This window comes from Lynx canadensis, chromosome D2 (assembly GCF_007474595.2).
Source record: "Lynx canadensis isolate LIC74 chromosome D2, mLynCan4.pri.v2, whole genome shotgun sequence".
Classification (NCBI taxonomy): Eukaryota; Metazoa; Chordata; class Mammalia; order Carnivora; family Felidae; genus Lynx; species Lynx canadensis.
This window is the reverse complement of record NC_044313.2, coordinates 62280196-62856911: the sequence shown is the minus strand read 5'-3', so window position 1 is coordinate 62856911 and position 576716 is coordinate 62280196. Positions and strand designations below refer to the sequence as shown.

At 37.9% G+C, this 576716-nt stretch overlaps 4 protein-coding genes across 9 annotated transcripts; 3 read left to right on the top strand and 1 right to left on the bottom strand.

Moving 5' to 3' along the window:
* The first annotated feature begins 90420 nt into the window (after positions 1-90420).
* NRBF2 (nuclear receptor binding factor 2) lies at positions 90421-134388 on the top strand. Of its 2 annotated transcripts, XM_030334483.2 has the most exons (4): positions 90421-90634; positions 109896-109980; positions 121179-121219; positions 132867-134388. In XM_030334483.2, exons 1-4 carry the CDS (start codon positions 90605-90607, stop codon positions 133575-133577), a joined length of 867 nt encoding a protein of 288 aa, XP_030190343.1. In that variant the 5' UTR covers positions 90421-90604; the 3' UTR covers positions 133578-134388. The 2 variants fall into 2 exon arrangements, with proteins under 2 accessions (XP_030190343.1, XP_030190344.1); XM_030334484.1 differs by lacking the exon at positions 109896-109980 and having other exon boundaries at positions 90432-90634.
* A 14653-nt stretch (positions 134389-149041) lies between these two features.
* On the bottom strand, positions 149042-413485 carry JMJD1C (jumonji domain containing 1C). Of its 4 annotated transcripts, none has more exons than XM_030335558.1 (26): positions 413303-413485; positions 348520-348684; positions 235147-235260; positions 194310-194415; positions 191614-191738; positions 189603-189746; positions 189311-189503; positions 187515-189202; positions 183918-184090; positions 181432-183641; positions 176730-176931; positions 174405-174619; positions 173346-173498; positions 171283-171372; positions 170656-170783; positions 170253-170466; positions 169514-169728; positions 168548-168826; positions 165448-165616; positions 164799-164889; positions 163665-163795; positions 163159-163281; positions 160081-160220; positions 158180-158356; positions 149981-150112; positions 149042-149676 (listed from the first exon to the last, which is right to left on the bottom strand). In XM_030335558.1, the coding sequence occupies exons 1-26, from the start codon at positions 413474-413476 to the stop codon at positions 149587-149589; spliced, it is 7641 nt and encodes a 2546-aa protein (XP_030191418.1). In that variant the 5' UTR covers positions 413477-413485; the 3' UTR covers positions 149042-149586. The 4 variants fall into 4 exon arrangements, with proteins under 4 accessions (XP_030191418.1, XP_030191419.1, XP_030191420.1 ...); XM_030335559.1 differs by having other exon boundaries at positions 174468-174619; XM_030335560.1 differs by having other exon boundaries at positions 189599-189667.
* On the top strand, positions 303594-303873 carry LOC115527763 (dynein light chain 1, cytoplasmic-like). The gene is given in 1 exon segment (XM_030335563.1): positions 303594-303873. A coding segment is annotated over 1 exon segment (243 nt). The 5' UTR covers positions 303594-303602; the 3' UTR covers positions 303846-303873.
* A 59572-nt stretch (positions 413486-473057) lies between the features above and the next one.
* On the top strand, positions 473058-574595 carry REEP3 (receptor accessory protein 3). Of its 2 annotated transcripts, none has more exons than XM_030335561.1 (8): positions 473058-473155; positions 517897-517969; positions 546280-546356; positions 548806-548926; positions 549098-549211; positions 560857-561004; positions 569813-569958; positions 571052-574595. In XM_030335561.1, the coding sequence occupies exons 1-8, from the start codon at positions 473124-473126 to the stop codon at positions 571106-571108; spliced, it is 768 nt and encodes a 255-aa protein (XP_030191421.1). In that variant the 5' UTR covers positions 473058-473123; the 3' UTR covers positions 571109-574595. The 2 variants fall into 2 exon arrangements, with proteins under 2 accessions (XP_030191421.1, XP_030191422.1); XM_030335562.1 differs by lacking the exon at positions 473058-473155 and adding an exon at positions 500787-501423.
* Positions 574596-576716: the final 2121 nt, after the last annotated feature.

Below are 576716 nucleotides of genomic sequence, written 5' to 3'. Positions count from 1 at the left end.
GGCACCTGAGTGGCTCAGTGGGTTAAGCGTCCCAACTCTTAGTTTTCGCTCAGGTCATAATCTCACAGTTCATGAGATTGAGCCCCACGTCAGGCTCTGTGCTGACAACACAAAGCATGCTTGGGATTCTCTCTCTCCCTCTCTCTCTCTCTGCACCTCCCCTGCTCTTTCTCTCAAAATAAATAAATAAACTTAAAAATATTTTTAAAAACCCACAGACACAATTTTAAAAAGAAAAGAAAAGAAAAAGAAATGTTTCAGTAAAAGAATAGCATGATAAATTTCATCTCCCTAACCATCTCCAAATTCTAATGCCATCGTTTTGTTTCCACAGGCTCATTCATTTTTTTGTTTGTGTACATGGGCCAATCCACATTCTGCTTTTTCACATGCTCTATTGTAAGCATGTTTCTATCTTTCTATAACAACCTCCCCAACTATCATATTAATGTTAGCATAATATTTCCTCATACAGTTGGTTACTAAAGCATTTCCATCTTGTTAAATATTTAAATGTATTTTCTAATGCACCTCTGTGTATTGGCTGATTATTAAAGCCAATAAGATATTTTCTTAATGTAAATTTCCATAATGTTATATAGTTAGATTTCCACATTGATTGCTTATTTTAATTGAGTTTCCTCTCCTGTTGAAAACAGCACCACAATGACTAAGGAGTGAGGCAAGGACACTTCTTAATTCTGCAGAATTATTTATTTAAAATTCATCTCTAAGTTTGAGTCAAAGGATTGAATATCATTATAACATGATTTCTTAATAGTTCAATAGCAAAAGACAGATCCCCACATCAAGCTGCTTCATTATCCTAAAAAAAGGGGAGGGAACAAAAAGTAGAATAATGATATCTAGCATTAATGTAACACTTTATACTTTTGGAAGTGCTTTCACAAATGAAATAAAATGTTATGTCTCCAAGCTATGAAGACTTGAGTCTCTTAAGGACAGATACCGATGGAGTTCATCAATGACAGAAGTGTATTCAAGAGAGAATATTACAAGATCAACCAATGTTTGTTACATTAAGAGATGAAATAAAGTCTGTCAGGGGGAAAAGAGGTGCCTTTAGATTATTCAAGTGAAGTATTGATTGGATTGCTCACCGACACGCTATTGGCATAATTACATCTGTCATGTAAACCCCACTTAGTTCATAAAGTATTGAACAGGAACAGTAATTGTTTTCCTGCTAACGAGGCTGCACACTATGTTTTTAGAGTGACTCATTTGTTACTTAGTTTATGTCTAAATGAAGAGAGATTCATCAGCATTCAGCTACATTAGATTGCCACCACCACCAACAACAACCTACAAACTCAGGCCCCTGCCCAAAATATGCAATGGAGCTCTCACCAAAAACCAAAACCACATGATTTTTTGAGTCATAAGAAGGTCAAACTGTACTCAAACCCACAAGTTACTATATCCCTTGACTTCACTTTCATAACGTAACCCATAACTTTTAGGAAAGTTTTTTTTGTTTTGTTTTGTTTTTTTTAGGAAAGATTATAATATTAACCAAATAAACTTGCGAATCATGTGTAAGTTGGATATTCCTATGTCTGTTTCCAGGCAAGATCTACAAGATGACATATTATAATGATGGAAATGTCACCAGTGTAATAGGATCTACATTGTGGCTCTGGAATGATGCTCCAAATGAAGGATGAGCCTTCTCTGTCATTGCCCATGCAACATCTCCCCACACTCTGTATGCCACAAAGGGCCTTGCACTCATTCCCATGTGCCTTTACAAGTTCTACTCTCTCTACTTAAAATACCTATCCTTGACAAAACTTGGAGGAAACCAAGATGTCCTTCAGGAGGTGAATGGATAAACTGCGGTCCATGCAGACAATGGAATACTATTCAGTGCTAAAGGGAAATGGGTTATCAAGCTATGAAAAGACACAGAGGAACTTTAAATGAGTATTATTACATGAAAGAAGCCAATCTGAAAAAGCTGTATACTGTGTGATCCCAACTATACATGACATTCTGGAAAATGCAAAACTGTGGAGACAGTGAAGGAATCACTGGTCGCCAGGGGCAGGGATGTGGAAGGAGACGGGAGGGCACAGAGGAATTTTAGAGCAACAAGACCACTCTATGACACTGTAATGATGAGTACATTGCATTACACATTTGTCCAAACCCACAGAATGTACAACACCAAAAGTAATCCCTAACGTAAACCATGGGCTCTGTATGATAACGATGTATAAATATAGGTTCATCAGTTGTAACAAATCCACCACTCTGGTGGGAGATGTTGATAATGGAGGAGGTTTATGTGTGGAAGGAGGGTAAGAGGCATATGGGAAATCTCTCTCCCTTACGTTCACTTTTGCTGTGAACCAAAAACTGCTCTAAAAAATAAAGTCTATTTTAAGGGGAGGTGGGCAGGGCGTGGGCTACGTGGGGGGTGGGCATTAAGGAGGGCACTTTTTGTGATGAGCACTGGGTGTTGTAAGTGATAAATCACTAAATTCTACACCTGAAACTAATATTACATAGTATGTTAACTAACTGGAATTTAAATGAAAACTTGAAACTAAAAACAATAAAATCAAAAATAAAGTCTATTTTTAAAAATCCTACCTGCTTGCTTTTGTCATCTGGCTAACAGCTACCTGTCCTTCAAGGTGTAGCTGGGGGCCACCTGGGAGCTGGGTCACATTTGTCCTTTTTCTCATGCCTCCCCACTTGTTTTGTCTGTGCACAAACACACAGTAGAAGATCAGGAAATGTTGGGTGAATAAATGTCTGAGAAGGCTTTTCCAACCAGCTCTGCTTTTGTGAAGAAAATATCTCACTGGCTTTTATCATTAGCCAACATACAGAGGTGTGTCAGAAAAGAATAGAAAACCTGCCTACACTGAAAGACCACCAGTATTTCTACCATCCACATTCCAGGAGTCCTGGGTGATTGTTTCAGCCATAACCAGAAGTGTTAAAAGCCAAGGATCCTATAACAGTTTTTCTTAACAACTCCATGAATCCTGCTTTCACTTCAAGCCCAATAATGATTAAGAGGAAGGAGAAGTCAAAGCTCTTGTTTAAACCAGGTGAAAAGTGCATTCAAGAGCTCCCTCTGCCTTGTTTTCTGCCCACACAGCACAGAAGTGTATAAAGTGCTGGAATGCTTCACTGTGGCTCCAAGCACAGAAAAAAAAGAAACTCCCTTAGCTCCGATTCACGTAGTCACAAAACAAAACCCAACTTTACAGGTGTAAACGGCATATACATGGAGAAGAATAAAAACCTGAGAGCCCAGTTGGCAAAGCAGCATCCGCCTAATGCAGGGTTTAAAGTGAGTAATTTGTAGCTGGGAGGTGGTGCTCTCATGGAAGGCACTAGCTATAGCTTTCCTCCTGCTCCTCCAGATAGTTTTTTAAATGCCTCCAATTTGGGGCAGTCTAGCATACACAGAGGCAAACAATCAGTTCCTGGAAAAGAGCTTTGTGGATGAGTCTGGATGCCATACAGGTGAGGACAGTTGAGCTGTATGTAGACAAGCAACAGGGGATTTATTTCTTGTCACTTCCTTCCTCTATCATTTATTTTCCTTTCTGCCCCAAACTTCTATCACCCGACTCCCTCCAAGGACATCACTGCTGAGAGGAGTTTGGGGGAGAATTAGTAGTTGTTCTTTTACTTTCTAACAATGACACCTTTTTTTGCTTTTTGCAGATTTTGCAAGTCTTCAGATCAATATTGCAAAGTGTGTGGTGGACAGCCTGGCACATCGAAGGAACAAGTGGCACATGTCTGAGAAAGACGGACGACAGGGCCTGTCACCACTGGGGTGGGGTGGGGTGGTGGCAGGCAGACCATTGGGCCCAGGCCTCACGTTCACAATTTAGCCTTCTGAAGTCATCTCCAAAGAAGATTATACAGGCAACTTACAGAAATCAAGAAGTGGGAAGAAGTTCCTTTACTAGCTTTCAAACTATGCTACAATTGACCAAATTGTGGTCCAGTTGACCATGTTACCTCCATTGCTCTCTTTCTTATAAATCCTAAATTTATCTTAGGGCTGGCACAGTTATGTGACATTGTGATGTATTTTTATATTAAAAGTGTTGATTTATTAAGTATAAAATTTTGCACCATGGGGCACCTGGGTGGCTCAGTCGGTTGAGCGTCCGACTTCGGCTCAGGTCAGGATCACACAGTTTGTGAGTTCGAGCCCCGCGTCGGGCTCTGTGCTGACAGCTCAGAGCCTGGAGCCTGTTTCAGATTCTGTGTCTCCCTCTCTCTGCCCCTTCCCCACTCATACCCTCTCTCTGTCTCTCAAAAATGAATAAACGTTAAAAAATGTTTTTTGCACCATGAAAATATAAAACCATTTATGTCACTTTTGACATTTCCCAGTTTTAAACTGACTAGGAAGTTCACAAAACTGGAAGTGGCCTGAGTGTCTCCTGATCTCTGAGATCCAGCCTGGAGAAGTATAGATTTGGGGTCTTTCTTGGGGTCTTTTATGCAAAATGTATAATCAGCAATCTGTCACGTCAGTGCTGTGCCATAGAAATATAATGCAAGCCACAAACATGAGCTGCACTCATAATTTTCAATTTCCTTGTAGTCACACCTTAAAAAGTAACAAGACAGAAGGAAAATTCATTTTAATAATGTTCATTAACCCAATAGCTTGAAGATACAATTTCAAAATTCAATATAAAAATTACTAACAAGATATTTTTATATTCTTTTTTTTACAAAGTCTACAAATCCAGTGTGTACTTTACACGTATGACACGTCTTAATTTGGACTAGCTACTTTTCAAATACTCGGTAGCTGTGTGTGGCTAATGACTGCCCCTTGGGACAGCATGGGTCTGGAAGCCGGATCTTGCAGAGTCTTCCCTTCACGTTTGTTTGGATAGGTGATACATGGACACTTGCCATTCTAATGGTTAACAGTGGCATTAATAAGAAGCAGGTTAAAAAAGATGGAAGAGATGGTAACTGACACCTAGTGGACCTGAACTGGACATTTTTTGCAAGAAAATCAACTAAGTAAGAACTCATACTTTAACAAAAGTTTAAGGACTAGACATTTTTTTTAGCATTTCTGATAGTTTTCCCAGGCCATGTCTTCCTCCATGGAAATTGGTCTGTAAACATTTCTTCAACAAGAAACCTACCTTGAAAAAAGCACAGCCATTCTCAATGGATTGTAACTATGGAATACGAGGGGAAAATAAAACTCTGTGAGCAAATTACAAGGTCCTCACTTCATCCAAAGACACATTGTACTTGGGCTCCTCACCATCATTCATGAAAGTAATCCATTTCTATCCATCTCAAATATTAAGTTTCTGCACAAAAGTTTGTTTAGGGGCTAAAAAAATGTTCCTAGCAGAGGGGAAAAGAGATTGAAAACCATTGAACAAATCGATCTCTGGTTAAGTGAAAGAAGTCAGACTCAAAACTATATATTTCCATTTATAGGACACTCTAGACAAGGCAAAACCATAGGTGCAGAAATCAAATCAGTGGCTGCCAAGGGCTGGGACTAGGGATGAGGGAGAGAATTGATCACAAAGGGACATGGGGAATTTTGGAGTGAAGGAAATATTCCATATCTTGATTGCAGTGCTCTCCATCTAAAAAAGGTAAGTTTCTAGTATGTAAGTTATCACATAATATACCTGACCCCATACAGTGACCTCTCTAAATCCCCTTTGTCTCTAACTACTATAATTCATGGGGATATTGGTTCTCAGGCAGAACGGGTGAAACATGGTTTGATATTCAAACTCTAATTCCTTTTTTTTTTTAACCTGTAGTGGGAATCTGTGGGGTTTTTTTTCCCCAAAGTATGTTTCCCTTCCTCTTGGCAATAGCATCCCATTTCCTTTTGGAGAACTGCTTCACTATTATATGCTATTTTGGTGGGACTGTCAGCCCAGTCCTCTCCTACCCAGGAAATTGGCATGTGACCTGATCTTTGCCGCCTGGACACTCCTTTCCAAGACTCTGAATCTCTATCATAAAAGGAAGAACAATATCCCTAAAAGAAATGTCAGTTGGTTTCTGTCATCTAGACCCCCAAAGCTGCTCCAGCTTCTGTCTTTTTTTACTTTTTTTCCAGCCCACCCTTTAATTTCTGTATCAGAATCTGCATAATGGCTCATCCTATATTGTCTCTAAGCCCTCCGTCATACTTCTTGTATTATAGAGGCTGAAAATTGAAACTATATTTCCCAGATTCCCTTGCACATAGGGTTCATATATGACCAAGCAAATGTACCTGCAAGAGATTTTGAAGATAGTTGTGAGCTATGAAAGGTGATGGCTTCACACAGAAGAGAAGGTAATCTGGGACAACGTGGGTGGAAGTTCTGTTGTTTACAACCAAAGAATGCCTACTGCTACCTCTCAGCATCTGGTCATTCAATAAGTGTTTGCTGGACACCTACTATGTGCCAAATATTAGGCCCTGAGGATATAAAGATTACAGAAACTGTTAGCCCTGCAAAAGCCTGGTACAAATTGGAAAGTTATTTCTCAATATTTACTAATCTACTAAAGCCAAATAAATGCCCATGCTATGACCCAACACAGCCACTTCAGTATATGTCCCTAAGAGAAATGAGAGCATATATCTACCCAAATAAATGTACAAAAATGTCTGTGGCAGCTTTCTTATAATAGCAATAAATTAGAAAGAACCAAAATATCCATTAACAGTAGAACAGATAAATAAATTGCAGTATGTTTAGAACATTCCTATAATGGAATATTATACAACAATAGCAAGAATAAATTATTGCTTCATTCAACTACATGGATATATCTGAAAGGTATAATGCTGAGAGAAAGAAATCAGACACAAAAGAGTACACCCAATATTATTCCATTCTTATGAAGTTCAAGCACAAGCCAAAAAAATCCATTGTGATGGAAGTCAGAAGAGTGGGGGTGGGGTACTGAATAAGAAGGGGCTCAAAGGTGCATCCTGGGATGCTAGAAATGCTCTGTATCTTGATCTGGGTGGAAATGTAAAAAAACCATCAGGCTGCACACTAAATACAGTAAAACCTTGGATTGTGAGTAACTTGGTCTGCCAGTGTTCTCCAAGATAAGCAAACATTTCTAATAAATTTTAAGTTGATAACAATGAGCAATGTCTTCCAATTTGAGTAGTACCTGATGCTGATCGTCACATGATCACAACTGAGCCAATGGTTCTTGAAATTTACTTTGATATGCGAGTGCTTTGCATTACAAGCATGAGTTATGCTCGCAAACCAAGGTTTCACTGTATTAGTACATTTCATGTATATATCAACAAAAAGAGGGCAAAAAGAATTTTAAGAAGCTTACAGCTTAGCTGGACAATCAAGTGGCATTTAGAAAACCCTAATTGAGGGACATCTGGGTGGGTGAGTCAGTTGAGTGTCTGACTCTTGGTTTTGGCTCAGGTCATGATTTCAGAGTTTGGGGGGGTTGAGCCCCACGAGGGGCTCTGCGCTGATAGCTTGGAGCCTGCTTGGGATTCTCTGTCTCCCTCTCTCTCTCTGTCCCTCTCCCACTCATTCATTCTCTCTCTCTCTCTCTCTCCCTCTCTCTCTCTCAAAATAAGTAAGTAAAGTTAAAAAAAAACTCTAGGGGTGCCTGGGTGGCTCAGTCAGTTAAGTGTCTGACTTCGGCTCAGGTCATGATCTCGTGATTCATGAGTTTGAGCCCCCCATCAGGCTCTGTGCTGACAGCTCAGAGCCTGGAGCCTGCATCAGATTCTGTGTCTTCCCTCTCTCTCTGCACTTCCCCTACTCACACTCTGTCAAAACTGCATAAATATTAAAGAAGAAAATTAAAAAAAAAAAGCTCTAATTGAGGGGATGAAGTGCTCTGAGGGACGGGTGGGTAGGATCCTGTGGAGTCATCAAGAATGCAATGATGAGTTCTTCCAAGAGCAGATGTGCTGACAGCAAAGAAGGTTTGCTCAGGGTTACACTGTGGAGGGCCTTGAATACCAAGATAATAAAAATATTTTTAATAAAATCATCATCCATCTTCCCCCTGAAACCAAGAGCTGATTTTTTTAAAAGAAGAAAAATTAGTTTTATTGCCATATTAGTTATTCCCCAGGCTTTTGTAATATGCAATGCCCTTCTATGGATTATTTAAATTATTTAAATCTTATATTTAAATTGCTAGTGAAAAAAATAAAAATTTTAATTAAAAAATACAAAACAACCATATTGAACTTTTAGGATCTCTCAACTATATAATTATTTTGCTCTATAATTTATAATATAACACTTAAATTAATTTTGCTTTTGGTTTTTCAAATTTAAGGTTTCCTTAAGACAACCCTAGAGGTTGAAAAACAAAAGAAAATAAGGATTTTATTTGCCATAAATGGAAATCTCTCAAGCTTCCTACTCAAATCTTAAGTGTGTATTATGTAATCTCCAAACTCAGCTGAATATCAAGTGGATCTGGAAAAGGTTACAGTATAACTGTAAATAAAATTAAGTTGCTTCTTGATGAGGGGCAAGTAGTTTTTAGACTTTTTTCCTGTTTGCCCTACATTGTAAAAAAAAAAAAATTACTTATAAATCCAGGGTATTTTCTCCTTTAGTAAGAGTGTGTACTGTATTAAACACAATCAACTGTTTTAAGTCTGTTTTAAACAAGATGGGATATAAACAAAGAAGCAGATTTTAGTGGTGCTCTCTTTCCGTTCACAAAAATACCTACAGCATTTTGATTGCATATGTTTGTTCAAGTTGCTTCACATCCTGGGCGTAGTGGATGTGATGCTTACCAACCCAATTCTGCAGAAAGGAAGGGTTGTTGCAAAACCCAATATGGTTGTTAACAATACCGTATATTGAATACTTAAAATTTGCTAAGAGAGTAGATCTTAAATGTTCTCCACACACACACACACACACACACACACACACACAGATGTGAGACACTGGATGTATAAACTAACCTTACTGTGATAATCATTTCATAATATGTATGCATATCAACTCATCACATTGTACACCTTAAATTTACACAGTGTTATTTGTCAATTACATCTCAATAAACCTGAGGGGAAACCAATACAGAAGGCTTCTATACAACATAAACAAACAAATATGTGTAGGGTGTTTACAAAAGGGGTGTGGCAGGATAGGGAAAGAAAATATAGTTTTGCAATAAGATCTTTTAAAAAGTATTAAAATTGCAAATAGCCTATGTTTATACTACAACTACAAGTTTGTAAATTGCCATCTTATTTTGGCATGTCTTTCTACTATGGAGTTGTGACAGATCAAATACCATTTCAACAAATGTAATTGTAACAAATACCAAATTCTAGTTATGCTTCACAGAGACAACAGTAAGACATCCAGCCAAAGAAAATAATTTAAACAGCCCTTTGGAGCTTATTCAGTCATTCAACTCTTCATTCAATGAATATCCATTATGTGATTAGTATGCCAAACATCTAGGAAGAGAGAAAATAATGAATGGAATACAGTACTTCCTCTTGAGGATCTTACAGTCTGGTGAGAGAGAGACATAAGTGAATGATCACAGCATTGAGTCAACAGTACCTTAGAGTCAAGCAGGGGACTTAAAAGTGCAGCGGAGACCAAGGCTACCTGTGCTGGGCATCATCATAGGAGGGGGTGTCTGAGTTTATTCTTTAAAGATGGAGAGGAGTTTGAGGTAGGAGAGCAGATCTAGGGAAAGAGTGACACAAGATGAAGCCAGAGAACTAGGCTGAATGAGGTCCTTGGAGGGCTTCATACGGCTTGCTGAGGACTATGAAGTTAGTCCTGCAGGCAATAGGGAGCCAGTGAAGATTATTCAGAGGGATGCCTGGGAAGCTCAGTCGGTTAAGCGTTTGACTCTTGATTTCGGCTCAGGTCATGGCCTCATAGTTTGTGAGTTCGAGCCCCTCATTGGGTTCTGCACTGACAGTGTGGAGTCTGCTTGGGATTCTCCTCTCTTTCTCTCTCTCTCTCTCAATCTCTGTCCCTTCCCCATTTGTGTTTTCCCTCTCTCTCAAAATAAATAAACTTAAAAAAAAAAAAAGAGTATTCAGATAAGGAGCTAAGTCCAACTGGTATTCCCCTCAGGATCAGTGTTGCACTAGCACAGGTGATGGGTGGTGTGAGGTGAGGTCGAAGGCAGAGAAACCAAGGAGGAGGTTGTAGTTACTGTCCAGACCAGAATCAAGAGGACAACAGCAGAAGGAATGGAGAAGTAGGGACAGTTTTGAGAACCATTTGGAATTTGTGGTAGTCAAGGCATTGTGCCAGATGACTATTTTGGAGAGTGAGAGGTCTCTGAAATATCTTGGAAACTTTCAGGTTGACTGACTGAATGGATGGTGACATCATTAATGTAAATGTAATGTGAATACAAATTTAGAAGGAGAGGCCATTTTGGAGAAAAGAAGGTAAGTTTGGCTTTAAAACCAAATGTTGAATGTGAGTTGCTTGTGGGATACTCAGAGCTCAAATAGGCAGTTGGAAATGTAGAAAAGGAGTCAGCTTGGCTTAATTATTTTGGTTCCCCTTCTTGCAAGGAAAGCAAGAGCCCCTAGAAGTACAATTCTTGGCATCTTTTAGAAGAACTTCTTGATAAACTAATGTTGCTTTCTTCTCAGGACTTTGTTATCAAACTATGTAATTTGTTCTAAGGATGGAGATATTCAGTGCTTCTCAGAGCTGCTGTCAGCTCAAGGCCAAGTCTTCATAATTCCATACAAAATTATTCATATTTTTTCTAAAGGAAAGGCGATGAGAAATGAGATAATATATTAAAGGAAATCAAATAAATTTACAATAAAAGATCATTAGGAAATGAAATCTTGTCAGCCTAGATAAATGGGCTCGATTATTACATTTAAGTCAAACTAAATTACTGTCCATGTATCTATTAAAGCATTTATAAGTGTCGAAAATCGAGATGTTAGGATCCTGATTGTAGGTGTAAAATCAAAGTGATTTTGATAAGTTTAAACAATCTTTTATTGTGATGGAAAAGGAATTTTTAAATTGGAAAATAATATAAATATTACAGGAAGGTATATAGAATTCTTTTTCTTAAATGCTGCCAATGATTTGGGAGGTTAAAAAAAAAAGACACACTATTTACACAATCAAGCATGACAACCACATGACCTTAGTTCCAAATAAGTAATTATGAGACTTTTTAAGTTAGCGAAATCTTGTATTTCCTTCTTGAAGAACTAAGAGGAAGCTGCTGAGATAAATTCAATTTGTATAGATAAAAGCAATTTCCTCACTCTCTGTCTTCCTCCAGCAGAAAACTTAAGTCATTATTGTTCTGATTTAAATGAAACCTGCTTTCACTAGATTCTGTCTAACCAGATCCCTTAATTAAGCAATTAAGCTGATATTGTTTACTGTCCTCTTTGTAAGAGAAAGAGGCAAAAGATAAGAAAAGCAAGCGCTGTTCTTAACTGAATAGAATCCATTATTGAGGCTCTCTAAGGGTGACTCTCAGACACCAGAGAAAGTTTTAGTTGGATGATATAGCTGGTAGCTGGATGATATGTTCACTGGTACCTGCTTAGGAAAAGCTGGAAAAGTAGGAAAAGCACCCATGTCACTTGAACCTCCCGTGTTTAAAAGTTTTCCTAATATGCAAAAAAGAGGACTGGACTAGATAATCTTCAAAGGAGTAATTGCCAAGCCCTGAGAAATGTTTTGTAAACACAGATTCCTAGACCCTATATCAGATCTATAAATCAGAATCTTTGGGGAGGAAGGGAGTTTGCTCAGTTGTTGTTTGTTTTTTAAGTTCTTCAGGTGATTTCAATGAGTGAACCGCCATACTGGGGAGCGACTGCACTGAGTTTTCAGTTTGAAAGCCTATGAAATTATGAATCAGACATTTTAAGAGCCTTAAAATAAAAAATCCAACAAAACAATTCATATCACTATCTGTTCAATTATATACAAATGTTGTGGCCCTTAGAGTTGACTGCCCAACACCATTGCAATCATGATCATCCTGTTTCTCACACCCATGACCCAGTCCTGGCTTGTATGACCTGGAGGCTTCCTGGCTACAGGTTTCCTTGCTACAGTTATTAAACCCCACTGTTCATCTTCTTATTGCCCGTGAGAACCGTGAGTTGATTACCAGGTTCTCCTAATTCACACTAGGAACCTACCAAGGAAAGCTCTTTCCATGCAGTCTTGGCCATCAACCAGTATCAGTGTGAGACCTATATCACTTACGATGGTTTTAGCAACATATATCAGTAAATTCCAGCTCGATTTGGTAATGAAAATTGTTGTTTTGAATAGCAAGAAGTCTAGGTTTCTGGCTAAACTGAACCGGGGCTCAACAATATCATCAAGCACCCAAGTTATTTTCCATTTTCTACAGCTCCGTCTTTGGAGTATTGTCATCTTGGTGTATTTGTTTAACTCTAGATGTGGAAAATGGATGCTAGAGTTCCATGCTGTTGGATGACTGACAGCTTAGTGAGAAGGGGCACATCAATATAAATTAGTATTTAAAAATCAGCATGTCATTAAAGACCTAAATGTGAGACAGGAAACCATTAAAATCCTAGAGGAGGACACAGGCAGTAACCTCTTTGACATGGGCCATAGCAACTTCTTTCTAGATATGTTTCTTTCTAGATATGTTTCCTGAGGTAAGGGAAACAAAAAACAAAAATAAACTATTGAGACTTCATCAAAAAAAAAAAAGCTTCTGCACAATGAAGGAAATAATCAACAAAATTAAAAGGCAACCTACGGAATGGGAGAAAATACTTGCAAATGGCATACCTAATAAAAGAATAGTATCCAAAAAATATAAAGAACTTCTAAATCTCAAACACACCCCAAAAGAATAATCCTATTTAAAATGGGCAAAGGACATGAATACACATTTTTACAAAGAAGACATCCAGATGGCTAACAGGCACGTGAAAAGATGTGCAACATCACTCATCATCAGGAAAATACAAATCAAAACACAATGAGATATCACCTCACACCTGTCAGAATGGCTACATCAACAACACAAGAAATAACAGGTGTTGGTGAAGATGAGGAGAAAGGGGAACCCTCTTGCATTGTCGGTGGGAATGCAAACTGGTTGCAGCCACTCTGGAAAACAGTATGAAGTTTCCTCAAAAGTTAAAAATAGAACTACCCTATGATCCAGCAATCACACTATTAGGTATTTACTCAAAGAATACAAAAATACTAATTCAAAGGGACACATGGATCCTGATGTTTATAGCAACATCATCTATAATAGCCAAATTATGGAAGCAGCCCAAATATCCATTGACTGATGAATGAATAAAGATGTGGTATATAGGGGTGCCTGGGTGGCTCAGTCAGTTAAGCATCCGACTTCGGCTCAGGTCATGATCTCTCAGACTGTGAGTTCAAGCCCTGCATCAGGCTCTGTGCTGACAGCTCAGAGCCTGGAACCTGCTTCGGATTCTTTGTCTCCCTCTCTCTCTGCCCCTCTCCCTCTCTCACTCTGTCTCTCTCTCTCTCTCTCTCTCTCAAAAATAAATAAACGTTAAAAAAAATTTAAAGATGTGGTACACACACACACACACACACACAAAAGAATATTACTTAGCCATCAAAAAGAATGAAATCTTGCCATTTTCTATGACATGGGTGGAGCTAGAGTGTATAATTCCAAGCAAAATAAGTCAGTGAAAGACAAATATATGATTTCACTCATATGTGGAATTTAAGAAACAAGACAAACTAGCAAAGGGGGAAAAAGAGGAGAGAGGCAAACCAAGAAACAGACTCAACTATAGAGAACAAACTGATGGTTATCAAAGAGGAGGTGGGTGGGAGGATGTGTTAAGTAAATGATAGGGATTAAGGAGTGCACTTGTGGTGAGCACCAGGTGTTGTACAGAAGTGAGAAGTGTGGTATCCCTATATTATCCACCTGAAACTAATATTACACTGTATGTTAACTAACTGGAACTTAAATAAAAACCTAAAAAAAGAATAAAAAGCAACATGTCAGTAGTATTAAGGACAAATAAAGACTATAAGAAAGTGGAGGGGACAAGATAGCAGCCTGAAAAAAAAGAAAGTGGGGGACCAACTAGAAAACTATAATGATAATTGTTTAAGCCAAGCTTGCAAAAAACAAGTGCTTGGGTTAGGTTAGTAGCACCAAAAATGGAAATGAAAGAAAGATTTAGTAATATTCCAGAATGTTTCCCTGAGACATGGAATTTAACTAGAGGTAGGCAAAAAAATAGAAAGAGGAGCCAACGGTGCATGAAAAAGTACTGACATTATGAGGAAGTATTATTTAAATATAAAGGAAGCAAAATACACTCATTGAAGACATGCTTGCTTGTTTAAAAAGTACAGTAACAGCCATTATGGTAATTTTCATTTAGAAATCTTTAAAAAGACAAATGGTATACTATTCCCTATTCAAACAAAATTTCAATCACTAATATAGGAAAATCCAGTATTTGTATTAAGGAATATTTATTCGATAAATAATGTGATCATCAAAATGAAATGCCTTCCAAGAGCAAGCTGTGTTGAGTTTGTGAATGGGATAGAGAAGACTCATTATTGTAAGAATGCTTATTTTCTTCAAACTATATTATATAATCAATGTAGTTCTGATCAAAATTCCAAAGAGCTTTTTTAACTAATCAAATTATTCTAAATTTTAAAGATCCACCTAGTAGGGAAAAAAATGCACGAAGACAACGAGAGATTGTCTTTATAATGAGATAATGTCAAGACGACAATAAAGGAGGACAGAATTTTTATTAATCATGATGAGGTGGAACAGGTTATATGGCAGGTGGTGGACATGGAAATTGGGATGGGAATTAGGAATTTTATTTGGGATAGATTAATTCGAGATGGCTATTAAACATTCAAGTGCGCATCCTGAGCAGTAGTTGGATATATAAATCAAGAATTTAGGGGCACCTGGGTGGCTCAGTCAGTAGAGTGACCGACTTCGGCTCAGGTCATGATCTTGCAGTTCGTGAGTTCGAGCCCCACATCAGGCTCTGTGCTGACAGCTTGGAGCCTGGAGCCTGCTTCTGATTCTGTGTCTCCCTCTCTCTCTCTGCCCCTCCCAAAGTCATGCTGTGTCTCAGAAATAAATAAACATTAAAAAAATTTTTTTAATAAATAAATAAATAAATAAATCCAAAATTTAGGGGAAGGGTCCAACCGGAGCTATTGATTTGAGGATTGTCCCTCTGTAAGTGGCATCTAAAGCCATAGGACTGGATGAATTCACCCAGGGAGTAGGAAGAGGCATAAGTATTGACAGGTTAGAGACGTAAAGGAGATTCAGCAAAGGAAGGGTAAGGGAACAGGAAGTAAACCAGAAGGGACTTGTATCCTAAAAACCAAGCAAGGAAAATGTTTCAAGAGGCTCTGTGCCAAATTAGGGTGACAGGTCAAGTAAGACAGAATTAACTATTGAATTTGGCAACATGTTAGGGGCTGGCAACAATGAAGTGCTGTTCAGATAATGTAGTGGGAACAAAAAACCAATGGGAGAAGGTCAAGAGAAAATGGGAGAAGAGGAAAAAAAAAATATCTGAGACATTTCTCTCTAAAATGGAACCAGGAAAGAAGGCAGTAGCTGTAAACAGATTCAGAATCAAGAGAAGGTTTTAGTCGGCCAAGCTGGGATCCTCTGCCCACTTTCGGCCAGAGCTGGGCAGGACACAGACCTACCAAGATGGCAAGCAATGAAAAAAAAAATTGAGGAGGTCTTATTGAAATGAAGGGAATTCACTTCAAGACAACCAAAACACCTCCATTCCACAGATAACTATAGATTAAGAACACCAACAATTCGAAAGATTACTTGCACTGGTGTCAGGCTGGGAAGGGGCAAAGCCAGGTCTAAATCCTCATTTCTTTGACTTCTAGCCTTGGATTCTTTTCTCTACACCTTGACCTTCCCTGATACAGTCATAAAAACTACCGTGCAGGGGCACCTGTGTGACTCAGGCGGTTACGTGTGGGCCTCTGGATTTCGGCTCAGATCATGATCTCACAGTTCATGTGATTGAGCCCCATGTGGGGCTCTGCACTAACATCGCAGAGTGTCCTTGGGATTCTCTGTCTCCCTCTCTCTCTGCCCCTCTGCAGCTCACACCTTCTCCCTCTGTTACAGTTCACACCCCGTCCCTTTCCCAAAAATAAACGAACGTTAAAAAAAAAAAAAAAACAAAAAAAACAAAAAAAAAAAAAAAACTTGGGGCACCTGGGTGGCTCAGTTGGTTAAGCATCCAGCTCTTGATTTCAGCCTAGGTCATGATCTTGCTGTTCATGAGCTCGAGTCCCACATTTGTCTCTGCTCTGACATCATGGAGCCTGTTTGGGATTCTCTCTCTCCTTCTTTCTGTCCTTCCCCTGCTCGTGCTTTCTCTCTCAAAAAAAATAAAATAAATATTTTTTTAAATCTTAAAAAAAAAAAACACTCTACCATGCATTAATGGGGACTTGCTGCTCTTGCAGTAGATTTAAGGGCACCGTGTTGGCATTTCTTGCACACCATAGGTGCTAAGAATATTAGCATGCAATAGAAATAAATACCGCTATTTAATCATATTTACTTCCTAAATATTGGTGGCAGACACCAGTGGTTGCCTACCAATAATCATGTCCAACCTACATTTTCCTTACGCAGAGCCTACTTCCTAAGATACATTTTAAAATTTTTTTTTTCAACATTTATTTATTTTTTTGGGACAGAGAGAGACAGAGCATGAACGGGGGAGGGGCAGAGAGAGAGGGAGACACAGAATCGGAAGCAGGCTCCAGGCTCCGAGCCATCAGCCCAGAGCCTGACGCGGGGCTCGAACTCACGGACCGCGAGATCGTGACCTGGCTGAAGTCGGACGCTTAACCGACTGCGCCACCCAGGCGCCCCACTAAGATACATTTTAAAACACTTGACTTTCCCAGCCTTCTTTGCAGCAAGGCATGAAAATGTGACTCAACCTCAGACAACTGGCTGCGGGGGAAATTTGCTGGGGATGTCTATGAATGGTTGTCTTCTCCACTAAGACGTTTGAAAGGAAAAATTCTTCCTCTCTTTCCTATGGGGGCTCCCATGTGAGGATGTGATGTCTGGATCTGCAGCAGTTGTACTGTAAACCTGAAGGGCGAAGATAAGGAAAATCAAAACACTGGCCATAGCACAGTGGAAAGATGAAAAGAGCCTGGAGCTTTGATAACATTCAGAACCACTGAATTAACCCTGGAACTATTCTGCCCCTGGACTTCCTGATATGCAAGATAACAAATGTACTTTTTGTTTGTTTGTTTCAACCAGTTTTAGGATACTGACATCATCCTGTTACAGTGACTTTCCAGGAATCTATGCACCTGGAGAAAATAGAGCAACTTTCTAAGACTACTGTGCACTCTATACAATGCCTTGCCAAATGAGCATTTCCACAGAACTCAAATACATCTGACAAAATGAACGAAAACACATCTTTCTCAAATAAATTGTAGTACTCGGTGAAAATTAAAGGATGTTGGAATTACTTCTGCTTGGGAGAAGTCTCTTAGGTGTGATAGATCTCCTGTTTAAAAAGTCACTGATTGGGGCACCTGGGTAGCTCAGTTGGTTAAAACATCCAACTCTTGGTTTTGGCTCAGGTCATGATCTCGTGGTTTGCAGGGTTTGAGCCCCACGATGGGCTCTGCACTGGCAGTGTGGAGCCTGCTTGGGACTCTCTCTCTCTCTCTCTCTCTCTCTCTCTTCCTTTCTCTCTGCCCCACCTCTGCTCACAAACTTTCTCTCTCAAAATAAATGAATAAAATTTTTTAAAAATCCTAAAAAAAGAAAAGTCACTGATATGTGAATGGACTGACTCTACCACTATTCCTAGAACATTATAAGAAGCCTCCCAATCACCCATTTTGCAATGGTTATCACAGACGAGGACTCCCTGCTTTTGTACCAAGTCCTATGTCCTTAATGAACTCACATTTTTCTTAAATATTAAAAATAAAAAATGCCTCTTTGGCTTTTGAAACTGAGTGACAGGAACCAAGTGTTTTTCAAAGTTTCTATAATGATAAAAATGGTTAATGTTTATTTATTTTTGAGAGAGAGAGAGAGAGAGAGCACAAGCAGGGGAGGGGCAGAGAGAGAGGGGGACAGAGGATGCAAGCAGTCTCTGCACTGACAGCAGAGAACCAGATGTAGGGCTCAAACTCACGAACTGTAAGACCATGACCTGAGCCAAAATCAGAGGCTTAACTGACTGAGACACCCCGGTGCCCCTATAATGGAAAAAATGTTTAAGTACCCCAGTCCTTCCATCCCATACTATGGGAAGATTAGTGCCTTTCCCAAGGCTCACCTCTCCTGGTCAATTCCCACTTAATTTCCTACTCCCACTTGGTCTCACTAGAGAGTCTTGTTTCCTGTATTTCACATCATCCCAAACATTACACAAGATCTTTTTTGCTTTAACTTCCAAAGCCACCTCTTAAGACAAGGTTCCTCCTTATAGCCTACTTACAAAAGAGGACTGGCACTAAAGCATCTTTGTATTGAAATTCCCTTGACCATCCCTGTCATTAATCATCCTTTCTCCTTGAGCCATGACCTCCCAATAGGCTTCCTTCACCGAACCACTTCACACCTCCCCCACCGAGTTCTCTTTCCAGACCCCTTCATCCCTTTTCCTGGGAAATTCAAGATTCCTCTCACCTATTGAGCACAACACATCACACACCCTTTGTTTCACCTTCTCCTTGCAGAACTATGTGAATGACCTTTTCAAATCAAAGATGTCCATCAGGGTTTTTTTTAAGTAAAAATCTATCTTTTCTGAGAAGAAGTAAGACATTCCCCTTGTAAGATTAAAAAAAAAAGAAGAAGAGGGGCGCCTGGGTGGCGCAGTCGGTTAAGCGTCCGACTTCAGCCAGGTCACGATCTCGCGGTCCGTGAGTTTGAGCCCCGCGTCAGGCTCTGGGCTGATGGCTCAGAGCCTGGAGCCTGTTTCCGATTCTGTGTCTCCCTCTCTCTCTGCCCCTCCCCCATTCATGCTCTGTCTCTCTGTCCCAAAAATAAATAAACGTTGAAAAAAAATTAAAAAAAAAAAAAAAAAAGAAGAAGAAAGAAGCAGAAGAACCTGATGTAGTTAGTCTTTAGAACTAGCAGTGTTTTTTTCCACACTGTGCTAGAATTCAAGCATTTTCTAGTCAGTGCAACAGGATGTTAACACAAGACAATTTCTGCCTTAATTTTGGATAAGGCCTAATGGCCAGTAAGTGCCAAATCTCATGGCATTGCAAATTGAATGTTGGACCTTCTAGGAAGGACTGGCCAAAGGGGTAGCTAAAAATAGTTTGTGGGGGAAGGAATTCCCCCTACCTAAGGATATAAAAGGATTGAAGTTATAAAGGAAGAGGAGGATTTATTTGGAGATTTGTTGGTGTTCTCCACTGATGAGGGGAGGGATGGAAGACCTTCTGCTTAGTCAAGTCCAAGAGAAAGGGGAAATTCAACAGAACCAGCCCAATGTGTCTCCTGGAGACTAGGGAGCAAATGGACTGCGTGATTGCATTGGAAGAAAACTATACCTACACTAATGGCAGAGTAAAAATGCATGAGCACATGGCTGGATTGAACTGTGCTTGAAAGGACTTCCTCAAGGAGTGAAGTGACCAAATTGGGGAGGTGGACCATAGGAAGTCTAGGCGTTGAGAAAAGAATTCTGAGTGACCAGTCAGAAAAATACTTTCTCATGCCATGGGAAGTATAGACAGGGGTTCCACACATGCATATCTTGCAAGGAACCCATTTGAGCATCAACTAAGAAAGAAAGAAACCTACACTGGGACTATTCCATACCCAGTAGGCACCATCACTAAATTATGTATGTGCCAAGTCATTGGAGATGTTTCATCTCACCTCTCTTTGGAGCTCCTTATTCAACCCTGAAGGAGCCAGAAACAATCCAGTGAGGGGGAGAGCAGGAAGAGAACATGTAGAGATGAAGAATCCAACCAAATTCCACCTCCAGCCACATGCTTGCTGACCTGAAGGAGGCTAAGGTCACAATTCAACTTTTAATGAGGCTCTAGATGTTCATTATGACACCATCTGGACGAATCAATGACTGAAATGAGCCTCTTCTTGGGATAAGATTCTGAGAAGACTTTTATTCTCTGAGATTGATGATAAAAGTTACAGGATCTACTTAACAGTTCGTCCAAGGCTGGGAGAAAAGCGTAGTCCACAGTGTTTGACCCATTTGTGCATAGTATTCTATGCATATCTAAGATTGGGAATGAGCTTGTAGGATGTGACAAACACAAAGAAAAACAAAGCTCAACAAATTAAGAAAAATAAGGATTGCTGAATTCGGCCTAAAGGAAAACTTTTATTTTGCAAAGATGCTTGAGTTTGCTTTGTTTTTTGGTTGTTGATGTTGGGTTTTGTTGTAGTTGTTATTTTGTTCTTTTCACTGCTGTAAGTTCACTTCTCAGAACACTGCCAGGCATGTAGTATAGGTGCTTATCCAATGCTTATTAAGTGCTTTCATATTTAATGCACTTTAAAGCAGATTTTATAGTTTAGCTTTTTAAAAAAATTTTTTTAATGTTTATTCATTTTTGAGAGACAGAGAGAGACAGAGCATGAGCAGGGAAGGGGCAGAGAGAAGGAGACACAGAATCTGAAACAGGCTCCAGGCTCTGAGCTGTCAGCACAGAGCCCAATGCGGGGCTCAAACTCACGGACTTTGAGATCATGACCTGAGCTGAAGTCAGACACTCAACCGACTGAGCCACCCAGGTGCCCCTATAGTTTAGCTTTTATTTTAAAATGCATACAATGTAGCTAATGAATAGGATGATTACACATTTATTTTTTTAACTTGTTTTATTTTTTATTTTTTTAAATTTACATCCAAATTAGTTAGCATATAGTGCAACAATGATTTCAGGAGGAGATTCCTTAGTGCCCCTTACCTATTTAGACCATCCTCCATCCCACAACCCCTCCAGTAACCCCCAGTTTGTTCTCCATATTTATGAGTCTCTTCTGTTTTGTCCCCCTCCCTGTTTTTATATTATTTCTGCTTCCCTTCCCTTATGTTCATCTATTTTGTCTCTTAAAGTCCTCATATGAGTGAAGTCATGTGATTTTTGTCTTTCTCTGACTAATTTCACCTAGCATAATACCCTCCAGTTCCATCCACGTAGTTGCAAATGGCAAGATTTCATTCTTTTTGATTGCCGAGTAATACTCCATTGTATAGATATACCACATCTTCTTTATCCAGTCATCCATTGATGGACGTATGGGCTCTTTCCATACTTTGGCTATTGTTGATAGTGCTGCTATAAACATTGGAGTGCATGTGTCCCCTCAAAACAACACACCTATATCCCTTAGATAAATGCCTAGTAGTGCAATTGCTGGGTCGTAGGGTAGCTCTATTTTTAGTTTTTTGAGGAATCTCCATACTGTTTTCCAGAGTGGCTGCACCAGTTTGCATTCCCAGGATGATTACACATTTATAAATAAAATCTCATCTAATGGCAAAACTATTTTTTTTAACTAGTTAAAATGGATAGGGGCGCCTGGGTGACTCAGTCGGTTGAGCATCTGTCTTTGGCTTAGGTCATGATCTCATGGTTCGTGAGTGCAAGCCCCTCATCGGGCTCTGTTCTGACAGCTCAGAGCCCGGACACTGCTTCGGATTCTGTGTCTCCCTCTCTCTGCCCCTCTTTGCTCACACTCTGTCTCTGTCTCTCTCCAAAATAAATAAACATTAAAAAGTTTTTAAAAACTAAATAGACTTAGCCACTATAAAAGCGTTTAACATGAGTCTCACTTGTATACACATATGGCTGGTGGAGAATTTCGAAAGGAGTAAGGACAATCAAGATGACCAAATATATCCGTAAGACAGAGATAACTAAAACTGTCATCTAGTGAATGGTCTTGCAGTAATTAACTTTCTAACATAGTGTTGTCCCGAACAGAGTAAACTTTAAAAATTGGATATTTATAATGTAGTAGGGTTTTTACATGGGGAAAAATAGTGTATCTGGAAAACACAAATGATTTTCAAACTTTGGTTTCTACGATGTAATCCGGATCACTTTTCCATTTGAGGACAACTAGAAAAACTAAACAAAATAATGAAAAAGACTGCCTGAAAGGGTTTAAAAGCTAACAACTGAATAAAACTATATGCTTTTGTTTAAACAAAAAAAGTAAACTGATAAAAAAAGTAAAAATAAAATAAAATAAATTTATTCTTTTTTTAAAAGCTTTATTTATTTATTTATTTATTTATTTATTTATTTATTTTGAGAGAGAGGGAGGCATGAGGGGTGGAAAGAGAGGAAGAAAGAGAATCCAAAGTAGACAGGGCTCGAACTCATGAACTGTGAGATCATGACCTGAGCCAAAATCAGGAGTCAGACTTAACTGGCTGAACCACTCAGGTGCCCCCAAAATTCATTCTTAAATTTCACCTTGTCAAGAGTTGATGTCTTTTTTAGTTGTTTGTACACATATTTATATTATTTTATTTAATTTTGCATAGTATGCATACTTTTAATATTTTATTTGGCATCTTCCTTTTGTGTTTCACTGGACATTATCATGAGCAGTTTTCCATGGCTGCATAATCTCTTGTCACATACCATAACTTATTTAGACATTTGTTGATGGACATTTGCTTTCCTTTAATTTTTGCTATAATATACATTGTTCCAGCATTCATAATTCCAGAGTGCCTCTTTGATTATTAAAACAGATTAAGCTCCAGGTGATTATCCTCAGCTGATGATTTCAGCTCAGATTTCAGCTCAGATGATGATCTCACAGGTAAGTTCTTAGGTTCAAGCCCCACATGGGGCTTTGCACTGACAGCATGGAGTCTGCTTCTGGTTCTCTATCTCCCTCTCTCTGACCCTCCCCACTCACGTGCACATGTGTGCATATACACTCTCTTTCTCAAAACTAAACATGAAATAAATAAATAAATAAATAGATAAAGTAATCTCTATCCCCAACAAGCAGCTCAAACTCACAACCCCAAGATTAAGAGTCATATGCTTTACTGACTGAGCCAGCCTGGCTCCCCTTTATTGTAGCTTTGCCAACACGAAGTGTTAACCTTGTTTAGTCAGTCTCAATCAATTGCAAAATAATAGTGTTCATTAATTAATTAGACAAAATATCTCTCCAGGTATGCACTGAGAGCAAAAACAAACCTAGTTTCTGATCTCTTGGAGTGTGTGATTTGTTATAAGAGATAGATACTGAACAAATAATTATGCAAATTGAAACATAATTACAGATAAATGCACTATTAGGAAATGAATAGAACACTATGAGTAATTTGAGATAAGATTAAGATATAACCAGGGGGTTAGCATGAAGGTGACATGATCTGAATTCTGAAAATTCAGATTGAATTCTGAAAAGTACCCTCTTGCTGCAATGTGGAGAATAGATTATTGAACAATCAGAATGGATCAGGGAAGACCAAGTAATTGGTTATTGCAAGAAAAAAGAATGGAGTAGTTTTTTTTACTAGAGTATTTTTACAGTTAGAGTATTACAGTAGGAAGTTGATAAGTTGAGGAATATATCATTGATATTTTAATCTGAATGTGTTTATTACTAAGCTTGAATACTTTTCCATGTAGTGCAAGCAAGAGCAATAGAGAGAGAACTAGATAGAGCTAGAGAGAGAGAGAGAAAGAGAGAGATTAGTCTGTTCTTGGTTTTTCGTTCATTTTCAATTGAGATTTTGAGAATTTCCTTGACTTATTTGTGCAAGTCTTATATTGGTGACTGTATTTATATCATAGCGTTCCAAACAAAGAAAACCTAGTGGTTTAAACTACAAGCCCCAATTTCTCTCGTGTGGGCCTGCAGATCATCAGGGGAAGCTCCACGTCAGGCTTACATGGGACCAGTCTGTTCCACACCTCTCATTCTGGAACAAGCGTCATCTCAGGACATGCTTGTGTCCCAGACAGATGGCAGAGGTACAAGAGGCCACGCCAAAGTATGTACATTTATTTAAAGCCTCTGTTTTCATCAGACCTGCTAACTTCCCATTGGCCAAATCAAGTCAGGTGACCAATCCTAATATCAATAGGGCCAGGGTGTTTACTCCACCTATTTAACTTGGAGGCTTTGCCAAGTCTCATGGCAGAGTGGATAATGTGTACTCCTCCTATAGAAAGCATTTAAAGAACCGGGAACAATGACCTGATCTACCAAAGGACATTTGTGATTGTTCTTTATACAGATCGTTCCCAACTTAGGATGGTTTGATTTACAATGTTTTGACTTTATGATGGTGCAAAAGTGACACACATTCAGTAAAAAAACATGCCTCAGATTCTGAATTTTGATCTTTTCCTGGGCTAACAATATGCACTGCAATACTCTGGTGATGCTGGGCTCCCAGTCAATCATGCAATCACGATGATAAACAGCCAATCTACTCACAATCATTCTGTACCCTTATGACCATTCTGTTTTTCACTTTCAGTGAAAAAGTACAGTATCCAATAAATTACAGGAGCTATTCAATACATATCATAAAACTGTGTTAGATGATTTTGCCCAACTATAGCCTAATATAAGTGTTCTGAGCACATTTAAGGTAGGCCAGGCTAAGCTAGGATGTTTGGTAAGTTAGGGGACTTAAATGCATTTTCAATCTACAATATTTTCAAGTTGCAATGGGTTTATCTGGACACAACCCCATCATAAGTCAAGGAAAATCTGTATCTGGTCTGATTTAGTTGCCACTGCCTGAGGCAAAGGATAACAAGGCAAACAAGAGGCCATTCTAAAATATTAGGAGGAAAGACTGGGGAATGAGATTTTCATATGGGCTTTGACATGCTTCCATATACTCCTGGAAATCTAGAAAGCTATGTATACACCCAAGGCTACGTGCATGCTCAGAAAAGACCAAAGAAGATCTTAAGCTCTTACCTCTGGCTGAACTCATGGTTTAGTGCAAACAGAAAGGAAAGGCTAAAGCAGTTTTGCAAACTGCCTGGCTGAGTGTTGAAGGCATGTCCTAACATACACACTGAGCTCCTCTGCAAAAATTGGGGGGTTTTTCAATTTTAGGCAGTTAAGAAAAACTGTCTAATTTTTAGCTGACCACTGAACTAACAGAATAGAGATTACAGTGGCCTTACAGGAAAAAGGATACAGACTTTACAGAAATAGTTGAGTAAAGTCACTAACCAAACAAATAACCACAACTACTAGACACAACAACAACAAATCCTAAGAGGGAAATAGAATCTGATTTCCAGAGTCGCCACATTATATTATTCAAAATGTCTAGTTTTCACCAAAAACATGAGGTATTCAAATAAATAAGAAAGTATGACCCACAGACAGAAAAAGAAGCAATCAGTAGAAATTAATTCTGAAGAAACCCAAGCACTGGACGTACTGGACAAAGACATTAAATCAATTTTTTTAATATATTCAAAGGGCTAAAGAAAACCATGTCTAAAGAACTAAAGGAAAGTTTATTCTTTAGAATAAGAATCAAATAGAGAATATTAATAACAGGATAGAAATGATTTTTAAAAGATAGAAATTCTGGAGTTGAAAAGCACACAATTACTGAAATGAAAAATTCATTAGAAGAACTCTCAAACATTGCAGTAGGAATGTACAGTGATTCAGCCAGTGTGGAAAACAGGTTGACAGTTTCCCAAGAAGTTAAGCATAGAGTTACTTACCATATGACCCAGCAATCTTACCTCTCGGTGTATCCCTGAAAGAACTGAAACGTGTGTTCACAGAAAGACATATATACCAATATGTTCACAGCTATATAATTCATTATACCCAAAAGGGAGAAAATCCCAATGTCCATCTGCTGATGAATGGATGTATAAACTCTATATGTCCATTATAATGGAATATTATTCAACCACAAAATGCGATAAAGTATTGATACATGCTCAACATGGATGAACCTTGAAAATATTATGCTACATAAAAGAAATCAGACACAAAATGACAAATATTGTATGTTTCCATATATGTGAAATTGTCCAGAATGGACATATCCAGAGCGACAGAAAGGAAGTTAGTGTTTGCTGGAGAGGAAGGGAGAGGGGTTTGAGAGTGGCTGATGGGTATGGAATTTCTTTTTGGGATGGTACAAATGATCTGAATTAGATAGTGGTGAGTTTTACAATCTTGTGAACACACTAAAAACGACTGAATTTAATCTTAAAAGGGTGAATTTTATGGGAATTCCATCTCAATAAAAAATTGTGAAGAAAAAGGGGAAGATTTAAACTAGACAGACATTAATTTTTCTCATACTGAAAAAACTTGAGGTATGAGTTTTACTATACTGTCCTCAGTGGCCCTCCACTCTGATATCCCTTGGCAGGAACTCATCCTTTTAGTTCAAGGCAACATCTTGTACTAAGTAACAAAATGGAAGAAGTTTCACAGAAGGGAAAAGAATACAAACAAATTGTTTCTGAAGGCAAGTTCCCAGAATTTGTTATATATAACATGCCCACTTACATCCCATTGGCCAGAATACAGCCATATGGCCCTGCCTAGAATAAAAGAGGCCTGGAAATAGAGAGTTCGTTTCTAATACCAGCAGCCATGTTACCAGCTAAAAACTCTCCTAATTTTGCTTTTATGAAAGAGGGGGAAAATGGAAAATTAAAGGCAACTACTGGTCTCTACTGCATCAGGCAAATGAGTATGTCAGGGGGGCACCTGGGTGGTTCAGTCAGTTGAGCGTCCGGCTTGGGCTCAGGTCATGATCTCGTGGTTTGTGAGCCCCACTGGGGCTCTGTGCTGACAGCTCAGAGCCCAGAGCCTGTTTCAGATTCCGTGGCTCCCTCTCTCCCTGCCCCTCCCCTGCTCACGCCCTCTCTTTCTGTGTCTCTCAAAAATAAATAAAGGTTAAAAAAATTAATAATAATAAATAATAAAATAAAAAATAAAAATAAAATCATCATAATAAAGGGTATGTCAGGGTTGTGAAGACAATTTCTGAAGTAACAGCTGAGCATAGGCCTAGGTAGCCAGGCCAGATGAGAGCAAATGGCAGAAGGGTCTAGAGGAGATCGTTTTTTCTTTCTGTTTTGGGTTGTTGTTGGTTTTTAATTTTTTAATGTTTTATTTATTTTTGAGAGAGAGAGCACGAGCAGGGTTGGGACAGAGTGAGGGAAGGTGGGAGGGCAGAAGCCAAAGCGGGCTGTGCGCTGAGAGCAGCAAGCCCAATGCAGAGCTTGAACTCATGAACTGCAAGACCATGACCTGAGCTGAAGTCAGGCGCTCAACCAACTGAGCCACCCCGATGCCCCGCAGGAGAGAGAGTTTCATAGGGGAAAAAAAGTGGAACTGAGAGATTATACACATTTGACCCCACAAGAAGTACTTGGATCTAGTGAAGTGTCTGGAAAAGAAATTAGTGACAGATTCTTAGAAAACTAAATAGATTTTTTAAAGGCTATCCTTCTCCCAGGAATACTTTTTTAAAAAACTTTAAGGAAATGCAATATTAGTACGCTACATGTTTTATTTACATGGTTATAAAAATCAAACAGCACATATGGATTTAACAGAAACTCTGATGTGCATATGTTAGGAGGAGTGTGGGAGAAAGAGTGTGTGAAAGTGTGCTGATTCCTCATCTTGCGTAATTCAAAGTCAATGGCAATTTCTGAAGTTGAAAATCAAGAAATAACAATATAAAAAATAAAAAAGAATAACAATATAAGGTTAATATTTAGAAATATGAGGGAAAATGGCAAAAGAAACAGCTGGCCAATGGAACATCATTTTGAACGGGGAGGGATAGGGAACAGGTGTTTTATGTTATAAACCTTTGACTTGTAAATGTATATTTAAATGTACAAATGTAGTATGTATACAAACGTTCTTTGACAAATTTTTTTTAATTTTTAAAGGATTAATAGCAGTTTTCATTAATAAATCTTCTGCTCCCCAATCAACACTTTGTAAACGTTATTGTAAATAATAATAATAGTAATAATGCTATCAGGCTTCTATACCAAACTTGGATTTCCTTTTAAGATTTTTCCTCCTCCAACTATTAAAATCTTTCAAGGTCTCAAACAATAACCTTAGGTACAGAAGAAACTTTATTTAATATTTATATTACTCAGACTGCCTTAAAGTTATCATTCTATTATTTTCAATGCCTTTCTTAACTATTGTCTCAACTTCAGATTTTCTATTGAATAGAACTCTATGAATAATTCATAGTGGCTAAATCAATGGGATTAGTGCGTCTAGCTTTCAGAATCTATAAATCGCAGCATCAGGGAAGATGTAGTTTTCCAATGCCAGTTCTGCAAGAATAACAATCCAAATTGCAACCAGCAGGTTTTCAGGCTCCTTGATCCAGTAGTTTAAATATATGTAGGTCATCTCATCAAACAGGATGTCACCTCTCTCAACGTGTTGGCTGCCTTCTCTTTCCACATCCCAGTGTTTGCCTTGTCATCTCCTAACCTATAACTTTATTTTCAGCAGCCACAGCCCTAGAGTCTCAGATGCTTTGTAGAAACAGCCTCATTATCCGTAGTGTTGTAACAGCAGTTAGAAACTGAATGACATTCAATTAAAATGATATTAGCAGCTCAGGAGTGATTTTGTTTAATTTACTCCTACTCAGATGTAAAAACATTAGCGACTTTTTTAATTGGACCTCATAATGTCTTACTCCTACTCAAATGCAATGAAATTAAAGACTTTGGTGCCTAAATACCGCTTAATTTACTCCTACCCATCTATAATGACATTAAAGATGCTTTAGGGTAGATATTGTTTCCAATCAATTTTATTCAAAAGAAATCTGAGCTCTCAGGTACTATTATTAAGCATATAATAAAATCACACAAGAAATATATCTTTACAATTGGGGATAGGGTGGTTTCCAGTAATATTAAAAAGTAATCATTTTCATTTTAATGCAAGGATATTAAAAAGTAATATCTTAAATGCAAAGATTTGTAGAGTTTTCAATTGTTTAAATAAATATGTGATTCACAACCTGTTAAAGAGATGTATGTTATTACATATAAATTTGAAGTGAATTTTATCCAGTTACAATATGTGATTGGCTTATGCCACATAAGAAATTTTACCTTTAAAAAAAAGCATTTTTTCATCAAATGTTAATAATTTTTAAAACCCCTTTCTTACCATAAATTTAAAGAATACATTTTTTTGAATCTTTATTTTCCTGAAAAGGCTATTTTAAGCACAGCAGGATTTTGAGTCCCTATGTGCTTGGACAGAGTAGGTATCCAATAGATAGTTGTGAAGAAGGGAAACCAAAACTGTTGTCCATAGTAATAGCTAATGTTTATAAAGTTTCTACTGTGTGTCAGAAATTGTTCTGAGCATTTTGAATATATTAACTCATTTAGTCCTTTGAATTAAGTAACATTAAATAATATAGTTAGTTTACAGATAAAAATAATACAAAGACAGCTGTTGCTGTACAAATTCTTTGGGTTGCCTTTAGTTCAGGAAGTCTTTTAAGTACTTATAAATTCTTACCTTATAATGTGAAATTCTCCTGCATAAAATTAATTAAGAAAATTTGATGATAAAATTAGAAAGTAAGCAACAAATATACACCCATACACAGATACATACATGGGATATTTCCATTTTCTTTACTAATATAATACTAATACTTTTAACAAATATCTTTACTACATAAGGTTTTGCTCACTTTGATATTTAGGAATACTTTCTCAAAATGTTTTCCTTGGAAGAAAAATGATGATGTTTTAAAAGACCTAATACTAATGATATTGGTGTGCCTTGCTGTGTGCTGGTCCAGCTTCTGGTTGTGCTCACAGATGCTCGCGATGTTTGAGAGATAGACATTTTTGGTCTCTGCATTCATCCTGCTTTGGCTGAAATGCATGGCTCCCTGTGGGCGGGTAGGCAGGGCCCAAGATTAAGAAACATTCTAATAATAGATGTCAGGGCAGTTGTGTAACTGCCGAAGCTTGAATCTTTGCTCTGCCACTTGTTGGTTGTTTGATTTCAGATACGGTATTTAACTCTCTAAGCTTCAGTTTTCTTATCTGCCAATGGAAATAATAAACTTCATTGTTTTTTTCCCCAAAATACTACTCACCTTATTTCCTGTTTAGATGAGTGTCACTCAGACTGCTTTTAATTGTCTGGTCCAGACGCTTAGGAGTCATCCTAGATTCATGGATCTCATGCTCTCTTTCTTTCTTCCCACATCCAATGAATCACCAAATCTGTCTATTTAATGTCCTAAATATTACTCATTCAGAGCATCTTAATTGCAATGAGACCCAAGAGAATATAGGCGATAATAGAGTATAGAAGTGAGCATTCATTCACCCAATGTTTACAGAACCTTAGCTTTTTGCCTGGAGGTGCTACAATGCCAAAGATGCAGAGGTGATCATCTTTGGACCCAAGGAGATTCCTGGCCAATGGGAGAGACAAACAGAAATTCCCTGGTTCCAGGGGTGCCTGAGTGGCTCAGTCGGTTAAGCGTCCGACTTTGGCTCAGGTCATGATCTCACGGTTCATGAGTTTGAGCCCTGTGTCAGGCTCTGTGCTGATAGCTTGGAGCTTGGAGCCTCGTTCAGATTCTGTGCCTCCCTCTCTCTCTGCCCCTCCCCAGCTCACATTCTGTCTCCCTCTGTCTCTCAGAAATAAATAAAACATTTAAAAAATTATTAAAAAAAAAAAAACTGATTCCAATATGGTTTGGTAAGTGCCTTGCCAGCACTGTGAGAATATGGTCGTGTCTTCCTGCAGATAATATCAGTTAGGAGGGCATCTGGCTACATGGAAGACAACACTATGGGTCTATTGGAACTACAAACATTTAAAATTGTTTTCAGAGAATCAGTGTAATCTGGAGTCTATACAATTAATGCTAATTTTCCTTTTTTTTTTTTTCATGTCTGAATTCAGAGCATCAGACTGTTAATGAAATTTTCCATACTTCTGGATGTTTGTCATTCTAGCTCACCTGGCTTTACCTCTGAATAGCATATCTCTTTCTCAGTATGCCGAGGCATGAGTTCTAGTTACTCCTCAACTGCAACCCACCAAGGGAATCAGAGTCAAATCAGAACAACCATACTCTTCAAATTGTATGTAAACCCAGTCATCCATTTCAGACAATCCAAAAAACGGATCAAAACAATATTCTCACATAGATGAAAACGTATGTTGCAGTAAAGATACAACAAAAAGGTAGGTATTCCACCCACACAAAAAAAAGGATAATCAGGAAAAATCAAGAATCCATTTTGAATATTTTAAAAGTAATTAATTTTAAAAAGGCCACGATTAAGGGTGTCAACCATGAAAGTACTGACTGAGCTTCACATATCATTTCCAGTAAGATATCTGATATAATTCTGTAAGTCAAGTTCTTACATGTTGGTTTGATTTTTGTTTCTCCTATTTTTCACAGCTGTGGTTCAAGCTCAGTACTACAACAACTACGACTACAGAGAATGTGTTTCCTTGTGCCTGAAGAGACGACATCATCATCACCATCATCATCATCATCACCATCATCATCACCAACATCATCATCATCATCATCACCATCACCATCATCATCACCGTCATCGTCACCATCATATTTGTAGTAGTAATAGTAGCAGCAGAAGGAGCAATAGCAGTGGTTGTAATAATAACAGTAGCAGTGGCTGTAGCATTAGAAGCAGTAGTAGTAGAAGCCGTGGTCACAGCAATGGCAGTGGTGGTAATGACAGCAGTAGTAACAGTAGCAAGCCACCATAACATTAAGCATAGTCTTTCTCCAGCTCTTAGCTCATTCATTCTTTCGGCACCATCACCATTCCCTGGGAAGTTCACCCATAATGACTTCTCATGAGAGGAACCTCCCAAGAGAATCTCACAAGCTCTTAGCTCTGAGGGTCACCCGCCATTTCCCTCCTGTTATGGACTTGAATGTGTATGCCCCCCACTCCCCCGCCCCAGAATTCATATGTTGAAGCTCTCATCCCCAGTGTGATGGGATTTGTAGATGAGGCCTTCAAGAGGTAATTATGCTTAAATGATACCATGAGGGAGGGGTCCTCATAATGGAATTGGTGCCCTTATAAGAAGAGAAAGAGACGAAGCAGCTCTTTCTGCCCATGGGTCCTATCCCCACGCTTTAATAAAATCACCTTTTTTGCACCAAAGAAGAAGAAGAAGAAGAAGAAGAAGGGGGGAAAGAGACAAGATCTCATTCTGTCAGTCCCCACCATGTGACAACACAGTGAGAGAGTTGTCTGCAAGGCAGGGAGAGGGTCCAAACCAGAAACCAAATCTGCCAGCCCCTTGATCTTGGACTTCCAGCTTCCACACCATGAGAAGTAAATGTTGTTCAAGCTCTTCAGTCTCTACTATTTGTTACAGCATCCTGGACTAAGACATGCTCCACTCCAGCTCCCTATGGCCATGGGGGACATTCCTGAAAGTCCCAAAGGCCCAAGTGAGAGCTGTGGCTTCTGCTATGGGTGGGGGCACTAATGCCTGCCCCCATAGGCAGGGTCATCTGCCCCACAGGGTCACACCCTGCCCCATGAACCCTACAGCAGGTCTGCCACTGGACCATGGGGATCATTTTCAATCACAGTTACTTCTGAATCACAGCCCCTCTCCCTAAGAATCAGGCACACATCCATACAGCCTGGCCAAAGGACATTCTGCCCTGCCTCTGTTTTGCTCAGATAGTTTAGGGTATCTTCTCACTGCTGTTTCCCCAGAACTGTCCAAGCACCTGCCGTGAAGACCTTCAATCCAGTGTTTGTGTGATGAACACACGGCATTCATCTGGGAAGGGCCTTCATTTCTTGGTCCCCCACAAAAATAGTCTCCTGATGGAATTATTTGTGAGGTAGAAGAATGTGTATTATTATCCCATTTCACAGATGGATAAATTGAGGTATAGGAAGGCTTAGTGACTTGTCTAGAAGCTCCACTGTCTCATTATGCTTACTGAGTGCCCCACATAGTTTCTTTTTTTTTTTTTTTTCCGTCTTATATGAGTAAAGTATCTTGCCTTAAACAGCTTTTTAGCTCATGATTTATTCAAGGAAACAGGGGGAGGGGTGTATTTACAGACTGGAAGAGGACTAACAAATAAGTTCATGGTGAAAAAAAGCCCAGTTTTTGAAAGTCTGTGACCACACTCCTCCCAAAGAATGCCCAAGGGGCTCTCAAGCCATTTACTTCTCCTTGGAATAAGAAGAGAGTGTGAGCCTTGTAGAATTTCCCACACTGCCTGACCCAGCAAACTTTTGCAAAGAGAAAGGAACTCTCTATTAGCTTCCAATCTGATTTCTGTGCTTCTACTCTGAATGTTCAATTGTCAGGCAGGATTCTGGGGTGTATAAATATATAATTATACTGCGTAGCCAAAGCCCAATAGGTCAGGTTTTGGTGAGAATTGGTTTTATTGCGACTCGCAATTTCTAGTCAAACAGTTTAGACTTTGGATTTCTAATCCGTTGTGAAAATATAAATCTTACATTCCCAAATCTGTTTTCATTTAAAATGTTTAAAAATGGGATCATTTAAGTATATTATTTAACAGTTTTGCAAATTTACTTTCCTGAGTCATACAAACAACTGCCTTTTAAGATTGGCGTCAACAAATATTTTCATGGGTCTTTTTCTCCATGACTAACAAAAACACAACACTTGTACAGATACCAGCCATTCCAGAATTCCATGATAAACTGGAAGCAGCCTCGCTGGTGAGGAGTTCTGCTTCCTTTCTATCACCAGATTTTCATATTTCACTCTCAGACATAGTCTTATTGCATTGGGTTTAACGAGAAAGCTTTGGCCAGAGTTCAGAAAACTTCTAGATGTGTTATCCTCAGGAGTTATTATTTGCGTGTAAAAGCCATCAACAGAGGGATGGACAGAGACATTAATGTCAGCTGGGCAATGGCTTGTATCAAGCTGGAAGTCAGGTTTCCTGACTCCTTGACCCATACTAGGGAGACTAAATTTAGTCACTATTCTGGCAAGCAAAGATATTCTGTTGATCTATATGATAAATAGGATATATATCATAGGTCTTCAGCAACTGAGAGGCTATGAAAAGTCTTATTTTCATAGCTGCCCCATTTGAAGTTGTCGTAGGTCGGTGGCCTTTGACCTTCTTCTGGGGGTCTGCAGCGTCCTCCCACGCCCCCGCTTCCTGTCTTTTCATCTCCTTTCTTGAAAGTTGAGACTTCCATCTTTGAAGACCAACACTGGCACTGTGCTACAGGGAACCTCCGACTTCCAGCGCGGCAGAGGCCAGAAGAAAGCCACCAGGTGGCAAAGACTGTGTCTCCATGGTACACAAATCACTCAGGCCAGTCAGGAGAGCGATTAGGCACACCAGCATTTGGGGTCTTTGGAGTCATGGAGAAAAAGCCACCAGGAAACAGTGCTCTCTCTTGCCTTCCCTCCCCTTTTCCAGTGCTCATCTGGGAAGGGATAAGGACAAAGTAGGAGACAACGAAGAAAACAGTAGAAACCATGCAGACAAGGCTGGATTTTCTTCTATTTTTAATCATAAAAAAAGTAAGCATTTGGGGCACCTGGGTGGCTCAGTTGGTTAAGCATCTGACTTAGGCTCAGGTCATGATGTCACAGCTTGTGATTTCGAGCCCCACATGGGGCTTTCGGCTGTCAGCATGGAGCCCCCTTTGGATCCTCTGTCTCCCCCTCTCTCTTCCCTTCCGCTTCTTGTGCTCTCCCTCTCAAAAATTAAATAAATAAATAAATAAATAAATAAATAAATGAGTTTGTGTGGTCAAAGTTCACGCTTACGAAAGACTTTCTAGATGTGCCTCCACCCCACCTCCAAACCAGATGTGTTCTCTCTTTTCTCCAAAGTCTCCCGGTGGCCTGTTTATGCTTTTATAACAACTATTAGACTCTTTTCATGACACCATCATTTTGGTTCATGTTGTAGACCATAAGTTCCCTGAGGAAAGGCACCAGACCTTCTGGACCTTTATGTTCTCATATCACAAAGTCCAAGACTGTACCCGCAAATAACAATGAACAGTTGATGAATTAGGGTTTGCTGGCTTGCTTACAAAATATACCACCTAAGCAGTAACCTATGATTTAGCTAAAGTGTCTATGGTAAATGTTGAGAAAAATATATATATTAATCTCGAGATTTTAAAACATACTAGTTGTGAGATACACTAAGACGTTTTTTATCAATGTGCTTTATAAATCAGGGGAAGTGTAAATTTTCTAAAATAAGCTATTATTTAAAAATATTCCTTATGATTACCTCTGGGCAAACTGTAATTACAAAGCAGAGGAGAGGGAAGGACTACTATATGCCTCATGAAAACCCTTTTAAGAACAGGTAGGATGTTATATATACATGCAGGTTTTGGTGAATTGGGTATTAAAAAGTAAAACCTAATCATTGATCTTCCTCAATACCTGCAAGTGTGATGTCACGAGAAGCAGAATTCTACTGTTCAAAAATGAACAGAAGAGTAGTTGACACTGAAAATAGAACTTTAATTTTTTTAATGTTTATTTATTTTAGAGAGAGAGAGAGAAAGTGAGAGCAGGGGAAGAGCAGAGAGAGAGAGGGAGACAGAAGATCTGAAGCAGGCTCCTTGCTGACAGCAGTGAGCCCTATGCGAAGCTTGAACTCATGAGCCGCGAGATCATAACCTGAGCCAAAGTTGGACACTTAACCAACCGAACCACCAAGGCACCCCTGAAAATAGAACTTTAAAAAAAAAAGAATTTTCTTAAATGTCTTACTTGCCTGATTATCCTGAGAAAAAGACTTTGAGGCAAATTTCTCATAAAAATACATTAGTATAGAAATTTATTTTACTTTAAGCTGCCAGTTTCAAATATTTATAACCTTCTTTGTGGAAATTAACCCCTACAGCAAGCAGCTTGCAATCATGCTAGGCTTAGTGGGGACACTGGTCTAGAGCAGGATTTCTCTGACTTTAATATGAATGAACATAGCCTGAGGTCTTACTGAAATGCAGATTCTGGTTCAGAAGGTCTGGGGTAAGGCTTGAGACTCTGCATTTCTCACAAACTCCCAGGTGAAGCCTATGCTGTTCCAGGGACCACACTTTGGAAGCAAGGCAGTAAGGCACTAAACACTTCCTCCAGTGCCCTTAATGCCCATTAGTGGTGTTTAGGAACTAACTGTGGGGCCGGGCAGCTCCCAGTGAGGGTCACTTCCTAGTTCACCACATCAGAATTAGAGGCCCATGATCTGTCCAGTGACATTGTCATTATGAAGCTGTCAATCCAGGCAGACCCAATGACACAAGTTTAGAATGTAAAAAACCAAATCTTAGAAGGGTAAAAAACAAAACAAACAAAACAAAACAAAAACTGTGAATTGGAACACACAGACAGTAGAGAAGCCCGAAGACTAAGGATATGTAATAGAAAGGCCAATAAAAGTAAATAGATGTAAGTAGGTAAAATGGGGCAGTTCTGAAGCTAATCCTATGTTCTTTAAACTCCATTAGGTCATTAATTTTATGTGAAGTTTGGCTTATTTCTCTTGCCAATAGGCAAGTTTTTAAAAGGACTCAGTCTTTTAAAAAGACAATAATATGAAAGTAATCTGGGTAGTACAAAATATTTGCATAGGTTCAGTGAAATCATTGGGCCCCAGTGTTTTTTGGAATTTAAATTTTTTCAGATTTTGTATAATATGCTATATGCTGCATTATATCCTCATCAGGGCCTCAGGAAAACCCTTTTCTAGTCAAATCCGTTTACATTCTACAGCAAAGCATTTGAACATCCAATCATACTAAGTGGGAAAAATAAAGAATCTAAATAGTCTCATATCCATTCAGGGAAAGTTTTAGTGCTAAATGAGTTACCAAAAAGTTCTGTAGTTTGAAAATTTCAGAATTACAGTTTAGGGGAATGTGGACATCTTTTCTAACCCTTCAGCTTCCCATTAGGAGTGTTCAGCCTTCCTCCCTTCTTAAAATAAACTTCTTAATATCTTCTCAGTTATACTAAAGTGTACATGACCAATGTACGGTTCAAGTATACTTACATTAAAACAGGGATAATCACATTTTGAGGTGGAATTTTGGGCACTAACTAGCAATTAATTTCATCTAGGAATTTAGCATCCAGGACATTCTAATTAAGTGGAAAAAGATTAAGGGGTTCAATACAACAAAATAAATTTTACCTACCCCAAATTTGTTCCCTGCCTTTGACTTAATTGATTTTAAGCTAACCTTTTTAAATGTACTGTACTGTGCATTTGCATAGGGCACCAAAGGTTTAAAATGATTTTTATGATCATTATCTCATTCCATGTCCATTAATTTCTATTCATTTCTTATTTGAGGAAGCTGAGATTCAAAGGAATGACTTATCCAAGGTCACAGAGTTGAGAAGTAGCTAGGAATTAGACCCGGAACTTTGACCAAATTTGATCATTTCTATAATACATTGGTTAGGAAATAAGGTGGTGGTATTTGTTTCCTCCTAGTTGGTGAAATGCAGATGTGAACTTAGATGATAATGATCCACTGTGGAAACAGTAAAAGACCTAAGATAGAAAATATATATGTCCTCTACTAGAATGATCTCATTTGCTCTGATAATAGCTAACAGACCAACTTCGAGCAGATGTACAGCCTGATAAAAATATTGTATTCCTCGAGGTGCTGTTACTATCTCCACGATTTCTAGTGGTCACAAAGTCCTGGACTCCGAATCCCCAGACCAAATTGGCTCGGGTCATACTTCAGCATCTGACACAGGAACTTTGAGGTGTCATGGAAATGGCAAGAAATTCCACAAACATTCCACAAACATTTATTGCACGCACTGCCTAGCTAACAATGGGCGCTCAATAAATGTTGAATGAATGAATATGTCCCTTGTAATTACAAGATCCCCTCCTGTCATTTTGACTGAGTCTGTCATTCCCCTCTCTCTACTGCCTCAGTAGATGCAACATTCCCTAAAACAAATGTCTGAATCAAAGTGTAGGAGGAAGGCTAATTTGCTTCAAGGAATGAATCGGGGAGTTGCTTTAAAAAATAACACACTCTCTCTGTGGGAAAAGCCTCCAAAGAAAGATAGAGCAAAATGGAAGCTAAAGCATGTTGTCTCTTTATTTTCCCTAAAAATTTTCTTATCACTCATATTTTACTTTTTCTGAGAGAGGGGCTGCCTTGACCGCACCAGCCCCACTCCCTTATGCCTGGTGTGGCACATCGTAGTAAAATTCTGCCAGGCTGCATACCTCACTCTGGGCAACGATACTCCTCTTTATGTCTCACTCAACAAAAGGTGTTCATGAATCAGCTCGAAATCTCAGTTCATATTTAGATGACGCATTTTCCTCAACTGAACAACAGTCCACAGTTACAAATGCCAAACAGGAAGGGTACATCTGCAGAAAAACAAGCCTCTTAAGCTGGAAGAATGAATAATGATGATGTGTGGGTTGTGCTTTCTATACAGCAAACTCTGGGAAGACCTTTCTGTGAACAGCTATCTGATCACAATTGAAGAGTCTTTGTCCCGCTCACCTCCCACACTCTGTATCGGCAGCTCTGCAGGGGCAAGGCAGATTGGTAGTACAGATACCTCGGTCATCAGAAACTCAGGTATTGATTCAGAATCTCCAAATCTTAGGGTAGAGATTCTTTTTCTCATCACTTATAGTTCTTGGTACCAAGTAAAATCTAGAGATAAGTGTCTCTTTTCATGGATATGAAAGTTGTCTCCACTTTGAGTTTCACATTCCCAACAGAAGCTTCTAGATCAAATACTGGTACAATCTGGGTTTAATTATTTTTTTTCTGATTATACAATAATTCCATTTTCATTATAGAAATCGTATAATAAATGTGGGGTTTTCCATTTTCATTTGGCATAAACTTCAATCATTTGGAAAATATATAAGGTTGCTGCTTCTAGTATAAATTGCCTCTGCACGCATGCCTGTGTGTGTGTCCGCGTATCCATGTATGTCTGTGTTTAACTAAATAAGCTCACTATTCAGTAAAATAAAATAAAAAATTTAGTTTGGTTAAGGAGTCAGATAATTAGCATATGCTTTGTTGCAGTTTTTGATTCATGGTAACATTTATAACTAACTTTCTTTAGTTTATAGATCTTTGTCCGTTACTGTCAGAAAATTGACATAATAAAACCCCTCTCTTCCATATGGAATTCCATTAACAGTTTGGCTATTTCATCCATCATGAGAAGAGTTTGCTACTGAGAAAGAAGCTAACAGTATTAACCCTAGAACCTCCCACCTCCTCCACCCTCCAGCCCCAAACTCAATTAAACCAGCATCACACCAAGACACGCACAAAAACTGCCGCCTATTTACATAACACAGTGATCGAGTAATAAATCAACATTAATCATGAATGTTGCAACAAGTCACTGAAAATGATGTTTGACCTCACCATGGACCAGACCCATCCAACCATGAAAAGCATTCATCTCCAACTGGGAGCGACTTCCCACTCCCAAGGACAGGGTCAAGCATTTCGGATACATACAACAGGCAGGTTTGATCTTCCCTTCCGGATATCACTTTCCTTCTTTCCTAACTCTGTTACCTCCTTATTCTGAATCACTCTTATCCTAGAAATGATTCCAACACCCCTGGAATCCAGATATCCATTCTTTTTAAAGCCCTTCTTAACCTCTACTTTCTTAGGATGGGTTCCCTAGTAAGGTAGAATTTAGCTACAATGTATATCATGGTCTGAGGCTCCCTGATTCCATCTACAATTACTTTGTTTGAACATTTAAGGGGAAAATTAAAGTTCATTTCCTGGATAGTTTATGAGCTGCAGTTATTTAGGGCTTTGAAAGAAGTCATAGCTCCACATGCAGCGCCCTGAGTCAATCTTGACATCTATATCATACCAGATTGTTCAGTATACATTAACTAGATAGAGGCAGGTTTGTGAATTTCGCTTCTTCCTGAAAATGCTTTCTCTGCCTCTGAGCCTTTGCATATGGCTGTCCGTTCTTCCCAGAATCTGCCCATGCTCACCCATCACCCACAGTCCCACCCCCATATGTTTGTTTGGAAAACTCTTTAAAAAAAAAAAAAAGAAAAGAAAGAAAGAAAACCATTTTATTATTAAGCATTAAAACAGATTACGATGTGCATCATAGGCAATGCTGTGATGTTTGTTTGGAAAACTCTTAATTTACATCTCAAGCCTCCACACAAGGCAGCTGTAGCCCCTGAGAAACTTTCCAGACACCCCCAGGCTAACCTCCAACACTCCTCTCTGTGTCCCACATCACTTTGTTCAGGCTCCGTCTTGGAGCTCATCTCTGCTTGCATTTGTGTGAGCTTCTGCTCATCCCTAGATGGTGAGCTGCTGGGAACCAGGGACCGTATCATTTCATGTCGTATCCCTGAGCCTAGCACAATGCCTGTCAAGAGAAGTGTTTGATAAAAAAAACATGATGAATGAATGAGTGAACAGAGTGTGCTTTGACAGAATTTTTACAAAGGAAACAACTAAGAGGAAAACTGTGTTTAAATAATCATTCTTCCACTAAGTCAAAATTAAACCATCTTGCAAAGAACTTTCTATTCTATTCATGTTTTCTCCAAGGGCAAATCCTTCCCTTAACTATTTAACTATTATTTCTTTAACTATTTTGAAGACCAGGGCAGTTAGATGTTGACATAGCAGTTGGTCATTTATTAGTTTATTAAAAGAGAAGCATTAAAAGAAACAAGTTATGACTAATTTCAATGTTTTAATAGGAAAAAGAGAACTTTTATACACAAACACCAGCCTGTGTCAGACATAAATTATGCATCATCACACTGATTACCTGCTATGGTCAATAACCATGGAAGCTGAAGATGATAGGAATATGATATGATATTGAAATTAGCATTTTGCACAGCCATATGCTGAATATGTGCTATTTCTCCCCATGATAAACTGATTAAATAACTTAGATAATGTTTTAACACACATCGTTATACAAAAAAAAAAAAAACTAGAATAAACTATGAATCATTCTGTCAACTTGTGCTTCAATGGAACAATGTATATCTTTCATGGTAATTAATATTCAGTGTCTTTAAGTAAATTAAAAATCCAGCTTAACAAAGGTTAAAAATATCTGATGATACATAGATGATTGTAAAAGTAATATATATTAATGAAGCTTTGTATGACTGACTTTTTTCTTTTTTGGTTAATCACTCAGAGAATTATGTCAAACATATATCAAGACTTTGGCTCCTTTTTCATCCAACCTTCCGGCATTTCATTACTATAGTTACCTGATTAATGGATGCAATAATGTATATGGCATGATATGATATGTTCACATTAAATTTTAATCAAATATTACTAAATTCAGAAAACATTAAGTAAATCATGACTGATGAGGCAATATTGCTGTACTGTCATATTGATGACTCTCAAACTTCACTACTGAGGGTAACAGATTAAGCACAAGAAGTGAATTTTATGAGGAAATATAAGGATTTTAACTTCCACAGTTGTGTTTTGTTAATTGCTTTACAGCCACCAGAGGAGACATTAGATCCATCAAGTCTACCAGTGTCACAGATCTTGTTATTCCCTTTCTCAGTTTCAAAAACTGTATTTGTAGTGAAAGAGGGGTACGTTTGTTATCCACGGGGATCTGTTGTTTTCTAATCACGGTTTTTAACTAAAAATTGTGGTTATTGTTCCCCTTATATGAGGCATCCAAAGCAGTCAAATTGATAGACATGGAAAGTGGAATGGTGGTTTCCAGGGGCTGGGGAGAGAGGGGAGGTGGGAACTTGTTGTTTAATGGGTATAGAGCTTCAGTTTTTCAAGATGAGAAAGTTCTGGAGAGCCATTGCCCAACAGTGGGAATATACTTAACACTGTTGAACTCTACACTTGAAAATGGTTATGATGGTAAATTTAATGTTATGTATTTTTTACCACAGTGTTTTAAAAAGTTGTTGTTGCTCTAAATAGAACTCAGAACCTAATACTGGCTCTTTCAGTCTTGTCAGGGAGGGGAGGAAATGAGAACTATCGTTTGCTGGGTGGCAGGGATGCACAAAGGGACGCACTATGTCTCACAGCAGCAGCCGCACCCTAAGGCTTGGAATTCAGTCCTAGTTCAGCATCCAACTCCCTGAAGCAAACCTGATATCTCTATCACACCACACATTTTTGTCCAGATTAACCAGACAAAGGCAGTAAAACCCTGGGAACTTAATATGTGATACCTTATCGAACCTCCAAGTAAAGCCACAAAGTGGCCATCCTCATGTCAGTGTTATGTATGAAGGAACACATAACTGGTGAGTGGTAAGACAGACTATCAGGTTTCAAGAGTTGTATTCTTACTTATGGTAGAGATTTCCAGTATTCATCCATAGCCTGTTCTTCTCCTTTTTCCAGACTCCCAGAGGAAAAGACGTCCCATCCTCTCTGGTTGCTACGTAGGGCCAGGGGACCCACACAGGTCATTTTGGGGCTTGGGCAGTGAAATGTCCCTGGATGACTCTCCAGGTGCTTTTCCTCTTCTGTGGCAACTCTGGTGACCGCGTGCTGAGATTGCAAAGCCACAGGATTGGATCTGTGAGTCATCCTTGGAAGGGAGATGCCTCAGAGAACCCGCTTAACCTACAGCAGTCTTTGGGTGAGGGAAAAGGAAACTAGTGTGTGCTAGGCCATCAGGACTTTGAAGACTTGGGTTACTTCAGGATTGTCCAGCCTGTTTGCTACACCATTGCAGAATTACAATGTAAGTAGTGCTATGAGCAAAAAGTATTGGTCTGTATGATTATCAAAATGTTTTCTTACCTTAGCCTCATCAACTGAGATCCATGTTTTACAACTACTTAGCCTCCTAATTACCAAACGTGTATTTTTCCTCCTTTTCCTTCTGTCTTCTCCTTCGCCTCTTTCCCCTCCTCCTCCTCCTCCTTTACAAGAAGAATGGAATCTTGAGTCTCATGTTAGAAAAATGTGGTGGGGGGAGGGAGTGCCTGGGTAGCTCAGATGGTTGAACATCAAGCTCTTGATTTTGGCTCAGGTCATGATCTCACGGTTTGTGAGTTCGAGCCTGGGTCAAGCTCTGCGCTGACAGTGCTGAGCCTGCCTGGGATTCTCTCTCTCTTCCTCTCTCTCCGCCCCTCCCCACCCTTTTCTCAAAATAAATAAATAAACATTAAAAAAAAAAAAGGAAGAGGAGGAAGGAATCAACTCAGTGTCAATCTTCTCATACTGACACAGCACAACATTCTTACTGAGTATATCCTATCCTCCAAAGCCAACATATCCTGCTCAGTTTCCTAAGATGTGTTACTCCAAATAGTTTTCAGGTGCTTCACAAATTAGCACTTTTCATTTTATTTTTAAACTTTGTATTTATTTTCTTTTTTATTTTGGCAGTTACATATTTACTTGAAAGTATATTAGAAAACATCAAATCGGTGATTTCATGGATATCATTGCTTAGGACCGGGCTAAAGGAGACATTTTTGTTTCAAAATTAGGCAGATGATTTTAGAAACTGATAAGTACACTACAGGGCCACTTGCGCCCTGATAGAACAAAAATCGCGAAGCTTTGGAAATGCTGGCAGATTGTGCCCCCAGACTTGGTGGGAACCTCCAAGCAGGGTTAGTGCCAGTCATGCCAGGTGGCCAGCTCTTCCTGCTCCCCGCCACCCTTTGGACAGTGTGATGAAAGGAACACACCCTCATCTGCCTTTCCCCACACTGCCGTGCCAGGTAGGCGAGCTGTCCCTGCCCAGGGTTTTCCTCCCAGCATCAGGAAGCAGTCAATGAAAGTGCAGAGGCCGCCAGACAGGGCTACAAATAGTGTTCGAGAGCTAATCTCCATCTCCTTCTTTCCTTATTGGAGCCCAAGATCTCATTATCAGAAGCTGATAATGTTCACTTGATCCCATGAGGGGCCTAGCCGCTTTTAGCTGGGAGGGGAAGGAGGGGTGAAGGCGGGACCTGGGCAGGGGTGGAGCGTCTCTTGCTCAAACATTGCCATCATGTTTAGCCTGGGCCCCTGCCAGGTTTTTGGGAGGGGGAAAGTCATCCAACTGGGTGCAGTCTGAGCACCTGGGTTCTCTGGTGGAAAGGTGGTGTAAAAATGCAGAGATGGGCAAACTGATCCAGACTCCCTCCCACGTGTTTAGGTGCTCAGCGCAAACCTAAATGCATGAATAGCTTCCCCTGATAACTCCAAAGACTGCTTTAACGATCGCTGCTGCACGCTCTACTATATTTAGACAAGGGCGCCATCTTGCTTTTCTCGGGTTCTTCCCAATTCTTCTGCTTGGAGATTGACCCAGGGGAATTCTGGTTTTTATCTCCATGGAAGGAGTTGCAGTTTCCTCACCACCTCTGGGCATGTTGCCGACTGCCTCAGCCGGCGGATTGTCACGTAACCACAGGCCGAGCCTTGGCTCTATCTCCTTTCTTCCGGTCTACCAAAAGCAATTCTACAAATTATCCTTTCTGCGCACCTAAATCAGCAACCGGGCCCAAACTGGAGAAAGAGGAACAGAATCCTAGGAGTAAAACACTGATTTCCTCTCATCTTCCAGCAGAGCATGGAAGACTGGTCAAATTCCCTAGGCTCCCAGGGTCGGCTGTGGGAAAGGAGGTAAAGGTGTCCTGCCCAACTTAGATGACACACCTGCGGAATATCTGCCATCACTTGTAAAAAGCATCTGTGGACCAGGAAAGTCCATCAGGAAAAAGGGTGGGGGTGGGGGGAGGCAAGGGACACAGCAATAACTACAGATATGTTTGCAAAGGGATTTTCTGAGAAGTTGGGGGGGGGGAGCACACTACTAATTTGTTACACTGCTTGGGAATCTAAAGCTTTTGTGAAGGGAACTATGTAAGGACGTTGTGAATTTGCTGGTGAGTTGGCCATCAAGGTGGAGAATATGTGCCCCAAAGGGAGGGAAAGAACAAACAGAGAAGATCCAGTTGGAGAGCTGCACAGTTTAGACAACTAATGGAAAGCCCCCAGAATGAGTACACCTTTTCCCAAGCTAAGTGTCTGGGCCTGTCCAGGCAGCACCAGCTTCCACCCAGGCCCTGGGGGACTCTCATCTAGCACCTTGCGCGGCAGGTGGGAACTGTTGTGGGCAAGGGTTGGGCTCCCATTGTCTTCCTTGTGCTCAGCGAAGCTTCTGTCAAGAGAAGGGAGCCAGCAGAACGTGGGCTGATACACCAAGGAACGCCTCCCCTTGGCATCGCACCCCCTCGACGACTGAGTTAGCTCCCACCTGGACTTGGGGTTATGGGTCAGATTGTAGGACTGTTGTGGGGCCAGAGTAGTCTCATCTAGAACACAGGTGCCTGGAGTTCTGGGCTGGCCATGGCTGTTCCCTTCCCAGGAGTCCTGCAGAGAATGAGTTCATTTTGATACTGATCTGGTAGTTCAGGTCCATTCTTAACAGAAGACTTCGGTGGTGCAGTTCTCCAGCAACACAAATCTGCTGAGAGTTACAGAAGATACTCACTATGTAGAAGACAAGAGTCCGGGCTTCCTAACTGGGATCTCTTGTTTTGACTATGAGGCTCTATCATGTTTTAGAGAATACACTTGGACTTGTGGTATATGTGAATTAACTAATACTAACCCAGGCACTAGCCAGAGCTGTTATATTGGGTACCCATCTATTTTATTTCTAAAACACATTTGGCTTGTTTACAAATTTGTAATTGCACCCTTGCAACTTGAACTTTTAAGGAGTTGAAGCCAGAGCCTAGAGGTCTACAGCATTTATTTTTTTATTTATTGATTTATTCATTTATTTACTTATTTGGCAACATATGGCCTAATAAGTACAAATAGCCACCCATCTGTGAGTGCTGCCTAGTGTGGTGGGAAAGGAAGAAAGGAAGAACTGTCAGGCATACCAGCACATAGGGGAATCCCTTTTGTTTAAGAAATGCTTCTTCAAAGGAACTGGCACCCCTGCCTCCCTTTGAGGGTGTCGCTGTGTGGGAGGCTCTGTTGGTCTCCCTACAATGACAAAGCTGAAGAGCCTGTCTTGGGTTGGTGCTTCCCTCAAAATGCACAGTCTGGGCAAAAAATACAGACACAAAGCATGCACAGAGATGAAGTCAGTGCTGAGCAGAGTGTGGGCTGAAGAATCCTGCCTCCTAAGGAGGTGACAGTCAAATGACGCTGGCTCATCATGTATGTCAAAGGCAGCGGTCGGCAGGTAAATAGCAATTAAGCATTTCCCACCCACTCACAAATTCCACGCTGGAAACGCTGGTCTTGCAGGAGCCCCTTCCACTATTGGGTCCATTCACATCCAAGCTCTTTTTAAGAAGGAAACAAACAAGCCTCTAATACATCAGGCACTATTTCAGAATGTTTTCAATAGTAACCACAGACAATCTATAACTTTCCCCTCTCATGCCCTAGCATTTAATCACTTAAACTTGCCTTGTTTTGTTTTCCGGGAAATGAGATAAAAAGCCAAGTTTCCAATTGTAAGCACAGATTCAATATATAAACATATACATAAATACAGATATTTATTATAAGAAAACTTAACTGAGCAGGAACTCACTTGAGCAGGACATGTGTTCCCCTTTAATAAGCTCTACATTATTATCCACCACAGCTGTGCTCAGAGCACAGAAACGAAATATTCTCATTTGGACAGAGTATGAAATTACGTAAAATCCCACAAATAAATGGATTCAATGAAGCAATATCCAATAAATTAAGACTACGAATGCCAAATTTAAGAATCTATATCAAAGAAATAGACTCTATTTTTTAAACTGGGAGAGATCTCAAGTGCTAGTGAATTCACAGAAGGAACAAGAAATTGGAGCAACCATGAAATGCTTTGTCGGTGAATGAGTGAACAAGGAAAAGCTGAAATAATACGATTCTTATATAGGTATCACTTTCTAACTTGTCTTTTTTTTCATGTTTATTTATTGTTGAGAGAGAGAAAGAGAGAGAGCGCGGGGGGAGGGGGGAGCAAAAAGTGAGGGAGACACAGAATCCTTAGCAGGCTCCAGGCTTTGAGCTGTCAGCACAGAGCCCAACGCGGGGTTCAAACTCACAAACCCTGAGATCATTTCCTGAGCCCAAGTCGGATGCTTAACCAACTGAGCCACCCAGGCACTCCTCTAACTTATCTTTAAAGTCTAATGCAAATAATACTTCCAGTGAGTAAAGAATGTACCTAGATTTGATAAGTGGTTATCATCCCACGCTACCTAAAATGCTGCCTTTCAAATAACTGATGTCTGCATCTCAACAATAGCTATATCTCTATTACCCAAATGTTACACGACCTATGGGAAAATACAACTTTGCCTGTGGAGGTTCCTATTTCAGATAACGTTACTTCTTATCACAGTAAAACGAGATAGTAAACAGTATTCTCCTTCTCTTCCAACTTCCCAAGGAGTAATAACTACATTTTTATGTAAGCCAATTTTGCTCTAGAGATCTGGATTATCTATGCAGGAGGGAGGGGAGGGGGATAAGAGAAACAGTGAAGACTAGTGATACAATTAAATAAAAAAAATTGTGGTTTGTCTGGGGTTTTGGTCTATAACCTGCCAGGAAGTGAGTGGAGAAGTCATTGGCAGGTGCTGCATTTTGGAAGAAGGCTTTTTTTGCAGCTGGGTAAGTCAGTACAATGCCAGCCAATGTAGGAAGAAGGGCAACCTGCTATGTAGCACAATTTGAGGTGTACCACAAGACCCTGCTGGCCGTAAAATAGCTCTTCCTCTAGCCTGCAACAGCCTAATATTCTCTTCTGCCAATCAATATTGGCTAAGTATAAGGCTTGTAAGTATTAACACTTTTTGTATGCCCAATAGTTGCTGAGCACCCAAGCAAATAGGAGATACCATCCCTGACTTTAAGACCTAACAGATCAGAGCAACAAAGCTGAAGTAGATGAGAATGTCAAATACATTAAGACAATATATAATTAAAATTGTGTGATAAACTTTCAAGTACTACAGAACTAAGAGAAGGAAGAAAGAATTGGCACAATCATGGAGGGCTTTGTCAGTGAACGAGTGAACAAAAGGAGGAATAAGATCTAGAATGACAGCATGGATTAGAGGAAAGGATAAGAGATCCAAAAAGTGCAATGGCACAGGGACAGAGGTAAAGGCAGACTTTCTCAGGAAAATGAGACATGGCTGATTAAAAGGGTGCATTGAAGGGGCGCCTGGGTGGCTCAGTCGGTTGGGCGTCCGACTTTGGCCCACGTCATGATCTCACGGTTGGTGGGTTTTAGCCCTGCGTCAGGCTCTGTGCTGACAGCTCAGAGCCTGGAGCCTGCTTTGAATTCTGTGTCTCCCTCTCTCTCTCTGCCACTTCCCTACTCACACCCTGTCTCTCTCTGCATCTCAAAACTAAATAAACATTGAAAAAAAATTTTTAATAAAAAAATTAAAGAGTGCATTGAAGGCACTGATGGAAATAATAGAGAAGGATCAGGTGACAGGAGGCCCCTTTCTGGTCTATAATCTCCATCTTTATGTTTTTTTTTTTTTTCCTTTTGTAAAGACTAAGAAGTGAAACCTCTACTCCAGTTATATTTTATATCATCATTCTATTTATTTCCTCCATAAGATTTATCACAGACTTTTGTTACCTTGTTTTTAATTCATTTACTTTTGTACTTACTTATCTACTATTTATTGTCCATCTCCTGCCTGGCACATGGTTTGTGCTCAATAAATAACAAATGAATGAATGAATGAATGAATGAATGAAAACTGTTCCTACAACCCCACTTGGTGGAAGCTGGGTGGGGTTGTCTTTAGCTCTCTTGCCTTATCTCAAACTCATGGAGTATTTTATGTTTCTCTTGAAGGCAGATGGAGACCTGTCCTGAAGGATCTAAAACAAAGCATTCTTTCTGAGGGGTAGGGGATGGAGATCTTCAGTATCAATTCAAGTCTTGTGAAATTTAAGAAAGATTAGATGCCACACTGGGGAATGCTGTCCATCAGTCACAGTTTAGAAGCAAGTTGGTATGTGGGGAGTGAGAGGAAGAAGAGGCATTAGAGAAGCAGGAAAGACTAGAATTCTGGAATCAAGGGAAAAGGAGGTGTGTGCACAGAAAGGGAGTGACCATCAAAAGAAGAGAGAATTTGTAGGTCCTACCTTTCACTGAGTCTAGAATAGGTCAAATTGGAATTGCAGTGACTCCTCCCCGGTGTCTCCCTGAAACATGGAGAGGAGCCAGGGAATCATAAGGGTTATAAGAACAGACAGGTCAGAAGACCTGAGTAGTTATAGATGAAAGTCTGGAGGAGACTGCTCTGTGAAGGCAATATCACTCCAGGAATGTCTGCACTTTAATTAGACAATAGCAAAACTAACCCAGTAAGTGGTACAGTTACCTCTTCATTCATAGGATGATAGAATCTTAAGGGCTGAAAGACTATTGGTGATACTTTTAATCAGCTATCAACCTTCAGAGAGATTGTTTCCACAGTATCCTAAACTGAAAACAGCCTATACTCATTTTAAAAATTCAAAGAGAGGGGCACCTGGGTGGCTCAGTTGGTTAAGCGTCTGACTTCAGCTCAGGTCATGATCTCACAGTTTGTGAGTTCGAGTCCTGCGTCGGGCTCTGTGCTGACAGCTCAGAGCCTGGAGCCTGCTTCAGATTCTGTGTCTCCTTCTCTCTCTGCCCCTCCCCAACTTGTGCTCTCTCTATGTCTCTCAAAAAAATAAACATTAAAAAAAAATTTTTTTAATGCAAAGAGGAAGTCACTTTCAACAATGATACAGCCTTTTCTTTTCAAGAAGTTCTTTTATGACCCAAGACCAAAAAGCCAGCTAGACTGAGAGCCAGGCCTGTCTAAGTATAGTTCTAAAACTGATTTGCAGAAACCAGAACCAGTGGGCTCCATTCTTGTAACCACTGCCAAGTACAAGTTCTCTCTCACTGCGGTCCCTGGCTTACTTCTTGCCTCAGCCTCCTCTCATCTTCTTCATGCCCCACATTATAAAAGAAAACATATTAAAGGACACTGAGTCACATGGGACAGGAAACTTAAAATCCCACCTGTCCTGTCCTATTTAGTATAGGGCAGCTGGCTAGTTTGTCTTTCTCTCTAACTCAAAGTATTTGTCCCACTCAACCTACTTCCAATTTAAAAAATCATATGAGAACTGGTACTACAGATTTGCAAAGTCCTTAATGTGGAAAGAAAAAAAAATTCAGAGTTTTCTATTTTTTACCGTTTTGTTCAATGGTTAGAAGTTTGTCTTGGCATTATTCTTTATAGGATACATAACGAGCTTTAGAAAAATAATGGTCTTCTGCAAATTTAAACCACAATGAAACTGGACCACTTTCTTCTACTATACACAGAAATAAATTCAAATAGATGGAAGATAAATGTGAGACAGGGAACCATCAAAATCCAAGAGGAGAATACAGGCAGTAACCTCTTTGACATCGCCATAGCAACTTCTTTCTAGATACGTATCCTGAAGCAAAGGAAACAAAAGCAAAAATAAACTATTGGGACTTCATCAAAATAAAAAGCTTCTGCACGGCAAAGGAAACAATCAACAAAACTAAAAGGCAACTGACAGAATGGGAGAAGATATTTGCAAATGGCATATCTGATAAAGGGTTAGTATCCAAAATATATAAAGGACTGTAAAACTCAACACCCAGAAAACAAATAGTCCGGTTTAAAAATGGACAGAAGACATATGAATAGATATTTTTCCAAGAAGACATTCAGATGGCTAGCAGGTACACGAAAAGACGCTTAACATTACTCATCATCAGGGAAATACAAATCAAAACCACAAGGAGATATCACCTCACACCTGTTCAGAATGGCTAAAATGAACAACACAGAAAACAACAGATGTTGGTGAGGATGCAGAGAATGGGGAACACTCTTACACTGTTGATGGGAATGCAAACTGGTGCAGCCACTCTGAAAAACAGAAGCAAAGTTAAAAAATAGAACTACCCTACAATACCAGCACTACTAGGTATTTACCCAAAGGATGCAAAAATTCTGATCTGAAGAGGCAAATGCACCCCAATGTTTAGAGCAGCATTATCTATAATAGCCAAATTATAGAAAGAGCCCAAGTGTCCATCAACTGATGAATGGATAAAGATGTGATATATATATATACACACAGTGTGTATATATATATATATATATATATATATATATATACATACATACACACACACAGTGGAATCTTACTCAGCCATCAAAAAGAATGAAATCTTGCCATTTGCAATGACGTGGATAGAGCTACAGAGTATTATGCCAAGCAAAATAACTCAGTAAAAAAGACAAATACTCTATGACTTCACTTATGTAGAATTTAAGAAACAAAATAGATGATCATAGGGAGAAACAAAAGAGAGAGGCAAACCATAAAATAGACTTTTAAGTATAGAGAACAAACCGAGGATTGCTGGAGGGGAGGTGGTCAGGGATGGGTATTAACGAGGGCACTTATCGGGATGAGCACTGAGTGTTGTATGTAGATGATGAATCACTAAACTCTACACCTGAAACGAATATTACACTGTATGTTAACTAACTAGGATTTAAATAAAAACTTGAAACTACCAAAAAAATTTTTGTCTGTGTGTGGAGCCATATATGAAAAGTTGAAAAAAATGCTTTGAAAATGAGTATATGGGTTGATATTATTGAAAGCCATATTCTCATTGTGGAAGAAGGAACATACAAATATGAAATGGCAGAAAGCCAGAAAGAATCCTGTATAACTGTGCTGGAGTTGGAGGAACTAGTATGAACTATGATTTCTAAAATATGTATGTTTATATGCATATATGTGTGTATGTGTATATTATAAACATATACATGTATATGTGTATACATATGCATGTATAAATGTATGTATGTCTTAGCTCTATACACTAAAAGGTCCAAAAGGAAAAGATGCTCCAAGTAGCAACAAACATACCTAGACTTTGGTCCCTAATACAACTCCCCACTAAGAGGATCTAGGAGTTCTCAGAGAAATGTCTGATTCCAGAGACAAAACAGGATAGATCCAAAAGACTCTGGGGTATCTTGCTGTGCCAGAAAGTAAGAAGGTACCCAAAACAGAGATGAAAACATGTTAAAAGGATACCACGACTGGCTTGAACGGACTACTCCTGGCCAAATCTGGAACAATTTGAGTATCAATGTCTCAGCATCAATCGTGAATTTTAAGCCACTGAATAAATCAGAATTCATCTGTCCACTCCAAAAATACATAGATAAGAATGATGATTATAATGATAGATGATCGATAAAAGTCAGGGTCTCTAGTTTACAGTAGAATGCAGAGGACCAAATGGTAAATACGGAGGTGGTACTGGAGTTAGAAAATTATCATTTTGCAGGGTGCCTGGGTGGCACAGTCAATTAAGCATCTGACTCTTGATCTTGGCTGAGTTCATGATCTTGCAGATCGTGAAATTGAGCCCTAAGTCGGGCTCTGCGCTGACAGTGCAGAGCCTGCTTGTGATCCTCTCTCTCCCTTTTGCTGCCACCCCCCAAAATAAATAAAGAAAACATTTTTAAAAAGAAAATTACCATTTTGCAACTATTAATGGTTAAAATCCAACTGAGAAAGAATTGTCAATGAATGTTACATCTTGGAGGAAATTTTTAGTTAGATGTGGGATATCTGTATAATCCTGTCAGTTACAAGAGAAAGAGAAAAAGCAAATTGTATAATGCAAAAATCAGGCAAGATCTTGACCAGGGTATCAAAATTAGTATCACAAGACACATGGACACTATGTGCTTCCAGAAGCAATATCCAGACAGGATACATCACCTAGGCAGTAATCTGGTTGAGAATGCACAATCTCAATCTAATCACAAGGAAACATCAGGTAAACACAAAATGAGAAATGTTATATTCATTTTTAAAAGTGGGGGGAGCAACTATATTCTGTCTTTTTCTTTTTTTTTTTTTTTTGTTGCAAAACTATTTGTTTGTTTATTTAGAGAGACAGAGAATGATCAGGGGACGAGCAGATAGAGAGGAAGAGAAAGAATCCCAAGCAGGCTCCAGACTGTCAGCACAGAGCCTGACGGAGGGCTTGATCTCATGAACTGTGAGACCATGACCTGAGCTAAGATCAAGAGCCCAATGCCCAACTGACTGGGCCACCCAGGCGCCCCTCTTTAAAAACTGTCAATATCATAAGAGATCAAGGAAAGGTAGTGGGATTTGCTCCAGATGAGAGGAGGCTGGAGACCCTTGACAACTAAATGCAATACCTAACCCTAGATTGGATCCACTGAAGAAGAAAAATACTATAAAGGGACATTACTAGATTACTGATAAAATTGGAGCATGGATAGCACCTGAAAGGAAAACCCTGTATCAATATAAATTTAAGAAGTAGGGTACCTGCGTGGCTCAGTCAGTTGAGCATCCGACTTGGACTTATGTCAGGATCTTGCAATTAGTGAGTTCAAGCCCCACATCGGGCTCTGTGGCTCAGGGCCTGGAACCTGCTTCAGATTCTGTGTCTCCCTCTCTCTCTGCCCCTCCCCCGTTCGTGCTCTGTCTCTCCCTGCCTCTCAAAAATAAATAAACATAATTTAAAAAAATTTTTAAGAAGTAAATGACTGCATGGGAGTCATGCTTAGGAAATACCCACTGAAGAATTTAGGCGTAAAAGGCCATGATGTTTGTAACTTACCCTTAAAAGGTCGAGAAAAAAATACAGAGAGAGGGAGAAGTAAAGGAGCACAAATGACTAAGTAAATGGCATAAACATTAAATATAAGTGAATCTGAATAAAAGTTCTGAGTGTTCCTTGCAACTCTTTTTACATTTGCAAACTTTTTTGTAAGTTTGAAAACTATTTCCAAATAAAAAAGCTTTAAAAAAGAAATGCTTTGATATTCTGTAGCTCTAAGGACAAAGGAACAAAAGGAAATGATTTCATGAAAAGGGGTGCTTTAGTGTCATCTTTTCATTATAATTGCAAATTAATTGTCTTGCTTACTTATTTTGAATGTAAAAACATTTGAAAAATATTTGAAGGAAACTTATTTGAAATGTCATTTTTAGATGTTGCGAACCTCTGCTGGGTCATCAGTATCTTACACTAAGGATCATGCGATCTTGCAAATAAAAACTCCCTAGCTCAATATACATTGACCCTATCCACATTTATCTGTCAAATTCCAAATCACAATCCCCTCCTCAAATTATTTCCCTTAGGTTTAGAGAACAACATGATCTTCCTACTCTATACATATTTAGAATTCTCTCCAAACCCAAATTTACAATAATAAAGGAACAGGTTGGAGCTCACAGCCTGACAACCTAAGCCCGCTGCAGAGTTTACTCAGACTATCTTTTGTGCCAACTAATTTGCAAGAGGTAGACTAAATTCACAATTTTCAATAATTACACATTTTATTTCCTAATCTCCCCCCACTACACCCCAAGAAATGTGTTTGCTTTAGCCACTTAGGGTTTGTTTAGTTGTTTTGTTTTTGTTTTTTGGGTTTTTTTGTTTTTGTTTTTGGTTTTTTTAACAATTTAAACCACTTACATTAGGAGAAAGTTTCCTGAGTAATCACGGTGTAGAAACAGAACAGTACTTTACCTAAGATGAATGCACAAAGTTTTTTCAATGTTTAGAAGTATTTATTGTACGAAAAACAAACATGGAATCCAAAATACTTCATTCGAGACCATCAAAATGCTCTAAAGAAGCGATTGCAGAACTTGTTCCTGCAAGCTGAAATCGTCCCGGCGCCGCTGGCCCCCTTACGCGGAAATCTCCACCAATACTGGTCGCTGGAGACACCTAGAGGACATATTTGGAAACTACATGGGAACCGACCGCAAACGCTCAAGGGTTCTTATTGCCGCCTCTGCGTTTAAGAAGTAAAACTTATTCAGGATGCCTGGTGGGAGGAAGGGAACAGTGTTGCGGCACCTGGCTTTGGTACTGAAAACTGGGATATTAGATCCTCTGCACATGCCAGAGTAATTTTTCATGATGCTTGATGTCCTACATTAGCTTGATGAGAGCATGTTCTGTGATATTCCTGTTAAAATAAATGAGAATGAGTGTCAATGGCTAAAAGAAAATCATGGAAAACCTACATTGTGGTTGATAGTGGTCAAGGAGGCAAAAAGCTTTTGCAGCATTTGTTCCGATACCTTATTTGCTTTCCCAGTGCATAATGCTACTTGGACCTGTAGATTATGTAAACTTTGAAAGGTTATTTTTAGGCCATTGAAAACTTCCCCTTGGCTTACAAAAAGCCCCAGCTTTGTCTGCCCATTGGTAGAAAGGAGAGATGACCCATCTTTTCCCTTTGGCCCATCCACCTCCAGTATTCTTTTCAATTAGTAGCAAACTGGTGGAGACCGTGTTTTACTGCTTTCGGAACCTGTACACAGTCTGGGTGGGCAGCGACATGAAGTTACAGTGAATGTACCAGTCTGTTAAAACACAGCCACAACTATAACAAGAACAACTATTTTTAACACAAAATTCCATGGCCCAGAGAGTTTAAATATTTCAAGCAATATTTATTACAACAAGAATGCAGGCTGTGTCTAGCACTCCTTTATAATGGAATTTGGCCAGGGCCCTCCCATGGAGATAGCACACCATTTTATGAGAAATTTGCTTTTTCCTTTGTTACCGAGGGATTCGACCCACATATAGATCAAGAGTATTGCTTCAGGAACATCTGCTTTGTTGACCCAATTACTGATTAAGAATACTTGAACTTTCTACCAAAGTTTCTTCTTCTCATTTTGGGGATAGGGATCAGGGGACAGGAAGAAGCTGCTCGCTAGTGTCTGGAAGTACTTACCAATAACAAACTCGAATGAGGCTGCATTTTTATGTCCAGACAGGGTGTGGTTAGACATAGACTTAGAACTGGGGAAAATGTGCATTTGGCAATTTTCAATTTCTTTTTCAAGGGAGGAAAACAATGAATGGACTTGTTAGTTCCACCAAGGTCAAGAGGAGTGTTTGCTAATACACACGGGGATAGCATTATCGTTCAGTCTTTATTGAGCATCTATGTGAAAAGGATAAAATCAAACGATGTGAACAATTCTGAGGTTCACACATAGTGTAATTCAGTCTGAAGCTTGAATGATACAATCTCTTTAAATCCATATACAAAATAAACACAAATGTCTTGGGATGACTAATTAAATGCAGATGATATTAAGAGATTTTGAATTAAAGTGGAACCAAGTGGCCATTGCTGGAATATTTAATATGAAAACAGGAATCCGGAAGACTCATAAAAGTAGAATAAACAAAGGCCTGATTTAAAAGAAATAAACTAATCAAAACTTTTTTTTCTCTTAGGATGTATCCTACATGCTTAGAGCATCTAAGATCATGGATGCTGTACCGTTTTTTTTTTTTTTTTTTTAAGTAGTCTGAGGGATTTTCTTGATTTTAATTTATTTTAAAATATATAAAGAATCCACTTGAGTTCAAATTTTTGGAAGAAGAATAAGATATGCTATAAAAAGTTTTCTTCCCACTCTTGTCCCTTAGCAACCAGTTTCCTGACTCAGAAGCAGCGAATGTTAATTTTTTATGTATCCTTTATTTTATGCATAAATACACACACACACATACAGACCCGTGCACAAATCTTTTCTCTCCCTTGCTTTTTGCACGTGCATCAGCACTTTAAACATTGTATTCTGTACCTTGCTTTTTGCACTTTTTAAAAAAATTTTTTAACGTTTATTTTTGAGACAGAGAGAAACAGAGCATGAGTGGGGGAGGGGCAGAGAGCGAGGGAGACACAGAATCGGAAGCAGGCTCCAGGCTCTGAGCTGTCAGCACAGAGTGACACGGGGCTTGAACTCACAGACTGCGAGATCATGACCTGAGCCCAAGTCGGACGCTCAACCGACTGAGCCACCCAGGCGCCCCCATTTAATATATATTTGAAAACATGAAGTACATAGAGCTCTCTTGTTCTTTTTATAACTATATAGTATTCTGATGTATAGATGTCCTATAATTTATTCAATGAGCCCCGTTAGTGGATATTCACATTGTTTCCAAATCTTGTTTTCAACCTTTGCTACTACAAAAATGGGACAGTATATAAACTTGTACATACTGATATACAAGATATATACCTCTATCTGTAGAATAAATGGAATTCTGGGTCAAAGGACATGTACATTTTTAATTTGGATAGATTTTTCCAGCATTTCCCCAAAGAGGTCATACCATTTACATTGCACCAGCATTATACAGAAGTGTCTGTTTCCTCACTCTCCACGACACACGGACTTTTTGAAAATATTCACCTCCTTCTTCCCTGAGCCTGAATGTGATCATTTCTAGGATTTCTCTATTCTGGGTCTAACCCACAAAAAAAACCCCACTATATTTCAACCTAGACCCCCTGCTGTCATCTGTCACTGCCTTCACCCCTCTCCAGAGCCCACAGATCCAGCATTCGCCCTCACTGCTCCGCTCTAGTTCATGTCATTTCCTCTGCTGGAATGTCTTTTCCCATCAGTACTGTCCCTCCAACCTACCACCTTTCAAAGCTAAGTTCTACCGTCACCTCTTCCATGAAACCTTTCTCAGTTGTCTGGCCCTTACTGACCTCTTCTCTTCTAAGAGCTTCCCAACAGGTATGCCATAAAAGGGTTACAGGCAAATGATGCTGTTGATCCCCTTCAGCTCTCAGAATCGGCAGTGTCTGGGGCCTAGGGTCTAGACAGGTCCTCCTGGACAAGTCTGCATCATTACTTTACCCCAGAGTTTACACAGAATTATTATATTCTATGCACACCTTGACGTGAAAAGTGGAAGGAAGATTTCTAGGTTTTCTGTATGCTTACTGTGCTTTTTGTTCATTTGCTCTGTCCTGGAATAAGAAAGCTGTCTCTCTTAATACAGCAGTTGGGTTTTGCTCAGTGATCCAATGGGAAAATATTTTTCTTTAAATCGTATTGACTGGGACTTCTCAATTCTTTGTTAAATAGTAGTTGGTGAGATTTGCATTTGGGGAAATGAAGGCCCAGAGCAACGAGTTACTTGTCCAAGGTCACACGGAGGAGCAAGTGGTGAAGCACCAGCCTGGACCAGAGGTGAAAGTATATCATTAGGATCAGGATGAATTCCATTCTGTGCACCTGAGGCACAAAAGAACAAATTCCGGTCTGCCTGACTGCAAGGCCTACCTGTGGGACCACCATGCCACACTGCTCCTGTGAAGGCTTGCTCACAGACTGATGGGGGGCTGCTGAGCCAAGAAAATACCCTCTTGCTTCAGTGACAAAATAGAAGCCATCGGACATCAGGGGTTGTTACCAGACCCTCATCTTCCCATCACTGAATCTCTGAAACTTCCAGTATCTGCATTCATCCTTGCCTTCTTCCTTCCTGTTACAACAAGGGGGGCGGGGGGTCAGAAGGCCTCTTCTCTTCTGTGAGGCCCAGCGTGGCCAGATCCCAACCCCTCCATGAATTATTCTCTTTCTCTTCTATGTCCTCATCCTCTCCCTCCCAACTGAATCATCCCCAGCATCAAACATAGTCCAGTAACTCCCTTCTTTTTCTTAATATATTTTTAAAATGTTTATTTATTTTTGAAAAAGAGAGGTGGGAGGGGCAGCATAAGGGGGACAGCAGATCCTAAGTGGGCTCTGCACTGACAGCACAGAGCCCCATGCAGGGCTCGAACTCACAAACCATGGGATTATGACCTGAGCCGAAGTCGGACACTTAACCGACTGAGTCACCCAGATGCCCTGGTAGCTAGCTCCCACTTAAAAAAAATTGTTTTTGGGGGGCCCCTGACTGGCTCGGTTGGAAGAGCATGTGACTCTTGATCTTGGGGTTGTGAGTTTGAGCCCCATGTTGGGCCTGAAGCCTACCTAAAAAAAGAGAGAGAGAGAGAGAGAGAGAGAGAGAGAGAAGAGAAAAGAAAGAAAAAAAAAATTGTTCTTTGACCCTCCCCCTACCATCACCTATCTCCCTGGAGTCTGTTCGTACAGAGCCCAGAGTGTGAGAACACTACAGCAACAGAGATGAAGACCCTGCCAAAGATGGCACCCTGGTTACAGACCTCAGTGGCCCCAGCTGTGGCTGAGCCTTTCCGGGCTGGTGTCAGCTGTGTTGACAGTCGAGGCCTTGCTAGGCAAGAGCATGGTGCGTCACAGCCTCGATATCCAAGGTTGGCTGCTGTGACAGGGGTCATGTGGGCAGCACCCGTTTTTGTAAATATCTCAAAGGAAGAGGAAGAATAAGGAAGACCTTAACAGCTAAGGCAGTAACCCCTCCAGGGTTACTGGAGGTCAGACATCACCCTTTACGTATGTTAATTCATTTCAAGGCTCACAGCTCTAATAGGGGAGTGTTATTATTATCATCCCTGTTTTCAATTGGGAAAATTAAGGCACTTATCCATGGTCACATGGCTAGTAAGTGCAGAGCTGGCTCTGGAGCCTATGCAGGAAGCTCACAATATACCAGGCCTCTGTTAGCACGTGCCGGTGGCACAGTTACCACTTTGGTCTTCACTGTGCTGGAAGGCATCACTGCAGAGACTCCAAGGTAAGAAGGAGCAAACTGACAGAAGAATTAAGGCAGGGACTCCCCAGTTGGTGCAAACATGTCATGCAAATAAAAAATGTCCTTTTAGGTGGGCCACAGTCCCAAGGCCTGGTAAGCAGATAGTATTTGTGTGTCAATTAAGAAAAAGTACTTCTCCTCTAGGCAAAGGGAGCTAGGGCATGAGGTTTGGTGAGTGAAGCAAGGACTGGATTTCAATTCCCACAGGATACTCAGCTGGGGGGCCTTGACATTCACAACTGCACATGGTGGTTCCAAATCAAGGACAAGAGAAAGAGAGAACACAATGAGCATGTAGCTCAATAGTGTCTCTTATATAACTACATTTGCAGATGATATCAAAGATCTAGACAATTTAAAATGTGATGTATATGTGATCTCTATCTTGTGTGTGCCATTAGCCCATAAACTCAAAAAGAGGTCAAAGTTAATTTTGGTGCCCAGATGGCCATGACTCTAAATATACTCTCCCTGTCCCTACCTACTCAGGCAGGACTTATCTGCACCCAACACAAGTGATTTCTGGAACTCCCCAAAGGGAAGCCCCACTTGTGCCTACAAACCAGACGGTAGTTCTAGACACTTAATGGTGTTCCATCACCTCTTGCTCCAGCCCAACTTGCCAACATCACTGGCCTCTCCTAAAACCACAGATACCTTGCCAACACTTTTTGGAAGCCATGAAAGCTACCAGTCCTCCAAGGGCCATAGGAACACTAGGGGCAGTGCAGAGGTAAGGAGAATAGTTTTCTCCCCAGTTCTGTACCACATCTTCTCACCTAAGCCCTGAAACAGCTCTGTCTGCATCCAGAATCTCCCAAAATCTTCCATAAATGTTTTTAACCCATACTCAGAATCCCATTTAGCCTTCCTGTCAGTTTCTGATCATCACTGCTTAAACTAGAGAGACTGAAATCCAACTTCAGGGGCTGAACAGGAAACAGACACTATTGCCATCCTATCCATCCATCCATCCATCCATCCATCCATCCATCCATCCTTTGAATAACATTGGTTGAGGCAACTTTGTTTGTGACACTTGTTCTAGGCACTAAGAATAAAACATTTAATAAGACAGATAAAATTGATACTCTCAGAGAGCTTACATTCTAGAATGGGTGAGCAGATAACAATCAAATCAATCAATTAATTAATAAGAACCTATTAGCTAACGGGGCTCCTGGGTGGCTCAGTTGATTGAGCGTCTGACTTCAGCTCAGGTCATAATCTCACAGCCTGTGGGTTCGAGCCCCACATAGGGCTCTGTGCTGACAGTTCAGAGCCTGGAGCCTGCTTCGAATTCTGTGTTTCCCTCTCTCTCTGCCTTTCCCCTGCTCATGTTGTCTTTCTCTGTCTCAAAAATAAACATTAAAAAAAAAAAAACAGAAGCTATTAGCTAGTGATAATTGCTATGTTGGAAATAAAACAAGTTAATGTGATAGGAAGAGACTGGGGAACTACTTTGGATTAATTCAATATTTTTCAATCCTATCAAACCCAATATCCTCTATCCATAACAAATATAAGAGCATTTATGATTCTGAAATAAAATTCTTAGGTGAGACAGTCTACTTTACACATAATTTATCTGTACATATTGACATAAATAAATATGTGTATATGTCTAGCTCTAATAAAGAGGAGAAAATAAGAGGACATAATTTTTTAATAAAATATGGATTCCAATACGTAAACTATTGAAAACTGAAAACATAATGAGGTGGCCACATGTTTTCATTCATACATTGAGTCTCCATGAATGCAAAAGCCACAAATGCCCAATAATGATGAGAGTATTAGGAATGACCCAAGTATCACTAGCATTTTCCTTAGTGACATGATTTACCAAACAGGCAACAACTCTGGATATTGCCTCAAACAAAACAATAGATTATCTTTCATCACTTTACATGGTAATTTCATTGTATCCCTACAAATTTTATATTTTAGTGGATGTTACAACTAGGCAAAAAATATTTAGTCATTAGATATCTTTGGGACTATGGAGTGGGTTCTTGGTACATATACTCATAAACAGTTTTCCCCCCTACATGATAAGTGGGATATTCCGAGTCATGCAGAACGTAGGCCAGTCCTTCGCTGAGAGGACTCAACTCTACATTGCCATATATCTGGCATCCCCAGCATCCCCTCCCACCCCCAATTACTGTGACAAATAAAGATGTCCCACACATTTCCTAAACACCTCCTAAGATTGGTACCACCCGAATGGAGAACCACTGGAATGAGTGATTAGGGAAGGGCTTGCTAAGAAGCTACTCTTTCAGAGCCATGGGGGAGAAACATTCTGAGCAGAAGGAACCCCAGATCCACATTCACTACAGTGATGCAACAAGTGTGGAGGGCTCAAGAAGCAGAAAGCCTGCTGGGACTAGAATACATTTAGTGAGGAGTGTGGTGAAAGATAGCTTTGGAAAGGTGGACAGAGGTCAAACCACATAGGGTCTTCTGGCCAAAGTAAAGACTTAGACTTTATTATTAGTGTGACAGAGGCATTAACATGGGGGTTGTTGAGCAAGGGAAGGCCATTATTTAACTTAGTTAGCCACTGTGGCTGGGGAAAATGGACTTTGAAAGGAGAGGCAAGGAGACCAGTTGGGAGTCTGTTTCCAGGTGTACAAGAAGAGGATGATGAGGGATTGGCCTAAGATGTTAGCCTCAGAAACACAGAGAAATGGATGTCTCAAGGACAGGCCTGGGAGAAGAGTCAACATGATTTGGTAATGAACTGGAATCGAGGGGTAAAAGAGGAGTAATCAAGGATGATGGCTAGTGGGTTTTTTTTTTAACGTTTATTTATTTTTGAGAGAGACAGAGCATGAGCAGGGGAGGGACAGAGCAGAGGGAGACACAGAATCTGAAGCAGCGTCCAGGCTCTGAGCTGTCAGCACAGAGCCCACCGTGGGGCCCAAACCCACAAACCTTGAGATCATGACCAGAGCTGAAGTTGGACACCTAACCAACTGAGCCACCCAGGTGCCCCAATAGCTGGTGGTTTTGACATAAACAATTGGGTGGTTGTTAGTGCCATTTCCAGTGTTGGTAAATCTGAGGGAGGAATAGTTTTTGTTTATTTGCTATTGTGTGTGTCAAGAGTTCTGTTTCAGGGGGTGTGCCTAGATGGCTTCGTCAGTTAAGCATCCAACTTCAGCTCAGGTCATGATCTCACAGTTTGTGAGTTTGAGCCCCTCATTGGGCTCTGTGCTGATAACTCAGAGCCTGGAGCCTGCTTGGGATTCTCTCTCTCTCTCTCTCTCTCTCTCTCTCTCTGTGCCGCCACCCCCCCCCCCCCCTGTTCTCTCTCTCTCTCTCCCAAAAATAAATAGATAAACATTTAAAAGAAAAGAGAGAGAGAGAGTTCTGTTTGGGATGTGTTCTGTTTGAGATGCCTGTTAGACATCCAGATTGACACATAGGCAAATAGTCCATGTGGAGTTCAGGGGATAGAAAAGGCTGGGTTACAAGTGTGAGCACCACTGGAGAAACTGTGCACAGAGCAAGCGGAAGTCCCATCCCAGAGTCCTGGGGCACAACACCTCTTAGAAAAAGGAGTAGGGGTGGTTGGGGGAGTTAGAAGGAAACCAGGGCAGTAGCATCATGGAAACCAAAGCTATGCGGGTAGATAACACATTTGTGGAGCCTGAAGACTTTAGTACTGGAGAGGAATCTGCTTTAAGTTTGACACAGCAAAATTATGAAAACAAAATTGGGTAGTAGGTGAATACTTATTTAGAATGAGAAAAAAAATAATCTCATACTAGTTTTTTATCCTACATATTTTGGCTTCATACTGATTATTCATAGGACTATGGCTTTATAATGTAATTATCTGTAGTTTGAATAGAAAGAATTCAACCTTTCCTCTAGCATTGTTGATTGGATTTGTTTTATTATTAATTTTTATAAATTAAAAAACGTCACGAGTCATAGTTTGTAATGCCATGTACATTTTTAGAAGTGATGTCAAGTTTAGAAAGCCTCTGTCAGGTTTGTTTCACAAATTATGGGGGTAGTGGCACATTTTAAGTTTTCTTCTGTAAGTTTTATTCCTCTAGTTGTCATTGATGTTCTCATAGTGTCGTATTAGAAGTTTGACATTAGTTTCATCAATGTCAGTTTTCCATGTAAATTAGCAAGAAATGTAAGTCTTTTCCCAATGTGCTTATATGATTTACTTCTCTTCATCAGTGGGATTTCCAAACAATCCACAAATTTATTCATTACTTCTACTCAAAATGTATCTTTTCCTCTTAATGTTTTGTGGCTTTGGTTTTAATCTGCAAACATTTTGTTACAATTTGCTTCTCAATATCAGGATAATTAATCTATCACCTTTGTTTCACATTCCATCACCTTTTCCTCTGAATTTTCTCTCCATTATTTCATATATCAATAAATTTAAAATGACATAAGAAATATGCTTTATGTAAGGCCAAATCAGAAGTCTATAATTTCTCACTTGTGCTTCTGGAATATTCCAAAACATTTTTCCAAATTGCAATTAAAACAACATCACCTAATTTAATCAACATTTTTAATAAACCCTTTTGCATCTGGTTGTGTTAAGCTTTCTCTTCTGGGTCTTTGAAAAATATGTTTTGGAATCCTTGAAACATTGTTATATCCATATTGCAAGGCTTAGAATAGCTTTATAATGGCAGATAATCTCATTACACTTAGATCTCTTAAAGAAAAAGCCGAGGTGGCATATTTGTTTAAAATGCTCTGTTTAAAAAAAAAAAAAAGGGTGCCTGGGTGGCTCCTTCGGTTAGGCATCTGATTTTGGCTTAGGTCATGATCTCACGGTTATGAGCTTGAACCTCGCTTTGGGTGAGCCTGCTTCTCTCTCTCTCTCTCTCCCTCCCTCTCTCGGCCCCTCACTTACTTGCGCCCTCTTTCTCTCAAAATTAATTAATTTAATTAAATTTTCTATCTGCAAGGCACCTGGGGGGGGGGTCTCAGTCTGTTAAGGATAGAATACACTTGAATGTAGAATACAACAATCACCATCTGCAAGCACTTGTCACTCCCATATATAGACTTTATTTACTTACTTATTTTTTAATGTTTATTTATTTTTGAGGGGGGGAGGGGCAGAGAGAGAGGGAGATCTGAAGTAGGCTCTCTCTGCTGTCCCCACAGAGCCCAATGTGGGGATGGAACTCACAAACTGTGAGATCATGACCTGAGTCGAAGTCAGATGCTTAACCGACTGAGCCACCCAGGTGCCCCTTATGTATGTACATATGGATGGATGGATGGATGGATGGATGGATGGATGGATGGATTTTTGAGACGGCGCGATCAGGGGAGAGGAGCACAGGAAGAGAGAGAGAATCTTAAGCCAGCTCAGGCTCAGCTCGGAGCCCAACGTGGAGCTCAGTCCCACAACCCTGGGATCATGACCTGAGCTGAAATCAAGAGTCAAATGCTCAATCAACTGAGGGACCCCCAGGGCCTCTCTCATATATAAACTTTAAATAATAGGGTAGTATTTGATATCTGGTTTATTTATTTGACTCACTCATTAATCTACACACCTTTTTTTAAAAAAATGTTTTTAAACATTTATTTATTTGAGAGAGAGAGAGAGAGAGCACAAGCTGGGGAGGGGCAGAGAGAGAGGGAGACACAGAATCTGAAGCAGGCTCCAGGCTCTGAGCTGTCAGCACAGAGCCCAACACGGGCTCAAACTCACAAACCTTGAGATACCTGAGTCAAAGTCAGACAATTAACCACTGAGACACCCAGGAGCCCCTATACACTTTTTTAAATACAATTGTTAGTCTTTAATAGGTTTTAGATAAGTCACATTTGTTCTTTTATTTTGACATTTTTTTTCCAAGTCCTTATGCAAAAATAGAATTCAGCAATTAGGTCAGTGATTCCCATGAAATTAACTTTGTTTGAAGAAAACAGTGTTTTCACTATGATCTCTGAAGCCATTTTTATTTAAAAAATGTAATAACTGCTGCTACTGTTATGGCATTCTAAATATTTCAGAATGTTTTTCCTGTTTATTTTTCAAGAAGCTGGTTTAGTACATTTTTGTTAGACTTACATATACAGTTGATCCTTGAAAAACTTTTTGTTGCAAACAAAAATTTGCATATAACTTTTGTCTCCCTAAAAACTCCTGATAGCCTAACATTGACCAGAAGCCTTACAAATAGCATATAGCCAATTAACACGTATTTTGTATCTGTAATATATATTGTATTTTTACAATAAGCTAAAGAAGAGAAAATGCTATTAAGAAACTCATAAGGAAGAGAAAATACACTTACAATGCTGTATTTATAAAAAAAAAAATTCCATGAATAACTGGACCTATGCAATTTAAACCTGTGTTGTTTAAGGGTCAACTGGTATTTCAAGTAAACGTGGTATCCTTATGCTCTTATGCTCTGTGGGATACACTGGACTTTTTAAACTTCTTTTATTTTTTATTTTAATTTATTTTCAAATTTACATCCAAGTTAGTTAGCATATAGTGCAACAATGATTTCAGGAGGAGATTCCTTGATGCTCCTTACCCGTTTAGACCATAACCTCCCACAACCCCTCCAGTAACCGTCTGTTTGTTCTTCATATTTAAGAGTCTCTTATGTTTTGTCCCCCTCCCTGTTTTTATATTATTTTTGTTTCCCCTCCCTTATGTTCATCTATTTTGTCTCTTAAAGTCCTCATATGAGTGAAGTCATATGATTTTTGTCTTTTTCTGACTAATTTCACTTAGCATAATAGCCTCTAGTTTCATCCACATAGTTGCAAATGGCAAGATTTCATTCTTTTTGATTGCCAAGTAATACTCCATTGTATATATATGTGTGTATATATATATGTGTGTGTGTGTGTGTGTGTGTATGTATATATATATATATATGTGTGTGTGTATATATATATGTATATATATATACACACACACCACATCTTCTTTATCCATTCATCCACTGATGGACATTTGGGCTCTTTCCATACTTTGGCTATTGTTGATAGTGCTGCTATAATCATGGGGGTGCATGTGTCCCTTCAAAACAGCACACCTGTATCCTGTGGATAAATGCCTAGTAGTGCAATTGCTGGGTTGTAGGGTAGTTCTATTTTTAGTTTTCTCAGGAACCTCCATACTGTTTTCCAGAGTGGCTGCACCAGCTTGCATTCCCAGCAGCAATGCAAAAGAGATCTTCCTTCTCCGCATCCTTGTCTACATCTGTTGTTGCCTGAGTTGTTAATGTTAGCCATTTTGACAGGTGTAAGGTGGTCTCTCATTGTGGTTTTGATTTGTATTTCCCTGATGATGATTGATGTTGAGCATTTTTTCATGTGTTGGTTGGCCATCTGGATGTCTTCTTTGGAGAAGTGTCTAACCATGTCTTTTGCCCATTTCTTCACTGGATTATTTGTTTTTTGGGTGTTGAGTTTGATAAGTTCTTTATAGATTTTGAATACTAACCCTTTATCTGTTATGTTGTTTGCAAGTATCTTCTCCCATTCTGTCAGTTGTCTTTTAGTTTTGCTGATTGTTTCTTTCATTGTCAGAAGCTTTTTATCTTGATGAGGTCCCAATAGTTCCTTTTTGCTTTTGTTTCCCTTGCCTCCAGAGATGTGTTGCGTAAGAAGTTGCTGCTGCTGAGGTCAAAGAGGTTTTCGCCTGCTTTCTCCTTGAGGATTTTGATGGCTTCCTGTCTTATAATTAGGTCATCCGTTTTGAGTTTATTTTTGTGTATGGTGTAAGAAAGTGGTCCAAGTTCATTTTTCTGCAATGAACTTGCTGTCCAGTTTTCCCAGCACCATTTGCTGAAAAAATTGTCTTTATTCCACGGGATATTCTTTCCTGCTTTGTCAAAGATTAGTTGGTCATACGTTTGTGGGTCCATTTCTGGGTTCTCTGTTTATTCCATTGATCAGAGTTCCATTGACCAGTACCATACCGTCTTGATGATTATAGCTTTGTAATACAACTTGAAGTCTGGGATTGTGATGCCTCCAGCTTTAGTTTTCTTTTTCAAGATTGCTTTGGCTATTCAGGATCTTTTCTGGTTCCATACAGATTTTAGGAATGTTTGTTCTAGCTCTGTGGTGTTATTTTGATAGGTATTGCATTGAAAATGTAGACTGCTTTGGGTAGTATCGACGTTTTAACAATATTTGTTCTTCCTATCCAGGATCATGGCATATTTTTCCATTTTTTGTGTATCTTCTTCAATTTCTTTCATAAGTTTTCTATAGTTTCCAGTGTAAAGATTTTTCATCTCTTTGGTTAAATTTATTCCTAGGTATTTTATGGTTTTTGGTGCAATTGTAAATGGGATAGATTCCTTGATTTCTCTGTTGCTTCATTATTGGTGTATAGGAATGCAACCAATTTCTGTGCATTGATTTTATATCCTGCAACTTTGCTGAATTCATGGATCAGTTCTAGCAGATTTTTTGGTGGAATCTTTTGGGTTTTCCATATAGAGTATCATGTCATCTGTGAAGAGTGAAAGTTTGACCCCTCCTGGCTGATCTGGATGCCTTTTATTTCTTTGTTTTGTCTGATTGCAGAGGCTAAGACTTCCAATCCTATGTTGAATAACAGTGGTGAGAGTGGACATCCCTGTCTTGTTCCTGACCTTAGGGGGAAAGCCCTCAGTTTTTCTGGACTTTTTAAACTTCTTAGTGCATTTATCCAGGCCAAAAACCCATCTTATATAATCTGTCTTGTTGAAAACAGTTTATAAACAAAATAATAAATGCAACCTTTAGTTTTAGAATAGGCTAGCCAGGTTCTCATAATTGTCTGTTTTTGAATATAAATAAACTGTATCCATTTGAGAAGTATATGTTTTTTTAAAAAGTATATGTTTTCCCATGATCTGTTCTGTTGAATTCTCTGTGAATATTATTAGATCAAAATTTGGAAATACTTAACTCTTTCATTATTCAATGTTGACTGAAATCATTGCTCCTTATAACAGACCACAATGAAAGATCATGGCAATTATCGGGACACCTGGATGGCTCAGTCAGTTAAGCGTCTGACTTTCGGTTTCGGCTCAAGTCATGATCTCACAGTTTTGTGAGTTTGAGCCCCATGTCAGGCTCTGTGCTGTCAGCATGGAGCTTGCTTGCGATTCTCTCTCTGTCCCTCTCTTTCTGTCCCTCCCCCATTCACAATGTCTCTATCTCTCTCAAATAAATAAATAAACTTTAAAAAAGATCATGGGAATTATCAAAATCAATAAATTCATCAAAGCTTCTGTTTTTGTGCATTCTATTGACTGTACATGGTTTTTTTTCCTTTACTATTACTTTCATCCTCTGTTTTCTGTTTCTTGTTTCAAGTGTCTTGATTATCATAATTGCTTTTATCCCTTCTGTTGGCTATCATGAATCTTTCCCTAATCTTCATGATTCTGAATACCAGGGCCTTTAGTGTCTGTTGTGATGTAATAAAAAAAATTTTTTTTGGCATTTTAAACCTTCTACCTTCCCTTTCTTTTTTTCAGTACCACCTCATCATAGTTGAATAGTGAAATAATCGCTAATACCAAAAAATAAAGATCTAAAATGAACATATACACAAGAGCAATTCAAATAAATTGTAAATTGCTGTGACATTGCATAGAGCAATGCAATTGTGAAATCAAATTTCTTTTATTCTACATACTTACAGATGACAACGTATAGGAATTTTGTGTCTGAAACACGAGTTTCTTCCAACCACTTCAATCTCTTGGTGCCAATTTCGGGGCCATTTCATCTGGAACCACTCGATTTTGAAGGACAAGAAGTGGCAAGCACATTAAAATGTAATCCAACATGACAAGATGCATAAAACACTCAACTTTACACACGTGTATACTCACTGCAGTGCTGTTCAGGTTCCTGCCCTATAGTTTGCTTCTGATAAATTGTTTTGCATGATTCCCATTTGTTTAATGTTTATTTATTTTTGAGAGAGAGAGTGCAAGAGGGGGAGGGGCAGAGAGAGGGAGACACAGAATCCGAAGCAGGCTCCAGGCTCTGAACTGTCAGCACAGAGCCCTATGTGGGGCTCAAACTCACCGAAATCGTGAGCTGAGCTGAAGTTGGATGCTTAACTGACTGAGCCACCTAGGTGCCCCGCATGATTGCCATTTGTAAAAGCACAGTGCGTTTTTAATGCATGTGCTGTATGATGAAGCGCATACCTGATAGGAGAGGACTTCTAATTGCATAAACTGTCAAAGAGAATCCAATTCCCTTGCTTACAAATATATGTGTGTGAAGATGGGAAGTTTTTTTTTCACAGATTAGCTTCCGGCTCAATCTGTTTCAAACATTATCCCCTACATCCTATGTACTTACAGAGCAGGTGCCATAGGACATATTGATGCCATGATAAGTCCCCAGGTCCGAATTTTCATGTCACAACTCTGGGTGAGGGATTGGCAAAGTGGGCTGAATGAATATTCCCAGAGGTCCCGCCATACTGGTATCACTACACTGGTGTGACTAAACCCAAACTAAATGTGTTTGCAACTCAAATCCCCTGAGCTGGATCCTTAATGCAGGGAGAAATATGATGAAGTGGAGATCAGAATGAAAAGAGACAGTGGTCTTGACTGATTGCAGTGAAAGCATTTTGCAAATTGAACAAAATTACCTGATCCTGTGAACACTTGGCTAGAACTCCTTGCAGGTCCTTGGGAGGAGCAGGTGCCAGCGAGGGTCCTTGTGGCCCATGCTTCATGCACTGTGCAGCAAATTCTTTTCCGCAAGGCGATAAAGTGTAAGAGGGAGAGAGTGTTTGCTGTGTCAAGCGCTGCCAAGAAGAAATAGGATGAGGACTTGAAAGAGGACTTCAACTACCTCCATTTTTACTTCAGTCTATACCTTCTAATTGGATAAGTTCTTCCTTCCAGCTTATCTCTTAACTCACATAAAAGACCTTGCAGGCACAGCATCCTCTGACAGGAACTGAAACTACTGCTTCTAGAACAGGGACTACCCTGACCGGCGAGCTCCTGCCCACCTGTGATTGACCCCAAGTCAATGATCGGCCTGACTTCCACTGCCCACCGGCACGTATTCCCTGACATTTGTTCCACATTTTCCTTAGATAAACCTAGAAGTATTTTGGGCACTTTGAAGACAGTCTTTGAGATGCTATTCTGCTGTCTTCCTGGGCCTCACTGAAATAAATTCCTTTCTTGTTTCCCCACCACTCATCTCTCTGCCTTTGGATTTTGTCAGCGGCGGGTGGCTGAACCCGGTCTGTGTGGGACCCCTGGAGCCAGGTGCTCTAGCACCCCTGTGCCCCGGTTATAGATGGCCCTGCAACATTTAGATTTAGCAAGTGGAGATTTCTGGTGACTTTCAGGTAGCCATTTCACTGGAAGGGGCAGCAGCCACCTTAGAATGGATTAAAGAGAGAATGGGAGGTTAGAAAAGTGAGACAAAAGATGTCTTTCAGGACTTCCTAAAGTCTTCCAAAAGTTCCAAGCCTTCCAGGATCTGTAGTCCAGTGAAAGGAAAAGAACAGTATGTGCAGTATGGTACTATTGCTAGATGCTTTGGTATGTATATCTCTCCAAGTACAGGAAGCCAAGAGGATGCACAGTGGGAAGAGATGGGCATTTAAGGATGGGTGGGATTGGGTGCTGATCCAGTAGAGAGAAAGAGAATAATAATTCAAAAGACAAAGGCTAATTCTAGAAGGCGAGTGCCTGCGGTGAGAGGGAGCCGAGCCATCCAGCTCTCTTGAGGAAGTGCTGCCTGTTGGTAAGTTTGTCTTCACCAAATTAAGGGAGTCTCCACCTGCATAGTCTAAGTGTGTTAGAGTGGGGGGCGGGGCAAACTCGGAATATTTATGAATTTTTGGAGTCTGTTTGAGGCAGGACTTTACATAGGGGCCACAGTGGGGCTTTGATTAGGATTAGATGAGAATCGTGATATGATAGTTCAGGGTCTGTGGACACAGAGAAGGAAGACAGAGAGGGTACAGCTGAAGGCAAATTAGCAGATTTGGTTAAAGGAAGAGGTTTAAAGGAATTACTTACAACTGATTAACTCTATTTTCATTAATTTTCCTGGTAAAGTTGGAAGCAAGGTCATCAGTTAAGAGTGAGGGGGTGCCAGGGATGCAGAAAGCCTGAAGAGGAGAGAAAGGGAGAAGCCATCACTTTGGAGAGTAACAAGAGAAGGTTCTACGCAAGGTAGTACCAATATAGGCGTTTGACTGGTGTGCTCCTGGCCTCTCAGCTAAAAGGCAATCCCCTGAAAAGTTACTAATCTCCCAGAAGCAATCCACCTTTCCCCACAAAAAGCATTGTAAAACCATGGTCACTCCCAAGGCAGCTGTGCAGCTGCCCGAAGTGAAGTTCCTCAAAATGTCACTATGTCAACAAAGGTTTTTACTTCTCATTTTAGGACTAACCACCTATTAGAAGACTTTTCCAGATTAGGAGGTAGTTAGCCACAAAAGTGACTTCAGGTTTCTACAACTTCAAACATGGAGAATCATCCAAAACTTTGAAATTACAATGTTTTCTGGTTTCCAGTCTTCTCAAGGTTTTAAGGATCTTAAGACCAAGGTTTTTTGTTTGTTTGTTTTGTTTTGTTTTGTTTTAATGTTTATTTTGAGAGAGAGAGAAAATACAGAATACAAACCAGGGAGGGGCAGAGAGAGAATCCCAAGCAGGATTTGTGCTGTGAGCACAGAGCCCAACACAGGGCTCAATCTCACAGACCATGAGATTGACAAAGTTTGGGTAATGGGGGTTCGTGGAGTTCAGAGCTGATGGCCAAGAAAGAATTCTATAAGATGTCTTTGGTGCAAAAAAGTGATTTTATTAAAGCACAGGGACAGAGCCCTGGGCAGAAAGAGCTGCACTGGGATTGTTGGGGGGGTGACTGTTTTGTTGGGTCAGGGGAGATAAAGTCAAGAGGGAGTTTCCAAAGAGACTTTCATATGCTAAAGACTTACTGGAGGCCTAGCTATTGCCAAGCTAAGGTTGTTTTTCCCTCTAGCAAAGCAGTAACATTAAGATAGTAGGGAGTTCCTGGACTTTAGGCTACAAAGAGATTGCCTTTTTCTGGTAAACTGGTGGAGACTTATCAGTTTAACCATTTCTTTTTGTTTTTGTTTTTGTCCTTTTCTGTTTTGGGGTAGCTGGGAGTGTGCAAAAAATATCACCATATCCCACGGGAGATGGGGGATGGGAGGTAGTGGTGTGCTAGCTTGTGCTTTGCCCCTCACCCCGCCTCACATGCTCCCTCATCAAGATCATGACCTGAGTTGAAATCAAGAGTCAGACACTTAGCCGACTGAGCCACCCAGGCTCCCACTTATGACAAAGTTTTAATCAGATGTCAATGGGCAATAAGACTTCTCCTTCCCCAGAGTCTCTACAAAGAACAGGGGAATGTCTGCTGCCATTTCCAGGTTGCTCCTCTCCTTGTGACTTGTGTAGCCTTGACACATAGCAAACATTCAATAAATAGTAGTTGCCATAGAATCCACATCATCCTTTATTTGCTTTCTAGTATCTTAGCCTAAGCAGAGAAGACAAAAGAACTCAGTGCATGGGACACACTTACACACTTGAGGCACTGGGGATTTCTAGACCTATTTGGAAAGAATTTGAGTTTCCTCAGAGATGGGGTTTAGAGAAATGCTGCTTTGGAAGGTTGTTTTTTGTTTTGTTTTGTTTTGTTTTGTTTTGTTTTGACCCCAGTTCTCACTCAAGGAGAAGCTGGTGAGAAATAGGGAACAGACATCCCAGGTAAGTCTGACAGAAAAATGCTTCATAGGTTGTGTTTATTCAATAGTGAACAAAATGAGACAATCAGTAGTTCTATAGGCTCCTTGTGTGTGTGTGTGTGTGTGTGTGTGTGTGTGTGTGTGTGTGTGAGAGAGAGAGAGAGAGAGACAGAGAGGTCCAAGCCTCACCATATTGAATGATGAAGACATGCTAAAAACTGGTATAAAATTGGGGCATAGTTTAAAGATTCACATCTAACAAACTGAACAATGTCATTCAAAAGATAATTGGAAGATTCATAAAACATATTAATTCATAGTGCACTATAAGGATGGCAACCAGGAAGGGATACACATTTCAAATTGTGTGATAAATGCCTTCTGTTCTCAGTCTTTTCTGTATCTCTGGGGGTGGTAAGAGTAATTTCATTTGGAGACAAGTGTAAAAGTCTACATTCTGTTAAAAAAGAAACAGCAGGCCCAAAATGGAGTCACTTCTGCGGAGCTGGGTACCAGCAAACCAAGACTTAATACCTAACTTAATTGCAGTTTTAGCCTCTCCCAGGAATGGAATTTTACACCAATCAGTCTGGAATTTCCTGGTCAACACTTCTGAGTTAATCTGCAGAGTATATCTCCACCCTTTCCCCAAGGAAGGTGACCTTGCCTGAAATGATCCTTTCTTTTCTTTATGACATTCTTGTCCCTGCCCCCTTCTGCCTATAAACACCTTCCATTCTGTATGGTTCCTCAGAGCTTCTTTCTACTTGCTAGATGGGATGCTGCTCACTTCATGAATCAACGAATAAAGCCAATTACATATTCAAATATACTGTGTTGGTTTTCGGTTTTTTAACAACTCCAAGCCTTGAATGCTAGCCCTGGGTAGTCCTGTTCTGGGGATGCCCTCGTCATTGCTTATTGCAAAGAATATATCTCCTTTAATGACTATACAATGGAAAATAACTAAATAAAATAGCACAAAACAAAACCAAAGTTACTCATTCTGCCAGAATTACAAAACCAAATACAAATCCATTCAGTTATTTCTGAGCATTTTGGAGTTTGCTATTACCTATTAATTTTCTTATGGTTTGTGTACAAGAGGTTGTGAGACAGGGAAACTGAAGGGACCTCCATAAAAGACTTTTTTTTTTCCAGCCTCTGTTCTTGCTAGGACGTACATCACCACCTCACACATACCTTAATGCATGCCCTCCTTGTACAGGTCAAGGAGTTAATGATTTCTTTGGAGTGTTTCAGCATAATAGGAGTGACAGAGCGAGATCCTCATGAATGCCTTCCGAGACCACTGACCCCATACACCTTGACACCAAGAACTCTGGCTCCAGGGCAAAAGTGACTTATGGAGGACACCTGAGCAATTGTCTTTGTTCTACCAGTTCCCAGATGCCTGAGAAGACACCTGCACTAGACCACAGTCCTTGATAAAATCCCCAGACCCCAAGAAAAGATAAGACTTTCTCCTTTTCTTTCTGAGTCTCCTAGACACTCTGTTTGTACCTGCTCTCTTTCTGTATCTTCAGTAAACTCTGTTCTCACTTCCTCTTGGCTCATGTTTGATTTCCATCCTGCGTAAAGCCAAGGACCCTCTTGTCTGGTCCTGCAAGACCCACTCTGGGTCCTTGGACCCAAGCAGCCTGCATCAGTTGGAACAAGTTAATTAGTTTTTTAAAGTCTGAAGTACAAATAAAATAATTTTTCAATTACTTATTCACAAGTAATATTGACAATGCAGGATGATGAATGAAGTATTCTACTCTGAGAATCTCTGGAACACACCATAAGACACCTCTGGGAGCGGATATATTCTGATTTGAGAGGTCTTCACATGAAACTGCAGGTATAGACCACTAAACGCACATTTTAGTTTTCATTTAACTGTTTAGCATGTTTCAGCTGTATTGAAATTTATTTATTTAAGAATTTCACCTACTATCCTACACACAAAATATTAGGTGAGCCACTATAGGTGGAGGGGGGAATAATAGAGGTAATTAAGATTGACTCTAGGGTCAAGGATTTTTCACTTGAATCAAGATGATGCTTACCACCCATATAACACCATACTCAGTCTTAAACAAATCTATAGTTCCTTTCCATTTAAAGTTAAAGAAGTATCATTCTATGAAACTTCATTCAGCTTCATTCTGTGAAGTTGAAAATGGGGAAAGACTTGAATTCCCCTTCAGGACAAGGAATGGTGCAGCAGGAAGATGAGTCTTCATACCTATTAATGTATTTCCAAGGCAATACACCTTCATCAGAACTGCTACCTGGCTGACAGTGATTGTATGATCACCTAATTTCAGAGATGGTAAAGTGGGAAAAATTACAACAGTAAGCACCCACATACCCACCACTCTGTTGAGATACAGATCAGTTCCCCATACTGTCATGGCAATATGTCAAGATAGATATGGATATAGATATAGATAAAACTTCCCACCACATGTCCCTCCTTCCACCCTAGAGACAGCCATTCTCCTAAACTTTGAGTTTAACATGTTTCCTCTCCAGTTTTCCCAAATTATATACCCGGAACAACATTGTTTGTTCTTGTTTATGACTTGATCAATAAGTAGAACTACATCAGACATGTTCTTGTTTGACTTCTTTTACTCAACCCTGGTTGAAAGTCATCCATGATAATGTGTAGGCTGCTATTCATTTTCATTGCTATATAGTGCCTCACTGCCTGCTTATTCCAATATTTCTCAATTTTTCTCAGGTCCTGCTGTAAGTCTAGCTCTGACTAAAGTTGAGAAGAGTGAGGCTTATTGTGGCCAAAGCCTCATCATCATCATCATTATCATCATAATTTATGAGGGATTGATTGGAATGCCAAGAAAATTTAGAAGCCATTTAATATGAAAAGTTTGAAAGCTATTTAGTAGAACCAGTGAGAAATCATGAATAAAAGAAAGCATCCTTCAGAAAAATTAGAGAGGTAGAATCTTTATGATTAACTTTTGGGATCTTGGAAGTGACAAAACCAGAAGATCAAAGATGAAAGAATGTTTGGCTTATGAACTAAAACAGGAAAGCCAGAAGCTAGAAATGAAGTACAGGTAGAATATCCAGGTATAGGAAATAGGTTGAGGATAATAAAGGAATACTTTTCATTAGAACCTTTGAAAAGGTGATCATCACAATTTGAAACTGTGCACTGTGTAGGGGCGCCTAGGTGGCTCAGTTGGGTAAACCTCTGACTTCAGCTCATGTCACGATCTCTCAGTTTGTGAGTTCAAGCCCCGCATCTGGCTCTGTACTGACAGCTCAGAGCCTGGAGCCTTCTTTGGATTCTGTGTCTCCCTCTCTCTGCTCCTCCCCTGCTCATGCTCTCTCTCCCTCTCTCAGAAATAAAGAAACATTAAGAAAATTTAAAAAAAAAAATGAAATTGTGCACCGTCTAAAGGGAGTTTAGGGTAGAGGGCTCAGAACACAGTCTTGGAAAATGCCAAAGTAACATATCACAGCAGCTTTTTCCTGTTAGAATAGGACACAACTCTCTCTTCAGAGTTTCCCTCAAGTGTTTCTGGAGTTCTTGAGAACTTCCATTTCCCCTTTTCTGGTTAGTTCTTCTTTGCTGGCTACCGCTGTGGCTTCCTTCTCCTGTGGGTGGTCCTATCGCCTCTGCTAGGCAATATGCCATTTCTCTGGCTCCTGTCCCTGGTGTGGTACTCAAACTGCAACATTCAATGGCAGTGTAGACATGAATGCCTCACTGCCTATTATGGACTGAATTGTGTCCCCCTAAAATTCATATATAGAAGTCCAAGCCCTTAGTACTTCAGGATGCAACTGTATTTAGAATTATGGCCTTGAAAGAAATAATTAGGGTATAGAATGAAGTCATATAGGAGGACCCCAATGCAACATGACAGGTGTCCCTCAAAGAATAGCCTCCAGAATTTAGAGAAAATAAATTTCTGTTGTTTAAGTCACCAAGTCTGTGGTACTTTGTTATGTCAGCCCTAGCCAAATAGTACACTCCCTTTCAGAGATGGCCTGTATTAGAATGGAACCAGGCTGGCAGGCTCCCCTACTAACAGACGTCACACTACACTTTGGGTCACTTCTCCCCACAGACAGAGGCTTGTTACTCCTAGGTCAAATGTGTCATGCTGGATTCTCAGGAGACACACAATATCTCATACATAGACACAGCTGGTGGGTTTGTCCTATAAGATCTTCAGACTTGCGTGGACATGTCTAAATTTAAATAGAAGACTTGGGGCACCTGGGTGGCTCAGTTGGTTAAGTGTCCGGCTTTGGCTCAGGTCATGATTTGTGAGTTTGAGCCCCACATCTGGCTCTCTGTTCTCAAGCACAGAGCCCGCTTCAGATCCTCTGTTCCCTTCTCTCTCTGCCCCTCCCCTGCTCACACACTCTCTCTCAAAAATAAATAAACATTTAAAAAATAAATAAACAGTAGACTCCAACTGTTTGGGTGGGTAACATTTATTGGGTGGGTAAAGGAGCTTGTGATAGGAAGAAGCAATTAGAAACAGGAGAAACAGAAAGAAGCAACAAACACTGAGTGTTAATACGTATTGTTAACCACACAAGAACATTTACATGTTATTCTATTAATTTATTCATTCAAAAATATTTATTATGTGCCTATGATATGCTAGCTATTATGTGAGGAGCTAGGCTACAAGGCAAACAATAAAAGAGAAATCCCTGCCCTGGGGTGGGGGTGGGGGGAGCGGGTAGCTTCCAGTCTAAAAGGAGACACAGAAATGTGGAAAACAAAGATAATTACAATGTCACATGATGAAGATTCTGATGGAAGAATGATAGCATCCATGAGAAGACAGAGGAAGGATTATGTACTAGTCTGCTAAGGCTGTCAGAGCAAAACACCACAGACGAAGTAGCTTATACAACAGAAATTTAGTTTCTCAGTTCTGGGGGCTAAAAGCCCAGGATCAAGTTTGGCAGAATCGGTTTCTCTTAAGGTCTCTATCTCCTTGGCTTATAGATGGCTACCTTCTCACTATGTCCTCACATGGGCTTTTCCCTGGTGTCTCTTCTTAGGAGGATCCTAGTCTTACAGGATTAGGATCCCACTCTTATGACCTTGTTTAACCTTCATTCCCTCCTTCACGACCCTCTCCCACAGAGAGTTACATCGAGGGTTGGGGCTCCAACATATTAATTTTGGAAAAACACAGTTGAGTCCAAAACAGATTAATTTTTCTGAAGCAAGTCTCATTCAAAGTAAAATCTTAAGTTTGCATGAAAACGATCCCAGGTAAAAGTGTGGGAGAAGCATGCTTCAAACTACAGATAAAGCATAGTCAAAGACCAGGGTGAGGGAGGTGCTTTGGTGGCTCAGTCGGTTAAGTGTCTGACTTCGACTTGGGTCATGATCTCACAGTTCGTGGGTTCAAGCCCTGCGCTGGGCTCTGGGTTGATAGCGTGGAACCTGCTTGGGATTCTATCACCCTCTCTCTGCACCTCCTCTGCTCACTCATGCTCTCTTTCTCTCAAAATAAATAAACATCTTTTTTAAAAGCATTTAGGGGTGCCTGGTTGGCTCAGCTAGTTAGGCGTCTGACTTCGGCCCAGGTCATGATCTCATGGTTTGTGGATTTGAGCCCTGTGTCAGGCTCTGTGCTGACAGCTCAGAGCCTGGAGCCTGCTTCGGATTCTGTGTCTCCCCCTCTCTGTTTCTGCCTCTCCCCTACTCATGCTCTATCTCTGCCTCTCCAAAATAAATAAACATTAAAAAAAATCTTTAAAATAAAAGCATTTAAATTGGCAACATTGTGAAGAATTAAAAAAAAAAAAGAAGATCAGGGCACAAGAAAGGATATGGCAAGGTAGGGAACTAAAGGTAGTTTCCCCATTAATCTAGAGCGAGATAAGCAGACAACTTGGGAAGACCTTGAACATCATGATAGAACTGGGGCTTTATCTTAGGGCAGTAGGAAGGCAATAGCTGTAAGCAGGAGGGTGCCATAATCAAATTTGCACTGATCGCTTTGGCTTTAGCATGGACAGTAAACTGAAAAGTGGCAGCACTGGAGACAGGAAGACAACCTAGAAGTCTCTTATAATGAGATAGGCAAGCTGGTAGTGGGAATGGAGAGAAATATGCAGAATTGAGAACCCCTCATGATGTAGAATTGACAGGACTTGCTAATGGACCGGGAAAGGAGGACTAAATGGAGGATGGTGCCGGGTTTCTGAGTTGGGCAAATGGGTGGGAAGCTGGTGCCACGCCCTGAGATAAGGAACAAAGAAACACGTGGTCAGGGGCAGGGAGGATGGTGAGCTCAGTCTTCAATATATTGAGTTTTAGATGTAGGAGTCATACAAGTAAGGATGTTCACAGCCTTATCAGCTAGTTATTTCAGCCCCTGGTGTAGAGATGAGATTAAAAAAACAAAACTGGAATTTCAAGAGGTTGAATTAAGAAGTTGAATGAAGTGGAATCAACACATGTTTATCTGACTCCAAGGGCTATGCTTTTTCTACAATAGCCCACAAAATTTTACCCAAAGATCTAGGGTGGCTGAGTGGCTCAGTCAATTGAGCATCTGACTCTTGATTCCAGCTCAGGTCTCATGATCCCAGGGTCCTGGGATCAAGCCCCAAGTCAGGCTCTGCACTAAGCGTGGAGCCTGCTTAAGATTCTCTCTCTCTCCCTCTGCCCTTCTCCCCCAATCACATGCATGCTCTCTCTAAAATCAAAAATAGAAAAATAAGAGTCAAATATACTTCAGAATTCAGAATTTTCTGAATTTTCAAAAGTTCATATGGTGCTTATACTGCATATTACAGAGACTGGGGCAGTATCTCATAATAAATATTTGCATTAACAAATCCTCAATGAATCATGTAAACATGAGTGGGATAAAGAAGGACTAAATAGTCTCATGATAGGTCAGAATGGGTTTTGCCACCAAATAATTAATATAAAAACTTTCCGTTTTCAGGGAGTACTGGATTTTGGAATTGTGGCTAAAGGTGTACTTTCCAGGGTAATGCAAAGTCATGGAAGTCAATGAAACAGAGTTTCCAGAAGAAAGTGGTGGCTAGTGATATCAAATGTTACTGAGAGGTGAAGGGGCATAAATTGAAGAAAAGTCATTAGATGTGGTGATCAAAAAATTAACAGAGATGTCAGGAGAATATCCCTTACCAGGATAAAGTAATGGGAGCACAAATCAACTTTGAAAGAGGTAAACAGTAAGAAAAACTACACATTAACAGATGGTTAAAATGATAAAGACAAAAAAAAATGTATTGACAGCAATTTAAAGCAAATGGCATTTTCATTCACTGCCAGTGTTAGTGTAAATTGGCGTAAGCATTTTGGAAAACCGGCTTTATCTACTAAAACTGAACATACACATACCTGTTATGCCCAGAATTCATGATCCCCAAAGACCACTAGGGAGCCGAGTCCGATGCAAAAGCAAAGGGCCTTTATTCAAGCTAGCTGGAGCTCAACCCCTACCTGCACCGATGCAGCGATGGGATGGGATGGGATGGGATGGGATGGGGTGGGGTGGGGGTGGGGGTGGGGGTGGGGGTGGGGGTGGGGGTGGGGGTGGGGGTGGGGGGTGGGGGGTGGGGGGGGGGTGGGGGGTGGGGGGTGGGGGGTGGGGGGTGGGGGGTGGGGGGTGGGGGGTGGGGGTGAGGGTGAATGTGGGGGTGAGGGTTTCAAAAGCACAAAGGTTTTATAGGGATCATGGCCTTAGCTGATTGGCTGGGGAAGGGTCATGGCCTCAGCCGATTGGCTGGGGAAGGATAGCACAATGGCTGCCAAGGTGTGGTCCCAGATCAGCAATTATCAGCTTCACCTGGAACTTGTTAAAAATGCAAATGTTGGGCCTGGTGGTCACAGACCTACTGAATCAGAAACTATGGGGGTAGGGTTCAGCAATCTGTGTTTGAACAAGTCTTCCAGGAGATTCTGATGCACCTGAAGTTTAAGAACCACTGTGTCTGAGGATCTCTAACATGTTTGGCCTCGGTGTATACAGAACATTTCTCACTGGTCACCTATTAACCATTGGCTGTCAGCCTTGCTGTGCTATATAAATACCTAGCACCAAACACCATCCCCAGAGACTCTGATTAATTGGTTTGGGTAGGGGTAAAATGCTCCCAGGTCATTCTAAGCCTGGACAGGGTTGAGGGCTCCTGCCTCTGGCCCCTACCTGAGAGAAGACCTCCTTCTTCTACTCACACTTTCCATGCCACTCACACTCCCCTTCCTCCCACCTCAGACTTAGGAAGAATGCATCAATCGGTAGCCTGCTTTCTTAGAAAACATAAGTTACTCAAGGGGAGGATGCGTGGTCTGAGGTTTGAGCAGGAACTTCTTTCTGTGGCCATGTTGGGGACATAGTCACTAGTCAGCCGACCTAGGTCTGCTCTTTCATACCCAGCAATCCTAGCCCTACGTATATCCTCAGCAGAAATGCATGCATATGTGCTCCAAAATATACGGACAAGAATGTTCATATTAGCTTTGTTTTGTAGTAATGGTGGGTTCATGGGTGTTTATTATATTCCAAATACATCAGTTACAAATAAATAAAAAAGTGCCATGCATGGATTACTAATGATGTATGGTCATGAACTAAGGATTATAATTGATTCGAATCTTCACTGAGGTCCACAAGAAAAGGGAGAGGTGTAAGTTGTTAATGAGAATGGTCCCTGAGGAGGCACTACTCCTTCCAAACATGCTGATGATAAAAGCAAAGGAAGAGGTAACAGGTTGAGAGTCAATCTTGAGATGAAAACCACGTGACTGCACGTGTAGTGGAGAGAGAGCTTGGGCCCCTGTTATAGATCTTCTATGCCAAGCCTAGACTGCTCTTCTCTCGAGTTCTTTTACAGACTTCTATCTTACTTAAGTCATTTTTATTCTGGGACTTTGTATTATATGCAGGAAAATGCAATTCATAACTAATAAGTTCTATTAAATTCTCCATTTGATTTGGTCTAGTCAAGGCTGGTTTCTGCTATTTGCAACAAAAAGAGTAACAATTAAAATAGGTGGCACAAGATTCATGGTCATAAAATCAAAATTTGATGTTCTTTATATTACTTACTTTAAGGCTTCTTATAAGTGAATATATGAAGAAAGTACATTTAATATACATATCTAGGGGTGCCTGGCTGGCTCAGTCAGTAGTGTGCAACTCTTGATCTCAGGGTTGTGAGTTCAAGCCCCACGTTGGATGTGGAGTCTATTAAAATATATATATATATATATATATATATATATATATATACATATATATATATATATACACACACACACACATATACACACACACACACAATGGTTTTATTTATTTTTTTATGTTTATTTCTGAGACAGAGAGACAGAGCATGAGTGGGGGAGAGGCAGAGAGAGAGAGGGAGACACAATCAGAAGCAGGCTCCAGGCTCTGAGCTGTCAGCACAGAGCCCAAAGCGGGGCTTGAACTCACAAACCATGAGATCATGACCTGAGCCAAAGTCGGTCGCACAACCAACTGAGCCACCCCGGCACCCCCACAATGATTTTAGAAAGTGTAATCAATGATTAAAAACAGAGTAGGAGATAGGGGTGCCGGGGTGGCTCAGTTGGTTAAGCATTCAGCTTTGGCTCAGGTTATGATCTCACGGTCCATGGGTTTGAGCCCAATGTCAGGCTCTGTGCTGACATCTCAGAGCCTGGAGCCTGCTTCAGATCCTGTGTCTCCCTCTCTCTCTGCCCCTTCACCACTCACACTCTGTCTCTCTCTGTCTCTCAAAAACGAATAAATGTTAAAAAAAAAATTTTTAATAAAAAAAATAAAAACAAAAATAGAGTAGGAGAGTGGACAACTGGCCAAGACTCTCAAAAAGTAAATGTCACAAAAAAAAAAAAGTCAGGATTTATCTAGATCAAAAGGAAATTAAGAGAATTAAGAGACATAACTATTATATGCAAGATGTGGACTTTGATGGGATCTTGACCTGCTATAATTCTGGCATTTTGTGGGCAGTTGGGGAAATCTGACTATGGTATAGGTTGATGTTAAGGAATTGATGTTAATTTTGTTATGTACAACTAAAGTATTATAGAATAAAGTAGGGAAAATGCTCTTATTTTTTAGAGATGAATACTAAAGTAATTAGAGGAAAGTAAAATATTATTTATAATTTACTTAAAAATTTTTAGCTAACAATAGATGGAGAAAATATGGTAAAATGTTAACTACCAAATACAGAGTTTGTATATACTGGTGTTCGTGATACTATTATATTTGAAAATTTTCATATGTGATACAAAAAGTACATCTATGCAAAAAAGGCTTTGTTTATACAATTACAAAATGTATTTCCTATGTAAGTACTGTGCGCTGTGTGCTGATTGAGCCACTGGATCTCCTAAAATATACTTCCTATAAAACACAGACAATAATTACGATTTAATCGAGTAGGATATTTACTCTGTCATAATTGAAGAATTTAAGAGAGTTCTGTAAATTATTTCACCACTGTAACCAAAAATTCTCCAATTGGTTTATTCCCCCGATTATTTTTCTCCCTTCCCCCAACACCCAAACTGGAAAAGAATAGTGTGATGAACATGGCAGTCAAGCCATGGAAGTCAATCAGAGTCCCTCAGGTTTTAGAACTGGTGAGAGAGAATTCGGCACGGAATAACCTAAGTGTCTGGTCAAGGCTGAAGACTGGCCAGCCTCCAGGTATGCTATGAAAATTCTCTGGCCGTAGTCCCAAGGTCCTAACATCTGAGGTTTACCATTCTCCCCACAGTTGCTTCTGGACTGAATGTCAACAGCATATGATGTAAACATGTCAGGATAGAAAGTACAATGTATTTGTCATACTTTCCTCCCTCCCCCTTCCTCCTTCTCCTCCTCCTCCCTCCCTCTTCTCTCTCTCTCCGTTTCTCTCTTTCTTTCCCTTTCTTCCTGTCTTCTTCTGTCTTCCTCTTCCTCCTCTTTTCTCTTTCTCTCCCCCCCGCCCCCCATCCTCTCCCTCTCTCCACCCCCATCTCCCCTGCCTTCTTACTGTTTGTTTGTTTTAGAATCATTTGCTACAGGATTCTAAGAGGGTTTTCCAGTTCCCTGAAGGGTGGGGAAAGTAAAATGACTTGTGGAAAGACCATCTCAGAAGTAAATAGTACGGTGAAAGTGAGAGGTAAAATATTCAATTAGTGGTAAAATTCTTATTTTGTCTGTACCACTTTGCTATGACCCCTTCCTTCCCTGAAGCCCTTACGTGTCTTCTCAGAACTGTCAATCAAAGGTCTCCTGTACTAGTGCTGCTTAGGTAGAATGGCAGCAGGAAGCATGGACACAGAGGCACTAAATAGGTTAACAATGGACTTGAGAATTTTGACAACCTTGGAAAATACTTTTTAAAAGGAAGCTGGAGGCAAATCTTTCCTAGAAACTTAAGGAAGAAAATTCTGCCTTATGACTTCAATCATTTCTTCTCTACCATTCAGTTTCTAAGTCTCCCCTCATCTATATTTATTTAAGAGTAACCAAACCTTATCATCTTCCAATATCTCATGATTCCCTTAATCCCTTCTCAATGTGTGACCCCTCCGTTTGAAACAAAGTCCACATGAATCAGCACTTTGCCACAAAGGGTCAGAGCAAGAGGTAGAAATGGAAGTTTGAGGTCGGTGTAATTGGGGGTGGTGACTATAATGGTTGAAGAGGATTTGATTATACATGTCTCAGTGTTCTGAAGTGCTTATAAAAAATATATAGGGGGGAGTGCCTAGCTGGCTCAGTCTGTAAAGCATGCAAATCTTAATCTCCAGGTTGCAAGTTCAAGTCCAACATTGGGTGTAGAGACTACATTAAAAACAAATTAAAAATCGTGTGTGTATATACACACACACACATATACACACACACACATATATATATATATATATATATATATATATATATATATATGAAAAGGGTTTCCTTCATGCCACCACAAATAAACACAGAAGTTATTTTTTTCTATATGGAAACAAAGGGGCCCTGCTGGTGCACCAGCAGATACATAGTCCAAGGACATTTTGGGATTCTGGAGAGTTCTCTTCTGCTCCCTTGTTTGACAAACACTAACCTAATACAAAGTTGGTTGAATCATTGCCTTTCTGCCTTTATTTGACTGACTTTTCCCAGGTGTCAGCTTACTGGGTAAGAAACCTGCCCTGAAATTCTACTTTCCTTGGCCTCTCCTCTGTTGAACTTTGTTGAATAGAATGCCTGACTCCTGCCTAACTTGGCTCTCTTCATCCTGGCTCACGCTGAAGCAACTGGACAGCTTGGCTCAGAGTCCGAGGAGTTAGAGCCTGCCACTTCACAGCTACCCTCCCCCTCCCTCACAGAGCCTGTTCCTGCCCCGTCTGGTTTGTGAATAGTTCTTGGCAAATACCCTGGAGGAGGACAGAGCCACTAACAATAGAAACTCCCTTTTTAGCTTGACTGGCTGGGTACTCAGGACTGTGAATTTAGGAAAACCCAAAATAACCTGTGTAATTACAGTGGGTTACCCTAACGGTCTATTTCTGCTATTACCAACATTCAATGTCAATCCAGTAGATATTCAGCGGCTTGTAGCGGAAAGAGTACTGGGCTTAAAGCCAGACAGACCCAGATTTCAGACCTAGTTCGGCTACTTAGCAATTTTATGACATTGGGCAAGTCACTAATTTGAGCCTGTTGGAATTGAATGAGCAACTGTACATGTAAGTGCTTGGAACCCTGCAAAGTGTTCTACAAAGTTAAACCCATTGCTTTTGAGAAATGGGGATAAAAAAGTTTCAGGAAAAAGAAGAAATTTAAATCTTCAAGAAGCACTTGAATCAACTTGAAGCAAGATAGTGTTTACCCTCTGTTCAACATCAAGCTCAGTCTTAAAAACAGACATCTAAAACTACAGTTAGTTTTCATTTAAAGTTGAAGGCAGTCCTACTTTTGTTCATGATGAATCTGGAAAGGGGAAGAATTTGGTGGCTCCTTTCAAATCAAGGAATGACGAAGCAGGAAGGTAAGTCCTCATACCAAGCAATACAGGAAAGAGGGTTATCCACTTACATGCTAACTGTTCCAGCCAAGTGGTTTTCTCTGAAATTTAGCCATTGTTTTCATTATTTAAATTTTGATTTTATGTATAGTGAAAGAGGTTGGTTCTTCAGACTAAGACACATTTTTGTCCCATATCACTCTTGTTCATACATAAAAAGGTAAACATAAATGAAAGAAATTTGGTTAAAAGTTTTCTTTTCTCCTCTTCTTTTTTTTAAGTAGGTTCCGTGCCCAGTGTGGGGCTTGAACTCATGACCCTAAGATCAAGAGTGGCATGCCTCTGGTTAAAGGTTTTCTTTAAAAACATTTTTTTTTTTACATTTATTTATTTTTGAGAGACAGAGCATAAATGAGGGAGGGGCAGAGACAGAATGAATCCAAAGAGAGAGAGACACACAAAATCCAAAGCAGACTTTCTGAGCTGTCAGCACAGAACTGTGAGATAATGACCCAAGCTGAATTCAGACACCCAACCAACTGAGCCACCCAGGTGCCCCTCTGGTTAAAGGTTTTCTAAGGCAATGCAACTTCATCACAACTGCCACCTGGCTGTCAGTGATTATAAGATCGCTTTATATGTCCTCAGACATAGGAAAATAGGGAAATTACAACAGTAAGCACTCATCTACCTGCCGTCCTGCTTGGATACAGAACAATTCCCCATCTAGTTGGGACTTGCCATCACGTCTGGAAGTACCTTTCAAGGACGTGTGAGAAGCACCTGCCACAACCACTTAAATACCCATTGAGGGCATGTCAGTGGTTCTGCCATAACCATGCTGGCTCCTCACCCTCCTGGGCCCTTGCTGGCTGCTCCTGACATTGCTGTGTTGATGATCTGTCCTCGGCCTGCAGACTTGGTTGCTGCCTTGCGCCCAGCACTGTTGCTGCTGCCCCTGCTGCTACCCCTGTTATTGCCCCTTTGGTGGCCCTGTAGGTTTCCTGACTACAGAAGAGACTGTGCTTTGGGTGGATTCACTGGGCAGTCTATAAACGAAGCAGGTGTGGGAGGCATATTGGACTCCCTTTTCCACGGTACAATCAGAGGGGGCCCCCCCGGCACCTCAAGGACCATGTGAAGCTTCCTGATACTAACCTTATCCTGATGCCCTTTTCCATGGAGTTCCTGTGCTGAGCAGAAACAACAAAGGTACAGAAGATGGAGCAGGAGACCAGAAGGGTCTGCTCTCCTCTCCTCCTGTAAATGAGCACACCAAAGGCTTATAACTACACAAACTTTTGAGGTTATCAATCGAAGCTCCTACTCGATGCAGCAATGCCCTCTACAGCATCTCTGTCAATGATCCTTCTATATTTACTTGAACTGTTCCCAAACTAGGGAAAGCATTATTACAAAGCCCCAGTGAACCTCTTCACATACCTTTATTTTCTATAATTGTGCTAGTATTTCTATAGGAATTGCTGAATCAAGGGTATGCACATATTACATTTTGATAGCAGGGAACAGATTGTGCATGTGTTCCACACATAGGTGTTATAGTGATTTATACAAACTTAGGGCATGGCAGTCACAGGAAGACAGATTACAGTTCAAACAAAGGAAGAATTCTCTAATCATTAAAAACACACCACAACAGGTGTGCCTGGGTGGCTCAGCTGGTTAAGCTTCCGACTTCAGCTCAGGTATGATCTCAGTTTGTGAGTTAGAGCCCCACATTGGGCTTTCTGATGTCAGCATAGAGCCCACTTCAAATCCTCTGTCCTCCTCTCTCTCCTCCCCCTACTGATGTGTGTGCATGCTCTCTCTCTTAAAAATAAATAAACATTAAAACAAAAGATTTAAAAAAACCCATCTGCTTTGATTGGAGTAGTAATCATTCAAGAAGAGACTGAACTATCATGATGCTATAGATGGGTATGAGATTAGAGCAGGTAATATATAAGGAATATCTGAAATTGAGTCTTGTGGTAAATTCTGGAACCTCTCCAATGTGGCAAGTCTGTCACTGGTGGGCCATTTAGGAATGGATTCTTTAACATGAGATATATTTTCCAGGTGAGCCACTGAAAGCAGAAAGCTTTGCAGCTTTTAAATGTTCTTCCAAAAGCCTCTGGCCCCATTTTGCGAGTTGCAGCAGAGACCTAGTGTGAGCTCTTCTCATCTGACTCAGTAATAGGCATGCCCACTATGTTCCCAGCCAGAAGAGCCTGAGGATTTCTATAACCCTCCAATGATGGTCTCAGGAGATAAATGGGCTTTTCCCAATAGGCAAAGAAGTTGTCCACGTGTCTGAAGGAATACATACCTCCAAGTAGTGAAAACAGCCATCGGCAAGCTTCAAGTGCAGCTGCTGTTTCCCAAATTTCAAAGGAATCAGCTGGGATAGCTCTAAAGTCTTTGCAGGCCTGCGACCTTTTCCTTTGGTGACATGGCCATGCCCCCAATGCTCTTCATAGCCTATGACTGGTCAGGTCAACAGCATGACAGCAAGTGGCAGAGAACAGGGCTGGTGGATACAATGTCTGTCTCACCACTTGGCTGTGTATATCCATCATGTCCTCTCTTTTGCTGATCTGAAGTTTCTCTCAAACACTGGTGAGTGCTTGAATACATCATACTCTCCTTCCTTCCTTGTCCATCTGCCACTGAAGTTTCTTTTAGAGGTATTAAAACTGTCCACTAAACATCCACTAGTTATTAGTGCAGTGACATGAATTTACTACCTACATTTATGGTTTATCAAGAAAAGTTCTGCCTCTGGATTTTACTGCCTCAAAGGAGTCTGTAATAGGATTCTTTGCCATATAACAAATTATCTCAAACGTACTGGCTTAAAACAACACATATCCATTATCTCACAATTTCCATGGGTCAGGAGTTTGGGCATGGCTTCAGTGAGTCCTCTGCCCAGGATCTCACAAGGCTGCAATCAAGGTGTACACCAGGGCTGTGGTATCAGCTGAAACTTGGGGTCCTCTTCCAAGCTCACATGACTCTTGATCAAATTCATTTTTTTGAAGCTGTGCAACTCATGGTGCCTCTATCACAGCTCCCTGTCCGTTCCCTTTACAGCATAAATCACAACTAATTTTTTTGTCAGTGAATTCCTTGACAGAAAGAACCTAGCACAGTGGTTTAGCGCACAATTGTTAACTTAATCAAGTATTATATTTGGCTATTTGTAATCCATATTATTTTATTAGTTTGCCAGCACCTTGAGGGCTGAGCCCATAATTGTTTCCCTAGTCCAGGGCCTGGCTTAGCGTTGCTCAAATCTGATTTTTGCTTTTGCTTTTTTTTCTTTAACATTTATTTACTTTTGAGAGAGAGCAAGTGAGGGAGGGGCACCGAGAGGGGTACAGAGGATACAAAGCGGGCTCTGTGCTGACAGCAGAGAGCCCAAAGAGGGGCTCTGACTCACAGACCGCGAGATCATAACCTGAGCTGCAGCCGCAGGCTTAACGCACTGAGCCACACAGGCACCTCTCAAATCTGATTTTTGAAAAATATCAATCAGGTACACGAATAAAGGTGAGGACTGGAGAGCAAGAGAAGGCGTAGCAATCTGAGGGATTTGGGGGAAAAAATCATGCTGGAAGAAAACCTGAGAGGCCAAGAGCACAACTCAGCCATTTTACTCAAGTTTCAACAAGGCTGCCCATCCCCGCGTGACGTCAGAGAAGACGTCAAGCAGCTGAAGATACGCCTCTCGCGAGAAGAAAGATAGCCCGCGAGCGAGTGTACGCCAGTCCGGCCCCGCCTTCCCTGAGCCCCACCCACTCCCCGGTCCTCACTCCCACCTTGAACCAGCCACGTGTGACGCCATGACGCATGCGTGGCCGCGGCGCGGGGGGCGGGCCCGCGGCGCGCCACCGGAGGAGGAAGTGGTGAGGTTGTTGCTCCCTCTGCGCCCACTGCTGGCTCCCGGGGCGCGGAGAGGGGCAGCTGCCGCCGCCGCCGCTCCGTCGCCCTGCTTACTACTGTTTCCCTCCATGTGCTCCGGCGCCGTCGCTCCCCTTCCTCAGGCCGCCGTTTACCCCGGGGTCTATGGAAGTAATGGAAGGACCCCTCAATCTGGTGAGTAGTCCGCTGAGGGTCGTGTCCGCCCTCGGGAGCCTTTGCTTCAGGAGTCCTGTCGCGCCTCCAGCGTGCTGCTGACCCTAGAGGCTAGGAGGCGGGTTTGGCGGGGGGTGGTCCTGAGGGGTGGAGGAGGGGGGCAGGCGTGGTCCCACATCGGCTACGCCAAAGGCGCCCCAGACCTTGCTCCCTCTGGCATCCCCGGGAAGCTATCACGTCTCATTTCCCGGCTCCCCGAAGCGTACCCTGCTGCAGTGCAGTGAGTGAGGGGCTTCCACCAGCCGGGAAAGCCACCTACTCTTCAGGCTAGAGGAAATGCTTCCACGCGCCACGTAACCACCTCTCTGCAGCCTGGAGGGGCACTGAAGCCGGCCAGCGCAGCAGTGGTGTGAATACTGGTTTTAACTTATAATACGTAGGGTCTGAAGTCTCAGCTTCATTACGGTGGAGAGTTGGAGTAATACCCCCTCTCACCCCCTTCTCTTCCTCCACCCATTCATTTCTCGCCTACATTCAGATGCGTAACTGAGGATCACCCTTCTCGAATAAGTTGGAGACAGCTGGAAGAAAACAGGGCCGTCCCTGATTTTAGCTCTGTTTCATCACTTTAGGCATCGTGAAAATACGGTAGATGTTTGCCCCTTCAGAAAAAGCGCTCATAGGCCATTTACTTATTACTGTAGGCTTTTCTGATGATCTCATTAAAACAGAAACGAGAAGCACGAGTTCTTTTCTGACTGACCACTGCATCTTTTGGTTTCCTAGAGGGTACCTATTTTGGTTACTTAAGATTCCTTAAGGTTGTAGCCAGACAGGAGGAACTTGTACAGGCACAGGTTTGCATGCCGTTCACTTGCGCTGGTGGGCGATGTTGGCATTGGGGAAAGGGGTGTGTGGAGAATTCGTTTCTCAGGTTGGAACTCTGAATCCTAGTGTCGTGAAAGACCCCCGGCTTCATTTAAACCATTCTATAGAGAAGCAATGGAGCACGGTGGCTTAAGACAATAGATTCTGGAGCTCTACCGCTTCGGTATCAGTTCTGGCTTTGACACTTAATAGCTGTGTGACCTTGGGTACATTTGTTGACCTCACCCTCTTTCCTGGTTTGTTGTGAGGATTAAAGGAGTAAATAGGTGTAAACAGTACCTTGTCCCTAGTACAGTGTAAGAGTTAGCTATTATAGTAATCAGACCATAAGCTCTTAATTTAAAATCTCATTTGTAAAATGAGGTTTGGATTTGCTGAGCTTGAAAAGTCTAAGATTCTAGGACCTAAAGCTGTTTTTCCCAAATGACTGGTGCCAGGTTAGCTGCTCTGAGAAGCGCCTCCTAGTTTTAAGTTAAGCCCACCCCCACTGGTAAGAGTTTGTTTACACTTAAAAAGAATTGGACTAGATTTGTGAGTTTTTAAAAAACCAGGGACCATCTTGCACTTTTGTTTTTAAGGTCACATATAGTTTACAGTGAAATAGAATGGGTGGCTCAATACTGAAACTTCACAGGAATATTATTAGAAATAACCAGCAGTTTACAGAGTGCTTCAAAGTTCAAGTGTCCTTGCAAATGACCATTGGTTCAGTTCCAGTTAGCTTCACTTATTTGGCCAGAGGCTGCAGTATATACTGAGCCAAGTGCCCCACTAGTGTATGGTAGCTTGTGAGAAGACGGCAGCTGAGTGACAGTTGTAGATGGGGCAGCAGAATCACCAGTTTAGGAAAAATTAGTTAAATGGTGACAATAGTTATTTTTATAGAGGAGAATTTGGGAAAGAGCCTCGTTAAGCAGGCTAGGATAAAATGTATGTGGACAAGTATCAGAAATTGGCATCGAACTCTGAAACCATTTGAGATTTGAAAGATCTGAGTTGTAGCCGAGCCGTTAGAAGAGAACAGTTGAACAGAGATTAACATTTAACTTGAATGATTGGAATTGTACTTGTAAATAAGTACAGTGGCAGGCCTCGGAATTTGTCACTCAGTTTTAAAAGACTGTTTTTGTTTGTTTTTGTTTTTGAAGGTGATCACTTTTTTATGTCAGTTAAACAACTAGTATCAAGTTGACTGAACCTGAGAAATAGTTCTCAATACTAGGATTTAATGAGTACCTTTGAAAATCCCAGTAGTTTATACAGGCTTTTTCTAATGACATTATAGTGTAGTCCAGATTTGTTGTATAAGGACTTATTACAGTACCTAGATTTATAAATATGTGTTCTCAGAGCATCCTTGGAATTAGGAAGAACTGCTTCCAGTTCTACAGAGAAATAAGCCTAGACTGAGAGAAATTAAGTAATGACTTAGATCAGTGGGTCACAACTTATTTTAGTATCATGACCTTTTCTAGCAGTACTTCTGAATTAATGTACAGTACTCACCATTTTCATTTCAATATGTTCCTTATTTATATTGAACTGTGGATTCTGTGTCATTTAGTGTCTCTGCTTTAGTGTTGATTCTCTTGTGTTAGGTTTGGAGTAAAGGCCATATAGGCTTAACTGCTGGTAGTAGATTTTTAAGATACAGAAAAGACTGGTTCAACTTAGTCATTTTTTAAATTTATTTTTTAAATGTTTATTTTTGAGGGGGGCGAGGGGCAGAGAGAGAGACAGGATCCGAAGCAGGCTCTGTGCTGACAGCAGAGAGCCAGTTGCAGGGCTTAAACTCACGAACTGTGAGATCATGACCTAAGCCACCCAGGTGCCCCCAAAATAGTCATTTTACTATGTAATACAGACATTGTATTCTAGTTCTCTTGTTTTTGAAGTTGGACAAACGAAAAATAAACTAAATCATATTTCCATTGTTGGGGGGAATAGCTAGTCTTTGGACTGAATAAGTTTTGTTTCATCAGTTTTTTATTTCTTTTTGTGAATTTTTAATATGGAACAATTGTAACTTGTAAAGTTACTTGGTGTATATTTAGGCCTTTCTTTCCATTTAATTTTGGCAAAGGGGTGCTGTGCTGGTAGCAAATGTCAAAACTTGTGTGACATAATTTGTAGTTCTTTAATTTGTTTACTGCCTATTTGGGAAGTGATGTCAGACTAATTTACACATGACTGTTGCTCATGCTTTGCTTACCTACTCTGCAGACTCTGAGAACAGGGTCCATGTGACTGTGGCCACAGTTGTATGTTTTTGGCCGTATTAAGGGTGGTGAGAATGTTTGTTGAGTAACTGAGCTTCTCTCTAGAGTGGTCAGTTCTCATCTAAGACAAGGAATCCAATACCGTGTTTCAAAGAATGGCCTTTTACATACCTGAATTCTTTGTAATTATCATATCTTCATTATGTTGCAGTAAATCTTTAAGGTAAAAGTGAGGCTGTTTTGAACCACTTCCTTGTTGCCCTGAAAAATTTCAAGGGAAGTTCATCCTGTCACAAGTTAGGTGGGGTTCAATGGAAGGACTGGGGAAAGGTGGTAGAGCACTAAGACTTACCCAACAATTACTAAGTGCTGGGATTGGCATCAGGCACTTTATATATACACTTGACCCTTTTTAAAAAATATTTATTTTTGAGAGAGCACAAGTGGGGGAGGGGCAGGAGAGGGGGACAGGATTCGAAGCTAGCTCTGTGCTGACAGGCTGACAGCAGTGGGCCCAATGTGGGGCCGGAACTCAAGAACCACCAAATCATGACAAATGAGAACATAATTTAAATATGCCTCCATTGTATTACCAGTATTTACATAAATTTAAATATTTGTTTCCATGACCCTAACAGTCTTTATTTATTAAATGTTTCACATTTTTATTTAAATTCCAGTATCACATAATAATAGTTTCAGGGGTAGAATTTAGTGATATCACTTACATATAACACCTAGCGCTCAATCACAAGTACCTTCCATAATACCTGGCACCCATTTCGCCCATCCCCCTCCCACCTCCCTTTCAGCAACCCTCAATTTGTTCTCTATAGTTAAGAGTCTCTTTTATGGTTTGGTTTCTTTCTTTTCTTTTCTTTTTTTTCTTTTCTTTCTTTTCATTTCTTTTCTTTTCTTTTCTTTTCTTCTCTTTTCTTTCTTTTCTTTCTTTCTTTCTTTCCACTATGTTCATGTGTTTTGTTTCTTAAATTCCACATATGAGTGAAATCATATGGTATTTGCTTTTTCTCTGGCTTCTTTCACTTAGCATAATACATTCTAGCTCCTTCCACATCGACGAGATTTCATTCCTTTTGATGGCTGGGTAATATATATACACGATATTCCAGTGTGTGTGTGTGTGTGTGTGTGTGTGTGTGTGTGTGTGTGTGTGTGTATACATACATACACATATACACCACATCTTCTTTACCCATCAGTCGGTGGATATTTGGGTTCTTTCCATAATTTGGCTGTTGTCAGTTTGCATTCCCACCACCAGTGTAAGAGGGTTCTCTTTTCTTCACATCCTCACAAACATCTGTTGTTTCCTGTATTGTTAATTTTAGTCATTCTGACAGGTGTGGCCTGATACTCATTATAGTTTTGATTTGTATTTTCCTGGTTATTGATATTGAGCATCTTTTCATGTTTCTGTTAGTCATCTGTATGTCTTTGGGAAAATGTCTATTCATGTCATCTGCCTATTTCTTAAAACTGGATTATTTGTTTTTTAGGTATTGAGTTTTATAAGTTCTTTATATATTTTGGATATTAACCCTTTATCGAATATGTCATTTGCAAATATCTTCTCCCAATTGCAGAGGTTGCCTTTTAGTTTTGTGATTGTTTCCTTCCCTGGGCAGAAGCTTTTATTCTTGAAGTCACAATAGTGCATTTTTGCTTTTCTCTTGCTTCTGGAGATGTATTTAGTAAGAAGTTGCTATGGTAGAATGTCAAAGAGATTCTTGCCTGGTTCTCTGGATTTTCACTATCTCTTGTCTCACATTTAGGTCTTTCATCCATCTTGGTTTTATTTATTTTAAATTTAATCTTTTAATGTTTAGTTTGAGCGAGTGAGTGTGTAGAGAGAGAGAGAGATAGAGCATGGGGGGGGGGGGAGAGAAGGAGACACAGATCTGAAGCAGGCTCCAGGCTCTGAGCTGTCAGTACAGAGCCTGACATGGGGCTTGAACTCATGAACCACGAGATCATGACCTGAGTTGAAGTCGGATGCTTAACCAACTGAACCATGCAGGTGCCCTGATTATTTTTTTATTTTTTTAAGTAGGCTCCATGCCCAGCACGAAGTCCCACGTGAATTCTGCCCCTGATCGAGACCTGAGCTGAGATCAGGAGTTGGACCCTTGGGGCGCCTGGGTGGCTCAGTCAGTTGAGCATCTGACTTCAGCTCAGTTCATGATCTCACAGTTTGAGTTTGAGCCCTGTGTTGTGCTTTGCACTGGACAGAGATTCTCTCTCTCCTCTCCCTCTCCCTCTCCCCCCATTGTGCATGCATGCACTATCAACAATAGCCAAAGTATGGAAAGAGCCCAAATGTCCATTGATGGATGAATGGATAAAGAAGATGTGGTATATATATACAATGGAGTATTACTCGGCAATCAAAAAGAATGAAATCTTGCCATTTGCAACTACATGGATGGAACTGGAGGGTATTATGCTAAGTGAAATTAGAGAGAGACAAAAATCACATGACTTCACTATATCAGGACTTTAAGAGACAAAACAGATGAACATAAGGGAAGGGAGACAAAAAATAATATAAACAGGGAGGGGGACAAAACAGAAGAGACTCATAAATATGGAGAACAAACTGAGAACAAACTGGAGGGGTTGTGGGAGGGGGAATGGGCTAAATGGGTAAGGGGCACTAAGGAATCTCCTCCTGAAATCATTGTTGCACTATATGCTAATTTGGATGTAAATTTTAAAAAAATAAAAAAATTAAAAAAAACCCAACAGTAGGAATTTAGAATAAAAGTAATATAGCATAAACAATAAACATTAAAAATAAACTTAAAAAAAAGAGTTGGACACTTAACTGGCTGAGCCACCCAGCCAACCCTCATCCATTTTGAATTTATTTTTGTGTATGATGAAAGAAAGTGGTTCACTTTTCCTCATGTTGTTTCAGTTTTCCCAGCTCCCCAAAGACCTTTACTAATAGTCTACTGTTGACTGGAAGTCTTACCAATAACATAAACAGTAACACGTATTTATATGTTATACATATATGTATTGTATTAACAATAAACTAGAGAAAAGAAAATACTAAAGTCATAAGGAAAATACTTTATAGTACTGCACTGTAGTTATTGAAAAAAATCCATATATAAGTGGACCATGCAGTTCAAATCCATGTTGTTCAAGGGTCACCTGTGTTATTTATCTTCTTAGTAGCTGTTATTTCCCCATTTTACTGATGAAGACCATTGACATGCAGAATAAGTGGTGACAGTGGATTTGAAAGCAAGGTTCTCATTAAATATTGGTCTTACTATTAGATCAGTGTTTGCCCATGTTTTGACTGGGATCCACAATTAGAGATTCTTACATAATGATCAGTACACACATACATATGTATATACTATATAGAGCTGTCACATTATGCATATGTCTCTTGGGATTGTGTAAAATGCAAGGGCCCTCATAAATTTCACCCAAAAACAAAAAAAGCTGAACTGAAACATTATGATGCCATAAATGTACGTCTGTGTGTATATGCACATATGTAGAGTATGTATATATATATTTATAATACTGTGTATCATGCACTCTAATATTTACTAAGATTTTTTAAAATGCTGGTTTTGGGACGCCTGGGTGGCTCATTCGGTTAAGCGTCTGACTTTGACTCAGGTCATGATCTCACTGTTCCTGAGTTCCAGACCTGCATCGGGCTCTGGGCTGACAGCTCTGAGCCTGGAGCCTGCCTCGGATTCTGTGTCTCCCTCTCTCTCTGCCCCTCCCCTGCTTGTGCTCTGTCTCTGTCTCTCAAAACAAATAATGTTTAAAAAACAAAATTTTTTTTTAATGATGGTTTTGACCCACTAAATTGATTTCAGAACTCATTGGTGGATTGTATCCTGTAATTTGCCTTCACAGCAGATGGCGGCAGTTCTGAAAAAAAGCAACTGAAAATGAGGTAGAAAAAAAGATGCAGCAGAGCTGCATGTGGGAGAAGTTGATCCTTAGACTTAAAATCACAAATAGGTCTTGGCCTTCTCTAACACTTGAGCAGTTATCTTAAGTGTGATTGCATTATATTAGTTTGACCGAGGTCAATTCAGTACTTACTCTTAGGAGATACTACTTGCCTGTAGGAGACTTACAGTGAATTGATGGTGGAAGGGAGAGTGAATGCGACTTCTCCGTTGCTCTCTATTGAAGACCCTACCACAAGGTTCAAGAGTACATTATATTTTCCTCTGCCTTTTTGATATTGTGTTTGGTATGGTGTTCCTTTTCTTGTCATCTTTACATACACAGCTTTCCCCAGGGACACGGAAATAATTAAATGGAAAGTAATAGAAAGTAACACTGTTTCCTTTGGGGAAAAAAGACTATTTAATCTGTATTTAAAGAAAATTTTTTTGAAGTTTATTCATTTTTGAGAGAGAGAGAGAGTGAGCAGGAGAGGGGCAGAGAGAGAGAGGGATACATAGAATCAGAAGCTCCAGGCTCCCATCTGTCAGCACAGAGCCAGACACGGACGGGACTCGAACTCATGGGGCTCCAACTCATGGGGCTGGAGCTCACGAACCGTGAGATCATGACCTGAGCTGAAGCCGGACGCTTAACGGACTGAGCCATTCAGGCACCCCAATCTTTTTCTTTTTTTTAAAATTTTTTTTCAACGTTTATTTATTTTGGGACAGAGAGAGACAGAGCATGAACGGGGAGGGGCAGAGAGAGAGGGAGACACAGAATCGGAAACAGGCTCCAGGCTCCGAGCCATCAGCCCAGAGCCCGACGCGGGGCTCGAACTCACGGACCGCGAGATCGTGACCTGGCTGAAGTCGGACGCTTAACCGACTGCGCCACCCAGGCGCCCCACCCCAATCTTTTTCTGAAGCAGTTAGCATGTGGAAGTAGAAGGTACTTCTTGGTGGCTGCAGTCATTAAGTGATCTAGTTTTAGCTAGGATTTTCATTGGTTGCAGGTGATGAGAGCCACTTCAGATTAGTTTATGCCAAAAGGGATAATTTATTGAAAGGGTAATTGATTGGAATCCAAAGAAAGGTGCAGGAAGGGCAGGGCTACATTGCAGGTAGGTCTAAGAAAGTATGGGACCTGAGGCTTAAAGATGATCAGATTCTCCCTCTGCCACTTCAGGCTTGACTGCTTTATGTCTCTGCAGGCTTAGTTAATTCCTGAATGTCACAGTAGTTAGAACCACTTAAAACTTTCTTGACATAGTCTCTGTCCCTAAGTTTGAAAATGCAGTGGAATGAATTCTTTAGTGTCCAGGGGATGAGGTAATTAAGAATATGGCAGTTTCCACAAGAATCATATTGATTTCCTGGAAGAAGAGCAGTTCACAGAGACCAGTGGGATGTGTGTAAAGCGTTGGCTCTTCTGAGGAGGATTCAGCAAGGGAGGAATCTGTACAGGGCACACAGTAAGACATACTGTTTTACTTTTTATAAAGGTTTTAGACATTTTGTAGTAGCATGCTTTCATTTTTTTTTAAACTTAAAAAAAAATTTAAGTTTATTTGAGAGAGAGAGAGAGAGAGAGAGGGAGAGAGTATCCCAAGTAGGCTCCACACTGTCAGTGCAGAGCCCCATGCAGGGCTCCAATTCACAGACTGTGAGATCATGACCTGAGCCGAAACTAAGTCCGAATGCTTAACTGACTGAACCACCCAGGTGCCCCTCGTGTTTTCATTTTTAATTGAGAGGGAGTAGGAAAATTCTGATTAAAATGTCCTAGAGATTGGGTGGATGAAATAGTGAATGAAGTAAATGCATCAAAGACCAACTCTTTTTCTGTATATATGTATATCCATATATATAGTTATTTTAAATTTTGATGCAGAATTTGATTCTGATATTTTTCTGAAATATAGTAATGTTCTGTCAGCATTTTCCAGTCTTTGGTTTTGTTACCAACTTTTATTTTTATTTTTTCTTTTTTTAATGTTTGTTTTTAAGAGAGAGAGGGGCGGAGACAGTGTATGAGTGAGGGAGGGGCAGAGACAGAGGGAGACACAAAATCCAAAGCAGGCTCCAGGCTCTGAGCAGTCAGCACAGAGCCTGATGCGGGGCTCAAACTCATGAACCATAAGATCATGACCTGAGCTGAATCAGATGCATAACCATCTGAGCCACCCAGGCGCCCCTGTTACCAGCTGTAAACATGATTTCTTCCATTCTTCCCTGCAACTTACCATTCATTCCCTCGTCCAACTAACCAACAAATATTACGAGTAACTACCTTCTTGTCAGGTACTGTTCTGGACCTCAAGGACTTAACAGTGAATAGGACAAAGTCCCCAATTCTTACAGAACTTTCATCCCATGTCTCTAGTTTTCTTTTCATCTATTGTATCCTCTGTCTGTATTTTCTTTAACATCTTAAGCATAGTTGCTTTGAGTTCCATGCTGTTAATTTCAACATGGATTATCTCTGGATCTGTTTTCATTGTCTTTGTCTTTATTATCAATCACTTTTTCCTACTTCACATGCTTAGTAAGGTTATTTTAACATTTCATGCATTGTGGATGATATGTTGTAGAGACTGAAGTTAGCATCTTCCTCTAAAGAGTGTTTTGTTCTGGTTGGCGGTTAAAATACTGGCAGATCACCGTGATCCATCTAAACTTGGTTTTAGGCTTTATTAGGGTGGGTCTATTTTAGTTTTACCCATAATGCCTAGAGTGTGATTCTTACTCCTGGGGCTGACCTTTCTGGGTTCTCAACTGAAAGTCTCCGGTGTTCACCAGCATCCCTATACTCTTCAGGTCTAAACTACAGCCTGTCTTTCCAACATCGTGTAGCTTGTGAAATGTCTGCTTAGAGTGTCTGCTAGGCCTTCTGGAATTATAACCTGGTGCATGTGCAGCTTAGATGTTGGCTACAGACCTGAAAGGACTTTTGTATGCATATTTTTAGGTTGTCGTCTTCAGTGTAATTCTTTCCAATCCTGGACCCTCCTCAAATTCCAACCTTTTTGCTCTACTCTTCATTTCTTTTCCCCAAGTAGATACCACCTTCTGCTTGGGTTTTGTTTTTCTGCACTGCATTTTGGAAAGTGCTCTCAGAAAGAAAGCCTCACCTTGCACTTTTTCCTTTTCTTAAAGTTGTAGCCTTCTGTTATTTTTTGTTCAGTGTAAAATGTTGTTTTTGTATATTGTATCCAGCTTTGTAATTGTCTACAGCTGGAGGGTAAGACAATGCTTAGCTTGCTCATCTCCATGAGAATTCAAGAGGTTCTCAAAGCAAAATTACATCAGTTTATTAATAAACTCTAAATGCCAGAAAGTACTTAAATATGAGATTATAGTATCATGAAATCTAATACTCAGTGATAGGGTATCACAGTCTTACGAGGATTGGCCAGTCACTGCTTTCCCTATTTAAACATTATCTATTTCTAGGGGCATCTGGCTGGCTCAGTCAGTAGAGCACACAACTCTTGATCTTGAGATTGTGAGTTCAAGCCCTATGTTGGGAATAGAGCTTACTTTAAAAAAAAAAAAAAGATTTATTTCTAAATAGAATTTGAGGCAGCTTACAATAAAAGACAAAGATGCCATACTATTAGTATATGAGATATGAGTTATACAGCAACTTATTCCAAAATTTAGGAGCTTAAAACAGCACACATTTGTTTTCTCATAGGTTCTGTGAGGCAGGAATAACCATATGGCTTAGCTGGGTCCTGCTTCAGGATTTCTCATAAGACTGCCATCAAGGTGTCATCTGGGGCTGTGGTCCCATTTGAAGGCTCCACTGGGGCAGGAGCTGCTTCCAAGCTCACTCACATGGCTGATGGTAGAATTCAGTTCCTTGAGGACTTTTGAATCAGCTTTTGGATTCAGTTCCTTGCTGGCTGTTGGCAGACTACCCTCAGTTCCTTCCCTGAGAGCTTTTTGGTAGGGCAGCCTGCAACATGACCCTTGGCTTTATTAAAGTGAGTAAGGGAGGGTCACCTGGGTGTCTCAGTACCCTAAGCCTCCTGACTCTTGATCTCCTCTCAGGTTATGATCTCAAGGTTCCTGAGATTGAGCCCCTTGTCAGCTCTGTGCTGACAGGTGTGGAGACTGCTTGGGATTCCCTCCCTCCCTCCCTCCCTCCCTCCCTCCCTCCCTCCCTCCCTCTCTTTCTCTCTCTCTGCCCCTCCCACCTCTCCCCAGCTCTCTTTCTCTATCAAATCAACATTTTAAAAAAGTGAGCAAGGGGGGAGTGAATGCTACCAAGATGGAAGCCAGTGTCTTTTGTAACCTAATCAGAGAAGCAACATCCCCTCCCCTTTGCTGTATTCTATTCCTTAGATGCAGGTCACTAGGTTTAGTGCACATTAGAGGGGAAGAGATTACATACGGGTATGAATACCGGAAGGCAGGGGTCATTGGGAGCTATGATATAGCTATGATATAACTGCTTACCAACAGTTGTTGATAAAGAAGTAAAGAAAATAAGAAAATCAACAAAGAATATCAAGAAAATATAATTTTGTGGAACAGCAAACTAATAAGCTGCACAGCAAAGGGAATCATTAACAAAATGAAAAGTGAAAAGGCAACCTGCTGAATGGGAGAAAATATTTGCAAATCATGCATATGATAAGGGGTTAGTGTCCAACAAAATACATAAAGAATTCATACAACTCAATAGCAAAAAGAACAAACAGTCCAATTAAAAAATGGACAGAGAATCTGAAAAGACATTTTTCCAAAGGAGACATCCACATGGCTAACTGGTACGTGAAGAGATCCTTAATAATCACTGATCATCAGGGGAATGCATATCAAAGCCACATGAGATACCATCTCACCAATGTTAGTGTTTATTTTTGAAAGGGGGAGGAGGGGCAGAGAGAGAGGGAGACATAGAATCCAAAGCAGGCTTCCACGTTCTGAGCTGTCAGCACAGAGCCTGATGTGGGCTCACAAACTCACAAACAGATCATGACCTGAGCCGAAGTCGGATGCCTAACTGACTGAGCCACCCAGGCACCCCTCATCTCACCCATGTTAGAATGGCTAGTATCAAGAAGACTAGAAATAGCAAGTGTTGGCTGGGATGTGGAGAAAAGAGAACCCTTGTGCACTATTGGTGGGAATGCAAATTGGTGCAGGCACTATGAAAAACAGTATGGAGGTTCCTCAAAAAATGAAAAATAGAGACATCATGGGGCACCTGGGTGGCTCAGTCAGTTAAGTGTCCAACTTCAGCTCAGGTCATGATCTTGTGGTTTGTGAGTTCAAGCCCCACATCAGGCTCTGTGCTGACGGCTCAGAGTCTCGAGCCTGCTTTGGATTCTGTGTCTCCCTCTCTCTGCCCCTCCCCTGCTTGTGCTCTCACTCTCTCTCAAAAATGAGTAAACAGTAAAAAATTAAAAAAAAAAGAAAAGAAAAATAGAGATACATATGATCCAGCAGTTCCACTTCTGGGTATTTGAAGAACACAAAAACACTAACTTGAAAAGATATACAGACTATTGGTAACAACCAAGATATGAAAATAAGTGCCCGTTGATGGATGAATGGATAAAGATGTGGTATTTATATAATGAATATTATTTAGCCACAAAAAAACCCAGAGTCTTTCCACTTATGAAACATAAATGGAGATAAAGGGCATTATGCTATTTGAAAAAGTCAGAGAAAGACAAATTTAAGTGATTTCACTTACAGATGGAACTTAAAAGGCAAAACAAAACAAAAACCCAAACTCATAGATAGATTGGTAGTTGCCACGGTGACTAAGGTTAAAATGGATGAAGGAGGCCAGAAGGTACAAACTTGCAGTTATGAATAAGTCCTGGGATGCAATATATAACATGGTGACTATAGTTAATAATACTGAATTACATATTTGAAAGTTGCTAAGACAGTAGACCTTAAAAGTCTTGAGCAGAAGAAAAATTTTTTTTGTAACAGTGTATGGTGTATGATGTTAAAAGACTTACTGTGGTAATTGTTTTGCAATATATACAAATATCAAATCATGTACACCTGAAACTAAATAAATGTTTTGTATGTCAACTATACCAGAGTTAAAAAATATATATATCCAAAGGACACAGCTACTAATGATTAGTTAACTGTGACCTATTAGAATGATAAAAGATAATTAGGACAGAAAAGAAAACACCATTTTTTTTTTATTTTTAAGTATAGTTGATATAGTGTTATATATTAGTATCAGGTGTACAACATAGTGTTTTGACAGTTGTATACATTACTCAGTGCTCACCATAATTAGTCACCATCTGTCACCATACAATGTTATTAGACTATTATAGACTTTATACCCTATGCTGCACTTTTCATCTCTGTGACTTATAAGTGGAAGTTTTTATTTCTTAGTCCTCTTTACTTCATCTGTCAACCCACCCTCTTCCCTGTATTTATGAGTCTGTTTCTGTTTTGTTTGTTAGTTTAGAAAACACTGATTTTTATGAAAGATTTATACATTTTTATAAGAAATCCAGAGGGTTAAAACAGACAAAAAATTGAGCTCATTTATTTACCAGCTAGGGAGATGAAAATGAGTTAATGGAGTTGAAGCTCTTGAAGAGTGTTACATTGCCTTTTCTGTCTAACAGTTTCCTGGTCAATGTTGATACTTTAAGAAAAAAAAAAGCTTAATTTGGTCAGTACTCAAAATAGATGCATTCTTAAACATTAAATTGAATTGTTAGTGAAACCACTCAAAGACCTGGAGTGTCTTTTATCCTTTCTGAATGAATATGAAATATTAAGATAAAGCCTTTTCCATAAATCTTACTGTATCTTGAAATACTTGGCAAAAGAAAAACGTGTTAACAGAATTAAAATATATCAGTGCCCAGGGGCACCTGGGTGGCTCAGTCAGTTGAGCATTAGACTCTTGATATCGGCTTGGGTCATGATCCCACAGTCATGGTGGGATGAGCCCCTTGTTGGGACCCACCCTCACTGTGGATCCCACGTAAGATTTTCTCTCTCTCCCTCTCCCTCCCTCTTCCCCCCCCTTAAAAAATTAAAGATATATATATATATATATATATATAGAGAGAGAGAGAGAGAGAGAGAGAGATCTACATAGATAGATATAGATATATATATCTATATGAGTGCCCAAACTGCTTTTAGAATCTCTCACCAACATTTTCCATTTCAGTTGCTTTTTGTTGCTGTTTTGAGTTACTGAAGAAACATAGTTATGGACTTAACATTTAATGGCTGTGATTCTACCAAGAACAGTATTTAAAGAGATCAGTTTTAAACTAGAGATTTGTTTTAAATGTTTGTTTATTTTTGAGGGAGAGAGACACAGAATCTGAAGCAGGCTCCAGGCTCTGAGCTTACCAGCACAGAGCCCAACATGTGGCTCGAACTCACGAACATGAGATCATGACCTGAGCCAAAGTTGGACGCTTAACCGACTGAGCCACCCAGGTGCCCCTAAATTAGAGATCTTTAAAATTTGTTTTAAAAATAAGAGGTATTGAAAATAATCATAAAAATAAGAAATATTACCAAGATAATTTTCCTATAGTATCTTCAGTTAGGGGAAAAAAACAAAACAATTTAGTCTAGTCTCCCCAACTATATATTGTGAACTTAATGGCAGGGATTGCCATGGCTTTTATTTGTCTTTTAACTAATTTTCACTGTACTCTCATTTTAGAGATGGGAAAACTCAGGCAGAAAGTTAAGAAAGCCAGTTTCATGTGTCTAATAAGTGTTCAAGCTAAGATTTGAATCTAGGCAGTCAAGCTCTGTACAGAGACTCTGCTTGCTGGGTGTGTAACAGGAGCTTAGTAGGAACTGTATTTTATTATTATTTTTTTTTGAAGTTTATTTATTTGGAGGGCAGGGAGGGGCAGAGAGAGAGGGAGAGAGAATCCCAGGTAGGCTTCTCTGTGCTGTCAGTGCGGATCCCACAAACCGGGAGATCATGACCTGAGGCGAAATTAAGAGCCTGCCGCTCAACTGACTGAGCCACCCTGGCACCCCTGCATTTTTTTTAAATAGGGAATTTGATTGCTGTGGTGCCAGATAACCTAGAGTAGGTGTGTATTTTTTTTTTTTTTTAATTTTTTTTTTCAACGTTTATTTATTTTTGGGACAGAGAGAGACAGAGCATGAATGGGGGAGGGGCAGAGAGAAAGGGAGACACAGAATCGGAAACAGGCTCCAGGCTCTGAGCCATCAGCCCAGAGCCCGACGCGGGGCTCGAACTCCCGGACCGCGAGATCGTGACCTGGCTGAAGTCGGATGCTTAACCGACTGCGCCACCCAGGCGCCCCAGGTGTGTATTTTTAAATGAGATGTAACTCTTGAATTGGCAGAGTGATCAGAGCTTGAACTTTACATGGGAAGGTTTTAGGGAAGTCAGGACAGGTATGAGATCCTATTCTCACCACTTGAGAACTTTTTGTATGTTTCTTTGGTATTTAATAATTTATTCTGTTATTATGGAGCTTGAAGTTTATTTAGGGAGTTGTACTTCATAGTACAACGTAGAAAGTGGTTAATATCATCAGAGGCATAGAAGAGGCAATCTCAGAGAGTATCTCTTCCTGCTTTGCAAAGGGTGTCCCAGAGCCAGCAGCTTCAGCTACATGTGGGTAGAATCTCAACCCCCTGTTATAGACCTACTGAATCAGAGTCTGCATTTTAACCAGATCCCCAGGTGATTTGTATTCCACTAAAACTTGAATAGCACCGATATAGTCCGTGTCTATCGTCTTACAGGTTCATCACCTGTAAACAGACCCTGAAGGATGAAATAATTTAGCTGGTTAGTGGGAGAGCCAAGACTTGTGCCCAGAGCCCTGGCTTCGTGGTAGGGCTGGGTCTGCACTTTGCCGTCCACAGTTAGGAGATACTTTGGAATTTCAGAGGTTTGTCTCTTATGTAGGGCTTCTTTCAAAGCTCAGAAAGGTTAAGGCACATGCAAATTCACCCCTTCCTTTGTGGGTTCCCCCCCACACACCTAGAACCTTGTTGATTGCCACTTGCTTTAACTATATTATCAGAACACATAGAGAAATCATGTTGATTATAACTTAGTTTTCTTCGTGTATATTCTCTTCCCAAAAGATCTGTGTCATTTCTAGGTACCAAAAGATACTCCTGTGTTCAGGACGTATTTTATGCTCAGTTAAAAGTATTTTAAGCCCCTAGCCATTTCTTTTACCCATCATTATTTTCAGGAATAAATTGAGACTTAGGGACAAAGCTTGTTTAGTTATTATTTGAAGAGTAAACAGCCTCTGAAACAGTTGAAATGGATGATCTTGCTTTTAAATAGTGTTGTCTTCCTGGCATAAATAGAAGGGAAAATGTAAACAAGCATGCATTGCTGATTTCTACTTTTGTCTTCACCTCTGTTTTACATTGAGTGTGATTTGCAAACATGCCCAGAATATTTCTACTCTGTTGCAAAAGTGATTCTCTGAAGTATTTTTATGAGACATCTGTGGCACAGTTTTTGAAAAGCATTCAAGATAAATCACTTTACACCTGACAGAACAGATTTGCTTTTTGCTTTCTTAAAAAATTGAGGTAAAGGGGCGCCTGGCTGGCTCAGTTGGAAGAGCATGCAGCTCTTGATCTATGGTCCCGAGTTCAAGCCCCACATTGAAGTTAAGGTTCCTAAAAAAAAAATAACAATAAATAAAGATTTAAAAATTGAGGTAATACACATAGCATAAAATTTATCCTTTCTCATTTTTTTTTTTTTAACGTTTATTTATTTTTGGGACAGAGAGAGACAGAGCATGAACGGGGGAGGGGCAGAGAGAGAGGGAGACGCAGAATTGGAAACAGGCTCCAGGCTCCGAGCCATCAGCCCAGAGCCTGACGCGGGGCTCGAACTCCCGGACCGCGAGATCGTGACCTGGCTGAAGTCGGACGCTTAACCGACTGCGCCACCCAGGCGCCCCTATCCTTTCTCATTTTTAAGTACACAGTTTAGTAGCAAGTATATTCATTTGTGCAACAGGTCCCCAGAACCTTTCACCTTGTAAAACTGAAACTCTCCACCTTAACTCACTTTTCTCTCCACCCCCTGGCAACCACCATTTCACTTTCTGTTTTTATGAGTTTTCATTACTTTAGATATCCATATAAGTGAGATCATATAGTATTTGTCTTTTTGTAACTGGCTTATTTATTTTAATTTTTTAAAACTTATTTTGTAGGGGGTGGGAGAATGTGAGCAGGGGAGGGGCAGAGAGTGGGAGAGAGAATCTCAAGAAGGCACCACTCTGTCAGCACAAGTTCAATGCAAGGCTTGTACTCCTAAACTGAGATCATGACCTGAGCCAAAATCAAGAGTGATGCTTAACCGACTGAGCCACCCGGGTGCCCCTTTTATATTTTATTGTTAACATAATGTCCTCAGAGTTCATGTTGTAGCATGCATCAGAATTTCCTTCTTTTTCAAGGTTTAATAATAATTCTATTATATATGTATGTATATACATATATAAATATATAGAGACATTTGGGTTGCTTCCACCTTTTTTTGACTGTTGTGATTGATGCTGCTATGAAGATGGGTGTACGATGCTTTTTACTTTTTTTAAAGCAGCGTTTCTAAATCACCTGTGAGTTTGTTAGTGAGGGAAACTACCTAGTTAGAAAAATTGACTTTGATCATTTCTGTCTTGCTCCTTGTTTGCTAACTGTGGAACCTTAGGTCAGATATGTCTGCTGCACATCCTCATGTAAGAAAGGGAATCACATTCATAAAGTTGTAGTAATTCTTTTTTTCTTTTTTAATTTTTTTAAATGTTTATCTGTTTTTGAGAGAGAGTGCAAGCGAGCATGAGTGGGGGAGGGGCAGAGAGAGAGAGAGAGAGAGAGGGAGAGAGAGGGAGAGAGAGAGAGAGAGAGGGAGGAAGAGAGAGGGAGGGAGGGAGAGAGAGAGAGAGAGAGACACATAGACTCCAAAGCAGGCTCCAGGCTCTGAGTGGTAAGCACAGAGCCTGGTGCGGACTCGAACTCATGAACCATGAGATCATGCCCTGAGCCGAAGTTGGATACTTAACCGACTGGCCACCAGGTGTCCCGTGTTGTAGTAATTCTTTTTTTTTTTAATTTTTTTTTTTTCAACGTTTATTTATTTTTTGGGACAGAGAGAGACAGAGCATGAACGGGGGAGGGGCAGAGAGAGAGGGAGACACAGAATCGGAAACATGCTCCAGGCTCTGAGCCATCAGCCCAGAGCCCGACGCGGGGCTCGAACTCACGGACCGCGAGATCGTGACCTGGCTGAAGTCGGACGCTTAACCGACTGCGCCACCCAGGCGCCCCCCATGTTGTAGTAATTCTTAAAGTGTAGCACACATGTAAAGAGACCAGTGACTACTTATTAATCCATTTACCTTTACATTTGGGGGCACTTGAGCCATTTGCTTTCACATCTGAGTTTGTTGTTTTGGTCAGTGTTACCTGAAAAAAAAAATCACTGTAATATTAAATATTGGTATAATTCTTTAGCTGTACAGTATACAGATTTTTATCTTAAATAGTAACTTTAATGTTGAAAGGAAAGAATGAGTTAATAGAAGCTTGAATTTTACTATTTTATAATTTCCTTATTGTAGTTTTTTTTTTTTTTTTTTTTAAATTTTTTTTTCAACGTTTATTTATTTTTGGGACAGAGAGAGACAGAGCATGAACGGGGGAGGGGCAGAGAGAGAGGGAAACACAGAATCGGAAACAGGCTCCAGGCCCTGAGCCATCAGCCCAGAGCCTGACGCGGGGCTCGAACTCACGGACCGCGAGATCGTGACCTGGCTGAAGTCGGACGCTTAACCGACTGCGCCACCCAGGCGCCCCTGTAGTTTTTAAACTATACAAACTAGTGAAAGGATCTAAAAGATAGCTTTTGTTTTGAAAGGAGGTTGTTAAAAGTCAAGTAAATAAATATACAATCTGTGATTGTAACTCTTGGTTGATCTCTGAAGAATGGAAGAATGTGACTCATTGAAGGAGCTCAGCGCTAGTGTTAAACTTGATAGTTTATTGGTAGAGTTGAGAAAAGATGCCAGTCCTCAGATGCTACCTGTTAGATTTCTCATAGATACAGCTGTAATGGTTTGATGGGTGGCAAAAAAAGGCATTATTTATCTTGTCAAAAAATTTTAAGTCGTGTCTTTTTATATAATTTGGAGGAACTTAAGAATGTTTGTCTTCTAGGCTCATCAACAGAGCAGACGAGCAGATCGTTTATTAGCTGCAGGAAAATACGAAGAGGCTATTTCTTGTCACAAAAAGGCTTCAGGTGAGTATTCTTTTAAAGAAATACCAAGTCTAAACTGGAGGGCAGTTTCTTTTCTCCAGTATCTCTCAACAGTTTATTCAGAATGAAAGTCACAATAGTAATGATGTGCTGTTGGCCTGCATATACAAGGTTGACAGTATTGACCTACCAGAATGTCAGTTTGGACTATTTTTCAAGTGAGTATCTTGGATTTCCCAGTTCTTCCTAACCTTGTCTTTCTAAACCATGAAGGTTGTATATGCAATACTGGTTGTATATGCAAAATGACTCCTGGACACAGCTTTCTGAACCTGGAGAACCCTAAAGATAGAAGTGATTGCAAGATATCTGTCAATATACATCTTAGTTACTATGGAAAATGGATTTCAGTTAGTTAGCCATTTTGGGTTATGAAAGTAATAACTAACTTAATTCTAACCATTTAATTTTCACTGGATTGCTAAGATGCTGATAATACTCTTCTGTGGTCTTAGTTTCCTTCTGAATATTTCATCTGTACATTCATGCCTATGGTGTCATGCTGATGATAGCTTGCTTTTAGGTATGAAATTTAGAATTAATGACTTCTTATCAAACACCTAATTTTATCCCAATCAGTCCCACAGTCTAGCATATGCTGAACTCAAATAGATTTTTGGGGTCTGTTTTGTACAGACTGGTTTCAGTTGGCTAATTAACCTAAAAGCTTTGAGGAGGGAGTGTTTTACTTATGCTGCATTAAAAATAGGCCACCTTTCTTAGAACAAATCTTATAGTCTTTCTGTTAGAGGAAAACACTTTCTTTTTCTTCTAGGCCACTGCAGTGATTAAAGCCATGTTCTTTCTTGGCAGAATATACCCCTCCAGTGTTGCCTTACTGCTGAAATACCACACAGTGGATCCTGGTTTGAATAAGTCCTTTTATGTTAGTGATTTTTGCCTACATGTCCATGATTTTTAGAAAAAAATTCGAGTCTTATTTAAAAAAAAATTTTTTTAATGTTTATTTTTGAGACAAAGCACAAGCGAGGAGGGAGAGGGGCAGAGAGAGAGGGGGAGACACAGAACAGAGCCTCACACAGGGCTCGAACCCATGAACTGCGAGATCATGACCTGAGCCAAAGTCAGACGTTTAACTGACTAAGCCACCCATGCACCCCTCAAGTCTTATTTTTAAAGAATGAGTTTTGCCACTGAAGTGTGCTCCTTCAGCTGTAGGGCTGAGTGCATACTACGTACCCCATAAGTCTTTGTGAATTTTTATAGGGAGTTTTATGGGGACCTTTATGCAACATTAAACTTGGCAGCTAGTACTCTTTAAATCTTTCATAAACCATATTTTGTTATGAATGAAATTGTTATAGTCACTATACAGAAAAGTCAGTGTACTGGGTTGCCTGAGTGGCTCAGTCAGTTAAGTGGCACTTGATTTCTGTTCAGGTCATGATCTCACAGTTCATAAGTTCAAGCCACACATCAGGCTCTGTGCTGTGGAGCCTGCTTGGGATTCTCTCACTCTCTCTCTTTCTCTGCCCCTCCTCTGCTCACCTGTTGTCTCTCTCAAAATAAATAAATAAGCTTAAAAAAAAAAGAAAAGACAATATATTACACTGTTTAAAAAACAACAACAGTGTTGTGGGTGAATGCCCCAGTGAAGTAATACCTCTGGTTAAATAACCCAGAGTCTTTGTGGTTACATGTATATAAAATATATCACAATGGAGTGATCAGTATATGTTGTGCATTGAGCGTTAGGAGGTTCTGAATATATAAAAGGGAGAAACGTTTCTTTCATTCCTAATCTGTGTCCCTGTCTTTGAGAAATTAAAACCGATGTTGGGCTTTACACGCCTTTCCCCACTTTCTCAGTATCTACAATCTGTGACATTCTCAGGAGTAGAAAAGATAAAGGCAGCCTTTTGGATCCCATTAGTTTTAATTAGGGAATAGAACTCAAGTGTGATCAGTTAATCCCACTGAGCTGATTTGATTTGGAGTTTAGACTGGGTTAAAAATAGCCTTGTGTTTTTTAGAGTGGAGTTGTGAATGTAATGCTAATTTGAAAATTGACGTGGTTGGAATAAGCTTAGTATTTTCTAAATTGACTTATATCTAGGGCTTATAGCAGAGGTGCTTTGGGAGGTATGGGTGTAAATATATTCTGAAGGGATTTATTTTAGAAATATGATAGGGAAGGGCGCCTGGGTGGCTAAGTTGGTTAAGTGTCCAACTTCAGCTCGGGTCATGATCTCACGGTTTGTGGGTTCAAGCCCATGTCGGGCTCTGTTCTGACACCTGGGAGCCTGGAGCCTGCTTCCATTTCTGTGTCTCCTTCCCTCTTTGCCCCTCCCCTGTTCGCTTGCTCTCCCAAAAAGAAATAAACATTAAAAAAAAATATAGGGAGGACCTGTGCCTACGGTGCAAGTGACCAAGAACACGTCATTGAAGGTGATGTGAGGTCTGCCTGGTCAGCCGGAGGTGCCTGCTCTTGGAGCCCCATCACTATGCTGTGATTAAGTCGTGACCACAGGAAGAGGACACATGCAGTTCTGGTCTTCAGCCTCACATGAGATCCCAGCCAATAGACAGCAGCAACCAGCAGACATACGATCTTTAAAATCACTTTAGGAGAGGCGCAGGAAGATGGCGGCGTAGGAGGACGCTGGGCTCACCGCGCGTCCTGCTGATCACTTAGATTCCACCTACACCTGCCTAAATAACCCAGAAAACCGCCAGAGGATTAGCAGAACGGAGTCACCGGACCCAAGTGCAGACGAGAGGCCCACGGAAGAGGGTAGGAAGGGCGGCGAGGCGGTGCGTGCTCCACGGACTGGCGGGAGGGAGCCGGGGCGGAGGGGCGGCTCGCCAGCCAAGCAGAGCCCCGAGTCCGGCTTGCAAAAGCGGAGGGGCCTGACGGACTGTGTTCTGACAGCAAGAGCGACTTAGCGTGTGGGAGGTCATAAGTTAACAGCTCTGCTCGGAAAGCGGGAAGGCTGGAGGACAAAGGGAGGGTGAGCTGCGGAGCCCCCGGACGACAGAGCTCAGTTTGGCGGGGAACAAAGGCGCTCGCCAGCACCATCTCCCCCGCCCATCCCCCAGCCAAAATCCCAAAGGGAACCGGTTCCGGCCAGGGAAATTGCTCGCTCCGCGCAAACACCCAACTCTGTGCTTCTGCGGAGCCAAACCTCCGGCAGCGGATCTGACTCCCTCCGGCTGCCACAGGGCCCCTCCTGAAGTGGATCACCTAAGGAGAAGCGAGCTAAGCCTGCCCCCCCTCCCGCCGTGCACCTTGCCTTCCCACCCCAGCTAATACGCCAGATCCCCAGCATCACAAGCCTGGCAGTGTGCAAGTAGCCCAGACGGGCCACGCCACCCCACAGTGAATCCCGCCCCTAGGAGAGGGTAAGAGAAGGCACACACCAGTCTGACTGTGGCCCCAGCGGTGGGCTGGGGGCAGACATCAGGACTGACTGCGGCCCCGCCCACCAACTCCAGTTATACACCACAGCACAGGGGAAGTGCCCTGCAGGTCCTCACCACACCAGGGACTATCCAAAATGACCAAGCGGAAGAATTCCCCTCAGAAGAATCTCCAGGAAATAACAACAGCTAATGAGCTGATCAAAAAGGACTTAAATAATATAACAGAAAGTGAATTTAGAATAATAGTCATAAAATTAATCGCTGGGCTGGAAAACAGTATACAGGACAGCAGAGAATCTCTTGCTACAGAGATCAAGGGACTAAGGAACAGTCACGAGGAGCTGAAAAACGCTTTAAAGGAAATGCAAAACAAAATGCAAACCACCACAGCTCGGATGGAAGAGGCAGAGGAGAGAATAGGTGAACTAGAAGATAAAGTTATGGAAAAAGAGGAAGCTGAGAAAAAGAGAGATAAAAAAATCCAGGAGTATGAGGGGAAAATTAGAGAACTAAGTGATACACTAAAAAGAAATAATATACGCATAATTGGTATTCCAGAGGAGGAAGAGAGAGGGAAAGGTGCTGAAGGGGTACTTGAAGAAATCATAGCTGAGAACTTCCCTGAACTGGGGAAGGAAAAAGGCATTGAAATCCAAGAGGCACAGAGAACTCCCTTCAGACGTAACTTGAATCGATCTTCTGCACGACATATCATAGTGAAACTGGCAAAATACAAGGATAAAGAGAAAATTCTGAAAGCAGCAAGGGGTAAACGTGCCCTCACATATAAAGGGAGACCTATAAGACTCGTGACTGATCTCTCTTTTGAAACTTGGCAGGCCAGAAAGAATTGGCACGAGATTTTCAGGGTGCTAGACAGCAAAAATATGCAGCCGAGAATCCTTTATCCAGCAAGTCTGTCATTTAGAATAGAAGGAGAGATAAAGGTCTTCCCAAACAAACAAAAACTGAAGGAATTTGTCACCACTAAACCAGCCCTACAAGAGATCCTAAGGGGGACCCTGTGAGACAAAGTACCAGAGACATCACTACAAGCATAAAACATACAGACATCACAATGACTCTAAACCCGTATCTTTCTATAATAACACTGAATGTAAACGGATTAAATGCGCCCACCAAAAGACATAGGGTATCAGAATGGATAAAAAAACAAGACCCATCGATTTGCTGTCTACAAGAGACTCATTTTAGACCCGAGGACACCTTTAGATTCAGAGTGAGGGGATGGAGAACTATTTATCATGCTACTGGAAGCCAAACGAAAGCTGGAGTAGCCATACTTATATCAGACAAACTAGACTTTAAATTAAAGGCTGTAACAAGAGATGAAGAAGGACATTATATAATAGTTACAGGGTCTATCCATCAGGAAGAGCTAACAATTATAAATGTCTATGCGCCGAATACCGGAGCCCCCAAGTATATAAAACAATTACTCATAAACAGAAGCAACCTTATTGATAAGAATGTGGTAATTGCAGGGGACTTTAACACCCCACTTACAGAAATGGATAGATCATCTAGACACACTGTCAATAAAGAAACAAGGGCCCTGAATGAGACATTGGATCAGATGGACTTGACAGATATATTTAGAACTCTGCATCCCAAAGCAACAGAATATACTTTCTTCTCGAGTGCACATGGAACATTCTCCAAGATAGATCATATACTGGGTCACAAAACAGCCCTTCATAAGTTTACAAGAATTGAAATTATACCATGCATACTTTCAGACCACAATGCTATGAAGCTTGAAATCAACCACAGGAAAAAGTCTGGAAAACCTCCAAAAGCGTGGAGGTTAAAGAACACCCTACTAACGAATGAGTGGGTCAACCAGGCAATTAGAGAAGAAATCAAAAAATATATGGAAACAAACGAAAATGAAAATACAACAATCCAAACGCTTTGGGACGCAGCGAAGGCAGTCCTGAGAGGAAAATACATTGCAATCCAGGCCTATCTCAAGAAACAAGAAAAATCCCAAATACAAAATCTAACAGCACACCTAAAGGAAATAGAAGCAGAACAGCAAAGGCAGCCTAAACCCAGCAGAAGAAGAGAAATAATAAAGATCAGAGCAGAAATAAACAATATAGAATCTAAAAAAACTGTAGAGCAGATCAACGAAACCAAGAGTTGGTTTTTTTGAAAAAATAAACAAAATTGACAAACCTCTAGCCAGGCTTCTCAAAAAGAAAAGGGAGATGACCCAAATAGATAAAATCATGAATGAAAATGGAATGATTACAACCAATCCCTCAGAGATACAAACAATTATCAGGGAATACTATGAAAAATTATATGCCAACAAATTGGACAACCTGGAAGAAATGGACACATTCCTGAACACCCACACTCTTCCAAAACTCAATCAGGAGGAAATAGAAAGCTTGAACAGACCCATAACCAGCGAAGAAATTGAATCGGTTATCAAAAATCTCCCAACAAATAAGAGTCCAGGACCAGATGGCTTCCCAGGGGAGTTCTACCAGACATTTAAAGCAGAGATAATACCTATCCTTCTCAAGCTATTCCAAGAAATAGAAAGGGAAGGAAAACTTCCAGACTCATTCTATGAAGCCAGTATTACTTTGATTCCTAAACCAGACAGAGACCCAGTAAAAAAGAGAACTACAGGCCAATATCCCTGATGAATATGGATGCAAAAATTCTCAATAAGATACTAGCAAATCGAATTCAACAGCATATAAAAGAATTATTCACCATGATCAAGTGGGATTCATTCCTGGGATGCAGGGCTGGTTCAACATTCGCAAATCAATCAACGTGATACATCACATTAACAAAAAAAAAGAGAAGAACCATATGATCCTGTCAATCGATGCAGAAAAGGCCTTTGACAAAATCCAGCACCCTTTCTTAATAAAAACCCTTGAGAAAGTCGGGATAGAAGGAACATACTTAAAGATCATAAAAGCCATTTATGAAAAGCCCACAGCTAACATCATCCTCAACGGGGAAAAACTGAGAGCTTTTTCCCTGAGATCAGGAACACGACAGGGATGCCCACTCTCACCGTTGTTGTTTAACATAGTGCTGGAAGTTCTAGCATCAGCAATCAGACAACAAAAGGAAATCAAAGGCATCAAAATTGGCAAAGATGAAGTCAAGCTTTCGCTTTTTGCAGATGACATGATATTATACATGGAAAATCCGATAGACTCCACCAAAAGTCTGCTAGAACTGATACATGAATTCAGCAAAGTTGCAGGATACAAAATCAATGTGCAGAAATCAGTTACATTCTTATACACTAACAATGAAGCCACAGAAAGACAAATAAAGAAAATGATCCCATTCACAATTGCACCAAGAAGCATAAAATACCTAGGAATAAATCTAACCAAAGATGTAAAAGATCTGTATGCTGAAAACTATAGAAAGCTTATGAAGGTAATTGAAGAAGACTTAAAGAAATGGAAAGACATTCCCTGCTCATGGATTGGAAAAATAAATATTGTCAAAATGTCAATACTACCCAAAGCTATCTACACATTCAATGCAATCCCAATCAAAATTGCACCAGCATTCTTCTCGAAATTAGAACAAGCAATCCTAAAATTCATATGGAACCACAAAAGGCCCCGAATAGCCAAAGGAATTTTGAAGAAGAAGACCAAAGCAGGAGGCATCACAATCCCAGACTTTAGCCTCTACTACAAAGCTGTCATCATCAAGACAGCATGGTATTGGCACAAAAACAGACACACAGACCAATGGAATAGAATAGAAACCCCAGAACTAGACCCACAAACGTATGGCCAACTCATCTTTGACAAAGCAGGAAAGAACATCCAATGGAAAAAAGACAGCCTCTTTAACAAATGGTGCTGGGAGAACTGGACAGCAACATGCAGAAGGTTGAAACTAGACCACTTTCTCACACCATTTACAAAAATAAACTCAAAATGGATAAAGGACCTAAATGTGAGACAGGAAACCATCAAAACCTTAGAGGAGAAAGCAGGAAAAGACCTCTCTGACCTCAGCCGTAGCAATCTCTTACTCGACACATCCCCAAAGGCAAGGGAATTAAAAGCAAAAGTGAATTACTGGGACCTTATGAAGATAAAAAGCTTCTGCACAGCAAAGGAAACAACCAACAAAACTAAAAGGCAACCAACGGAATGGGAAAAGATATTTGCAAATGACATATCGGACAAAGGGCTAGTATCTAAAATCTATAAAGAGCTCACCAAACTCCACACCCGAAAAACAAATAACCCAGTGAAGAAATGGGCAGAAAACATGAATAGACACTTCTCTAAAGAAGACATCCAGATGGCCAACAGGCACATGAAAAGATGTTCAGCGTCGCTCCTTATCAGGGAAATACAAATCAAAACCACACTCAGGTATCACCTCACGCCAGTCAGAGTGGCCAAAATGAACAAATCAGGAGACTATAGATGCTGGAGAGGATGTGGAGAAACGGGAACCCTCTTGCACTGTTGGTGGGAATGCAAATTGGTGCAGCCGCTCTGGAAAGCAGTGTGGAGGTTCCTCAGAAAATTAAAAATAGACCTACCCTATGACCCAGCAATAGCACTGCTAGGAATTTATCCAAGGGATACAGGAGTACTGATGCATAGGGGCACTTGTACCCCAATGTTCATAGCAGCACTCTCAACAATAGCCAAATTATGGAAAGAGCCTAAATGTCCATCAACTGATGAATGGATAAAGAAATTGTGGTTTATATACACAATGGAATACTATGTGGCAATGAGAAAAAATGAAATATGGCCCTTTGTAGCAACGTGGATGGAACTGGAGAGTGTAATGCTAAGTGAAATAAGCCATACAGAGAAAGACAGATACCATATGGTTTCACTCTTATGTGGATCCTGAGAAACTTAACAGGAACCCACGGGGGAGGGGAAGGAAAAAAAAAAAAAAAAAGAAAAGAGGTTAGAGTGGGAGAGAGCCAAAGCATAAGAGACTGTTAGAAACTGAGAACAAACTGAGGGTTGATGGGGGGTGGGAGGGAGGGGAGGGTGGGTGATGGGTATTGAGGAGGGCACCTTTTGGGATGAGCACTGGGTGTTGTATGGAAACCAATTTGTCAATAAATTTCATAAAAAAAAAAATAAAATAAAATCACTTTAGACAAAAAAAAAAAAAATATAGGGAAGGTCATCATCTGAGAATGACTGATAAAAAGGAAAGCCTGAAATAGAGAACTTAAGGGCAAAGGAGGTGCCTCTTATCCAACTGTGAAAGATCAGAGAAGATTCTGAGACATAAACATTTACCCTGAGATTACATAGCTAAACTCATAGCCTCTATACTTTGTGATCTTCTGATGGATTTTTTTTTTTTAAGTAAGTCTGCACCTGACATGGGGCTTGACTCCAGGATTGTCAGAAAAATCTGTTGCTCAGAAACCTTGATTAGCAGCTATAGCTGGATAGAATTCTTGCTCATAGTCTTACACAGTCCACTTGCCTAAGTGGGTTTCTTTTCTTTGACAAACAGCAAAAAGAGCAAAAGCTTAAATGCGAAGTTGATAATAGCCATTTACAGTGCTTAGAACTCCAGCAGTTTAGAAGATGAGCAGACCTCAGAGTTCACAGTGTCTACATATACTTGGTTGAAACCTGTCTTGACCTGGACCTTCCCATGAAGCTATGGCAGCATGAAAATAACCTGTCTTGACCTGGACCTTCCCATGAAGCTATGGCAGCATGAAAATGATTCTGAGCAGATCAGTCTTTGTCATTCAGAGGCAATATTTTGCTGTGTGTGTGAGATACTCAGTTGTGACTCTGGAACAAATTCATGACTAATCAGATGAAATTTTTTTCTTTTATTAAGACCCAAATTTTACTTATTTATTTTTACTTTTTTTTTTTTAAAGTAATCTCTATACCCAGTGTGAGGCTTGAACTCACAACCCCAAGATCAAAAGTCACATGCTCTACCAAGTGAACCAGCTAGATGCCCCCTTAAGACCCAAATTGTAAATTAAAACATGGGAAATACTTTAAGTGGCAGTGTGACTCTTGATTTTTTTTTTTTGGCTTTGGAAACTCATGTCCTTGGGTATTCTCTACTGTTGTGTTATAGTTGCAAGGTTCTACAAAGGCAGTCCAGTTGGTTTAAGCCTGGTTTTATGAAACTGTTCCCTTTGTTTAAAAAATGAATTTACAGCAAACTGTAGTTCAGATGGGGAGACGATGGTATGTGGAAATAATAGGGAAGTTCATCCACACTGTATCGCTGCAATAGATAAGAGTGTCTCAACAGCCTTAAACATGAAGAAAAAGACAAAGAAATTGTATGCAGTTATATAGACTTACTATAGGAATAAAAGACACAAAAGTTGAGGAAAAAATTTAAGTATGGCTAGAGCAAAGGCTATATAGCCAACTGTTTTACTGTTGGGGAAGGACCATCCAGTTAATCCGTATCTTAAAGATTATGGTATAACCTAGCAGGCAACAGTTCTAAGTCATGAACTCAAAATCATTAAAATATTTGGCTTTAATATGACAGAAACATTGCCCTGTAAGATCTGCAAAAAGGCAAAAAGGAACTTAATGTAGGGATGAGAGATACTGAGACGTTGATAATAAGAAATAAGAAATGGAGATTGTGTATGATCTATTATGATACTTGTTTATACTCTCTTTTGTTCCAGGCAGTACATAAAAGGTCTTCCAGAGGAATACAACAAAATATAAAATGTAATTAAAAATAAGCAGATGAGGAATCCTTAGAAAGATAAAATGAGGAGTGCCTGGAAATATTGTTCACAAAGTGTACCATGAGTTCTTGCTTATTTGATAGAAGGAGAATTTGGCTTTAAGCTTTTTAGCAGAGAGGAAAAATGTATTTTTACAGTGACTGTTTAAATTCAAGTAAATTAAGTCACCCAGGAACTGATCCTAATGTCAAAGAGAAGCTTAAGTTTATTACTTATTAGGACTATTTAGGGTCTTTAATAAAAGACAACAACTTACAATAAATATGTCCACAAGTTCTTAATGGCTTTTAACTACCTGATTCATGCATGGTAGGTTAGGTTGATGGGATAGCTCAGAAATAATTCAATAAAAGTAGTTTTGAAGGAGGCCAAAATGATATAGTCCAAGTATTCATGTGGTTAAAAAGACACCTATAATCAATCTCTTGACATTTTTGTGATCATAATAATAAGGTTTGATAAGGTTCTTGCTTAGTTTTAATCCTCCCTAATCCTATTTTTTTATTAGGCCATCTTTACTTTCTTAATTGTGAAATCTACAAGGATTTTGAAGAGCAGACTCCTTCAAGGTGGGGTAGAGAATACAGTTGATTTCCACTGACTTCTTGGAGAAGTTAAGAATCCTGTCTTCTTGGGAGGCTTGGGTGGCTCAGTCAGTTAAGCATCCGACTCTTGGTTTTGGCTCAGGTTATGTTCCTGCAGCTTCGTGGGTTCAAGCCCCATGTCAGGCTCTGTGCTGGCAGTGTGGATCCTGCTTGGGATTCTCTCACTCTCCCCCTCCCTCTGCTCTTTCCGCAGTTGCACTGTCTCTGTCTCTCTCAAAATAAATAAATACAACTTAAGGGAAAAAAAAGTCCTATCTTCTTAAAATCCCCACCTTGTTTGATTTTGGGAACAAGATAATTATGTAGCAGAATTGCTTGGAATTGCTTCTAAAACCAGTTCTTTTTTGTCATAGGAGTGTTGAAATTCTTCCTTTGACCTGTTGATTATAAAATTATGACACTCATTAATGTGCCTTTTTTTTTTTAACCAGCATATCTTTCTGAAGCCATGAAGCTCACACAGTCTGAGCAGGTGAGACAATTTCTTAATATTTGCATAAGGGTTAGAAGGATTTTCTTGTGGATACTTGAATTGTGTGTAAAATAAAGTATTATGCCCTTCTCAAAACACTGTAGTCAAAAATACATAAAATGGAAAAGATAGGAGTACTTCAGAAATTAAAACTCAGTGAACTGTCGACATCCCAGAGATGGCATGCAGAAACTTCTGTTCTGTTTTCTATTAGTTAGTTCTAGATCTCAGATCGAGTGTTTTCCTTAGAGACTTCTAGGGTCTTTCCTGATCATTAACTCATTTGAGTATTAGCTCACAGAAAGTAAGCAGGCCTGGCCAAGGGTCGACCAATTGGACTTCCCTTTGCTTGCCAAAAATAACTTAAATCTGAATTTGTCTTTTCCTGAATTCCTAAACAGTTCTGGTACCTTTATATTTGTTTCACCAATGGCTTTAAATGTTTTCCGTGTTAGGGGAGGGTGTACCTAGGTTTTGAAAATGCCTTCATCCAAAGATGATTTTCTGATTATGCAAGTGGCAGGGTACTTAGGAGATACTCAGTAAATGTTTGTCTAGTTGAATTAAGGAGATCTTTTCTGTGAGGGGATGTCAGTGGCGGGGAGAAAATGCCACTTCCTCAAACTGAACCAAGAAAATCTGAAAGTTGTGTTTTATTTCCTGCACTTCCTTTTGACAATGTAGAACTGCTCATGTTAGCCACATAATACATACATGCACTGAGCCTTCTGAGCCCCTTAATAAAAAGGGATTTTAGCTAGTTGTAGTATACATGCCTAAAGCAGAAAGTTTTCTAATTTCAAGCTGAATACAAATGGCATTTAAGTTTTTAAAAATCGTATCAGATAGAATTCTATTAAATTGCATTGTCATTTTTTTTTTTAGACCAGTGTTTTTCTCATTTAGAAAATTTTTAAAGTACCAAGTGTGGGGGTGCCTGGGTGGCTTAGTCGGTTAAGCGTCTGACTTTGGCTCAAGTCATGATCTCGCAGTTCTGTGAGTTCGAGCCCCACATTGGGCTTTCTGCTGTCAGCATAGAGACTGCTTTAATCCTGTCCCCTCCCCAGTCCCCGGCTCCTCCTCAGCTCTCTCTCTCTCTCTCTCTCTCTCTCTCTGTCCCTACTTTCAAAAATAAATGAAAACATTTTAAAAAATTTAAAAAGTACATAGTATGGTTCACATATTGCCAGGCAATATTTTAAACCAAATATTAAAGTTTGTTTCACATACTCTATAGTGAATATGTTACTTTTACAAGTAGAAAATTGTTAACAGAAAGTTTCCACAAATACTCACTGACAAAAAACACATTCAGCTTAGAAAATGTTGAATAGTCAACTGTTGAATAACTTGGGTCTTAGGGATGCAAGCCTCCTGTACAGTTGAAAATCTGCCTGTAATTTTTATACCCCCTCTCCCAAACTTAACTACAATAGCCTACTGTTGAGCAGAAGCCTTAATGATAACATAAACAGTTGATTACATATATTTTGTATGTTAGGTGATTATATACTGTATTCTTGCATGAATGTAAGCTAGAAAAAAGAAAATACTAAAATCACAAGGAAAACATTTAAAGTACTATCCTGTATTTGTCGATAAAATAAGTTTATGTGGTCTGTTTATGAGATGAATTGTCTGTTACCACCTATATCAGTACTGTCTTAACAGAATACAAAACTGTAGAAATTAATACGTATTACTAACACTAGACATCAAAAATGAAAGTGAAAAACTCGTTTATGTGCAGGCATAACAGTTCATGCACTGATGAAGTCGTAGCAGTGTGATTGCTTCATGGCAGCCTGGTGTAATCCATACTCTTGTTTCACAGTAGCCTAACCTCCACACCACTGTATGAGTCCTTATAAAGGGTTTATGGTCTACAGTATTACAGTCATCCATAATACAGTATTGGAAACATTATTAACATTTTTAAAAACTCACTTATGTGTGATGATAGGCCAATATGCAGTTTCTCCCAATTATGAGAGAGAGGCATACCTTATGGTAGTGTAATTCTCTGAAAGCAAACTTGTAAAATGGTAAGAAAACTTAATCACGACGCCCATGTGAAGGTAGACTGTTTGCACACAAGCCTTGCACGCGACATCCTACACGGTGAGTACTTAGGTGGTGATGGTGGTGGCCCAAAAACATCTCCCATGTTCTTGCAGCACAGTTACTATTCCACACGCACACATAGATAAGTTTACTAGCTGTATGGCATGATGATGGTTGACTGTTCATTAAGTGGAAGGAGATCACCAAGGTTGTCACGTTATAATAAAGTTTTTTTTTTTTTTTTGCTCACAAATCAGGTTGACGGGGCTCAGGCTCAGCTGGGCAATCCTCCGGGGTCGAGGGCTGTCATGCGGTCAATGGTGGTAGCTGGTGGTGTCATCTCAGAGGTGTCTTCTCTGTCTGGTGCTGGGCTGGGAGGGCTCTGATGCTGGGTCTGAAGCTGCTAGGGCTCCTCAGGCAGCGCGGCATCTCTCCTCATCCTCATCCTCTCTCATCTCTCTCTAATCTGCCCACATGGTGGTCGAGGAGAAGCCAACAGATAGTGGAAGTTCCACAGCATTGTCCCTCCGTCTGCCTTGTTCCTTGAATTGACCACAGAGGCCCACCCAGTTCGAGGGGAGGGGAATTAGACTCCATCTCTTGATAGGACTGTTCAAAAAGTTACAGACATGTTTTATTTTTTTAATTTTTTATTTTATTTTATTTTTTTCAGACGTGTTTTAAAACCACCTCACTGGGGCTGGACTGCCCTGGTTGGTCCACACCTCTGCTTTGCCTTTTGGCTGTGTGACCTTGGGCAAGTTCCTGAGCCTCTTTGTTCCTCAACTGCCATTCATTCTGTCATTTTTAAGTTCAGTTGATAATACAATGTTACATTAATTTCAGGTGCACAACATTGTGATTTGACGATTCTGTACATTATGCAGTGCTGACCATAAGTATAGTTCCAATCTCTCACCATACAGTGTTCTTACAATATTTTTAGCCGTATTCCTTCTACTGTCCTTTTCATCTCCATGGCTTACTTGTTTTATACCTGGACATTTGTACCTCTTAATCCCTTTCACCTGTTTTATCCATCAGTCCACACCACTCCCCCCACTCCCATGGCAGCCACCAATTCTCAGTATTTATGAGTCTGTTTCTGTTTTGTTCATTTGTTTCTTAGATTTCACATACAAGTAAAATCATAAGATATTTGTCTTTCTCTGACTTATTTTACTTAGTGTAAGATCCTCTAGGTCCATCCATGTTGTCACAGGTGGTAAGGTCTCATTCTTATGGCTGGATAATACGCTACTGTTTATATATACCTCATCTTTTTTTTTTTAATGTTTATTTTTGAGAGATAGAAACAGAGGCAGCAGAGGCAGTTCAGAGGTTCTGAACTGTCAGCATAGAGCCCGACGTCAGGGCTCAAAACCAAGAACTTTGAGATCATGACCTGATGCTGAACCTACTGACCCACCCAGTCGCCCCTTGTACCACATCTTTTTTAATCCATTCGTCTACCCACAGATACAGATTGTTTCTGTATCTTGGGTATTGTAAATGTTGCAGTGAACACAGAGGTGTGGATATCTTTTCGAATTAGTGTATTTAGTTTCTTTGGGTAAATACCTAGTAGTGGAATAACTGGATTGTAGGGTTGTTGTATTTTAAAATTTTTGAGAACCCACCATACTGGCTTCCGTAGTGGCAACGCCAACTTAACATTCCCACCAACGGTGCATGAGGAGGGTTCCTTTTTCACCACATCCTGCGAGTATTTGTTATTTCTTGACTTTTCATAGCCATTCTGACAGGTGTGAGATATTTCATTGTGTTTTTATATTTGCATTTCCCTGATGGTTAGTGATGTTGAACATCTTTTCATGTATCTGTTGGCCATCTGTATGTGTTTGGAAAAACGTGTACTCAGGTCCTGTGCCCATTTTTAAAAACCGATTGTTTTTCTCATAATGACTTTTATGAGTGCTTTATATATAATTTGGATGATACCCCCTTAGTGGATACTTCCATTTGTGAATACGTTGTCCCTTATGAAAAGCAGGTTCCCTTTTCATTTTGTTGATGGTTTCCTTCACTGCAAAAGCTTTATATTTTGATAGTGTCCCATTTATTTTTACTTTCGTTCTTGAAGAGACAGATAAAAAAAAAAAATCACTAAGACCAGTGTGAAAGAGCTTACTGCCTATGTTTTCTTCCAGGAGTTTTATAGTTTCAGGTCTCACAGTTAGGTCTTCAATTCATTGAGTTTATTTTTGTGTATGACGTAAGAAAGTGGTCCAATTTAATTCTTTTGCATGTAGTGCAAACACCAGTTTTACCAACACCATTTATTGAAGATACTGTCTTTCCCCATTATATATTCTTCTCTCCTTTGTCATGGATTTACTCTATGTGCATTTATTTTTGTGACTTCTACTCTGTTCCATTGATGTATATGTCTGTTTTTGTGCCATGCCATACTGTTTTGATTACATAGCTTTTGTAATATACTTGTGTGTGTGTATATATATACATACATACATACATACATACATACATACATACATAATATACTTTTATTTTGCAATAAAATCTGGGAGCATAGTACCTCCAGGTTTGTTCTTTCTCAAGATTGCTTTGGTTATTTGGGACTTTTGTGTTTCCATATACATTTTGGGATTATTTGTTCTAGTTCAGTGGAAAGTGTCATTGGTATTTTAGTAGGGATTGCACTGAATCTGTAGATTGCTTTGGGTGACATGGACATTTCAGTGGTATGTCTTTCCATTTATTTGTGTAATCTTTATTTTTTTCATCTGTGTCTTAGTTTTCAGACCATAGGCCACTTCAGTTATAAATTTATTTTTAGGTATTTTATTCTTCTTGAGGTAATTGTAGATATGATTGTTGTCTTAATTTCACTTAATGCTATTTTGATATTAGTGTATAGAAATGTGATGGATTACTGTATATTTTGTATCCTGCAACTTTACTGAAATCATTTATTCTGGTGGTTTTTTGGCGGCTTCTTATGGGTTGTCTGTATATAGTATTCTGTCATCGGCAGATAGTGAGTTTTATTTCTTCCTTAACCAATTTGAATACCTTTTCTTTTTTTTTTTTAAATCTGACTACTGGGTATGACTTTGGTATTATATTGAATAAATGGCAAGAGTTGATGGTCCTTATCTTGTTCCTCATCTTAGAGGGAAAACTTTCAGCTTCTAACCATTGAGTATGATGTTAACTGTGGGTTTTAAACATTTATTTATTTTTGAGAGACAGAGCACAAGCAGGGGAGGGGCAGAGAGAGAGGGAGACACAGAATCCAAAGTGGGCTCCAGGCTCCGAGCTGTCAGCACAGAGCCCAATGCGGGGTTTGAACTCAAAACCGTGAGATCATGACCTGAGCCGAAGTTGGACGCTTAATCGACAGAGCCACCCAGGTGCCCCAGCTGTGGGTTTTCATATATGGTCTTTATTAAGTTGAGGTATGCTCCCTCTAAACCCATGTTGTCAAGATTTTTTTTTTTTTATCATGCATGGATGTTGAATTTTGCCAAATGCTTTTTGTGCATCTGTTGATGATTTTTATCTTTCATTTTGTTAACATGGTGTCTCTGGTTGATGTATTTACAGGTAATTGACCGTCCTTGCATCCCTGAAATAAATTCCACTAGATCATGGTGGTAGATAATCCTTTTAATATGTTGTTGATTCAGTTTGCTGATACTTTGCTGAAGATTTTTGCATCTGTGTTCTGATATTGGCTTGTAATTTTCTTTTCTGTAGTAGTGCCCTTGGCTGGTTTAGGTATCAGGATAGTGCTGGCCTCACAGAATTTGGAAGCTTTCCTACCTCTTCTGTTTTTTGTAATAATTCCAGAAGGCTAGGTATTAACTCTTCTTAAAATGTTTGGTAGAATTCACCTGTGAAGTCATCTGGTTCTAAACTTTTGCTTATTAGGAATTTTTTATTACAGATGCAGTTCACTTACTAGTAATCAGTCTATTTAAATTTTCTGTTTCTTCCTGCTTCAGTTTTGGGAGGTTATACGTTTTTAGGAATTTTTCCTTTTCTTCAAGGTTGTCCAACATGTTGGCATACAATTTTTTGTAGTAGTCTCTTACTTAAAAAAAATTTTTTTTAGAGGCACCTGGGTGGCTCAGTCGGTTGAGGTCACAATCTCACACTCCATGAGTTTGAGCCCCGCGTCGAGCTCTGTGCTGACAGCTCAGAGCCTGGAGCCTGCTTCAGATTCTGTGTCTCCCTCTCTGTGCCCCTCCCCTGCTCATGCTCTGTCTCTGTCTCAAAAATAAAAACATTAAAAAAAATTTTTTTTAATGTTTATTTTGGAAGGAGAGACGGAGTATGAGCACGGGAGGGGCAGAGAATGAGGGAGAGAGAGAATCCAGAATCCCAAGCAGGCTCTGCACTGTCAGCACAGAGCCTGATGCGGGGCTTGATCTCATGAACCATGGCCTGAGCTGAAATCAAGAGTCTGACCTTCAAATGACTGAGCCACCCACATGTCCTCGTTCTTTTAGATGAAAAGTTAGATTGAGAGTTTTCTTGTTTTTGTTGTCTTGTTGGAGTCCTCTTTGATTTTTTTTTTTATTGACCCCACTGATTGGTTAGTAGCATGTTTTAGCCTCCACATGTTTGTTTTTTCTCCATTTTCTTCTTGTAGTTGATTTCTAGTTTTATTTTCTGGTGGTTAGACAAGATGCTTGAAATGAATTCGGTCTTAAATTTATTGAGCCTTTGTCCTGTGATTTATCCTGGAGACAGTCCTGTGTGCACTTGAGAAGAATGTGTATTCCGTATTTGGATGGATTGTTCTATATATATCTGTTAAGTCCATCTGGTCTAATGTGTCTTTTAAGGACAGTGTTTCCTTACTAATATTATGTGTGGATGATCTATCTGTTGTGTAAGTGGGGCCTTAAAAGTTCCCTGTTGTTTATTATTGTCAGTTTCTTCCTTTGCATCTGTTACTATTTGCTTTATATATTCAGGTGCTCCTTTGTTGGCTGCATAAATGTTTCCAAATATTTTCTTCTTGTTGGAGTAATCCCTTTAACATTGGGTAGTGTCCTTCTCTGTCTCTTATTACAGCTTTTGTTTTAAAACGTATGTTCCCTGATATAGGTGTTGCTACCCCAGCTTTTATTTTGTTCTGTTTGGGTAGAATATCTTTTTCCATTACTCCACTTTTATTTATTTATTTTTTAATTTTATTTTTTATTTTTTAAAATTTACATCCAAATTAGCATACAGTGCAACAATGATTTCAGGAGGAGATTCCCTAATGTCCTTTACCCATTTAGCCCATCCCCCCTCCCACAGCCCCTCCAGTAAACCCTCAGTTTGTTCTCCATATTTATGAGTCTCTTCTGTTTTGTCCCCCTCCCTGTTTTTATATTATTTTTGTTTCCCTTCCCTTATGTTCATCTGTTTTGTCTCTTAAAAGTCCTCATATGAGTGAAGTCATATGATTTTTGTCTTTCTCTAATTTCACTTAGCATAACACCCTCCAGTTCCATCCACATAGTTGCAATGGCAAGATTTCATTCTTTTTGATTGCCGAGTAATACTCCATTGTGTGTGTGTGTGTGTGTGTGTGTGTGTGTGTGTGTGTGTATATATATATATATATATATATATATATATATACACCACATCTTCTTTATCCATTCATCCATCTATGGACATTTGGGCTCTTTCCATACTTTGGCTATTGTTGATAGTGCTGCTGTAAACATGGGGGTGCATGTGTCCCTTCGAACCAGCACACCTGTATCCCGTGGATTAATGCCTAGTAGCGCAATTGCTGGGTTGTAGGGTAGTTCTATTTTTAGTTTTTTGAGGAACCTCTATACTGTTTTCCAGAGTGGCTGCACCAGCTTGCATTCCCAACCATTACTCCACTTTTAGTCTGTATGTGTCTTTAGATTGGAAGTAAGTCTCTTGTAGGGAATATTTACATAGGCCTTTTTTTTTTTTAATCTATTCAGCCACCCTACCTGTTTTGATTGGAGCATTTTGATTGGAGTCTTTACATTTAAAGTAATTATTGATAGGTATGTATTTATTGCCATTTTAAAAATTGTTTTCTTGTTTTTGTAGTTCCTGTTCCTTTTTTTTCTGTTACTCTCTTCCTTTGTATTTGATTATTTTCTTTAGTGTTATGTTTGGACTTCTATTTGTGTGGTAAGGGTTTGGTTTGTGGTCGCCATGAGATTTACATATAATAACATGCATATATTGCTGTCTGTTTTGAGTTGGTGGTCATTTAAGTAGGCATGCATTCTACAGGCACTACATCTTTAGTCACCTTATCACCTTTGTGTGCACACACCCAACGTTTTATGTTTTTGACATCTGTTTTATGCCTTTTTATTTAATGAGACCCTTAACTAATTATTGGAGATTTTGTTGATTTTAGTACTTATGTCCTTTAACCCTCATACCAGCTTTGTCCTTGTCGATCTACTTCCTTTTCTATATGTTCTGCCTTACTAATGAGAGATTTTTCTTTCAGGTATTTTCTTGTTTCTAGTTTTGGCTTTTTATTTTCTGCTTAAAGAATTCCCTTTAATGCTTCTTGTAGAGCTGGTTTAGCGGTGATGAACTCCTTTAGCTTTAGTTTGTCTGGGAAACTCTTTGATCTCTCCTTCAATTCTGAATGGTAAGCTTGCTAGGTATGTTTGGTTGTAAGTTTTTTCCTTTCAGCACTTTGAATATTTTGTGCCACTCTTGGCCTACAGACTTTTTGCTTAGAAACCAGCCAATAGTTGGCAGAGGATTCACCTCCTGTAACACTATCACCAGAGGCCTAGCCTTCCCCCCTTCTGTAACTGGCATCTTTCTGTGATGTAGCTGGAATTGCATTAAGCCTGTGTATCGATTTGGGGAGAGTTGGCATCTTTAGTATCCTGGGTCTTCTAATCAAGGAATGCAGTGGACTGCATGTGCCCCCAGCACTGGTGCCTGGTCACAGCTGCACAGGGGTGGCGGGTATCCTGCTCAGGCGCCACAGTTCCTACCCTGCTTGCTGTGGGAGGGTTGGGAGAGAGCCACCCCTTTCCCTCTTCTCCCTGCCAGGAGCTCCTACCGCTGGCGCTGGGTCACCAGGAGCCCTGAATCCAGGAGCTTGGAGGCTTGCTTCACACAGACACAGGCACCGGCACCAGCCAGAAGCATTCATCTTAAAAGGCCAGAGCCCTTCACACTTTTAAGAAAGACAGTGTCAGTGACCGGGGGCTTTAATTGGTCTGAAACAGAGCACCTGAAAAATAGAACACGTTCTCCATTTCCTTCCAAATTCTGTAATTGGCATAGTTGGTATTTGTTACGACTCTGGTATTGTTTAGTGTGCAGCACGGTCATGATGTTAGAAGACCTAAGACCTTCGGAAAAAATAAATCATTCCACGTTTGTGATATCTTCATTGTGGTGGTCAGAAACACACACTTTTATACAGGATTCTTGCAGTTCCCTAAAGTGTGTACCATGTGATTTGTGGTCAACTCCTGCAGTGTTTTTCTGTCTCCGTCTTCAGTGACACTTCTCCAGGCTGTGCTGCTGCTCAGGAAAGTGGAGAATTAAATGTGAGATTGTGAAAACCTGTCAGTGATTGCTTTCTTCTAGCCGTTGCACTTGGCTTAGTTGCCAAAGAACAGCAGATATGTTCAGTTCTTTACCAGTGTGTGGTACTTTTTGTATTTTTTCTTGCTTCCCTCCTTTCCTTCCCTTCCCCTTCCCCTTCCCCTTCCCCTTCCCCTTCCCCTTCCCCTTCCCCTTCCCCTTCCCCTTCTCTTTTTTCTTTTTCTTTCTCTTCTTCTTCTTTTTCTTTTTCTTTTTTTTTCGAGACAGAGTGCGAGCAGGGGGAGGGGCAGAGAGAGAGGGAATCTCACAGAATCTGAGCTGTCAGCACAGAGCCCGATGCAGGGCTTGAACTTGGGAAAGGTGAGATCATGACCTGAGCCAAAGTCGGACACTTAACCGACTGAACCACCCAAGCTCTCCACTTGTTACATTTTCTTCTACCATTTGTACACTTTACAGAGGCCTTTTTTTGGAACGTGTGTATGTTGGAAAAGTGTTTCTGTTTCTGAAATTGCCGTTTCCCATGTTGTACTTTTCCCTTGCCACCCAGTTCGTATGGGGGCTTCATGTTTTTGTTGGCGAGACAGATAGCAGATTTTACACTGCTGTTGACAGAACATGATCCTTTTGATGGTGAAAATAAAATTATTGATTTATATAATAACAAAACCCAATATGTTATTTTATACTTGAGGTTATATAAGTTTCGTCGAAACCAGAGTTGCAAAGATCTCTACAGAAATGACATTCATGGGGTGCCTGGGTGACCCTGTCTGTTAAACGTCCAACTCTGGATTTCGACTCAGGTCATGATCTCGTGTGTGAGTTCCAGCCCCACAATGGACTTTGCACTGACAATGTGGGGCCTGCTTGGGACTCTCTCCCTCCCTGTCTCTTCTGCCCCTCCCCCACTTGCAATCTCTCTTTCACAATAAATTTAGAAAGAAAGAAATGATATTCAGAGAACAGCCCTAGAAATTAGATGTTGTTACAAAGATGAGGAAGGAGAATACCAAAAATTCATTTTCCCAGAATAGAATCTTGCTGTTTCCAAATATAAATATATATATATAAAACAGCTGTTAATCTTTTGGGGATCCCTGTATACATAACTAGTTGTTTTTCTCTTGCTGCTTTTAAGATTTTGTCTTTAATTTTTGACAGTTATAATGTGTCTTGGTATGGATCTCTTTGGGTTAATTTTGTTTGGGGCTCTATTTGATTCCTGGACCTGATGTGTGTTTTCTTCCCCATGTTAGGGAAGTTTTCAGCTGTTATTTCTTCATGTGAATTTTCTTAGTCTTGATATTTTCCTAGTAGAGATCCCTTAAATAACTATCCTCATCCCCCAATTTTTTTCTTTTGGTGTTTACTTTGGGTGATTTCTGCTACCCTGTCCTGGAGATTGCTGATCTGTTCTTCTGTATCATCTACTCTGTTCTGTATAATGTATTTGTCATTTCTTTTATTGTATTCTTCTGTTCTGATTGATAATTTCTTATATTATGGAGATATTTTTTGTCTCTCTGTTGAAGTTTTATGTTGATTCTTCTCCTAGGTTTGGTGAGCATCTTTATTTACTTTGAACTGTTTATGGGGTAGATTGCTTATCTTTGTTTCATGGAGTTGTTTTTCTAAGGATTTGTCTTTTGTTCTTTCATTTAGAACGTGTGCCTCGGTCTTCTTATTTTGGCTGATTCTCTTTATGTATTAGGGAGTTCAGCTACATCTTGGTCTTGGAGGAGTGGCCTCACATGGGAGATGTTGGGCTCAGAAGCGCAGACCCCCCTAGTCGCCTGTGTGGCCTGCATGCACCCTCTTTTTGTGGTGGGGCCATGACTGTTGTCTTTAAAGACCCAGTTGTCTTCAACAAAATCAGGGGTTCTACTGAATTGCAAACATAGTATGTAAATTTTAAGTGTTATAAAGTTATTTAGAAAGGAGGATCTTGGGATTATATTCATTGGAGATTACTAAAGAGACTTAAATGTTAAATGACACCTTTCCTTTTGTGTGATAGGCTCATCTGTCACTGGAATTGCAAAGGGACAGCCACATGAAACAGCTCCTCCTCATCCAGGAGAGGTGGAAAAGGGCCAAGCGGGAAGAGAGACTGAAAGCCCAGCAGAGCACAGACAAGGATGCGGCCGCCCAGCTCCAGGCCCCGCACAAACCCCCTTCTGAGGATGCAGAGGGCCAGAGCCCCCTTCTCTCTGAGAAATACAGCCCTTCCACGGAGAAACATCTGCCTGAAATCCAGGGGGTCTTTGACAGGGATCCAGACACACTGCTGTTTTTACTTCAGCAGAAGAGGGAGCCGGCAGAGCCGTGCATTGGAAGCAAAGCCCCCAAGGATGACAAGACAATCATAGAGGAGCAGGCTACCAAGATCGCAGATTTGGAGAGGCACGTTGAATTCCTCGTGGCTGAGAACGAAAGGTTAAGGAAAGAAAACAAACAACTAAAGGCTGAAAAGGCCAGACTTCTAAAAGGCCCAGTAGAAAAGGAGCTGGATGTGGATGCTGACTTTGTAGAAAAGTCAGAGTTGTGGAGCTTGCCACCACATTCGGAAACTGCCACAGCCTCTCCAACCTGGCAGAAGTTTTCAGCGAATACCGGCAAAGCCAAGGATATCCCCATACCCAACCTTCCTCCCTTGGATTTTCCGTCTCCAGAACTTCCCCTTATGGAGCTCTCTGAGGATATTCTGAAAGGATTTATGAATAATTAAAATGAAAGGCCATAAAGGAGCTGAGAAGAAAGGACAAAACAATAGAGTAGTAGTTGATCCAGAAAAAGGGAAAACCACACGCAAGGGTGATTCCAGAGATGCTTCGTCGTCTGGCGCACTGTGGGAAGAAGCGTCGCCGGGACTTGGGAAACAGTCACTGTGAAGTATGTCATGTCCGATTGACTGACTCCAGCTGATTCCAGACTTGGCAGACACTAGACTCTCGGAGGTTCACTTTCTCCTGATACAAACCAAATGGCTACCTGGAATAACTTTTTTCAAGCAAACAGTTATTTTTCTTATCTTCAGGGTTAAAATGTATAAAAGTATGTTATGTATGATTAATCTATAATGCCATAAATGATAATGCAAAAACCTAAATAATATGGTGGCCCGAGGGGCCACCTTGTGTTTGAAACATGCTTTCTATCATGCATTGACTGTATGCATTTTGTTATGCACGTTTCGTTTGTTGAATAAGGCGTGTGAGACACACCTTTCTAGATGAAACTGTGCCACACTTTGCACTACTCACGACATAATGAGAACCTCAAGACTATCAGGAGAAATATTTAAATTTCCATTTTATGAAGAAAGGAACCAAATTGTTAGTTATGCTTTTTAAAAAAAAATTACCGGTTTACATAATTAATCAGGGTGCATTTTAAGTTCTAACTTTTTTGTTTATCGTTTAAATGTATCATTTGAAAATACTAAGGAAATATCCTTTACTGATGCATGAGTGGAAGTAATGGTAGTTGACAGTGTTTGATTGTAAGAGATCAATAAAGTAATTGTGTTTTATACCTTTGTTGACTGTGTTGGTAGTTTAAATTTTTTTTTTTTTAACGTTTATTCATTTTCGAGAGACAGAGACAGCATGAGCGGGGAAGGGGCAAAGAGAGGGAGACTCAGAATCCGAAGCAGGCTCCAGGCTCTGAGCTGTCAGCACAGAGCCCAACGTGGGGCTCGAGCCCACGAACTGCGAGATCACGACCTGAGCTGAAGCCAGACGCTCAACCGACTGAACCGCCCAGTCACCCCAAATGTGTTGGTAGTTTAAAGGCACGTTTTGTATGGTTTCTCTGTTGTAAATCCTGAAGATGAATTTGAAGAGATTCAGCCAATGACAAACGACTCTGGTATGTTAAAGTTGTTCTCCGTTGTTGCAGTCTGTTTCCCCCGACGACTGAGGTGAAAGAGCATAAGGAGGGTCCTGAGGTTTAAATGTGTGCCTGGCCGCCTGGACAGTGCTCAGTTGCAGGCGGCTATCCCCGGGGCCCCTGCCACCAGCCAGGGCACAGTGGTTGGGGAGCACCACGCAGGCGCGGTCCTACCGCTGCAGCAGTAGTGGGGGTGGGGTGAAAGTGAAACGTTTGGGTACAGACCATGGGGGTGTTTAAAGCATGGACTTGGCTTATTGTGTGCGATTGTGGGAGGGACAGACAGATGGACCAGCGCGCCACACTGCCTTAGAGACTGGGTCAGGGACTGCCGGGTTGAGGGTGGGATAAGGCTCACACACGGGGTGATGAAACTAGAAGTAGGAGTCGTCCAGGTGACTGTGCCAAGGCCCCTTTGTTCAGGTCTCATCTTGCTGCAGATGAAACCAAGAATAAGCTAGCTTCTTACGAGTAAGACTTCTTTTCTCTGTTAAAAGTTATGTCAGTTTGGGGGCGCCTGGGTGGCTGTCGCTTAGGCATCTGACTTTGGCTCAGGTCATGATCCCATAAACCGTGGGTTAGAGCCCCACATCGGGTGAGCCCCGCTTCTCTCTCTCTCTGTCCCTCTCTGGTCCCTTGTCGGATTCTCTCTCCCCCCCCACCCCCTCTCTGCCCTTTGCTCACTTGTGTCCTCTCTCAAAATACAATAATAAAATGTTATGTCAGTTTGTCCATCTCAGTGTTGGAATATCCCAGACTGATTTAGCAAACTTCAGATTTAAAAGTTTGTGCCTCAGATAAACTTACGAGTCTTGATATTTGTCTCTGAAAAACGAGGTTGGTAGGGCACCTCTTCGGCTCAGTCAGGTAAGCGTCGGATTCTTGCTTTTGGCTCAGGTCATGATCTTGTGGCTAGTGAGTTTGAACCCCACGTTGGGCTCTGCACTGGCAATGCAGAGCCTGCTTGGGATTCTCTCTCCCCTCCCCCCCCCCCCCCCCCCCATCTCTCTCTGCCCCACCCCTGCTTGTGTGCTCTCAAAATAAATAAAATGAGCCTGGTTGTATCTTGACAGGAGCCCTTTGTAAGCCCTGCTCCTTTTCCACCAGCAGTGTCTCCCTTGCTTGCTTCCCTCTTTCTCCACCAACAGTGTGGCCCATGCTTATCAGAACCCCATTCTGACCATCTCTGAAAAGTACACGCTTAAGGGACTTCTTCACTTGTTCTGAAGCTCCTACACCAGTTAATTTAATCTGGTTACATTTTGTGTTTGAATCTTAACATCTGTGTCTCTTGACCAACACAACTTGGCACCTCTGGGGCATCCTAGCGGTGTCTTCCACTGACTAAAAACACATGGCCATCTCCTCTGGGGTTTCCAGCTGTTCTCGTGTCTTCTGTTTGGCTTAAGGCACCGCATGGGATTTAGGAATAGCCTGTTTCCACTAAATGGCAATGCATTATGCTTGTACGGGAAGCTGAGTGGGCTCCTGTACTAACTTAGTTGGTGGCCTCTCACTATTGAACCCAGATGGCTAGGTGGATGTTAGAAGGCCCGGAAGGTGCTCAGGTTTGGCTTTTGCAGAATGATAAACATTTCTTTCAGAAATTAAGTGGTATGTGGTCAGTCTTAGCTGTCCTGCCATGGTAACCACAGGTAACCTCTAGTTCCTGGAAACCATGCATAAGAGAAAAGAGAAGAAAATATTTCCAAGATCATTTCTTCAAAGCCATTGTTTATCCCTCATGTTTTATCAAGGTTATTGAAATGAAAATATTTTGTCTCTAAATCCATTCAAAATGTTAAGTACACTATCTTTCTGCTTTTAACCCTATGTAGGTACTATTTCATGTATTTTGGATGTCAATTTTTAAAGCCTTTAAGACCTGTTACCTCATAATGAAACAAGTCGAGGTCCAGAAGGTCATGACCTACCTGCAGTTTTCTACCAGCTTGGGGACAGGGCCAAGAGTGAAGTGGTTTGACAGTCCTGGGCTGTTGTTACGGGGCCACACGGGGATGAGTTCTCCTGTGGCTAGTGACCCGGACGTTCCCATTCCTCTTCAGGTACACACTGTACTCTGCTTCCCAAGGACAAGTTGGGGACCACCTGCTGAAGGTTGTTGGTCCTTACGCTCCATTGTGAAAAGCCTGTCTCCATTTCCTGTGGTGTCCCATTTCATTCGTGCAGGGTTGTGATTAAAGTGTTTTAGACGGTGAAGAATACAAGTGTGAGGCAGTTGGCCATAGGATGTTTACGTGAAGAGTCCAGGCTTTCATGAACTGTAATAAGAGTAGCTATTTATTGTTGGATCATTCTAGACCAGTAGACTATAAATGTAAAGATCAAAAGTGATCATTACTATATTTTGTCATAATCCCAGCATAGCTGAATTGGAGACCTCTGCGGGAGCAAATGGTATAGTTTGAAAAAGGAGAGCCTCTTCAAGATTCGCCTATTTTGCCACAGTTGGAATAGTGTCCTTGAAAAGTCACTGCTGAGCAAGCAGTGCCATCTAGTGGACGGTGAGGAACTTTTCTGGTTCTCGTTGGGTCAAAAGGGGAGTGTGGGCTGCAGTTAGGAACTCCTTAATTGGTCACTAGTAAATACCTCATACTTAAATACTCTTCTAATAGTAAATATTCTCTTGGGGCGCCTGGGTGGCGCAGTCGGTTAAGCGTCCGACTTCAGCCAGGTCACGATCTCGCGGTCCGTGAGTTCGAGCCCCGCGTCGGGCTCTGGGCTGATGGCTCAGAGCCTGGAGCCTGTTTCCGATTCTGTGTCTCCCTCTCTCTCTGCCCCTCCCCCGTTCATGCTCTGTCTCTCTCTGTCCCAAAAATAAATAAATGTTGAAAAAAAAAATAAAAAAAAAAATTCTCTTATTCAAGTCGTTTGTAGATATGCATAGGCAAAAAGGGAAAGAAAGCCTCAATTTAAATCAGATATTTAACACCCTCTTCTGCCACTAAACCTGTAAGGTAGCTGGTGCAGCCTTCATGGAAGATGGAATGTGACCAGAGGATGGGGAGATGGCTTCCTCCGTAGGGAACAGCATGAACAGTATGGAGTCCAAAATGGGAAAGAGGAACTGTAAGCTTGGTCACAGTCAAATCCTGGCAAGACACGTGAGGAAATCTGGTGGAGGCTCACACAGATTGTCCGCTCATTTCCTAATGGTGAGGGGGCTGGGATCAGGTCCTGGTCTTGAGGAGTGGAAAATATTTGGAATATGCTCCCAAGATTAGGATTGCTCAGGAGCCAAAAGGATCTCAGAGAAGCTGGGCTCAATTTTTGTGGTTCTTAGCTTGCTTCTCCATTGTAGATGTTAAACTGGGAAAGAGGGTTGGGTTCTTGGTGTGACATAAGGACAAAAAGTGAAGGAATCAAGGATACAAATGAGAATATAGGTTTTTTTTCCCATTAATGTTTATTTTTGAGAGGGAGAAAGCAGGGGAGGGGCAGAGAGAGAGGGGGCAGAGGATCTGAAGGGGGCTCTGTGCTGACAGCAGAGAGCCTGATGCAGGGCTTCAACTCATGAACTGTGAGATCGTGATCTGAGCCAAAGTCAGATGCTTAACCAACTGAGCCACTCAGGTGCCCCCAAGTGAGAATGTCTTTAGTATCAACAAACAGTCCAAGATGTACAAAAGATGTAAGACAGGTTAGATGATTAGGGAGCAGAGTAGGATTGAAGTACTAAAGTCTCAGAAGGGGTTCCCAAAGGCAAAGGATACTTTCTAGAAAGGTTGTAGTCTGAAAAAGGGGTTCTTGGTTTGAGGAACCAGACTTTTAGCTCTATGCTCCCTTGAAGTTGGTTCCCCAAAGAAAAATTTTGCTGCTGAGGGTTATTATAAAGACCTAGAGCCTCTCTGTTGCCACCGTACATCTTTTGTTGGCTTACGAAATTTTTTTTTAATGTTTATTCATTTTTGAAAGTGTGTGAGCAGAGGAGGGGCAGAGAGAGACACAGAATCCAAAGCAGGCTCCAGGCTCAGAGCTGTCAGCACAGAGCCCGATGCGGGGCGTGAACTCACAAACTGTGAGATCATAACCTAGCTGAAGTCGGATGCTTAACCGACTGTGTCACCCAGGTGCCCCTTTTGTTGGCTTTAGATCAGATAATTAATTCCCTGTTCTTATGAGAAAATAGTTGCTCACAGGGAGGGGCCTATTTGAAACAGATGTTAACCTCTGCCCCCAAACCCTTTAGTTTCAGGGTTAAAACTAAATATGGATGCAAGAAATTGAGTGGGACAACGGTCATAGACCCATTTTCATCTTTAGGTAGTTTTCATTTATTTAAAAAGCCAACACTTTGAGGGCTGCCTGGGTAGCTTGGTTAAGCATCTGTTGATTTTGGCTCAGGTCATGATCTCCTGTTTCATAAATTTGAGCCCCATGTCAGGCTCTGTGCTGATGGTGAAGAGCCTGCTTGAGATTCTCCCTCTCCCTCTCTCTGCCCCTCCCCCGTTCACTTGTGCAGGTGTATACATACTCTCTAAAATAAACCAACACTTTTGGGTAATGTAAATTCCAGAAGGACCTTTGTTCCATTCTTTAGAGTTGATGGACACTTCTGGGGAAGACAGCAGAATGGGAGGATTTTAAGCACACTTGTCAACCTAAGGAGCTCCACATTGAGACACATAGTAATTAAAATACTAAAAAGTAGTGATAAGGGGAGAACTTTAAAAGCAGCAAAAGAAAACACATACAAGCCCATAAGCTTATCTGCTGATTTTTCAACAAACTTTTCAGGCCAGGAGGGAGTGGCATGATACATTCAAAATGTCGAAAGAAAAAAAATGCAGCCAAGAATTCTCTATCCAGCAAGGCTATCATTCAGAATAGAAGGAGGGATAGAGATTCCCAGACTAACAAAAGTTAAAGGAATTAATGACCACTAAACCAGCCCTACAAGAAATGTTAATGGGGACTCTTTGGGTAGAAAGGAAAGAGCATAGGTAGGAGGAAGTAGCATAAAAGCAGTAAAATTTTATCTATAAAAATCAGTTAAGGGATTCACAAAATAAAAGGATGTAAAGTATGACAGCATACATTTGAAACATGAGGGTGGTATGAGTAAAGAATGGGTTCAAACTTAGGTGACTGTCGACTTAATATGGACTGCTATATGCATAAGATGTTACATATGAACCTAATGGAAGCCACAAATTAAAAACGAGTAACAGATATACAAAAAATAAAAAGAAAGGAATCCAAGCGTATCACTAAAGGCCAGCACACTTAGAACAGATCAAGAGAAGAAAGGAACAGAGAAGAACTATAAAAACAACCATGAAACAAGTAACAAAATGGCAATAAGTTCATGCCTATCAAAAATTACTTTGAATGTAGATGCACTAAATGCTCCAATCAAAAGACAGCGTGATGGAATGGACAAAAAACAAGATCTATTTATATGTTGCCTATGAGAGACTCATTTCAGACTTAAGGCACATGCAGATTGAAAGTGAAGGGATGGAAAAGCATTTATTATGCCAATGGAAGTGAAGAAAAAAGCCAACGGAGCAATTCTTATATCAGACAAAATAGACTTTAAAACAAAGACTATAAGAAGAGACAAAGACGGACATAAGTGAAACAATCCAACAAGAAGATATAATAATTGTAAATATTTATGCACCTAACAGGGCAGCCAAGCATATGAAGCAGATAATAAAAATAAAGGAGGTAATTGATAATAACACATTAATAGGGGGTTTAATAAACCCCACTTACATCAATGGATAGATCATCCAAACAGAAAACCAACAGGGACACAGTGGCTTTGAATGACACATTGGACTAGATGGATCTGACACATTCAGAATATTCCATCCTAAAACAGCAGAATACACATTCTTTTCAAATGCATATGGAACATTCTCATCACCTATTAGACCACAAAACAAGTCTCAACAAACTCAAAAAGATCAGAGTCATACCATGCATCTTTTCTAACCATAACACTATGAAACTAAAAATCAACCACAAGAAAAATTCTGGAGAGAACACAGATACATAGAGGTTAAATAACATGCTACTAAGCAATGAATGGGTCAACCAAGAAATCAAAGAGGAAATTAAAAAATACACGGAGACAAAATGGAAACCAAAATACAACAGTCCAACATCTTTGGGATGTAGCAAAAGTGGTTCTAAGTGGGAAGTTCATAGAAATACAGGTCTGCCTCAAGAAGAAAAATCTCAAACCCAATCTTACATCTAAAGGAGCTAGAAAAAGAACAAACAAAACCCAAAAGCAGGAAGGAAATAATAAAGATGAGAGCAGGAATAAGCAAAATAGAAACTAAAAAAAAAAAACAAAAACAAAATCCAGAAAGACAGCTCAAAAAAATCAGGATCTGGTTCTTTCAAAAGATCAACAAAATTGATAAAACTTTAGCCAGACCACTAAAGAGAGAGAAAGAGAGGAGAGAGAGGAGAGACTCAAAATCAGAAATGAAAGAGGAGAGGGGCACCTAGGTGGTTCAGTTGGTTGAGCATGTGACTCTTGATTTGGGCTTGGCTCAAGATATCACCATCTGGAGATTGAGCCCCAGGTCAGGCTCTGTGCTGACAGCACAGAGCTTGCTTAGGATTCTCTCTTTCTCTTTGCCCCTCCCGTTTGCATGCTCTCAAAATAAATAAACACTTGGAAAAAAAAAAAAAAAAAAAGAAATGAAAGAGGAGAAATAACACTACAGAAATACAAAGGATTATAAAAGAGTACAAAAAATTATATGCCAACAAATTGGACAACCTAGAAGAAATGGGTAAATGTCTAGAAATAACATAACTTCCCAAAACTGAATCAGGAAGAAATAAAAAGTGAACAGACCAATTACCAACAATGAAATTGAATCAGATGGCTTTACAGGTGAATTCTACCAAATATTTAATGAAGAGTGAATATGTATTCTTCTCAAACTATTCCAAAAAATAGAAGAGGAAAAATGAAATCTTCCAAATTCATTTTATAAGGCCCACATTACCCTGATACTATAAAAACACTACAAAAAGAGAACTACAGGCCAGTCTCTCTTATGAACACAGATGCAAAAGTCCTCAACAAAATTTAGCAACCCAAATTCAACAATACATTAAAAAAATCACTCACCACGATCAAGTGGAATTTGTTCCCAGGATGCAAGGGTGGTTAAATATTCACAAATCAATGTGGTAAATAACATCAACAAGAGAAAGGATGAAAACCATATAACCATTTCAATTGATGCAGAAAAAGTATTTGACAGAGAACAACATCCACTCATGATGAAAATCCTCAACAAAGTAGGTTTAGAGGGAACATACCTCAACATAATAAAGGCCATATATGAAAAACCGACAGCTAACATCATCCTTAATGGTGAAAACCTGAGAGCTTTTCCCCTAAGGTCAGGAACAAGACAAGGATGTCCACTCTCATTAAACTTTTATTCATCATAGAACTGGAAATCCTAGCCACAGTAACCAGACAAGACAAAGGAATAAAATGCATCTAAATTGGTAAGGAAGAAATAACAGCTTCACTATTTGCAGATGACATGATATTACATATAGAACACCCTAAAAACTCTAACAAAAAAGGTACCAGAACCTAATAAATGAATTCAATAAGGTCACAAGATACAAAAATCAATACACAGAAATTTCTATACCCTAATAATGAAGTAGCAGAAAGACAAATTAATAATCCCACTTACAATATCACCAAAAATAAAATACCTAGAATATATTTAACCAAAAAGGTAAAAGACCTGTACTGTGAAAACTATAAGACCCTAATAAAAGACACTGAAGATGATTCAAACAAATGGAAAGATATTCCATGCTCATGGACTGGAAAAACAAATATTGTTAAAATGTCCATACTACTCAAAGTAACCTACAGACTTAATGCAATCCTTATCAAAATACCAACAGCATTTTCCACAGAACTAGAACAAAAAATCCTAAAACTTACAGGGAACCACAAAAGACCCCGAAGAGCCAAAGCAATCTTGAAAAAGAAGAACAAAGCTGAAGGTATCACAATCCAGATTTCAAGAAATACTACAAAGCTGTAGTAATCAGTATGGTACTGGCACAATAGACACATAGATCAATGGGACAGAACAGAGAGCCCAAAAATAAACTCAGGATTAAATGGTCAATTAATCTTTGACAAAGGAGGCAAAAATATGCAATGAGAAAAAGTCTCCTCAGCAAATGGTGTTGGGAAAACTGGACAGCTCGATGCAAAAGAATGAAACTTTCTTACACCATTCACAAAATAAACTCAAAATGGACTAAGGACCTAAATGTGACACCTGAAACCATAAAAATCTTAGAAGAGAACACAGACAGTAATGTCTCTGACACTGGCTGTAACCACATTTTTCTTAAAAAAAAAATTTTTTTTACATTTATTTTTGAGAAACAGAGTGAGACAAAGTGTGAGTGGCGGGGGGGGGGGGGGGGGGGGCAGAGAAAGAGACACAGAATCCGAAGCAGGCTCCAGGCTCTGAGCAAGCGGTCAGCACAGAGCCTGATGTGGGGCTCGAACCCACAAACTGTGAGATCATGACCTGAGCCGAAGTCGGATGCACAACCAACTGAGCCACCCAGGTGCCCTTGTAACCATAACCACATTTTTCTAGATAGATCTCCTGAGGCAAGTGAAACAAAAGCAAACAAACTATTGGGACTACAACAAAATAAAAATCTTCTGCACAGTATAGGAAACAACCAACAAAACTAGGCTAACTGAATGGGAAAAGACATTGTAAATGACATATTCAATAAAGGGTTAGTATCCAAAATATATAAAGAATTTACACAACCCAACATGAGAAAAGCAAATAATCCAATTACAAAATGAGCAGAAGACCTGAACGGACATTTCTCTAACGAAAACATAAGATGGACAACAGACACATGAAAAGATGCTCAACATCATTCATCATCAGGGAAATGCAAATCAAAACCATAGTCAGATATCACCTCCCATCATATTGCAAAGAATGGCTAAAATAAAAAACACAAGAAACAACAAGAGTTGGCAAGGATGTGGAGAGAAAGGAACCCTCTTGCACTGTTGGTAGGAATGCAAACTAACATGGCCACTGTGGAAAACAGTATGGAGGTTCCTCAAAATATTAAAAATAGAACTACCATATGATCCAGTAATTCCACTACTGGATATTTACCTCCAAAGTACAAAAACACTAATTTGAAAAGATATATGTGCCCCTATGTTTACTGCAGCATTATTTACAATAGCCAAATTACAGAAGCAGCCCAAGTTGCATAGATAGATGATGGATAAAGATGTGGTGTATGTATACAATGGACTATTACTCAGCCATAAAAAGGAATGAAATCTTGCCATTTGCGACTACACAGATGAATCAAGGGAGTATAAATCTAAGTAAAATAAGTCAGAGAAAAATAGCATGATTTCACTCATGTGGAATTAATCAACAAAGAAAAAAGAGACAAACCAAAAAGACTCTTGACTATAGAGAAGTGACAGTTACCAGAGGGGAGGTGGGTGGGAGGATGGGTGAAACAGGTGAGGGTGAAACTTATTGTGATGAGAACTGAATTATAGAACTGTCGAATCACTCTACTGTACACCTGAAACTAACAGAACACTATGTTAACTATAGTGAAGTTAGAATTTCACAATTTTTAAAAAAAGTTGTATAGAATACTTGAGGTATTTGTTGAATTTTTGAAAAGAGGCTCTTATTATTGGAAGACTGGGGACAGAATGAATAGGCTCACAATTCAAGACAGAGAGACTTGGACTTTGACTATTTGTTTTTAATCTATTATTTATGTAAAAAAAACTTTTTTAGAAGTGCCTGGGTGGCTCAGTCAGTTGAGCATCCGACTCTTGATTTTGGATGAGTCACGATCCCAGGGGATTGAAACCTGCGTTGGCCTCTGTGCTGCCGTGCTGGGTGCAGAACCTGCTTGATTCTCTCTCCCCATTTGTCCCTCTCCCCTGCTCACGTATGCTCTCTCTAAAATTAAAAAAATAAAAGTAATCTCTAAAACCCCACGTGGGGCTCAAACTCAAGACACTGAGATTAAGAGTTGCATGTTCTAACAACTGAGCCAGCCAAGTGCCCCCATCTTTGGTTATTTTTAAATGCTATTTTTCATTGTCTTTTTGTGGTTATGTGGTGGTGAATCTGTGGGTTTACAACACTGCTAGAAATATTTAGTTTAAAAGTTAGAATGGTATAGTACCTGCTTTGGGTGAACTCGAGCCTTTATTCAGGCTCCATACTCTTCCCTGTCTGCTGCTTGCAAATCTGTCCCAACATAAATTTATAGGGAACAATGTGAGCACGATGTGAACTTTGTGTTTAAGGGGCAATTTTGCCTGCAAGAAAAACTTAAGTGAACGCAGAAAACTGCATCATCTGAACCTTCATGCTGGTGCTGAGCCACACCTTTCCATCCATCTACACCTGGTATTACACCTTCCCCTCTAATTCCACACAACCCTTCTTCCAACACGGCACAGTATTTCTCACCAAGCAGCAACCCTTCCGATGCCCATTTCCAATGCAAACTTCTACTCTTTCTTCTTTAGGGTAAAGTGCCATTTATTTTATAGTATTAACCTATTCTTAAATATTTAACATGTTAAGACACTGCTGCCTCGCTTTAAAAAAATTTTTTTTAATATTTATTTTTGAGACACAAGAGAGAGCGCGAGAGCGAGTGTGGGGGGGCTCCAGGCTCCAAGCTGTCAGCACAGAGCCCAATGCGGGGCTTGAACTCACCAACCATGAGGTCATGACCTGAGCTGAAGTCGGACATCCAACCGAGCCATCCAGGTGCTCCCGCCTCACTTTTTAAAATGTGTCACTGATAAGTTTTTCAATGTTATGCCCAAATTCTTGTTTTTCCTCCTTTAAAAGTCCTGTGGTTTTCACCAGCATAGTGCAGGGATTTTTAGGAACTGACTGGAAAAAAGTTTGCTAACAAAACATCAGCATTGATCTTGTACTCCCCGCCGCCGCCCCTGTATTCTTTACTAGCTTGGTAGGACCTCTGAATCAGTTACCATCCTATGTTGGCAGAGGACCATGCTGGCTCTCCACCTTGTTTTGCACTTCTTCATTTTGGTTTGTTCACCGACCCAGCCCCCCCTATCTTTTCATCATCTGTCAAACCTGGGGTCAAAGACCAGGGGACAGGAGCACATTGTTGGGCTCATTTGTCCTCGGAATGTACCTCCTCTCAAAATGGGAGTCCAGCTGTGACCCACACATACAACACACCATTCTTGATTTGCCCCTCCACTGACCCCAGGGCTGAGGTCTTTTTCGTAAGACAAGACAGAAAAGACAGGCAATCCTCCAGGCTTAAGGGCAGCTGGTTGGCTCATTTACAGACAACTGAGTGAACAGCTTAAGTCAGCTGTGAAAATCTCTCCCACTTTGTGTGCAGCCAGTGACCTGGGGCTCGCCAACATTTCATTTTTGTTTGAAAGGAACTTTGCTTTCATTAAAAGAGCCAGATTTCTGTGAGAGCCAAACTATATACTACTCGTTTTGAAGGTGTCACTATCAAGGTTAATTACTGTGAAACCAGGTATGTCATAACTTGAGTCTGAATCTTGGCCACTTGCTACATCCCAGTATTCATAGTGCACGGTATACTGAATAGCTGTAGAATGGTAATTAAGTAATTTCTTTTTCCCCCTCTTCCATGGCCAGCATTCCTGATCTGATCTGGGAGATGATCTTTGATAGGTTGGCATTTAGGAATAGAAGATGCTAAAAAAAACAAACAAAAAAACAAAAGCAAAAACAAACCCCCAAAAAACAAAACAAACAAAAAAAAAACGGGGGAGGGGCAGCACCTGGGTGGCTCAGGTCATGATCTTGCAGTTCGCGGGGTCAGGCTCTGTGCTGACAGCTCAGAGACTGAAGCCTGCTTCGGATTCTGTGTCTTCCTCTCTCTGCCCCTCCCCTGCTTGTGCTCTCTCAACAATAAATGTTAAAGAAAGAAATAAAATGCCAAATTTACATCACTGTATATGTACACACACAGAACAAAGGTATGAGAGCACATTTTTCTTCTGAAGCTCACTAATCTTACACAGATATCACCAAACCCATATTCCATCTATCAAAGGGAAGCGTCAAGAACGACACATTTTATGGGTGTTCCAATCCCAGAATGTGCTGGGCAGAAGGGAAATGGGTTTGGACTCATGTAAATCATTACTCAGGAAAAAGAATTCAAATTCAAGTCCAAATTAAAGTAAAATGGGAGGGATCTGAATATTCAGCACAAGTTTCCCCGTATAGTCTCTTTGAAGATTATTTTACACATTTATTATATACTCGATCACTGTCTGGAGGAAACGGACATGCTCAGATGGTTTCATATGTGAGAAGCATCTGAGCTAACCAAAAGGATGAAGGAAACAAGCTAAATGGGCAGAGGAATCGCTCCACCAGGGATGTGACCGGTAAAACAACTCACAGCATTCCAGAAAGTCACATGTCTTTAATGATGAAAGCATTATAGTCCACTCTCTCCACCCTGCCTTACCAAGAATTAGGTCACTAGCATGGAATTCAGACCATGGACAGAATACCTGTATCAGAGAGTTTGTTTTGAAAGAAGCCACACTGCCAGGCTTGACCTGCCTTGGTTTCAGCCTCTCTTGTAGGGGTTGTAGTACGGTTAAAAGGTGGCTCAAACAACAGCAAAAGCAGCAAAACCTTTTGAAACCTTTTGGAAAAAAGTCACAAGACTTTAGGTTCTTGGCAGACTTTAGGGAGCAGCAGGCAGTCTACTCTAGAATTAATATCTTGGGCTTGAAATTAATTTCACATCAAAATTAAATCAGATGGGACTTTTGAAAGTGTTAAGCAGCAAATACCATTTAAATGAACTGAAACATGTTTAAAAAAATAGTATTAAAAAGGTCAAAAACTTAGAAGATTCACATTATCATCTGAACGATTCCTCAGCCCAGTGTTTCTAGCCAAGTAGTCGGCACCCATCCCATTAACCCCTGTGCCACGTGGGACATTAATGTGACCCGTAACCTCATACTCCTGGCTGAATATTGCCTGGAGTAGGTGACATCATAGCCCACAGGGAGTTAAAAGATGGTACATATAGGGGCACCTGGGTGGCTCAGTCATGATCCTGCGGTTCAGGAGTTTGAGCCCCGCATTGGGTTCTGTGCTGATAGCTCAGAGCCTGGAGCCTGCTTTGGATCTGTCTTCTCTCTCTGTCCTTCCCCCACTTGCACACTCTCTCTCAAAAATAAAAATTAACATTAAAAAAAATTAACGATGGTAGATATAAACAATGGAAAAAACTAACCAACTTGCATGGTCACAACTTGGGCTACTTACTACTTTTTTCTTTTTAACTATGTGCTTTCAAATGAGAAGAAGAGGCTGTCCCCTTCAGTATCCTGCAGGTGTCAGTGGAGGACAACATATTTCCAGGAACATTCAAATGGATAGGTCTATGTGAACCTCAGAGTAACCAACTGGTGATAGCTATTAAAACGAAGACTCTGAATTAAAGCAACTTACCAGGGTCACACAGTAAGTAGCAGAACTCATATTCAACCTAGACTGGCTGACTTTAGGCCACTGTGTCCCCTCCTGTCTTCCTCCCACCCCCAAAACTATCTTATCAGCTAGCTCTGTGGTGAAACACATTTACTTGAAACTGATCACATACGCTCATAATCATGGCTTTAAAAATTCACATACGCATTCTTCTTTCAATGAAAATGTGTTCATAAATAACAAATAGTAGTTACCGGTATTCTTTTTTTCAGTTGTGCCATAGGACAAATGAGTTGAGGCACTTGTGATGGCCCATAAAGTCTAAAGAAAAGCACAAAACTTATAAAACAAAGGAAAAATGTCCCAGAAGAGAACATTGTAAGAAAATGCTTAGTAGTCATCATGATGATGAATCCTTGGTAGTATGCACATCATAAAAGGAAGAACTCTGGAACACGCCATTTTTTGATAAAGTCCTTTTAATGGAAAATGTAAAACCCCTTTCAACTTTAATGTACAAAGCCATATGTAACACTTGCACTTTTAACAAATAAAAGCAAGCCAATGTTTTTAAAAAAATACATCATTAAATGTATATATGTATATATTTACATAGCATATTAAGTTTAATATTTAGCTTTAAAAGTTCACATAAATTTTACCAAAATGAGACAATTTTAAATAAATTACACCTTTTGAAAATGTTAAATTGTACAGTCAATAGCTTCAACAAAATATTGAAGTGTCCGTATTTAGTATCTACTTTATATACTTCATATTTTACAAATTTTACAATTATTTGGCAGTAATTTCTGATTATGACATGAATGCTGTGCGATTCAGCAATTTCCCAAATGCAGGCAATAGCTGGTGTTTGTGTCCTATTCTCACAGTAACTGTCTCAATGTAGTGAAAAATATCCGTTATTTTAGTAAACTGTACAAGGTCACATTTACACTTGATCAACAATATAGCGTAGAATTTTGTGTGTTTTTTTTGTCAAAAATAAATACATCATTTTAAATCTGGCATTTTCACAAACATCATATACACTATAATACAAAAACAGCTATGAAGTGCTGCTTTTTAAATTTAGCTTGTTTTCATAACTAACATTGCATCACAGGAACTGTGACTTATGCTATACTGCTGCGGTATCAGTAACAAGTAATTGCTACAAAAGAGAATTTCTTGGCACTGATGGTTTTATGAAGCTTAAGTCAATGTGCATACTTATCATCGTTCGAAAGTAATTACAGTTCAATGGCCTAAAAGTATCAAACTGGACCACACCTAATTTTCTTCCATATCCTCTACTTCGTCTTCATGTATCTTCAAAGCTCTCACCATTTCCTTAACTGCATGATACAATATATTTTTAACCTGAAAGAGATTTTGATATTTCTAATCACTTAAGCTGGAGATAAATTAAAGCTTTTTTTTTCTTAATGAGGGAAAGATACACTCAAAATAAAATAAATGTCAAAGTTAAAAAAATGTTAAACTGAAAGTTAAAATAAGGGCCACTGAAAATCATACAGTTAAATGCATACTGTTATTAAGCTGTGGTTGTTATCCTAATGTGACAAACAAGGACAATGATTGCCTAAGCGGTTATGCACGTATCGTATTTCTGAATATAAAAGGCACATAAGAACAGGAGTCAGTTAGAAAATTCATCTCCTACCTGTAGTTTATCATCGTAATTGATTTCCTCCTTCAAAAGTCTCAGTTCCTGTGTTAAATGAAATGACTGTACAAGATGTTCTGGAGACACAAAGTCTTCAGTTACCTGAATACAGCTGTGAAAATTCTGTACCTATCCCCGAAACAAAACAGTAAAATAAAAATTTTAGGAGGCAGGAATACCAGAGAACTTATTTTCTCCTGAACATCAAATGCATTTCAAAGCAGAACACCACGCTTTTATGAGAGTTCTATCACTGAAAAGCTTTCATGTGGAAGGACTGTGTAAATGTAGTATTTTTAAATGATGAAAAGAACTTTTCCAGAAATCCTTCAGAGAAGCTAATAATCAGATTCTAAATTACCAATTTGGTCATGGTGGATTTCTTGGTGTTACTTTAAAAAAAAAAAAAAGAGCGCAGCTGATGGGATCTGCTTCCCTGTTCAGTGCAATCTGATGTCGCTCCTCTGGCTTTCAGCATCTGGGTCATTTCACTGTTAATTTTTACACCAGAGAGTGGGTTAAAGCATAAGAAATGAAATTTAGTTTGTGAACAACTGGGAAGAAATCCAGTTCTAGACAGATCTATTGCTCATGACAGTTTTAGAATTATCCTAGGATTTTATTTTTGCCTTTCAAATTAAACAACTAAAGATACATTCAGTCTCTAGTGGCGATATTACAACTGATGTCTCCCCTGACTGAAATGGTTTTCACAAAAAGCCAATTTTATGTTATTTATACACCATGTACAAACTGACTTGGTACTTCACTATTTCTTGGAACTGTTTTTTTTTGTTTTTTTTTTTTATTAATGCTTAGTGTAATGACAGAGAGAGAACAAGGCTGATCCAGTCCAGATTTTTGTGATGTTCTAGGTCTTACAGTGATATTTAAAGACATCATAAAATTCCTGGGAAAGGAGAAATAACTGAAACTAAACATTTAAACTAATTCTAATTTTTAAAAGATGAAAATAAGTCTAATTGGGAGGTGTGAAAAGTAAGATAGTAAGTGGGGATAGAGAACTGTGAAAAAATGTGATAGAGTGATGGATTCCAAAAGTGCTGGAATTTCTCCTCTGGGAATAATGTCCACCTGCTCAAGTCTGCAGAGTTCTTTAAGTCAAGCACTGTGCCTCTACTGATAACTTGGTAGCACATATAAACATTCTCTTCCGTTAGTCACTAGGTTGTTGGTTCTTCTGTAGGACGAACACAGTGATGCCTCACATTTTCAGCACTGCTATATAGTTTCGCTGGATCTTCACCATGTGTCTCTAGAACAGATGCTCTATTTCACAGAACAGGAAATGATGGATAAGAAGTTCAGTGCCTGTTCCAAGATAAATCAGCCAACAAATGGCAAGCCAACAGGAACCCAGCTCCTGTAACATTTTGTCTAACAGATGCTTTATAGTCCTATATTAACTCGGTCCTGTATTAACTCAGTCCAGCATACACTCTCCAAATGTCCTTTCACTTATCTGAATGTACCGTGGGGATTAAGCCTTCAAAAGTTCTGCCGTGTACCTTTTAGCATGTCTGCACCTACTTATAATTTTTCTCTTCATTGATATTCTAATTTTGTTCATACATCATCTTCCTGATTTTCTTTACCAGAGTCCTTTAGCTCTTTGAGTACACTTATGACACATGACTTAAAGTCTATGTCTAGTAAGTCCAATGTCTGGGCTTCCTTGAGGAGGGACAATTTATGTCGATTGGTTCTTCCCCTATTATTAGGCATTACTTTATGGTTTCTGTTTATGCCTTGTAACTTTTTCCTGAAAAATGGACACCTGAACATTATAATGTGGTTACTGGAAGTCAGATTCTCCCTGTGCCTTAGGGTTTGCTGCTGACTGCTGAAGGCTGGAGTCATCTATATTTTTTGTGACTTTTCAACACTATTTCTGTTAAGACCATATTATTCCTTGTTGGGTGTGATCACTGAAGTCGCTGTTCCATTATCTGTGGTCAGGCAGTGACCTGCCAGAGATTTTCTAAATGCCCCAAATCAGCTGTCCTTTTCTTTACTGAGCAGTCCCCTGGTTGATATAAATTTGGATTAAATTCCAGAGTTCTGAATAAGTTGATTCTGTTGGTTTTACCAGTTTATGGTTGTTTTAAAATCATTTTCAGGACCATGACATTTATTATTGCTTATAAATACTATTATGTTTTCTGGGCTCCTGGGTGGCTCAGTTGGTTAAGGATCTGATTTCGGCTTGGGTCATGATCTCACAGTTCGTGAGTTAGAGCCCCACATCTGTGATAGCAAAGAACCTGCTTGGGATTCTGTCTCCCTCTCTTTGCCCCTCCCCTACTCGTGTTCACTCACTCTCTCAAAAAATAAACTAAAAAAAAAATGCTGTTATGTTTTCTAATGACCTCAACCTGATACATTTTACATAAAGGCTTACAGTTAGTGTGAAGAGTCAAGAACACATTTGAACTCTTCGTTCCACTTATTAATTCTGGGCCATCTTTGAGTCAAATTTCTCACCTTCTTGACAAACTGTCTTATTCATACTTGCCTTCAGGACCAATTATAATCATAAACAGGTAATGTTAAAAAAGTGTAACTCTTTGTGTTCACAGGTTATTATCTTGCCACTGATTGCCATATACACAAGTGATTTGTGAGAACTTCAGAGTGAAAGATTTCGCCAAAGTCCTTTTAGCATTATGAATGCAGAGAATTCACAAGTAGCAATATTATAAACTCACTATAAATGGACAAACACAATCAATGAAGATAAATAGTTAAGGACAAACTTATCACTGAAGATTTTGTGACTTTTTTTTTAATAAAGTTTTTTTTTATTTTGAGAGAGAAAGTGAGTGCACATGTATGAGCAGCAAGAGGGGCAGAGAGAGGGAGAAAGAGAAGGGAGAGAGAATCCTAAGCAGACAGAGCCCAACATAGGGCTTGATCTCAAGAACTGTAAGATCATGACCTGAACCGAAATCAAGAGTCAGATACTTAACCAACTGAGCCACCCAACACCCCTGTGGCTTTAAAAAAGGGGAAGAAAAGGGGGTTTCTTTTAAAATAAAGGCCACGATGAACATCAGGGTACTAGAGCTAAGACCAAGGAAATCCTGGAGGTGAAGGTCCACATGCCCCATCTAATGATATATCAGACTTTCACAGATTCAGTCATGTTTGCCAGTGAAGATAAGCCGGCAACTAACTGAAGAGGGAAGTTCTTTTTTTTTTTTTTTTTTTTTAAATTTATTTATTTTTGAGAAACAAAGTGAGACAAAGTGTGAGCAGGGGAGGGGCAGAGAGAGAAAGAGACACAGAATCTGAAACAGGCTCCAGGCTCTGAGCAAGCGGTCAGCACAGAGCCTGATGCAGGGCTCGAACCCACAAACTGTGAGATCATGACCTGAGCTGGAGTCGGATGCTCAACCGACTGAGCCACCAGGTGCCCTGAGTAGTTAATACATATGGAGAGTTGTGGCAATGATACTTTCCCTCAGCTAGGCCTCTCAAAGTGCTCACTGATGACAAACCAAAGAATACAATGGATCATTTGGTCAAAGCCATGTTTTGATAGATGCCCTGGATTTGCAAGGGCTTCTTATCTGCCTGGTTTTCGAGGCGTGGTCCTCAGAGAGTACCATCAGCATCACCTGGGAACTCGTTAGAAATGCAAAATTTCAGGTCCCCCCTTGGACCCACTGAATCAGAAATTCTAGGGGTGGGGTCTAGCAATCTGTGTTTGATTAAGCCCTTGAGGAAATTCTGATGTATTTTTAAAGCACAAGAACCACTAATTAAGAGTTTGGGTTTATTTTAAGGGCTACCTGTAGTCTGTTGGAAGTGAAGTCATCAACGAAAAGTTTTCAGGACCTCTAAGGACTAAATGAGTTGTAAATGGTAATACATCTCAAATCCAAGTTAATATGGTGAATGTTTTTTTTTTCCTTTTAATTTTCTCTCAAAACCACGTTATCGTCAGTTGTGAGTCATGTACAGCACCCTTTCAACAGAGTACAAATAACCATGCTGTCATTATCACACCACATAAGGAAAAGAAGACAGAAATTGTTGTGCTTATAGCTGGCGATTCTATGCCAAAATCTGCCGCGGAGCTGTCCCAGAGCACTCAGCGAGCTAGTGGCGAAGCTCAGAATAGAATCTGCCAGTCTAGGTTATCCATGCAGTTTCAGTGTACCGGAGTGGGAATATCTTTTATACTCTAGAAATCTACGATGAAATTTGCTCTCTAGAATCTAAATGATATTTCTACCTAGCTCAAAAGAGAGCATGTTTTTCTATGTACTTATGTGTACAGTCATAATTGGAGTTATATTCTAACCTAAGTAAACTTTCTGAAGTGGCCAGAGAAGACACATACAAAATGAGGCTAAAATTGACACGTTTGTACAAAGAGCACAATATATATAAATTGTGGAAAGTCATAACTTTGTTTTCATCTGTACTTGTGTGAAAGTATGTTGTATATGAGAACATATTTTCAAGCTGTCAGGACTTACAAATATTTAAATGTATTATCCTAAACATGGGAGACAGCAATGAAAAACAGAAAGCTCTGTCCTCAAGAACCTTCTATTCCAGTGGGGATTAAAAGACAATAAACAAATTAAGTAAATTATGAATAATATTAGAAGGTGATGATCAAAATGGAGGAAAATAAAGCAGGGGAGATGACAGGGAACTGGGAGACATAATTTGCAGTTTAAAACTAAGGTGAGTGGGATGCCTGGGTGGCTCAGTTGCTTAAGCGACCGACTTCAGCCCAGGTCATTTTCTCACAGTCTCTGGGTTCGTGCCCCGTGTTGGGCTCTTTGCTGGCAGTTCAGAGTCTAGAGCCTGGAGCCTACTTCGGATTCTGTGTCTCCCTCTCTCTCTGCCCCTCCCCTGTTTGCTCTTTGTCTCTGTCTCTCTCAAGTAATAAACATTTTTTAAAAATTAAAAAAAAACCAACTAGGGTGAGGAAGGTGACATTTGAGCAAATAAAGCCTGTAAAGAATGTTAAGAAGGAAGTCTTACAACAGATATCTGAAAAAAGAATTCCAGGCCAAAGGATTAGCAAGTACAAAGGCCCTGGGGTACAAACACGTATGGTGTATGTGAAAACCATAGCAATGGCAGGCAGGGTGGTCAGAGAGAAGTAAGGAGGAGAGAAGTAGGGGAGGAAGGCAGTGAAATTGTGTATGTGTGTGTGTGCGCGTGTGTGTATACATGAGAGCATGGACAGGATACAAATAAAGATCATTTGTGGCCTGGGGAAGCTTTGAGTGGAGTGTTATATGAACAAAACTTTTTAACAGTATCACTCTGCCTAGTATTTTGAGAAAACATGGTTTTTTTCCCCCCAAAAAGCAGCAGCAGAGAGACATGTACATAGCATAGAATCTCTGTGGTAACACTGGTTACCTTTGAAGGAGAGGAGCTGGGGGCAAAGGTGAGAAAAAGACTGAATTTTTACTGTGAACCCTTTGTACTGTTTGAATTCTTAAAAATCATATAAATGTATTACATTTCAACATAAAAATTATTTGAAAATAGTCCTTTCAACAGATAATAGAACTGATATATCCATATGCAAACAAAAAACAAAAAACCTCGGTCCAATACTTTGCACTATGTACAAAAATTAACTAAAAACTAGTCACAGACCTAAATTTAAGACTAACAACAATAAAGCTTATAGAAGAAAACGTATAAGAACATATTTGTGATCTTGGGCTACACAAAAATTTTGGAATTACAACAATAATAAAAGTATGCTACATAAAAGAAAAAAACTGATCACCTGAACTTCATCAAAATTAAAACACTTCTCTTTAGAAGACACCATTAAGGGGGTGCCTGGGTGGATCAGTAGGTTAAGCATCTGACTTCAGCCTAGGTCATGATCTCGCCATTACTGAGTTCGAGCCCTGAGTCGAACTCGGTTGCTGACAGCTCAGAGCCTAGAGCCTGTTTCAGATTCTGTGTCTCCCTCTCTCTCTCTGCCCCTTCCCCACTCACACTCTCTCTCTCTCAAAAATAAACATTAAAAAATTTTTAAAAAAAGAAAAAGAAAAAAAAACCCAACTGCGAAAATGTACAAAATATTTGAACACACATTTACCAAAATGCATATAAAGATGATAGCAAATAAGCACGTGAAAAGATGCTAAACATACCTGGTTATTAAGAAAATGTAAATTAAAAGTACGAGATACCAATGCACATGTATTCAAACGCTTGCAAACAAAACTGACAATAAGTACTGACTTATCACTGTCCCCAGATGGAAACCACCCAAATATTCTTTAATTGGTAAGTGGATTAAAAAAACAAAACAAAACCATTATATTTATACACAGAACAACTACCCAGCAATCAAAAGAAACCAAATACTGATACACACAACATGGATAAATATCAAATGTATTACATGTTGAGTAAGAGAAGTCAGATTCTAAGGGCGACATATCATAGGACATTCTAATACAGGCAGAACTATAGGAGGAAACAAGTGGTTGCTGGAATGTCAGGTTGGAAAAGTTGACTAATAAGGGGCAGGAGGGAATTTTTAGGAGTCATGGAAGTGTTCACTATTTTGTTGTGTTGTGACCTCACTATATAGTTCTCAAAACTTATAGAATGCACATATATAAAATTATACCTTGATTTAAAAAACTACACTGTCCAGTTTTATTAACTTGAAGAAAGTAGATACTGGATAAAGTTAAATATGTAAGGATTTTCAGGGGAACTTGTTTCATATTATCAAAGAATTCTTTCTATTTACAAAAAGATTCACTGCACTATTCTCTTAAAAAGACTGCTTCATTGAGGATATTTTACTTTTTTGTTACTAATTAGCTCTTTTCTGATAAGAGACTAGAAGGCAAAAAAAAAAAAAAAAAGGGTATGTGGGGTGAATCCCATTTAAACTTTAACCATAGGGGCACCTGGGTGGCTCAGTCGGTTGAGTGACTCTTGGTTGCCGCTCAGGTCATGATCTCACAGCTAGTGGGTTCGAGCTTGGGATTCTCTCCCTCTCTCTCTCTGCTCCTCCCCTACTCACACTCTCTCTCTCAAAACAAATAAATGAATAAAAAACTTAAGAAAAATTAATGAAAAAATAAAGCTGAATCAAAAATGAAACAACTCTGATCACTGACCATGGGACAATAAAACAATTTAATATAAATAATGTATTAATTTAATCAACACATTTAATATATTTTTTCCTCCAGGAAGTTATTGTAGTGAAACAGGTGTATTATTATGTTTGTGTTTTACTATCATAAATGCCATTTGATATTTAAGAATGATAAATCTAACCCTGAGCTTGACATATTAATAAAAACTAAGTAACTATTATCATTTATGGAGTATTTGTGGTATTATATAACAATGTCACAACATTACACAGGCAGTTATTGCATATATATGGTTATACAAAATGTGGAAAATTTTCCATGTCTTACGTAAAAGTACACATATGAGATATGTATAATATCTCAATAACCAGGTGGTGGGAAAGGTGGCGAACCCACTCTGGGGCAAACTAGCTTTTTGGGTTCTTGGGTTTCCCCTACACACTTTGTTACTGTGAAGGCTAAGCTGGTCCACAGTAGCTCCAGTCTACAGGAATCCACTGTATGCTTTTAATACAATCCTCCAAGCCCACTATGCCATTTTGCCAAGTGCCACATAGTCAAGCCACAGAAGCAAAGATAAGGTGTTTTAGTTTCTAAATTTTGTGGATCAGTAGCTATGAAAATTACATACTTTCTTTGGAAACATTATCACTGTGTTAGCAACCTGACAAGGGGGGGAGTTACACAAAAGCCTGAATTTTCGAACGGTCTAGTCAATACTTCATTCTGCTCAATTTGGTGCCTTAGAAAATGTGTGATGTCTCACTACCAGGAACCGAATATATAGTATCTCATTTTCCCCTTAAAAAGACTTAAAAATTAGATTTACATCCACTAAACCAGAAACAATACAAAAATGGAAATCTGGCTCATGTTAAAATAATTTCAGTTCTCAAACCATTTAACTACGTCAGATCTCTTCAAGCACGGGAAAGCTATCTTGGTAATTTCTTAAGGAAAACAAACCGGTGCGGGTCATTCTCTTACTTACCAGAACAATTCCTTTTTCAAAATTGGTTCTTTCAGTAAATAGACGTGTTAGAAATAAGTTTGTACGCACCTGATGAAGTGCTCCTGCTGGTAAGACAATGGCATCACCGAGGAACTGAATGAGAGTGCAAGTTCTGACTCCATATTCCTCAAGCAGTCTTTGGCGGAGCTTTCTGTTCACATACCAGCTTTGGTCACGTATTGGATCATGTTCTGGTAGAACTTCAAGGCCTTGTTCTTTTGAAATCTGCAATATGGATTAAAATTAAAATATATACCTCAGTTTTAAGTAAGGGAAATGATAAATCCCATTCAGTTAAATTTCAATTTTCTTTACAATAACCATCTCTTGTTCTAATAATCTTAACCATCTTTTGTTCTTAAAATCTTATGGAATGTGTGCACTTAAGGTAATAATATTCTACGACAATTTGAAAAGCCAAAGGACATTACAACAATATTGCACAAAGAGGTTCTGTTAGTAAAGCGAATCATACTACCACCTTTAAAAAAAAAAAAATGTGTTTATTTTGAGAAAGACAGAGAGTGAGTGAGTGTGGGGGAGGGGCAGAGAAAGAGAAAGGGAGAGAATCCCAAGCAGGCTCCACAGGGTCAGCACAGAGCCCTGAGGGGTTTGGGGTTTGATCTCCCAAACCATGAGATCATGACCTGAGCACAAATCAAGTGTCAAGACTCAGATGCTTAACTGGCCGAACCACCCAAGTACCCCTATACTATCACCTTCTCAGCTCCTCCTTGCCCCATGAAGATTCTATCCATTTGGTTTCTTTACTGTTATTTCAAGAGTACAGCACAGAGATTAGGGAAAGCTCAGTTTAGTAGCTTTTTTTCCAAGAGCCAAACCATCCATATGTATGGACTTCTTAAATACTTCCTGATCCTGATCTTTTTAGAAAGGTAAGTACAGGGGCACCTGGGTGTCTCAGTCAGTTATGCGTCTGACTTCGGCTCAGGTCATGATCTCATGGCTCGTGGGTTCCAGCCCACGTCAGGCTCTGTGCTGATGGCTCAGAGCCTGGAGCCTGCTTTGGATTTTGTGTCTCCCTCTCTCTCTGCCCCTCCCCCACTCATGCTTTGTCTGTGTCTCTCAAAAATAAATAAAAAACATTAAAAAATATATACGTACAAAGGTAAATACCTTTATATTACTAAACTTTTAATCTTTGAAAAACCAATTTCAAGGGACACTTTTACTAAAATAAAGATCCTACCTTCTTTAGATGTTTCTATGACATATTAGTTTTTCTATCCTGTACTTTTTACTACTTTTCACCAAGGGAAACATCTGACTCATCAACAGATTAGTTCTTTACTATAAAGGAGATAGGGGAGCACTAGCAACTGAGAACAAGTTTGCCATTCAAATATCTCAACATGAAATGGGCTTTAAAAGGAGTAAGAGAAAGGAGTTTCTGACTTTCAACAGCAACAAGAAATCCTGTCCTCTTTTGAAGCAAAAATTATTTAATGATCTTATGTTGCTGAATGATAAATGAAGTTACGTTAAAAATTTCTAGGGGCGCCTGGGTGGCCCAGTTGGTTAAGTGTTCGACTCTGGATTTCAGTTCAGGTCATGATCTCACAGTTCAGGAGTTCAAGCCCTGCACTGGGCTTTGTGCTGACAGTGTGGAACCTGCTTGGGATTCTCTCTCTCAAAATAAATAAATAAGTAAACACTTAAAAAAAAAAACAAGTCCTTGGGGCACCTGAGGGGCTCAGTCAGTTAAGTGACTAGTTCTTGATTTTGGCTCATGTCATGATCTCACAGTTTGTGAGATCGAGTCCCGTGTTGGGCTCCGCACTGACAGCAGGGAGCCTGCTTGGGATTCCCCCTCCCCCACTCACACTCATGCTCTCTCTCTCTCCTCTTTAAGAATAAATAAACTTAAAAAGAATTACTAAGTCCTTGCTCAAGGTGAAGAAGTAAACTATTCGTAACCTAAATTATACCTTTTGAAGAAATTCCCTTATCTTGTCAATGTCTTTCCCTGCATAAATATGCCACAGAGCACCAGGTATCTCACTTGAGTCCTTCAATCGTTTTCTTAAAACATCATCCAAATCTTCTTCCTCAAATTTCTTGAGTACTCCTGAAACATAGGAGAATATTTTCAAATTAGTCAATAAAGAGCACCAGGGAGCCAAGTGTCCTAGAACTGACCTATGAGAGCAGCACAGTGCCTGACTAGATAAGACTCTTAAGAGAGGAGGTACACACACAGTTATACTGTTACAAAACAGAAAACACTGACCCTAAGGAGGGGGAGAGTAATAGTAACTTTCCCAGATCATTTGTTTTCTGAAAACCAAAGAACAAGGATAAAACACTGAGGGGCTTCTACCTCAAACTTCACCAACTTTCTTCCTGTCCTAAGGGGGTGGTCCTAACAATTGATTTGTACTCATACAGCATTTCATAACTGACTGAAGACTTTCATGACCACTGCTAACTACTTAGTAAGGTAGGCAAGGATCATAATCTCTATTTTAGGCTTGAGCAAATAGGTTCAGTTGGGGGGGGGGGGGGGGTTTGTTCATTACCATGACATGACTACTAAATGGCCAAGCAAAATGTCTTAGAATTCCTGGGAGATCTCATATGTACATATCTGTAATTAAATGCAAATGCTTCATGTGCTGTGGTTTTGAGGCAACATCAGGCCATTCTTCTAAAATGATGACAAACTAAAAACTGAACATCTATATGCATGTACAGAAAAAGGAACAACTAACTGGTTATCTCTGAGTGAAGCATAGGAACGTATACTTTTACAAATTCCTGATTTAACTACAGTGAACATTTAAAAGAAATGTTCTTTTGAGAGAAAAAGAAATTTATTGCTTGATACAAAGAACACCTCAGATATTTCCTAATTTGTAACAGTAAATTCTTTTTTATGCTTAAAAACTGGTTGCAAGGATTTCTTTACTTAGACATGAATGTGTACCAGGCACTGTCCTAGAATGTTGGGACAATAGAGTTAAAGAAAGACCCAGTCAAGACCTCACAGAGTAAAAGAAGGGATTAATAAATGTAGGCGAATAAACAAGAACACCACACTGAGGTCAATGCAATCAGGAGTATAAAAGGTACACAAAACTGGTTCAGTTCTCAAATGTTGTATATTAACAAAAATATAAATTGGCAACCTCAGAATGATTTCTCAATTTTTTCCCATTAAACCTCACTGTTCCATGAATTAAAAAAAAAAGGAGGAGGGGGATTATTGGGGTAGAGAAAGCTTATCTTTTTTAATAAAGGCCTCTAGGGGGAGACAACTATATGAAGGAATATGCCCAGGAGGAGATAGGAGGCAGGAGAGCCATTACAGGTGGAGGAAAAAGCATATGCTTTCAGTAGGTCAGTATTTCTTGATGTGTTTTAAGCATTAACCCTAAACATTCCTTTTTAAAAAAACACTCCTTTTTTTGGGATCATCTATAAAGAGTGGCAAAAGCTTCAGATAAAGACAGCCAAAGGATTAAAATGGATGTTTTCTCAAAAGACCAAATACTATGCTACAAATGAGGGATTGAAGTTGTGCAAGAATAAAGATAAATAACAGTCTCAGCATTTAAGGACATGAAAGACTAGTTAAAGAGAAATGCAGGTATAACCTCTGTATTGGAAAATAAATGCTAGAGGGGTTGATTTGAATGAAGTACAATGAGGTACAAGAGTTAATTAACTACGTAGCATCAGAGGCTTTAAAAAGAACAGTAATCTGAACCATAAGTCACACATTTCTGTATTAGAGCTAAGACTATAACCCAAGTATGCCCAACTCAAATCCTGGAGGGGGTGGCGGGGGGGCTCGGGGGCAAAGAGTTTTTATCTATTATAATCAAGGGTCAATCTAAGAAGCTAAAAAAGAGTGTAAAAAGGATTTTCTAGTTTTGGGGGAATTTAGGTTATGTTTTATGGAAGCTGTCAAATACACAGAAAAACAGAGTGAATACTACAAATGAACCCCCATGTTTTAAGCACCTAGTCACTAAGTTTAGATACATCCTTGGCTCCAGATACAGAACTGGTGAAGTATGTGGTAGGTGGGTAATGTGTAGAATTTCACATGAAGTAAATGCAAACCAGGAAAGATAAAAAATAAATAAATAAAATTCTCGGACCCTAGAAAAGCCTGTGATTCCATAAGGTGTTAAGAACTAGGGGACTAGTACTATAGAAGCCAAAGGCAGCATTTGAAGAAGATGCAGTGATTAACAGTGCCATTTATTACAGAGGGTAAGTATTAAGACCAGAAAGAAACCACTAAAACCACTTACACTGTGAATGTTGTGAGGGCCGCAGCAATAGTAATTTCAGTAGGGCAGCAGGTATAAGGCCAACCCGCACTGAGCTGAAATGTGAATGGCAGTTGACAGGGACAGCAAAGAATCTGTTATGAGGGCAGGAGTGATAGGATGGCAGTGAGGAAGACAAGATTTGAAGGACGTTTCCTTTTGATAAAGAAGAAATAGTCTAGAGTGTACTCCTACTCCAAAGAAAATAAACCAGTCAAGAGGGAAAGTATAAAGAAGAGGACAGCAGGTGGAACAAGGTTTCAGAAAGAAATCCAGAGGATGGAACCTAAAACCTATACACTGGGTAGAGAGCTTATTTCTACTTAGGAGAAAAGATTCCTTCCCTGATAGCAGAGAGGAAAAAATGAAGAATGCTTGAGGCACAAACCACATCTTATTCATCTTCAGACACCCAGTGCTCAGTTTCTAATATCCAATAAATGTTTATAAGTGAGCCTAATGGTTTATTTTCACAAACAGAACATTTAAAGATAGCAAAGGTCAAGTAATAATACTCATTTTTAAAACTAAAATTCCTATTATATCAAAAAAAGACAGGCAAATCAACCACTCTTAAAGTAATAAAGATTAGAATCTCTCTCTATCTACTGCAATTCTTTTTGCAATCTTTGCTGTTTACTGAGAGGCTGACATTCTGGACAATAAGTCCTAGTGTGTGTGGTTATTTAACTGTCATCCCAAAGACCACTATTCAAGTTTCTTTACCTGCTTTTGAAAGAATGCCATTTCCTTTTGCTATGCCAACATAGACTAGAATGTTTACAACATCAGAGACTTCAACATGGAGATTTGTTGTTCCTATGTCATGATCTTTAGCAGCAGCTACACCTGTGTATAAAAAAAAAACTTTTACTTGACCGAACACATATCCTAAATATTCTCCCCAAAATTGGCTCTATGAGGAACATTTGTTAATTGTAATTTGAGCTATAGTCTCCTTGTTTCAAAACCTGCTTCCCAAAAGCCACAATGCAAGAAATTCCCATAAAAATCAAATTAATAGAAAATGTAAATATTTTGCAAGGAATTCATAAGTACTTAACTATATTGGCTATTAATTTCCAATATACTATTTGATAGGAAAAAAAGATTTCAATGGATTACTAGAAAACAGATTTAGTAGTACCTAAAAGTAATTTGACAATTATCTTTGGACAGAAGTTAAAATTTCATATAATTCCAAATTCATGGAAATGTAAATATATACCTACCATAGGCACTGCACAACCTGGGTCCCAGATCAGGGCGCACAAAAAATCCTGGCAAATGAGAGGCCAAGTTGAATTTTCCTTCTGGATTACAATATTCTGGCAATGGCAGGCTTTTTAAAAGATCTTCATACCTGAAGAATAATAACACTGACTTGAACACAGATTTACATTCTTTTCTTAAAATTTCTAATGTTTACATTTTTTGAGAGAGAGAGACAGAGTGCAAATAGGAGAGGGGCAGAGAGAGGGAGACACAGAATCTGAAGCAGGCTCCAGGCTCTGAGCTATCAGCACAGAGCACAATGCGGGGCTCAACGTGGGGCTCAACCTCACAAACCGTGAGATCATAACTTGAGCAAAGTTGACAAACTAACTGAGCAACCCAGGTGCCCCTACAGATTTACATTCTTCAGTGCTTTCATAATTTTCAAGTTGTTCAAAAGTTAATACAACCTTTCTCTAAGGACTTTGACAGGTAACACTTTCCTTGACCTCATTCAGTTAAAATTTTTTTTAAACATCTGAGAAAGAGGGCACCCCTGACCTCATTCAGTTTAAATGAATGCGTAACACAAGGGCAAGCAAGCATCAAACAGAAGTGACAATGACTAAAATTGCAGTTCTGCTTCTCTAGTCTTAGAAAATTAAAAGCATGAATGGGTGCCTGGGTGTCTCAATCAGTTAAGTGTCAGACTCTTGATTTCAGCTCAGGTCATGACCTTGTGGTTTGTGGGATCAGGCCCTGCATGGTGTTCTGCACTGACAGCATGAGCCTACTTGGGATTCTCTCTCTCCCTCTCTCTGTACCCCTCTCCTGCTCTTGCTCGGTCTCTCAAAATAGACACGTAGATAGATAGATGGATAGGCAGACAGATAAATATGTACATACATAAAGCACCGACAGAATGGAGGTCCCAAAAAGAATTCCATGTCCTTTGACATTAGCATTCTTTCCTTTACTTCCTAACATAAAGACTTTATCCTGCTGAGGCTACAGAGATTGGGTTTTGCTTTTAATTGGCAAAGAAAATGCCTACAGGTCAAATATACAGTTCCTTATCCTACTTCTGGGGATAATCTCAGCTCAATTTCAAAAACCCAGGTGTTAAAAAAAACAAGTTTTAAAATCTATACCTTGCTGGCATCATAGTCTTGAAGTCTTCTCCTGAAGGGCAATCTTTCAATTTTAAAACAACTGTTTCTCCACTTTTCATTTTTTGCCGTTCTATAAAGAATGCAATTTATTACTAAAAGATAATCTCTGCCTTTTCATTGTTATTAATGTTTGGAGAGGAAGGAAGAGATGTAAAATGAATGATTCAATTGTACAGTAGGTATTTAATGAATGCTTGCTCATTGCCTTTAATTTCTTATGTACTTACATAGTTTTAGGAATTTTATTCCTTAAGTATATAGGTACTTATAATAGTGCAAAAATATTCTTTAAAAATTTTTACAATTGTTATTGAAATCAGTCTTACATTTTTACTTTTAATTTCTAAGTGTTTTACATACATAACTCTCAAAGGTTTATGGGGTTGCCAAAAATACTCGCCGTATAAGGAAACACGGTATGAATAACTTATGTATGGTCAAAGGAAATTAGGGGTGGAGCCAGGAATAAGACTCAGTCTCTTGTTTCTAAGTATTTGTTTCTTTTTTTATTAGCCAAAGTAATATAGAAGTTTCAAAGATTAAAAATCTGTTTAAGTCATATTTGCAATTTATCATTATTGGAGGAGTAGGTTTCAGAAAACAGTAAAACAAACAAAAAACAACATACTTGAAACTTCTTCAAAACCATCCCAGAATTCCTTAACATTGGCATTTGAAATAATGCTGTCTTTGCAGTTCAAGAGATCAGCTTGGTGGTCTCCAAAATCAAGACTAATTGACTCCGCCTTCCACAAGCTAATGTTCATTTTCTTATGCACACCAGAAACCACTGCAGGCTTATAAATAGATAGATCAATAAATAAGTTAAAAGGTATATAAGGACACTCAAAATTTGATTTTATATGCACATACAACAAATGGATAACAGCTTAAGTTTCAGGACTAATGACAAACTGTGAGAATAAAAGAGACTATTAAAAATAGTCCCTGACCTGGAAAGATGTTTACAATATACTGTCAAAGAGAAAAGATAACGGGAGAATGCCATATAAAGTACACTGCCATTTTTGAAAATTAAAATGTGTAGTAATTTTTAGGAAAGAAGTCCAAAAAACTATACTAAAAATTTTTGTTCTGGGCAGTATAAATATGGATTTTTGGTTGCTTTATCTATAGACTAATTTTTGAAGATAGAACACATTTGTATGTATCTAACATACATAATAAGATTTTACAATAAAATACATACAGTCATTGAGATTAAAACATAATTTGTATCACTTAAAACACACAGGAGGTTCTTTACCTCCACAAGGATCATGATAAATAAAACATTAAATAACCAGGCATAACATTAAATTTCAAGCTTAATGGCTGATTCCTTAAAAGTAAGTCTCTCCTTTGAAATCATATGAATTTGAATTCCCTCGAGGCTATTTAATCCTAAAACTAACAACTGAAGATTTATAGCTTCTAAGACTCCAATGCTGATGTAAAAAACAAAACAAAAAACAAACACACAAAAAACAAAACAAAAACTTTTAAGATAGTCTGATGTACTGTTCTTAAGGTGGTTTTTTTTTTTAATTCCTTTATTATAAAAGAAGCAAAAATCTGGGATATGGAGAACAAAGAAAGTTGTGATTTGAGAATCTCTTGTAAAATATAATATATAGTAAGTAATCTTAAACTTCATTAGACAATTAAAATTTGGGGAACCATAGAGCATAATAACCTTTGGGTAGGGTTATCAGAAAAGAAAAGAAAAACAACAAAAACCATCCTTGAGTCTAGTTAACTACTTGGGTGACTATTCCATTAAACCTCCTTTCAAGGGAGTAATGATATACATCCAACATTTAAAAATAGGTTCAGTTAGGGGCGCCTAGATAGGTTAGTAGGTTGAATAACTGACTCTTGGTTTCGGCTCACGTCATGATCTCACGGTTCATGAGATCGAGCCCCACACCGGGCTCCACACATTGACAGCATGGAGCCTGCTAGATATTCTCTCCCCCTCTCTCTGCCCCTCCTCTCCTCACACGTACGTGCACAAAACACTCTCTGTCTCTCTCAAATAAGTGAACTTAAAAAAAAATCTTATCAGCTATTAGATAATTAACTATTATTGGCAATTTACGTATTAATTCCCAGCCCCTATTATGGCTATCCAGGAATACTCCTAACTAGCCCAATGCCACTCTTTCTAATGGTAACCATATTGTTAAAAAAAAAAAAAAAAAGAAATGACAGAGGCAAATTAACTAGTGTATTAGAATCTTCTGAAGCAGATTCCTAGGGTACGTACCATCATCATCACCTTCCTGAAATAATGGAAACCTACCTAATTTGACTCCTTGTCTCTAGTGTTATTTTCCCCTAATTCAACTTCCAATCTGCTTTGCTGTCAGTTAATTTTAAAATGTCAATCTGATTACTTTGATTCCTCAAATAAAACCAACAGCTACAGAATAAAATTCAAACTCCTTAGTGTGATTAAGGCCCTTCATAATCATAACTCTAATTACCATTTCCTCACCATTATCCCACAGAACTCTTATCTGTGTTCCAGGCAAACAAAACTACTTAACAGTTTCCCAAGCACCTGATGCTTTTGATTATTTCCAGTATCTTGTTCACATCCAGAAAATTTTCACTTAACCCCTGAGACATCAATTCAGACTACCCCTTTGGAATTAGTACTCTAGCCTAGTCATTCCCTCTTTTGGTTTTTTTAGAGTACCTTAAAATGGTCCTTAGCATATTTAATGTATTTATTAAAATATTTCCGTTGACTGTTCAAGCATACAGAAAATCAAAAGGTCTAAATTATGACCCACCAATGGCATCAGGGCTTCAAGGAGAGCCAACCAGAAAAAAAAGAAAAAAAAGAAAGAAAGGAGGGGGAACTAAATATTGTGCAATGAATGGGTATGATTTTGTCTGGGGAGAAAGGAAACAAGCTTTCTTCACAATGTGAAAAGGTTTAGTGACTTAAAAAGATTAAGAACCTTTGCACTAAAATAGTTTGCTCATCTACTTATTTTTATATAACTTACTCATTTTATATATCTTTAATGGCCAGCAAAAAGACCAGGTTTTATTAGGTGCTCAATAACTACCTGCTCAATGAAGAAAGTAAAATAAAATAGCAAAGAATGTTTTCCAGAAAGCAAAGAAAAAACAACATGACAATAGTAAGTCATGCAAATTCTCAATTTTGTTCACAATTTTTGTTCGCATTAATGTAATAAACTGCCATCTGACATGAGTGCCAAACATTCTATCAAAACTTTGGTCAAAGGGAAAATCATTTTTATTTGAACAGAATTAAATAATGGCGTTTGTCATTCAAGATCTGATGAACTAACACATCAATAAATGCTCTACGGATAAACATTAAAGGCAAAAACATCTACACTTTTCATTAGTCCAAGGAAAGTGCTTCTAGTATTAACACTTTAATAATAGATACGTATCTGTTAACTGGACCAAAGTACAAATGTAAAAAAAGGCACTGCCAAATTTGGTAAATATATGGCTTTATTAAAAATCTGTTGACTGATAGCTAAAAAAATGAAACATCAAACAACCCGTGCTTCCCTGTTAATTCATATAAATTTGACCAAAGAATATAAATTCAGAACCAGTAATTCTGGTAACCTTTTTGTTTTCGAGATCTGACTTCCAAATCCAGTAAGTACTATCTTTCCCCTTTCTTCTTATCCAACCAGTTTCAGTTTCACTAATCAGCTTAAAATACTCACTTGTCCATGTTTCCAACACTCTCTGAAAAGCTTCCAATTATTAATATTTTTATAATCCTGAAGCCACAGAATATGCTTCTCGCAGATCCAAGAATGTGGCACGTCATCGTACAACATACTGTTTTCCTCCGTGGATGAATTTCTGCACTCTTTAGGCTCTTCTTTCAGCTCTGGTTTTACATTTATCTTAGAGGCTTTATTTGGTGGAATTTTGTTTTCAACAACTGAAGCAATTATGTCATCAAGAATGTTTGGCATAGTTCTTCCACTTTTACCACTCTATTAGGGGAAAAGTTGTATTTTGAGAGGAAACATATATACATTTTTAAACTTTCACTAACAACTAACATTAACATTTTATCTGCCTTCAAGAATATCTAATCATGTCAGCAAATATGGATCTGTAGTCCCTACGCTGTTCCTAACAGGTATGAACCAGAAGTCTGGTGGTCTTCCATGTGAGAATCTGCCAGGTCTGCAAAAACTGCAACTGTGGCCTTTTACATTATTTTAGGACCAGGGCAGACAAGATAGATAGGTGGAATTTCCCATATACTTTTAAAGATCACTAAAAATTTGTGCCTACCTATGCAATGACTGGTTTTTATTTTCTTCTGGTGCATAATGAAAACAAAAATGGATTACTAAATATTTTAAGTAACAAAACATTAACTTCCATGTGGTTTATTTCCCCTACTAGATAGATACATGGTTTTCAAATTCTGAAGGAGTTATCTTAGGGCTCTTCTGGCATGAAATGCCCCTCCCTCAACCTTTTTCACATGGGAAAAAACCTAAAATCTCCAGCTTTTAAGCTACGAGATTTATAATGCAATTGGGAATATGTCTGGTAATTGGTGTATTTTATTTCATTTGCATCAATTTATTGTGTAGTTCACAGCCAAATCCCCAAATCATCTAAATTTAAGGTCCATATGAAAACCAAAAATCTGGCATCTCACTCACTGGGGTTCCCATCGAATACACTGGGGCAAAGGCAATGCCAGCATCTGTAGAACCCACACGGAGCTTGCCAGCTGTTGTGGTCAGTAAATCTCGTAAGGTTGAGCCTTGTTCATTATTCTGGGACACAGGAGGTGATGTTCTGCTATTTGGAGAATCAGGATTGTCGTGTTCTCTCTCTTCTTTAATTTGATTTTCAAGGGCAAATTCTTTGTTTTCTGAAATACAACATTTACAAAATTCAAATAAAACTAATCATGCTGCTAAAGTACAGACAAAACTGGGACCCTACATTTGATAGTGAGAGATAAAAAGTGTAGCACTAGTGATTTATTCACCTGAACACACACCAGAGGATGGGTTAGATCCTTCAAAATGGAGTCAAACAGTTTGAATATGAAAAGGCCTTCCTCAATATCTTAGACATGTAGCTGAGTTTGCACCTGTCACAAATGAAAAATGCTATAGCTAAAACAGGGAGAAAGTATAGTTTAAGTTACAAATCTACTGCCCTGGTGGCTTTAATGATATGCTCATCCACAAATGATTCTAACTACTTTTGATACAATCACAGGGAGGTGAGTTCCTAACAATAGAAAACAAATGTTTTACTGTATCCAAGCCATACATAATGCAAGCAAAACACAAATGTAAACTGTTCTAAGTGAATATTATAATGTATCATAGTACATTGTTGGTTATATTATAGTCATCTATTATATACTTAGATAACTTCATTTACCTTTTTTTTCCTCTCTGGACTTTTGCTCTGCAAGATCTGCTAACCAGTGCAGTGGTGACTGGGATTCTGGAGGAGTTAACTTGCTGTCTGTGCTTACGTCACTCCCTGGGCTGCTGTTGCCATTACTCTCAGACTTCTGAGGGTTATTCTGCTGCTGAGACTCAGGCATGCACAGAGAAATTTTATTACTGTGATTAAGAACATTCTGTAAAACCTATAAGGGTAGAACAATTAAACTTTAAAAATACTACCTCTTCAATTATTCAGAGTTAAAAGTAGTAATATTTATACAGTAACATAAAAAACATAATTTACAAAACACAAGTCCTAAACTGATTTCAAATAGCAAAGATGATTAATTTAACTATGCATTTCATTTGAATAATTAGAAAGTTTTACTTACTTGAGATACACCATTCACTGCAGGAAAATTTCCAACCTGTATATTCTGTTTGTTAGTACAATGACAATGGGATTTAATACCATATTTTTCTCTAAGAGTGTGCATCACATCTAGAAGATCTGTCAAAACTACAAAATATATAAAAGTGGTTAATAAAAAGATAGTTAAGACAATAAAATTTTTTCCAGTCTTTTCTTGTGCAGGTTTTCTTAGGTCCTTTCACTTTGCTTCCCATTTTTTCCTTCAATTCTTCCAATTCTTTCAGGTTTGATTATTCAACCAAATTCATGTTCTCTATTCTTTTCTCTCACCTCTATTCTTGAAAACTCAGTATGCTCAAAAAAAAAAAAAAAAAAGGAAAATAACCTTTCATCATAAATCTAGTAAGCTTTTCTGCCACACTCTAGTTTCCCCCTCCACAATGGTTCCTCTGACTTTCTTCATCACTGGTTCTGGGCTGGCCTCATTAGGTTTATTACACACCAGATTCTAAGAACTGAACAAAAACAATTCAAGATTAGATAAACCTTACCTCTCCATTCTATTATATTTCTACGCACTCCTAAATAATCTAGACCAAGAAAGAGCTGTTACACTACTAAGTAAATAATGTACATTTATACTTACCAGAACCGGGTATAATTTGAGTTGGCATTAAATGTTTGTGATCATGAGGCTGTCCCTTCACACACTTCATCCAAGCATACAGTTCTTTATCTGTATGATTATAACATACATACTTTTATATCCATCATGGTTTTATAATTATAAAATTAACATATATGAAGAGCTTAACAATTATATAAAATACCAATAGCAGGCCTCAAATTGGTTTGGTTGGTTTTTAAAAGACTAAGATCCACCATTCCGAGAATTTTATAAAAACAAGATACAAAACTGATATAATATTATTTATCCTTTTCTGAAATTACCATTCTTTATTGTCATTAACGTATTAGTTACCTCTATCTTCCTTGTCTAAAATATAAGCTGTTAGAAAGCATTTACAAGTTATTGTGTAGGTTCTGGAGGGGAAAGTTGGAAAGTTTTTAAAGAAAACCAGTTTTAGACTGGATTTGAATTTTATTTAGTCTGAAACTTCATCAAACAATAGTTCTAGATTTTTTATGCTGACTTTAATGAGCTTTATGATATATATTGAAGCTCACAGAGCCACATCATAAGTAACTATGTCATCAAATTTATAGAAAAAGATTTCCTTGAGATCAAGGTATTGAATATTATGATAATTACTGTTATATAAAGCTATAACCTAGCCAATAGGAGTTTATCACAATATTTGACAGTGAAATAGAAATATATAGATAACAATATATAACTGAAGGCATAGAGGTTAAAAAAAAGATACAATGACTATACTTTTAAAATTAACAGGACTGTGAATATCAATAGCAATGCAACTACTAAGATTTATTATACATACCCTATCTTATTCCAAAAATGATACATGCTCATATACATGCAAACAGTATGGAAAAATACGATGAATTAATTTCTTTACTTGGGCAAAGGGAAAACAAAAGTAATATGGAAACAGGAAAAAAGAATATAAAATGCATGTGATGAAGTTTTATAACAGTGGAGCTAATTTTTTAACTAAAAATATCCAAATATATTTGTATAGTTTTGAAGATAGGTAACTGCCCAGACTGCATTCCTTATTATAGCCTCACATCTTACTTATATTTATGTATCTTTTGCATGTCACAGAAACACCCACCTGTGATATTTGGAAATGTGTCCCCACTCTAGGGGTCTTTTTGTTTATGTGTTGGGTGTCTAAGAAAAAGGCTCTAGTAATCTTATCAGTGGAAAAGATACTGATAGCTAAATCATGGTTTATCGAGGTAAGTATTCTGAAAGAGTTTGTTGGATATGAAAATGACATATATCATTTTTAGACATTAAACAGTTTTTTATCACTAAACATGACTTTACTTCTAATACTTTCACAATTCAAATCCTCTCATTTCATGAAGACTTTATCCCAAACAAATAACTAAAAATTTCAGGTTACCAATATGAGGTAGCTACTTCTAAAACTGCCTTGGATAAGCTTTTTCTAAAAACACTTTTATCATGAGAAAACGTGAATTTAGTTACTTCTTTTTTAAATTTTATATTATCTTTAACTGTATCAACATGTAGAACACTGCTTTAGTGACATTTCATCTAAAATAATAGCTTCAAAGACTACTGTTAAATATAATAAAGACTTCTTCATTCTCTAAGAACTACGGGACAAATTAATACCAGTGGAAGCATATTCTTGAACATTTTGATCTGAACTTTATGGACCAATTACTCAGAAAAATCAGTTCACACGAGTTAAATATTCAATTGTGACTTATGTGCATGACCGTGTAATTAACAGGTCTTAGAATAGGCTTCAGGCTCCTACACACTGGAGTCTGAAGGGAGCAAAGCCTATCCTAAATTGGGCTACATTAAAAAACTACCTGCTGAAAGGAGTGGGTGGATCTACTAATCAGAATAAAAAGATGTAGATGCAGTTTTTATTCTAGGAAATCTGGACATTAATAAATTTACCAAACTTCTTTAATGTATTGGGGGGGGGGGAACCTCACACACATATCATTTCCAGATGAATGATCCTAAAGAAAATGAACATTATAAAAATTTCAATTTACAGAAAGTTATAAACCAACCTCTAGAACTCTTCCTTTCCTTTGCCTTGTAGCAATCTAAGCAGACCACAAATCCACATTTCTGGCAGACCCAATGAATGTTAAACAATGTTGCTTCACATGCATCACACATTTCCCGGACTCCTCTCACTGCTCTTTTCCAGGCGATTTTGGCTGAAACACAGAGAAATAAAAATTTAAAGGCAAGTATGCTCCTTTCCACACAATTTTTGCTGAAATACACAAACACAAAAATTTTATGGCAAACCAAGAACTCTGAAGGATATAACTAAAGATCAACAGATTTCTTGAATCAGTAATTCTCTTCAGAAGACTTACATCTAATGGAGTTTCTCAACCTTAGCACTTTTAAGATTTTTGACTGAATTAATTCTCTGTTATGAGGGACTATTCTGTGCAATGTAGGAAGTTCAGCAGCATCTATGACCTCCACACATTAGATGTTAGTGCTCTACCATCCACTCCTGACCTTTCAGTCATGCAACCAAAAATGTTTCCAGTCATTACCAAACATCCCTTGGGGGACAAACCACTGATATAGGAGAAAGGAAGATTTAGAGTAACTCATATATTAGGTGCTTTACATATGTAAATATAATTACTTTCTAAACAAAGCTATGAGGTAGTTACTCCCATCTTACAGTCATACAGTTAAAAGCAGGGAATAAAGTTGAGATTCAAATATAAATCTATCTGATTCTAAAACCTGTGATGAACCACAGCAGATTAAAAATAAATGGTATGGACTGTGTCTTATGCTGGCAAATGCTGAAGTTTCCCCATTCCACATCTGAAGTATCCTTACCATGCTAACTTATGTCATAATGGCAGAAACAGCATAGTGCTATTGTGACTTCATGAATTGTTAATACATTCAGTTGGAAAAGATGTTGATTTAACTACACATAGGTGCCTTTGTACATAAAAAAAGTGTTATCAAATTAAAATGTCAGTAACACTAGATAAAATAAGGGACTGCTCCTATTAAATATACTTCAAAGAGAAATTCTTAAAATCAAATTTGTACAGTTGTATATTCTGAGTATTTAACTTCCTTACCATCCTTTTTCACCCAGGACAAAGCTGTTTTTTCAGATGTTACTAACTGACAGAACTTATCACCTATTATATCCAAGATGTATTTTGAAGTTTCTACGTCTAGTTCATCATCTTCATAATTTTCATGTGTCCATAAGCTCATAGCTTCATCGTCATATTGGTCAGGAGAAGAGAAACCATCTATTCTAACCACTCCATTTTTACTAAATGACAATCTGAAATATTAAAACATAAAAGGATTAGACACCAGTCCAGTTTTTTTTTTTAATGTTTACTTATTTATTTTGAGAAAGAGAGTGCGAGTACAGGAGAGGCAGAGAGAGGATCCCAAGCAGGCTCTGAGCTGTCAGCACAGATTGAGTCACCCAGGCACCCCAAGACACCAGTCCAGTTTTATAAAGTTGTAAATTTATAATTAATTTACACTTTTGTATTATAAACATGTAAATTACATTTGTTAAAAAAAAAAAAACAAGAAAATAGGGTAGTCCTTCATATACACACACACTTTTCATTATTAATTAAATTTAACAAACTTAAATGACTCCCATAGTGTTACACAAATGGCAATGATAAGCAGCACCAATTTTAGGTTATTTCAAGAAATAAGATTTTTCCTATCAGTTATACTAACTATTTATTTCAGTCAAATGAAAATTGTGTCTGAGTGTTTGATGACGACAAGAGTTAAAATGTTGGCCAAATGTTGCCTAGAGCAATACTTTTATTTTATACATAATGTAAATCAACAACCTCTAATACTGAAAATGCCCTAAATCACCTTAAGACTTTCACTGGGAGGATTTAAAAAATACCAAGTATATACATACATAGTTTTCATTAATTAAAATGACACTTTATTTATGATTTAGAGGAAAGGATGAAACTCTCAAAAGTTTATTAGGAACCCTACTAAGTATACTTAGTTCCTCTCAGCTTGCCATCCAATTTACTTAACTACTCAATTCAGAGAAGTTTAGGGTAAATGGAAAGCAAAATTGCCATTTTCTTCCGGGTTGGTAGTTATTCTTCAGTATCATAGTACTTACTCTATTTACTCTCAACTGGGGGATATCAGAAATTCATTACAATTCATTCTCTATTTTTCAAATGGACAACACCAACAACATTCCTTTTCCCAGGGCCTTTTCTCATTCTTTTATTACCTAAACCTTTCTTTTTTTTTTTTTAAACCAAATTTTCCCTTCATTATAATCCATCATCCTTTTTTGAACCAGATTTCTCCCTTTGTTATAATCTATTATCTTATTTCAGCTTTGTGTTATTATCTCTACCTGAGAATTTCTTTCCTTCAAATCTACTTTCCTTCTGTTTTCTTTTTCTTTTTTACTGCAATTCCATGTGCCCTACTTTCTACAACTATTCTTTAAAGTTGTTGATCCTTTGGGGATTGCTGTCGGTCCTTTGGGGATTGTTGGCTGGAAAAACCATGAAGTAAAAGTAAGAAACAGAACTCGGTTCTGTTCCTAACAATACATGTTCTTGGGGTCTCCACTGGGCCACCAGCAGAGGTGTATTTTCCAGAGCAAAGTGTTTCCTAACTTCTTAGGAAGTTGATGATTAGGAAAATATTTGCAGCTTATATTCATACACATTCATATGTGCTTGGTACGACTAAGGACCTTTTGTACTTTATCTCATTTAATCATGAAATCTCTCTGAAGTAGGTACCACTATAATTAGCATTATGCATATGAGATAGGATGAGCTATATAATCCTACTATAGTTAATAAAGTCATATAGGAAGCAAGAGAAAGAGCTGAATCTCAGGAATGACTGATTCTACCTGTGAAACGTGATATGGTAGTATGATATGGTACTGACAAACCCTTTTTCTAATTTTATAACTCATCTTTTTATAGCTACATGTGTAACAAAACATGTGGGTAGTCCATGTAATGCAATGACTTTGGTTTGATACCTAGATTGTTTACCTAGATTTATAGACGATTTGTGATTGCTAACTAATATAAATGGTCAAAGTATATAACCATTTAAAAATTCCTTAAACCAAACAAATTGCTGCTTCCTATCATTTTCTAGAAAATACTATTTTCTCATTAAGGAAAAATAAATATCTCAGAAGAGAAAGGCCATATGAACACAAGTAACAAGAGAATATGAATTTAGTCACATGGTTAGATATTATTAAATTTATCACAAAAAAGTTTAATACTCTTTTCTGATGTTTCAGAAACAAACTCAAAAGACTCACTCCCACCTCTAAAAGAGACCCTCAGAATGGCAGTATAATTTCCAATATCCAATAGACATATTTTCCCCAATTACATATTTCTACTCACCGTCTAAAGTAGTAAAATCTACAAAACACCGGGGAGTGGGTTGGTTCTTCTCCTTTTTTACTCCGAATAAGTCTACATTCTCGGCACTTTTGCAAATTAGGCCCTATCTCACAGCAGGAGTCATCCTGTAAAAAGGATTCCCCAGTTTGCTTCAGCTTCTTGACTTTACGCCAATCTTTTAATACCGAACGAGGGATGCCAGCTGTAAAACCAGTAGGAAATTATTAGCCAGATTACAACTTTTTAAAAAAGTACACTCCTTGAGATAAAGTTCAAGACAAGTATACAACTGTCACAACATATTAAGACTGTAAAAAAGAAGCAGACATTATACTTCTAGGTCCTCATTAATAACTAAAAGTCCACAGCAGCATTTCTATTTACTTACTATTCTATTAATCAAATGAATTCTTATGTCAGTATACTGGAAATGCAGAGCTGAGTAAATCTTCCAGCTGATTGAAATCTTTATATATTAAATATTTATATTTGTACAATAGCAAACACAGGAATCATTCATTTCTATGTGAATCTATAGCTAAAAATATAGCCCTTCTACACAGGGATTTGGTATACACAGGAGAAAGTTATTTCAAGATCAAGATATTTCAGGAAGAATCTGAAGACCAAAAGTTAGTACTTTCAGAAACTACAGACTAATTCCAACATACTTATATTGTTTTGAAATATTTAATATGATTCTCCAAGGTAAGTGTGGTCCATTAAAGATAAGAGGTAATTTTATAATACCATTATTTGAGAGAAGAGGGGCTAATAAGCTGTCTCTTAGTATCTCTCCCTCATTATGATGTCCTCCATTTGATTCAATATACTGATGGAAGCAGTATCTTTTAGAAAATAAAAGGGATGAAGAAAATAAAGAAAAAAGCCAGTATTAACTTGATGGTCTTTTTTGATGGTAGAAAAGGCATCAGAGAAATCTAAAGGAAAAAAAAAAACCTCAAATGATTAACATTTGAAGAAATTATTTACTATGCTCTACATCACTGCACCATCATGTTTACTAACTTCAACTTAATTGTTATAACACTGGCTCAAGTATCAAGTAGATAATCTGTCATCTACAGAGCAGGACTCAAAATATTATACATAAACTTTGCCTATTAAAAAAAATTTAAAGCATATTCTTTTAAAAACAACCTATGTTGGCACAAGCAAATATCAGACTCCTTTTTTAAAAAAAATTTTTTTTGAATGTTTATTTTTGAAGGAGAGAGAGAGAGAGAGACAGAGCATGAGCTGGGGAAGAGCAGAGAAACGGAAACACAGAATCCAAAGTGGGCTCCAGGCTCTGAGCTCTAAGCACAGAGCGTGACACAGGGCTCGAACTCACAAACCGTGAGATCGTGACCTGAACCGAAGTCGGACACTTAACTGAGCCACCCAGGTGCCCCCAAATATCAGACTCTTAAAAGTGTACTTACATCTGTATGTCAGGTATGAGATTTACATAGTTTGCTCTTTCTGTCATGTTCAAAGATATTTCCTACCCTGTGCTTTCTAATCACTCTGATGTGTGGAAAAGAGGCAGTACAACTATTCTCCGGAGACGATCTAATTCTTGCAGAAATATGTAGCAGATCTCTGGCCTTGAGCTCCCACTATTACTTACCTGTTGACAGTGTAAGGAGTACAATGACAGTAAGATAGCATATCTTAACATAGGAAGTACAGAGTTTAAGCTTCGGGATGGCTCATTTAAAATCTGCTTCCAGTTATTAAGCACTTCTAGGATTGTTGCCTGGTTCTTTAAACTACCTGCTCTCCCCTCTTCTGTCTCTAACTTAGGACAAGCCATTTGGCTTAATCCACTAAAGAAAGACGTATTATATGCACACACCACTTATGGAATAAAAATGTTTCCATAAGGCTCGTATGAAGAGTTTGCTATCTCCTCCACTGCATATAAGGCAGATTTCCCCTATAGACAGTATAAAAAATTCAGAGCTTTTAGAAGTCAGAATGAACAAGAATGGTACACTGCTCATAGATTTTTACTTGGCACACGTGATTTCAATCATTTATTTACTTTTTTTTTTCTGTTACACTTAGAATAAACTAAATTCAATGTATTTCGACTAGAAAACAACTATTAACCAATATGCTTTTACATTACAGGTAATGGAACAGTTCAGAGAGTATGGATAACCATACCACTATGAACAATTTAAACAGTATTTATAGAACTGGACATTTCAAAGCAAATTTCAATTCTGTGACACAAAATAGACAATCTGAAACTATTTTTAATTTAAACGAATGGATGAATTACAAAGACACAAAGTCCCAGGTCATGGAGACAGTTTGTGATATTGTGATTTTTGTTTCTAAACTAGGCGACACACAATGGTAGCGAACTCCTTTTATGAATTTTATTATAAAAGTATTCACATAATAAAATAACTTTATCTTTCAAATCTATACATCTAATTTATTGCCAATATCTAAAATCTAAACTTTGAGAATAACACATTTAAACCAACAAAAAATACCTAGTATTCTTTCATGCCATAAGAACATTTTCATCCTTAGTTCTCAATTTACTAGCAAATACTCAATCAGCTGCTCTAGCCAACAGAAAACTATGGAGGAAGAAAATAGGAAACAAATACATGCTAACCTTTAATCTTTGATAGTCCATCACTTAAAAAAAATTTTTTTGAGATATAGCAATTAATTCTGATTATATAGTCTAGTTTTGTGTATCATAGGACTTTGGACATATTTAAATTTGATGGGTAATTTCAGTTCATAAAATTATATAAGAAATTAGTCACAGAAAAACAACCAACTTTTAATTAGCAGTATGGAAAGGCAGCAGAAACGAAGACATTCCAAAGCAATAGATAAAATCTATTGTACCTGGCTTTAGAAGGTACTAAGAAACACACTATTATAGGAGTTATGTGTATATAACTTACACATGTGTAACAGTGTATGTAATCACATTACACTCTAAGTACTGACTTAACTCACTCTTTTTGACTATGACTGATGACAACCCCAATGACCATTAGATAAAGGTCATATTTAATTCACGAGGTAGATGATCCACTCAAATATGGAAGTTAGATTTATGAACTCCCAATTTAGAGAACTTTTCTAGACAGCAAGAACAAAGGCAGAACAACTCTGCCCATAATTAACAGATGGCAATGAACAGTCAATATTATTTTGGACTTGACAATAGATGGGGCTTAGAATACCCTCTCTGAGGCTAAATGTTAGTTACTAAGGAGAAGAGATTTGACTAAGCAGCACAACTTGGAGGGGGGTGGGATGCTGATTCCAGTCTGTCGTTGAACTCTTACTTGGGAACCTGTACATTCACTGTCAACATGAACTAGAATATGTACTTAAGAGTTAATTTTATAAACTTAACTTCACAAGAGTTTTCTAAGTGTTAAAAGTTGGAAGATTCCTATCTCTGTTTTCTGTAAATTTAACTCAAGTATCTATCTGTATACCCAACACCAAAGGAAATGTCATGTGAAACAGAAAAGAAACAATTATTGACCACACTATGCCTCCTTAAGAATTCACTGGGGAAGCAAAACACATGAGAAAAGAAAAGGCAACACAGTACACAATCCAATACTCAAATAAATGGCATGTATATTGTACCCTCCGATGTCAATCTCCCTCTCTTTCTTCTGACTATATTTGCATTTCAGTCTGTCAGCCTTTCTGTCTCTAGTAGAGCTTCGTTCTTTCACTTTCTGACTGTCCTTTTCTATGATTCCATCCTCCTGTTTTTCTGTCCTTCACTTTGCCTCTGGTTTCCACACAGGCATGTGAAAAAACCTCATTCAGTGAAAAGGCCCAAATACAAGCCTTCAAGCATCCAAAGTACTTCTTGAATGTCCACACTGTCAGATATTTCATATATTGTATGTGGATGAATACATGGATATAGTGAAACTATTAAGTGCTTTCTGCATTGTGCAACATACCTAAAAAGAAATAAGCAAACTGAGAAAAACTACTTCTAGAGTTAAAAACCTACAGAAACACTTTAGAGTGAACATTACACTTATTTTGCCTTGCTAAGGCCACAAATGAAATATAATCAGTTTTGAAACTTTTACTTACAGAAATTTTTCTTGAATGTAGAAATGAGCACACAAAACCACAATCCCCTTTTATTTAACTTTTACCCAAAATAAAGAACTTTTTGAATGAGTGGCAATATTAGTTAAATAGAAGGTAATTTCAAAAAGCTTTCAATTTTGTTACCAGATGAGAGAAGGGATACAGGGCGTATCCACACTAATTGAAGTGGTATTCTTCTAAAAATGTGACTTAAAGGAAGTACATGTGACTAGGATTTTTTTCACAACTACATCATGTTAAAGGTAAATAGCTAATTTTAGGAATCCACTTGACAGTACTTAGAAATGGTCAAAATTCTGAGTAAGTATTAAATCGGTTTTTGTCAGAATGCTAGGTAGAACATATTTCTACAAGTCTTTTAAAAATGGAGAGATAGGTCTTCTCTCATTTTCTTTTATAGGGTACTTGGGAAATGCAGAAATGAGGTCTACGAGCACATACATTATGCTAGGGCAGACAAATAAAAGTCAAAAGATACCTCTGTGCTCACTCATCTTGACAGAACCTACACCATTATTGCAAGAACATGCAGCCCATTTTGCCGGAGATAAAAAAGTAATTAACTTACCACTATTACTGTTGCTCTGCAATTTCAATTTACTTTTTTCTTTGGCACTCCTGCTGAGAACCCCATTGGGTTTTAAATCTTCTTCTATTTCACCTTTTCTCTTCTGCAAGTCATTTTGCTTCTTTTTGTAAGTTGGCTTAGGTTGCCTCTTAGTCCTTTGCTCTGACTTGCTTTCACTTTCATCTGAGTCTCCACTTTCAGAGCCAGATTCGTAAGTTCTTTTGGCTTTTCTCCTAGTGACTTTATCATCTTTTATGTATTTATCAACTATCATCTTACTATCTACACTATTTTGTATGTCGTTAGATGTAGAGGCTATTAAATTGACAGAACATGGCTTGATAATTTCTGATACAGAATTCCCTGAATTTTCCATTTTATTAGTATTTTTATCTTCCTCTGAGTGTCTAGTAAGCCAGGCCTTTTTCAGTTTAGTATGGTAGTTAGGTTGACTTGTCTGGGATGCTTGCCCATTTCCTACAGAGTTTGCTTTGTTTATTGTACTACAGGCTACAGTGCTATCCGAGAGAAGGGAGGCTGAAGATGTCTGATTTTTCACAGCATTAGGCTCAGTCTCACTGACATTACTACTTTTATACTGAGCTGCAGCCAATGCTGCCTTGTGCTTTTTTAAATGGATAAAATCAGTTGTGCCTGAGAACCCAGAGCTGGGCTGAACAGCACTTCCTGTCTTACTACTGGCTGGTGTAACTGGAGCTGTGGTGCTGACCCTGCATTCTTGTATCTGAGCCACTGAATGACTGACACTTTTTGAAGAGGTACATTCTAAGGATTTAGAGGCCAAAATGGTATTCGATAAAGAGTAAATTATTTCTGAACCCCCCCAGCTGGAAACACTGGTGGTAGTGGCAGCAGATGTGAATACATCCGTTTTGGTATTACACACTGTATTTACAGCAGACATGACTGAACTGGGAACACTGCCCTGTGAGACAGCCTGGACATTTTTTTCAGATTTTATGTGAGCACTGTCTGAATTCACACTTGGCAGAATGATTCTTCCAGTCTCCCCAGCTTCTGCTGGTTTGAGACAATCTGTTTGATTTGCCCCAGTTGAAGATCTTTCACTAACTCGATCTTTGGAAGCTAACTGCATTGCTGGCACACTCTCAAGTTTTGTACTAGATGGTGGACGAACAATGACAGATGCCATAGCAGCCTGTGACTTTCCACTGCTTTTCTCCACATGCCATTCAGCTTTCTCTTTGCTGAGGTTATTATTAGATTTCCACATTTCTGACAAACTCTGTTCAGAAGAACTCTTAAAATTGGCCTGAGAGTCTTTTGGCTCTGGAATTAGAGTTGGAGGCTTTTGTGATTCTTGAACTTTCCCACCAGCATTTACAGGCATCACTGGGGTTAAAGTTGGAGGGGAAAGACTACTATAGTTGCTTTCCTTTCTTTCCAGGCTGTGATGGATTGGTGGGTGAAATACTGGTGCTCTATGTAAAGCAGGCATGCTCCGGAGTGCATTTGTAGAAGAAACTGTCAAATGGGTAGGACTCCTACAATCATTTCTGAAGGTTGTTACCGAGTGAGAAGCAATTTGATGGGGAAGATGTTCTGGTATCTTGCCAACTAAACCTTCACTTTCTGGTTGGTGTTTAATTAAGGGTGGAGGCTTTGAAAGAGATGATATAAATGAAGTCAGAGTTTGAGGATTAGCTGTTGCAGCAAGGGTATTACTCTGTTTTTCAGTGTAAATATGTGAAACCTCTTTGGATGGATAGGACCTTGGTGGTTCATTGACCACACTATTAGACAATGTAGTGAAATAGTTACTTTGGGGCAAACTCTGAGGCACTGAGTGCTTCATTTTATAAAGATCGGATACTGAACATTCTACATCCTTGTCTTGTTTGACAATGACATGGCTTTTAGGGCTAGAAGATGACAATGCTACTCTGGAATAACTATCTCTCTCACCCTCAAGCCCCTTGATTTTAGTTGTAAAGGGAGCAACATCAATACTTTCTTGAAGGATTCGACGGTGTTCCTCCTTATATTTGTGTAATCTCTCTCCAGTCTCCTGGGGTTGTCTCTGTAATTGATTCAGTACAGGATCCACAAAATGTCTATGCAATAGACCATCTTTTCCAGTCTGTGACCTATTCAGATCTAGGTCATTTTTTGCTGATGTGGATGCAACAGAACGTAATGGTTCAATGAAAGCTTTCCTCTCCAGTTCTCTGTAAAGAAAATACACATAAAGGTTTCTGTAACAACTTTTTCTGGTATGATATGAAGACAGCTTCTGTGTAATATTATGAAAGGAAAACATGACTTTGCATGTACTTTAATAATACAGAGTACATTAGAAAGTATATCAAAAATGGAAACAATAGTACTTACTCAAAGCCTAGTTTTAAGATGTTTCTTAACTTAAAATTATCTGTTTAGAAATCAAATTAAGAAAAACTATGAAAGACGAGGTACTCGTAAGTTTTAAGCATTGGTGAACTTACTCTTTATGGTGATCTATTAAACTTTTTGTCAATGGTGGACTGGAATGTGCTGTAATTTTAAGAGACCGATGAGGCTCTGCACTGGAAGGTCTGACAGGAATGTGACTAAGTAATCCAACACCATCTGCTGAGGTCACAGGGGTGGGCTGATGTAACCAGGGACTGGGAGAATTCTATTTTAAAAAAAATAATATACATACATATATATATATATATATATATATATATATATATATATATATATCAGACTTCAATTACTAGAAAAAGCTAAACACAGTTATCACAGCAGGACTTTAATGTATATTTATGAAGCATAAATGACCTTTTCTAAATATATCTTACAAGAACTATTCAGACAAATAAATAACATAATTATATGGATTTTTCCATGTGATGTAGGAAAATCAACCAGTATCATCATAGTAATTTCCAAACATTTGTTATTTTTTTTATATTGAATGCAGATCTTAAAAGCATTGTCTTTTAACTTCTAAATGTACAGAACCTAGTTCATCAGATTTCCTAACATTCTAATACCATAAAAATATGTACTGCTAATACAAAAAACAGAATTTGTTATTACTGAAGTACATGTCACCAGAAATAGAATTTCTGTTGTCAAAAATAACAAACTTTTTCAATGCATCAATTTACTTAGAATTGGCAGAATATTACATTTTGAAAGCCACTTGTACTTTGTTTCCACTACAAGCTATAAGCACTGTTGGACCATTAAACTTGGAAGTGTGGAAGTACAACAAAATTAATCTTTTATATATCAATATGCTGCCTTTCTCATACTGAATATTTGGTGATACTGATCTCTATGCTGATACTTAAAACTCTCTAATTACATGGGTAAGAATTCATTCTATACTGACATTCATACACACATACACACTGACATTCTTCCAGAACATACTTTGTAGAGTTATACTTCACTGAGATATTGGGAAAATCCCCTTTGGTTTTAACAAAGAGAGTATATTTTACATCTCAAAGTGATAATGCAAAAGCAGTATGATATCTTAACAAAAACATGCTGCTGTAAAATTACTTGGATTAAAAATATACATTATAAAGCATAAACCTCACATAACAGAAAAAATACATATATACACATTAGACACACATGCACATATGCATAAAGATCATGCAGATATGTTTAAAAGGCCTCAGTTTTACACTATCCAGAAATTTTAGGCTACAATCACTTATGGCAATGTTAAATTTTTGCCTATAAAATACCAACAAAAATTATTTCCTAATTGTTTCTTCACTTCTACTCACAATATTAGGATTAAGAGATCTTCATTTTTGTTCAAAATGTTACTTAAATTCACTGCTTTATAACTTTACATAACAAATGAAAATGTGATATGCTTGTTTTTAGTTTAACAAGTTTGTGACCAGTTAAGAAGACATTTTATGCCCTTATATATATATGGAGGCTAGACTGACACAACTGAGAGAAAAATACTACCCAAGCCACTTCTAACAGTTACTTAGACTGATTTTTCAGGGTTGGGAAATTATGGAAGACTCAAAATGATTTGCCAGCTCTCAGTTCCCATGTGTTCTAGTCTGTCTTTGTCCAGTATCAGCTGCAGCTACATTTGTGACACATGAGAGTGAACGGTCAGAGTAAAATGTGGGTGCATTAGGCACTAGGGTCACCAGGCCTGCTTTCAATAACGGTAAAGAGGATACTGTAGTAATTAGTGACTCTTCATTGACTTCAACTACTTAATTTATACATTCCAGTAAGATTCTACCTGCCACAAGTTCAACAGCACCATCAAGAATGGAAATGGGAAGCTTATGGATCAGATCAACATAAGCAAAATTCTTCTAGAATTGAGATCCTGCCAACATCAAATGTGGGGATGCTGGTGCAGAATACATTGTGGAGTTCACTAGTGACTTCATTAAAGAAGACCAAAACTCACACAGAAATGGAGTCCAAAGGAGTTGATTATTTATTATGGGATTAAACCATAAGAAACATCCTTTAAAACTGTCAGAACTCTAACTGCTAGCTGATGTCCCTTTACCAACAAGGTAAACAATCACAACTTAGGAATCAAGGAAGGACTTACTACCATAATCTATGTCACCACTGCTACCCAGAATATAACAATTCCTCTGACAGACTTGGCATGAGGAACACCACCCTTGCATTTATTACCAAGGCTCTACATAAGCAGTATTATCCCTAAGTGAGAAGCTCACTAGCATTACCTTCCAAATCGTCACCCCCTCTTGCCTAACTTGTGAAAGATGTCAAAAATACAGAAGTTCATTGCAGTACTATCCATTATAGTCAAGGGGTAGAAGTTACCCATAAGTCCACTGACAAATGCATAGAGAAAATGTGGAATATACATATAATGGAATATTACACAGCTTAAAAAAAGAAAATCATGTTACATGCTACAACATGGATGAACTTCAAAGATATGCTACATGAAAGAAGCCACAAGAGGACAAATACTGTATGACTGCATCAAATGGAGTATCTAAAGCAGTCTGAATCACAGAAACAAAGTAGAAAGGTGGTTGGCCAAAGAATAGGGGGAAGAGGAAAGGGAATTAGTGTTTAATGGGTATAAAGTTTCAGTTTTGCAAGATGAAAATGTTCTAGAGATCTGTTGCACAACAATGTGAATAAAGTTAACACTATTGAACTGTACACTTAAAAATGATTAGGATGGTAAATTTAATGTTAATTGATTTTAATCAATCAATCCACCAATCAATCAAGTTTTAGAAATATTCTGGGGAGACAGCTGAAGAGCAACTTGAGCTGCACCAAGGACAAGGACTAAGTTGTCTGGTGGAGTTTAAGACACCCATTCTCATTCTTTTTGATACTGTGGATGGTAATGCCCTCAACAATCACTTCTTAGCATGAAAATCAATGTGGCTAGAGAAACCACATTCGCCCATGAGGGAATAGGAGCTCTCTATACCACCACCTTCAGCAAAACTCCTCACATTTGATGTTGGCAGGACTTCAGTCCCAACTTTACTCCCAAATACCAGAAGTCTCCAACTTAGGCACCCTTCTGAGAATAAGAGCCTCAGAGAGTCACAGCCTGTAACATACCATCAATATTATATCTAGCTGGGAAACATAAAAATTTGTCTTGAGAATAATTTAAGATATATATCCAATTTATATATAATTTATATATATATATGTGTGTGTGTATATATATATATTTACATATAACTTTACATAAATTTTAATCCACAAATTGTACTTGTAATTTAGCTGAGCATAATTATAGATATGTACCATAATAAGTTATCAAGACATTCATTCTTCATAATAGATATGTCAGAACCAATCTAAAAGTTTTACTTCTTTAAATTGGCTTTTAAAAGTATGTAGGCTTTTCTGAGATATCAGCTTCCATGGTTCCAAAGTTACTAAGTATCAAAAGTTTCACTATGATTGGAAAAATTAGTGCTTGAAAGGTTCTAACATATTTTATAATAAGACAAAAAATTAATGGGATATTGGAAACGCACTTGTATACATGTTGATTAATACACATACATTGATGTGTGCCAAACCACAATGTAACTTACCCTCCTTAAAGAAGATTCAGCATTAACTGCATTTTCTGGGTGAACCCACTTAGAAGAAGGTAGACCAAGTCCTGAGTATGCATGTGTTCCATTTGGATATTGCCAAATAATTGGATAAAGTCCAAGCTGATTATATGAAGCAGAAGGATGGGCTTGTCCGAGAAGATGAGGGGACTGATGCTGTAATAACTGTTGCTGTTGCTGGTGTGCTAATGCTAAGTGGCTCAAGCTGCTGGCGTGAGCAGTCTCTAGTCGTGGGTGGCCACCAAGTAAGGAGGCAGCAGGCACTCCAGGTAACACAGTAGGAAGTAAATGAGGGTGATGAACAGAATGGTGTGGACCACTAGTCAGAGGGTGAGTGTTAATGGTAGGTATTGGAGTTTGACTAGATGATCCCGCAAGTAAGTGAGGTGCAGGAGTTAAGGCAGGGTGATGGGTACCTGGATTTAAACAGGTTCTATGGGATGAAGAATGAAGAGGAAAGGGATGCTGGTTTAAGAAAGGTGAAATGTGATTAGTTCCTGTTTCTGACCCAACAAGTGCAGGATCTCTGTAAACTGTGAAATGCTCATTTTTATCAATGATAAGAGGGCTCTTTGTAGCTTCTAAGGTACTGCCTCGAGTAGGAACTGAATGAAAATTGCATCTTGATAACTCATGTTCTATCTTGTTTGCCAGTCTTCTCTCACCAGCAGCTTGGCTGTTCACATAATTGGCCTTAGACTTTACAGAATCAGGAGAATGGGTAATTTTAGGTTTAAGAACTTCAGGTGAGGGATTTGACTTTGTCTTGTGAATATCTACTGAAGTATTAAGTTTAGATTTTACTGTCTCTGGGGGTGGGCTTCGCTTATGCAGCTTATCTTCTGTGACAGAAACTGCACTCAGAGAAGACATATAAGAGACATACTGGTTTTTCTCTTTCTCCATATTCAGGTGATCATTTCCTGAGGAAGCACTCCTAACATTTGATTGGGTTAAATCTACTTTAACTATATCACTGACCCAGCTCTGGTCGGAATCTTGTTTTGCTGTTTCCAAGTATTTTGCATTTGCAATAGAATGTTTTGAATCACTAACATTAGGATCCATTTTCTGAAGTGTCTGAAGGCCAAAGGTACTGGAGGTTTCCTGAGCCACCTTTTCTGAATTAGTGTCATTCGTAATATCAATAACACATTTTGGTGTGGGTGGTCTGGACACAAATTTCTCCTTTGGTAATGATTCCACTGTATGTGTTTTTTCCATATTGCATTCTTGAAGAAGTAAATCGTTAGGATTATGATCAGAAAGTGTGGCCTGCTCTGATGAACGAATAATCATTTTGTCTTGAAGCTGAGTGTCAACAGACTTCTGCTTCTCTGCTTCTTCATGTTTTTTATCTTCCTGTATTTGATCCCAGGGAGGCTGGCTGTCTATTATTAGTGTCTCTTCTCCTACCTTCTCATTATTCTGGGATTTTCCTTCTTCTCCATTTACCTTTGAAGTGTTTTTATTTTTCAACTCATTCTCTGGCTTCTGCTCTGAGGAATTATTTATTATTCTCTTATTTGAATTTTCTGAGTCACTGCTCTCAGAAAAGTCTGAAACATTGTCGGTTCGTAGTCTTTTCATATTTAGTTTCTTTTCATCTTCCTCAGGTTTCCTTCTTTTATTCATCAACTGTTTGTTTTTCCCTTTAGCATTTTCTGTAAGATAAAAAAAAAAAGGAACAGTTTTATTTTGCATAACTAAAATACTAAAAAGTACCTTTTTGTTTTATTTGTTCTCATTCCCTTAAAAAAATTGAGTCCTACCTCCTCGTGCTATATACTCATACTTTTCCTCCTTCATCTTCTCTTCATCTGGTATACTGCTATCTGAGCCCTTCCTCTTACTTGGACGAATATTTCTTTGTTGCTGTTGCTGGTGTGTATTCTGTTTTGGTACAGCAGCTTGGGAGTTCATTGCTGGTCTGGGACTATTTGCTTGGGCACGTGTATAATGACCCTAAAAATAACCGATTGAACAATGATTATTTATTACCCGATCCTAAGTAATCTAAGGAAAAATATGTATATAATAATACATCATTAACAACATACATACGTGAACAGCGTTGCTATTTTGACTGGCGCGAGACCTTCGCCGTGATGTGATGCCAATATTTTCACCTTTTAACAAAGAGTGAACAACATCATCTAGAAAGGTCATTTGAACCATAGAAGGATCGACATTCTGTGGTTCTAGTACCTAATCCACAACACAAAACAAGAACAAAAATTAAATCCAATCAGCTAGTCAATATAATATTAGGTATAACTACTGAGTAGAAAATGTTTAAAAATCAGTTTGGGATACTTAATTCATAAGATACTGTCAGACTTGCAATAAATCAGTTTTAGTCATCAAACATAATATTAGCTTGTTTAACATTCTGAAACCTACTGTTTCTTCTGCTAACCAAAAATTTAAAAGCAAATATATTTATTGCACAAGTATATCTTAAAAAAAGCAAGGCTAAGAATCAATTAGGAGTATAATGCCAAGTCATAAAATGTATTTTAAAAATAGGAATTTCTAGGGGCGCCTGGATAGCTCAGTTGGTTGGGCATCTGCCTCTTGGTTTCATCTCAGGTCACCATCTCATGGTTTTATGGGTTCAAGCCCTGCACTGGGCTCTGTGCTGTCAGCGCGGAGCCTGCTTAGAATTTCTCTGTCTCCCTCTTTCTCTACCCCTCCCCCACTCCCTCTGTTGCTCTCAAAATAAATAAATAAACTTTTAAAAAATTTAAAAGTTAAGGGGTACTTGAGTGGCTCAATCGGTTAAGCGTCTGACTTCAGCTCAGGTCATGATCTCAGTCTGTGAGTTTGAGCCTCACATCGGGCTCTGCACTGACAGCTAGGAGCCTAGAGCCTGCTTCAGATTCTGTGTCTCCCCTTCTCTCTGCCCCTCCCCTGCTCGCACTCTCTCTCTCTCAAAAATAAATAATCATTAAATTTTTTTAATGAAAAAAAAAAAGGAATTTCCAAAATGCAGCTATAAAATAAAACTAGGAATGTAGAACTTAAGAAGAAAATGACAAAAATTGTGTAAATGAATACAAATGGTAATAATTTTTTAAAAAGACATGTTAAAGAAGTAACTATTTTAAAAACTAAAGGCAATTCTATGTTCCATTAAGAAATGAAAGTTTGCCACCATTTTAGGAAAAACAAATAAATACAATTAACCAATATAATTTATTCAGCAATTTGGCTAAAATTTTAAGCAAAGCATTTGAACTGTTTCTAAAGGGGTACTCAATTATTCAGAAACCCTCCACAATCCACTCAGGTTGCAAGGTGTAAATATTTTTTTTTTTTTAGCTACAGCTTTGAAAGATTTGAAATCAAGACTTTCAGACTGTTCTTTAAAACTTCATATGAGGGGTGCCTGGGTGGCTCAGTCGGTTAAGTGTCCGACTTTGGCTCAGGTCATGATCTCGCACTCTGTGGGTTTGAGCCCCGTGTCAGGCTCCGCGCTGACAGCTCAGAGCCTGGAACCTGCTTCTGTTTCTATGTCTCCCTCTCTCTCTGCCCATCTCCCGCTTGCACTGTCTCTCTCTCTCTTAAAAATAAACATTAAAAAAATAATACGATAAAAAAATTTAAAAAACTTCATATGAAATTTATATCCTTAATACTTAAGGGAGCATACCAACTATGAAACTTGACTTGAAAAGAACTACAATGGTGTGCATTAGTTTTCATTAGTGAAAAGCAATCATTTGGGAAATACATTTATTACTGGAGATAGAAAAACAGATTTTAAGAAAGAAAATATTAGCTGATGAAAGGATTAAAAAAAAAAGAATACTCAAAAGAGTTTGATGCTTCTATTTCAGAGACTTATTTGATCAGTGTTGAAATAAATTTGGTATCACTATCTCACTATGACCTAAAGTGACCTCTAATAAACATCAGATACACTTAAACTTATTAGAAGTATATTACTACAGAAAAAACTTAAGAGATGAAAATTATTTACTGCAAACTTATTGAACCATTTTTTGGGAGGCATGGACTATCTGAATTGTAAGTATCTCTCTTCGAAAGTATTATTAACTGGACTAGTTACCTGATCATTCATAACGATCATGGTGCGAGTGAAGAGATCATGATGAGTAATTATGCCAGTAAACCACTGGGTGGCAGAGTCTTGTCTATATACTCTCACTCTGTATCCATTTAAGGAATAAGGACCTTAAAAAAACACACACACACACACAAGAAATAGGGGTATCTTAAATGGAGACATTTTCATTGAAGAATACCTTTTAGGAGAAACAGGAGCTTTGTGATAGATGAGTAATATCATTTTCAAATATTGGTTTTTAAAAAATGTATTAGAAGTGACTACATATACCTTAGCGCCAGATCACTGTGAAGTTATCATTAAACACACTCTGCTACACATATATGTTCTAACTCAATGGAAATAAAATACTTAAAGTATTTTGGCATCATGAGTTAATAAAAGGACAATATAAAATGTAAAGTTATAGTCGACTAGAAAGTCATAAGGCTACAAAGCTACTTAATAGGTGTGGGGTACAGGACTACGTGGCTGAAATGAAAAGGTAATTTGGGATTCCATTATCTTGAGTTTTCTAGTTGCCAAAACTCTACATAACAACTACAAATTTTAATTCTTCTGTTGACAGCTAGAAAAAGCTGCCAAAGTCTTGCAACATACAGAGATTATTAAGTGAATTATAAATATGGCACTAAAAGGCATTCTAAATAAAGAACTATGGTGTACTTTTAGATTAAACTCACTTTTTAAAGGGAAGGATTAAATAATAATAATATATATCTGCATATATTCACATTTACCTATTAAAACAAAAGTCAGTCCACAGAAGAGAATAATGGGAGATAAAAATTTCTTCAATTCAGGTACTAAAATGGTATCAAATATTTAAAAGTTTAACAAGAACTGTGAGGGATCGGATGGAAACTGATACACCTTGATGACAGCATTATACATGGACAATTTACAAACGCTTTCAAAATGTGTAAGTGCTTAAACTTCTTTAATTCTCATTATTTTGCCTCTTATAAAAATTAAGAATATGAAGTTGACAGGTCAAATAAAACTTTCAGGTGAGAGATCTAGGAATGAATTGATTTTTAATTCCTGGGCATACAGTTATAAGCCATTTAACATATCAATTAATGGTTTAATATTTATTTGCCAGTTTCAAAACAAAACTATGCTAATGTTGGCCTGAAATATAAGTCAATTAACAAATGTATAGAAAATGTTCCACTTGACCTATAAATTAAATATATTCGGAGCCATAATAATCGATTATACAAACTCTAGTCTTTTCTAACTGTGGAAGAGTGAGACTCCAAGAATGTAATATAGCAACAGCTTACAGAATAAGTATGATCAATTTTCAATTTCTATTAGCACAATTTTCAATTTTTAACTGTCTTATTCCTACCACAAAACACAATTTAGAGTCAGCCTCAAATAATTCTGCTTAGGTTGAACAGGGACTATACTGCCTCAATTTTTCACCTCTATAAATAGGGTAAGAAAACAAAAGTTGCTAAAATATATTAGCCTGGCATCTTCAATAAATTGCAAGGAAAAGAGGAAAAGAGATGGGACACATCAACCCATTAAATTGTGGACATTTTTTGGATCCCCTGATTTAAAATATATAAATAAATAAAATAACAATAAAAACGAATCAAACCTGTTAAAAGTCATTTGAGACATTTACGAAATAAGTGAAAATTTGAACTTGAGTATCCAGTATTTAATATTAAAGAACTATTAATTGGGGGGGGGCATAATAATGGTATGCTGGCTTTGTTTAAAAAATTCGGCTATGACTGAATTTGATGGAAGGAAACAGGAGCGTGGATGGGGCAGGACCAACCAAGGTTTTATAGCTGTTAGGGCTGGAAGATAGGCACATGGAAGTTCGCTGAAATATACTATTTCTATGCATTTTTCATATTCTCTATAGTAAGTTTTAAAGAATATTTAGCCTAAGAAGAATTTAATACATAGATGATCTGCTCTATAAGTACCCATACAAAGCAGAGTAGCCACACCTTAGAGATGATCTCTATTATAACTGAAGTTAAATGACATGGAAGTTGAGGGTTGAGATAAATATGGGTATTTAAAGACAAAATTCCTTTTTAAAACCATTCAACAAAATATCAATACTTCATGCCATACTGTCCTAGTTTCAATTCAATGTCACAAAAAGCTTATATGATTTTATAAATAGAAAAAGAAATCACTAAGAATTATAAAACCCCACTGGTTTGAAAGTCACATGTTATAGACAAATTTATAACTTACTGAAAAAAGAAACAAAACTAAAACTAGTATGATGGTCATTGCTGAGGAAGGTGAACTGAAATAGGCCACTTTTATCAGATACTAACAGCATTCTTCAAAGGAAATCATTTGTGGCTTTGGGCAATCCTTTACTCAAACAATGCTTCCTTCTCCAGGAAGGACACACCTAACTGTATTCTGTAGTATGGAAATTTTCCTATCAACAAAACACCTGTGTGGTTATAATTTCATGCCAGTCATTTAACTCAGATGAGCTAGTAAGCTGGTGAAGTTATGAGCTTTCTACTGAAATTATGATTTTGCTATTTTCCCTCGACTGGACAGAACTCAAAATATTAAACTGGGTCTTCTATTTATATTGCATGTAATTGAACAACCAAAACCAAACATGAAAAACTGCCCAGTTCCAAAAAGAAATTAATGCAGAACTTCAAAATAGTTACCTTGCATAAAAATCTCCTGAACCTTTTGTTCCTTTACCCAGACTTTCACTTCTTCCTGAAGTTGCGGGTTGTCCCTGAGAACTGGGTTTAGGCTGTCTATGTCGTCCTAGAATTACAGATTAAAAGAAAGGTCCATGTTACGCTGTCCTAACGTTAATATTACGAACTCTCCCTCCTATATTTTCTAAGGATTGAAGAAAATTCCTTCATCTAAATGTATGTAAAAACACAAATTCATAAGTTATAGTTCATTAGCAATTACATAACAGCAGAGCATAAGAAATTAACCTATGTAAGATTTGATCCTTGACAACAATCCTAGACAAAATTTGAAATTTACTAATGTGTTTTCTAACTTTAAGTGTGGCCTTAGATAAGTCACATTTTTAAGAGTTTCAGGATGAGAAGCAATATACAAACCAAATAGCATCAGGTCATCTAAGGCTGGTAGCAAAAGAATCGAGTTGAATATTTTAGTGACAATACATATATACATAGATGAATTACCCTCTTCCCATAATGCCTAAAATGTTTTAAACTACAAAAGTCATTATCCACTCTCTTGATTTAAATGCCATCAAATTCAGTTCTACTCAAACTCATCTGACCAGTAACTTCACTGCTAAAAGTTTTATTTTTTCAACCCAGTGTCAAAGCATCCAGGCAATTAAAATTACATTATTGATGGTATTATCCTCATAACAGGGTGGATCTAGACACAGAAACAACCGGTTCTCTCTCCTTGGAGATGTGAATCACACAGTCACATGGTTTCCCACAATCTGTTGGTCCCCCGCTGGACTCTTTGACATTCTGTTCTCTCTCTCTCAAAGCACCTCTGCTGCTCCTGCATTTGAGGTCAGCGGCAGGAGCCCTAGAGTAGAGCTGGGAAGAACAACAAAGCAGCACTGTCAATTGGCGGCCCTTATAAAAGTGGACTGGCAGATCATGGAAACCAGTGAACAGAAGGGAGCAGAGTGAAGGGAATTCTATCTGGTGAATAAAAATAATGTGGCAATTTGGAAAAGTCAAAAAGTAGCTGAAGAGTACAAAGAAGGACCCCTAATCAAGCAGGTCATACTTCAGTCTTCTAGTCTAAAGTTTATCTAAATAAAGCTTTTTCTTTTCATCTCCTCATGACCTTAAGGGGCTATCATGTATGTATTTTTGCAATAATAGTGTGGCAAATACTCTGATATTTCATTTATACCTAGTGAATACCAACCAAGAGGAAGAAATACAGGCCTTCAAAGTTATCAACTATATTCCTTCGCAAATAAACTGAAATGCTACTTTACAGAAGGAAATACTAGAGTGGAAAAGTATCATACAAAATGTAGATAAAATCTGTCATTTTGGGGGAGGGGGTGGAATGTCCATGACAGGTCTTTTTTGTAAAGAAACTTTCTAGCAATCCCTTTTTTCCACACTCCTTTAATAATACACTGCACACTTACTTACCCTCTTTATTTTAGGAACAGAAAATACCATGGAAAAGTTCAGACTCTAAACCTCTTAATGCACACCAGGTGACAGTCTATTCTATGACAACAAAACAAAGGAAACATTCTATCTCCCAAGGAAAACCATTACCATTTCCAGATAGCTCTGACAACTATCAAGTTCTTTCAAAGTCTTCCTTACTTTAACTTCCACTCACAGATCCAAGCCTAACTCTTCGAAGTCAACAAACAAGTCTAATCACTTCCCTACCTTATAGTTCTTCAAACATGTGCATTCTGGTTTTGTTTCCACAGCTATGAATCTTCTCTAAACACCTGTCTTTATTATAACCACTCTTCCCTTATTCTAGACATTTAATTGGAAAAAAGATGGGCACTTGTCTAGAAAAACACTACACAATCACCTGGTGTCACTGCTGACTTCTTCTTTTTTAATTTTTAACGTTTATTTATTTTTGAGACAGAACAAGAGACAGAGTGTAAGCAGGGGAGGTTCAGACAGAAGGAGACACAGAATCTGAAGCAGGCTCCAGGCTCTGAGCTGTCAGCACGGAGCCTGACGTGGGGCTTGAACTCATGAACCGTAAGATCTTGACCTGAGCCGGTCAGACGCGTAACCAACTGAGCCACTCAGATGCCCCACTGCTGACTTATTTTAAGTTTACTATGGTCTACTACTTCCAATCTTTCATACTTTGGGGTAGAAGGGGTATAAACTGCTGTTAAAGCAACACTGGCAATACTTCACAGACAGTCATGGGTATGGTCTAAAAAACCAGTTTCCTGTATTGAAACTTCACGGTTTTGGGCGCTGGGGTGGCTTAGTCAGTTAAGCATCTGACTTCAGCTTAGGTGATGATCTCACAGTTCATGAGTTTCAGCCCCGTGTTGGGCTCTGTGCTGACAGCTCAGAACCTGAAGACTGCTAAGGATTCTGCGTCTCCCTCTCTTTCTCTCTCTCAAAAATAAGTAAATAAACATTTAAAAAGAAAAGAGGGGTGCCTGGGTGGCTCAGTCGGTTGAGCATCTGACTTTGGCTCAGGTCATGATCTGGCAGTTTGTGAGTTCGAGCCCCCTCACCCCACCCAGTCAGGCTCTGTGCTGACAGCTCAGAGCCTCAAGCCTGCTTCCGATTCTGTGTCTCCCTCTCTTTCTGTCCTTCCTTCCCCTGCTCATGCTGTCTCTCTCTCTCTCTCTTTCAAAAATAAGGAAACATTAAAAAAAAAAAAAAGAAAGAAACCCATGAAACTTCACAGTTTAAAACTACTAGGCATAGGGGGGGCCAGGCTGGCTCAGTCAGTACAGCATGCGACTCTTGATCTCGGGGTCATGAGTTCAAGCCCCACATTAGGTGTAGAGTTTACTTAAAAAAAAAAAAACAAAACAAAACAAAAAAAACACCTACTGGGATATATAATTTGCTCAACATTTATTTATATTTTATTTAAAACATTAAGATAACAGGCTATATTTCCAGGATCATTAAACATACAAATATCTCCTCAACAATGACCCATTTCTAGTGAGAAAAACACACCATTAAAAACTGATAACTTGAGTCTATTTACTGAAATGACCTTATAGATCAAATTTCTATGGACCAATTTCCTCATCTATAAAGCAGTCGCTAATATCTGCCTCTTTCCATCTTAATGAATGTGTTTTTACAATAAGATTTTTTAAAAAATAACTACAATTAGCTTTCTTAAGACATCTAATTCTTAATTATCCATGGTATTGGATGACATGTATTACTAAATTAGTTAAAATCCAAGAAAATTATCCCAACATACTGTCCAGTTATGACAGTCCTATTGTTGCTGGAGTACTCCTTTTTGAATTGTGCTAAGTTACAGGTATTTCTATTGTAGTCATCATTCCCATTTTAAAGGATAAAGGATCAAATCTTACAAGAGCCACTACCAGGTAGCCAAACAAGGTGTTTGTTTTTTTTTTTCCATTTATTGACTTGAACAATTTTGTGAAAGTGCTAAAAATCAGATACAGTCTATAAGGCAAACTTGCAGAGAACTGAAACTAAGGATCTGTAATTAGTATTAATTATTAATATGACTATTCAGAATCTTTTGGAATACAACTGATTAATAAAGAACTTCAGCTGTGCCCTGAGTTGGTATGAGATTTTAAAAAATTACACAGTACTTCACTTTTTAGTAATTAAGTTACCTATACACATAATTTTTATATTGACTAACTAAAATAATATGTATTCTTTAATTTCCCCAAAACAAATCACCCAGAGAGTGAAGCAACAGCACCCTCTGTGAATCTCCTCTCCTCCATAAATTCTATCCAATATATTATTCTACGAATTATAACCTCCAGCAAATGACTTAACCAGGTCAACAAGATTTGTTTTAACTAGAAGCTTATATAGAAAACATAGGAAAGTTCTAAACAATGCCTTAAGTGATTAGGTTCTGAACCTTTACGGTTCATTTGTGTGCTGTTCCTCTGTTTGCAAAGAGAGCAGAAGCTTGCTCTAATTAAACATCAGTGGGGTACCTTACTATAAATAACAACAGCTAACATGATTGCATGTTTACCATGGCAGATACCATGCTACCATACTAGGTGCTTTCCATACAAATCAACTTTTACAACACTTTTCTGAGGTCTAAATTATTATGCCCATTTCCATGTTATATACCCAGAGAGGTCCATGGTCATATAATCAGGATATGATGGAGAGATATAGCATTTTAATCTACTTCTGTAAGTCTAGAGAACTCAGGCTCTTTTCACCTACTCTTTCTCCCCTGAGTTAGTACAATGAAAAGGAATGAATAAGACTGTTTACTATAACTGCGTTTCAAAATTTGATATATTTCTTCACATTATATGTAAGAAGTAAAAGGCAACTTTATCTTATGAAGTCAGAAACAGAGTCAGGTGGAAGTTATCTTTCTGTAACCCCCCTCAAATTAGTTATGTGAAATTCATAGGTAGCAACAGTCTAACACTTATCTAAGAGGGGAGACTTTGGATGTTAAACTGATGCAGTCTTTTTTTTTTTTTTTAATTTTTTTTTTAATGTTTATTTATTTTTGAGAGAGAGACAGAGAGTGAGAGGCGGAGGAGAAGACAGAGAAGGAGTCACAGAATCCGAAGCAGGCTCCAGGCTCCGAGCTGTCAGCACAGAGCCCGATGTGGGGTGTGAACTCACGGAGTGTAAGATCATGACCTGAGCTGAAGTCGGACGCTTAACCGACTGAGCCACCCAGGTGCCGCAAACTGATGCAGTCTTATGATCAGAAAGCATAAAAGAGAATATTTTGGCAATATGACTTCATCATGACCTACAGACTCTGAAATGGTATATTTCTAGGTAAACACTGCCCTAAATTACTATTTGAGGTAATAAAAAAAAAAACAGATTTTTTTTTCTTGTGTAGAGAAGAATATGACGGAATATTTTTTTTAAAAAAAGCATTCCTCAAAATATAAAAAATTTTAATATCAGGTTAGAATCTGTACTTTGACATTAAGACTACTGTACTACCCTTATTTTTGAACCAATTCTCTACTTCATTCCAGTTCAAAGGAAAAAAAATTATAATTTATATTTAATTTATATTGTTATAATTATAATTATAATAGCATAAAAAATAAGATCACAGGACTAAGATATTCAGATATGCCTGACTAGGCTTAAGAACAGGAATATTATGACAGTGTTCAAAATATATGTTAACAAATTTTCTAAGATAATAAGGAAATGATTTATCTTACCATAACACAGTGCTCCTTACTGATTCAACAAATATTTTCTTTATGTCACATACACTCTGGATGGACTACTGACAGAACAGCCAACAGAGGCTTGAATCAGAGAATATACCAGCTGTTAGTTTCTATCTAGGTGACTGAGCGGATTGGCTTAATTATAACAGATTTGCTCTAAAGTCCTAACTGATGTCTAGAATAGCACTTTCATTTTAGAATACAATATCACGAAACTAAGTTTCTCTCCCTTTGGACAATTTCTGTTACAGAATGACCTAATACCTGCTTTCAAACTGATACTGATATGTGGCTTAGTAATGGAATGATTTTTTCCCCTACAATAAAATCCTTGACCTTTGTAGTAACCTCTTAAATCCCATATTACACACACTTCCCCATAAAAAAAAATGACACTTGATTGTATTTTATGAGTTATTCATAAAAGCAACTACCTGTATGTTGAATGTCAAGTAAAGTAACTGAACATTCATTGCCACGCCATTTTCCCACAGTCATCATTTAAATTCATGCTTCAGCAAAACTACAAATAATTGCCAGGCCTTAGATCCCTGGGGTTGCTAGCCAACAGTTAAAAAACATGAATGTTAAGTCCACATAGGTCAAGAGTGACATCCACTGCTATCGCAACAATTCTTGTATAACTTATAAAAGAATCCACTTTGTTAGTAAGGATTTACTGGAATAGGAAATCTACTTAGTCTGAGAACTACTACAAAGATCTTAAAAAAGAAAAAGCAGAGTTGCCTAAACCATCTGCAGTTTAACTAAATCTATCAATGAAAGCTTCCACATATTTTCATGATTTAAACCAAGGGTTGGCAAACTTTTCCTAACTTGGCCAGAGAGTAAAAGTAGATTAGGCTTTGAGGGTCATACTATCTCCAATGCAAGGACTCCACTCTATTACTGTAGCACCACAAGCTGCCAAACAATACCATAAACAATACACAAATGAAAGAGTAAGGCTGTTTTCTAATACCTTTATTTACTGACATTCTGTGAAGCTTGAATGTCACAGAACATTCACGTGCCATGACATATTATTCTTCCTTTCACTCTTTTCCTGTTTAAAAATGTAAAAGACCTAAATATTTTACCAGCAAAAAAAAGAAAAGAAAAGAAAAGGAAAGAAAAGAAAAGGCCTTATAGAAACAGGTGTCTGGATGGATTTGGCATGTGGTAGTAGTCTGCCTACCCAGGATTTAAAATAAGAATAAATTACTGGTACAAAGCAAGATTAGAAACTTCTAATCAAGGCAATGCAATTTGATGGTAAATTGACTGTAAACTCTATTTCCATAAATGGCTGCATTTTACACACACACACACACACACACACACACACACACACACGAGTACAGGAAAATAACTCAATGACCAAATCCTTCTCATTAATAATTAAAGAAAAAATATACTGAGGTAAGTCATTTTTTAAGGCTTTCACAAATAAATGAAGTTTCCCTGATATATTCCTGTGCCATGTTTAGTGTTCCAAATATAATAACATATCTGGTTTCAGAGTAGAAAAATCACCTACTTTGAAAGATAAAGTTTAATTCTCTTAGGACAATGAGAATTATACTCATTAAATACAAAGATTGGTACCATCCACATCTGTGGACTTCACAGGAGGGTAAAAACAGGTATGTGCATTGAAAAGAGAAAATTTTCCTAAAGATAGTGTTCCAACATTAATCCTATGCTTCACATGTCTGATTTGTTAAGAATACCAGAGATTTTAAAATTTCTGTACATATATGTTAAGACATACAGATTTAAAAGTTTTACATAATTAAAATCCATAGATAATTAAGTCCTGTGTATACATATTTTCATAATTCCTGGTTGATTTTTGTTAATTCCGAAGCCTAGAATCTAGACTATGATTTAAATCAAATAAACATAATATCTATCTTTCAAAAACAAAATCATAGGGGCGCCGGGGTGGCTCAGTTGGTTGAGTGTCTGACTTTGGCTCAGGTCATGATCTCACAGTTCAGGGTTCAAGCCCCACATCAGGCTTCCAATTCTGTGTTTTCCTCTCTCTCTGCCCCTCCCCCGCTTGTGAGCTTGCACACGCTCTCTCAAAAATAAATATTAAAAAAACTAAAATCATAAAGATTCAAATGACAGAGAGAATGGACTAATGTTTTCTATTATCCACACAATTCTTTCTTCACTCATATAATCAAGGAAATAATGTGATACGTTCATTCTAAATTATGTCCTGAAATCAAAAAATCTAATTTCTATTAATTTCTCAAAAAAATGAGGTAAACCGTCACTACAATTAACTTCTAGTTCCTTTTCTTTTTTAATTTAAAAATAAATGTTTATTTTTGAGAGAGAGAGAGATACAGAGCATGAGTAGGGGAAGGGCAGACAGAGAGGGAGACACAGAATCTTAAGCAGGCTCTAGGCTCTGAGCCAGACACAGGCCTCAAACCCACTGACTGGGAGATCATGACCTCAGCCAAAGTCTAATGCTTAACTGACTGAGCCACCCAAGCACTCCTAAATTCTATTTTCAATTAATACCACCAATGGGAGAACAGTTCTGGAAATGGGAGTAACGTTCAGAAAGTTTAAGTGACATTTAGGTGTATTTTTATTGGTTAAAAATGATTCTGTTGTATCAAGACAAACAGCAGTCCCCAACATTTCAATATTTGATAACTTTTAAATATATGTTTTTTAAACAATATTCTCAGCATTAGTTTTATTTTTATTTAGAAACAAAAACAAAAAAAAAAAATGATGAATGGCTTTCACCCTACACTGATCCAAACAAACCAATTTCAGTCAACAACTTACAGAAAATTAGAAATATTTTGGTGTATTATGTTTCTTCTCGAAACTAACTTTTCTATAAGTATCTTCATCAGACATTGTGGCCTAAAGGTAAATGATGCCTTCTAGTCATTTAAGACGATATCCAGCATGTCAATAGGAAGTCATTTTAAGTTTGTCCAGGCATAAAATGAAAACACCACTGTGGTTTCCCCCACATTTTTCATGTTTTCAATTCCATCCATTTCACAGCATCATCACTTAATCACAAGAGAATAACAAATTATCTAATATCCAGAAGGTTCTACTAACTGCATAGGATCCTAGAGCTAAATGTTTCATCCTTTTCATAAAATAAGAAATTGTAGGGGCGCCTGGGTGGCGCAGTCGGTTAAGCGTCCGACTTCAGCCAGGTCACGATCTCGTGGTCCGTGAGTTCGAGCCCCGCGTCGGGCTCTGGGCTGATGGCTCAGAGCCTGGAGCCTGTTTCCGATTCTGTGTCTCCCTCTCTCTCTGCCCCTCCCCCGTTCATGCTCTCTCTCTGTCCCAAAAATAAAATAAACGTTGAAATTGTAATCACAATGGTAGTTTACAGGACTATAAACGTATGAGGTATACATTTTTTAAATCTCTGGTTAGAAGTTAAGATTGAAAACTGAGATGTGCCTGGGTGGCTCAGTTGGATTAAGCATCCAACTCAGGTCGTGATCTCACGGTTTGGGAGTTCAAACCCCACATCGGGCTCTGTGTTAGTAGCACACAGCCTGCTTCAGATCCTCTGTCTCCCTCTCTCTCTGCTTCTCCCCTGCTTGTGTGTGCAGCACACATTCCCTGTTCTCTCTCTCTTTCAAAAATAAATATGCATTAAAAAAGAGAAAAGATTGGGGGCACTTTGGTGGCTCAGTTGGTTAAGCATCCAACTCTTGGTTTCAGCTCAGGTCATGATCTCACAATTTTTTGAGTTCAAGTCCCACGTCAGGCTCTGTGCTGACAGCACAGAGTGTGCTTGGGATTCTCTCTCCCTCCCTCTTTGTCCCTCCCCCACTCGTGCTGTCTCTGTCTCTCTCAAAATAAAGGAATAAATCTTTATTAAAAAAAAAAAAAGATTGAGGGTGCCTGGGCAGCTTAGTCGGTTAAGCAACTGACTTTGGCTCAGGTCATGATCTTGTGGTTTGTGAGTTCAAGCCCTGCATCAGGCTTTGGGCTAACACCTCAGAACCTGGAGCCTGCTTTGGATTCTGTGTCTCCCGCTCTCTCTCTGCACTCCCCCCCCACAACCGCGCTCTGTCTCTGTTTCTCAAAAATGAGGAAACGTTAAAAAAAAAATAAACATTGAAAACTGAGTGTTTTCTCAATGAGGAGGTAATATAACTGTTTCTGTATGGGGAGATTAACTTAATCTTATTTATATGGTCTTATTTATAAGGAACACAGATACTCACTGAAAAACAAAACAAAACAAAACAAAACACAGAGGAGGGGAGGACCCAAAGAGGGATACATATATGGAGAAAAATCCTTTGTTTCTTTTATGTCCTCCAAGCACTAACTATAGGATACTCTGAAAAAGAAAACCATTAGGGCTGAAGAGGAAGAAAATGTTACTTCATCTTGCCACAAAATTGTCTCCATATACTTCTGAGAGAAATGATCAATTGCTTTCAAATAGTTTACCTGGTATTTTCTGCTGAATAAAAATAATGCTGTTACTTCTAAAATGTTTCCAAAACATAAATGTGAATCAATTTTGGTGACTAAACTCTTTACAACACATTATATGATAAGACGTTAAGTCTTTGGGATTTATTATCATTACTAAAATTATAAGCTTTAGGCAGAAGTTTAAATTATAATAATTTAGGAGCTACTTGATTACCTGTATATAAATAAAACATCAATATTTAAAATATTTAGTTTTGAGAGTGAGTGCAAGTGGGGGAGGGGCAGAGAGAAGGGGACAGAGGATCTGAACTGTCTCTGTGCACTGACAGCAGTAAGCCTGATGTGGGGCTTGAACTCACAAACCAGGAGATCATGACCTGAGCTGAGTCGGATGTTCGGCCACCCAGGTGCCCTAAAATATCAATATTTTAGAGTCAAGAATGTTGGAGACATATATCAACACGAAAAAACGAAAAACAAACAAAAAACAAAAACAAAAAAACAGAAACACTATGCAAGACCACAATGTACATGAATCAGAAATAAGCTGGTACATGAATCAGAAATATATAATTCACTGAACCCTGATCCTTAATTTGTGTGATTTCTTTTTTGAGAAAACAGACTTCAATGAAAATTAGGCCTCACTTCTAAAAAAGCAAGCATTAGAAGCAATGACCTGTTGCAAATAGCTTGGGTGGCCTTAATAAATTCTTGCCAAACACAATCAAAGGCATTGACTTCTTGTAGAAATCAGTGAGCAAACCTGAGGTCAGCAATGAATCCGTAAGTGGGGCTTAGGTTATGATTACAAGCACATAAAACAAAAAAATAGACTCTTTCTTCTACTTATCTTAAGGGCTTACGTTTATACTGTTTCTTTCTTCTAAAGTCTTTTTGCCATAGTCTTAACAATCTTGTCAATATATTACTATGAAAATAAACGTATAACCCTTCTAGAAAACCTCCTTTCTGACATTGTCCAGGTTAAAATAAGCTACTAATCTTTCTAGATTGTTTTACATGCATGCCTCATTTTATTGTGCTTCAGGAATACTGCTTTTTTTTTTTTTTTTTTTTTTAAATTGAAGATCTGTGATAGCCTTGTCTTGACTACGTCCACACTGGTGTAATTTTCCAACAGCATTTGCTCACCTCGTGTCTCTGCAAAACATTTTGGGAATTCTCAGAATATTTATTTTTCATTAATATTATATTTGTTATGGTGATCTGTGTTCAGTGATCTTTGATGTTACTATTGTAACTTTTATGGCACCATGAACCATGCCCATTTTGACAGCAAATGCAATTGATAAACAATTGATAAATGCGTGTGTTCTGACTGTTCCACCAACCAGCCACTCCCTTTTTCTTTCCTTCTCCTCTGGCCTCCATATTCCCTAAGACACAACAATACTGAAATCAGGCCAATTAATAACCCTACAATGGCCTCTAAGGTTCAAGTGAAAAGAGGTCACACATCTCTCACTTCAAATCAAAAGCCAGAAATGATTAAGCTTAGTGAGGAAGGCATGACGAAAACTGAGACAGGCTGAAAGGTAGCCTCTTATGCCAAATAATTAGCCAAGTTGTGAATGCAAAGCATAAATTCTGAAGGAAATTTAAAGTGCTACTCTAGGGGCGCCTCAGTGGCTCAGTCCATTAAGCGTCCAACTCTTGATTGCAGGTCAGGTCATGATCTCACAGTTCATGGAATTGAGCCCTGTGTCAGGCTCTGTGCTCATAGCACAGAGGCTGCTTGGGATTCTCTCTCTCTCCCTCTCCTCTCCCCCCCTCCTCAAAATAAATAAACTTTAAAAAAAAGTGCTACTCCAGTGAAAACACGAATGATTAAGACAGCAAAATAGTCTTATTGCTGATATGGGAAAAGTTTTAGTAGTTTGGACAGGTCAAACCAGCCACAACATTCTCTTCAACTAAAACCTAATCCAGGGCATGGTCCTAACTCTCTTCAATTCCCTGAAGGCTGAGAGAGGTGAGGAAGTTGCAGAAGAAAAGTTTAAAGCTAGCAGAGGATGGTTCATGAGCTTTAAGGGGAGAAACCCTCTCCATAACATAACCGTGCAAGGTGAAGCAACAAGTGCTGATGTAGAAGCTGCAGCAAGTTATCCAGAAGACTTTGTTGAAAGATAATGAATGAAGGTGCTACAATAAACAACAGATTTTCAATGTAGGTGAAACAGCCTTCTATTGGAGATCCCATCTAGAACTTTCATAGCTAGAGAGAAGTCAATGCCTGACTTCAAATGTTCCAAGAATGGGCTGACTCTTGTTAGGGGCTAATGCAGCTGGTGACTTTATGTATTTATTTTAAATATTTATTTATTCTTGAGAGAGACAGAGACAGAGAACAGAGGAGGTACAGAGAGAGAGGGAGACAGAATCTGAAGCAGGCAGGCTCCAGGTTCCAAGCTGTCAGCACAGAGCCCGACACAGGGCTTGAACTCACAAACCTCAAGATCATGACCTGAGCTAAGTCAGACACTTAACCAACTGAGCCACCCAGGCGTCTTGCTGATGACTTTAAATTAAAGCCAATGCTCATTTACCATTCTGAAAATTCTAGGTCCTTAAGGATTACGTTAAATCTACCATGCTTGTGTTCCATAAATGGAACAAAGCCTGGATGACAGCACACAGGTTTACACGGTCTACTGTTATTTTAAGTGCACTGTTGAAAACTATGGCTGAGAAAAAAGATCTCTTTCAAAATATTACTGCGAATACAACGTCTATTCTGCAACACATAGATCAAGGAGTCATTTCAACTTTGAAATCTTATTCTTTGAGAAACAGATCTTGTAAGGCTATAGCTGCCATAGGTAGTGATTGCTTTGGTGAATCTAGACAAAGTAAATGAAAAACCTTCTGGAAAGCATTCACCTTTCTAGATGCCATGAAGAACATTCGTGATTTATGGCAAGAGGTCAAAATATCAACATCCACAGAAATTCAAAAGAAGCTGATCCTAATTCTCCTGGATAAATTTGAGGGGTTCAAGACTTCGGTGACAGAAGTAACTACGGATGTGGCAGAAATACCAAGAAAACTAGAATTAGAAGTGAAACTTGAAGATGTGACTGAATTACTGTAATTTCATGATAAAACTTGAATGAATGAGGAGATTTCTTGAGAGGGATCTGCTTTTGGTAAAGAAGCTCTGACGACTGTTGAAATGACAAAAAAGGATTCAGAATATTATATAAACTTAATTGATAAAGCAGCTGCAGGGTTTGAAAGGACTGATTCCAATTTTGAAAGAAGTTTTACTATGGGTAAAATACTATCCAACAGCATTACATGCTACGGAGAAAATAGTGATAAAACACAGTCGGGTAAAATCCTATCCAATAGCATTACATGCTACAGAGAAATTAGTGATAAAACACAGCCAATCAATATGGCAAAAGTCACTGTTGTCTTATTTAAAGAAATTGCCACAGCCACCCCAACCTTCAACAGCTACCACTGTGCTCAGTGAGCAGCCAACAAAACTGGGGCTAGACCTTCCACAAGCAAAAAAGATTACAACCAGCCAGAAGTGAACATGATGGCTAGCAATTTTTAGCAAAATATTTTTAAATTAAGCTATGTATGTTGGCTTTTTTTAGACATAATGCTATTACACACTTTAAATAAATTACAGTATAGTGTAAACATAACTTTTATATGCACTGGGAAACCATAAAAATCACTTGACTTGCTTTATTGTAATATTCAGTTTATTGCAGTGGTCTGGAACCGAACCTGCAATATCTCTGATGTGTGCCTGTATTCACCACATCTCATGGCTCCTTGTTTCAGAAAAGCAATTTTATGAAGTGAATGAATGTTAAAAAAAAAAAATACAACAACTATATTTGGACTTCTGCAACAATAACATAATTTACCTTTATCTATAAAACCCGTATGGGGCACCTGGGTGGCTCAGTTCCTACTCTTGATTTCAGCTCAGGTCAATGATCTCAGGATTCGTGGGACTCAGCCTGCAGGGATCTGCACTGACAGCACCGAGCCTGCTTGGGATTCTCTCTTTCCCTCTCTCTCTGCTCCTCTCCCCATCACTCTCACTTTCTCTCAAAATAAATAAATAAATAAACATTAAAAAACAACAACAACAACAACAACAACAAACTAATCCCTGGGCACCTGGGTGGCTCAGTCAGTTAAGTGTCCAACTCTTGGTTTCGGTGGCTCAGGTCCTAATCTCACAGATTGTGGAACTGGCAATCAGGTTGGGTTCCACATTCACAGCATGGAACCTGCTTGGGATACTCTCTCTTCCCCTCTCTCTCTTTACCCCTAACCTCTACTGCTCTTACTCTCTCCCAAATTACACTTGGGGGAAAAAAAAAAAAACAACCTTTATGTAGCTTGATCCTTGAGTTTTAACTGAGAGAGGGTGGGGGACAGGGGAGAGAAGAATCATCCTCAAAAATCTACCTTGAAGCTTTCTGCCACTGTAAGCAGAGTCATTACAGACCAATCCAAAAGTTTAGGAATCTCCCCCTGAACCTTCCACTTGGTACTATTTACCATTATTTAATTCATTAATAACTACAAAGGAAATGGTTAAAATTAATTTAAGAGAAGTATATATTGCCAGAAACTATAAAGCAGTGAAAACATTCTAAATTTTTAAAAAGTCCTAAGACATTTTAATTTCATGTATAGTTATAGTTCTATGATGTTTCTGTGGTCTTAATGACTTCCCAGTTTTGTACCAACTGAAATATGATAATGTGAAACAATATTCTAATATTATTTTCATTATATAGATCTTCATCACTGAATGAATTTCAAAGTTCATTTACTGTTTACTTAAAAAATATCACCTCTGTTCAAATATATGACAATCCATAATTCTGGGGAACTCAAATGTTACTATAAATATCATTTAAAGTGAGAAATGTTCTAACTACAGTGAATGTTCTCACTTCAATGTTCCACTGAACATTTTAAATTATGCCCTGCATTAGCTAATTTTGACACATTCTGATTTGCAAAACTGACTTTGGTCTGAAGGCTTTCACCAAAAATTATCAATACAAAAGAAAAAAAGTAAAACCTAAACTGAACACTTAACAGAACCCCAATTCAGAAAAGGTTGCCATAGTTTTGGTTAATTCTTTATAGTTAAAAATGTATCCAATTAATCTGTATAAATAAAATATGCTGAACTGAGCATTACTGTTTCTTTCTTAAAAAAATTTTTTTTATTTTACTTTTTCTTTAGTAAACTCTATGCCCAACATGGGGTTCAAACTCACAACCCCAAAATCAAGAGTTCCATACCTTACTGACTGAGCCAGCCAGGTACCCTGAGCATTACTACTGTTTTCAAACTCTTCACGGCATAATGATAACTTATGTTATTTATCAAATATATTTCTCTGGGTAAAGAGTAAAATCATTTTCCCTGACAAAAACACTGCTTATAATATTAATACTGATAAAAACAGACTAAATAAAATAGAACCAAGCTTCAGACTTCATGTCTAACCAAAAGACACATCTCAAATCACAATAAACACACCAGGGAAACAAAATTCATGAAAATAAGTACTTTAATATAATTTTCTATCATTATTGGTTTGAACTTATAACTTGGAATTAAAATATTTCCCCAAAGAGTACTCACTTAGGTAAATGGATACTGCTTTAAAAATATTGTATCTTGGATTAAAAGATTACAAATACAATCACAATAACATTCTTTTTTCTCACTACTTTTCCAACCAGAAAGGAAGTAATACAACATTTTCAAGAACCATTACTTTCCTAAATTATTCAAGATTAATTAATTGCAGAGGGGCACCTGCCAGGAGGCTAAGTCGGTTGAGCATGTGACTTCAGCTCAGGTCACGACCTCATGGTTCATGGGTTTGAGTCTCACATTGGGCTCTGTGCTGACAGCTCTGAGCCTGGAGCCTGCTTCAGATTCTGTGTCTCCCTCTCTCTGCCCCTCCCCTGCTTGCTCCTTCTCAAAAATAACATTAAAAATTTTGTTTAAAAATATATATATGAGGGGCGCCTGGGTGGCGCAGTCGGTTAAGCGTCCGACTTCAGCCAGGTCACGATCTCGTGGTCCGTGAGTTCGAGCCCCGCGTCGGGCTCTGGGCTGATGGCTCAGAGCCTGGAGCCTGCTTCCGATTCTGTGTCTCCCTCTCTCTCTGCCCCTCCCCCGTTCATGCTCTGTCTCTCTCTGTCCCAAAAATAAATAAACGTTGAAAAAAATATATATATATGAGAAAAACTCTGAAAAAAGTTCTATTTCACTATTATTCAGGAAACACAAAATTTAAATATATTCTAATATTTTGGTTGATCAGATTGTTAAAGTTAAAAAAAATTTATGACACTGGGGTTAACAAAGCAAAATTAAGACATACATAAACACTAATCGTAAGAGAAAAAAAACCTGCCTTTTCTGAAAGGCAGTTTGACTACACATCCTATTCTGAAACGATATTGTTTTCTATAACTCAAATAGGTTTGAAGGGACTTGGAAACATAGGTGAATGATGTTAGTATATAACATAGAAGTAATGCTGGTTCACATGTCTTTTTTTTTTTTTTTTTTGCACTACCCACTATGAAGTAGTTGAATGCTACGTACACGAATAAAGCTGAACATTGTACTAGATACAATACTCATCCATTTCACTTTCTTCTCTTAGTTTCTAATGTGACCACATGCTGACTTATAAGTTCATATTGATTAGACTGCCCCAATCTTCTTTTGCTTTGATTCCTTAATTCAGCAATCTCAATTCTTCCTTACACATTCTTATTTTTCAAGCAACTTTCCCCTTTTTCTTAAATGCAAAGTACTATATTTAACTAACTTTATTAGAAATAAACTGTTACAAGAGTGCTGGATAGCTCAGTCAGGTAAGTGTCCAACTCTGATTTCAGCTCAGGTCATGATCTCATGGTTTGTGAGGTCAAGCCCCCTGTCAGGCTCTGCGCTGACAGTGAGGAGCCTGCTTGGGATTCTCTCTCTCTGCCCCTTCCCTGCTGGCGCTCACACACTCTTTCTCTCTCAAAATAAATAAATAAACATTTAAAAAGAAAGAAATAAAATGTTATAAGATTATTACTTAGGTTTGTCCTCGTCTGCATAAGGTTTAAACAACCTATTCTGTGAACACCATTTCCCCCCAATCCTTGTCATTATAGTTTGAGATTTTGTAAAACATGAGATCATTCATACATACTCTTCCACACAATTAACTTTAGAGGAATTTAAGAAAATAAATGAACAAATAACAATAACACATGGACAAGAAGAGTCTACGTTTTAAAATAAATATAAATATATTATAAAATATATAATATATATAATGTAATATAAATATAAATATAAAAATAAAACATTACAGAATTAGTGTCATATGTTTCATTACTATCAAAATCTATTATAAGACTCCTTTTTTTTAATTTATTTTGAGAGAGAGATGAAGAGCAAGTGAGGAGGGGCAGACAGAGAGGGAGTCAGAATTCCAAGCAGGCCCTATTCAGTAAGTGCAGACCCTGATGTGGGGATTAAACCCACAAACTGAGAGATTATGACCTGAGCCAAAATCAAGAGTCAGATTGCTTAACTGACTGAGCGACCCAGGTGCCCCTATTATAAGACTCTTGATTTCATGGTTGTGAGTTCGAGCCCCACACTGGGTATAGAGAGTGCTTAAAAATAAAATTTAAAAAAAAAATGTATGTATAATAAAAAGACAATTAATTTATTAAATTGTTTATTAAAAATAAAATTAATTTTAAAATGCAAAAGAATGTCAACAATTTGCTCATATTAATAACTCCCTTTGTTATACATTAAAGTTCCAACTGAAGAAACTTTGAGTAACAAATACAATACCTAGGAATAAACCTATCCAAAGATGTAAAAGATCTGTATGCTGAAAACTACAGAAAGCTTATGAAGGAAACTGAAGAAGATACAAAGAAATGGAAAACATTCCGTGCTCATGGATTGGAAGAATAAGTATTGTTAAAATGTCAATACTACCCAAAGCATCTACACATTCAATGCAATCCCAATCAAAATTGCACCAGCATTCTTCTCAAAGCTAGAACAAGCAATCCTAAAATTTGTTTTTAATTTTTAAAGTTTATTCATTTTTGACAGAGAGAGAGAGAGACAGACAGACAGACAGACAGACAGACAGACACAGAATCCGAAGCAGGCTCCAGGCTCTGAGCTGTCAGCACAGAGCCCGATGAGGGGCTCAAACTCACGGACACGGAGATCATGACCTGAGCCAAAGTCTGACACTCAACCGACTGAGCCACCCAGGTGCCCCAGCAATCCTAAAATTTGTATGGAACCACAAAAGACCCCGAATAGCCAAAGTAATTTTGAAGAAGACCAAAGCAGGAGGCATCACAACCCCAGACTTTAGCCTCTACTACCAAGCTGTAATCATCACGACAGCATGTACTGGCACAAAAACAGACACACAGACCAATGGAATAGAGACTCCAGAACTGGGCCCACAAAAGTATGGCCAACTAATCTTTGACAAAGCAGGAAAGAGTATCCAATGGAAAAAAAGATAGTCTCTTTAACAAATGGTGCTGGGAGAACTGGACAGCAACATGCAGAAGAATGAAATTAGACCACTTCTTACACCATACACAAAAATAAACTCAAAATGGATGAAAGACCTAAATGTGAGACAGGAAACCATCAAAACCCTAGAGGAGAAAACAGGAAAAAACCTCTCTGACCTCAGCCGAAGCAATTTCTTACTTGACACATCTCCAAAGGCAAGGGAATTAAAAGTAAAAACGAACTATTTGGACTTCATCAAGATAAAAAGCTTCTGCACTGCAAAGGAAACAATCAACAAAACTAAAAGGCAACCGACGGAATGGGAAAAGATATTTGCAAATGACATACCGGACAAAGGGCTAGTATCCAAAATCTATGAAGAACTCACCAAACTCCACACCCGAAAAACAAATAATCCAGTGAAGAAATGGGCAGAAGACATGATTAGACACTTTTCTAAAGAAGACAAGCAGATGGCCAACAGGCACGAGAAAAGATGTTCAACGTCACTCCTCATCAGGGAAATACAAATCAAAATTGCACTCAGATACCACCTCACTCCAGTCATAGTGGCTAAAATGAACAAATCAGACTATAGATGCTGGAGAGGATGTGGAGAAACAGGAACCCTCTTGCACTGTTGGTGGGAATGCAAACTGGTGCAGCCATTTTGGAAAACAGTGTGGAGGTTCCTCAAAAAATTAAAACTAGATCTACCCTATGACCCAGCAATAGCACTGCTAGGAATTTACCCAAGGGATACAGGAATGCTGATGCATACGGGCACTTGTACCCCAATGTTTATAGCAGCACTTTCAACAATAGCCAAATGATGGAAAGAGCCTAAATGTCCATCAGCTGACAAATGAATAAAGAAAATGTAGTTTATATACACAAAGGAATACTACTTGGCAATCAGAAAGAATGAAATCTGGCCATTTGTAGCAACGTGGGTGGAACTGGAGAGTGTTATGCTAAGTGAAATAAGTCAGGCAGAGAAAAACAGATACCATATATTTTCACTCATACGCGGATCCTGAGAAACTCAACAGAAGACCAAGGGTGAGGAGAAGGAGGAAAAAAAAAAAAAGTTACAGAGGGAGAAGGAGGCAAACCATAAGAGACTCTTAAACACTGAGAATAAACTGAGGGTTGATGGGGGGGTGGGGAGGAGGGGAAAGTGGGTGATGGGCACTGAGGAGGACACCTGTTGGGATGAGCACTGGGTGTTATATGGAAACCAATTGACAAATTCCATATAAAAAATAAAATAAAATAAATAGATATGTATCATGATAGAAGAAATTAATTTTAAAATGCAAAAGAATGTCAACAATTTGTTCATATTAATAATTTCCTTTGTTATACATTAAGGTTCCAACTGAAGAAACTTAGTTTCAATAACAAATACAATACAATCTGATAGTTAAGGACAATGAGTACATTCCATAGAAACTTAGCTAGCTCAGACATTTTGTTGATATTGATATACTTGAAAATACTCTTTGCATTCTCTTAATCTCCCGATTAAGATAAAACTCCTTAATTTTTTTAAATTGCTAAAATCAGAAACTTAAAAACACTGCTATTTAAAATCTGTTACTGGGGTGCCTGGGTGGCTCAGCTGATAGAGCATCTGACTTCAGCTCAGGTCATGATCTCATGGCTTGTGGGTTCAAGCCCCGTGTGCGGCTCTGCATTGTCAGTGTGGAGCCTGCTTGGGATTCTCTCTCTCCCTCTCTCTCTGCCCCTCCCCTGCTTGTACTGCCTTTCAAAATAAATAAATAAATTTTAAAATAAAATAAAATATAATTTGTTTCTAAAAATAGTTAAAGGCCTACTAAAAGAATGGGTTATTTTAAAAGCAATTCTATTAACAAGTCACTGATTATACCAAATAGGTTCAACTGAATGTCTTACAAAAGATATTTATAAAAATAAAAATCTTTACTTTGATAATACATTTTTGATAAATATTAAGTCATAAAATTTAAATTTCACTGAGCTAGAGTAAATAGTTTTTTTCCCTCAATAATTGAGAGGCTGTGGTACAAAAAGAAACACTTTACAATGCATTTGGTGAGTGTTCAGGGGGAAAAAACAAGAACACGTGCAAATAAATGACTTTTTAAATAAGGTAATTTAGACAGTACCCATGTAAAATAAAATATTTTATATTCATCGTAAAAAACTGGATGTGGCATTTCAGATCCTGTGCCAGAGAATTAAATGCCTATTTTAAGTATTTAGACAACATATCAATTTAAGAAAACCCATATAATGAAGAAAAAACTAAATTTCTTCAGTTCTCAATTATTCATAGAAAAATTACTTATTTTATGTACCCTGGGCCATACAAAGTTTATCTCTATATGGCCACTCCTGAAAAAAAGCACCTCCAATGATAGGTTTTGCAACTTAACTCAAATTTAAGCAAAATGAAGATAGTATGACACTCACAACTGTTACCTGTCAAAACATTACAAAATCAAAATTTAAAGACTCTGTGGACTGTTGGCATTACCAGTCTTCAATCATCCTAGCTGAGTAGCATCCTTAGGTTCAATATAACTTAACTATATGCAAATTAACTGTGTATGATTTATGGGACAAATCTATTTTCAACCTTTAAAAAATATCTATTTAAGTGTAAGCTTATTTATACTCATCAGTAAAATCAACAAAAACATTTTGTAACTGACGGAACTGATAGAAATGTTAATTTCATGTAAATGTAACAAACCCTTTGCTAGTCCGACATGCTCTCCATTTTACAGATGAGGAAACATACTCAAAGACTAGGTAATTTGCCCTTAATCACATGGCTGAAGGCAAATTCTGCAAGGGTCTGACTAATGTCAAAGCTCCTCCCGCTCAAACTTTTCCTAAACCATCTACTTGTAAAATCAAAATTTTGAATGCTCTCTGCTGGGTTTCCAGTAAATTTATTAGTAATATACTCACAAAAAGTGAAAGAAACCCCAACAAACCAAATTATTTATTTTAAATACAGATCAGTTCAGGGGTGCCTGGGTGGCTTAGTTGGTTAAGCGTATAACTTCGGCTCAGGTCATGATATCGTGGTTTGTGGGTTTGAACACCACATTGGGCTCTGTACTGACAGCTCAGAGTCTGGAGCCTGCTTCATGTTTTATTTCTCCCTCTCTCCATCCCTCCCTCACTCACACTGTCTGTCTCTCAAAAATAAATAAACATTAAAAAAAAAAAAAATAGGGACGCCTGGGTGGCTCAGTCGGGTAAGCGTCTGACTTCAGCTCAGGTCATGATCTCGCAGTCTGTGAGTTTGAGCCCCGCGTCTGTGCTGACTACTCAGAGCCTGGAGCCTGTTTCAGATTCTGTGTCTCCCTCTCTCTCTCTGCCCCTCCCCTGCTCACGCTCTGTCTCTCTCTGTCTCAAAAATAAATATTAAATATTTATTATTAAATATTTATAAAAATAAATATTAAAAAAATTAAAAAAAAAGGATCAGTTCACAGGAATATGGTATTGTAAGATTTGGAATGGATATCATAAACAGCAAAATACAGAATATGATTTATCAGATATAATTAATTTATTAAACCATCAAAAAGGATTTTAGAATGGGACATACTATATTAACATACATGTCCTATTACATCAAATCATAAGAAAATGACTACATATCTTGCCTCATTTTGTTCAATTATATCAATGTTAAATAAAAAGCTAACTAAATTATTTTTATTATATTAATTAAAGGGTGTGCCTGGCTGGCTCAGTCGGTGGAGCATGTGACGTTAGATCTCAGGGTTATGGTCTCAAGCCCCACATTAGGTGTGGATTACTTAAACCTAAAATCTAAAAAAATAAACACCATTTGGGTTTCTCTGCTAATCTCCCAGCTGAAATCAAGCTTTCAAAGAAATATTCTCTTGCTTAAATTTTATGCAGACCTGCAATACTTCTGCATTTTTAACTACAACTTGCTAAGTGTCACTGGTGTAAAGTCTGCTCAGAATTACTACAGAGCAAAAATCAGAACAATTAAACTTTTAAAACCACTTGAAGGAAAAGGTGTTTCCTTCTAAAGCCACATGTTAATATTCTTTGTGATACCTTTAATAATAGTTTTGAACTTTTTATGGCAGTTCAAAAGTTTGGAAGGCGATTTTTCTTTCAAGCTATTTATCAGCATGGTTTTAACACAGTTGAGTCATCATGAGTTCAACCTACTGAGTCACCTGCTTACAGCATCTGCCAACCACAATTTACTAACTGCAGCTTCCTCAAACTTACAACTGAACAAACTCAGTAAGGCCTAGGAACTGTTTAATGTTTTCCAAAGTAGCAACTGAAAATGCTAGTTCAGAACAGCCCCTGTTTAAAAAAAAATGAGACCAAAAAACCACCAACTTCCTTGCTCTGAATGAGTACTCCCCTATGGCAGTCTCACTCTACCTTGTATTCCCCCTTCCTGGTAGGAGAGGGAGTTCAACCTAAGGAGGACATAAAATTATATGCTGGCTTAATATTTTTAAATAAGTAGTATTCTACTAAAAATAATTCCTAGGTACCAATACTGAGCTGGAGTATATATACAATTGTGCCAATAACTATCCTGATTGTACATGGTGAACATTAACTTTAATAAAATATTTAAAAAGTATAAAATGAAAGTATAATTTCAAAATTAGTATCACACCACGTACTACTTGGGGCTGACTTTCACTATTTCCAATTTCCACCATTTCCAGTTATGGAGATGATAAAAGTATGATCTTGGAGAACTAGTGTACTATACTTCTCTTCTCAGAAATCCAGTGCAAACTGGTAAAATCAACAAATCTTATACCTTAACAGACTTAGATCTGCCAAGTGACTTATCTTTTATCATATGACCCCTATTTAAATCTATCTGTTCTCTTCATTAGGATCTGGTAGAGTAAATGCAAATATATGAGAAATGTGTTAAGTTATTCAGAAAAAAGGAAGGAGTTAAAACTACAACTCTTAGGGATCATAACACAGAACATCTTAATTACCTAGTACTGCTAAGGAAGACAGTATGGCACCATGTACTTAACAATGATTAGCAATCATTGTTTTGCTATTCCTAAAAGGAGAAGTTTAGCTCATCTAAAAATCTAATCAGAAAAGGCAAGGGGGGCACTTGGGTGACTCAGTCGGTTGAATAACTGACTGCAGTTCAGGTCATGATCTCAGTTTGTGAGTTCGAGCCCCACATCAGACTCTGTGCTGACAGCTCAGAGCCTGGAGCCTGCTTCAGACTCTGCCCCTCTCCCACTCTCTGTGTCTCTTTCTTTCAAAAATAAACAAAAACATTAAAAAAAAAAGAAAAGAAAAAAGGGATGAGAACATAACAAAGTGTGTTAAACAATATGGTTTGTCTACAAAAAGGGAAGTTTTAAAAGGTAACTGAGAGAAATAAGAAAATTTATCAAAAATACTAATTCTGAAAGTATTTCTATAGTTCCTTCACTAAATAGCATACTAAATACAATTTAAGCTTTTCATCAGTATTCATGGTTATCACCATCATTGATTATTCTGACTGACTCACTCATAATTCTTAATTGATGTAAAGTGTTGTTCCCTCTCTATCAAAGCATTCCAAAAAAACAAAATTTGAGTTGTAACTATTTTTTAGTTTCTTTTGTACCCTCTTGTGCTCTCAGGTTCCCAATCTACTACCATCATCCCACGTTAAAAATTCTCCTTTTGGCTTCTCCTGTTCTGTAGTAGAGGAAATCAGATTAGACAGCTTGTTGGAATTATGGTGGGACTAAGAGGCTCCCTATGAGCAAAATTTTTAGGAATAGATTTCATTCGGTAAGATTTTGAACACCAGGTGTCTATTAATTACTATGTGAAGAAACTGGCAACACATATAAGAGTTTAGGCCCTTGATGATCTTAACAAGTCTGTAGGAACAGGGACTAACACAATTCACTGCAATACAGATTAAACAGAATTTTACATATGCTACAGAGGAGAGACAAAGATAGTGGGGAAGAATCTAGCTAGGTGTATTGGGAAAGGTATCACAGAAGAGGAGATATTTGAGTTGGGACTTGAGAAAAGCATGGACACCTAGAACTTTGGAACTTTAAAAATTCAAGGACACCTGCCAGGCTCTGGGAGATCAGAAAAGGACTTTCAAAAAGAAGGAAATGTAGGTGCAGGCACATACAGATGACACAGTATGGCCTATGTGGAGACGTGTAAGTACACTGGTATGAACTGAGTGAGGACAGGGGATTAGGTGAATAGGAAGACTAAGGATTAGGTGAGTAGGAGAGCTCTGTAATAGACTAGCAAGATGAGAATGAAAGCCTGACAATTAAGATGAGGATAGCATGGACACAGTGATGCTACGGCAGAATCAAAAATATTTGAAGGCCAATAAATAAGGGCAAATGCAGAACATAAAACATTCCCAGGTGTCTTTTTGAGTGACAAAACAGGGTAGATATGTCATGCCATTTAGCCAGGATACAGAAGGACTGGGAAGAATGACAAGGTCTGAGTGCTGAAACTTAGCACAGCAGAGAGTAGAATATATGGGTTTTACCTGCTCAATGACATCTACTGAGACGACAATTTATTTATTTATAAGTAAGTCTTATTTATAAATAATTATTTTAATATTAACATTAAATACAATTGATTTAATAAAAATTATTTTATATATGCATCATGATAGTCTATCATTCCTGATGTTGAGAACTTGTAACAATTTAGAATGTCAACTGTGAATTAGAATCAACTATATATATAAAACTTTCTTGTTTATATATGTATACGCATTTAGGGATGAAAATAATATGATATATGGAATTTGCTTTAAAATAATACATAAGAAAAAAATAACAAATAAAATAATACATGAGGAGGTGCCTGGCTTGCTCGGTCAATAGAGCATGACTCTTGATCTCAGGGTTGTTAAGTTTGAGCCCCATGTTGAATGTAAAGATTAGTTAAAAAAAATAAAATCTTATTTATTTATTTATTTATTTATTTATTTATTTATTTATTTATTTAATGACTGCGTGAGTGAGAGAGGGAGGGAGGGAAGAGAGAATCTTAAGCAGGCTCCATACTCAGCACGGAGCCAAATGTGGGCTGGATCCCATGAGCCTGGCTGGGATCATGACCTGAGCCGAAATCGAGAGTCAGACACTTAACAGACTGAGGCACTCAGGCATGCGCCAAAATAAAATCTTAAAAAAAAAAAAAAAAAATACTCTCTCTCTGCCCCTCCCCCGTTCATGCTCTGTCTCTCTCTGTCTCAAAAATAAATAAAACGTTAAAAAAAAAAACTAAAAAAAAACAAAAAAGGGGCGCCTGGGTGGCTCAGTCGGTTAGGTGTCTGACTTCAGCTCAGGTCACGATCTCGTGGCCTGTGAGTTCGAGCCCTGCGTCGGGCTCTGGGCTGATGGCTCAGGGCCTGGAGCCTGCTTCCGATTCTGTGTCTCCCTCTCTCACTGCCCCTCCCCCGTTCATGCTCTGTCTCTCTCTGTCTCAAAAATAAATAAAACGTTAAAAAAAAATTTAAAAAAATACATGAGGAACAGTAAGAGGAAACAATTTTGGCCATTTATTGGTAATTGTTAAAAGTGGATGACAGGTACACGGGAATTCATTTTACTCTTCTCTGTCTGTATGTTTTAAATTATCTGAGAAAAAAGTTTTATCATATCACACTTCTGCTAAATACCCTCCAAAAGCTTCCACTTCAGTTTTAATAAGAACAAAAACCAAAGTATAATAGCCTAAAAAAACCCTACTTAATCTATCTTTCTTATTTCTTTTCCTACTCATCTCTATATAGTTGTCTTCTTGTTATTCTGTGAATGCTTTCATTTTAGAATCCTTCTATTTTTCTGTTCCAGCTAATACTTTCTGTCAGGTTTTATTTTCCTCTATAGCACTTACAGTCTCCTAATACACTAAAATAGTTACTTTGCTTGCTATTTCTTCTCACTACAAGGTAAGCTATATGAAAGCAGGAAAATTTTTTTTGTTTTGCTCATGGTTGTACTTTAACTATCAGAAATAGTGCCTGGGACACAGCAGGTGCCCAATAAATATTTGTAAAACTGAATCAGTTATAGAAAAGGGGAACACATTTCTGATAGGAGAAAAACGGAGGTAAGGCAAGGTGCAAAAACAGGTTTGAGGGCAGGAAGTTAAGGGGGTTCCTGCTTGTAACCTACATTTCCACTGTGCTGCAGGAGAAAGGTCTTCTATTAAGAGAAAAGGAGGAAGCTAAGTAGAACAGTGATAATTTAAAATAACTACTTTAGGAAATGCAAACTCAAGGAACATAGAAAAGGATGCCAACTGGTACCAAAGGATCAGCTGAGATCAGACACAATACAAGGACACCAAAATACATGGGGGTATTTTTCTCCTGTTTAAGTCTTAAAGCTTTTAAGCATTTGGGGCAAGGCTTTCCAACAGGATTTTCTGTAATAATGGAAATGTTATATATTTGTATTGTCCCACATATGGCTATTTGAGTACTGGAAAAGTGGCTGGTCTAACAGACAAAATTTTAAGTTTACTTTTACTTAATTTAAATTTAAATAGTCACATGTGACTAGCGGCTATCAATAATGGGTAGTGCATTTTTAGGGTGTAAAAATGAAGAAAATAAATGGTAGAGGACTATTCTAGGATCAGAAATTAAAAGGCAGATGTGGCAGAAAGACAAAGGCATAAGGGAGTTAAAGTGTTGGTAAGAATGGGTAAAATAATATACCACAGAAATATCTTGGCTGGAAAAAAATGAAAAGAAAACTCGAAGGGGCGCCTGGGTGACTTAGTTAAGCATTGGACTCTTTCTTGATTTCGGTTCAGGTCATGGTATCCCAAAGTCATGGGATCGAGTCATGTGTTGGAGCCTACCTGGGATTCTCTTTCTCCCTCTCTTTCTGCCCCTTCCCTGCTCGTGCTCTCTCAAAATAAATTAGATATTAAAAAAAGAAAAGAAAAGAAAGGAAAACTGGGAAAATACAGGAAATTCTCCAAATATACGACCCAACCGGTAAAGTTGTAAAGTCTGTGAATGAGATTTATTTTGTCTGCTTAGGGTTTTAAGAAGTTGCTACTTCTTCCCCCCCAATTTTTTTAAAGTTTATTTATTTGTCAGAGAGGGAGACAGACAGTGCGAGCAGGGGAAGGGGCAGAGAGAGAGGGAGACACAGAATCTGAAGCAGGCTTCAGGTTCTGAGCTGTCAGTACAGAGCCCAATGCAGGACTTGAACTCACAAACCACGAGATCATGACCTGAGCCATGAGCCAAAGTAGGCACTTATCCAACTCCGCCACAGAGGTGCCCCAAAAAGTTACTTCTTCTAATGAGTCTCTTGAAAGTACACATATCATGAACTGAGATTTACCCAACCAGACCTATTTATTTTTGAACTTCTAGCATATTTATTCTCTTTATCCCCAATTCTATAGGGCATAATGTACTTCCATATACACTACCTCATAGACAATGGCAACACTATCATGAGGCAGGTATTACATATCTAATTTCATATACGAAAAATAAATTCTTAAGTGGCTGCATGCTTTGCCCAACATTTCATAATTAGAAGCAGAGTTGGGATCTGAGTCCAAATTCGCCTGTTGTTCTACTACCAAATTCTGATACTTTAATAGACGTAAATTTTTTCTTCCACACCAAAGGGCCAAAATTCCCTAATAAGTACATTTTAGATATGTGTATATATGCAAACGACTACATTGTAATCTTAAAAACAAAATTTCAAAACTTTGGCAGCTTATTATTTAATTGATGTATGCTGATTTTCCCTCTTTATTTTTAAATTTGATTCACTGTAAACTATTACTGGCACTAGGGGTGCCTGGGTGGCTCAGTCAGTTAAGCCTCTGACTTCAGCTCAGGACATGATCTAACAGTTCATGAGTTCAAGTCCTGCATTGGGCTCTCTGCTATCAGCACAGAGCCCACTTGGAATCTTGTGTCCCTCCCCTTCTGCCCTTCTGTCTCTGTCTCTGTCTCTCTCTCAAAAATATATATATATATTGGCACTAAATCAGATACAGTAATGTCCATGGAGTTTAGGGGCAAAAGGCAGAGTTACCCAAGCTGTACCATGATCGACATCGAATTCATAAAAAATTCTGGTACAAATATGTATACATATGCCTATGTGTTGAATAAGACAGAATGGGAAAGAGGAAGTGATCAAGACCAATAAAAACAAACCAGAAGTACTGTCTGCTCCTTTACAGCACTGGTAGTGAACATCATTAATTAACTACACCCTTGGCCAGAGCAGAGTCTCATAATCCTTCATAACACAAACAACATGCTATTTAGATGATACCAACTAATGCCAAGTTTGCTCGCCTGACATAATGTGTATGCAATAAACATTAAGAAAAATTCTCAACAATGAACTTTGTTAAGTATTGGAAGGAATCATTAATATGTGATAGAACTTAATTCCTTGAAAACAGAAGTGGATGTGGGAGAAACAAGATTAAAAAACTATCCTTCTGAGGTGCTCTAGGTATTGTGTTTTTAAAGTCTACATACTGGATAATGCCTTAAAGACCTATAAGTTTGAGGTCTATTACATACATGAGGAGGCTTTACCTATTCAGATTTTTTATTCACCCCTTTATACAGAATTTTTCTATTTCCAGACATGGCTATTCCATGAATGGCAGTGGGGAGAGGAGTTATTAATTGGTAATAATATCATGTTATTCCCTTGTAGGGTACCTGACACATAGGCAAAGAACATCTAGGAAAACATTGGACTTTTAAGATCTGTTACTATAGGTATCCCTATTTAAGTGCAAATCTGATGGAAAAACAGGACCCATTTATGATTAATAACCTCTATCAAATGACTAGGTATAAAGATCTCAAGAGAATGTGAGTGATATAAGAATTTGATCTAGAATGAAAATGGGTTGGTAGGGGAACCACTGATAGCCATGAGAAAACATCACACTCTTGAGACTCAAGAAGCGGAACTATGGTAACATTCAGAAAGGAATGACAGAGGGTGCCAGGGTGGCTCAGTTGGTTAAGCGTCCGACTTCAGCTCAGGTCATGATCTCACGGCTCGTGAGGTTAGCCCCACGTCGGGCTCTGTGCTGACAGCTCAGAGCCCAGGGCCCGCTTCAGATTGTGTTTCCTTCTCTCTACCCCGCCCCTGCTCGTGCTCTTTCAAAAATAAATAAACATTTAAAAAAAATGGATACTCTTAAAAAAAAAAAAAGAAAGGACTGACAGATACTTTCTTCTCACATTTTAGGGTGTTGGCAGTGGCTGGTAGGCCACTGTCTGCAGACCACTTCTAAGCTGATTTGACAAGACTGTTTTGAAGGTTTCTAACCTTTCCAGTTTTCTTAATCTACATCCTAATAGCTTGAAATAAAGAGGAAAGGGTGTGTGAGGAAGTTTTTCTTCTATTAGCATAACAGAGATGCTAAAGACACTTAACTGTACCAAAGCCAAAGATGCCTACCATCCTACAATTCATTACAAAGCAAAGAATCAAGTATCAGTAATACCTGTGACAGTTAATATTGTGTGTTACTTTGGCTAGGCTATGATGCCACAGTCTACATGTTGCTGTGAAGGTATTTTTCAAATGTGATTAACGTTTCAATCGGTAGAATTTGAGTTAAGCATATTACCCTCCATAATATGTGTCGGCCCAATCCAATCAGTTGAAAGCCTTATAAGAAAGCAAGAAGGAGGTTTTTTAAAGAGGAAAGAATTCTGCCTCCATACTGCCTTTAGATTCAAAATCAATCTTGCCAGAATTTCCAGACTGCTGGCCTGCCCTGTGGATTTTAGACTTGCCAGCCCCCACAATTACATGAATCAATTCCTTAGAACTCCTCCCTCTACCTCCTTTCTCTCTACCCGTTTGGGGTGTGTGCACGTACGTGTGTACACACACACACACACACACACACACACACACACACTCTATTGGTTTTGTTTTGCTAGAGAATCCTAATACAGTACTCTATTGAGAAATACTATTAGCTTTACATATCTCTTTCCCATCTTCTAAACCCTTGCCTTCTGAAAAAAATAAATAAAATAAAACCAAGAAAAAGAAATAGGCAAAACTCTGGTATTACTGCATCAGTTGATTCCACAGCACAGACACTATGAATATGCCTCAATTTTAGAACCTTCAGCATGTAGCTATAATTATGTCTCTCCCCCTGACTTGAAAGGGAACAAAGTATTTTATCTGTCTTAAATTCCTAGTACTAGCCAAGTGACTGGCAAACAGCAATAAATGAATGACTATATCTTAAGACTGATTAGGTGTGTCAGAAAATTTCACCAGTTCAGCAGAATAATATACTTTAATTATAATTTATCTTTAGGGTTAAACAATCACTTGGACAAATTAAGCAGTTGTAGAAAAGTGAAAAAAAGGGGTACCTCAAGTAATCAACAGTGTGTACCTCAAGTTATCAACAGTGTAAGGACAGACATATAGACTAAGGAAATAGAACAGAGAGCCCAGAAATAAAATTTTAGAATCAATGGTCAACTGATTTTCAACAAGGGTGCCAAGACCGTCCAATGGGAAAAAGACCATTCTTTTCAGTAAATGGTTCTGGGAAACTTAGATATCCACATGCAAAAGAACTAAGTTGGACATTTACCTTATGTCTTATAAAAAAATTAATTAAGAAGGAGTCAAAGACCTAAATGTAACAACTAAAACCTCAAAATTCTCAGGAGAAATTTGTTATGATGTTGGAGTTGGTAAACATTTCTTGGATAGAATAGTAAAAGTACAGGCGACAGGAAAAAAATAGGCAAGTTGGGCTTCATCAAAATTAAAAACTTTGTACATCAAAAAACACTTTTGAGAGAGAAAAGACAACACAAGAATGGGAGAAAATGTTTGCAAACAATCCATATCTGATAAGGGACTGATAAAACTCCTGGCCTCAACAACAAACCAACAACTCAATTCAAAAAATAGGCAAAGAACTTCATACCCACTAGGATAGCTATTAAGAGGGCCACGTGGGTGGTTCAGTCTTTAAGCATCTGACTCCAGCTGAGGTCATGACCTCCCAGTTCAGGAGTTCGAGTCCCACATCAGGGTACTGTTAGTGCAGAGCCTGCTTGGGATTCTCTGTTTCCGTCTCTCTCTCAAAATAAATAAATATACTTTAAAAAATTAAAAAAATAAAAAGTAATCTCTACACCAAAGATGGGGCTCAAAATCACAACCCCAAGATCAAGAGTCACATGCTGTAACCACTGAGCCAGGCAGGTGCCCCAAGGACTCCATTACTTTCCAATTTTAATCTTGAGTAAATCTAGGACTTCAGGACACCTGTATGCACAAGAGAGAAAACTGAGCAGCTGAGAAAATAGGGAGAGTGCAAAATATCTTGAATAGCTGTTTGGATTCTCTATCTATGGAAGAAGTGAGTCTGAAAATGATGCACAGATCTGGAGTACAGCTAGATGCCAGGGTTTGAAAAGTCTAGGGAAATTGTGCAGACAATAAAATTAAGAAAAAATTTAATCTTGTATTTAGGAAGGATGTCAACTCTAAGAAAAATAACAAAGTGACAAACAATGATGCTAGCTACTGTGTGAACCGAGATGCCAAGTTACAACTTCCTTAAACCTCACTTTCTTTGCCTATAAAAATTGCTATCATATATTCTCTCCCTTCCTCATAATCCTTCCACCTTCCCCTTTCAGACTTTCATTCTCCTACATTCTATCTCTACTTTTACAAAGAAACACAAATATTAGTTCTAAAAGGTCTTGGGGGTGGGGGGCAGGTGGGCAAATTGACAATGACACACACAAGTCACATGGAAACTACTATTATGAGAAGCAAAACCTATGAGTAAGCAGAAGAAACCTGTCTGCAGAAAGGACACTGAGGAAGAGGGGAAGAAGGAATATGTGACTTGAGTTCCTGACTTTCTAGTTCCTAATTCCATTCCAAATAAGGTTCAGCTGTACTTTCCTGCTACCGATATCCATGACACTGCCTGTTGTATCTTTTTAACACCCCCACCCCCTTTTTATTTGAGCTAGTTTAAGTGGGATTCTACTTTGCCACCTATGCATTTGTAAGTTAGGCTTCTCATAGACTTGTTATGAATTAAATAAATTAATATATGTACCCTGAAAACATTACACACAATTAAGATAATACAATGTTTTCCTCATAAAGATAACATAAGGACTTACAAAAATAATGCACATGGAAACATTTTGCAAATTTTTGAACTTTACAAATGTAAAATATTAACACACTAAAATAAAATTTTGAGATTTTAAAATAATATGGCTATGCCTTAGTAAGAATTTGCAACTGGGTAAAAGGAATAAATAATATCAACCTATTTTGACTGGCAGAAAGAAACTAGAAAATCTTTCTCAATGGTAACTAGTGACGGCTTAGGATCCTTTGAATCTGGTGTCTAGAAGCATAATTTTACATACTTTAAATTCATAACAGCAGTCACAAAAAAATTACAAAGAGACTGGCAGATTTTTCAGCATATGATCATAGCAGATTTGGGACCAAGAGAGAACTATTGCAGACTGTGACTTATAAATGTTTTTAATCTGAATATTGCAGAACAGCTCATACTTGCGCCAAATTTCAGTCAAAATAACATGTTCCTGGACTCCATGGATACATTTTCAACACACCAAGTTTTGCAACCAATTTTCACAAATGAAGAACTCCCTTTTTAATGGCAGCAGAAATGCATTTAGATAAATCAACATACCTGATTTGTGGGACTTTAGGAAGCATATTTTATAACTACTTTTGAAATTATGGTGATATAAAAATCAGGTAGGTGGGACATAAAAGTACTTTTAAACAGAATGTAGTGAAAAACTACTGAATATTAAAACATTATGTACCAACTTTAAATTTTAAAAAAGCCTACTTAAATGAGGAAGTTCAGTGGACTGTTTTAGCTACTGGTTCCCCTTTTCTTGTAGTCCATCCTACTTTCTAGGCTTCAGCTTGGCTCCACTATTGCAAGCTGTCACTTTTGCCTAGAAATGGAATAAAGCCAAGTACTACACAATAGCAGCTTCCTGCTTTGGCCTCGTCTTCTAGACCACCCCCAGGCCAATGCCTGCCCACAGATGCTGATCCTACCACGCCAAAAATCCACCAACAGTCAGTTCACAGCTAGGGCTATGATCCTGTATTTTTTTTTTTTTTTTTACACTCTTGGCAGAATATATATTCCACAATCTCACAGTTCTCGTTTTCACTGACTTTATGGCAACAAAGCACCTCTAAATTTCTATGAAATGTTAATATGAATGCAAAGGGAGTGAAAAGGGAGATGCATAAAAAAACTCAGGGACTAATTGAGAATGTGCTCAACTTCTTTCTGTCGAAATAGAAATCAGAAACAGATATAGAAAAATATAGGCTAAAAGTTCTCTCAATAAGTACCATTAATACACACAATTCTGTTATTCTAATCCTGTATAATTTTGATTTGCATCTGGCACTGTCTGACTCATTAGTTTTCTCTTTTGAGATAAACCTGGAGTTAAGTCGAATGTCTCCTACCCCTGAAACTAAAATAATTAGTCAGCGATAAACTTGTTTAGGTTAATGTTGGTCAGAAATGGTTGTTTTTTCACCTTGAGCAAGTTCACAGAACTGTTAGTGTTGAGAAGGAACTTCAAAGGTCATATAGTCCAACAACTTATTCAATGCTTAGAGGGCTTCCAAAACATAGTACTGTGTCCACATGGCTTCTCACCAGAGCCAAATAAAGAAAAACAATTCTGTAACTTCCTGAATAACACTTATGCTTTTTGAGATAAAAATAACTATCAGCAGCAAATGGAGCTTAAGACTTTCCCTGTGGGGGAAAAAAAAAAAGGTAAGAGTTTTTTGGAGGGTAGTATCACACGAGGGTTCTGTATCTTTTCTAAAACCATTTTCTTAAAATAATACTTTAAGAAGTCACCATAGAATCTTATCTAAAAGGTGTGGGGGGGCATAGAGAAGAAACACTACTACAAAGATATGTTGTTACAAGCTGACCATGGCTTGTACAGACAGCTAACAAGTTTATCTACAATCAGATGTAGAAAGAAACGGTAAGAGATCCAGAGACAACAAATAAGACAGATTGTTAAAGGAGGTGCAGATGGTGGAAGACAAATATCCAATGGTTATGTATCATAGGAAGAGAAAGGAGTTTCAAATATCTAGATACCATCTATAAAGAGAAATAAAGAACATGTCTAAATAGGTACCTTCTCCTGAGCAATTTGTATGTAGTAATAGCTCCTAAATATGTCATTTCATTTAATCTTTCTAACAACTCTGAGGTAGAGAACAGCTTTATCTTATACATGAAGAAACCATTTATTTAGAATGCTTTAGACTTTCCCAATGTCACATAGCTAGCAAATGGCAAAGCTAGGATTTGAAACCATGTCTGCATGAACTGACTTCAAAACTCTTTCTTAACCATTATGCTATACTGACTGTCTAGGACAAAAGACTCTAAATGAAGACCCAATCAATTAGCTGCTTCTGATGTGTATAATAACCAGATGCCACTGTTAATGTAGAAAATTTTGTTACTCTCTTGCTTCAAAGCTTCCAATGATTCATTTGGCCTACAAGATAAAATTCACTAATAACTGTACTTAACAACCCTTTTCCTCTTTTATCTGACCCCACAATACTTATTAATGTAGTGTGAGGTCTACTATTCAAAGTCAAATGCTCTTCTCCAGCTGGACTGATCCTCTACAGTCTCCTGCATCTACCTCCTTTCCTTACTGATGGATCATGCTATCCATCCTGCCAAATGTCTGGCCTTACTGTCCTTATTTTTCACTTCCATCTCCCTTCAAATGAATCCCACTCAAATTCTACTTCCTTCATGAGACTTTAACCATTTCAAGCTCTACTGATTTCTCTTTTCTTCGTTTTCCTAGTCTTTACTATGTATTTTTGGTTCCTTAAATCGAGTCTATTTTTAATATAAGTTCTTGCTGTGAATTATAAACACCTTGAAAAAAAGTACTAGGACTTAGTATATCAATTTTTTAAACCATTAAGCACCTAGCAGGATGCTGTGCACAGGGAAACCACAGAATTTAAATAACTGTTAAATGAATGAAGTCAGCTGGGATGTTTCCAAGATCAGACATCAAAAAATTTTAAGGGTAAGTCAAAGGGAAGTAGAGTCTAAGCATAAAATTTCCATTTAAAGACTCCTTTCTGGGGAAGTATCAAGTGAGTCAATAGTCAGTGGAACACAAAATAAAGAGTTTAAGCCTCTCTCTCTGTTCTGGGCTGGTTTCTCCCTCTCTCAACTACACTGTAGATGCTCTCATTCTTGGGGGCCGGGTGCGTATGTGTGTGTTCCACTCCCATATTCTAAAAGGCATGCTTCCAGTGTTTCTTATAAATTTCTATAAAACATATCTCTTAATAGAAAGTTCAGTTATGAAAAAACCTAATTTCTTTCTTTAAAACAGTAACAACGAGGGGCGCCTGGGTGGCGCAGTCGGTTAAGCGTCCGACTTCAGCCAGGTCACGATCTCGCGGTCCGTGAGTTCGAGCCCCGCGTCGGGCTCTGGGCTGATGGCTCAGAGCCTGGAGCCTGTTTCCGATTCTGTGTCTCCCTCTCTCTCTGCCCCTCCCCCGTTCATGCTCTGTCTCTCTCTGTTCCAAAAAAAATAAATAAACGTTGAAAAAAAAAAAATTTAAAACAGTAACAACGACAACAGTTTGTTGGGCAGTATCTGGAAGTCCATTTATTTATTTATTTTTTTTTAGTTAATTAAATTAATGGGAAGCAGTAATTTGATACCAGGAAGAGAACAAATCGGAGAGGAATTCTGGGAAAGAAACATTTATATAACTATGCTAATAAATCCTGTACCCGGCAAAAATCCCATTTCCTCTATAGGGATGTTAGTCTTAAAATGATAGACCTACACTATAAATTGAAGTGAGGGTAAAGAAAAGTTTAAAAAATATTTTTTTTCTCTACCCACCAAAGTAATACTAACATGAAGTTCTGTTTACTTCCTTCTGTAAACTATTAGTACCACCACAGTACCCTGGGGAATAAATCTGCTCATGAAATGAACTACTACCAACAAGATTTTCAAAATTTTGTCAGTAGCTCATTTATGTCAAGTGTTTAATTCAACAAAATATAACACCTAGCTAGTAACAACTAAACCAGCAGTTAATTGTTCACCTTAGCTGACTGAGGACTAAATTTTACCTCACTAATATCTCATCTTGGTTGTAAAGCAGTTCCAAAGTCCATAGGACAATAACAAAAGTTTATAAGGAAAAAATACAGGTCTCTGCTACATTCCACTCTCAAACTACTGGTAATTTATCCTAGGCAATCATTTGAGCTATTTTTAGTAAGCCAGATGTGTTGGGCAACAGCTACCTTAGGGATATTCTGAAACCAGAGCCAATAAATTTGTATCATCAATGATGTAAAACTTATGGGTCAAAATGGACTCAAGCAGGGATAACAACCTTTTCACTGAGCAATACAGAAATGACAGATACACAGATGTGACACAGTCCAGACACATTCATTAACTAAGTATTTTAAGACTCTTCTCTGTTCAAGTCTTTAAGCAATTTTCAGTCCAGGTACTAAGAAAATACTGAGGTTTGCTCCACCTGTTCCCTTTTTCTTCAACCAGCAATTCACAGCACAGTAGTACTGTATCTAATATTTAGTAAAGCAATTCAACGTGCACATTCTATGATGACAGAAACTGCAGCATTAATAGTCCTATCCCTAAACTTTTATCACTTTATTATGACCCAGAACTTCAAAAAGGATCTTTCCTTCAGGTCTGTGATGAATCTACCTTATAGTAGGAAAAATACCTCATTACTACAATGAATTTTAATACACAAGAAGACAAACATAGGGTATAAAGTTGAACAAGCACATTCTGCTTCAAATCTCTAATAGTTTTAAAGCAGTGCCCTTGGTATTATCCCCTTTATTACATTTAAAAACAAAGAGAATCGAGATCCCTAGAAAATACTGGACTAACAAGCCAGACCAACCCAGATTTGTTGAGATGAGTCATGTACAATTTTCAGGTAAGAAATAATCTCTTCTATATCCTCTATGAAGCAACCAACCTGAAAACTGCAGGTGTGTGCATGGCCAGAAGCCAAAATTCTGAACAAGATGATTTCAAAATCATGCTAAGAGTTCAATGTTCATATTTCATTATCAAACTTTTTTCAATGAACTTGATAAAAAACTTCAAATTTTAATGTTTTTTAAAATTTTCTGTAATCACCCTCCAAAGAAAAGCAACCATACCACACAAAAATAATAGCAATTAACGAAACAAAAACAAAACCCCAAACTATGAAAAGCATCTTTCAGAATCAATAATTTGATTTTTTCCTCCTTCTTCCCAGCCAGTTGAAAGACAGAGTAGAATGTGCAGAGTTCCCTCCTACTTCCTCTCTTTTCCCTTCCCCCTCTACTTCAAAGAAAGTTAACTGCAGCCAGGCATGATCAGGAAATCTGAAAGGAGGAAGCAGAAACTCATTTGTGTGCATAAGGAAGGAAAAAAAACAGAATTAACAATACCATGCTGCTACAGTGACCTAATTAATATGCATAGATCATATTATTTAGAAGATATTGGTTTGGTTTTTCTCCTCATTCAAGTTTCTTTCCAAAAGAGTGAAAACTACAACAGTGATTGTACCCCAATTCCCCAACTACATGCCACCTAAAAAAGTGACCAGATCAACTTTAATACGTGGCATGTGATACTCAATGCACTGAAATCAGAGGTTAAGTGTAGGATTCAAACCAGTGACCTAAAAGTGAAATGATCTATATTCATCTTGATTTCCTAACCACTACACCTTAAACAATGTTACTTTCCTGATATATCAAAAAATAGGGCTGTACAACTATATAAAGGAAATTAAAGGGAGCATACTACTACAGAATAAAATGCTGAGAATGCAAGGAGAAAGATGGTAGGTGGGAATTCCCACTATGAAAACATTTGTGAGAATTTTTAGAACAAAAGTTATGTGTACTCATCACTCCATACACAAAGGCCATTTCTAAGGAAGGTTTTCCTCCATCACACTTAAGAAGTCTATAAAGGGTAATTAACATCTAGATTCAGAAGAAATTGCCTCATGCAATTTAAAGAAATGAGAAAAAAATAAGGAGAACATTTAAAAAACGTGTTCAATTTTCCCCCAAACTCCCTTTGACTTATATAAGGTTACCCTAAAGTTAAGATATGTCAAGACACTATTTACAAAATCTATGCCAGTAACAGCTGCCATGTTTAAGATGCCAAGGAATTTAAAATGTACTGTTTGGACAAGTGGTTAGAGAAAAGCATTCTGGGATAAAGCCACTCTAATTACATGAACTCTAAAATTGTTTCCTTTATTGTGAATGTAGCTAGCTATATTTCACAAACTCATCTAAATAAATAAATTTGAAAAACTAGACTGAGCCATCTTAGGTATGTGGAGTACATTTTCATTCAAAATGTTACAATAGGTGTCTATCATTTACATATTAGAGAAAATATCCTTACATATTTTTTAACCAGATTTAATAAGACACTAAATCTATTAAAATACACATAAAATAGCTCTATTATAGATCATCTATTACTTTTAAAACTCCTAAGAAATTCTAAAATTAAGGTATGCTGGATCCCCGAATCAAGTGCTGTTAGTATAATTCCTTCTGATTTTTTAAAACTGAGAACTCAGATTTGTGAAAGACAAATGGTTAAAAGGTCAAGAGAAATAACTTCACCTTTAGAAGACACAGTATTCTTCTAGGTTACAGATCAACTGGCCTATACCAGCAGAGCAATATAAACAGCTTACTAACAAAGACAATCATACAGTTCACCAAATCAAATAAGACTTTAGCTCTTGTGCTTTGTTTTTTAAATAAAATTATGTAATTAATCAGAATCTAAAAGCTTAACATGTAAAAAACAAAAAGTCACCCCAAAACCCCTATAAAATGTTAGCACATTCTTTCAATGATTATAATTTTAATAAACATGTTGTGGAGTTTTAGGCCACCTGGCAAAAGAGTTTATTTTTAAAAGTAATTTCTACATAATGATTTCACTTCTCTAAATCAAATCCAAGCTGAAACTTCCAAAGTGCTGCTAATCAGCAACCACAAAATTAAAACATTAAGGGCTGGAAGGTTCCTTTGATTTTACTAGACTCATCCAGTCTAATTCCCACTAAAAGACTGTTAGAAATGAAATTATAATAAGGCCTAGAGTTAAGCTAAATGGCATTCACAATTATAAACAAAACAAAATAAAACCCAAGGGAAAAGCTCAACACCTCCAATATTATACCGGAACTTGCTATGAATTTTTAGCTATAAATACTGTAAACAAAGAACAAAAAAGCTAACAGTACAAAAACTAGGTCATTTAATGAAATAAGAAAAATAATGTGAAAGGACAAAGAATATCTTTGTAGACTTCAAAATAACATCTAACTCAGGAACTATCATCCCATTCTGGTAGATCTAACAGAAGATGCACATAACTACTCTAATTCCCTAAGTATTATAACTCCACACACAACAAATCACTGCTCATTAACTCAGCTCTTGTTCTTTCCATGGAAACGATGCCTCTATATTTTATTTTCGGAAAACAGTAACTATTCTGAAATGAAATAGGAGTACTGACTTTCAGCTCCATTAAAAAAAAAAACGTCAAGCTAGTCCACTCATCCTTTCTTTCAATGCAATTATATTATTTTAATCACTTAAGTAAAAAATGCATGAAAGAGATTTAATTCAATATGAAATCCAAACATATAAAGAAAACAAACTTCTGTTCATTTTTACTTATACCTTAAGAAACTAACCGACAACTTCACTAGAAATTTTAAAACTCACTTAATCTATTTTTGACAGGAGTTTCTTCACATGATTTCTATCTTAAGGTCTACTAGAAAATATTTTTCCAATTAAATGTATTTGTATTCAGACTGTAACTGGGAACTAAAATTTAGAAAATGAACAATTAATGACAGTCTAATGGAAACTTCTCACTTAAAAAGAAAAAGAACTACTATTACTATATGCATAAACATTAATCTCATTTAATTACATTAATTAACCCAATTCTTAATCTTTAGAGCTTGGAGAAAAGGTAATTTATACTAATATCTAACCAGTTATTTTCTAACAATGAACATTATTTATAATGGTAGGGACTTAATTTTGCTCACTTGTGTATTCCCAGCGACAGAATGCTGCCTGGCTCATAGTAAGTTCTCGGTATATAAATCTGTTGACTGGATAAATTAACCATTTATCCTATAATTAAAATTTATTGAAAGCACTGGGTTTATTGCACACTACATGTTAGTTCGAACTGACTATTTAAAAGAATATCTACATTACCAGTGAAGTTTAAAGATTAGCTAACTTTTAAAAGCAACCTAAAATTTCTTACCTGGTAGGGTTGAAAGGCACTATCTTCAGTTAAAAAATCCAGTTGTTTATCTACAAGGAATTCTACCGCAGTGATTGAACTGGGTATACTTTTTTCAACCAGGGGTTTGAAAGTCTGGTAAAAGAAAAAAAAATTATAATGGTTATTTTCTCGGTTTTATATTCAAATACGAAGGGTATATATGAATACAATGTATAAATATTATTATAATGGTTTTAGGATACCAATTAACATTAGTTTTTATATTATAATCTAAATGCTTTTATCCATACAATATTTTGTATTTGAAAGGAATGAAGTAGATGTAGAGGTTGTTTATTTTAAAAATCAAATATACATGGTGTATAAAAATTTCTAAGATAAAAAAAGAAATTGCTTCTGAAATAATAAACTTGGTAGGAGAGCATTCTACTCCAACTCTCTTTTAAAAAAGTATTAAGTATTAATCTTTATAAAAACAGAGCAGGTATAGTTTATAGTTATTTTTTTTCCTAGCTCATTCACATCAAGGATTTTAAATGATCAGGATGCATCTGGTCTTTTAACTCCACCCCGTGTACTACCCACCCCCGCCCCTGCCCCTGCCCCAAGCACAAATAAAAATCCAGCTGCTTCAGTGAGAGCAGCGTGGGGGAAGGGAAGCAGGAAAAGAGGGAGGTAAGAAGTATTACACAAAATCCACCTCTCAGTCCAGACTCTACTACGTTAAAAATCAAACGAAGGCACAAACAAACCAAAAATAGAGGATCCATGGTGATTTGATTATTTTAAAGAACACTGGCTCATCTTTTACATAAAGGAGTTTTTACCTATATCTTGGGGTAGGGTGGGAGTGAGGGAGGCGGAAGAGGAAGGAAGGAAACAAACGCACTATGTATGCATTTTTTTAATTACTGTCACACTTTCGAAGCAGAAGCAGCTTGAATAAAAACCCAAGTGTCATATCCTCGGTACTTTTCTAAAAACTTAACATATAATGGCTTTACTATTATAAAAGAATCAAAGTTTGGAAAATGGAATTAACCAACTTAGTTTATAAATTACCTATAGAACATGGAGAAATCTTTCTTGTTACAAGCCAACTTTGGTTTGGATGCAAACCAAAGCTTTTGGCACAGACAGTAAAAATGCCCAGGAGATTCAAAGCCATTGTGTTTCCCCTTCTCTTATTAGGTCTTAAAGAAATCTAACATCCTGCTAATCACAACTAATATGCACTCTGGGGAAAAAGTTTTCAAGATCTTTAGTTCAGAGTGGCTCTTAAGGAGTTAATTTCTGTATTTAAGAAATTCCTTTTAAAGCTTTCGATTTGATTCATTGAGGAGTCTGTAACTGTTAAACACACGGGGGAAAAAATAAGCATTTTAAAGAAAACTTAATTTCTACACGATACCATGAACTTAGAAATAATATCTTCCTTCCAAAATTAAAATAACATGAAAAAGATCCTCTTACATTCCCACTTATTTTCAGTATTTATAATTAGAAAATCGAACCACAGCAATAAGTTCTTTCCTCCCCAGTCAGTCCTAAGGCTAACCTTTTAAGTACTACATATGTATCAGGAGTATTCTTATCTGGGTGAGAAATTACATTTCAAAACAGACATTCTCCCATTATTTAGCTATCTCCTGCTACTGTTGCCATCTAGCAAGTTTCCATTTACCAAGACTAAATTCCTAAGATTATTTCATAAAATCCTATTATTTTACCTAACAAGTGACTAAAGTTTTGTAAGCAATCCAAGAGCATTTATCTTATTTAGACTTTAAAATGCCTACCACTATGTGATTGACATGAAATATGTAATATTTTTCATATTATATCTTGGTTTAGTTTTTAGTAAACTAGAAAACATTGGCACCTTTTCAAGACTTGATTTAATCCTTGAACTTTATTCAAATGCTCTATTTCTTTTCAAACAGTACCATGTCAGGTCAACTCGGGAAGGTTAACAAAAAGGTCCACAAAAGCTATTATCTAAGTGGCTAAAGGTACAATTCAATTAAGTAGGATTTGAAAAAGAAGTAAACTGTCTGAGTGCCTCTTTCTTACGCAAATAATACAGGTGGTTTGCATTTCCTATGAGACCTAGTCATTTTATAATATGAAAAACATTCTTGTGAAGAAAATCTCACAGAACTCAGCTATTTAAGGTAGGTCAGAGTGCTAAGGGTAAATTTTAACAGGCCAACTAATCATGATTTAAATTACTAAGTTTAGTTTCTAGGCTAAAATAAAATTCTCTTAAGGTAACTAATTGAAAGTCATTGGGAGAATTTAGCTACCAGAAATGTTAAAAAAATTAGTTTATAAAGGTCTATTTCTGATAATAATCACGTACAAATGGAGGTCAAGAGTATACATGCTTCTTAAAATAGTATTAAATAGGGCCACAACTTGCAAATTTTAAAATGTACAAATTATATTTAAGCTACAAATATGTTCCAAGCAAGTGCTGATAAACACTTTTACAGTACTTTGAAAGAAATGTTCCAATATGTACTAAATAAACAACCCTGAAAATGTGTGATTTTTACTACTTTATGGAAAAATTAAAGACAAACGACATATGTAATTAAGTAGTTAAAAAACACTGATTTTTTTTGAAGTGGAAATCAACGATGTAACCATTATTAGTATTTGTATCCAAGTCAAACACATTTCAAAGACATGTTAGTTTAAAAAATAAAAAAATATTTAAATAAAGTGAATGGATCCTACAGCTTTTAAGATGATTCTGTAGTAAATATTTCATGGGTCTAGGTGTACTGGAATGTAAAGAAACTAGAACTCATACATAACTAATTCAAGACTCTAAAGATATATCATTCTATGAGGAACTTCCACAGCCTAAGGGGAAGCAATGAGCTACCATCTGATGAAAGTCACAGAATATGGCCCTAATCACAAAAAGACTATTATTCAAATGCTGAAAAAAGCCTTTCAAAATTTAAATAAAAATTACTAATTTAAAATCGAATAATCATAATTAAAAAAAAACTTTTGCAATTTTATTAATGGATTAAGAGTTCCTTTAAGGTCCCTTTGTCTGTGTTAACGATACTTTAAAAATAGTCTAAAGCTAAAATAAATACTTAGTTGAGAGCCTGCATTTCTAGTAGGGCCTACACCACGCTATAGGAAGAATGCTTAGAACAACTGTATCCTGTTTGGGGCTCCATGCTGCACCACATTCCATTCACATGAGGAAGAGGAGAACAGATGAGCCCTCCTCAAAAAAAACATTTTTAAAATAAATCAGCTACAGCTCTCAAACATAACTCAGCTGCTCAAACAGACCACGTTAAAGCTCACATTTAACGTTTAACTAGAAATTCATGGAGTTTATGTCTGCAGTCTGAGTTTCTAACAACCTCCAGTTAACATTTAACAATTCCTTTTCCAAGTTAAAAAAAAATCATGCTCATTAACTACAAAAATCTGATATAAGCTTTACTAAGGGAAAATAAGGAAGCAGAAAACTAAGCAACATTTTAGAAGTCAAGGTTTAGTCTACACACACACACACACACACACACACACACACAAAGACTGGAGTGACTTGAAAGAACAAAGTCCAAATTCCCACCCAAGCAGGTCTATTGAAAAACACGATACTGTTAGAAAACAAGTTGGGGGTGGGGACTGGAATACACCACACAAAAAACCCTCACAAAACAAACACCCTCACTTCCCTTAAAACACTATATTCTAAAAATGCTAATCTGAAATATTTCTGCTCTAATACTTTAAACAAACTCTAGTTTTTAATCTTTTTACAGTGTTATGAAATTACTACACACACAATAATTCCTTCTAAACAAACGAGATAGTTAAAATTTCTTAAAACTAAGAACACTAAGGCTCGATCAATAAAAGGCAGTGACCTTAATTCCTAAGGCTGAGAAGTAAAACCAAATGTAAATTAAGACAAAAGAAAAAAGGAAGCAGAAAAATACAAACCGTACTTTGTTCTTTAAAATTTTTAAGTATCTTTAAATCTCAGAAATCCACGACACCGCTTTAAAGGTCAAGAAGTAGCTGACATTTCCATTTCACTCTTGAGCAGGATTTTTTATCTAGCCTAAATACTTCTTTAGTCTTCAAAAATCACAGGCAAATGGCTCTCAAACCAAGCATTTCTGAGCTCACTTGCAGCGTCGTCATTGTATAGGAAGAAAAGCCAAGACCACAGAACGAAGCAGAGCTGTAACCTAACAAGTCTCCGACGAGCAAATGACGATTTTCTGTCTGCTCTGGCTCAGCCCTGGCAGCGATGAGGATTACAACTCGCTCTTTGTCATCAGCACTGTGGTGTTAACGACTAAGAAATCCTGCAGCTGAAGCACTACTGCATCCTCCGATCTGGGTCAGGATAATTTCTCCCGAGGTCGCTTACATAACCAGTGAGATACTCCAAATAGAGAGAACAGCCATCCATCAGCTAGAGAAAGCCTTTCCCACTGTACTCTGTCTGCGTGGAAACACACTGCAGTAGCTTCCAACAGTGCAGACACCCAAATGAGAAAGACTACTTGGCTTAGGGCACACTGAGAGAAGGGAAGGGGCGGTGCTCTGTAAACTGTAACTAATCCCCCGTCACAGGTGCTGATGGAGTCACTTCCAGCACGAGTCACATTACTGGTGATTACTCATTTGGCTGCGGCCATAGAGACTGGCTCATAATTTTAACAACAGACAAAGACAGACTAGTGGTGAGACAGAGACCTCAAGTTTACTGTCTCTTTCAGTAAAGCAAATGCAAATACAAAGTTTTTGCTTTCCAGATTTACCAAGGTGAGAAAGTGCAGAAAACAAATAATATGTAAACATCTCTCAAGTTGGCAAAAATGAAGTATAACATTAAACCACTGAAAATACTTTGTTTTAGAGTACCTATTTTTAGTTTAATCACTTTTCCTTAAATATATACTGCCATAAAAAATTCTCAGGAAAAAGTTATAAACATTTTTGGATTAACAGTCTAAATGAAATCAAATGACAACAACACTTGAAAGAAAAACTGGTAATATTTATTTTAGCAGATTTAAAAAGATACTCCTGTAACATTTTTTTTCTTTAGAAAAACAATTTAATCCAGACAATTCACAGTTATAAAAATCTGTAAGTTGAAAGCATAAAATATATTTTTCTGATGTGTTACCTAACATATGCTCTTAACTTCTTTCTAATCTCGAATTATATTGTCCAATATGGTGGCCACTAGATACACATGGCTACTCAGCACCAGAAATGAGGTAAGCCTAGATTTAGAAGTGTGCTGTAGGTATAATATACACACTGAATTTGAAAAAAGAATGTTAAATATCTGTAAGTATAAGAAGACACTTATTTTTAAATGATGTGAATGTTCTTTTATTATAAATTTGATATCTTGTAGATATCAAAGACAGATATCTCCCAATTTTATTTAAAGATTTTATTTTGGGGGCATCTGTATGGCTCAGTCGGTTAAGCGTCCAACTTTGGCTTAGGTCAGGATCTCAGTTAGTGAGTTTAAACCCCGCATAGGGCTCTCTGCTATCAGCACAGAGCCTGCTTCTGAACCTCCGTCCCCACTGCCCCCCTGCCTCTCTGCCCTTCCCCTGCTCTCTCTCTCTCTCTCAAAAATAAACATTTAAAAAAGAAGTTAAAAAATTTTTATTTTTAAGTAATCTTCACACTCAACATGGGGCTTGAACTTAACAACCAAGAGCCACATGCTACAATGAGTGAATCAGCCAGGCACCCTCAATTTTAATAAACCTAAAAATTGACATTTTTTCATACAGTATATCCAACCAGTTCATCAAATCATATTAAGAGAAAAACTTCCCAGGGCGCCTAGGTGGCTCAGTCAGTTGGATTGAGCATCCAACTCTTGATCTGGGCTCAGGTCCTGGGTTCGAGCCTCAAGTCAGGCTCTATGCTGACAGTGCAAAACCTACTTGGAATTCTCTTCCCCTCTTTCTCTGCCGCTCCTAGCCGATGAGAGTTGGCATGCACTATCTCTCTCTCAAAATAGATTTTAAAAAAAAAAAAAAAGAGAGAGAGAGAGAGAGAGAGAGAGAGAGAGAGAAAGAAAAACTTCCCACCACCAGCCAATGCCCTGACTCTCTACACCTATTCCAGATGTACCAGTTTCATTTCACAGAAAACATCAGGTTCACTACTGAAAAGATATTTTCAATTTAGTATATGGTATATGACTGTACCTACAAAACTCTCAACCTTTTTTTGTTGTTTTAAGGATAAAAGAGATGGATAATGATTATTCTAAAAATATTAGTAAGATACAACTTTAAGAGACTAATAGTACTAAAATACAACTTTAGAACAAAGTTTTGTTTTGTTTTGTTTTTTTTTTACATTTATTTATTTTTAAGAGACAGAGTGCAAGTTGGGGAGGGGCAGAGAGAATGAGACACAGAATCCAAAGCAGGCTCCAGGCTCTGTCTGAGCTGTCAGCACAGAGCCCAACGCAGGGCTCAGTGAGATCATGACCTGAGCTGAAGTCAGATGCTTAACCTACTGAGCCATGCAAGTGCCCCTAGAACAGTTTTTTTTTTTTAATAAATCAACTGCATATTACATCATACACACCATTCCAATAATTCATTCATAATCACTTCACACATGAATATAAAACATACATGAAAAGAATTCACAATGTCATTTACAAAAAAGCCCACAACAACTGGATAAATATGACAGTTTTATTCTGACCCTCCAATAACACAGAAACATCAAATATTTAATTCAGGCTATTATATTATAAAACATCACATTTTAAATACATTTCACACTACATTTCTACAATTTCTTGTTCATTAGAGAATGAGTTTAATACTTCATAGGATTCATCTTACAAGCTCACGTAAATTCAGGTTTGACTATATATAACGTATACTTAGAAACAGCTGTCTTTACTCCTCAACTACTATCCGTCCCCCTACAGAATCAAACAGCACATAGAACTACAGTTAGCTAACAATCCACCTGCCACGATATTTATATATTCCTAGTGACATAAAATGCAATATTTTTTTAAATGTTTATTTATTTTTGAGAGACAGAGAGAGAGTGTCAAGAGTGCAAGCAATGGAGGGACAGAAAGAGAGGGAGACACAGAATGCAAAGCAAGCTCCAGGCTCTGAGCTGTCAGCCCAGAGCCTGACGTGGGACTTGAACTCACAAGCAGTGAGATCCACGACCTGAGCTGAAGTCGTAAGCTTAACCAACTGAGCCACCCTGGTGCCCCAAATGCAATAATTTTATAAAAATAAAAATAAGTAACATTAGTAAAGAAAAACCATTCATTTTTATTTCATACTATATCATGGCTGAATTAAATACTTCTCCATTAGGATAAAGAAATACTATAAGTCAACTTTCAATGCAAATGAGTGGGGCACAAAGATGCAACTAGTTGAAAGCCATAAATATCTTTTTAATATCTATTTAATAAATTGGGCTTGACATACAGTTTAAAAATATGTTTTTAAATATTTTTAAAAACATATGAATGTGAGTTTGGTCTGGTACTCTGGTAACAGAGTATTAGTATTTCTAACACAAATAAAAACAGTGAAATAACAATATAGAGAACATACTTGGTAGCAAGCATATAATAAATTGCTCAGCTTTTACATCAAATCTCCTTAATTTTTCTCTTGTTCTTAGAACTCCTTAGGGATGGTAGATGCCACCTTTCAGACAGCAAAAAGCACCATTTTGAGGAGAGCAGCATTTTGGGCCTTTAGATTGGTTGTTCTTATGGGTTATATCTTAATGGATTAAGGTAGTAAGCTGAATAGTTATTGCTAATTTTTCTTTTCTTTCATTTCTCCCCCTCCCCACCTGCCTTTTTTTTTTGTTTTTTTTTTTTTTTTTTTTGTTGGGTGAAGGTGGGGGGCAAAAAGTTTTCTCTGGCAGCTAAACCAGGCTAGAGGAAGAGGAAACTACTCCAGTTACTGCCCAGAAATACACATGTCTGACTTCCTTCCTTTTTAGCTGGTTTCTAGGTTACAAGCTGAATAAATCAACAGAGGTGAGAAAGTAAACAGAAGCTAAAAGGAAAGCAACATGGTATGGCTAGCTAAAGAAAATCTGTTCTTTCCAATAATGTAAGAACCTTAATTACATGTGCAATTAAGAGTTAAAATAAATGAGCATTTTGGTTCCATTTATCTTGGGTCATGAAAGAAATAAATCCCTCATCTTTATAGATGTAGAAGTCTAAGGAAACAAGTGGATTTCTCTAAGTATAGATTTTCAAAAAAACCAAGAGCCTCTAAGTTCAATAGCCTAGCATTGTAAATATTTTTGTACACATAAAGGTAAGAAAGATGAATAATAGTAGTTCAGAGAATTTCAACATGATATGGCCTTACATGAAGGCTGACTAGATTCAGGAAAATATCTTTCAATATGCCCTATTGTCCTGTAATATATGAAAATATATAATCAAACACATAACTACTGCATTGTGGTAATGTTCAAAGGATTAACTTCTTTACAAAAATGAATCCATGCAGAACTTCCTGGGACTGCAAAGATTATGTAGCACTGTTTCCTCCTTTCAACAGACTGTGAGTTCTACAACGATTTCCAGATGATACTGGCCTACACTTGCTGATTTTTTAAACTCTTTTCTCTCCTTCAATCATGCAGCGCAGTCATTCAACCAACAGGTATGGGGTATCTTTTGCTTGCCAAGCACTACGCTTGACCCCAAGGAAACAATGGTGAGGAAAAGACAAACAAATTCCTATCCTAGCGCACATTTCACACTTTTTCAAAAAAATTTTTTTAATGTTTATTTTTGAGAGAGAGAGAGAGAGAGAAAGAGAGAAAGAGAGACAGACACCAAGCACGTGCAGGGGAGGGGCAGAGAGACAGAATCTGAGGCAGGCTCCAGGCTCCAAGCTGGTCAGCACAGAGCCTGGCGCAGGGCTCAAACCCAGGAACTGTGAGATCATGACATGAGCCTAAGTCCAATGCTTAATCAACTGAGCCACCCAGACGCCCCATATTCCACACTTCTGGTAGGAAACAGATAATTATCATAGAAATAAAATATTACAGCCTTGTTAAGAACTTAATTAATAATTGGAGAATTAGTGCAACTTTCCCTCCTTTCTTCAGCATATCTTTCATAATGGACCCAGTCATGAGAGGAGGGGAGTGCAACAAAATGTGTCCATTCTTGGGGCACCTGGGTGGCTCAGTGGGTTGAGCGCCCAACTTCGGCTCAGATCATGATCTCATAGTTCGGGAGTTCGAGCCCCGTGTCGGGCTCTGTGCTGACAGCTCAGAGCCTGGAGCCTGCTTCAAATTCTATGTCTCCCTCTCTCTCTGCTCCTCCCCCACTCAGGCTCTCTCTCTCCTTCAAAAATAAATAAAAATATTTAAAAAAAAGTTTTAAAAATGTGTCCATTCTTTAAACCTTGGTAAATTTTAATCACATATAGTTGAACAAAGAAAACTCACTGTTGAGGATACTAAAACATAAAAAGTCTACACAAATAGTCTATATACTTTTCAATATGCATATGGCTGAATTCAGTTTCCTTTGTTTTGTTTTTATCCTTCTAAGCTTTCTGAATACTAATAAGCCATCCACTCTACAGTAGTTTTGAGTTTGTCATTTCTAGGTTTTCTCTTTCAGAATCTCCCTGATTAGACAGACTTCTTTCCTCCCAGTATTATGAGGTTCCATTTCCTCTTCTGTCTCTGTAACTTTGCAGGTATGTGCCATTAAGATAATAATTTTTCGTTCTACAAATAAGTAATTCCAGACTGTATTTTTAGACTTGTATTTCATACTGTTGTTAGGACACTGTCATACTTATATCCTGTCACCACATAAAGCCAAATATGAGTAGAACTAAATGCTTAACCATTCCTAAGTTATTAATACTTCTTTCCAAACCAGTGTACTAAGTACTATCACTACTTGAGATGTCGATACCTCAAAATTAATTAATAAAATGATCCTGTTTGATAATTTAGTTTGTTTCCTTTGCTCATATACTATTCTGTATACCTGATATTTTCCTTTAAAACTCTGTAACGAAAATGTAATTTTTCTATACATTCTTCTATAACTTTAATATGAACTCAATAAAAGTACCAATAAGATTTGGAACTAAAAAATCAATTTTCTGGAAAAGTAAATATAATCAGAAAAGTTGTAAAAAGAGAGAAGAGAAAAAAAAAATCAATGACAGGGAACTATCCCTAATAACATACCATATTTGAATGCTCTAATTAATACAACAGTGTGAAACTGGAGCATGAATAAACAGTATCAGTGGATAGTTTAGAAAATCCCTAAATAACATCAGTTAAGTAGGAGAATTTTGTGTAAGATAAAGATGGATTTTCACGTCATAGGCGGAGAAAAAGTGAATTAGAAAACTGAATAATTGGGGGGGGGCTTTTAAAAAGGGAAATGGAACTTGAGAGAATAACAGTCTAATTTTTGAAAGTTTAATTTGAGAGAGAGGGAGTGAGCATGTGCATGTGATAGGGGGAGGGGCAGAGAGGAGAAAGAGAATTCCAAGCAGGCTCTCTGCTACCAGTGCAGAGCCTGACATGGGGCTTAAACCCAAAAACTGTAAGATCATGACCTGAGCCGAAATCAAGAGTTGGATGCTTACCAACTGAGCCACCCAGGTGCCCTGAGAGTAATAATCTAATTTTTACAGATGAAGAAATGGACATTCAAGTGTCTGAAGTACCTGGGTGGCTCAGTCAGTTAAGTGTTGTACTCTGGTTTTGGCTCAGGCCATGACCTCACGGCTCCTAACATCAAGCCCTGCATCAGGCTCTGGGCTTTGCACTGACAGCATGGAGCCTGCTTGGGATTCTCTTTCACCTCTCTCTCTGCCCCTCTCCCCCACTTGCATGCACATACACATGCACTCTTTCTCTCACAAAAAGCCAACCAACCTTGTTTATAGAAGCCCTGGGACTAGAACGTGGATTTCCTAATTCATAGCTGAATGATTTTTACTTTCTAAGATGGTGTAAAAACTGTACTGTTTTCATGCTTGTTGGCATGAAGCAGCACAGAGGAAGGTGTTTTGCTATCTGCTGAATAAAACTTTAAACTTTGAACATAAAATGGAGGAAAATGAAACCAGTCTATAACAAACTACAAAATCATATACCACCCAAGGAAAAAAGGGTAGAGCATTAAGGATTTACATATTTGGGGTGCCTGGGTGGCGCAGTCGGTTAAGTGTCGGACTTCAGCCAGGTCACGATCTTGCGGTCCGTGAGTTCGAGCCCCGCGTCGGGCTCTGGGCTGATGGCTCAGAGCCTGGAGCCTGTTTCTGATTCTGTGTCTCCCTCTCTCTCTGCCCCTCCCCCGTTCATGCTCTGTCTCTCTCTGTCCCAAAAATAAATAAACGTTGAAAAAAAAAATTTAAAAAAAAGAATTTACATATTTCTAATATGCCTTAATAACACATATGCCACCTTTCAGAAAGGAGAAATAAGCAGGATTAAGAAAAAAAAGCAACTCAACATGAAGAGGTTTAAATAAATAAAAAGAACACTTGGGAAGATCATAAACCATTAATGGTTAAAAATAAAAGGAAAGTTTAATTCCTATTTTGTTACTCTACTTTCTGTCAAGAAAATGATTTTCAATATGGCAAGTATAAACTGGAGACTAAAAATAAACTAAGCCATAAAGGATAGTAGAGGATTCTTTTTAAGAAACTGATTTGGTGGGGCACCTGGGTGGCTCAGTCAGTTGAGTGTCCGACTTCGGCTCAGGTCATGATCTCACAGTCTGTGAGTTCAAGCCCCGCATCGGGCTCTGGGCTGATGGCTCAGAGCCTGGAGCCTGCTTCCGACTCTGTGTCTCCCTCTCTCTCTGCCCCTTCCCTGCTCATGCTCTGTCTCTCTCTGTCTCAAAAATACATAAAAAAAAAAAAAAAAAAAAAAACATTAAAAAAAAAAAGAAACTGAATTAGTAAATCACATAATTACATTAGAGATAATTTGGAAAACAAAATAAATGGGTAAAAAGGATCCCCTGGTTTTAACAATTCTTCTCAGCCAGTTCAAAAGTAATTGCACTTTCAGCCCTTTTTTCACAAGTATATTTGTTACCAAGTTTTAAGATATAATTAAAAAAATTTTTAAATGTATTTTTGAGACAGAGAGAGAGGGCAAGGGAGGGAGGGGCAGAGAGAGAGGGAGACACAGAATCCAAAGCAGGCTCCAGGCTCTGAGCTGTCAGCACAGCCTGACATGGGGCTTGAACCCATGACCTGTGAGATCATGAACTGAGCCAAAGTCGGATGCTTAACCGACTGAGCCACCCAGGCACCCCCAAGATACAATTTAAAAGGAGCAGCTTATAAATTGTATCTTGAGACTCTTTTCATTTTACTACATTGACATTATTTTAAATAGCTACCTAATAAAAACTTAATCAAGTAAATGAACATTTAATTTTATTATGCATTTTCTTAGTGTTGGATATTAAGTCCTTTTTTTCACTCTTCTATTATTACAAAGAATAGAAACATCATCATGCTTTCATTAACTAACAATCCAAGTTTAGATGGGTTCAAATAAATTACATGTTAGCATACTGACTTGATGGATATAAACTCAGAGCTGTTACTGGGAGTCTCTGAAAATAAATCAAGGCATTATCAAGATAGTATGGACATAGGCATCTATTGATATTTATAAAAGAGGGGGCAATTCAGGAACAAACTACATACTAGCAACTCCAGCAAAACTCCAAGATGGAAAATTAGAATCATGAAAAAAACTAATACACAGTGATTACTAAGAGCCAAATATACTCACTGAGAATAATTTGTCTTCTAATAAAAACAAAGGCTACTTTCATCAAGGTAAAGTCAATGAAATATGGGCTGGATGACAGTTTTTGATGCATTTGAAACTGGTTAAAGAAATACTAAATAATAGTACTGTTTCTAACCTGAATGTTTAACCTGTACCTGTACTCTGTCTAACTTTCATCTTTTGTGTTGCACACTATCACATGCTGACTATCTTTATTAGCAAATTAACAAATGACAGAATGATTCAAAAAGAGACACAATAATCCCTTAGATCTTGCATTGGTCATACTATCTCTGAATATCTTGTTCAGTTTGGGCATCACAATATAAGAGAAACAATTACAAACTAAGATGTGTCAAAGACATTTAAAAATCATGGATTCTTAGGGGGTGCCTGGGTGGGTCAGTCGTAATGGTTAAGTGTCTTAGTTCAGCTTAGGTCATGATCTCGCAGTCCATGAGTTCGAGCCCCAAGTCGGGCTGTGTGCTGACAGGTCAGAGCCTGGAGCCTGCTTTGATTCTGTGTCTCCCTCTTTCTCTCTGCCCCTCCCATGCTCACACTCTGTCCCTGCCTCTCTCTCAAAAATAAACAAATATTAAAAAAACTTTTTTTAAATAAATAAAAAAAATCATGGATTATTAGGATCATTGAAAGGAATGGAGAATGTCTTGCTTGGAGAAAAGGAGAAGGACAAATAATAATTATTTACAATTATTTAAAGGGCTAGGAGCACCTGGGTGGCTCAGTCGGTTAAGTGTCTGACTCTTAGTTTCAGCTCAGGTTATGATCTCATGGTTTCATGGGTTTGAGCCCCAAGTCTAGCTTTCCACCAGCATCTCAGAGCCTGCTTGGGATTCTCTCTCTCCCTCTCTCTTCCCCCTCCCCCACTTGCATTGTCTGTCTCTCTGTAAATAAATAAATAACTGAAAACTAAAAATAAAATAAAATAAAATAAAATAAAATAAAATAAAATAAAATAAAATAAAAGGCTAGGCAATCTGGAAAGGAAGGACCTTATAAGTAAAATTTTGAAAGCCAATGCTAGCTCAGCACAAAGAATAAAAAAATTTCCAATAATTAAATATTACCATACCAAAACAGACTTACTTACGAAGTAGTAAGCTTCTAAAAACTAGAAGCAGTTAAGAAAAATCTGGGACAAACACTTGACAAGTCTATCACTGAAGGATCCGCTTTATGGCTTTGGCAAGGAGTGATTTATAAAACACTAAAGATTCTCTCCAATTCTAAAATTCTAATACTATGTTATTTAAGCCACTTCATGTTTATGAGCAAAGTGAAGGTAAGATTAAGTCAAACTTTTCATAAACACTGCTACTTTTGCATATATAAAAGCATAAAACAAACACTGCTGAATGTTCATGTATTCAGAAAAGGTGGCAGAATTAAAAGTAAATAGTAACTTCTGCTATTTCAGAATAAATTAATAACCAAGGTTTGTACCACTGGGCAGATATAAAACTCCATGGGAGACTTCTGTGACATGGAATTTCTGTAATCCACAGACCCTTTATCTCTTATGATAAAAAAACAAATGTAATTTTGTGGGAATTAAAATATTACAAAATTAAATCAACCCAACCATTAATGCAAAGTATATGTTAAAATGGTTAATAATCACAAAATCACAGAAGAAATTAAAAGTTAAATTAAAATAAAATATGACTTATAGTCTTCAGTCCTGTCATACATACCATCTTCAGAAAGTAGTACATATGCACTTATGTTTGCATATGTCTGATTACCTGGCCATTTTTTGTTCAAAAATGAATTTAAAATGTATTTTCCGATTTTTCTTAATCATTTCACTGTTTGTACTCTTGGAAACTTGAATAGAATATCTATCTCTTTACTAGTTTTGTTCATTTCCGTCTGGCAAACATCTGTTTCTTGTGCAGCACAAGTCAACAAGGCTCTACAATTATTTCCCCATTACCTCCTTGTTTGTCAAAAACATCATCTGATGATGTCAGCAACAATCTGGAAGCTGGATTTTTCAACTAATAAGGGGGATTCACAATTTCCATTAAGTATGATATTGTAATTATTTTACTTATTTAAAAAATTAATGCATTTTAGGAGGCACCTGGGTAGCTCAGTAGGTTAAGTGTCAGACTTCACCTCAAGTCATGATCTTGCCATTGATGAGTTCAAGCCCCATGTTGGGCTCTGTGCTGACAGTTCAGAACGTGGAGCCTCCTTCAGATTCTGTGTCTCCTTTTCTCTGTGTCCCTCCCCTGCTCCCGCTGTCTCTCAAACATTAATTAACATTAAAAAAATTTTTTTTAAAGTAATGCATTTTAGGTGGTGATGATCATGTATACTCAGTACCATTTAGATTCAAAATATGGTTAACACAAAAATTACCAAAGTTTCAATCATGTTTCTTTAACTATTGATAACTTATGCCAACATTTAGACAGTCATAATATATCAAAATACTGCTATGTAAATTTGAAAAACTAGGGGCACCTGGGTGGCTCAGTTGGTTGAGTGTCCGACTTCGGCTCAGGTCATGATCTCACGGTCCGTGAGTTCAAGCCCCACGCTGAGCTCTGTGCTGACAGCTCAAAGCCTGGAGCCTGCTTTGGATTCTGTATGCCCCCTTCGCTCTGCCCTTCTCCCACTCGTGCTGTGTCTCACTCTGTCTCTCAAAAATAAATAAATGTTAAAAAACTTTAAAAAAATACTATTTAAAAAAATTTTAAAAACTAAAATGGAAGAGAAAAGTTGACATAAAGACTTTTGTACTGAAGTGGTTTCTTTCAATTACCAACAAATTAATGATGCATTTAAAATGAACTTTTCTTGGGGCGCCTGGGTGGCTCAGTTGGTTGGGCTTCTGACTTTGTCTCAGGTCATGATCTCATAGTTGGTGGGTTGGAGCCCCGGATCGGGCTCTGTGCAGACAGCTCAGAGCCTGGAGCTTGCTTCGGATTCTGTGTCTCCCTCTCTTTCTTCCCCTCCCCCACTTGTGCTCTGCCTCCCTTTCCAAAATAAATAAACATTAAAAAAATAAAAATAGGGGCACCTGGGTGGCTCAGTCGGTTGAGCGTCTGACTTCGGCTCAGGTCATGATCTCATGGTCCGTGAGTTCAACCCCATGTTGAGTTCTGTGCTGACAGCTCAGAGCCTGGAGGCTGCTTCGGATTCTGTGTCTCCCTCTCTCTCTGACCCTCCCCCGTTCATGCTCTGTCTCTCTCTGTCTCAAAAATAAATAAACATTTAAAAAAAATAAAAATAAAAATAAATAAGACAAAATGAACTTTTCCTCTGGGGTGCATTGGTGGCTCAGTTGGTTAAGTGTCCGACTCTTGGGCTCAGGTCATGATCTCACAGTTCATGTGTTTGAGCCCCACATCAGGCTCTGGGCCGACAGCACAGAGCCTGCTTGGGATTCTGTCTCCCTCTCTCTCTGCCCCTCCTTGGCTTGCTTTCTATCTCTCTTTGAAAATAAATAAAAATAAACTTTAAAATGAACTTTTCTTCTTTTATGTTGTGTTATAGTACAATTTAAAGTTATATTGCGTGCTCATTTTAACAGCACATACACTAAAACTGGAATGAAAGTTATATTGCAAATGAATACAAAGAAAATGAAAACCCATAATGTAATATCAGGTCAATTTCTAATGTAATTTCAGGTCAATTACTAATGTAATTTCTATACACTTCCTTTAAACAAAGACCCTCCCCTCTAAAGCTCTAAGTTTTCTTAATTCAGGTCAGTTCCTGTTTCACTAAGGACTTTCCTTCCCTCTAAAGGATGAGGCAACAAAAATCCCAAGAAAAACTGGGAAATGAAAAAGTTGAGACTCATTAATGATGCCCAGAAGCCTGGCTTAAGTTTATCTCTGTAGAGAGAGGAAAGTTTCAAAATTAGACTCTTCATGGATAATAAAGATTCCTTCCAGGGCCTTAGTTTTCTTCAAAGTTTCAGATAGCCTGGAAGCAGTCTACTCAAATAAACTTCTTTTGGACTCCTGTGGATTTAATAGTGCTTTATAGCTTTTCAAACAGTTGCTTTTTCCTTGGGGATTTGAAAGCTTCCCTACATTGACAACTTGGACCACCTGCTACAGGAGATTTTTAAAATAGAACAAGTTTTCCTACTTTCAGGAATCCTTAGGATTATATTTCCTGCTTCCTATCACAGGTCAATTTATATTTTAATGTTTTAACTTTGAGTTCTATTCTACTTGGCCTTGGAGAACATAAGCATACTTTAAAAGCTACATTACTTAGTTAAAGGAAAAAAAATATTTTAAGTGATCATGTAACTATACAGTTTTCTACTCTCGTAGAAAAAATGCCACACAGAAAAGCAATTGTTGGGGTGCCTGGGTGGCTCAGTTGGTTAAGCATCCAACTTGGGTCAGGTCCGTACCTCAGGGTTCCTGAGTTGGAATCCTGCATCTGGCTCTCTGCTGTCAGCACAGAGCCTGCTTCAGACCTTAGGTCTTCCTCTCTCTGCTCCTCCCCTACTTTCACTCACACACACACACACACACACACACACACACACACACACACACTCTCTCTCTCTCTCTCTTTCTCTCTCTCTCTCTCTCAAAAAATAAACATTAAAAAATAAAAAAGAAAAAAAGAAAAGCAATTGTTTATGAAACCAGTTTATCAATTAATAGGTCAACAAAAAATGCCTGTGTACTTTCCACTGCTGCTTCCTTTGCCAGGAAGGAGTTTTCTTTACTATTCTCTTATGGTGGTGAAGTGGATTGAGCTTTGTTATGCTTCATTATGTTTGTTACTATTTTAATTGGTGAGAAATTCTGAAAGGTACACTTTCCTCCCAGAGCTTGATGTTGAAGGCACGGTGTGGTGTCAGCCAAGTTCTAGGATAGAGGTTCTCAATGGGTAGCTCCCTGTCCAACAGCATCAGCAATAACAAACAATTAGCTAAAAATGCACATTATCAGGCTCCATCCCACACTACTTGAACCAGAAATTCTAGGGGTGGGGTCTAGCAATCTGTTGTGACAAGTCTTTGAGTAATTCTGAAGCACTGTGTAATTGTGTAATTTGAGAACCAGTGACTTAAAGCATGTGTCCTTAACCTTTTTGGAGTTGAGGAACTCTTAAGAGTCTGAAGAAAGCTATAGTTTACCCAGAAACATGAAAATACTTAATTTTGCATCACAATTTCAGGGGTTTCCAAGATCATCTGGAACCTAAGAATATATATTCCTAAGTTTTAACCCTGAATTTGTCAATTCAATTCAGGGTTAAATTCAAACCCTAAGTTTGACCTACTGAATCAAAAACTCTGAAAATGGGGTACTATGCTTTTTAAATTTTTTTTTTTCAACGTTTATTTATTTTTGGGACAGAGAGAGACAGAGCATGAACGGGGGAGGGGCAGAGAGAGAGGGAGACACAGAATCGGAAACAGGCTCCAGGCTCTGAGCCATCAGCCCAGAGCCCGACGCGGGGCTCGAACTCACGGACCGCGAGATCGTGACCTGGCTAAAGTTGGATGCTTAACCGACTGCGCCACCCAGGCGCCCCGGGTACTATACTTTTAAAATACTTTTAAAAATATTTTTCAAATCTTTCCCCTGCTGCCTCAACATTCCCACAAACAAGCTCTAAGTACCCTGCCCAGGTGACCAGGTGCCCCTGGCCCACAAGATCCCCTTGTTGCCCTCGCCTCTGACCTAGTAAGAACATTCAAATATACCAATAAAATACCCTTGCTCTTTTTTGTTTATTCCATGCAGACCACCAACAAAGGTACTAACCCACAGATCTTTGTACTCCCTCTTGGCTCCACACCTACTTGGTTGAACCTACTCCCTTCTGGCATGCAGTGACTTTGTTTCTCTATGACCTGTAAGTGTAATAAACTTTGTTTCCCTGTGCCTCTCCTGTGTCTTCTCTTGTGGCTGCACCTGACTGAACATCACAAAGAACACAGAACAGGCCCAGGAATCCTTAGTTTTAAAATGCTATCTGAGGTTCAGTCAGCTTTGGGAGGCCATGAATCTTGGTTGAAAACACCTGGCCTACTGTGACTATATCTCAGGACAGAATGCCCCAGTCAGGTCTTAGACATTCTCTTGACAGATCAGTCTCCTTGTCACTTTGCTAACTTAACCTCCTACCTTCTCAGGAAGCACAGGATCTTTAAATAGCTTACATTGGAAAGCTGTTCATTCTCAATGTGGGGATATTTGAGCCACGTAGAGATCAATTTCACTCATCAGGTTTTCAAAATCAAATAACCTAGGGCTAGCAGAGGCTAAGCTCATTCCTCTTATGCAGAGAGATAACTATTTAAAGATGTCTTCGCTTCCTAAAAATATCAAGCAGTTAAAGCAGCAGGCTTAGAAAGTGGCACTGCTGCTTCCCTAGATTACACAGAAAGAGAAAACACTGTCCAAATAGTAAACAATATAACCACAAAGGTAGTTTCTTCTTGATGCTTAAAAAGATGAGGTTTCCAATCATTGTTCCCTACTTTCTACTCATAGTAGGAGGAACAAAGAGGAAGTTCCTCCAGAGAAGATATGAAGAGCCAGAAGTGTGGTTAATCATTCAACAAAAGATTTCAAAGCTGATTAAAACTGCCTGTGAAGCAGCAAAAAAAATTTCCCAGGTCACATGAACTATGAACTCAGAATGAGTTGGCTCAAGACTGTGGCCCAAGGAGTTGAAGGACCAAAACTGAACCATAAACTTTCTATCACATATAATTGATTGTAGCTATTTTAGGGGATGGAGTAAGGGTGGAAACTAAGGTTAAGTGTCCTACCCTGACATCTAGAAAGTATACATGAAGTTATAATTAAGATGCTCATCTGTGAAAAAATACATTCAAAATGTTCATTTTGACATATAAAAGCATAAAACATTTACTACTAGTGAATCAAGCTCTCAAAGTAACAAGCTTTGATAACTATAAGTTCATGGCCATTCATTATTCATTTAGTTAGCAAATGTCTGTGAAGCACCTATAATGTGCTACCTATACCACAGAGCATGGTATTATACACAGGAAAGTAAAATTATCAATATTTTATTTTCCCTGGCATCTATCTAGATAACAAAGGAACTGCTCTTACACAATGAAGTTTAACAAGAGTAAATGTTAAATCTCCAGGTTTAGGTTCCAAAAAGCAACTACTTAAGTATGGTGCAACATATACTCCCACCCCATCCCTCACAAGCACACATTAGTATAGTATGTGGTAAAACTTGCTTGGCAGCTTTTGATGCAAAAAAGGATTAGGAAGTTTTATGCATTCAACAAATATTCAGGGGAACATCTACAATGTGTTAAGCACTGTCCCACAGGTTTTGGATGATGCAAAGATGAGGCTAAACAGAAACTCATTATGAGGCAAGAATGTACTGTGGTGTGAATGCTAAAAATGCTGTTATAGAGTGTTCCAAATATGTTAAGTAACAGTCCCAGTATATTGAGATCACTTCACATGAAAATGAAAAGCATCCCATTCAGAAAAACATTGACATTAGAATATAAACAAAAGCAGGAAATCTGCATAGTGAAGCTCTGTCTATAATCAAGTCATATTAATACTGGTTAAAGGAACTGGGAATGTTTAACCTGAGGTCTTTACTATACTTTAATATATAGGAAAAACTTAACATATCTTGTTCTTTTTAAAAAAAAAAAAAACTTGGGGCGCCTGGGTGGCGCAGTCGGTTAAGCGTCCGACTTCAGCCACGTCACGATCTCGCGGTCCGTGAGTTCGAGCCCCGCGTCGGGCTCTGGGCTGATGGCTCGGAGCCTGGAGCCTGTTTCCGACTCTGTGTCTCCCTCTCTCTCTGCCCCTCCCCCGTTCATGCTCTGTCTCTCTCTGTCCCAAAAATAAATAAACGTTGAAAAAAAAAAAATTAAAAAAAAAAACAACAACTTTTCTTTAATGTTTGAGAGAGAGAGAGAGAGATAGCGCAAGTGAGGGGAGGGATGGACAGAGAGGGGAACAGAGGATCCAAAGCAGCCTCTGTGTTCACAGCAGAGAGTCCAATGTGGGGCTCAAACTCACGAACCATGAGATAATGATCTGAGGCGAAGTAGGACGCTTAATTGACCAAGCCACCCAGGCACCCCAAGATTTTTTTAAAGTAGGCTCCACACCCAATGCAGGGTTTGAACTCACGACCCTGAGATCAAGAGTCGCATGCTCTACTGACTGAGTCAGCCCCATAACATAACTTGTTCTAGAGTAGAGGATCTTAACCTGGGTTTAGAACATAGAAAGAAGAGAAAGAAAGAAAGAAAAGAAAGACAAGTAAAGACCTTCAAGGAGTCCAGAAAATCCTTGAAATTATTTATAAAAATTTATGCATATAAGCATTTTCTTCCTAGAAAAAAGGGTTAGTTGATAGTTTCTGTAAGGTTTTCAATTGAGCCTCTGATCCAACAGATCTAAGGAATGGTGCCTATAATATAAATGAGGTCCACTAATGGAGGCAACGTTAACTAGATATAACATATGTAAATATAACATATAACCAGATTTTGGTCCAATGTTAGAAAAAGCTGGGGCGTCTGGGTGGCTCAGTCAGTTGGCGTCCAACTCTGGCTCAGGTCATGATCTCACAGTTCATGAGTTCGAGCCCCATGTCAGGCTCTGTGCTGACAGCTTGGAGCCTGGAGCCTGCTTCAGATCCTGTCTCCCTCTCTTTCTGCCCCTCCCATGCTCACACTCTGTCTCTCTTCTTTCTCTCAAAAAAACAAAACAAAACAAAACAAAAAAAAAAAAGAAAAAACAAAAGAAAAAAGAAAAAAAAAGTTAGAAAAAGCTTTATAACAATTTTAGGTGCCCAGTAATAGAATGAGCTACTTTATAACAGCCGTAATATCTCAAAAAGAAAGCACTTATGCAGAAGGTGTTTGTTTATATAGGACACCATGGTATAAAAAATTGCAGACAGGGGCGCCTGGGTGGCGCAGTCGGTTAAGCGTCCGACTTCAGCCAGGTCACGATCTCGCGGTCCGTGAGTTCGAGCCCCGCGTCGGGCCCTGGGCTGATGGCTCAGAGCCTGGAGCCTGTTTCAGATTCTGTGTCTCCCTCTCTCTCTGCCCCTCCCCCGTTCATGCTCTGTCTCTCTCTGTCCCAAAAATAAATAAAAAACGTTGAAAAAAAAAAATTAAAAAATAAATAAATAAATAAAAATTGCAGACATACTTTAAGAAAATAAGAGTTTTCAACATTTATCAAAAGAATTTTAGAGGCTAAAATCATTATTATGTAAAAATTTTATTTATGGGTAGGAGATATATGATATAATAAATGGCTGTAAAAATATGTTGTGTTTTTGGGATAAAATCCAATTCTGATCTAGCTAACAACAATAAAAATGGGAAGGATGAAACTCATAAGATGTGGTTGGTATAGACAGCAAGCACCCTGTGTAGCACAGTAGACACAGAGAACAGACAGAAAGAGAATACACAGAAACAGACAGCAAGTAATTCTAATCATTAAACTCAGATGTCACCTATATAATGATAGCTATGTCACCCCTAAATGCTCATTCATTGGTGATTCTCATTATGGCCTTACATGTCTTCTGCCAAATATGTAAAAGATTTAAGGAATGGCTGCTCAGCAAGGCTTTGGTGAGTAATACTTGCGGCCAGGCTTACTTACTCCTGCAAAAATAAGCATGTATTGATTCCAGGCCCCTTCCCTTGGATGAGTTCCAGGCTCATATCTAACTCTGATCTTTAGTTATGTTATCAGCTGGGAAGGCTGTGTGGCATATACAGGACAAAAACACTTGGTTAAGACTCAGAATTATGATCCTTTCATCTCATCTGCACCCTATTCTCAATGTGTTCCTCAACCTCGTATCTTTCTCCTTCTTTCTTTTCAAAATTTTCTACATATGCATACATATTTTAAGTAAACTCTATACCCAACATGGGGGCCTGAACTCATGACCCCAAGGTCAAGAGTGGCATGCTCTACCAACTGAGCCAGCCAGGTGCCCCTGTTTTCAAAAATTTTAATAGATCTTATTTATAGGAGCAGTTTTAGGTTCATAGCAAAACTGAGCAGAAAACTAGAGAGTTCCCATATAGCCCCTACTGCTGCACATGTACAAATTTCGCCATTATCAATATCCTGAAACAGAGTGAATTTATTATTACAACTAGTGAACCTTATATTGACACATCATTATCACCCAAAGTCCACGGCTTATATTAGGATTCACTCTTGGTGTGGTATATTCTAAAAATGTATGGATTTTGACAAATGTATGATTCATAATCATATTAGAGTATCACAGAATAGTTTTACCGCCCTAAAAATTCTTTGCGTTCTGCCTATTCATCTCTCCCTCCCTCCCCCCAATCTTTTTACTGTCTCCATACTTTTGCTGATGCCAGAAAGTTACATAGCTAGAATCATATAGTATATAGCCTTTTCAGATTGGCTTCTTTCATTTAGTAACATGCATTTAAGGTTCCTCTATGTCTTTTCATGGCTTCATAGTTCATCTGTTACTAGTGCTCAATAATATTCCATCATCTGGATGTATCCCAGTTTATTTATACATTCACCTAACTGAAGGACATCTTGAATGCTTCCAAGTTTTGGTAACTGTAAATAGAACTGCTGTAAACTTCTCATGCAGGTTTTTGTATGAACATAAGTTTTCAGCTCATGTGAGTAAATACCAAGGAGCACAACTGCTGCATTAAATGGTAAAAGTATGTTCAAATTTTGTACGAAACTGCCACATTGTCTCTCAAAGTGTCTATACCCACCGTACTTTCCCACCATCAATGAATCAGAGTTTCTTTTGCTCCATATCCTTGTCAGCATTTGGTGGTGTTAGTAGTTTCGGTGTTTCCCATTCTAGGAGGTATGTAGTGGTATTTCCTTATTTAAATTTGCAATTCTCCAGTGAATCTGATGTTGAACATCTTTTCACGTGCATGTTTGCCATTTATAAATCTTCTTTGGAGAAAGGTTCTGTTCAGGCCAATTTTTTGATCAACTGTTTGTTTTCTTATTGTTGAGTTTTAAGAGCACTTTGTAGGGGTGCCTGGATGGCTTAAGTCTGTTAAGTTTCCGACTTTGGCTCAGGTCATGATCTCACAGTTCATGGGCCTGCCCCCACATTGAACTCTGTGCTGACAACTCAGAGCCTGGAGCCTGCTTCGGATTCTGTGTCTCCTCTCCTCTCTCTCTGTCCTTCCACCACCACCCCCCCGCCCCCGCCGCTCCTGTGATCACACCAGAGCGCTCTCTCTCTCTCCCCCCAAAATAAATAAATAAACATTAAAAAAAAGAATTCTTTGTATATTTTTGACGATAGTCTTTAAGGACTTTGATAGACTTTGATGATAGTCTTTAATCAGACATGTACTTCTGAAAATACTTTCTTCCAGTCTGTGGCCTGTCTTCTCATTCTCTTAGTCCCCTTACTTGTTGCTATATATTTTAAAACTAATTTAACCGTTCTGTAATTCCAGTATTTTAATATGATCTGTGGGTCTTTTTGTTGCAGAGCTTCTTAGAGACTTTGCCAGTTAGTGTGCATAAAAAGTACATTATACCAGGGTAATTTCTTATACAACACTAGTAAACTTCAGCTCACCTATCAAAAACTTCACAATTACTTACGTTTAAATCACTGTACTTCTTCTCAGTTCATTTTTTTGATAGTCATGTCAAAAGGCTTTCATTTGGTTTATTCATGGAAGAATGTCATAAGAGAAAACTATTTGTTCTCCTGGAGAACAATTTACTTTCTAATATCCATTTTGTAGGCACATGATAAAAATTATTTATGACTTGAAGAAACAAAACCCACGGATGTAAACTCATGGCTAGAAATGTTAATTAAAACAGAAAAAACAACTGATAGATAGTAACAACTTTTAGAAATAAGTATTTCTTTTCTCTTGTAGCAATAGCAGGAGTGCTCTGGCTTGTAAATTAAAACAATGAGCAGTGACCTGCTTTTCATGACTAAAGCTACTTGATGGATGGTATTTGCATATTTATTTATAGCTTAAATTTATGTATTTATAAATTAAATCTTGTTATAATAAAACTCCAAGAAAGAGACTGTACAAATTCCTTAATTCTATAGTAAATATTATTGCAGCTGATATTAAAGTTCGTAGGCTACTGGGTGAATCTTTTAGAAACAAAATCTTTAGGGGGTGCCTGGCCCATTCTGTTGGAAGAGTATGCAAATCTTGATCTGAGGATTGCTGAGTTCGAGCCCTATGTTGGGTGTAGAATATTACTTAAAAATAAAATCTTAGGGCGCCTGGGTGGCTCAGTCGGTTAAGCGTCTGACTTCGGCTCGGGTCATGATCTTCCAGTTCATGAGTTCGAGCCCCACAACAGGCTCTGTGCTGACAGCTCAGAGCCTGAAGGCTGCTTCAGAGTCTGTGTTTCCCTCTCTCTGCCCCTCCACACCCACACTCTGTCTCTCAAAAATAAATAAATGTGCATCCTTTCTTAATAAAAACCCTCAAGAAAGTTGGGATAGAAGGAACATACTTAAACATCATAAAAGCCATTTATGAAAAGCCCACAGCTAATATCATCCTCAATGGGGAAAAACTGAGAGCTTTCCCTCTGAGATCAGGAACACAACTGGGATGTCCACTCTCACTGCTGTTGTTTAACATAGTGTTGGAAGTGCTAGAATCAGCAATCAGACAACAAAAGGAAATCAAAGGCATCAAAATTGGCAAAGATGAAGTCAAGCTTTCTCTTTTTGCAGATGACATGATATTATACATGGAAAATCCGATAGACTCCACCAAAAGTCTGCTAGAACTGACACATGAATTCAGCAAAGTTGCAGGATACAAAATCAATGTACAGAAATCAGTTGCATTCTTATACACTAATAATGAAGCAACAGAAAGACAAATAAAGAAACTGATCCCATTCACAATTGCACCAAGAAGCATAAAATACCTAGGAATAAACCTAACCAAAGATGTAAAAGATCAGTATGCTGAAAACTATAGAAAGCTTATGAAGGAAATTGAAGAAGATATAAAGAAATGGAAAAACATTCCATGCTCATGGACTGGAAGAATAAATATTGTCAAAATGTCAATACTACCCAAAGCTATCTATACATTCAATGCAATCCCAATCAAAATTGCACCAGCATTCTTCTCGAAACTAGAACAAGCAATCCTAAAATTCATATGGAACCACAAAAGGCCCTGAATAGCCAAAGTAATTTTGAAGAAGAAGACCAAAGCAGGAGGCATCACAACCCCAGACTTTAGCCTCTACTACCAAGCTGTAATCATCAAGACAGAATAGTATTGGCATAAAAACAGGCACATACACCAATGGAATAGAATAGAGACTCCAGAATTGGGCCCACATGGCCAACTAATCTTTGACAAAGCAGCAAAGAATATCCAATGGAAAAAAGACAGTCTCTTTAACAAATGGTGCTGGGAGAACTGCACAGCAACATGCAGAAGGATGAAACTAGACCACTTTCTTACACCATTCACAAAGATAAACTCAAAATGGATAAAGGACCTGAATATGAGACAGGAAACCGTCAAAGCCCTAGAGGAGAAAGCAGGATAAAACCTCTCTGACCTCAGCCGCAGCAATTTCTTATTTGACACATCCCCAAAGGCAAGGTAATTAAAAGCAAAAATGAACTATTGGGACCTCATGAAGATAAAAAGCTTCTGTACCGCAAAGGAAACAATCAACAAAACTAAAAGGCAACCAACAGAATGGGAAAGGATATTTGCAAATGACATATCAGACAAAGGGCTAGTATCCAAAATCTATAAAGAACTCACCAAACTCCACACCCGAAAAAACAAATAATCCAGTGAAGAAATGGGCAGAAAACACGAATAGACACTTCTCTAAAGAAGACATCCAGATGGCCAACAGGCACATAAAAAGATGCTCTACATAGCTCCTCATCAGGGAAATACAAATCAAAACCACACTGAGATATCACCTCACGCCACTCAGAGTGGCTAAAATGAACAAATCAGGAGACTATAGATGCTGGCAAGGATGTGGAGAAATGGGAAGCCGCTTGCACTGTTGGTGGGAATGCAAACTGGTGTAGCCGCTCTGGAAAACAGTGTGGAGGTTCCTCAAAAAATTAAAAATAGATCTACTGTATGACCCAGCAATAGCAATGCTAGGAATCTACCCAAGGGATACAGGAGTGCTGATGCATAGGGGCACTTGTACCCCAATGTTTATGGCAGCAGCACTTTCAACAATAGCCAAATTATGCAAAGAGCCTAAATATCCACCAACTGATGAGTGGATAAAGAAACTGTGGTTTATATACACAATGGAATACTACTTGGCAATGAGAAAGAATGAAATATGGCCTTTCGTAGCGACGTGGGTGGAGCTGGAGAGTGTTATGCTAAGTGAAATAAGTCATACAGAGAAAGACAGATACCATACGTTTTCACTTTTATGTGGATCCTGAGAAACTTAACAGAAGACCATGGGGGAAGAGAAGGAAAAAAAAAAAGGTTAGAGAGGGAGGGAGGCAAAACATAGGAGACTCTTAAAAAAACTGAGAACAAACTGAGGGTTGATGGGGGGGTGGGGGGGGGGGGGGGGGGGGGGGGGGGGGGGTGGGGTGGTGGTTATTGAGGAGGGCACCTGTTGGGATGAGCACTGGGTGTTGCATGGAAACCAATCTGACAATAAATTTCATATTAAACAAAAATTAAAAAATGAAATAAAATCTTTAAAAAAATTTAACATAGCTTTCAATATAGCAATACTTACTATAATATTACCTAAATATAAAATCAGATGTCACAAATATCTTAAAATTATGGCATTTTCAAAATGTCATTTATTATTCAAAAACCTGATTACAGAGCATTCTTTTTTTTCTTTAACATTTTTTTACATTACAGAGAGAACAAGTGAGGCAGAGGGGCAGAGAGAGAGAAAGAGAGAGAATCCTGAGTGGGCTCCATGCACAGCAAAGAACCCAATGCAGAGTTTGATCCCATGACCCTGGGATCTGAGCCAAAACCAAGAGTTAGCTGCTCAGCCAACTGAGCCACCCAGGTGCCCCCAGAGCAAAATTCTAAGATGACTGTCTCTGTTACTTATAACATTTTTTATTTTATTTTATTATTTTATTTTAGAGGGAGAGACAGTGTGAACAAGTAGGGGAGAGGAGCAGAGGTGGGGGGAGAGAAAGAATCTTAGCTCAATGCTCTTCACAGAGCCTGACACTGGGCTCAATCCCATGATCCTGGGATCATGACCTGAGCCCAAATCAAGAGTCGGATGCTCAAGTGAGTGAGCCACCCACGTGCCCTTGTTACTTACAAAATTTTAAAAAATTATAAAAAACATGAGTATAAAAATCACAGAAAAATATCTAGAAGGAAGATTAACAGTAGATGCACAAAATCAAACATATATAATATAGCCTTTTTCAAACAAAGAGATGACAAACAGGATAATACTCTAAAATTACATAAATTATATAAATGTTCTAGGAAGCAATACAAGCATGTTTAGGTCAACAATGACAAAATATCCTTAAAGGAAGGAATACAGGTATGAATTAGAATGTTAAGGGAACTCTGAAAATTTATGAAATTTCAGAAAACACTTAAAACTGAACAAAAGCTCCTGAGGTTATACTACTGGGAAATACTGTATCCTACTGGCAAGACACAAACAAAATGACTTAATACATCTCTAATGTGCATGATTTCCCTGATACTTATTTATTTTTTTCAACGTTTATTTATTTTTGGGACAGAGAGAGACAGAGCATGAACGGGGGAGGGGCAGAGAGAGAGGGAGACACAGAATCGGAAACAGGCTCCAGGCTCCGAGCCATCAGCCCAGAGCCTGACGCGGGGCTCGAACTCACGGACCGCGAGATCGTGACCTGGCTGAAGTCGGAGGCTTAACCGACTGCGCCACCCAGGCGCCCCACCCTGATACTTATTTATGAAAAAGATTAACATACACACTATTACAAAATTCTTGCGACTTTGATGTTAATATAAAATCATTTATATTCAGGATTGGAATTCATTTTACAACAAAAAGACAAAAATGAAAAATGAGGAATGCCTGTAGAAATATATGTGATGAACTCATGAAAAGAATATTAACAAGGTGAAGAATCAGTATAATGTGTGCTTTTTTTGGAGGCAGTGTTGAGAAGAGTATTAAATGTATCAGTTATATATCTGTAGGATCTTTTCCAAATACTCATAGCTATTTATTAAGAAAAACCAAATCAGAATTACAACTTTTGCATTACCTATGTTACTCTTTTCTTAGAATAAAGCCTACTTTTAAAGACTAATCTTTTAACTTAACATTACTTGTCTTTCTTTTTTTGTGGGAGAGGGGAAAAGATGAAATCAAAGGGAAAATGTGTATAGACATAAAATATTTACATTTCCATTCTATATTTTAATTGCACTCCTACTAACTTGTTTTATTTTTTAAGTTTATTTAAGTAATCTCTACACCCATTGTGGGGCTTGAACTCACAACCCCTAGATTAAGAGTCGCATGTTCTTCCAACTTAGCCAGCCAGGTGCCCCAGGACTCCTACAAACTTGTTTTAAGAAACTGTTTAAAAGTCATCTTACTGGTCATTCCCTCAGACTGAATGACCCTAGCATCTATTTAAGTCTGTGGGAGTAATTAAGACAGGACAAACATCATCATGTCATACTAATATCCTACATTCTAATGCCAAATCCACTTTATAGTCCCTCATTATTAACATGATAATATAAGATCAGCCACCATTCTTACTCTCTTCTGCAGAGTCATACCGCCAACCTAGTCAAATTGTCTTATTTTATTAAAAATTTTTTTTAATTTATTTATTTTGAGAGAGAGAGAGAGAGAGAGAGGCAGCACAAGTGGGGGAGGAACTGCAAGAGGGGGAAAGAGAGAATCCCAAGCAGGCCCTGCACTGTCAGTGCAGAGTCTGATGCAGGGCTCAAACTCACAAACCATAAGATCATGACCTGATGCCTAACCCACTGAGCCACCCAGGCGCCCCTTAGCCAAGTTCTCTTTTCCAGCAGGATCATGTATTCTAACCCCCAACCATAATCATTTCCACTATTGTTACTTAAAATTTTTTTTTAATCTTTCATTTTTTTTAATCTTTTGACCACAAATATCTAGGGATAAGCACTGTGTAGAACCAAACTAAACATCTCCAGCTCTCACAGAGCTTTCATTCCAAGTGGGGGTGAATATACAAGAATCACTACTTTCCTAGCCATATTCCAAAGTGAAGACCTCTGCTGTTTCTTTCAGGTCTATTTTTTTTTTATGGTTACTGCTACACTCTCACAGGGCTACAAACATGGCTGGCAATATGTAACATTTACTTGTCATCCTTTATGGAACAACACTTTACATAACACACTCCTTGACATTAAAATAGGGCCTCAAAATAAAATCTTTAAAGTTATGCTAGTTTGATAAACCAATATAATCTACCTTTCTATTTCTGCATTCTCTTCAAACTGCTCTCAAAGTAATGTCCCATTTATTGCCAAATCCCTGTCTCTTTCAGTACTCATTCTACTTAACCATAAGCATTTCACATTAATGTTCTTAGAAACTTATCTTTCCTTGACTCTGAAGCCTGCTTGGGATTCTCTCTCTCCTCTCTCTGCCCATCCCTGACTGCGCACACACTCTATCTCTCAAAATAAATAAACTTAAAATAAAAAAAGAAAGAAAATAAAATGTAGATCTAAACTGTTATAGCCAGCATGTTGTTTTATTATATGAGCCTACTATGTAAAGTAGTGTCACAATCATCTTGAGACCACTAAATTAAAAAGGGGAAATGGCAGTTAAGGAATTCTTCCTCAAACAGTAAAAAAAAAATCTTATGAAGTTAGTACACTAGTTAGTATTTAGTTGGTTAGCATTTAGAAGAATTCTGAGGGTACCTATAAGTATTATAAAATAAAAACTTGTTTATTTTTTTAAGTTTACTTACTTATTTTGAGAAAAAGAGAAAGAGAGCATGAGTGGGGAAGAGGCAGAGAGACAAAGAGAGGGAGAGAGAGAATCCCAAGCAGGCTCCACACTGTCAGCACAGAGCCTGATGTGGGGCTTGATCTTAAGAACCATGGGACCATGACCTGAGCCAAAATCAAGAGATGGATGCTTAACCGACTGAGCCACTGAGGGGCCCCTATAAAATGAAAACTTGAATAAGAATATTTAAGTGTTTCAGGGCGCCTGGGTAGCTCAGTCAATTAAGCATCTGACTTGTCTCAGGTCATGATCTCTTAGTTCATGAGTTCCAGCCCTGCACTGGACTCTGTATTGGTGGTTGTAGAGAGAGCTCTGCTTAGGATTCTGTCTGTCTGTCTGTCTCTCTCTCTCTCTCTCTGCCCCTTCCCCCCCCACTTGAGCGCATCCTCTCTTTCTCAAAATAAATAAACTTAAAAAAAAAAAGAAATTAAGCGTTGCCTGGGTGCTTAGTCAATTAAGGGCAACTTCCCCTCAGGTCATGATCTTGTGGTTAGTGAGTTTGAGCCTCACGTTGGGCTCTGTGCTGACATCTCAGAACCTGGAGCCTGCTTTGGATTCTCTGTCTCCCTCTCTCTCTGCCCATCCCCTGTTCACACTCTGTCTCTGTCTCTCTTTCTCAAAAATAAAACATTAAAAAAAATTTAAAAAAAAAAGAAATCAACCGTTTCAAGCTCATGAGTTGTCTTTTCATAGATTCTTTTCTTGCTCTGAATGCATACAGGCTCATAGTTAGCCTGTGAATCAAGAAAAAATGAGCTTTAGGGTTGCCCTGGTGGTTCAGTCGGTTAAGTAGTGACTTTGGCTCAGGTCATGATCTTGCAGTTTGTGGGTTCGAGCCCACTTGCTGTCAGAGCAGAACCAGCTTCAGATCCTCTGTCCCCCTCCCCATTTGAGCATGCACTCTCTCTCTCAAAAATAATAAACATTTATTTAAAAAAATTTTTTAATGTTTTATTTTGAGGCAAGAGAGAAACAGAGCATAAGCAGAGGAGGGGCATGAGAGGAGAGGGAGACACTGAATCTGAAACAAGCTCTAGGGTTCAAGCTGTCAGCACAGAGCCCAACTTGAACCATGGCTTGAAGTCATGAACCATGAGATCATGACCTGAGCCTAAGTTGGATGCTTAACTGGACTAAGCCACGCAGGCACTCCCAAAATAATAAACATTAAAAAGATCAGCTGTAAGAATAATAGGACTTAATTCTGAGTTAACTTTTTATGACCAAGATTCCTTACATGCAAAAATTTACAATTTAGCTCCAAGTGTCAGAGGACAAATTTTGTAATATTTTAGTCAATAAGTACAATTGATAAGTATAGTTGTAGTAGTTATGTTCTATAAAGTTACCATAAACACTGAATTACCAAATATTGAGCCACACAGCTCCTAATGAAGAAGTATGAGTAGCTTCCTGCAAGTCGCTGAGTCACATCTGTATCAACCTATCAATACACAACCTTCTTTTATGTGTTTGTCTGCTTCAAGACACCTTAATAAATCACTGATATTGAAATCAAGGCCAACAGCACTACAACTCACGTCTAAATGAAGCTTATTTAATTTTCTCACCTATGAAATAATATGCTTCTGGTATAAAAATTCAACTATTACTGGGTTTAAGTCATTCCTGGGTTTTGTGGGGGAAAAAAAAGTTTGGTTGGTTAGAGCTAGTATTTCAGCTATAAATAGAGCACAAAGTTATCCTCACAGAAACGTTAAAGCCAGATTAGTAATTTTGAACAAATTGTGTATACTATGTACAAAGTACACTTTTACACACAACAAATAATGTTAACTTTTAAATGCATCAACTTCACAGACACCTGTCTCTTCATTAACATTTTGATTTTCAAAAGCCCAGAAGAAAAATTATATTAACACCAAGAACTTATTTAGCCAGGCCATTTTAGAAAATGACAGCACAATTGGGGCGTTTGGGTGTCCGACTTCGCTCAGGTCATGATCTCACAGCTCGTGGGTTCGAGCCCCGCGTCGGGTTCTGTGCTCAGAGCCTGGAGCCTGCTTCAGATTCTGTGTCGCCCTTTCTCTCTGCCCCTCCCCTGCTCACACTCTGTGCCCCCCTCTCTCTCAAAAATAAATAAACATTAAAAAAAAAAAAAGAAAATGAGAGCACAATAAAGAAAGAAATGAGACAGTTAAAATTTTCTCCTATTTACAAAATGAAAAAGTTGGACAAGATGACTTTTGAAAGTCCATTATACTGCTCTACAACTACATAGTCTAAGGTTCTCACTAAGACCATTAGGGACCAGACCATAAAGGCACACTCTGCAATATCTTCGGTGACTGATTCAGGGTTTCATCATGCCCAGGTATTATAGACTTCAGTGTCTGAAGAAAAAAAAGGTTCAATTTATAGCCCTGATAGATAAGCTTGGATAAAAGGACTTCAATTACAACTTCAGCTAGAGAAGAGAATGAGATTATACCTGACCCTTGAACAACATGGCTTTGAACTGCGTGAGTCCACTTATACATGGATTTTTTTTTCAATAAATACAGTACAGTATTATAAATGTACTTTCTCTTCCTTCTAAATTTTTAAATAGTATTTTCTCTAGCGTACTTTATCATAAAATACAGTTTATATCATATAACATAGAAAATATGTATTAATCAACTCTTTATGTTATTAAGGCTTCTGGTCAACAGTCAGCTATTAGAAGTCAGGTTCTGGGGGAATCCAAGGTTACATGCAGATTTTTGACTGTGTGCACGGGAAGGTGTCAGTGCCCCAACTCTCAAACTGTTCAAGGGTCAACTGTATATGACCAAAAAAGGCAAAGGAAATAAGGAAATATGAAAAGGTGAGAAAACAAGAAGACGGAAAGGTTAAAAATGAGACATTAGAATATATGATATAAAGTAGAAAAACAAAATTATTTTAAACTTGTGTTTTATCATTTCTTAGGACTGCTGCAATCAAGTACTGTGGGTGGCTTAAAACAACAGAACTTTACTGGCTCATAGTTCTAGAAGAAGTCAGAAGAAGTGTCTGACTTTTCAGCTCAGGTCATGATCTCATGGTTTATGACCTCGAGCCCCCGCATCAGTCTCTGCTGTCAGCACAGAGCCTGCTTCGTATCCTCTGTCTCCTCTCTCTCTGCTCCTCCCCTGCTTGTACTCGCGTCGCATCTCTCTCAAAAATAAAAACATTAAAAAAAGAAAGAAAGAAAAGAAAGAAAAGAAAGAAAAGAAAAGAAAAGAAAGAAAGAAAGAAAGAAAGAAAGAAGAAAGAAAGAAAGAAAGAAAGAAAGACAGACATCTGAAAGCAAGGTGTCTGCAGGGTTACTGCTCCCTCTGAAACCTGTGAGGGGAGTTTCTTCTCGTCTCTGTGTAGGGTGGTTTGCTGGCAATTTTGTGTGGTTTGGCCATACAGCTGCATCACTCCAATCTCTGTCTGTGTATCTGCCTCCCTTTCTCCCTTAAAGGAATGCTAGCTGTAGAGGATTTAGGCCCACCCTAATAACCCTCCCCTTAACTTGACTACATCTGCAAAGACTCAGTTTTCAACTAGGGCACATTTGTAAGTACCAGGGGTTAGGGCTTCAAAATATCTTTGGTGAATACATTTTAACCTGAAACATATTATTTCCAAATATTTACATATTTGAAGTGTTCTCTCCACACATTATAACAAAAAAAAGACAGAATGCTGTATTTGTTATAATCTTTCAAAATCATAAATCAATGATTTACAGATTAAATAAACATTACAGACAGCCTATAATGTCAAGAACCATTCTAGAAAATGGTGCAATTTGGAAAAAGTTTAGAACTTAAGATATTTCAATTATTGTACCTTAAACACTAAAAACTGGATTTTGTATTACAGTATATTGGTAAGTCCGCTTTAAAATAAATAACTCACCTGTTTCAAATACCTATAAATACATACCTACTCTGTTACTGCTGCCCATAATTTTAAAAAAAAATATTAATTACAATCTTTATGAAAATATAAAAATAAAATTATTTGCAGATAACAAGATAAGGTCAATTCCTATGAATTCCAAAAGGCTCTGCATGAATGCCCTTATCTTTGTGGTCAAACTTCAAGACCATCCCAAAAGTCATCTCCCTAAGAAACACAGAGAAAGCCTCTCAAGAACCCAGTCTTCTTGAATTTTCAGTTTCTGTGGATGATTAAGCCTCTGAATTATGTCACTTACAGTAACAATGATGATCCTTTATTTCTAACAAATACATGTAGACTGGTACAATAAATTCCTAGAAGTGGAATGTCTGAATTAATGGGTATGTATTATTAGAATTGCTGATAAACTGCATGTGTCTATAGAAACAGAGAAGTATACATTAACAAATGTATTTTTTTTTTTCAACGTTTATTTATTTTTGGACAGGAGAGAGACAGAGCATGAACGGGGGAGGGGCAGAGAGAGAGGGAGACACAGAATTGGAAACAGGCTCCAGGCTCTGAGCCATCAGCCCAGAGCCTGACGCGGGGCTCGAACTCCCGGACCGCGAGATCGTGACCTGGCTGAAGTCGGACGCTCAACCGACTGCGCCACCCAGGCGCCCCTAAACAAATGTATTTCTTAAATGTCTACTCTACTAGGCCTTATCACACTTCAGTGACTATAACATCCAATCAAATATCTAAGGTACTAATGCTAATTCAATTATAGTTGGAAAGCTATGGTAATTATATTACTAATGAGGCCAAGGTTAGGGACTCTATCTCAAATAGATGTTTGGTTTCGAGCCACAAACTACCTCCTAAAATAATAGGTCAGCACTGGTGATTAAAAGCACAACAAAATTACTGATGAAATATTTGTGCCACAGGGAATGGGAGGCTATCCTTCTTTGTCTAGACATAAAACACTTTGTACATCTTTTAAATTTACTACTTTAGGAAATGTATATAGTTTGGAGAATTTGAAAAGAGGAAAATGTTTCATCACAGGAAGGAATTTTACAGAACCATCCCTCTTACATGCACAAAACCTTTGGTCACTAATTTTCTTTAATAAATGTTAAAGGTAGAATCATTTTAAACAGCACAGCACTGCTTTCAGGGTGAAAACTGAGACCTAAGAAAAAAAAAAACATTAAGAAAGTACCATCTACAAGGGCTGCATATTCAATTTAAAGACCTCAGCAAATTTCCTTATAGCCACTAAAGCATAAATTTATAGGAAGAGTAATAAAGGAAAATGCTTGAGAATCACTATCTCTCAGAAACACACAGGTACCATATTAAAATATATGCAGGGAAAACCAGTTACCTTTTCAGTCCAGGTAAGCACATCAATTTCTTAGCTCAGATGCAACAAGTTTTATCACAAATTCTTCATAGATACTGTATGTATATTCAGCATGCCTACATGTATACACAATATAGAGAGCCATATATAAAACAAATGTTTAAAAAAACTCTATATACCTTGTACTATGCATTTTTTAAAAAGCTACTCTCAGTACACTTATGATGAGCACTAGTAATATACAGAATAGTTGAATCACTATATTGTATACCTGAAACAATATAAACCTGTATGTTAACTATACTGGAATTCAAATAAAAAACAATTAAAAAATGAAATAAAATGAAGAAGTTCTGGAAGTCATCCTGTTCCCTATCGGTATATACCGAGCGACATTCATTCTTTTTAATGGCTGGCTGCATTCCTTCCTCTAGATGGATGGATCATAATTTTTTTTAAGTTTATTTATTTATTTTTTGAACGAGAGAAAGAAAGAGAGAGAGAGGAAAGAGTGCGCCAGAGAGGGAAGGGAGAGAGAGAGGAGAATCCCAAGCAGGCTGTGCCTGTCAGCAAAGAGCCTGACTGGGGCTCAAACTCATGACCATGAGATCATGACCTGAGCCAGAAGTCAAGAGCCAACTGATTAACCAGGCACTCCTCATAATTATTTAATAGATATTTAGGCTGCTCCCAATCTCTTGCTATTATAAACACAAGAAGGAGCCCCCACATAGTCATTTCCTACAAACCCATGTATGCTGTAGAAGCAAATTCCTAGGGAAAAAAAATGATTGAAGTAATATAACTAGAACTGGTTCTCCATAAAAAGCTGTATCTCTATATCGTATTCCATCAATGAATGAGTGGCCATTTCCCACACCTTTTTCAAAAAGATGCTATCAAGAGGTGCCTGGTGGCTCAGTCAGTTAAGCATCTGACCTCTTGATTTGCAGCCTCAGGACATGACTCCAAGGTTCGTGAATTTGAGCCTACATTGGGCTCTGTGCTGAAAGTATGCAGCCTGTGATTCTGTCTCTCCCCCACTTCGCTTGTGTGCCCACACATGTTCTCTTTCTGTCAAAAATAATAAATGTTAAAAAAAATTTACACAGAAGCTAAGCCACAGTTAGGACTCAAACATGGTAAGAAATCTATTCAATTCTCAAATAATAGCTGTTCTTATACTCCAAATTAACAATTAACCTTAGCAGCTCAGGCATACCTAAATAAAGAAAGACTGGGGGCGGGGGGGGGGGGGGCGCCACTTAGTCAGTGGAGCATAGAACTCTTGATCTCGGGTTGTGGGTTTGAGCCCCACACTGGTATAGAGATTACTTAAAAATAAAATCTAAAACAAGAAAGATTTCAGTATCCTATAAGAAAGGTATCTAGGTAAAGATAAGTGCAAAATATCATCTATTTAAGCATTGTAAAGTGTTAGTATTGGGGACTATTATTGAGTGAATCTAGTACTTGGCTTGAGTTCCTGTAAACACAAAAAGTGATTATCAAGCTGCCTCTAAGAGGATCTATCTAAAGGGGAGTGGCTCTTCCCAGAACTGTGCTGAGATTTCATTGCTGCTTCCCTTTCAAAACCATGCTTGTAGGGGCATCTGCGTGGCTTAGTTGGTTGAGCGCCCAACTCTTGATTTCTGCTCAGGTCGTGGTTTCATGGTTGTTCACTTCAGTTCTTGAGTTGGGAGCCCTGCATCTGGCTCCATGCTGTCAGCCTGCTTGGGATTCTCTCTCTCAAAATAAATGAATAGATTTTATCAAAAAAAAAAAAAAAAAAACAACAAAAAAAACAAAACAGGTTTCTGATAATAGGCAAACTAAGCTCTCATTGATTATAATAATCCAAGTACATTTTAATAAATTATTTCACTTCTCAGATATATCCTCTATTTTGAAGAGACATTTTTATAATAGCATGTGTTATGGACTGAATTGTATCCCCTCTAAAAAAATTCAATGTTTAGGGGTGCCTGGGTGGTTTAGCCAGTTAAGCATCCGACTTTGGCTCAGGTCATGATTTCATGGTTTGTGAGTTTGAGCCCTATATTGAGCTCTGTGCTGACAGTTTGGAGCCTAGAGCCTCCCTCTCTCCCTGCCCTCCCCTGCTTGTGTTCCGTCTCTCTCTCAAAAATAAATAAACATTTGGGGCACCTGGGTGGCTCAGTCGGGTAAGCATCCGACTTCAGCTCAGGTCATGATCTCACGGCTTGTGAGTTCAATCCCCGCGTCAGGCTCTGTGCTGACAGCTAGGAGCCTGGAGCCTGTTTCGAATTCTGTGTCTCCCTCTCTCTCTGCCCCTGCCCTGCTCACACTCTGTCTCTGTCTCTAAAAAGTGAATAAACATTTAAAAATATTTAATTAATAAATAAATAAACAAACATTAAAAACATTTTTAAATTCCTATGTTTAAAGTCTTCATTTCCAGTGCCTCCAAATATGACATTTCGAAGACAGGGTTTTTTGTTTTTTTTTTTTTTCTTACAGAGGTAATTAAGTTAAAAATGAGATCATCAGGGTGGGAGATAGTCCAGTGAGGCTAGCGTCCTCATTAAGAGGAGGAAATTTGGGCACAGGTCCAGAGGGCAGATGATGTGAACACACAGGAAGAAGATAGCCACTTATAAGTCAAAGAGAGATGCCTGGCACAGATCCTTTCCTCACAGCCCTCAGAAGGAACCAACTCTGCTGACACCCTGATCCTCGACTTCTAGTCACAAGAACTGTTGAGAATATAGATTTCTGTTGTTTAAACCACCCAGTCTCTGGTATTATGTTATGGAAGCCCTGCCAAACTAATATAGCAGGTGTTTTATCACTTAACATACTTCACAAATAAAGTTCTAGTGAAACTACAGGGAACTCAGGAAAAAAAGTGAGCAATGTATATGCTATCACCACAGAGTTCTTTCTTTGAGCAAAATCTCACAGTGAGTCACTATATCCTGAGTAAAACTCACACTAAACAATTCTAGCCTCCACTGAAACAGGGCTTTTGGGTAGGATGTTTTATGTCAGAAAGAAAAAAAAAGGACTTGGTCACACAACAATTTGCTTCTTCTTCCCTTTTATTCTTCAAGAAGACTGAGACTATCTTAGTACTCAAGCTCTGATATGCAGAGCAACATGTTTTTAAGTAATGGATACTGTATAAGTTCTAAGTTAATTCAACAGAACAACATGAATATAGTGGTACATAAAAACTGTTAAGTGTCTCTCACAGTAAATAGTAAAATAAATAATTTTAAAAGTACACATAATGCATTAATGACTAAGTTCTGCCTTGACTTTGACATAATTTTTTGGATCTTTTTCTATGGTTTAGATCCCCAAACTTCATAGGGACTAGTTAGTTGTATGTGACATAAGACTACTCTTTGAAAAACTATATAACTTGACTTACCTACTCCATGTTTTTTTTTAATCTTAAAGACATCCAAATACTTTGAAAATATATATTCAAGTACAATGACCTTTTTTTTAAGATTTAACTTACAAAAAAAATCTTTTTAACGTTTATTTATTTGAGAGAGAGACAGAGCATGAGCAGGGGAGGGGCAGAGAGAGAGGGAGACACAGAATCCGAAGCAGGCTCCAGGCTCTGAGCTGTCAGCACAGAGCCCAATGCAGGACTTGAACCCACAAACTGAGAGACTGTGATCTGAGCCGAAGTCAGACACTCAACCAACTGAGCCACCTAGGCGCCCCTTAAGATTTTAAGTAATCTCTACCCAACATAGGGCTCAAACTCACAACCTCGAGATTAATAGTCGCATGGTCTACCAACTGAGCCAGCCAGACACCCCTCATGAGCAATGACTTTTAAGTGTCCCCATCATTAAGCCTATAGAGGAAGTATAAGAATTTTAAATATCAATAACCTATTAATAACACCAGATGCATTGCTAAGCTAACAGAAAGACATTTTTCTGTTTTCCAAATTTTCAAGTAAGCACCACAATAAGATAAATTTGTGGGTAGTTTTACTACCATGTAAAACAAGAGTACTTTCCAATACATATGTAAAGATCATTATTCAGTCTGGTCAATCATTTGCTCTTCATTTTTCATGGCTTATGTATCCCTGAATTAACTGAATTTAATTTACTAGAAGGTCTTTCTCAAAGGCATACTGCTATGCTTGTAATCAAAGTTTACAGCACCATAAGTAATTTAATTAAAATACATTTTTCTGACATTACCTCTTAGTAGTTGCATCTGAAAAGAAAGTATAAAATACATAATTTTATTTCAATATTTTATAGTGGTTGGCATTCACATTGAATAATTTGACAGATTCATTTGACTTTTCCTAGTATGTCCTTTCTTTTTATCTAGTTCCTATTCCAAAAGGGAAGTAGGAATGTTGACAGTCACAAAAAGAATTAATATCTTAATGTTTTATATTTTTTTTAATATATGGAACACCTAGATATTATCCTTTACAGGATATTTCAATGCTTCAACATAAATACTGTACATACTAAAAATAAGTAGGACAATTAAAAAGTAGGTTTAGGTTTCCGGGTTAAGATGGAGAATGATATACATGTTAATTTCAGTCCCTCCTGAAATTCCACTAAAAACTACATCAGGGAACTCCCTTAGAAGGAAATATACTTTAGAAGGATAGGAAAAAAAGGGTAGGTAAGAGGTAGAAAAATCAATGACATTTTGAAAGTTAGAATGGAAATGGACCAATGGTAAATGACTAGAGAAAGCTAAGTTCCAGGCTGAGATAGAAAGAAGGTGAAAACCAATCTATTTCACACCAAAGAATTTTCAAAAATGGGCAGTATCAGCTAACAATGGAACTGAGGGTAAAGGGAGTAGAGGGCTAATAAAAAGAAGGATGTCAGTGAGAGCCATTTAAGAAGAAAAAAAAAATCAGATCCCTCATCCCTTCCATGACTAGGGAGATATGCTGTCTTGAAAGGTTTTTTCTCTAAAAAGTTTAAAACAGAGGGTCTCTGGATAAAGAACACAACTCAGTTTAGGGTTTCATCATCTTGTCCAAACCAAAACAGGAAAATTAAGTGACTATACATGTTAATATCTAAAGTCAGAGAATCCAGCCTTCTTCTCCAATTGGAACCCAGAATCCTTCACTCAGATCCTTACCATGCATGCAGAAGAGTGACTCTTCCCTGGGGAAAGTAACCAATCTGAGAAATGATAACTCAAAATCCTACCACACGAATTTGGCCCATAAACAGTTCCCAGATCACCATCCAATAAAGCCTAAAACAGACAAACCCTATCCATGCACTTGAAACTTCCAATCAGCATTTTGGTTTCCTTCTCAATCACGAGCAGCCAGTCAGTGATATTTGGTTATCTTTGGAAAGCCTCTAAAGACAGAGTCTATAAATAAATAGACAGATGAAAGGGAAAGCATAACATGTAAGAAATAGAAGCTAGGAACAGAGACTAAAACATGAACAAAACCAAAGTTATATTCTCAGAATAAGATATCTCGTCCACAAAACAAAAACAAGATGCTGTAAAAGAAATCAGTTGGAATCTTAAAAGGAAAGTTGAGGAGCGCCTAGGTGGCTCGGTCAGTTAAGTGTCTGACTCATGATTTCAGCTAGGGTCACGATCTGAGTCATGAGATCAAGTGCCAAGTTGGGCTCCACACTGAGCATGGCGCCTGCTTGGGATTCTCTTTCTCTCTTTCTCTCTCTCTCTCTGTGCCCCTCCCCCACTCATGGGTTCTCTCTTTCAAAATAAAGAAACAACAACATAATGAAAGGAAAGTTGAGGAAATTTACTTCTTAGGAAATTAGAAATTGAAAGTAGAATAAAAACAGAGAAATGAAAAACAGGAGAGAAAATTAGAGAACCAGAAGAAAAATGAAGGGCCAATGTCCATTTAGGTGGGAACAAAAACAAAGAAGGGAAAGCTATAATCAAAGGGGGTAGAACAAAACAAACCAAAAACAATCTCCCAGATTTGAGAAAGTAAACTACCAGATTAAAAGGGCCTAAACAATGGATGAAAATAAACAGATAAAAAGAAACCTCGCAGTAGAACTTCAGAAACTTTGGGAGAAGACAAAATTCTACGAGCTTCCAGAAAGAAAAAAAGGTGACTCCTGGGTGGCTCAGTCTGTTAAGCATCCATCTTAAGCTCTGGTCATGATTTCACAGTTCATGAGTTCGAGCCCTGCTTCAGGCTCTGTGCTGAGGGCTCAGCCTCTCTGCCCCTCCCCCACTCATAGTCTGTCCCCCTCCCTCTCAAAATAATAAAATATTAAAAGTTTTTACGAAAAAAAAAGGGACATAGTCTCAACAGCTGGCATGGAAGCTTTTAAATAAAATGGGTATCTTCAAATAGTGAAAAAAAACTTATTTAAGAGCTAGAATTAAATACCTAGACAAACTATTATCAAGAAAGACCAGGGGGGTCTGGCTGGCTCAATCAGTAGAGCATGCAACTGGATCTTGGGGACATGAGTTCAAGCCCCATGCTGGGTGTAGATTACTTAAAAACAAAATTAAAAAAAACAAAACAACAACAACAACAAAACAAAAAAAAGAAAAAAAAAAAAAAAAAAAACATCTCTCTCGAGCATCAAACTCAAAAAGCTATTCAGGATGTATGTCCACCAAAATGACAAAAATAATGAAGAAAGAAAAAGGAAGACAGAATAGAAAACAAGTGAGCCAGCACACAAAGGAGAATAAGGCAACCTTATGAGCAAAGATAGCAAGAATCTAGGGGATACCTGGCTGGCTCAGTACGCAGAGTGTGACACTTAATCTCGGGGGTTGTAAATCGAACCCATGTTGGGTATAGAGAACTTAAAAATAAAATAACTTTATTAAAACATTTTTTTAAAATTTTATTATTTTTGAGTAGAGAGGAGAGAGAGACAGGAGTGTTGGAGGAGAGGAGCGGGAGGAGAGAGGAGAGAGAGGAGGAGGAGGGAGGGAGAGAGGAGGAGGGGGGGGGAGAGAGAGGGAGACACAGGATCTGAAGCAGGCTCCAGGCTCCAAGCTATCAGCACAGAGCCTGATGCAGTGCTCAAACCCAGAAACTGCGAGATCATGACCTGAGCTGAAGTTGAAGGCTCAACCGACTGAGTCACCCAGGCACCCTCCCCTCAAAAAAAAAAAAAAAAATCTTTAACAAAAAAACAACAACACAGAAAGCAATCCACATTAGCATACTGTGACTTAAGTCAGTTAAGTGTCTGACTTCAGCTCAGGTCATGATCTCATGGTTTGGGAGTTTGAGCTCCGCATTGAGCTCTCTGCTGTGAGTACAGAGCCCATTTCGGTCCCTCTGTCCACCTCTATCTCTGCCCCTTCCTCACTCGTGTGCAGGTACGCATATGGGCGCTCTTCTCTCAAAAATAAACATTAAAAGAGAAAGAAATAGATTGTTGAGATCTATTATCAATGAGATCCTCTCTGCCTAAATAACTATCTGTAGTCTGAGGATAGAATTCCTGGTTTTAAGTCTAATATATACTTGACATGTCTAGATCATGTGGTAATGAAGCTCATGCTCTCTCCTCTGTGTTGTGCTGGATATATTATCAATGGAAAACATGCATTTCATGCTAAAAACTCTTCTGCTTTGACTTACTCCTCTGAACTTGGGGTAAACCATAGTGAGTTTAGAATTATGAGGCAGATAGTAGCCCATTCCCTCTGATTTCACTCTATATAGTATCTGTATTAGTAAGGGCCCACCAGATGCCTCAATGGTGGTAAAGAGGACTCACCACTAAACATACATTTATGAGTGAGTCATTAGGATCTCCCCCAAAAGAGACTGTGAAGACACACAATGACCTAGAAACTGTTCTGCTTATATCTTCTTCTGAAAGCCTTTAGCCAATGGTAGCAATATATGCTCTATACAGAGTTAAATCTGTGTTCTTACTCAACTTTTGAAAACTAAATAATAACTGTTTATAGATACATATTTGTGTTATAAAGCTATAAATAAAAGCAAAGGAATGGTAACACAGAAGTCATGATACTAGTTACCCCCTTTGAGGTGAGGAAGGAGGAAGAAATGCAACTGAGGTGCACTGGTAATGCTCTACTTTTTAACCTCGGTGGCAATTAAAGAGTTGGTCATTCAATTGCATAAATTTATGTAAAAAAATATTACATAAAAATGTTTATACATGTTTTTATTTTTATAGTGCATTTCACAATTAAAAAAATAATGTTTATTTTCCTGAGCTAGCAACAAGATGAGTCACATAAATAAAAACTTTTCTGTTAAATTGATCTAGAAATGCTCAAGGCAGACTTCTAAGAATGCAGGCTATTCTATGAATGTAATTCACCATATTAAGATATTAACATTCTCTCTCTCCTTCCTCTGTCCCTCTCTTGATGGTATGCCCAAGTGTGCACACTTGTACACTCTCTCAAAAAATATATCAAAAGAGAAAACTATATAACTATCTCATTAGATTAAAAAAAAGCATTTGATGAAGCTTAATAATCATTATGAACAACAAAAAACAACTTTTAAGCAATAAAAGAAACAAGGAGTTTTACACTAATAAATAAATCTATGTAAAATCTAGGGCTAACAGCACTTTAGTATACAAGATTAGAGGACAGATTTCCAACTGCAATGCCTGCAATACCTATCAGGGTAGAAGCGCTGATTTTGCTCTATTTAGCCTTTGAGGCAGGTGGATGAGGCCTAAGGCAATGCGAACCCCAATTACAAGAAGCTGCCTTAGCTTATTTTAATGTGTTATATACAAATGTGACATTTTCTATGTATGCCATGACATGAACAAGGTTGAGAAAGCAATGTTGACACAGTATATTTTAATTTATTAAAAAAAATTTTTTTAATGTTTAATTTTGAGAGAGAGAGAGAAAGAGAGAGAGCATTGGTAGGGAGGGGCAGAGAGAGAGGGAGACACAGAATCCGAAGCAGGATCCAGGCTCTGAGCTGTCTGCACAGCTCAGCCCGACGCGAAGCTCAAACTCGTGAATGTTGAGATCATGACCTGAGCCGAAGTTGGAGGCTTAACTGACTGAGCCACCCCAGGTGCCCAGCCTATATTTTAATTTTAAAAGCTACTGCAAACCTTTTCATCATAGAAGTTAGTATTCCCTTTTACCATGAAGAATGATATAATGATGGGGAAGCCTGGGTGGCTTAGTCAGTTAAACACCTGACTCTTGGTTTTCACTCAGGTCATGATCATGTGGTTCATGGGTTCGAGCCCCACATGTGGCTCTTTGCTGTCAGTGCAGCGAAGGGATTCTCTCTTTCCCTTTCTCTGTCCCTCCCTCACTCACACATGCTCTCTTTCTCTCAAAATAAATAAACATTAAAAAAAAAAAAAAGGAATGATATAATAATGCCTACTACAAATGGCACAAAGATGCCTGCGATGACTGTTTGTATCCAACACTGACCTGTAGGTTTTAGTGAACATAGCAGACAAGAAAATAAGTTTTGAAAAAAGTATAATCCTTGGAGAAGAAGAGTAAAATGATCACTAGGCAAAAAATCCAACATAATTTATAGTCAAACCATTGCAACACTTGAAAGAGTTCAGAAAGTCTCCTAGTTACACAAAATTTAATGATATTTCTGGGGCGCCTGGGTGGCTCAGTCAGTTAAGCATATGACTCTTGATTTTCGCTCAGGTTACAATCTTGCAGGTTGTGAGCTCAGGCCCTGCATCAAGCTCTGCACTGACAGCACGGAGCCTGCCTGGGATTCTCTCTTTCCCCCCACTTCCTCTCTGCCCCTCCCCCATGTTCTCTCTCTCAAAATAAATTTTAAAAACTTAAAAAAATCATATTTCTATATATTAGCATCTATTATAAAGTACAGCATAAAAAGATTTTACTTGCAACAGCAGTAACTACTAGAAGAGTACAGGAATTAGTTATCAAAAGATTATCAAGACTTTCATGAAAAAAACTATAAACTCTATCTAAAAGCATAAGACAAGATCCTAGATAAATAGACATACACACCATTCATGGAGGAAATGATTCAATATGGTAAAACAAACACTCCCCTCAATTAATATACACATTTAATATGATTCCAATAAAAAATGTCAAAGGAATTCTTTTTTCTACATATCAAGCTAAACGTGCAAACTGCCAAGAATAGCCATGATAGAACTTAAAGACAACAAAATATGAGCACATGCTTTATCAGGTAACAAGACTTATAATAAAATTACAATATTGAAGACAGGGTTCTATAAGTCCAAGAAATACAATTGGCACAGATTAGAGAAATCAGAAAGAGACTTATTCATTAAGAAAACTTGGTATTTAAAAGAGACTGCACTGAATATCTGTAGAAAGGGATGACTTAATAAACACTGTTTTGAAAAAAAATGTTGCTTAGAAAATTATATACTACACGGAAAAATTTTGATCCTTGCCTAATAAAATACACAAAATTTACTACTCTAAAATCTGAAGCTTTTATTCACTAAACCTTATAATCACATATGAAAAAATGAGCTACTGGGAGATGACATATGTAGTGTAGAATCAATAAAGGATTAGTATCTAGAATATATAAAGAAATCCTACAAATCAATCTTTTAAAAGCAACATCCTCCTACTGAACAATGGACAAAAATATTGGACAAGTTACTGCAAAAAGAAGAAGGCTACAGGGTCAACAAATGAAAAGATATTAAGCTTTCTTAGTTATCAAAGAAGCACAAATAAAAACATTAAGATGGTATTTTATGACATCAGCAATTACAAAGACTGACATTAAATGTTAAAAAGATGTGAAAAAAATAGGAACTCTCAATAAGAGCTGATGGGAAAATATATGGAGAGCACTTTGCCTCTGGAGAGCCATTTGGCAATGTCTAATGAGGTTAAGTATGCCCTAAACTCAACAATTACACTTCCAGAAATATACCCTCAAAAAGGTCTTACTGTGCGTCATGGAGATAAGCACAAAAACGTGCACTACAACATTATTTCTTATAGAGAAGTAAGAAACAACCTAAATGTTATTTGTCAGGGTATGGATAAATAAATTTGAAGAATCATATAACTGAATATTATATGTAAGTTAAAGTTAAATGAAAAAAGCAAATTACAAAATGACATATAGTATGTCAAGTTTATTTATTTATTTTAATTTTTCTTTTTAACATTTATTTATTTTTGAGACAGAGAGAGACAGAGCATGAATGGGGGAGGGTCAGAGAGAGGGAGACACAGAATCTGAAACAGGCTCCAGGCTCTGAGCTGTCAGCACAGAGCCCGATGCAGGGCTCGAACCCACAAACCTTGAGATCATGACCTGAGCTGAAGTCGGCCGCTTCACCGACTGAGCCACCCAGGCGCCCCTAGTATGTCAAGTTTAAAATATGCAAAAATAATACCACATATTATTATGAATGTCTATGTATGTAGTCACAGGATATAAGCACATACAATAAGAAACAACAAATTTTGGATAGTGATTACCTGCAGAGAAAGAGGAGAAATAAATTAAGGAGAAGTATCTGAGGAACACTTTTATTTCAGTCATAAAAAATCTAGAGCAGACGTGGCAAACCATTAAGATGACGCAGCTGCCCTGTATGAACACAGTGGCATATTACGTTATTCTTATTTGCTGTAGGCTTTTTTTTTAATCCACCTCATTTTTCCTTCAATTTGAAAAAAATCTGAATTAAACCATATATCTATTAAAAACCAAGTTAAGTTTAATTCTTTAACAAAATAAAAAGTAAACAAAATTGCTCATAATAAGGACTGTTTCCAATCTCTCACTAATTTACTCCAGAAAATCTAAACATTAAGCCTATCCTGTGCACCTTGTAATGTCAAAACCCTGAAACAATGTGAACAGAAATAAAAGACATATAAAATCTGATTTTGAGGTCCAGAAGAGAATACATACTTCAACCCATAAAGATCATAAACTAATCACTAGAAGTTCAAGTTGAATAGATTAAAAATTTTACTGATTACACATCAAGATTCGTATCTCATTGTCAGCACAGAAGAAAACACAAATATAGGCATTTATAAATGCAGCATTAAAAGAAAAAAGTGATTCAACAATTACTGAATATCTACCATGTCCTAAACTAGAAATTAACATACAAATATTCATTTCATCTATAGCTTCTAAAAAGCATTGTTAAAAAAAAGTAACCCTATGTGGTCATCCATTATCATTCCCAACTTTGTGCTGAATAATATCATGAGGATTATTTTTAAAAGGTACTATATATGCTTTAAATGAATATTACTCTGCAATCCTTGGGTGTAATGCTCTCTCAACATATATCCAGTACTTTAGACCTGTCACTTGTGTTGTTTATTGTTTTTATTTTATTGCTTTATCTTTTGTCACTCAAAGAATTGTTGTGGATTCTTCTATTTCTCCTTGTAGTTTTCTCAGTATTTGCTTTAAATATAATCTAATCTTATCAGGATATTCTTTCTTTCTCATGAACTGAATGTTGTAATTTTGTAGTATATATCACTCTAATAATGCTTTCTGCCTTAAGATCTAACATATCCTAGATTTTTTTTATTACTTTTTGACTTATTTTTCCATTCTTTTACTTTCACTTATATTTTTTCCTTAGCTATTTTAGATGTGTGTCTTGTAGAAACATGTTTTACTACTTAATAAAGTGTAACAAGCTTGGTTCTAACTGATGAATTTAGTACAGTTACATTTAATGGAATTACTACTATATGATATTTACATCTCCCTATAATTTTCCTTTGAATTTTCCATTTGTCCCACTTGTTCTATGTTTATTTTTCTTTATTTTCTTTTTGATGAACTTAGAACTTTTAAAAGTTTTACTGAGTTAATATATACATACAGAGAACTTCACATAATAATTGTAGAGCTTGATGTATTAACACAAAACAAATCTAGGTAATAAAAATCTCAGTCAAAAATAGAGAACTACTAGAAGCTTAAAGACCCAGTAGTGTCCTTTCTCTTCTCTTACCTCCCTTTCCTCTTTCTGCAAAGATAAGCACTATACTGACTTTCGAGACTTTTATAAATTAAATTTGCCTGTGTTTGAATCATGGAGCAGGTACTCTTTTTGCCTGACGACTTTGTTAAATATTGTTTTTACAACTTATTTGTATACTCGTGTATAATTGTAATTAGCTTAGTGTCAGTGTTTTATGGAATCTAGTTTATGTACTAAAATTTTTAACCCTAAAAAAAAAAAAAAGAAAGAAAGAACCTAATTGGAGCTAAACATTTTTTTAACTCTATAAAGATATCTAAATAAAAATATCTTCTGGGGCGCCTGGGTGGCTCAGTCAGTTAGGCGTCCGACTTCAGCTCAGGTCACGATCTCGCGGTCCATGAGTTCGAGCCCCGCGTCGGGCTCTGTGCTGATGGCTCAGAGCCTGGAGCCTGCTTCCAATTCTGTGTCTTCCTCTCTCTCTGCCCCTCCCCCATTCATGCTCTGTCTCTCTCTGTCCCCAAAATAAATAAACGTTAAAAAAAAAAAATTTAAATAAAATATCTTCTTAAAAGAACTGAACTGAATTACTCAAAGTACAAGCTTTTAAAAGAAAACCTGTGTTATATGAGATATATATTTTAAAAGTTGTAAGAAGTCGGGGCACTCAGGTGACTCAGTTGGTTAAGCATCTGACTCTTGATCCCAGCTCAGGGCTTGATCTCAGGGTCATGAGTTCTAGCTTCATGTTGGGCTCCAAGCATGGAGCCTATGGAAAAAAAAAAAAAAGGTTGTAAGAGGTGAAATGTGAAGTAATGATTTTGCAGGAAGACTTTTCTAAATGCCTTATACAGTATTTAGCAATACTGTTAATTCCTGAGTTTTCTCTTTTCTCATTCTTATACTTACTTCTCCTGCTAATTAATCACTTACTTAAAATCTGAAACAATAATTTATTTTTCTTCACACCAACTTTTCAATCTTGCAGCATTTCAGAATAGCTTACAAGATTGAAAACCTAGAAACTCAAATTGCAGAAAAGAAAAGTCAAGAATATTTTCTCCTCAAATGAGTATAATAAAAATGATGACTGCTTTCTAAGTGCTTTTCTTACTAGCATAAGCATTCTCTTAACAACAGTTTGGTTGGCCACAAGGAGTACAAATAAACATCTGGTGCTAAACTGACAAGGTATTTGAATAGTAGTTTTGCCACTTACTGAGTATATGATAAAGAGAAAAGCTATGTCCTGCATTTAAAAAAGAAACCCAAGGGGGCGCCTGGGTGGCGCAGTCGGTTAAGCGTCCGACTTCAGCCAGGTCACGATCTTGCGGTCCGTGAGTTCGAGCCCCGCGTCAGGCTCTGGGCTGATGGCTCGGAGCCTGGAGCCTGTAGCCTGTTTCCGATTCTGTGTCTCCCTCTCTGTCTGCCCCTCCCCCGTTCATGCTCTGTCTCTCTCTGTCCCAAAAATAAACGTTGAAAAAAAAAAAAAAAAGAAAAGAAACCTAAGAATGTTATAGAAATGAAAGAAAAAAAGACTACAAAATTCTTTTAGGGATGGAGTGACAAGCGGGGGAGATTGGATTTTAGGAAATGTGCCCGTCTGACAATATAAAAATATAAAAATCAATTTCTGATAATGTGCTTTATCCCTGGCTCTTAGTCTTATTATTTTATTTTTAATATAACAACCATTCACAAAACAAAAGCTATGTGAATAATCAATTTTAGAAGATAATACCAAACTATTTTATCAAATTATTCCATCATTTTACACTCCCACCAGGAAAGTAAAAGAGATCCCAAGGATTTACATTCTCCCAAACACTTGGTATTGTCATTTTAAAATCTGTGTCAAAAATGTTTCTGTAAAATAGTTATCACTTAATGTGCATTTTCCTGATCAATAATGATGCTGAATACCTCTTAATGTGATTAGCCATGCAGTATTTTTGTGAAATGTCTAGTCATTTATTCTCCTTCTTCTTTCTTACCCCATTTTTCTGTCTGTATGTTACTTAATTTGTAGAAATTAAAGGCACATTAAGATAAAGAAAAATTAACCATGAAAAAGTCAGCTTTATCAACCTTTACTGAACATTGCAGAAATCAAAATTCCACAACACGCCCTATTTTGTTTTGGGGAAATCTAGTCTACTGCACTGGTCAATCTGTCTATTCCTGTGACAAAAGCCACACAGTTTTAATAACTCAAGCTTCACAGCAGTCCTGATACTTGGTAGGAAAAATGACCGTCCACATCTGGATATTCTTCCAAAAAGTATCTTGATTATTCTTAGTCTTCATTTTTCCAAATAAAACCTAAAGTCTCTTTATCAACTGTCAAGAAAAATTCTACTAGGTTTTTTAATCAGAATTGCATTATCTCTAAACGAATTTGGTGAAGAACTGATATCACATTAAACGTTCTTGTAAATACTATGAAATAGTTTCTGTTGTTACATTAAGGTCATTGATCTTTCTTTTGCTATGTTTAATGCTGTAAAGCCCATCCAAAGAATTTTTTTAATTTTTTTTTAACGTTTATTTATTTGAGACAGAGAGAGAGAGCATGAACGGGGGAGGGTCAGAGAGAGAGAGACACAGAATCTGAAACAGGCTCCAGGCTCTGAGCTGTCAGCACAGAGCCCGACGCGGGGCTTGAACTCACGGACCGCAAGATCATGACCTGAGCTGAAGTCGGCCGCTCAACCGACTGAGCCAACCAGGCGCCCCTCAAAGAATTTTTTTTAATTACTGTATTTTTTATCTATAAATGTTTACCTGGTTCTTTTTTATATCTTGGATTTCTCCTATATTCATGTTTTCCTTTAAATCCTTGTAAATATTGAGTAAATTTAATAGTGTTTTACTGTCTTGGTTTGCCACTTCCTTCGTTTCTGCCATTACTTGCATCTGTTTCTGCTGACAGTTTGCCTGTTCGAATAGCCTGTTACTTGTCCATAAACTACAGGAACTAAGAATATACATCTAAAATTTTTACACCACTTTGATATTGTTGGGACATCAACACATAATTTTTTATAATATATAAAAGTTAGGTGTGAAACTGAAATAAATTTTTAAATATTCCTTCAATGTAGTTTAAAAAGAACTAACTAGGGACGCCTGGGTGGCTCAGTCGGTTAAGCGTCCGTCCGGCTTCGGCTCGGGTCACGATCTCTCGGTCCATGAGTTCGAGCCCCGCGTTGGGCTCTGTGCTGACTGCTCAGAGCCTGGAGCCTGTTTCAGATTCTGTGTCTCCCTCTCTCTCTCCGTTCATGCTCTGTCTCTCTCTGTCTCAAAAATAAACGTTAAAAAAATAAAAATAAAAAAACTAACTAGGCTTTTATTTAGGATTAGTATGAACATATCTCTCTATTCTTTGGTATTAGCTACTTTTTTTTTTTTTAAGGACGAAAACAAAAACTTTACCAACGTGTTTTATTACCTTTACTTCATCTATCTTTTTTCAGCATTTGTTCTTTATATCTGAATGACAGTTTGGATGTATAAAAATATTCCAAGCTCTTTTCCTTTCAAATTTTTAAAATAACCAATGCATTTTCTGCTTGCATTCCATAGTTGCTGTTTGAAAATGTGATATAAATCAATTTTTTCATTTCTTTGTGACTTCTTTCTCATCTCTGGAAGTGCTTGAGATTTTTCTTTCCCTTTGGAAGTTTTACGTTTAATGTTGTGTTGTGGGATTTTCCTTCTCTCTCCCTTGACTCTTTGTGGGCCTTTTTTTTTTACCATGAAAATACTCATCCCTTCCTTCTCCCTGCCACTCTAATTCTAGAAACTCTATCCCCTTTATTCCTTCACGTATTTTCTGATCACTTTTTTTTCCTCCCTCCTCAGATTCCTATCATCTGGCTGTTAATACTTTTGCTCTTCAAAGGATTTATTCTGTTATTTATCCTATTGTTTGTATTCATGTCAGCTATTATGTTTCTTATATTGAATAACTTTTCCTCCCTTATATTTTCTTATTTTATATTGTTAATCTTTCTTCCCCAATTTTTTTAGCATAAGTATTAGGATAATTTTATATTCTCAATCTATTTTTGTATTTCTACTATGAATTGAATCTGTAACTGAGTACACTATTTTTCTTTTCTTTGAAATATCTTATTATTTTGGCCTGTGTGCTCATTTTCTTCTAAGAAAACTCACTCAAACAATGCATATGGGACAATGCCAGACCACTTGTCAGCCCCTGTGAGCTCACGATGTTGAAGTGGCAACACCTAAGGTAAAGAGTTTTAGGCAGCAGAAAACTACAGTTAATCTCTCTTCTTTTTTCAAAAACAATTCCTTGCGGGTCACCTGGCTGGCTTGGTCTGCAGAGCATGTGACTTTTTTTTTTTTTAAATGTTTATTTATTTTTGGAGAGAGAGAGACAGAGTGTGAGTGGGGGAGCAGCAGAAAGAGAGAGGGAGACACAGAATCCGAAACAGGCTCCAGGCTCCAAGCTGTCAGCACAGAGCCCACAGTGGGGGCCAGAACTCCAATGAGATCATGACCTAGGCTGAAGTTGGACGCCCAACCAACTGAGCCACCCAGGTGCCCCATGCATGTGACTCTTGATTCTGGCTTTGTAAGTTCATGTTACGTTGAACGCTGGATATAGAGACTACTTAAAAAATAAAATCTAAAGAAAACAAAAAACAAAAACCAATTCCTTAGGAAGGGAGCTTCACTCTTTGTTCACAGGAAAAAATGTCACGCAAGGGAGATTCTCTTCAGACTATAATTTATCAGTACTAGGAATGTGGTGGGCATGAGGTAGGGAAGCAACAGTCCATCTCTCTCTCTCATCCCCTAAGAGGCAAAGTACACCATCCTGATTTCATTTCCTGAGGATACGAGGACAAGGGTTCTGAGACACTGCAGATATGGAATGATTAGGCAATTTCGGTTTAATGGGAGAAAGCAAGAGCAGAACTCCAACAGTTCATTTTCAATTTTTCTTCGCAAAGCCAAAGTAAGTTGCTTCTAGCCCTCAAACAAAACTCCCATCCCATACACCCACTCAAAACTCTTCCACCATCTTAGAAGTTTCTTGCTATATGTTCTAAACCTTTAGTTTTCTTTATAAGACTACTGAAGCTGATCTTGGGTAAGGGAGCCAACAGTCACACAACTTGAACATCTTTGTAAGAATGTGAACATTCTTTTTAATGATAAAATATTTTCTCATCTCTTGAGTATATTAGATTTTTTCCCCCTTAAGTTTTCATAACTATTCCTTGCAATTTCTTGGGTATCATTTTTTCCCCCTGTTTGTATGCCCTCATGTTGGGAAGCTCTTTTCAAGTATTGAGCACTCTTCACTATTAATTTATATTAAAGAGAAATGAAAACTCTGGCTGGAAAATGAGTGGGTGTCATCCTCACCAAAATGACTAGGTAAATGCTGACTGTTGTAGTGAAGGGCTCCTAAGGTCAGAGTATTTCTTCTCTGAAAAACTGTAATTTCTGTAAGAGAAACCTCCCTCCAATCTCTTGCTTAGGAGGTATATGCCAAAGTCGACAGTATTCCGAGAAGAAGCCACAGAAAATAGCATAGGGGAAGGAACTCCCACTACTTAGTATGAAGATTTTAAAGTTGCTAGATTCTCGGGGCACCTGGGTGGCTCAGTCAGTTAAGCGTCTGACTTCAGGTCATGATCTCAGGGCTTGTGACCTTCAAGGCCTGCATTGGGCTCTGTGCTGACAGCTTACAGCCTGCAGCCTGCTTCAGATTCTGTGTTTCCCTCTCTCTCTGCCCCTCTCCCACTCATGCTGGGTCTCTGTCTCACAAAAATGAATAAACGTTTAAAAAAAATTTTTAAGTTGCTAGATTCTAAACTACAAATTACAAGAACCTAAAGTCAGGATACTTTATTTTTTGTGATTTTTCTTTCCTTTTTTTTTTTTTTTTTTTTTTTTTACTTTAGGTGTTTTCTCACCTTTACATTTATTGAAACTGTTAAAAATTTCTATATCTGTCACAAGCACAGTCCAGAACAGGATATATGAGGTGTTTCCATACCCAGTCAAAAAAAAAAAAAATGGTATGATATTCCTAATGGAGAAAAGGGTTTTGAAAAATATATTTTATATATATGAAAATTTAATGGATATGAAAATTAGATAATACTGATGGAAGAACAGGACAGAAATGGCTACTTGGGTAAGACCTAAGTAGGGTTGTGATTAGAGTAAAAAGAAAGGGTAATCAGAAAATTGTACTCCTACTCATGAAGGACAGGTGTCAGAGCCAAACACCAGGGAAGCATGCTGGCCACACAAACTAAGCCTAGAGATTGCACTCGTGTGTCCTGAAGCAAAGTTGGAAAAAAATATTATTCATTCATAAAACAGAAATCACACTGAGTATAAAAAGGTTAGGAACAAAAAATAAATAAAAATAACCTCTCGTATATCTTGGCATATTTAGATGTTATATAAAATGAGATAATAGCCTTTTTCCTTTTTGAAAATTTTTATAAACAAAAATATAAATTAATCAAAAGGAATGACTAAATGCTTTTATCATCTAGACAATAACGTCTGCATTTTATTAAGCTTACTACATAAGAGGAACCATGTTATACATACTCAATTTTCAAATAAACTATCTTGTATGTCCTCAAGTAACACCATCTAGTATATTCATTAAAAATTTTTTTTAATATTTTAATTTATTTTTGAGGGGTGGGGGATGAGGTGGGGTTAGAGAGAAACTAAGGCAGGCTCTGTGATGTTAGCGCAGAGCCTAACATGGGGCTCGAACTCACAAACCACAAGAACATGACCTAAACCAAAATCAAGGGGTGAGTAGGGGAGGAAATGAGAGAGAGGAAGACACTGAATCTGAGGCAGGCTTCAGGCTCTGAGCTGTCAGCACAAAGCTGATGCAGGGCTTGAACTCATGAACTGCGAGATCATGACCTGAGCCAAAGTCAGTCTTCTGTTCATTTTTAACTGGATTCTTTGTTTTCTGTTGAGATTTTTAAGTTCTTTATTATTTTGGATACTAAGCCTTTATTGGCTATGTCATTGGCAAATACCTTCTCCCATTCTGTAGGCTGCTTTTTTGTTTTACTGATTGTTTCCTTCACTGTGCAGATTTTTTTATTTTTATATAGTCCCAGTAGTTTATTTTTGCTTATGTTTCCCTTTCCTCAGGAAACATATCTTGAAACAAGTTGCTACAGCTGATGTCAAAGAAGTTATTGCCTATATTCTCTTCTAGGATTTCTATGGTTTATGTCTCACATTTAGTAGGTCTTTTTTTTTTATTTTTTAATTTTTATCTATTTATTTTTTTAAGTAATCTCTACACACAATGTGGGATTCAAACCCTGAGATCAAGAGTCACATGCTCTTCCAACTAGGCCAGCCAGACACCTCTCACATTTAGGTGTTTATTCCACTTTTTCAAATGTTTATGTTATTTGGGGGGGGGGGGAATGGAGGGAGATGGTGCACACACATGCGTGGGGGAGAGGCCAGTGAGAGAGGGGGGATAGAGGATCCAAAGTGGGCTCTGTGCAGAGAGCAGACAGTCCCATGAGGGGCTTGAACCCACTCAACAAACCATGAGATCATGACCTGAGCTGAACTCAGATGCTTAACCGACTAAGCTACCCAGGCACCTCTAATCCATTTTGGATTTACTGTTGCATGTGGTATAAGAAGATAGTCCAGTTTTCCCAGCACCATTTGTTGAAGAGGTTGTCTTTTTTTTCCATCAGATATTCTTTCCTGCTTTGTCGAGGATTAACTGACCATATAATTATGGGTTTATTTCTCAGTTTTCTATTCTGTTGTATGGGTCTATTTTTGTGTCAGGATCATACTGTTTTTATTACTATAGCTTTGCAATGTAACCTGAAGTCCAGAATTGTGATACCTCTAGCTTTGCTTTGCTTTTTCAAGATTGCTTTTGCTATTTGGGGTCTTCTGTGGTTCTGTACAAATTTTAGGGTTGCAAACCAAACACTTATTTTTACCATGTAACACCAGCTGGCTATCTACCTGAGCCTTCATAGGTCTTTATCCCAGCAAACTGACCAAAATGCAGAGTATAATTCTCAGTGTTACATACTCAAATGTGTTCTTATAAGCACACTGAGACTACTTAGGGGCAGACATTAATGAAGCTTGTTAACAGTTACATATAAAACAATGTAAATTTATTATTTAAAAATGATTAACATTAGCTCTCAGTTACTATGGAATACATGGATAAGCAATAGTATGATCTCTTCCTTAGAAAAGTTACTTAAGAGGGGTGCCTGAATGGCTCACTTGGTTAAGTATCTGACTCTTGATTTCAGCTCAGGTCATGATCTCACTGTCATGAGATCCAGCCCCGAGTCAGGCTCATTGGGCTCCAATCTGAGCATGGAGCCTGCTTGGGATTTTCTCTCTCTCTCAAAATAAATAAACATTAAAAAAGAAAAGCTTAGGGTGTTTGGGTGGCTCAGTCAGTTAAGTGATGGATCATGGCTCAGATCATTATCTTATGATTCTCCCTTCCTCTCTCATTATCTCTGTCAAAGTAAAATAAACAACATAAAAAAAAAAGAAAAGCTACTTAACAAAGCAAATCATAATAAAATTTTTTACTTGATAAACATTAATGATGTAAAATAGGGGGATAATCAGCCACAATAGTAACATAGGGTATCATTTACGGCAGACAGTACTTGGATGGGCAATGTCAACTTTGGCTCTTTGTATTTCCCCTGTCTGATTCTATTATAACCTAAGCTGAACAGTTTTTTCTCTTCCAATCTCTAAATAGGAGCAAGTACAACTGATTAGATAACATATCTACTTAGTAAATTCTGATTTCATTTTAGGCCTATCTCCTGAATCCCCAGAGTATTTTTTTGACAGTTCATTTACATAACAAATAAGTTAATTTACATAAAATATTTTTGCTGATTCCAGAGACCGTTAAGTATATCCTTGTTAGGATGAATTATATTAGTTTACATCTCAGAGAACTATCATATTTCCAAGTTTTTTAGAGCCATATATTACAGCTGTCCCCATCACTTCAGTATGTATTCGATGTAGATTAACACACTGTAAGTGTGCTCATCCCATGTAGCTTGTACATATTAACTGCTAAGTTAGTTACACTATAGCTATTTACTGAATTGCAAAAAATTATTTTCAATAATAACAGCAATATATAAGAAGGCAAAGATGTATTATACATTCTGGTGCAACTAAAGCAACATTATTTCATATAGTGAATGATCATATGAGAGAACAACGGGTAACACGAATGAATGACAACTAAGAAAAGAAGTCTGTAATTGACAGAGAAGGCACTAGGTAGAAATCTGAAGGTTTCAAAGAAGTGTAACAACCCATTGAAAGTTCTGTTTAAAGAGAATTAAACACTGGGGTGCCTGGATGGCTCAGTCCGTTAAGCGTCCAACTTCAGCTCAGGTCACGATCTCATAGTTCCTGAGTTTGAGCCCTTGCATTGGGCTCTGTGCTGAGCCCAGAGCCTGGAGCCCGCTTTGGATTCTATGTCTCCTCTCTGCCCCTACTCCCCTCACACTCCCTCTTTCTCTCTCTCTCTCTCTCAAAAATAAAGGTTAAAAAAAATTAGAAAAAAAAAAACTAAACACGACAGCAATTGATTAGTTAGGAATCACTGTACTAATTTATGTAGTGATTCCTTAAAGAACCAGGAGCATCCAACCTGAAAAAGGACAAACTTTAGAAGAATACAGTAATATCTAGAGCCAAGACACATGCCTACAAAAAGATGCTTCATCTTCATGCCACTACCATGTTTCATGAATTTACATAAGCCTATATAACTACAGTTTCATCAACTGTAACCTAATTTGTAAAAGGGTGGAACAAATGGAAAAGCTACTTCATTGCCAGAAGACAGACAGATATAAATATGTCTACATGTATGTGTGTATATATTTTTCCCCCAGGTACCTAAAGTCTTTTAGTGCCTTACAAGAATAAATTTGAGCTAGCTATATATTCTAAGAAGCACACACACACACGCACGCACACACACACACACACACACACACCAGCTCAAAAAGCTTACAAAAGATAAATGATTTTGGTCTTAATCACAAAATTAAGGAAAGATCCACTAGAGATCCAGGTTTCCGATTTTTATTTTGCTGTCCATGATCTTTAAACCAAGTTGTTTTTTTTTTTAAAGCATTCTGAAATTTTAAGAAAGTAATGAAAATGCTGAGATATCTAGGCAAACACCAATAAACAAACAGATTTGAGGAGCTTAAGGAAAAAGCACTCTGATAGCTTTTGCTTTTGTGTATATTCAAAATTTTCATAATAAAAATAAATGAAATACTTATAGGAAAAGAAAAGTTTTCTGCCCCAAATTATTACAAATACCTATATGGACATTTTCATAAATGACTTAATATTATATTTGTGGAAAGGTATAACATTAAGTGTTGGCTTTATTTCTATATTTTTATTGGTAAAGGCTTAATGCCATGGCTGTTTCATATTAGATATAATTTTTTCTTTACAAAATTGAAAGTCAACACACACATATATACAAAAGTACATAAATATAGGAATAATTTTCACCTAAAACTAAATGTTTTCCCTTCTAACTGTGTATCTCCTGAGGGCATGGATGCATACTTTTGCATCTTTCTATTCCAAATACATAACATGTGCTTACCATGAAACACAATCTAATAAATGGCTAAACAATAGAATCATATCAAATGTTTAATCCAGTTTTGATACATTTAACTTTGCTAAAAGAGGTTGTTTTAATTTAATTAACTTGAGGCACTGATTTTGGTTACATTTAAGAAATTTAAACAGACAATATGTAGAAACACATATTTTAATTACATTTCACAAGGTTTAGGAACCTTAGCATTTACCATCTATACAGAAACTGATAAACTACTGACCTTAAAAGGTAGGACAAATTTTTTTGAAATAATGACTCACATTATACAGTTTTTAAAGCTAAAACACAGTATCTGTACTCCCTTTCCTGCATATGTGAAAGGCAAAATACTGCTATTAGAAAATTTCTCATAAGGGACAAATCTCAATGAATAAAAATGCTACTACCATCCGCCCTGCAAAAATTTCCCACTTAGTTGTATCACCAGACCAATTAGGATGCAGAAACTTAAAGAGTATTAAGACTACAATTACCCTGCTCTAAAAATGCGGAAATGTTTTCTTGACAATCTTTTCATTTGAGCATCACAATTTTTGTCTCAGACGTTTGTCAATTCTTGCAAATGAAGTATAAGGGTCACTTCACCTTGATGTCTTTTCTCAGTGAATTTTAGATATTTAAGTACAACTTTTTTCAGCAAAATTAATTATTAAAGATAGACAAATTTTTCTAAAGTCAAATACCAAAATGAACTCACAAAGCCATTCCTCAAGACAACTAAAAAAAATGTGTTTAAGGGGCGCCCTGGTGGACTCAGTCGATTTAAGCATAGCCACCTTCAGCTCCAGTCAGGGTCTCACAGCTGTGAGTTTGAGCTCCACCTCCGGCCTTACGCTGACAGCTCAGCATCTGGAGCCTGCTTCGATTCTGTGTCTCCCTCTCTCTCTCTGCCCCCTCCCCCACTTGCAACGCTGTCTCTCTCTCAAAACTAAATAAATGTTAAACAAAAATTTCTTTTATTAAAAATGTCGCAAATGAGAGCCTATTTGTAACGATAAAAAGCAAAGGAAGGAACTTCAGTGATTCACACGGCACCCTTAAAAAGCCTTCACAGACAATACTGATATAAAAGTTATAGCCACAGACTACAATTAAATGCTGACCCAATAAAGGTAATAATATATTCCATTACTGTTAAAACATATATCACTTTTTCAGTACCATTAAATTTGATTATTGGCATCAAAAGCTTTAATAAAGGAGAAAATGAATACTGGTCTTGCTATTCCTTCTGAATATAAATTTGTGTTCAAACAAGTTTTGTTTTTTTAAAAAAAAAAGAGACTTTCCTCTTTTAGAATAAGGAAAAAAATTTAACTTAGCTTTCACCACTTAATAAATCAAATTGTATCAATTTATATTTCCTGCATAAAAATAGTAATTAACACAGGTTACTATAACCTATAATTATATATGCTAAGCATACAATCCAGGATCTTTTTTAAAACTGTGGTTTCTTTTGTTTTCAAGTCTTGTTCCCTAGGCTAAGGAGTTCTAGTCCTTCACAAAAAGAACTGACCCAGAAAAATGGAGACACTACCTCACAGAGGATAAGGTCAGTACAGCAGTCTGAGAAAGTACCTCTAAATGTTGCTATCAGAGACTGCTGTTCTAGGTAGCTTCAACCTTGAAAATAAAATTTATAAGACAACCAACTGGATACTTATCCAAAAATGATGATTATCTAGTTGTAAGAACAATGAAATACAAGAAAGGCCTTTACAGTACTGTATAAAACCAAATATTCTACTTAATATTCAGTTAAAAGGACACTTTATTCTAAATACAATTCCTCTTGAAACCTGGCATTTTGATTGTGACATGCAATTTGAACCATTATAATTGTTTGGAAAAATAATGGATAGAAATATCTAAACCATGTTAACGTCTTTAGTAAGCACATAAGAGTAGAATCAAATCTAGGCATCTGGGTTTACGTAACTATGTACTTACCAAGTTTACAGTTACTACTATATAATGCCTTTCAACTTGATTTCTTTAAAGATTTCTTTCTTTCTTTCTTTCTTTCTTTTCTTTTCTTTCTTCTTTCTTTCTTCTTTCTTTCTTTCTTTCTTTCAAGAGAGAAGGCACAAGTGAGTGAAGGGCAGAGAGAGACAGAGACAAGGAGGGAGAGAGGTGGGGTTCACGCAAATGGGGCTCAAGCTCACTCAATGCAGGACTCAAACTCACGACCATGAGATCATGACCTGAGTTGAACCCAAATGCTTAACTGACTGAGCCCCCCAGGCTCCCCTCAACTTCATTTTTAAGATCAGGTAAGATATTATGGTACTGCACATATGCTTCTAAATTTGAAAAAAAATTCTTTTTTTTTTTCTTTCTTGAGAGAGAGAGAGCAAGGCAAGAAGGAACAGAGAGAGACAGGCAAAGAGAGAATCCCAAGCAGGGTCCATGCTGTCAGTGCAGAGCCCGATGTGGGGCTTGAACTCACCAACCCTGAGATCATGACTTGAGCAGAAACCAAGAGTCAGGTGCTTAACCGACTGAGCTATCCAGGCACCCTGACTCTAAAATTTTTAACCTCAGTAATGTTTACTTTGCTTATATTTCAAACCTCATCTAGAACTGAAAAGTTCTGAATCACTGCTCTTCCCAGTAAAGAAACATGGAGGAAAGAACAACTTTATGTGTTGCTGGGGGGAAGGAAGTAGAAGGCATGTATGTGAGGAAGAAATCTGAAAGAATCTTATTCCTAGAGCTACTTCCTGGGATATTTAATAAAATCTAGGGCACAAAAAAAAAAAAAAAAAAGGAAAAGGAAAAGAATGAAAAATTCAATTTGAATCATAATGGTTAGAATACAAAGGACAAATACCATAAAAGTTCTCAGCACAATGTGTTTTAATGTGATCATCAAGATGTTACCATGATTCCTTGGTTTTACACAAATCCTCTGTTAGGAGGCCTTGAGAATTCACACAAGAAGAGCCCCACAACAGAAGAATGCTAAGAGGACCTTAGAAAAACTAATTCCTAATTAGTGACCACTGCATTAGATTCTAACCCCTTAGTTTTCATATCCTTCTGAGATGCTTTGTAAAGTCGTAGAAAATCCACTATCTTTTTTTGTTTGTTTGTTTGTTTGGGTTTTTTAGTAAGTTCTATGGCCAGTGTGGGGTTGTGAATTCACAACCTGAAATCAAGAGTTACATGCTCTACCTATTAAGCCAGTCAGGTGCCCCCACCTTCTTTCTTATAGTATTCCCCTTACAGTGGCAAAGCTGTTCCCTGGGCCATCCTTTATTCAAGTCTCTTTCCTGCTTTGCTTCATCATTAGCTACAGGAGGAACAGAAAGCAGATGAGCCAGAGGCATCTGCCCTGTCTTCCTAGACACAAAGTATACTTAGTGACATTCTGCAGGTTTATTACTAAGTAAGGAAATACTTCCCATTTAAAAAGTATTTGATAATCTAAAAAACAAATCTACACATTCATTATTTTACTTAATCATAACAACTTCCAATGAAACTGGTACAAGATAGAGTTTAAAAGATATATAAACTCATAAGGTTTATAAAGTACATGTTATCTTACAACTAACCCAAGTGTTCTTTCTATCCAGGCAAAAAATTCTAAACCAAAAGTAATGAACAGTGCCAGGAAGGGACAAAGAGATAGAGGGAGGGAGAGGGGGAAGGGAGGGGAGGGGGAGGGAGGGAGGGAAGGGAGGGAAGGGGGAGAGGGGGGGAGGGAGGAGGGGAGGGGGGGAGAGAGGGGGAGAGAAGTACAGGAGGGGAGGGGGAGGGGATGGGGAGGGGGAGGGAGAAGGAGAATCCCAAGCAGGCTCCACATTGGCAGCATAGATCCCAATGCAGGGCTCAGACTCACAAACTCTGAGATCGTGACCTGAGCCAAAATGAAGAGTCACAATGGAGCCACCCACACGCCCCCAGAAATACTATTTCTAAAAAGCTTATTTGGAGCTCTTTAAAACAGATATAAATGATTGGGAGTTTAGAGTTTGTTTTTTTTTTAATTTTTTTTCTTAACGTTTATTTATTTTTGAGACAGAGAGAGACAGAGTATGAACAGGGGAGGGGCAAGAGAGAGGGAGACACAGAATCTGAAACGGGCTCCAGGCTCTGAGCTGTCAGCACAGAGCCCAACACGGGGCTCGAACTCACGGATCGTGAGATCATGACCTGAGCCGAAGTCAGACACTTAACCCACTGAGCCACCCAGGCGCCCCTAGAGTTTTTCTAAAGGTTATTCAGATACAATTTAAGTATGTATTGCCAAGATAGACCCAGATGTAATGGCATAATTTTAGAGATGCTTAAGAGTTGACTACATATGCTACATGAACTCCATAAACTTAAAAAATTTGAAGAAATAATCTTTTGATGTTTTAGCTTTTTATTAAGCTAAATTCTCTATCTTTATAGTGGGACCAGTTATATTTTCACATAATTAACACATGAGAATGGGCAAATATTATTTCCTTCATCCCAGTGGAGTCTCCTTGCTTATAGGAAAAAAAAAAATTAAGAACAAAAAAACTAGTTTATACTTTCAGTAACATTCTCTTTGAACAGATACATAACTCACTTTGATAACTGCTTAACAGATCTAGACAGCCCACAGGAAGAGGACAGCAATGAACATACCAAAGGAAAGGTATGTAAAAAATGGGACAAAGTAAAATGGGACAATCACTGAAACATAATACACTCAATATCTGCATTCTTTGAATGTCTAGCTTATGAAACTCTTATTTTGGGAGAAACCCCTACCTTTTCAGGCAGTCTCTCACCTATAGAAACTGGAAAATGCCAATACATTTCCAGACTCCTTAGCAACTAAGTCTATCGTTCAGACAAATCTGCCCCAGAATTTGAATCTAAAGCCTGTAGGAAGAAGCAAAGGACAAGTCAAGTCAATGCTGGCAAGGGTACTGGAAGTAAAAGTATCTTTTTTTTTTGTTTGTTTATTTGAGAGAGAGAGAGAGAAGAGAGAGGAGAGAGAGAGAGAGAGAGAGAAGCGAGAGCAGGGGAGGGGCAGAAAGAGAGGTAGACACAGAATCCAAGCTGTCAGAACAGAGCCCAACACAGGCTCGAACTCACGAGCTGTGAGATCATGACCTGGGCCAAAGTTGGGTGCTCAACTGACTGAGCCACCCAGGTATCCCAAGAAGTAGGAGTATCTTCATCTGCTTTCCAGAGGCAGTAATGTTCCAACACCAGAATAGTGACTATGTAATTTATTGGCCAAACTGGGACATTTCTGAGAGTGAAATGAACCATCAATTATTACCAAGAAAAACCAAGATGTATGGCTATATAAGCATTAATGGTATTGCTATAGTGCCTCTGTCCAGCACAGAAACTTTTGTGATCTGATTCCTGTCTATATTGGTTCCTGCACAGTCTGCAAGCATGGTCTCAGATCTTGCCGGGAACCTGTGTTCCAAAGTTCTTTACTGAAGTCCTTTTTCTGCTTAACATTGTCTTAGTTGGTTTCACTACTTTAACAAAGAACTGGTAAGAAGATCTACAGTGAACAGGTGACTATTTAGTATAATGGGGAGAATTAACTTTGGATGCTTTAAAGTTCCACTTGCTATTTAAAACCACTAAAGTAAGTATATTATAAAATTTATCTATCATATTCTAGTTCCCTCTTATTTCAAGGAGATGAACTACATGTATATTATAAAATTTATCTACCATATTTCTAGTTCCCTCTTATTTCAAGGAGATGAACTACATTCTCTACTATATTTTTCTACTTTAGCAAAGGAAGATACCATTGTCTCAATTTACAAGACAATGTAAAAAATACAAGATATAAAGGTTAAATGGAAAGATTTGTCTTTTCTGCAACTAGATGGAATGAAGGGAAAGGGCAGCTAATTAGTACTTATCCTCTGCTACCTCCCTAGTGCTTCTATTCTTAACTCCTTCCTCTTGGAAGTTGGGCCAAGTATGCTTTAAAGCCTGTCTGAACAGTACACCAAGCACAGTGGTGCTGTGGACTCCTCTGTGACTCATTTTACAGCTCTCCCTCAGGCTCTTTATATTCAAAGTATCATCACTTCTGCTATCCCGGTTTATTTTGAGGGGTAGAGGGAGGGTAGCCTCTCTGCTTCCTGGAGACACCTTGGTGGAAACTCACTTCAGCCTCTAATCAAAACAAAACAAAACAAAACAAAACAAACAAAACAACTCCAAAAAAGAAAAACAGAAAGAAAAAGTCATATAAACCTAGAATGCGTATGTCCTAATTTGTGCAGAAGCTTTAACAGTTCTTAAAATTAATAAGCAAGAGAAACTAGTAAGAGAACCAGCCACCCTAATGTTCCTGAAAGAAAGGTGCCTTTGGCCATATTTAACTAATGTGACTTTGGCACCCTCTCTGTCTCTTCTAAAATCCCTAAGAATAATTACCTTACACATATGATATTACCTTACCTATGATAATTACATTACACCTATGATAACTTTCTCATATGAGAAAAATCATAATGCAGAGGAGTACAGAGGAAATACAATAGCAGGACAGTTTCTTCATCTGTCTAAAGAGGCAGTTGAATTTAAACTTCTTCTGGTTCCTTTTAACACAAATACTGTACGGCTCTACATTTAATCATTTCATACTAAAGTAAATTTTATAATTTAAAAACGCTTGTAATCTTTGTTTTTAATTTTTTTAATATTTTGAGAGAGAGAGAGAAGGAAATAGGTCCCAGGCTCTGAGCTGACAGCACAGAGCCCGATGCGGGGCTTGAACTCACAAGCGTGAGTGACCATGGATTTTTATCTATATCCTTTTAAGTTTTTCAGTCTCTATATTAGGGAATTTGAAGCTAATCTTAATGAAAGCATATAGATTTAGAGTTCTTATATCTTCTTATTGAATTGACCATTTTAACATTGTAATGTTTTCTAAATCTCTAGTATAATTCTTACTTTGAGTATTTGTAGAATAGTTCTATAATTATATCAACTTTTTTTTTTTTTAATTTTTTTTTTCCAACGTTTATTTATTTTTGGGGACAGAGAGAGACAGAGCATGAACGGGGGAGGGGCAGAGAGAGAGGGAGACACAGCATCGGAAACAGGCTCCAGGCTCCGAGCCATCAGCCCAGAGCCCGACGCGGGGCTCGAACTCACGGACCGCGAGATCGTGACCTGAGCTGAAGTCGGCCGCTTAACCGACTGCGCCACCCAGGCGCCCATATATATATCAACTTTTAATGATGCCTTGGAATAGTTTACCTTTTTCTACTGTATTATTTTCAATCTCTTTTATATTTTAAGTATAGCTCTAATAAACAGCACAGAGTTGGGTTTTGTTTTTTTTTGTCTGCCTATCGTTGGATTTTAACTGAACTGCTTAATCCATTTCAATGTAATACAATGACTAGTATAAATGGGTGAAGGTCTACCATCTGATTATTTGTTACCTATTTGTCCCATCTGCTCTGTTTACTTCTTTTTTAATGTTTATTTATTTTGAGAGAGACAGAGAGAAAGAGAGAGACCGAGCAAGCAATGCAAAGGCAGAGAGCATTAAGACAGAGGATCTAAAGGGGGCTCTGGGCTGACAGTAGAGAACTCAATGTGGGACTCAAACTCATGAGACATGAAATCATGACCTGAGCAGAAGTTGGACACTCAACCAACTCAGCCACCCATGCGCCCCTCAGTTTACCTGTTTTTAAATGCATTTTCGATTAAACAGATGTTTTATTGTTCCATTTTTTTTTCCTATTTTACTTCCTATTTTATTCACTTTTAAGTTATACAATTTTAATAACTATTTTGGTGTTTACTCTAATAGATTGAAAAAAATTCCTGAATTTTTTACCTACCATAATTAGCAGTTTAATAATTTTAAAAATAATGCAACTTATAGCAGTTTAATCCCATTAACCTTCCTTGTCACCCACTGTGCTATTATCGTCATATGTTTTACTTTTATGATTTAAACTCTATAGATCACAGTAAATAGTTTCTTAAAGGCAATACTTTAAAATTACCTACATTTATATTTTTTTACCTCAATTTTATGTTTTATAAATATCTTTATATTTATCTATAACTCCTCTGACACTCTTCATTCCTTCCTGCACTTACATGCCTTTATCTGGAATGATTTTCCTTCAGCCTGAATGCTGAAAGGGCTTTACAGTTAAGTTCTACCATGCTTTCAAGAAACTTAATTCCAATCCTTAAAACATCTTCCAGAATAAAAGGGGAGAGTATTTCTCAGCTCATCTTTTGAGTATGCATAACCTTCAGACAAAAAGCAAGCCAACATATATAAGAGAAAAATTATCGGCCAATCTCAGGACTACAGATGCAAAAATTCCTGAAAAAAGTTAATGGCAATCTAAGGCCAACAATATGAAAAAAGATCATTCATTAGAACTGATTTGGGTTAACCCAAGAAATCTAGGGTAGTACTCTTAGAAAATGTTATAAATGTCACTCAATATAGTACAATAGTGAGAGATGCACCACGTCTTCAACAGCAACAGTGGGTCTCATGGTCTGGGCATTGTCAGGCCCTCTTCCAAGGGACTGTAGGCATATGCCAGTCCTTGCTCTACCATAATAATGAAAAACCATGATTAAAAATCGCCAATATGTTGGAGGAGATGAAACAGGACTCTGTGAGGTATGCTCCTGAGACACTGGAGAAATATGATATAGAAAAGGGCATTGTGGCCCATATTAAGAAATATGGCTATTAAGAAATAGTGTAATAAGAATTCAACCCCACCTGGCACTACATTGTTGGGAGGAACTTTGGTAGTTACCTCACCCATGAAACCCAATACTTCATCTACTTCTATCAAGGCCAAATAGTCTTTCTTAAAACTGGTTAAAAGTATAGACTATTCTAGGGGCACCTGAGTGGCTCAGTCGGTTAAGTATCCAACTTCGGCTCAGGTCATGATCTCATAGTTCGTGAGTTCGAGCCCCGCGTCGGGCTCTGGGCTGACAGCTCAGAGCCTGGAGGCTGTTTCAGATTCTGTGTCTCCCTCTGTCTGCCCCTCGGCTGCTTGCACTCTGTCTCTGGCATTGTCTCAAAAATAAATAAACATTAAAAAAAAAATTAAAACAAAAAAGCATAGACTATTCTAGACCCAGTGATCCATCCAAAAACAAGGACCACAGCCTAAACTCCCAACACCAATTCCTGAAATCTTCAACCTTGATTAAAGGAACCCTTCAATCTTTGAAACTTTGTGTTGTTTTGTACAGGGCATTCTCTGTACTAATTTGTTGTAGCTATTAAAATATTAGCAAAATATCTTGTATTTATTTTCCATTCCATTAATCTCTGCCCTATGTTTTTCCTTCTAAAAATAAATTCCTTTCAAAAAATTAATAAATTTGTTGGAGGAAAACAGTATTACATACAATTTTTTTTTAATACATGGAAAAATACAGTCAACAGATGCAGTATTCCATACAACTCAGCACATACTCATGATAAAAAGAATCAGGCAAAACGAAAAAGAGAATTTCCTTAACTTGATAAAGAACATCTACAGCAAAGACCAACTTTAATGATGATAAAGAAGCCCACAATCACATCTATTCAATATAAATGGTAGTCCAAAATTATTGAAAGAAAAAAGAAAAAGAAATATTAATAACACAAGAGACTAAAAAAGAAATACTGTCATTATTTGCAGATGGATATATCCTCCATGTTGAAAGTTAAGAAAATTTTGTCAGGTTGTTAGATACAGAAGTAAAAATTAATTTCATTTAATTAATTGCATCTATTAGAAAGTAAAAGTTTTTTTTATTTTTTATTTTTAAATTTTTTTTAACGTTTATTTATTTCTGAGATAGAGAGAGACAGAGCATGAACAGGGGAGGGTCAGAGAGAGGGAGACACAGAATCTGAAACAGGCTCCAGGCTCTGAGCTGTCAGCACAGAGCCCGATGCGGGGCTCGAACTCCCGGACCGCGAGATCATGACCCGAGCCGAAGTCAGCCGCTCAACCGACTGAGCCACCCAGGGGCCCCTAAAACTTTTTTTTTAAATAAATGTTTATTCATTTTTGAGAGAGAGAACATGAACAGGGGAGAGGCAGAGAAAGAGGGGTACAGAGGATCCGAAGCTGGCTCTGCACGGACAAGTCCAATGCAGGGCTTAAACTCACAAACCACAAGGTCATGACCTGAGCTGAAGTCAGATGCTCAACTGATTGAGCCACCCAGGAGCCCCAAGGTTTTTTTTGTTTGTTTGTTTTTTTAATCCCAGTATAAACATACAGTGTTATACTAGTTTCAGGTGTACAATACAGAAATTCAATAATTTTATACATTACTCAGTGATCAAGGTAAGTGTGCTCTTAATCCCATTCACTTAGTTCACCCATCCCACCACCTGACTCCCCTCTGGTAACCATGCATTTGTTCACTATAGTTAAGAGTTTGTCTCTTGGTTTCTTTTTCGTTTCTTTTGTTTCTTAAATTCCATACATGAGTGAAATCATGTGGAATGTGTCTTTCTCTGACTGGTTTATGTGATTAGGATTATACACTCTAAATCCATCTATATTGTTGCAAATGGCAAGATTTCATTCTTTTTATGGTTGAACAACATTCCATTGTATACATATATCACTTCTTTATCCATTCATCCATCAGTGCAACTTGGGCTGCTTCCTGATTTGGCTACTGTAAAAAAATGCTGCAGTAAACACAAGAGTGTCTATACTTTTTCCAATTTATCTTTTTTGTTTTCTTTGGGTAAATACCCAGTAGTGTAATTACTGAATCATACGGTAATTCTATTTTTACTTTTCTGAAGGACCTCCATACTGTCTTACACAGTGGCTATACCAGTTTGCATTCCCAACAGGGCAAGAGGGTTCCTTTTTCTCCACATCATAACCAACACTTGTTTATTGTGTTTTTGATTTTAGCCATTCTTACCAGTGTGAAGTGATATCTCATGGTTGTTTCGATTTGCATTTCCCTGATGATGAGTGATGCTGAGCATCTTTTCATGTGTCTATTGGCCATCTGGATGTCTTCTTTGGAGAAATCTCTGTTTATGTCTTCTCCCCATTTTTTAATTGGATTATGGTTTTGGGTGTTGAGTTGTATAAATTTCTTACATATTTTGGATATTAACCCTTTATAAATGTCATTTGCAAATATCTTCTCCCATTTTTTAGTTTGCTAGTTATATCCTTTGCTGTGCAGAAGTTTTTTAATTGGATGTAGTCCCAATAATATGTTTTTGCTTTTGTTTCTCTTGCTTCAGGTGACACGTCTAGAAAAATGTTATGGCCAGTGTCAGAGACATTACTGTGTTTTAGATTTTATGGTTTCTGGTCTCATATTTAGGTCCTTAATGCATTTGGAATTTATTTTTGTGTATGGTGTGAGAAAGTGGTCAAGTTTCATTCTTTTGCATGCAGCTCTCCAGTTTTTCCAATACCATTTGTTGAAGAGACTTTTTCCCACTGCATATTCTTGCGTACTTTGTTAAGGGTTAATTGACCACGTAATAAGTGTGGGTTTATTTCTGGGCTTCCTATTTCTGTCCCATTGATTGCTATGTCTATTTCTGTACCAGTACCATACTCTTTTGATTAATACAGATCTGTAATTAAAATGTGAAGTTCAGTGTTGCCTGGGTGGCTCAGTCAGTTAAGCATCTGACTTTGGCTGAGGTCATGATCTCACAGTTCATGGGGCTGAACCTCGTGTCAGGCTCTGTGCTGGCAGTGCAGAGCCTGCTTGAGATCCTCTCTCTTTCCCACTCTGCCCCTCCCTAACTTGTGCTTTCTCTCTGTGAAGTTTTGAATTGTGATACCTCCAGTTTTGTTTTTCTTTTTCAAGACTGCTTTGGCTATTCAGGGTCTTTTGTGGTTCCATAAAAAGTTTAGGGTAGTTTTTTCTAGTTCTGTGAAAAATGCTATTGGTATACTGATAGGGATTACATTAAATCTATAGATTGTTTTAGATAGTATGGACATTTTAACAATATTTTTTATTTCAACTCATGAGCATAAGGAATGTCTTTCCATCTGTGTGGACTTCAATTTCTTTCTTTTGTTTATTCATTTATTTTGAGGTGGGGGAAGAGAGAGAGAGAGAGAGAGAGAGAGAGAGCGAGAGCACGAGCAGTGAGGGGCAGAGAGACAGGGAAAAGAGAGGATCCAAAGTAGGCTCTGGCTGACAGCAGAGAGGCCCAATGAGGGACTCGAACTCACAAACCATTAGATCATGATCTGAGCTGAAGTCAGATGCTTAACCAACTGAGCCCCTTCAGACATCCCAGTCCTCAATTTCTTTTATCAGTGTTGTAGGTTTTCAGAATACAGGTCTCTCACCTCCTTGTTAAGTTTATTCCTAGACATTTTATTATTGTTAGTGCAACCTATAAATGGGACTGTTGCTTAATTTCTCTTTTTTGCCCTCTCCTTAGTAGTGTATAGACATGCAATGCATTTCTGTACATTGATTTTGTACCCTGAGACCTTACTGAATTCACTGTTCAGTTCTAGCAGTTTTTCGGTGAAGTCTTTAGGGTTTCCTATGTATATTATCATATCATCTGCAAATAGTTGAAAGTTTGACTTCTTCCTTACCAATATGGAAGGTATTCCTTGTCTGGTTGCTGTAGCCAGGACTTCCAGTAACATGTTGAATAAAACTGGTCAGAGTAGACATCTGTGTCTTGTTCCTGACCTTAGGGGAAAAGCTCAGTTTTTCGCCATTGAATATGAACTTAGCTGTGGGTATTTCATATATGCCTTTTATCATATTGAGGTATGTTCCCTCTAAACCTACTTTGTTGAGGGTTTTTTATCATGAGTAGATATTGTACTCTGTCATATGCTTTTACTGCATCTATTGAAATGATCATATGGTTTTTATCCTTTCTCTTGGCGATGTGCTGTATCATGTTGATTGATCTGCAAATAATGAACCATCCTTGCATCAGGAATAAATCCCACTTAATCAGAGTGAATGATTTTTTTTAAATGTATTATTGGATTCAGTTTGCTAACGTTTTGTTGAGGATTTTTGCATCTCTGTTCGTTCATGAGAGTTACTGGCCTGTAGTTCTCTTTTTTTGTAGTTTTGGTATCCAGGGTAATGCTGGCTTTGCACAGTAAGTTTGGAAGCTTTCCTTCCTCTTCTAGTTTTTGGAATCATTGTTAAAGTAAAACTTTTTAAAGAAGCATTATTAAAATATCTAGAAATCATCAATATAAAAGCTTCTGCACAGCAAAGGAAACAATCAACCAAACTAAAAGGCAGCCTATGGAATGGCAGAAGATATATAAATGCCAATGACATATCTGAATAAAGGGTTAGTATCTGAAATCTACAAAGGACTTATCAAACTCAACAAACCCCTTCCCAAAAAAAACCAAATAACCCAGTTGAAAAATGGGCAGAAGACATGAATAGGACACTTTTTCAAGGAAGACATCCAGATGGCTAACAGACTCATGAAAAGGTGTTCAACATCACTCATCATCAGAGAAATACAAATCAAAACCATGATGAGATATCACTTCACACCTATCAGAACGGCTAAAATTAACAACACAAGAAACAACAGGTGTTGGCGAGGATGTGGAGGAAGGGGAAACCCTCTTGCACTTTTGGTGGGAATGCCAACTGGTATAGCTAATTTGGAGAACAGTATGGAAATTCCTCAAAAAACTAAAATAGAACTGCCCTACAATCCAGCAACTACACTATTAGCTATTTACCCAGAGGATACAAAAATACAGATTTGAAGGGGTTCATGCACCTCAATGTTTATAGCATTTTCAACAATAGACAAACTATGGAAAGAACCCAAATATCCATCGACAAATGAATAAGGAAGATGTAGTATACACATACAATGGAATATTACTCAACCATCAAAAAGAATGAAATCTTGCCATTTGCAATGACGTGGAAGGAACTAGAAGGTATGATGCTAAGCAAGGTAAGTCAAACAGAGAAAGACAAATACCATATGATTTTACTTACATGTGGAATTTAAGAAACAAATAAGATGATCATATGGGAAGTGGGGGGCGGGAGGGGAGAAAGGGAAACAAACCACAAGACACACTTACCACAGAGAGTAAGCTGTGGTTAAGGAGGTGGGCGGGGGATAGGTTAGATAGGTGATGGGCATTAAGGAGGGCACTTGTGATGAGCACTAGGTGCTTCAATTCAAAATGGGCTTTAATCCCTGTAAGGCCTAGTTTATTCAAGTATACTTTTAGGGCTATCTTCCCTAAATAGGGGTGATTTTCGCTAACCAGGGGACATTTGGCAATATATGGAGTTACTTTTGATTGTCACAATGGGTCCTGGCATCTATTGAGTCTACAGGCCAGCGATGCTTCCAAACATCCTTCAGTTCACAGGACAATTCCTGACAACAAGAATTACCTGGTTCAAACTGTCAACAGTAGTAAAACTGAGAAACCCTGATGTAGAGTACAGCTCCTTGAGGTTTTAGCATAAAACCAGAGAGGTTTGTTTAGCAAACAGCTCTGTCCTTAGAGGTCCTGAACTCCAACTTTTGTCCCCCTAGTCCAGTAAGCATGTCAAAACAACTGCTTAGCTTCTCGACCTCTCAGTGGCCTTTTCTGGAATCTGTACACCATCAGGGGGAAAGAAGGTCTCAAATGTCCTTCTCAGTGGACTGGTTTTCTTTTCACCCCAGGGCTTTGGCTCTGTAATTCTTCACAGCCTTGGAGACTGTGATATCTTATAAGATAAGCTCTTTATTTTTATTTTGATTCATCTTTTACAGTTGTTTTCAATAGTAGAGTTGATTCAAAATACCTTCCCTACTTGACAAGATTCTAAATGTATATGTGAGAACAAAAGGACAAGAAGCAGCACAATATTTTGTCCCACCAGATACCAAGTCATGTGATAAAGCCATAGTAACAAAACAGTATGAGGAAAAAAAGACACAAAAGAAAGGAAAAAAATTTAAAATAAAACCAAAAACCTTCAAAGAACTAAAAAAAAAAAAAAAACAAAAACAAATAAAAAATAAACTTCCAAAAAAAAAACATCCCCAAACCCCAAGCAAAACCACAGTAATGAAGTTTGTATGATATAAGAATAGTAATATGGGGGACTAACAGAGGAAAAAAAGAAAAGCCTCCAAATAAAGCCAAACATATATGGATACAAATGACAAAAGCAGGCATCAAGATTGACAGGAAAAGAATGGACTCCATCTTGCTGAGACAAGTGATTAACCAAAATGAAATTTTAGTAGTACCTAACAGCAGATGCAGTCACTTCCATAACAATGAATACAAGTGTACATCAGTAAAAAGCGAAACAAACAAAGAAAACCCATACAATGCAATGGCAAAAGATATGGACATTTTACTGAAGATGATACATTAAGATGGCAATAAGCACATTAAAAGATGTTCGACATCATTAGCCATTAGAGAAATACAAACTAAAACAGAGTGAGATACTTCATACACACCAGAATGGCTAATATAAAAGTACACTGATGACTTCAAATACTGGCAAGGATGAAAAAAACTAAATCACTCATACATTACTGATAATAAAAATGGTATAGCCACTCAGGGTAAGAATATGGTAATTTCTTACAAAACTAAACATATGCTTGCCATATGACTCCCAACTGCATTCTCAGGCACTGATACCCCCAAAAAGATAACTTATATTAACACAAAAATCTGTATGTGAATGTTCACAGCAGCTTTATTCCTAAGAGTAAATAACCAGACACCATCCAAATGTCCTTCAACAGATGAATGATTAAATAAACTGGGTACATCTATGCCATGGGAATATTACTCAACAATAAATTGGAACAAATTATTGAGGCCCACAATTGTAATGAAACTTAAGGGAATTATGCTGAGTGAAAAAGGCATTCTCAAAAAGATACAGTATCACTCCATTTATACAATAATATTAAAAGACAAAATTATAATAATGGAAAAAAGAGGGGCGCCTGGATGGCTCAGTCAGTTAAGCGTCCGACTTCAGTTCAAGTCATGACTTCACTGTTCGTGAGTTCAAGCCCCACACCAGGCTCTGTGCTAACAGCTCAGGGCCTGAAGCCTACTTTGGATCCTGTGTCTCCCTCTCTCTTTGCCCCTCCCATTCTCATGCTCTGTCTCTCTCTCTCTCTCAAAATAAATAAACATTAAAAATAATAATAAAATAAAAAAAGATGGAAAATAGATTAGTGTTGTCCAGGGGTTGGGGAGAGGGGTCATCATGGCTATAAAAGCATGAACGTGGGACCCTTGCAATGGTACTTCCCTGAATCTTGACTGTGGCGGTAGTCATAGGAATCTACACAAGTGATGAAATTGCATACAACACTAACACACACACACACACACACACACACACATGAAATTTGAAAAAGTTGGCAACTGTATCAATGTCAATTTGCTGACTGTGATATTATACTACAACAGCTATATAACATGCTACTACTGGAGAAACTATATTCGCACTGATAAACATTATACTTCATAAGGTACATAATTGGTCCTGGAGTGTTATTTTTAAAAATATATTTTTTAGTAATTTTTTAATGTTTATTTTGTTTTGAGAGAGAGAGAGCGTGCACACAGCATCAGTGGGGAGGGGCAGAGAGGGGAGAGAGAGATTCCCAAGCATACTCTGTGCTGTCAGTGCGAGCCTGAGAAGATTATGACCTGAGCCAAATCAAAGAGTCAAGGCTTAACTGACTAAGCCACCCAGGCACCCCAGAGTGTTATTGTTTTTAAAGTAAACATAAACTATTTTTAACTCTCAATTATGTAGAACATAGGTAATATGGGGAAAAAAAGACCATAAAATAAAAATGAGGTGAGTAAAATAACAACATAACAGAAAAGGAGATATGGTATGCCAGGATAAGATACTGAGTAGTACAGAATTCATACTATTGTCTTCAAATCAAGACATTATTTTTTTAAATGTTTATTGAGTTTGAGAGAGAGAGAGAGAGAGAGAGAGAGAGTGAGAGAGAGAGAGAGAGAAGAGAGCATGTGCGAATGAGGAAGGAGCAGAGAGAGAGGGAGAATCCCAAGCAGACTCCACACATTCAGCACAGAGCCTGATACAGAGCTCAATCTAACCAACCATGAGATCATGACCTGAGCTGAACCAAGAGTCGGACACTTAATCGACTAAGCCACCCAGCTGCTCCAAGACATTTATTGTTAATGGAACAGAATTGAGAATCCAAATATAGAGCAAGTCATATGTATCAACTGATTTTCAATAATATTCCAAAGAAATTCAATGGAAAAATGATAGGTCTTTTCAATAAATGGTACTGGAGCAATTAGACATTCATATGCCAAGAACAGAAAAATGTCTACCTTTCTCTTGTACCATACACAAAATAGGGGCACCTAGTTGGCTCGGTTAGTAGAGTGAGTGACTCTTGCTCTCAGGGTTGTGAGTTTGAGCCCCATGCTGAGTGTTGATACTACTTAAAAACAAAATCTCTGAAAAAAATAAATTAGACTTCATCTAACATAAAACATCTGCTCTCTGCAAGAAATTAAGAAAATGAAAAGGATATAATTTAAAAAAAAATCAAAATAGACATAGAATACTAACAGGTCTTTTCAAACTCAGTTAAGACAACTCAACAACAAAATATGCAAATCAGTAATTCAAAACTGTCAAGTCATGAAAAACGAGGTAAGGCTAAGTGTCCGTTTGTTTATTAGGCTGCTATAACAAAATACTGTACTCTTGGTAAGCTTTAAAGCAACAGAAATAAACCCATGCTATATGGGCAATTAATTTATGACAAAAGAGCTAAAATATACAACCAGAAAGGACAGTCTCTGCAGTAAATGGTGTTGGGAAAATTGGTCACATGCAAAAGAATGAAACTGGACTATGCCTTTCTTTTTTTTTTTTTTAAATTTTTTTTTTTTCAACGTTTATTTTATTTTTGGGACAGAGAGAGACAGAGCATGAACGGAGGAGGGGCAGAGAGAGAGGGAGACACAGAATCGGAAACAGGCTCCAGGCTCTGAGCCATCAGCCCAGAGCCTGACTCGGGGCTCGAACTCACGGACCGCGAGATCGTGACCTGGCTGAAGTCGGACGCTTAACCGACTGCGCCACCCAGGCGCCCCTGGACTATGCCTTTCTACCATTCACAAAAATAACTCAAAGTGGATCAAAAACTTGAATGTAAGACCTGAAACCGTAACTTCTAACATAGGCAAAAATCTCCTTGACACAGATCTTGGAGATGATTTTTTGAGTGTGGTATCAAAAGCAAAAGCAACAAAAGCAAAAATAAACAAGTGGTACTACATAAAACTAAAAAGCTTCTGGGGGCGCCTGGGTGGCTCAGTTGGTTAAGCATCTGACTCTTGGTTTTGGCTCAGGTCATGGTCTCATGGTTTCATGGGTTTGAGCTCCCTGTCAGGCTCTGAGCTGGCAGTGCAGAACTTGTTTGGCATCCTCTCTCTCTCCCTTCTCTCTCTGCTCCTCCCCCACTCATGCTGTCTCTGTCTCTCTCAAAAATAAATAAATAAACCTAAAAAAAAAATGTAAAAAGCTTCTGTTCAGCAAAAAACAACCATTACCAAAATGAAAAGACAACATACTATGTGGGAGAAAATATCTGCAAATCATATATCTGATATGGGGCTAATATCCAAAACCCATACAATTCAATAGGAAAACACCAAAACAAAACAAAAAACCCCCAATACATTAAAAAACAAAAACTCCCAATCAAGATCAGAACAGACATTTTTCTAAAGGAGACAAACAGATGGCCAACAAGTACATAAAAAGATGCCCTACACCATTAACAGGGAAGCACAAACCAAAACCACAGTGAGATATTACCTCATGCCTATGAGAATGATTATTATCAAAAAGACTAGAAATAACAAGCGTTGGTGAGGATGTGGAGAAAAAGCATGAATTGTATACTATTTGTGGGGATGTAATTTTCTGTAGCCACTACGAAAAGCAGTATGGAGGTTCCTCAAAACATTAAAAATAGAACTACCATATGATCCAGCAATTCGACTTTTGGGTTATTTTTCTGAAGAAAAATACTAGCTTGAGAAGATATATGTAACCCTTGTTCACGGCAGCATTATTTACAGCAGCTAAGATACAGAAAAAACCTGTGTCCACTGATGGATGAATAAAGAAACTGTAGTGTATATACGTGTATATACACAAACACACACACAATGGAATATTATTTGGCCATAAAGAATAAAATCCGCCATTTGCAACAACTTGGACAGATCTCAAGGTCATTATGGTAAGTAAGAAAAAAGACAAATTTTGTATATTCTCTTATATGGAATCTAAAAAAATGCAACAAGACCACATACACAATGAAAAGATTGGTGAATGACAGATGTAGGAGTGAAGGGTGGGAAAAATGGGTGAACTGTTTTTGGTTTTGCTTTTAGTTTAAATAAACTGATAAATTGGGGTGCCTGGGTGGCTTGGTTGGTCAGGCGACTGACTTCAGTTTAGGTCATGATCTCATGGTTTGTGAGTTTAAGCCCCGTGTTGGGCTCTGTGCTGACAGCTCAGAGCCTGGAGCCTGTTTCAGATTCTGTGTCTCCCTCTCTTCTCTGCCCCTCCCCTGCTAGTTCGTTCTCTCGTTCTCTCTCTCTCTCTCTCTCTCTCTCTCTCAAAAATAAAGAAACATTAAAGAAATTTTTTTAAATAAATATATAAATTGATAAATAAGTCACAGAAATTTATTTCTCACTCCTCAGGAGGCTGAAGAGTCCAAGATCAAGATGTGGACAGATTCAGTGTGTGAAGGCCTACTCCTGTTCAAAGATGGTGCCTTTTTACTATGTGGTGAAGGGGGAAGGGAGCTTCTCAGGGCTGTTTTTATAAGAGCATTAACCCCAGTCAATAGGATGGAGGCTAACCTAAAACCTAATTACCTCTGAAAGGCTCCACCTCCTACCATCACTCTAGAGGTCAGGATTTCAAAATATGAATCTTGGGGGATACACACATTTAGTCCATAATTCTGAAAAAAACTGTCAAAAACCAGAGGAGACTGGGGAAACTTGACAACTAAATGCAATGCAGTATCCTGGACCTAAAACACAGATAGGACATCAATGTAAAAAACTGGTGAAATCTAAACAAAGTCAAGTTAGCAATAATGCATCAATGTCATCTTTATTTGTATTTTAATGTTTATTCATTTTTTAAAGACAGGGAGAGACAGGGCACAAGCAGGGGTGGTGTGGAGAGAGAGGGGCACACAGTATCCGAAGCAGGCTCCAGGCTCTGGGCTGTCAGCACAGAGCCCCACGCAGGGCTCTAATTCACAAACCATGAGAGATCATGACCTGAGCTGAAGTCGCATGCTAAACCGAATGAGCACCCAGGAGCCCCTCAAAGTCATTTCTTAATTTTGACAAACATATCATGGTATTGTCAGATGTTAACAATGAGGGAAATTGAGTGAGGGGTATAAGGTAAAATTATTTTTCCTGGGGTGCCTGGATGGTTCAGTGGGTTAAGCATTCACATTTCAGCTCAGGTCATAATCTCATGGCTTGGCTTCTGAGTTCAGACCCCACGTTGGGTTCTGTGCTGACAGTTCAGAGCCTGAAGCCTGCTTCAGATTCTGTGTCTCCCCCTCTCTCTCTTCCCTCACCCGCTCACATACTCTGTCTCTCAATAAATAAATAAATAAATAAATAAATATTTAAAAATTTTTAATAAAATAAAAAAAAGAACATTATTTTTCCTAACTTACAACTTCTCTACCACTTTAAATTACTAAAATATAAAAAGTTTATTTCAAAAATAACAAAGTGGAGCACCTGGGTGGCATCAGTTGGTTAAGGGTCTGACTTTAGCTCAGCTTATGATCTCACTGTTTCTGAGTTCAGGCCCCATGTGGGGCTCCATGCTGACAGCTCAGAGCCTGGAGCCTGCTTTGGATTCTGTCTCCCTCTCCCTCTCTCTCTGCCCCTCCCCCACTCACACTCTGTCTCTGTCTCTCTCTTTCCCTCTCTCAACAAAACAAAAACAAAACTTAAAAAAACAAACAAGGAACACAGTATTTTCTGATTTCCCTAGACATTTTTCTACCGCCTTAAATTTAAGGTCACTACCATGTCTAAAATCAATCCATTTTTGTTCTGGCCTAATAATTAACCTAGAACAACGATAGTATGATGCAGCAATACAACTGTCTAGTGTTAACTGGATCTTATGAACACCTGCTGTAATTGTGTTTTCCTGAATAGGAAGAAAAAGACTGAAAGAGTCAGATTGGCAATAAAATTAAAGACACCGAGACTTTAAATTTGTACTGGATATCCCTCAAAGATCCATTTGGCTTATCTATATTTGAATTGAACTGAGTCAATACACACTTAAGTCTGCAAAGGTACTGTTAACTTAATTCCACATCAAAGTGTCTTAATATGGTCTAGCCCTATAAAGAAAAGTTTGCCAACCTCTGTTCTAATATATATTTGGTGAAGCAGGCCAATTACACTAAAACAAGTACAGATATTTTAGGAAATTGCATACTGCAAGCAACTATATACCAGCTTTATCCTTGTATTTTTCTCTAAACCCTTTCTCATTCTTAGACAAAGGATTAAAAAAAATATGAGTGATCAGAAAATAGAATCCCAACTAAACTTATTAGGAAATAAGACTTGCAGGGTGGCTCAATCGGTTAAGCATCAACTCTTGGTTTCAGCTTAGGTCATGATCTCACAGTTTGTGGGACTGAGCCTCGCATTGGGTTCTGTGCTGACAGCATGGAGCCTGTGTGGGATTCTCTCTCTCTCTCCCTCTACCTCTGTTCCATGTATGTTCTTTCTCATCAAAAAAACCCACAAAAACAAAAACAAAACAAAACAAAAAAACACTTGCAGTTGATGTAATCCCAGTAATTTATTTTTGCTTTTGTTTCCCTTGCCTGAGGGGAACTATCCAAAAAAAATGTTACTACGGCCAATGTCAAAGAGATTACTACCTATGTTTCCTTTCAGGAGTTTTATGGCTTAATAAGGTCTTACATTTAGCTCTTTAATACATTGAGTTTATTTTTGTGTATGATGTAAGAAAGTGGTCCAGTTTCATCCTTTTCATGTAGCTGCCAAGTTTTCCCAACACCATTTATTGATGAGACTTATCCTCTGTCCATCGTATATTCTTGTCTCTTTTGTCATAGATTGACCATATGAACATGGTAATGTAACTGGTGCAGCCACCAACGAAAACAGGATGCAGGTTCCTCAAAAAATTAAAACAGAAATACTATAAAATCCATTAATTCCACTGCTGGATATTTCGACCACCTCAAAAAAAAAAAAAAAAAAAGCGCACTAAAAAAAAAAAAAAAAGATATATGCATCCCTATGTCTTACAGCATTATTTACAACAGCCAAGATTTGAAAATTACCTAAGTGACCACTGATATAAGAATGGATGAAGAAAACATGGTATACACACACACGCGCGCGCGCGCACAGGAATATTATTCGGCCATAAAAAAAAAAAAACCTTGCCAATCTTGACAACATGGATGGACCTAGAGGATCTTATGCTAGGTGAAATAAGTCATAAAGACAACTACCATATTATTTCACTCATATGTGGAATCTAAAAAACAAAACAAACAAAAACAGACTCATAAATACAGAGAACAAATGGGTGGTTGCCAGAGGAGAAGGGGGTGGGGTAATGGACAAAATAGGTGAGGGGGATTAAGAAGTACAAACTTCTAGTTATAAAATACTAAGTCATGGGGATGAAAAGTACACATAGGGAATACAGTCAATAAAAATTGTAATGTAACTTTATGGTAACAGAAGGTAACTACACTTACTGTGGTAAGCATTACATAACGTGAAAAATTGTTGGATCACTAGGTTGTGTACCTGAAACTCCTAACATTGTATGTCAACTATAGGTCAATAAAAAAGTAACAAAGTAAATTAAAAATTAAAAGAAATAAAACTGCATATACATAGGATGAGAAGATAATAGAAGGAATTAAGAAATAACATTCTAGGCTGATTTAATGACTGGAGTTGAAGCAGGAAAAAAGAGTATATATTTACAAATTACAAATTTTAACTTAATATATGGGCTATGATGTACTGCTGAGTTTGGCTGGTGATTTCACTAGTTTTTCTACTGTCATTAATAGAGCACAAACATACATACATAATATTTTAAGCATAAGTATTTTATCAATATGTATAGTTTTTATCTCTGCCGTACTTCGATCAGTATCTCAATTCTCTCTCTCTTGAATGGAAAATCTAAAACTATAAAATATTTAAAGGAAAACAAAGGAAGAAAACTTCATGACACGAGTTAAGCACAGTTCTTAGATATGATACCAAATTTCTGATCAATTAAAAACAAAATCTGGTAACTGGACTTCACAAAATTAAAACCTGTTGCTGCAAACCAGGAGAAAATATTTGTAAGTCACATATCTGAAAAGGGACTTCTATCCAAGGTTTTTAAAAGAAAACAACTCTCTCAACTCTCAAAATATTTTAAAGTTTATTTATATTTGAAAGAGAGCACAAGTGGGGGAGGAGTAGAGAGAGACAGAGGAAGACCCAGAATCCGGAGCAGGCTCCTAGTTGCTAGCGCAGAGCCCAACGTGGGGCTCGAACCCACAAACCATGAGATCATGACCTGAGCTGAAACTGGACGCCTCAACTGACTGAGCCACCCATGTGCCCCCCCAAATAAAAAATTTTTTAATGGGCAAATGATTTGAACAGAGACTTCTCCAAAGAAAATAGACAGTACATAAGCCAATTAATAGAGCTCAACACCCATTATTACTATAAGGTAAAAACAAATTAAACCACAATGATAGACCACTGTACACTGGACAGGATTTCTAAAATCACCAAAACCCAACTCTGACAATACATAGTGAAGAAAAAAGCAACTGGAACTCTCAAACACTTCGCGTAGGAATTCAACATAGAACAACTGCTCTGGACAAGAGTTTGGCAGTTATTTATGAAATTAAACATCATCTTACCCTATGACCCAGCAATCTTCTTCTTAGGTATTTGCCCAAGTGAAATAAAAATTTTCGGGGCACCTGGGTGACTCAGTCGGTTAAGCGTCCGACTTCGGCTCAGGTCATGATCTCGCGGCCTGTGAATTCGAGCCCCGCGTCGGGCTCTGTGCTGACAGCTCAGAGCCTGGAGCCTGCTTCTGATTCTGTGTCTCCCTCTCTCTCTGCCCCTCCCCTGTTCACGCTCTGTCTCTCAATAATAATAAACGTTAAAAAAATTTTTTTAATTTACATTCATACAAAAATGTGTGTATGAATGTCTTCAGGAGCATCATTTACAATTCCCCCAAACAAGAAACAACCAAAGTTATCAATGGGTGAATGCATAACTATGATACACCTATATAACGGAATATTCCTTAATAAAAGCAACAAACTACTAACACGAAATAGTACGAATGAATGTCAAAAGTATGATGCTAAATGAAAGAAGCCAGCCTGAAAGAATTACATATTATATGATTACATTTATATATTACATGATGTTCTGAAAAAAAGCAAAAACTAGAAATGAAGAACAGTTCAGTGGTTGCCAGAGGTCAAGAATAGGAAAAAAAGGAGCAGTTCAAGGAAATTTTGAGAGTGAGGAAACCATTCTATATACTTATTGTGGTGTTATTTACAGGTGTCTATAAATTTGCCAAAATTCACAAAACTATACGTGAAAAAAATAAATTTATTGTATATAAGCCTTTTAATAATCCAACGACTTTTTCAGAAATTGTACTCAAGTACTTATAAAAGTGAAGCTATTTACTTTTACATAAAGGAGGGGGGGAAGTATATACAGATTAAAAGAAAATGTACCCAATTCTTTAATAGTTATTTTCTGCAAAATATTAAAGATGACTTACTTTACTCCTTACAACTTGATTTGTCTTTCAAAAGTCCTAGAATGGATATTACTTTAGAATCAGGAATTATATGCCATTTGTAAAAAGTGGGATTGCAGGGGCATGTGGGTGGCTCGGTCAGTTAAGCAACTGACTCTTAATTTCACCTTAGGTCATGATCTCATCCTTTGTGAGATGGAGTCCTGCATTGGACTGACAGGGGAGTCGGCTTGGGATTCTCCCTCTCTCTCTCTCTCTCTCTCTCTGTCTCTGTCTCTGTCTCTCTGTCTTTCCCTTGCTCACACACATGCTCTCTCTCAAAAATAAATAAACTTAAAACAAAAAAGTGGGATTATATACCAGTTATAAAATTTCTTTGAGTAGCTGAAAAACAACTAAAATCAAACCATGAAGAGGAAAAATAAAAAAGAAATCAAATGAAGAGGAGGCATTAAAGCCTGTGATAAACAACAGTCTATTTGTATTTCCTTCTACTTTGCTACTATTTTTAATTACCTTAGAGTATCACTCAGTGTCACAGTATATTATCCCTTCTACTTCACATCATAATTTAACTCAATTAAGATGCAATTAAAAAAACTAATTTAAAATTCATCTGTTACTGAGAACTTTAGTTTTGGTGAAAAGAGGTATGTCCAAAAATTTCAGGATTTAGGTGTTTCTGCATGAGAGGACACACCAACTATATTATCATGCCAATAGTAAAGCTGGCTCCTGCGGGTGACATTTTCAATCAACTTTTACAATTCCACAATATAGAAATAAAAGGAACAAGTGAAAATTACATTTTTATACAAGTGTGTAACTTCTCTTTTTATGCCATCTCTGATTTAAGTGTTTTTTTTTTCATATATGAACATTCAATCATAAACAAAGGAAGTAAGTTTTCTAATTGCAGCTACAGAAAGGCACAGAGGTCAGCAAGTAGCTTGAAAAAGATTTTTAGGGGCACTTGGGTGGCTCAGTCGGTTAAGCTCCGACTTCAGCTCAGGTCACGCTCTCACGCCTTGCAAGTTTGAGCCTCGCGTCAGGATCTATGCCGACAGGTCAGAGCCTGAAGCCTGCTTCAGATTCTGTCTCCCTATGAATCTGCCCCTCCTCCGCTCACACTGTCTCTCTCTCTCCTTCAAAAATAAATATTAAAAGCTTTTTTTAAAAAAAGATTTTTAATAGACTATACTTTCAAATAGTTCTCAAAATACTTAATATACAGAGAATATTCCATTCCTTTTCCCCCTTTTCCTGTATCTATTTCTATTCCCCAAATATCCCCATTTGAAATACACACACAAAGGTAACCAGGATTATTGGTTTCTTTCGCCTCCTTGTCAAGTTCCTTGATGTGTAAATAAATAAATACAAGCATGTGTATTGACTTTTCTCACCTGTGTTACCATTTTTTTGCAAAAAAAAAAAAAAAAAATAGCAGAAAACCATATGTAGAACTCCACATCTTTTCTTAGTAATATGAGATAGCATTGTTATATTCAATTGTTAATATCTTTTAAGTACTAAGAATAAAAACAAAATGTGAAATATAAGGCTCAATAAAAGTCCTACAATGAAATGTAATATGTAATACACTCACAAATTTAGGTTTCAAGGCCATCAGGAGTGCTGAGGTGAAACATATTAAGAAAATGTTAACGATTTCTACAACTGTAAATGAGAAGCAAGACTCATTGGGAGTTAGCTGAGGTTGCTCCCTATCGCCAGTATAACATTAACCTTAGTGAGATCCCAAAATGCCTCTTTTTTTTTTTTTAATTTTTTTTTTAACGTTTTATTTATTTTTGAGACAGGGAGAGACAGAGCATGAACAGGGGAGGGTCAGAGAGAGGGAGACACAGAATCCGAAACAGGGTCCAGGCTCTGAGCTGTCAGCACAGAGCCCGACACGGGACTCGAACTCACGGACCGCGAGATCATGACCTGAGCCGAAGTCAGCCGCTTAACCGACTGAGCCACCCAGGCGCCCCCCAAAATGCCTCTTTAAAGTATGGCAACTTCAAAGCTTAACCTGCCTATACTTAATATATAAATGATAGTCACTAAATTTGTATCAGGTACTTCCAAATTTTCAGCACAGCAGCTATTTAGGTAAAGTGGCTAAAAACATACAACTGAACAGAGAAAACACATTTCATAAATAGATAATACCATATCACAACTTTTACTTCCTCATGGCACAAAGTAGCAAAACAAAGCACCAGCAACATTAAAACCCAGAAACACGTGGCACCTGAGTGGCTCAGTCAGTCAAGGGTCCAGCTCTGGATTTCGGCTCAGGTTATGATCTCATGGTTTGTGACTTTGAGCAGGGCATCTGGCTCTGTGCTGACAGTGTGGAGCCTGCATGGGATTCCCTCTTTGCCCCTATCCTGTTTGCTCTCTCTTTGAAAATAAATAAATAAAAACTGAAAAAAGAAATTAAAAAAAAGATTTTCTCTCTCTTTACCTCTCTCCTGCTCGCTCTCTCTCAAAATAAGTAAGTAAACATTTAAAAATAAATAAATAATGAAAAAAAATAATAAAATCTAAAATAAAAACCCCAGAAACTGTGCCATGGGATTTTTCTTCTGCTTTTAAATTCAGTCAAGGGACAGAAACAAAAAACTTTCTATTGTTTGAGCTATAATGAAGCCTGGATTCATGTCACCTTCAACTTTGTCTTCTTGTAAAAATAATTTCAATAGGCAAATTCTATCTGTTAATTTGAGCCCAAGGCATTTATCCTGAAATCAGTATAATAAAAACAAATATTTAAATTTTTATCAAATATAAAATTAAGATCTAAAACTTACTAAGTATTACCTATTTTTCAAGCATGGAAATGCAAACACTGCTTACTAATGATAACAAAGTTAAGAAAACATCCAAGTATCATTAAGGTACCAAAGTCTCGGCATTTGACCAAGAGACATATCCTACATAGGAATCATTGAGTCATCCATAAGAATTTGAGTCATCTCCACAGATCATGAAAGTATGGAGATGTACAAACTTTGTGGACTAAGACTGACCCAGAGCTTAAAATATGATTAACAAGAAGCTTTATGTAATCAATAGGTGTTATACATTTCTAGGATGTTTCTAGGTGTTATTCATTTACTAGGATGATTTCTAGGATGGGTCAGGATAGTCTAGGTTTTAATCTTAGGTCTGCCACTCAAAAACTGCAAATACATAAACAAATTGCTTACATCATAAACTTCAGTTACCTCACATGCAAAATGTACATGAAAAGGATGTTGTAAAGATTCACTCAGATGATACAAAGGTGATTTTGCTCTGGTATGGAGCAAAAAGTTATCAATAATGTATTTGTGTTGTCATATACTACATGTTAATGATATTCAAGATACTGTGCTCTAATACTTGGGTAAAGTATTAATACTTGCTCTCTCACTCAACATAAATAAATAAACTTAAAAATAAAAGTACATGGTTTTAAGAACCCTTAACATTTTGTCCCCCAAAAATACAAAACATGGCTTATAACTAACAAGGAAGCACTTATTACTTCTATATCATAAATATCTTACAATGTCAATAAAAATTTCCACAAAAAAATCATGCAAAAAGAATGATTTTTATTCATTATATATCTGAAAAGATTTCTCCATTTGTTTCAATGAAATTTCACAAATGAATACTTAATCTTTTCTGTAATAAGTGCTTATGTTTCTTTTCCATATGTTTTAAAACCTTATTATCCAACCTGATGCACTAACTTGAAAATTATTCCACCATTTTACTTATGATTAACAAATAAAAAAACAAAAATAAAACCCCAAATCTACCAACAATTGTTTCAGAACATTTTATTTTACAAAGTCATGTAAGTTTTGCACAGTAATAGAACCAACATATGCCATGAATTTATTGATGGGTTCTATATAAGAAACTGCTTTTAAAACTCATAAACAGGGGCACCTGGGTAGCTCAGTCAGTTAAGCGTCCAACTTCAGCCGAGGTCATGATCTCACGGTTTGTGGGTTCCAGTCCTGCATCAGGCTCTATGCTGATGATAGCTCAGAGCCAGGACCCTGCTTTGGATTCTGTGTCTCCTTCTCCATCTGCCCCTCCCCTGTTCACACTCTGTCTCTCTCTCCCTCTCCCTCAAAAATAACATTAAAAAAATTACATAAAATTACAATTATAATCTACATGTGAATAATTCATAGATTAAATCAGGACAACACTAATTTGGGGTCTGCAATTCGTAGGAAATACTAATTTCACTTACTTCTAAATGCTCATATTAAAAAATAGAAACTATATATATACACACACACACACACACACACACACACACACACACACATATACACACACACACACACACACACACACACAGACGCTTTACCCTAAGAGCATCTGCTGAATGGAGGCAAACTTGAGATTTTGGGAAAAGAGTAACAACACATGAATGCCACAGTCAGCTCAAAGCAAGAAGGCTAACAAGAGACTCACCCCTCAGAAACCTGGAACCATAAAGGGCTAACTAAGCATACCTTGAGATAAGAATAGACTCACTCCATTCTTTTCACTTTCTTGGGTCTGCAAAGAAAGGTAGGTTAGCAGTAAGCAAATGTAGTTTACAAAAAATTTTTTTGTAAGTTGTAACTGCAAACTAGCTCTCATATGGATTCATTCACATCACCTTAATGATACAAAAAAACCTTCAAGCTTTAAATTTAAAGAGATCTAAGGCCATCATGATGGTGCCAGCCTAAATATATGTCAGCCTCTCCTCTCTGGAGAAAGCTACCTTCATTCTACGCCTCAAAACATCCTCACACAAGTCCCCCAACCATCTCAGTCTGGAAAAGGAGGGAGTGGTGTGAAGAATAAAAAGGTAACTGAAAACAAGAAAATAAGGTAACATTACTGAGAACCAGAAGAGACAAAAAGGAAAAAATTCAGACATGATAATTAATAGACACAAGTTAATACAGAATAATCATGAGTACTGTATGTTTAAACAAATGAAAGACAAGTTTAGAAATATGTGTAGAAAACAGATTTTTTTTTTAAAAAAGGCAAGCAGTTGGGGCGCCTGGGTGGCTCAGTCGGTTGGGCGTCCGACTTCAGCTCAGGTCACGATCTCGCGGTCCGTGAGTTCGAGCCCCGCATCGGGCTCTGGGCTGATGGCTCAGAGCCTGGAGCCTGCTTCCGATTCTGTCTCCCTCTCTCTCTGCCCCTCCCCCATTCATGCTCTGTCTCTCTCTGTCTCAAAAATAAATAAAACGTTAAAAAAAAAAATTTAAAAAAGGCAAGCAGAATTGGAAAAGAACCAGATAAAACTTCTAAATATAAAAAAGCCAGATTTATTGAAAGATTCTGAAAACACAATGGATGGATAAAAGCTTATTAAATATAGGGGCTCCTGGGAGTCTCAGTCGGTTGAGCACCCAACTTCGGCTCAGGTCATATCTCACAGTTCGTGGTTCGAGCCCAGCATCAGGCTCTGTGCTGACCTTTGCTCAGAGCCTGGAGCCTGCTTCAGATTCTGTGTCTGCCCCTCCCCCGCTCACGCTTTGTCTCACTCTGTTTCTCAAAAATAAATAAATGAAAAAAAAAAAAGAAAAAAAAAGCTTATTAAATACCACTGAAAAGAATAAGTAGACTAGAAGTCAGATCAGAGAAATACAATACTGAGAAACATCAACAAACTGTGAAAAAAGATTATAGATAGGGAGAGGAAAGTGTGATGAAGTCTACATTAAGTCTAATTCAGAATTCCATTAATGAAGAGAGAATTTACAATTCTGATAGTAAACAAATATGACCCTGTCTTCACTGGATATAGATTCCAGTAAGAAAGGGTGACATTCACCAATTGTCACATAAAATATATAAAATTATACTGTGAAAAATCAAATTAGGAAAATTTACTAAGTACTTTACTCAGTTTATTTATTTTTTTTGCCCCTTGCAGTACTTTCCTCAATTTAAACCCTGGGTTTAGAGAGCCCTTCCATGAAGACATGAAGTAATATTTAAGGTACGAATTGAGTTAAGTAGTAAAAGTGTTCCAAGCACAGAGAACAGTATAGGTAAAGGCATGAGGCAGGAGAAAATATGCTATTTTCCTAGAACCTGAAATTATAGGGATGATCAATGAAGAACAAATGGGGCAAGGGGTAGGGGTACCTGGGTAGTTCATAAAGCTAGAAGAGCAAGATCATATAAATCTTATAAATGGGGAAATTTGATCTTTTTCCTATTAAGATTAATGAGAAAATGCTAAAGTAATTTAAGCAAAGGAGGTGAAAAATTAGATTCTCACTTGGAAAATATTCATAATAATTGACTGTTCGTCTTTTGGGAACCAAATAACTTTGGGAATTATTGCTAAATCTATTACCTCATTAACATTTTATAGTAATCAGGAACTTAACTATAAACACAAATATAATTAATATAAAGTATAATATAATCAGTTGCACAACCACAACTGCAACAAATGGCTTAAAGATTAAAGACTTCCCTCATGTCACTGAGAGATGGGAGAAAGGTGATCAAGATTTTCATTTTCTTTTATGCCAGTGAAATTTTAACTTTTTAATATCCTTGCTTTGAAACTGTTTTTCATTGTTTTGACATCTTTTCTCCATTTAACTTTAAAATTTTTAATTTTATTATTTACTGTGCTTAACTAGCTGGATCTTTCTTATTAATCATTTCTTTATTTCAACCATTTTTAAATTTTTATGTATTTTTAGATCTCTAAATTTAATTGTATTTTATTACAATTGAGCATGTTTGTTTTTTTTTATTTAAAAATTTTTTTTTTAACATTTATTTATTTTTGAGACAGAGAGAGACAGAGCATGAACGGGGGAGGGTCAGAGAGAGGGAGACACAGAATCTGAAACAGGCTCCAGGCTCTGAGCTGTCAGCACAGAGCCTGACGCGGGGCTCGAACCCACGGACCGTGAGATCATGACCTGAGCCGAAGTCGGCCGCTTTAAACCGACTGAGCCACCCAGGTGCCCCATAATTGAGCATGTTTAACACTGACTTTTACATAAACTTGTATATGTCACTTTTCCTCTAGCTTTTTATTTAAAGTTTATTTATTTCTGAGAGGGAGAGACAGAGAGAGCACATACACACATGGTGGATGGACAAAGAGAGACGGAGACAGAGAATGCCAGGCAGGCTCCACACTGTTAGCAAGTAGCCTGGTGTGGGGTTCAAACTTATGAACTGTGAGATCATGACCTGAGCCAAAGTTGGTCATTTCACTGACTAAGCCAGCCAGGTGCCCCTCATTTTCCATCCAGTTTTAAAAACAACCACTATTTTAGTTATCTTTTACATTTATTTCTTTTTCAGAGTATTTTCTATTTGAATTTTTAGTTTATTCTATTATTTTTATCACTTCCTATATCTTTTAGCTGTTTGTATTTATCAATAATCTTTATTTTTTAAAGCTAATCTACTTTAATGAAAAGTAAATGCCTTTCAATACTTTGTCGAGGGTGCAGATCTTACTTAAAAAACAAATTAAAAAGCAAGTGTTTTTGATTTTTCTCACGTGTTGTCATCCAGTTGATCTACTTACTTTTTCCTTTTATTTTGAAATAATCATAGATTCACAGGAAATTGCAAAAAAGGAAAAAAAGTACATAGTTACTTAGCTTCCCCTAACAGTTGCATTAGTATAGCTATGGGACAATGTCAAAACCAGGAAATTGATAGCGGTACAAACTACAAATCCCATTTCACCAGTTTTACATGCACTCATAGCCGTGTGTATATGTGTGTGCACATGTGCACACAATCTATTCGACTGTATCCTTAGTGTATATTCATGTAACCACCACCACAACCATGATGTGGAATTTGTTCCATTGCCATAAGAATCGCTATTGCCCTCATCATACCTTTTACAAAAACCTTGAAATGAAGCTTAAATTGATTTACATAAGAAAGTGCATAGAGCTACTCCGCAAAAAGAAAGATTCCTGCACTTTGTGGAAAAGGTAAAAAAGATCAAAGGTGTAAGAAAAGGTAAAAACGATTTTTTGAGGAACAGCTGTGTGAGAGTAGCTCTCAGTTGGAGACAAAGATATGCAAAGACCTGGTAGTTTTGTCCCACATTCTGTCCTATCTTCTCCAGTAACTTCTTTAAAAAAGATAGTATATGCTCATATTTAAATAATGATATGGGTACCACATTAAGAGGCAAGCAGACCCAGCTTTATTTGGACCACACGATGATGAAGTTTCAAGACTAGCTCATTTAAAGCCCAATAAAACCATAATTTAGCAGAAATAGGCTACATGCATCACTATTTTCTAAAATAAAACTCATCTGGTACTCCAAAATTACTCATATGTTCTTTAAATACACTATATTTAAATGAGGACTCCTTGCACTTCAATAAGAAAAAAAAACTAAGCTTAAAAACCATTTATCTCACATTTAAAATTATAATAGTATCAGATTTACACAATCTATATTATAGTGCATAGCAGTGCTATATCATAACAAAAGGGTTGCAGAAGATTTTATCCAAACCCACACATACCACCACTACATACATATTCCTTACCACTACACTTCACAGATTACAAAACAGAAGACAACATTTGTCTGCAAACACGACATATGTCAGAATACCAGAGATTTACTGGCTTTACTCACTAAAAAGTGGGAGACAGAACCATTTCCAATGATAAAAATATTTCCAAATCTGTAATTATTTCTTCACCAGAAAAGGTGAGAGCTTCCTTTTTCACTCTGAAAGTGAATTACTTTGATATGTTTTACCTCTAAACCTTCCCTGAAGAACAGAAAAAACCTTGCTAATAATTACATTCCTAGAAATCTGTAGTTGAGCCCAAGATTAGCATAATCATCTTTGAATTTACCCAGTTTAGAAGATATTACAATGGTTTGACAGGTTCTTTCATGCTTCATACATCCACTTCAACTTTATCACCTTAAGATATTCAAAATCACATTTAATTCATAAAGTAGTACATGAATAATAAGTTTTCCATTTAGTTTTAAAAGATTTTTTGAAAAAATTTACATGTTTACCAAAAAAAGAGGAAGAAAAGCGGGGTAGGAAAATCTAAAAGAACACGTAACAACTGGTTAACGGCAGATATCTATGAGAAACACATAGATGAGAATAAGAGAAAATTATCACTTTTAACCTTATGTAACTCACAATTATTTAAACCTTCCAGTGGCGCCTGGGTGACTTAGTTGGTTAAGTGTCCAACTCTTGGTTCAGCTCAGGTCACGATCTCACGGTTCTTGAGTTTGAGCCCTGTGTCAGGCTCTGTGCTGACAGTGCTGAACCTGCTTGGGATTCTCTCTCCCTTCCCCCACTTTCTAATACATAGTTGCTTCTGTCCTCAGTAAGTTACATAACTACATGTCTCAGTTTACTCATCTGCAAAACAAGGATAATAAAAGTATCTACCTCAAATAAAAGATACAAAACACTGAAAAAAAATGCCTGGAAATTAAGACTTCAAAAATTGAAATAATGTTATATTATTGGTACTAGTATATGTAATGAAATAATAAAAACTTAATACAAATAATGTTTTCAGAAGGTAAATATAAATACTTCAAAACAGTAACAGAAGAGATGTTTACCTATCTATTTCAGGTAAGATTTATGCCCAGTTGTGGGGCTCGAACTCATAACCCCAAGATCAAGAATTGCATGTTCCACCGACCGAGCCAACCAGGTGACCCAATCTGTATTTAATTTTCATAGAACTTTTCACAAGTGCAGTTAAATAACCGTGTCCAAACCAAGGATCACAGTACTCACATAATCCTTACTTAGCACACAGTAAATGGCAAAGAATATGTAATAAATGAAATTATCATGCAACACATATATGATGTTACTGCATTTTAAGTTATTTGTAACCATTTATAAATTAAAATTAAAAGCTAATTTTTTTTTTCAAATTAGAACAAATGGTAGACATGACAACTACATTTCTGAAAGACAGGAAGAAAATGGAATCAACACTCTCCCATCTTTATTTTACATGGCTAGCTGCTTTTGGCTGCTTCAAATTATAATAGCAACAAAATGAAAATCCATAGCAAGTATAACAAGTATAACAAAAAAGATTAACAGATATAAGAAATAATTAATAGATATAAGAAATGGAAAGGTCAAATAATCAAGTAAATGATTCCAAAATAATTTCAGTGTATAGATATTTTTCACAAATTATATCCTGAGAAGAATAATTCACTGTGGCTTAAGAAAATGGCAAGAACAGGGGCGCCTGGGTGGCGCAGTCGGTTAAGCGTCCGACTTCAGCCAGGTCACGATCTCGCGGTCCGTGAGTTCGAGCCCCGCGTCGGGCTCTGGGCTGATGGCTCAGAGCCTGGAGCCTGTTTCCGATTCTGTGTCTCCCTCTCTCTCTGCCCCTCCCCCGTTCATGCTCTGTCTCTCTCTGTTCCAAAAAAATAAATAAACGTTGAAAAAAAATTAAAAAAAAATAAAATAAAATAAAAAAAAAATAAAAAAAAAATAAAAAAATAAATAAATAAATAAAAAAAATAAAAAAAAATTAAAAAAAAAATAAAAAAAAAATAAAAAAAAAAAAGAAAATGGCAAGAACAAAAAGCCCTACCACATCATGAATACCCTTACTGAGAAAAATTAACCATTCTGAAAAATAAATTCTAGTTAACTGCAACTAACTGCCATTTTTGGTTTAAACAATAAAATGTGACAACAATTTAAAACACAAAGGGGTGCCTGGGTGGCTCAACTGGTTAAGCATCTGACTCTATCTCAGCTCAGGTCATGATCTCAGTTTGTGAGTTTAAGCCCCACATCTGGCACTGCATGAGGGTGTAGATCTTGCTTGGGATTCTTTGTCTCCCTCTCTCTCTGCCCTCCCCCCTCAAAGTAAATAAATAAACATTAAAAACAATTAAAAAATAAATAAAACACAGAAAAAATGTAAGACAGATCATGGATTAGGGTTAGAAAAGGAGGAAAAAAGCAGAAAGAAAAAAACTGTGCAAATTCAGTAATATGTAACTTCCCCCCAATTTAAGTCTCCATAAAAATAAGATTTTAAAATGGAAAAAATCCACATCTGTATAAAAAAATCATTTCTTTTAAATACTTTTAAATTGCTTTGATGATTTTAAATATTAAACTGTTTCAAACATTAACAGTAGCTACTGCCTTAAAATTATAATTATTTTTGTTTCTTTTTATGTAACCTTTCTGATTTTAATATTAAATAAGTTTTTTAAATGTCTCAAGAAAGAAACATTATTGGGGCACCTGGGTGGCGCAGTCGGTTAAGCGTCCGACTTCAGCCAGGTCACGATCTCGCGGTCCGGGAGTTCGAGCCCCGCGTCGGGCTCTGGGCTGATGGCTCAGAGCCTGGAGCCTGTTTCCGATTCTGTGTCTCCCTCTCTCTCTGCCCCTCCCCCGTTCATGCTCTGTCTCTCTCTGTCCCAAAAATAAATAAACGCTGAAAAAAAAAAAAAATTTAAAAAAAAAAGAAAGAAACATTATTACTTGGTACTTGTATACCTAGAACTTGGCATACTGAAGTTAGGAGCAACAAATTAACAGATAAAAGAAGAAATGCCTCTGGGGTTTGATATATAATTGCTTTGCTGGCTCCTTCCTAATTTCATTTATGGCATGTCTTATATTTATGACTCAGTAAACATATCCTGCTCCTCAATTTGATCCCACTCAACAAACATGGAAAGCAAAATCCAAATTGTGGATTAGAAAAAACTTAGATCTGGGGTGACTGGGTGGCTCAGTCGGTTAAGCGTCTGACTCTTGGTTTCAGCTCAGGTCCTGATCTCAAAGTTTCAGGAGTTCGAGCCCTTGCATCGGGCTTTGCGCTGGCAGCAAGGAGCTTGCTTCGGATTTTCTCTGTCTCCCTCACTCTCTGCTCCTCCTCCACTCACTCTGTGTCTCTCTCAAAATAAATAAACTTAAAAAAAAATTTTAGGTCTGTCAAAGATACTCAATTCTGGAAAAAAATTTAAGGATACTTGGAATACTAGAGTTCACTTCTTTTTTCATGTGATTTTAGAAATACTGATATATTAACATTACTAGTTTGAAAGAACATGTTTAACATTTAAAACAAGAAAATCCTTTCAATTCATAACCACACTAAAGTATTCATTCATTCATTCATTCATTCATTGTTACTCCATAACAGTATCAGATCCTGTGCCTGTACTGAATACATTTAAGTGCATAATTGTTGCCCGCATTCAGGCAAAAAGTTAACTATAAATCTCATTAGGTTAATATCTATTATTTATATACTATTTTAAAACTATGATGTGAGCCTTGGTCAAGGTGAGCCTTGACTATCCATTTAAGCATGAGGCACTAAAAACGTACAGAAAAGGCTTTGTGAGTGACCTTGGGTTAGTGAGAATCACTGCAGGTTTGCTGCAATTTTAGTGGGATTTCTGGTGTGTCTCACCATAGACTGAATGGGTGGAAATATGACCATTCTGTTGGAGGATCCTTAATAGTATTTGTCGCTTTTTTTCTCTGGGGACCTTCACTTTCCCTAAGAAGTCAATCCTCTATTCATTTCCCTAGGGGCTAACAATGTTCAAAATGCAGAATGTAGGAAAAAGGGCTGAAGGAAAAGATGCACCACTTAGTAAAAGGATTTTAATGTAGTCCTCTCGTGTCACACCAGAAATACTGATGCAAATGTCCTTGAAGCCAAAACCTCTAGTGCTCAGATTCTTGATAATGTACCCTCCCACCCCCATTTCCCATACAGTGAGAAGGGTTGGCTGCCTGGATGGGAGTGTGGGGAAGGTCCTGAGAGAGGCTACTTCTGTTCTTACCACCTTTCAATTAATCCCTCCATTTTCAGCCCCATCCATTACTTCTACTGTGCAAAGCATATGGTGCTCCAATTTTTGCAACTTTCTGTGATCTGATAGCATTCTCTACTGACATTTATGTTTCAGTTCTCCTGAATCTTGCTAAGTGGGTCACTGCTTCTCATCCACTGTATATTCTAAAACGTTATTAATACCTTGTTACTGTCGTCTCCTGTTCTCTTTGTCCTCTTCTATTTTTTGTTGTTATTTTTGTGAAATTTTGGAGGAATGAAGATAAACATATATTCCACCAGGTACATTTATCCAAGTCTCACTTAGATTTTTTAAACAAAGGGATAAATGACAAAGTCCTAGTCTCTTTCCCATCACTTCACTCTCTTGCTATAATAATCTATCTAAAATACAAAAGTGACTGTTTAACCTACATGTTGTGACTCGGTGACTGTACATTCTGTACAGCAGGAAATGTCCAAAATCTTCATTGTAACGCAAGACCATTTATGATCTAGTCTCTGCTCGTTCTTCTTTACTTCATCTTCTGCCATTCCATCATAATCTATGTTCCAAATTGGCAAAAATCCCTGGAATTTTTCAATCAGGACCTGTTTCCCCATAAAACGGCTTCTACCCTTTTCTAGTCAGAAAATAATCAATTCAGCATATAAAGTCACATCAAGGATCACTCTCCTCTGTGTAGCTTTTCCTTAGCTCCCTTGCCAAGCTAGAGAGCTTTCCCACTTCTCCCATTTTTTATAAACTTTGATTGTATCACTGATTGGTTCATTTTCTACCCATGTCTGTCTCTCTCCTTACTCTCTGGACTTCCTGACCAAAGTTTTCTTTCAGTTTAGTCTTGGTTATATCTGCAAAACTTTAAATTACGTGATCAGAAATAAAGTACGAGTATTAGGTTGTTTTCTGAGAGTTTTCCCAAAATTAGCCTAATTTTTGAAAAATATAAATGCTCTTCCCATGATTTTCCTCAGTAAGATTCAATAATTAGCAGGATGTATGTTCTACTACACACACAAAAAAAGCATTATCTTGGAGATAGGAGTTTGGGGTTCCATTTCCATTGTGCTAGTTAAATTGAAAATAAATGTAAACAAATCAACTACATAATTACTCTAACACCCCCCCCCCGCACTTTTTTTTCTTGCTGGGAAATAGAGGACATTAAACTGACTAATGATAACACCATAACAAGAGACTTTTATAAAGTGTTTTACATATGATATATGCTTGTATGGTAAAGAATTAACCTGATCGAAAGAGGAGTCTGGCCTCTACCCTGGGCTACTGGGAGGGGACCTCTATGCATCTGGAATGTCTTGCTTAATAGGCATGACTATCTGTCTAGAGGCTTTGGCCACTGGACAGTCTAACAATCTGATATGTGATGGGAGCTCTGGGATACACGGTATCAGCTGTGACCTCCAGAGAAGTGATAACTAAAGGTATTAGACTGACCCGGGAGGGGCTGAAGACTAAAGGTCAGTCATGTGGACAGTATGTGATCAAGCCCCAATAAAAACAATGAACACAAAAGGCTTGATTTGAGCCTTCCTGGTTGGCATTATTCTGCATGGTGCCACACACTGTGGCTAAAAAAAGGGAATACTGTCGATGACTCAATAGGAGATGAACCCGGAGCTTTATGTTTGAACTCCTACTGGACTTTGTACCCTAGGACTCTTCTCTTGACAGATTTAAATTTGTATTCCTTGTCTGTAACAAACTGTGGGTGTGAGCATAGCAATTTTCAGTCAGCTCTGTGAGTTTTTCTAGCAAATTATCAAACCTGAAGGTAGTTTTGGGAAACCCTTGAACTTGCAATGGTGTCAGAAGTGAGGGCAGTCTTGTGGAGGTGGTTTCTCAAATTGTACAGATTGCTAAATTCACTGCAGTTGGTATCAGCAAGGACAGATGCTAACCTGCTGAACTGTGTGGTTTGGAAGAAAAAGAATGAGAAGGTAGGAAATGACAAACCTTTTATTTCTGGGTGGCCACAGGGCCAATGCATGGTATGAAACTACAACTCTACTGTGATCAGTTACCAGAGGTGAAATTTACCAACGGAATTTAGAGATGGTGGATCTAACTCCTAAGGAGTTAGCTCACTAGATACATTAAAAAAATGCAAAATTTTAAAAATGAGCTAACTATACAATCTCTTAATTATTGCTATATTTAATAGCTAAGAGAAAGTAAGGGAGAGTGTTGGGGAAGATCCTGATGCTGAACCAAGCCTGGGTTTTGGCCAGATCCAGCTATAACCACTAGCCACAGATCCATTTCTGCAGAGGAAAGTTTATGCTGAAATAACAGATAATAAAAATTTGTAGGAGAACAGGGAAAGAGAAGAGTCAAGAGACTCATCCTGGCTGAGTGAAAATCTTTAAATCATCTTAAAGAAATGAGATGACTGAAGCAGACATTGAGGACAGTCAAAAACAAAGATCTTATTGCAGCACTCTCAGAGTTTAGGAGAGGAGGCCCTGATAGTCTCCCCAACATTAACAAGAGCTAAACAGATCTACTTTATTCACTCTAAGTTTGGAAAAGTCTTAAAAACCAGAAAGGGGGAAGATGACTATACGAAACTTAACTTCAAATTTCCTGAGCTGATGTTTCTACAATCTAATCAAGATTAGAGATAAGAATGCCTGAGACCCCTGGCTAAGCCTCAGCTGGGATCCAAAGATCAGAGGCACATTAAGTAAGTAAAACAAGACCAAAAAAAAGATGATTCTGGGACTTCTTGCTATGGGAGCCCCAAGCACTAAGGATATAATCTAATGGAGGCTACAGTTAGATTAAGGGGATACAGAAATATAAAGGTTGATAGGATTAAGGTAAAAGTTTAGATGAAAACTGGAGTGTCTGAACAGACTTTACGTAAAGTGGTTGATCTCCTTTACCTGAAAGTATTACAAAAATTATTTATTATGTCTGGGGAAGGTTTCTCCTACTTAGTACTATAAAACAGATGGCATATAAAGCCATTTTAAGGGCAGCTGGTTAAGTGTGAACCAATGAGAATGCTCTAAACCACACAAGTTAATTTCAAAAAGTATAGAAAAGAAGTTAGACAAATTCTTTGTACAATAGCTCTGTGAACAGGACTCTTAAGTGCCAGTATCATTTGGCTCTTACTTTTCAGGCTACATCAATTATAAAGGATACCATTGGAATAGAATCTCTGGGTACTGGTCCTATGGGCTATGGGATTATGTGGTATACAATGTCTGACAAAACTGACCACAAAATAACTTGATTAAATGCTAAAGAAGTTCTCTGTTTATATACGGAGAAAACATAGCAGTGGCATATCCAACATGTTATAGTATAACTATGCACAAACACATATCGTTTTTGTCGGTGGAAAGCTATTACACGGAATACAAAAAATAAATAAACAAACAAACAAACAACAATGGGTTTTCTCATGAGATTAAAGCAATAAAGAATCACATGGTGGTCTGACAAACCCTGGGAAACACCTCCATCTTGAGACAAGGAAGAAGAAGGCCTATGGGAGGCTTTATGGCACACTCTAATTTACATCTAGGGTGTGATTACCACTCTCTAATCCTAGTATGGGGGACCTCAACCATTTTAGAGTAAAAAAAAATGTATCCTAACTACTCCATTGGTAAATGAAATGCATGGTAAATTAAACAACACAGGCACACAAAACAGAAAAGGACTTTAGAAGGTATTGCTACTGATCTAGGCATTGTAGGACAAGATAAATTTGCTTTTAATGAGGAGTGGCACTCAGAAGATAAAGACCTACTAACTAGAATAAGGCAGATTAGGAGGAGTTCTCTTCTAAGACGAAAGCAAGGGAGGAGAATCAGTCTATGAAGATAATGCGGTTGTAGTGAAATGGTTCAGGCAGACTCAGCAAATAAGGCTAGGAATGAACATTGGGAAAGAACTGTGTACTCTGACCTAAAAGGGCCCCTGGAATGATTTAATACAGATGCGGGCTAAAGTAGCCATGGGACAATGGCCCTCCATCTTAGCTGCTAAGGCTCAAAGGGCACACCTAAGAGGATCTTATGGACCTCCAAACCTATGGAAGTTCTTCTGGGGTACTTGTAATACACATAATGTACTATGACTGCCCTTGCCCCCATGACCGACCAAAATAAGGCACACCCTTCGTATAACCTAACAGGGGCAGGAATTATTCTGAACACTACTTGAATCCTCCCCGTATGAGAGGTGGGCCCTACTAATATACAACACACAGTCAAAACCAGTCTTAGTACAAGCTTGTGAACTGAGACAGAGTGAACTGGCTTTGTTCCAATCTGACTTGGGACCCAGAAATAATGGAATAAGGGCCAACTGTAACTAAGACAATGGTATATGGGCAAGAGTCAATTTTGTTGAGGAGACAAATTTCTCTGCAATTTATTCTGTAATGAAACTGAAAAATCATTCTCTAATGAAACTAAAAATAATACTGATGATAATTGTATGTATCAGGAGATTGAGTAAAAGCCTTCTCAGGATACAATGCTGATAGAAAAAGAATGGCCTGAGGAAAAACTACATCTAGCTGGCCATCAGCTAATTTCTATGCTAAATAAGTTTATCAAGTTATAAATTTATCGTAAGTTACAAACAGCAGTAAATCACAGAAGTAAATGGGTAAGTTAGTACAAGAATATGAAAATGTATGAAATGGCTTTATAAGTCAGATCAACTATTATTTCTATCTATCCCTACTCCACACTAGCTCCTCCAAATGTTGAGCATATTCATAATGTTGCTAGTGCTATGACCATCACATAAATGCTATTTATAAGTATATTTATAAGAATAGATATCCAGACAAATATGATTGTTTTGCTGTAAGAGAGCACAGGCCAAAGACTAGCCTGTACGGTGAAGAAGCATCCCTTCCCACAAAGAGATCTGGCCTAGATGTCAGCTACTGAGAGGTGATCTCTAGCCACCTGGAATGTCCCGCTTGGTAAGAGTCTTGGTTTGCCTACTAAACAGTCTAACAATGTGATTTCTGATAGGCCCTTTGGGCATTTCAGTATCATCAGCTCCACTTCCAGAGGAAGTTTGTAACTATAGATATCAATCCAATGTCCAGGAAAAAATAGAAACTAAAGCTCAGGTATGCAGACAGTATATAAACTAAGCTCCATTAAGAACTGTGAACAGCAAAAGCATGGGTGGGCTTCTCTGGTTGGCAAAAGTCAGAATATTGTTGCACATTGTGGCTGGCAGGACATAATACTCTCTGTGACTTCATAACCCCCCTGTTGTGAACCCCTCCTATTCCCTGTGGCCTATGCATCTCTTCTACTGGTGGGTTTTAATCTTCATCCTTTCTCTGCAATAAACTGTAGGCACTAGTATCACAGTTTTCATTGAGTTCTAGGAGTCCTTCTAGTGAACTATCAACCCTGAGAGTGGGACAGGGAAACCCTCAAACTTACAATTGGTGTAAGAGAAGGTGGTTTTCTGGGGATTCCCCTAAAGCTGTACAGTGACAAAACTCCACTGTAGTGCTATACTAAGGCTTTTATTTATATATTTTGTTGCTTAACCTTCACAACAATGTTATATAGTAGGTGCTATTATTATGAATACATGTGAAGACAGAATAAATAACTCAAGATCATCCTGATATATACAAATGTGTGTGTATATACGTATGTGTATGTATATATGTGTGTGTGTGTATATATATATGTTTACTTATTTATTTTGAGAGAGTGAACATGAGCAGGGGAAGGCAGAGAAAGAGAGACAGAGAGAGAGAGACAGAGAGAGAGAGAGAGACAGAGAGAGAGAGACAGAGAGAGAGAATCCCAAGCAGGCCTCCACACCATTAGCAGAGCCCGACATGGAGCTCAAACCCACAAATCGTGAGATCATGACCTGAGCTGATACCAAGGGTGTGGACGCTTAACTGACTCAGCCACCCAGGAGCCCAATTCATCCTGTTATTAACCACAAATGGCACAGTAGGAATTTGAACGAGGAAATGCAACATGAAGACTTGCATTCTTAGTATATTACACTGCCTTCCTAAGAGGACTACTAAGGTTTCTCTTTTCAGCAACTACATTCTCTAATATCTATGACTAGTAAGATCTCTAAAGTTACATCAAGCCATGTAAATCTATGAGTAAGCAGTATTCAGCCTAGAGTTCAAAACAAACCTTAAATAAGCTTCATTATATTTTGTCATTGTTGAAACTGTTATTTTTATAGATAAGTTTTAATTCTTTGTACTAATAAAGGAAAAATATTAAAATGCTATATTAACAAAATTTATTTATTTTTTAATGTTTATTTTTTGACAGGAGAGAGATGAGAGAGAGAGAGAGACTGAAGAGAGACAGACAGACAGAGCATGAGTTCGGGAGTGGGCAGAGAGAGAGAGGGAGACACAGAATCCAAAGCAGGCTCCAGGCTCTGAGCTGTCAGCACAGAGCCCAACGCGGGGCTCAATTCACAGACCACAAGATCATGACCTGAGCCGAAGTCGGACGCTCAACGTACTGAGCCACCCAGGCACTCCTATATTAACAAAATTTAAAAAGCAAATGTCAAAGTATATTAACAGAAGACTAAAACAAATCTACTGAAAGACTTCATTTGAAGAAAATCATTTCCACAATAAAACATATATGATAAAGTCATTATATGAAATTTCCAATTTCTTGGGAAATAATAGCTATTTCTATTGAAAAGACAAATTAGGGTCAGACATAATCCCACTCTTTCAAACAATTATTTTAAATACTTTATATTATTTTATAAGTGATTTTGGACACTGCTATATATCAAGATGTTTTTACTTGAATGTTATTTGTCCACACTTCTCTGAAGTATTCATAATTCTAATTTTTTAAACGCTGCATAATATTTGATTAATTTCAAAATATTCACTAATTTTGGGCACTGAAGTTGTCTCCTTTTTTCATAGGACTACAATGAACATCTTTCTGCATGTAACCATTCTGGCTTTCAGTTTTGTATGTGCAGGCCTAGCACCCTATCTGGCTCACATAAAGTGGTAAACATTAACTGAATTGAATATAATTTTTACTATTTTTCCAACTTTTCTTTTTTTTTTTAATTTTTGGGACAGAAAGAGACAGAGCTATGAACGGTGGGAGGGGCAGAGAGAGAGGGAGACACAGAATCGGAAACAGGCTCCAGGCTCCGAGCCATCAGCCAGAGCCTCGACGTGGGCCTCAAACTCACGGACCGCGAGATCGTGACCTGGCTGAAGTTGGACACTTAACCGGACTGCGCCACCCAGGCGCCCCTAATTTTTACTTTTTAAGTTTATTCTTTTTGTGTGAGAGAGGAGAGAGAGAGAGAGAGGGAGAGAGATGAGAGAGAAAGAGAGCACGTGTGTGTACACGCACAAGCAGGGAAGGGCAGAGGTAGACAGAGGGAGAGAGAAAAATCCCAAGCAGGTCCCTATGCTGTCAGTGCAGAGCCCAACCTGGAGCTTGATCTCACGAACTGGAAGATCATGACGACCTGAGCCAAAATCAAGAGTTGGATACTTAACTGACTGAGCCATCCCAAGCACATCTATAATTTTTACTTAAAAAAAATTTTTTTGTTAGAATAATTTCCTAAGAGTAGAATTAATGAATCAAGAGTATGAACTTCCTTATGGTTCTTACAATATACTTTTCCCAAAATAATGTCATTTGTGACCCACAAGAAAAGGTAAGCGTGCTTATTCACTGCAGTCTTTCTCAGCATTAGCTTTTATTATTTAAAAAATGTGATACTTTACTACACTTAATTTGATCTCATAAAGTGCTTTACCTTGCAGAGAAATAATAATCGTGAAGGTATAAGGTCTTTATTACCATTTCATCATTTACCAAAGCACAAAGAACTGTAAAACTACTCATTCTAAATCTGGAAACTCAATTATCAATATGCAAATATTCTTTAAATTAATTTATTTCAAAGTTCAATTCATAGTTGGAGTATGGCATAGCTTCACATTTCAGTAAACTTTGGTTGATGGTCCTAATCTAAAAACAAGTTTGGCAATGTAACAGCCAGATATAATGGTATTTTGTCCCAAAGAGCAGTTAATTCTATGTTGAGAGGGTTTCTTTCAGAACAGAAAACAACTGAAAAGTACTTTCACCAAGCAAGTAATATAAGTTCTTTCCCCTCTACATCTTGAAAATAACCTATTTGGTGTAATTTTACATCACCTCCTCTCCTCCATAACAATTTAAAATCTCATACTTGTATTTGATTAGAATAGAGGGTATCTATTATAAACATTTTTATTATTTGTCTTTGACTACTTGCCATGTTTTAAAATTGGTTAGTTGCATATTTTTTGCCACAACTGGCTGATTATGCTTTCCTGTCAATTTTTATCTGAGTACAAAGTACTAGCCAGAAAACTTGCTACAAATCCCAGTAAAATTCTTTTTCACTAGCTGGGGTAGAATAAGAGTCATCACTTTAAAATGAGCACTTACTAAGATGGATAAGGCACTGTGCTAGATGTCTAGGAATGATTCACAGATGACTAAGACATGATTCCTGTCCTCAAAGAACTTAAAATCTAGTAGGGAAAGACAGAATGCAAACAAATAGGTATAATACAAAGCAGAAGTGCTAGCTGTTAAATACAGAGGTACAAACAAAGTTCTACAGGAACACAGGATGGTGAGATTAATTCTGGTTGGGGTGATCTGGAAGGCTGAGCCAGAAGAAAAGGTAGTAGAAAACTCTGCCCCTTAGAAATGCACGCCGTGTTACAGCCCAGCTGGGTTAGGTGCGATAGCCCCCACTCACCACAGAAGGTTTTCCTAAGGGAGATGGAGCCCAGGGCCCTAATCCAGTTAGGATGGTATTCGCTGATTTCAAAGTATGAATGCCAACACTTCTATTCCCTGGTGCAGATAAATGCTGATTTCAGGAATTAGCTTACCTTATTTTTAAAAATGAAATTTAACAATGTATTAAGTAACTTACCTAAAAACTGTAAGAATATTTTGGCTTTTCATCATCAGATATAGCCTTCAGGTGGTACCCTGATCAAGGAGGACCAAGCCAAACAAAACAAAAAATGAACACCACTTCAGCAGGTTTATAGGCTGTGGGTACTCCAATACATGTTTTGCTATTGATACACTGAGAGGAAAGATGCAGTAGACAATTCCAGAGAATTGGTATCATACTATCCCATATTTTGTTGATTTAATTTTAAAATTTTTACTTTTTTTAATTTTTAAAAATTTAAATAAACTTTAGGAAAAGGCCTAATAAGACACCAGGGTTTTTTTTTTTTTTGTGTCATGTCATGACTTCACGAACCAGCAGGTACATTGCTAGTTTCTACTGATTTCTTAGATCGTAAGTAGGCAAAGATAATATAACCAATATATAATATTTAACAGGTACCACACGAGGGGTGAAACAACTACAAAGAAGATAATACAACATATGTTCAGTACAAAAGAACATGAAATCAAGTATCATGTACACAGAATCAGAAACATTAAATCTGTAGAGAATTACATAGACAATTCTGGCTGTTTAATTCCACTGCTATCTCATATGTCTCCCTCAATATTCTCAAATTGTAGAATATAGCATTTTATTCTACCAAATTGAATTTAAAAACTCTGAATTCATAACTGCTGCTTGTAGTATATCCTTAATCAGCTCATTTGAATGAACAGTAGAGAAACATATATCCAGTTACATGTACTAAATACATAAAGGAGTGTTTGCAGAAGGCTATGAAACTTAAAATGATGTCTAAAGTATACCAAGCACTATTATTTCAATGCACTTATTCTATAAATTTTGACAACCTCCTGAAATAAAGAAAGAAAACAGGAAGAAAAGAAGGAAAACACATCCTGACTATCTAAATTAAGGAAGATATCTCATTATAGACTTTCTTTAAATATAAACATACAATCAAAAAGACTTGCTAAAATAGCCGAGGCAAACCATGAAACAAATACAAAAAGGGTTGTATAGTATCTCTAATAATATAAGAAAGCTTAGAACAAATAATATTAGAAAGACACCAAAATCCTGATATTTGAAAAAAACACAATCACAAAAATACAAGTTGCTAATAAATCTGAAAAAGTATTCATCCATTAAAGAAATGCAAATTAAAATAATAAATAGTATTTTAAAATGAAATTAGTACGATACAAAATTACAAGTATTCAATTCTGCACTCAAGTTGTAAAAAATCCTTTTTAAATGTTTGGGTTTTTAAAACAAGATGGTCTGAAGCAAGTAATCAGTGGTTTGTGGATGCAGGGTTGAGTTGGGGGGTCAGGACATTGGGAGTGAGATGAAACCTCATACATTGGGGCCTATGGCAGTAAGTGCAACTTTTAAACAATCTGTGAAGAGTATCAGGAGATTTCTGTATCTTTTTTTTCAAGTTCATACCCTCTGACCAGTAATTCTACTGCTATGAATTTAAATTTTTAAAATAATCAGAGAAGCAAACAAAGATTTACATATTTATCACAATAATATTTATCAGTTACTTATAATCACAAAAAGATTAGGAACAATACCAAACATTAGGGAAATGGATCATTTTAGAATGAAATATTATGCAGCCATTAAAAACTGTTACAACTACTACCCGTGACAGAAATGTATAGAATCAAATACCAAGCAAAAAAAGCAGGATCTACAATTTTAATACATACTTAGCTAAAACTATGATTAGAAAGCAGAGATTTTATATCCTGCTGTTTATTAGTTTTAATATGCGGGAGGGCACAAACCATCTTTACTATTTAGGATTTTCTGTATATAAGATCACATCATCTGCAAACAAATAACTTTACTTTTCCTTTCCAAGTTAGATGCCTTTTTGTTCTTTTTCTTGTCTACCTGCTCTGGCTAGAATTTCCAATGCTATGTTGAACAGAAAAGTGTCATCCTGGTCTTATTCCTCATCTTAGAGGAAAAGCTTGCAGTCTTTCACAATTGAGTATGATGCTCGCTAAGTAGAAGGATTTAAAATCGGCACATAAAAAAGAATTGTTTCCATACTCTAATAATGAACTATGTGAAAACAAAATTATCAAATTGACTCCACTTATGACAGCATCACAAAAAGAGTAAATTACTTAGGAATTGACCACGTAAGTCAAAGACTCGTACAGTAAAAACTATAAAACACTGCTAAAAGAATTTAAAGAAAACACAGAGAAAACACATCTTGTGGTCATGGACTGAAAGGCTTATTGCTGTTAAGATGTCAATAATACCCAAAGTAATCTATAAGTTCAGCGCAATCTATATCAAAATTCCAAAGTTTCTGGCTGAAGAAGCATCCATCCTGAAACTCATACGGAATCTCAAGGAAAACCAAGTAGCCAAAATAGTCTTGAAAAAAAACAAAGGTGGAATACTCACAATTCCTGATTTCAAAACTTACTACAAAGCTATACAGTAATCAAAACAGTACAGTACTGGCATAAAGACAGATATACAGACTGATGGGACTACAACAGAGAGCCCAGAAATAAACTCTTGCATATATGATCAAATAATTTTTGCACAAGGTGCCAAGACTATTCGAAGGAAAAGGAAAGTCTTTTCATAAATAATAATAGGAAAACTGGATATCAACAAACAAATGAAAGAAGTTGAACACTCACCTAAAACCATAAGTAAAAATTAGCTCCGAATGGATCAAAGGACTACATGTAAAACCTAAAATAGTGAAACTCCTAGAAGAAAACATACAACAAAAGCTTCACAATGTTGGATTTGGAAACGATTTCTTAGATATGACACCAAGACAGAGGTGACCAAAAAAAAAAAAAAAAAAAAAGACAAACTGACTGGACCTTATGACTATTTAAGAAAAACTGTGCATCAAAAGACAATGTCTACAGAGTAAAAGGCCAATCCACAAAATGGAAGAAACTGTTTGCAGATCCCATCTGACAAGGGATTATTATTCAGAACATACAGAGAATTCCTAAAACTAAACATAAAACCAACCTGATTCAAAAATGGGCAAAACTTACATAGATATTTCTCCGAGGAAGATAAACAAATACCATATAAGCACAAGAAAAGATGCTCAGTATCATTAATCATTAGATAAATGTAAATCAAAACCCCAAGAAGGTACCACCCATTAGGATGGCTATTATCAAAAATTAAAACCAGCAAGTATTGCCAAGAATGTAAAATAGTACAGCTGCTGTGGAAAACAGTATGGCAGTTCCTCAAAAAATTTAAAAACAGAATTACCATATGATCCAGCAATTCCACTTCTTCAGCAATTCCCAAAGAATTGAAAGCATGGTCTCAATGAGATGTATGTACACCCATATGCATAGCACCATTATTCACAATAGCTGAGAGATGGAAGCAACCTAAGGGTCCCTCAACAGACAAATGAATGAATAAAATGTGGTACATACATACAATGAAATATTATTCAGCCTTACAAACGAAGGAAATTCTGAAAAGGCTACAACATAAATGAACTGTGCAAACATCATGCTAAGTGAAATAAGTCAGTCACAAAAAGACAAACACTGTATGATTCCGGTTATACTGAGGTACTTTGAGTACTCAAAACCATAGAGACTGAAACGAAGAGGATAGTTGCCAGGAGCTGGGAAGAAGAAGGAATGGGGAGTTGCTGTTTAATGGGTACAGAGTTTCAGTTCTGTAAGATGGAATAAGTTCTATAGATGGATGATTGTACATACAACATGGTGAATGTATTCAATGCCACTGAACTTTTATACTTAAAAATGGTTAGGGTGGAAAATTTTACATTAAGCATATTTTACCACAATTTAAAAAAATTCATTCTATGGTGCAAAAAGAACAGGGAAATACTTTATAAGAAAATATGTCAAAGAAGTAAGCTGGCTATTATTTGGTAATGAAAACAGAATGATTATTATGATTTTTATTTTATACCATTTAGCATTTTCCGAATTTTTAAATAATGTGCAGGGTTTTTTGTATAAGAAAAAATGAACTGAATTTTAAAAGAGGCCTCATGATTAATTACTTATGTGAGGTTAAAAGGTTTTCAAAAGAGGCACCTGAGTGGCTCTGCGGCTGTGTCTGACTTCAGCTCAGGTCATAATCTCATGGTTCCTGGGTCCGAGCCCTGCATTGGACTGGCTGCTGTCAGAGCAGAACCGGCTTTGGATCCTCTGTCCTGCTCTTTCTGCCCCTCCCCCACTTGTGCACAAACTCTCAAAAATAAACAAACACTAAAAAAATAGAAAATAAAAGGTTTTCAAAAGAAATTTCTAAAATAGTGACAAAAACTATTTTTTTTAAGTTTATTTTGAGAGAGAGAGAGAGAGAAAGAGAGAGAATGCGCACATGAGAACAGGGGAGGGGCAGAGAGAGACAGACAGAGAATCCCAAGCAGGGAGCTCAATACGGGGCCTGATCTCATGAACCACAAGATCATGAGCTAAGCCGAAATCAACAGTGAGACACTTAACTGACTAAGCCAGCCAGGTGCCCCTGACAAAAATTATCATTAAACAATATTTCCCAAGATATATTTTCTCCAAAGTCAGTAATTTATGAATATACATTAGGAATTCACCTTGATTTTAATAACTGTCTCTAAGACATGGCAAAGGTTTTCTAAAGTTGTTTATTCTTTTTTTTTTTTCAACGTTTATTTATTTTTGGGACAGAAAGAGACAGAGCATGAACGGGGGAGGGGCAGAGAGAGAGGGAGACACAGAATCGGAAACAGGCTCCAGCTCTGAGCCATCAGCCCAGAGCCTGACGCGGGGCTCGAACTCACGCACCGCGAGATAGTGACCTGGCTGAAGTCGGACGCTTAACCGACTGCGCCACCCAGGCGCCCCTAAAGTTGTTTATTCTTTATGATACTGAAGCATACTTTTTAGTATTTTTACTGCTTCCTACTTTTGAGACTTTTCATACAAAATTCACATGTCAAGTTTTAACCAATTTTTTTTTTAGGTTTATTTATTTATTTACAGAGACAGAGAGTGCAAGCAGGGAAAGGGCAAAGAGAGATGGAGAGAGAGAATTCCACACAGGTCCCTACTGTCAGCATAGAGCCCAGGGCTCAATCTCAGGAACCGTGAGATCATGACTTGAGCTGAAATCGAGAGTTGGACACTTAACCAACTGACCCACCCAGGCTTCCCTTAACCAATTTTTGAGTTAAAGTTTATAAAATAAACATAGGGGCGCCTGGGTGGCTCAGTCAGTTAAGCGTCCAACTTCGGCTCAGGTCATGATCTCATGGCTTGTGAGTCTGACCCCTGCGACGGGCTCTGTGCTGACAGCTCAGAGCCTGGAGCCTCTTCAGATTCTGTGTCTTTCTCTCTCTCTCTCTCTCTCTCTCTCTCTCTGCCCCTCCCCTGCTCACACTCTGTCTCCCTCTGTCTCTCAAAAATAAATAAACATTAAAAAAATTCATAAAATAATAAACATGTTAGTCATGGCTTTAAAATCTTCATGTTAACAATTCAATATACTCATGCAAAAAGTATTTCTTAAAATCTTTCATAGATAAAATTATCTTCTTTGCTAGAGTATTCAAAGTATCTGGCCAAAACTATAGTTCATGGAAAACTATAGTTCATGGATATCATTTTCATCTTTCGATATTGTAAGTATTTTCTCTTAAAAATATTATACAACTCACTTCATTCTCTCTTTCTCTCCCTACATTTTCTTTTTAACCACTTATCTCTTCAGACTTATAAGGTCTAACTAAAAGAGAAAATGTATAGGCACTACAATTATTAACAAGAAAATCCATTCTTGTAAATATTTAATTTATGTCAAAAATATATGAAAGTATCTGCCCTGATGGTAGTTATACCAAATACCTAGAATAACATTTCAATGGCTTTAAAAATATGTCTTCAATATCAATGAAAAACATTATTTCATTCGAACATATACAGCAAAATGGTTAAACATGATATGTTTTTTTTTCTTAATAAAATTACTTTATTTAGTTAGTATCTTTCTTTTTGTTGTTGTTTTTTAAGTTTATTTATGTATTTTTTAGTAATCGCTACACCCAACATGGGGCTCAAATTCACAACCCCGAGATCAAGAGTCACTTGCTCTTCTGACTGAGCCAGCCAGGTATCCTTAGTATGCTTCTTTTACAAAACTCTTCAAACTCTAGCTGAAAATATTGTGAAACCTATTATTTATTAAATAGAACACATCCTGATATGAATTTTACCTATTACATGAACATATAATTTCACATTAAATATCTGCTATCGTCCACAAAGAATTCACTCAATTTTTACTAAATTTAACCAAGGAAAATTACACGCTACTGAATGCTTTATAAAAAGTATCCTCTTATCGTCCACATACACAGTCATTCAGCAAAACTGCTCCCCATGACACTCAAACTAGTCAACTATTTGTTAGTAACCTTTGACGCAATTTATAGATTTCTCCTAATTGGATGGAATAAACTATCGGTAGACTAAATATGCTAAAAGAGTACTAACAAAAAGACATATAAAATTGTTTAACAAAATAAAAGCTGTATTTGGATATTTCTGCCAGATACTACAGAGCTTCTTCAGCAATAATCTATAATCACCAAGATAAATCTGAAATTATATTCAGTAATTGTTCTTTTAAAACAAACAACTGAAAATGCTTAATGAAACAGGAATAGATCTTACCAATGCAGGCCACTGAATTTGTTTGCTCTTTGATCCCTGAGTCTGGCTAGGGTCGATCCTTCTGGCCCAGATTAAGTGGTATTCCACCAAGAAAGTTGAAAAATCTTCATAAACTTTAACCCACTCTCGTTTATCCCATTCAAGATCATCAAATTCCACATACACCTATAGAAAAAAAAAACATAAAACTCCCTAAGTTTGTGCATACAGAGTATGATATTTTAAAATACAAGCCATGAAGTTGAATTAAGAAAGACATCAACACATTCATTTGAATTAACATTTCTCTTAAAATCATTATTTAACGAATTTTCATTAACCTCATTAGAACTCCCTATTATTGTATATCAAGAAGTTTATTAAGAAAAGCAAATTACACAATATTAATCAGTCCAGACTGGCATCTACTAAAGACATATGAAAAGACTGTGCATACTGACGATTCTAGAAGCAGAGGTTGGGAAATAATAAATATTTTAGGCTTTGCAAATCATATGGTTGGTCTCTGTCACACCTACTTACCTCTGATTTTATAAGTACAAAAGAAGCCATAAATAATATGTAAACAAATGACTTTGGCTTTGTTCCAATAAAACATTACTTAAAAGACAAGCAGCAGGGCAAGGATGGCTCAACATACGACAATCTATCAGTGTACTATACATTATCAGAATGAAGGAAAAATACTACATGATCATCTTGCTTGACACAGAAAAAGCATTTGACAAGCTTAATACTCTTGCATAATAAAAATACTCCAACTAGGAACAGAAAAAAACTACTTCAACACAATGATGGTAATATTGAAAAACCTACAACTAACAGCATACTGAATGGTGAAAGCCTGAAAGGTTTTCCTCTAAAATAGAAACATGAATGTTTGTATTTGGAAAACCAAAGCAGACTCTTTACACTCATTCATTCAACTCTTTCTTCTCCCATTTTCATCCTTTTTCCATTCACTACCTAAGAAGATCTCTTCACAGAGCTGTCTTCTCTACCACATTATGAGTTTTGTTGGAGGCATTCTTGGTCTTACCCTTCTTCCACCCATCTTCTGCTCCCTTATATGTGAAGTGTTTCACTCCTCCTTGTTTAAATCCTGTTTGTTCTTCAGACCTCACCCAAGTTCTTCCGGAATGTTTATAACCCCCACTTTGACTCAAACTTACTTTTGAACTCCTACAAGCACTTATTTTTCATATAGTTTATATTAGTGTATAATCAAATTCTGCCCTATATTCAAATAAAATGAGATTATTATATTATGGGTGCAAACTCACCGAGGGTTCAGCTGTTACAGTGCCCAGAACAGCGCTGCATACATGCGAAGTACTTAATAATATTAAATATCTCCTGACTCTTGCAATCACTGACTTTTAAACATGGACACAAACTGGTGTATGTTTGATTTTGAGGTCTTTGTGTTGCTGCTCATTAGGAAGCTAGTTAGACATGCTTACCTGTTAGAACTGGGAAAAAGGAATACTGTTCAAGGAATTAACATCTATTCCTAGTTATCTATGCCAAGTCAGAGCAGGAGCCCAACAAGAAAGAAGCCAACAAAACTGGTGGCTTCTTCTAAAAACACATCCTTAGGGGTTGAGCTGAGGTCCACCTGGTGCTATGCAGAAGTTTTAAACTATATACCAATATCTCTATTACCTGAAATCTTGCAAGAGTCTTGTAATTAATTACTGAATTGTGGTATAAATGAGTTCTTGGAAACTACAGAAAATTGGGGCGCCTGAGTGGCTCAATCAGTTAAGCATCTGACTCTTGATACTGGCTCAGGTTGAGATCTCAAGGTTATGGGATTGAGACCTGCACTGTGCTCCATACTGACAATGCAGAGCCTGCTTGGGATTCTCTCTCTCCCCCTCTCTCTGCCCCTCCCCCTCTTGTTCTCTCTCTCTCTCAAATAAACAAACATTAAAAAAACATTGCCGAAAACTACAGAAAACTGAAGCAGAAACAAAGCTCAGGGAAACCTGGGTAGTATCTTTGCTTTCCCACATGGGCAATAATATGGTCTTGTTGACAAAATATTTCCATCAAAAACCTAAAGAGCCATGGTTTTAAACATTTCCATACCTAAAGGGCATAAATTCAATGTAAATTCTTCCAGATGCAAAGTCTTTGATATAAAATTAAAATTTTCAGCAGGAACTTTCTAAACTCATAGTTTATCTTGCATGGACAGTATCACAGACTTTTGGGAATCTGCTAGGACCCTGGGGACAAAAGGAAATGAAATTCTTTTCCTTTGCTGTGTAGCAAACTTACCTTCATATTATCAGGACAGTGAAGCGTTTGAATGTCAATACATACATAGACAGACACTAATAAGCTAGCCTATTATTGTTACATGGATTCTGGCAAAATACATGAGACCCCCTAGGACTTTATTACTTAAAGCAAAACCTACTTATTACTTAAAGCAAAATACCAGTGTGCTGCTTGTGCTGGCTCCTCATGCCTCCCAAGACCCATGGAAAGGTTGCCAAACACCAAAGGATGAACACCTGTGCACACAGAGAGTTGTGCCATAGGAGAGGAATGCTGATGGTGTGAGTGTGTATGTGTGTGGGGAGGGGGGAGTTCCCCCTTTTATATTTTAATTTTCATTTTGAGAGATGAGACTGTTGCATGCATATGTGAGGGGGGAGGGAGAGGAGGAGAAGGAGGGAGAGGGGGAGAGAGGGAGAGGGGGAGGGAGAGAGGGGGAGGGGAGAGGGAGAGAGAGAGGGAGGGAGAGAGGGAGGGAGGGAGGGAGAGAATCTCAAGCAGGCTCTGTGCTGTCAGTGCAGGGCCCAACATGGGGCTCGAACTTACAAACCATAAGATCATGAGCTGGAATGAAGAGTCAGACGCTTAACCAACTGAGCCACCCAGGCATCCCTAAGGAAGAAAAGTTTTTTAAGTAGGCTTCACACCCAGCATGGAGCCCAATGCAGTGCCCAATGCATGGCTTGGACTCACAACCCTGGGATCAAGTTCTGAGCTGAGATCAAGAGTCTGAGGTTTGAATGATTGAGCCACCCAGGCACTCCCCCACCCCAGCTTTTATAATAAGTAGAAGCAAGCCTGCTATTGAAGTTATTACCTCACCCTTCATTGCTGCTCACAACTCTAAGAAATGGCCCTGGTAAAGAGTGGTCAGGTTTTTCCATTCTTGGTATATCTCACAAGAACATGCAGGGATGATCAGTGCCCATATTGGATTTTCTGAACCAATGCAGATACGATTTTGTATCTTGGCTAACCAAATAAGTAATCTAGACTTATGATGTATTGGTATGTATGTAGGTTGAGGTTTGGGGAGACAGTTTCTTTCCATCAATCTGCAAACCTAACCTATATAAACACTGTACATACTTGGTTAATTATATGTTATATGTTTTTAATGTGTACTTTTGAGAGAGAGGGAGAGAGAGTGAGAGTGTGTGTGAGCGGGAGAGGGCCAGAAAGACAGGGACATAGGATCGGAAGCAGGCTTCACATAGTGAATGCAGAGTTCAACGCAGGGCTGGAACTCACAAACTGTGAGATCTGACCTGTGTCGAAATCAAGAGTCAGGGGCTTAGCTGACTGAGCCACCCAGGCACCTCTACTTATATGTTACTTTATATTGACTCCCTCCTCATTAACCTCTATTGGGTCCTTCTGTCTGCTTATTTTCCTGTCTTAATAACTAAAAATACAAGATCCCTGAGGGCAAGGATTAGTTCACCTTTTTTTTTTTTGCATCTCTAGTACCTAGCATGGTGCCTAACAAACTAAAGTGCTCAGTAAATGTTTCTGACTACCCAGCACCATGTAAAACATATCATGAGTACAATTAAATGGCTAATTTGCAAAAAGGGGGGCGGGGGAGGAAGGAAGGAAAGTTCCTACATGCAATATGAATACAGTTGCTTCATTTACTAATTAATCGCTGCATCCATAATTATGAAGAAAAAGAAAAGGAAAATTTCACTCAGTACACACTTCTGATTGCATATTAGAGCCTATCATTGTGAACACGAAGAATTCAGAAATGAGAGCATACATCAAGAGTTAACAGCTGTGGACATTGTGGTAATTACCATGAGTGAATATGATGTGAGAAAGAGGCTAAGCAAAATAGTCATTAAAAATAATTACTTCATAATAAATATGTGGTAAATGCAGTTTTTAGCCCAAGATATAAAACAGTGATTTCTAAGAACTGGTCACTAGATAATTAAAAGAGTGTCACATATCTCTTTTAATACATGTCTTCTACAACAGATCTCAACACGCACAAATTCTCAGTTTTCTATGTGCACAGTAACAGGCAACAGAAGAAAAGCAGTCAGACTGTCAAAGGGATCACTAGCAAGATGAAAAAAGTATAAGCAGTAGTCATGCGATGCAGTTTCTGCTATATGGCCCATTAAAAATAACGTAACCTTTAAACTTTTCAAACACAAGTATCATCTAAATGAAGAATGTCTCTTTTCTCCTGCATGGGTTGATTGCTTGAATGTGGCAAATAGATTATGGTCCCTTGGTCTGGAGACCTATATTCAACTTACATATATCAAAATAATAGCATATTAAAGCTCAGAGTTATTATTTTCATCTAAATTGTACTTTCAGCTCTGCCACTTTATTTTAGGGCCTCCAAATAAGCCAAAATCTATCTGCAAAATTACACACTTAATTTGGGAAATAAAGCAGGAATAGTAAAGATATTTGCTATATAAAACTCTACTAATGTACCAATTTGAAAAAATATTCAGATTGGTATGATGGAACATTTTGGGAATTAAAATTTATCAATAATTATCACAAAATTTTTGAAAGCTCCTAGGAGAATCCCTTATTTTTCTAGAACTATAAGTAAAACAATGACCAATGACTAAGAAAGCTTGTATCCTCTCACAATATGCTCTTTTCACTTATATTTATAAAGAAATTTAAATTACACTATTGTCACTGTTAAATCAAATGATAAAAGCAAATTTAGTTATTTTTACCTTGGTATCAATATTATCATACCAACATGGTGCATGATGAGCCTCACCTTCTTATGCACCTAAAAATAAGCGTGACCTACATGATGTCATGTGAGAACTGTGAAGAGTTCCTAGGATTGGTTCTGCCAAAAGCAACAACCAACCATGTGCTAAAACCTCTAGACTCTAAAGAATCTTTTGTGTTAAAAATAAAAGCACTGAACTACGTATTAGCATTCCTCAAATTATAGTCTACATTATAGAAATGTCATTTCATTTTTTTTTTTTAAAGTTTATTTATTTTGAGAGAGAGAGTGTGTGTGTGTGTGTGGTGTGTGTGTGTGTGTGCGCGCACAAGTGTGAGAGGGGCAGAGAGAGAGGAAGAGAATCGCAGGCCCCACACTGTTAGTACAGAACCGAATGCGGGGCTCAATCTTACCAACTGAGTCAGATCAAGAGTTGGATGCTTAACCAACTGAGCCACTCAGGCACCCCAATATAGAAATGTCATTTGTTTGTATAAATAAACATTAGGGAAACCAAACAAGCTATGAACAATCACGAACTAATAAGTCACAAATGTCTCACTTTATCAGGGGGTCGGTCGTCTCAAGGCTTTTAATGATGCCAATGTTCCCTGTGCATTACTGATAAGAGTTTTACACCATGAAATTTCCCCCAATTTATTTGTCCATAAAATCTTCATTATGAGATACCTAACAGAATATTGCTCTATAAAATAGCAATATAGGAAAAAATGGACTAGTTTTTCCAGAAAATTCACCTATCTACAAATCTATATAAAGAATTTGGTGGATAACAAATGCGGGGGGGGGGGGGGGAGATGTCCAAAATCTGGTCATTGCTGCCCAAATACTCAAAAATTTAAAATACGATACCAAATTTATGGGGTTTAGAATATAGTACAGTAAACTCCAAAACTTTTTCACTGAGAACATAAAAACTGTCCTATGCTTTCACAAAACCAGAAACATTTAACTATGGCCTAAAGTTCATACATGTTAAAAATCAGATTACCAAATTAAAATATAATATGACAGATTAAATTAACTCCCGCTCTAAAAAATAAAGCATATTATTATAAAAGACAAACTGCAAGTGGATATTTTATATAAAAGTAATCAAATAGAGAAAATATGATAAATTGACACACTTTAAGTAATGCTATTATGAATGGCTTAGAATCATACTTAAGTTTTACAGGGTTTGGAAAAGATTCTGAAAACTAAATAAAATTAAAATCATTTGTTAAATTAAAACGGTCAAAATTAATAGGCACCAAAGGGTGCCTGGGTGGCTCAGTTGGTTGAGCATCAAACTCTTGGATTCTTTTTTTTTTTAATGTTTATTTATTTTTGAGAGAGACAGAGACAGAATGTGAGTGGGTTAGGGGCAGAGAGAGAGGGAGACACAGAATCCGAAGCAGGCTCCAGGCTCTGAGCTGTCAGCACAAAGCCCGATGCAGGGCTTGAACTCACGAACTGTGAGATCATGACCTGAGCTGAAGTCGGATGCTCAACCGACTGAGCCACCCAGGCTCCCCTAAACTCTTGGTTTCAACTCAGGTCATGATCTCATGGTTCATGAGTTCGAGCCCCACATCAGGCTGTGTGCTGACAGTGCACAGCCTGCCTGAGATTCTCTCTCTCCCTCTCTCCCTCTGCCCCTCTCCCCGGCTCTCTCTCAAAATAAATAAATGAACTTAAAAAAGAAAAAAAGATAAAAGGCACCCATATGAACTAGCCCAAGCTTAAGCAGAAGTAGTGCATTGAGCAATAATCAACAATTCTAAGAATTATTCTAAAGAAACTAGTTGCTCTTTTTTTTTAATTGGTTGATCTTAAAAAATAATGAACTAAAAGTTTGAAATTAAACCTGGGAAACATTCTGGTATAATCCAAGGTATAAACAATTTGAAACAATAGATGTGGCTTCTGAATTAATGATTCTGCCCTAAGATTAAGATTTAAAATTATATTTTCTTAACATTTTCAGAAGGTGTTAGTCTCCTTTAGTTATAAAAATCAACACCATTTGACTTTATGAGTACATGGAGAGCCCCAAAATACAGAAGGGGCCTACACAGCGTAGGTGCTATAAATTGGCATATATTTCACAGTAATCTGGTTTCAGGAATGCACGGACCATATTCTTCATTTATCCAGAGGTCACTTACTTACTTATCAGCTGCATAGCCAAAACTTCAGAAGCAAGCACAAACATCTCTGAATAGTCCTAAATAGTAAACATCAAAGATCCAAACATTAGAGTGGAAGATCCCAATCCCATCCATGTCTGTGAAGAGAAAAACCTTTAATAGGCACAAGGCTGCAAACCTTGCAGCAGCAATCTAGAAAAAGCCTCAAAAGATGAAAAGAAGCAAATAGAATAAAGGACAGACATCCTTTGGAGGCTTAAGAAGCATTTACCTTGACCTAGGTCTCATTCTACTTTATGTGGGGCAAGGGAAAGAGGTTAGTGACTAGATAAAAAGCTGGATTTTTGTTCTACTGGCTGTTTCCATTAAATATAAGGAAGGTAGCTACACGCTCTCTGGAAACCATAGCTCCCCATAATTCTCTCTAGAGACCTTAGGGCAATAAGAATTATGTATATTTATGTGGTGTGTGTGTGTGTGTGTGTGTGTGTGTGTGTGTACACACACACACACACACACACAATGGAGTATTACTCGGCAATCAAAAAGAATGAAATCTTGTCATTTGCAACTACATGGATGGAACTGGAGGGTATTATGCTAAGCGAAATTAGTCACAGAAAGACAAATATATGACTTCACTCATATGAGCACTTTAAGACACAGAACAGATGAACACAAAGGAAGGGAAGCAACAATATAAAAACGGAGGGGGACAGAACATAAGAGACTCTTAAATATGGAGAACAAACAGAGGGTTACTAGAGGAGTTGTGGGACGGGCAAAATGGGTAAGGGCCATTAAGGATTCTACTCCTGAAATCATTGTTGCACTTGGATGTAAATTTAAAAACATTTTTAAAAATAATAACAACAAAAAAGAATTATGTATCTTTAAATAGGTAAGCAGCACCCATCCTTTCTCTGACTCCCAAGTACAGAGGAGGAAAGGTCTTTCAAACATGTTAACAAAGGACATTTATTTGCCATTCACATCATTAATTAGAAATGCTTATCCAAACAAAACTAAAGTTCAACTAAGTAATATTTTATTGTGATGAAATATATATAACATAAAACTGGCCATTTCAGGCATTTTTTAAGCATACAATTCAGTGGTATTACACTCAAAATGTTATAGAACCTACTACAATCTAGACCCAAAACTTTATCATCACAAAGAGAAACTTTTTATCTGTTAAGCAATAAATCCCCTTACCCTCTTCCCCAGTCCTTTGGTAACCTCTAATCTTACTTTCAGATATATGAATTTGCCTATTCTGCATATTTCATATAAATGGAAACATACACTGTTTGTCCCTTTGTGTCTGGAATATTTAACTTAGCAGAATGTTTTCAAGGTTCATCCATGTTATAACATATATCAGAACTTCATTCCTTTTTATGGCTGAATAATATTCTATTACATGTATATGTCACATTTTATTCATTGATCTGCTGATAAACACTTGGGTTGTTTTTACATTTTGGCCGTTATGAATAATGTAGCAGTGAAAACTGGCATATTTCCCTGACTTCCTGTTTTCAACTATTTGGGGGTATATATCTAAACGTGGAATTGTTGAATCATATGGTAAATTCTATGTTTAACTTTCTGAAGAACCAATAAAACTATTCTATACAGTAGCTGCACTACTTTGCACTCCCATCAGCAATCTATGAGAGTTCCAATCTCTCCACATCCTTGCCAACACTTGCTATTTTCTCTTTTTTATTTTTTATTATAGTCATCCTAGCAGGTGTAATTTAACCTTTTAATAACTAAATCTTGCATTTTATGTAGTTATATTAAATTTGTCGTGGTGAAATAAAAATGTAACTACAATTCTATAGAGGAATCCAGTATGTATTCACACCAATATATTACTAGAATGATAATCATAACAAGTGAAATTAAAGTACATATGATGGCATATAAGTCTACGTTCTAAAAGTTGTAAAGTCTGGAGATCACAGGGATAAACTTTCATCTCCCAAGGGGCATTCAAACTTATTATTGATAATGGTAATTAAGGCAATACCAGTAACAACAAAAACATCTAACATTTCAACAGTGTTTAATTTTTGCCAGGCACATATATTAAATCATTTGATCATCACATAACCACCTATAAGATAACTAGTATTGTGATAATGGTAACAAAAATAATACCAATGACTACAATAAAAGAAAAAAACCCAGCTAACATGTGAATAGTGCCTACTATATGCCAGGTACATATATTAAGCTATTTGATCATTACATATACCCAGTAAATAGGTATTATTAACAACTTTTCAAAATGTGGAAGCTAAAATATAGAAATTACTTGCCCAAGGCCAAGCAACTAATAAATGATGGAGTCAATGAAAACACTGAAATAGCTCATAAGAGGCCTAACAGTCATAGCAGCATAGTCCCCAAAGCATATACACAGCATATGATAAATTACTGAATAAAGTTTGAATAGGTGATTCCTTTTCGGCTTAAAGGTCGAAGACCACACACTTAAAATGGCCCTGAGATTTTCCACACTGAGTCTGTAAGTTAGATTCTTGCGGGGGGGGGGGGGGGGTAAGGGCAAAAATGGGAAGTGATGGTCATATGAAGATATAAGCAGCAAAATTAAAAAGAGAGACTAAATTTTGATTTCAATATCCATAATGTGAACTCCTTTCTATGAATCACTTGCCTAATAACTTTTTACAAGACTACTTGGTGAACAATAAGATGTATCAAGAATTACAAACTATTCAAAGATGTTTAAGTTTCAATTACCTTCTTTACATCTAATGAAAAGAATTATATTCCTGACCTGTCACCAAAGTTCCTATTTTATTACAAAATCAATAATATATATACACAATATATATCCATATATATACATATATATGGATATATGTGTTATATATCCATATATATATACACACTGCTATCTTTTGAATAAATTATATATAGTATTTAATGTAATATCATTGATGATGATGATTGTCTTATTCGGCTTGGGCAGTCATAACAAAACATCATATATCGGGTTGGCTCAAACAAGAGAAATTTATTTTCTCAGAGTTTCAGAAGCTGTCTGAATTCAAGGTGCCAGCGTGGTGGGTTCATGGAGAGGACTTTCTCCTTAGGTTGCAGACAAGTTGTCTTCTCAGTTTGTGCTCACATAACCTTTCTTCTTGGAAGTGGGGAGAGAGAGAAGCTCTCTGCTGTCTCTTATTAAGGCACTAATTCAATCATGAGAGGCCCCTCCCTCCTAACCCTAATTATCTCCCAAACACCCATCCCAGATACCATTACAATGGGGGTCAGAATTTTGTAATACGAAATACTGAGTCCATAACAACAGTAATGGCAGCATAAACTGTCATTGGGAGTACTTACAATGTGTCAGGCAAGGTTTTACAGAAGGGAAAACTAAGGCATAGAGAAATATAGCAACTTAACAGCTTTTGGGCAATTATGTAAATAATGATACACACATGAAAACACCTAAGTTTAGACTCTTTTTTTCAGGAGCACCACCTAACAAACTAAGAACTGCTGAATGGCTCAGGAGGAGGAAAACCATCAAGTTCAGTTCTTTCTTAGCGTAAGGTGGCTTGACAGACAAAACAGTAATTTCTAGACATTTGAAAAAGTGAAGGAGTGAAGCAGCCTGACCAAACAAGAAGGAAAGAGCCTTCCAGAATCTCAAATTCTGAGAATGCTTTTAAAGCACGGGAGTAAAATCAATAAATAGAGCTTTTCTATATAAGAAAAAAGGGATACCTGGGGAGTAGTTTACAAATCTGAAGGCATGAGGATGCAACGAAAAGAGTTTAAAGGAGTGGGACAGCAACCAAAAAACAATCTGAGGAAGAAAAATCCAAGTTAAATGCAAAGTCCTGAATATTACAAATGCTTGTTAATAAATCCCCAACATAATCTATTTAGAAAAATCTCAAATTCTGATTTGATCTTTTGAGGCATGATTATGCTAAGGATATACTGTTTCTACAGGAAAGAGGTCAAATGCATAAGCTCCCATAATGTAAATATAATTCCAATTCCTAGGAGCATTTAAAAAATTTTTTTAATGTTTATTTATTTTTGAGAAAGAGAGAGAAACAGAATGTAAGCGGGGGAGAGGCAGAGAGAGAGGGAGACACAGAATCCGAAGCAGGCTGCAGGCTCCGAGCTGTCAGCACAGAGCCTGATGCAGAGCTTGAACTCACAAACTATAAGATCATGACCTGAGCTGAAGTTGGACACTTAACTGACTGAGCCACCCAGGCACCCCAAACCTTTTTTTTCTTCTTTATTTCCCTTTCTTTTCCTTCCTTCTTCCTTTTCTTCCTTTTCTTTTTAATAGTTAATGTTTATTTATTTTGAGAGAGAGAGACAGCATGAGCAAGGGAGGGGCAAAGAAAGGGAGGGAGACACAGAATCCAAAGCAGGCTGCAGATTCTGAGCTGTCAGCACAGAGCCCCATGTAGAGCTCGAACCCATGGACTGTAAGATCATGACCTGAGCTGAAGGTGGACACTTAACTGACTGAGCCACCCAGGCGCCCCTATAAAGTCTCATATGCTTTTTAGGGTAAAAGATAGAAGAATGAAATAGCAATCTCAAATGTAGGCCACCTCCTAGTATGTTGGTAGGGCAAAAATTTCTATAATTATACCACATTATCATGGCACAGGTTGATTCCAGGATTTTTTCCTTGAGAGAAAGGAAGGAAAAACCCCAGTTAGGGACTCCTCTGACATATCCGCTTTCAGCTTTCCCTCCTTTTTGCTTTTAAAAGGAAAATGTGGGAATAGAGGTAAGGGTGAGGAAAGACATATAAAATCACTGAACAATAAATAAAAACACTGAAAACTAAGATTATAATATACTATTCATCCCTAAATGCCATATAATTGTTAATGAAGCAGCTTTGGTGGGAAGAGAATATATTAACAGAGAAGCAGGACATAAATCTTGGGTCCCAGAAAGTTTAGAATATGGAACCCTATCTCTAAGCTTGCAAATGTTCTATTTCCAGGGAGCTCTTAGAATGTATATCAATTTTTCCATGAGAAATTAATGGTGACTTTTCATAATAGGCACAAGGGGGCACTGAAGCACAAAGTATTAGTATGTCTTCTAATATACCTCAGGACTTACCCTAGGATTGGGGGGTTATGGAGTGGGTAGGAGACAGCTGGAATGTATATATATCTCCATTTCATAAAATTTCTATTCTTAGTTGAAGAAAGACTTTACAAAACTGGATCTAAATGTACACATTTTTTCAGCAATCAAATTCATGGAATGAGTGTTTCCTTCTATCAAACCTTATTAACAGGAATTGCTCTGATCTCTTAATTCTTATTAGGTCAACTGTAATTCATGAATTTAATAAACAACACAAAGTCCTTCAAATGAAAATCACTACTATTTACTGATCTCACCTTTCATTTACTTATTTTTATTAATGTTTATTTTGAGAAACAGAACATGAGCGGGGGAGGGGCAGAGAAAGGGAGACAGAGCAGGCTCCAGGCTCTGAGCTGTCAGCTCAAACCCAGGAACCACGAGGTCATGACCTGAGTCAAAGTCGAAGCTTAACCAACTGAGCCACCCAAAAGCCCCTGATCTCACCTTTTAATCAATGGGTCTTTACCACAATAGAGTGAAATCTACAAATATAAATTCATAAACAATTCAAATTATTTAGTATGCTGGATTAACGCCTCCAATTTTATATCATATAGGCATATACCTCATTTTATTACACTTCACTTTATTGTACTTCACAGATAGTGCCTTTTTTTTTTTTTTTTTGTAAAGCAAAAGTGAAGGTTTGTGGCAACCCTGAGCAAGAACAAGTCTACTGATGTCATTTTTCCAACAGCATTTGCTCACTTCACATCTCTGTCACATTTTGGTAATTGTCTTAATATTTCTAACTTTTTCATTAATATTGTTGTTATGGCGATCTGTGGTAAGTGACCTTTGATGCCACTAGCATTAACAGTTTTGGGGCACCACAAACACCATATAAAACAGCAAACATAATAAATGTCTTGTAGGTTCTGAGTGCTCCACCAACCAGCCATTTCCCTATCTCTCTCCCTCTCTTCAGGTCCCCCTATTCCCTGAGACACAATATACTCAAATTAGGCCAAATAATAATCCTGCAATGAATGGCCTCTAACTGTTCAAGTGAAAAGACGTCACTCACCTCTCACTTTATTTTTATTTTTTAACGTTTATTTATTTTTGAGACAGAGAGAGACAAAGCATGAATGGGGAAAGGTCAGAGAGAAAGGGAGACACAGAATCTGAAACAAGCTCCAGGCTCTGAGCTGTCAGCACAGAGCCTGATGCGGGGCTCGAACTCACAAACTATGAGATCATGACCTGAGCAGAAGTCGGACACTTAACCAACTGAGCTACCCAGGCGCCCCTCACCTCTCACTTTAAATCAAAAGTTTGAAGTGATTAAGCTTAGCTAGAAAGCCGAAAACCAACACAGGCCAAAAGCTAGACCTCCTGTGCCAGTCAGCCAAGTTGTGAATGCGAAGGAAAAGTTCCTGAAGGAAATTAATAAAAATGCCACTCCAGTGAACACATTAATAATAGAGCAAAACTTCCTTAATTGCAGATACGAAGAAAGTTTTAGTGGTCTGAATAGAAAATCAAACCAGCTACAACATTCCCTTAAGCCAAAGCCTAATCCAGAGCAAGGCCCTAACTCTCTTCAATTCTAATTAAGGCTGAGAGAAGTGAGGAAACTGCAGAATACAAGTTTGAAGCTTGCAGAGGTTGGTTCGTGAGGTTTAAGTAGTCATAACAAAAAAATACAAGCTAAAGGAAGCAGCAAGAACTAATGTAGAGGAATATGGCAAGTTTAAAGATGATCTAGCTAAGATAATTAAGGAAGGTGGCTACACTAAACAACAGATTTTCAATGAAAGCAAACCAGCCTTCTATTGGTAAAGATGCCATCTAAGACTTTCATAGCTACAGAAGGTTCCAAGAACAGGCTGATTCGTGTTAGGGGCTAATGCAGCTAGTGACTAAATTGAAGCCAATGCTCATTTACCATTGTGAAAGTCTTAGGGTCCTTAAAAATTATGCTAAATCTACTTTGCCTGTGCTGTATAAATGGAACAGCCTGGATGATAGCACATCTGTTTACAACATGGTTTACTGTATTTTAAGCCCACTCGTTGAGACCTACTGCTCAGAAAAAAATTTCCCTTCAAAATGTTACTGCCCACTGACAATGAACCTGGTCATCCAAGAGCTCTAATGGAGAAACACCAGATTAATGTTGTTTTCATACTTGTTAACATAAAATCCAGGAGTCATTTTGACTTTCAAGTCTTACTATTTAAGAAATACATTTCATAAGGCTATAGCTGCCACAGGATGATTGCTCTCATGAATCTAAACAAGTAAATGGAAAACCTTCTGGAAAGGATTCACCATTCTAGATGCCATTAAATACATCTGTGATTTATGGAAAGAGGTCAAAATATCAACATTAACAGGAGTTTAGAAGAAGTTGATTCCAACCCTCATGGATGACTTTGAGGGGCTCAAGACTTCACCTCAAGAAGTTAACTGCAGATGTGGCAGAAACAAAAAGAACTTACAAGGGAAACCTGAAAATGGGACTGAATTGCTGCAATCTCCTGATAAAACTGAATGAATGAGGGGTTGCTTTTTATGGATGAGCAAAGTAGTTTCTTGAGTTGTTATATACTCCTGGTGAAGAAGCTGTGAAGATTACTGAAATGACAACAAAGGATTTAGGGTATTCATTAACCTAGTTAAGAAAACAACAGCAGGGTTTGAGAGGACTTCAATTCTGAAAGAAGTTCTACAATCAGTAAACTGTTATCAAACAATATCACATGCTAGAGAAATCATTCCTGAAAGGGTCAATAAATGGCAGCAAATTTCATTACCTTAAGAAATTGCCACAGTCACCCAACCTTCAGGAATCACCACCTATCAGTCAGCAACCATCAACAAGGCAAGACCCTCTACCAGCAAAAAGATAACTACCTAAAAGCTCACATGATGGTAAGCATTTTTTTAGCAATAAAGTGTTTTAAAATTAAGGCAACACATTTTTTTAAGACATAATGCTATTACACACTTACTAGACTATAAAGTAAACATAACTTTATATGCACTGGGAAACCAAAAACTTCATTGGATTCATTTTATTGCGTATCTACTTTATTGTAGTGATCTAGAACTGAACCCACAATATCTGAGAGGTATGCTTATATATGAAAAGCTATTTTGAAAAATCTAATTTTTTTGTAGAGACAATAACATAATGGATTCCTATGTGCCCATTACCCAGCTTCAACAATGTTTATCTCATGGTCAATCTTGTTTCAACTAAAAAAAAAAAAATTATTAATCCATCAGTCAGCATTCAAGTTCCAGCATGGGCCTTTTTCTCCTTTTCCATTTGTTCAAATTAAGATCATAGTAGTACCATATATTCCAACTCATTGACATGAAATTTACATTTCTTTTTATCTATAAGGTTTCATTTACCTCTTTTCCTCCTGAAACTTCTTTGTTAAGAAATGAAGTCGCTTGTCCCATGTAGTCTTCAAGTATCTGTATTTTGTGGACTATACCCTGTGACATTTTTAAACAGTTTCTCTGTCCACGTAATTTTTTGTAATTGTCGAAGTTAGAGTCTTAATCAAATTCAGAATTGATAAGAAGACAACCTCATACACGGTACTGTGTTTTTCATTAAGGGGCATACACATTTGCCTTGTATCTGTGATAATAACAGCCAATGATGAACAATGCCTAAATACATTTCATTGAGAGCTACAAAAAAGTGACATTTCTACTTTTATCATTCCTTCATTATTTACTATCTGTAATGTGCCTATTAAGTGAAAATTCTCATCAAATCTTTGGTTTCCAAAAGGTAGTTTGTTTAGAAAAGGAAGAATAAATGCTTGTTTTTTAAGAGTTTTTGAAAAAAAATGAGTTGGTATCCTAACCTCCCAGAATGGTAAACAATGAGAACACATTTTTTAGGGGAGGGATCATTACAAACTTTTGGATTTAAATAAATGTAGTATGCTTCAAATTAACTGCAGTTGGTATTTCTATTAGTGTCAAATTTTCCCATCTTGACCAATGAGAGACTCTTCAATAGTTTCCGAGTCTTTTAGACATGGACTTAGTACTCTTTAACAGCTTTCTTGCTTCTGGTATAACAAAATATTCCAGGATCATCTATCCATCTCCTGACCCAAACCTGAAACCAACCACATACCCAAGGAACACTGTACTTTTCAACGGGAATCAGCATTACTCAGAGGACAACAGTCTGGATTCTAAGGAGTGCTCATTACTCCTGGGTTTGTCATTTTATCTATCTAGACCTTATATAGTGATAAGAGTTAGTATGACTTGATACTGAAAAAATTCTATAGTATTTTTTTAAAATTGTGTTGTTCTTATATTTATTTCTTTCTTCTCCCATACTGTAATTCTTGTTCTACAATGCCACCAACACAAATTCATTTGCTTGTTGTACAATATACATACAACAAGTTTAGGAATAATAATACCAACACTATGATTAATGAAAACCATATAAGGTTTTTATATTGTTTCTATATCTTCAGGGTATAATCCACCAGGCATGTATAATCAAATTACTTGTTTTAAAGTCATTTTAAAATAGTCCTTCCTATAATTATACCACTTAGGCTTCTTGTTTCATTGTGCTTTCACTTTTAGTTTTTAAGTTTATTTATTTTGAGAGAGAGCGAGCAAACGGGGGAAGGGGCAGAGAGAGAGAAGAGAGAGAATCCCAGGCAGGGTCTGCACTCCCCACAGATTCCGATGCAGGGTTCTATCTCCTGAACCATGAGACCACGACCTGAGCTAAAATCAAGAGATGGATGCTCAACCAACTGAGCCACCCAGGCACCCCTAGTTTTTTTTTTTTTAATGATTAAAACTTGTTTTAGAATTATGTACATTTACATAGTTTCAAAATCATACCTAGAAAACAAGGTACTGTATATTCATCGAACTTTAGCTATTCCCTCTATCCTGTTCCCTAAATGGGTTAGTTTTTTTACTTAATTCCTAAATTTAAAAAATAAAAGTAGACAGGGTGGCTGGGTGGCTCAGCCGGTTAAGTGTACAACTCTTGGTTTTGGCTCAGGTCATGATCTCATGGTTTTTGAGTTCAAGCCCTGCATCGGGATCTGTGCTGACAGTGTGAAGCCTGCTTGGGGTTCTCTCTCTCCCTCCAATAAGTAAACTTAAAATAAAATTTTAAAAACTTCTTAAAACATAAATAAAAGTAGAAAGGTACACACACACAAATATATTTAATTAGATACACAGTAACATTCTTTATGAACTTTTCTATATCTTATTACTTTGCTGCATAATATGTATGGCCATCATGGCATAGAAGATGCTCCCCATTTGCTTTTACACCCATACAATACTCTATTGGGTAAATGAACCACACTTTATTCAGTCAGAAACCTACTGATGAATACCGTGTCCTTTCAGTCTTTTGCTATTTAGACAGTGCTACAATGAATGTAGCCTTGTGCACGCCATTTTGTATTTATGCCAATCTATGTTCGAGATATATTCCTAGGAGATTTACTAGATCAAAGAGTAAATGAGTATTTAACTTAGCTAGATGTTGTCAAATTCCCAATACACAAGGTTGTAATATTTGTATTCCAATAGACAATGTGTGAGAGAGTGCCTATTCCTCCAGTCTCAGCAAATGGATATGTTGCTGATTTGAAAGAAGGGGGGGTGCAGGGAGGAGCACCTGGGTAGCCCAGTCAGTTGGGGGTCTGACTCAGCTCAGGTCATGATCTCACGGTTTGTGGGTCTGAGACCATCAGACTCACGGCTGTCAGAGCAGAGCCAGCTTCAGATCCTCTGCCTACCTCCCCCCACTCCTGCCCTCCCCAGCTTGCGCACTCACTCGCTCTCTCTCAAAAATAAACCGATATTAAGAAAATTTATATAAAAAAAAAGGAGAGGGGAGAAAGAATCTGACTGATGAAGATTATCACCTAAGGGCAGTTTTATTCACATTTATATGCTATTTCATTGATCTAATCTTATTTTTATTTCCTGCCTTGTTCTTAGTTTGGGTTTTATTTGCATTTCTTTTCTCTCTTAAGGTAAACCCTTGGGTCACTGATTTTTAGGTTCCTTCTTTCCTTTTTTTTTTTTTTTTTAATTTTTTTTTTAACGTTTATTTTTTTTTGAGACAGAGAGAGACAGAGTATGAACAGGGGAGGGGCAGAGAGAGAGGGAGACACAGAATCTGAAATGGGCTCCAGGCTCTGAGCTGTCAGCACAGAGCCCGACGCGGGGCTTGAACTCACAGACCGTGAGATCATGACCTGAGCTGAAGTCGGACGCTTAACCAACTGAGCCACCAGGCGCCCCAGGTTCCTTCTTTTCTAACAGAAGCATTTAAAGATATAAATTTCTCTCTCAACCCTGAAGATGCACCTACACATTCTGATATACTGCATTTTCATTATCATTCAGTTCAAAATGATGTTTAATTTCCCTTGTTTTCTTCTTTGACCCACGAATTGTCTAGAAGTGTACTGTTTAATACCCAAACATTTGAATTTTCCCCTAGCCATCATACTGTTATAATTTCTTATTAACTCCACTATGGTTCAAGAAAATAGTCCTGTATTATTTCCTTTTAAATTTATTTAGAATTGTTTCGTGACCCAGCATATGGTCTCTTTTGATGAATATACCATGCGCGCTTGAAAATAACATGTATTATTACAGCATGAAATGTAGTGCTATATAAATGTCAATTAAATCAAGATGAATGATGATGTTTTTCAAATCTTCAATGTCTTTGCTGGTTTTTTATGTAGTTGTTCTACCAACGCTATGGGAAGAGTGTTAAAATTTCCAACTATGGCTGTAAAGTTGCCTATATGTAATTTATATATTTCTGTAAAATTTTGCTTCATGTATTTTGAAGTTATACTGTCAGGTGCACACATATTGTCATTGTTATATCAGAATTGTGACCAACAGGCAGTACATAGATATGAAAGAAACAGCAACTACATTAACACTTGTTCTAGGTCTGTTTTTTAGGAAATTCAATCCAAAAGTATGAGTCATTGCTATTTATTAGTTGCAATGGATCAGGATCAATATGATATAGTTCTTATTTCCAAAGAGACTTACAATCATATTTCAAAAGCATTGCAATAAATATCTAGACAGTAATCCTTATAAAAATACCACAGTACAGATCCTTAAATTCAATTTTTACATAATATATGTATATACATTCTTTCAATTCATTTTTACATCTAAATTCTCTCAATTCACCCAACAAAGTAGATATTACATACATTTTACAGTTGAGAGAGGTAAAACCCAGAAAGACTGAGTGATTTATCCAATATCACACAGTTAACATTTGGCAGAGCCAGAACTCAAACCTGAGTCTACTTTTGCAATTATCACACACTGCTCAAAAGGAAGAGAGTATTCAACAATGTGGATGGGAGGCCAAAAAAGCAAAGTTACAGTTTTTAATTGCATAAATATGGATAATTCTAGTAAGAAATGGGAGATATTACCTATGAAAGTATGAATTCTATTAGTAAAAGTAATATCAATATCTTATTTCTCAGGACCTAAAATGCCTGGGGAATTTAATAAATGTCAGTGTACTGAATAAATGAAGTTGATGAGTGAGTGAAAACAATATGGCTATTACAGAGTTTTCTGATTTAAAAGGACATATATAAATAATGGAAGGAGGGAAATGTAACTAATATATATGAATTAATATCATAAACCTTATTTATAATATTGCAGAATAGACTAAATTTTATAAGTAATACAAAGGAAAACCAAACAAGCCTACTGGTTGTATAAATGTAAGAGGACGAACTAAGAAGAAACAAGAATATTGCATGGGAAAGATGATGTAATGTTAACAGATGCAGAGAGAATAAAGAACTACTCACACCTCCTCTTTTGCATCCATCTTCTCCACCAAGGAGAATTGAGTAGAAAACTGGAAAAGGTAGAAGAAACATAGTTAAAAAGTAAATGAAGTTGAAATGAGAAAAGAAGACAGTAAGAGAATACCTAGCTAACTTTTTAAATTAGTTTTTGCCTACACTGCTGTCTACAGGTCTGAATTAGACATGCAACTCTAATGTGTGTAATATGTAAAACATCATAGGAAAATAAGTTCTAAAATGCACTGGTTTGGGAAATGGAGAAACTTTTTTTTTAAGAAAATTATTTATCAAAGAAAGACCCTTGAGTTGAAAAGGCTCTTGACAATCCATTTATGTTGATCTATATCCAAAGTACAAAAATTATTATTTACAAGTTGGATTATAAGCACTAAAAAGAAAAAGGTCACACCAAGAGCAAATTTTATTTCACTACAGTGATCCTAAGTTTTTTCTTCATTGATAAAGTTCTTCTTTTTAGGGAGGCTAGTGTAACTAATACACTAAATTTTTAAAATTATAATATTGTAGAAAAAGATCCTGAATATACTTTTGAATGAAAGAAAAAATATATAAACTCATAGCTGGATTTAAAAAACATAATTTACAGTATTAACCAAGAACTAAAGTAAAACTGATTGAATGTCTTCAAAAGTAATGCATAGGGCTCTAACCTCACACTTCAATCAAGATACTTAGCTGACTCAATAGGATGCAAAGGAAAATAACATACTAGATGATAAAATTAAGATTCCAAAAATTTCAACAGACTGGAAAAATGAGCAGAATCAACTAATATTAAAATAATAGCAATAGTAGTGAGAGTCGACTTCATGAAATAAAGGAAGGCTAAGCTAAGGTCAAAATTTGGGGAAAGCTGATAAACACTCCAATTTATAAGACAGAAACTGACAATGGCTCAATATTGGTTGACAGGAAAGTAGGGCTACCAAGAATGATACTGTCTGTTTAAGCAGCAGCTAGGCACACAGATCTCTTCATGGCTAGCAACTGCCTCCTTTCTCTCTTTGTAGAAAAGGGAGGTTTTTCTCCTAGAAAAAGGTTATTTATTACAGGGTCTCTGAATAGAGGAGCATATATTAAAGCAAATTGAAGGCAGAGATTACTACTGACAGGAAAATCAAGTGGAAGTTTACATTCTGAAATATGCTGAGAACCAAACCCCTCCTGCAACACCTAGTTTTGTTTGTTTACCTCAATAGGTACAAACTTTGAGAAGGAAAAGATTGGTAGATACCTCTGGGAAACTTGAGCAGTTTAACATACAACATAGTTAAATACACAGACATTAGGTGTTTCCTAAAAAAGCAGCATGATCTCCAAACTATAAATACAGTCACCAAAACTTGCTCATGTGGCCCAGAGTTCCCAATGTACTTTTTAAGTGTTAAACTACTAAATCTGAGTAGTCAGAAAGAATCATCGTATATTTCATGTGAGGAAAATGTCAAATTTAAACACAGGAACTAAATTACACATAGAGAAAAAAGTAACTGGAAGACGACAAGATTCTGAAGGGAGAAGAAAACAAAACCTTAATATTAATATTCTCAATAAGATAAATGTAACAATCAAATACAGAAATAGGAAGTTATCAAAAATAACTTTGCAGGAAAACAAAAACATTTTAGGAAATTAAACTGTGATGGAAGAAATGAAAAAAACTCAATAGAAGGTTTACAATATAAAGTTGTAGGGGCGCCTGGGTAGCTCAGTTGGTTAAGCATCTGACTTTGTGTCAGGCCATGATCTCACAGTTTGTGGGTTCCAGCTCTAAGTCAGGCTCTGTACTTACAGCTCAGAGCCTGAAGCCTGCTTTGGATTCTGTGTCTCCCTCTCTCTCTACCCCTCCCCCACTCATATTCTGTCTCTTTCTCTCTCTCTCAAAAATAAATAAAAACATTAAAAAAAAGAATACAGACTTGTAAAAATTTCCCCACTAACCAGAACAAATACAACATAGGAGAGAAAAGATATGATAAAAGGGGGACCAATGGGGTCCCATATCCCAAACAAAAGTTCTGGAAAAAAGAGAGAGAGGAAAAAAAAAAAACAAAAAGAAACAATTCAAGATTTCCCAGAACTGAAACTCAAAGTTCCCAAACTAAAAAGTAACTCCTAAAAAGCTAATAAGCATTCAGATGAAGAGATGTACATCTAGGATTGTCATTGTATAATTTCAAAGCACAATTAAAAGAGAAGATCCCACATACTTATTTCATATAAAAGATTAAAAAGTAAAGTTGCATGACTTCTCAAAGCAACAACAGAATCTGGAAGACAATACATGAGTGCTTTCAAAATTTTGAGGAAAAGTCACTTCCAATCTCTAATCTAGAATTCTATATCCACTCACATATGAGTCAAGTTTAAGCTTAAAACACAGATCCTTTCGGGGAGCGTGGCTGGCTCAGTCGGTACAGCATGTGACTCTTCACCTCAGGGTTGTAAATTCAAGCCTGATGTTGAATGTAGAGATTACTTGAAAAAATAAAATCTTAAAAAAAATATATAGATCCTTTCAAATGAACAGGCCACCAAAAATGTGCAGACAGGCAATCTTTTTTTTTTTCTCTTTTTTTAAGTAGGCTACATACCCAACATGGGCCTTGAACTCATGACCCTGAGGCCAAGAGTTGCATGCTCTGCACTCTACCAACTGAGCTAGCCAGGTGCCCCAGCAGACAATACTTTTTAAAGAGATTAATGAATGATATATTCCACCAATATTAGAGAATAACCAAGACATGGAATACAGGATAAGAATCCAATTTAAAAAAAAAAGAAAAAGAAAAAAAGAAATACCAGTATGATGGCAAAACAAGATTACAAGAGGTCTGGGGAGTCCACATATAAAGTCACCAGAAAAGATTACATAAAGAAGATAAAATGGATAGGATACCTAATATACATACTTGAATGTACTAAAAATATTTCACATAATTTGAGGACTCTGTAATTAAATTAGTGACAAGTACATTGGAAATGAAATAAAGGAAATGCAGGACTATTACTATGTAATATATATAAAATATCTCCCCCCAGATTAAGTCAATATATAGTAAGTAGGCAACCAAAAACAGTGTTTATACGTCATGATAATATAAATATCAGGTATTCATCTAATCAAAATTATAATTTTATCATAAGTATGGTAGGATACAGGTTTATCTCATTTTTACATTTTTTATCTAATCTTGATATTTTAGAAAAACAATTTTCATTTACTTATTTTTTAAAAAATGTTTATTTTGAGAGAGAGCCAGCATGAGCAGGGGAGGGGGAGGGGGGAGGGAGGGGGGAGGGTGGGAGGGAGAGGGAGAGGGAGAGGGAGAGGGGGAGAGAGAGAGAGAGAGAGAGAGAGAGAGAGAGAGAGAGAGAATCCCAAGCAGGCTCTGTGCTGACAGCAGATGTGGTGCTGGATCCCAAGAACTGTGAGATCATGACCTGAGCCTGAAATCAAAAGTTGTATGCTCAACCACCCACTGAACCACCCTGGTACCCATGAAAACAATTTTTATATCTTCTTTTTTAAATGTTCCCTCTCATGCATGTTAATTTCAGGAATTCCTAAAGTTTAATAAGTATTGTTAGCATTTCAAAAGAATGGCCATCGAGAAACCGCTTGTAACTTGTAATCTTCTTACATATGAAAATACCACAGACAGAATGCTCTAAGCCTGACAGAACTGTAGCTGGGATGTTTAGGAACATAGTACCTGGCACACAATATGTCATCAATAAATACTGTCTGAATAACAGGGGTTGGGGGGGGGGAATCACATAAGGAACTATCTTACCCTCTGGAAATAGTAAAAAGTCTCACAACCCCCTTTTTGAATGCCTGGAAGTACTGTCAAATATCTACCAAAGAAATCAATGGAGCAATAGGCCTAACTATTCTTGATTTAGTATGTTTTAACCATTTATGAATGACCCCAAAAGTCTATGACATAAAAACAACATGCTTTCACCCAGGCACAAATTTTATCACATGTACTTCATGGCTCTGGTACCCAGGAAATTACTTGTTAAATGAACTTGGTAATGAACAAAAAAGCATCCACAGCTCAACACAACTATGAATCTTTCCTATATCAACACATCTTTTATTAATCTCAACTTAGTCTAATATAAGCTAACATTTGTAAAGTAATAATGTACCAAGAAAATAAAAAGGTTCAATGTTCCTAAAGGTAAGAAGAGTATGTGAAGAGGTAAGAAATTGATGGTATTTGAGAACTTGGGAACCACTGCAAATACCAAGGGCCATATAAAAAATGGGAGACATGTTCCGTAAGGACTGAAAGACACAAAAGCAATTAAGGCAACAGGAAGCTGAGTAACTACCATTAAAGAGAGTACAACAGCCCATAGAGATATAGCATAGAAGCAGTAGTTTGAAAAAATGCCTAGAGCATATGGGAGGGAAAGTTATTTACTAACCTGAAAGCCTGTCCCAAAGGGGCAGAAATCAGTGGGAGATGCCTGGAGGAACAAAGGAGCTTGTAGGCGCCATTTCCCTCCCCTGCCCCCCAACATTAAACACACAGCCACCTGCAGGAATCAGCACACCAACATTCAATTACTTAACTTGCTGAAACCAAGCCCCACCCCCCAAACTTTGGTGGATCCGCTCTTTACAATTACACTTGCCTCACTCCCAGAGCTGCAGGTCCCTCACCTGGAAGACTCGCCCAAACCTTGCCAACACATCTCCAGAGCCCTGTGCTTTATGAGATCTCAATCTGGTGGTGGAGGACCCTTCCCAGAAAAGACCTGTGCATACCTTGTTAAAACTGCGTGCCCCGCCCATGCACACTTTGTGGATCTTCCCTGGCCAGCCACCCTCCAAACAGAAAATCAACAAGTAAACAGTGGCTGAACCAGATGAATTTAACAGATATATTCTGAACATTCCATCTGAAAACAGCAGAATACACATTCTTCTCAAGTGCACATGGAATACTCTCCAGAACAGATCACATATTAGGCCACAAAACAAGACTGAACAAATTCAAAAAGATCAAAGTCATACCATGCATCTTTTCTGACCACAATGCTATGAAACTAGAAGTCAACCACACACACACACACACACACACACACACACACACACACACACACTTGAAAAGAGCACAAATATTTCGAGGTTAAATAATGTGCCACTAAACAATAAATGGGTCAACCAAGAAATCAAAGAAGAAATAAAAAATTACATGGAAAGAAATGAAAATGAAAACACACCAGTCCAAAATCTTTGGGATGCAGCAAAAGTGGTTCTAAGAGAGAAGTCTGTAGCAACACTGGCCTATCTCAAGAAGAAAGAAAAATCCCAAATAAAAAAATCGAACCTTACATGTAAGGGAGCTAAAACAAAACAAAACAAAACAAAACAAATCACCCAGCACAAGGAAGGAAATAATAAAGACTAGGGCACAAATAAATAATACAGAAACTAAAACAACAACAACAACAACAACAACAATGGAACAGATCAATAAAACAAGGAGCTAGTTCTTTGAAAAGATCAACAAAACTGATAAACCTCTAGCTAGACTCATCACAAAAAAGGAGACAAAATTCAGTAAAACAAAATCAGAAATGAAAGAGGAGAAATAACAACTTAAACCACAAAAATACAAAAGATTGTAGGAGAATATTATGAAATCTTATACGCCAACAAATTGGACAACCTACAAGAAATGGATAAATTCCTAGAAACATGTAACCTACCAAAACTGAAGCAGAGATAGAGAATTTAAACAGACTGATTACCAGCAATAAAATTGAATCAGTAATCAAAAACTCCCAACAAACAAAAGTCTAGGACCAGAAGGTTTCACGGGTGAATGCTACCAAACATTTAAAGAAGGGTTAATACCTATTCTCCTCAAACTATCCCAAAAAATAGAAGAGGAAGGAAAACTCCCAAATTCATCCTATGAGGTTAGCATACCCTGATACCAAAACCACATAAAGTTACCACAAAAAAAAAGTGAACTACAGGCCAGTATATCTAATGAACATAGATGCAAAAATTCTCAACAAAATATTAGCAAACCAAATCTCACAACACACTAAGAAAATCTTTCAGAGGGACACCTGGCTGGTTCAGTCAGTGGAGCATGCAACTCTTGATCTCAGGGTTGTGGGTCTGGGCCCACGTTTGGGTGTAGAGATCAGTTAAAAATAAAATCTTTAAAAAAAAAAAAAAAAAGAAAAAGAAAAAGAAAATCATTCACCACAATTAAGTTGGATTTATTCCCAAGATTCAAGACTGGTTCAGTATTCACAAGTCAATCAACATGATACAACATTATCAACAAGAGAAAGGATAGATGCAAAAAAAGTATCTGACAGAGTACAAATCCACTCCGGATAAAAACCCTCAACAAAGTAGGTTTAGAAGGAACATATCTCAACATAGGAAAGGCCACATATGAAAAACCCACAACTAACATCATACTCAATGGGGAAATATTGAGAGCTTTTCTCCTAAGGTCAAGAATAAGACAAGGATATCCACTCTCACCACATTACTGGAAGTCCTAGCCACAGTGATCAGACAAGAAAAAGGATTTATAGGCATCCAAATGGGTAAGGAAGAAGTCAAACTTTCACTATTTGCAGATGATATAACACTATATAGCAAATCCTAAAGACTCCACCAAAAAAACTACTAGAAATGATAAATGAATTCAGTAATATCACAGGATACAAAACCAATGTACAGAATCTCTGTATAGTGATAATGAAGCAGCAGAAAGAGAAATTAAGGAAACAATACCATCTACAATTGCACCAAAAATAATAAAACACCTAGGAAAAAATTTAACAACAGAGGTGAAGGATGTACTCTGGAAAGACATTCCATGCTCAACAACTGAAAGAACAATTGTTAAAATGTCCATACTACCCAAAGCAATCTAGTGACTTAATGCAATCAAAATACCAACAGCATTTACTATGGAACTAGAACAAACAATCCTAAAATTTGCAGGGAACCACAAAAGATTCTGAATAGCCAAAGCAATCCTGAAAAAGAAAAATAAAGCTGGAAGTATCACAATTCCAGGCTTCACATTTTATTACAAAGCTGTAGTAATCAAAACAGTATGGTACTGGCACAAAAACAGACCCAGAGATCAATGGGACACAATAGAAAGCCCAGAAATAAACCCACACTTACAATGGTCAATTAATCTTTGACAAAGGAGACAAGAATATGCAATGGGAAAAAGATAGTCTCCTCAACAAATGGGATTGGAAAAATTGGAGAGCTTCATGCAAAAGAATGAAACTGGACCACTTTCTTACACCATACACAAAAACAAACTCAAAATGGATTATGGACTTCAATGTGATACCTCAAGCCATAAAAATCCCAGAAGAGAGCACAGGCAGTGATTTCTCTGACACTGGCTGTAACAACATCTTTCTAGAAATGTCTCCTGAGGCAAAGGAAATAAAAGCAAAAATAAACTATTGGGGAGCACCTGGCTGACTCAGTTGGAAAAGCATGTGGCTCCTGCTCTCGGTGTTGTGAGTTTGAGCCCATGCTGGGTGTAGAGATTACTAAAAAAATAAACTATTGGGACTACAAAAAAGAAAAATCTGCACAGCAAACAACTAACAAAACTAAAAGACAACTTACTGAATGGGAGTAGGTATTTGCAAACGACATATCCAATAAAAAGTTAGTATCCGAAATGTATAAAGAACATACAAATAATCCAATTTAAAAAATGGGCAGAAGACACGAATAGACATTTCTCCAAAGAAGACACACAGATGGTCAACAGGCACATTAAAAGATACTCAACATCACTCACCATCAGGGAAATACAAATCAAAACAATGAGGTATCACCTCACTCTGGTTAGAATGGCTAAAATAAAAAACACAAGAGTGTTGGTTAGGATGTGGAGAAAAAGGAACCCTCATACATCCCTCATGTTGGTGGAAATACAAAACTGGTGCAGCCACTATGGAAGACAATATGGAGGTTCCTCAAAAAATTAAAAATATAACTACCCACACTATGATCCAATAATCCACAACTGGCTATTTACCCAAAGAATACAAACATGCTAATTTGAAAGGATATACACACCTCTATGCTTATTGCAGCATTATTTACAATAGCCAAGCAGCTCAGTCTATCGATTGATGAATTGATAAAGATGTGGTATACACGCACACATGTGTGGGCAAACACACACAATGGAATATTATTCAGCCATAAAAAATAATGAAATCTTGCCATCTAAAACAACATGTATGGATCTAGAGAGCATAATGCTAAGCGAAATAAAAGCCAGAGAAAGAAAATTACCATGATTTCACTCATACGTGTAATTTAAGAAATAAAACAAATGAACACAAGAAAAGAGACAAACCAAAGAACAGACGCTTAATACAGAGAACAGATGGTAACCAGAAGGGAGGTGGGTGGGAGGATGGGTGAAGTAGGTAAGGAGATGAAGAGTCCACATATCTTGATGAGCACCGAGTAATATATGGAATTGGTGAATCACTATTTTGTACACAAGAAACTAATATAACATTGTATATGCTAACTACACTGGAAGTAAAAATTTTTTTTTAAATAAAATAAGATGAAAAAAATTTTAAAGAATATACTGGAATCAATCTGGTAATTTTATATAGATTTTTATTATATATAATTTTTATTTATTACAGAACACTGGTTATTAAAAATTTTTATAATATTTGCCTCAGAGTATATTGATCAGACCTCCTCCTTTTCAGAACCAAGAGAACTAGAGTTCTACTGGATAAAAGTGAGTCGGAATGAGCCATGTTTTCCCAATATGAAACAATGCCAAACATTTCAGGTCCTTAAATAGTCAACTTTCAGCCAGATAGGCTAGATAGTTCAATGATCACAACATAAAAACTATTGGTCACTGTATAACCAATGGATAAAGATAAGTAAATCCTGTCACTAATCAACTGTATGTACCATTTAAAAAAGTATCAAGTATCAAGATAAAATGGATTGTCTGTTTTTCATAATGCCTGCTCAAAGTCATGGCACATTTTAGTTTCTTACCTTGAAATGTGGATCTCTCCATTAACTTTTGGATTTGAGAGATTTCTCATTGCTCTCCTTTCTTCTTCTCTGAGTAAATCCACTAGATTATATGATTCAGTGGTTAATGTATCTTCATCATATCAACTAAACCATTTTAATACCAATGCAAGGGTATACTAAAACTTATCTAGTTAATTCCTTAAGAAACTTAAATTAAAAAAATTTTTAAATTTCAAATCCTGGAAGGAATATTTGTAACGAATATTTTCTAATTAAAAAATACCCCCTTTTAGGGGCAACTGGCTGACTCACTTGAGCATCCAACTCCTGAGTTCAGCTCAGGTCATGATCCCAGGGTTGTGGCATCAAACCTCCACATCTGGCTCTGCACTGAGCATGGAGCCTGCTTGGGATTCTCTCTCTTCCTCTACCCCTCTCTCCTCTCACATGCGTGCTTTTAAAAAAGAAAAATTTTAAAAAATCATCCCCTTTTAGATTTTCATAACTTTGGATTCAGCATGTTCCCCCACCTACTTAATTATCTATCTCACTTCCTATCTCTCTACTAATAAAGGTGTATTTCTTTTTTTTTTAATTTTTTAAAATGTTTTATTTATTCTTGAGAGAAAGAGAGACAGAACATGAGGGAGGGAGGGGCACAGCGAGAGGGGGACACAGAATCCGAAGCAGGCTCCAGGCTCTGAGCTGTCAGCACAGAGCCCAATGCGGGGCTCGAACTCACGAGCTGTGAGATCATGACCTGAGCCACAAGCCAGACACTCAACCGACTAAGCCACCAGGTGCCCCAATAAAGGTGTATTTCTACTCAAGCCCTTTAAGTTCTCTTTATCCAGTCCTTCAGAGAAATCATCTTCTCACATTGCTTAAACTATTATCTTTATTCTTTCATCTCCCATTCAAAGTCTTGAATAAAACAGGTACTCAAAATATGTTAAAATAATGCTACTCCAAGATTTGCATCTCTAGACATATTTTCATCCAACATTCAGGTGTTTATTTTTAGTGATACAGCTCCATGCAATAGTGTTTCATTCCCATCTCACACAAGGTACAAAACACATCATCCTTTGCTAGTAAGTGCTCTTTCTCATATTCCTTTTGTACTAGTAATAGTATTTCTGGTCTTCTTTGTGCAATGTATGGGAATTTTTCCCCCTAATCTTCTTTGTCTAATCATTCTCCTTCACTTACATTTTAGTTTGTCTCCACAATCAATCCACAGTTTATTCACATTCATCATTATTGGCCTGTCCCTTTTCACTGTCAACATTCTAGTTCAATTCTTAACTACTTTGTAAGTTGGTAATAAAACAGCACACTGATAAGGAGCAGTCTTTGTTCAAATACTGCTCTATCACTTAACGCTTGTGTGAACTTGGATAAACTATTTAACTTCTCCATGTTGTATTTTCCTTATCTGTGCAAAGGAATTAATAGCAGTATCTACCTTACATGGTTTTGTAAGGATTAAATAAATTAACATATATAAACATTCAGTACAAGTGCCTCACCTATAGTAAGCGTTATAAAAGCTTAAATGTTTCATAATTATTTTCTCTGCCTCTAATTGCTTTTTTTTCCAGCTTACCTACTACTGCCAAACTAATTTTCTTGGAACAATTTCTTTGGTCATTTCACTTTACTAACGTAAAACATATCATGACTACCTTCTGAATCAAGATCAAGCTTCCAAGTCTCACGTTTATAGCTCTCCATTACCTAGTCCAGGGGTCAGCAAAATATGGCCTATAAGCCAACCACCTGCTTTTACACACAAACTTTTACTGAAACATAGCTATTCTCATTAACTGCATTGCCCATGGATGTTTTTTCATATGGATATCAGAGTCGAGCAGTTGTGACATAGTCTTTAAGGACCACAAAACATAAAACATTTACTATTTGGACCTTTACAGAAAATATTTGCCAATCGCTGACCACTTCAATCTAACTGTATTATCCCCCAATGTATATTTAGCATGCTTAAAATGGAACTCATGTTTTGTTTTGTATTGTTTGGATACTTGCTCATCTCAAGTTCCCTATTTTATTAAGATCTACCAAGTATTTGTTAAGGCTTCATTACATGCACACACTGCTCCAGTGACCGGTAAACAGTAGGGGATAAAAAGAAAACCCTCAATTTTCATAGAGCATATTTTCTTTTGGAGGGCAATAAACCAAAAATAAGAAAGTGTATACATAAGTATATATAAGTATATGTCAGTTGGTGGTAAGTGCTATGAAGAAAAACAAAGTGTTCAGGATGACAGAATGGCAGAAGAGTGGGGTGCTAATTTAGATATAATGACCTTTCTAATGAGGCAACATTTTAACAGTGTCTTGAATTAGAGAGGGACCAGGAATGCTTTGGAGGAAATGCAATCTGGGAACACAGGAAACTCAACCCTAAGAGTAGGTGCCTCCTTAAATTTGCATCCTTGGTGCTTCATTTGCCTCACTCTAGCTCCAAATCCTGCTGGCAATAATTTATAACTGGAATACATAAAGTACTCCTACTAAACAAAAGGACAAACCAAATTTTTAAATGGCCATGAGACTTAATTAGAGAGAATGCACACCCTCATCAATAAACATATGAAAAGGTACTAAGCAAATTACTCATCAGTGAAATGCAAATTAAAATTACAACAGCTCCTATTAGACACCCATGGGAATGGCTAAAATTTCCAGGTGAATCCAACTTATTCAAAAGCCAAAACCTGGCAACAACCCAAAACCTATCATTTGAAGGACAGCTGAAGAGTGATATACTCATATAATAGGAAATTACATGACAATAAAAAGAATGAAATTCTGGTAAATCTAGTAATACAGATGAATATATTATTTCTCTGGGGCTGTATTAACAGAACACAAAAGTACCTGGTAGCTTAAAACAACAGAAATTTATTTTCTCACACTTCTGGAGATGAGAACTATGAAATCAGGTGTCCTCAGAGTCCTGCTTCCTTTCAAAGGCAAGGAAAAATTCTTGTCCTTTAGAGTCTTCAGAGAGAGAGTGGCCCTGAACACCTTGATTTCATAAACTGGGCCTCCAGTATCGAGAAAATAAATTTCTACTGTTTTAAGCCACCATGTTTGCGGTAATGTTATATGGCAGCCCTTGAAAACTAATACCAGGAATTTCACAGATTATAAGTAGAGTTTAAAAAGCTACTGCATAAAAAATAAAATTAAGTAAATAAAAAGCCACTGCATGATTCCATTTATTTGAAGTTCAACAATAGGCAAATCTCATTTATGGTGACAGAATTAGTGGAATAAATGAGCAGTATAGACAGAATGGGAAGGGGTAACAGGATGATGTGTTAGAAGCATTCTGTATTTTGATCTGGGTGGTAGGTACATAAGTAGATAAAATTAATTAATTTTTAGGTTAAAGAATAGTGTATATTCTGTATAATTTTAAAAAATAAGAAAAAGACCACAACACAGAGATACATATATCTACATAATAATCACAAAAAAAACTTGCTAAATAAATGTGATTGAAGACTTACTAGTAGTTCAAAGCTAACTTAAGACTTAAGCCATTGTAATCAGGCACACTGAAAGATATATAATTTCCAAATACTTAGTCTCATCTTTCAAGATACGTGTTTATGTATTTATCTGAAAGAGATTAACGGGAAAGTAAGGTAAAAGACAAGTACTCTTCAGTATTTTAATCTGACACCATTGTTTGGACTTAAACAGTTTTGGTGAATACCAAAACAGGTTTTTTGATTTGTGCTTTGTCATCTTAAATATATGTTATTAGTGATGAAATAAGTTTATGTCTGTTACATAACATTTTTAAATGACATGTTCTAGTTCAAGATGCAGATTTTTAATAATGAATTTCCTGAGCAGAGACTTACAAAATAGACACAATCTCATACTGTAGAAAAATTTTATGTAGACAGTTGCAACTATTGACAAGGAGGAGATCTTACATTTACTTAGTAAAATAGTTGGCTAAACTTATCCTTCCTTCACAGCTGCCTTAAGCTCAACCTTTTTTCCTCCTTTGCTAGGAGACAAAAAATGATACCAGGAGATAATGGCAGAGGATCTTTTCAAGTCTGTGCATGTGCTGGATAGAGAGAGAGAGAGAAGAGAGAGACAGAGAAAAGATGTGCAAAGAAATCTAAGTAAAGCAATTCTTTTAGCTTTAGCAAGCATTAAAACTTTTCTCCCTCAAGTCAAATTAAAAGCTGAACGGAAGACAGTCACAAATTTTTGTGATGCAATCAGAGGATTTCAAAATTACAAACACAACGAAAATTCCACATCAATGAAGAAAACAGGTTGACTGATTCTATCCATATCTGAAAGAGAACCAGAGTAAAAGAATGATAAATACTGAAAGACTAAAAAGTATATACTTTAACAAAGATAATTGGATTTCTTAAAATGTGAACTGAATACTACATATTCTTCCAAAACTATTAGTAATTAAAAAACTTTACTTAATAGAAAATCTTCACTAGGAAAGTTTTTTTTTTTCCTCTCTCTTTAAAAAGCATATTTGAGGGGGCGCCTGGGTGGCTCAGTCGGTTAAGCATCCAACTTCGGCTCAGGTCATGATCTCACAGTCCGTGAGTTCGAGCCCTGCGTCGGGCTCTGTGCTCACAGCTCGGAGCCTGGAGCCTGCTTCAGATTCTGTGTCTCCCTCTCTCTGACTCTCCCCCGTTCATGCTCTGTCTTTCTCTGTCTCAAAACTAAATAAACGTTAAAAAAATTTTTTAAAAAAGCATATTTGAGGGGAGCCTCAACACTTAATGCTCAGTTGGTTAAGAGTCTGACTGTTGATTTTAGCTCAGGTCATGATCTCATGGTCGTGAGTTCGAGTCCCTCACTGGGCTCTGTGCTGACAGTGCGGAGCCTGCTTGGGATTCTCTGTCTCCCTCTCTCTCTGCCCCTCCCCTGCTTGCTCGCTCTCTCTCCCTCTCTCTCAAAATAAATAAACAAACATAAAAAAAGAAAAAAAAATTAAAACGAAGCATACTCTGAGTCTCTGAATTTCTGATTTAGAAGTTTCTATTTAGAGATCTCAAGGCTAACCAGATCTCCAGTGCTAGAGCTCCTTTCCTCACCGCTTTCTCTGGGCTCTCATAACGTGAGCACCCTGCCCAAAAGATGAGTCTAGAATTTAGAGATGCAAGAAAGATGTAAGTGTAAGAAAATCACTTTATCTAATGTACAAAAAATAAAAATTTCCATTCTGAAACAAACAAAAAAGCCAGCTGTGTCGGATGAGGTGTAAAATAACAAGTTAGTCTTCCCCAAAAGGTTTTAAGAGTAAATTTGATTACATGCATTTTCCCCTGCTGTTGCCAACTCTACAACTTAATCTCCTCTTAAAATGCAACTCTTTTACACTGGTTTTGAAAATAAGTAAATGTTACAGTATAAGTAAGAATATGGTTACCTACCAAATCTCACTTAAGAACCTATTTTTTCTTCACATAAAATGACTTAACTAAAACTTTAATATTAGTATGTAATATCACAAGTATTAGAGACAGATGAGATAGACTTCATTAGAATTTTGCCTACAAACTTTAGTGGCCGAACTATCTATATATTTTATTATTTTTTAATGTTTATTTTTTAGAGAGAGAGCAAGGGAGAGGCAGAGAGAGAGGGAGACACAGAATCTGAAGCAGGCTCCAGGCTCTGAGCTATCAGCACAGAGCCCGATGCGGGGCTCGAACCCATGAACCATGAGATCATGACCTGAGCCGAAGTCGGACACTTAACTGACTGAGCCACCCAGGTGCCCCAGATGTTTGATTTTTTTAAGTTTTGGTTTAGCATAGTTATTTTGGAATTCCTGATACTGACTCTATTGAATCTGTAACTTTAAAATAACACCTATTTACTTTTAAGGTGACATATAAGCACATACCAACACTTAACTACAAATCATAAACCTCTATTTAGAAAAACTAATTCAGTTTAAAAACCTAAGGCATACATAATTGTTATAAAACCATAAAACGGAACTATGTAAGACTATATTACTTTAACTTTCCTTCAAATAAAATCTTTTTTTGCTCATGTGACACAATAAAAAGCAACTGCAATGCCCTATGGAACAGCAGCACCTGCAGGAAAAGACCCAGTCTAGCAATGGTTGATACTATCAATTCATTACTTGATTCTCACACATCAAGGCACTTCTTCTCCCCCTTCCTGTACACTCAGTTGATGAAACCAAGAAAACAGAGCTTAGAGTGTTCATGCTGAACTCCCACAACTACACAGCTGACCCTTGTACATCCTGTCAAAATAATGTCCTTCAGAGAAAAGGCTTTAAACACACAACAGTGCAGCATCTTGCTTCTAGCTAGGAGTTGCAGAGAGCATAACTGCTCCATGATACATTTAACCTCTCTAAAAGAGTCCATATTTTAAAAGATACTTACAATTAAATAAGAACTAGATAAGAACACTAAAATAAGAAAAAACCTGCAATGTTTAAACTGCACAAAAAAAATATGATCGAGGAAAAAAATTACATACTTCAACCCTTAATGACAATGTCATAAGCAAAAATATTTTAAATAACAAAATACAATATCTTTCACTCAACAGTATTTTCTTAGTGTATTTTTTAGAAATGAAAATGTAAAATTACCTGAACTGTAATCCATGATTTGAGAAAAATAATCTATCTTGTTTTGTCAATATTTTAATATGTTCTTAGGATTTTAGAAAACTTTTGATATTACAAAAAAATGTTTAAAATGTCTTTGGTGTTACTACACCACTAACGGTCTGTCAAATAAGGGGGAAAACTGTCTAGTCGGCTGATCATGCTGTGCTGGCAATTTCTCAAACATCTGCTAAAGGTCAGATTTCTATTGCATGGAAGCAATCAATGGAACTACACAATTCTCCAAGCACTAAAGGAAGCTAAACAAAGAACACTATTTTACATAAGTAATGAAACATAACCCTAGCTTTGTATTAAATTGTAGCAAAGTCTATCTGCTTCTCCGAACAGAATTCATACATTTAAAACATGGTTATAAAATTCTATTTGCATTTTATTTATGTTCTTGAAGTATGCTTATAAAACTACCTGCCATTTGGTAAAAAACTACATAATCAATTTTTTAATTTTATACTCCGAAATAGCACTCTATATCCAAATGAAATTTTAAGGATAATTTAAACAATAAATATTTATAGGTATTTTTTTACAAGTATGAAAATTATAATAGTAGGCCACTTATTTCAGTGGGTGTTTGATTTTGCAACTAATTCACATTAAGATGACTGAGTTTACAAGAAGTTTTATTGTTAAAACCAAATTTGTCATAGGAACATTCAGATTCTTCTATGATCACCGAGACTGGTGTCAGTTACTTTGAAAAAATTTTTGATACGAATCACCTTGAACACATTCCATACTCTACAACTCTGGAAACTTGATCAATTGTATAAAGAAAGTAATGAAATGCAATAGGTTACGGAAGAATTATAGTTAAATATTACAAGAAGCATTGTCAATGCACATATTTAGGTGAGGTACTACTTTACTGAATTTTCTATTTTTTAAGAACAGAAATATTAAAGCTAAAATAAAAATTACAGTACTCAGGCACCTGGGTGGCTCAGTCGGTTGAGCATCTGACTCTTGATTTTGGCTCAGGTCATGATCTCCCAGTTTGTGGGATTGAATCCCAGCATCGGCATCACAGAGCCTGCTTGGTATTCTCTCTCTCCCTCTCTCTGCCCCTCCCCAACTTGTGCTCACACTCACTTGCTCTCTCTCAGAATAAAGTAATAAACTTAAAAAAAAAAAACAGTTGAAGTACTTTTCCCTTCAAAGTACCATGCACTCCGTTAAACACTCAAATTGCCGCCGAAGTTTTACACAATAGCCATAAAATGAAATATATTTTTAAATATAAAAACGTGCTCCTTTATATAAGCCTACCCAATTACAAATGGACAGTCTTAAATCTTAGATTAAAACACTTTGCCAAAAGACTCTCAGAAAATTAGTGAGCAAAACTTAAATGATCAAGTGACTATTTGAAGGTTTTTTTTTTCAGAAGCTTAATGTTAATATTTTTATGTAACATAGGAATCTTTTCTCATTCAAAAATATGTTAAAGCTACTAGGAAAGAGATGAATCATAAAACCTGCCTGTGATTATGCCACATGCTAGGGAACTTCTATCATATTATAGATATAAATTATTTCCTTCCAAAAAATGAAAAACAGGTAACTTACTTCTAATGAGACTACTGTTAAGGAAAAGTTGAGCCCTAAACAATCCAATCTCAACAAAAGACTAAAGACAGGTGTTGTCAAGTTAGAACTACATCATTTTCCTAACACAGACGAGTTTTTATTTTTTGATGAACTCAACTATTTATATTATAATTTTGTTCTAATAACCTTCATTACTTTATATAGGATTATAATCTAATTCTAAAGAAAGACTAATATTAGGTCTATGCTAAATATTTTCCAATATTATCACCATAAAAAGATAAGTTCCCAAGTGATGCTGATATTACTAATCTAAGGATTACACTTTGAAAACTGCCATACTGGAGGATACCCGTTAACATGCATCCCTATAAACTATCTAATCTTTCTGGCACACGGTTTTCAAATTAATCTCTCTTTAACAACACTTGGAAAGAACTAAATACTTTTTCAGAAATCTCTCCATGATTTCCCACTCCACACAGCATACCATCTAAATTCATTAAGACTAGTTCATTCATTAACACTGAAGGTGTTACAAGAAATAAAGCCATTAAACTGTTAATCTCATTTTTCTTTGATGGCTAAAAGGAAAGTCTGTCTACATAATATTTTTTAAAGCCATGCTAAAATCACTCAATATTTTCCAAGTACTTATATATCAGGCACAGCCAGGAACAGAGTTATAAAGAGTAAAAGCTACCTCTAACTAAAGGACATATATGTAAACAAATAATCAAAATACCATGTAGTAGTTTCTGCTTCCTGTATAATTCATATCACCATCACCATCTCTGTATTAATTAAAATGCTACATAAAATATATTTCAAGTCTGGGTTTTTTAAAGCAAACTGCTAATGCTAACAAGATAGAATTATTGAACTAAGAACCTGAAGAGGTTAAAAACTCCCATAGATAAAGCACTGTCAGCAACTTTTGCCCTGAGGTTCAAAGTCCAAGCAATACAAGTAGCAAACTTAACTTGGTGGTCTCCCTAAGGCCACATCTAACAAAGTCCACCATCTAGAACCCACCAAAGGTAAGAACCATGGTAACTCCCCTAAATGGATTAGAACTCTGAAGGTCTATATCCTGGGGACAAGAATGACTCAGAATTAAATCACTTCTTGCATGGTCTGAAGGCTATCTTTGAGTATAAAGATGGGTCAAAAAAATCTCAAATGAAACTTAGAATAAGACACTTTACTGGATTATTCCTGTCATCAGGCACTTGAGTGAATCAAATACAAATTCTCTATGGAAAAAGACCGTATCTTCCTGGCATTAAAGTTATTCCTACAACTAACTCTTCAAATGAAGAGCTCAGCATGCAATTACACATAACCAAGCACATGAGAAGATAAGGTAACATGAAAAACTAGCAGAACCAATGAACAATGAAAATTAAAGTATTCTTGTGAAAACAAATGCCAATAAATGCACCACGTATCAAAATTTGTAGAATGCAGCTAGTGAGCTGCTAAGAGGAAAATTTAAAGGCCTAAATACATATACTGAAAAAGAAGAAAGGCTGGGAAATAATGATTAAGAATCTATTTCAAGAAGGGGATTGGCTAAATGGGTGATGGGCATTAGGGAGGGCATTTGTTGGGATGAGCACTGAGTATTATATATAACTGATGGATCACTGACTTCTACTCCTGAAATCATTATTACACTATATGTTAACTAACTTGGACTCAAATAAATACACACACACATATATAAAAGAAATTAGAAAGAGAATTACAAAACATTCTATGAAAATGGAAGGAAGGAAAATTAAGAGAAGAAATTTATAAAGTACAAAAAAAAATCCAATAAAGAAGATCAACAAAAACAAAACATACATTTTTAAAAGATTAGCAAAACTGATAAGCCTCTGATAAGACTAATGGGGAAAAAAAGGCAGACACAAATAAGAATGAAAAAGAAGATATCAAAGTGGCAAATCCTTACTGCTTAGAAATGCAAACTTAGATGGCAAAACTATAGAGAAAAGCAAGAAAAATCTATTGCCATAAAAACCAGGATGGCAGTTATCTCTCAGTAAAAGAAGAGTGGAGATAACTAGTGAAACTGGTGGAGTTTTCGAAGTCCTGGCAGTGTTCTATTCCTTGATCTGAAGAGTAGGTACACAGGCATTTGCTTTACATAATTAAACCGTACAGTCTCTACTTTGTACACTTTCCTCTATGTGTTATTGTTAGGAATTGACTGTGTCCTCCAAAATTCATGATGTTGAAGCTCTAACCCCCAGTGGGAGAGAGCCAAAGCATAAGAGACTCTTAAAAACTGAGAACAAACTGAGGGTTGATGGGGGGTATGGGAGGGAGGGGAGGATGGGTGATGGGTATTGAAGAGGGCATCTTTTGGGATGAGCACTGGCTGTTGTATGGAAACCAATTTGACAATAAATTTCATACATTAAAATTAATTAATTAAAAAAAAAAAAGAAGCTCTAACCCCCAATGTGACCATATTCAGAGACAGGGTATTTAAGGAGGTAATTAAATGAGGTCATATTGGGGGGGGGGGGGCTCTAATCCATCAGTTCTGGTGTCCTTAAAAAGAGGAAGAGACAAGAGACCCCTCCACACCCACCATCAGCACAGAGGAAAGGCAATGTGAGGACACAGCAAGAAGGTATACATCTGCAATCGAGGAAGAGAGCCCACACGAGAAACTAATCTTAACACCATGATTTTGGATTTTTCACCTCCAGAACTATAAGAAAGTAAATTTCTGTTGTTTAAGCCACCCAGTCTATGGCATTTTGTTATGGCAGCCCTAGCAGATCAATATAGTTATGTTTTACATTTTGAAAGGTAAAAAAATAGAAGGTGACAGGTGTTAAAAATGAAATAGAATTTTGGATACCATATGCAAGGGAGAAGCCATTTATTGTAAAATAATTTTAATTGTAACAATATTTTAAAAGAAACACTTGCAAATTGCCCAGCCTAACACCCTGATAGATTTATTTTACCCTTTTCACACTTTTCTTACAGCATTCCCTCTACCTGAAATATTTTCCACTTAGTCTAAGCACTTTTCTCCAGATGAACCAGCTAAATGAGAATAAATGTTGTACCCAACTCCCACAATAAATAGAGAGCAGATGGACGACAGACCCCCTGAATGTGAAAACCACAAAAAGAAACAGTGAAACTTGAGAGTGTAATTAAAATCACAGTCATAGAAAATATAAGATTTTGCTATTGCATACTACAGTGGGACAGTTTAGTGAAAAGGTATTCATGCCTTTTTTTCCTACTGTGATGAGATATAGACAATATAAAATTTGTCACTTTAGCCATTTTTAAGTATAATTCAGTGACAATTACTTTCACTCTGTTGTGCAACCATCATTACTATCTATTTTCAAGACTTCTTTATCACAACAAACTCTTTATTCATAGGCAGTAACTCCCCATTTTGCTCTCCTGTTGGCCCGGGGTAATCTCTGATATACTGTTTCTATGAATTTGTTTATTCTAAATATTTCATATAAGTAAAATCATGTAATATTTGTCCCTTTGTGTATGGCTTATTTCATGTAGCATATTTTTAAGGTTCATTCATGTTGTAGTATATCAGAGTATCATTCCTTTTTCATGGCTTTCCAAATCTATATACAACAATTTATTTATCCATCTATCTTTTGCTGGATATTTAGCTTGTTTCTACTCTATAGCTATCGTAAATAATGCTCCAATGAACACAGGCATACAAGTGTCAGTTCGAGTCTGAGCATTCAATTCTTTGGGATATATCTAGGAGTGGAATTGTTGAGTCATATGGTAATTGTTTTAGCAATTTTTGAGGAACCACCAAACAATTTTCCATATTGGCCACACCATTTTTTACATTCCTACCAACAATATATAAAAGTTCCAATTTTTCCACATCCTTGCCAATACTTGTTATTTTCTGGGTTTTGGTTGTGTGTGGTTTTTGGTGTTTTGTTTTTTGTTTTTATTATAACCATCCTACTAAGTGTGAAGTGGTAATACATGGTGGTTTTGACTCACATTTCTCTAACAACTAAAGATATTGGGACTTTTCACATGCTTATTGGCTATTACTATACCATCTTCTTTAGAGAAATGTCTATTCAAGTCTTTTAGTCCATTTTTACACTGGGTCATTTGTCATTCTGTTATTGAGTTTTAGAAATTCTTCATATATTTTCATGGAGTTAGAGTGTATTATGCTAAGCAAAGTAAGTCAGAGAAAGACAAATATCCTATGATTTCACTCATATGTGGAATTTAAGAAACAAAACACATGAACATACGGTAAGGGAGAAAGAGGGAAACAAACCATAAGAGACTCTTAACAGATAACAAACTGAGGGTTGACGGAGGGAGGTGGGAAGGGCTAGATGGGTGATGAGTACTAAGGAGGACACTTGTAGTGATGAGGACTGGGTGTTGTATGTAAGTGATGAATCACTGAATTCTACTCCTGAAACCAGTATCACACTGTATGTTAACTAACTAGAATTTAAGTAAAAATTTGAAAGAAAAAAAAAAAAAAAGAAATTCTTCATATATTTTGGATACTAAATCACTATCACATAAAGGATCATGTATACTTTTGAAATGAAGAACACAATAACATTTCTCATATAAAATAATTTGTTATATATAAAGATTAGGGTCATTTTAAAGAGGCTTGCTCAAATTTTTCTAAATGACTGAGATAACAGAAAATATTATTAGTCTCTGACCTTGATCCCTGGCAAAGAACTCCTGAAACCCTTGTAATTTCCTGAGGGATAAAAAACCAAGGACAATCTCTTGTTCTAATATTTGTCTTTGACTCTATCCCTAGCACAGTTCTCCCAGAACCCTTTTAAATTCCTAAATGATGGGGCTCAGTCAGTTCAGTGTCTGACTCTTCATCTCAGCTCAGGACTTGATGTTGGGGTCAGGAGTTCAAGCCCTGTGTTGGGCTCTGCACTGGGCATGGAGCCTACTTAATAAATAAAAATAAAAATAAAAATAAATTTTAAAAAATTCCTAAATGGTAAGTGCACTAGGAGCATCTTTTGTCTTATTAAGATGACTCTGAGTGGGTTCCTAGATGGATGGGGCTGGTAACCAGAAAAACCAACCCATGATTAGAAGCTTGAAATATTCAGTCCCATCCATCATCCTCCAGAGATGGAAGAGGAGCTAAAATTGGCATTAATGATTGATCATGACTATATGAGGAAACTTCCATAAAATCCCGATAGTACAGGGTTCAGAGAACTTCCAGGTTAGCAAATACATCCACAGTAGGAGGGAGATGAACCTCAATCAGGGGGATGAAAGCTCCTGTACTTGGGACCCTCGCAGACTTCACCTTATGTAACTCTTCATCTGGCTGGAAAGATAAGCAAATTTTCTCTGAGTTCTGTGAGCAGCTCTAGCAAATTAATTGACCTAAAAGAGGGAAGGAGGTATGGGAACCTCTAATTTGTAGCTGCAGAGAAATGATTTCTAAGAAACATATAGTTGGTCATTTCTCAGACATATTTGGTCTCTATCCACAATTCCTGAAAACAATTTGGAGCCATAAAAATGAAATGGGTGTGTCACTAATAAAGGTCTGACTTTTGGATCCCACCAAGGGGTGGGAGCTGATTGCCAGGAGGACCAACAATGTGACTAGAAGGTCTGAACTTTCAGTCTGAGTCCCCAAACCTCCCGGAGGGAAGAGGGGCAGAAAGTTGAATGAGCCAATGACCAATGACTCAGTCAATCATCACTATGTAATGAAACCTACAGTAAAATCCAAGAGGACATCTCTTTTGTTTTTTTTTTTTTAGACTTGGGAAACCAGAATACTTTCATGTACCACTGAGCCAGGTCCCAAACTCCACAAGGACAGAAGTTCCTTTGTTAGGACCTTGCCCTGTGCATTCCATCTGGCTGTTGATTTGTATCCTTTATCATATACTTTAATAAACTGGTAAACGTTTAAGTGTTTCCCTTAGTTCTGTGAGCTGCTCTAGCAAATTAAACAAACCTAAGGAGGAGGTAGCTGGAACTGCCAATCTGTAGTTGATCTGTCAGAAGCACAGGTAACAGCCTGGGGTTTGCAACTGGCATGCAAAATGGGGGGATGGAGCAGCAATCTTGAGGACTGAACCCTTAACCTGTGGAATCTGATGCTATTCAAGTAGAGAAGTGTCAGAACTGAATTGAATTCTCAGACACCCCACTGGTGACCAAGAAGTGCTAGGTGTTGTGTGTAGCAGAGCCCCCCACCCCCCCAATGGAATTGGGTCTGGGAACCCTAAAAGAGTAGCCCAGTCAGACAGATAAAAGATTATGTTCAAATAAATTGTACAGTTGACCCTTGAAAAACACAAGGGTGAGGGTGCCAACCCCCACAGTTGAAAATCCATGTATAACTTTCGACTCCTCAAACACTTAACTACTGATAGTCTACTATTGATCAGAAGCCTTACCAATAACATAAACATTTGATTAACACATAGTTTGTACATTATATGTATTACATACCATATTCCTACAATAAATTAAGCTAGAAAGAAAAAAAAGTTAAGAAAATCAAAAGGAAGAAAAAATACATTTACAATACTGTTCTGTATTTATAAAAAAAAAAAAAAAAAAAATTCATGTATACATGGACCCGTACAGTTGAAACCTTGTGTTGTTCAAGGGTTACCTGCATATTGATTTGCAAACAACAATCACTTCTCAACCTTTCAACAAAGCATTTAAAAGTGTTTACCATTATATTGTATTCTAAAAAAACCAAATTAATTACAGAATAGGCTAAAAGAATTTAAAAAAATGGGGCAAAAGAAGAATGATATATTGAGTTTATTGTTTCAGAAGTGCATCATTATGAGAAATAAGATGGTCCAGCCTATAGCTGTAAGAGCCTTTTACCAAAGTACCATGATTTCTGAGGCACAAACTTCAAGTAGTATACCCAATATCCATCCACCCCTGCTTTCCTAAGAAAAGCACATGAGTTTTTGTTAGGGGCAATAAAGGCCTATCCTACATTTCCCAGCCCCTTGGAAATAGCAATGTGACAGATTTCAGGAAAATAAGATATAAGCGTGTAAGATTTGAGGTGACCTGAGATGAAAATTCTTAGAAAGATTCTTAAATAGAGCAAACACAGATGTGAACCTTTTTGCTCTTTTCCACTTTCTCCTCCTTCTTGTTTAGAGCTACACTGAGCAAGGCAACAGCATCAGCTATGTTGTAACCCTGAGAAAAGACTGAGAGAACTGCCCTATCTTCAAAAGCAACATCCTTATTAAGTGACCATATCAACCCTGGAATGTCTACTTCTAGACTTCTTCCTATGGCGGGGACAACGAAGTACCTAACCACTCTTACCTGGAATTGTGGTTAAGTGAAACCAAACTCAATTTCTAACTAAAATTACCTCAACACTCTCCAAGAATAGGGGACATGTATACATCCCCAATACAGGACAAGGATAACTGTGATATCTAAGAACATGAGATATTACAAAAGAAAGTATTAGTGAAATTGAAGACAAGAAGCAACAGAAACTATATGAAATTAAACACAAAAAGATTGGGGGAAAAAAAGAGTGTCACTGAGTTGTGTGTGACACAACTTAAAAGCTGAATAATGTATGTATAATTGCAATCCCTGAAGTAGAAAACTAAGGGAGAAAAACAATTTTGAAAACTAAGGATGAATGCTTTTACAAATTTGATGGAAACTAAACCTGTAGATCAAAACAGCTCAATTAGGGGCACCCAGATGGCTCAGTCAGGTGAGTATCTAACTCTTGATTTTGGCTCAGGTCATTGATCCCAGGGTTGTAGGACTGATCCCAAAGTCAGGCTCCATGGTGAGCATGGAGCCTGCTTAAGATACTCTCTCTCCCCCCCTCTGTCCTGCTCCCCAACTCGCATGTGCTCTCTCAAATTTAAAAAAAAAAAAAAAAAAGGTCTTTAAACTCAGCATCAAGAAACATGAAGAAATCAACACCAAGGTCAATCATATAACCAAACTGCTTAAAATCTCTGATGAGATGAGAGAAAATCTTAAATGTAGCTAGACAAAAAAGAATATGTACATGTTATATGTACAAGTTATGTACAAAGGAATGTAATTTGTTTTCTGAAACACTGAAAATAAGAAGACAACAGAGCAACATCTTCAAAGCAATAAAATAAAATTTAAAAAAACCTGTCAGCTTAGAATTCTATTTCCAGTAAAAATAAGCTATTTAAAATAAATAAACTGTTGGGGCGCCTGGGTGGCTCAGTTGGTTAAGCGTCCGACTTCGGCTCAGGTCACGATCTCGCGGTCTGTGAGTTCGAGCCCCGCGTCAGGCTCTGTGCTGACAGCTCAGAGCCTGGAGCCTGCTTGCGATTCTGTGTCTCCCTCTCTCTCTCTCTGCCCCTCCCCCGTTCATGCTGTCTCAAAAATAAATAAATGTTAAAAATAAATAAATAAACAAACAAATAAATAAATAAATAAAATAAACTGTTTAAATGGTGGAAAGTACTTTCACAGATGTGCATGAACTAAAATAATTCATTATCAGATTTTCCCTCTGAGAAATATTAAGTATCATTTGACACAACAGATCAATCCCTCCACTTTCAAACATTTTTCTTTTCCTTCTGGCTTTCTAAACATCACTTTCTCTTGGTTTTCCTTACCTCCTTGGCCCTTATTTCTCATCTATCCAACTTTTAAGCATTACTCCAGGGCTCAATCCTTAAATGTCTGTATCTATATTCACTCTCTGCATCAACTCATCCACACTCATACTTTTTAATACTGTTTATATACTGAATACTCCCAGGCAGACCCTCCAGTCAGACCTCTCTCTTGAACGAAGAGACACGATAGTTTAACCAACTGCCTACCTCACTTGAATGTCCCATAAACACTTCAAACTTGACATATCTAAAAATCAAGGAGTGCCTGGGTGACTCAGTTGGTTAAACATCTGAATCTTGGTTTCAGCTCAGGTCACAATCTCACAGTTCATGAGTTTAAGCCACATTGTCAGGATCTGTGCTGACAGCACAGAGCCTGCTTGAGATTCTCTCTGCCCAATAAGCAAGCATATTGACATCTGAACAGTACTAGCTAAAAGAGAAGTGTAAAGGCCATAAGGGAGGACAATACCTGGAATGTTCAATAAGCAGCAAGGAGGCCACTGTGGCTGGAAAAGAATACATAAATCAGAGAGTAATGAAAGAAGAGTCAAAGTGGGCTGATGGGGGCAGAATATAATGTAGAGCCTCTCAAGCCACTAAAAGGCCTTCAGCTTGTCCTCAGAATCAAGTTAAGTATCTTTGGAAGCATTTGATCATATGACTGACATAATCTGTTTGCTACAGGCAATTTCATGGGTAAGGAGAACTAACTAGGAGGCTGATTAAGTACCTGGTTTTTATCAGCAGCATATAGGAACTAGTTAGAAACAACTGGAAAATTTGGGCAAAAGATGACAGTGGCTTAGATCAGAGGGGTAGTAATGCAAGGTGAAATGTGTTGTGATTCTGAATGTATTTTGAAGGTACAATCAGAAAGACTGTGCTGACAGTTTGGATATGGGATGTGAGAGAAAGAAGTCAAGGTGGACTTCAGGGTACCAGAAATGGAAAGATGGAGCTGTCACTCATTGCATGGTGAAAACACAGAAGAGTGCAGGTTTAGGGGACTAGTATCAGAAGCTCAGTTGTGGACATGTTAAGATTGAGATGCTCATTTAGACATCCAAATGGAGACAATGAATGAACTGTTCCAACGTGAGTCTGGGGAAAGGTCCAAACTAGGGTATAAATGTGGGAATCACCAGGCTATACATGGTATTTAAGGTGATGGGAACAGATGTGATAAACAGGGACAAGAGTGTACAGATAAAAGAAAAATGGTCTAAGAACTGAGCCCTTAATGGAATGTAGAAATGAGGAAAAAAGCAAAGAAAACTTCTAAAGAGAGGCAAAGAGGTAGGAGAAAAATGACATGAGCATAATGTCCTAGAAGCAAAATAAACAAAATATTGAAGGAAGAGAGGGTGATTAACCATATTATATGGTCAAATAAGAAGAGGACTGAGAAATGACATCTGATTTAGAAAGTAGCAGGTCATTTGTGACCTTGATCACAGGAGTTTTCCTGGACTAATTGGGGAGGGGCCAAAAGCTTACTAGAAGGCATTCAAGGAATGAGAGTCAAGAAACTGGGAACAGTTTGGATAACATCATATACCTTATATGGTCAAGGGGCCAAGGATACAGTAAAGATCACTTTTTGCACAAAGTAGGGATTCCAATTTCCTTCCAAACCAGAAAATTCTTTCCTTTGCAACACAAGTTTCTCAGTTTTCATCACATTTATGTTCCAGGTTATTTGCAAGAGATTGGTAGAACTTTAGGGACAAAATATTTATAAGCATTTTAAATAGAAAAACAAGATACAATAAACTTTTAAATAAAAATCAATCTTCCCCAAAACTCAACATTAATAGGGTACTCTAAGTGTTAATGGTCACATTCATAACGAGCAAGTTTCTTAAGCCTGACCTTGTACAGATTCTCCCATAGAGCACAGCACATCACAAAAGCACTCAAAGGTTTATAGCTTTCCTGACCTCAACTCAGTTTTTCCCTACATTCCCACATTATATCTACAAAGCGTCTCAGAAACCTCCTCTTTTTCACCAGAATAAAAAAGGAGACTTCAAAACAGAAAAAGAAAAAATACATAATTTTAAAGGGTACAAGATTGATGTCGATACCCTTCTCCTTTTTTTCCCTGTAATCAAAGTGAACATATTTCCAGCCTCTTTCATTTCCTTTTGCAGCACTAAGTGAGCAAATTTTACCCAGCCTGTACATTTTCCTTCTAACCTTCAGGGCACTCTAACCTGAATGATAATATCACACATTAATTTACAGGACAGAAATAAAAAGGTAATAGATTATAATTTGAAGAGATTAAATCTTTCTGTGTCTCTGTGGCATTAATATTGCAACTACAAAGAATCACCTGTATAAGTGCACTGTCCATCTAATTCTAATATGTCAACATGGGATAAGGTGCAAGAGAAAAAAAAAATCTACGCTTATTGTATTATTACAACAGAAAAAAGCTCACCTGGAAGATATTAAGATAAGAATTAAGGGCTTTTGGGGTACCTGGGTGGCTCAATGAGTTGAGCATCCAACTTCAGCTCAGGTCATGATCTCATGCTTTATGGGTTTGAGTCCCACGTTGGGCTCTGTGCTGACAGCTCAGAGCCTGGAATCTGCTTCAGATTCTGTCTCCCTTTTTCTCTGCCCCTCCTCCACTCATACTTTCTCTCTCTCTCTCTCTCTCTCTCAAAAATAAATAACCATTAAAAAGAAAAGTTACGGGTTTTGGGGGCACCTAGGTGACTATCAGTTAAGTGTCTGACTCTTGATTCTGGCTCACATCATGATCTCACAGTTCATGGGATCGAGCCCCACGTCAGGCTCTGTGCTGTTAGTAGGGAGCCTTCTTGGGATTCTCTCTCTTCCTCTGCCCCTCCCCAACTTGCACACATGTGCGCTTTCTATCTCAAATAAATAAGACATTAAAAAAAATTTAAGAGTTTTTAAAAGTGTCCATTGATTGTTAATTTTGTCAAGATCAAAACTGCTTTAAAAAAAAAAAAAAACAACGCAAGGGGCACCTGGGTGGCTCAGTCAGTTAAGTGTCCGACTTCGGCTCAGGTCATGATCTCACGGTTAGTGACATTGAGCCCCGTGTCAGGCTCTGCGTGGACAGCTCAGAGCCTGGAGCCTGCTTCAGATTCTGTGTCTCCCTCTCCCTCTGCCCCTCCCCTGCTTGCTTGCTCTCTCTCTTTCAAAAATATTAAACATTAAAAGAAATACAAAACTTCCCTGAACAAAATCTGAATCAAAGTTTTGTCATATTTTCTAAAACAAAATAAGAGAAAAAAAAATCTCACTAAAGTGGAGTATAAGGATAGAAGGTGGGAGTCATGCCATTTGAGGTCAATTACAGACCCCAAGAGAAGAATCCTGAAGAGGAAACAATCATTGATTACAGGCCCCAACAGGGAAAGATGTACATTGTACCTCCAATAAGAAATCAACTACCCGGCAATTCAGCCAATGAGAAACTGTCATCACCCTGAAATCTTGTTCTAACAGACGTTAGCTCAAAACAACCCCTCCCAATTTCCTCCTTTTACACAGAATAACTTTCCTTACATTTGTTGGACTTGACTATGGCTTTTCCACAACTTGCATGTTTCAAATTGCAACTGTCTGCCATTCCTGAATAACCCATTTTTTGCTAGTAAAATAACTTTAATTTTTATAAGACTAACAGTAAAAAGCTGGGTTCTCTTTTTTTTTGACCTATGTAAAAAAAAAAATTATAATAATATAGACTAGGGATGCCTGGGTGGCTCAGTTAAACATCCAACTTGGGCTCAGGTCATGATCTTGCAGTTCGTGGGTTTGAGCAGGCTCTGTACTGACAGCTCAGAGCCTGGAGCCTGCTTCGGATTCTGTGTGTGTCTCTCTCTGCCCATCTCCTGCTTGTACGCATGCGCGCGCGCTCGCTCGCTCTCTCTCTCTCTCTCTCTCTCTCTCTCTCAAAAGTCAATAAACATTAAAAAAAAAATAAAGACTATGGGGCGCCTGGGTGGCGTAGTCGGTTAAGCGTCCGACTTCAGCCAGGTCACGATCTCGCGGTCCGTGAGTTCGAGCCCCGCGTCGGGCTCTGGGCTGATGGCTCAGAGCCTGGAGCCTGTTTCCCATTCTGTGTCTCCCTCTCTCTCTGCCCCTCCCCCGTTCATGCTCTGTCTCTCTCTGTCCCAAAAATAAATAAACGTTGAAAAAAAAAAAATAAATAAAGACTAGACAATAAGTTAGTATCTAATGTACTTATGATCCCTTCACTATTTTTGCATTTTTTGATTTTATTAAAACTAAACATTTTCCTCATACATATAAAAATTTCACAAGTGGGGTGCCTGGGTGGCTCAGTCGGTTAAGCATCTGACTCTTGATTTCAGCCCAGGTCATATCATCACAGTTGTGAGATCAAGCCCTGCATCGGACTCGGTGCTGAGTGTGAAGCCTTCTTGGGATCTCCTCTCTCCTTCTCTCTCTCTCTCTCAAAATAAATAAACTTAAAAAAAAAAAAAAGTAATAAAAAGGGGCGCCTGGGTGGCTCAGTCAGTTAAGCATCCAACTCTTGATTTAGGCTCAGGTCATAATCTCATGGTTAGTGAGTTCAAGCCCCGCATCCGGCTCTGGGCTAACAGTGCAGACTCTGCTTGGGTTTCTCTTTCTATCCCCTCTGTCCCTACCCTGCTCTCTCTCTCTCAAAGTAAATAAACTGAAAAAAAAAAAAAAATTTTTTTTTTAACTTCACAAGTAATTGTCTCAGTCAAGAATCCAGAAAGTATAGACATTTGATCAAAATGAATACATTTTGATTTACTATTTCCTCAACTCTGCCAGAGTTCAAAATACTAAAACTTGAACAAAACATATTAAAAAATTACAGGGCAGGGGGCACCTGGGTGGCTCAGTCAGTTAAGCGCCCAAGTTTGGCTCAGGTCATGATCTTGCAGTTTGTGAGTTCAAGCCCCATATTCAGCTCTGTGCTGATAGCTCAGTGGCTGGAGCCTGCTTTGGATTCTGTGTCTCCCTCTCTCTCTGTTCCTCCCCCATTCTCTCACTCTCAAAAATAAATAAAGATTAAAATAAAATATAAAATTACAGGGTACATACGGTCAGTTTCCTTATTCTCTAAGCTTTTTTTTAAGTTTATATTTATTTATTTATTTTGAGAGAGAGTGTGTGTGCAAGCAGGAGAAGGACAGAGAGGGCGAGAGAGAGAACCCCAAAAAGGCTCCACATTGTCAGCACAGAGCCAATGAGGGGCTCGGCCCCATGAACTACAAGATCATGACCCGAGTGGAAATCAGTAAAACACTGAACCAACTGAGCCACCCAGGTGCACCCCTTATTCTCTAAGTTTTAACCTTCCTTAAACAAGATTTCTTGAGAGATAAAAACAGAACAGTTTTCTAAAATATATGTGAGAAATCAATTGAGAATAGAGTCTAATTGCAGAGGAGATTAAAGAAAAAACCCTATAAAAAGTCTACACATATACATGCCATCCTTAACAGATTGTAATTTTATGTCATAAATATAAAACTTTGAAAAAGTAGTGTCTACAAGGAATTGATACCTCATGAAATAATTTAAATACAGTTTAAAAATTAAAATTTAAATTATTCTGATATGTACCTCTTTTGTATAGTAAATAACCACCATCAAAATATCTGTACTTTTTTTCTACATTTTTGAATTCAGAAAATTGTGATGCAATTTTACTCAAAGATAAACTGCTATATACTTAATCTAAAAGGAAAACTCTATACATTTCCACTGATTACAATTATAAAATGAAACTAATGTAAAGGAAATAACTTCGTCTATTACAAACCTTAGACAAGATAAGATTTAAGATGCTAGTAATATTATTATGTCAACTTTTTTTTAAAAACATTTTCTTACATATAACCTCTACATAAGCTAAAAATATACACAGAGGAATAGAGAGGGGACACTATTTGTAGTCCAAAAATTGTGCATGGGGAATCAAATCAATGACTTATAAAGGTATGTATTAATGACTTAGGACATATCCACATACATTTAAAAATCAGAATATATAGTGTCTAAGAATAAACCTACAAAAACACAAGACCTACATGAAGAAAATCTGTAGAACTTAAAAAAAAAAAAAAAAAAGAAAACCTGATTAGGGAGAGGGATATTCCACGTGATTTGAACTACAGACTCAATAATGGAAAGGTATTCATTCCTCCCAAATTTGTCTATAATAAAATTGTATACAATTCCAAGCAAAATTAAACCATGGTATCTATGGGAGAAAGGGGAAAATGACAATTACAAAACTATTTTTAAATTAAATACAATGGGGCATCTGGGTGGTTCAACGGGTTAAGCGTCCAACTCTTGATTTGGGTTCAGGTCATGATCTCATGGTTCGTGGATTTGAGCCCCACATTGCGCTCTGTCCTCACAACTGCGAAGCCCGACTGGTATCCTCCTCCCCTACTCAATTCATGAGCACATGCTCTCTCTCAAAAATAAATATTAAAAAATTTTAAATTAGGGGTGCCTGGGTGGTTCAGTCAGTTAAGTGTCCAACTTCAGCTCAGGTCATGATCTCGCAGTCTGTGCTGACAGCTCAGAGCCGGGAGCCTGTTTCAGATTCTGTGACTCTCTCTCTCTCTCTCTGCCCCTCCCCCACTCACACTCTGTCTCTCTCTCAAAAATAAACATCAAAAATTTTTTTTTAATTTTTTTAAATTAAACACAATAAAATCTACCATACACAGAACCAAGCGGGTTTTACTCCTGGAATGCAACGATGATTTGAAATACAAAAATCAATGTAATATATACTATAGTTAAAAAGAAAAAAAATGGAAGGAAGGAAAAACCACAAGCTCATTTCAATTGATACAGAAAAAGCATCTGACAAAGTTAAATACCCTTTCATGACAAAAACACTCAACAAACTAGGAATGGAAGAAGAAAACTACCTCAACATAATAAAGGCCATAAATGAACATTCCACAACATCATACTCAACAGTAAAGACTGCAAGCTTTTTCTCTAAGATTAAAAATAAGACAAGGATGCTCACTTTTTGCCACTTCTATTGAGTGTGTTACTGGAGTTGTAGATGGAAAATTAGACAAGAAAAAAAAGACCTCCAAACTGGAAAGAAGATTATCTGTTTACAGATGACATGATCACATATGTAGAACACTCCTAAGAATTTCACACAAACAAAAAACTGTTAGAATAAAATTCAGAAAAGTTGCAGGATAAAAAATCAGCACATAAAAATCAGCTGCATTTCTATATATTAATAATGAGGAATACAAAAGAGAAATTAAGAAAACAATTCCATTTACAATAGCATCAAAAAGTATAAAATACTAAGAATTAACTAAAGAGGCAAAAGACTTGTACACTGAAAACTACAAAATACTGCTGAAAAAAAAAATTAAAGACATAATGGAAAGACATTCTGTGTTCACGGATTGGAAAACTTAATACTTTTAAGATATTGACACTACCCAAAAGGATCTATGATTTGATACAATATCAAAATCCCAATGCCATTTTTTTCAGTAACAAAAAAAAAAATCAATCCTAAAAGTCATATGGAATCTCAAGGACTCAATGAGCCAAAGGAATCTTGTAAGAAGAACAAAAGTTGGAGGTCTCATACTTCCTGATTTTAAACTTACTACAAATATAAAGGAATCAAAACAGTGTGGTACTGGAATATAGACACACAGACCAATGGAATATAATAGAGAACCTGGAAATAAACCCTCACATATACTGTCAAGTGATTTTTTGCCAAGAGTGTCAAGACCACTCAATGAAAAAAGAACAGTCTTTTCAACAAATAGTGCTGGGAAAACCATACCACATTCAGAAGAATGAAGTTGGATCCTTGTCTTACACTATATATATATACATATATATATACATATATATATATATGTATATATATATATATATAAAAGAACTAAACACAAGAATTAAAACTATAATAGATGGGGTCCCTGGGTAGCTCAATCAGTTAAGTGTCCAACTTTGGCTCAGGTCATGATCTCACTCACAGTTCCCGAGTTTGAGCCCTGTGTTGGTCTCTGTGCTGACAATGCAAACCCTGGGGCCTGCTTCGAGAGTTCTGTGTCTCCATCTCTTTCTGCCCCTCCCCTGCTCACTCCCTTTCTCTCAAAAATAAACATTTGGGGCACCTGGGTGGCTCAGTCGGTTGAACATCCGACTTCAGCTCAGGTCATGATCTCACTGTCGGTGAGTTCAAGCCCCACATCAGGCTCTGTGCTGACAGCCTGGAGCCTGTTTCAGATTCTGTTTCCCTCTCTCTCTGCCCCTGCCCCACTCATGCTCACTCGCTCTCTCTCTCTCTCTCTCTGTCAAAAATAAATAAACATTAAAAAAATAAAAATAAATAAACATTAAAAAAAACTATAAAGAGGGGCGCCTGGGTGGCGCAGTCGGTTAAGTGTCCGACTTCAGCCAGGTCACGATCTCACGGTCCGTGAGTTTGAGCCCCGCGTCAGGCTCTGGGCTGATGGCTCAGAGCCTGGAGCCTGTTTCTGATTCTGTGTCTCCCTCTCTCTCTGCCCCTCCACCGTTCATGCTCTGTCTCTCTCTGTCCCAAAAATAAAAAAATAAAAAAAAATAAAAAAAAAATAAAAACTATAAAGAAAACATTAGCACAGGGCACCTGGATGGCTCAGTCGGTTGAGCATCCAACTCTTGATTTCAGGTGAGGTCATGATCTCATGGGTTAGTAAGTTCAAACCCCATGTCAGGTTCAGTGCTGACACTGCAGAGTCTGCTTGGAATTCTTTCTCTCTCCCTTGCTCTCCTTCCCCCACTTATGTGTGTTGACTCTCTAAATAAATAAATAAATTACAATACACTTTAAAAAAAAGAAAGAAAGAAAGAAACACCACACACAAAAGTTTCACAGCATAGGATCTGGCAGTGACTTCTTGGATATGAGGCCAGAATCAGACAACAAGAGAAAAAAGATAAACTGGACTACATCAAAATTTAACCCTTTTGTGTAAGACTACAAAAAGAAACCCACAGAATGAGAGAAAATAATTGCAAATCATCTTTCTGAGAAAGCATTAATATCCACAATACATAAGGAGCTCCACAACAAAGCAAAATAACCTAATCCAAAAATGAGCAAAAAATCGAACATTCTCCAAAGAAGATACACAAATAGCCATAAGCACCTGAAAAGGTGCTCAACATCACTAATCATTAAGGAAATGCCGATCAAAACCATAATAATATGCCACTTTATGCCCATTAGGATAGCTATTTAAATACACACAAAACAGCTCAGAAAAGAGCAAGTGCTGACTAGGATGCTGAGAAATTGGAATTCACATGCATTGCTGGAGGTAATGTAAAAATGGTGCAGCTGCTGAGGAAAATACTATGGTGGTTCCTCACAGCACTACACATAGAATCACCATATGATCCAGCAACACCTCTTCTGAATTGAACAAGCATGGATTTGAACAAGTATCTATACACCAATGTTCAGAGCAGCATTTTTCACAATAGCCAAAAGGTGTAACTTGAGTTGTTAAATGTCCATCAATAGGTAAGTGGATAAAGAAAAAGGAGTATGTACATGCAAGAAAATATTATTCAGTCATAAAAATGAATGACGTTATGATTCTTGCTAAAACAGGGATGAACCTTAAAAACATTATACTAAGTTAAATAAATATTAGGTTCTTCTCCAGGTTCCCCTGATCACTAAAACATTACAGACCTGGACCTCATTAATCTCTTGCAGAAATATCATCATCAAGTGCCACTTTATAATTATACCTTTGATCCTTAATTACTAAAAAAAGAGCTCTTTATTTGCTATAATAATATTCATTGTCTTTAACAAAACTTGTATGCTACTTAATTCTCCTGTATAAGTTACCAGTTTCAGAATTGTTTGTGAGGAAAAGTTTCTCTTTTAAAAATAGCATACTTTCTTTTCCCTGGTAAAGAACGGCATAACCTAATTTTTTTGACCTGAAAGTCATTATTAAATAAAAATGATAAAATCAAAGCTGTTCTAATTGAAAGGCTTGAGGACCAAAATTCAGCACCTTTCAGTTTCCTCCTTTTCTCCTGCACCATCTGGCCATTCACTTTTCCAACAGACAGCAGAAAGCAATCCAAAAAGCCAGTAAGCAAGGCTTAGTGAAAATTGCTTTGAAAACCAATGCTATCAAGGAAAATCAATTCTCATTTTGGCTCTGAAAGCTAAGAAATTCAGAAGCAAACTTTATGCAATATTATGTTAGCCCTCTTTATAAGCAAATTTATACCTTTTTCCTTTTTTGCAGCTTTAACTTTATATTTCAAGGGGAATTAATCCTTATTTCCATAAAAATGTATGTGTGTTTCTAGATTTCAAAACCATTATGGAAAGATGGGACACACATAGTCTATATTCATATTCATTATTTATTCCTTTATTCATATGAACAATGTAAAATGTTTTCCCTTAAAACATTCACTTTTGTAGTAATATGATAAGAGATTTTGAAAGTTAAGGCAATTACACATTTAAGGGAAAAAGGGAAACATTTTAAAATATGATCTACATATTTTCATCAATGTGACTCTGAAAAAGAAAGACAGACTAAATTAATAGTGGTGCCATATAACATATTGGAACACTTTATCAACTTCAAATTGTCTCGAAATTAATTATCTTACCAAGTATTTACATTGCCTTGATGTAAAGATTCAATCTAAGCAATGACAATTTAGGGAGGAAATAAATTCTATATTCAATATATATAAATTCATTTTACATTAAATGGCAATGCATAACTTTATCCACACATTGCCATACTACTTCTTTCTCTGACATTCCTCTGAGCCTAAAGATGTTTTCTGAATCATACTTAAACTCATAATTTTGACAGATGGATCAGATGTTTCAGCTCGTAAGTGACAGTCTTTCACAACACATGAATTAGTCACACAGACCTCTTCTAGCTTTGAAAAATTCTAAAATCTATTCTAGGAATAGTGAGTTTCTACTGCATGTTCTACTGTTTTTATATTCTCTGGCATGTGACAGGAAATCTTCTACATTTAAAATACATAATGTTCACAGCAATACAGCAACATAGCAAATACTAGAAGACATCTGAAATGATGATGAAGAAGCCAAATTCAACTAAAACTTTTAAGCACCTGCCATTATACCAATGTAAATAATTCTAACTAAGGAAACAGTTAGATGAACAGGCATCTTCATTACAAGTTTTCAAGGGTTATAATTAAACCCATTCAAGGGGTTAGTAAAATTAAAACCTTTCATAATAATACTTAGACATGATTTGCCTTTTCCACTTTTATTCTCTCATCAGTGTACAAGCAATTTTTTCCAGGCTACATGTAGCATAATAGCACTGTTCTGATAGGTAATGGAATATCTATTTCTATGTCCTAACTTCTGAATTTAATTTTTAATACAGTAAATGTCAACAGATATAACCCACAAAAACCAAAGCTCTATGGGATTCTTAATAATTTTTAAGAGTTTAAAGGGATACTAAGAGTGAAAAGTTCTACAACAAGTTCACACACTTTGCAGTTAGACTATTACCAGTATATCATCACTTAATATTCTTTTTTCTTTTTCTTTTAAAGAGAGAGAAAGAGAGCGGGGGGGGGGGGGGGGCGGGGGGGGGAGGGGCAAAGGGAGAAAGAGAGAGAATCTTAAGCAGGCTCCATGCTTAGCATGGAGCCCAAGGTAGGGTTCGGTTCCACAACCCTGGGATCATGACCTGAGCTGAAATCAAGAGTCAGACGGTCAACCGACTGAGTCACCAGAATCTCATTTGATATTCCTGACGAATGATAAGTCACTTCTGACATGAACTACAAACTGTGCCTTAATTTCAAAAACATTAAAATGTGGAAAATGTATATCTTAAAATCAAAGAAAAGTAGTACTTCCAAATTCATGAATACTGTGTAACAAATTGGATTCTTTCAAAAACAAATGGAATAACTCGTAACACTTAATGTATAATTTGATTAGGAGTCTATTTTCTCATTTGATTCAGCTCATGCAATACCAAAGTAATACCAATTTTAATAAAAAAAGAATATGCCTATCAGTTTGACATGAGAATCTTTACCAGCAAATGAAATTTGAAAGTAAACATGAAATACATTTTACTATTTCATAAATAGTTGGTTATTAAATTTTTAATTGCAATAAAAGACTTTACTAAATACCACAACAGTTTGCATAAGGGATTAGAGAATTTTAAATTTCAAAAGATAGGGGACAAGACTGAGGAGGTATAAACACTAGGGTAATGGAGTTTGGACTTTATTGGAAGAGCAAAAGAAAAACTACTTAAGTGAGCTAATGGGAAACTCAGTCTGATAATCTGTCCACAGTGCGTAGAACAGACTGGAAAAGGAAGAAACTTGAAAGTGAAAAGATCACTTACTATATGCATAAGGCAGTGAAAGTTGTAGCCTTTGGCAGTACAGATTGAAAAAACAGAGGGAACAAGTAGGGAGAACAGATTGCAATTTGAAGGAAGAAATTTGCAGAACTCATACCTACATTCTAAGTGGAAAGGTGAAAGTAAATGACAGTTTTAAAGCCAGTATGAGACTACTTCAAGGTAAGTCTCAAAAGGGGCACTCGTTCCACATGAAGATAATGAACACTAGACATTATATCATACTCAAAGGTGGGACATTCATGTAAAGACATCAAAGAAGAAGGCAGTAATGGTGGATTCAAATTGAACTCCAATGCTTAAGCTGCAGGCAGACCTGTGAGTCATGATGCAAAGACGTAGCAATAAGTTCTCTAAAGAGAACACGAGTTAACAAACAAAACAAGACAGAAGAAAACAGTAATCAAAGAACTGAATCTCTACTACTAATTAAAGAGATGGAAGAAACTAGTCAAAAAAGGAGGAAGTCCCAAAAGGACTTGAATAATGGGGCTATAAAAATTAAAAAAGAGCAAAGGTTCAGGGAGATCTTATTAAGATTTATTTTTTAAGTAATCTCTACACCCAAAGAGGGGCTCAAACCCACAACCCAAAATCAAGACTCACATGCACCGTCGACAGAGCCAGCCAGGCACCCCAGGAAGAACATTTATCATAGCAATAGAAGAGGCCTGTGTTTTGTTGTTGTTTTTACTTTGAAAGTCTGTGAATTACTAATCATTTAAAGAATTTTCACTCCTTTTAATCAATTTGAACTATAGACTATTTTCATCAAAAAATCAATATAAGCTGATAAAACATTCCAAGTGTATGAGAAAATATTATTGAATTATTTCAATATTATTGAAAATATTATTGAATTAATTATTGATAATTATACAATTATTATTGTAACTTTGGGATATTTATTCTACTGCAATTTCTACAATCATAAAATTCAAATCTTATGAACTCATCTTGACCATCCAAAAGAAATACTAGGGTCACTTGGGTGGGTCAATCACTTAAGCATCTGACTCTTGATTTTGGCTCAGGTCATGATCTCAGTTTGTGAGATCAAGCCCCCAACAGTTCAAGCCCCACAACAGCACAGAGCCTATTTGGAATTCTGCATCCCACCCCACCCCCCACCCTCTGCCCCACTCCCTCCCCTGCTTGCATGTGCGCATTCTCTCTCTCTCTCAAAATAAACTTTAAAAAATCCTCAACAGAAATCACATTATTTTAACACAAAATCACACTATCTTATAACAGAAGATTTGTGGTCCATGTAATGTAACACAAAAAGTGTATCATAATGAAAACTTCCATTGACTCAGAATTAAGTGCTTTTGGGAGGAATCTGAAATTTATTTCTGCTTAATAAACATTTTATTCCAGGACATTCCAGGTAAAAACTATTAATATCATAATTCTGGAATTACAGAATAGAAAAAACTCTGAATCTAGACAAATTTTTTTTAATGTTTTTTATTTATTTTTGAGAGAGAGAGAGATGGAGCATGAGCAGGGGAGGGGCAGAGACAGAGAGGGAGACCCAGAATCAGAAGCAGGCTCCAGGCTCCCAGCTGTCAGCACAGAGCCCGATGCGGGGCTTGAACCCACAGACTGTGAGATCATGACCTGAGCTGAAGTCAGATGCTCAACTGACTGAGCCACCCAGGAGCCCCTAGACTAATTTCATTCACTCACTAGATAAATGAGAAAACTGACAACCAAACTGTAAATCAAGTGAAACGTATAAACTATACATCCAGTACTTTTGAGAAATATTTCAATGAAACCTAAGATCTTCTACATGTTCAGTTACATGGATTTATTTATACATACTTACAAGCAATTCCTATCTCTTCAAACTAATTTCAAAAGATGTTCTATTAAGACCTATTTTGTTGGGCTGTTTTGAACAAATACAGATGAAATACTGAACCCGAAATTTGTAATGTATTAAGAAATATGTAATCCAAAACTTTTATTAATTCTAAAGGGGTCTGCCACCAATCAATCCCAAAAGTCAGATTCTACTGTATTCATACTTTTTATTAAAAGGTTTAAGCATTTATCTACCCTGCTCAATTTCAATAAATGAATTCCTACATGACTCCCAGTCCCAAATGGTTGAGAAATGGGGACTAGACTGTTATATCTCAGAATTTTAAGCCCTGTGTCCAACAGTGAAAGGATAACAAGCTGTTTTCTACTAATTAATCACTTATTCCATTATTAAATCAATAGGTTCTACATTATAAAATAAAGATTTTCATCAATGGTTTACTAGAATACTTTTATAAAATAGCTAGAATATAAAATTTTCTACATGAAAAGATTCCATCCAATTAAATAATTATAAAGAATGTTTCAACATTTTGAAACTTTTAAATATTTTAGTAAGCATCTTAAAGGGCAAATAATAGTAATTCTTAAAGATTTAGCAGATTAAGAATTTTTTATCAAAAAAATGTAAGTTTGTTAAAAATCTACACTGAAGAGACACCTGTGTGGCTCAGTTTGTTAGCATCCAGCTCTTGATTTTGGCTCAGGTCATGATCTCACAGTTTGTGGGTTCAAGCCCTGCATTGGACTCTGCTCTGATTGTACAGATCCTGCTTGGGATTCTCTCTCTCTGCCCCTCCCCTGCTCTCTCTCTCTCTTTCTGAGCATAAATAAATAAACTCAAAAAACAAAAAATCTACATTGAAAACAACTGTTTACCTGAACATCAGGCAGAAATAGAATCACTGTCAAATTGAAACAAATGAAACTAGTAATGTTTGTTATCACTAAATCACCATTAAAAAACATGAATATTAATTTTTAAATAACAATCCTTTATCCCAAACCCTTCCAACTAGATGGATTTTAGAATTCAAAATTTTATAAAGTTAACTAGGGCATATATAGTGATAGCTAAATAGTGACACACTGCCGTCCATATGTCATATGTACATTACATGTAAAAGTATCTATGTTGTACATAAACCTGTGGAGTTTAGAGAAGCATCCTAAAATTAATAAGCACATTAACATTTCTCTTACAAAATAAGAATATTCAGTTCATATTAGGTTTTACTTTTTAAAAAGTTCATTTGGTCAGGTTTTCCTGATGAATCATTACAAAAATTTTTGGTACAAAACTACAGTATTTGAATTTCAGAACTGTGGATAAAGAATAGTGTTCCTATAGGTATTTATCTGGCCAACAAGAAACATACCACATTTATGGTATATAGCCTAAAAAATAAAGGTTAATTTCTTGTTAATTTCTGAAATATTAATAATACCTCTTTCCTGAAATTTCTTTGTAACTACAAGGGTTTATAGCATACTTCCCGACATAAATATTCAAATGTTATTTCTTATTTTTCATTATTTAGGAACCTAGATATCTGTGTAGCTTACATACATTTAAACCAATTTTTCAAAGCTTTGAAGACATGAAGACACAAAGCAGAATGTATCATCATTTCAGAAAATCATCACTGAAGTATGACAAAAGTCTGAATGTCTCAATATCAAATAGCAAACAAAGCAAGAATGTCATGAAAATACTTCTTATATGTGCTTTCCAAAAAAATGGAATAGAATATTACCATGTATATCAATCAGTTAAAATGCTTTTAGTTCCACAGAAAAAACAACAGAAAGAGACAAAATAAAATGTACTCTCCCAAAATGAAAAATCCCATACATGAAAAATCCAACAGTAGTATTTGGGCTTTAGAAAACAATTTGATCTATTTGTCAGTTTTGCCCTCAAACTGGTTGACCTTAAAGCAGGGAAATGGCTGTAGCAATTTCAGCGTCATACCCACACACCACTATACTTGATTTCATTCTGATTGGACCTAATTAGTTAAGGCCTGCAACCATCAGTGTAGCCAGAGGAGTTTAACTGCCTGATTATCTAAGGAATACCATGGCCCATAGTTTAGCCAAACCACACAATAGATAATGGATATTGCAGAAATAACCACCAAGGTACACAATGTCACAAAACAAAAAAAAAAATCCAAAAAAAACAAAAAAGAGACACTCAAAATTAATAAATAGTAATAGGTAATTGATCCCCATCATTCATACATATTTTTTTATTTTTTTAAGTTTCTTTATTTATTTTGAGAGAGACAGAGACAGCATGAGCAGGGGAGGGGCAGAGAGAGGGAGAGAGAGAATCCCAAGCAGGCTCTGTGCTGTCAGCACAGAGCCCAATGTAGGGCTCAAATTCATGAACTATGGGGTCATGACCTGAGCTGAAACCAAGAGCCTGATGCTTAACCAGCTGAGCCACCCAGGTGCCTCTATTTCTCATTTTTAAATACCCAGCTTAATACCTGGCCTTTTACAAACGTGATTATTTGTAAATCCATTCTTTGTATCATTTAAATTTCCATTAAGAAGGTTTTTAGTATATTTAACTTTGACGACTTGACTGTCATGAATGATATTCATAATTTAAAACTATATTTCCTAATTTTCATGCATCTACTTAAACAAAATACTGTGGAAAACAAAATATTATTCCAGGTTTGCTGTGAAATAATTTTAAAATGCTAAACCATAATCCAACTAGCTTCCACATAAAAACCAAATCATATCACAGTTAAGAGGAGGAAAAATAAATTTAGCATCTGCCTTTTACACACAAAAAAGTTACTGAATAGACACAATCTGTAGAATCACTAAGATCAGAAATTTTAAAGATTCTTTTTCTTCTTTCCAATGAGAATAACCAAAATCTTCAAAATTACCATTATCCTGCTTATTTCCTATTAGAAACACCTATTGGCGAAACAAACCCATTTTGTAAAATCAAGTCAACATTAATACATGCCCTATAAAACCGAACCATTGACTACAGTCATTAAACAGTGGTTTACAAAAACACAGACCAATGTAAATATTAAAATAGGTATGCACATGTATAGAGAAAATTAAAGTGAATTTGGAAATGTAAATTCGAAGATATACAAATGGAAAAATATTACCGTTTGAAGTTATCAATAAAAAATTAAATACCGCAGGTCACTACCAATAAATTTCATGGATTATGCAGTCGTAAATCAACCCCGCAAAGACCAGTCAGTCAATGCCTAGCCTCTACTCCGCCCCTTACCTCCAACCTGTCCCCAAGTGAAAACGTGCTTGGAACACTAACACAGCATATCCCGTCTTGAAACGGTGTACACTCCTACACTACTGAAAGAAAATATTGGCAGGATCATTTGAAAGGAAAAGAAAGAAAGCAAAGCAAAGGACACTTCAGGTTCGGCAGGGAGTAGCATTTTAATTTACAATATTCCTTGCTTTATTTAAAATCGTATAAAACCCAGGATGTCTTTTAAAGCACTATTCACTTTCTAAAAAACCACAACACTATGGAAAAAAAAAATGAAAACAAGGGGTGGGTTAATTTCTATAACCCGTCAAACCAAAAATTTTCATTTTCATCGTTTCCAGTTAGAAATCCAAGCATCTGTATAAAGAGGTTGTATCAAGACGTCGCCACTACACAGCGTTTGCCTCGAAAACATACACAATCCCAGGACTGCCGGAAAAACCAAAGATCTTTTTCCTTTTCTCCCTCCCCTTCAGCAACCTTACTGCCTAAGTTTTAAGTCTCCAACCCCTGCACTACTAAGACTTTTCCAAGGAAAGAGATGCTGGTGAAGATGGCCCCCTACCGCCATGAGTGGTCTTGTGTTCTGTCCGCCACCCCCACCTGCCCCAGCGGCTCCGGCTCACAGCCCCGCCTTCGGTAAGGTCTCCCCGGCGGCCACCGCGGGCCGTGACCCCCCGCCCCCCTCCCAGACAGCAGCCAAGGGATCCGGCGGGGCGTGGGCAGGAGCCCGGGTCTCCCGCTCCGGACACTGGAAACACACCACTCCCACGGGGGAGCCACTTGCGAAGAGAGACCCCGGCAGGGGATGACGGCTAAGCGGCTGACTGCTCCAAAGAGGGGCGTGACCGCCAGCCTGCTGGGAGGCGCAAGGTACGAGAGGTAACCCCACAAGGTGCTGCTGCCGCCAGGGACCAGTGGTGCAGGCGTGGACCAGGAGGCTGAGGGACACTCGCTCTCTTACCGCCAGGTCCGGGTTTCGGCTGTCCCTGTGTGACACAGCTCGGATGACCCCTGCTCGCCAGCCCCGCCAACAGCGTCCACTCTCCCCGTGCTCTGGCCGAGCCTCTTCGCCGACCGCCACGCACAAGAACCGCTTCCCCACCAGTTCCAGCCGCGTCTCCACCGCCATAGCCATCACTGCCGAAGCGATTGCTGCCTCCTCCGCTGCGAGGTAATCGGTGAAACCCCGCTCCTACCGGCCGCCCATGATGGGTGGAGAGAGGACTCGGGGCCGGCGGCAGCCCCGCGAGCAAGCGAGCGTCGATTCGGGGGCGCACCGGACGCTCTGCCCAGAAGGGCACAGCGACCTCGGTCTGTGGCAGTCCTCAACACCCCTGGACTCGCGACTCCCGACTCGCAGCCTCTGACTGTAGTCGCGCGCGCACGCGCGCACACACACGCGCATACACGCGCGCGCGCGCACACACACACACACACAAACTGACAGAAATCCCCACACCAGTCGCCGTCAGGCAGCCCCGGTCACTGCCGCCACCTCGTCGTGGACAGCACTACTCCGCCTCCCCCTCCACTCGCAGGCTGCGAGCGCCGCGTCTCCTTCCGCCGGCGCGGGCAGGGAGCCGCGGGCGAGGGTCGGAGGAACAACCCCACTCGGAAAGTAGTGCCCCACGACGCTGCCGCGCGGAGGCCGCGGGACGAGCCAGTCTAAGAAGTGAAGAGAGCGGAGGTAGAAAGAATGCTCCCCTTCCGTGGCACTAGGAAGAACGTTTGAGGTTCACCTCTCTAATAGCCGCTCCCGCAGAATGGAGGGGGTAGGTGACCCAAAAGTGAGGCGTGCCGGTTCCACTCTGGGTCACAAAATAAACCCCAGGTTAAATGCCGCATCTCCAGAGCGCTGTTTTTCGGAACACATGCCGCCTGCTGCCTGAGTTAGCCCGAAAAAAAAAAATTATTAACACATGCCGCCTGCTGCCTGAGTTAGCCCGATTTCGCCCGAAACAGCAGTCCGGTAGTTGACAGGCGGGCAAAGCAGAGCAACACTTTCCACTGAAAACAGTCACTGCAGAACAGTCCACAATTCTAAACAAAAAATTAAGAAAACACTGTCATCCTTTCATCCTTCCCGTCTGCAACGACACTAATTACATGTTTGAACTATTCAGAGATTTACACCCGCTACAGCTTGTTGTAAGAATGCCAAACGCCCCGTGGAGGGCTTCTGTCACTGCCCCTAATATTTACAGTCTCTGTGCCAATTTGAGTCCTTTCAGTACCAGCACATACCTCAAACTCACTAGTCATACAATAAAAACTAGGAAAGGCTCCGGATTTCAGTTATTAGAAATACTGTGGAAAGAAAAGGTTTTAGCCAATCACAATTCAGGAAAATCTATTATGTTACTTCCCGTCCAATCACAAGACTTTGTAACCTATACACACAAGATCTCAAACTTGGAATAATTACTCCTTCTTTGATCCAATCCTCGAGTTCTTCTAAATCAAACGTATCTTAGACATGTCAGTGAGCAGTTCGATTTCAGACATACATCTTGAGAACTACAGACTAAGATTTCTAAAATCTCAACTTGAATTAAGGAGCCTGTAAGATTATCTGGTGAAAATTACCTAACATGGCAGAAAAAAGAGTTAAGATCACATTCAGATACCAAATTATCAATGATCTGCTTTGGCATCTTGGGCCACCACACCAAACGTTTCCAATGGAAATTGCTTGCTTCCCAATCTCACTTTCTAGGAGCAAGTGAGAAAATATAAATAGTCACTTAAGAGATGAAAATAACATTCTTATTACATAAATCCCACTCACTAAATTATGTAGTTGGAGTACTGATTGTCAGGTTGCCTTACATAAAACTGCCACCTGATTTTCATTTTTATAGGCAAATTTCTAAATGGACTCTTAAGAACCCTCATTACATATTGAGTGCTATCCTTTTAAGTACTCTGAAAAACATGTAAATCCACCAAATCAATCAAAGGATTTCAAGTGCAGAAGGCCCTGTTTCATAACCTTTCAATACTACATTCCAAATAGTATTCTATGAAGTCCCTGACTCTGGCCAGTGTCTATGGTTTATAAGAAAAAAGATCACGAATTGTGGATATTCTGCTTTTTGAGAAGACTGAAGTGTATATATTTTTTAACGTAGAATAAAAGGCCTTACAGGATTTTTTGTTTGCTTGCTGGCATTTTTTGCTTTGTTTCAGGGAGTGTCGATACGGTTTTGCAAGCAACTCGTAACTGTAAGTAATATGGAATTAAAATAAATTTAAAGTCAGATTTGAAACCTCAGAATTTTGTTACTTTACATACTTTACTTTTATAAAGATCCTCAGAAAAAATGCATTAGTCAGTTTACTTAAAGTTATAGTACCTCTCACTATATAGGTAAAGAGTGACACAGAAGTGTTTAAAATGACTAGGTTTACTTAGAAAGCTCAAAATCAAAAATATAAACTTGATCTTCTTACTTTTTCCATCCCCCCATGTAATGTTTACATTAAATAACCCACCCCCCTCAATTCAAGCAAACCTCATACATCAAATATTTTTATATAAAGATACATTGCAAAATTACTTTGGTACTTTTTTTTGTTTTGTTTTAAAGTTTATTCATTTTCAGAGAAAGAGAGAGAGAAAGAGAGAGAGAGAGAGAGAGCATAGCAAACAGGGGAGGGGGCAGAGAGAAAGAGAGGAGGAGAGAGAGAATCTCAAGCAGACTCCCCGCTGTCAGCACAGAGCCCTACATGGGGCTCGAACTCACAAAACGGGAGATCATGACCTGAGTTGAAATCAAGAGTCAGATGCTTAACCACCTGAACCACCCAGGTGCCCCAAGATTATTTTGTTTTTTAAAAACCATAAAAATTTATTCATAAAAACTATTTTCTTTTATTTTTTTAAAAGCTGACTTATAAGGAAGGAAATATATCATTGTAATGATAAGGGTCATAATTACCCACTTAATTATCAATAATTAGTAGTTCATGAAGCTTAGTTTCAGTAAGCAAATAGCCTACCAGCTATACATTTTTCACTTTTTGATTTGGTGCAATTATCTGCTCTCCTAAATACCAGTATTCTGTGTCACTATAAGTGACAACAGAAAAAACACAGAGTGAAAAAATTGAGTGCATGAATCTTATAATAATATTACTATTTATGGAACACTTACACTATGTGTCAGACATTATGCTAAGTACTTTACATCTATAATCTTACTTTATTTTAAAGATGAAGGAAATGAGGTTTAGAGAAGTTTAGTTACTCATCTAAGCATACACGTAAGGATGCTTACAAAACTAGGCCTTACGATTCCAAAGAACCCTGCATTATGCTAAATTGTCACTTAAAAGAAACATGAAGGTCAGTCAACAAATTGCTACCTCCTTATTAACACAAGTTATTCATAACTTATTTACTTACTTAGCACTTGTTATGTGTCTCACACCGTGCAAGTTTTGGAGATAGGTCCTGTGTCCTGAGAAGCTCATAGTGTATGTGGAAAAACAGACAATAGAAATGCTTCAGTTTGTTTATTTAAGGAAGCATCAATGAATGGCATACAAGATAAGTTTAGTGTATTTTAACAAATAATTTTCAAATCTATTATAACTTAGAGGCTTTTATTAATTGTCTAATGTAAAGACTGGATTGAATTATGGGGTCGCTGACTTATACACAAGCCCATCTACGAACTGTGAAAGTCAATTATTACGATGAAGGAAGCCAGGGTAATGTGTTAATAAAGTACTTCTTCTACATAATAATAATGAATAAATAAATAAATAAATCTAAAAATAAAAAATAAGAATAAAAAAATAAAATGAAGGAATCCAAGAATTACAACTGAATTACACAAGTGGAAGACCAAGAACAGAATGGAAATAAATTTACGTTACTGTGGTTATTATTAAACCTAAATAATTCCATTTAAGTATTTCCCTAAGCACTTAAACTGAATTCCTTGATCATATTTATGTTAATGAAAATATAACTCAAATGTCACTTCCTAAAGAAGCCATCTCTGATTCCCAGACTAGGTCAAATCCCCGCCCCCCCCCCCAACTATGGATTTTCAAAACATTCCTATTTGTCTTAGTACTTTACCACACTGCACTTATACCATTAATTGTATAATTGATTGCTTTTATATCTGTGTCTCTTGATAGGGTATAAGCTCCAATAAGGGCAAGCACAATGTATCTTTTTCCTAACTATACCCCCAGTATCACTCTAAACTTTGTGCAGAGTAGATACTCAGTAAATGCTATCAAATCAAGTAATGAATATATCAAAATGTACCTTTTTCTAATCCAACCAAGTTAAGCAGAACTTCAAATCTCTATATCAAGAGTCATAAATATGAATTTAGTTCTTTCTACAGTTATTCATTGCCTTTAAATAATGGCTTATACACATTATTTCATTTCATTATAGAGGTACAATGTAAAGCTTTCATAAAACTTGAGCTTCCCAGAAAAGCCAAGTTGTTCCTGGGGATAATTCCTAAAGAACACATACAAAGAAAGAGTTACAGTTGACAAGAAAAACATTCATTTCAGTACCAAACTACCAATTTGATGCAAACCCAAAAATGATCCTATGAGTACATATCCAAAACACCAGTCTATTCTTAGTATTCTAAAGAGAACAATCTCAAATAATGTCTTTGATGAAGCCTACATACAACATAATTTCCTCACTGTCCTCTTGATCCCATGTGGACTGAGGAGGACAGAGAAAGAAGAAAGGAAGGCAGAAGTAAAGGAAGGAAAGAGGAAAAGAGCAATCTCCCCTCAGCCTTTTAATTGTATGCTCTGCACATTTGTTACCCAGTTTCCAATTTATATTCTGGCTGCACAGGGACCTAGCCACTTCTCAACATTTTCTATTAAAATGAACCTTGAAATCTGATTTTTAATGATAAAAATTTTTTTAACTTAGAATACACATAACATTGGAATTTCTCTAATCTGCTGAATGAGGAACTACAAGCAACAGGGAACTAGACAGCTGCCACTGAGCATTCAGCAAGGTTTTCCCAGGGTGTCCCAGAGAACTGTTTGTTCATCATCCCTCTCATAAATGCTTCAACTATTAACTCCTATTAAAACATGCTAGATGGCAGTCTGCATTTTTCCTCTTCAACTGTTATATTAGTGCTCTTATGTATAAACAGGGTAGGTTCCTAAAGGGTTATGTTCCTATTAGTCTCACAAGATTTCATTATTGCCACATTAGTTGTAGCAGAGCTAAAAGTCCTAAAGAATGCTTCTGTTCATGTCCATGAAATTAATTAAGTTAAAGAGCTACTCTAGGGGCGCCTGGGTGGCGCAGTCGGTTAAGCGGCCGACTTCAGCCAGGTCACGATCTCGCGGTCCGTGAGTTCGAGCCCGCGTCGGGCTCTGGGCTGATGGCTCAGAGCCTGGAGCCTGTTTCCGATTCTGTGTCTCCCTCTCTCTCTGCCCTCCCCCGTTCATGCTCTGTCTCTCTCTGTCCCAAAAATAAATAAACGTTGAAAAAAAAAATTAAAAAAAAAAAAAAAAAGAGCTACTCTACATACATTCAAAGCTATAAATGAGGGGAATTCAAAGTAAAATCTAAGCTAAAAGTAATACTCAAAACCTCAGCATGCTACCTATACTCCATCGATGTTCTTCCCCACAGATGCAACTAGATTCTACATAATGAAGGAACTCTATGATCAAGAACACACAGCTCGGAGGCACATTTCTCAAATTAATGGCATCTGGCTTCAAAGAAACCAAACAAACAAGACTTAGCAGTAAAATATGGGGAATCTTTAGTCATTCTTTTCTTTGGCACATTCTAGAAAAGGCCCACATGGTTACATATAATAAGATTTATAACATACTACAAAATATAAATATGCAGTAAAAATAAATTACTCAATATAAGGAAATATTGTCTTTGGCTCCACATGTGCTTCACCACTACAAATTATTTATTCAATTAAAGAGTGTGTATAAAATAGTGTTCCATTCCAAGGCCTATGTTCACAGGAGCTCACAGGAGAAGAGGCCTTAAAATTCTCCCTTAAAAGTCACAGCTGAAAACAGACCTTCAAAAAAAGACCTTAACTACAACTTAAAATTGAAATCAACATCCCCCCAAACATTCTGTTACTCCAGGGCACATTTTTATATACCTAAAATCAAATGGCAAGAGAAATACTCAAAAGGCTAACCAGCTTCACTATTCACAAAGTGCACAAATACTTAGGTTAAAACTGGTCAATTCCCATTCCATACAGCCATTTACAAATGGATGTTTACAATGTATACCCAGATGTATCAAATTAGAAATCAGCAATCACACACCACAGTATAATCAAAGAACAGGAGTCAAACAAGTCTAGGTTACTTCTACCACTAACATTGGGCAAACCATTTTGCTGCTCTAGGAATAATAATATACAGCACATAGGGGCACCTGGGTGGCTCAGTCAGTTAAGCATACGACTTCGGCTCAGGTCATGATCTCACAGTCCATGAGTTCGAGCCCCACGTTGGGCTCTGTTCTGACAGCTCAGAGCCTGAGCCTGCTTCGGATTCGATGTCTCCCTCTCTCTCTGCCCCTCCTCCATTCATGCTCTGTCTCTCTCTGTCTCAAAAATAAATAAACATTAAAAAAAATTTTTTTAAATAATATATGCACATAGAGGCCAATCTAATCTTGAAAGTTCCTAAAAGCTTACATCTAAGACTTCTGAATAATTCATCAAATAGCAAATATCATCTCCTGTCACATGGTAGTTTCAAAGCTGAAAAATATTAAAGTACAGATGAATGTAATCTTGCCTCAGGAAAACAATCCTGTTTAGCCAGAAAGGTTCTCTCTCAAAGTCTCACAGAAGATAATAAAATACATATGTATATGTATATACACATATATATTTATATACATATATATAGTATACACACTAATACATACATACCAAGGAGTAAAGGCCAAAGGAGCTTCCCAATGAAACAATTTTAAACAACACTGTAGCATTGCTTTCTTTCTGTCTGCTCTCCAAATTTGCTCTTAAAGCTATCACATTAGAATAATCTGTCAGAATAACTTCAAATTGAGGAATTCCTGAGATTCTCTGTATTACAAATAACCTTTATATGTGAAACTTTACCTTTATGCCTTTATATTCTTTGTTTATAATACATAAATGTTCCTTCTTTTCAACTATTATGACTGTGAAAATTATCTTAAATCAACTCTTGGGGTGCTTGGGTAGCCTAGGTCAGTTGAAAGCTCAATCTTGGTTCAGCTCAGGTCATGATCTTGCAATTCATGGGTTCCAGCCCACGTGTGTGGCTGCCAGCATGAAGCACTGCTTGGGACTCTCCCTCTGCCTTTTTCTCAGCCCCTCCCCTGCTCACATGCAAGGACATGAGCTCGCTCGTGCTCCTCTCTCTCCTCGCACTCTCTCTCTCTCTCTAAAACTTAAAAAAAATTAACTGTTTCCATTTGCTCTATATCTACATTTGCATGAATGTTTATTCCCCCCCCCCCGGTAATTTGGTTTTGATATTCACGAGTTTTAATTTTTTATACAAACATGCTAGTAGCTTTACATTTCAACCTTAAGTCATGCTTAGAAAATAGTAAGTAGGGGAGCCTGGGTGGCTCAATTGGTCAAGCGTCCGACTTCTGCTCAGGTCAGGATCTCACTGTTCATCTGTTTAAGCCCCCGCATTGGGCTCTGTGCTGACAGCTCAGAGCCTGTAGCCTGATTCAGATTCTGTGTCTCCCTGTCTCTCCCCTGCTCATTCTCTCTCCCTCTCTCTCTTAAAAATAATCTTTGAAAAAAAGAATTATTAAAAAAAGAAAATATGTAGTATTCTTCTGTATTTTCTTCTAGTAGTTTTATAATTCAAATTTTTATAATTCTTTCAAAATTAGATGATAATATCCACCTCCGATGGAGGGACAGGAAATATCCTGGCCCCAAACAATAGAGGTCTACCGGTAGTGGAGAAAAAGTGGGACTATTAGGAAAAGGGAAATTATTAGGGAAACAAAGCCTGCCTAAGACTAAAGGTAAAAACTTTTCAACAAATCATCCCCCACCCTTAAGCACAAAGTGATGCCATAAGTATTTAAAAATGATGATGCACTGAATGTAACCAGAGCAGGAAAAAACAAACAAACAAACAAACAAACAAAAAAAACCCTAATCAAGTAAGACTAATTCAACCCTGCATAGGAACAACTCAATATAACAAGAGTCATACCCATTTCTTAACATAAATACTATATACTTCAGTCTCTACTATCCTGCAAATGACAGCTCGCATTTAAACAAAAAGTATAAGCTTGGCCATAGGGGTGATTTCCGTGGTCTTGAAGGCAGTGCACGCATGTTGAGGTTACCATTACTTTTTCTATAAGTTGTATGAAAACATCTGAAGTTCTTTCAGTTGCATCATTTCCTTCAAGTAAAGTAATTTGGTAAATCCCCTCCCGTCCAAATTATAAGCTACACAAATCTCAAGAGCAAACAAATCATTGTCAGGTGACAAAAACAGTCAAAGAAGCAGACGAAGCCGTAACTGAAATGCTGGAACTTTCCAGCCAGCCAATTAATTAAAGTAACTATTAATAATAATAACGGATCAAATGGAACAGGTAAACCATAGTATGAGCAAGGTGGCAAACATCAGAGATAGAAACTGTAAGAATTGAACAGAAAAAACCTGTAAGAGACAATTTGAAATGATAAAGACTATGAGAAATGCAGTAACAAAATTTTAAAAGCCTTTGACAGGTGCAGCAACAGACTTGACAGTTGAAGAAAGAATCAATGAACTTTAAGGTAGGTCAACAGAGATCATAAAGCTGAAACTAACCAGGAAAAGAGTGGGGGGAAAAATCAACGTAAACAGTATAGAAGGGAACGGTTTCCAACTCATTTTATGAGGCCAGCATTACCCTGACAACAAAAATGAGACAAAGAAATCACAAGAAAAAGCAACTATAGATCATTATCCCTCACAGATGCAAAAATCCTCAACAAAATGTTAGCAAACCAAATTCAAATTCAGTAACTTAGGAGAAAGATAAAATACCAAACAAATAAGGATTTATCCCAGAATACAAGTTGATTCAACACTGAAAGAGAAATCAGTGTAATTCACCAGGTCAGCAAACTAAAGAAGAAAAATATGATGGCATCAACAAATGCAAAAAAAATAAGCATTTACGAAAATCCAACCTTTATTCATGGCAAAGTTCTCAGCACATTAGGAATAGAAGGGCACTTATACAACCTGATCACGTGCATTTACTAAAAACTTACTGCTAACATCCTATCAAATAATAAAAGACTAAATGTTTTCCCCCAAAGATTCAGGACATCAGCTGTTACCACTCCTATTCAATAACACACTCAAGATTTAGAAAGTGCAGTAAGACAAGAAATAAAAGAAATAAAAGGCATACAGATTGCAAATGGCATGACTGGATGTAGAAAATGACAAAGAATCTTTAAAAAAGCTCCTGGAACTAATAAGTGAGTTTAGCAAGGTTGCAAACTATAAGATCATTAAGCAAGCATAATTATATCTCAATATACTAGGAACAGAAGTTGAAAATCCAAACTAAAAACAATACCATTTACAAAAGAGCCAAAAACAATAAAATATGTATAAATGTAATAAAATTTATGCAAGATATTTATGCTGAAAAACTACAACGTACAGATGAATAAAGACCTAAATAAGCAGAGCAATATATCATGAGTATTTATTGGAGACTTGTTCTCCCCAAATTGATCTACAAATGCAAAGTAATTTCAATCAGGGTGCCTGGGTGGCTCAGTCAGTTAAGAGTTATGACTTCAGCTCAGGTCATGATCTCACGGCTCGTGAGTTCGAGCCCTACATCAGGCTCTGTGCTGACAGCTCAGAACCTGGAGCCTGCTTCAGATTCTGTGTCTCCCTCTTTCTCTGTCCCTCTCCCAGTCACACGCTCTGTCTCTCTGTCCCTCAAGAATAAATAAAAACATTTTTTAAAAAATTCAAAGCAATTTCAATCAAAAGAAAAGCAAAGCTTTTATATTGAATCAATGAGTTGATTCTAAATCAGCAAAGTAAAGGGTACCTGGGTGGCTCAGTCGGTTAAGTGTCCGATTTTGGCTCAGGTCATGATCTCACAGTTTGTGAGTTTGAGCCCGCATCGGGCTGTGTGCTGACAGCTCGGAGCCTGGAGCCTGCTTCAGATTCTGTGTCTCATTCTCTCTGCCCCTCTCCCACTGGTGCTCGGTCCTCTCAAACAAATGTAAAAAAAAAATTTTTTTTTATAAAATCAGCAAAGTGAGTCAAAGGGACTGGAACAGCCAAAAACAATTTTGAAAAAATCAGAAGACTCATACTATCTTATCTGAGGACTATACTTATAAAAATACATTAATCAACTCAGCATGACATCAGCAAAAATAGATAAATAGAACAAAATAGAGTCCAGAAACAGACCCATACATATATGGGTAACTGATTTTTAACAAAGTAAAAATGCAATTCAGTGGAGAAAGAAGAGCCTCTTCAGCAAGTGGTTTCAGAACAATTAGACATCCATGTCCCCCAAAATGAACCCTGACCATATCTCACACCATTATTAACTCAAATTGCATTTACTGAATTAACTCAAAATGAAAGGCCTAAATGTAAAATATAAAACTAAAAAAGTTTTAGATGAAAACATAAAACAATTTTTTAAGATTTTTAAACATCCACAAAATTTATAAAATTAAAAATTAAACATTATTAAAATTAAAAACTCCTCTCTAAAGGTTATAGATTGGGAGAAAATATTTGCAAAATACTTATTTGATAAAGATTGGTATCCAGAATATTTAGAGAGCTCTCAAAACTCTGTAATAAAAAAAAAAATTTTAGGGGCACCTGGATGGCTCAGTCAGTTAAGTGTCCGACTTCAGCTCAGGTCATGATCTCCAAGGTCTGTGAGCTCGAGCCCGGCGTTGGACTCTGTGCTGACGGCTCGGAGCCTAGAGCCTGCTTGGATTCTGTGTCTCCCTCTCTCTCTGCCCCTCCCCCAGTCACTCTTTTTCTCTCTCTGTCTCTGAAAAATGAATAAACCTTAAAAAAAATTTAACGGGCAAAGATTTAGACAGACACTTCATTAAATAAGCTATGTGAATGGCATAAGAAACACATGTAAGACACTTAACATTATGGGAAATGCAAAGTACAACTATTTGTGTGAGATACTATTACATCCATCATGATGGCTACAATTAAAAGAAAAATAAAACTGGCAATACCAACTATTGAGGAGTATGAAGAGAAGCTGGAATTCTCACACAGTGGTAGCTGGAGGAGTGCAAATGGTACAACCACTTTGCAAGCCAATTAGTAGTTTCTAATAAAGTTAGACACCCTTCATATAACCAAGCAATCTGACTATTAGTTATTTATCCAAGTGAAAATAAAAACCTATGTTCACACAAAAATCTGTACTTGGGAGCGCCTGGGTGGCTCAGTTAAGCATCCGACTTTGGCTCAGGTCATGATCTCACAGTTCAAGAGTTCAAGCCCTGAGTCAGGCTCTGTGCGGACAGCTCAGAGCCTGGAGCCTGCTTCAAATTCTCTGTCTCCCTCTGTCCCTGCCCCTCCCCTGCTCATGCTCTCTCTCTCTCTCATAAATAAATAAACATTACAAACATTTTTTTAAAAGCCTGTACTCAAATGTTTATAGCAGTTTTATTTATAATTGCCAATAGATGGAAACAACCAGCGCAAATGGAGAATGAACAAACTTCGAATGCTAGTCAACAAAAAAAAAACTAAGTATTGATGCTTGCAGTAATATGGATGAACCTCTACAGTTCAGCATCATTAAACCCAAAGCCACCCTCAAGTTTAATGATTCACTAGAAGGACTCATGAAATTCAAAGGGCCATTTTATTCATGGTCAGTTTATTATAGCAAAAAAAAAAAAAAAAAAAAAAAGATTAAAATCAGTAAAGGGAAGAGGGGTATGGGCTGGGTCCAGGAGACACCAAACTTTCACTTGTCCTCTCCCAGTACAGTTGTAGAGACAGCACTTATTTCTCCCAGCAAGAAATGTGACAGCACACATGGAGTACTGGCAACCAGGGAAACCCCCCCGAGGCCTGGTGTCAAGCATTTTTGTCAGGGGTCTGACGCACAGGCAGGTCTGACCATCTGCATAGGTGACCTTAGCCTGCAACTCCTCCAGAGGTCAAGCTGATACCACACCACACAAAGCCTCCTACCACACTGTTAGCCACATTGTCAGCACAGGCAACGTGGGGTGGCCAAAGGCCCTCAAGTAAATGAAGACACTCTTCTCAGGCAGATATTCCAAGGGCTTAGAGGTTACCTTCCAGGAGATGGCAAGGGCAAACTTTAGGCAGCTCACGGTTGCCTATTCTTTGAGTAACTAAGGTATTTTTACTCAAACAACACTTCTGTGACATAAAATGTGTCAGTTTTCTCCCTCACACCAAGAAATTCTCTAACTCTACAGATGCCACCAGATATCTTACAATTCATTTTAATTCTAATAATAACTACTCAGTCAGCATCAGACTCCTTGGGCTTTTGGGCTCCGCCCCACAGACTGCCCTCACTTCAGATGTCAGTCCAAAGTATTGGATCTCCAGGTCCACATACTTCTGTTTGACCTGGCTACAAGGTGGTGGGTTCCCAAAACCATATCTCTCTTTCAATTTCAGTTATTTGCTAGAACAGCTCATCACATTCCAAAGACCACTTTATTCACTATTACCAGTTTATTAAAGAAGACAAATGAACACCTAGATGAGAAGGTACACAGGGAAGGTCCAAATGGGTCCTAGGAACAGGAGCTTCTCTCTCACAGAGTTGGACTATGCCACCCTACCAGCAAGTGGGTATGTTCAGCAACTCTGAAGCTCTCCAAACCCCATTGTTTCAAGGGTTTTATGTGGGCACAGCTGATTAAATCATTGGCCACTGGTGACTGAACTCAATTTCCAACCATTCTCCCCTCCATGAAGGTTCAGGGGTGGGGCTGCAAGTGCCAACCCTCTAATCACAGGGTTAGTAACCATGTGACAACCAACTACCATCCTGAAGCTGTCTAAGGGCCTATCAAAAGTAACTTTATTAGCATAAACTCACGTGGTATAAAGGTTTGTGATGAATAACAAAAGATGTTCCTTTCAGGAAATTGCAAGGATTTTAGGAGCTCTGTACCAGGAACCAGGGACACAGACCAAATATGTATTTCTTATTGTGTCACAGGAATGCTATGCCTTTACTGCACAACATTAAGTGAAAGCAACCAAACCCAAAGGTATACAAGGTGTGTGATTCCACTCATATGACACTGAAGAAATAGTAAGAATACATTGACTGAAGGCTGCACTGTGGGAGGAGGGCTTGTCTCCCGAAGGGCACAGATAATATTCTTTATCTTTTTTTTTAATTTTTTTTTTAATGTTTATTTATTTTTGAGACAGAGAGAGACAGAACATGAACAGGGGAGGGTCAGAGAGAGAGGGAGACACAGAATCCGAGGCAGGCTCCAGGCTCTGAGCTGTCAGCACAGAGCCTGATGCGGGGCTTGAACTCAACAGATGGTGAGATCATGACCTGAGCTGAAGTCGGATGGATGCTTAACCGATGGAGCCACCCAGGCATCCCAATAATATTCTTTATCTTGATTGTGATGGGAGTTACACAAATATGTGTGTTCATCAAAGCTCACAGAATAATGATTTCTACTGTTTGTGACTTATACCTTTATTAGCCTAATACAGATTCATTCACCCGCAGCAATTTCAATAATCTAGATACATTCACCTGAAGCAATCCCATCCCTTAAATATGGTACATATAAACATTATGTACATTATGTGAGCAACCAGACAAATGCCTTTGCTAAGTGAAAAGCAATGGAAAACTGTATCTCTGCTCCATAATACTTTGTAAAAATTATGCATGCACACAGCCAAAGGAAAACATTTTGATACACTGGCTGGCAGGATTATGGGGTGACTTTTTTCTGTTCTACTTTAAGTTTCATAATGTCATCTGTGTAATAACAAACAAAATAAGATACTTAAAATATTTTTTAACAGGCAATAGTGTAATCTTGGTAGGCAGGATACTGAAATGCAACCCTCAAGGCCCCATGCCCAAGTATAATCCTCTCTCTTTGAGTGTGGGTGGGGCTTATAACTTGTTTCTAACCAATGGAACAGGGCAAAGGAAATGGGCTATCACTCCCATGATTATGCTATTTTAAATGGCAAAGGTGAAAAAATTTTGCAAATGCAATTAAGGTCCCTAATTGGCATTAAATTAATCAGAGGAGATTTTCCTGGACATGCCTACCTAATAAAGCTGAGTCCTTTAAAGAGAGTCGAGAGATAAGAGACTTTCCCGTGGCCTTGGAAAAGCAAGCTGCCCTGAGTTGTACCACTAAAAGGAAATAAATTCAGTCAATAACCACGTGAGCTCGGAAGATCCAGAGCCTGGATGACACTTCAGCCCTGGCCAACACTTTGATTTGTAGCCTGTGAAGCCCTAAGCAGAGGACTCAGCTTAAACTGTGCCCAGACTCATGATCCATGGAAATTGTGAGATAATAAATCTGTGTTGTTTGAAACTGCTGTCACAATCTGTTACAGAGCATTAGAAAACTAATCCAATAATTAAAATTATTCTTTGGAGAATCTTGGTTTTACCTGGGTACTCCTTTGGCTCATGTCATATTAGAGTTAATGTACTGTTCTTGTTAGTCATTCCTATTTTCAGAGAAGAATGTGCACTTTAACAGAGCTTCAGTGAATAATGGTTCATATTTAATCAATAACACAGAAGATCTGTATTTCAGACACTTGCCAGGAAATATAATCTCAAATTCACTGCTGCTCAATACTCAGGAAAAGCTCCATGTGAAACAATGTTTATGGAGAATTGTCTGCAGGATACTTTATACAGTCCATCTAGTTACTCTTAACACAGATTCTCTGAGAGGCTGGAGGGGAATTTAATATCAAAATCTCTAAGGGAGTAAATGGCTATGGTATTTAAATGCCTATTTTAATATAACACTTTTACTTTAAAAGACTTGTTTTTGAGACAAACCAGAGAAAACAAATTCAGTAAGATTTTCTTTGCCAACAGAAACAGCTATAAGGATGGGGCACCTGGGTGGCACAGTCACTTAAGCGTCCAGCTTCGGCTCAGGTTATGATCTCACCATTTGTGAGTTTGAGCCCCACATCGGGCTCTGCGCTGACAGCTCAGAGCCTGGAGCCTGCTTCAGATTCAGTGTCTCCCTCTCTCTCTCTCTCTCTGCCCCTTCCTGCCCTCCCCTGCTCGCACTCTGTGTGTGTCTCTCCCTCAAAAAAAACATTAAAAAAAGAAAGAAAGAAACAGGCATAAGGAAAATTCCCTTTTATCTATTATATTAACTAATTTTGCAATGGTGGGTTACATAAAAAAGTCATGACAGAAATGGAACGAAGGAGAGATGATGGGATAGGAAGTTTTTATGTTTCTCTAAGCTCTTATTTTATTTTTGTAGTTTTTATTTTTTATTTATGTTTATTTATTTTTGAGAGAAAGAGAGAGCAATAGAGTGCGAGAGGGGGAGGAGTAGAGAGAGAGGGAGACACAGAATCTGAAGCAGGCTCCAGGCTCTGAGCTGTCAACACAAAACCCTATGTGGGGCTTGAACTCACAAACTGTGAGATCATGACCTGAGCCAAAGTCAAACCCTTAACCGACTGAGCCACCCAGGCACCCCTATTTTTAATTTTTAAAAGTAAGCTCTACCCCTAACATGGGGCTCAAACTCATGACCAGGAGATCAAGGGCCACACACTCTACCAACTGAGCCAGCCAGGTGCCCGTGTTTCTCTAAGCTTTGAAAAGACAGGAATAAGACCTCTGATGAATTCTCCTTGGGGAACCCTACACAGCTTGAAGTAAGGTTTCTAGAATGTATCAGAATGGTTTGCCATAAAGCTGGTTTCACTGGAATTAACCATGGATTGTATTCCACTAGCCATTTAGCCATTTTGGAATGCTACCAAAAAACAACAACAACGACAAAAACTCAATTTACAGAAGGAATATAATTTAAAATGCTTTTAACAATATATTACATGGTGTCCTCAAGAACACTATCAAGGAAAACTTTTTTTTGGTCTTAATAGGAAGAGTCATGCTTTTTCCCAGCAGGTGTTTGTTTTCATCATATAGACACTACGTTACTGACCCAGTTTTCTTCCTATGTAGACTGCTAGAAACCATGCTACACATTTTTGATTTTTTCAACTTTTGGTCTAAAAATTTTCAAACATTCACATAAGGAGATAACTGTAGAACAAATGCCCATGCAACCCATAAATGTCTCATTATCTCAGTTCTCCCATCCTACAACTTTTCTCTCTATTGGGGAGCAGGGAATGGAGTATTTTTACAGCAAATCCCAGACATCATATCATTTCACCCATATGTAGTAAAGAATGTATCACTATCATTTAAAGACCTTTTTGTTTGTTTGTTTGTTTTTTAGAGACAGGCAGAGAGAAAGAAAGAATCCCAAGCAGGTTCCACGCTCAGCTCAGAGCCCAACACAGGGCTCAATCCCACAATGCTGGTATCATGACCTGAGCTGAAATCAAGAGTCAGATGCTCAACCAACTGAGCCACTCTGAAGATTTTACTTTGACACTACAATGCCATTATCACATCTGACAAAATTAGCAATAATTCCTCAAAATCATTTAATATGTACTTTATGTCCACATTTCAATCATCTCAAAAATGAAATTTCTACTGTTGGCTTTTCTAAACCAAGAACAAAAGCAAGAACTACACACTGTATCTGATTAATACGTCTCTTTAAATCTCATTTAATCTGTAACAACAAGTCATTTGTCCTGTAGAATTTATCACATCCTAATTTAGCTGTTTCCTCCTGGTGTTGACTTATTCCTCCATTCCCCATATTTCCTGTAAACTTAGTAAGATCTAGGGACATGATTCATGTCTTTTGCCAAGAATACTCCATGGGTGATACATCTATGTTCCCAATCCATCACATTAAGACTCATAAGATGTCTGGTTGTCCTACTTAAAGTGATATTCATATTGGATATTGTATTCAAATGTTGCCAGTCTTATTTACTCAGTGGTCATTCTCCATTATTTACTTAGGGGTTGCCTGAATGGGATTTGCTAATTCTATCATTCCATCTGCATTTACTACCTGAAATTCTTCTAAAAAGGACTTTCCCTAATTAACTATTTGGTTGCCCTGCAATACAGTTTACACAGGAAAGACTGTATGAATTATTGACTCTTTCCATTTATAAATTCTCAAAATAATGAACAGGTGATCTAGCACCTTCCAAAGCTGTGATACCTATTTATTAATATCAATTTCTTTTTGTCCTTCTTACTAACATTTAAGTTGTATTATCTTGCAGACTTCTATGGAAATAAACAGACTTCTATGGAATAAACTTCTATGGAAATAAATATATTCAGAATTCTTTGGACAGATTCCGGACAGCTAATGTGAAGTACTGCAAACTTTTAACACTGAAAAGATGTACTAAGTACTTTTAACAAAAATAAGGCTTCTTTCAGAAACTGACAATTAGTAGCATCAAGAAAATCAAAGCAATTTGGAGGTTGTGTCCTGGACTTTTTTTTTTTTTTTATTTCAAAACACTGCCCCAAAAATTTCTTTTTTAATGTTTATTTATTTCTGAGAGAAAGAGAATGTGAGTGGGGGGAGGGGCAGAAAGAGAGGGAGACAGAGGATCTTAAGGGGGCGCCTCACTGACAGCAGAGAGCCCGATGCAGGGCTCAAACTTACAAACCATGAGATCATGACCTGAGCCGAAGTCAGACTCTTAACCCACTGAGCCACCCAGGCACCCCTGCCCTAAAAACGTCTTGCAAATCTTTTGGATATCTTTGGCATAAAGCATGGATGTATATAGGAAAACAATGAGAATACTATAGGCATATAGCAGATAAACTGTAAAGGCAACATAATAAAATATCTCAAGCAATAGAAAAAGTCATAGGTGAGAAACAAAATTTACTTCCCCAGAATTAGTTTCTAAAAGTCAAAAGCATCTTGTGATTCCAAAACACAGGGTATCTATACCTCCCTTAACTGCCTGAGAGAGCAGAAATGTACATGATATATACAACTAAGTATAAGAGGACATGGCAAGTGTTATAAAGCAGTATAATTAGTTCCTCCTGGAACACCTGCATAAGGAATTGTATCTGGAACAGTTTAAGAATGCTTCCCAAGGAAGATGACGTTCAAGTTGTTCTGAAAGAAGCATTTCTGGGGGAAAGTAAAAAGAAAAAAGATTTCAAGGCAGAAGAAATAGCACAAAAGATGACACTGGTGTTTGGAAATATGGGTTGCATGTAGGGGATAATCAACTTGTATAAGTCGCGTACAAAGTACCTAGTCAGAAGCCACTATAAATGAAGCCACTATGTTTCCTATGCTTCTAGCACATTATATATGCTATAATATGTTATCCATACTTTCTCTTTAAAGCATTTAGAGACACGGTATATTTTTAAGTCTACTGGCATGATCACACTTGGTTTTTATTTATTTTTTTTTTAATTTTTTTTTTCAACGTTTATTTACTTTTGGGACAGAGACAGACAGAGCATGAACAGGGGAGGGGCAGAGAGAGAGGGAGACACAGAATCGGAAACAGGCTCCAGGCTCTGAGCCATCAGCCTAGAGCCCGACACGGGGCTCAAACTCACAGACCGTGAGATCATGACCTGGCTGAAGTCGGACGCTTAACCGACTGCGCCACCCAGGCGCCCCCACACTTGATTTTTAAAGAAATAAACCAAATAATGTGAAGAATAAAAGAGGAAAGATAATAGAAACAGAATGACTATATAGAGAAGACTTTTAATGCCTAAGACAAAGACTGTGAAAAGGAGTCAATCAGGAGTTGAGGGGCTAAACAAATTAACAGCCAGAGCAGAAACAGAGCTACTAGGATTTACTAAATGTAACCAACCAAAGATGAACCACAGTTTTCTACTCTGGGGTATTAAGAAAAAGAGGATTCCAGTAACAAAAAAAGAAGAGATTTTTTTTTTTTTTCATCTCCAAAGGCAAGAGAAACAAAGGCAAAGAGAAACAAAAGCAAAAATGAACTATTGGGACTGCATCAAAATAAAAGGCTTCTGCACAACGAAGGAAACAAGCAACAAAACATTAAGGCAGCCCATAGAATGGGAGAAGATATTTGCAAATGATGTATCTGATAAGGGTTAATATCCAAAATCTATAAAGAACCTATAAAACCAACACCCAAAAAACAAAACAGTGAAGAAATGGGTAGAAAACATAACAGACACTTTTCCAAAGAAGACATTCTGATGGCTAAAAAACACATGAAAAGACGCTCAACATCACTCATCATCAGGGAAATACAAATCAAAGCCACAAGGAGATACCACCTCACACTTGTCAGAATGGCAAAAATTAACAACACAGGAAACAATAGATGTTGGTGAGGATGCGGAGGATATTACCCTTTTACACCATTGGTGGGAATGCAAACTGGTGCAGCCACTCTGGAAAAGTTTGGAGGTTCCTCAAAATGTTAAAAATAGAACTACCCTATGACCCAGCAATTGCAGTACTAAGTATTTACCCAAAGGATACAAAAATACTGATTCAAAGGGGCACATGCACCTCAATGTTTATAGCAGGATTATCAACTATAAAAATACAGAAAGCCCAACAGTCCATAGACTGATGAACGCATAAAGGGGCACGTAGGTGGTTCAGTCGGTTAAATGTCTGACTTTGGCTCAGGTCATGATCTTGTGGTTCGTGAGTTCAAGCCCAGCGTTGGGCTCCGTGCTGTCAGCTCAGAGCCCGGAGCCTCCAAATTCTGTGTTTCCCTCTCTCTGTGTCACTTCCCCACTTGCGTTCTCTGTCTCTCAAAAATGAATAAACATTAAAAAAAAAAAAAAACAATTTAAAAAGGGCGCCTGGGTGGCTCAGTCAGTTAAGCATTTGACTTCAGCTCAGGTCAACACCTTGCAGTTCATGAGTTTGAGCCCCACGTTGGGCTCTGTGCTGACAGCTCAGTGCCCGGAGTCTGCTTTGTATTCGATGTCTCTATCTCTCAAAAATAAACACTAAAAAAATTTTTTTAACTTTAAAATTTTTTAAAAAGATGTGGTATGTATACACAATGGAGTATTAACCATCGAATGAAATCTTGCCATTTGCAACAAAGTAGATAGGGCTACAGTGTATTATGCTAAGTGGAATAAGTCAGTCAGTGAAAGACAAATACCGTAGGATTTCACTCATGTGGAATTTAAGAAACAAAACAGATGAACATATAGGAGAAAAAAAAAAAAGAGAGGGAAGCAAACCATAAGAGACTCTTAACTACAGAGAACAAACTGAGGGTTGCTGGAGGGGAGGTTGTCAGGGAATGAGCAACATAGGTGATGGGGATTAAGAAGAGCACTTACTGTGATGAGCACTGGGTGTTATATATAAGTGATGAATCACTAAATTCTATACCTGAAGCCAATTTTTCCATATATGTTAACTAGAATTTAAATAAAAACTTGAAAAAAAAAAAAAAAAAAGGCCTAAACAGGATCCATGGTTTCTTTCAAGTAGTAGGATTACCAGATTTTGTGGTCGTTCTTCTTCCTACTTTTCTGGATCTTCCAAATACAGGACTGTGGAAAAGTACTATGGAAGAACGAATATCTGTTTGACAAGTAAAAAAATCATCTCAACAAAGAGTATTTTTTTAAATAGTATTTTTTAAACTACAGTATTTAGTTTTATTCTAGAGGTTGTCCAAACATTCAGCAATTTTCTATGGCCAATATGCAAGTTGTGATCCAGTTGGGAAGGAATCAAATTTAATCAAGAAGTAAAAGACACAGGGCACATGGGTGGCCCGGTCAGTTAAGCATCTGACTTTGGCTCGAGTGATGATCTCGTGGTCTGTGAGATCAAGCCCCGCATCAGGCCCTGTGCTGACAGCTCAGAGCCCGGAGCCTGCTTCAGATTCTGTGTCTCCCTCTCTCTCTCTTGCCCCTCCCCTGCTCACGTTCTGCCTCTATCTCTCTCTCAAAAATAAGTAAACATTTTTTTAAAAAAATTTAAAAAAAAAAGATGTAAAAGACACACAGAGCCCATCTTCTGAAGCAAGATCAGCCCCTAACTGGGTATATTCAATGTGGGCAATAATGAATCCTTCAGAAACAGCCTAACATGTAGTTTTATAAGCCAGGACCACTCAAAAGCCTAGTACACTAGCACTGAGAACCATGAACACAGAGTTATGGAATGGATGCACTCAAGCTTCCCTCAGTGCAGTTATTGACAATTTAAAAATATTATTACCTAACAATAATAATTACTGCTCACAGATAGTTTGAATGCCTATATGCAGAGGCACCATTTCTGATAGATAATGTTTCTGGTTCAAAGTGGGTTTCTTGCCCTAGATTCCTGATGTATCACGCAATAAAAAATGGATAGATGGAAAATGAGAAAGCCCAGGACCACCATGGGCACCAATGTATGTGTGCGTATATGTATACACACACACACATATATATATACACACACACACAAAAAAAAGTCCCTTTTTGTGAGCCTTAACAACAGTCCTTTCCTTACTTTCATTCTATACATCACAGAATATTAATTTTCAGGGGCGGAAATGGTAAGCATTTTCATCATCCAGCCCATAATTCATATTTATATGTTAGATACATTATGTTTACTATGACCACACTGTAGACTCATCAGAACAACAGAGGCTCACATTTATAAATTTTACAAATGCCATTCATATGCTGACACATTAAAATATAGCTGTAGGGGTACCTGGGTGGCTCAGTCGGTTAAGCAGCCAACTTCAACTCAGGTCATGATCTCACGGTTTGTGGGTTTGAGCCCCACGTAGGGGACAGCTCAGAGCCTGGAGCCTGCTTTAGATTCTGTGTCTCCCTCTCTCTCTGCCCCTCCCCCGTTCATGCTCTGTCTCTCTCTGTCCCAAAAATAAATAAACGTTGAAAAAAAAAAAAAAAAAGTAAAATAAAGAACGTTAAAAAAAAAAAAGGGGGGGGGGCCTGAGTGGCTCAGTCGGTTGAGGTCCAACTTTGGGCTCAGGTCATGATCTTGCGGTCTGTGAGTCTGAGCCCCAAATGGGGCTCTGTGCTGACAGCTCGGAGCCTGGTGCCTGCCTCGGTTTCTGTGTCTCCCTCTCTGTCTGCCCCTCCCCTGCTCATGCTCTCTCTCTCTGTCAAAAATAAACATTAAAATTTTTTTTTTTAAAAAAAGCTGTAGAATAGAATAGTTTTCAGTGTTATTTTAGGTAATTCGTATTTTAGGATTTGAAAAAAAATTAAGATTAAAAAAAATTTTTTAATGTTTGTGAAAGAAAGAGAAAGACAAAGAATGCAAGCAGGGGACGGGCAGAAAGAGAGGAAGACACAGAATCCGAAGCAGACTCCAGACTCTGAGCTGTTAGCACAGAGCCCAGCACAGGGCTTGAACTCATGAAAGGTGAGATCATGACCTGAGCCAAAGTTGGACGGTTAAGCACCTGACTCCTGATTTCAGCTCAGGTCATGATCTCACTGTTTGTGGGATCGAGCCCTGGGTCGGGCTGTACACTGACAACACAGAGCCTGCTTGGGATTCTCTCTCCCTGTCTCTCTGCCTCTTGCCCACTTATGCTGTCTCTCAAAATAAACTTAAAAATTAAAATTAAAATTAAAATTAAAAATAAAAATATGAGTACTCAAACTGAACAAATAGTCCTTAATTCTGTGGCTTTGATAGCTCACTTAGAAGTTTCACTTAAGACATTTCTGAAATAAACTAGCCAATTACAGATCATCCATTCATGTTTTATTAATTCTCTATTTCTGATGTTTTCTCCTGCCAATCAGTACATTTTTAGACCTTTTAGAGCTCACTTAGTAGCATAAACACTTCTTTTAGAAATAAATTAATCTTGGGGTGCCTGAGTGGCTCAGTCGGTTGAGCATCTGACTTTGGCTCAGGTCATGATCTCACGGTTCGTGAGTTCGAGCCCCACGTTGGGCTCTGGGCTGACAGCTCAGAGCCTGGAGCCTGCTTCAGATTCGGTGTTTCCCTCTGTCTGCCCCTCTGCTGCTTGTGCTCTGTCTCTTGCATTGTCTCAAAAATAAATAAACATTAAAAAAAAAAGATTTAAAGAAGAATAAATTAATCTCTAGTTTATTAAGACCACTTTAGGGACAGAACAAAAGTAAAAATCAGTGGACAAACAAAACTTAAAAAAAAAATGAAGTAATATATATGCTAACTAATTTGGATGTACATTTAAAAAAATAAAATTATAAAAAAAAATGAAGTAATAAAACAACCAAGACCTCCATCTGCATAATGCAGACTCTCCCACTGGTAGCTAACTTCTGGTTTATGAAACCATTTTAAGGATAGAACAAAGATAAAATTCAGTGGACAAACAAAACCTAAAAAAGTAGTAAAACATAGGAGAGGAAGAGACAAAAAGGAACTGGAAAGACATATGTGGAAAAGAAAAACTGAAATCAGAGAAAGAATCCTAGGTGTCTTTTGGATTAAAGACACTAGAAACTGCATGGAGATGAAAAACTCCAAATTTCCATTCTTTCACATCCTAATCTAGAACATATAAACTGATACAGTACATTCCAATGCCACAAGTACATTTTTAAATTATGTCTTTCAATTTAGTTTTGGCTATACAACTGACCTTTGAACAATGCAGGTTTGAACCGTGCAGGTCCACACGGATTTTTTTTTCTTCAATAAATATAGTATTGTAAATGTATTTTGCCTTCCTTATGATTTTCTTTAAAACATTTTCTTTTCTTTAGCTTACTTTACTGTAAGAGTATGGTATATAATACATATAACATACAAAATATGTGGTAATTGCCTATTCATGTTATTAGTAAGGCTTCCAATCAAGAGTAAGCTATTAGTACTTCAGTTTTTTGGGAATCAAAAATTATAGTGGATTTTCTTTTTTTTTTTTTTTTAATGTTTATCTATGTTGAAAGAAAGTGTGTGTACATGCAAGAGCAAGAAAGGGGCAGAGAAGGGAGGGGGGAGAATCTCAAGCAGGCTCTGTGCTGTCAGTGCAGAGCCCAATGCAGGCGGGGCTTGATCTCACCAATTTGAGATTAGGACCAGAGCCAAGATCAAGAGTTAGGTGCTTAACAAACTGAGCTACCCAGGCTCTCTCTATATAGAGCAGATTTTCAAATGTGCAGGGGTGGGAGTCCCTAACCCCTGTATGTTCTCTCTACTGATCTAGAGAGATGGAATTAATCGGAAAATATTTTAATACTCTTTGTTGACAGTAGTATAATGTAACATAGTGGTTAAGTGAGCAACCTTAAGCTAAATTGTCTAAAGTCTAATCCCAGCTCCACCATTTACTAGTTGTATGACCCTGTACAAGTAACTTGATCTCTCTGTGCCCCAATTTCTCATCTGTAAATGGAAATGATAATAGTTTCCATATAAAGAAATGGTTGTGAAGATCCAATGAGTGAATACATGTCACAAGCTTAGAACAGAGTGACACAAAGGAAGAATTCAGTAAGTATTGGCTATTGCCAAGAAAGGTCAGTAACTGCCCATTTGTTTATTCTCTGAAATTAGTGAAATGCTTCCAATTAAAAAAATTTTTTAAATTCCTAATTGCCATACACAGTTGATCTAATCCAACTATGATCATTTTGTAAAATCTTAACATCTCTAGTCCATATAACTATTTTCATAAAGGAACTCAAATTACAGTAATCATAAAATCTAATATAAAAGAACTATAAGTCAATGAAAATCATCTTCAAAATGGGTCAACTGGATTGTTTATTATTCCTCATGAAAACAATGAAGTGATTACCTAAGAAACTTACTAGTTTAGGGGCACCTGGGTGGCTCAGTTGGTTAAGCGACCGACTTTGGCTCAGGTCATGATCTCACAGCTCGTGAGTTCGAGCCCCGTGTCAGGCTCTGTGCTGACAGCTTGGAGCCTAGAGCCTGCTTCGGATTCTGTGTCTCCCACTCCCTCTGCCCCCAACTCACTCGCATTCTGTCTCTGTCTCTCTCAAAAATAAACAAACATTAAAAAAATTTCTTTAAATAAAAAAAATAATAAAAAAAGAAATTTACTAGTTTAATTCCCCCATAAAAACTAACACTATGTAAAGAGGATAAACCACTATTTTCAGTTACAGAGAAAGCGTGAAACATTAAAACAATCCAGTAATTTCTACAAAATATTCACCACAAAATACACCCTAATGTTAGCTCCCAGGTAAGCTGATGTCTAAGCCTTTATTAACATTTTGAGACAAGTAATTTTACTTTGGAGGAGGCGCTGTCCTGGGCATTCACAGGATGTTTCAGCAGCATCCCTAGCTTTGACCTACTAGATGTGAGCAGCACCTTCCCCTCTCAACTCTTTAACCCCCTACCCCTTTGTGACAATGTCTGAAGACATTATCGAATGACCCCTGAGGGGCAAAATTGCCCCTAGTTGCTCTAGATTATGCGAGAAGTTCTTTTAATTCTAACGTTATAATAACAGCCAGGTTTTCTCTCCCCTCCCCCCCCCCTTTTTGGGGCTATTTCCTTGAAAACTTCACAGAAAAGATGAATTATCTACCCACAATGCATTTTAGTATCTTGATAATACTTGCAAATAAGATTGCTGCTGGTGTCTATTTTACACTTACTTGATTCTCTGCAGAAACCAGAAAGATGTAATTCTTAATACATTTTTTAAAACTATGATTCATTTAAAATTTTCCCCTTAGGCATTTGGATTGCAAATTTTAATTATAGCTTCCGTTTAAACCAGACACATTATGTTGCCAATCATGAACACAATACTTCAGTAAAGGAATGGCTTAGACTTATCAGCATGTGAAATCTATTAAGTCTGTGATAAGCATTTAATATGTATCACTTCATTTAGTCATAACAATATTCTTTAGAAATATTATTACCGCCAATTTTTAAGATGAGAAAACTGAGGCTAAGAAAGAACAACATTCCTAAGTCATACTGCTAGTAAGTGACATAATCAGGATGAGATCGCAAGTCTCCCAAACCAGAGTTCACACTCTCTATATTGGAATAAATGACCCTTGGAAACATCACTTCAAAATACTGAATCAATTCTTATCTTTCGACATGGTACTGCTTTTCTTCACTCAACAATTTTTGAATATATAACTTTTAGTGCATCCAACTTTTCTAAATGAACAATACCTTTTCCCTAGTATTTAGTCCCCTCTCCTCAGAACAAGCACAACACTTATTTGAGCCTCAGTAGTGGCCTTTCTGATAGAAGAATTTGTAGTTGAAGAACTTAAGATTTTGTGTTGAAAAACGTAATAATAAGATCTGGATCAAAACAATGAAAGCAACAACAATCTTATTTTTATATTTATTTGTAACTTATGTTGATATATATAATGTATATATGATGGCAAGAATAAAGAAAATACCCATTCCAACTTATATATCTAAAAAGCCCCATACACTTAATTTGTATTGACCTTTGATTTGAAGATAATAACGACACATTTCCTATAAGACCCAGACTCGTGGTAAAAATACAGGAAAAGAAAAGGAAACGACTTTTCCTCCGTTTTCCTGGCCCCACTGCTACAAGGCCCGGAGGTAAAGCTAGGGTTCATGCTGCTCTCCTCTACCCTCATTCTTTGGAAGATGAGTTAAGATCTAACATGATAGGTTTGTTTTTCAAAAAAAAAAAAAAAAAACTGCTCAGAATTATCTCTTCTTTGCACAAATTAAGAAAACTCTAGGAACAGAAGTATATTCTCTAAAGGCACAATAAAAACACTAGCCCCATGAGGATTAAGTGAAATCATTCATGTAAAACGACTCACAAAGGGCCAGGCACAGAGTAAATACTCAGTAAATGATATGTATTTGTAACTTTTGTTGTTGTTAAAAGGAAATGTTAGTACAAAGACTTTTTGTTAAAGTTTACTTATTTATTTTAAGAGAGAGAGAACGCAAGCAGGGGAGGGGTAGAGAGAGAGGGAGAGAGAGAGAGAATCCCAAGCAGGCTCCACACTGTCAACACAGAGCCTGATGCAGGGCTTGAATCCATGAACAGCAAGAACATGACCTGAGCTGAAATCAAGAGTTGGACACTTAACCCACTGAGGTACCCAGGCACCCCTAGTATAAAGGCCCTAGTGTTCAAGGTCCTTCCTGAAATACCTCTGTGCTCTCCCCTCTCTGTACTTGTTCTTTTAAAATTCCCTTGTTTTGGGTTATCCTCAAATAATGCAAGTTGTTCTTACAACCTTATGTTACCTCACAAATCTTTATTCAAACGGAACAAAAATAGTAGCAGGAAAAAAAAAAAGAAGGTATTTGCTCTCCCCTTCTCAAGGCCAATGTTTTTCTCTTTTTGATCCTGTGACAGTTAAACGTAGAATAACGAAGAGTGACATCTTATCCTACAAAAAAATTATCACAATTGACAAAGTGGTATTACAAATATATACAAACTTCTCAAAATCCAAATTACAAGAACCTGTATTTGGACAAGCATCACTGTGCACTAACTTTACTTCTAGAAGTGGACCAGAGTGTTTTGAAAACAATGACCGGGACCCTTGAATCCCCCATAGCACTTAACACAATGCCTGGCACAGACTGTTAAGTAGAAGTGTTATATAAGTGGATCAAAGTTTTTTCTCATTTTAACTAAAAATTAAATCTATTAATTTATTCAACAACATCTGTCAAGGCCCTACCATATGCCAGGCACTGGTGACTAGCATGGGGATCCAAAAGCGAACAGGAAAAGACATGTTCTCTACTTTCACAGAGTTTGTCTGTATGTAGCAGACACACAAACGAGTAAAAAGACCTTTACCATTTGGTATTAAGGTATGAGAAATCCAAGAGAAGATATTAAATGGATAGATGAATGGCGGCACACAGAAGGAGCAACTAATCCGGGCCTGGAGTCAGAGCAGCGAGCAGAAAGAAATGATAGGATTGATGAAGCCTGAGGAATAAATGAAAGTCAGCCAAAGAAGGAGAAAAGTAAAGTGTTTCAGGCAAATGTAAAAAACAGAGCTTGAGACCATGGCATATTTGAGGAACTGAGGGAAATTCTGTACAACATGACAAAAGCCTGGGGTAGGGGTAGGGGTAGGGGATTGGGGTAGTGGATGTTTAGGGGCAGAGGAAGTATAAGCTGAGAGAAACCGGGCAGCGAGAGCTGAGGGGGGACCCGTAGGCAGCGACCAAGTGGCCATGACCTAGTATAAAGCACCGTTATGAAGTGTGGGTTTTGGACTAATAGCAAGGGGAGGTATTTAAGGACTTGAAGCAGGGAAGTCTAAGAATCAGATTTGTGTTTAAAATGATTAATCCGGGGCGCCTGGGTGGCTCAGTCGGTTGGGCAGCCAACTTCGGCTCAGGTCACGATCTCGCGGTCCGTGAGTTCGAGCCCCGCGTCGGGCTCGGGGCTGATGGCTCAGAGCCTGGAGCCTGTTTCAGATTCTGTGTCTCCCTCTCTCTCTGCCCCTCCCCCGTTCATGCTCTGTCTCTCTCTGTCTCAAAAATAAATAAAACGTTAAAAAAATTTTTTGAAAAAAAATAAATAAAAATAAAATGATTAATCCACTGCAGCATGGAAGATGGATAGAGAATAATTAAGAAGTTGTTGCAGCAAGTTAGCTTATTCTATTTCTTCTTATAACTTTAATGTTTCCCCCTCAAATGACCTTACTATGGGCATTTAGAAATGCTCATGTCTTTCCCAACTAAAACCACACCCACTCATTCACTCCCTCCTACTCTATTCTCCTATTGTTTTTCAGTTTTTACCTACTCATGTCTTCTTTTCACAAAATACAACTTTAAGTTAAAGTTATTGTAAAACTTAATAAATTTAACACAGTAATTATGAGAAGCCACGGACAGCACAACCAAAAAGAACAAAAATTAAAATAAAAAAAAACTAAAACCAAACAATGTCTTTTCTGAAACAACCAGTAATAATTGATTGAGTTTAAGGAAGTTCAGAACTGAAATTTTAGGGCTTTTAATACATAACTGGCTTCCCGACCAGCTGAAAGAGATGGCTTTGGAGGTCCTCTAACTCAAGCTCCAGTGCATCCACAGGGGTGACCTTCCCTCGGGGCCTCAGGGAGCACTGAGAGTTCACCAGGAAGAGGCACTGAACAGCTGAGCAAGAGCCTGCTGAGGAAAAACAGCAGGATGGGGCCCCGGGCCCTCTCAGACCCCCTTCTCTGCTTTCTGTGGTCCAGGCACACTTGTTTACTTATTTATTTACCCTCAGATGTGCAGAGGTGCCTCCAAACCTCAAGCTTGCATGTGCAGCTTCCTTTGCTGGAATGCACTTTCCCAGGCTCTTGACCTAATGGGCTCGTTGTCAATCTTCAGGCCTCTTCCAGAAGACCTTCTCAGATACCCTCACCTAAAGTGACCTCCCCAGTTACACTTCGTTTCTCACCCTTCTACTTATTTCCTTCAGAGCCCTTAGCACAACCTATAATTACTTATTTACTAGTTTGCATTGGTCTCATTAACAAGAATGGAAGCTTCATTTGGGCAGGGAACCTCCTCTTGTTTAATCACCAACTTCCAATAAGGTAGCTTCATAAATATTTTTGCTGAATACAGGAATACAGAAGGTACAGATAACGACAATAGTGATGGTAATAATATTAGCTAACATTTAGTGAGTACTTATCACCTGCCAGGTACTCTTACTGAGCAATTTACAGATGAAGTACTAGTTTAGCAACCTTAGAGATAAGAAAACCGGAGACACAGAGCTATTAAGTTACTTTGCCCCAAAGTCACACAGCTTAGTGTGTGGGCCTCTCCACAGAACAGCCCCAAAGTTGGCAGAGAGGAATTGACTCATTAGATGGAGAAAACTGGAATTGTTCTTCTCCTTTACTCCTCTACTTCCTTCTTTCTCTTGCCTTTCTCATCTAGCTTTTGTCATCAATACTTTTCCTCCTGATCCCCAATCATTTTTAATTACTGACCCTTTTCTCTGTTCCACTTATCTGATACAAAATAATTTCATGATGTACTTTAATATAGAATATTTTAACATAAGGTAATTAATATTCACTAAAGTATTATACAAAGATCTACAATTTTATTTTTTAATAAGAAGGAAAATGCACTGGGGCGCCTGGGTGGCTCAGTCAGTTAAGCATTTGATTTCAGCTCAAGTCATGATCTCACGGTTTGTGAGTTCAAGCCCTGCTTCGGGCTCTTTGCTGTCAGCATAGACAGAGCCTGCTTTGGATCCTCTGTCTCCCTCTTTCCCTGCTCCACCCACAAGCTCTCTCTCAAAAATAAACATTAAAAGAAGAAGAAGAAGAAGAAGAAGAAGAAGAAGAAGAAGAAGAAGAAGAAGAAGAAGAAGAAGGAGGAATCTGCACCGATACTCTTAACTCTCCTGTTTTTTACACAGTGACTCTCATACTGCAATCACCTTGGTTGTGGATTGTTAGAATAAATAGGAAAGAATAAGAAAAGGAGAGGCTTCCTTTTCTTTCCTCTCTTTTCTCTTGGTCTCCTAAGAAGGTGAACATGAATATAAATATTGTGCAAGCCAACCTGTAAAGAGCCCCTTCATTACTGTGTCTGAAAATTTGCTTTGGAATACAAATTTGAATTTATGCCTTGGTTCTGCTCTATTTTATACTGTCACCACAGAATCTTTCATAGTTGTTCCCATAACAGCTTAGAGCTACAATCCTCCTCAGGGGAAAAAGCAAGTTTGAGCTCCCGACTCTTTCCAGACAAATAAGGCAACCTTGAGAGCGTTTTCTAAGCAGCTGGATCAGATAGCTGCCACAACACTTCTGTGAGTCCCAACAGGGAGCTTTCTTGCCAGCCTCAGAAACAGTTATTTGTCACCACAAAAGATAATTCTTCTCAGTTAAAAAAGAAAAATAACATTCAATCTAGTAGAAATTCCTTGCCCTTATAGAGAAATTATTTTTTAAAAAACATAGAATTATCACTTTTTCTTTGAAAGGTAAGCTGAATCTCAAAATAAAAAGGTTCCTTCTAATAGGAATTAAGTCTGATAAAATTAAACATGAAAAGGAAAACTTTTAATATATGACAAAGACTTAAAAGATCATTTTTATTTATTTTTTTTTAAATTTTTTTTTTCAACGTTTTTATTTATTTTTGGGACAGAGAGAGACAGAGCATGAACGGGGGAGGGGCAGAGAGAGAGGGAGACACAGAATCGGAAACAGGCTCCAGGCTCTGAGCCATCAGCCCAGAGCCCGACGCAGGGCTCGAACTCACTGACGGCGAGATCGTGACCTGGCTGAAGTCGGACGCTTAACCGACTGCGCCACCCAGGCGCCCCAAAAGATCATTTTTAAAAAGCTAATTTATAAAAACAAATCATTAAAAATGTAAGAAAAAGAAAACAAATTATACTTTTACATATCAAGCTCAAAGTGGGAAATCCAAAATGAAGCTGGGGAGGGAGAATCAAAGCAATTGAAAATCAGACAAATAACCTACCACCATTCTGCCTGAATGACACCCATCCTAAAGTATTCACTTTGAGCTGTGAGGTTCTGACTAAAGGGGAAAGATTTTAAATTTTCTGGATTTCTTTCTCCAACTTCTTTGCCTTCTTTTGTTTATTCTCCCTTGATCTTTCATTTTTTTCAGTATCATTCATAACTCCAAAAAATTATCTGGGTATGGAGACCTGACAGAATTATATATTTATAGCAGAAAAATTAAAACAAATACTATTAAAATCTGGATTGACACATATGTAAGAACCACAGTCTATTTTTAAGTAGACAAACAAAATTATACATTTTGATTATTAATGTATTATTAATACGTTATTAATAAAGATTAAGATAATAAATTCAACAGCACCTAAAAGAGCACCGATGTTGTATTTTCACACGTAAATTAATTTATGGGTTAGCCATTTTCACAGACCACAAAAGTGGCCACCACAAACTGAGCTAATAAAGTCACATAAAGGGAGAAAGAGGCTGATAAAATCAGAAGGCTCCCAAACTACTTTAAGAATGGTTTTCTTTCCAGGGCATCTGGGTGGCTCAGGTGGTTAAGCGTCCAACTCTTGATTTTGGCTCAGGTCATGATCTGATGGTTAGTGAGATCGAGCCCCGCTTCCAGCTCTACACTGACAGTGAAGGGCCTGCAGGGGATTCTCTCTCTGCTTCTCTCTCTGCCTCCCTCCCACTCAATCAATCAATCAATCAATCAATTGAAAAAAGAATGTTTTCTTTCCAATCCAGATCTCCAGATCATATTCCAAAATACAAAACAAAAGAAAAAAATGAGAGAAATCAGGAAGCCTTTTCTTCCTGCAGCTGGTGGGAAACAGGGTATATGATTACTGCGTATTTAACTTTGAGTTACTTTACAAAATATAAAAAGTTATTAATTCATAATAAAATATTAGAAAGCTCCATTATAAGGAAACATATTTAAGTGAACTTCCTTTGATATTCTGAGAAGGAATCAAAACAACTGATACTGAATAAATGAAAAAAATTTAGTTTTAAGATTTTACCATCATAGGTGTGAAGAAATGGGCACGAGTATACTGCTGGTAAAAGCTGTAAATTGTTATAAAATTTTCTGTTAGTGATTTCACAGTATCTATAACAAAGGTTAAAATGTACATACTCTTGGATTCTGTAACTTCCCTTCTAAGAATCTTGTCCTATCAAATACATGACAAATGCACAAGAGTAGACACACAGTGTCTTGCAGTATTACTGTATTATTGCTGACAGAGAAAACTTGGAAAAAGACAAAGTATATGCTGATAAATGTCAAATTTATAGCAGAGGAAACTGAGCCTCATCCTGGTCAGGTCACTGGTGGGAAGACAAGGCATATCAAATACGTGACTAAATAAACAACCCTTGAAATTATCGCTGCTTCACTATATTCCTCAAAGCTAAGATCAAGTGCTATCGCCTTAAGGAAGCCTTCCTTGACATCCCCTTTCCCTATAACGCTTCCATACCAAAAGCCAAACATTTCAGCATTTTTAACGTCATCATTTAATTATTAACAAAGACAGGGATCATGCTTTAGATCTATTTGTCCAATTACCAAGCACAGTGCCTATGCATTAAAAAAACAAAACCAAAAACAAAAACAAAGTGGGGCACTTGGGTAGCTCAGTCAGTTGAGCGTCCAACTCCTGATTTCAGCTAAGGTCACAATCTCAGGGTTGAGGGACTGTCAGGCTCAACACTAAACTTGGAGCCTGCTTGAGATTCTCTCTCCCTACGCCTCCCTCCGTCCCTCTTTCCCACTCTTGCAGTCTCTCTCTCTAAAAAAATAAAAAACAAACAAAAAATTCTGTTCATCGAAAATCCAAATAGCAATGAGCACCCCTAGCACCCAGACTGTGGTCTCTCTATGTACCAAAGTTCTTTAAGCAAATGCCTGAATCTTGGTCTGGGTCAACACATTTACAAGATGATCCTGGGATATCTTACACCAAAATCAAGAAAGCAATCAAGGAATACTAGGGTCATGTCAAGAGGATATAATAGCCAAATTGAAAAAACTTTCACTGGTCAATTTGAGCACCAGTGGAGTAATGGAATGAAACATTAAATATCTTTAAATCCACAAGTTAATATTTGTGTATTAATATTAATGTATGTTTTTATTAAATTTAATATTAATCTAAAGTTAATTCATTTATCATATTTGGAAGATCCAAAGGAACCAATTCATTCATTTGAAAATTGATAAATAAAGGGAAATACTTAAGCATTATCCTTCACATTTAAATTTTACTTTAGGGTAATAAATTGTTGAAAAGGGAAAATTTATTTAAAAATATTTTAGTTATTAAATGTGAGTTAGAAATGATTTAAAAAAGAATATCATCATTTTACAATATCTAGTGAATTAACAGATCTATGTAATCACCATCAATAGTTGCTACCAGACATTAAACACTCTTAATGGAAAGACAAAATATAACTTTTGAGACAGTTGTGCCAAAATAGTCAAACCTGAATTTGATCAAGCCTCTAAATCTACTACTGATTTATAGTAGAGGAAAGGAACGTGTTAAATGACCATGGGTATACAGTCAACAAAATCAAGACTGAGGGAAACTCTACAGAATAAATAACCTAATTTCTTCAAACAAAAAGCAAAAGGGAAAGAGGGCAGGAGGAGGCAAAATTTAGAGATCAAAAAACTTTAAGAGACAGACTACTACAGATCTCATTTTGATCTCAATTCAAGCAAAGGAACTACATTTTTAAAAGATAAAAGTATAGGGGTGCCTGGGTGGCTCAGTCAGTTAAGCGTCCGACTTCTGTTCAGGTCATGATCTCACAGTCCGTGAGTTCGACCCCATGTTGAGTTCTGTGCTGACAGCTCAGAGCCTGGAGCCTGCTTGGGATTCTGTGTCTCCCGCTCTCTCTGCCCCTCCCCCACTTGTGTGGGCTCTCTCTCACTCTCTCTCTCTCTCTCTCTCTCACTCACTCAAAAGTAAACAAACACTAAAAAGGAAAGTTTTTTTTTTAGAGTTTAAAGAAAAAGTATTAAGTGCAGATAACTATTAAGAAATAGAGTGATAAACGCACACAAACACACACGCCTGGGAAAAACAATGCCCAGCTATTATGAGACACCTGCATGAAACAGATAAAAAGATGTATTATTATTCAAGTTTGTTAAAAGTCTTAAGCTATTAACTTTTAATTTTTAATCTATAAAAAAGTAGACAAGAGGACTTATAAACTTATGTAAAATCTATAGGCAAGACTGATTAAACACTAATGTACTAATGTCAATTTTGGCCTTCATGTCAATTGAAAAAGACCTAAATTTAGAATAGTCTCTATAGTAAATATATCATGGAAAAACAGCAATTCAGAAATGCTAAAGGATATCCTTTCAGCGAGCTGAAAGGCAGGTTACACATGCAAATACTAAAAAAAAAAAAAAAAAAAAGAGAAAATGGAAAAATCAAATCATTCAAAAAAAATTTAGGGTAAAATCTCAAGCCCTGTTCACTAAAAATTTATAAATTCAAACTTCTGAAATATAGTTTATGAAAGTATTTAAAGAGCAAATTAATAAGATAGAAGGAGACATGTTAAAATACCTCAGAATAACTATTAAGTGGACTCATTTGTCTTAGGTGAAACTCTACCCTGTATTTTAAATTGTTTCACGTGATATTTACAAATCACTTTTACCTATTACAATGCTATCATCCTTTTGAACTCTACTACTTAACATTTAGTAGTCCTCTTCTTGGACTATTTAAACATATTAAGTAGAGTAGGCTTAGTCATATTTTAAGGTTTAACTAGGGATAAAAAAAAAATAACCCACTGAAATGCCAGGCATATATTTCATGTGTTATTTTGGAACTGTCCACAACAAATGAATATTTAACTATCAAAGGTGGCTTGGTAGAGAACCACCAATCTGGTTAACGTAATGTATCTTAAAAATAAACAACACTTTTGCCCTCAGCTGGCACTTCAGAATTTATAGCACATATGAATCAATACACTCCTATGAAATAGATTTCATTAATTCCCATCTTACGCATGAAGATGAAAAGACTAACAAAACTAAGTAACTTGCCCAAGATTCTCTGTCAATAAGAGGTAGGGTCAGAGTCTGAACTGAGGTCTTGGCTCCTAGACCTGCTGGACACTGTAGCTTAATCAGGACACATGAGCCCGTATTATCAGCTCACTTCAATACCGCTTTATTGGATGTTATGAATGTTTATAACACGTTAGTTATAAAAATCTGAGAGGCATGAAATTTAACTGTATACTATCAGTAAATTTTACACTACCTACAAAGGTATTGCATAAGACAAAGAAGTGACTCATTGAAAAAGACTGAACCAAAGGTACTAATGGTAATTGTGCTTTGATTTTAAAGTAAAAAAATTACAGTACTGTGTCACACATTTTCCAGCTCTTTCTCCCTATACTTAACTCTTAGAAGGTACTAAATATAAGATTATTTTCAAGGCAAAAAAAAATCATTTTATAAAGAATAGTACCACTATTTCTGCCAGGTGACTGTTTTACTAAATCTCCAGCAAGATCACCATGAGAACAAACCAGCAGTGGTACTGGGGAGGAAAAGGGGAAAGAGAGAGGGAGGCAGGGAGAGGGGAAAGACTACATTTTAATATTTAAATTCACCACTGATAATCTTTTTCTAAAACTAGTAAGACTAAATTATAACTTCAAAGGGAAATATTTTTGTTCCTATATTAAAATAACATGCCCATCGCTAACCAAGGAAATACACTTTATTCATTTATGTACAGTCATCTTCATATTGATTCCAATTATGAAATATGTTGCAGTAAAAGGGAAGGCATGAAAGACATTTAAGGTCAGAAGCATTTTTACAAATTTTGCCAATTTGCAATTTTTATCCCTCTCCTTACTTTGACATAAGGTGACCTCTAAAATATCACCAGCAGCTCATCATGTCACCTCAGTAATCCTTTATGATTGAAGTTGAAGCCTGTTTCCTCTCATCCTGTGCTCAGTGAATGAAGAACAGCTGGGTGTTTGTATAGGCTGGAGGCTTTAAAAAACCTGCCAGGTCTTTAATTCTCCCTCCACCCACAACTGCCAATATAGTAAATCCTTTGCTCAACTCCATTTTTCTTGGAGTTAAGGAAAGAGAATCAATTCTTATGAATAAAAAGATCAAACTCTGAATCCAAGACCTACAATACAATTCCAGGAAATGGAGCTGCAGTGCTCTAAACAGCAGTAACAATTATAAAAATAGGATAATGGCTAATAATTATTAAGGTCATCCTATGTTATCAAGCAATATGCCAGTGATTAAAGGCATTAGCTCATGTGATTGATCCTCAACATAACTCATTGAAGGAGATAATATTGTTAAACTCATTTTGCAGATGGAGAAACTAAGTCTTAGAGCAAAGTAACCAAAGTAACTTAGAGCAAAGTAACCAGAGTGCAAAATGGCACTGTTCTAAGTAACAAAGATTTGACATCAAAGGACCTGAGAGATAAACTTAGGGTTTCAATGGCCAAGTTCCAAAGCTCCCAATCTGAAGTCCACATAAAAATCTAAATGAAACAACCATTCAACTAAAAATGCATACATAAAAGGTAGCTAAAAACTGTAGGGGTTTTTTTTGTTTTGTTTTGTTTTTGCCTTTAGATGAACTTAACATCAATTCAGTATGGATAGCATATGCTGTTCTAATTATAATCTTTTGGTTAAAAATGGGGAAGCATATTATTAATAAGGCCTTGAGGAAAAATATTTTTGTAATATGAGTAATATGGGATTTACAATGGAAAAACAACTTAAGAGATCTTTTGTGTAAAACTTTGCGGAGACCTCAATGCTCTGGGATGGCTCAAACAATATCTGATTGTCTGTCAAACAAATGTTTCTACTCCAGAAATATGTTTGCTCCACCCTCACTCTGGTACCTCCTTCCCTCCACATCTCACAATCATCCACCAGCTGCTTTCTATTATCACTAGCTGGCCTAGGAAACTCTGAGATTAGCTCTCAGTGGGATGAGCTGACCAAAGGCAGCTGGCATTGACTCAACATTTATTCTTTGCTGTGAATCCTGGGCAATTCTTTCTCTCAATTACCTGGTTTCTTCCATTTTTTTTTTCCCCCTGATTCTCCTGGCTACTTGCTGACTGACTTACTTTCTGTTCAACTACTGAACACTTCCCCGCAGTTGCTTAGTAGGTCACTGAAGTTTCCATCCTAGCCCCCCTCTCTGGGATCTGGATCATTCTGGCAGATTTAGAAGAATCTCACTCCACCAGTGTGCACATGCTTGTGTCCCACAAGTGCTGTTTTCCCCATTCTACTTCCTTGTTAGTTCCACTTGAGCGCTGCAAGGCACATTCTACCATGACACTCTAAAAAAAAAAAAAAAAAAATTTTTTTTTTTTTTCAACGTTTATTTATTTTTGGGACAGAGAGAGACAGAGCGTGAACGGGGGAGGGGCAGAGAGAGAGGGAGACACAGAATCGGAAACAGGCTCCAGGCTCTGAGCCATCAGCCCAGAGCCCGACGCGGGGCTCGAACTCACGGACCGCGAGATCGTGACCTGGCTGAAGTCGGATGCTTAACCAACTGCGCCACCCAGGCGCCCCAGTACCATGACACTCTAAAATGATCATTATATTATGGCTGATTTTGGTTGGGGGCCTGTTCTACAAAATACTATGGGCAGCCTGTGGACAAGAAGTATATAGTATCACACCCAGTGTATAAAACCATTACTTCTGTGCTTTTATGGCTAGTTATCCACTCAAAATCCTAAAGGATGTTATATAGCTACCCTCACATCTTCCCCATCCCCCAACCCCTTAATAAAATAATTTAGGACTCATTTTGGGATCTTTAGAAGTTATTTTTATTTGCAATATGATGACATTATCAAATCAACGATAACTCTAAACTCTTTCTTATTGCCCATTTTACTTGCTTTGGACACATTTTCTCATTCTTCAAGATTTCCTTAACTCGTTGAATTTTGAAACCCTGTCTAGTCTGAATAGTGTCACAGCACTTAGTGTAGTCCCAAATACTCATTAAGACTTGGGGCACCTGGCTGTCTCAGTTGGTTAAGGTCTGACTTCAGCTCAGGTCATGATCTCACAATTCATGAGTTCGAGCCCCATATCGGGGTCTCTGCTGTCAGCACAGAGCCTGGAGAGCCTGCTTCGGATTCTCTGTCTCCCTCTCTCTCTCTGACTCTCCCCTGCTCATGATCTCTCTCTCTCTCAAAAATAAACATTAAAAAAATTAAAATGTTAAAGACTTAATGTAGTCCAAATTATTTCAGTAAATATTTATTATAGGCATTGGGAATATAACAGTGAAATCAGAACACACAATATTCCTGCTCTAATAGACTTTACATCCTAAGTAGAGGAGGATACAGAAAATAAGAACAGCAGCAGAACTGAAGAGAACTGGAATGATGATCCAGGCTACTGGGATGATAAATGAAGGAGGCACCCTGGAATCTGAATAGCATTAAGAAACCAATCCAGGGAAAAGAGTTGCTCACATCCTGGAGCAGGGAACAGCAAATGCAAAAGACCCTATGACAGAAAGTAAGATGGCATATTTATAGGAACAGAAAAAAAGGCCAGGGTAGCTAAGCTTAGTAGGCCAGGAGGAGAGTGTTACGAGACAAAGCTGGAAGACTAGCAGGGGCCAGCTCACACAGGGATTTTAATTCAAGTGCAAGGAAAGGCACTGGAGCGGGTTCTAAGCAGCTAACAAAGTCCTATCATTTGTGGACTAAAAAGGCCACTCTGGTCGTTATGCAGAAAACAGACTGTAACAGGTCAAGAACAGAAATAGGGCACTTGCAGCTGAGAAAGGTGGTTGAGACAGAAAGATGCCGACAGATTCAAAAGGTTAGGAAGCACATCTGACAAGACTTGGTGGTATGCTGGGTGTAGTAGGTGAGAAAAAAAGAAAAAGGATAAATCTTATGTTTCTGACTTGAGAAACTGGATGGAGTGATGTCATTTAGTGAGATAGGGAAGACAAGACAAGAGAAGATGTTGGGTTTAGTGAAGGGAAAAGCCACAAGTACAATTTAGTGAGATGGGGAAGGCTATGGAAAATGCTGGCTTGAAACGGGGAAATTAAAAGTGGAATTGTGGAGTCAGAAGAGATGTTATAGATCATTTATTTGACCACTTTATTCTAGAGAAGTAAACAGTGACTCAAACTTGCCAAAAATGGCAAAGTACACTCTGGAAGAGCCACTCTCTTGGTTGACCAAGCTTTTTTTTTTTTTTAATTTATTTATTTATTGTGATGGGAGGAGGGGCAGAGAGAGAGGGAGAGAGAGAGAGAATCCCAAGCAGGCTCCGCACTGTCAGCACAGAGCCCAATGTGGGACTCGAAATCACAAACTGTGAGACAAAACCTGAGCTGAAATCAAGAGTCAGATGCTTAACCGACTGGGCCACCCAGGAGCCCGAGTTCACCAAGCATTCTTAACCTTTTTGTGCCATAGGCTCCTTTAGTAGTCTGATGAAGCTTGGACTCAAAATAATGATTTAGTTTAAAAAGAAGTTTTAAAGGATGGAATTACAAAATAAACCAATTGTACTGAAATATAGTTATCAAAATAGTAAAAAAAAAGTGATTTATTAACACTATGTGTATTTCTTTATCAACTCATTAAATAATAAGACCTCATAGCAGATCTCATTACTACTATAATTCCAGAGTAATGATACATGGTGTAAGCAATAGCACAAGATATTTGCGACAACTTTAATGTTATAGAAAAATGTGTGATTTCTATTGGCAAAAAGTGAAAAGTACTACTAAAATAACTGTGGTGCTTTGTTTCCTACATTCATAACTGAAGGATAAGCTAAATTTTAGAAGAAGGTTAGTCCAAAAAAATGCAATTTTTCACCTTCTAAATTCATGGCCTCCTGAATTCTATCCAGGATCACCTAATTTGCAGATTAAGCCCTTGGTTAAACCCCTGATCATTTTTTCCCCAGGTTCTCGATGGTGGCTGCCCCAGATTTCTGCAGCCTCAGGCCTGGGCCTTTGTAAAACAGGGCCCCTGGGGTGGTGGCAACCTGGGTACTGTGGGGCCTCTGCTATGAGCAGACCTGGGGCTTGGCCTTGACTGGCAAGGAGACATTCCTAATGAATCTACATCATCAAAACCTTGCAGCCTTTGAGGACCTGAGTAGGTGGAAACTGCCAAAGACTTTATTTTTCCTTTTATTATTTCTTAAAAGCCCCTTCCCAGCTCCACGACCCTGAGGCAGAAGAGGCACCAACCCAGTCTGCAGTCCTGAGCTCTGGCCTTGGATGCATGCTCCAGGCAGACAGAGAGGGTGAGTGGGCGCCTTCCTATAGGGATGACATGGAGAGAAGGCCCAAGCTGGCCAGTGTAGGAGAAAGGAAGGGGTTAGGAAAAAGCCAAGAGACCGAAGGAAAAAATAAAAACTCAAAAACAAAAGAAGACAAAAGCCCTACACACACCACAATTTTCCATACCCCAAATGCTAGATTTGGAAGGCTACCAGTCCCTCTAGCCAGAAACAATTCCTGAAACTGCCCCAACATGGGAAGTCTAACTGTTCTGAACAATCTCATGCATATACTTGAAGGAGCAACCCAGCAAAGAGGCGTACCCTTGGCAAGAAGAGTCAGGACTACTGTAGCCAGCCCCCTTGTGACTGGTTACCCTGCCTTTAGTATTTCCTCAAATCTATCCTTCATCCTGATGAAAGATCACAAAGGCCAATCTATCAACAATACTCCCCTGCTTAAAGTCCTTGCAAGGGTTCCTCATAGCTTCTGGAACAGCACGGCATTGATAGCTACATTCTTCAGGATCTGCTTCTCCAATACAGTACTTTAACTTGATTTCCAGCATTACACTGCACTTCCTAGATTTCCTGCCTGTGTTCTCTTTTCTCTCTTCTACTAGCGCAAGACTACCAAAATATCATTTTTGAAAGCATCTGATTTCTTTTCTTCCAGAGAAATCTCTCTCTTTCCTATGAACCTCTGCAAATTAGTAAAGGTTTTTGCCTGGCACATTATCCTGGGCTGTAGTCATTATCTACATATACGTTCTTTTTCCCACACATGACAGTATGCTTCTCTCAAATTCAGTGTTCTGCTACAAAAGGCTGTCTTGAATATTTGTGCTAGGATTTTTACTAATCTAAAAATAAATAATATCTATTATACCCATTTCAGTGTTCAGTTTATGAAGAGATTTCATGCATTTTCTTATAATAACTCTCTTAATACCCTGTGAAGAGTTAACCTTCTTAATCACCCTGTGAAGATAAACAGTCCAAAGTATTACCCTAAAACCCTATAGAGACCAGCAGTCTAAGGTATTACATTTTTTTTTGCAGATGAGGAAACAGAAGTCATGTGAGATCAATGGACTTGTCCAGGTCTAATCATTTGATGAGATATGGAGCTTGATTCATAAATCCCAGGTTCTTTGGTGTAGTGCTTGATGTGAACTAAAGCCACTGTGCCAGGCCCAGGACAGGTGAGTAAATAGAACGAGAGAACTTCTCTCAAGAATCGTTTCAAGGTAGTACCAATATGACCCTATTAACAATAGAGGTTTTTTGGGGTGCCTGGGTGGTTCAGTCGGTTAAGCGTCCGACTTCGGCTCAGGTCATGATCTCACAGCTTTTGAGTTCGAGCCCCGCGTCGGGCTCTGTGCTGACAGCTCAGAGCCTGGAGACTGCTTCGGATTCTGTGTCCCTCTCGCTCAGCCCCTCACCTGCTCATGTGCTCTCTCTCTCTCTCTCTCTAAGTAAAACAAAACAAAAAAAACTATAGTTTTTTTTTTATTACAATAGTACAAGTACTATAATAAAAACCTATCATAAAGCTAAACACTCAATGTTTAAAATTACAGCCGATTTTCTCTTTTTATGCTAGAATTTTTTATTACTCACGTTACTCCAGAGCTCTAAAATGAAAGCTTCTTGGAACGCCTGCATGGCTTAGTCAGTTAAGCACCTGACTTTGGTTCAGGTCATGATCTTGCAGTTCATGAGTTCTGGCCCCACATCAGGCTCTTTGCTAATAGCTCAGAGCCTGGAGCCTGCTTCAGATTCTGTGTCTCCCTCTTTCTCTGACCTTCCCCTGCTCACATTCTGTCTCTCTCTCTTTCAAAAACAATCATTAAAAAAATTTTAAATGAAAGCTTCTTGTAAACACTAAATATTATACAACTTACTAAAGATTATTTCCATCTTCAGAAAGAGAAACTAAAGTAATAATATTTCAAAAGATTTCTCAAGGACATGCCAATTTAAAACTGTCAAACAAGAACTAAATTTTGGGGGGCACCTGGGTGGCTCAGTCATTTAAGCATCTGACTCTTGGTTTCGGCTCAGGTCATGATCTCAGGTTCGTGGGATAGAGCCCCACCTCTGACTCTGCACTGATGGCAGAGCCTGGATGGGACCCTCTCTCTCTCTCCCTCTTTCTCTGCCCCTCCCGAGCACTCTTGCTCTCGCTCTCTCTTAAAATAGATAAATAAACTAAAAAAAAAACCTAAGAATTTTCTACATTTGTCCTGCTCATGCATTCATTTTGATCAGGTTACTGAGATATTTTTATGCAATTTTCATGTATTATAACATTCCTAGGTAGCTTATCAATAGTTCTCTCATGAGATTTAAAACTTGTAGAAAGCGGGGCGCCTGGGTGGCTCAGTTGATTGAGCATCCGGCGTCAGCTCATGATCTCACAGTTTGTGGGTTCGAGCCCCTCATCAGGCTCTGTGCTGACAGCCAAAGCCTGAAGCCTGCTTCAGATTCTGTGTCTCCCTCTCTCTGCCCCTTCCCCGCTCATGCTCTCTGTCTCTCAAGAAGTGAATAAACGTTAAAAATAAATAAATAAATACATAAATAACTTGTAGAAAGCTAAGTTTTCAAGAGGGTATTGCATGAACAGTAAAAAACAAAATTCAATTCAATGAAACATTTATTATCTATTTTATGTAGTGTTGGCAATGCTGGTAAGGATGTATAAGATACAATCTCTGCTTTCAAGAAGCTTAAAATCTAGTAAAAAGGATGATAATCCTAAAAATGTCTATAATTTTTGAAACATGATGCTTTCAAAATCACATATCTTAGATAAACCTTGACAAAGAAAGACAGCTACAGGAAAAAAAAATTTTTTTTTTCAAACCTCCAGAATATCCTTACACAGAATGAAAAATACATTGTTGTAGGGGCACATGGGTGGCTCAGTCAGTTAAGCATCCAGCTTTGGCTCAGGTCATGATCTGGCGGTTCGCGAGTTTGAGCCCCACATCAGGCTCTGTGATGACAGCTCAGGGCCTGGAGCCTGCTTTGAATTCTGTGTCTCTCTCTCTCTCTCTGCCCCTTCCCGGCTTGCACTCTGACTCTGCCCCTCTCAAAAATAAATAAACATTAAAAAAAATTTTTTTTAATAAAGAAAGAAAAATACATTGTTGTGTGTATTTATATATACACACACACTGGAATATTTATATACACTTATATATTTATTTAAATACATTTTTATTTAAATATTTGTTTAAATATATTTATATATACACACACACACATATTGGAATATTACATAGTAGTGGGAATCCACGAATGACAGTCACAAGTAACCACTGGATAAATCTCAAAAACACTGAATGAAATAAAGAAGGAAAAGTAGTAGGGACAGAGAGAAGGAAGAAGAGCACAGAGTATCTGGAAAGAGGTGTAAAAAAAAAAAGGATTGAGTTTCCTTGCACTAAGGGGTAACATGTTTTCTTAGAACCAAGAATAAAATAGTAATAATAAAAGGAGAATGGTAAATGATATAAAAGAATTTCAAAGTAAGGACAATACAATAGAAACACAAAGAATTAAAGATGGACAAGTATTCTGGTCAAGTCCTTCCAGGGTTAAAACTAGATGAGACTGAAGCTTTATCAGAGCAGCAGTTCACGAACTTTGGAGTCTGAAAGAAGGGCTGTGATTATTTACCCAGTTACTTTTATATCTAATAATGGTGAGCTTGTTTAAAAAGATTCCTGGGCCCTACCCAGAGACTCTGATTTAGTTGGTCTGGGATCGAACCGAGAATCTGTTCTTTTCAGAAGCATTACAGGTGATTTGAAGACAGGTTCTACAAACAACTTTGAGATATATGATATGGAAATCGCTTTTGAGAATATAACAGAGAAAATGAAAATAGCTTTAAAACACATACTGGATGGGCCACCTCACACCCAGGCAAACCAAAAGGCCCAGGATAAGTTCTTGGAGGTGGGCCTCAATATTCAAGGTCTGGTGTCTACAAACAGGTAAACGTGTGCAATTTCTCCCTCAAAAATTTCAACAGGGACTTGGGAGTACCACACGCCCTCACCAACACAAAGCAGTAACACTCTAATGCTTGCTAACTTGGCAGTAAGAAGGAAAATTTTTATCTGGATTTCCTTAATAATCAGTGAAACCAAAAGTATTTTCTTAGTGTAACCTGGAAAAATTTATTAACATATGAACATCCACAGCCCTCCTCCCCCCACTTATTTTTCCCTTTCTAAAAAGGAATGACTTGCTGATACAAAGTTGATCAACATAATAAAGGAAACAAGTAAGAAATGTTTAGGGGGGAGTGACCTTGTTACCTGGGATTTGAGAAAAAAGCTTTAGAACCTGACCTGTGAAAAGATTCAGGGCTGTAAAAGAAATGGGGAGGAGAAAAGATCCTGCAAGAATTACTAATCTGGTTATGAATTAAATTCCCTTTAATGTTCTTTGAGGACAAATGGATTTACGTTTTTAATAACTTCTGGCGCTGAACTATGCTTCTTGAATAAGACCCAGTCCTGAATTTGGACCATGTGTATCTCTAAATTAGTTAGGATTACAGTTTTGTCCTGGCCATTTGTACTGATTTTGTAAATTGCCTGTTGATAGTCCTTGTACATTTTTTCTACTTAGATTTCTCATTAATAAACCATTTTTTAGAGCAGTTTTAGGCTCACATAATTGGAGGGAGGAGGATAGAGAGTTCCTATATAACTACCGTCCCCACAAACATACTTTTCCCACTATTAACATCCCCCTTCAGAGTGGTACGTTTGTTACAATTGGTAAAACCTACACTGACATATCATTATCACCCCAAATCCACAGATTATCTACACGTCATGTTTATACCAGCATAGTATTTACAGAATATTTTCACTGCCCTAAAAATCCTCTGTGCTCTGTCTATTCATTTCCTAGTTTGCTCCTAACCCCTGACAACCACAAATCTTTCTACTGTCCACATAGTTTTGCCTTTTCCAGGATGTCATGGAGATGGATTCATACGGTATCTAGCCTCTTCATATTGGCTTTTTTTAAATTAGTAAGTAATATGCATTCAAGTTCCTTCCATGTCTTTTCATGGCTTGATAGCTCATTTCCTTTTGACCCTGAATAATATTCCATTGTTTGGGTATACCAAAGTATATCCATTCACCTATGGAAGAACATGTTACTCGTCTCCAAGTTTAAGCAACTATGAATAAAGATGCTCTAAACATCCATATGCAGGTTTTTGAGTGGACGTAAGTTTTCAGTTCCTTTAGGTAAATACCAAGGAGTGTGATTGGTGGATGTGCTGCACTAAGAGTATGTTTAGTTTTTTAAGAAACTGTCAAACTTTCTTCCAAAGTGGCTGTACCATTCTGCATTCCCACCAGCAATGAATGAAAACTCCTGTTGTTCCACATTCTTGCCAGTATTTGCTGGTGTTAACGTTTTGGATTCTGGCCACTCTATTAAGTGTGTAGTAACATCTCATTTTAATGTACAATTCCCTAATGATTTGACATGTGATGTTGAACATCTTTTCATATGCTTTCTTGCCATCTGTGTATCTTATTTGGGGATGTGTCTGTTCACCATTTTTGCCCATTTTTCAATGAGGTTTTGTTTTCTTTTTCTGAGTTTTAAGAGTTCTTTGTATATTTTGGACAACAGTCTTTTATCAGATATATCTTTTCCAAATATTTTCTCCCATTTATGACGTATCTTATCATTCTCTTGAAAGTGTCTTTCACAGAGCAGAAGTTTTTTGTTTTTTTTTTTTAATGTTTATTTATTTTTGAGACAGAGACAGAGCATGAACGGGGGAGGGTCAGAGAGAGAGGGAGACACAGAATCCGAAGCAGGCTCCAGGCTCTGAGCTGTCAGCACAGAGCCCGACGCGGGGCTCGAACTCACGGACCATGAGATCATGACCTGAGCCGAAGTCGGACGCTTAACCGACTGAGCCACCCAGGCACCCCCAGAAGTTTTTTTTTATTTTATGAATTCCCATTTATCAATGATTTCTTTTATGGATAATGCCTTTGATTTTATATCTAAAAAAAAATGACTGGTATATCCAAGGTCACCTAGGTTTTCTCCTATGTTATCTTCTAGGAGTTCTAGAGATATGCAATTTACATTTAGGTTTATGACACATTTTTATTTAATTTTTGTGAAGGGCATCTAGGTCTTGATTTATTTCTTTGCATGTGGATGTCAAGTTATACAAGCACTATTTGTTGACAAGACTATTAGCTCAAATACATTGTCTTTGTTCCTTTCTGTCAAAGGTCGGTTAACTATAATTACATGGATCTATTTCTGAACTTTCTATTCTATTCCATTCCATTGATCTACTTGTGTATGCTTTTGTCAAGACCACAACGCGTTAACATAGCTTCACAGTACATTTTGAAGTGAGGTGTCAGTGCTATAACTGTCCTTCTTCAAAACAGAGTTGCCTTTTGAGGGGCTTTTGACTTGGCATATAAGCTTTTTTTTTTTTTTTTTAATTTACTTATTTATTTGGAGAGAGAAGGAATGCATGCATGCGCGTGAACTGGGGAGGGGGCAAAGAGAGAATCCCAAGTAGGGGCTCGACCTCACTGTGAGATCATGAACTGAGCTGAAATCAATTGTCAGACGCTTAACCGACAGAGCCACCCAGACACCATGATATGTTAACTTTAGGATCAGTTTGTCAACATGCACAAAATTACCTGCTGAGATTTTGATATGGATTGTATGGAATCTACATATCAAGTTGGGAAGAACTGACATCCTGACAATATTGAGTCTTCCTAACCATGAGCATGGAATATCTCTCATTTAGTTCTTTGACTTCACTCACAGTTTAGTTTTCCTCTTGCAGATTTCATATGTAATTTGCTAGGTTCATACCTAAGTATTTCATCTGGGGTTGGAAGTATTAACGTAAATGGTACTGAGCTTTCAATTTCAAATTTATATGAAAGCAATTACCTTTAGTATATCCTACAACATTACTATAATCCCTCATAATCAGGGAATTCTTTTGTCAATTCTCAGGGAATTTTTTTGCCAATTTTTTCAGATGTTCTGCATAAATGATCATGTAGAAACGAAACCAAGAACAAAGTTTTATTTCCTCCCTCCCAATTCATATAGTTTTTTTCCCTTTTCTAACCTTACTGCATTAGCTCTGACTTCCAATATGAGGTTGAAAAGCAATAGTGCCTCAGAGCTTCTCGTTTCTCACCATTAACTATTAGCTGCAGGTTTTCTGTAAATGTTCTTTATCAAGTTGAGAAAGTTCCCCCCCCTCCATTCCCACTTTACAGTTTTTTTTTTAATTTTTTTTTTTAACGTTTATTTATTTTTGAGACTGAGAGAGACAGAGCATGAATGGGGGAGGGTCAGAGAGAGGGAGACACAGAATCCGAAACAGGCTCCAGGCTCTGAGCTGTCAGCACAGAGCCCGACGCGGGGCTCGAACTCATGGACCGCGAGATCATGACCTGAGCCGAAGTCGGCCGCTCAACCGACTGAGCCACCCAGGCGCCCCCAGAGTTTTTTAATCACAAATGGGTGTTGGATTTTGTTATGATCATGTAATTTTTTTTCTTTAGCCTACTGATATAATGGATTACACTAACTGATTTTCAAAAGCCGAACCAGCTTTGCATACCTGACATAAATTCCACTTAGTTGTAATGTATAATTCTTTTTACACATTGTTGGATTTAACTGGCTAATATTTTGTTGAGGTTTTTTTTCCCCCAATTTCATGAGAGATACTGGTCTGCAGTTTCCTTATAATGTCTTTGTCTGGTTTTAGTATTAGGGTAAATACTGACTATGCAAAATAGAAATTATTCTCTCTCCTATCTTCTGGGAGACTGTATAGAAAATACTATTGGTATTAAATGCTTGATAGACTTCACCAATGAACCTGTCTGGGCCTGATGCGTTGTTTTAAAAGGTTATTAATTGATTCAAAATTTTAAACAGATATAGGTTGATTCAGACTTTATTTCTTCTGGTGTGAGTTTTGGCAGATTGTGACTTTCAAACAGTAGATTCACTTCACCTAGGATATCAAATCTGTGGGCATAGAGTTCTTCATAGAATTGTTTATCATAGTAATATTGATGGGATCTGTGGTGATGTCCCCTCTTTCACATCTGATCACTAATGTGTGTCCTCCTCTTTCTCTTAGTTAGCCTGCCTAGAGACTTATTGATTTTATTGATCTCTTCCAAGAACCAGCTTTTGGGTTTATTGATTTTCTCTTATTTCCTGTTTTCAATTTAACTGATTTCTGCTTTAGTTCTTACTGTTTCTTCACATCTGCTTACTTGAGATTTAATTTGTTCTTCTTCTCGTTCCTAAAATGGAAGCTTAAATGGCTAATTTTAGAACTTTCTTGTTTTCTAACGTATTCATTCCATGCTACAAATTTCCTTCTAAGCACTGCTTTTGTTGGTAAACTATAAACTCATTTTCATTTAATTCAAAATATTTTTCAATTTCTCTTGAGATTTCTTCCTTGACCCATCTGTTTTTTAGACCTTATGCTCTTTAATCTCCAGAGATATATGGGAACTTTACAATTCTCTTCATGTTATTAATTTCTAGTTTAATTTCATTGTGGTCTGAGAACAGATATTGTATATCTGTTCTTTTAAGCTTGTTAAGGTGTGTTTTATAACCAGAATGATGTCCATCTTGATGAATGTTCATGTGAGCATGAGAAGAATATGTAATTTGCTGCTACTGGATAAAGGAGTCTATAGATGTCAATTACATCCAGTTGATTGATAGTTCTGTTGGATTCAACTAGGTCTTTACTAATTTTCTGCCTGCTGGATCTGTCCAATTCTGACAGAGGAGTATTAAAGTCTCCAATAATAGTGGATTTATCTATTTATACTTGCTGCTCTATCAGTTTTCCTCACATATTTTGACACTCTGTTAGGTTTATACATATTAAGGATCGTTACATCTTTTTGGAGTACTGACCACTTTATCATATGTAATGCCCCTTTTTATTCCTAGTAACTGTCCTCACTCTCAATTTCTGTCTGAAATTAATATACCTATTCTCACTTTCTTTTGATTAGTGGTAGTATGCTGTTACCTTCCTCTATCCCTTTACTTTTATTTATTTTTTATGCATTTATTTTTAATAGAGAGAGAGAGTGAGCAAGGAGGAGCAGAGAGAGAGGGAGACACAGAATCTGAAGCAGGTTCCAGGCTCTGAGCTGTCAGCACAGAGCCCGACGCGGGGCTTGAACTCACAAACCGTGAGATCATGACCTGAGCTGAAGTCGGACGCTTAACCGACTGAGCCACCCAGGCGCCCCTATCCCTTTACTTTTAATCTACACACATTTTTCTTTACAAAAAAAATTTTTAATGTTTATTTATCCTTGAGAGAGACACAGAGTGTGAGCAGGAGAGGGGCAGAAAGAGAGGGAGACACAGAAGTCGAAGCAGTCTCCAAGCTCTGAGATGTTGCACAGAGCCTGAGGCAGGGCTCAAACCCACCGTGAGATCATGACCTGAGCTGAAGTCAGATGCTCAACAAACTGAGCCACCCAAGCACCCCAATCTACATGTGTTTTTAAAGTGAGTTTCTGGTAGGCAACATATACTGAGGTCTTGTTTTTGATCCACCCTAATAATCTGTCTTTTAAATGATGTATTTAGAGGAAATTGTTATAGATGAACTTCTACACATATTTGCTACTGTTTCTAAAAAAAATTTTTTTAATGTTTATTATTTTTGAGAGAGAGAGACAGAGAGCAAGCAAGGAAGGGGCAGAGAGAGAGGGAGACACAGAATCGGAAGCTGTCTCTGAGCTGTCAGCACAGAGCCTGATGTGGGGCTCAAACTCACTGACTGCAAGATCATGACCTGAGCTGTAGTCAGCCGCCCAACCGACTGAGCCACCCAGGCGCCCCATATTTGTTACTGTTTTCTACTTGTTGCCCTTGTCTTAGTTCTCACTTTTGACTTCCATACTTTTTTTTGCCTTTTGTGAATTTGAATACTTTATATGATTCCATTTCCGCTCTTACTAATGATACTTTCTTTTAACTTTAGTGATTGCTCTAGACTTTGCAATACAGGTAAATCCCGTTTTATTGTGCTTTGCTTTACTTCACAGATACTGTGTTTTTTGCAAATTAAAGTTTCATAGCAACTGTATTTTGAGCCAGTCTATGGGTGCCATTTTTCCAACAGCATTTACTTACTCTGCGTCTCTGTGTCACATTTTGGTAATCCTCTTAACATTTCAAATACTTCCACTGTTAATATATTTGTTACGGTGATCACGGATTACAACTCATGAAAAACTCAGATGGTAACATTTTTTAGCAATAAAGTAGTTTGTAATTAAGGTATGTATATATTTTTAGGAATAATGGTACTGCACACTAATAGACCACAGTATGGTTTAAACACAATGATTACATGCACCAGGAAATTTAAAAAAATCACTTTTTGATATTTGCTTTGTTATAGCAGTCTGGAACCAAACCTACAATACCTCTAAGGTAGGCCTGTATATATTTACAAGTAACCTAAATCCACTTTCAAATAATACTGTACTCCTTCACAGCGCAAATACCTTAGAATAAAAATATTCCTAATTCTTTTCTCCCATCCCTTATATCATCACCTTCATTCATTTCACTTATACATAAGCATACATTAAGCATACACACACACACACATACACACAAACTGAATCTACTGCTATCATTTTGAACCAAAAACTATTAAATCAATTAAGTATAAATAAAAGTTTCTATTCTATCTTCACTTATTTTTTCTCCAAAGCTCTTCCTTTATTTATGTAGATCAGCTTCTGATATGTACCATTTCCTTTTCTCTAAAGACTTTTAACATTTCATGCAAGGCAGGGCTATTAGTAACAAATTCCGCTAATTTCTGTTTGAGAAAGAATTTCTCCTTCACTTTTGAAGAAATTTCACAAGGTTCCGAACTCAAGGTTGGTGGGGGTTTTCCCTCAATATTTTAAACATTCTACTCAACTTTTTTGCTTCCATACTTTCTGCAAGGTTGAAAGGTTAAAAGAATGTGATCCTTACCCTTGCTCTTCTATAGGTAAGGTGTTTTTTTCCTCTGGCTTCTTTCAAGATTATTCTCTTTAACGTTGATTTTCTGAAGTTTGAATATATTCTGCCTAGGCATAGGAGGGTTTTTGTTTTTTTTTTGACATTTATCCTGCTTGGTACTCTCTAAGCTTCCTGGTTCTGTGATCCAGTGTCTGTCTGATTTCAATTAGAGGAAATTCTCAGTCATTCTTGCCTCAAATATTGCTTCTCTTTTCTTTTGTCTCCATCTAGTATTCACATTAAATGTATGCTTTCGTAGGTGTCCACAGTTTTTGCATGTTCTGTTCTGCTTTTCTCATTTTTTTTTCCTCTTTACTCTTCAATTTTGAAATGTTCTATTGTCACATCCTTCAGTTCAGAGATTCTTTCCTCAGCCGTGTCCAGTCCAATAATGAGCCTATCAAAAACATTCTTTGTTTCTGTTACAGTATTTTTGACCTAATATTTTAGTCTTAGATTTTCCACCTCTCTGCTTACAATATCCATTTATTCTTGCATGTTGTCTACTTTTTCCATTAAAATCCCGAGCATATTAATCATAGTTGTTTTTTTAAATTCCTCGTCTGGTAATTCCAACATTCCTTCCATATCTGACTCTAGTTCTCATAATTGCTCAGTCTCTTCAAACTGTATTTTTTGTCTTTTAGCATGCCTTGTATTTTTTTGTTGAAAAGCAGACATGATGCACTAGGCTAAAGAAGTTTGGTAAACAGGTCTTCAGTAATGTAGTGGTATGGTATGTGGTTGTTAGGGGGAGGCATCCTACAGTCCTATGATTAGGGCCCAGTTTCTCAGTGAGCTGGTAGCTCTGGGCCATGAACTTCACCAATGCTTTTTAGTCCCTACCTTTTCACTCCCCAGGGATGGGACAGGATAGCTGGAGTAACGCATTTCCCTCTCCCTACATGGCTAAATGAGCTCCAACTGGTGTTCTCCCTTCTCCAGGTGGAAGGCTAGAGCTGGCTGATGTTGAGAATTGCCTTCCCCCACTAAGGTTAGGCTCTGATAAAATAGTTTCTCTTGAGGGCCTGTCTTCTTAAGAAAAGCAGAATTCTCTGGTGAATGTTGAAATAGTTCCTTTTCCCCTCCTCCTGCTGGAAACACTGGGTATTTTCCTCCAATATTAACTGTGAGCACCTGGTAAGAGCTCCTGAAGGTAAAATTCACCGAAGTGTGGGGGTCTCCCATGACTAGATTCTCCTGCAGTTTTCAACTCTCAGAGTTGTCCACACTATGCCTCCAGATTCATCAATTACAGTTTAGGTGGTCCTACCCTGGCCAAGGTTGCTGCAGAGGTTTCTGGTCTGGTAAGTTGTGGTTCTCTGTGCCTTCTTGTTGCTCCAATTTGGGGACGGCAGTTTACTCTGTGACTTCACTTCCCTGAAGAATCTAAGAAGAGTTGATTTTTTGAATTTGTTCAGCTTTTTACTTGTTAGAATACAGAGGCAACTCCTAAGCAACTTCTTACATGCTAGACTGGAAACCAGAGATTCTGAGTTTTGAGATACATTTTTAATTAGTGGGATTTTTTTAAGTGCATTGTATAGTAAGACTATTAACCCTTTGTCTGGTTTTACACATATTTTTTCCCAGTTTGTCATCTGTCTTGAAATCCCATTTATACTGTTTTTAGAGGCAGAAGAATTTTTAAATTCTTATGTAATCATGTCTATGAAATTTGCCTTTTTGGTTTCTGATTCCACTATCAAGATCCTATTACCTTCACATGCTTTCTTTTTGTACTTTCATGGTAGTTTTAGTTTTCACATTTACATTTCTTTCTTCATAAATTACTTTTTCTTTGGTTTTTATTAAATGGCTGGCTGTCACAAAATCATTTACTAAATGTATCATGTTCCATCTAATATAAAATTCCACCTTTATCTTAGACTAGTTACCTATATATAATTGAGTCTGTTTCTAGACTTTGCTCTGGCAAAAAACAAAAACAAAACAAAACAAAACACTACCAACAGAGACAGCCTGTGAAAGGAACTAGATGGCTGGAGACAGGTGATAAAAGACTAACTTCATTGTTTAGCCTTTTTGAATTTTATTCCATGCGCCTTGAACTACCACTCAAAAACATCAATAAAAAAACTTTTAAGGTCTGCTTAATACACATGGTAGAATTATCAAATATTTCAGCTTTCTGCAAATTATATCATAACACCTGTATGCACCTGAACAATTCTTGAAATCATAGGTCTGCCTAGAATTTAAAACTGTGAACCAGGGGCACCTGGGTGCCTCAGTCAGTTGAGCGTTGGACTTCGGCTCAGGTCATGATCTGTGTTCTGTTGGGTTTGAGCCCCGCATGGGCTCTGTGCTGACAGCTCAGAGCCTGGAGCCTGCTTCAGATTCTGTGTCTCCCTCTCTTTCTGCCCCTGCCCCACTTGTGCTCTGTCTCACAGAGCACAAAAATAAACATTAAAATAATAATAAATAAAACTGGGAACTATGATTTAATCTGTCCTTTTTTTTTATTTAATGTTTTTTTTATTTAATGTTTATTTATTTATTTTTGAGAGAGAGACAGAGAGACAAGCAGGGGAGGGACAGAGAGAGAGACACAGAATCCAAAGCAGGCTCCAAACTCTGAGCTGTCAGCACAGAGCCTGACACGGGGCTCAAACCCACAAACCATGAGATCATGACCTGAGCAAAAACCAAGAGTTGGACGGATACTTAACCAACTGAACCAGCCAGGCGCCCCTAATCTATTCTATTTTAAATGAATAGTGAAAGTGCTCCAAAAGTCTTGAGCTTTGTGTTTCTCTGCCATTTAACATGGTCAAACAAATGACCTGAAGGGAGAAAAAAGTTCTTCTACATAAATCCCTAACTGTTGTAAGTAAAGCTACTGCAAATGTATAAGAACTTCATGTATGGTCAATTCCTTACTATGTGAGTTCCCCAGATCCAGCCATCACAGACATATTTTGCTTTCATCTTCTTCAGAATCTTTCTATTCCCCTGCAATCTGATTATTGTATTTTCAATATTACTTTTTTTTTTAATTTCATTTCAGTGTCAGATGGCAAATTTGACCTTTGTTGTCACCATGACACTATAAAACAGACTGGCTAAGATAAAAGAAATATTCATCTAGCAGGAGATGGAAAAAGAACAGGTTTCATCTTTTAAGTCATTCTCTTTAGGATCCTTTCCCTCACTCTATTTTCAAACTACTATTAACATAGACTCATTTAGTAATTTTAGCCTTCCTCCAAATAAAATATTCTCAAGCATGTGAAAATACTCCCCCAATAGAGAGGGGAAGGTGACCTAGTATTTAGTCTCATTGGTATACTCATTAATAATTACACAAATTAGATACTATCTCTGTACCATGTAATTCTGCTCTCACTATCTGCTCTCCTATGTACTTTCTTACTCTTTTTTTTCCCTTGATAAATGAACTCCTTTAACATGTAGAAGATGCACATTCTACACATCTCCTAGGAACACCAAGTGAAATGCTGAAGAGAAAGAAATTCTTTATTTAATAGAGTCTAATTAGTTTTAAGGTTTAAAACACGTTGCATTTGATCATAACATTATCAACCCCATTTAAAACCCAGATGACTTGCCAAACATCACACTATCGAGAGTAGAAACGGGTCTCCTCATAGAAAGTCCTTTGACCTAAATATACTGCCTCCCACCATGTTAAATTTCAAAACCCAAAGGGTCTTTGCAGAGTGCAATGAAGGAGGCACTCCACAGCACAACAAATGAATACTAGTGATATATGTTAAAAATAAAAGAAACAATTTAGTACGTAAAGAAATAATTTTAGGGGCGCCTGGGTGGCTCAGTCGGTCAAGCGGCCGACTTCGGCTCAGGTCATGATCTCGCTGTCTGTGAGTTCGAGCCCCATGTCGGGCTCTGTACTGACAGCTCAGAGCCTGGAGCCTGTTTCAGATTCTGTGTCTCCCTCTCTCTGACCCTCCCCCGTTCATGCTCTGTCTCTCTCTGTCTCAAAAATAAATAAACGTTAAAAAAAAATTAAGAAAAAAAGAAATAATTTTATATTTTCTATACAAGAAATGTCTCAAGTATGCCAAATGAGGCAACACTTTAAAAGCTTCTAGGTCGGAGATAATGTATTTCCTTTTCTCCCAAGTCTCTAAAGCCTTGCCTCACACCATAAAGCACTTAATTAATGGCCACCTACTAGATCTCTACCATCCAAGATTCGGCCCAATATAGAGATGAGAAACACCTACTACTAAATCTGGGCACTGTCCATAAGAGACTCCTCATCAGATGAATTTACTCTTAATTTAGACCAAGAATTCTCAACCATATCAGACTCAAATGTTTCCCCTGCATAAAATATTTTCCAATTTCTGCATTATCACCCTGAAATGAAAGGAATAACAATCTTCCTACAGACTACTTCAAACAAAACTTTATACCCTAAATAAAAATGTAAAAGGGAAATGAAAATAATTTATAATAAGATAAGTATTTCAGTGTTAATCCTGAAACAAAACTGAACTAGAGGACATACCAAAGTAATTAGCAGGTGAACGTGACAACAAAGTTGTTTGTGATGCAATTTTCCCAAACTGTAAATAACCCTTGGTCAAGTTGTGAACAAAACAAATCTTCCTTTCCGCGCAACATTTTCGCGTGGAAACAGAGACTGCAAAGTTCAGTCTCAGTTAAAACTAGGAGTTTTTATGTAAAAGGGAGTTTCTAGATTCAGATAATTATGAATGTTACATACACAAATGTCAGGCAGAATATTGCTAAACCACACAGGACACTGGGAACAGTCTTTGTTCAGGATAGCCCATGCACTGCAAAAAGTATAGCATCCCTAGTCCCCACCCATTAAATACTAGTGGTTAGTCCCAGTCATTCCAACAACAAAAAATTTGCCTCCCAACTTCCTCCAAGAGGGCACCTCCCATTTAGACCCACTTCCTTAGACACAACTCAACTATCACAGTATAATGTGAAGAACACTCAGGAAGCATGGATTAGAGTTCCAGTTCTACCACCTATGAGCTATGTGGTGATTGGCACTGAGTACTCTAACCCTCAGTTTCCAATGTTATCAAGTGGGGATAAACCTATGCTTTTTGGGTTATACAGGTTGACTCAACAACATGTGCTTAACACAGGGCAGGTGGTTTCCAACACATGGCATGTTGAGATATATAAAGAAGGAGGCTGTTCCAGATTGAGAGCAGCAAAAAGTGACATGTGAAGGAGGCTGAAGATACAATAAGCATACAAAACGAAATTTAACACACAGCAGCCTAGGGACATTTCAGAGAGCAGCCAACAGTCCTACACATCTCAGCAACCCCTGAAGGCATATATTACAATGCAGCAAAATAATATTCAGAATGATGACCGCCAAACCAAGAATGCAAAAAAGACATCTTTAAGAGACCTCTGTGGTATGAAGCTGAAATTTCATAAAGCTTCAATAATTAAGAGAGTAACTGTACTAACAAACTTTTCAAACCTTTCCAACTTTCATTGGGCAATTACCCTAGAGACTTGGAAAACACAAAAAATATCTAATATACAATATCTATCCTCAAACATTTTACGATCCAGTAGATTAGACATCAGTAAAACATAGCCATAATATAAAGCAGAATGAAATAGGCATTAAATAGAAATTCACCTAATAAATCATAGGGGCCTAGGAAAAATTATGAATAATTCTCACTGGGGAAAATCAAGAACATCCTCATGGCATAGGACACTGAAAAACAAGAATTCTAATAGGTAGAGAATAGAGAGTAAATCATTAAAGAAAAAATGAAATCTAGGCAAAGGTACTGGGCATGTAAATATAATTTGGTTCCCAAAAGAGAACTAGGGAAAGGGTAGGGGTCCAAAGGGGTTGGGAAGGCAGTAAAATTCCAAGTTTTAAAAACATTTCAGGACCTGTTCATGGATGGATTTAAATGCTATTCAAATGAGTTTGAGTTTTATTGGGCAAGAGAGTTTTCCAGAAAACTGGTGCTTATGTGACACACCTGATCCCCAAAGAATGCTTGAAATAACAGCCAAAAATAAAAGGTTCCAAACAAATACAAGTTTTCGTTAATGAGATCACTGAAACTAAAATATATATTCTTAATGAGTAAATAAGAAAAAGAACTTAACCTAAAAGTTGAAAGCAGCTTCTGAGCTCACTTCTTAAATAATCAAAATACTACTAAGTTTACTGAACCTTGGAACTTAAAGGAAGTCAGGATCTTATATATGTCCCCCATCTTCTTCTAAGCAATTTGGAGAACTTCCTAAACATGTTATTTAGCAGTGCCTCATGTCACTCTGAAAGGCAAGAGGCAGGCTACAGTATAATTTGTCTGTTTTTACTATGGGGAAACTGAGGAACAAAAAGAATAAATTACAACATGGTCAAAGAATAAGCTATTTTCTTGGACTTTAATTAAAGGCTTGAAGCCCACATTTCATCCTTTATTCTTCGTACCATCTGAATATTAGAATTACCTTTCACCATCTTCTTAACTGGAGGGGGAAAAAAAGACAAGACTAAACCTGAAGATCATTTTCTCAATTTGGTACCGCCACCAAAAGCTGTTTTTATATTCTATCTCTTGAAATTATGCTATCTACAAGAACCTCAAGGTGTAAGTAAGCAGTAACCCAACCTCCCCTGAAAAAAGACAAATGTAAATAGCAGGGCAAGGCAGGAATCCTAAGCCCAGTTTTCACTCTGAGTATTTGGCAGGCTCAGATGTGTTTGTAAAACAGGCCTTGCAGATGTTGTGATGGGAAAGGTGCTGTGAAAGGCCTAGAACACTGCTATCAATACACCCACCGCTGCAAACATGAAATCCAATGCCACCCTCCTCTGCCCCTCCCTGCATTGCACCACGCACCACGCGACTCCTGGCACACACCGAGGCCTGTGCAAAGATCCTCCCGACGTTTCCTTAAAATGCCGTACTCTTGAGGATGCCCAGGGCGCTGGGCTTCAGTGAATAGTGAGGACACCCGATGTGGCTAAACACATAGATCAAAATCTTGCCTCCCTAGAATCTAGGGCCAGGTCCAGAGGAGTCTACCGGACACAGAGTTCATGCTATTTTTTTCCCACATATGATGACAACCCCTACCCGCAAGTCCCCTGCCTCAGCCCTCGGCCACTCCCTCGGCCCCGGTACGCCAGGTGGGCGTCCCAGAGATGTAACGAGTAGGGAGGTGGAGGTTGGAGCTGAGGAGTCTGGGCCGCGAGGCTTTTCGGCGCCGGCCGGGGTCCCGACCGCCCTGCCCCCGGAGCACCACCGCCCAGACCCGGGCACCACCGACGCGCCGCCGCTGCCGCCGCCGCCTATCAGCGGAGTGCAGGGGCGGGGCCGGCTGGCTCGGCGGCGGCTCGGCCGCGGGCGGGGACGGGCGGGGACGGGAGGGGGGACCGACCGCCGCGCAGCTCCGGCCGCTGCGCGCATACACCCGGCCCGGCTCCCGAGGGCGCCAGCGCGGCCCCGGGGAGCGCGAGGAGCCGGCGAGCGCGCGGCCTGCCGTTGGCGGCCTGGTCCGCCACGCTCGGCGCCCACCCGCCCCCTAGCTGGGGTGCAAGACCCCGGGAAGATGGTGTCCTGGATGATCTCCAGAGCCGTGGTGTAAGTGCAGCTCACGGCGCCCCGCCGCCCGCGCGAGTCCCGGGAAGGCGTAGGGAGGGGTAGGGGCTAGGAGAGGGGAAGGCCCAGGCCTGGGCAGGGATGGGCTGGCCCGGCCTCGGGCCTGCCCGGGGGCTGTGGGCCCTCGGCCTCCTCACCCTGGTCCACGTCGCTGCGGAGCTCCCTGCGGCGGACTAGGGCCCGGCGGCTGCGGCGCGGCCGGGCTGCGTGCGGCGCGGCGGCCCTGCTCCCGAAGCGCTGGGCGGGCAGGCGCGCAAGGCAGGCGGCGCGCGCTCCCCGCTCCCGCTCCCCGCGCTGCGCGGCACCGCCCTGTGGGCCCGGGAGCGGCGCGCCTCGCGGCGGCGCCCTGCGCAGGCTCCGCAGGCGTTGAGCGCGGGAGGCTCGGCGATCCTCCCAGGGATGCGGCGGCGGCGGCGTCGAGCCTTTGTATCCCGCGGTTGGTGCGGTGAGGTGTCTCTCTCGGCGGCTGAATACCATTCGGTCACGTGTGGTAGGAGGAGAGATTTGTCTAAAAACCTGAGACCGCTCCTAGCTCAGATCTCTGGGAAAGGTTCCAGCTTCCCCCGAGATTTACGGCTTACCTAGAGAGACTCTCCTTGTTGAATGGGGACACCCGCTTGTTCGGCCAGATCGCAGAATCTGGCCCTTTCTTGTCGGAAATATTTGCTAAGTGATTGAGAGGCTGCAGGTGCCTGTTGCCTTTATTCAGATTATCAGTTAATTTCATTGTGCTCTTACCAACAAGTGCTACAGGTCCATAAGAAAAAATTAAACACCGCAACTCAACTAAAGCTATTTGACTACAGTTTAAACTGATTTTCTCCCATTCTCCCCCATCTTACGCCTCCGCTTTTCAAAGAAAAAAAAAAGTCACAAAGTAAACAATGACGTAGGGACAGCCAGGGGGCCTTGGATTCATTATTCTTGATCTCTGTAGGGGTAATATTACCTCAGTACCTTTATGAAATGTTTTTGTGAGGCAGCAGGCTATTCTAATTAGCTTTAGAATGTGGAAAAAATAATATTTCCAAATTTTCAAATTTTGTTTTCCACTGGAGAGAAGGAAAATTTCTCCGTGAGATTTGGTTTTTTGTTTGAATCATTCAGCATCCCTATTCTACCTGATTTGCAGTACCCTTCTAAATTTGTCATTTGATCGTCTTAATGAGGTTTGTCCTTCCTCTGTACAGTTACTAGTTTTAAAGCTGCAGGGCTTCCTGCTTCATCTGTACAGAACTAAAAGTCAGGAAATAAAAGCATACTACAGGTGTGTTCAGATTTTTTTAAGGCTTTTTTTTAAGCCTTTGAATGTCATTTACATAATACAGGCATACTTTTCTTGACCTAGTAGATGTATATCAACTGTTGTGTCTGCACCTAGAAAATGAAGTGCCCCATTAAGAAGCTGTACTTTTTTTTTTTTTAACTCTGGTTTCCTTTGACCTATTTTCTTTTTTCAAGAGATAGAAAATTGAGAAGTACTTTGATATAGTTTGCATTACTCAAATCAGATTCTTGTTTTGGATCATTGACTATGAGTATGTCTTTTCTAGGTGTTACCTATAACACAAACATTAGTAACAGTGTTGGTGTTAATGGAACTGACAGTTCAGATACACTGATCCCTGCGGTACAGGTGAGAATGTCAAATCTTGTAAGAGTTACACCCAGTGCTGTAGGGGTTAGATAAGGAGGGAATTATATCTGGTTGGAGAATCAGCAAAAACAAGGGAGATTACATTTGAGATGGGCCTTAAAGGACATTCTGAATTTAGACAGCCAAAGATGAAAACGTAAAGGAGTCCAGATAAAAGGATCATTGTGAGCCAAAGCACAGAGGAGGAACAACCTAGATTAGTTACAGAGGACTTGAGGGACTTGGTTGAGAGAGAAAGCTGGAAAGGTAGAGTGGGGCCTGTTTTCAAGGAATTTAAGGGAAAAGTGATAAATTCTGTTAGGCAGTAGTAGCTTTGCTTTGGGAGATTCTCTCCCTTGTTGAGTGAGATGGTTGTAAATGAAGAAACACTAAAGACAGGGAGCCCACTTAGGGGGCTCCCTAACTGGAGAGAGAAGATTAAAGCTTGCAGTGCTAGAATGTATGGAATTTGAAGTGTGAGGCAAAAGAAAAGAAACAAAAATGTGAGGGAGAAAAGGTCACGGAAATGTATTTCATGAGCCATTGAGTTATTAGCATACTAGAAAGCACAATTGTCAGGGAATATAAGCATCATTATATTTTGCCCCTGTGGTCCTCAATTTCTCGATCTCTAAGCACTCAATGTTTTCTACTCACTTGATTGTACTCTAGGGACACAAAAGCCCAATCCCAGGATCTAAACAAACTTGGAAACCTTTTTCACACCATGAGATAGAATTTCACATTCTTTTTAACCCACTGGAACAGCCAGCTAGTTTTGAGCCTGAAGAAAAGAGATCAGACAGTTCTCTCAACACGAACCTCTGGGTGGATTGGGCAGGGAACACAAGGAACTTCCATACCCTGAGCTCCCTGTGTGCTTGAGCACTTTCTCCCCAAACCCGGTGGTACATACTGGAGGAAGAACCCTGGCTTTGGAATCAGATCTGGATGCCAGTTACTAGCTGCATGGTGCTGGGCAATGTACGAAGCCCATCTGGGCTTCAGTGCCTTCGCCTTAAAGTGGTTATAATATTTACCTCCTTAAAACTATTGTAAAGATTTAACTCTGGGGGGTGGGAGGGAGGGGAGGGTGGGTGATGGGTATTGAAGAGGGCATCTTTTGGGGTGAGCACTGGGTGTTGTATAGAAACCAATTTGACAATAAATTTCATATATTAAAAAAAAAAAAAAAAGATTTGTTTAACTAAAACACACCAGATGTGATGCCTGGCATTTATTGTGCACATAAAACATAACGTATTTTTTTAGTGGGGAGGGGAATAAGATAATATAGAAAGAAGTATCATTGGGCTATCATCAGGAAACCTGGAATTTAGAACTAGCTTTAGTTATATTAACCAGCTGAATGACCTTGAGCCAGCCTCTTACTGATTAGATACCTGTTTCTTTCTCTGTGGAAATAAAGGATCTGGTTTATCTGTATTCTCTTATACAGCTCTAGCATTCCGTAATGCTATGAAAGGGCTTTTTGGTTTTTGTTGGGTTTTTTTTTCCCAGTCTGTCTAAAATCAATTTTAACTTTGCAGGCAAGATTGAAAGTTAGTTAGCAATTATTAAGGAATGGGCACCTGGGTGGCTCAGTCAGTTAAGCATCTGACTTTGGCTCAGGTCATAATCTCACAGATCGTGAGTTCAAGCCCCACATAGGGCTCTGTGCTGACAGAGTTTGGAGCCTGCTTCAGATTATGTGTCTCCCTCTCTCTCTCTGTCCCTCACACTCTCTCTCAAAAAGAAACAAACATTAAAATATTTTTTGAAAATTAAGGGTTAGTAGTCTGAGATTACCAAATGATATTTCATTCATTTGTGATACCTGTACCTTACCTATTGAAACATGACTTACAGGTTAAGAGAAATCCCGTTTTTCTAAGTTTTCTTAATTTGAGTATATATCATTGTGGTTAAGATCAAGATGAAAGACTGCCTGAATTCAAATATTAGCCCTGCCATGTATTAGCTATAACCTACTCCATAGGATTAAATGTGTCCCTATACATTATGTCTGTAGTCCAGCATTGGACACATGGTAAGTATTCAGTAAGTATTTGTAGTTGTTACCAGATAAGGAAGAACGTATTCCCCAACTGTCCCAGAATACTGAATGTTTAAACTGTTTTCAATTTACATCTTTGTCTTATTGTAGGTGACATAGTTGTAATTACTGTAAAAAAAAAAAAAAAGTTTTCTTATTCTTACTATATTGTAGGCATCTAATGTGTTCTCTGAGATCATTCTGTCTCTTTTATGATCAGGCCAATATTCATAATTTTCATAGCCATTCATTTTTTAATTTTGCTTTTAGATCATTTTAATATGTTATTTTCATAACTAATGCTGATACAATTATAAGACTATACCAGACATCATCTATATATGCTTTTTTCTTTGTATTTTCTTTTTTAATGCTTGTTTATTTTTGAGAGATAGTATGCACAAGAGTTGGGGGGGCAGAGAGAGAGAGAGAGAGAGAGGGACAGAGGATCTGAAGCATGCTCTGTGCTGACAGTAGCCCTATGTGGGGCTTGAACTCACAAACCATGAGATCATGACCTGAGCCAAAGTCAGATGGTCAACCAAATGAGCCACTCGGGCACCCCTCTTTAAGTATTTTTTTAGGCTGAATATCCAAGGGAGTCAAAGGCTATGAATATGAATATTTATGACTATTGATATGAGCTGCCAAACTGCTATCCAAAGGATGTTAATATTTTACATGGCCACCAACAATGTATGATCGTGGTCTTTATCACAGTGTAACTAGATTTGGGTGTTTTAATTTTTTCATATTTTCCTAATATATATAATAGATCTCATTGTTTTCTTTTGTATTTTATTTCTTATTAGCCAGATTTAATATTTGTCCTAATATATATTGTATCTCCTGTTGTACAAATGGTCCGTATGTACTTTAGCACTTTAACTCTTGGTTACTTGATAATTTACTTGTTGGTCTGAGCTCCTTACTTAATTAACCTTAAGTCATGTTTGATGCAGATGTTTCTCAATCTAATTACACTTCTCTTTAGATATTTTGTTTTTAGTTGAAGAGAAAATTTATAGTTTTAAGACAGTTCAACTTGTTCATGTTTTACTTTGTGATTTATTTTTCACCTCTAAATATGGAATACCGATCACTCTACTTTTATTTCTGTCAGAAGTAAATTGATCCTTCTCAATTATATTTAGTGGGTATCTATAAAGTCTAAATTGTATACCTTAAAAACCATACTCCAGCAGCTTTCCCCCTTCTTTCTAGCATACTTTCCCTCTCTCCTAGATTTTTCTTTTTAGCAGGCAAAAACATGCTGTCATTTCTCCCATTTAACAAAAAACTCTTTCAGCCTGCTATACTTTTCATCTTCTTATCCCATTTCTCCCCTTCCTTTTAAAGCAAAAACTCCTCAAAAGAGCAGTCCATATACACTTTCTCCACTTCCTTTGGGTCACTCAGACCCACACCATGTAGGCCTTGCCACCACCAACCATTCCACTGAAATACCTGTTCTCTAAGTCATCAGTGACTTCTACATGACCAAACTGTCTGGTCCTCACCTAACTTACCAGGACTTTTGGTACAGTTGCTCACTCTGTCCTTGAAATGGTCTCTTCACTTGGTTTCCAAGAAGCCTTGTTTTTGTACTCTTCACAACTCACCGACCACTCCCTCCCTTCTCTGTCTCCCTGCCACATTCCTCCACATGCCCTGACTGATTAAAGTTGGCAGGTCCAGGAGCTCAGTTCCTAGAATTTTTTTCTCTTCTATAAGGACTCGTAATTTACATCTCCAACCCAGACCTCTGTGCTGAACTCATGATCCTATTTTTCAGGTGCCTACCTTACTTGGAAGCATCTAAGAGTCATGTTGAACTTAAGATATCCAACACTGAGCTTCTGAATGTCCTTCTCAGTGTGGCTACCCTGGCAGCCTGCACCAGCTCAATTAATGTCAACTCAGTCCTTCCAGTAGCTCAGGCCAAAAACCTTGGGATCATCCTTGATTCCAGTTTTTCTCTCATTACCTGCATTGAATCCTATAGCAAATCTTGTTGACTCTACCTTCAAAATATAGTTTTCATCACCTTTCTTACATTATTGTAGTCCAAGCCAGCATCATCTCTTAAATGCATTATTATAACGGCATCCTGTTTCTCCCCTTTGTGGGTTAAGATCGTGATAGGATTAATGAAAAACATCTTGAGTACTTTTTAAATCCTTGTGGAAGTTTGAGGTCAGTCACAATCTGTAAGTGATATTTCTCTTCCTTTATATGTGCTTTACATACTTTTAAATAGTTGTAAAATCTCAGTGATGGCTAAAATATCATCTTTCAATTAGGTTAATGTAGATTTTGTTTTCCAGTTTTGATGAGATTTGTCATGTGAATAACAAATAATTAGGAGCTATGTCTAAGAATAGGATGCTTACTGAAATTGCTGTTAGGCAATGAGAAATAAAGTAAATAGGAGCAATGTTTTCAAGGACATTGGAAAAGTTAAAATCTTAAAAATATAATTTGTCATGAATGCCCTCCAAGAGGTCATCTTTTCTGTCTTCCTTCATTGAGACAGAAAACACATCCTAAACTATTGGGTCTTGCTTTCATTGCCTAGGCCAGAACTTCAACAAGATTCCTTTATTAGCCTTCATTTCAGAAACAGTTTGCTTCTGTTCACTTTTTGTTACTGCAGCTATTTTAATAACTTCTTTTTCCACTGGATTTTTGAGCCCTTTTAGTTTAGATATTTCCATGTTCTCTCCTTTTGGCGTAGATTGTAATGTTCAAATAAAGAGTATATTACAATAATCATGGCATAAATGGGTAATTTAAATATCTTAAATATATTACTGTTTTGTCATGTGGAAAAAGATTACTGGTGAGTCTCCGTTAGCAGAACATGAGCTTTTTTAGGTCATTGATTATGTACTTGCACTGAACTAGCCCTTTCATGTATTTCTGAGGTTAAATGAAAGGTTAAAAGTAAAAGTTATTCTAGGGGCACCTGGGTGGCTCAGTTGGTTAAGCGTCCAACTCCAGCTCAGGTCATGATCTCATTGCTTGTGAGTTCGAGCCCCATGTTGGGCTCTGTGCTGACAGCTCAGAGCCTGGAACCTGCTTCAGATTCTGTCTCCCTCTCTCTCTGCGCCTCTCCTGCTTACACATCTCTCTCTCTCTCTCTCTAATACAAATAAACATTAAAAAAAATTTTTTTTAAGTAAAAGTTATTCTGTTATAAATGTTTTCACACTCACAAAACTGTTAAGCATTTATGCATACTTATCGCTATTTCTGAAGTAAAGTTACCAGCTTCAGTCATGTTAAATTTTTACAAAGGCTGCTAGGATGGAAAATCAGGTGAAGTAGCATACTTGCTAAGATACTATGGACAGAGAAAACAGCCATTAGGTTGGAAATATTGAGCATGGCAAAAGATGTTAATAGCAGACTAGCTAATGTTTGAATATCATTAGGAATGGCTGTATATTATTCTAAATATTTTTTATTTCATTTGAAGATCTTTTAAATATGTCTAAGTTTTTTAACCTAGCACTTTTCACATTTTAGACTGGGTAATCCTTACTTGGGGATGCCTGTCCTGTGCACCATAGGATGTTTTACCAGCATCCCTGGCCTCTGCCCACTAGATGCCATTGGCACCTCCCAACTGTGACAGCCAAAAATGTCTCCAGATATTGTCGTAGGTCACTAGTGGGCAGAATTGCCACTAGCTGAGAACCACTGTGTTAAGTGAAAAGAGAAGAAACCTGTACTGTTCAATATGGAAGCCACTGGTCCTTTGTGGCTATTTAGACAGTTAAATTAAACATTAAATTCCTCAGTCACACCACATTTCAAGTGTTCAGTAGGCATTCAAACTTAGTAACTACCTTATTGGATAGCACAGAAATAGAACATTTCCATCATTACAGAAAGTTCAACTAGAGTGAGCCCTTATAAGGCATGGTTCGCTCAGCATTTCCATTTGAAAATGGCTTTGTTTGCGGCTTCTGTGTACTTTGTGGGAGAAATTACAGGCTATAATGATACTTGGAAATTTATAAGTGTCTCAGGATATCTCTTGCTTAAGAATTTTCTGTATAAAACACTTGCTGATCTTAATTTTTTTAAGTTTATTTATTTAGAGAGAGAGAGAACACAGGTGGGGGAGGACCAGAGAGAGAAGGAAAGAGAGAATTCAAGCAGGCTCCGTGCTGTCAGCACAGAACCTGATGAGGGGCTCAATCTCACAGTTCCTGAGATCACGAACTTGAGCTGAAATCAAGAATCAGACACTTAACTGACTGAGCCACCCGGGGACCCCTCAAAATTAATTTCTATTTCAGTATTTACAGAGAAGTTCCCAAAATTGATGAGAATCACTGATACAGTATACTTTGAAAATAATTTATATAATCACATATTCTCCCCATCAATGGGCTTATTCCTTATTTTCTAAATTTGTAAATTGTAGTTTACAAGTTACAGTTTTCTTGGTCCTAAAAGTTGTTCAGATACGAAGATTTGAATATAGAGCTGAGAGTTACCAGTATTTGCTGTCCTTACTGTTTAACAGTTTCATCAGCTCTGCAAAAGCATAGATACTAAGGAAATCATGAAAACAAAAGTCATAGGAAAAAACTAAACATAATAGGTTTGTACTAACCAGTAGTTCAAAACATAATTTCAGGAAGTATTCAAATATATTAATGCTGAGACCTTTTATGTTTCCAAGGAATAATAAGTCTATTTTAGGAAAGAATTATTTTCACCTGTAAATAAAACCAAGCATTCTGCTGTGACAAGTTTCCTTAACCTTTTGTCATGTCACATTTCTGAGAAATGCGTTAGGTTGCTGGGGCTATTATAATGAAATACCACAAACCTCGTGGCCTGAACAACAGAAATCTATTATCTCACAGTTCTGGGAGCTAAAAGTCAAGGCAAAGGTGTCAATAGGTTCCTTCGTTCCTTCTGAGGGCTGTGAGGAGGAAATCTGTTCCAAGACTCACTCTCTCAGCTTCTGGTGGTTTGCTGGCAATCTTTGTCATTCCTTGGCTGGTAGATTCATCACACCCATCTCTGCCTTCATTTTTGTGAAGGTCTTTGTGTCCAAATTTTCTCTTTTTATAAAGAACGTAAGTCACAGTAGGTTAGAGCCCATGCTAATTACCTCCTTTTAACATGATTTCCTCTTTAAGGACCCTGTCTCCAAATTAGGTCACTATTCGAAGTAGTGGGGATTGGGACTCCTTCATATCTTTTTTGGAGGGCACAATTCAACTTAAAACAATATCTTTTACATATCCTGAGAAAAACTAAAAAGCCAAGGAAGTTTTAGGGATTGGATCAGAAAAGGAGAAAAATTAATGACTAACAAAATAACTGTCTTAATTTAAGAGTTGTCACATGAGGGAGAGAGTACTGATTTTTTTCTTCTTGTGAACACCACGTTAGAGCAATACGTGGATGTTATAAGGAAGAATTTAATTCAGTAGATAAGGGAGAGCTTTCAAATACCCAGAGTTGTTCACCATTGAGACGGACAACCTCATGAGAACAGTGTGTTGTCTATCACTTGAAGCAGGAAAGGGGGAGTAGAACCCTTGCTGAAGATCTTGCCTTTTATGACTTGTATGCTTCCAATGGAGAACCATAGATAGATTACTTTTCAGTGAGAAGCTGTGAAGTGCTGACTTTGTATTTAATAAAACTACTTATTTGCGAAGAACCAACTGATGGTTGGCAGAGGGAAGGGAGGTGGGGGGGAGGAGGGACTGGGCAAAATGAGTGAAGGGGAGGGGGAGAGACAGGCTTCCAGTTACTGAATGAAAAAGTCAAGGGGATAAAAGTTACAGCATGGGGAATATAATCGATGGTGATGTAATAGCGTTGCATGGTGACAGATGGTAGCTACACTTGGTGGTAAGCACAGCATAAGGTATAAAGAAGTTGAATCACCATGTTGTATACCTGAAACTAATGTAACATTAGTGTCAACTGTATTGTAAAAATTTAATAAAATAAACATCTAAAGTGTAAAAACACTACTTGAATATTTAAATAAATGAATACATTAACCTTGTACTAAGTGAATATCTGCGATGAATAAGCGGCATTATTTGGTATTAAAAAATAACATGAATATATACAGCACTGAATAAATGATATGCTAAAGATTCTGCCAGTGTGACACTTTTTCATCATCAAACTTTAATTACTAATTTTCAGGACTCCCAAAATTTAGAATACACTTTCACCAAAACTGTAAAGTGGATAAATGGGACTTCCTTTCCATGTTTAAACTTCCAGAGGCCCACAGAAACAATGAGCTGTAGGCATCCTTTTATTTTCTTTTTTAAATATTTATTTACTTTTGGCAGAGTGCAGGCAGGAGGGGTAGAGAGAGGGGGGACAGAAAACCAGAAGTGGTCTCTGCGCTGACAGGCTGACAGCAGCAAGCCCAGTGTGGGGCTTGAACTCACAAACCGGGAGACTGTGACCTGAGCCAAAGTCGGACACTTAACCCATTAACCCACCCAGGTGCACCAAGTAGTAGACATTCTTGACTGTGAATTTAAAGAAGGTGCAGGGGGCGGGGTGGGGTCGGGGTGTGCCTGAGTGGCTCAGTCAGTTAAACATCTGACTCTTGATCTCAGCTCAGGTCATGATCTCGTGGGTTTGTGGGATCGAGCCCCACATCAGGCTCTGCACTGAAAGCACAGAGCCTGCCTGGGATATTCTCTCTCTCCCTCTCTCTCTTTCTCTCTTTCTCTCCCTCCCTCCCTCCCCCCCACCTTCTCTGTCTCTCAAAATAAATAAAACATTTTTAAAAAGTGCAGATATGAGAACAGAAGAGAATTTGGTGATATTTGCCTAAGGGGGTTAATTTTGCCATGATCAGTTCCTTGCTGCTTTGTGCCTATGGTCTTTGTTTTCTGTTCAGATGCTGATTCATCTCAGGATTGCTGAACAAACTTTCCAGTTGTCCGTTCAATATTTATTTATTTGCATTTTTTAAATCATTAATTTCATCAACCATAGTTTTTATTTATGGTTTTCTGAAACATAAGGCCTTTTAATTTTCACTTTATATACGTAAGTTAATCTTGCAAATAGAAATGTTGGTGGTTTTAAGGTGTTTAATGGATCATTAATGGATAGGTGAAAGGTACCCTTTAAAGATACACCTCTAGATCCATATAAAGGGGCCTTAGAAGTGTGTAAATCTTAATCTGAAAACATTAAGGTGTTAAAATAAATTATGTGAGAAAAGTCGCCTGAAAGCTTTGTGTAAAAATATTCTGAAAGGATATCTGGTGTTTTCCTTTGCCAAGTTGAATGACAGAAATGCAAATTGGAGATAAACTCCCCCGCTCACACATACACGCACAGTTAATGCTTTTTAAATTCTGATTAAATGCTTTTTTAGGCATTTCTAAATCCTAAGTCTTGTATTATTTTGTGTGGTAAACATGATGCAAATATGGCTTTGTTGCAAATGGTCTCCTAAGTTTAAGAAATAAAGTATACTATCTTCTAGTGAATCTATACCACGTTACCTTAAATGTTTGCTAGTGACAAGTTCTTGTAGTGTTTGAACTAAAATAGCTCACCTACAACTAATGAGAAAAACAAAAGTGGTAAGCCGTTTTAACAGAAATAGTTACAATTAAAAAGAGGCCTTGGTTACCTCGAATGACTGAGAAATATAAAGGAAATGCTGCAGATGATACAACCCACTACTTGGAAGTGCCACCACCCCAATGCTCTCAGAGCATGTGATGAGAGAAGGAACAACATGAGGAAGGAAAGCACGCAGCCCCCTTTCTTTGAGGAGCTCAGCTCTGCTCTCCACCATCACCATTATCTCTTGTCCTCCCCTTTATGCTTGCCTCACCTTTCTCTCTATGTCTTGTTTTTCCTCCCACTCTAAATAAAGGCGTGACTATCTGTGTCATGTGCAGAGAGATGATAATTTAAAAGGATATTAATTTGTAGTTTTCAAATAGGGGCGCCTGGGTGGCGCAGTCGGTTAAGCGTCCGACTTCAGCCAGGTCACGATCTCGCGGTCAGTGAGTTCGAGCCCGGCGTCGGGCTCTGGGCTGATGGCTCGGAGCCTGGAGCCTGTTTCCGATTCTGTGTCTCCCTCTCTCTCTGCCCCTCCCCCGTTCATGCTCTGTCTCTCTCTGTCCCAAAAATAAAAAAAAAAAAAAAAAAAAAAAGATATTAATTTGTAGTTTTCAAACAGAGCAGGGTTGGGAAAGAGGAGGCTATAGGGATATAGAAGCCCAAAATTAAAGGGGACAGGAGATGGAGGACCTAGGTCAGTAATGACAGTAAAGGTACACAGATTACATCTCTCCTGGTAAAAGAGCCTGTGGGGCACCTGGGTGGCTCAGTCGCTTAAGTGTCAGACTTCAGCTCAGATCATGATCCTGTGGTTCATGAATTCAGGCTCCTCATCGAGCTCTGTGCTGACAGCTCAGAACCTGGAGCCTGCTTGGGATTCTGTGTGTCTCCCTCTCTCTCTCTCTGCCCCCCCCCCCCGCCGCTCACACTCACTCATTCTCTCTCGCTCAAAAATAAATAAACATTAAAAAATTTTTTTAATAAAAAATAAGAGTCTGTAACACTGGGGACGAAACTATAAAGAAAGTTGTAAAACATGATTGAAAGATAAAAAGTTCTGAGTAAATGGATAGCCCATGTTAATGGATCAGTGTTAGCTGATAATTATCAATTCTTTCCAAGTAGATCTATAGTTTCACTGGGATTCCAACAGAATTTTTATGGTTTTTGTTTTCATGGGACCTAACAGACCAATTATTTAAAGTTCACAGGAGAGAGCAAAAGCCCAGCAATCAACGAGATAGCTACAAAGAACAAGGAAGGAAGACCTGTCCTATTACCTATCAAGGTTGATTATAATGTTGTAGTAATTGAGACAATATAGAGTTGGCACAATGATTGACAGTAAACTTAAGGGAACATAGTCGAGAATCCAGAAACTAACCCAGCACACGTGAAAATCTGATATGACAGACTGGTGTTCAAAGTCAGCAGGAAATGATGGGTAACTTAGTAAGTAGTGTTGTGACAACTTGGTCATCCCTCCGAAAAAAGAGTAAAATACATCCTTATTTCACAGCAAACTCCAAAATAAATTGTAAGTGGACTACCTGCCTGTAGGTGAAAAAACGAAAATGTTTACACTTTTAGAAGAAAATGTCAAAGAATATCGTTATGGTTACGAAAGGAAAGAACTTTTCAGACTCTACAAGAAACCATAAATAATTGATGGTACAGCCTAACATATGTCTGCTGCACCAGACCTTATTTTAATCACTTTTACACAAATATACTTCTCTCTCACAATAGCCCTAATAATGTAGTTACTGCTATTATCCCCATTTTGCCATCAAGAAACCCAAGGCTTAGTGAAGTGAAATAACCTGCCCAGGGTGGTCATATAACTCACTAAGTGACAGAGCTAAGTTGCAGTCTAGCTCTAGAACCAGACCTTAGCCAATATGCCTCACCATTTCCCCATGTAATAGAATTTGCATGCCATAATTTCAGTGAGTGTTGTTAAATGTGTGTACTCACGTATCACCACCCTTAACAGGATCGAGATTCACTTTACATTCTCACCAGCAGTAGTTGAATGTCTATTTCTACCACTTTCACCATCCCTGATGATTTTATCTTTGCTAATTTCTGTGAAAAAATACCCAATTATTTTAAATATCCTCTTCAGGATATGTGTTTTAAAACTCTACTTAGAAGCCCATACTTCTTTTTTCTCAATTCCTCAGTAATTTAAGGGCTGGGGAGGAGGATGTAATGGAAGCCAGCACTAGAATTGTGGCCCAGTAAGGGTAAAGAACGAAGACCATTTTGTAATATATATGACAAAGTAGGATGGAAAATGTGAAGAATTCCTTAAAATCAATAAGAAAATAAGCGATCTAAAAAAAAAAAAAATGGACAAAAGTAAAAGGCATCTCCTAGAAGATGAAACCAATGGCAACTGCACATATAAAAAGAATCGCAAAACTCATTAGTTTTCAAGAAAATGTAAATTAAGACCACATTGAAATTCCATTTCACACATTCTAGATTGCAAAAATTAAGAAGTCTGAAAATGCCAAGTGTTGGCAAGAATGGGCAGAGCAACATTTTTGGGAATGACAGGAGAGGAAGTCATGGAAACTTACAGTGTTCATCATTCACATACCCTTTGACCCAGCAATTCCACTGCTCAGTAGACCTTAATACCTGCACCAGGAGACATTTGCAAGGATATTTCTAGGAAAGTTCTTAAAGCAAGAATCTATAAAGTATACTACAAAGTATTACACGAAGAGGAGACTGGGTAAATGTTGTTATTTTTTCATAATGGAATATTACACAGCAACAAAACTGAATGTGGTACCACTTTATAAATATCAACATGGATGACTGTTAGGGAAATCACAGTGTTTTGTTTTGTTTTGTTTTTTTTTTTTAATTTTTTTTTCAATGTTTATTTATTTTTGGGACAGAGAGAGACAGAGCATGAACGGGGGAGGGGCAGAGAGAGAGAGGGAGACACAGAATCAGAAACAGGCTCCGAGCCATCAGCCCAGAGCCTGACGCGGGGCTCGAACTCACGGAGTGCGAGATCGTGACCTGGCTGAAGTCGGACGCTTAACCGACTGCGCCACCCAGGCGCCCCTTGTTTTGTTTTTTAAAAACAAGCCAGATGGGATTACATTTAGTATGATATAGAAGACCAAAATTAAAGGGGACAGGAGATAGAGGACATAGGTCAGGTTTAAAGACCCCAACAAAGGTAAAACTAAACGATATAGGAGATAAATACATATATGGCAAACCTATTTTTCCAAAAAGAGGATGATAAATGCAAATTTTAGGATCAAAGTAACCCCTGAGGGAATATCCTAGCAGAGGAAAAAGCTCAGAAGCAATGGTAATGGTGGTATTCTACCTTGGTTTTGGATGACTGATTCACTTTGTTCCGCTTCATAAATTAGAAGCATGTGTCCTGGTTTCTTCATATCAACTGTTACGTTTCAGAAATGCTCAACCCAGTGAGGACGAAGATACAGAAACTAAAGGGACAAGCTTAGACAACGGGGAGCAGATACCATCAGAAAGGAGAGGCTGCCCCTGCCCCAGCCCATATGCTTCTTGCTGGTGGAGAGGCCAGTTTTAGTGCTTAGCCAGGCCCCAGATGGAGGGAGGGATGGGGCCGCACCTGTCACAAAGAGTTTGTGAACAGAAGGCCAGAACCCCTATGAAATTGCCAGGCAGGCTGTCTCTAGTTCCTTCTTTTTCTTAAAGCTGGTAGGAATCCAATGAAGAATGTCCAATTTCTTATGTATCCAAAGGATTTTTGGGGTTCTAGAAGTAGGTACATAAACACTTAGGAGTTTTCTTGTTTTTTTTCCCACTTATTTTCAGATGACAGTTTTCATGTTTGATATGTGGGATGTTGCTATAAAAAGCAACTCGATGTCTAAAAAATGTATAAATTAATGTGCCTTCACTATAGCTACTTCTAGACTAAACCAGACCTAAGAGTGTTACTGTTGAAATGCAGAATAATAGTCTCAACTCTATAGTATGCTTTGTGTTCTAATGATGTTGCTTGTCCGTTTTGAGTTTAGCTGGTCAGAAATTTTATGTTACTTGAAACTCCCTAATGCCTACAGAAGAATAATTTAACTTTAAGGTTATGTGTTTCAAAGCCTAGTACTAAGCCTAGTACTAAGGAGGGGTATGTGTCCTAGAACATGGGATGGGTCTGAACCTATCAAGGGAAGTAATGTCTAATAGTAACCTTTTATACCAATGTGTAGCTCTGATTTCTTATGCATGCTGAACCTCATTTATAGAAAAGGAAGAAAATGGAAAAGAATAGCGAGCTGTGTGTTTTCCTTGTGGTCAGCATTGCTGTGGGGGTGATCTGGCTAAGACATCTGTCACCCACTGATGGCCAGGATTTATTTGGCCTGTTAGGCTTGTCCCCTTGTTCCCTTGTCATTCCACGTGCTGTGTTCACTTGGTTAGTAGAGGAGGACGTTCAGAACCCTGCAGTATCTCAGGAACATGATTGTGAGATGATTAGCTAGTAGGTTTGCAGATTTGTCTGTATGTTTTTCTAGTTTGAGAATGCAAAGTAAATAAATTTAGTAGCTTTAACTTCAAAAGTTATCCATAATTCTGTACTAGCCTAGCATCTCCCAGAAATACCAACAAGATCGCCAACTTAGTTTAAATAATACTTTTTTTTTTTTTAATGTGAAAGAATTCTGTTTGATGAGGAATCCTGGAGGATTTGGGGAGAACGGTATAAGAAGAAGGAAATCAGAAAATGAATCAATTAGCTTCTGTAACAAGTGCATGATGCTGCCCAAAGCCCAGCATGTACTAGGGGGAGAAATGAAGTGGGTTATTATGGAACATTTCATATGAAACATGATTGGAAATTCATGAAATAAAATGGAACTAATACAAACAATCAAAGATTTGGAAACTGGGATAAGCTAAAAAACAAATGAAAAAAAAAGTTCGCCTACAAATGAGCTCTGAAATCAATGACCATTTATTCCTTTTACTCTTTGCCAGATTCTTGTTTTATTGTTTTGTCAGTCTTACGTTTTGCTAACATTTAATCCCTCAAAGTAATCCTAAAACGTCCCAATAATCAGACAAGATTTCCTAACCCTGTTTACCCTTTAAAAAGAAGTTTTGTCTTCTCTGTATTGTTGGAGAATAAATTTTGGATTTTTTTTTCTTTACCCTGTTCCCTTCACCCCCCTCAAAAAGATAAAAATAAAAAAAATAAAATAAAAAGAAGTTTTGTATAATGGGGTACTTTAAAATTATGGCTTTGGACCAGAAAAACAATTATATAGCTATACAAATGTTGAAAATAGCTATACAAATTAAAAATCCTAATAATATTATTTTCACTGTTTCTGACAGTTTTAATTGAGAGTAGCTCAATTACATAGAGATGCTTTGGATTCTTTATTTAGAATAAGAACTCACAAGGCACTGTATGGTATTTAAAAGATTTTTAAAACACCTTTCCTAGATCCCATTCTCAAAGATTCTGACTTAATTGATCTGGAATAAGGCCTGGACAGCCTTAGTTTTAAAAGCTCCTCAAGCAATTAGAATGTACTAGTTTGAAAATCTTTACACTGGAGATTATGAAATAGAAAACCTAGTGAGGATTTTGAGAAATAGTATTGTCAGGAAACTATCACAGAATTGAGCTGCTGAATTGTTACCATTAAAAAAAAATTTTTTTTCAACATTTATTTATTTTTGAGAGACCTAGAGCACAAGCGGGGGAGGGGCAGAGAGAGAAAGGGAGACAGAGAATCCGAAGCAGGCTCCAGGCTCTGAGCTGTCAGCACAGAACCTGACACGGGGCTGGAACTCATGAACTGTGAGATCATGACCCGAGCTGAAGTCGGATGCTTAACTGACTGAGCCTGACTGAGCCATGCAGGTGGCCATGAATTGTTACCATTTTAAAACAAGGAGAGAAAAATTGTAGAATATCCTTAGTTTGGTTTTCAGTGATTTCATGATATTTGAATACCTAGAAAATACTTATCTGAAGCCTAGCAATAAGCAACATTAGTTGTCTATACAGCAGTAATCGTCCCAGACAGATTTGCTTGTCCTTTTAGATTGAATTACAAAAGTATTAGAGGAAAGGAATGTAGTGGATGGAATGTCTGGATTTTATTACAGCATTCTCTGTAGTACTACTTCATGAAATCCACCTTGGAAATGCATTTCATATTCCCAGCTAGCGTGTGAAACAAAGTCTAGCAAATATCACATTTGTCAGATTGGCTAAATAGCACATTTGCAGCACTACACAATTTACACTGCCTTAAAAAGATCATTTTAAAATTTGTTGGTGTGGGGATTTATATTTATTTTTAAAATTCATCTAAAATCATTCCTTGCCTTTAAAAGCATCCATAGAATTAATATTGTCGATTAGAATGTGTTACGAGTGGCTAAAAATATAATAGGTAATGGAAATCTGGAGGCAGGGGGAGGATGGGAGGAAGCTCGAGGCAAATTTCATCCTTCATGGGAGAAAGCCAGATGCTGTTTGGAGCTGGAGCACCAGCCTTTCGTGTTCCTTTTCTTAAAATCAAAGGATTACTTGAGGTTCTGACACTTCGGCTGTTTAAATAAGTTTTATTTATTCCTTCAGTTTTATTTATCATCTGTTCAATTAAACAAAATTGGGGTTATTTTAAATGCCATCTATTTTAAGATCCCATTTTACATACCTTTTTATCAATCTTCTTTCTCCACTAATAATACTGAAAGAGATGTTTGGATCATCAAATGGTATCATTATGTCTGGGGAGCACATCTGGGGGTGAGTTTTAGATTTCTTTGTTCTTTTTGGTAATGTATCTATTAAAAATATGAACATTTCTGTTTAAAAACATTCTTTAAATATGTTGCTGTTTAAAATATGTATTCTTTAAATCAAAGATTAGTTTTAATAGTTTCCCTCAGAAAAATAAATGCCTTTATTTTATAGTCTCAACTTTTAATACCAAACAAGACTAAAATCTTTTAAGTGGTAGCATTTAAACCCAAATAGCAGTATGTGTTAGATAGAGAAGGAAAACCACCAGCCAACAGAACTTAACAAAAACTAATGGCTTTTAATTCTAACATTTATTATACAGAAAAGTGTTTTTTTAAAGGTTAAGAAACATCCAGTTATGCTAGGGACAGAATTGGTGCTTATAAGCTGGTAGCATTTTACATGATGTTTAAGTTCTTCGGGATTTCATAATAATAAGGTCTCAACAAAGGATAGGTATTTCTTTTTGCCAGCTAAAATGGCACTGCTCTCTGGCAGCAGTATAAAAACAAGATTTAATCTTTTCTTCAGCCTGCTTTAAAATTATTGTGAAATTCTAATAACTCTGTGGATACACATTTCAGGCTTTTTTGCATAAGGTAAAATACAAATACTTTCATGTCATTATTTCTAATTTACAGAATTCAGAGTTTCATAAATGCCACCTCACATTATCATTATCCTTTTGAGTCACTACAAGTGACATCACTACTTCTTAGTACGGTTGAACCCTTGAACAATGCAGGGGTTAGGGACACTTGAACCACTGCACAGTTGAAAATCTGTGTAGAACATTTGACTCTCTCAAAACTTAAATACTAATAGCCTACTATTGACTGAAAAGCCTTACCAAGAACTTAACATTAACCCAGATTTTGTATGTTATACATATTGTATACTATATTCTTAAAATAGACTAGAAAAAAAGAAAATTTAAAAAATCATTAAGAAAATATATTTATACTTACTGTACTATATCGAAGCAAATCCACATGTAAGTGAACCCACCCAGTTCAACCTGTGTGGTTCAAGGGTCAATTGTAGTAGTAGGACTTTACTTCATCCCTAAAATGTAGATAATTCTGTTCTTGATTAACTCAGGTTGCTTGAGGCACAAATGTGACATTCTGTGTGAATGTCCTTTATACCAACACGAGCCTACGAGCCTACGCAGAAATCTATCAGTCCTTGCTCCTTAAAACAGTCTGTTTGCATTACAGCAAGGCATTAACGAGTATTTCAGAGTTGCGACTCTTCCATTAAATGTCATTAGAGTTACAAAGAAATGAAAGAGGAGGAAAAGCAGACTTAGTTTAGTTTTGTTTTATATCTTCCTGTTCTCTGTGAACACCCAACTGTGAACCTTAAGTAAACTTCAGTAAGGCCACCTTAACAGTTGACCCTTAGTCTAACAGATTACAAATCCTAACCCATCTAATTTAGGTAAGACCTCAGTTCTTCACTTCTGTGTCTCTGGGTACATTCAAGGGTATAGGGTGCCACCTATATAGTTGCTACCTGCATACACTCTTCTTGCTCTGGCTGTTCCTTGTGCCATCGATGCCACCTTTCCTGTGCTTTATTATGCCTACTTGCTCCACAGCCATTCGTCAGGCAGTATTGATTCACCTGGACTTCCATGCCCTCGGGAGTCTGTGCTCACTGCTACCAGGGCCACCTGGAGTTCCCGGCTGCTTTCAGTGATCTGTTGCTGCTTGACAAACCACCCCAATACCTAATGGCTTTGGGAAAAAGTCTAGCTCATGATTCTGTTGCACATGAAAAGGGAAATTGGCTTTCTTTCATCCTTTCTAATGTTATGATCCCATGGCAATTGCTTTTGATTAGAATTAATTTTTAAAATGATTTCATGTATTAGAAGGATTCTGGTGCATTAAAGTTTTTTTCTAGTACTAGTTAGTAGACCTAATGCCTTAAATTTAGTGGTAGAATAACAAAATTTACAGGTGTCATCTTTAAGTATTTAACTCACATTTTTCCCCCGTATGCAAACCATGCTTTTTGTCTTTATCATAAGCTGACTCAGGTTCTAGGACAATTCATGAAGTTGCCTCTTTTTGTTCAATAAGAAAGAAAAACTGATTCAAGTAAAGAGGAAAATAGATAATTTGTCAATTCTTATGTGATCATGACTCATACTAGTGTAAGTAGCTTAATTTTTCGCTTATTAAAAAGGTTGCTTTGATTGTTAGAGAATAAATCTCTTATGAAACAACCTTACTTAACAGGTTTAAACATTTGGGTGGGAAAGAATATAATTTTCTAGAAGTGTTTTTTTTTCGGAGTGACAAATTCGGGCACACAATTTACGATACTATTTCTAGCATACAATGCTTGGAGTATTCATTTTGTGAACCTTGTTTCTCTGCAGCTGATATGTGTGTGTATGTGCTTTAAAAAGAAGTTTTCAGAATCTGTCCTTCCTCTTTTTTATATCCCTTCCCCGAGAAAAAGCTATGTTCATACTTAAAGTATAGTTTAGTGTGCTTCTATGGAAACTAAAAACATATGAAGGAAATAAATAAATAAATAAATAAATAAATAAATAAATAAATAGTCTCTTTGGCCATCAACCAATAACAAAAACATTCTGTGAAAAGAAATTTTTTTTTCTTTTTTTTTTTTTTTTTTTTTTTTTTTTTTTTTTTTTTTTTTTTGGGACAGAGAGAGACAGAGCATGAACGGGGAAGGGGCAGAGAGAGAGGGAGACACAGAATCGGAAACAGGCTCCAGGCTCTGAGCCATCAGCCCAGAGCCCGACGCGGGGCTCGAACTCACGGACCGCGAGATCGTGACCTGGCTGAAGTCGGACGCTTAACTGACTGCGCCACCCAGGCGCCCCAAGAAATTTTTTTTTAATGAAGCAAATACATTTTAAACAAGTTGAGCATAGATGCTTTCCACAAAATAAGGATGAATCAGAAATGAGGAAAACCAGCATTCCAAATGAATATAAAAATATTGGGAAATATGACCATTTGTATATGTATGTCAACATTGAGACTTCTGCTACTGAAGAAAAGTAGACTTTGCACTGTGTTTTTAGTTTATGTTTTAATAAATTAGGATAAATCACATGTGTCAAATTGAGAATTAAAATTGCTGATACGTATGTTTAACTAAGTGGTAATTATACTTAACCCACCAGAAAAAGATGCTACTGCCGTCCTATTTTCTAATCTGAAGTAGCCACTGCATATATTTTTAAAGGCCATAAAAGAAAATTGTAGAACCATCAGATTGAATAGCACTGTGTCCATTTCTTTTGTCACTTTTTCTGGCCTCAGCTTGGGCAATATTTGTCTTTCAGACTATGCATACAAAACTATTCCATTCTCCCTTTTTGTGTACAGTAGGGGAAAGAGTTTTTGTTTTTGTTTTATACTTTGTGCAAGTATTTATTGAGTACCTATCATGTATCAGAGTGTTCTAGGCTTTGAGGATGAAGAGCTAAATATATCCTGAAGAATGCTAAACACACAGACAGCAGATGGGTAAGTCCATGAACATATTGTTGTGGGACAGTAATAATTGATATTTGTCAACTGTGTATCACATGCCTGGCGTTGTTACATGGCTTAAGGTATTTAATACTCACAAGGTAGTCTCTGTTAAATCATATCTTACAGAAAAGCAAACAGGAACAGAAAAGTTAATAACTTACCAAAAGCCACACTGCTAGTAATCACATCAACTACGTACAAGATGCTGTGAGAACAGGGAGGAAGTCTTCCTCACCTAGAGGAGGCAAGGAAATACTCTGAGAGGAAATAGCTTTTCAATTCCCTCTCTGAAGTGATCCTTCTTGAGAAGAGCTCCCAATCAGAGAGGGAAAGTATGCCAAGACATAGAAACAAAGTGACATGACTGTCTTAGGGAACAGCAAAGCAGGTAGTTCAAAAGTATTGGAGCACAGAGCTGCCAGCGATGAGATTAGAGGAGTCAGAAGCCTAAGATCAATTCAGTCTAACTTCTAATAGCGTGATAAGAAGCTGTTTCTTGATTGAGAAAGGAAGGAAAGCAGTGAAAGGTTTGAACAGGAAGCCTGGGGAAAGTGAGGAGGCCAGGTGGTCCCCATGAAAATTAAAAAGGATCAGAATTAAGGCTGAAGTAAGTGTTTGGGACATGGGAACAGACATGAGAGAGATTTGGGGGTGGAATTTGACAAAAACGATGAGGAGGAAGGAATTGCAGGTGTCTGGCTCGGGTTATTTGAGTGCGATGCGTCACCATTTTGTGAGATGGAAAACATGAGGAAGAACAGGTTTAGAGAGGGAAAGGAATGATAAGCTTGAGCAAGAGCAGCAGCAACTGCAAGGTGTGGAACAAAGGGTTGTCAGAGCACTCTGGACAGGGGAGGCATGCAGAGGTAGATGGGATGTTACAGGCACTGCTCTCATTTTAATCTGGGGTTGGGTTCACATGCATCGTTTGACTTCATACTTGCATATATATTATATATACTCTAGTATAGAGCAGGTATTACATCGTAAATTTTAAAAGAAACATTTGGGAAAACTGCTCTAGAAATAAAAATACTCTTAACACCTTAAGATTTTGAGAAACCTTCCCAATTCTCCTTATATGCATTAGAGTTTAGTCAAATGCCATTAAAGCAAAGGCTATTTGATTTACCTACTCCTTTCTCCACACACTAAAATTTAAAACTAAGTAACAAAAGAGCCATGGGATCAATGGCCAGCAGAAGGAACTACCTTCTGCTGCTTTGTGGTAGTTTTCATCATTAGGTTAATTTCCATGACTGTCTTATTTTTAACAAATACAAGGAATATTGAAAGTGCTACTTAAAAAAAAAACCCTAAAACTTTCCTTTTTAAATTGCTTACATTTATTAAGGGACATAATTTATTATGTTATGTTTCTGTTAAAAGATAAAGCATCTTGTTGGAATAGAGTTTCCATTTACTCTCGGGGTGACTTGGAATTTTTAATTAGGGTAGCTAGGGAAGGCTTCGGTGAGTAGTTGACATTTATTTGAGCAAAGACTTGAAGGACGTGAAGACATTAGCCTTGCAGATCCTGGGGAAGAGCTTCTCAGGAAGGGAGTTAACTCAGTACAAGCTCCAAGGTAGACTTGTGCTCAGCAAAAGAAAGTCAGTGTGGTAGGGCAGAGCAGTACTGCAGCAAGAGATGTAGGCCATTGTTAAGGACATGGGAATTTACTCTGAGGGAGGTGGGAAGCCATTGGAGGGTTAGGAGTATAAGAGTGACATTATCAGATCCTATTCTAAAAGATTTCTCTGCCATGATAAACAGACTGTAAAGGAGTAAGGGTGGAAGTATGGAGATCCATTAGGAGGCTATGTTAATAAATCAGTGAGAGATGGGTGGTTACTTGGACCGGACTGGTAGCAGTCATCAGATTCTAGATTTAGTTTTAAGGATATAACCCAGGGGACTGTTTGACAGATTGGCTATGGATGCTGTCATGAAATGGAGTTCACTTAAGGAGTATGTAGACCTAGAGAAGAGAATTGACAACTTATCTCTAAAACATAGATGGAAATGCAAAGGTCCGAGGGTAGCCAAGACAGTGTTGAACTAGAAGAGCAAAAATAGTGGGATGACATATTTGATCAGCTATTACTGGTGGGATGAGTTTATTTAGATATGAAGATTACAAAGTTACAGTAATTAAGACAATGTGATACTGGGGCAAGGATAGACAGGCCAATGAAAGACCATAGGATCTAGAAAGAGTCCCATACATATGTGGATGCTTATTTTGTTGCAGAGGTGGCACCACAGAGCAGTCCTATGCCAATTGGATGTCATAAGTCCATTTAATCATAGCCCCAAACTCAGATCACACACAAAAATTCTAGTCTCATTACAGGTAAAAAGTAAAAGTTTCTAGAAAATAATATAGAAAAATATCTTTATGATTTTGAAATAAGGAAAAGCAAACAAAGAGGGCACAAAAAGCATTAGTCATAAAGGAAAAGACCAAGAATGATAAATTGAAACAGACTAAAATACTTTTCATCAAAATAGACCCATTAAGAGAGTGGGGAAAAAGGCAGACTGGGAGAAAATATTATAAAAACACAACAAATGGCTCCTATTCAGACTACATAAAGGAAAATGGACAAGGGACTTCACACCAAAAGGGGGGGTGGGGAACACATGCAAATAGGCAATAAACATGAGTAAAGGTGCCCTCCCTTCTCTTTCTGGAGTAGTGGCAAAATTATGTTAATACTGAACCACATTCTATCCTTTCATATATCTTTCAGGAAAAAAAATAAAAATCTAGCTTCTTGGGTCTTTATTTGTATTACTAAATCTTTAGAATTGAATAGGAATTGAGACTGTTCAAATTTAATCTAAAACTTAAATGGCTGTTTAAAGAAAATAAAAACCAATTCTTGAACATGAGATTACAGTCTTAAGAAGAGTTCTCCTAACATAAGCACCTGCAATATTAGACACACTCATGCCTAACCTCATTATTATGAGTTGGGTGCTTTGGCCTTGCTGTCCAGACCTGTGGGTATGAGGGGCCAGGCAAGACAAATACCAACGGTGAAAACTAACATTTCATATCTTAAAGGAAATATCACTGAGAAAAGAAGAATGCAGAGACTATTCTGTACACAAAATGCATATTTTCTTATAATGTTTCAAAATTTATTTTGTCTTTTGTTTAAGAATGTAACCTAAGGCAGAGGTTGCCATGAGTGGCAGTTATTGATGGTCATAGGAGGAAGGTTTTCATGAGAGGGCCCTGGGATCCAAGGTAACCAGCGTGTGTTTAGCAGGGACTGGAAGTGATAAGGATAGAAAAGCATCTGTGTTTAGAATGCTCCAATGAGCAATCAGCACTCTCCTGAGATGACCCTTTCCTGTTGCTAGGCACTCATTTCTGTTCCTAGAGTGGGTGGCAACATTATGTAATGCTGAACCACATTTCCATCCTCTTTATATATCTTTGGGGAAAGAATTAGAGCTCCCAAGTGGGTTGTTTTTTTTTTTTTTGTACTATTAAATTTTTTGGATTGAATAGAAATTAAGATTGTTCAAATTTGGCCGAAAATTTGAATGGTTGTACATTTCAAGGAGGAAAAAAAAGTATATCCCTGAACGTGAGACTACTATTTTAAGCTCTTTTACCATAAGCGTCAAATAATGTTAGGTACTGTCAGGTATAAGCAGTTTAGGTGATTAATTTACATATTTCACATCAGATATAAGGAACTCCCATCTCTCAGCTATGTCTTCCAGCCCCAGAAGTGCTTGATAAGAGACTGATTTCTTTTCTCCTTATGGAATGTTCCGATTCTCCTTTTCAGAGCAAATCCTCTGAAAATTTAAATATAAACAGCAGTTTAGGGTTTCATTTTGAGCAGTCTGGTGGACAAAAATGTAACTGTGATAGGCCCTGGAATTGAAAACATGAAAAACGGCTTGATGAAATATTTTATGACATGTTTTCAAATGTACCAGTGATGAAAGCTATTAAAGTCCTGAGTATTCTTATAAATAAAATGAAAATACTAGCTAGCAATATAATCGATCAAAATCTTTACAACCAATCAATATTATGTAAAGAAAATAGTATTGTTTTATATAATGGCTGGAAATTAGAAATGTCTGATGGTGATCTCCTCTAACAATCAAAAGAAATGCCTTTGGAGTTATTGAAAAGAAAAAAAAAAAAATACACCACTGAGGTCACTAGGAAGTATACACTGCTTACAGGCTGGTAGCCCAGCAAGACAAAGAGAGCACAAAGGAGCTAGTATTTACCTAGGGGCATTTCCTGTAACCTGATGACCTTGAGTGGTTTTCCTGTTCTCATGGGGCATATTGGGATCAGAAACAACACCCAGTGTAGGCAGTCTAATACCTTAACTCTAGAAACCAAGGACTAGAGGACTAGGTCTCAATCATTCCATAGAAAGAAGAAAAAGAACACAAGTAGAAAAAATAGTACAGAATAAGATGTTAGATTTAAGCATAAATATTTCAAAATTACAATAAATGTGTATAAACTGATAATTCTAGTTGAAAGATTTTAGACAGCATAACAAATCTAGTTACATATTTACAAGAGGATGTATTTAAGCAAAAATTAACCAAACTATAAGAATAGACGAATCCACAGTTAGGGTAGGAATTTTTCAATATAAAATATTTTAACTATTTCTGTCTTTAGTGGCTGCTGTTCCTCTTTTATATTCTTCTCTGGGAATATAGTAGTTTGTTAATTCAGTTTTAGGTTATCCAGTTTTGTACATAATTACAATCTTTTATATAACTGAAACTTAACCCTTTGAGAGACAAAGAACTTAATGAAAATTCTTCTAAAATGCACTTTATTCTTCCTTACCTTCTTTGTAAAATTATTTCACTGGTTTTATAGAAAAATGTTAAAGCTATGGAAAATGTGAACAAGTAGAAGGAACATCCACTTACGCTTCACCTAGAATCACTTACTGTTAACAGTTTGTCATAATTGCTGTATCTCTTCCTCTTCCCTCTCTTCCCCCAAGAGCAACAAGTTTTTGTTACTACTTTTGTTGCTTCGACAATGGTACTGTACCAATTAGATGTCCTTGTGCAATATATATAACGTGTGTGTGTGTGTGTGTGTGTGTGTGTGTGTGTGTGTGTGTATAGCTAAAGAAAGACCTTATGCCTTCCACAAAAATGACTTCAAAAATGGATCACAGACCTGAATGTAAAATGCAAAACTTTTATAAAACCTCCAAAAGAAAATATAAGAGAAAATCTAGGTGACCTTGGGTTTGATGAATTTTTAGATTCAACACCAAAAGCATGGTCCGTGAAAGAAAAAAAAATAAATTGGACTAAAAACCTGCTCTGCTGAGGACTGTTAAAAGAATAAAAAGATAAGCCACAGACTGAGAGAAAATGTATGCAAGGAACACTTAAAACTTAACAAGGAAATAAATAACCTAAATTAAAAATGGGCAAAAGAACTGAACAGACACCTCACCAGAAGAAGAGATACAGATGGCAATTGCACATACAAAAAGTCATACCACATCCCATATGTCATTAGGGAAATGGAAACTAAAACAGTGAGATACCAGTACACACCTATTAGAATATCTAAAATCATAAAAGTTAACAGCACCAATTGCTGGCAAGGATGCAAAACAAAAACTCCCATTCATTGCTAGTGGGAATGCAAGGTGGTACAGTCACTTTGGAAGACTGTTTGGCTATTAAAAAGCTGAACATAATCTTACCACAGAATCTCTCAATAATGCTCATACATAATCATCCAACTGAACCAAACTTAGGTCCACACAAAAACCTATATGCGAATGTTCGTAGAAGAATGCTCATAACCTACCAAACACTGGAAGCAACCAAGATGTCCTTTGCTAGCTCCTAGTGAATGGATAAACACACTGGTATATCCATACAATAGAACACTACAATGATAAAAAGATAAGAGCTTATCAGGGCCACACAAAGACGGGGGGGGGGGGGGGTGAATTTTAAATGAAGGAGGCAAGTCTGTAAAGGCTAAATACTGTATGATTCCATTTGTATGACATTCTGGAAAAAGCAAAACTATGGAGATTTTAAACAACAGTGATTGCCAGGCATTAAGGGGAGTGTTAAATAGAGGATTCTCAAGGGTTTTAATAGGGCAGCAAAACTGTTGCGTAGGATACTATGATGGTGCATAAATGACATTACACATTTGTCAAAACTCCTACAACTTTACAGCACAAAGAGTAAATCTTTATATACAAATTTTAAAATGTCATTTTAGGAGACTGAGGAATCAGGATGGGAAACTAAATGTGACAAAATAATCGAACTCTATAAATGTATTAAACAGCTTTGGTTGAAGAGAGTAGAGGGAAAAAGTGCTGATCTGAGTAACTTGGGAAATAATTGAAGGCTTATCTAAGACTCCAGTAAAAAAGAACTATAAATGGTACTGTCCTCTAGTTGATAAAGTTGTATCCAATCAAAGTATGAGTTAACAATTTTGAAACCATTACACATGCATACTGGAATTAACTGTCTCTCACTGTTGGAATGGATGGTGACACGTAAGCGACGGGAGGACCTTGTGGAGAAAAAAGATGACGGAGGGAGGCATGCACACACTCTCCCAGGTTGAAGTAGAAATACAAAAGGTAGGTGTATTTAGGAAACCATGTGGGAACATGTGATTTATATAAGGCAGTGGTTTTCAAAGTATGTTCTGATGAGTCCCTTCAGAGGCTGGTGGGCAAGGGGATAAGGAGGCCAGCTATTGAAGTCTTCAAGCAAGGAAGTACAGCAGGTATATTAGGAAGACTGATCCGACAGTGGAGCCAGAGGCGTTTTGGGAAATTATCCAATAAGTCAGAGATGCATGAGCCTAAGGGTATCGCTGACCACTCCCAGTTTGCACATAGAAAAGGAAGATGTACCTTGGACTCTCACCAAGGAAAAACCAACAGGACTGGGTTACAGGTTGGATGGAGGGGAAAGAGGAGTCAAAAATCCATTGGGTAGAAGTGGGTAAAGGGGGTTGAAGGGTACAGTCTTCCAGTTATAAGTAAGACATGAGGATATAATGTACAGCGTGCTGACTATACTTAATAATACTGTATTGCATGTTTGAAAGTTACTGAGAGTAGGTCTTAAAAATTTTCATCATACGAAAAAATTTTTATAACTCTGAGTGGTATTAGACCTACTGTGATCATTTTGCAATATATACAGGTATCAAATTGTTATGTTGTACATCTGAAACTATTATGGTATAGGTAAATTACTCCTCAATTTAAAAAAAAGAAAGGGGGGTGGAATTAAACATTAAAAAAAAAAAAAATACTATCTTGATACCAAACCTGGACAGGCCAAGTGAGCTGAACCACTCCAGACTAGCAATATAGAAGGACTTTTTCATAGCAGCTTAATATAAAATGTTTTGTAAGATCTTCAACTTTACAAAAGAATATCACTATCATTATAATTTATGGAGTAAAATAAGTATTTTAAAAGGTTTTTTTTTTTTTTCCCTGAAGAATTTCATGTGGAATTTAAATTCAGTGGTACTGGATTATATGGGCACACGAGGATAATACATTGATTTCATCCATAGTCTAGAGGGAAATACAAAGTGGACTGAAATTAACTTGAATATGTAAACTCGAAGTATGATGACTGTGGGATTGTACCTCGTGTCAGCAGTGGGGATGAACACCCAACAGACCTGGAAATTGTGTTCTTGTTAAGCTTCAGTTCTTAAGGTTAGTCGCTTTCTCAGAAGTCACTAGGCTGGATAGCATCTATGCCTTTTGGGGGGGTGCCCTGTGTTAAATCGTAAAGCCCTAGGTTCGGTGGCACAGCTAAAAATCCCATGTCCAGAGTCTGTGAATTGTCTCCTGCTAGTAGTGTTGTTAGGTGAGACAGAGACTGTTACTGATGTGGCTTCCAGTTGGTGAAGATAAAATCCCCAGCAGAAGATTTGGTATTCCTCTGAGCTGGTGACATCAGCCCCAAACCCAGGATTCATTTTTGTGAGGGATAATGAAGTCACCAGGGATTTACTGCCCATTCCCCCCACCACAAGAAATTAAACTATGAGCGAACTAAAAATAGAAGAAAAGCTAATCTAACACCAACACAAACTTATTACCAGGGTTCACAAATACCCATGTTCATATTAGCAAAATTCATAAACAAAATCAAAAGACAACATACTAGAAAAATATTGGTTAAGATATAAAGTAAACAAAGGAGGGCCTAGAATCAGGAATACTTTAGTAGTAGCGAGCACACCCACCACTCAGATCTTGGTTTCAGATACATTTTCCAATAGAAGGAACCAGGGCTCCTTGGCAAAATAGCTGATTCTAGGAATGCGGCAAAAAGTATTGACAAGATAAGCCTGGACTATCTTGCAGTGCCAGAAAGTAGCAAAGTGCTCAAAAAAGATAAAAATAAGAACAATGATGGTATGTTAAAGGGACATAGGAGCCAACTGAAAGAGATCCCAATGACCAAATCTAGAACAATTTGAGCAACACAATAAAGCAGTAGTGTAATAGAACCCAAAATGTACAATAAATATCTGTGAGTCATAGTGATATAAATAATGATTGAATAAATGAATGGAGGAAAATAGAAAAGTCTCCCACACAGGGGAATTCCAAAGAGTGTATATAGATGCTCTGCTCTCAAGGTGGTGGAACATAACTTGCCACTCAACGAGCACAGGATTTACATAGTGACTTTCTTCCCAAACGTATGGTGTGGGAAGTGGGGCAGGATTTTGGAGGGGGCTGGGGGTGGGGGATGGTTATAACTGTCCTGAAAAATACTGCTGCAATCAAGTGATCAAGGTTAACATCATAAATGATTAAGTCATGCTGGTTGTAAATACTCTTGATATGTAATGAAGATGGCGTATCATGTTTGTGATAAACCCCCCAGAAACCCTTATCCCCAATCCAATCCTGACAAAAAACAAAGGAAGAATCCCAATTGAGGGTCATTCTAAAAAATATTTGACCAGTACTCCTCAAAACTATCAAGGCATCAAAAATAAGAAAAGCTTGAGAAACTTTCTAAGGAGCCCAGGGAAACCATGGTCAAATGTAATGTGGTAAATGGGTGGGATCCCAGATGGAATCCTAGAATAGATATATGTAGAAACTGAGTAAATCTGAATAAAGTATGAACTTTAATTAATACTAATGCATTGTTAATGGCTCACTGTTGTGCAAATGTTCCATTCTAAGGTAAGATTTTAATGGGGAAACTGCATTGTGATATATGGGAACTGTCTGTACTATTATCACAATTTTTCTGTAAATCTAAATCTCTATTAAAATTAAAAATTTTTAGAAAGTTGAAGACATTGTGACGTTTAGCCCTGATTATTATGTCTCTAAACAAGGGCATTCTTATATAGCCTCAAGACTAATATCCTCCCAAAAATGTAACATTATGAGATATTAATACCAAAAGTACAGTTCATATTCAAACTGCTGACATTGTCCTGATAATGCCTTATATAGCTGCACAGTTGTTTGTTTGCTTGTTTGTTTGTTTGAAAAACAAAAACAAAAACGCAGGGCTTGAACTCTGACCCTGAGATCAAGACCAGAACTGAGATCCAGAGTCAGACTCTTAAATGACCGAGCCACCCAGGTGTCCCTGCACTGTTGTTCTTAATCCAGAATCCAATCAAAGATTACACACTGCACTTAATTGTCATTTCTCTTTAGTCTCTTTAACATACAGCAGTCCTCTGATGAAGAGGAATTTTAACGCCGCTTTCTTTAGAATTGATAGATCAATTGCCCTTTGTTTAATCATGTGTGTGTGTGTGTGTGTGTGTGTGTGTGTGTGCGCGCACGCGCGCATGTGTATACACACACACGTGTTTTTTTGTTTTTTTTTAAGGAGCAAAAAGCAAGGTCACAATTGGTAGAGACTATACTATTTCTCAAAAACAGGAGTAGGGTCATCTAAAACTGCTTCTCATGAAACAATGAATGATGTTTCATAAGAGGCAGAGGGCTTGGTAGTACCAACCAGCCAGCATGCTGGTTTTGTGCTGTCTTACTGACATCAGAATTAAATTAGGTGGTGGTGTAGTTCTTGCAGCACATGTTTGCTTGTTTTTCTGCTAGTGAGTTGTCCAAGACAGTATAAAGTTCCCTCTCTAATTTTCTTATACAAAGAAAGTACTTAGACATCCTCTAATCAGTTGACTATCTCAAGAGAAGAGAATATAAAGACTATTTAATTCTTTCATGTTTAAATTACAAAAATGACCAGAACATAAAAATTCCTGTTACTCATTCGCTACACAAAATAGGGAGACCAAACCATGCAACCTCATTAATGAGAAATAGTAACATGTAGGATGCTTATGAAAAAGGAGGTATTCTAGCTCTAGGGAAAGGCATGAGGAAAAAAAAAAATCACTGAGTTGGAGATACTGGAAGTACTGGAAAGATTTGGATGAATGAAATGAAGTGGTTTAAGAAATATAAAAATAGAATGTTTTGGGCACCTGGGTGGCTTAGTTGGTTAAATGTCCGACATTTGATCCCAGCTTAGGTCTTGATCTCAGGGTCGTCAGTTCTAGTCCTATGCTGAGCCTACTTAAAACAAAACAAACAAACAAACATACTAGAATGTTTTGATTTCCAAATCACTGAAAACTTAGTTTTAATTAAAAAGCAATGGGGAGTTCACAGATGTATCTTTAGTGCTAGAAGACAGTACCTGGCGCATAGGATGCCATCAGTGATACCTGTTTTTGTGTAATGGAGAGGAATTAAAAGATTATTTTAAAGCAGAATATTAAATTCACCTTAGGGGGGGTGGAACCTAGAAGAGTTGTCATGTGCATCTGTGAGGTGACCATAGTTGACTGCTGTGCAGTCCAAGCTACACAAAGTGTCCAAAGGGAGGACTTGGCCACAATTTTATTTTTTAATTTAGTTTTATTTTATTTTTTTGAAAGAGAAGACGTGAACAGGGGAGGGAGAGAGGGAGAAGGAGAGAGAGAATCGTAAGCGGGCTCCACACCCAGTGTGGAGACTAACACAGAGCTTGATCTATAAAGACCATGAGATCACGACTTGAGCCAAAATCAAGAGTCGGACACTTAACTGACTGAGCCACGCAGGCACCACTGGGCAGCAATTTTAGATCTGAGTGCAATTCATGGAAGTTCACTTCATGGTCATGTAGTGCTGAATGAACTGCACAGAACAAGAGAGAATCCACATTTACGGATTTCCGTAGTCATTTTGAGGCATGTATTTTTAAAAAGGAAATTTTCCCAACATTTTCAAAAGTGGTTTGGGATTTTCCTTCAATGCAAGCTTTTTTAAAACCTTAGATTACAACTGAACTCTTGTTATTAGTGTCGATGGAGCTAATGCTAAGTTTGGGTTTCAACATACCCTGTGCTGAAAGGCTAAATAAAGAAAACCGTTCCTCTTGAATTAACAGCTAACGTAAGAGTGGGGTTGGTCAGCTCATAGGAGTAATTCTTAACCCCATCTAGTATAGTCACCTAACCAGTTTGATAAAAATTGGAGAACCTATAAATTTAAACTAAAGATGCAGGTATTCCTCCATGTAGACTTTGTACACAACCAAGAAATGTGTCTCTGAAATCTTTCTATATATGAGAGTAGTATATTGATGGGTCACAATTTCTTAGGTACCTTCTGAATACTGACTTCATTCAACTAATGTTGGGGATCTGCTTGCTATGGGTTATAGATTACATGAAGTAGGAAGTTGTTTTGATTTTTGGTGGGTTTTTTGTTTTATTTTGCTATTGAGGGAAGAGCACAACTCTTAAAATTAGAAGTTTTGTGTTTCTTATGTTTTGGCTTTGACACTTGCTGGGTACTTAATTCAGAAGTTCCTTAATGTCTCCAAGCCTTACATTTATCATCTGTAGAAATAGAATAATACTTACCCCACCTTGGAATTTACTTGTAGTGACACTCAGAAAAATTACACTTGGTAAACTGGGGAATGCTGGAGATTGGCTCACTTAGTTACAAGATGACAGTCCCCACATTCTGTGGAACTCTGCCCACCGGATGCAAGGTTACTTGAGTGCTTCAAGGGTCTTCAGCCCTTGGTTCTATAGGGTACTGAGATCAGCATTCTTTTTAAACAGTTTTCTTTGGTTTGGGTCTACCACATAATAGGCCCTAGTGGTGGGAAGGGATGGGAGTGGCTAGGGGAGATGAAGTACGAGTCTGATTTGCTTGTGGACTGATTTCTGTCCCCTAGTTTATCTTTAGCTTTCCTTTTAAAGTAGAAATGAGAAGCTCTGGGGTAAAATTAGAAGTTTAGCTCTGACAACATGAAAATTCCAAGCTTCCTAGTGCTTGATGACTATAATTAAAACGTATAAGGTCTTTCAGAGGAATTTTTACTGTCTTTATCTCTCCTTGGCAGTTTTAAACTTGTATCATTGGTTACAGAATTCAGGATCTGAGGTTTTCTTCTCATGGGTTTGACTTTTTCTTTATGTAATTTTCATAATTCTCTTCAAGGCTGTAGTTACCTGATGGCCACTTAACTGTGTTTTACTGAATGGGAATTCTCTACTAGCCAAGATTCTTAGCAATAAATCTTTCTCAAAATTTGTGTAAGACAGAGTTGTGTATTATTCTGGCAGTGATCATGCACAAACTTTGATGGCTGCTTTAAACAGCAACATAATGAGGGATGCCTGGGTGGCTCAGTCATTTAAGTGTCTGGCGTAGGTCATTTGGCTCAGGTCATGACCTCACGGTCATGAGATTGAGCCCCGCATCCAGCTCTGCACTGACAGCCTAGGAGACTGCTTAGGATTCTCTCTGCCTCTCCTTCTGCCCCTCCCCTGCTCGTGTGCACATGTGCATGCACCTTCTCTCTCCCTCAAAATAATTTTTTAAAAAAATACTGTTTCTAGGATACCTTATCAGTTAAGATTCTATTTTGGAAATTCACAAGAGTCTTTGTTAATATTAGAGATCTAATATTCAAACAGAATTGAAGTGAATTATGGTAAAGGGCAGAAAACTTTTTTTTCTTTTTCTCTGTCTTGCATGAAACCCTTTATGAACTTGGTTGCCATAATAGCCTGCCTTTTATTTACTTCAGTAAATTCGGTGAATTCCCTCTACATACAGTGTTTCATGGTTTTTCTGATGGAAAGATACTGTAGTTTCCCTTGGCTAAAACACATATCCAGTGGTGTGCTGGTAATGCTTACCAACTGAGAGAAAAAGGTCTGATTCATATCGTTTGCTAATTTCCCTGATGTGAATTCTCCCTACAATAATAGCCTTTTCAAGCCACCAATGTGAGGTCACTGAATGTGGAGCTGGGAGGAGAGACACATGGTGCAATGAGCATTTCCACCATACAGACGAATAGATGTAAATAACTTCAAGACCACATAGTAAAATGTACTAAGATGATTGGAAAATGCGGAGTTTGAATATTTACTGTCGGTTTTTAATATGTCTTATGTATTTAAGTTACTTTACCATAGGATACACAGGAAACTATTTGCATGCCTATCTTTGGGGAACTATGTGGTTTCAAAACAGGAAAAGACTTTTACTTTGCTTTTTCATTCTTATGTTCTTTAAATTAGTTACTGGTGTTAAATTTATGAGCAACAACAAACACAATATTAAAGCAGCAGCTCTCTGGGTGATTCTGATGTATGTCTAAGTTGAGGAACTACTAATGGTTCTCAGCCACTAGCTTCCTAAACTAAAAATGTTTTTCTTGGTTCTCTGGCACCTGAGAGCTGATTTTGTGCTTCATCTCAGTGATTATTATATCCTATTAATTTACATGCTCTTATGTTCTTCAGAATGATTTGAGAACTTTTTTGCCAAATGTAGATGTTAAAATGCAAAGAAAAATAAGAGTTTCACTGCTAGAAAAAAATTGCAAAGTCAAAAATCAGAATTTGTAAATACAAATATGCCAATCTTAAGGTTCGCCATACTTGATAATCAAGTTGAACAACAGATTTCTTGTTTCTGAGCTTCCTAGCAATCAGGGATTGGGGGGAGGGAGGGAATAATATTTTTACCATCATATTCTCCTAGAATGCTAAGCATTGCATTTACTGAATTCCAAAGTAAATCACATACATGAAATTTCATGTAGAGGGGTACTCATAGACAATGCCCTTAACACATTCCTCTAGTATTTATAGCCATGGGTTTCATATGGCTGTTTCCTATACCTCAAGAAAAAAATTTTTTAAACCATAAAAATACGTTCTTAATTTTTTTAAATGTTTATTTTTGAGAGAGAAACAGAGTGTGAGCCGGGGAGGGGGAGAGACAGAGGGAGACACAATCTAAAGCCAGCTCCAAGCTCTGAGCTGTCAGCCCAGAGCCCAATGTGGGGCTTGAACTCACAGACTGCAAGACCATGACCTAAGCCAAGTCACATGCTCAGCCAACTGAGCTACCTAGGCGCCCCAAGAATGTAATATTAAAAAGCATCTCAGTTGAAATGACTTTTCCCTTAAAGGAGAGGTTTAACAGTAACCTGATGGTCAAGCTTGATTCAAATTTGGAATGACACCTCCTAGAGGAATAAAGATTTAGAACAAGGCTGACAAAACATGGCAAATAAGTCTACTCAGCTCCTGTCCTTTGTAGGTGTGAGTTTATGGTGCTGTGTTGAAGAGGACTCTGAGACCAGGGTCAGCAGAAAGGAGTACAGTCTGTCTGGGTTACAGGAATGGAGAACAGCAGAGAAACTTCTCTGTGTTTGCCATCCTTATGCAGGCTATCTTATGTAAATTTCACTGGTCTCTGTAGTGTAAAGTGGATTGCAGACAAATGCAGTTTACAATCTTCGATAAGGTCCTGGAGTGTTATATTCTGTGTCGCTTTTTGAGAGTATATATGGTATCTGTGTTAATTGTGACTAACTCATGCTAACAGCCTGGTGCATCTATCATCATTCTGGTTTTTGACTCTGTAGTTTATTTTGTCTGTTTAATATTTGGTATCCCATTTTAGTTCATCTCCAGTCTGAGTTGTTTTCAGTTCTTTCATCTAATAGAACATCATCATTACTGTTTGTTTGTTTGGGAGTATGATTCTAAAAGCAGTGAAATAAGGAGAATTTGTCAAGTAATTCCTGTGGGAGCATTATCTTGTTACGCATTAGTATCATGTAGTTCCTATTATTGGCAATGAGCTACTTGTTGCACTTACTTTTAATGAACTACAACAAATTCTTTTATGTTATTAGAGAGGAAATTTATTATCTAAAGACAATCTCAGGGGAAATTAAAATAGTTCAGAAATGTTAATATCATTAGCTATAATATTTTGGGATTTTTTTTTTTTTTTTTTAGTAATGATACAGAAGTTAAACTAATGTCATATACCTTGTAAGTTTACTGGCTCCCTCATGCACTCTCCAAAACCCACATTTAAAAATTAGTGTTTATTTCCTAATGACATCCTAACGTGGAATAACTAGGCCAAAGGGTTTGAGATTTCAAAGGTTTTGTTATATATTACCAAACTATTCTTCAGAAGAGTAGCATCAATTTATATTCTTATGGGGAAATTACTCATTCAAGGACTATTTTTAACAGGCTTAGAAAAAAAGTCACATAGATAGTCAGTAGGCATTTTTTTCAGCAGATGAACTGTGTTTTTCTAAGATATGGATTAGAACAATCATACAAAAACAATAATACAGTGTATCAGCCTCAGTCTTCACATCTGTAGAACAGGTATGAAAATAGTACCGGTCTCTGGGTATTATTGTGAGAATTAAGTGCAGCAATATATGGAAACTGCTTACTATCCTGCATAGTATAAAATGTCAATAATTATTAATTATTAGTAGTCATAGAAAGATCGTTCACCATAGCGTTAATTAAAATAGTAGTAAACATAGGAAAGGATTTAAATGATTTTCATCCATATGAGTTAATATTATACCATGTCTTTTTTTTTTTAATTTTTTTTTTTTTACATTTATTTATTTTTGAGAGACAGAGACAGAGCGTGAGCAGGGTAGGGACAGAGAGAGAGGGAGACACAGAATCTGAAGCAGGCTCCAGGCTCTGAGCCATCAGCACAGAGCCTGACTCCCAGCTCGGACCCATGAACCGTGAGATCACGACCTGACCTGAAGTAGGACGCTCAACCAACTGACCCACCCAGGCGCCCGTACCATGTAGTTTTTTTATGTTTATGTATTTATTTTGAGAGAGCACATGTTGGCAGGGGAGGGGCAGAGAAAGAGAGAGAAAGAGGAAGGGAGGGAGAGAAAACCCCAAGCAGGCTCTGCACGCTGACCTAAGCCAAAAATGAAGAGTCGGACACTTAACTGACTGAACCACGCAGGTGCCCCATACATACCATGCACTTTTTAAATGACATTCTTTAAGGGTATGTAAAGACGTAACAAAATGGCTTATAATATCACGTTTACTGAAAGAGTATATATTTATCCTGCCCTAAGATGTCAGTTAATTATGTTTAAATTATGTTTTAATTAGGTTATAAAATATTGTTTCTAAAATATTGTCTTTAAATATGTTAATTATATTTTAAAATAATGTTCTTTAAAGAGATCATAGAAAAAACTGGAAAATACCAAAATGCTAATGATTAATGTTAAAGATTTTTTTTAATTATTTTTTTTAATGTTTATTTATTTTTGAGACAGAGTGCAAGCCAGGGAAGGGGAGAGAGAGAGAGAAAGAGAAGGGGACAGAAGATCCAAAGTGGGCTCTGTGCTGACAGCAGAGAGCCTGATATGGGGCTTGAACCCACGAACTGTGAGATCATGACCTGAGCCAATGTTGGACACTTAACCTACTGAGCCACCCAGGTACCCCAATGTTAGTAATTCTTAAAAGTAGATGATAGGTATAGGGAAGTTATATTAATACTATTCTGTTTCTATACTGTAGTTTTCATTTTTCATAATCATTTCTTAAAAGAATGACAATAAAGTTTAAATCCTTGGAATTAGTGTTTTGTGACTTGTTTAGATGTAAATTAATCCCTTGGCCAGTTTTGTTATTAAAATTTTATTGGTACTTGAAGGTTTTTTAAAGCATTTAAGAGAATGATAGGTCAAACTTGAGACCATTTGATAAAAATTATAACAAATACATATAAATATTTGGAATGGCATTTAACAGAAAAGATGGTTCATTCAGTAATGGGATTACTTAGTGATTTTTGTCATTTTTTTTACTATTTTACATCTTCTAAAAATTCTACAGTAAACTGTGTTTAGAATCTTAATAAGGAAAAGCTTTAATCAATATTTGATGAAATCCAGATAACTTTTATGCATTAAGGATATTATTCTAGGGGCGCCTGGGTGGCTCAGTCGGTTAAGCGTCCGACTTCGGCTCAGGTCATGATCTTAAGGTCCGTGAGTTCGAGTCCCGCGTCGGACTCTGTGCTGAGAGCTCGGAGCCTGGAGCCTGCTTCAGATTCTGTGTCTTCCTCTCTCTCTGACCCTCCCCCATTCATGCTCTGTCTCTCTCTGTCTCAAAAATAAATAAACATTAAAAAAAAAATTAAGGATATTATTCTAGTACTAAGAGCACTCCTCCTTGTTGCTTCAGAGACTGGTCTTTGAATACACTGTTCTTCTCTAGGACAGTTTTGGTGAATGATGGATTTATGTCTGAATATATGTCCAGAAAATAGCTATTTCAGGTATTTTCTATATATGAAATACGATATAAGGGCCACCCCTATTACTACATTCTCATAAAATTTCCTTTTTAAAAAAAGGTACAGAATATTCAATATAGCCAGTGTTCATATATAAAACTTTACCTTAGTGGGAGGAAAGGGTATCATGAGTATTTTGGCAAAATTTTCCCTCTTTAGGCAGAAATAAGATTAAGAGGAAATGAGTAACTATTTCTTCCTGCCTCCAGAACTGAAACAGTATTCAAATTTATGAGTGAATTTTATTTGTAGCAAACACTTTCTTTATAAACCATGAGTTTATTTTGTAGGTGGCCTTTTAAAATAAACTATTTGATTTTATACACTGTGCTCATACTCTGGCTTTATGCCCGACCTCCCATGTCGCAAACATCCAGAGTAAGACCCAATATTAAAGAAAATAAACCAGAAAAAAAAAAACCTAGAAAATATTACAGATGTTAGTAATAAATTACTCAGTAATATTCACATTAGAGCAGTAATAAATTATAATAGTGGTGGTCCTTAAAAAATTGTCCCACTGTTTACTAAGACATATAGCCTTTCCTGCGTTCCAATTGAAATACATTATTGTTTTCTACTCTTACAAGAGTGAGATGTTAGGGGATATTGTGTTTATTCATTTGACTGATTCTATTCAATACAGAGGTTAAAAAATAAAGGTAAAGCACCTATATGCATTGTATAAACTAGCACCAAATCCTTACTATATATGAGAAAATACCTGTTTTGGAAATCACTTACCTTAAAAAATACAATCTAGAATATGCTAAAGGCAAAGTGATTAATCCTGACACATTCTAAAATTCAAAACAATTTAGGGGCGCCTGGGTGGCTCAGTTGGTTAAGAGTCTGACTTCAGCTCAGGTCATGATCTTGCAGTTTGTGGGTTTGAGCCCCGCATAGGGCTCTGTGCTGACAGCTCAGAGCCTGGAGCCTGCTTCGGATTCTGTGTCTCCCTCTCTCTCTGCCCCTCCCCTGCTGGTGCTCTGTCTCTATCTCTCTCTCAAAAACAAACATTAAAATTTTATTTTTTAATTAAAAAAAAAAAGAGTCACACGCTTAAAAAAAAAAACAATTTAGAAGTCTATGCAGGGGTAGGTAGCTCTTGAAGAAAAAAGGATTGAGTAAGGTAAAAAAAAAAAAAAAGGCATATTGAGAAAACCATATTGGAACAGATGGATTTTATAAGGAAGAGATTTTCAAATTATGTTTTGATGAGCCGCCATAGGGGCTGGTCAACAACGAGGTATGGAGGCCAACTATTGAAGTCTTTAAGCAAGACAGTGCAGTAGGTGTATTAGGAAGATTGAATTGACATTGGAGCCAGAGGGATGTGTTGGGAAATTTTTCAGGAAGTCAGATGAGATGGCACAAGCCTAGACATATCATTGGCCATGGGTTTGAAAATAAAACAGGAAGATGCACACTTGGACTTTCACCAAGGAAAAACCAACAGGACTGGTTAGAGATTGGATGGATATTATAGCAGGGGAAGGAGGAGTCCAAGATCTAGATGGTGACAGAAATGAGTCTCATGTTGAATTTAAATCCAGGGGTACAAGATGACATGGGACTATGGCAGGAGGTGATTGTATCCAAATTCTAAAGGGAAATACAAGGTGAACTAAAATAACTTGAATACGTATGCTAGAAATATGATGACTAACTGTGGGATTGTACCTCGTGTCAGTAGTAGGGATGAACACCCAACAGACCTGGAAATTGTGTTCTTGTTCTTCAGTTCTTAATGTTGGTCCCTTTCTCAGAAGTAACTAGGTTAGATAGCCTCTGTGCCTTTTTTTTGGGGGGGGGGGGGGGCCCTGTGTTAAATCATAAAGCCCTAGGTTCTGTGGCACAGCTAAAAATCGCATATCCAGAGCCTATGAATTGACTCCTGCTAGTAGTGTTGTTAGGTGAGACAGAGACTGTTACTGATGTGGCTTCCAGTTGGTGAAAATAAAATCCCCAGCAGAAGACTTGCTATTCCTCTAAACTGGCGACATCAGCCCCACCCAGGGTTCATTTTCTGAGGGGTAATGAAGTCACCAGGGATTTACTATCCCTCCCCCCCCAAAAAAATAAACTATAAATGAACTAAAATTATGGAAATGTAAATACTCATTCTCAGTGTAAGAAAAGCTTATTTAATATAAAAGCTCATAAATATATACATTAAGGTCATAAATATATATGTTAAGGGCTGACTTGTGTCCCCTTTCCAAATGCATTTGTCAAAGTCCTAACCCCCAGTACCTCAGAATGTAACTATTTGGAGATAAAAAGTTAAGGTGATTAAGTTAAAATGAAGTCTTTAGAGTGTTTTAATCCAATATGACTGGTGTTCTTATAACCCAAGTTTGCACAGTCCAAGGGATGACCATGTGAGGACACAGTGAGAAAGTGACCATTACAATCCAAGGAGAAGGACCTCAAAAGAAACCAAACCTGCTGACACCTTGATCTTGGCCTTGTTGTAGCCTCCAAAACTATGAGAAAATAAATATCTTTGCTTAACCCATCTAGCCTGTGGCATCTTTTTAAATGACAGCCCAACAAACATAATTTAACACATATCTTAGCAAACTTTAGAATCAAAAGATAACAACTTAGACAAATATTGGTTAATATGCAAAATAGACAAAGAAGCTACAACACTCCAGGAACAGTGAGCATATGTCGTCCCCAGAACTTGGTCTTAAATACCATCCTCCAGTGAGAAGAACCAGGGCTCCTTGGAGAAATGACTGATTGTAAGAATGAGTCAGGAAATACACATTATGAGCCCAGGGCATCATGTAGTGCCAGAAAGTAGCAAACTGCTCAAAAAAAACCTCACAATTATAGGTCTGTCAGAGGGACACAGGAGCGAACTGAAAGATGTTAGTGTTCAAAGCCTTGGACAACAAAATGAAGTACTATTGGATTAGAATCCAAAGTGTAAAATAAAAATATAGGAGTCCATGTTGATATAAACAGATCATTGAATAAATAAATGGAGAATAGACTAATCTCCTTTGCAGAAAGATTCCAAATAATTCATATAGATATTCCACTGTCAAGAAGGTAGAACACAACTCCCTGCTCAAGTGTGCCCTGTGCATAGTGGCTTTCTTCCAAAGAATGGGCAGGGGTGAGGTGGGGAGTAACCTTACAGTTTAAAGTCTGACAAACACTACCTCAGCCAGGTGGTCAAGGTTAACATCAATAGTGATAACTCATGTCGATAGTGTGTCCTTGATATGATAGGAGGAAATGGTACTTTACCTCTTGTGGTCTTCCTCCCAAAACCCATACCTTGATTTAATCATGAGAAAAACATCAGACAAATTACAGTAAAGGGACTTCCTCCAGTACTCTTGAGTAATACTCCTCGAAACTGTCAAGGTCATTTCCAAAGAAAAATCTGAGAAATTGTTTTTCTTTTACAACCAAGAGGAGCTAAGGAGACATGACAGGTAAACATAAGGTGCTATCCTGAATGGGATCTTGGGACAGAAAAAGGATAGTAGGTAAAAACTAAGGAAATCTGAATAGAGGATGGACTTTAGTCAATAACATATCAATATTGGTTTGTTAATCGTGGCAAATGTACCATGCTAATGCAAGGTCTAGGGGAAACATGATGTAGAGCTTATGGTAACTATAGTATATTCCCAACCTTTCTGTAAAATTAAAACTATTCCAAAAGATTCTTTTTAAATAGACCCAAAAAGTAGACAACAAGATGCAACACCCTGTGCATCAAAAGGCCAGTAAACACTTGAAAAGAAAATCATGTGTAGTGCTATTCAGGAATGTATATTAAAACATCTGGCACACTTTAAAAACAATAATAATAATAATAATACCCATGATCGGCAGTGTATAGGAATGTAAAGTGCAACTGCTTCTCTGGAGGGCATTTTGGTGATAGGTAAAAACGTATGTACTATTTGAAGCAGCAACATCCCAACCAGGAAGTGAAATGTTTTTATGTCACGTGCAATAGCACACCCCTGAAATTGACCAAAAGCCTATTAACATTGGATTATTTAAATAAAGTAAGGGCATATCAATGTGGAATGTAATGAACATATTAAGAATACACACTGTAGGGGCGCCTGGGTGGTTCAGTCGGTTAAGTGTCTGACTTCGGGTCAGGTCATGATCTCATGGTTCGTGAACTTGAGCCCCACCTCAGGCTCTGTGCTGAACCCTTGCTCAGAGCCTGGAGCCTGCTTCGGATTCTGTGTCTCCCTCTCTCTTGGCTCCTCCCTCGCTCATGCTCTGTCTCACTCTGTCTCTCGAAAATAAATAAATGTAATTAAAAATTAAAAAAAAAAAAGAATACACACGATAGAATATTTGGGGGCAAAAGAATCCCATGATGTGTCACATGAAAATGCCAACTGTAAACCATGTATATACTGTTATGCTACCTCTATGTCTATTCTTTCATTTTATGTGTGATTGTACATATCTGTTGGGTCTGGGATTTGGCGAAATAGTCTTCACAGATGGCATTAAGTCCTGTTAATGATTTAGGTATTTTATAAATGTTTACAGAGAGCTATTTTAATGCATGTTGTAATATATCAACTATTGATAATTAGAAGCCAGTGCTTTTCAAAATCATGGAGTAAAGGACACTTTTGTATTACAGGTTGTGCGTGTACATACATGTTATATTTAGATTTTGGGAATGTTACATGTGGATAAAAAGTAGGATTTGCATACAGTAAAATGTTGCCTGCAGTTATCTCTGGGAGAGATGGGACAATTTTTATTTTTGGTGATTTTCTACCTTTTCCAAATGTTCGAGGAATCATATTTTTTGTGATGAAAAAGGTTTTATTTTAAAATTCAAACATAGGGGCCCCTGGATGGCTCAGTCGGTTAGGCATCTGACTTCAGCTCAGGTCATGATCTCACAGTCCGTGAGTTCGAGCCCCACGTCAGGCTCTGTTCTGACAGCTCAGAGCCTGGAGCCCGCTTCAGATTCTGTGTCTCCCTCTCTCTCTGCCCCTCCCCCACTCACGATCTGTCTGTCTCTATCAAAAAATGAATAAACATTAAAAAAAATTTTTTTAAATAAGTAAAAATTAAAAAATAAAATTCAAATATAATTAACAGTGTTATTAGTTTCAGGTATACAAAGAGAAAGTTTTTTTTAAAGGTGATTTTCCCATGATACTATACCTAGAATATTGAAATCCTCTTTTTGTTACAAAAGTATTTTTACTTTGCTTTCTGAGCAGATTTAGTCTGTGCACAAATGTGCATTTACACAAATTTATATTATTGCATATTTCCTATGTAGTTTCTGCTTTACTATTAGGTGAAATTTTCATGAGCTGTCAAAAGCATTGTTGTATGTGATTAGTCTCTCATTCTTTTTACTTTTAGGTTGGTGTTTGGAATGCTTTATCCTGCATATTATTCATACAAAGCTGTGAAAACAAAAAACGTGAAGGAATATGTAAGTATAGTTTTATGAGTGATTGATTCTAACTTAATGTATCTGTGATATACAAGACCAGAAAATCATTATTTTAGAAATAGCTGGGATACTGTTTTTGGTTAAAAATGTTACATGAATATGAGTTTAATGAAGTTAGTCTTTTAAAAATAATTTTGAATACAATTCCAAAGTGGAGTTTCAAAAAAAGTTCACTGTCAGTTGGTATTTAAATAAGTGTATGATCCAGTGAGTAATTGGATCTCTTACTCATTTTGTCTCAGTTCCAGTATAAGAAGTTAGGGGGCTGTCTGGTTTTTAGCCTTGTGAATTTATAGGTACACTGAGAACATAGTTCTTTCTTACTCCAAACCTTTTCCTTTATTCATAACTGGTTTGTCACTTTTTAATTCATTTAAGTATACAGATGTCTTATCACTGCTGACAATAGCAGTCTTTTTTCTTCTTAAATCAGACTCTACAGTTGACCCTTGAACAGCACAGGGGTTAGAGCCACCAACCTCCCCCTCCCCTGCAGTGGAAAATCTGAGTATAATTTTTTTTTTTAATGTTTATTTTTTGAGAGAAAGAGAGAGTGTGTGAACAGGGGAGGGGCAGAGAGAGAAGGTGACAGAGGATCCAAGCAGGCTCTGGCGGACAGCAGTATAATTTTTAACTCCCCAAAAACTGAACTATTAATTGCCTACTGTTGATCAGAAGCCTTACCCATAAGGTAAACACATGTATGTGTATTATGTACTATATTAAAAGTAAACTAGAGGGGCACCTGGGTGGCTCAGTCAGATAAGCGTCCGACTTCATCTCAGGTCACGACCTCGTGGTCCCTGCATTCAAGCCCCGCATCTGGCTCTGTGCTGACAGCTGGGAGCCTAGAGCCTGCTTCAGATTCTGTGTCTCCCTCTCTCTCTGACCCTCCCCCACCTCTCTTGCAAAAATAAACATTGAAAAGAGAAAAGTAAGGTAGAGAAAAGAGGTTAAGAAAAATCATAGGGAAGAGAAAATACGTTAATAGGCCTGTAAAACAAATTTATGGGTAAATGGACCTACACAGTTCAAACCTGTGTTGTTCAAGGGTCAACTCTACCAGCCAATACATTCCTCCTCATATGGAATGTTTGTCATACTGTTAATAAAGGAGATCTTTTTTTCTAAATCTGATTAGCTCTACAGTTTAAATACAGGGTGAATTTTCTCAACTTTGTGCCCATTTTTTCACCTATAAAGTATTATAAACCCAGGATAAGAACTCGTGTGCCTCTGTGTGACTTTGTGTATATTTCTGTGCTTACGGTATAGTCCTGTCTTCCCTCCAAATCTGGGTGATTTTGTTGGGAAAAGAAAGAAGTACAAATTGAAAATGAAGTTTATATGAGAAGCTCTAGTGATACAAAGATATCAGTGGGCACACAGATACCATGCCCTAAAATAAAAAGGGGGTAACAGTAAGAAATATGAAGGTATAATAAATTATAAATAAATATACAAAGTTATAAATAAAGTATGTAAGTTATAATAAATTATAATAGGCCTGTCATTTATAAACTAATGCTAAAAGAACAGAAAAGATGGTGTTTAGGGATTAGCCTAAGAACCATTATAAAATATTAATTCATTTCTTTATTTTTTTAATTTTTTTTTAATGTTTATTTTTTGGAAGAGAGACAGAGTACGAGCAGGAGAGGGGCAGAGAGAGAGAGAGGGAGGGATACACAGAATCGGAAGCAGGATCCAGGCCCTGAGCTGTCAGCACAGAGCCCAACACGGGGCTCAAACCCATGAACCATGATATCATGACCTGAGCTAAAGTCAGACACTTATTCAGCTGAGCCACCCAGGCACCCCAAGCCATTTCTTACTATGTGTCACTTTAACTTTGTTAGCATTATCTTTTAGAGACTTAAAAACATGGGTTTCTGTGTTTGAATCCTTAATAAACACTCAGATTTTTATTCCTGTATTAGTCTATAAATTTGGGATGAATAAGAATGGTTCTAACCCTGAAATTTTAATTCTACTTCATAAGTTAAAGATAACCTTTGGACGAGAATCCAGTAACATTCTCATTCAAACTGATGGAAAAACTAGGGAAGTAGAAAGGCAATTGGTTTGATAATTACATGGTAATCAACTCTCCACAAATGAAAAAGCTAAAAGCAAAAATGGTAAGGCATTGAAACAGAAGGCAGGGCATTTGCTTTTGACAAGGAAATGTGCTACAACTCGGAAGACGTGGTGACCAAGTTGTCTGCCATCAAGGCTGCTAGAGAGACCAAGCTGAGATATCATATTAAAACATTTGCATTTATATGATTTCCTACCAATTTCAAAAATACTTTTATATATTATTGTTTGCAATAGCTACTATAACAAAATGCCAAATACTTACTGGCTTAAACCAACCCAAATGTATTTATTCTCTTACCATCCTAGGGAACAGAATCTGAAATGGATTTACAGGGCTGTACTCTTTCTGGAGTCTCTAAGGGAAAATCTTTTACCTTACCTTTTCTAGCTTCTACAGGCTGCCTGCATCTTTGGCTAATGGTTCTATTCCTCAGCTTCAAAGCCAGAAATGTTGAGCTGAAACTTCTCACATTTCCATCCCTCTAGTTCTCTCTTCTGCCTCCCGATTCCACTTACAGGAATGCTTATGGTTACCTTGGGACCACCTGAGTAACCCACGATCTTCTCCGCATCTTAGGGTCAGCTGATTAGCAACCTGAATTCCATCTGCAGCCTGATTACTCCTTTACCATGTAACATACTCACAGGTTTTAGGAATTACGTAGGACATGGACATCTTTGGGGTAGGGAGACATTTTTCTGCATACCATAATATCTCACTGGTCCTCACTTCATTCATAAATAAATAAATAAATAAATAAATAAATAAATAAATAAATAAATAAAGAAAGAAAGAAAGAAAGAAAGAAAGAAAGAAAGAAAGAAAGAAAGAAAGAAAGAAAGTCTGGGAGAATGTTTCGATGTTACAGTCTCGGAGAAATAAATTGACTTACCCAGGAATTACGTAGGACATGGACATCTTTGGGGTAGGGAGACATTTTTCTGCATACCATAATATCTCACTGGTCCTCACTTCATTCATAAATAAATAAATAAATAAATAAATAAATAAATAAATAAATAAATAAATAAAGTCTGGGAGAATGTTTCGATGTTACAGTCTCGGAGAAATAAATTGACTTACCCAGGGGGCGCCTGGGTGGCGCAGTCGGTTAAACGTCCGACTTCAACCAGGTCACGATCTCGCGGTCCGCGAGTTCGAGCCCCGCGTCAGGCTCTGGGCTGATGGCTCGGAGCCTGGAGCCTGTTTCCGATTCTGTGTCTCCCTCTCTCTCTGCCCCTCCCCCGTTCATGCTCTGTCTCTCTCTGTCCCAAAATAAATTAAAAAAAAACGTTGAAAAAAAATAAAAAATAAATAAATTGACTTACCCAGGGTAACATGGAACATTAAGGCAGGAATCATACCAGATTGGATATGTTGTTATAAATATTTCATTCTGTCTCTTCTACCAAAAGTAGGTGAGGACTCTAGCTTGTAAAACAGTTTTCACAACCAGCCAGTGGATGTGCTTCCAAAGTAGACCTCCAGGAGCCACAAAAATAAGGATATTTTCAAAGAAGGGCAATGAGGCTGTTTAACCAGTACTTAGGGCAGGACTCTTACATATTGAAATCAACTATGATCAGAACGGCTAAAGATGAAATTAGGTTTTGAAAGGGTTGGCAGGTAACTATTTCCAACCCAAATTTAGTTGTTTTTTGGGTTTTTTGTTTTGTTTTGTTTTCAGTTTATTAATTTGAGAGGGTGCGTGCACGTGCCTGCACAAGTGGGGACAAGACAGACGGAGGGGGAGAATCCCAAGCAGGCTCTACGCTCCGTGGAGAGCTCAGGGCTCAGTCTCACAAACCTCGAGATCATGACCTGAGCCAAAATCATGAGTTGGAAACTTAACCCACTGAGCCACCCAGGTGCCCAAACCTAAATTTACTTTTGACAAAATGTTTGAATATTATTATCTTGCTGAGTCTCACCTAGCCTTACTTTAAACTTTGATTATAACAGTTGTATTAGAACTCTGTTCTCAGAAAGTTTTCCTATATAGTGATCCCATCCTAATTGATTTTGTTTTGCATATGGTGATTTCTTAGTAAAGTTAACCTTCATATTTCCCTGTTATATTTTTAATGGCCCTTTATATTATCTGATATTATATTATTTGTATGTGTATTTGTCCTCCCCACCAGAAACAGCTCCATAGAGTTTGGTTGTTTTGTTAACTGATACATTTCCCTACCTAGAACAGTACATGGTATATATAATAGGTACTCAATATTTTTTAAATGAATGAGTGAATGAATGAATAAGAAAAGGAAGAAGAGTTGAAAAACATGTACATTTCTTAAGGGGATTGGTCTAGGTTCTCAGCTTTGATTCTGCTGGGTTAAGGAGTACACAGTCCAGTCTGACTTAACCCAAAGCTCAGTGTCTTTGTGGTATTTGGTTGTTACCTAAATTCCACTGATATCTACTTCAAAATTGTTTTCAGAAAGCAAACATTTTAGATTAATTTACTTCTTTCCACCCTAACTACTACCATTCCCCTTAAGCCTACAAACAGTAGATTGCACCTGATAAAACAGATGCTGTGCTCAAATCAAAACAAATGGAAAGTGCTGTGTATTTTGGCAACCTTCCTTTCTTCCTTTGCCTATTTTTAAAACAGAGCTTTCCTAGGATATAATTTCCTGTATAGTGTGGCTGATATGGCCTACTTAAAGTCTTTCAGCCTTGCAGTAATTGAAATGTAAACTTACTGAAGAATTAGTATGGTTTTGCAAATTTTTTTAGGCTTATACCATCTCGTGACTTGAAAATAGAGTGTTTATTTCCAAGTCGTGTGTAATTGCTGTAGCTTTTCTAGGAAACCGTGTTCTTATTCTAAGAATGTTGGAGAACGTGGCAATGAAAAGATTGGCTAACAGCACTTAAAAATCAAAATCAGACATTTGGTCTGATCACAGAGATTTACTGTGAGCAAGAACAAAGAACAGGGAAAATTCTGGGAGATTACTCTTTTAAAGGCTTAGAAATAGCCCTCTACGGATGCCTGGATGGCTCAGTCAGCTAAGAGTCTGACTTCAACACAGGTCATGATCTCATGGTTCAGGGTTCGAGCCCCACATCAGGCTCTGCACTGACAGTGACAGAGCCTACTTGGGATTCTCTCTCTCTGCTCCTCCCCCACTCACACATCCATTTTCTCTTTCAAGATAAATAAATAAACTCATTAAAAAAAAAAAAAAAGGAGCTAGCCCTCTAAAACCCTATTGACTTGGTTTTGAAAGTGACCTAATTTTTCCTAAATACTTGGGTGATATGAAAATGAACAAATATACCACACACTAGCTTTATAGTTCTTGTCAATTGGTAAAATCTGAAGTTATTTACTAGTTTTAGAGTGGATATAGAAGGGAAAAAATGCAATAAAGTACTTTTTTTTTTTATTGTCAAGAAGTGTTCCCCAGCCATCTTTTCATATTTTGGATTAAAAATACTCATTTGATTCAAGGGTTTTAATTTGGGAAGTGTAAAGGTTAACCCACTGATTGAGATGGAATTTTTGAAAATTAGTCTTGTTAGACCACATGTTTATTTGTTTATTTTCCACTTTGATCTACTTTTAATTTAGTTTTTGTTTTTATCAAAGCTGTAATTATTTAAATTTTAAAAATCAAATAGTTTCTAAGGCTTATTATGAAAAGAACAATTCCCCACCTTCCCCATCCCCATTTCTCTCTAGAGGCAACTACTTTCAGCTCTTGTAGCTGAATCCTTTAGTATTTATTTCCATATCTAAATAACATGCTTATATTACCATTTCTTAATTTTTCAGATGGGCATTATCAGTTGACTTCTTGCTATTATTAAGGATGATTAATAGTAGTTATCACATATAACTATACACATGCATATTTCCCTGCCATTATAGCCTCCCAGGGTCATTACAGTGTAATTTGTATTGGATCAGTATTCAGTATTTGCATTATGTAGGCTAAGTTAAAAAGAAAGAAGCAATAAACTAAACAAATAAAGAACACAGCACCTAGAACCAGGCTGCCAAGGTTAACATCCCAGTCCTATCTGTTACTAGCTATGTCATTGTACAAGTTATCTGACTTTTCTGTGCCTCAGTTTCCTCATCTGTAACATGAGAACTGTTATAGTACTTACCTCCTCAGGTGGTGGTGAGAATTACATGAGTTAATGAACATAAAGCATTTAAATCAGTACCTGACATAGAATAGTACCTGTTGTATAGGATTTTTCATGGTAGAAACACTATTTGCATTTGGTCTCTGTGGTATCCTATCATTACCATTTTTTTTCCTGCACAGTGGTTTGTTTTCCCTGCTTGTTATTCATTGTCTTGTTTTCTGGTTTGTTGTTTGGTTGGTTGGTTTTTCACTTATGTGGGATTCTCTATTATTGCACATTTACACCTGAACTCTGCCGCAGTTGTGTGGATTTCTTCTCTGTGTTATCATCCAATGGATATTCCAGACTAGCTCTTGTTTTAGATCCTCAGATTTCTTAATCTCCTGTTTTCCTCCTTTTTAAGTTTACTTCCTCATTTTAATGAAGTACATCCTTCCGGAGAAGACTGTGTGAAAGACAAATTTTTTGAGATGCCAGATTGGAAATAATTTTCCTTCAGAATTTTGAAGACATTTCTCCATTGCCTTTTAGCCTGTAGTGTTGCTGTGGAGAGTCTGAAGCCATTCTGATTCTCACCGGCTTGTGGGATCTTTTCCATGTGTGGAAAATTTAGGTTTAAAATTTCATGATTATGTGCCTTGGTGTGAATCGATTGTGGTAGATTTTGCTAAATCCTCCCCTTTTAACTTGGGAAATCCTTTGTCCTTCAGCTCTGGGAAATTTGGTTAAAATTTATTTCTTTATCGATTTTCTCTGCTTTGTTTTCACTGTTTGTTCTGTCTGGGATTCCATTTATTCAGTTGTAAAGCTACTTGGACCGATTGTCTAATTATCTGATCTTTTTTCTTCTTTTTCCTGTCACTTTTTCTTTTTGTTCTATTTTATGATGAGTTTCTCAATGTCATCTTCTAACCCTTTAGTTAATCTTTAATTTCTGTCTCTGTGTGTTTAACTTCTAAGAGCTCTTTTTATTTTCTGAATGTTCCTTTTCCTATAGTGTTCTATCCTTATGTTGTTTAAAATAGCTTCCTTTTTGTCTATGTATATGAAAAATGGGTTTTTTTTTAGATACGTTCTTTCTGCATAGTCTCTCCTTTGACTTCTGGTTTTTGTTTGTTTGAGCCTCTGTCTCTCATGCATGATTTTCTCAAATGTTGGATAATATTTGGTCCTCCACTCACATTTGAGTATGATAATCAAAAGCTGGTTACAAGGCCTGAGCCTATGAAGAGGATTGCTGAATGTCATCTTTACTGTAGGGTGATCTGACAAGGCAGCTGTATTTGTTCCCAGTGTTCCCGGTTGTACCACAAACCAAGTGGCTTAAAAAAACAGAAATATATTGTCTCACAGTTCTAGAGGTTAGAAGTGCGTAATCAAGATGTAGACAGGGCCAATTCCTTCTGAAACCTGTTGAGGAAAATCCTTTTCTTCTTTCTTTTCTTTTCCTTTCTTTTCTTTTAAGTTTATTTAAATAATTTATTTTTGGGAGGGGGAAGGGATAGAGAGAGAGGCAGAGAGAGAATCCCATGCAGGCTCTCTGTCAGCACAGAGCCCAGCACAGGTCTTGAACTCACAAACTGCGAGATCATGACCTGGGCCGAAACCAAGAGTTGGATGTTTAACCGACTGAGCCCCCCAGGCACCCTAAGGAGAATCCTTTTTTGCCTGTTTGCAGCTTCTGGTGGTTGCCAGAAGTCCTTGGCATTCCTTACCTTCCAGGTGCAGCACTTTGGTCTCTGTCTCTGTTGTCACATGGCGTTTTCCTCTTGTGTCTGTGTATCAGTCTCTTCTCTCCTTCTTACAAGGAGCCAAGCATATTAGATTCAGGGCCCACTATACCCCAGCATGACTTCATCTTAACCAATTACATCTGCAGTGGCCCTATTTCCAAATGATGTCACATTTTGAGGTACTGGGGGTAAGAACTTTGTATTAGTCAGCTCAGGCTGCCATAACAAAATACCACACAGTGAGTAGCTTAAACAACACAAATTTATTTTCTCACAGTTGTGGAGGCTGAAAGTCCAAGATTAGGGGGCCATCAGGGTTGATTTTGGGTACAGGCTCTTCCTGGCTTGTAGACAGCCATCTTCTCTCTGTGTCCTCACGTGGCCTTTTCTGGATGCCTGTGTTAAGAAAGCCCTGGTGCGTTCTTTCTTATAAGGACACCAGTTCTATCAAATTAGGGCCCCCTTATGACCTCATTTAATCTTAGTTACCTCCATAAAGGCCCTGTTTCCAAATACAGTCACCTTGGGGGTTATGGCTTCAACATATCAATTTGGGGGAATCACGGGTCAGTCCGTAAGAGACTTCAACATATCTTTCTGAGGGAGACACAGTTCAAACCATTACAACTGTTTCCTGGGAAAATGATCAGTGTCTGTATGTTTAGATATTTTCTCTCATGTCAGAGTCTTCAGACAAGATTCTTCCATTCTGAAAGGTACTTGGTTGCTAGCGTTCCGGTGAGAGACTAAGGGTTGGGGGCTCTCAATATTTAATTTATAAACTAGAACTTAATGCCTACTCTCAACTGTGCCAGAGATTTGCAAATCCAGAGGCCCTTGACTCTTCCCAGAGAATCAGCCGCAAGGTTCCTGTGGGAGGAAGGAGGGGCATCGCCTGACCACGAAAAGGGGAGGAGGGCATCTGGGAGCCTACCTGCTCCTCAGGCAGACTTAACAGCCATACTTCCTGGCTTTTGCCCTCGTGACCAAGGATTGTGTCACCAGTTCTTGAGCCTTTGGGGAGCTCTGCGGTGTAAAGTTGGATTGCTTCTCCACTTTCCCACTGTCAGCTTAATATCCAATTTTCTCAGGCCTCCTAACTCAGGTGCTCCACTTCCACTTCCTTCCTACCTCCCCAAAATTCGGATTGCTGTCTTCTTTTCTTCATTCTTTTGGACTTGTCTTTTTTAAAAAATCACGTTTACTGTTGTTTTAGTGAGATTTGTGGTAAGGATGCAATTAAATGTATATGTGCAGTTTATCAATCTTTACCCAGATTCCCAAATTGACTGTGTGAGTGGAACACTTCTGGTTGAAATATACTGTCATATCAAATATAACTTATCATGAAATAAACCATTATTGTTGGTTTTTAAAATGTGCTCACATAGAAGACAGATTTAAAGTAGTAATAGATACCATTTGTTTTAGATCTTTGACAACAATTTTGAAGTTTAATTTTAACTGACATACAGGGAATCCATGTGTATCATGTCTTGAGTTATATGGTTTGTAAATCAAGTATTGATACATAAAAATCACAATTTTCACTTAGGACAGTTGAATAAAGTCACTTGGGACAATTTATTATCCTTTAATGAACTAAACCTACTTACTTTTACTTAAAGTAAAGCGGGTGACGAATATTGTTTTATAAACCTAATTCTTGATGTGCCAAGTTTACATATTGTATGTATAATACATATTAGTATGTAACTTCACTGCTGAAGTAATTGATGCTGTTATAATTAAGTGACTTATACTCTTCTTATGTTTTCTAGAAATGATTTCTTCATGATCATCTCATGACCATTACAGTGGATCCACTTTAGGAAACAAGTGTTAAATTTAAATAAGGTTATTTACTTGGGCAGGGTGTTTAATGAACACCTAGCACGGTTTTTTTCTGAAATTTTAGAATGTGAGGGGCGCCTGTGTGGCTCAGTTGGTTAAGCTCCAACTTCAGCTCAGGTCACGATCTCATGGTTAGTGAGTGAGCCCCGTGTCTGGCTCTGTGCTGACAGCTCAGAGCCTGGAGCCTGCTTCGGATTCTGTGTCTCCCGCTCTTTCTGCCCTTCCCCCAATTGTTGTTCTCTCAGTCTCTCTCTCTGTCTCTGTATCTCTCTCTCTCTCTCTCAGTAAATAAATAAACTTTTAAAATAAAATAAAATTTTAGAATGTGAATTAGAGCACCCCTTGACCTTGTATGAAGTAATTCAGAAGCATCCCCACAGTTTTCATGCTAAGATGCAGCCAGCCGACTGCAGCAGTCTTATCCTTTACTAACTTCCCGTGCAAATGCTTTGGAAAACATGCACAAAGGGAAGAAAAAAAAAAAACCACACAGTAACATTCAAACCTAAGAGGCTAACTCGGGCTTTTGCTAATGTCTAGGAAGAATTTTACCAACTGTAGTGCCAATGGAAATAGACTTTTTAAAAACAGGGACAGAAACCGTTGTTTCCATTAAAGGAAATGTTGTTAAGTAGTAAATTGGAGGGAGGCCTAGCCACCTCCACCCTAATCCCATGATGGAACAGCTTAAAATCCGAAAAGCTACAGCAGCCAGAAAGGACTGCCACCACCCTCAGTGTGGGGAGAACGTGTTCAGAGGCTGCCAGTGTTCTGCTCCCCCCCCTTATCTACTCACACCCCATAACCTGTCTGCTGTGAAGAAACCTCCAGTAAGTTACAAAAAGAAGAAATAACAACTGAGTACAAGGGAAAATCAGAAGTGCGGACGGTACTAGATGAATTCAAAAATAAAAATGACAGTAATTCATATTACAATTTATATTCTGAATCACTTTGAAAGCCTGTATTTTAGGGGCGCCTGGGTGGCTCAGTCAGTTAAGCGTCCAACTTCGCCTCGGGTCATGATCTCATGGTTCATGAGTTCAAGCCCCACATGGGGCTCACATCCCATTTCAGATTCTCTGTCCCCCCGTTCCCCCCAACCCTACACTCTCTCTGCCCCTCCCCTGCCCACACTCTTTCTCTTTTAAAAATAAACATTTTTAAAAAAGGAAAGAGCCTATATTTTAAAAAGGAAGAAAATGAAACACTACACTCGCAAAGCAAGAAAAAATACCAAAATAAAAGAATCTGTAAAGGAGGTACAACAAACAAAGCAATAAAAAAGCAGAAATACAAATAAAAAACAAAATTGAGGGAATTAAAGGAAGAGTTGTTCCCTTAAGTAAGTCTAATAAGGTAAACACTTGAAATAGTTAAAGGTAAACACTTGAAATAGGGAGAAGAATAGTAGAGGGATTGACACAATGAGAAATCAGAAAAGATATAAGCAAGCAATGCTAAATTAAAATTTAAAAATAATAAACTACCTAAAAATTCTCATTTAAAATTTTTTATTGGGGCACCTGGGTGGCTCAGTTGGGTAAGCATCCAACTCTTGATTTCTCATGGTCATGAGATCAAGCCCCACGTTGGGCTCTGTGCTAGGTGTGGAACCTGCTTAAGATTCTCTCTTCCTCTCTCTCTGCCCCTCCCCTGCTCACGTATGCACGTGCACTCACTCTCTGTCTCTAAAACAAACCAAAAAAATGTTTAAAAATTTTATTAAATTTTATATTTTTATTAAAAATTTTTTCTTTTTAGAAAATAGAATCCTCTCTGATAAAATATACCTAAGCTTTTGCCTTTTCAGCTAAAGTTGACAATATTTTTGCAGAGAAATTTTCCCTCTTACACAGCACCAGGATCTACCTTTGATATGTTTAGATATGGACTTCATCTTTCCATAACGTAATTTTAGAAATACAGTGCTTTCCCAACCACAGGTGTAATAATGAGATTGTCAGCCAGATCACCACCACACTGTGAAAGGTCCTCCTAAAAATATAAAAGCTAGAACTGTTCCCTAAGATTTTAGCTAAGTTAGAAAAATAAAATCTTTCCCCAAACCTCATGTAATTTTAAAAGCTCATGAGAAATGTTACTTCAGAAATATAATAGAATTGTAAAAACATGAAGTTCTTTTAAAAGACTACAAAAAATTTAAAGTATATCTAAGTATACAAATATATGAAATTTTGGGACACCTCAGTGGTTCAGTTGGTTAAGCATCTGACTTTGGCTCAGGTCATGATCTCACGGTTTGTGGGTTCGAGCCCTGTGTCAGGCTCTGTGCTGACAGCCCAGAGCCTGGAGCCTGCTTCAGATTCTGTGTCTCCCTCTCTCTCTAACCCCTCCCCTGCTCATGCTCTGTCTCTCTCTCTCTCTCTCTCCCTCTCTCAAAAATAAATAAATTTTTTAAAAGTTCAAATATATGAAATTTTGCCTATCTTTTGGCTATCAGAATGAATATAGACTGATTCCTTTTCTTTTTTTTTAACCACAGATCCAAACTCTGTAGGTAACATGGGAAAGCAAACTTCAAAAGGTCTTGAAAAGTCACAAAAATAGACTGACTTGAGTAATTTTACTTTAAAATATTGTATTAACTTACGAAGATTTCCAATAGACATCTTTTTTTAACGTTTTTATTAAAATTCCAGTTAATACACAGTGTACTATTAGCTGCAGGTATATGATACAGTGATTCAGCACTTCCATACATCATCCAGTGCTCATCACAAGTGCCCTCCTGAATCACCCGTCCCCCACCCACCTCCCCTCTGGTAGCTATCAGTTTCTTCTCTATAGTTAAGAATCTGTTTCTTGGTTTGCCTCTCTCCTTTTTTCCCTATGCTCATTTGTTTTGTTTCTTAAATTCCACATATGTGTGAAATCCTATGGTATTTGTCTTTTTCTGCCGGACAGAAAAAGTCACAAAAATCGGTGGAGTTGAATAGTCTTATTTTAAAATATTACATTAACTTTGAAAGGTTTCCAAGAGGCATCTCTTATTTATCTTTTAGCTTTTTTTAAGTTTATTTATTTCTGGAAAGAGAGAGCAGGGGAGGGGCAGACAGAGTGAATCCCAGGCAGGCTCTGCACCATTAGCACAGAGCCCAACTCAGTGCTCGAACCCGTGAACCGTGAGATCATGAAATGGGAGATCATGACCTGAGCCAAAACCAAGAGTCAGACACTTAACCAGCTGAGCCACGCAAGTACCCCTCAAAAGGCATCTTTTTTTTTTAACTTTATTTTTTATTTTTTAAAATTTACCTCCAAATTAGTTAGCATATAGTGCAACAATGATTTCAGGAGGAGATTCCTTAGTGCCCTTTACCCATTTAGCCCATACCCCCTCCCACAACCCCTCCAGCAACCCTCAGTTTGTTCTCCATAGTTATGAGTGTCTTCTGTTTTGTCCCCCTCCCTGTTTTTATATTATTTTTGTTTCCCTTCACTTATGTTCATCTGTTTTGCCTCTTAAAGCCCTCATATGAGTGAAGTCATATGATAGTTGTCTTTCTCTGACTGACTAATTTCACTTAGCATAACACCCTCCAGTTCCATCCACGTTGTTGCAAATGGCAAGATTTCATTCTTTTTGATTGCCAAGTAATACTCCATTTTATATATATATATATATATATATATATATATATATATATATATATACCACATCTTCTTTATCCATTCATCCATCGATAGACATTTGGGCTTTTTCCATACTTTGGCTATTGTTGATAGTGCTGCTATAAACATGGGGGTGCATGTGTCCCTGCGAAACAGCACACCTGTATCCCTTGGATAAATGCCTAGTAGTGCAATTGCTGGGTCGTAGGTAGTTCTATTTTTGGTTTCTTGAGGAACCTCCATACTGTTTTCCAGAGTGGCTGCACCAGTTTGCATTCCCACCAACAATGCAAAAGAGATCCTCTGTCTCCGTATCCTTGCCAACATCTGTTGTTGTCAGAAGACATCTTTTAAATGAAGTTTTAACACTTCTGTTTTAGTATGGTATATCTTTTCTTACGATGATTGTCAAAATCAATTATTGGAGCCACCAAGAGAAGTTTCTGCCATTGATATGATGTTTGAATGTAATTTCAGCCTACTAAGTCAACATTCTTACCTTTTCCCTGTAGGAGGCAGATTTAGATTTACTCTAAGAAAGAGAATCTAAGGGCACTTCCTTCTTGGGAGAGGGAGGAGTCTGCACCAAGTGGTCAGTGTCCAGATAACTCTGGGTTCTGGTGATGGGTAGACAACAGGGACATTCCTCACGGAACCTCTTCAGTGTAGAAGAGCCTGTAGGCTGCTCTGCCAGGAGAATTTACTCTAAGTTATAAACAGTGCCTCTGAGAGGTGGGCTAAAGGTTCAGCTTCTTCATTTTTTGAGCTTTTTCTTTAAATGATGGTGTACCTAAACAGTGTTATGAAAATAGGAGTACATTTTAACTGTCCACATTGAATAAATTATCACACAAAACTGAGTTCATCGTCTTTTCTCCAAACCCAAGACTCTTCTTACATTCTCTTCATGAATGACACCCACCTTCCCCTAGGTGATATTGTCAGAGAATTCTCCTGCTACAGCTCTTCTCCAACTTTAAGACACATAGGAATCCCCCTGGGATCTTGTTGGAACGCAGATTCTGATCTAATAGGTCTGCCCTGGGCTTGAAATTCTGCATTTCTATCAGGCTTCCAGGTGATGCCAATACGACTTGTGTATATACCACAGTTCAAATAGCAAGGCTTTGGGCACATTCTCATCTCTGATTACATATCAAAAACACTTTTGTCTTTTATTTTATTTTTTTTTAATTTAAAGTGTTTTTTTTTTTTTTAGAGAGTACAAGCAGGAGAGAGGGGCTGTCAGGGGGTGGGGGAGCAGGGAGAGAGAGAGAGAGACTGAGAGAGAGAGAGAAAGAGAGACAGAATCTTAAGCAGGCAGAGAGAGAGAATCTGAAGCAGGCTCTACACTCAGCACGGAGCCTGATGCAGGGGTCAGTCCCACGACCCTGGGATCTTGACCCGAGCCGAAATCAAGAGTCGGCCGCTCAACCAACTGAACCATCCAGGCACCCCAAAACCCTCTTGTCTTTTAAATTACTGTCTGCCCTCTCTCTGGGCGTGGTAATGATGAGGCCTAGAATCTAAATAATTTTTTTTTTAATTCCCAAGGAATTTTTATCTACAACCAAGGTGAAAATAACTAAGAGGTATCTTATTGTGAAAAGTGAATAGTTACCACGTTGTACTTTTTTACTATAAGTTTATGTATGCATATGGACACTAAATAGCAAATAGTTTGTTTTAGAAACATCTGTATGTACATGGATTGATTAACAACTTGGAACATACTATAGAAAAATAATTTTTCTTTTAATTTTTTTTTTCAACGTTTATTTATTTTTGGGACAGAGAGAGACAGAGCATGAACGGGGGAGGGGCAGAGAGAGAGGGAGACACAGAATCGGAAACAGGCTCCAGGCTCTGAGCCATCAGCCCAGAGCCTGACGCGGGGCTCGAACTCACGGACCGCGGGATCGTGACCTGGCTGAAGTCGGACACTTAACCGACTGCGCCACCCAGGCACCCCAGACAAATAATATTTTAACAAAATTAACCATACAATACAATTATCGGGGTAAGGATATTGAATTAGACTTTCTCCTAGTTTCCATGTTGTAGGGCTGGCCATAAACAAAATTTTCTACATCAGTGAAATTTCTGTACCTTACTCCAGCCTCTTCATTCCTCCCACTGTGTTTACCTGGGTCCTTCATGCTGTCTTGCATTCTGGCACTGAGCCAGCCCTTTCTTACCCCAAGTATCCTGTGACCTGTCACTTGTCTCTGTACATTCATCCAAATGTGAACTTCGGTTCTCTAGGTAAGGTTGATTGCACATGTTTTTGAAGGAAAGTAATTTGATATCGTAGGTTCATTTTCAGTCATGACAGATTTATTCTTCCTGGGTTTTTTTTCCTACCAGTCTTTGTTTCTCAAGAACACTGTGTTATCCCATGTGGTATAAAGGCTGGTTCTCACTCTTTGAATGATTATTGTACATTTAAAGTATACTGTCAGTGGGGCACCTGAGTGGCTCAGTTGGTTGAGTGTCTGACTCTTGATTTCGGCTCAGGGCATGATCTCACAGTTTATGAGTTCAAGCCCCACATCCAGCTCTGTGCTGACAGCGTGGAGCCTGCTTGGGACCCTCTCTCTCCCTCTCTGTCTGACCCTCCCCTGCTCACGTTCTCTCTCTCTCAAAAAATAAATAAACTTTAAATAAAATATGCTGTTGAGCCTAGACTGTAAAGCTACAAGTTGTATATAAAAGAGCATATCTTGGGGCGCCTAGGTGGCGCAGTCGGTTAAGCGTCCGACTTCAGCCAGGTCACGATCTCGCGGTCCGTGAGTTTGAGCCCCGCGTCAGGCTCTGGGCTGATGGCTCGGAGCCTGGAGCCTGTTTCCGATTCTGTGTCTCCCTCTCTCTCTGCCCCTCCCCCGTTCATGCTCTGTCTCTCTCTGTCCCAAAAATAAATAAACGTTGAAAAAAAAAATTAAAAAAAAAAAATAAATAAAAAAAAAATAAAAGAGCATATCTTACCTAAAGAATGAAAATCTTCATTTTCTAGCTCAGTCATCAACCTGTCTGTCACCTGGACAAAGGAGCATACCATTTAGTAGCTCGGTTTGTTCACTCATAGAAATAGTACGATGGAATTGTCTATGTGAAGGTAGATGGGATGGGGGTACCGAGGTGCCTAAGAAATGGAATACCTTGGGAATACCTCAAGTAGGAAACATGATGGGCCAAGACTTTGGGAACACTAAGGGAAAGAAGAAGGTAGAGTGACAATTTAGTGTTAAAATGAGCACATGTCACTCCTATCTGGATATGCTCTTTCCCATGCTAAAATCCTGAGAAATTCTGTGTGGTTTTGTTAGAAAGGAACTGTCTTTCTCAAAAATATTTATTATTCAAATAAATCAATAATACTTTAAACAGCATAACAAAGCAAATTCTGAATTCTCAGCCAGTGTGGATGGAGAGTTATTTTGGACCGAGAGGTCATTTCTTCCTAAAGTCTGCTCCCAGGAACAGTTCCCATAAGCAGATCCTGCTTTTTATGTCTTCTTTCCAACACTCCTTTTAAATTAATTATCAGTTAGTTTTTAAACATTTTTGCACTTTTGCTTTCTTTCATGTTCCTCAAACTGCTGAGGTCAGGGATGAGATACACCGGACTTCTGTGATTCAAAATCACTGGGGAGGGGGGCTCCTGGGTGGCTCAGCCGATTAAGCTTCCGACTTCAGCTCAGGTCATGATCTCATGGTTCATGAGTTTGAGCCCCGTGTCGGGCCCTGTGCTGTCAGCTCAGAGCCTACAGCCTGCTTCGGATTCTGTGTCTCCCTCTCTCTCTGCCCCTGTCCCGCTCATTGTCTGTCTGTCTGTCTGTCTGTCTGTCTCTGTCTGTCTCTCTCTCCCCCTCTCTGTCTCAAAAATAAATAAATATTAAATTTTTCTAAAACTCACTGGGGAGGACCAAAGCAGTGTCATTGACAGAGCTTTCCCTTTCTAGTTACAGTCCTTCATACTTGAAGAATAATCTGTGAGCTCTTTGGCAGTGATGCCTGGAATCTGCAGGTAAACTATGTTGCAGCAACCTCAGCATCTGAAAGTATAACCCCCAAACATCTGAGTTTGGACAAGCTGTACAAAGTTAAGATAGTCTTAAATGGGGCAGGGAGGGAGAAGTACCTCAGAGTTGAGGAAGCTCAAATCAATTCTAGCCTAATTTATTCACCCCGAGCACATGCCCCATCTTTTTAAAAAGAACTCTTTTCAGCCATGGTCTCTATGCACTTGGGATTGAACTTCAACTAGTTTATTTTCAAGCATGCTTCTAACTTGGCACAGCTGTGGGAAAAATCCCATAACTGAGCCATCTGGGTTGGATAAAAGAGGGAGTTTTTCTATTGATTTCTCACATTTTGTTCCTTTTTGTTTTTAATGGGGGAAAATCATTATGAAATAACCAAATTATTGCATAATGTTAATGAAAGGGGAGAAATCTTTTCAACTCTACACTGTTTCTAAAGAATTCTATATTGGAAGGTCTCTCTGTTGTCTCTGAAATGTGGTATAGAATGAATGTTTTGGGTGAATTGACTTGAGTGAATAATAATGGTCAGAAAATAAAGTTCTCTTTGGGTGGTCTGAAATTCAGCAGTGTTTATTTCTTTTCAGACTCAGCAAAGATCCCCCCCCCCCCGCCCCAGGGAAGCATATTTTAGCATTTGATGATCTGGATTTACTTAGTGTGGTTATAATTGAAATCATTAGGCATATATAATTTTTCATTTTTTCATAAAGACCAGCATTAATTGCTGTATTACTCAAAGAATCTGAAGTTAAGAAATGTTGGAAAATTGTTTAATCTCTGATAACTTTGAGAACAACTTTGACAAAATAGACTATTTTAGATGTTAGAAACTGCTGTTTGCAGTCCAGAGTTACTTGTTTGAGTCTTGCATCAATTCAGACCTTAGAATTAAGAAACTTTTAAGTAAAAGTCTTCCTCCGTACTTGCTTCACCATGGGTACTGGGAACATGATGAGGAACAGGATGCTTTCTGTCCCTGTTGGTTGTTACAGTCAGAAGACAGGGGCAGATGTTATAGAAACCGTTGCTCAGATATGCTACAAAGAAAAAGTATGGTGCACAAAGATTGTATATGACCTTTAGAGGCGGCAGAGTTAGGGAAGGCTTTCCTTTAGAACTGAAGAAATTTCATTCACACAAAGCCAATATATAGTATATAATATAACATGAAATAGTAGTAGTTATATGGTAGATCAAACATTATGCTGGTAATCAACTATTCCTTATCTTCTTTTACTAATCCCTCCCATGAAAGCTTCTTGGCAGCAGGAACACCTTGACATCAGAGTTTATGCCTATTTCATGTCAGAAGGCTTTGTTTATAAAAGGCCCTGAGTAATATTTCTCATTAATATATCACATAATTTTTCTTTCTATCATGCTAGTGTAATTTAGTAGTTGTATCATTTAACATACATTACTGTTAACATCATTGTTGTTATAATATCACACGGGTCCTAGCATAGAAAGAATAATTTATACAAAGATACAATTTAAGAAAAATATTTTGGGGGCCCCTAGGTGGCTCAGTCGGTCGGGTGTCCAACTTTGGCTCAGGTCATGATCTCATGGTTTGTGAGTTCGGGCCCCAGCTCAGGCTCTGTGTTGACAGTTTAGAGCCTGGAGTCTGCTTCTGGATTCTGTGTCTCCCTCTCTCTCTTTGCGTCTCCCCCATTTGTGCCCTCTCTCTCTCAAAAATAAACATTAAAAAAAATTTTTAAGAAAAAATATTTTTTAATTAATATGCCGTTTACTGCTATTGCCTTGACTCATAAATCTACAGCAAGATCCCTTCCCCCAGAACATTATGTCCCGCTATATATTTGGAGCCTGTCCATCACTCTCAGTTTCTGTGATGGAAATGATGAGGATTGTTTTACAGTTGCTGTTGACTTTTTGTTTGCTTTATTTGGGCATTTAAATCAATTTCATTGTCTAAGAATGTAAATCATAAAAACTGGTTTCCTTTAAAAATGTTAAAAGATTATGAAATGAGGCCTACTTTCCTTTTGGCATCAAGGGTAGATAAATGCATTCCTATTAAATGGAGCATGGTCTTTTGATAGTAAATTTAGCCTATGGGTATATTCATTTTACAGTGTTCACTCAGGCTTAAAATATCCTCTAATGCCTTTGAGAGAGTAAAGCGAAGAACGCCATCACGTGACTGTCTGGGTTTCTGAAATGCTAAAGCTTTGTATAAGCCTTATGGATTTTGAGTAATAATAAAGCAAGTGCTGGCTTGTTAAAAAAGATAATCTGATCCATCCACTATATAAACCAGAATGTAATTTTAGATACTATGGTTTTACATCACAGATGATTCCATAATCTCCAAAAGAACTTGCCTAATTATAAGAGTATATTTTCTTGGAATATAAATTCATTTTGATACTTAAATGATTTTAAGATTCCATTTGAGGAATCTTTTACTTATAAATATTGTATTTTCAATTAAAATATTCACATTTCTCTAGTCGTGAAAAATATAGTGCATAAAGGGTTCCAAGATTTAAATATGACTGCCATTTCATTGTGACCGCTTTCAAAAGAAGTTGATTATCAAATAGTTAGGAAAAATGGAAGTTACAGTCTTGCATATAGTTAGCCCAGTTTACTAATTCTTATACTAAATATTTTTGAGCATCTTTTTTGTTCCAGGTACCATAGTAGGCATCAGGTATATTCTTGAGAAACAAAACAAAGTTTGCAAAACAGACCATCGAACAACCTTTCTCATGTAGTATTCCCACTGACGTTTATGTGCTTAATTCTTTGGATATCTTGGCCTCCCGCTCAGAATATATCCACTTCAATCTTTGTGCAGATCTCTAACAAGCTTCTGTGTCTGACTTACTGGTCTACTGGAAGTAGAAAGGGATTGCCGCTGAAGCCATCCGTACTGACAGTGCAGGTGATAATGACCAAATTCACACAGACAGAGCCACATTTGGCAAGGGATCACAAAAATAATTTCAAGTAGTATTTCTTTGGCCCTGCTCCAATCTGCTGCATGAGAACATCAAAACTTCCTATCCTCCAGATCCTTCTGAGAGTCCCCTGAAGGTGTCCCAACCAGAATTTCTTAGCATGGCAGTCCTCTTCTCTGTTTTCAGGGCACTGTGGAGGTATCACCCATAACCACCACAGGGCATTAACCGTGCCGCGCATGGCAGCCGACGGCGCTGTGACCGATGAGAACCTCATGCTACTCTGGCCCTGCTTTCTCAGTCTCCACAGAGATTAGAGTTCAGCCTTTCATGTTAGGGTAGGCTCAGCTGCTATAATTGTAATGTGTAACAAAAATGCAACAGCTGAAGGAATATAGAAGTTTATTTCTCTCTCACATAACAGTCCACCTTAGGTGTTCATTTTGGCAACAAATCTTGTGCTGTCGTTCAAGAACTAGGGGGAGGGGGGCTCTGCCTGTCTTCAACACACAGCCTCCAAGGTTGCCCTGCTCTCTGCCCTTCCAGCCCACAGGAAAGGGGAAGAGCCTAGGGGGGAGATACCCCCACTTCTCAAAAGCCTCGGCTCACATTCAGTTGGAGAGAATTGGCCCCACCTCTCTGCAAAGGGCCGCTTCCCAGTCACATTTCTGCTATGACAGCAAGCTGTCACCTCCGTCTCCCTCTTGTTGCACTGTCCTAGACCTAGACCGCTGGCAGCCTCCTAGATCTAACCTCCAGAGCAGCTGAGGACATCTTCCATCATGTGATCTGCAGCATCTGTACCCTAGGCTGCCCTCTTTCCCATCCAGATCAACAGCTTGTCTAAATCTTTACCATTGTCCCCATATCCACCCTCCTTGCCACTCACACCAGCCTGAAAGGTTGGTGACCTGCCCCCTAGATACGGGGCCCTAGCTGTGGTCCTCTCCCCGACAAGCCACTCTTTCCTTCCATCCCAGTGGAGGACACATCTCTACCTCTGTCTCAAGCTCACTCTCCTTCCCAGTGTAATTCTTTTCTATCTCCTGTGGGATCTTGTTCCAGTAAATATTCCTGCTTTCTCTGAAGAGAATCTTATCTTGCTGGTAAAGTTTTCAATCGTTGAGAGTGTAAACATGCTTTCTTTTGCTTCATGCTGTTTTTTTTTTTTTAATTGCCCCTCTTTTTCCTTTTTAAACCAGATCTCTTAAAAGACTAGTTTATGTTACCTGCCCTGTCTGCACCTCCTGTCTAGTGTCCAGCCTTTTGCAATCCTTACAGAAAAGGAGCACACTGAGCTGTGTGCAGCCCACGTTCATTCAACAACTCGTCAACATGTACTCCTGAGCTCGATCTGTGCCAGGCACAGGGAATTCAGCAGTGAACAAAATAAAGGTCTTTGTCCTCCTGGAGTTTCTAGTAGGGAAAGGCAGAAAGTAAACATCTATCTGTTAGGTGTGTCAGTGATCTGTGGAATGTTCTAAAGACAAAACGGAGTCAGGATATAAGGGGGCTAAGAGGACATGGATATTTTAAGAGACCTCACAGGTAAATATTTGAGCAGAGATCTGAAGCAAGTGAGAAAGCAATCCACGTGGATAACTGGAAGGAGAGCATTTCAGGCCAAACAAAACAAAACAAAAAAACAACAAAACATGTAATAAGGCCCTGAGCATATCTGCACATACAAGGGACAGTAAAAGGGCCAATATGACTGGAGCAGAACAGGGCAGGAAGGAATAGCAGATGAGGCCGGAGATGTAGCTGGTGCCAGATCCACAGGGTTTTCTAGACTAGGGTGAGAATTCTGATGGGAGCTGTAAGAGGGGCTTGAGCAAAGGAATGACATGATTTTGGTTTTGTTTTTGCTTTTTTTTAGTTTACTTATTTATTTTGAGAGAGAGAACACAGGGAGGGGTGGAGAGAGAGAGAGAGAAAGAGAAGCCCAAGTAGGTTCTGCACTGTCAGCACAGAGCCTGACCCAGGGCTGGAACTCATGAACCATGAGATCATGACCTGAGCTGAAATCAAGAGCCAGATGCTTAACCAACTGAGCCACCCAGGCACCCCTTGTTTCTGTTTTAAGGAGAGACTCTGACTGCTGTATGCAGAATAGACCCCAAAAAGGCAGAGTGATCAGTTAGGTTGCCATCAGAATAATGCAGACAGGAGATGATGGTCATCTGGGCGGGGGAGGTATCTGTGGAAGCAGAGAGAAATCCATTCTGGGTAGATCAAAGAGATGACAGGCTAAGCAGTGCTGGCACCTTCCATTCGCCCCGCCAGTGGACTTTCCTCTCCACATTCCACGTTTCTACACCTTGCTTATGGCCCAGGAGGCTGATCCATACAGACTGCATCCTATCTGGCTTCCGTTTAGTTTGGCCCCTGAAAGGCTTCTGCAGAAGATCAGAAGGCAGGATGAGCATGAGGTCAGAGTACTGTTCTCCCAGCATCCTCCCTTCCTCCCTGCCACCAGGGGTTGGCTGTGACTGTCAACCTGAGGCTACCACTCTCCCCTACAGTTGCCCTCTCTGGATTCCAGGAAGCTTTCCCCTGTCCTCCCTCCTTCACATCCAGGGGTGATTCCAGTTCCTACTGTTGCTAACTCCAGGGTGCTTCAGTATCCTTTCATTGGGTTTCCTGAACCTTGCCCACAACTTTATAAATAGTCCCTTTAGTAAGATTTCCTCAGATTCTTACACTCTTGACTCATACTGGAAGCTAGGGCATCTAATGTAGTAAAAACAGCAGAACTTTTTTTTTTTTTTTTTAAGTTTATTTGTCCATTTTGAGTGAGAGACAGAGAGAGAGAGAGAGAGAGGGAGAGTGAATGAGTGGGGGAGGGGCAGAGAGAGAGGAAGAGAGCAAATCCCAAGCAGGCTCCAAGCCATCAGCACAGAGACCAACTCAGGGCTCAATCTCACGACCCATGACATCATGACCTGAGCCAAAGCGAGGCAGAGCTTAACTGACCTAACCAACTGAGCCACCCAGGCACCCCAGAACATTGTTTTTAATCACAGTTTTTTACTTGTTTGTTTTTCTTTTCCCTAGTAAAATGCTAAATCCGTGAGGACAGGAACTATCATACTCATGTTTCTATTCTCATAACATAAAGTAGGGTTTACTACAGTTGTATCAGTGTTATAGGTAATGATGCCACCTGAGTCCTTAAGAATTGTCTAAACTATGTTTGATATGAAAGATTTATCAAAAGTATGGTGTGTATATCCATCTTAGTGCTTATAGGTATAATCTTCACCTTGCTGGATAATTCAGTTCTCTGGGACCAAAGAGACTTTTAAGAAAAAGTTGGGTATACAGCTTTCTTATTACTCATCCTCATGGAGATATTTAGACAATGGTTTGCTGATTTTACCAATTGTTTCTGAACTAGAAAGATACTGTACTATTTGTTCCCACTTTTCCCAAGAACATAAATTTTTACCAAATAAAGATGATGCCAATAACTTTTTTTCCCCAGGAACTTAAAAGGTGTGTGACTTATTAACTTAACTTAACTTAACTTAACTTAACTTAACTTAACAGTTAAGTTACTAACTTACATTTGCATAACATTTTAATAGTGACTATATTTGGTTATATACATTCATAAGATTACCAGTGTGAGGGGCTTCTCGGGGGCTCAGTCAGTTAAACATCTGACTCTTGATTTTGGCTCAGGTCATGATCTCATGGTTCATGCGTTCGAGCCCCGTGTCAGGCTCTGCGCTGGCAGTGCGGAGCCTGCTTGGCATTCTCTCTCTCGCCTTCTCTTCCTGCCCCACCCCTGTGTTCTCTCTATCTCTCTCTCTCTCACACACACACAAAAAAACTTAAAAAAAAAAAGATTATCAGTGTGATCGTTTTCCTGCCAATTTTTGGTTTTAGTTTTGCATTTTGTTATTGATGTTTTCTGTTGATCTAAAGAATATTTTATCTTTATTCTTCACATGCTTAATTATACTTTTATAGTTTTGTGACTTGTTTTTTTTTTTTTTTTTTTTTTGACCTTGACTTCTTCCTTGCTATTTCCTTGAGCAAAACCTTAAACAGTAAGCTTCATGGCCTTGAGGTGTAATTTTAATAAAAGCTGTGCTGAGTAATCATTTGGTATAAAGTCCCAACCAAATCCATTAATAGAAAAATAAGCAATGTCTTTTCAAGGTTAACTTTCTTTCTGGTTGCTCGCACGAATAATACACACTTATTACATTCATTTAATTATTGCCTGCTATTATAATTTAAGATCCATATTTCTGGTAAGGACAACCAAAAAATAACCTTAAGTTTAAGAGCAGATTATCAAAGAATTTGTTCAAGGACAAATTAATATACCATGGGGTTTTGCTTATATAAAATTGTTGTTAATCCAGGAAAATGTCCAGGAATACCCTCTTGACTGGATACTTTGTTGTGTTTTAACTAAAAAGACATGGCTAGGGACTCCTGGGTGGCTCAGTCAGTTGAGCCTCCAACTCCTGATTCAGCTCAGGTCATGATTCCAGAGTCGTGAAATCAAGCCCCCTATCAGGCTCTGTGCTGAGCATGAAGCCTGTTTAAGATTCTCTCTCTCTCCCTCTGCCCCTTTCCCCTGCTCACACTCTCTCTAAAAGAAAAAAAAAAAATATTTTTAAAAGGCATGACCTTCTTTTTCTCCTTTTTTTATTTTTGACATTACTAAATATAAAGTGGGGTTTTTAAAGAGATAAACATTACATTCTTTAAAGCACTTTTATTTTGTGGATTTAAAATTAATTTAATAACTTCATTTGGAAACTGAGTAAGCACTTGACTGAAGGGAGTGTGCGCTTGAAATCTGGGACATTTAGCGGTTCTCATTCATTTGAGAACTAGTCATTTGGAGGTATCACCAGTCACTCTCCGTGCAGTCCCCTTTTCCTCTCTCTTCTCCTCTATTAACCAGTAAATTATGACTACTTGGGGAGTTGTTATCCATTTGGAAACTCACAACGGTAACAGCGGCGGGAAACAGTGAAATAAGGAAAAGTAACAAGCACCGACTTAAATAATTTTACCTTGCTGAAAGTTTCCTAAGCTTTCTAGAAGAGAGTCAATTTAAGCCTCCTCTTTCCTGGGCAAGAAGGGAACAGTTTACCCTGAAATCCCCGTGTTGAGTACAAGGAGGGGGACGGGGGACCGAAAAGATCTGGTTCGAAGGCCGCTTGCGCACTGAGAAGCCGCCCCCTTGATAGACTTGTTCCTACTCCTGCCATTTCTTAGCTCACCGGCCAGATGCGGCTTGATTATTTAGGCCCCTCAGGAAAGTAAGAGGAGTTTACCATCTTGTCTCAAACTCTGGCCCATGCAGCGCTCGAGTCTCCTCCAGAGTCGCACCGTGGGTGGACCGGTGGGGCCCCTCTGGAGCCATTTCTTTTGTAATTGGCTCGGTTTTTTTTCAGTAAAGAGTTGTATAGTTTTAAAAAATTAAAACTCCTTAGATTCTTTCTAGCTGTATAAAACCTCATTCTTCTGTTTGCAGCCTTTTCTTTCTTTTCTTTTTGGGGAGAGGCATATAGTCAATCAGGGTACAAGCTAACCCTCTGAATACAGTTGAGAGGTCAAAGTGCTGAGTTAGTGTTTGGCTCTGGAGGGGCAGGTGAATCAGAGCTTGTCAGAGTATCACTTAACTTAAAAAAGGGAGGGGCAGGAGAAAGTATACATAGGATGAAAATCCCCATATTTGGACAAAAGCTTGGAATTGGTGGCAGTGAGAGATTTTAGAGAACCCATGAAAAGTGAACAACTAAAGAGTACATTTGGGCTGTTTTGTTTTGTTTTTTTAATTTGAGATGATAATTGTAAATCCATTGCTTTGTTTTTCAGATATAGATAAGATGCCCTATTATTTGCTTTGGGCAATTTTTTTAAGCTTTCAGGAGTCTATACATTAGAGTAAATTGGTATGATTTCTATTTCATAATACATTGCTTCAAAAGTTATTCGTGGCTATTTTTAATTGATTTGTCCGTGTAAATAGAAAACCATAAAAGCCACTTGAATTGTAATTCATTTCTATTGTCTATGGAATACCCAAACAAGCTTCTATATTAAAACTAAATAATAGGTCAATTTTCTAGCTATTTATAGAGACCTAAATTTTTTTGTCCTCTCATTTGGAAGAGAACAAGGGAAGCAGTGGTTATTCTTGGATTTCACATTTAGCCAATCCTCACAAATTCTTTCTCTACATAGTATAATTGATTAATAGCACCAAATCCAGGGTCAGAGAGCCTGGATTCAAATTCCGGCTAAATGACCTTGAGCAAGTCATTTCACCTCTCTCTGTCACTGTTTCCTTATCTATAGTGGAAATAATTATGTTTCCTACCTTGTAATATTGCTGTGAAGAGTAAATTACTTAATATATGTGATATAGTTAGTGTAGTCCCAAGGCCATAGTTGGCATGGTTTTACATATTAGCTATTATTATAATATTGAGCAGGAGAGCAGAGATTTTAATCCTTAATGAAAATCCAACCTACTTGAGCGATAAGAGAGTTTGTGTACTCAAGTAGGTGGAAAAGTATAGTCGGGGAAATGAATTCAAGAAAATTAACCTGGTAGCATTCAATGAAAAGGATTGGTACAAAGAGACACTGGAGTCTCAGGGACCAGTTAGGATGCTCTATTCCAGGAAAGAGGTAAAAACGTCTTGAACTACTATCTCAGTCCATCCAGATTTCTGTAACAAAAATACCATAGACTAGGTGGTTTATAAACAACAGAAATATATTTCTCACTGTTCTGGAGGTTAGGAAGTCCAAGATCAAGGCAGGTCTGATTTCTGGTGAGACCCACTTCTTGGTTCATAGGTGGCCATTTTCTCACTGTGTTCCCACATGGTGGAAGGCATAAGAGATCTTTTTGGAGGCCCTATTAGAAGAACAGTAACTCCATTTCTGAGAGCTCCACCAACACGACCTCATCAGCTCCTGAAGGCGCCACCTCCTAATACACATTTGGGGTTAGGATTTCAACATATGGATTTGAGGGGAAGGAGGACACAAACGTTCAGCCTATTGCAGCTGCCATTGTGGTGTTGGTAGAAGATGGAAAATGATATGTGAGAAGTTACAGGCTTACATATGGGGGAAAGGAATACACTAACTTGGGGTGCCTGGGTGGCTCAGTTGATTAAGCATCCAACTCTTGATTTTGGCTCAGGTCAAAATCTCACGGTTCGTGGGTTTGAGCCCCACGTCGGGCTCTGCACTCCCTCTCTTTCTCTGCCCTTCCCCTGCTCACAGTCTGTTTCTCACTCTCTTAAAATAAACAAATAAACCTTTAAAAAATAAATGGTTAAGCATTAAAAAAGAGAGAGAGAATACAGTACCTGATTTTCAAACTGGGTGACTAACATTATGGATGTAATAAATCCAGGATCGTTCTTTGGTTTCTGAACAGTTTCTATATATTGAGAATTAAGGAATGTAAAATTTAAAAGACAAGTCAAGATTAAATGTGGTCATATCTTATTATGCTGTTATTTATATAACAAGTAAATGGCTAATTGTCATCCATAAAGAAGCACGTTGATAAGAATAAGATCTTTCAAAGAACTTTCCTCCAGTTAAGAAAAATCTATCCTATTGTGCTGATTCTTTCATTCAGATTCCTACATTATATTGTGTCAGGACTGGCAATTTGTTATTCTTTGATTCTTGTCTTGTATCCCAAGATTGTTGATGTTGTGATACGAGGAATTCAGACATAAACCTATTGAGAATTAAACTATCAACTTCCGTGCTTGGTCCAACTATAGATGTGGAAACATATATGTAATTATTCAGAGTTGCAAATAATTTTCATCTGTTATTTCATAAGTATTTTTATTATTTCCAGGTCCGATGGATGATGTACTGGATTGTTTTTGCTCTGTATACTGTGATTGAAACAATAACAGATCAAACAGTTGCTTGGTAAGTTCTAGCACTGAGAAAGGGCCAGACTATAGACACCTCATCAGGTGTCCTGAGTTCTTATCCTGCCCTTGGCTGGTAACCCGGTGAATTTGATCAAGTTACTTACTTATCCAGTGTTTCACTTTCTTTATCTGGCTTCCCCATAAGAACATTACTTTCCTTACAGTCCCCCCTCCAATTAAAGCAGCTCGTGTCTCCCCTTGGGTTGCTCCCTGCCCTCCTCCCACACAGGTCCCAATATCTTGGAATACAAAAACTTAGTTGTCATCACCCTTTTTCCACAGGATGACTTGAGGCTATTTTTATCACTTCCTAAATGACTCCCTCTTTGAAGCCCACAGCATCTGGTTCTAAACTCCCTCCCCATCCTTAAAACTCTCAACTACAAACATTCAAACTGGATGACGTCAGCATCCACGTGGACGCCCACTCACCACCAGCTCCTTGGCTGCTCTGTTCCAAATAGCTGAGACAAAATTAAAGCATGTTTGTACCCTCAAGGATTTAACATTTTACCAAGAAGCGATACCAAAGGGAACAATTTGAATCTCCTGTGCCATATTTCACTGGTGCGTTTCCATCTAAACCTTACCATCACTGGAGAAGTCCTCCTTTCAAAATCTTTAAACTTCATACCTTGCCAGTATCCTAAACTGCCCTCGCTGCACAAACCTTCAGCCTAAATTAGCCTTTCTTTGTTTCCTTTCCTGGGCTACAAATGCAGCACCCCCAGAACATCATTCAGCTGCTCTCATGTAGGTACCAGTTTGACCCTCCCCATTCCCTTTACTTGCTGCTTCCCTGCCCTCCTATATCTGTTTCAGACACTTGCTATTCTCTCCTTTAAACTGTCTTTCTGGCTTTGCTATTCTCATCGTATTCTCACAGCACATTAGGTCATATTGGATTGCTAGGAAAAAAATAAAGAAGTCACCAGACTTTAACGTTCTTAACAACTTGCCCTTATTTATGAACCTCTCTGTGTCTGCAGCCATCTTTCTCTTCTAACTTGAAATGTGAGTTATTCTTCCTCTGTCCCATAGCTCATTCATTTACCTGTTAAGTGTTTGGTGGAGAGTTTTGGGGGAGGGTTTTTTGTGTGGTTTTAAATGGCAGAACACAGATTTCAAACCATGCTAGGTCTCTTAAGTTTCCAAGTTCTCTTTTTCAAGACTTCTCATATTTTCCTGATTGCAAATGTCACCTATGTATATTATTAAGAAGCAAGTGGTGTACAAAAAGTTTACTGTGAATAGCGAAAGCCCAGAAACTCCTCTGTAACTGCGCCATGATAAAGACCCTTTGTTGACTACACAACAGCTTTTCGTTACTGCCCTGGACCCCTCTGCCTCATCAGAAGAGCCCAGATTTGTTCAGTTAAACCATGTATCTTAATAATCTGTGTCCCATGGGATGCTAGCCCCTGTGGTATATTGTTCACTTTTGCTGTGGCAGCAAACAACCCTAAAGTCATGATGGGTTAGAAAAACAAACATTTATTTCTTGCTCAACTTATGTAAGGGCAAAAGGTTGGCTGCAGCTTTGCGGGCCTCAGTTCAGTTTTAAGTGTCTTCTCGTTTCAGGCCCAAGACTGAAGGAGCAGCTGTTTCATGGCAGAAAGCAAAAATTTAAAGCAAGAGGTTGGGGGTGTTGGGGTGAGGAAGTCAAAGGGCATTTAAAGCTTCTGCGTGCATGTGATATGTCACACTCACATTATGTTGACCAGAGTAAGTCACATGGCTAACCCTGCAGTCATTCCTTGAGGAAGTGCACTCAGCCCGTAGGGAAAACACTGCAAAGTCACATGGAAAGGGGCATGGGTAGCTGACACTAATTCCCAGTCTACCACAATGGTAATTCCATTCCCCTTACAAGTGAATGATTGTCTGCCAAGTGCCGTTTTCCGGCCAAATGAGACTGGAAGGGGAGTTTTGGGGGGAGTGTTGAGAAAGAGAAGGCCATGTGTTCATGGGGTAACTTTGTGCCCTTGGAGTATTACAAAGCTTCCTCCTGGCGCTTGGAGAGATGTCCGGTACTGACGCCCCCGTTGGGCTCTGCAGAATGGTGGCTGGTATACCTTACTGCCATGGTCAAATGCTGTCAATGTTCTCTCTGGACTGCTACAGTCAGCGGGCAGCTTGCCTATGATTGCTTATACAGTTGTAGTAGAAGTTTCGGAATCTCAGCAGGGATCAGGTCACTCTTTGGTTAACTGATTTATAGTTAATGAAATTAATTCGTCAATTCAAACATAGTTATTTCCTTAATCACTCACTTTTACATGTGAAAACTTAACACAATGACTGAACTTTCTTAAAAGAAAGGGTGTGTGTGTATGTGTGTGTGTGTGTGTGTGTGTGTGAGAGAGAGAGAGAGAGAGAGAGAGATTGATTTCCTCATTGTAGTTTATTTTCACCAGTGGTTTTTTCGAATTTTTTCTTGTTAGGTTCCCCCTGTACTATGAGCTTAAGATTGCTTTTGTCATATGGCTGCTCTCTCCCTATACCAAAGGAGCAAGTTTAATATATAGAAAATTCCTTCATCCACTTCTTTCTTCAAAGGAAAGGGTAAGATCTATAAATCCATAAATCATTTGTTAGAAATGGACATCATCACATGTTTTGTGCTATTAAACAAGTAAAACTATTATATCTTCGGGGAAAAGTCCTTGTTTTTGGCTTGTTGACACTATTGTTAAATAAAATTTATACCCATGAGTTTGTTTGTTTTTCCCCCAGGAGATTGATGACTATATTGTACAAGCAAAGGAGCGGGGCTATGAGACCGTGGTAAACTTCGGGCGGCAAGGTTTAGCTTTCGCAGCCACTGCTGCTGTCACTGCAGCAGTGAAGGTAATTGTTTATTTATGTTTTTTATTCAATGTCACATTAAGTCAATGGACAAAGTAGGGTGGCTTTTTATTCCAGATCATTATAAACTTTTGGCAGAATTTTGCTTTGCTTATTTTTGTAATGTAAATGTAAATGATAATTTAAAAAACATTTTAATGCATGTGTTTTATAACTGCTCAATATTCTGAAAGTCTTAACTGATCACAAAATGAGAGCTAGTTGATATATAAAACCATACCTGAAGATGTCATTTTGTCATAATTTTCCTACTTTATAGCCTTAAAATAAGGTTGAGTAAATCACCTATAGTAAAGATGACCATTCTTTCTTTCCCTGTCTCTGGTCTCTCTCTCTCTCTCTCTCTTTCTCTCTCTCTCTTTCTCTCTGTCTCTCTCTTTCTCTCTCTCTGTCTCTCCCGATGGCAATGTCTTGGTAGGATTTCTGGCTTACTCCTGCACCCCTACTTCAACCAATTTGAGGTAACTGATTATTCAAAATAAGGCATGAAAAAATTCTGTTCTTAAAACTTGAGATTTTACTTAGCCAGTTACTAATGTCATGTGTTGTGTTTTTTTGCAAGTGAAGTTATCAAATGTATGCCTTCTGTGAAAAGTTGCGTTATGGCTTTTGGATTTCTTTGCATGTAGTAATTAGTGTGGTTTATTTTGAAAACCATAGCGTAATTGATTTTGGTGTGTAGTATATGGAAAGAAAACAGGCTTCAGATCCCGAAAATGCTGAGTGTGACTTTTTAAATAACTATTAGTGATTTACTTAACCTCTGTGTTCACTGGTTGCTTCATGTATAAAAGAGGGGTAATATACCTGTCTGCCAGAGCATATGAAAAAGCACAGTGCTTGCCAAAACACAGTAGGAGTCCAATAAACATTAATATCATGTGTGTGTGTCTCTCTTTCAAGTGAAAATTTGAGTTTGTTGCTATGAAGTTAAATTGAGATTAAATAGTATTCCAGCTTCTGAGTTAGACTTTTTCAACTTGGTTATCTTGAACTAAAATAACAATGCTATGGAAATAAATATTCTAAGTGGTGATTCTGCATAATAGCAATGGTGATGGGATATAAAATGTCGGTGGGGTTTCCAGAATGATCCTTAATTTTTCAGAGTGAACTTTGGCTCAAGTACAATTAATATGATCAACAAAATTAAAAACCAAAATTATATTCGGGGCACCTGGGTGGCTCAGTCGGTTGAGCATCCGACTTCGGCTCAGGTCATGATCTCACAGTTTGTGAGTTTGAGCCCCACGTCAGGCTCTGTGCTGACAGCTCAGAGCCTGGAGCCTGCTTCAGATTCTGTGTCTCCCTCTCTCTCTGCCCCTCCTCACTTGTTCTCTCTCTCTCTCTCTGTCTCTCTCTCTCTCTCTTCCCCCCTCTCCCCCCTCCCTCTCCCTGTCTCCCTGTCTCTCTCAAAAATAAACATTAAAAATCTAAATTATATTCAGATTATATCCCCAGAAGTGTTACATTCAGAATTAAGTGTAAACTTATTAACTATGCAGCCCTAGACATGTAAGACAACTGTATCATTAATGATTATTAACTATCAGCACTTTAGTGAAGAATAGTTTACCTGTTACCTGGCTTTTAAAGGCTTTTTCTTTTATTAGTATAGATATACTAAAAATTTTAATCTTATTGGACTGTTATCCATTGTAAAAGAAGTTCATTTGCTTTTTTTTCTTGCTTAATGAGAATACATTCCTGATTTCCATGTGTCCTAAAAAAGAGCATCCAAGAGACATAATATTCAACAACTAGAAATTCTACCATAAGACCACAGATGCAGTTATTGAAGAAATAATACAATAATATTTCCCAGAACTGAAGGACATGATTTCTAGATTGAGAGAACCCACGGGGCCTCTGGGTGGCTCAGACAGTTAAGCATCTGACTCTTGATCTCATCTCTGGTCTTGATCTCACCTTGGGAGTTCAAGCTATGCCCTGGACTCTGCACTGGGTATGAACCTTACTTAAAAAAAAAAAAAAAAAAAAAATAGAAAGAGCCCACAAGGTACCCAGCACAATGAATGAAAAAAAGACTGACTGTAAGCAAGGTCATTGGAATAGTCCAGAGACACTAGAGACAAGGAAAAAGTGTTTAAAGATTCCAAAGATAAAAAGTATGTCACATCCAAATGACCAAAAATCAGAAAGGCATTAAATTTCTGAATAGTGACAATGGAAGCTTGAAGACCAAAGAATAATACCATCCATGATACCATAATTTTCACCCTCACATTCTGAAACAGTCAAGCTCTCAGTCATGTGTGAGCTTAGAATCAATCTAATTTTTTTTAAAGCATGCAAAGTCACAAAATTTACCTCCTATTCATTCTTTGTCAGGGTAGATATGCTCTGCCACAATTAGAGAATAATCCATGAAGAAGGAAACCCATGGTATCAGGAGATAGGGTATCTAGCACTGAAGGGAGGGGACAGTACTTCCCAGAATGTACATCTACATAGCAAGTCAAGTGCAATTGGCCGAAATTGGATGTGATGGGTGCAGGGTGCCAGGAGAGGTATCTCAGGGGAATGTATGAGGATGAGAGTATCTAATAGGTTTAACCCTATGCAGGGATGATACTTAAATTAGTCAGCACATGCTACAGCCAGTCAGAAGACACTGAACACCACGAAAAATATACTGGAGGCAATGTGAAGAGGGAGGCATAGCATGACTAATCAAAGGAGTATTTTAAAAACGGGATAATTGTTGACTCTGGAAAATAACAAAAGTTATATAAGAAAGGAAGTGTAATAATGGAGCATGACTAGGCCCAGCAGCAAGCAGCATTTATATCAGAATCATGAGAACACAGACTGTAGATTGAACAACTATGATTTTGCTCTCTCAGGAAGGTGGAGGAAGGAGAAAAGGAAGTGGAAGAGAAAGAAAATCCTCACCTGTCAGCTAAGAAAGTAAAGGGTTTGATTTTTTTTTTTTTTTTAACATTTATTTATTATTAAGAGACAGAGAGGGACGCCTGGGTGGCTCAGTTGGTGAGCATCCGACTTCGGCTTAGGTCATGATCTCACAGCTCGTGAGTTCGAGCCCCACGTTGGGCTCTGTGCTGACAGCTTGGAGCCTGGAGCCTGCTTCGGATTCTGTGTCTCCCTCTCTCTCTGCTCCTAACCCACTCGCGTTCTGTCTCTGTGTCTCTCAAAAATAAATAAACATTCAAAAAAAAAAAAGAGGCAGAAACTGAGCATGAGCATGGGAGGGGCAGAGAGGGGAGGAGACACAGAATCTGAAGAGGGCTTCAGGCTCTGAGATGTCAGCACAGAGCCCGATACCGGTCTCAAACTCACAAACCCTGAGATCATGACCTGAGCCGAAGTCAGACACTCAACCGACTGAGCCACCCATGTGCCCTGGAAAGTAGAGGGTTTAAAGTGGTGCCTTCAAGAGGATACAGAGGAGAAGGGGACCAGGGACAAAACAAGAAAGCCTGTTGCTTTCCTTTGTTATAAAATGTACTTTTATTTGACTTTACAAATGAAGTATAGTTGATCCCTGAACAATAAGGGTTTCAACTGCCTGGGTCCACTTACATGCCAGTTTTTTTTTTCAATAAATTCAATACAGTCCTCTATATGTATTTTCTCTTCCTTAAGATTTTCTCAGTAGCATTTTCTTTTCCCTTTTTCACTTTATTGTAAGAGCACTGTACATAATACATGTAACATACAAAATACATGTTAATCGGCTGGTACTAGTGAGGCTTCCATTCAAAGGAGTCAAAACTTGTAGGCAGATTTTTCACTGCCCGGTAGTTGATGCCCATAACCCCCACATTGTTCAAGGGTCAAATGGTACATGTATTGTTACCCCCCCACCCCGCCACGAAGATGCTTTCTCAGTTTAACATTTTTAAAAGCATCACTCAACATGATTCTATGGCAAAAACCTAAACATTAAATTTCCACTTGAAAAATTGCTTAGAAAATATGGACATTTTAGAACATTGTTTTGGGAAATGTAGAAGCATACAAATTGCATTTTTCCTACTCAATTCAACACTTAAATGTAGTTTCTAGTCCTGCTACTCTGTGAAACACCTTCCTACATACATATTGTGACTATTTCATGGGATATGTGTTTTACTTTCACTTATGTTTATTGCTTCCAAACCCTCTATGTGGGGGATCAGAAAAATCCCCACTAGAGCCACCTGGGTGGCACAGTCAGTTAAGGTCCAACTTTTGATTTTGGCTCAGGTAATAATCTCACACGTTGTGGGGCCCCATACTGGGCATGGAACCTGCTTAAGATTCTCTCTTCTCCCTACACATCTTTCTCCACAAGCCTGCTTGCTTAATCCCCATTATGTTGTCTTATCCCCATCCCTTCCTCATTTGTTTTTATTTTATTCTTTGCTGCCATCAGTGTTTAGCATCCTGCACATTTATTCAACATCTGCTGGTTTAATGCCTACTGTATGGTCGGCGCTGGGGATGCAGCCGAGAACAAGATAGATACGGTCACTACTCTCACTGCCTGCTGTCTCGCTGAATGTATGTTTTCATCAACTGAAAATTTTATCTCATCTTTGGTTGCTAAAAGCTTTCCCCTTGCCCTCCATTATTAAAATAAGCATTAACTCACAGAAATACTTTCCTTTAGAAAGGCTATAAAAGCAATCCTATACCTATATTTCTCTGCTTTCTTTTTTGTGATCCATGGTTTGTGTTTATATATTTAGCATCATAAAACCACCTCTCCATTCAAAGGCAGGAAATAGCATACGAACCATTCATCTAAGTTACCACTGCAAATCAAATGCATGTCCCATAATTTGAATTCGTTTTGGAACTTTCCCTCCTTGTCTGTGATGTGGTGGTCCTTTTGTTATCAAGATCACTATATGTCAGGTAGCCCTCACCATTCTCAGCATGAACACTGTGAATGTTGGCTTCAGCCTGGATTTTATTCATTAGGAATAGTCATTAAATATGCCAAACATAGCATAATGTTAACACTATTTGCCTCAGTTTGTACTGTGCCTATTTTCGTGTAAGTGAAATTAGTTTCATCTCTGGAGATGTCAAAGAAAGGCCCTATGATGGAAGAAATCACTGAACCAGACACTTCATACTAAAGAGTAAATTGAAACTGAAATAGAAAATAGGTCAAGTTTAAGGAGAAACTCCAAGAAAGCCAGTAGTAAAGCTTGAGAATTAATTTATGATTTTTACAACATATAGTTTGTTAAAAATATCTTTCAGGCTAAAAATGATTGGACTCTTGGTATGACCTTTAAAGATCGGTAATACTCCCTGACTAGGATTCCCAAGTTGAACCACCTGAGCATGTTAAAGATGAAAATAGGAATCTAATCAGAACATTTATTACACCGTAAAGCAATTTTCTGAAAATGTTACTCAGTTCTGTGACCTCATTACCAGGCATCTGTTCACAAGGTCAGTGTACAAGTTTATTTTGGCTGAGCAAAGCAGAGACATATGAAGGACCTTCAAGGATTTTGCTGAGGATGTTCAGCATTCCATAGCTTTCACATGAGAAATGCAGGTGGCTTTTGTACAGATGAGCAACATTACTACCAGATAAAGAAGAAAAGTACCATTATAATGTCATATTAACCATCTCTGACTTTTCTCTGGCAGCCTTTTCTTGGCAAACTCTTTAGCAAATATTATTTTAAAAAATCAATTATCACAGAAATTAGAGCCTTCCAGGTAAAATTGCTAAAAGCTAATAAACTTTAAATGATGATGATGATTAGGTCCAAATCCTGACATCTTGCTGTCTGCCTTAATGACTTTCTGTTTGTGAAAGGATTTGAGGATATTCACAGGCTTAGTATCATCCATTTAAAAAGAGAGCATTTGTCTAGACAATGGAAAGAAGGGTCAAACTATTTTCCCTACAATCTAGGGAAGCAGAATGTTATAATGAATATTTAATTCATGAATAGTCTGGTTATCTGCATTTTCTAGCCCTGGTTCTGCCCTAATTAGTCATGAGATTTGGGGCAGATCATCTGCACTGATCTAAGTTTTAATTTTCTTACCTATAAAACAAAGAGGTGATACCTGACTTCTGAAACCTCTTCTAGTTCCAAAACAGTAGTTGGTTGTCTCACTGGGAGAAGATTTTGCCCCCAAAGGAACATTTGGCAATGTCTGGAGACATTTGGGGTTGTCACAACTGGGGTTGTCACAACTTGTGTCTAGGGGGTAGAAGTCAGGAATGCTGCTTAATATCCTGTGATCCAGCCCCAAATTATCCAGCCCCAAAATAGCAGCAGTGCTGAGACTGAGAAAGCCTGCTCTAAAGGTACAATGAGTCAGAAAAAATGGAAAGGACATATAAATATGTATAGATAGTTTGGTGTGGGCTACAAATAATATACTTCCTTTTTTATGTTTTTGTCTGTTACAGATGTTCTTTGATAAATATATATAGATATACATATATAATCTTTAATGTTTATTTTTGAGAGAGAGGGACCACAAGTGGGGGAGGAGCAGAGAGAGGGGGAGACCCAGAATCCAAAGCACGCTCCAGGCTTTGAGCTGTCAGCACAGAGCCCAACGCCAGGCTTGAACCCACGAACTGTGAGATCATGACCCCAGCCGAATCTGGATGCTTAACTGACTGAGCCACCCAGGCGGCCCTTTATTGCTTCAATCTTAAAACCACTAAAATTTATTATTCACTTAACAGGAATGCAATCAATTCCATTCTAGGCTTAATCAGATTAATTCTCAAATGTCCTTAGAAGAAAAGGATATTTCGCTAAAAACTTGGAAGTAACCTTGTCTGCATTTTAATGTAGTATGTCAGAGATCAACAAGAAATAGAGCTTATTCATTATTGAACAGTATAGTAAAAATTATTCTGTAAAAGCTTGCTTGTAAGATTACAAAGATTGTTTTTAAATTCTTAAAAAAATAAGAGAGTAAGTTGAAGTTTTTATATAAAACCTAATAAGCTCAGTAAATTCTTATTTAACACAAAATATAATAATTTTAACAGTGTTTAACCAGGAAATGAAGTATTTAAACAAAAGCAGAATTAAAAAAAAAAAGTAAATAAATAATAAAAAAAAAACAAAGAATTGTTTGGGAGTAGCAAAGTTGGAATTAATCATACATACAGGGTCCCCTTTTACCACTTCTCAGCTGAAGAATATTTCCCAGAGGATGAATGTGTTAGATCTGAACCCAGGACCCCAACCCAGTCAGCCCCTTATAAGTGTTCTCATTTTAATTAATTAATTTATTTTGAGAGTAAGAAAGAGAGAGAGAGAGAGTGTGTGCATGCGTGGGTGGGGCAGAGAGAGAGAGGGAGAGAGAGAGAATCCTTAGTAGGCTCCTCACTGTCAGCACAGAGACCCATGCAGGACTCAAATTCAGGAACAGGGAGATCTTGACCTGAGCTGAAACCATGAGTCAGGCAACCAACGGACTCAGCCCCCCCAGGTGCCCCGCATTCTCATTTTAAACGGATGTTCTGGCCCATTCAAATTCAAACCCTGAGAACTTTGAGTCACCCAAAGGGTTTAGGAACACTGCTGCTGGTGATGATCATTTTTAATGTAAACTATTCTGCAAAAGTGTTCTTAATTATTTTGATTTTTGTGTTCTCATCGTAATCTTTCTGTTCCTTTCTCTTCGATTTTTAGGATCAATTTTAACACAAGCAGTGTACATGCAATTCTGTAGAGAATAGGACCTAAAATCTGAGATATTGACTTCCTTTGTGGATGGTAACTCCCTTCCTCCTTATTGACTAATGACTAAGACTACTGTTTCCACACATCTTTTGCTCCGCAAACTAGAACGTTTCTTCATTTTTCTTATACTTCTTGCTTAATACAGGGTAAACCAAATGGAAGAAAATAAAGCATTATTAATTTAAACAAAACCTCAGTACTTTTAGCATTGTTATTGACAAGCAACTATAAAACCTACTTGTTCCCTCAAAATAGAAAACAGTGTTTCTCTTAATGATGGGAGTAAGGGAGTGGATATAGGGAAGATGAGCAGGAAATAGATCAGAAATTCTTACAGTGCACACAATACACTTAAAACTTCACCATGAAACTAGAAAATGTTCATTCATTTGGAGAGTTGTAGCCAGGCATTGGAGGAAATTAAAAGAAACCAGGATCTCATCCAGTTTATAATAAATAGTATTCAAATCTAAGACAACAAACAAATAAAAACTTCACTATACCATCTATTTATGACTAATTTTTTAATATTAAAGAAATTGTTGAGAAAAAGAATAAAATCGCCCATCCCATCTGCCTAAACATCATACAGTTTCTATTTTTGCGTATTTTTGCTGCCTCATTAAACCATACTACTTGTAACTTGTAGTTGTACTTGTACAACTACATACTTGTAACTATATTATGGATGTGATTTAGAATTCAGAGGTCAGGGGGAGGGATTTCCACTTAACATTTTATTATGAACATAATTTCTTTGTTAGTAGACTTTTTTGTGCTGAAGATATTAAAATTGGAGGGAATAGGCCTGCCTCTAAATGTGAATATTTTAAAATTACACTTCTTTAAAGTGATCACATTGGATATTTATAATTTATGTCATGTTTCTGAAGTTCACAATACAGCATTCTCTCTTCACACATTAGTTCTATTCTGAGCCCCTGAGAACATATATAGTGGAAAACCCAGTTTTTTGAGGTGATAATGACTTTTGAAGTGTTGGGAGTCCTCAGAAAGTGTGTACAGCCCCCTTTTGCTTTTCCCTACAGTACTTGGCCTTCCTTTAAGTCTTGAGGACATTGATAATACCTGGGGCTACAGATTTGGTTACTTAAGAACTCCATTAAAATTCAGGCTGTAAATAGCTCATCCAGATACCTCAGGGTCGGTCATTGCTCACCTTTAATCTAAACCCCGCAGCAAACCCCTGGTGGATGGTGTAGTCGACCAGTGTGAATACCCACGACCACACCTGGAGTTCACTGCCGAACCTCTCTTATCCAGGCCAGTGGGTACATTAAAACCCACTGCTGTCTATGGAGAACTCTCTAGCCATCAAGAGCAATGAAAAAGAAGAGGCATAAAAAGAATACTTAGTTTACTTATTACATGCTCACCATCGGTACGATACCAGTATGCCAGGAGAATGCAAGAAGCCTAAAATTAGTTTCTGAAATTCCTCCTCTGAAGACAGGATATACACAGCACAGCAATAGAACTAACAATAATGTGTGAGTTCATTTGTGAGGCATGCTCTAATTTATTGATTATACTCGTTAAAGATACCAAAGTTTGTAGATGATATCATGTTAGATTGATTCAGTGGCAGTTTGACTTACTTGCATTCTGAGATGTTCTTTCTTGAGGGAGAGGGTTTGGATGGTTACAGCCAGTCTTGGAAAGCACCTGAGTCAGATAGAGGGTGTCCTAGATGTGCATACCAGTTACCATCTGTTTGGCAGTAGGTAGAAAGCCAAGAATTGCTGTGAGGGGGCACAGAAATACAAAGGTGGGGTAGAGAAAATGACAGTTGTGAGCAAACAAAAGGGTCTGTTTCAGATGTGCACTGGTCATTTCCTTTTAGTGTGTCTCTGATGTCTTCTTTCACGTGTCTTTAAAGGGACATCTGATAAAGAGGAAGAAAGTACAATGGATTAAACCATAACAAGAGTATTTACTTATTTATTTATTATATTTCAAGTTTTTATTTAAATTTTAGTTAGTTAACATAGAGTGTAATATTAGTTTCAAGAGTAGAATTTAGTGATTCATCACTTACATATGACACCCAGTGGTCAACCCAGCAAGTGTTCTCCTTAATGCCCATCCCCCATATCTTCTTTATCTATTTGTCAGTTGATGGACATATGGCATGACAAGAATGGAAAGATATATGGGACCCAATTATTTTTATTGAGGATGCAGACCCTTTAATTTAATCATTTCTTTTCACAATGTAAAAAATATAGTAGAAATACAAAGTCCAAGTGGGGTATAGGAATGGCCTTTGGTTCTGACATAATATGAATAAGATATGAAGTAGAGTAGTTGAATGAAGATCTTTTTTCAGTGTAAAATACAGTAACGTCCAAATGTTTATAGTGCCTCAGCCTTTGAAATCTGGAAATTTAGAGATGGACCATTATGGATGAGTTTCTACAGTAACATCATAACTAGAGGCCATCATAAATTCGCATGTGTGAGAAGAAATAATAGGAGTAAAAAAACCTTTAAAAGAATATTTTTAAAGCAGCTATAAATGAGTCATCTGTATGCTATGCAAATTTTCAAAGTGGGTAAATTTAGAAATTATTTTTTCTCTTTATATTTGGGAAAGAAATGTAATTAGGTCTGTAAAGTTCAGAAGGGTCTCTTTCAGAGCCATGCAGTGATGAAAATCACTGAACTGTCTACAGTGATGGAAATGTTCTGTATCTGCTCTATCCAATACAGTAGCCTCTAGTCACATGTGGCTAGTGAGCATTTGTAATGTGCAAGTAAGAAACTACATTTTAAGTTTATTTAATTTTAGTTAATTTAAATTAAGTACCCACATGTGCCCATTGTCTATCATATTGTTAAGGCTTTAAAATGATTTGAAGTCAAATTGCATAGTAGTACATACACCTTGCCAAATAGTGAATTCAGTAACTAAATATCATTTTGCATCCAAGATTCTTTGACTTTTAATTTTTTTTACTTTGTTCTAAGTAGAGCCATTACCACTGCTGACTTAGCTTATCTTTAAAACAGTATGTCTTTTACTTTAAAAAGTTATTCTAAATCATAAACCCCAAAGTGCCAGTTTTAGGCGAGAGCAAAATAATGGATGCTGTCTACTCTGAGGGTAAGCTCATCATACATTTTTTTACATTTAAAATAAATTACAAAACTGAAATGTTTGGGAGTGCAATGTACTGATGTCTACAACTTACTTTGAAATGCATTTTAAAAATGAATTGATGGAGGCACCTGGGTGGCTCAGTTGGTTAAGCTTCTGACTCTTGGTTTCCGCTCAGTTCACAATCTCATGGTTTCGTGAGTTCAAGCCCCATGTCAGGCTCTGTGCAAGCAGCTCGGATCCTGCTTGAGATTCTCTCTCTCTCTCTCTCTCTCTCTCTCTCTCTCTCTCTCTGCCATTCCCCTACTCGCTCTGTCTCTGTCTCTCTCAAAATAAATAAACTTTAAAAAAATGGATTGAGGGGCTCCTGGGTGGCTCAGTCAGTTAAGCATCCAACTTCGGCCCTGATCATGATCTCACGGTCCATGAGTTCGAGCCCCACGTCGGGCTCTGTGCTGACAGCTCAGAGCCTGGAGCCTGTTTGGGATCCTGTGTCTCCCTCTCTCTCTGCCCTCCACCACTCACACTCTGTTTCTGTCTCTCTCAAAAATAAACATTAAAAAAATTTTTTTAATGGATTTATGGATAGATTGATAGTAGATATGTGATAAAATACAGGAAAATGTAAACAATATATGGGTGTTCACTCTGCAATTCTTTCAACTTTTCTGAAAGTTTCATAATAAAATCAATAAAGCTTCATGATAAAGTGTTGGGAGGAATTTAAATGTAAGCATACTAAGTATTTTAAAGTGTACTTTTTTCCTCGAATCTCTCACTTCTCTGTTAAATAGAGCCAAGGAGCAATAACAGAACGTTTACGAAGTTTTAGTATGCACGATCTAACAGCTATCCAAGGGGATGAGCCTGTGGGACAAAGATCATACCAATCTCTACAAGAAGCAAAAAAGAAAAGTAAATCAGTCTCCGGTGAATCAGCAGGTGTGTTTGTTTGTTTTAATATATTTTCCTTTCACGATTAGAATTTTGAGTCCAGGTAGGTACTAAAATAATACATGGTAACTATCTGAATTTGAGCAGAGGGAAATTTACTTTTAAGCTTATGTTGCAAATTTACGCTTAACTGTAGTTCTCGTTCTCTAATTTTTCTCTGAATAAAGTTGGTGCTTGCCTTTTGTTGACTCCAGAGATAATCCAACTAAGAAAGTAACAGTAGCCTCTTGTGTTGCCATGAATTTTTAGAAACCTTGGGTGTGATTATTACCACCTCCCTGCCACCAGCACCAGTTCTGACTTGTGATCAGTGCTCTTTCTACTCAAGTCATGTGGTGACATCTGAGTGTTATAGTTAAACACTCTTTACTGTAAATGCTATGAACAAATAAGGATATTGACTCACAAGATAAAAAGTTTTAAGTGGGTGACAAAGGGTGAGTCAGTTTGTAAATAGGATTACTACAATGGAAAATATGTTGAAATTCCATAGTCTAGTTCAAGAACTAACTTGTAGGTATTTCTAATATAAATTATGAGCATGGCATAGTTGATATGTTCTAAAACTTTGATAAAGCATTCTGATCTTAGAAATATACACATAAATAAAAAGACATACCTCCTTAGTTATTTTGTCACATATAAGAAAATTGTAGTTCAAGGCTCAGATGAAAATTAAGATCATTATGACATTTCTTATTAATATATTATTAACTCCTTAAGGTACAAGGCTTTTTGGTGTGTGTGTGTGTGTGTGTGTGTGTGTGTGTGTGTGTGTGTTTAGGTAGTTTTCTTTTGAGGGAGGTTAAAAATCACCCTTTACATTGAAACCAACTTGAGAAATAAAACAACGGTCCCTTCTTACAGACAAAAAATAGTGAACTTTTTCTGAGTTCTCCGTAGAATGAATAACTTTACCAAGTTGGTGGCTGTTACCTAAAAGGTAGTAATTAAGCATTAGCCATTGATTGAGGTAGTAATATTTTTAAGAATGAGAACCAGTGAACTTTGAACCATCATCCTTAATACATTAACAGTGTAAAAGTAGTTTATAATATAGGCATTTTCTTAATATACATTTAAAAATTAGATATACTGATTTTGATTGTGGAGTCGGCTGTATATATTTTGCTTGATTTGGAACAGTTATCTGACAACTTTATCAGCAGTTTATTCATAATTATACTTTAGAATTGGTTAAGAGTGATATTCTAATAGTTAAATGAAAACAAGATTACAAATATGAAAATGCGTAGCTGTTTTTGTGATATTCATCTATTAAACTTAAAATAATGGGGCTAAAATATTTTAAGATAGTAAGATGCCATTTAGGTCTTCTGTTAGATTTTAAGCCATGAAATTAAAACAACAAGATTAGAGAAATATGAAGTAAATAGCAGCAGTACAAGAAAGGAACTTATTCAGTTATTAAATTAAAATTTTAATATGCATTACTTTGCACAAATTCTAAGTTTCCTACAGAATGGTGCATACTTTGAGCCCTCTTCCCTAAGGAAAAAATTTAACAAAAACAATCTGTCTTTTTTTTTTTTTTAATTTTTTTTTTTAATGTTTATTTATTTTTGAGACAGAGAGAGAGCATGAATGGGGGGGGGCAGAGAGAGAGGGAGACACAGAGTCAGAAGCAGGCTCCAGGCTCTGAGCCATCAGCCCAGAGCCCGACGCGGGGCTCGAACTCACGAACCGTGAGATCGTGACCTGAGCCAAAGTCGGATGCTCAACCGACTGAGCCACCCAGGCGCCCCAAAAACAATCTGTCTTAAAAATATTTTTTTAGGGGGCGCCTGGGTGGTTCAGTTGGTTAAGCGTCTGACTTCGGCTCAGGTCATGATCTCACCGTTCATAGGTTCAAGACCCGCATCAGGCTCTGTGCTGACAGCTCCAAGCCTGGAGCCTGCTTTGGATTCTATATCTCCCTCTCTCTCTGCACCTCCCCTGCTGATGCCCTGTCTCTCTCTCTCTCCCTCTCTCTCTCTCTCTCTCTATCAAAAATAAACATTAAAAAAATAATATTTTTTTAGGGGCTTCTGGGTGGCTCAGTTGATTAAGCATCTGACTTCAGTTCAGGTCATGATCTCACAGCTCGTGAGAGTTTGAGCCCCACATCGGACTCTGTGCTGACAGCTCAGAGCCTGGAGCCTGCTTCAGATTCTGTCTCTGTCTCTCTCTGCCCCTCCCCGCTCATGCTCTGTCTATCTCTCTCAAAAATCAATGAACAAACGGGGCTCCTGTGTGGCTCAGTTGGTTGAGCACCCAACTTCAGCTCAGGTCATGATCTCACGGTTCATGGGTTCTAGCCCCACGTCGGGCTCTGTGCTGACAGCTCAGAGCCTGGAGCCTGCTTCAGATTCTGTGTCTCCCTCTCTCTCTGCGCCTCCCCTGCTCATGCTCTGTCTCTCTCTGTCTCAAAAATAAGTAAAAACATTAAAAAAAAAAATCAATGTACATTAAAAAATTTCGTTTTTAAAAAGTGATAAGGTTCCAGGACAGGAAGAGTTGAAGAGAAGATAATAATAGACAGTCTATGTAAACATAAGTCCAAGATATACATGGAAATTTATCAGATGAGAATGATGGCCTTTCAGGCAGGTGGGGGAGATGTTAGGATAATTGCTAGACCTAGAAGATGGGGTAGAAGATGAAGTTATTCCTCTATCTCAAACCTTTCATCAAAATACTTAAAAGATTAAGACTTAACTATAAGATACTAAGCTATAATATAGTAGGAAATTCCTGAGTATATATTTAAACCAGAATTCTTAAGCATGACATCAAAACTAGAAGACATAAGGGAAAAACTTGAGAGGTTTTTCTATATAAAAAATATATATATAGGGGCGCCTGGGTGGCTCAGTCGGTTAAGCAGCCGACTTCGGCTCAGGTCACGATCTCGCGGTCCGTGAGTTCGAGCCCCGCATCGGGCTCTGTGCTGACAGCTCAGAGCCTGGAGCCTGTTTCAGATACTGTGTCTCCCTCTCTCTGACCCTCCCCCGTTCATGCTCTGTCTCTCTCTGTCTCAAAAATAAATAAACGGTAAAAAAAAATTAAAAAAAAAATATATATATATAACATATAAGGGAAAAATACTCCATACCATACAAAACAAACTAGAAGAAATATTCTCATGTGATACAGGCAAAGGGTTCAGATTTTAACAATACAAAGAATTCTTTCAAGCCAATTATTGTTAATTCTACTAAAGAATACAGCATGAAAAAGACATTCAGCCTCACACACAAAGAAAGAGTAAATTAAAATAGTAATGACAGTAATTTTTCCTCACCAGATTGGCAAAAATATTTTTTTAATTAGCAGTGCTCTCTGTGTTGGTAATTATTCTAGTTATCTGTTTCTGTGTAACGAACTATAAACAGTGACCTGAAAAAGTCACAGTCATTTTTTTGCTCATGAACCTGGGGGAGACTGGGCTCAGGGAGGGAGATCTTGCTCAAGGTCTTAGGCAGCTACAAACAGCACCTGGGGCTCGAGTCAGACTCTCAAAGGCTTCTTCATTCACATGTGTGCTGTTTCAGCTGTGAAGAGTCAAACAGGTGATGGCTGAAACAGTTGGGGCTTCTCTGGCCTCTCCTTCTCAACGTCTCTCTACATGGTCTCTGAGAGTGTGGGGGGCTTCTTATCTGGCAGCTAAAAGCTCACAGAGAGGGTGTTTCAACCCAAGTGGCAGAAGTCATGCAGCCTCACTTCCGCCTCATGGCAGTTTGTTGAGACTGGTACCTACGAGAGGAGGAGGGGCGCCTGGCTGGCTTAGTTGGTGGAGCGTGCAACTCTTGATCTCAGGGTCATGAGCTCGAGCCCTGCATTGGGCAGAGAGATTACCTTAAAGAGAAAAAAGGAAAAAAGATTTAATAGAAGAGGAGAAAAGTGTCAGAATTTGTGGACATGTTTGAAAATCACCACAGCAAGCATGTTGGGAAACAAACACTCTCATACACTTTGTTTGAGAGTTTAAAGTGGAATAATCCTTTTGATGACAATCTGGCAATAATTATCAAAATGTATTCCCTCTAACTCAGCAAGAAACTTCTAAGACTATGTCATAAAGAAATAATCAGACAAGTGTTCAAAGATGTAGGTACAAGAACAATTATCTCGTTTATAGTAACATAATATTGGAACAAACTAAATGCTTAAAAGAAATGGTTAAGCAAAAGCATGGTTTATTAGCCACAAAAAGTGATAATGTCATTCTCTACTTACTGACATAAAAACATATCCAGATTGTGGGAAAATAAACAATAACAAAACAATCTGTGTGTTATAATCCAACACTGTAGAGACACAATAAATAGATGAAATGAATTAACATATGTAAGTTATTTTTCAAATGTGTATACATAGGGAAGAGTCTGGAAGGGTATTGCTAAAATGTTAACAGCGTTCAGTTCGAGTATGGGACTTCAGTGATCTTTTTTTTTTTTTTAAATCAACCTATTTCCTAAATCAGAAAGAACAGTACTCTTTCTTTTGAAAAACAATTCAGGTACTCAATTTTTAGGTCATGAATTATTTTTTATTTCATTTACTTCCAAAATTCCTCAAGAAAAAAATAAGTTTTTCAGTGTGGTAATCACATTCACATTGCAAAGTCTCTTTACTGGTTCATGTGATTAATACATTTACCCCAGATGATCTGCTTGTTCACACAAGCAAACTCAAATTATTTGGAAAAGTGGGTCCATTTTGAAAACTCCTCATGGCCTGCTCTGACTGGTTTGAGGTTGGCTGGTCAAGAAAAATTCTGCTTTGATGAAGCTATTCAAATCTTCATGTTGTCACCATGGCAAAAAGAGCTCCCTCCAGATGCATTTCTGTAAGAAAATGGACTCCTTGAACATGATGTTCACATCCCTTGAAAGAACACCACGTTGTGATAAGTGGGAATGTTTTTTCTGCAAAGAAACTGCTTCTCCCATGTTATTTAAAATTGGCTCAATATTCAGTTTTAGTACCAGCACATAAAGAAATAAAGCACATATTCTTTGTTTTAGGTGCTTTACGTATTTACTTAATCCTTAAGATGACTATACAGGTTAAATATTTTATACTTATTTTTCAGATGATGAAACTGAGACATAAGGAGATTAAATTACCTGTCAAGATAGCCCTTGACATAGTCAATGACATAAATGAGGTATCCAAGGTTCCTAAGCTAATTCTTATTCTTTCTCTTTTTAATTTATAAAAAGGCTACACTTAGGGAGACAGTTGGGGCTGGAACTCTGAATTCAAATAATTTGAGTAGGTAGCGACCTTAGAGATGCTTTCGTCAAAGATGGCAGATGGGTGACATGCCTGCTCCCTGCTCTCATGCCCCTGGTGGCAGATATTGCTGAAGGACTGTGGCACTTTACGACACTAGTTCACAGTCCCCCTCAACATAATGCTCCCAACAGCTCAACGGGGTCAGAGTTCACATTCACATGGAAAGTTATCCATCATCTTTCATCTGTCTCACTACCTTACCATTAAAGAAAACAAAGGCCTGGTGAGCCTTGGTAGCTCAGTCAGTTAAGCGTCCAACTTCGGCTCACGTCATGGTTTCACGGCTTGTGGGTTCAAGCCCCACATCGGGCTCTGTGCTGGCAACACAGAACCTGCTCTGGAGTCTCTCTCTCCCTCTGTCTCTGCCCCTCCCCTTCTTGCTCTCTCTCTCTCTCTCTCTCTCTCTCTCTCTCTCCCTCTCCCCCTCTATCTTTCTCAAAAAATAAAAAATAACATTTAAAAAAGAAAAGAAAGGCCTGGAGAGAGGCAAGATGTACTTTGGCTCTCACAGGTAATAGGCAGTGAAGTCCTCTAAGAGGTCCAGGGTGCCTTCCAGGTCAAACTTTCTGTGATTCTACACCTATATTAATATAAGATGGGAAAACTTAAAATATACCAACTGTAACATGTGTGAGCTGTGAATACCAGGTCAGTTTGCAAAAGCATCTGCTGGTTTCCTAAAATGGTCACAGAGCTTTGGGCTGAAGCTGGCCAGACATCTACAGGGCCCCGGGCAATACAGGCTCCTCAGCCTTGGGTCCCCAGTCACTGCTCCTCAGGAATGTGTGTGGAACGACTCCGTCCAGTGTAGATCACTAATGTAAACTTAGCATCACCTTTGTATGGCCCCGCAGTACCCCACTAGTTTCGCTTTCCCTGGGCTTGGCAGACCTGTAAACCACTCAGCCATCTCACTGAGTGCCTGCTGTGATAGGACACCCAGATTTGGGCTTCCCTCATAGTCTCAGGTCTCCCTCCTACTCTGAACACTTTTAAATCCTTGAACAACTTTGATTAACACTATTTCCAGCACTCACAGCAGAATGTTCATACATACTCGTTTCCAGGTTTTAAGTGGAATAGAAAAATGCATATTTTAGCGAAGATATTTGACTTGACTCCTCGCTCTTTGACGCATAGTTTGGTTTAATCAATTGCTAAGTTAAACTTGTCAATTTCATCTCCTTGTGGATCCCAAATCTGGCTCCTGTCTCTGTCTTTGCTCCTTGGACCCCATCATCTCTGACCTGCCATACTGCAGTAACTTCCCTGTGTCCTGTGTCATACACTTCATTCCCCAAAGTGCAAAAGGAATCTCTGAAAGAACCCAAGTGTAATCATATCACCCTTCCGCTTAAAATGCCTCAGTGGCCCCCCACGTTGCTCTCTGGTGAAGTCCAAACTCAGTAGCATGTGGTGTATTCGCTCCCCTGCCTTGTTCTCCCACTCCATCATGTGCTGGCTGTATTGAATCATGAGGCTTCCAGAAGTTAGCCACCACCTCCTACAAGAAGTCCTCTCTCACAGCCCACTTTCCCCCACCCCCAGGCTGAGTTAATTATCTTACTGTAGGCTCCCATAGCACCCACCCCATCCTTATCTTCAATTTACAGCATCTATTATAGTGCTGTCATGCCTGTTAAAGTCTGTTCCCTTCCCTTGTTGGACTAAGTTTCTTAGGGTAAAAGATGACAGTTGTGTCTTTTTCATCACTGTATCCCCATAATATAGCACACTGCCAAACACAGAATTTTTTGAATATTGTGAAATAATGAATCAATCCATTAACTTTCTCTGAAACCATAATTAGAAAGCTAATAAGATTTGTTACCTGAAATTGGGAAACAAAGAAAGAATAAGGTGTGTATATAATCATCTTTTGAATAAGGTTCCAATCCCATCCCATCAGAAGCATCTTCTCAGGACCACTGACCATTCCCCTCCCCTGGCCACACTGGCCTGCTTGCAGCTCTTCTAAGCAGTCATGTGCCCCCTGCCCTCGCTCCCGGCAAGGGAGTCTGTTCTACCTGGAACACAATTCCTTGGACTGACGGGGGAGGAGTGGGGGGACAATGGATCTTGGCCTAAATCATGACCGATTCTATCCCCAAATCCTCCCTAATTTTTAGCCTAGTAGTCTGGCAGCATAAAATTGTGCTTGCATAATTTACATCTAAAGGTATGTCTCTTATTATGAGACAAAAAATCTTATTAACAACTCTTCATGGTTTGCTCAGTGAGTCTCAAGTTACTCATGGCCTGGGAGAGCGGATTAATAAACGTTTGTTCAGTATCTTTTTCTTCACATGCAAGAAGTCCATCCACTGCCCCCACCTGAACCTGGAAAAACTACTTTTTTCTCACCTGAAGATGTAGGTATTTATGCTCCTTATCTTTATTAAAGGAGAATTTGAAACTTAATGGGGCCTTGTAACCTCACCCTTGTCTTGATAACTTGCCTAGCACTCTTCTTGCCATAGACTTGGGCCCCTCTCTTGCTCCATCCAAGCAATGGTTCTCAAATGTTTCGAGCCCTGGACCCTAGGATAAGCATCACCTAGGAACTTGATAGAAATATAGATTCTCAGCCCCACCCTAGGCCTAGCAGTCTTTGTATTAGTAAGTTCTGACTCTTAGTATGTGCCTTTACTAATAAACTCTACTAAGCTTGATAACCACTGCTTCAGGAATGGGAGTGTTCCTGTCTCTGAATATTGGGCATCAGGATGCTGTCAGACTTCCTGACAATAACCAGCCTGACTACCTGCAAGTTTGCATATTGGCCAATGACCCGTCTTTTGTCGCAACACACATCGGCCTGTTAGCACACCCGCAGGACCTCTTTCTGACCTTCCTGATGCGGCTGTTTTCTTTGACTAACATCTGTCATCGTAGCCTGTGGTGTTTGTAATTGCTGAGGCCTGCCTGGCTGGCTTTCATCTCAGCAGCTGCAACAGTGTTGCTTTAACATCTCCATGGCCTGCCCCCCCCCCCAACCTCTCACAAAGTTCTAGCCCCTTTGGGTCTTATCTGACTCCTTACGTTCACCCTCCCTTTCCCAATCTTGACAAAAGTTTTGACACACAGTGGGAGGAAACCCTTAATTTCTAACTAAAGTCAAAGGCACAAATGACTAAATGAAACACAAAATTGCTTAGATTGTTTAGAGTTCAGGAAAAGGAGAAAGGGCAGGGAGGAGATCTGCTTATGTTCTCTGAGTTTTGGACAAAGTGTTACCTCCTCAAAAATCAATTATTTAAAATCATTCTGAAAAATGCATGGTGAAAATAGGAATAGTCAGGGGAAGAAGTGAGTTATGAGCCTCATCTAGAATAGTGCATGGGGCAATGATTGATGATAAAGGGCGGGGAGCACATTCCAGAGGAGAAAGGGAGAGGAAGGAGTAAGCAGGCAAATGCAGACCATGCATCGAAGTGTGCTCGGATGGAGCGGTGTCCTTTCCCCGAAACATGCTGGTTTTGACCTGTTTAGGTTATGGAATTCCGCTGAAAGACGGAGATGAGAAAACCGATGAAGAAGCCGAAGGGCCGTATTCAGATGATGAGATGTTAACGCACAAAGGACTTCGAAGATCACAAAGCATGAAATCCGTGAAAACCGTGAAAGGCCGCAAAGAGGTTAGTCCCATACAGAGTTGTTTTCCTAATGATTGGTGTTGAAGGCATTATCATCCAGGATATTAGCGATCCATAAAGGAAGGAACCCAGTGGTAGATCAGCAGTTACGTTTAAAATTCTTTCTTCAGGAAGAACCTGGGTGGCTCAGTCAGTTAAGCACCTAACTCTTGGTTTCAGCTCAGGTCATGAGCTCACAGTTGGTGAGTTCAAGCCCCACGTCAGGCTCTGCTCTGGCAGTGTGGAGCCTGCTTGGGATTCTCTCTCTCTCTCTCCCTCTGCCCCCCCCCCCCCGCTTGCTCTCTCTATCTCTCCCTCAAAGTAAATAAATAAACTTTAAAAAAAATTATTTATTCAAGGGGTGCCTGGGTCCCTCAGTCAGTTGAGCATCAGACTCTTGATTTTGGCTCAGGTCATGATCTCACCGTTGGGTATTTTAAGCCCCGCCTCGGGCTCTGCGCTGACAGTGCAGAGCCTGCTTGGAGTCTCTGTCTCCCTGTCTCTCTGCCCCTCCCCTGCCCCTACTCTCTCTCTCTCTCTCAACATAAATAAATAAAAAACATTTTAAAAAAATTTTTTAATTAAAAAAATTCTTTATTCAGATCGGATATATTAGGATCTCTGGAAGTTTGCAAAATGATAAATTCCTAGTCTTCCCCTGTAAGCAGAAGATGGTATTCTTATATAGCAAATCATATGGTTGTCATGAGCACCCAGTGCCAGCCCTACGCCTAAGCAAAGAAAGCAACTGACAAAAATAACTACATAGTTTTCTTTGAACCAACCCTGTATGAGGACTAACTAGAAGTTTATCTATAATAATATACTGTCTTTGTGTCTGGAAAGCAGGATTCCAGTGAATGGTCAGATCATTGTGAGCAATGTTCATTGACCTACCAGGCGAAGCACAAATAAGAACAGTTAATGTTTTTATAATGTTACATAAGTAGCCATGTCTTTTGAATACACACTTATAGGATAATTGATTCTTTATATTAGAAAAGCTTTAAAAAATATTACTATGATCATGAGCTATTAAGTTCTAAGTTGAAAAGTAATCATCTAATTTGTAATAATGACACATTTCTCTCTTCAGGTGCGATATGGGTCACTAAAATATAAAGTGAAGAAGAGACCACAGGTGTATTTTTAGTCATCTGCACCTCAAGGTCCCAAGACAAGTTATGCTAATCCATCAGCTTTTCTTCTAACATTATCCAGGATTTACACATTAAAATAATACTTTAAACTGGCGGTGATAGGGTTTATTTTCATCAATCTAAGTAGCTTTTATTTCTTTAACCATTACTTCCATGTCCTGACTACTCCAGGTAATTATGCAAAGCTTATTTATATATATATATATATATATATGTATATCTATATATGTATACATATATAGATATACATATATATCTCAGAAATAGTAGAAAATTGTGTTATCTGTTTTCAAATTCCTCAACAACATTGAGTGCCTGGGACATTAAGATGAAACACAAACCCACAGTATACTTGAAAAGAGTCTTTTTACAGTTTAAGATACATCAGCCTTTGTGGTATTGTATTGTGTTTACCTCCGTTTATGTTATATCTATCACATGAGGATAGTAATTAGATAGGCCTCTGATCAGCAGTGATAGGACAAGGGCATAATGTAAGATATAGTGTGTTTTATATATTCTTCAAATTTTTACTTTTAACATACTTGTCGGTTTTTCCACCATCAGCTGAACGTTTTCGAAACAAATATTTGAAAGCCAGGTCTCCACATAGCACTTTTATTCCTGACTAGTTTTGCACACTTGAAAATTGTTTACTTATTTACGACTGTACATTTATTTTAAGTTTTACTGACACTTTATTGTTATTTGTCATATCCTGACATGTCACATTTATGCCTCGAATTTCATCATCTCTTTTCCTGTGGGTTTCATTTGTTAAATTTGTTAGGTTCTAATAATATGAAAATATACCTAATTGTCCAACTTTAACTATTTTTAATTCTCTCCTCTATAGATAAGAAGCTGTTTTACACATCAACTCGTTTTCCATATTTAACCCTACATTGGTAGTCACACTTAGCATGTTTTTGTTAACACTGGTGACATTTTCAGCATTTGGAAGCAGTAGCTTTAAAAAAAAAAAAAGTAGTAGCTTTTGTGAAACAGAGTCACGAAATTATCCAGCAGTCAGTCCATTCACAAGGTTGACCTCCTATGTGCTGCTGACTTATAAATCTGTATTGACTACATTTGAATCACTCATCTTTCTGGCTGAGATCATTTCCTGAATATAGGTGCCAATGCAAAATACAGATATTAATCTTACACACTAGAAACTATTAGAATAGATATTAGAAAAATATATTTTAATCCAAGAGATTGTGAGTTACTAAATGTGGAGGCTTTTTTAGGTTGCATTGATAACTATGCATTAACTCTGTTAATGGTGGTGGTTTTAGTGATCACTCATCAAATTGGTACAGTTGTAACCATTCAGATAATTTATTTGACTGTTCTGTTTGTCCAAAAGAGAAAACAATGAGTGAGATTTGTGAGATCTTTGACCTTTCTACCTTTTAAGAAGTGAAACCAGCTGGCAATGTATATTCAGGACCTCCTCGGATTGTTGGCAGAGGATAGAATGTTTACTTAGGACTACCTTAGTTTAATTCATACATTTCTCTTGATACATTCTCTTAAAACATTATCTAGACTCTCTCACATTCTTGATATATGACACCAAGAAAAAATTCCCTCAACTTTGTTTCTCTGAAAGTTTAATTCTATGAGTGTCTTCATTACTTTACCGTGACTAATTTTTAGCCTTTTAGTTTTCTAAAAAGACTCATTTGTGTTCAAAATTCCTAGAAATCCTGATTATAAACTCTTGGAAGAGAGTTTTTATTTACATTGCCTAGTCCTAGACTTACCAATGTAAATGCTACACCACGTTTCTCTTTCCTACCCAAAGGCAGCGTCATCTCGAGTTGCCTGACAAAGTCATGTAAGTGACTTTATATAAAAACATTACCTCTGGGGGCTGCTCTGTGCCACTTTATGTTTCCTAAGACTAAAGTATTAAACCTATTCTGTAATTATAGTAAACTCATAAATACTGCTCTAAATCGGAGGGATTATTTATCCCTTTACACTCCTACAAACAAAGACAAGACCAGTCGCAAAGAGGTAATGAATGTCCTTTTTAAATCTCTCTCTCCACACAGTGTTCCCTCTGATCTATTTCTCCTGTTACATCCTTACAGGCAGTGGATGTCATTTTGCTGTTCTATTACTTCCTTTCTCTCCTTTTCTTACATTTCTGAGATTTTGCTGCTTTTCTCTTGTGTGTGTTTTAGCATGCCCTTTCCTTTGAACTTTGTATGATAAGCTCACAAATCTTAGCCTCTTTTAAAGTGGAGCAGGCCATTTTTTGTTCTCTGCTTTTGAATCCACTGCTTTTAAAAGAAGGAACTTTATCTCTAGACCACAGTGCCTTGCTTTCCCACCACCACCATTTGGTGAATGGGCATCAGACGCTGCGCAAGCCTATTTAAGGGCGCTATCTTGGTGACTGTTGAAGTTTATGCAGAAATTGTAGCCGGTGTTTTATTATATATTTCTTCAACTTGTGCACTAATATTAACTATTTCCAGAGGTTTTGGAAGTGACAGTTGATCTATTCTTCAGTTTACCATGCTTTTTCTGGGATAAAAAAGAGCCAGAAGTGTGTCTTATTGCTAAGTAATTAATTATGTAAACCCACCTAGGTCCTGCACAAGATTCCCTCCACACGAGTCACTATTCCATATATGTACGTGGATTTGGCTAGAAAGTGGTTAAGTGTCAGCATTTGCTAATTATAAGTACTTGACTATACAGATTGATGGAACAAAATTATTAAAATATTTTCAGGGAACTAATCCATATGTCACCACCAAAGATTTCTACAGTGTTATAAAATATGTAAATACTCCAAATTTCTGTAAAACACTGGTTAGATAAATACATTTTATTTCATGTCTTTTTTTTAAATAACACAGTTTGAGCTTCTGTAATACTTGAACTTTTGTGTTGTTAAAAATAACCCAATGTTACCTTCTATGAAATATTAGTAATTTGTATGTTTAATTGGAATGGACTAAATTTTTATTTTGATTTTCTCGTATTGGGAAGATTAAGGAGTTAATATGTATTGACAAGCAGTTTCCTAAATGTTGTCCTGTATAGGCTGATTCATTGACAAAGCAATTTGGTGATTTTGAGGCGATCATTATTACTGTGGTAGGCAGTGTATATTTCTTAGTAAACAGCATTTACATTTACTTAAGTTTATTAAGTTTTACTGAGTAAAACTTTGTGAAAGAAAAATATGGCTTTTTCCTCTAAATGCTTAAGATTTCGTCTACTGGTAGTGTCCTACAGATTTATTGTACATTAACTTTTTAAAAATTGACCATGAATTAACATTTTCACCTCTAACACCTCTTAAATCTGTGTACTTTAATAGTTAAGAGAAAGCAGTTTTATAATTTTTTAAACTCTTTGTAAAGGCTATCTTTAGGCCTAGTCTGGGGGTAATTTTACAGATGTGTTTTTTGAAAACTTTAATATAAAATAAACTCATTTTATTAGTGACAACTTGTATTTGTGTGTGTGTATCAGAATACCTATGTTGGGTTCCATACGTTTATAATATTTATTATTGAGTATGTATGTAGTATTTTGTGTGTGTGTGTGTGTATATATATATATATATATATATATATATTTATGTATGTATATAATAGATGACATATGCACACAGTAAAGATTCCAAATCACAGAACAAATTATAAGAAATCATGTACATTCCGGAATGGTCACAGGATTACAAAAGAAACATTGAATTGTTAAATTGGATGTTGGAATGGGAAGATTTTTAAAAAAGTACAGAAACCCTAGCTATCAATTTGTATTGGTTAGCTGCCTCAGACATAAAATATAACACAATTCAGTTTTATGTATCCTGGAAATGTTCTGAGGTTCCATCTGTTTTAAAGTCAGACATCTGTCTGCCTCACATTTAAGCTTTAGAGAGAAATCCCATGTTTAAAAAAGTTTCTTTGTGTTACTTCATTTTGATATATAATGTGTTAAAGCATTTCCAAATGGAGTTATGTTTTCATCTTTATTAGGACGTACATCCTCGTGGTGATCCAAAGGAGTTAGAAATTTAAATAAAAATTCAAAAGAACACAATGAATATATGAACTGTGGCATTTTTCCCATTTTATTCTCCCTTTAAATGGTTCACTCTTCTTGAGAAAGATTTATGCAATGAAAATCATGTCAGAGATTGATTGGTTGTTCCCTGGAAAACATTCCTCACTTTTACCTACCCATCAATATTCTAGCCTTGAAACACTCTCCTCATGGTCTGGTTTTGCTTTTTATAAGATAATGCTTTAAAATGAAATTTTATTATTTGTTTATTTATTTATTTATTTAGTGTGTGAGAGAGGGAGGGAGAAAGTGCACCTAGTGGGGAAGAGGCAGAGAGAGGGAGAGGGAGGATCCTAACCAGGCTCCGTGCTGTCAGCACAGAGCACAATGTGGGGCTCAAACTCAGGAATCCTGAGATCATGACCTGAGCCAAAACCAAGAGTTGGATGCTTAACCGACTGAGCCACCCAGGTGCCCCAATTTGTTTTGTTTTTAATCCTTGATTCCCTTCTTTTCCTTACCTCTTATATCCAGTACATTAGTATTTTGATTCTGTCCAAAATATACAGGCTTACTCGTGGAGAAATTGCCAGTTTGTTTCTAGACCACTGCAGTCAAGCATGTATCACAATAAAGCAAGGCAAAGTAAATGTTTTGGTTTCCCTATGTATATAGAAGTTAGGTTTACATTTTATTGCAGTCCATTAAATGTGCAATAGCATTATGTCTAAAAATACAACATACATACTTTATTTTTAAAATATTGCTTTAAAATGCTAATCATTAATCACTCATCACAGATCTCCATAACAAATGTAAAAGTGGAAAAGTTTGAAATATTGCAAGAATTACCAAAAGGTGACACAAAAACCCAACAAAGTGAGCAAATGAGGTTGGAAAAATGGTGCTAATAGACTTGCTCAATGCAGGGTTACCACCACCTTTAATTTGTAAAAAAATGTAACATATATGCAGTTCAGTAAAGCAAAGCACAATAAAACAAGGTGTGCCTGTATCCTGAATTTGTTAAACTCCCCTCCCCTCCTACTAACCTAGTTTAAGCCATCATCATCTCTCACCTGCAATACTCAGGGCATACCTTTTATCGAAGGCAGAATTTCAGCAGGGGCAGATGGTCTTGCACATCAGCCTTGGGAAAGAAGTTTTTCTCTTCCAAGCATTGTTTAATGCTAAATTTGGAAGAAGTGAGTGAGAGTTGATGAAGTCAGGTTAGAATATCTGGCTGAATTATAATGTGTTTTGCCATGAGGCTATCTCAAAGTGTTGAGAAAGAATATGGGATAATAGGTGGAGGTTTTTTCCCCCTTCAGAATGTTAGGCCTAGTTACTCTAAAGTTGACTGCTATGACAGATCGTGGTAGTGGCAGGAATCAATACTAGGTACCTGTATTAGAGTTCTCCGGAAAAATGGAACCAATAGGTGTGTGTGTGTGTGTGTGTGTGTGTGCGCGCGCGCACGCGCGCACATGTGTGCACATACACACATATGTAGAGAAAAAGAGGGAGGAAGGAAGAGAGACTGACTTATTTTAAGGA

Bases quoted from the DNA above. Each gene is read 5' to 3' on its own strand.
- REEP3 (XM_030335561.1), top strand. From the start codon at position 473,124: ATGGTGTCCTGGATGATCTCCAGAGCCGTGGT. The intron at 546,357-548,805 runs GTAAGTTCTAGC...TTTTCTTGTTAG, and splicing joins ACAGATCAAACAGTTGCTTG to GTTCCCCCTGTACTATGAGC. The intron at 561,005-569,812 runs GTGTGTTTGTTT...TGACCTGTTTAG, and splicing joins AGTCTCCGGTGAATCAGCAG to GTTATGGAATTCCGCTGAAA.
- JMJD1C (XM_030335558.1), bottom strand. From the start codon at position 413,476: ATGGCTATGGCGGTGGAGACGCGGCTGGAACTGGTGGGGAAGCGGTTC. The intron at 176,932-181,431 runs GTAAGTTAATTA...CTGGTTTTACAG, and splicing joins GCAGAGCAACAGTAATAGTG to CTGGCATCCCTCGTTCGGTA. The intron at 171,373-173,345 runs GTTGGTTTATAA...ATAATCATACAG, and splicing joins GGAAAGGAAGAGTTCTAGAG to ATAAAGAACTGTATGCTTGG.
- NRBF2 (XM_030334483.2), top strand. From the start codon at position 90,605: ATGGAAGTAATGGAAGGACCCCTCAATCTG. The intron at 90,635-109,895 runs GTGAGTAGTCCG...TTTGTCTTCTAG, and splicing joins TGGAAGGACCCCTCAATCTG to GCTCATCAACAGAGCAGACG. The intron at 109,981-121,178 runs GTGAGTATTCTT...TTTTTTAACCAG, and splicing joins TTGTCACAAAAAGGCTTCAG to CATATCTTTCTGAAGCCATG.